The following is a 576,716-nucleotide window of genomic DNA, read 5'->3' on the forward strand; positions in this document are numbered from 1 at the left end:
CCATTTTGAATTTAATCATTACTCAATATTAATAAACTGTGGCTCTCTTTCACAGTGTGACTTTTGTCCTGTCTCCTACGCATAAACACCAACTAGTTACAGCACATGGCTGCCCCTCCCTGAAGCTGGTTCTTCTGGAGGTTTCCTCCCATTAAAAGTGAGATTTTTCTTGACATTGTCACCAAGTTCTGGCTCATAGCGAGTCCTCTGATTGTTGGGGTTTTCTCTCAATTTCTCTCTATTATTGCTTTACCTTGCAGGGTCTTTATCTTATAATATGATGTAACTGGTATTGTGACTGTTGTTGCTATATTAGTAAAACTGATTAGAATTTAATGAATCTATAAACACATTTGGTTCAGACATGGAATATATGTTAAAACCTTTTAGGATTGGTGTACCATAGAAAAGGAAAAACATGACTCATATCAAGACAATCAAGATGACCTTCAGTGCTCAGGGACCAGCAGAAGTCTCTGAATGTCATGTTTTGGCTTAAAGCAGACTTGGAGAACAGACTCAAACAACAGTTGGCAGTTTTAAAAGGATTATTGAATGAAAGATAAGTGTTTGCAAAAAAACTGGTGAATGGCTGGTTGAGGCTGTATATTTTACATGGCAGAGACTGGAAATCCTGCCAGAGAGGAGAGAGGATGTTAGCAACTGCCAAAGTGAGTACAATAGAATATTGGTTAGAATTAAGAGTGTTTTCACTGGCTCACTTGTTTGTTTCCTCAATAGGGCCTTTAGAGACGTACACAAATGGCAGGTGGGAATCCTTGAGAATGCAGGTGGAGAGTGGGCAGGCAGGTGGAGCACAGGTAAGTCCTTTCCTTGGCTGGGAATGGGAGAAACAGAATGAAGTGGGTAGATTTGGCTTGAGGTTCTTGTAAGACTCCTCAGTTAAGTGGATAGCCAGATGGACAGGTTTCAGGTTGGGTTCCAAGTGGAAAAGAAGATGGATACATGACGTTACAGACCAAAAGCCACAACCATTAGTAGTACAACCATATTCATGAGGACGGTCTGGTGGAGAATGGGTACACCATCCAGCCTTTAAATACCAGAAATTTGATTACACAATATAGAAATAGTGTGGAAGGGATGGCTCAAACATGTGCGCCTGCAAGACAGAGCCAGCCCAATAATCACCTAGAAAGGGTTAGAGAAGGCAAGAGAGAGAGAGAAAAATAAGCAGGAAAAACAGAAGACCCAAACAATACTCTCTAAGGACCATGTGAATGTCTACCTGTTATTAGTCTGGATAAAATGAGTCATGTTGATTTTTCCCACGGTCCATTAGTGCAAATGCTCATTAGTCTGTGTCCTTGATTATGAGATCACACTCCCAAGGAGATATAATTGAAAAAGAAAAACTGAGAAAGGATTTCATCGTACAAACAAACCTATTTGAAGTATCACTTTCCATTCATGATCATCAAGTTCAGTGGATTCCGCAGGGATAAAACGTGCATCCTAAACACGTGTGAGTGTGTGTGTGTGTGTGTGTGTGTGTGTGTGTGTGTGTGTGTGTGTGTGTGTGTGTGTGTGTATACACACATTCAGAAACATACACACAGAAAAAAAAGCTTTATCGAGGTAGCTGGATTACACAGGGATAAGGCTTGACTCTTGATATTGACCCAAAGACTAAACACACACACTGCATTTGCTCACCTTGTGTACACACAGCAAATACACACCCAGATACAGAAATAGGTGTATATTCTTGTATACATTACGCAGTTCATCCAGATGCAGGTTATGATGTATTCAATTATTCCATTGTCTCATCTGTCTGTCCTTGTCTTTTACTTTTCAGAACTAAAACTTTCTGCTCTTTTGCTACATCAGTTGTGTGCCACTGCATGCATCATAAAACAATGATGATTTGTTACATGTCTGGGTTTAAGGAAATTATTTATTTTTTGAGTTATTTGCAATGTTCACATGTTATTAGGAAGAAGTGGGACCCACAAATGCAAAAAACACAAAAATACATTTTTTCAGTGTAAGGGAAGCCCAGCTGGACAGCAAATATAAAACAGGTTACTCAATCAGTGAACACCTCAAGTTAACACTTGCTCCCCTTATTAAAACACTGTGATGTTTTAGCCCCTTAATTCCTGGTTCTCAGAGTAATTCTTTGCCTGTAATTCCTTGAAGTTTCTGACTCACTCTGTGAGAAAGAGTTAAATGCAACAACTGGACCAGCAATACCACAGCATATATGTTTGAGCTGAACAGAGTCTAGTTCTAGGGGGAAATAAACCAACAGATACACAGACTAACCACAAAGACACACAGTCTCGCAACACTAAGGGAGGCCTGGGAATAAACCAAGGCACATGGAATGAGATATAAACAATCCAAAGAGACAATAGATCAAACCCCAATTATTATTATAAAAAAATAAAAAAAATCCTAAACTGAAGGATATAAATTGAGAACTTAAAATCCTGGGTCCAAACCCAAGGATGATTATACTTTTTTTTCTACGTAAGTAATATATTGCTGACAACTGCCTCACCTCAGCAGGAAGAGCATGCACATGCCTCTGCAGCTTGTGTGTTGCTGGTGTAAGACCAACAGGGTCTGCATAGGTGTGCAATAATGATAAAACACTGTGTAAAAAATTCATGTGACTTGTGATTTATAATGCTGGAAATAAAGTCAAACAATTGAGATCTAACTGAACATGCAAGGCAGGCAATGCTTGTCCAGTGAAATCTAAAATTAGCTGTGAGTAAAAATCAAAGCAGTTTCTCTCCTTGTATTTCAAAATAGCATTCTGTCATAAAGCATGCATCCTTTGCATCCTTTAAATTATTGCCAATTTGTGGTTAGTGTTTCTAGAAGCATGTTAAACTCTTTACTGCTTTACTGCTCCAATTTCACTGAAATCGGTAGCGCTTGTAATTTTGAGAGGCAAGTCCATATTCCGATAACAAAAGCAGCTCTTTTTGATTGTTTAGACATGCATGTGGACCAGCTCCTTGATGGTGATGGGAACCTTCATTGCTTCGGGATCAGTTATCAGAGCCATTACCAAGCAAACATCTCCTTCCATGTCCAGTTTAATAAAACAGGTTAATATAAAAATATATTCATGAATATGTTTAGACATTTATAAATATAGAGAATATGATGCATTACTGGTGATTAAACTGAATATAAAATATTTAAAATAAGCTCAGCCATAAAAATCTACACCAGTGATATAGATTCATATAACACTAACATTTATCTAACTTTTATTTTTGATACAGTTTGTCAATTTTAAATGTAGCGAGTTTTTTTCATTGTGTGGTATTGCTACGTTAGCTAATGGTAAGTATTTTACAATTCTTCAGCCAGGAAGGAGTGGGGAAAAGTAAAGACATGCATACAAAGAATGTGGCAAGATGCATGAAGCTGTCGGTATATATAAAAATGGATAGGAAGCACATAATTATAAAGAGGTGTGTTTTTCTCTGGTCCAAATTCTTGTTGAGCAATGAAGGAAACTGTGGTCTACACATTTAAAGTTGACAAACCTGGCCTACTTTAAGCAAGAGCTTAGTAATACTGTATCACTGGATACTAGTTTTTGCTCTGCCAACAAATGAAAAAAAAAAATCAAATCTTGTCATCAAACTCCTTTTAAGAAATGTATGTTTCTAAAGATGTCAAACTCCTCTTTTCAAACCATGTTAGCTTTGGCTAAATTAGTCGCTTTATACTTTCTCTAGTAGTAAATAGGCAGGTGGAGACAGACCCTTCCAGGGTCAGAGTAATAGTGCGGCTTCACTGCCATTTTTTTTCTTTTTGCATTTCTGTCCTTTTATGCTTTCCATTTGTTTGCTTGTGAGCATATGTAAGTTTGCAGTATGGGGATTACATCCATATTTGGTCTCTGAGCTGAGCAGGATGTGCATATTTGCATGAAATTGAAGGGAAGCATCAATGAGAAACATGATTTTTCACAGGTCTGCTTCTGCTTTAACCAGCATGTAAAATGCAGATATGGCAAAAAACATGCTACTCACTGAGGCATAGAAGTCTTATTAGCTTGCAAAATTGTGTTTTTAATGAAAATTTATGTGCAGCGAATATACTTTAAACTTGCCTTTTCACCCTTTTCTGTGGTTATTACTCAAGTTTTCACATCAGTAACCCAGTTTTTATATAAATATTTATAAATAAAGAAATATTGTGCAGCAGAAAATAGGAAATGCAGTACAGAAACTTCACCAATAAAAAAAAATTCTTTTAATTTTAAATAATAAACAAACACTGGTTTTAATGTTTTGACTTAAGACAGTCTGTTTGTCTTTCTTCCTTATCAACTACATGCACTTTCATCAGACATGCAAACTTTATTTTATTAGTGTTCAGATTCATTCAGTGCAGCATTTACAATCTTGTAAATTAAGTTGAGGAATAATTATTGGAGGTCTAAATATGGCAGCGATATTAATCTGCTTTATATAACACATCGTGAGCTCACTGTGGGAAGATCCTCACCTCAGCACTCCGAATGGGATTGCGGATCGATTTCATCTCCATCTAAGATATTAAAGAGAGCTAAAGAACCCTCACCTGGGAGTGTTTTCTCATCCTAATCAGTGTCTCTAGGGAGCATGGATATCTTTATGAATATCTAATATCTTGGCCGATGCTAATACGTCCAATGATGACAGAAACTAATTAAAGGCCAGAAAAATAGTTGAATAGTTGAAGGGTAACAGGGCATGTTGTTGTGCAATAGCACCATTGTAACACAATACTACATTTTTTGGTCTTTTGATTGTCTTTCAGTTTTCCATACAGACCTCACTGATGACGTCTCATAATAGTCTCAGTGACTCTCATCGAGTAAAATGAAATATGCTCCCCCTCACAAACCCACATTGGTAGCAAACTCATTAAAAACAACAACAATTAAATAATATAATATTAATACTACTACTAGTGGCCACAATAATTCACTTTACATGTTTTATAGTCTACAGTTCTCATATAAATCAGTGATATTTCCAGACTGGCTTTAGGTACAGTATGTTTCAGTCGTAATGTTTAGGCTATGCTGATTCTACACTTTTTAAGAATTTAAAGAGTTGAGATTTTGTGGAAAAGCTCTCTTTTCTTTTCTTTTCTTTTCTTTTCTTTTCTTTTCTTTTCTTTTCTTTTCTTTTCTTTTCTTTTTGGTCTGTCTCTACCTGCCTCACTCACAGACTACCACACAGTTCCTGTGTCATTTTCCTCAGTGACCTGCTACAAATGTATCTTTCTTACCCCTCTCTAGGATTATCCTGAAGGCCATCCACTCCATTTTACCATTCACAGACTGGGTAAAGGAACATGTTTAATTGGCCCAAAGTAGACTAGGTCGGATCTAAAGGGGCAAAGTTAGGAAGAGAAGCACCAGGAGGAGCCCAAGGAGAGGGTTTAAGGTTTTTATGGGATTTTACTGTTTAACACTCCTGTTCACATGCCTGTTAGAGAATGTGGACTTCTTCTGTCTTTCTTTTTTCCTCTGGAAATGTGAATTATGTGTATTATTAGTATTTGGGATATAGATATACAATACATAGTGTAAAGATATGTAATAAATCATGGCAAACACAAGTGTTAGTGTTACTGCTATCATCTGAACATTGTGTAAAGTATTAGAAACTTACTTTTAAGCACACTCATGTGAAAGGAAATTTTAAAATTAAAACTAAATTATGCACAAATTCCAATTTTTTAGTATGAGGACTAGATGTAGCAATACTGGATGACAGCAACATCAGGAAGAAGGAACACGAGAAGCTTGAGAAGTATCAAGGGCTCAGAGAAGAGGTGGAGAGGATGTGGAGGGTGAAGGTAACAGTGGTCCCAGTGTTAATCGGAGCACTAGGTGCAGTGACTCCAAAGCTAGGCAAGTGGCTCCAGCAGATCCCAGGAAGATCGGAGATCCCTGTCCAGAAGAGCGCAGTCCTAGGAACAGCTAAGATACTGCACAGGACCCTCAAGCTCCCAGGCCTCTGGTAGAGGACCTGAGCTTGAAGGATAGACTGCCCGCAGGGGTGAGAGGGGAATTATTTTTAATTTAGTTTTTTATAGTAGTTGTACAACTTTATGAATTATCCCACAAATTCCTGGTAATTTCCCCTGCAATTTGAGAAGACTCACCTTCTGCAGTGGCTGCTAATCAACATTCATTGCAACTGCTAGATCTCAGTTACAGGAGCTCTTTAAATGTCAGCTGCCCAAGTTGATTGAAATATGCTGAAGGAAGTGCAGGACTTTTAAATACTATGTACCCCATGTTAAGATCAAGATCAGGAAACAATAGCAACATTACATCTAGTTTAACCATATTTAAACACCATAAATTCAGCCAAAAATACAGAGTCAAAGAAGTAATTATATCCACAGCCTTTAACCCTTTAAACCCTAACATCGTCACCGGTGACGGTTAGCATTTTTAGCAAGGGTGGGCAACTCCAGGCCTTGAGGGCCGGTGTCCTGCAGGTTTTAGATCTCACCCTGGGTCAACACACCTGAATCAAATGATTAGTTCATTACCAGGCCTCTGGAGAACTTCAAGACATGTTGAGGAGGTAATATAGCCATTTAAATCTGCTGTGTTAGATCAAGGACACATCTAAAACCTGCAGGACACTGGCCCTTGAGACCTGGAATTGCCTTGCCCTGGTTTAAAGGGTAAATTAGGTCAGGGTTTAAAGGGTTAACCCTTTACTGTTCTGTGCTCCCAGTAGGTGGATGTATACTATTGGCAACCTTTTAAAAATGGTAATGAGTAATGCATCTTGAATACTGTCACATCATTCATCCTTTATGTGGTATTTGTAGTTTCCTTAAACTAGTGTAATATATTTGAATTTAAATAGCACCACTTCGAGTGTTTTAATCATACAATCATACAGTGATCTTAAGCATTTTATCTTCCTCACATCCACAGCCAATTTAGAATCACCAGTTACCCTAACATGCATACCTTTGGAGTTTGAGAGCAAGCCAGAATACCAGGAGGAAACCCATGCAGGCAAACTTCATATTGTGATCCAAAGCACAACCATGCCACCCAAAGTAGACCAGACCTACATGTTTGGTTGGATAAGGGGAATGAAAGTTAATGTATGCCTATGTAAAATGTAATGCAAGGTAAATTTTCCAAGGGCAAAATGATATTCTTCTATGACAATTCCAATCAATCAATCAATCAATCAATCCATCCATCCATCCATCCATCCATCCATCCCCTTGCTTATTTAGGGTTGCCAGGGGGCTTGAGGCTATCCCAGCTGTCACACCCTGCACAGGTTGGCAGTCTGTTGTAGGGCAAGAAAATTATGTTGTGAACAGTATTTCTGTTGGAAATGCAACAGTCGAAGAGTACTTTGTGTATCTGTTTATAAACAAACAGAGCTCAAAGGGTTAGTCATTCATGTTTTAGTAAAGATGACAAAAAGTCAGAAGTCTGACATATAAGTAAATAAGTAAAATACTGAACTTGTGTACATTTTTCTTTTCATATCTGAAGTCAGATTTGAAAAAAAAAAAATGCATAATTTCAAAATACAAAACCTAACAGCTTAAATTACTAAGCTAAGCACTAAACCATTCAAAGAAGGTAATAGCAGAGCAATAATAGTTCTTTACTTTGTATTATAAGTGCACACCAGCAGAGAACTTGCTCCCTCCTTTACCCTTTTCTGAGAAGTCAAGACTTGTTGAATTGTTATGTGCTGCACACTATTTTCATTTCCAAACTATCTAAAAGGGTGGTGATAGTGAAGGTAGATGGGGTGATGAGAGGTAAAACCTCTTTGAGGAATAAACTAATTACAGCATGATTGGTTGGCTGATTAACCAACTGCTGTTTAACTGATTAATTAACCTGATATTGGATTCACTGACTGAATAACAGATGGAATAACTAGCTGATAAAATGATCCTGCTGTCAATTTATCCAATCACATCTCATCAGCACATTAATCATCCAATTTGTTTTCTGCACCAAAGAAGCTATGAAACTACATGCATCTAATTAGACACACGAATGCTACCTAAAGTGTCTTAATAAAGACTGATGAACATCTCATCTCCTAATGCATGCATAAAGTCCGACTGAATGTCTGTTATTAACACTAGACAGAATCATAACATCAGTGTTTGCTGAGCAATAGCATAGTATAATATATATAATACATATGTACTGCTTCTACTTCAGGTATATGTCATTAGATATGACACTTTCTTTTCAACTTAAACTTAGCCATATGTTAGCCATAATTAGAAAGACAACATGATTCACAGGTATTTTTTTTTTTGACTATTCATATGTAAAGAGCAGTAGATTATAGAAGTAGTCCCCTACATGTGCAGATTCCTAAAACATAGTAGAATATGATCTTATATTTACATTTTCTTTTTGTTTTGTTTATGCATATGCTTGGAGAGCCATCTAGTTCATGCTCTAGGTGTTTAATTGTTCCCAATGTAAAAGCTGGCCTGTAGCAAAGCACGCAAGCCATAATTACATATAAAATGACACACAATGCAGAATTGTACACAACAGTTTAAATAAAAAATGAGAGCAGCCGAGAGCTAAAGATGTGTTTGCATGTGTCTGTGTTCTGTTTAGCCTAACCTTTTGTATTTCGCTGTGCTGATTTCCTACTTAACTCAGAAACACAAGTACCCCCATGTCCCTAAAGCACTTCACTGTGAGAGCTAACACACAGACACACATAGACACACAGCAGACAAAATGTCCTGTCCCAGGAGTGTAGGTTTCCTGTTGAGTGGGATTATACAAGGCGGTAACCATACTTCCATATTAATCTCTCTCTCTCTCTTTCGCATGCACACACACACATGGGCATGCACACACACACATACAATATTATTCACTGAATATTCATTGCAAGCTGTTTCACTCGAGGTCTGTCCAAATGTGTGTCAGTTTGTGTGTGCGTGTAGACCCTAAATGAATAAATAAACAGGTAAGCCCCTTTCGCCACATTCTCAAACCTACCCATTTAATTGTCTTTTGTTTTATTATTCTCTTTTTGCTTCATATACACAAACAACACACAAACACACACTGGGATAATTAAGACAGAGGGCTAAGCTCCTGCATGTATGTTTTACCGTGTAAAACATAGAAAAAGGCAAAACCATGAGCTCTGTCCTGCTGTGTTTTCTTTTCTTTTTCGGTCTTTTTGGCTGTCTGTCTCTGTCTCTTTATACACGTGCACATATACACAGACAAATATCACACAGCTGACCCTGTGTGTATCCAGCGACCTAAGACGCATACAAATACAAACTGTCAGAAGAGATTAAACGAGAGGAAAAATGCGGTGTCTTTGTCTGACATTCTACTGTATATGATGTACATCACTGAGTTTGTGTGTGCGTTTGAGTCTATCCCTATGTGTGTGGCTTGAGACAGTCCAGTTGGCTTCAGGTGGCAGACTGCCTGCCGCAGCTGTAGTGGTTTAACGGCTCTTACTGGAGGATTAGCGGCTCAGTCTGAGCCAGGCTAGCGGCCTTGTCAGCAGCAAACGTTTCACGACAGCAGGCAGATGACAGAACGGTCTGTTTTACTCCAGTAAGCACTGTCTAAAAAACAAAAACAAACAAAAAAGATAAGTTCGCCTATGGATTAGTGCAAAAGTTTAACCAACTTCTCTGACTTATTGTCAGAAGCCAACAAAAGGGCAAAAGAGATTGAGTACATGAATTAAAAATATTTTAATTTATTCATTTTAAACTATCTAGTCAATATCCACCTGAATACTGACTAGATATGCCTAGGCAACACGCTTCTAACAATGTTTGAAATAATTAACAGTTTAATCAGCTGAATGATTGAATGTGTCTTGGCAGGCTACAAATTCAGCATTTTGTTATGAGGAAATGTCACTTGAATATTAACAAGGTCATGCTTTAGCAACTTTTCTGGCCTTTTTTATTGAGACTGAAAAGATCCAGTGTTTCTTCTATGTGAGGAACATTTTACTGCCTTAATTTAGATCCACAGTTGCCTTAGATGCACAAAGAAGAGATGTAATGCTTACAGCACTGTTGTTGATTTTGTAGTATAGCTGTCAGCTGTCTATGTGATAATTCATCTATTATTGCTCATTTATTAAACAATAATATGCAGAAACTCAGTGGTGTACAATAATTAACCAAAGAAGCAAAAGCCCTGCAAACCCACCAAGAGAAAGACAAAATGGGGCGAACATCATATGCAGTGGTATATTGCTGTGTCAACAAGGACAGATGCATAAAGTGGTAATGGCTATTAGTACTCTCTGAATTTTTCTCACATTAAAATTGCAGTAACTGTGAAGGTCCGAACAAAAGTTTGTTTCACAAGGACTCAAAGAATGAGGTGCTTATTTTTGCATTGCAAAGACTTTCACCCACAAAGCTAGAGGTAATGTCCTGTTTTACTGTCACTTTTTGTGCAATTTGTGGATTACTGGTTTGACAATATTTCGTTAAAAATATTCCTGTTTGATTAGTTTTAATTAAGAGAACTATTTGTTTAGGGTCTCATAATCTGGACTAAAATAAACCTTTTTCACAAAATTACCAGCATAAATGCTGACTGCAAGCATGGCTGCTATTTAAATCTGGTTTAAAACATTGATGGTCATAATGACTGAGTTGATCAGTTATCCTGTTATGGCCATCTAGTTCCATTTAGATAGATAGATAGATAGATAGATAGATAGATAGATAGATAGATAGATAGATAGATAGATAGATATAATTTTATTTCGAACATGCAAATATAATTGAAATAACAACAGAAAAAAAACAAAAAACAAAACTTAAAAATCTTCAAGTTTTCATGTATATATCTTTGTCTACAGATGTTAATTAAATTTTTTAAGTAAGCTTTTTATTGGGAATAACTGAAGTGTAGATGCACAATTTTTCTGATGGGCATACAAAAAATAGGCCACTGCAAAAAAGGTCAAATCAATCACTTTTTCATGGCATAGAAAAAAAAACCTAACTTGAAAAATAATTACTTTATTAAAAAAAAATAACATAAGGTCAAGTCCAATAAGTGCTGCAGGAAGGCATGGTAAAGAATCAATATCAGTAACTGCAGGGCATTGAATGTAGCCATTATTATTACCTGTGTTTTTCCTGCTTTGATGTACGAAAATGCCTGCAGTAAAAAAACTGAAGAATTTGTTCAAAATAATTCACATTTTAACCAACTTTTTCAATTACGAAAGTATGAAAAAATCCAAATAAAGTCTAGGTGATAAAAACAGAAAAATAAGCAACACAAGACAAAAACTGAAACTAACAGAACATCTGGTGCCCGTTACCTTGTTTTGTATGGCTGCCTGATGAGGCGCAACCAGACGCCAAGGTAACGACAGACACCAACACCTCGTTAGGCCCTCGTTAAGCTCGTTAAGACCCCACTCGTTATGTTTCCCTGATAATGAGGCTGCTTGGAGGTGACTGAGCTGTGAAGGGATGTGGGAATGGGTGGCTTGCTAATGCAACAAGCTTACACATGGCCTTGAATAGAGAGGAAAAGCAATAAGGAAGGGGGACTCACGAGGCAGACAGAAGGGAGATCAAGTTAGAGTTCCAGTTCCAGTTGCACATCTAAACTAAACTGTCTTTTACTCTTACTCTTGATCTTAATCTTTTTGGTGGTGCTTAATTTCACCAAAACTGAAATTCCCCATCAATCCACAAGTCCTAATGAGTATGCTGCTGAAACTCTTGAAGTTCCCAGCATTGCTCCGCCCCAGCTTTACCCATAGCAGAGGTTTATAGTTCATAGTTAAAAAACACCCATGTGAGTGACCATAGTCCCTGGTCCTGTTTTGCTTATATTTCGTATAGCTTCTTTATGGTTTATATTCCAATGCTGTTTTTTTGAGTCTTCTGTTTAAGTTACTTTGACTTTCTGGTTTTATTTAGGTTGTATCAAGTTAATCCCTTTCCCCTCTTTAGTTGTATTTTTTCCCCCCAGTTTTATTTTAGTAGCCTTTTGTGCCTTGCCCTTTGTATTTAATTAAACTTCCCTTGTCTCATCATCCTTGATTAGTTTAACCCGTGTTAGTTCGCCACCTGTTTGCACTTAGCGGTATGTCTCCTAAACCTGTATGTCCTGTGTGCTCTATATTTTTTTCTTTATTGAATTCTTGATTCATTGGGTTCCCTGGTTTGATATTTTTTTCTTTCTTTTTACTCAGAAACGTTAAGAAAGTTACCTTTTCTCTTGATATAAGAACTTTCATTTTCCCACCAGAATTAAGTGGTTTCCTAGAAAATTCTTGGGGCTCATAATCTAAGTAGAGAGTAAGTACAATCTTTTGTTTTTCATTTCTGTCCTATTATGAATAGCATAAATGGCATAATAACCTTATCATAATAATTATATCACATGGGGCATCAATGCTCTGTTGCATGGGTTTCAAAAATATCAACCCTAATAAATTAATCCACATATACCTGTTTTCATCTTGGTGAAGGAAAGAAAGATTGAATTTTCATAGTTCCTTGGTTGATAATTGTGTGCTTCTATCATTTCAGTTAAGTTGTTGGCTTGTGTTATGTGTCTGAAATACATATAATTGTTTCAACATGATCCAGTTTATATAATTGGGCTAATGGGAATATACGTACACACAGTGGTGTCCTTTGGAATGACTTGCAGGTTTCATAAAGTCTCCTTTATGCTTTTTAAAATTATTTCTACAGTGCTGTGGTGTATTTTTTTGCTGCTGGAACATTTTTATGGAAAATAGCCATTTTTATTGTGTTTGTGTTTTTCTTCACAGATAAAAGTGAGGTAGAGACAGTCTGTTGCCTCATAGGTTATTCTGTTTATTTTGGCTAGTGTGGAGAGGTTTAAGTGTCCCCCTGTAAGTCACAGATGCATTCAATTATAAAGGCAAAAAACAAACAAACAAACAAACAAACACATCTTGAACAGACTACAAACAAAAGATTTTATGCCAGTGAAAAATCACTGCAGCTCGAGTAAACCAAACAGATGTCCTCTTCCAGGACTCACTGATTATACATGCTTAAGCAGGATGGTTACTTGGAAGTGAAAAAAAGCAAAACACGAAAGCTTAACACCCATTGTATCTTTAATATAAATGTTGTTTTAATTTCTCAAATATTGGCTAATAGCATTTATTAGGGTGGTGCACAGTGCCATAGAAGGAGTGTAGTCAGCTGACTCAGATGTCAACAAAGCTTCCTGTCAGTGCTTGGAAACAGTTCTCACATATGATTGACATTTCTATTATTAGCCCTTATAGATAGGATTTATTTTAGGACTAGTGTTTAAATCTAGAGAACAAACATACCTTCTGTAATAAGAAAGAATTATTTAGAAAGTAGTTTTAAAAAATACCTATTAAAATTTCTAGATCCACATGTTTATTTTGCTTCGTAAATTCAGACCAGTTGGGACACAAATACACAGGAAGCAACAAATTCTAATGTTTACAATATTTATCATATATTTTACAGTGTGTCCTTTGCCCTGTCATCGCCTTGCCTGAATGGGTTCACTTCAGGTATTCTAACTTCCTTCCACAGTTCAAAGACATGTCAAGTCAATGTATTTTTACGCACATTTAAAAACAGCACAGGTTGACCAAAGTGATATAGATATAGATATCTATCTCTAGAGATATACCTATTTATAGAGAAAGAGATATCTAAATAGAAAGATCTATCTATATATATCTATATATAGATACAGCTTAATCCATGACAACTGCTATGCTCCGGCATCCCACCATAACCCTGGATTAGAAAAATGGAAGACATGGATTGATAGAGTCACATATACAAAAGAAATAGGAAAAGAAAAAACAAATCCCCTGCACTCTCTTTCAAGCGAATCCCATTCTGCTTCAAAAATGTTGAGATCCTGCTTCTGGAAAGGCCAATCCACCAGTGTTTTTCTATGTAAGTATACTTTACTGCATTAGTAGTCTGTTTGGGATCCTTGTCTTTCTGAAAAGTAAAGCTATAGCCAATCAGATGCTTTCCAGATGGTATTGCACTCTGGATCAAAGCCTGATGATATTTGTCTGTGGTCATAATACTATCAGTTTTGACAGGATCCCCCAACAGCGCTCTGTGAAATCCAGCCCCAAACTGTGACAGAGCCTCCACTGTATTTTACAAATAGCTGTAGATACTGTTGTACCTCTCCACCTGACCTTTTATTTTTTAAGACCCGGTGGACTGATTTTCGCTCCAGTTCTTGTGTAAATTGCCATACCTCAACCCTTGTTTCGCTTCCTTAAGAATGCCTTGTTGACCAACCTTCAAATGAGAATTTCTGATGAGGCTTTTGTGGACAGTTGATGGATCAACTAGGTCGGGTACAAGGACTGGAATGAAAATGAAAATAAGCATTGATATTCAAAGAAAAAAGATGCTCAGAAAGCCTGAAGAATTATTGGTCAAGACCACTTTAAAAATATGAAAAAAGTTGGCTCCCTGGAGGCAAAATATAAAGAAATAAGAGGTGACTCAGTACTGCATTTTATGTTCATAATGAGCCTTGGAGAAATATGAATCAATTAAATATTATTTTGTATGAGAGAAATTCATGAGCAAATTGTAGTATAAAATGTCTCTCTACTTTTGTATGTTAAACATCCATCCGTCCGTCCTTTCCTCTATTCCAAAAATCCACCCAATCCATCCAAAAATTTCAAAAAATATTTAGCTTTTAAAAGAAAAAAAAAAGCAGAAGCAAAACAAAAACAGAAGATAAAAGGTTTGTGTTATTCAGTTGTCATCCTGCACCTTTGGACAGTGTGGCAATTCAGTTAAGTAGTGCATTGTAAATTTGTGATAAGAGTGTTTTCAGTGCAGGTCTCACTTTGGGCCTCGGTGTAAGTATTAATGTGAGTTTCTGTGTATTTGCCTGTGCCACTCTGTGGCATTGCAAACTGTTTTCATTGGTGTTTAATGTGTATATAAGTGTCTTTTTTTCTGTGTGCATGCCTATGTGTGGGTGAAGCTGAACAAACAAAGCTAGTTTCCTCTTTGATTGTGTTCACAGTGTCAAGCACTCAGTCTGTAATTAGCACACAGACAGCCATCTGTCCAAACAACCAGCTCAACAATTTCTGTCCTGCTTACTTTCACTGATATCACAGCATCCATCCATCCCAAACTCTCTCTTATTTGCTCACTCTTCTCTCCATCTGCCTGTCTGCCTCAGTCACTATACCTTCATCTCGCAGTTTCCTTGTTCCTCTACCTTGTTGTTGTTTGTTCGCTTTATAATTCCATCTGTATGTCTTCTTTTTCTAATTTCCAATCTTTACCAATCTTCCATTTGGATTAAAGAGAGAGAGAACTTTATCCAAAACATTAAATCAAGCTTAATAGATTGATCCTTTCCTGACAGGTGGTCAGTGTGCTCTACAGACTCTTTTCTCAACAGACTCTTCTCTGTATGAGGTTGCCGTCTTACAGCAAAGCTAAAAAATCTGAAGAAAATCTAATTTATATTCAAGCTTAGCAATCTGAAAAATCATTGATATATTTCTTTCCAACCTTCTACATCAAACAACCTGCTTTGCACATTTAGAATTTCTGTGGCCTATGTAGATAGGAAATCAACAAAGACATAAAACATCTATTTTTATCTAAGAGGTATTCTCAACTTTTGCTTTCGTTTTTTCAGAATGAAATGTTACATCTGTGGGGCTTATTTTAAAGGCACTTTGGAAAATGCTGTCAGCCCAATGCAAACTCTGTTCTTACTGCTGAAGGTAATCACTATATTCCCAGCTTGCCTTTATCTTTGTTTTGCTTTGTTTTTGCATTTGTGGATACTGCTGTGGTTTAGTTGAATCAAAACTACTCTGTTAGTCTTCAACCTGGACTTCTTGTTTGTATTAGCTTTTCCTAAAGAAAACTGTTAAAAAAAAGGGACAGTTGAGGTTGAATGTTTATCTCACTGATCTAGGCAGTTTAATTTTACAGTGAATTCATTATTTGATCTGCAATTTTACAGCTTTTGTTCACTCTTCATGCTCTCCTTCGAAGGTCATTTTACACAGATTAAAATGACATGGCTCAAGTTCATGGTTTAGAAGTGTATAGTGCCAAAAATTAACAAGCTCAGTTCACGTCAGTTTTACTTATATAGTGCCAGTGATCTCAAGAAACCTTTTATAATGTAAAGACCCTACAATATCCCCATGATGGTGAAGTTCAGAATCACTTTTTGAATGTTTTTTAAATAGATTGCTCTGAACTCTTTCCTTTGTAGAACTCTTCTCCTAGCAACCCATGCTGCCTCCAAAACACTGATCATAAACTAAAGCAAATTATACCCAGTGTGTAAAAAAAAAGAGGGAAAAACTTCATATATCAATGCAATCTTGAAAACTAGTTTTCAAAAAGTAACATATTATAATAAATTGCAGTACTTTGTGAAATTACTTTGGGGATCATACTATAAAATGTACTTTTAACTTTGAATCAAAGATTTAAATAACCAGATAAAAACTGTAGAAACTAATTTCCCTGCAATCTTCCTCACTGTGTTACTCTAATGACTTTAAATTAGAAGACAACCTTTGTTTAAATTTGCTCAACAAGCTTTTTTCATTTTTGTCTTAATTATGAGATATATTATCATTCTGTGATTACTGCACCAATTTAGGACATCTGTTGTCAGCATATTCTCTACAGCAAGTCAGTGTATATCATTGTGGAGGAAACTTTGAGAGATTTGTATAAAATGTGAAATAAATCACAGCAAACGGAAGGCAAAAAAAAAAAAAGAAAAATCTGGCAGAATAACGTTGTGCCGATGCAGTTAGTAATTGCAGCTTTGGGTTCCTATTGCACACAGAGTGGAAGCTTGCATAGAAACACACACAAATACACACACTCATAGGGGAAATGATCCAATATGACAATAATGTGTTAGTCTGTGTTTCTGTGCTCCTGTGGGAGACAATCACAGCGAAATGAGTGTAATTAAGTTGCCAGTCGCTGTGTGCTTCTGTTGAGAATTAATATTTACTGGCCATGTTTGTGTGTGTGCTGTGTGTGCATGCATGTGTTGGTGTGTATGTGTGCAGGTAAAAACTCATATTAGCATCTTCCCGATGAGTCACCTCCCACTCCCTCTCAGGTGGCAAACATCGGGGGCCTCCTGGGTAATCTGCCCAGCAAATTGGATGTTTGAATCACTATCCAGCTCAGGACACTGTGTGCCTGCGTGTGTGCGTTTTTACATGTTTGTTCAGATAAGTGAAAGCTATCCAGCAGAATGTGCACATCTGTGATACATTGAAATTTGTGGTGCCTTTCTCTCAGACTGATTCTCTCTGTTCAGTCCTTAACCCTTTTTTCATGTGTCTGGATCTATTTATGTGTAAGACTTTAATTGTGCGCCCGTGTTGTGTGCTTAAAAATCAATAGAGTGCTATTTACTAACACTGAGAGAAAGTAGTCATTATCAAAGTTATTTACTGCTGTTTTTACAGAGCCACTGCCTTTCCCTCGTACAAGATAAAGTCAAACTTTATACAGACTTTTGTTGTTTAGTATCCATGACACCAACCACATTATTGACTATCAATAGGATTTCTTTTAATATAAATGGTACAAAACTTTACCTAACTACTAACATCTTGGTAGCTCGATTTTCACTATAAATAACTACAATATTTAACTATCTAAAAACAAACTTTTGAGAATAAGTTATATGGTAACAGTTACTTGGCAACTTTAGATTCATAATAGAAATACACTCTACAGTTCTCATTATAAATTATGGGTTAAGTGCTTTCAGCAGAACATAGAGAAATTGAAATGACCTTTTCCAGTTCCAACAGCATACAGATGTATTTAATAATGCATGAATAATCATGATCCCAGCTCTTGCAGGGCGAAAGGCATGATACACCCTGGACAGGCTGCCAGTCAGTTGCAGGACTAACAAAGAAACAGATAACAATTCATGTTCAGATACTTTTTGCCAGTTTAGAATCACCAAGTAACCTAACAAGCATGTCTTTGGACTGTGAGAGGAATACTTGGAAAGAACTCATGCAGGCACAGGGAGGATATGCAAACTCCACACAGAAAGACCCCAGCCAGCCAGTGGATTGAAACTCCACCAACACCTCCTTGGTTTAGATTAGTTTAGATTCGATTTGTTTGGAAGTTTTTATGTCAGTAGAGAGTGGAAATAAATGTATTTGCTTTCACTGATATCACAGCATCCATCCCAAACCGGGAATAAAATGCAGTGGTTTACACTGTGCAACAGAATTCCACTCTCCTTTCACTCAAATCACTTAAAAAGAATCTATATTATCTATATCTTTATTTATATTTTCTTCTGTTTATCCAGTTTATTCATATTTAGTTTGATAAGAGACACAGAGCAATCCTAATAATCCTAATATGTTGGTACTTTTGGATATGGTCTTTTCATAGTGTCCCAAGTATGAAGCGTTCACTTAAGGTCAGTGAAGGAAAATAAACCATCATCCATTTTTGCAGTATCTATTTAAAATAGCATTCATCAAGGCCAAGTGAAGGACACCAATTTCTAAGGTATTAAAAGGTCACCCAGCACAAGTTGTGCAAGAGCTTGAAAATAGAAACTAAATCCCAATATTTAGTGAATTCACTTGAGCCCATAGAATCAGATGGCTGCAAAACATAACAGTAATTTATGTATTCATAGATGAGTAAAAACAACTTAAAAACACTGATTCTTCAATGAAGAGTGTTGTTACAGATTTCTGTTATTGTTTCAGTAAACAATATCAGCATGCCTTTGTGGTTTATGAGCATATACTGCATGAAACATGCAGAGCTTAGGATGGCATAAAGAGAAATATTTAGAAAACCTTCTATGATATTGCTCTAAATCTCTTGCCCACCAAATGCACATTCGTGAAGTACTTCACACACACACACACACACACACACACACACACACACACACACACACACACACACACACACACACACACACACACACACACAAACAAACAGGCTTTTATTCAAAGAGATGGGCCAAGAGAGAGAATCGTGTAAAGACAGACAGACAGACACAGATTGAAATCAAAAACCCGCAATGGTGAATATCAACATTTGCTGACAGCAGGGCCTGGGAGCATTTTCTAAGGCTTTAAGCACAGAAATATCCTTAAAATGATATTGTGAATCTGGAGGGATTGCTCATTGAAGTGGTGAAAAGCCTCTCATAGTGGCTCCTCTCTGTGGTGCAGTCAAAATCTGGTGTCAAGATCTGAAAAAAAAGAAAAAGCAGGAAGAAGACTTGGTGCATGTAAAATGCACCGGCGTTCAGTCTGAGACCTGTGTTTTAAAAGACTGGTGTTCTGGTGTTACGGGTACCTGCCATATGTTGATTTACTAACCACTTAGTAAATTTAGTAAATTTAATTTAATGGACTTTCACACTCATGAGGCACTTCCATGAATTCTATATATATTTTGTTACTGTGTTATTGTAGATGTATTAAGCCTGACTTGCGGCTGATTGGTTAGTTTTTGTGCTGTGAGGATGGCATAATTTACATCTTTATAAATATTAAGGTGTGGGAGTTTGACAAATCTAAATGTTTGTGCTGAAACATGAGAAAAGAGGATAGAAAACTAATGTAAGTATAAAAGCTTTTCATCAATTTCCTCAGAGCAAATGAAACCATCAGAGGAGCAGAACAGAGCACCTTAGTGAGTCATTTGAAGATTAACAGACAAATAAGTCTTTTATGCAATAAAGACAGTTAAAATGAATGTATCTGAAAACATATCAGTGGGGTTGTCATCTTGAATCAGCAACCACTTGAGTGTATCAGGCACCGTATAATGGTTTGTAAAAATAGCACCACTCAATAATGACTTTCAGAGCCTGTTATATACGATGGAGATAGGTTTGAGGAACACTTTGAGAATTTAAGCTTAATTCTGTACTGATAAAGTGTGTTGTAATATTAAATGTATAAAAATATAAAGCAGTCTCTTTGGAAGAATGCAGATCTCCAACACTTTAGCCATGACTTCGTGGTACAGTAGCTATCAGTGCTGGTCAGCTGGACTCTTTCTTTGTGGTGTTTGCTTGTTTTCTATGTACCTAGCTGGGACGTGAAGGTAAAATAAGAGAGCTAGACTAGGAGTTCATGAGGTTCTGGCATGCTTGCAAGAGAATAGAATACCAAAATCATCACAGTGGAATAGGATATAATGTAATTGCATGCATACATGGATATAACTGAGAATAGCATACAGAAATTGTAGATAATTAATAAAATAGAAAACAGAGGTAGTCCTATAGTATGACCTTGATTCACATGACCTTTGATTCATGGCTCAACATCTTCTGCCTGAGGAGAAAACCCCTCCTTTGTGTACTAGCACTCAACATGCTTTTGTTTGCTTGGTCAGGATGTACTTTCCTGATAACATAAAGTGTCTATTAAAACCTAGAAAGATAGAACGAAAAGCCGAGGTAGTATTACCCGTGTTTTTCCTTTTCTTTTTTCCATACCTCAGTTCACAGATCTTGGTCAGAGAACTTGTCCTCAGTTTTGGCCTCTTATGTACAGGAAGTAAATCTATCTCTCACTTTGGCGGTAATCTGCTGTCTCTCATCTTGTTACTCCCTTCTACTCTCCAGCTCTTTCTTCCCACCTATAACTTTCTCTTCTCCATTCCCAGCCTCCTCCTCATTCTCTCCCCATCATCCTTACCTCCCTCCTTCTCCTGCACTCTAGTCTCACTTACAGTAATTGATAGTGCCTGGTGCTGTTATTTCATCCAAAGGGCCCTGTAAACAAAATCGTCACTGACAGAACCAATATGGAAATAGTGGGCAGTGAGACCACGAGTTATGGCCCACATCATGGTGTGTGTGTGTGTGTGTGTGTGTGTGTGTGTGTGTGTGTGTGTGTCAATGTTAGCGTGTGCATGACACAGGAAGAAGAGTTGTTTTGTGCTTTTATGTTCACGAGTGTGAGTGTGTGTCTGTGTGTGCTTGCCAGTGACACTGAAGGGTAGTTCTTAGTTCTGCGTAATAAACTCTAGTGCAGGGAGTCATTAAGCAAGCGTGTATGTGTGTGTGCGTACGCTTTTGTGTGTGTGATGGGGAGGGGTCAAGGCCAAATTGACATCAAGTGGTCTAAATTAGCCCCACTTGTCTTCATTGATTTACGGTGGGTGAGTAAATTGCATCTGTAGTGGGAGAGAGAAAGTGGGGAGGAGCTCAGGGTTTCTTTGTAATTGATCTTGCCGTGTGTTTGTGGTGACAGACGCTGTACAGGAGACACAAGTGTTCCATTCTGTCATCATGGCCACAACACTCACAGCTAACCTTTTGCTTGCTTGGAACATATACTTGGACTGGGGTTAAGGGATCTCCAAGGCAATTTAATTTATTACCAGTGGTAGCAAAAAGGCTGCTATTGTTTTCACCTTGTGAGTGTGTGAGTCTGAGTTTGCACAATCATAGCAAAATGTGGATATGAAGACACCTTAAGCAATGGGAAAATTTGTCTGTTGAAATTATCTTCAACACAATAAAAAAAATCCACCCTCAACACTTTACAGGTGTGTAGCTGGAATGTAATTGTTTGAATTATGAACAAGACTGGCCCATGGGTACTAATTAAAGAGCTCAGTGGGATAGCAGAAATAAACATGGCTAAAGTCCTGGTTTCCATCAGTAATTTTTCCTTTTTATGACAACTGCACAACCACAAGTTATTATTAGACCTATGGTCACTAGCTGTCCACTAAGCATCACCTCAGGTAATTCAAGCTGCTGAACCAGACTGTTTTAGGTACCATAGGGTGAGGGGCAGGGTACACCCTGGACAGGTTGCCAGACTGTCACAGAGCCAACACAGAGAGAGAGAGACAATCATTTACACTCACATAACACCTATGGGCAATTTAGAATGACCACTTAACCTAACCCCACTAACAGCAACTCTTTGGACTGTGGGAGGAAGCTGGAGCCCCCACAGAGAAACCACGCAGACACATGGGGGTAATATGCAAACTCCAGGAACCCAGGACTTTCTTGCTTTGAGGCAACAGTGCTAACCACTGTGCCACCGTGCTGCCCTAGTATATATTTATATACCATGTTTATAAACTGTATATATAGTATTATAGATACACTACTAACATGCATGAGTGGCACCGCATCCATCTTTGAATGTGTCTTCAGTTGCAATCAACACAGTTTTGTGAGTGTTTCTTGCATGGTTATAACAAGTAACTGTAACAAAAACAGACATACACCTGCCAATGTACAAAAAGCACTTGTTCCAGCTACAGTAACCATCTCACTGACCACATTTTGCTGTGATTTAACACATGCAATCACACAAAATGAAAACAGTACCCGCAACATTACTGAGGCTGGTAGCAGATGTTTATGAAGTTTTTTGTTAAAATCTGGAAAGGTACAATTAATGTTCCCTCTTCACAGTAAGTGATATGCTACTGAACTGCTGAAGTGTACAAATGATCTTACTACCCAAAGAATTATGTAGCCATTTAAAAGATATTTTGCAGTAGACAGATCCTTCGTGTGAACGTGTTTACCTTTACTATATTAAAGCAAATAACTTTTGAGTGCACACATGTTGGCCCCCTTTTCTAAAAATCCACAAACATTTACAAAGACAGTTTACCAATATAAATCATGTCTTTGCAATATAATTAATGTATTTTGTTTAAATAAGAAAACTATATTGTTATAGGGAAGGTGTTCTAAAGAATAATCTACAACCAATGAATATTATGTCGCTTTTCAATTTGTTTTGTACCATTTCTTTTTGTAGGGTCTTCTTCATAAAGTCCATAAGAAGAAAAGCTAGTCAGAGTAGCTGTACAAAGGAAAAATGAATAAGGAAAATAGGATGCTTAGGATAGAATAAAAAAGTAGAAAAAATTAACTTATGGTGAGACTATTCATGGCATAAAAGTATGTAGATAATGTGTTATCTACATACATGTGTTAGATAATGTGAATAGTTATTTATTAATATACATATTTATTCATATACATATACATAAAGTGTTATATTATGTATATTAATAAATAATTATTCTAATGATGGGAGATGGGAGCCAAATACCACATTACTTGAGCAACTTTACAATGTGTATTCTAAGATTGGGGCTTTAAAATACAAGACAAAAATTACATAAATAACATAGGAAATGATCTTTCCCTAGTCTCAACCTTAAACACTGTGAGTCCAGATTACCATGGAAGAAATATAGTATAGCAATAGCCATTACATGCCGATACAATCAGATATTTTCACCAAAATAAAATAATTAAAAAAGTTGTGCCACTTATAGGTTTAGTATCTATATATTTGAGACCTTGCAAATACATTAACTAAGACATTTTCTTCATTTTGTTGCTATGAAACTTGATCTGCAATGAACTTGCAGCATTTTTAGCTACAAGTTAATATAAAATAAAAAATAACTCCTGGGAGATAGAATCACAGTGACCTGTGCACAGTTGTTAGTAAACTTTTCAGTTTATTCTTTGTGTGTTTTATTTTCCACATTTCATGAGGCCATTTTTGTGCATGTGTATCGTGTATGTGTACAACTCTGTCCCATTTCAAATTGAACATGAGCGTTATGTCATGCATCACAGAGTTATTGATTTCTTACAGCACACACGTGTGAGCATGCTCAGACACATTACTGCTCTGATTTACCATGCCCGAAAGTCATCTTCCCAGGCATAAACGCAGCAATAGAAACTGGATGAGCTGAGACAGAAAAACATTCTAGGTGTCTTTTAGTGCACCATGACAACACACATATTAGCAACATACACAAATACACATACATACTCATCCCTCACCTGCTCATCTCATCTCTTCCCCGACCTTACCTGAATAGAAGAAAAAAACAAATAACAGCAAAAAAAAAAAGAAAATTTCCGACACACTTCCTCACACTTTGTCTGAGTCTAAGCTATCACCACATATAGGCCCATGAGCTTACAAACACACACAGAGACACACACATGGCTGCACAACTCTAAGCTTGAACAATTCTCTTCACCAGCTTTAATTGGATTCTAATGTATTCAGTTTGGTCCAATGAGCAAAGTGATGGCTATGGTTTTCTGACTGGAGAGAGAAAGAGAGAGAGAGAGAGAAAGAGAGAGAGAGATAGAGATAGAGAGGAAAGGAGGAAGTGAGGATATTAGAAGTAAATAGGAAGCTTTGTCAGTTGTGGTCATCTTCCTCCACCCGCCAAGTGGAGTGTATCGTCTGAACAAGCTGTTGACAGGATTTCTACAAGAGCCATTTGACCTGAGAAAGAAGAGCACTCTCTGTATCAGTCTCCTTTCTCTCATTGTCTCTGTCAGCCATTGAATAAAAGGGGGCAGGTTATGTCTACTGCAACAAACAAACCACCTTTACTAATACGCTCAAAAAATACATTATTCTGACCCAAGATCAGCATATCAATTATAATATGAGCGTCTCCTCTTATTCTTAGTGCTTATTTATGCCTTTGCTTTGAAGTAAATGGACTAGAGTTTGTACAATCTGGCAATTTGGTTCATAGAATAGTTTTAACTATTAACTACAGAAAGAATTTTTCTTATAACACATCTATATAAATTGTATTTGGGCTAACAGTTAAAGATTATAAGGGGTGTGGCTGCTTTGACTAACAGGTGTATAGCAGCACAGGTGGCTATAAATGAAAGCCGTCTACCATTTGTAGTTGCCTGTTGTGTCTCACCTTTGCCATCTTTGTGATGTTGGTGCCTGGTGGAGCATTTTAAATGTAATTATAATAATATGGCTTACTATGTAGTTCCACAGTTCTAAGATCATAAGTTGGAGAGGCCCAGCTATTTAACCCATGCTTGTAAGGGGTTGTCGCCCTTTGGAGATCATCCTGAGGGTCACTGACCCACCATTGATCACGCGAGTCGTCACAAGAGCCAAGGTGTTGACCCGCACTCAACCTTGTCTTGACCTCAGCAGGTTACATTGCAAGGTCTCCCACTGTTTTCATCCCCAAGCCTCGGTGATGGTAATTACCTACAACTTTTTTCACAACTTGCGTCATGTGATGATACATGAAAGGCTCTTGGATGAGAGGGGGAATGTATTCAAAAAACTTTAAGAAGTCTAGATGCCTTCTTTTTCTCAAACTCACAAGGCAACGCATGCTTCTTTTGGCTACTAGGATCATGTGCCTCTATCTTACCCTATCCCTAGCATCCTGTTCTGTCACACCAACTCTCTGCATGTCCTTGTCAGGGACCAAGCAGTAAGGCATAAAGGACACAGGTGTTTAATTCAAAAAAGGGGTTTATTGTACTGTTGCCCTGAGAGGCCAAACGGACTGCAACTTAAGAAAACACCAGCAATAAGAAAAACGCTGCAAAAGCACACAAAACACAACGGAAATAGGAAAAAAGAAAACAGAAATAGGAAAAACGAAAACAGAAATAGGGAAAAACAGATTTCCAAAAGCACAAGGGAAGTGTTTCTGGGGAGACAATAACCCGACGGACCAGTTGCAGGAACCAAAATATGCTAAGAATTGCGCTGGGAGACACTTAAAAGAAGTGGAGGATCTATCGGTTTTGTGAGGAAAGAAAAGATGAGAGGTAAGTGCATTAGCCTAACTATTAGCCTAAAAATCTGTCATCAGTATTATATGAATCATAATAAAACACGCCTACCATGTTTTGGGTTCCTGCAACTGGCCTGTCGGGTTATTGTCTCCCCAGAAACACTTTATGTGTTTGTGTTTTTTCCTATTTCTGTTTTGTGTGCTTTTGCAGCAAGATAACAATTAACGAAACCTCAAACAAACATAAGACAAACTGACCTCCTGGAGGGAACTTTAATACTGGCTTAGCTAAACCAAATGACACACAAGGGGGAAAACAAAATGGCTGCCATATAACCAACTAATACAAAACAATTAAACAATCTTGAAACAACCCCCCAGGCAATGAATCATGTGGTTTCATCCAATTAGGCTGTCAGCAGTACTTCAGCTCTCCCAGCCCTTTGCCACACCTTTTGCCAGCCAGGGAGGAGAAGCCAAACTCCAGGTAACTCAAACAAAGAAAGATGTATTAATATAACATAAAACAGAACTTTGACCTTGCAGTGTTAATGTGTGTGCACGCCATATAAACATTGGAAGGTGTAATGAAAAAATAAATACATTTAATAAAGAAACAATATTGGACAATAAGTAGAATATATTTAAAGTAGTGACTGCAAAGCAAACTAAAGTGAAGCAACTAATGGTGAGGTGTGGCGGTTACCCCGTGTGGCTTGCCATCACAGTCCTTCTTAATTATGTCTTGATGAACGCTTAATAATCCAGGTAAGGAAATCCCTGAATGCTGATTCTATTCATCTGGACATAAGTGGTTGAAGGGTTGAAGTGGTTTCTTTAGTCACAGGCTTAAGAAGTCAGTTGGATAAGTGATGAAACACTTCCCTCACTAAAGACATTATGTCCAGATGAAGAGAATCAACTTTGTGGGTCCTCCTTCACGCCATCCATCAATCTTCCATTATCCCTTCTCTACACATTACCAATCCCTCTCAGACTTACTAAAATACATTACTATTTTAAATCCTGCAGTTATTTGTAACCCATGTTACAATACAGGGCTGCTAATCCCCTTATTATTTATAGTTATTGCTGTTTTGCATGTACAACAACCTTACCTTATGCACAGGAAGTGGTATCTCTATCTCTTTCTGGTAAGATCTTTCCAAGTGTCGCTACCCGATCCGTACCGGAAAACTGATCAGTACCACGCATGCGCAAATCTTACGTCACTTCCTCTCTTTGCCAACATTGTGACAGTTAATATATTTGAATGACACGGTTAGCACCCAGTTAGCTCCCAGCATTTCTCAACAGCTCTGCCTCTTTTTCGACTGCCCAGGACATTTAAACAATGGATACCTCCGTATACAAACAAATTCATGCTTTTCTCCTCAACGGAGAGCTTCCCCCGATTAAATAACAGCGCTGTAAAAAAAGAAGAATGGTGCCTAATTATAGACTTAATAATACAGACTTAGTAATATGTCACGTGAAGATTCATCAGCCAGATTAAGTGTTTACTGACAAGTCAACACAGACAAGCATAAACACACTCGACTATCACTAAATCAAATTTAACGCATACAGAAACACGATTTGTAATGACGCTAGTTCAGTTTACAATAGGGCTCATTGGCTCGGTCAGCAAGTGACGGTATCCTCGTACACTGGGGAGTAAACTGTCATTAAACGAAACAGGAGAAGAAGAGAACATCTGCACATGCGCGGTACGGATTTGTACAGTCCCGATTTTGTTTTTATTTTTTTATTTTTTTTTTTTTTTCGCCTGTCCCGTTTGGTTCTTTTGCCATCAGAATTATTGTCTAAAGGCAAAGAAAGATGCCCAATGGATTTACTTTACCAAATGGACCATCCTGGCCTTGCCGTATTAGTCTATTTGATTCATCTTAGCTTTTATTGTTTATTTTATTGTATTTTCACTTGCTACACGCGGGACAGACATGACTGGGGGAAAGAAAAGGGAGAAAGAAAGAGGGAAAGAAAAACAGCGGGGAAGAGGAATGGCGATAAAGGGCAAAAAACAAAAACCAGCAAAACAAACAGACAAAAAAATACGTATATCAATCACCTGGATCACCTGTTGAGAAGAAAAAAGAGAAAACAAGCAAAAAAAAAAGAGAGCAATATAATAAACAACATCATTGCGATGATCTATGTGAATATAACAGTAAATACTAAATATTGAATATTATTGTGCAGCACGTAGGATCGACAGCGCACAGTGTGCTTTGAGGTAGGAGCCAAAAAGGGTGTAGTTTGTGTGTGTGAGCACTGTGAGCATGAGCGCGCTTGTATTTAAAAGGTTCCTTCATGTAATGATCTGCTAGAGGGTGTGGTGGGGCCATAGCCCCATCCTCCAGGGCATGAAGCAGGTATGGAGGAGATCCAGGCTCCAGACATCCAGAGGCCCTCAGAGCACAAGAGACCAAGGAAGACCAACGGAGGGGCAACCCTGCCACTCTCCTGGAAAGAGCTGAGGAGAGCCCCAGATGAGGGGTCACTCAGCAGCCAAGGGCACCCCACCCCCGAAGGGGCCCGAGCGAGCCCCAGGCTCCAGGCCCCGACAAGCAGCCACCAGGAGTGAGCCGGTGTGTACCTGGACACCCATCCCCGGACACAAAGAACCACCAACGCACCGATGTCTGAGGGCGTCTGCCACTGGCAGGGGGAGTGGTGGGGGGAGATAGGCCTCCATACCTTGGAGGGCCTGAGATGTCCCCAGAGAGGTGGCATCTGATACCCAACCTGACATATAGACACAAACAAACAGGTACACACAGATACAAACATCCATTCCCACCCTCATGCTCTCATATGCAATTACTCAACACTCACCCAACGTGGAGACAGACATAAAGAAACACTGTACACACAATCACACTCCCCAAGCGTACTCTATACCCCAGGTCTAGGTACCCTTGCCCCTGGAGGGGGAAACTGCACCCAGACCCAGGTAGTGTTACCCTCTTCCCTGGGGTGGAGAGAAGCAGACCGCCCCGACTCCACAGCAGCAGGGAGGCCCCACATTCCAGACCCCAATCGGACGGCCAACTCCTCCTCCCAGCCCCCCCCCCCCCCCCCCCCCCCCCCCCCCGCCTCAACAGGCAAGAGAGAACGGGGGAGGGGTGTGAAGACTCCAAACCTCCCTCCGCCCGCTCATATGTAGTGTTGATGCAGTAGTGTGTTCTAAGGTGCATTTAAAACCCAGGGGGGGCATGGAGCTACCTGCCAGAGAGCAGCAGGTAAGCGCATAGCCCCTCCTGATAGCCCTCAATGTATACGTGTATTTAAAATTGAGAGGTGAGGAACGGCTCCAGGGGTGAGGTTGTACACCCTGATGGTCTTCTGGATGCCGTGTAGCGTGCCCACCCCCAAGGTCCTATATGTATGTGTTATGAGAGTGTGAGTAATGTGAATGTCTAAGTTGTGGGATAAAATTGAGGCACAGGCAGCCAGAAAGGGACAGAGGGGGGGATGCCTCCCCTGCACCCTGGTGACACACCTTTACCCCAAGGCCCTGCATGTGTGGGTGATTGTGGTGGAGCGGGAAGAGGGAGGCAGCTGGAGATGGGGAGGGAAGGAAGGGAGGGGCAAGTGGCCCCTCCTTGGTGCCAGCTCCCCCGCTGACCCCAGTAGGCACCCCCATACTCTGCAACCCACCAGGGGAAGGCGGCCCAGGCCCATCCGGACCAGGGCCCAGTTCAGCAGCGCCGCCCGGCCCCACAGAGCCCAGGACAGCCCACCCGACCCCACCACAGAGAAAACTGCACCCACCCCGTCATCCACTCACCTTCCAGACTACACAAGACAATAGACACTCAGTCCTGATTTTGTACATGTGCAGTAAGGACCGGGGAGTCCTGATCTGTAACTATCTTTTTTTTTTTTGTCCACATTAGAGATACTTATTATTGTTAACATCTTAAAAGATACTCTGACCCGTAACAATCGTAAAATGCTTCGAGCGGAAGTAGTAGCCTTTCGCACATGTGTGGTACCGATCGGGTTTCCTGTACGGATCGGGTAGTGACAACCAGTAATGGGTCAAGTGTGTTGCAGCAAGACACTGTTAGTCTTAGCTGGGTAGTAGACAATAAGGACTGCACACTGACAGTTTCTTTTCAAATACTGCTGTTTGGGTCTCAACGAACAATAAAGGACAATTCAGAGTGGGATTTTCTTATTTCAAGACAAGACATGTCATGGTGAAAGGCAAATGTCCTGTGTATAGCCTCAGCATCTGCATGTGGGTGGGAATGTAGGTCCACAAGTTGGCAGTGGAAGAGTTAAATATCTATTTTGAGAGAAGCTGTTAGTGTAGCATATTCATGCTATTGATTTGGATATTAGTAGCATATCTGCAATATTATAGATAACAACCATGACTAAGAAAGACACTGACCCCACCGGTGCTAAGTGGCTGATGGAGATTGACAAGAAAAACTTCCTTTTAAAAAGAAGAAACATCTGGCAGAACCGGGCTCAGGGAGGGGCAGCCATCTGCCGTGACAATTTGGGGGTGATGGGAGGAAGACAAGACAAAAGACACAGTATGAGAGAAGAGTCAGAGATTATTAATAACTAGTGATTAAATACAAAGAATAAACACAGAGAGTGAAAAGAGATGAGGGAAGAAGAAATAGTGCATCATGGTAAGCGCCCAGCAGCCTGTCAAGTGATATGGCACTATGAAATCTTAAGATAAGATGGGACCTGGTTATTTAAGGTCTTGTATATGAAGCGAATATTTTAAATTTGATTCTGGATAAAACAGAGAGTCACAGATGATGACTTGGTGCTAAAACAGAAACTGATTTCACTTTTTGCCCAAAAAGTGATTTTACATTGTAGTACTGGATTAATTCTCTAGGCTCTGAATAAATAAAATTGAATTCAATTCAATTTAATGGACTGAACTTTGATTTTGTACCTTCAGTTCTAACAATAATCTTTAGTTGATATATACTGTATTGCCAAGTTTTCACTTGTCTGCTTCCACATGCATATGAAGTTGAGTGCCATCCTATTCTTAATCCACGGGGTTTAATATGATGTAGGCTGACCCTTTGCACCACCGAATGGCTTCAGCTTTTCTGGGAAGGCTTTCCACATGGCTTATATGTTTATTGGAATTCTTAACTGAATTCTTAACAAGTGCACCAGGAGTGCATTGTTAGGTTAGATGCCAATGTTGGGCGAGAAGTCCTGGCTCCCACAATCCCAGCTCTAATTCATCCCAAAGGTGTTCTTTCAAATTGAGGTCAGGACTCTGTCCAGGCTAGTCAAGTTCTTCCAAACCAAACTCTTTCATCCATGTATTTATAGACCTTGCTTTGTGTACTGCTGAATAGTAACTTTGAAACAGGAAAGGACCATCTAAATTGTTCCCACAAAGTTTGGAACATTACATTTTACAAAATGTCTTGGTATACCGAAGCATTAACCCTTTCGAGGCAGGCGTTGCCGATTTGCAACAGTTAAAAACTAACAACCTGATTACCCCACATACATATTTTATGAGTTTTTTTTACTCAGAAGTACCACTGCAGGACTTGGTTGTGCATTAGCAACAAAAACTTAATCTGAGCCTGAGAGGGTTAAAAGTTCCTTTAACTGGAGCTAAGAGGTCAAGCCCAGCACCTAAAAGACAATCCCACACCATAACCTCCCCTCCACCAAACTTTACACTTGGCACAATGCAGTCAGAAAAATACCCTTCTCCTGGCAACTGCCAAACCGAGACGTGTCCATCACATTGCCAGATTGAGAAGCAGGATTTGTCACTGCAGAGAACACATCTCCTCTGCTCTAGAGTCCAGTGGCAGTGTGTTTTACACCATCTGACGGTTTGCATTGCAAACAATGCTTGGGTGCACTTTCTCAGCCATGGAAACCATAAAAAGACCATATGACCTCTCTTATTATACAGCTCAGCATCTGCTGACCCCGCTCTATTTGGGTCAGTGTCGACTATCACTTTGTGACTGTAATGACTGCTGTTATTACAGTCACTTTCATTTTGTTTTAATATCACTAACAGTGGACTTTGGAATATTTAGTAGTGAGGAAAGTTAATTGGATTTTGGGCACAGGTAGCATCCTATCACAGTACCAAGATGAAATTCACTGCGCTCCTGAGAGTGGCCTGTTCTTTCAAAAGTATTTGTAGAAGCAGTCTGCTTGTCTAGGTATTGATTTTATATATGTATGGCCAGGGAAGTGATTGGAACACAATGCAATGTGCAATCAATTATTTGGATGGGTAAGTGAACACTTTTGGCAATATATTGTATGTATTGTAAATCGATTGAATGGAAAAAAAAAAGTGTTTAGGATTAAATGTGGGATTTCTGTAATCCAGAAATTTGACTGAGAGATACCTCTTTAAAAAAGTATGCTAATTTTGAATTGTGTCCAGGATTCACAAGGGTTGCGACAGCAGCATGTTTTCTACCATAGTCCATTTTACCACTGTATTGCAGATACTCTTATTTTAATGAAACTGTAATAGTGAGGAAACCAATTGCTGTACTTTTGAAAGCAAAACCTTTCCAGTGCTTGAAACAAAATTTAATCTGCTCAACAGTACATTGCCTCTTTGGCTCTCTTTGTTTCATAATGCAACCAAATGTTTCTAATGGCTGAAGGGTCTTGGCATCTGAACTCTGTTGCTGTAATATGTGTAGAATATGGGGTGACTTAAGCAAACCTTGTCACGATAAAGGCAATGAACCTTGTTCACTATGGCATCCTGCCATACTTCCATTTTTGTATATGAGAGAACCTAACCCAACAGTATAAGAGGAGGAAGCCAGGAAAGGCATACCCTTTAAAGTGTTTCCTCAGGACACCAGTTTAGAAAAACTGTTTTAAAAATACTGGTTTAATTTGCTAAGCATTCAGTTCACGATTTCCAACAATAATTTCAAATTTGAGTTAACTCATAACCAGTATTGTCAAAACACGATTATTTTAATAATATGATAACTTTATTTTTGAGATATGTCTCTTTTATGGTGGAGCACTTCTCTATGATCTTCCATTTTATATACATGGAAAGCGGTTGGGAGATGAGCAGCGAGACCCCCAGCACAAAAAAGATCTACCATCAACAGCAAAAGAAACATGATAAAAAGGAAGAGTTACCGATGAGGTGGGTTGCAAAGTGGCTTGCAGGTGGAGAGAAACTAGTAGGTAAGGCTAAAGCTGCTTAGTACAGTGCTACCTAACAACCTGAAGACAACAGTCTTTAGTACTCATCTACTGTACTGGCCATGATAAAATGTTTGTAATTTTACATGGAGAAATGGAGTTCATAACATGATTAGGAAATTTTTAACCATCCTTATGGTTCTCTCTCTCTCTCTCTCTCTCTCTCTCTCTCTCTCTCTCTCTCTCTCTCTCTCTCTCTCTCTCTCTATATATATATATATATATATATATATATATATATATATATATATATATATATACAGATACAGTCAGGTCTATAAATATTGGGACATCGACACAATTCTAACATTTTTGGCTCTATACACCACCACAATGGATTCCAAATGAAACGAACAAGACATGCTTTAACTGCAGACTGTCAGCTTTTATTTGAGGGTATTTACATCCAAATCAGGTGAACGGTGTAGGAATTACAACAGTTTGCAAATGTGCCTCCCACTTCTTGAGGGACCAAAAGTAATGGGACAGAATAAGAACCATAAATCAAACATTCATTTTTTAATACTTGGTTGCAAATCCTTTACAGTCAATCACAGCCTGAAGTCTGGAACACATAGACATCACCAGACGCCGGGTTTCATCCCTGGTGATGCTCTGCCAGGCCTCTACTGCAACAGTCTTCAGTTCCTCCTTGTTCTTGGGGCATTTTCCCTTCAGTTTTGTCTTCAGCAAGTGAAATACATGCTCAATTGGATTCAGGTCAGGTGATTGACTTGGCCATTGCAAAACAGTCCACTTCTTTCCCTTCAAAAACTCTTTGGTTGCTTTTGCAGTATGCTTTGGGTTGTTGTCCACCTGCACTGTGAAGCGCCGTCCAATGAGTTTTGAAGCATTTGTCTGAATATGAGCAGATAATATTGCACGAAACACTTCAGAATTCATTGTGCTGCTTTTGTCAGCAGTCACATCATCAATAAATACAAGAGAACCAGTTCCACTGGCAGCCATACATGCCCACGCCATGACACTTCCACCCCAATGCTTCACTGATGAGGTGGTATGCTTAGGATCATGAGCAGTTCCTTTCCTTCTCCATACTCTTCTCTTCCCATCACTCTGGTACAAGTTGATGTTGGTCTCATCTGTCCATAGGATGTTGTTCCAGAACTGCGACGGCTTTTTCAGATGTCGTTTGGCAAACTCTAATCTGGCCTGCCTGTTTTTGGGGCTCACCAAAGGTTTACGTCTTGTGGTGAACCCTCTGTATTCACACTGGTGGAGTCTTCTCTTGATTGTTGACTCTGACGCACATACACCTGCCTCCTAGAGAGTGTTCTTGATCTGGCCAACTGTTGTGAAGGGTGTTTTCTTCACCAGGGAAAGGATTCTTTGGTCATCCACCACAGTTGTGTCCCGTGGTCTTCCTAGTTTTTTGGTGTTGCTGAGCTCACCAGTGCGTTCCTTCTTTTTGGGAATGTTCTAAACAGTTGTTTTGGCCACGCCTGATGTTTTTGCAATCTCTCTGATGGGTTCATTTTGTTTTTTTCAGCCTAATGATGGCTTGCTTCACTGGTAGTGACAGCTCTTTGGATCTCATCCTGGCAGTTGACAGCAACAGGTTCAAAAAGCAAACAGCACACTTGAAATGAACTCTGGACCTTTTATTTGTTCATTGTAATTGGGGTAATGATGGAATAACACACACCTGGCCATGGAACAGCTGAGAAGCCAATTGTCCCATTACTTTTGGTCCCTTAAGAAGTGGGAGGCACATATACAAACTGTCATAATTCCTATACTGCTCACCTGATTTGGATGTAAATACCCTCAAATAAAAGCTGACAGTCTGCAGTTAAAGCATGTCTTGTTCGTTTCATTTGGAATCCATTGTGGTTGTGTATAGAGCCAAAAATGTTAGAATTGTGTCGATGTCCCAATATTTATGGACCTGACTGTATATATATATATATATATATATATATATATATATATATATATATATCACAAATAATTGTAGTGTTTAGGTGGTTTGCAAATCATTGCATTGTTTTACTATAGTACCACATTTTTGCAAACAGCAGTTGAATTATAGTTAGTTAGTAATTACCCTTAATAATTGCAGTGCAGTCTTGGTGATGAATGCCTTCCTTTTAGTGAATATTTCCTTCCCTTCCTAGATTTTATTTGTAATAGTGACAACTGAAATGAAGGAGAAAAGAAAAGTATTAATTTGCTCTCAAATTGCCCTGTGTGGCTGTGTTTTTTAATCAGAACACACTAAGATGACCTATCTTTTGTTATTTCTACAGCATGATCTTTTTAGACAGATTTTCCAAATTCTATATATATATTTTTTAGTCACATCTGAATTTATTAATCAGTATCAAATTTACTTTCTATAACCAGTGGGGGCATCACTGGTATCCAGACATTAATATTGTAAAAAATATTACTTGTTTCTACCATATGCCTGCTGAACTAATTATTTGCTTTAGCTGTAGCCCCAAGATGCATAGTTTAGCTGAAAAAAAAAACATAACTTGACACTATAACAATAATTTAAAATGCACTGATTCAGTTCTGCACTATAATGTAGCTTGGTTGGCAGTTGCTTGAATGCTGTGGATGTTACTGCCTTGTGACTGAGAGGCCAGAAAAATGTGTTTGGTTAAAGTGAGGGAGCAAGGAAAAGGACAAGTGGAAAAACAGCATGTCGGATCAATGAAGCACACATGGGTAAGCACTGTGAAAGGAACAGACAGAAGTGACAGAGCGATATTTTACATCAGCAGCAGGGCGTCTTCAGTGATAATCACATGTAGGCCCACTGCTAATTAAAGACAGGTTAATGATGAATGGACAGCGGGGTCTGCCACTTGGACTTTCTTCTTTAAATGCGACACTAGGGGGGGCTGTCGCTCCTTCTTAGCGTATTCCCGTGTCGCTGGACAGACAAGCAGATAGACAAGCAGAGAGGCAGTAAGGCTCACGTAGGACTATCTCCGTCTCCGGAAATCCTCCCATCCTCTCCCTGACTGATTTGCAATTCAATAAGTCACAATGTCATCTCTTTAGCTTTTACACGTTTAGCTGACAAAGGGAACCAGGGATGCTGCCGTATGAAATATCATCTCGGACTCAAAGAAGACCCTAATGTTCTTTCTCTTCTCACTTGTTCATCCCTCTGTCCCACCCGCCACACACACACACACACACACACACACACACACACACACACACACACACACACACACACACACACACACACACACACACACACAGAGTGGTCCTATCAATATAAAGTGAATGAGTTTTATCACAAGGTGCTTGATGGATCACATTCTGCAGTTGTGCAAGCTGCCAGTTAAAGTGGTTGGTGCGCGCGCGTGTGCGTATAGGTGGGCGCTCGTGCGAAGTTGTCTTCTATCGATTACGGAGAGAACAGGTGTAGCGTGTGTCTTTGTATGAATAATGCAGGGAGAGACTTTGTGCACGCACTTCGCTGAGACCAATACACACAAACAACGCGGAGAAATAGGCCTCTTCTTATGGGACATATTCATATTGTAAACTTTTTTTTCTTAGTCTCGTTAACATCAAAAGCTCCATTACTCTTGGATATATCCTTAACCTGTTTCCTCCACACTGATGTGTTATTGTAGATCACCTGCAGCTAGTTTTCCCGTGTTTTCATTATTATTGTAAGAGCAGCAAAATCTATGCTCTTAAAGAGTTCCTGTTGTTGCAGTGTGGGTATTTGTTTCTTTACCACGATGACCCAGTATTAAGAAAATAAGGAAAAAACATATTAATGCATCTTATAAAACAATTCAGCAAAAAAAAATCTAAATAAAGTTCTATACACTCGATTGGTTACTTTACTGTCATTCAAATCTCCAGATCCCGCCCTTATCCCTCACCCTCCTCTGCCCCAGTCGCTGTTAGCCCCCCTTCTCCTCCTCTTCCTCCTCCTACCTCTGCCGGCTGGTGGAAGCTTCAGACCTCCTCTTCTGTCCTCTCCTCACTCCATCCCACGGACGAGTGTACACAGACTCTCAAGTTGAACCCAGACGCGCACACATCAGACAACACTTACAGCAAGAGGACGATAGTCGGAGGAAAGGCAGAGAGGGAAAAGAAAAGGAGAGCGGACGGAGCTGCTGCCGAGCGAGCAGAATTTGGATTTTAATTTATTAAGCGAGCCCTAAATGACAGAGTTGTCTTTGCTCTTTACTGTTTCAAAGTCCACTGTGAAGTGCACTTTTTTATTTTTTTTCGGGACTTCGTGTGACCCTCTGGTGATTTTTTAAAAACTTTGCAAGAAAGAAAACTGCGACAAAGGCAAAGAGAACAGCGCTTTAACTGTCAGCTTTAACCGTCCCGTTTGGATAAATAAGGCAGAGAAGCGCACTGGTGGAAAAAAGCTCACTACGGGGAATTTCATTCATCCATCGGTTCTGGCTTGAAGGAGAGAGAGTTTTTGGGGGGAGGCGGATTAAAAAAAGAAGCCAGCTTGCACCGGAATTGCCCATTGGGGGGTTCCTCTTTATTACTGACTGAAGAAGGATTTATAGTTTACTCCAAATCTCATCTGCTCGGTGTCTTAGGTCAAGCACAGCGGGAGCGCAGTTTGGTGAAAATGAGATTGATGGCACCAATGCGATAGTAATCTTTCTGTGGGAACAAAAGGAGAAAGAAATATAGAAATTAAAATCTTGCCCTTTGAATCCTTATTGCCAACAGTCGCGGGGGTTTTTATCGACTGGAGGGATGGAGACGATCGGGAGAAAGGGAGGCGCGCCGTTGGGGTGTCGCCTCTGGAAGACGCTGCTTCTTCTTCTGCTGTGGAAAGGTAAGAAATGGAAGTGCGAACAAAAACTTGTTGCCAGCTTTACTTACTGTCATTTCATTGTTCTGGACCGCTCGCTATTATTTACCTAGATATTTCATTTGTGGTGTCATCTTTGAAATGCGACATTATAGGCAAAACTGATAACTTTTTGTAGTATTTAAAACAAAGGCATACATTATAATTGTATTTATATGAACTCTTTTTGTTAAAATGTTTCCTAGGGCGAGTAGACACCCTGAAGACGGTTAGAAATTGAACTATAACAGTGAATTTGGTTTCACAGGTGAAGTGAAACCAAACTCAAAACTTAGTTACCCAGCTTTCTATCCTGCAAGGAAACAATATTAATAATAACTTAAGTGTCTTAGAAGTGTCACACTGGACCAAGTTAAAGTAATTCACACCATTTTTGCTGTTTTACTGAGATGGTAACCAACGACAGGGGGTTATAGCAACATCACGATACTTGCCTACAAATTCCCTGAAAAGGCAATTTCTCGTCTACTAAATAACAACCGAATAGCCAGTGTTCACCTTGACGCCTCATGTATCCGCGCATGTGTGTAGAATAATAAGTAATTGAGTCCAAGCTCAAATGACAGATGCATTCTAACTGGTGCCACCTGAGACACGCGAACCCTGGCTAGTTGCTGACTTGCTCATGTGCCAGTTTGAGTTCTCTGAGAGGAAAGACCTGAGTGTTTCCTGGACAAAACTATACTTGCTTTTCTATACTGGGGGGCGGGCGGGATCAGCACTGACTGTTTGCAAACATTTTCTGCTGCACACTTGAAACAAGCTCTAGAGGTTGTCCCTTGTTTTTTTTTAAAAAAAGAAAGAATAAAGATCTAAAGGATTTTTAATGACACGAAGTCCCTCAAACGGAAAGAGAATCAACCCTTTTGCTCCTTTTAAAATGTACCCGAGTGTCGACGAACAGAGAAAACGACTAGTAATTGCCTTACTCGCCTATTAAGTAATTGAAGTAAAAAGAAGCTATAATAAGATTCTGTCTTTGTCCGGAATTGGACACATTAAGAAAGAAGAGAGCGGTTAATATCTCCATTACCCAGTTAAGTGAATAACTGACTTATTTGCAGAACTCTTAAAAGCCCCTTTTTATAAATCTGACTTGACTCATAAAAACCACGACACTCCAGTTTAACTGGTCTTATAAGATCAACTGAATCCACATCGGGGGGTTCTTATCCACAGCGCCCGAAGTGCGCAAAGGATTTTCACTCTCGTGCTCAAGAGCACTTGTAAAATAGAGCTGAGATATTATTAATTTTGCTCAGGTAACACCACCTGACTCAGAGGAGGGAAAAAAGGCAAGAAGCACAATCGGAACGAGGCTTTAGAATATTTTGCATTTAAAGCGTGGGCGCGATTTTACGCCTCCGTTTTAAAGACAAATGACAAATCATCGGCATTAGTATCACGTTTCCTGTGAGTGTCTTCTGTGTTTGTGCGCGCGGTCGTATCTGTGTGTTTTAATCAGCTCCGATCACTCACAGCTCACTTAGCAGTTAACAGTGACTGCGTTGTGCGCTCCCGAGCACGGTGGTCGTTGTGCTCGCGGCGCAAGGCGCACGGACTGGAGATGGCGAGCAGGGTCGACGCGCCGGAAAACAGCTGTGTCCCGCAAAACGGCTGAGTAACCAAACACTGAAATTATCTAAAACATTTCTCCCCTCTTCTCCTGTAACATTCTCACTTCCTTCTCTTAGTGGAATGAAACGCAAAATAGTGTAGGGACATGGACGGTCTCTGACTTTTGTCTGACAGTACACATTGCTCTTTGACTGCTTTTTAGTAGCTCTGTTGCTGGTTTGGATGGTCGTCAGTATTGCTCCCCCCTCTCTCCCTTTCTCTCTCACTCTCTCTGTACAGGTTAAGGTCCACTGCAGCTCGGCTGTGGTTAAACAGTTTTCATTGGGCACATGGGGAAATCTGGCTCTAATCGTGTAATAACACACCTAAGGCTGTTTAAAAAGCAAAAGATTAACCTTGCCTTCACTCTATCTCTTTCTGCCAGTGCATTCTGCCGTTTCAGTACACAGTCAAAGTGGTTCCTTGGTGCAAGTGTTCCCTGTTCATTTGTTGCTACATTGGCTGTGTCAGCCTATGCTCGCATTTACAGTAGGTGTATGTCTGTGCCCTCCATTAGTCACATAGGCCCTGAGTCATCTGCATTTGTGTGTATGCCGCTGTCTGTCATACAGTAGCTGTGATCTGTAATACTTCACAATTTTCCACCTCCTCACGTCAGTCCCAGAATGAACAACTTTAAAAGACATTTTGTTCAGATGTGAGTGGTTTTCTGTTTTGTTCTAAGCATTACATGTCACATCTCCTCCTAATTAGGGATATTTATTGTACCCCGATCTTCCAATATATCACAGTTTGTGTCACCCTTATGACTGGCATTTCTATTTTCATGTCACTCAGTTTCACTGTAATTACATCATTGTGGTATTTCATCATCCAGGTCATCTCTAGGATGACATTGTAGGTTTGTTCAAACACCAACGATCTGACAAGTGCCAGTTCAGAGGCAAACAGTTTGTTCTGGAAGATTTAGAGGCTGAAAAGTCACTGGGGGTAATGTCTCAGGTCTGTAATCTTAGCAGGAGGTCATGGGTGGGTGGTTTAGAAGCCTTACACCCTCTCATGCAGTGAGATATAGCTGATATTTTCTTTTTTGGTACTTAGTTTGAAGTTTTTTTTAAAAAATTTAGCTGCAAAAGCGACTGCCGCTTGCATATAGTTTCACTGAATTAGTTTATGGTTTGTCGTAACTGTTTGGCGTGAAACTGAAATAGCTATGACAGATGAGCTGAGAAAAAAAATTCCACTCCTAGTACCACTTTCATATGAAATAACAGAAATCTTTTTTTTCTTTAATTACTCTTCCTATGCACTATTCATGAGTTTGGGACATCAAATCAAAAAGTCCTTTAAAAAAATCCTTATAATTTGGTTTTGTCGTCTATTCCTTACTGACTGATATTTGTACTAAAATAAGTTTACTGTAGATGTAATGTATCATACAAATGCACAATTATTATTACACCGAGTGTGTAACTGCCCCACACTAATAAAAATAAAAAGAATTTAATAAATATAAATATTTTAGTTGGTCTTTTTGAAACTCTTCAATATCAGTATATGCATAGGCCCTGGGTTATACTCTTGATGCGTATTGAAGGAATATGCTTGTTTCTAATTGCCAGACTGGGGCCATTTAAAAAGTGTAAATCAGGAAATCTCATCAGTCTCGCTCCACAGTTTCACTGACGTTAATGACAGCGAACTGCTCCTTTTCAGCACTAGTCGCTGGAATAGCTATGTGGCAGATTGTACTTTATTTGTCAAAGACGGGAGGGGGGCACTGTTCAGTATATATATGTGTGTGTACGTGTGTGTGTGTTTTGCCCAGTGTGTTTCACCCCATGTGCTTGAGCGTGTTTCGCGCTACACCGTTAACCTGTAGCAGAGTGTCAGCACTACGCACCATTACTCATGGAATACGGAGCATCAATAATTACTGACATAAAATCACTGACACATACGCACACCTACATGCACAAACACATTTGTTTTACTATCCCTATGGGAACTCTAATTCCCCAGCATTCCCTACCGCCTTAATTCTAACCCCAACCTAACCACAAGCTAAAACTACACCTTAAACCACTGAAACAGAATGGACCAGTCTGTCACAGAAGACACCAACACTGAGGTCCCCATAGTGACTCAGAGTCATGGTTTGGTGTGCAGTCAGTGTAAAGACCTCACTTGCATATAAAAAAACAGTCACGGGACTTCTCACCTTGGCCTTTCTATATGCCGCTTTCACTCCCTGGGTTCTTTGTGTCTCATTGTTGGTTTCATTCACCGACTGAATCATTCAGGCACGCACTCGCATCACTCTTTGCTGTGCACACATTGCCACTGTCACGCATATACAGCACATTCAAACACACCTGCACACAGAGGCTGCTTATTCTGTGAAAAATAAGCAACAGAGAAGATTGTAAATCAGACAAGGGGCATTTCAGAGATAGGAAATGTGAACTTGTAACATTTACTCATGAAAGCAAAAGGGGATATGTGGAAGGGAAAGAAAGCGTGAGATGTGAGTGCTACTTCTAAACGCCACATTGTTAGAAAATCATGCCACTTCAGTTTGAGCCTTTTTCACTTTGCCTCTCTGTCATACACATATGCACATGCTCCCATAGCCTTTTTGTCGTGGTGACAGTGAGAGGGTAGAGCACACACATACAGAGAGAGAGAGCGCAGAGAAGGTCACACAGACACTGAAAAAACAAAAGGGGTGTATTCGATGGAGTGGACACGAGACACTCTCCGCTGACTGCCTCCTTTTTGTCAGCATTCATGAGTTTAACTTTTTGGAGCTTTGTTTTTTTGGAGGTGTCTTGCATGCTACAGATTTACTGAATCACTGCAGGGCTGCTGGTGTCGTTCACTTGCCTGTCATCCGGAAAGTACAGAGTCAGTTAATATAACAACACATAGGATTTAATATATATATTTTTTGCACAAGCAGAAAAGATTGTAGGGCTGAACATTAATCAAATGCCAGTTTATGAAGCTGCTGAAACTTCAGACATACCGGGTGAAGGTTTTATTAATTCACTGTTTTGTTTCTTGAGTTGTCAGCAAAGACGTGTCACTACTATCTACATTTTATTTTCACTTTCTATTAGTTGTGAATATTTCTTACAATATATTGGGCCAACAATATTCAACACCACACAAAAAATAGACAGACTTCTGCCAGCTGGCAGGTTCAAGTGTTATTCTTCTTGTCATGTTTCCAGCATGAAACAAAAGCGAAAAGCTTAAGAATATTTGAATACTTGATGCCCTTTAAGCTTATTTTACTTTTCCTTTTTGAACCCGATTTTATCACCGTTCATTCATATTTTGTTAATTATCCAAAGCCTAGAATGTTACTGAAGTGTGTAGGTTTGTTTTGTTTTCCTGTTTTCATCTTTATGCCTTTCACAAAAATCTTTCATTTGTTGGAGTTCGAGAGCATCATCTCTCTTTAGTGAAGAAAGTGACAGACAGGGAGATAGGATCTTACCTTGTGAGTGTATTCACCTTTTGTGTCACTTCATTCTGTATCAGCAAATCTCACCAAGAAGGATGCTGTTCTCTGCAAAGGGTATAGATATTTACACCTATCACTTACACACACATGGCCACACACAATAAGATGCACATCGTTTTTATGCTAGGCTTCTTGGTTACAGTATCTGTCTACCTGTCCGGTTCTCTTGAACTTCAAATTTGGGAGAACTGTTTAATAGGACCAGAAGAACAGACTGATTTCTCAGAGATACAAGTGGTCAAAGGGTTTGAGAACACAATATATGAAGAATAATGTGAAAAAACATCACATCACATCACAAAACATTTTTATATCCAAAAAGGAGTAATTAGTGTTTCTCTCTAATGTACACAGATCCAACAGAATGTCTTATTACAAATAGAGTATCGCTGCCAAATCAGCACTAGAAAATACCTTAAATACAATTTCTTCCTCAGTGTAACTCAAAGCATCATCTCTCTTCACATTAATATTTGTGTATGTGTCAGAGATGTCATACTTTGGTAGGCTGTAGAGAGAACGATGAAATTACTAAGACTAATTAGTGTCATAGCTTAGAAGGAAATTCTTAGAGCATGTTATTTCAGTTATTTGAATCAATTTACATTTATAAATAAATTTACAGCCTCTTAGTTTTTAGTTTCATGCATTCATGTCAGAAAGAGTATAGTGCAATCTCGTTGCTAGTATATTTATCTTTTTTGCAGCTTGTCTATTTTAATGTGAATGATGAGTAAATGTAATTCATGTAATGCCAGAGTTTTGCTGATTGTATTTCACAAAACTCTTGCTTCAAACCTGCTTGAATTCAATCAGGATCTGTGCTTTCAGTTCAACTTTGGGAGACAGACACACACTCTACTTTTAAGATTATGCTTGAAAATGTTGTTTTTGATAAAGTGTATAGTTAGAGCGGAATTGTGTGACTCTGGAACATCCTTTAGTTATGCCTCTGTTGGATAAGGCTGCTGGGGAACACCATGATGCACTGAACTTGTTTTTACTTTTACTTCCTTTTTTTTTAATCCTCATGTAATTATATGCCACCACTGCATGTCATTAACTTTCATTTACTCTCTTCCATAGTGTGTGTTGTGTTTTCTCCTCTTTACTCTAATCCCCCAACTAATTGTGGCACATGGCTGTCCCTCCCTGACCCTGGTTCTACTGGAGGTTTCTGCTTGTTAAAAGGGAGTTCGTCCTTTCCATTGTAGCCAAGTGCTTGCTCATAGAGGATACTCTGATCGTTGGGTTTTACATTGTTGGGTTTTTCCTGTAATATTGCATTGTCTCTATCCTACAATAAAACATCAACTGGAGGTGGCTGTTGTTGTGAATTAGTGCTGTATAAATAAAGTTGGTGCTTACATTCATTAAGGTCCTATAATTAAAAAATGGTTGAAACAAAGTGTTACGGCCCTGGGCCTCGGAGGGAGTGAGACCGCCCTTTTCCCTCCAAGCAAGTCCAAGAGTGCCAGGACTCTCCGATGATTGGCTAGCGGGAGACTTGTGCCAGCCCCTGTCCATGCAGATGGCACTGTGTCAACCCACATAGGCGATTGGCTGCCTGGGAATCCTGTGAACGTGCTCACCTGCCGCTACAAAAGACTGGAAATCCTTCACTCAGGGCGGCTGCTTTGGAGACTGTGCAGTTTGCCCTTTCTGCCTCCCTCTGTGAACCGTGCTTGCTCAGCTCTGTTCATAGTGGTGAACTTTGGGGGTTACCCCGGTGTATGGTTGAGCTTAACCTGTTTAGAGTTATCATTTGTTTTACTCACCTGTGTTTGCCTATTGAGTTAATTGGTTGCCCAGTGGCATGTTGAACACAGCCCTGTCAGTTTTCTGTTTATAGCTTGTAATAAACCTTTTTTCTTTTTTTTTTAAAAACTGACTCCACTCAGGGTGACCTTGTTTGTGTTCGTCTCCTTAGTTATGTTTTTGGCTTTTGAGCCGGGTCGTAACACAAAGTTATGTAATATGTATGTAGATACTATACTTGACACTGGAGCAAAATAATTTCAAAATTCTCCACCTTATGTGTGTTTAAAGAATACATTTAAAGCTCAGAAGGGCTTATTGGATGGTTAAAGAGTTTCTGACGCATCCTTTCCTCACACCAGTATTCAATATTACATTAGTTAAATCAAAAAAAGAAAGATCGCTTTTCTTCTTTATGCATCTATTTCTGTTTTATCAACAGCAAAACAACTAATGCAGGTGTTCCACCTGTTTTCCCTATACCTAAATGATACTGCTAGTATGTGACAGCACAACAAGTCACTCTTGGCCTCAGTGTGGCTGTTTGAATCAGCTAAAATACGTTTAGGTTCTGATGTGGCTGGGAAACACTTCATCAAAAGCAGTTCTTTTCTAGCGTAACCCGACCCTTATGGTGTCAGTGTGATGACTCATACAAAACAGCAGACCATTTCAAAGGAAACACTGATGGAAATAGCTGTGTGGGAAATGAAAAGAGAGTGAGAAGTTAAAATCCTTTGCACAACTTACTGATTGTCCCTTCAGAAAGTTGAAAAAAAAAGGAAAGATCAGAACCAGACCTCTTAAATCTGGCTTCTGAGATGTGCCTGTGTGTGTCTGTGTGTGTGTGTGTATACATTTAGAAGGTAAACGCTGAAAGTAATACTGCTAAATAGAACTGGAGAAGGAATAAAAATTTAGGATTTGTTTAATGAAAACACATTAAGTGTTTTTTTTCTACTGATTTTTTTGTACTGATAGAATACAGATCATCACCCATTCACCAAATCTTGAGGACTTATGTAATTGATTTTATTTGGCACAAGTTGTAAGCATCCGCTCTGTAAATTCAGCTCTGGACTTTGTATCGTCATTGGTAAATTCTGCTCTGTTTACATTTTTGCTATTAATAGAATCCACTCTAACACTTATTGAAAGTCAGTTAATGAGCCTAAGTAGTTTTGAATAGTCCAACTTCCTCTGCAGAGGCCAGTGTGTGCTTGGTGAGCCTGCATTTCTGTGTATGCTCTGTGACCATGAGACGGCACGGGTTTCAAAGGCCTGTCGAGAGGTTTAAGGGTCTTGCTAATGAGCAAGTCATTTTCCCTCAGATTAGCATGAATAGCTGGACTAATTTTGTGTGTGCATTCCTGCGTGCATGTCTGTTTGTGTGTATGTGTGCGACAACTAGTGTAGGTCTGGAAGTCATGTCTTGGGGTTTAAGGTTGAACTAATCAGCAACACATTTCCCCCTGCATTAGCTTCACTTGGCTGATTAGCTGCACACTCTGAGTGTGAAAATGTGCACATAAGAGAAGCTGGCTGATCATTATCCCCATGACACAATGACTCAGAGCAATCTAACAATGGATTAACATTAGCTCTCATTTCTCTCATTGAATTTTGATTGAATGTAATTTATTGGTATGTGCTGTATGGGTATGCGTGTTTGGGGCTTTGAAGGAAATTAAGTGCTAAAGTATGATAAATACGAGCAGCCGAACAGGTAGCCTTTCGTTTCTCCGTTGACTGCAGCTTGTAGAATACAATCACGATATGAAAAATTGGGTATGTCTTGAAGTACACTGGCATTCTAGGTTCTTTTAACTGCAATGATTTAGATGTGTGGCGTGCAGAGTTTGTCCTGTGTGTGTGCGCGTCTTTGTAAAAATCTACTCCACAAATGTGCCTAAGAAGTGTAGCTAATGCTAGCTGATCACTGCTTAATAATTAAATGAAAACATGACTTGAATTAGTTGCTTGCTTTGACATAATCCCTATATTAGTAACATAAATAGCAGGATGTCTGATCGCTGCTAAAGATAACATAAACTCCAGTGGGCTAATATCGAGGGAGCTCCTCCAGAGAGGTTTCTCACTGAGATGTCATTGCAGATCATCCATTGGTCGTTTAAGCGGGAGGGGGTTGCGGTTGCTGTGGTTGCCACATTTTGAGCCATTGCTCCGAAGTAAAGTTTTTCAACCCTTGGGAGTGCTCTAATGGCCTTCGTCTGTTGCCTGTCTTGCCTGTTAAAAAGCTGGCTGTCTAACTGTTGTGAAAGTGTAACAGAAAAAAGTTTTAACCAATGCTGGAATTCCTTGGTTCCCTCGTAAAGCACCCCCAAAGTGTGACGTAGATTTGATTGCTGAGATCTCATGAAAAGATAAGGTAGAGAAACACAAACAGACACATTACGTTATAAATCATGTGCCATCAGAGCCTTTGCTTTACCGTTTGCAATACCGTCTCTGTGAGTTCTCTGGGAGCATTTGCAAATGGTAAATAACATTTGACAGGTAATAGACATTTTATTGACTATGTTATAATGTTTACTAATTTCAAATTTCATACTGTGTTAAAAGCTTCTGTGAATAATCCTTCATGCTACTACTTTAGAAGGCAAACTGAAATGAAAAAGTGTTGAAATTAACACCTTAACTGTGTTTTTTATGTTTGCATTCCTTCTATGTTTCTGCTTTCAATCAGAAAGCTGTATGTAGTTTTTCTTTGCAGCACTTTTGCAGCACCGTGCCACTACTAAAACAACATTTACCTTAGGGAGCAATAACGTTTTTCTAGAAATAACTTTTTTCATAAGGCAGGCAAGAAGCAGTACAATAATTTTTGTTTTTCTCTTTTACTTTCCTTCCAACATCCAGTCTGTAAATCCATCATTCTTTCGTAGTCTCCTCTCAGTTTGTCAGATTTCTGCTTCGCCTCTGCAGTCCTCTGCTGTATTACTTATTCTAGTGATTGATTTCCTATCGCTTTTTCCTTCACTGAAGTGGTAGTATTTAGCTGGTGGTCTGCTACAGGCCCGAGTCTTTTGATGGCTAATCGTTTATTTATGTTCTTTCATCACAGCATTAATTTTCTGACAAACATCTGAGGAGCAATAATAGGAGTTTAATGGGGCAATACTTACATGAGGGGAAGAGACAAATTTCCCTGACTTCCTTGCTCTTTTTCATCTTTGCATTCTGTTTCTTCGCAGGCTTTAACGTGCAATTTTTGCTCATTTAAACATTTCCATAAGGTCATCAATCACTCTAACATTTTATCTTTTGGTTTCTTTCTATCTTTTGCTGCAGCCGTCTAAGATTTCTCCTGCCTTTGTCACATTCATCTTTTTTACTTTCTCTCTTACACTGCATTTTCCGTCATTACTGTTCTCTATTTCTTATCTTTCTCACTCCATCACATCATCTTTTGCTTCTGAGCTTCAGACATCATCTCCCCTTTTCTGCACCTTTTTCTTCCACCTTCTTTTTCACACATTTGCACTTTTTTTTTCTCGCGCTGTCTCCTGTCAATATTTTCCCTAGTATCACCCTCTTTTTCTCCTGTTCCCTTTCTCCCTCCCTCTCCAGTTCTATATCTCCCTTTTTGAGTACCTCTTAACCAGTCCTTTGAGAGTGTGTGAGCTGCTCGGCCTAAATGATTTTCTATTACCGCCGCTTGTTAACAGTGCTCTATTTGATAAGGCTAATGAAATTGAAAACTTTCATCCAAGCCAAATTGATTTCGAACCTGAAACTGCATGTGGTGGGAAAAAAAACCCAGAAAGTGAGAAAGCAAGTGCATTGTGTTAGTGGAGCATGACAATCACTTTAGAGAGGGCACAGAAATCAATTAGCCTGTCTGTTGTTTTACTCTTGTCCTTGGGGAGACTAAAAGACCAAAAAGCGCCATCTTCAGCTGTGTGTTTGTGTATGAAACCATGTACAGTGCTGCAGGTTTGACAGAGATTGAGAGAGTGTGTTGTTTTGTGCTTAAAGGGGTAATTCAATGAGCTTAAACATATTAACTGGGCTAATATGTTTGGATTCCATTTTACTCTTTTGTCTCCCCATCCAGACAGTCGACCAAGAGGTGACTGGTAATCCAAAGTATTCTAAACAGCAGTGATTCAAAGTTACAATTTTAATTAAAGGCATGAATGAAAATTATAGTTGTGAAACCATGATTAGATGGATCATATCAATTAGCTGGTGTTTAGCTCAATTCATTTAGGATATAGAGCACCAGTTGACAACAACATCCTTGTAATCCTTAAATGTTTGGAGACTGCATGAATGTTCAACACCTGAATCAGCTACATCATAGTCACTGACAGATGAACTAAATAACATTAATCATCTTGTTAAATGCAGTGCAATGTTCTTCATGAAAACCTGGTGATTCACAGACATGTTATTTGACATGTATCACCAGCCCTCGTTGTTGCAAACCAAGCCCCCTCCAGTGGCAACAGCAGTCTTCAACAGTATCAGTTTCCCACATTAGGATAATGTCCCATTAAAAAACCTTTAATAATAAAACAAAGAGCCGAAGACTTTCACTTCCAAACTCTCCAGATCTCACTTTGAGCGTCTGAAAAAACTGCCAAAAAACGGACAGCATAACCCCCCAAATCCCAAATCATTTGCTGAACACATCCCAGTTCTAGAAACCACAAGAGATCCCTGGAAACCCAGTGTCCACACCCTGATGGGACAGAGTTGTTTTGACCTCTTAATGGGGATCCACTAAATAGATGTTTTTGAAAGTTATGTCTGATAGGTGCATTGTTTAGGATCCGTTTTAAAGTTCTTTTATTGGTTTTTAAATCTCTAAATGGTCTGGCACCTGTTTATTTGTCTGACTTGTTGAAGCCCCACGTCCCCACTCGTTCCCTTCGGTCAGCTGAGCAGTTGCTGCTTTCGGTCCCAAAGTCACGGCTGAAACTTAGAGGAGGCCGAGCGTTCTCTGTTGCAGCGCCAATGCTTTGGAATAACCTTCCTCTCCATATTAGACAGGCTACATCAGTGCCAGTTTTTAAGTCTTTATTAAAAACCTATTTTTATTCCTTGGCTTTTAACTCTGTGGGTAACTGATTTTTTTTATTTATTTAATTATTTTTATTTTTATTTTTATTACTTTGTGCATATTAGTATTGTACAGCACTTTGGTCTACCAGGTGTGTTTTTAAAGTGCTATATAAATAAATGATGATGATGATGATGATGATGATTGTTCTCCTGTGCCTATCCAGTCTCTCTTCCTGCATGACTGTGAATTGTTCCTTTACATCCTCCACATAAAATGGTAAATAGCACTTTATGCGGAATGGCAAATGCCATAAGGCTGCCTCACCAGCTCGTGGGCCTGTAGCTGGCATGTCAACGGCTGTCTCAGCTGTATCGGGTGGGGAAATGTGCTCGTTAAACTGATAGATAACAGACTTACTTGAAATGGCTCTCTATAATTAGTTGTTCACCACAATTGAAAGTGTTCTTCTTACCAAATTTTCACACCAGGGGACTAATCAAGGAGATTCAAGGTTGTCACTAATCAAGGACAATCAAATTTGTATTCTTTTGTTATAAAGAATTTCCCCTTTTACTGTAGGTCATCATCAGAGCTAAAAAGAGCATGAGGCACAAAGTGAGTAAAATATAAAATTAGACATTCAAATGAAATGTCAATGTAAGTGATTATGTGCATGTTTGTCTGTTTGTGCTGATAGCTTTTTGACAGCTCCTTACAGCCTGTGTGTGATTGCACAAACATTTTTTAATAAGTTTGTGTTCACAGGTGTTTATTTCTTTATTTGTTATTGTACGTAGAGTTAGAATGTTTGGCTCAGGGCGGCTGCAAACACTTGATGGGATTAGCTACAGTCTGAGAAAAAGGGAGGGAGAGAGAATGGAAATGGTTAGGAGGAGAGAGAAGCAAAGGGGGACATTAAAAGGCCACGCCAGGCCACGATCTGGGCGCTGTGAAAAAATAGGATGAAGAGAGTGAGTGAGAGAGAAATGAAAAGAGGATGAAAATCTAGCAGTGTGAAATAAGAGTTTTAGGGGGAAGAGAGTAAGATTGGAGTTAGATGAGGTGAGAAGAACAGAAAAGCAGTAAATAAGGACTGAAATAACAAACAAATTATGGGTCACAGAAAAGGGGGGAAACAGATGGAGCAGAGGTTAAAGAAACAAGGAGATGAACATACCTGGAAAACAAAGGGATAGAAGATGTGTTTGTTGAAGAAAAAGCTGTGGTTTGAGTGCAAAGGACAGCAAGATATTTAATATTTCATTCAGTGTTTCTCTTAGCCTGTAGGCCAGCATTACAGTGGAGATTTTCACTATTTACAAAACTCCCAGTGGCTTCAGGACTCCATCTGCATAATATTTAACATGATCAACTCGGCTGCACTCTGCCTGTCAAAGAGAGACGTTGTAAGGACTTTGGGCATCAATCCCTAAGGCCTACTAAGAGGCTAGGGAGAGGGATGCAGAGATGGAGTAGTGGCAAGACTACACAGAGTAATTGAATAAAAAAAGCTCATAAAATAAAAGTTACCCAAATGAGACTGAAGCTTTGTTTTCAAAACTGTAACCACTCGATCGTATGTACCTGTTCTTTTTAGAACATTAGCTGAACTCCGTCTTAATTTAACGATTTCTTACTAAAGTAAAAGATTACAGTTACTTGTGCATTAGCTATGATTGACAGAGCAGCCTACATGTTCATCAAGATGCAAACAAATGGCAGTGGTTTTGCTAAAAAATCGCTGCATGAAAATTACTTAGAAGAGAACACTGACATCTCAGTGAGATTTGGCATCAGGCTGCGCTTAAGAAATGAACAATTAAAGCCGCATCTGTTGAAGATCACAGTGACAGCTTAGTGATTACAGACAGTGACTCACTAAAAGAGACTATACTTAGTGAATACTACACAGTCCTAGAAAATGTCTTGTTCAGGCTTTCTGGAGAGAATTATAAACCACCAATCTGACCTTTTTCCTATTTCCTATTGTTTCAACCTCACATGAATTTCAGTTTCCTCGTTGTTTTAATTTCCTTATGTTGTTAAAGTTCTGAAATTTCTTTCTACTGCTTGTTGCTTGTTAAACTTTTAACTTTAATACGGCTTTTTCTGCCAGTCTTTTAGCATTCAGCCTTTTCTATTTGTTTGGATAAATTATGCACTGGACTTCAAGAAAGTGACAGTGACTAAATTAAAGGGAGAACTTCAATCTCCACTCTTTTTCTCTTCAGGCTTGCATTAATTAACAACGGCTTTTCATAGTACTGATAAAAATTAAGTCTGGGTAGCTTTATATTTCCTTCTAAGTGTATTTAATCTTGTAAATTAGAGGTATACATAACTAATTTTCAGGCATTGTGGTCGAATTTTCAGGCATAAATGAGATAATGAGATAATATGAAGGAGACGGCAATAAATCATTTTTTATGTAACTGTCTTGCTCAGTCATTTCTGTAGTTGGACTTGCTTTTTTGTGTGTATTCTAATATAGGAATACAATTATAGAAAAGTGTCAACAGGCACAATTTTCTTTGAATTCTTCATGAAACGATGGGTTGGAATGCCATTCTGGCCCCTCTCCCTGAAACAAAGTTGAGTTTGAGCAAAATGAATTAATACGTTTCTATTGAGGGCTATCCAAAGTAATTGTTATCAGCTTTGATTTCTTTTCATTTTTTATTTTTTTTTTACCTAAATGGATGCCATTCGAAATGTCTGATCATTCACTCTCTACTCTACTGGTGGGCTTTATGTCTTCTTTCTTTATTTGGAAATAACAGTGTGGCTTTTGGTTGTTTGGCTGTTAGGAGTTTCTTTAATACATTTCTCTAATAGAGTGACTGCCACCTTCAACCATCAAGGCCTTGTTGACCTTGTGGGAGCTTCTCTGTGTGTGTGTGTGTGTGTGTGTGTGTGTGGTCTATTGTTTGCTCTTTTAAAAGCATGGATTACCTTATTTGAATCCCAAGTCCCCATAGACAGAGTGTGTGAGTGGTTTTACCCTGAGTAAACTTCCTGTGTGTAAAGGAAATGTCTTCAATACATTGACCAGCTCTTTGGTCTCTTGACTACTGAGCAAATATATGTGTGGATGTGTGCGCAGCATGTTTGGAAGGAAGTTGTGTATTTGTGAGTGTGTTTGCTTTTCAAAGCTGTGTGTATGTGTGTCGGTGTCTCTTTTAAACCAACATTGCTGTGTGCTTAGTGGGAGTCTTTTCAGGACTTTCAGACTCCACTATTTGCTCAAGAGGGAGGAAGCGATTAGCACTGCCCGTTAACAAACCTCTTAACGAACCCCACTAATGAAACCTGAGGGCAGCTCTGGGACAGCCTCGGCATACCACCGTAATTAGACTGGCAAATAAGAGCTCGTTATGCAAACGAGTTAAAGTTAATCTGCATATCTTTACCTGAGACACTTGTGTTACACTGACAAATGTTTACCCAAAGGCACCGAGGAGAAAAAGAAGAGGGAGTGAAGAGTGGTGGGAGAAAAGGTGAGAGGACACGGAGGTCACAGGGATTACATAACAAACACGTTTAATGTACAATCAAGGATATGTTGGGGGAAGCCATTTTGGAAAACAGTGGGGGAATTGTTAAGGAGTGAACAGCAGCTGGGGAGAGGGCAGAAGTTAGGAGAAAATAAATAAGTCTGTTTTCTATACTGCCAATTTATTGCTATCTCAAGTAATGAACTGTTTATACAAAAGGTTGCACATGCATCCTTGTATAAAGATCGCTTGTGATTAATAGCTTGCTCAAATTCCCAAAGGAGCAGTTGTGTGGTTCTAGGTGACCAAATAATAAATGGCCATACAACTTTACATAAATTTCACACATTTTGCAGCACTGTTTTACATAAGCTTGGACTGAAACTTAGTTCAGACTCCATCCTGTCCTGTATTGGGTTGACCTATGGTGTGCTTTGAGGCATGCAAGACTTGTTGTGATTGGTTCTTGGCTGAAGTGTGCATTGTCCTGGCAGCGGTCTCTGGGGTTGATGGGTTTGACCTCTGCATGGCAGCAGGGTTCCTGATGGATCACTCGCTAAAGCCAATGCACACAAGACTGCTGTGGATTAGACACACTGTATAATGTTCCATGAGTGTGGCCATCTGCTTCTGCGTATGGAAGTTTGAGTTAACTGAGAGTGTGTTCATGTCATCTGATACAAGATATATTTGAGGCTGTTTTTGTGAAATAATTTAGTGTATTCCAACAGGTAAAAGAATAAACAGTGAGGACCATGGTGCGTGAGATAGTATGGTAGGTGCGCATTTCTACCCATTTGTGTGTATGTGTGTGTCCAAGTGTGTGTACTTGTGCGTTTGCTCATTAGTGCAGTGGTTCAGAGGCGATTACTTATCGTCATGTTGCCCAGCCTGCTGAGTTGTGGCACAGTCAGCAGCCATCTTTATTCCTCTCTCTCTCTCTCACTCACTCACTCACACACACACACACACACACACACACACACACACACACACACACACACACACACACACACACACACACACACCAAGCTACAGGACTTGTAGAAGTTATTACATGTCCCCCTGTGCTTTGTACACACAAAAACACAGTCACATGAACGCACCTTTATACCTTATCTTAAACCCCTTATGCCTTAACACAAACACACTGGCATGAACACACTGCCTATTGCACACAAAGCACACACTCCCTCCAACCAGCAGACACAGATACACGCGTTCTCTGGCTCTCTCTTCCTCTCCTCTACCCCTGACTTTGTCCTTCTGACCTTGGGCGAACGTTGCCAGTGGCTGCTGCTGAGATTTCTGCATAGGGGGTTGGAGGGCGGATGGAGAAAGGCTTGGCCAGGGATCACACAACTTTCATCCCTCTATCCATCCGTTCGTGTGGCTGATGAATGGGAGAAAAGTTTTCCCCCCTCTGTTGACAGATGGCTGTGGAGTTTTTGGGGACTCATGAGGAGTTCATTTATAATGAAGCTCCTCTTTGGATTCCAGCCCCATCAACAACATCATTTATTTTCAAATTGTGCGTAAATGCAGTTTTCAAATAGTGACTGTGACTGATTGCATACAAAGCAATTGTCGGTGTTCCAATTTTTACTACAGTGCTGCTGAACTCCTACTGTGTTTTAAGCACTGCCCAAAAGACGATTCAACTTTTCTCACTTTTTAGCTTTGTTGCTGCAGTGAATAATCTGGTAACTAGATAGTCATTAGTGGACAGTAATCAGAGAAGTGGAGGGTAATGGCAAATATAAAAACAATATTCACAAAGGCTGCACATTACAAAAGGCAAAACCACTTGCCATATGTTTGTTATATGCCATATAAGTAATGCTGTTATTAGGTATATGGCATTTGTAATTTGTTATTTGCCTTAATGTTTACATTACTTTCAGATCAAAATGGTTTAAAATACCAATAGGGAGAAGTTACACAGTTTACACAATATTTGAAATTTGTGGTTTGGGGAAAAACCTTTTAAATACCTGCTCAGTGAAACATTAGGCCAGATTTAGCCAAGTAAAGCTAAGTCATTCTCATTCTGATGGTATCAAGTACTACAGTCTGTCTCATTTAAATTCACTGCCTACTTTATAGCACAAATATGCACAGATATGATATGTAAATCTTTACAAAATAACATGTTTTTAAACTTAACTTAGTATTTTGGTGCTTAAAAGCAAACAGCAAATGGAAAAAATAAATAAAATTTAATCAAAAGAAGTGAAAAAAGCAGAACACAGTGAAATGTCCAGAGCTCTCAAAAATGGACAAGAGCTGCTGTCTCCTAAAATAAAATCAAATAAAAATAAGAAATAATTTATGCCAGCGTTACCCTTCTCTTATCTTATGCAGAGTTTACCTCTCTTTCAAGCACAAATATTAACTGTTGACATCTAATATTGCCATGGCCAATGTGCCAAGCCACAGAGGACACCGTGTGCCTGTGTCCAATGCCAGCAGAGTGTAAGAGAACGGCAGGGATGAAAACACGTTGGTTAAGACAGAACATGTATCACTTTTTATTATTTTATCATTTATTCTTTGTTTGCAACCCTACTGACCTAATGAATCTGTTACAATATGAAGAAGGGGTAGCTGCTGATTGTTTTCCACTAATAAGGAAATATTAGTAGAAACCAACAACCCCCATCTGACAGCCAACATTTTTGAATGACTCTTAGATGGCACGAACTGCAGAATCTGTGTCAAAATAGTTTGTTTTATTTTATTCTGCTAATCACATCGAAAGTTTAAGCCAGTGTACTCCTATTGCTGGTCAAAAGCCTGGATAAATAGAGAGTGTTGTTTCAGGAAGGGCATGTGTAAAATCTTGGCCGAATATAAACATGCTGATTATAAAGAAAGTAATTTCCATACTGGATCGGTCAGGTCCCGGGTTAACAATGGCCGCTTCCAGTGCTGTTGGCTAACAGGGTGCCGTTGGAAACTGTGATAGTGTTGGCCGAAGATAAAGGAAAAGGGGAAGGCATGTTAGAAGGTCAGGAGAGGGAGCGAAAGGCAGGAGTTTGGGGGGTGAGAGTAGGAACTTAAATCTAGGGATTATGACTGGTAAAGGGAGAAAACTAGCTGATATGGGCAGGATGCATAAGAGTAGAAATGAGTACATCAGAGGGACAGCTCATGTTGAGCATTTTAAAGACAAAGTTACAAAGGAAAAGCTGAGATGGTTTGGACATGTACACAGGTGGGATAGTGGATAAATTGGACAAAGGATGCTGAATATGGAGCTGCGAATCAGGATGAAAAAAGAAGTCCATAGGGAAGATTTGTGCATGCAGTGAAGGTGGACATGCAGAGGGTTGGTGTGACAGAGATAGGCTGAAATGGAGGCAGATGATCTACTGTGGTGACCCCTTAAGGGTGCTGTCAAAAGAGGAACTCATCAAAACTGGTGGTAGTAGATGGGAAAAAGTGCACTGTAAAGAGACAGATGATGAAGATTTTGTGTAAAATAAAGGAACACCTCACCATACCCATTGCAAGCAAGAAATTTTGATCATGATTGTTGTCTTTTAATACAGCAAAATTTGATTGGGAAGTCAGACTAACCTTTACCATTGAGGTTATGTTTTTGGTGCCGTGTGTGTGTGTGTGTGTGTGTGTGTGTGTGTGTGTGTGTGTGTGTGTGAGAGAGAGAGAGAGAGTCTTTGTATAAAAATGACAGCTCGAAAAGTTTTTAATGGATTTTGATAAAACTTTGTGGGCTCATGTTAACGGTCCATTAAAAATTTGGCTTACATCCACCAAGGTCTTCAAGGGCAGCTCAATAATTTATTGGTTGAAAACTGACAAAAAGCATTATGACTTCAAAACTATGATTCTTACAGGTGTGGTGTGTATGGTCAACACAAAGCAAGTACAACATAAATGTTTAAAATGTCATGTCACATTTAACCTCTGAGCTCTCTAAGGTTATAGACTGATCTGAAGGTCAGCACGATAATAATGCTATATAGAGCTATTTGTTAATATATATAAAAAATAATATATATTTATTATATATATTATAATAAATATATATTATATTTATATATATTAGTCTAAATATTGATAGACTAAATCAATATTTAGGATTTAGTCTATCCTAAATATTGTGTCCCTTTGGACCTCTGGCCTCTTCTTCAAGGTCAAATACTTTCATAAAAATGTCTTTAGACAGCTGCTCAACATAACCAAACTAGATAGTATTATTATTTATAAAATGTAAACAGCATGTTTATGTCATTGCTGTGTATACATATTTGAATATGTAAAGTCTGCCTCGTGTGTTGCATGGTGAATTTACTTACTTGCTATGCCATCTCTATGTCCCCTGATGTCTGCATTACTGAACTGTTGAATGGGCTGTTACTGCGCTGATCAGTTAGTTATGAAGTCAGGGCCTCAAGAGCAAGAAGCAGGGTGGTATACTAACTTTTCATATTTCTTCCTCTTCTCACAAGTGTCATTATTTTGTTTCACTTTGTTCTAACAAAGAGGATAATATATGCCATCGTTAACCACTTGTGTCATTCAAGCTTTTGCTCTGTTCATGTGAAATAATTTGCCTAATATTTCAATACGGAAGATTTTTATGCCACAAGCCTCATAGTATTTGGTTCCCTCTGTGCTCAGTTTAACATGGAGGCAATTCATTGAAGTAAATATGCAACGCTACACATACACCAACTCAAACTGATATGCTGCCCGTATGTCTGGCAGCATCAGTCCACAGCCACAGCCTTATAGCCCACACAGCTGCTGGCTGCCATTTTGAGGAACAGCTGACATTTGCCTTCTCTCTCCATCAGATACATTACTGGGCATGGGCCTCTGACATTTCTGACTGTGTGTGTATGTGTGTATGCACATGTATGTGTGTGTGATGAGTTACTTGGGCATGGCCCACTGACATTTTATTGGATGCTAATGGCATTCATCGTCGTGGCAGCTGGAGGGGAGGCGGGCACGGCTGTCCGTGTGTAAATGGCGCCCGTCGCTCACCTGTAGGAGTTGTGTGTTTGTTGTTAAATGTGTGTGTTTTTGTTCAGTCGTGGGGGAGGTTGCTGTGAGAAACGGATGGTACTGGATAGAGTCAGCATTTAGCGTATGTTTATGTGAATAGAGGTTGTGTCTGTTGACAGGGCAATGCCTGTTTGCTTGTGTTTGTACCTTTGGGTGTGTAGTTATGTGTGTATGTGTCCATGTGTGCTTGTGTGGGCAGTGAGTGGTATGTTTCTATGTGTGTGTGTGTGTGTGTGTGTGTGTGTGTGTGTGTGTCTGGAGGGCGGGGAGATAAAGGCGTCTGCTTTTTTCTGATAAGGACTCCCACCTCCACCTCTCTATCACTCTACTGTTCTACCTTTCTCCTCTCCATCCTTTCACAATTCTTCTCTATCCGCAGCTGTGGAGACATCACCACCTCTCTCTCACTTTGTGCACCTCTTCTATCTGTCGGCATACGTCTCTTCCAATACTCTAAACATGCATGAATGAAATGAAGAAACATCCACCCAGGGAAAAAAAACGTAGGTGATTGGCATAAGTCAGAATGAATTTTATTGGTGCACCCACATTTGCCACAAACCTCCAAATATAATAATTCATCCAAGCTATACGTGGCTTAAAATTCCAACTTTTTAAAAGCTTCCACTTGGTAATATTAGTTTTATAATAACATAAAGTTATGATAGTGAATACCGAGAGGCAGGTTTTATAAAGCTGAGCTAACTGTCTTAAAAATGTACCATCTGGTTTTCTGTTTCTCTTTTCTCTCTTCTCTCAGAGGTCAGGATCAGATGTAGTAATAGCTGATAAGGATTCAGCTGGAGATCTAAGTCAAACAGGAGGGGTTGAACTCTGGCCCTCCTCTTTAAAAAAAAAAAAAAAAAAACCCAAACCCTTCCTGTTTGCCCTTCCTCCCTTCGAGTTAATGACTCTAAATCTGACATACATATAGATAGACCACTGAAGGATTATGTTGTAAGTGTTGCTCTGCGGGGCACCAGACTGAGCCTGTAGTTCTACCGTCTGATCTCATGCTTTCTGCTTACTTTCACCTTAGGCTATTTCATTGCCCTTCCCCTTAGTTTGAAACGTTATGTTAAAGCCCAGAAAGAAACACATACGTCGGCTGTAATGTGTTTTCTGAGAACATGATTCATCAGTGTTTTTTCACAGGTTGGTGTAATTGAAATAAGCGCATTAAAAATGTCTGTTTTTCTTGCTCATCCTGAGTAACACACTTAACAGCTCACTGCCTCTCTCTTTGCGTCGTTATACATTTTCTCCCCTCTCCTCTGCCGGGCATCTGTTCATTCCCTGCTCATTGCTGGAGGAGAGGAGGATCCCTCCATATGCACCTCCTTTCTTCCCTCCTCACTCTCCTGCCCTACATACAGATTTTTTCTTCTCCCTCAGTTTGTCCACTGTTTCAACTTTTATATTCCTTTTCATTTATGTACTCATCCTCACTCAAGCCACAGGCTTTCCCTCATTTTGACTTGTCCATATTTCTTTGATCATCTTATTGGCTGGATTTGTACCCATTTTATTTCTCTTTCTCTAGTTTCTTTCTTTCTTTCTTGCTATTGTTTATATTCCCATATCCCTTTCTCAGTCTTTCTTTCTGTCTCCCAGCTGGCTGTTTAAGAACTGTTTGCCATCTGATGTTCCTGTGAGAGGTAATTAAAGCCTGAATCACAGACTGTATGTGTGTATGTACGGCTGTGTTTGTGGGTAGATATGAATTAATTTAATAAGTTTTCTCCAGGCTGGCTGCAAAACTTTTGGGACAACCCACACCCCCAAAGCATCACACATCCATACCATCAAGGGCTTTTCAGGTGTCACATCATACCTGAATTAATCATTATCCTTTTAAATTAAGCTGTACTTCATCTGCTTATTTAATTGTTCTTCTAAATTGTGTAAGTATGTTTATCAAATATATATCCTGAGCTAAAAAATACCCTAATATTACTAGTTCTTCTTACTAGTCTTCTGTTTTTAAGTTGTTTTTTACTTGACAGAAGTTGCCCTTAAATAATCACTTTTTTAACCAGTTGACTTTCCATACAGGGCTTTTTGAGCGGCATCATCTCTTACAGTACATGTAGAATAATTAAATGTGCTGACAGTGGAAATGAAACAGTGTGAATCTAAATTTTAATTCTATTACAGCACGGCATGCAAAATGTAAACAAAGCTCCAGAGACTTCTTTTAGATGTCTTTTAGACATTAATATATTTAGATATCATTTTAATATTTCTAAAATTGAGAAATGAATTTTCATGCTGCTCTGCGAAACCAGAACTTACATTAAATTCACATGACTACATTTGCAATATTTGCGAGTTTGAGTTACACTGCCTAAATAATAAAAATGTAGCAAACACAGCAGAATTGTTGAATGTATTGCTGTAAAGAGAGCTGTATTGATGTATATATTGGTATACTGGAGGTATACCAGTATATAGAGGTCTAAGTGAATGAGAATAGAGATAAGCTTTTTTATTTTAGTTGCAGATGTTAGTAGAACTTACTGTCTTCTTGACTGGCATTATGCATAGTTTTGTTAGGTGAGTAATGACTACGCTGAAGTGCATTTGCATGCCCATGACACAAGCATTTACTTTGAGTTTGGGACTCTTTTTATTATTTGCTTTTGCGCTTGTGTTTTCTAAATGGATGGCTTATGAAGTACAGACAGTTAGTATGTTTTAATAACTGGGGGCCAAGACTTAATTCAGGACTTAACACTTAATTTAAAATTGTTAACCATGAACATGAATGGGATTATTTTTATCTATTTGAACTGAACTGGTTGAACTTGGTGACACTGGCTGTCATTAATTCTTTTGTGTCTGACTGTTTCTATTCATCTCTGCCTCTCGTCATCTTTATTTCTTTGTATCTCCTAATCTCTGTTGCTGTCTCATCTCCCACATGTTTTCTTGTTTTCTCAGTTCCTTGTCTTTCTGTCATTAGTTCCATTTCAGCCACACCCACATAGCCGCTTTCCTCATCCATCACTCCTTGGCATTGGTTTTCTCCCTGAGTGTGTGTGTGTGTGTGTGAGAGAGACAATGAGTCAGAGGAGGATAGGCTGAGACAGAATGTGTCTGTGTTTTGTGATTCATCTGTTTGATGGCTGCTTTAGGTTTACTTTGAGATGAGAGTGAGTGAGGAAGAGAAGCAGAGACAGTCATTTGAAGTGTGGGTTCCCCCATAGGATTATCGGATGGACTTCAAATGTGAAACTAATTTCACTTCTACAGCACTGTATTTGCTAAACATGAATTAACAAGCTAATTAATGGCTGTTTTTCACCACCACTTTTAATCTTGTCCTTTATTTATCACCCTTATTGTTGACTGAGCATTTTGAGCAATGCCGCGCTTCACATTTATCCAATTACACATGTTCACACCTGGGAGCTGCCCACAAGAACCATCGTTCTGACTGTTCAACACAGAGCAGCTCCACTGGAACAACTGGTGTTAATTGCTCTAGTCAAGGATTTATCACTGGTAATTGTGCAGAGAGTTAAAGAGTCAGTCTCTTTCTCCCTTCAGTTATTTTTCAGCTGCTCTAGGATTCAAACCAGCCAACTTCAAGTCACGAGCTTGCTCTTAATGACTGATCTGTTTTATCTAAATTAAAAACAAACAAAAAAACAAACAAAACAAGTAGTGTCATTTAGTCAGAAGGCATAGAGATCACAGAGTGACCACTAGCTATGTCAATTATGGGTGTCAAGATCTAACAGGCATTTTTTAAAGAGTGACAAAGTTAACATAAAGAGGCACAAGATGTGGTGGTGGGGCAAATCACAAGTTTGGCCAGAAAACTGACATCTCTCTATAACCAGTGGCTTTACCAGAACAGGAATTGACCAATCCAACAGAACATCTACGCAATTAATGTACCATGAACCAAGAATGCAGATAACTGATTAACTAAAATTTTGCTTCAAATAAATATGTTAAATCACTGGTGTCAAGTTATTTTTTCACTGCATGAAAAACTCCAAACTCCAAACTGCAGCCAAGTGTCTGCTGTTGTTTTGCCAAGCCATTAATGTGCTATTCAGTCTTAGCCACAATACATGTCCTAGTGCCCAATGTTTCCTTTCTACACCCAAGCAAACAAAACAAAACAAAACAATACAGACATAACTCAGATAAAGACACTGCATATGCCAAAGAGCCAGAATGTGTAGACGTACCTGTGCAATATAGAAGGGACACATAGAGAGTGGGTGAGACTTCTGTTGCACACTTTGATTGGGTTTTAAGTATGCGTGGTGATGAAAAGATGTTGCTGTAGGCTTTTCTCCACTGCAGTATCAATCTATGTTGAAAGATTACATCCCTCTAAAATAGTATGAAAAATATTTAGAGATTTACAAAACTGTTGCAATTCCCAACTGCCGTTTGTTGAAACCCAGATGGAATCATTTTAGAGTCACTGACGATTGGAAAAGTGAGCAAAGAAGAGAGGAGTCATGTAGAGAGAGACATTAAAAAGGAGAAAGGAAAGAGGGATGACTATTGAGATTTTAAATGAAAAAAGAAGCTTCAGTATCAAGTGTCAAGGATAGAGGAAAGTAGGGGATAAGAGACAAGTAGAGGTGAATAGTGATAATCACAGTTCCTGCATTTGTTGGTAATATTTGAAGACCAAATAGCTTTTTGTATCCACAAGGTTAGATGGATATAAAGCTGCCAACTTTTCAGCATCATGATATGAGGGTGGAAATATTAAACAGAGCAGAAATGGGTGATGGGAAGAAAAAAATACAGGGGCTTGATTGACGAAGGGACTAGATGACAATAGAGTATACACTATATACTGACTGAAGCCTGACTTCCTTTTCTTTTTTACAAAAAGTATATAAGTACATCTGTTCAAACACAAAACGTCCATCAGAGAGTCGATTACCGCAAACAAGTATCAGCACCATGGACAGCTCCAGGATCCTGGAACCTGATAGCCTATAATGCTTTAACAGTGATATACGCCAATATTGTTCTGAAAGCATTTGACCTATATTGTGTAAATGCATTTCCTATTTTCTATGCTTGAATTAAACAAAAAAAAACACAAGACGAACAAACAAAAAACATTCATCTGAAAACGGTCAGGTCCAAGGACTGGACTAAAAATAAATGAAAAATCAGCGAGTGTCCAAAGAAAACTTTGAAAGACCTTCAGAAAGAACTATTGCTCAGCTTAAAAAATACTAGAAACTCTGGCTCTGTGGAAGCAAAATGTAAAGAAATTTAAATTGTCTCAAGACTTTTGCACATTTATATATATATTTTTGAATGTATGTGGGCTAAATTTTATAGAAAAGAAACAGTTTGGATGCTCCTGTACAACTTGGTTGTTTAATATAATTGTGGAGAGGATCTGAAACTGCAGGAGACTCATGCAGGGGAGGATGAAGAAAGGAGAAAGCAAAGGGAAGAAGCAATACAAAGAACAGAAGGTAGGGAGAATGAGATTAAGTGAGAGAGAAAAAAAATCTAGAGATACACTCAAGAACTGAGCGGGTGATATTAGCCATGGGTGAAAGTGAGGACAAGTACTTTTTCTCTCTACCCTTCTGTCGTTTACTTGGCAGAGCAGCTCCTCTGATTGTTCCAGTTTGGCAGTATCACTTTGTACTCAACCTCTCTTTTTCACTCTATCTCCAAGTTAATGTGGAAAAATAAAAGAGCACTTAGTGTTTGAAATTTATGACCAGACGAGAAAACACTTTATTTTTTTGGTTGCATTCGGCTCATGTGCACAGTAAGAGACTTATGCCAGCAGGGATAGTGTTACATAATCAATGTGATAAATGTCAGACAACCAATGTCTGTTATTATGTTGATTATCTTTAATGTGTCTTTGGCACATTTTATGTGTGTGCTTTTGAAAACATTTCATTTCTTTAATTACTTCTTATTTTTTCCTTGCAGGACAGTAAAAAAACAGCTGTTCCTTCACAGGCACACATATGTTGATGTATAGCATTCAGTGATGGGAGTAACGGCGTTACTAACGGTGTTACTTTTTTCAGTAACGAGTAATCTAACTAATTACTATTCCTATCGTTACAACGCCATTACCGTTACTAACAAGAAAATGCAGTGCGGTTGCATTACTATTTTTCAACAAACAGACGGTTGAAGCTGCGTTCAGCTTACCGCATTTTATATCAGTTGCATGGAAGTAGCTGTAAATAATCTAAGCACTATAGCTTTAAGCAGCTGCGCGTGCTCCCGCGGGCAGCAAGCACTTTCTGGCACAACACCTGTAGCTAGGGGGCAAAACGATCGCATGAGTGCTGCTGTTTGACTGAGGAAGAATATAGTAGTCGCGGTAAGCCAATCACATGACCACTTCAAGATGACAAAGCAACAAGGTGATATATGCCAGTGTTTAAATTGTGTTGATAGGCCACGTAAAACCAGAGTCAACAAAAAACTGCCCGTTCGTGCTGGTGGGAAAATGCACCATGTCGACCAATCAAAAATTATATGGCAACATGACATTTGGTTGTTTAGGAGGAGGGGGAAGTTTTAAGAGTGATGGCGAGAGAGAGTGAGAGAGAAAGAAAGAAAGACAGCAGAAAAAGAGAGAGAGAGAGACAGACAGACAGCAGAAAGAGAGAGAAAGACAGACAGCAGAAAGAGAGAGAGAAAGACAGACAGCAGAAAGAGAGAGAGAGAGCGAGAGAGACAGACAGCAGAAAGAGAGAGAGAGACAGACAGCAGAAAGAGAGAGAGAGAGCGAGAGAGACAGACAGCAGAAAGAGAGAGAGCGAGTTTTGAGATGTGAGAGATTGGTGACGTTTAGCATGTTTGGAGTGTGTCGTTAACAGAGATGGGCAGTAACGCGTTACAAGTAACGCGTTACTGTAATCTGATTACTTTTTTCGAGTAACGAGTAAAGTAAGGGATTACTATTGCAAAAAAGGTAATTAGATTACTGTTACTTTCCTGTAAGCACGCTGCGTTACTAAAACCGTGATTTTTTTGCGAGAGTGTCTCATGACAATGACGTAAGCGAGTGCGATGTTTGTGGCAACAGCTGTGTGCAGATCAAAAATGGATAATATAACGAGTGCGGGAGAGAGTATGACCGTGCAGCGTTTAAAGCGTGGAAGTACTGACCTTACTTTGAGTTTGATTCCGTAAAAAGTGACAAAAACATTAGCGTCCGCTGCTCACTGCGTGGGAAGAAAACTTCTTTTTACAGTGAAAAAACCCCTAAACGTCCAAGCAAGCACCAAATACGCTGCTGCTGGAATGTGAAATTCACAGAGAAACTGCCGTATCCTTCCACTGACCGCTGCGGCACACCTGCACCAGGGCAAACCTCCGCCTGCCCCACTCCAGGACCGCTGAGTCTTTGATTTTATTTATTTTCTGCTGTGTTTTATGTGCATCTATTTGAAAGAGTGAGTGTAAACACAAAAAAACTATTTTATTTTATATGCTGGAATATGCAGAAAATAGGTTTAAATGTTAAACAAATTTCTTCCAGTCAGAGAATGTTGCATATAATTTAATGTTTGCTTGATGCATAAAGTTAAGATTAAAACTAATAAAACAAGTTTTAAAAAGACTTTTTCATTTGATTACATTTTATATGATGGATTATGCAGAAAAAGTAGAACTGGGCTGAAAGATCTATTGCTTTATTACCTATTTAGGGGATAAATCATGTTTTAAAAAGTAACTAAGTAACTAATTACTTTTGAAAATAAGTAATCAGTAAAGTAACGGGATTACTTTTTTCGGGAAGTAATCAGTAATTAGTTACTGATGACTTTTTTCAAGTAACTTGACCAACACTTGTCGTTAGTGTGTTGTCTTGTGTAGTTAGTGTGTAGTGTAGAGGATAGTTTGGTGTTGTGTGTCAGAACAACGAGGTGACTGCTGTCTCCAGAGAACAGGAGTGATACAGTCAGGTCCATAAATATTGGGACATCGACACAATTCTAACATTTTTGGCTCTGTACACGACCACAATGGATTCCAAATGAAACGAACAAGACATGCTTTAACTGCAGAGTGTCAGCTTTTATTTGAGGGTATTTACATCCAAATCAGGTGAACGGTGTAGGAATTACAACAGTTTGCAAATGTGCCTCCCACTTCTTGAGTAACGCAATAGTTACTTTTCAAGTAATTAATTACTTTTTGAATCTTGTAACTCAGTTACTAACTCAGTTACTTTTTTGAAGAAGTAACTAGTAACTATAATTAATTACTTTTTCAAAGTAACTTGCCCAACACTGATAGCATTATTGTAAATATGCTGAATTTTTAAAACATACATAGTTTTATTTCAGCTCATTTAAATTAAGGTCCTGCAAATTACACATTTTCTGACTTAATTCTCTCATTGTAAGTGAACTCATCTCCTATTCAGTCTCGTATGTGTTTTCATAAAATTCAGTTGACTGTTACAACGTTTTCAAAGAGCTGCATGTCAAAGTCAACTGATCAAATCCACAGAAGTAACACAAGGTCAAACGTTGCTTTAGTATCACACGAGGGAAAATGACTGCAGGCTATGACTTTTTGTAGATTTTTTTTAATGGAGAGTATTTACTGTACATGTTTATGACAGTATGTGTTTGTACTTTTGACCTCTCCAGTGATTAACATGTTGGGCTTGTACTCTCAGTGGGGTGGTGAGACTGTGTGCGGATATGTGTGTAGTAAAGTACAACTGCAGGGAGCTGTGTTGAGGGAGCAGCTGTCAAGGAAGGATTGTGGGTAATGATGGCCATGCATCACTGTGTGTGTTCTATGTATGTATGTATGTATGTGTGTGCACAAGAAAGAATCAGAGTGTGATGGTTTGGAAACGTTGTCTGCTCATACGTCATTCTTCCATGTATGCGTGTTAGCTGCCGGGTGCCTCCGGTTATGTGTGGGCTTTGTGTCTGTGTGTATGCGTGCCTTTGTTTGTGTGTTTGTGAACCTTGAGTCTGACAGTCTGTCAGAAAAGCTTTCTAATTGTGGTTAAAAGATGGCAGGCCAGAGTCAGCCTAATTTATCATTCACCTAGTACACACAGACCTGCACACACAGATGCACACACACCAAAGTAGGTTATATGATTTGGCAGGTTTTTAAGCTGTTATCAGACAGCACACTGGTGTCTGAGGTGACTGACTTAGAGAAACACGCTATATGCATGTAAATGACCATTTATGGATACAAATTTTTGGTCAGTTTAGATTTTTTCTGCAAGACAAGAGAGTGTAAAGAGAGACAGAAAATAGAAATGGAAGAAATGGAAAAGGAGAGGAAAAAGCAATAAGAAATAGGGAATTGAAAAGAGGGTAAAGTTGATAGACTGGACAGAGTGAACTGAGAAATTAAAGCCTATAACTGGGAGAAGGGAAAGGGAAAAAAGGAACAAATCATGGAAGAAGAGGTAGGACTGAAATTACATTTATAAACAATAAAGAGGTAGGAAGGGGGGAAAACATGTTGTCAATATGGAGGAAAGATAAGAAAGCAAGAAAAGAAAAAAGAGGGTGAAGAAGGGAAGAACAGGAATGAGAAGGAGTGTTAATTCGTGAAGACAGTCTGGAAGCCCAAAGGAAAAAAAAAAAAGTCTGTTTCTGACCCTTTCTTTTACTCTTTTGTCCTGCTACCCTTCTTCCATTTCAATGATTTGTTCCCTTATTTCTCCTCCAGTTTTCAGGCCTGTTGCTTTCTTTTTGTATATTTATACATTAATTTTTTCCGGGATCTGTCCGTGCATTTAGTTCCTATATGTTTTCCTGTCTGGGTTTTTGTGCTTTTTCATGTTTGTCCCTGCATTTTCATTATTTTTTATGCATGTGCGTGTTTCCACTGGTGAAAGCTGTATGTGAGACAATTGAATTTCAGCACCTTACATTCACACTCTGTCTGCATCCAGATCACTGAGTTCCCTGCATAAAATGGGTCACATCAACTGAACACATGCATAAGTTCAAAGTTAGAGATAGCCAGTTTGTGTCTCTAGGTCACCACTACAGCATGGGTCAAGATTAAAGACTTCAAGCTGGTGAGAGTTGTTCATCCCTGTGGCAGGGAAGAGAAGAGAGCAAAAAAGTTGTATGGCAGAGTTACTTTAAAGTCCTGACAATGAAGATATCCACAGGTCTGACTGGATACCTGCTGGGGACAACAAACTAATGGCACTATCTGTCTTTCTTTATCAGAGAGCAATAGAAAGTTACACCGGATACAGAACAACGTGTTTGCTGTCTGCATCTTATAATTACAGGTTGCCTCTCCCTACATAGTTTTGGCTTTATTTGTCTAGGTTGTCAGATATTTATGTCCTAGATTTCCACCTTGCCTCCAATAAAGTGGAGCTAAATGGAGTTTGCTTGCGGTGCTCAGGGCACTGAAAAATGACATTTGTAAAACGAAAAGCACAGTCTCTTTCTAGCAGTGTGCTTGTAACTCTGGATAATTTACTAATAACAATTTTCATTGCGAGTGTAGGCATTGATGGATTATGTAGTAACACCGGGACGTTGTTATATGGCGGTGTTTAATTATTTCTATTGCATGCTTTGATTTCTGCCAAAGAAACAGTTCATTTAAAGTGACATTAAATAAGTTTTTTTGCATTAACTTATAATTGTGAGGTATAAAAGTTGATTGCACCATGTAATTGCTGTAGAATAATGACGTCGTTGTCCTTATGATTGGTTCACTATAAGCCTAACTTTCACTCTGCAGTTCTACTTGCCCCCAGGTAAGAGGCCTTCTGGGATAAAGGCACAAATAAATGAGTGTCCTCTGTTGGCACTGGAGATGTTTATAGCATATGTTCAGTCAGCTGATATGAACATGCATCTGCCATCATTTAAAACTCTGAAGAATGCAGAAAACATGACGTGACATAGGTTTTCTGAAAACACACAAAGCATCTCTCCCATTGAGACAAATACAGGATGTGAATTTGTAGAATCTGTAGGCAAGAGACAAGATTTTTGGTGTTGGAATCATTCCAGTTTCGATTTGTAGTCCACGTGTGGTGCATTTAACATTGACCAGTCACAACTGAGCCGACTCTTCATACATACAGGTGCACAGTCCCTGTGGAGTGCAACAGAGGGAAACTGTTGTTGCTCCTGCTATTTTTAAGCTCTTACATATTTTTCTTCATTGACTATCCAGATATTCTAACTACTCTGCAACCCCCAAAACATCGATTGTGTTCCCCAGAGCTAAGTTATCAGATGGTATTGTATGGATTTTTTAACTTTCACTAACCCCTTCTGCAATCACATATTTTCATTTTACAGCTATTGTAAAACGATTTTATGTGTAAAGGAGTGTTTCCTATTTTTATTATTTTGGACTTCAAACCTCATTGGAACAGGTGCAGCTATCATTTTGACAGAAAAACAGAGCCACCAGATACAGAATTGAAGAGAATTACAGCTTTATTCTTGCCTTATTCAGATTCTCACAGTTGGACTGTTATGTGTTGCCACTAGAGGAGGTCAGCTAATCCCCCGAGTGTGTGTGTGTGTGTGCGTGTTCTGTGTTTGTGTGTGTAAGATTTACCTGCCAAACTCTTGTCGTTATCCTTCTGTAGCAAAAAAGAAAATGACTAAATATATGGACAAAAAGAGGATGTTCGCCGAAAACGTGTGTGAGAGGCAAAATGCCCACAGAGAGACAGCAGAGATCTGGAAAAACAACAAGAGAAGTGAAGTGAATAGAGATGGATGGTAATAGAAGAGGAAAATGTGTTGATGTCAGTTATAAAGGGAATGCCCTGAGGTTGAAAAGGGGGTAGGTAGATAGGGAGAGAGCTTTAAGTGTCTGTGCTGACCACATGGGCTCAAAATGCCAGTCAAACTGTTTTTTTTTCCTAAAATGTGTGGTTGTGTGTGTCAGGGGTTAGTGGTGCTAGCGCAATCAGACTCTGATGCTATAGTGTGTTTCCACATGTGTGTACTTGTGTGCAGATTTCTACAATCCAGGAGAGCTGCTGGACATGCCAGTGGACTGTTGTACATTGCTGCTAGATGAGGTTAACTAAACCCACACACGCGTATGTAGGCTTGTGTGTGTAAGACAGGCAGCACTGTAGGGCATCACCTTGGCAGAGGTATTAAATCTTTTTCATCCTTGCCACAGGCTGTGGGGAGAACTTGGAGACGGATTTGCTCACACATAAACACACACATGCACATAATTGCTTTGTAGAACACATGCACACATGCTGAAACAGACTGAAACGTTTTGCGTACTATGAGACATACAAGCTTACTCACATGCCCAGTGACATTATTACAGTCACACAGAGACACTGTCTAACAGTCTTATGCTTTCAAACATAACATGCTTCCTAAGCTGTCACTATGTCAATGAGTCATCCACTCTGACTCACACAGCCAGTTGCTAGAATCCAGCCTTCCCTGTGTATCATTTGCAATATGAGGTGGGACATGAGGATCTGGTTAAAAGAAAAAAAAAAGTCTAAGTCTTATGTGGTTCTCCCTCAGATTTTATTAGCCTGCCCCTGGTTATTTGTGCTCATCAGCGTTGTAAACAGATCCACAGATGTTGTCATCATTGGAAGTGAAGATACTGAATGCTGCTTTACTACAAGAATAACTGTGTTGTTGTTTTCAATTTATTCAGTTGTAAAAGTTTACAAGAGCCGGTCTGGTATTCTGTTTAAAAATAGTAGTTTTCACTGTCTTCATTAGCGCACATTGCTTACAGGTACAACTATGGTGCATTCTGGACCTGACGAAGGCAACATATTTCAATTATGCTCAGTCGTGCATTTTATGTTGTGTAATAATAGATAACTAGAAAATACTGCACATCGATTAAAAAAAATGTATGTGGAATAATCCCGCTGGGTTGGGGGAAAGAAGCTGCCTCAAAGGAAACCAGTTCAAGTATTTGGGGATCAAATTCAGGTGTGATGGAGTGGCGTATTGGTACGGTGTCAGCTGCAATGCAGGCGTTGTACCAGATTGTCGTGGTGAAGGGAGAGCTGAGCTGAAAGGCAAAGCTTTTAATTTGCCAAACCCATGTACGTTCCAAACCTCACCTGTGGTCATGAAATGTGAGTAATGACTGAGAAAGTAAGGTTATGAATACAAGTGGTCATAATGAGTGGGCTCAATCTCAGACTTCTGGAGGAATTGCGGAGTTTGACCGCTGCTTCTGCATGTCAAAAGGAGCCAGTTGAGGTGGTTCAGACATCTGGTTAGGAAGCCTCCCTTTGGAGGTGTTCCTGGCGTGCCTAAACAGGAAGAGACCCAGGGCTAGAGCTAGAACATGCTCAAAAGAGTATAGTTCTTCTCTGGCCTGGGAATGCCTCCTTCCTTAAGGAGTAACTGGAAAGTGTGGTTGGGGAGAAGGATGCCTGGAATACCTTTCTTAGCCTGAATTCAGCCAATTGGAAGTTGATGCATTGATGGATGGATGGATGGATTGATGAATGCTCGGATGTTTAAAAATACATTTATATAACAATATGCACACTTACGTGTTACATCCTATCAGGTCAGCATGGATTACTTCATATAAATAAATGAAAGCTGCATAGAAATTAACTAATTTGTGTTTTTGACATTCTTAGGATCACCTTAGTTACTCACAATAGATGTTTTCTGGTTTTTCATGCTATGGTCGTTGGGAAGAAGGTACTACTAACAAAGAAATGATGGCAAAGAAATGATGGTAAAATATCAGCATTTGTAACAAGACGGTAGAAAAACTGTGTTGCTCAAAGGACTCACCAACATTCTCGCCAAAACCCCATTGCTCCAGTATTGTGTCATTTCTTGGATTACTGCTGAAGCTATGTGCGTGAAAGACAGCAAGATGACATGACATTGCAAAGAAGCTTAGGCAGAGATTATGTCTCATATCCCCACACATCAAGATTATTCCCAGATATGCAAAGTCATGTTATCTCCAGGTGCTGGCAGATCTTTTGTAGAAGTTTTTCTCAAATCCCTCCCACCCCCACCCCCAAACATTCAAAAACTAAAACCAAAACTTTAAAACAAGTTTGAATCCTCTCTCCTAATCTGTTTTCTTTAACTGTTTGTGCACATAAATCAGAACTGAATTATCGGCTTCTAGCCTGAAGCAGTGGTTAAAGTCTAACACTGAGGAAATACACAGCCTACTGCTGGATCCATTGGAATCATTTAACTGTTTAAATTCTTCCATTCAAACCAACTGCAAGGAAGAGCATCAATAGCTTGGCTTGGGTGCAATGCTATTTTTATTTCTTTATCATGTAATATATTAATAAGATAAATGTTTCAAAGTAAGCTGAGGGTAAAGTTGTATTGTGTGTCATACAAAATGAAGTTTAAACCCAAATGTGATCCAGCAGTCATGACAAACAATCAAAACTTTCACTTTGCTTTAATCCTTTTCTCTGTTTTCACTATGCATATTAAAGACTGTTTAATGAGACAAACATTATGAGTGTCAAGTGTACACAGCTGTGCTAATAAATGCTGGATAAAGGCTTAGGATTTGGACGTTTACTGAGGATCCGCTAGGTCTTTAGCCAAATTTCTGTTAATTTGAGATAAAAATGCACATTTGTATTGGGGGAAAAAAAAGAATTAATTTATTTCTGGGTATTTTCATATTAGTTTATTTATTAGTGTCCTGGTTAGCTGTCATGAAGCAATGGAATATATTAATATATTTTAGATTTTATTTGGAAAGAATGAGCTTGTTAGGATTTCTCAAATATGCATGCACACTCACGTCCTGAATCCCTAGATATAGGATGTGGGTGCTGAGCTCACCAAACTGAAACAGAACGTCTCTCACCCTCACACACACACACACACACACACACACACACACACACACACACACACACACACACACACACACACTCACACACAAACACACAGTCTCAAGAGCCAAAACACTGATGGATTTTAAGGATTTTCCATCAACTGAGCTTCCTGAGCTTCCTCCTACGCCTAGATGCTACTGTGTTTGTGTACGCTTGTGTGAAGCTTGACAGTTTGTTGGTATTATTTGGAGCAGTAGTGGAACCGAGTCGCATTGTTGCAGGGTCCCTTAGGAATGCATGTCCTTACCAGCACGCACATGCACATGCTCACACACATTCACACACCGTCCTTGCTAACTGCCCCTGCTAACTGAAATGGCATTAAGAAAATTAAGAGACTAGGAGAAATAATGAGAAACATTAATACGGTGAGTTACAGTAATCATTCTTTGGGGTCGTTTGGGCACTGTACACCACCGCAGTAGATTTTAAATCAAACCTTAATCATGTCAAACTGTGATGTGATTGAAGTATTTTAAAAAGTATTAGATTAAATATTTACGAATTTCAACAATTTTATACATATTTCCACATTTTCAGCGGCTCAAAGTAATTGGATAATTGAATAATAATCAGTGTATGCAGATATAAAAATATGGAGTTGATTCCAAGTTTAAATGCGCATTAGGTAGCTGTGCAGTCCTCAGTTTGAAGCCCAAAGACATGTTGATGCAAGTGAAGAAAGCTGAAAAACAAAAAACAAAATGAACCTATCAGAGAGATAACACAAACATTTGGGTTCCTTACTTTTGGCCAAATCAAGAATCTAGTGCATTCTAAAAAGGAGAAATGTGCAGTGCAATGAAAGTGGATGTTTGCAAACTCTTTCCTTCGTTAAGTAGTCCAGATTTGACTTTGCCAGAAAAGATGTAAAAGAGCCCGCACTGTTCTGAAAACAACCAACCAACCAGACAACCAACCAACCAACCAACCAACCAACCAACCAGACAACCAGACAAACAGACATTCATTGACTGAATTTTTGTTTTTAGTTTGTCCAGTTACTAATGAGCCTCTAAAACTGGGGGACTACATGTAAAGCTTTTGTTGAAGTCTTGAAAATTCAGTCTGTACTTCAATCTCATTGTGATTGTTTGATTAATAATCCGCTGTGGTGGTGGTGTCTTCCTGTATTGGGTGCTCCCCTTATTAATCGCCATGGTGGATCATCAAGCCTCTGTCTCACCCTGTCCATATCTATCCTCCTCTGTCACATCTACCCTCTACACATCCTTCTTCAATACATCCATGAATCTTCTCTGTGGGATTTTATTTTCTCGCCTCGTGTTGCTGAAAATCTTTTTTCTCTTTTTCTTAATGCCCTTTGCCTCAGTCCAAGTTTCAGCATGCTAACAAGTGGGGGGGTTGAGAAAGATTAAAAGGTGATTAAGACAACATTGCAGATAGTTTCTACCTGCTGGGTCTCCTCCTGTGTTATCAGAACTCACCGTCTTGTCTCCGCCTTTCTTCTCTGTTGCTATTTTTTCTCTTAGCACCTTTTTTTTTCTTGCCTAATGTCTTCTTCCTCTACTTTTTTCTCATTTTCTTTCATCTCCACTTCCCTTTAGTCCCTCTTTTCATTTATTCTCATTTCCTCTTTTCTTGTCGCCTCCTGTCATATGCTTTACTTAACTTCTTTCTCTCCTTTTTCTATTCTACCTCCCTATCATAATTTCCTCTCATGCAAAGGCAGTGGTTAAAAAGGGAGGAGACACCGCCTTTGTATATTTTAGTATGCTGAGCTGTTGTTGATGTTACTGAGATTTTCTCTGACGCTTGTGGATGCTGGAAATAAGAAGCCAGGAGATCCTGTTATGTACAAAAATAAAAAATGGCAATGGTTGGTTTCAAACCACCACAGAGCCTTTGACACTGCGATGGCACTGGCGCTAAACACTGTTAGAAACACTGATAAATGTTAAAAAAGTCAGGTCACAAATTACAAAGTGTCCTAGTAAAGCACTCATTTAAATGAATCGCACACACGTTGAACAGGGTAACCATTTTATTAATGAGTTTCCATCTTTAGTAGTTGGCCTTTTACTCCTTGTTGTATTGCTAGCTTTTGCTCAGGAGGTCCGAAAGAAATGTGGGAATGAGAGAAAAGCAGGCATGAGAGCCAACAGGAAGAAAATCTCAGCAACAGACAATGGTGAATTAAATTATTACTACCTGTGCTACCTTTGTGTAAAAATTAAAAAAGGCAAATTAATGCAACTTACAAAAAATAATTTTACCAAGGTTAGTAGGATGTGGCTGACCGAAGCTCATGGATATACAGAGCAATATTTAGCTACCCTTCACATCTGTGCATTCACTGCATGTTGACTATCTCTCATAATTGTTTGGACTACACCTGGCAGCTATAGAATTCTGATGGTTCTTTTCTAATTTTAAGTATTTATAGGGAATATATATAACATTGGCAGTGTTGGGGAGTAACGGAATACATGTACCGCCGTTACGTATTTAAAATACAAAATATGAGTAACTGTATTCCGTTACAGTTACCGTTTAAAAAGGTGGTATTTAGAATACAGTTACTTTGTTGAAATAAATGGATTACACGGCGGTACTTTCCTGTTTCATATTGTCGCGGGTCAGGACTGTTTGGGTTTGTTTGACAGCTACGCTCTGTTGTTCCAGGCGGCAGCGTTACGGTTGCCATGGTTACAGGGTGACGCTCTCTCTTTGCGTGTTTCCTGGGTGAGAGAGCGCCTTTTTGTTGTTGTTGTGCTAAGCTGCAGAATGCTACAGGTATAGCCCTAAAGAATGTAGCCTCATGGGCAGTGTAGTCCGTGCTGCAGCGAGAATGGACTGCCATACTCGTTATGTGTCTGTGAGCGCGAGGAGGGAGAAAAAGGCGAGTGGAAAAGTACGAGTTGTCATGAGCAAAAACGGGAGCTGGAAGCATGTAAATATAATAATAACCACTGCAGCCAAGAAGAGTGCCTGACGAGCCCAGTTGTAAGTACGCTATTAAGACTCGACTGTACACTGTGTTCGTGTTTTCCTCCGAAACAATAAGTTCCGTTCCGTTTCAACGCCTCTCTCTGTCTCTCGCAAGCAAAGTTGACGTACACAACAAATTACAGCTATTTTTCGGCTATGAGCCCGACAAACCTTATTAGTCAGAGGTCCCTTATACGGTTCTGAGCCGCGGACCTTCAGTAACAGTAATAAATCACAGCAATAGTACATTCACGTAAGTGTAAAAAGCATGATAATATATTAAGTAATCCAAAGTATTCAGAATACGTTACTCTCATTGAGTAACATAACGGAATACGTTACAGAATACATTTTGGGGCATGTATTCTGTAATCTGTAGTGGAATACATTTTAAAAGTAACCTTCCCAACACTGAACATTGGGTACTCATCAGATAATTTAGAGAAGTATAAGGTTACAACAGCCGCTGGCTAAGGCGCTACTTTGTTTGTTTGTGATAATATTTATAGTAGTTCTTCTTTGGATGAACAGTGAGGAAAGACAGCTTCTGAGAAAACTGACTGACAAATTCCATGAGATGCTGAGAAGAGATTATGTGTGAAAGGGGAACTTAGTCCTGAGAGAGGCAGATATGTGGATGCAAACACCGAACAACTTATCTCCGAGCAGAAGGAGATAGGGACAGGAAGACAGACAGTGGGTGAGAGACACAATCAGATTGCTGGAAAGAAAAAAAGAGACAAATCCTGATGAGGGCAGTCAGAGCAATATGAAAAAGATTTAGAAAGACAGAACTATAAGAGGCTGTGATGAATGAAAAGGAGCGGAGCTAACCAGTGAGGCATGTTGCTAATGTGTCCTGTGTTTTAGTGGTGTGCAGCAGTGTTCATGTGTGTACATTTGCTCCCACATGCATGTGTGCTCATGTATATTTTTAGCACTGATGATGAAGCTCAGTGCATCTGGTACCCCTAGCCCTAGGGAGGCCAGAGGAGCTCCACACACTCTCTCACACATACTGTTTGACTTTATTTCTCTCACTTTGAGTCTTACAATTGCAATTATGACAAACACACACATGCATACATCCACCAGTGTCTAGCCTACATGTACACTATATACACATAGATGGTTACAAACCATTTGCAAATAATACAATCATGTAGGCAAGCCATGCTTGCTCACACATGCAGTAGTATTCACAAAGTCCACAAAAATACAAAATACAAACTCACACAGAGACAGTATCCCAGCTTCACCAAGACAAAACATTTTAAAGGTGGAACAATATCGCTTTGTTCTCACCACTTTTGGTGGCCTTGTTGTCCTTTCTGGCCACCATAAGTTCTTTTCCTCTCTTTCTGAGAAACCCCTTGACCACGAGAAGACAACTTTTACAGGTTGGCTTCAAGGTCATCCTCAGTATCAGTCAAAAGCAGTGACTTTTGGGCTTTAATGCTATGTTAAAATATTTCTGTTGACTAAAGTTATAATTAATATGACTTTCAGTATAACCCCTACCTGACTGGCTCTTTTGGATGGGTAAGCCAACCACCCGGAGTTGGTTTGTAGCCTAGCAGCTCTCTCCTGCACTTATATTTCCTTGCACAACACTTGCAACATCTAGCTGATCATTATGCAGGTTCGTTGTCGGAGGGAATTTATGGCTTAGTAAGTGTCTGCTGCTTTGTAGACACATACGTCGCCTCCTCTGATCTGTAAGACAAGCTGGCTAAAAAAACAAGAATGGAAACAATTAGCATCTGTAGCAGTCGCCACATGCTGTTACAAAACAAGAGCTTCTAGAATAAGGTGTTCTACACGCTAAACCTTAAAACACTCAAAAAGTGACATTCAGAAATAGTTGCAGCTCATGATATTTCATTTTGAAACAGGAAAGCTAAACATCACACAGAGTTTTTGTTCTAGAGTTTCTGAAGAACTTGCCATTCAAAAAGAATCTGTGACACACGAATATCTATGTCTGTCTCCACTTTGTCTAGGCCTTTTTCCACAGGAATCATTCCTTATTCCTCTTTTTCTGTTTCATTTTACTTTGCTCTTCAGATTCAAAAATTAAAACTCTGTACAGTATTGGACTCTCTGCAACAGAATATTGCAAAAATAGCTACATTACATACTGTACATTCATCATTGCAAGGGTGCCAACATATGTAGGAAAGAAATTAATATTACTCCTCATTGTTTTACAGTTTATTCTGAAACTGCAATATGTGACAGCGAGGGGGATCGGCTCTCACAGTACAGAAAATGTACTTGTCTCGTCAGCAAATTAGAAGCGCCGCACGCTTTATCTTAGTTTCTCTAAAAGTGTCTCCTTTGCTTCTACTTTTCCTCTGCTCTTCTGTCCCGAGTTGTTCCACCTTCACCCCGGCTTCTCTCAGTTTTAGCTGTTAGCATCATCCCAAAGGAGGCAGTGAGAGAGAAACGCGAAGAAGTGGCAGTTGTAGGGAGTGTTGGTGTAAAAAGCAAACTGTCCCCGAGTGGTCCACACATCCACACACATGCACACACACACACACACAAACATGCACACATGCGTGTACTCGATATTGTATGTGTGCTTATTGCACTCTTTTCCCATTGTGCTCTCGGTTCACTTGGGCTTTGAACATAGCAATGCTGTGACCTTCACACTGCAGCTTTTTAACTAAAAATTACAATAGGCCCTGGACCTTTTGTAAGGAACCCAAAATAGAGTGTTTTTTGAATGGTCTTAGAAAAACGGTTATGTTGGTGAGTCTTAAGAATACACAGTTGATCTATATGCTATCAGACATTTATGCTAGCCAGTGCCCACATTCAGGCAAAATAACGGCCAAAGCCCTAACTGCTGATTTATATGACTGAAGTTTTAGAAGTATTTAGACATTTTGGATAAAACACCAATTACCTGAGCTTATCACTTCAGTATCCATCCATGCATCTACCAAGCAGTGTTGGCTCATTAAAAACGCTGGTCTATGGGGCTTCAGTGATCCACTTTTATGTTCACTGAAGTACAATTTGTTGCTAAGCCAGCAAACCACCTACAGACTGTGGTTTGGCAATTCTGGCTCATTAAACTCTTTCAGTTCTATGCCACAAAATTAACTCTGCAGGACAGCTCTGCTTCATGTAATCAACACAGACTACCACCCTTCTTTTCACATATAAATTTCTACGTTCAATTCACTGTTTGTTTTTGTGAGTTTGTCTTTGTGTGTGTGCCTTACCAGCATTTTTTCACTTGTCTGTAATGGTTTTGTGCTGGAGAGTGCTTACTGAATGAACAAACCCTTTAGGTTAATTTCATTCAGGTGTGTAATATCTCTAGATTGTTGTTTGTTTGTTCCAGTTTCTAAAGTGAACATATCATCTTTTTCAAGAACATCCTAAAAACCCTATACTCACATTTTCATACCTTGTGTTACTGCATTTGTTTGAGCAAATTTTAGTTAACTTAAAGTCTTGGCGGGCACACTGTTGGAGTTTCTATAGCACATTAGGGTCAAATACTGCCCTTGGGTCAGATTCCACATGTGTCACAGCCATACTCAAAAGGAGTCATTTGGGTGCAACAGCAGAAGCACTAGATGCCAAGAAATACCAAAACTCTTTAAAGAGTGATAAAGTGGCTGGAGGGCTGACAGGTTTGTCAGCCAGGGGACTATGATCCATGTCAGGTTTAGGCACCAAAAAATATTTGATAGGGTTTAGAAAAAGATTTGGTTTGGGTTGTAATATGCCCCTTTTCGGCAATAATCCCGCACACTGCAACATTAGTGTGTTTAAATGGGATGCTAGAGGGTCCTTTTAAGCCTTCTGTGTGTGCGTCTCAGCAGACAGACCAAAGGACACCTTGTGTGTATTTCTTAGGTGCCAGCAGCTTTGACAAAACACTAATGTTTGATGTCCTGGGAATGAAGACGGGCTCGTAATTGACAAAGAAACAAATCTAATCTTAATATGTGACAGAATTCAGTGATTCAATGTAGATTATCCATGTTCATGTACATGATACTTGTGCGTGCAAGAACGTGTTTATCCAGACATTTACTTCCAGTTTCTCTCAGTCTGTATCAGTATTGCTCCATGTCTCAGTGTGCCTGTGTGTTCACGTTTGTCAGTCTGTCTGTTTAGATGGATGTCTCAGCTGGCATAGCAGCGCAACATCACAGATGAGTCAGACAGGGCTGAGCGTCGTTTTGACAGAGGGAGATGGATGAGGGTGGGGAGGGAGAAAAATTGTTGAACAGGACGCTGCCCTAAAAATGAAATCATTAGTACTACTGTGTGATTTTAAAAGATAATGAGAATTCTGAGGTGTCATATTAACAAACAGTATGTTATTGAATGATGCAATATATATATATATATATATATATATATATATATATATATATATATATATATTTTAAATATTATTAATGACACTACTGCAAGCTACACATTGTCACACATTTTAGCAGCCTTAGAAATATGACTTTATGCTGCATCTTTGCTCAGCTCTTGCTGCACTTTAGTCTCATCCCTCAGAGGATGTACTTGGAAAAGTAATTTTTGCTTCTTCTCTGCTGTCACAAGTTATAAAATAATATCCAGTAACTACCTTGTGCTTACAAGGATTTCTTATTAAAATATACCATCCTGCTTTGCAGCCTAATGTTTAAAACAGTCTTGTCTGCACTAGTAGAAGGCAGATGATAGATGCACATGATAAATGCAAGTGACCTCTACAGTGACTACCACTTAAAGAGAAGGACTTAAATTTCTCCTCAGGGGTTAAATGAATGTACATTTAAGTAACAAAGTATGTAAATAAAAATTCCCAAGAGTATTTGCTTGCTGAGGTCAAAACTGTGCATTAGTACTATATTTAGCAGTTTCTCATTTAAGTGCTGATCTCTATGCAACAAAAGAAAGAAAAAATGTTACTAAAAGCAAGGAAAATGCTTGAGAGTGAAGGGCAAAAAAGCTTTGTAGTGTTCACTGAGCTCACTGGGGAATCCATTTACAAAACCTAACATATACACTGACAACACGTACTGAGTTCAAATTTCCCAAACACACATGCGATTTTCCCTCTGTGCTCTACCCTCCTTATCCCAGTGTTCCTCCTCCCCACCCATACATTACATCAGCTCTGGGAGGAGTGCCTGGTCCAATCTGGACCTCATATGGTTTGTGTGTGTGTGTGTGTGTGTGTGTGTGTGTGTGACTGGGAAAATAGAAGAGGTGAGAGGAAGAACGGCGAGGCTAAGAGCCAGATTTTAACATAACAGAGTGGATCTTTTGGAAGGTATTCTTTTACTTTGCAACATTACTGCAAGACTAGCTGGAGCTTCAAATCACACAAAAATATTACTATGGCATTACAAATATGCACATCCAGAAGTAATAGTTTTTCTTTCTGACACACTGCTGCTCTTGGGCTTAATGCCCGAGAGGTTCAAAGAATTCCCTGGTTGTTAAAAAATAACAAAAATATGTTTGTATACAAATGAACAGGACAAATGCATGAATGAGGAAAGAGCAGTGGGGCCCTGCTTGTAATGATATAGTAGATTCTGATATATTTTTCCAGCACGAGTGTCTTGTAAGCCTGTTTCAGCGATGCACTCTTAAAGCTAATATTTCCAGAGGGGGCTCTTTGGAAGTTTAAATGGAGTAAATGCGTCTCATGGATCACTGAGGAATTGTTAGGGCCCAGGCTTATTTAAAAATGGGGACCAAGGGACTGCTCTGGAGTTCATAGTAAAAATCTGATAACAGCTTCTCACAGTTAACTGCACCAAGCTGGTTTCTATTGTAAAATACTGGTACCAGTGGTATTACTGTTTACTTAAAAATTTGCTCTGTGAAAATATGATCTTTGTTTACAGTGTACTGTACAGCAGTGGATGCAGTGATTCCAGGGTGATTGTAATGACTGTAATTGCAGTGTTTCTCAACCCAACAGCACTGCATTTGTTCTTATTTTTCTTAAAACTGTTTAGGTTTACTTAAAGTAGGGCCAGTGTGCTGTTATAGCTTGTAACAGCAGTCTGGTGAGGAAGAAGCGGCTAGCAGGTCCAGCGGGCATGTGGTGTGGAGGTTAGCCGGATAACTCGGAGGCCAGTCGGTCAAATTGAACAACAGACCTTTATATGTCGTTAGTTGTACAAGACCATACCAGCCAGGTCTCCACAGCTCTGCTCTGTCCGTACATACATGTGCGGGGTTAGGCAGTCGCCGCCGCCAGCCCGTCACAATGGTACAGTTTCTCTAGGAACAGATACACGAGCAGCATGTAATGGCTGCCACAATACTCATGTACTAGGAGTCTCCCCAACTACTACAATAGTAGGACAACACCCCCTAGTGATGCTATACCACAATAATAAGGGTTGTTACAAGCTCACCTGTTTAAGCTTTATTAAAGGTTTTGCAGGAGCCTGTGTTTAAGTCTGCCCCAGACCATTTCCAGTCTTTTTCTTAACTGTCTTATCAAAAAAAAAAGCTTTTACTAAAAAAAAATCGAGGACCAAAAGTATTGACTCACTGTTACAAAAGTCACTTTACCCCTACGTTACTGTGATTCAAAACTTTTTTGAATTTTTTTTTGTGGTAACAGAGCTAAGATGCTAAAGTTGTGTTGCTTAATAAGCAAAGAGTGTTCTAAAAGTGTTCTATTAGATTCAAGTCAGGGGAGATATTCAGCCAGGTCACAGTTTGTGCTGTTTGCTTCTTTGGAAAATCTATACTCCTCTTCTGCCAGGCTTCTGGAGACTGGGAATCATTACGTCAGCCAGTATTTTGGTGTATTCACAGGCATTTATGGTCCCATCTGTAAATGTCATCTCCACACAACACCTTTTGCACTTAGCCTCACATCGTCACACTCCACCTCCATGCTTCACTGTTTTTTTTTTTCCCTTGGCCACCATCCACAGAGGTCCTTCACACTGTCTGAGCTGTCACAAGAAACTCAGATTTCCATTGATAACCCCTGTGCCAAGTCTGAAGCACTTGCCTGTCTGCTTTCCAGTGTTATATTGTGGGATCATTCTGGGAGGACATTCTGTAGCTTTGATTATAGAAACTATAGCTCATCCTGTACCTCCCGACTACAGCTGTGTTTTCCTTCATGCATTTTGGTAGAGGTCTCAGTGACTTTTTAAAAAAATTTTCTGGCAATGTCCATATGGCATATGACCAGATGCTATATGCACATATACAGACACTACAACCGAGAACATTTTAGTTTGGTTCTTCACATCTCATTTTAAAAGAGTTCACTTGGGATTAGGATAACTTATAATAACTATATTATATATATATATCATTCTATTTATCAATGATATATATCATTAAAGGTATCTATTATTGTAGGATCTACTGTACAATATAAAGCGCCCTGAGGCAACTGTTGTTATGATTTGGCGCTATATAAATAAAATTGAATTGAACTGAATCAAGAGCTCATACCATTTTGAATAATTTAATTTAAGTGACAGGGGTGTACTCACTTCCTCTGAAAAAACTATTAAAAAACAGATAAATACTGTGTAGGTATGAAACTGAGATAGACCACCTTAAGAGCACGTCTCCAGATACAGAATAAGCTTCAGCCAAAACAAATTTCCTCACTCGAAACCTAGAATTCGACCCCAAACAGGGTGATTCCAGGGTGCAAGTGAGCTTAGTATACTCATGTGAACACCTATAGTGTGAATTACTTTTTTTACAGTGAGAAACCGAGCCGTGGTATTGACAGAGCTGAAATAGAGTGCAGAGAAGGCCTTATACTGTCTCAACATTATTTATGCATTCCACTTCTTTCACTGGGGGAGAAATATCTTCTCACGTGTAAAGGCACATGTCATATGATGCAGTTTTATGTATGATGCTCATTTTTCAGATCATTATACATAAGACTAAGCCTATATAAGTCTAAAAGGTGAGGTACTGACCTGCTTGTCATTTGCTTTTTAGTATTTACATACCTATAAATTGGATTGATAACGTGTGTGTGTGTGTGTGTGTGTGTGTGTGTGTGTGTGTGTGTGTGTGTGTGTGTCTGATACATTGATGATGAGCTATAATTAGATAGAGTGTTTGATTTGTGGTGGCTGGGTGTTTCAGAGGAAGTCCCTTTCATCTTTTCATCACTCATCTAGCACATCTCTCTCCTCTTATATTGTCTGTCACTCTTTTGTTTTCCTTTCACTTTGTTTCTCCCCTTTCTATCACCCCCTTCTCTCTCTCTCTTTCTCTTGCTGTCCTTTATGCTCTTCCTCTCTTCTTCCTTCCTCTCCCTCTCATTCACTCCTCTCCTCATTCCCCCACCTCCATCTCTCTCCTTCTCTCCCTCTCTCTTTGCAGCTTGCCTATGTGGGCGCGATCCTGTCAAAACCTACTGTGTGTTTGTGTGTGTTTATGCGTGTGTGTTTGAACAAATGTGTCAGCATGCCTTTTTGCTTTACGTGTGCATCTGTGTATTTGTGTTTGTTCTGTTTGCTGTGCATGTGCAGTTTGATTTTGGTGATCTTTGCGTTTGTTCTCTGTAAGTATGTCAGCGTGCATTTATTCTCAGGTTTGGTTTGTCTGTTGGTGCTTATTATATGTACGTCTGTGGGTGAGTGTACATATTTATAGGAAAAGAAGATGAGAAAAAAAGCAATCTATATATGCACTTTTTTCCTTTTTCAGTTTCTGTACTCCACCTGATTTAAAAAATTATAATCAAAAATGTATTTTCTCAAAAATATAATTTTTTTTAAATCTTTATCTGGGAGAGAGGGAAAAGGAAAATAAAGGTGGCTTTTCTGATCAGTTTTTCTCTCAAAGCTTTGATTTCACCACACGTAATCAGTGGATTCTTACATGCTTGTGCTTACTGACACACACGGACGAATACACAAAAACAGCTTTGAGATTTTCTTAGCTGCAGGTTCAGCTTTTCAAACAGAGACAAGTCAAGAGTGTGCCATCAAGTGCTTCTCACCCCACTCCCAACTGTTCCCTCCTCCTCTTCACTGTGGTGGAAAACTTTCTAAGAAACACTTTTCACTTGGCATAAGAGTGCTTTGCCCTTAAAAGAAAGCTTTGTAGGAATTGTATTTTTTTTTTATGTGTGGTTTTTAACAGAGTGTCTCCTGTGTTTCAAAACACCCTCTTTCAACCTTTACAGCCCTAAAAATTACAGGAGAACTATACCCAATTGGGTCATATCATGCACATTTGCAGGCCTATTTTCTTTTAGAGCTCTCGCTGCATATCTTTAAAAAATCTTGTCCATAATGAAGCTCTTTGGTTCGACATCTGTCTGAAACAGCTTGGTTTAAGTACACCCTCTTAACTCCTTCTGCTCTTAAAGTCACTGTATTAAGACCAAGCTTCGTCTTCTATGTACAAAATGCAACTAAAATTGATCATTTTGGGGGCATTTTAAAATCACACTGTACCTGTGGGATGAGGATAAAATGAATTGTTTCATTTCAGATTTCTCACAGCTGTCCTATATCCTGAAAACCCAAGGTCGTTCTTTTCAGCCTTACAGCTTTGCAGCTGTTACTGGTTGAATTTTCAATTTCTGTTCTTTTTTCTTTCCATGTGATGTAAAATACATGGGAATAAATAAATACACAAACAAATAAATAATAATGAAATGAATAATAAGTAATAATAACAAAAGCGTTTAAAGGCTGGAGCTTGCTCTTTTCTGATTAGCCAGTGCATGGAAGCTGCTCCTTATAAGACTTCCATTAGTTATGAAAAAATAACGATGATATTTGATTTATTATTCTTGTTTTTACCTTAAATGTCAAATTAAATAAATATTTTATAGTAAAAACCTGATGTGAAATATACAATGTTCTGCTCTGAGCTGCCATCTTTAATAAGGACTCCAGTTGTTCAAACATATCTGCCTGTCAGTATCACTCAGCGTAGGCACGTACATGCAGCCGGCAAACCAGACCACCATCTAACACTTTCCTAACTGTTTACGAATCAGCTCTTTCTGCTCTGCTCCTTATGACCCTTTATGTCAACATAAATGAAACATTTTCTCTGTATTGTCATAGTAACTTTATAAGTTTAGCTTGTGAGTGTAGTAAAATCACCAAGTGGGATACAACTTTCATATGCTTTAACTCTTGTTTAAGCAGATGTTGTTTTAATACTTTTTTTTTTTTTTTTACCTCTGAGTAACATCAGCAACAATCATCAGTGTGCCTGAAAAGTCCTATAGTAATATTACAAGCTAATAACACTGACACGAATATTACTACATTACTTCAGTATCTGATGTGATGAGGGAACTCCAAACTCAGAGAATACAAAACAAGAAATGAGACCATTTTACCTTAACTCTTAATTCTAAATTGTTTTGTAAATCCTGCTTATCGAGACAGTATCCTAGAGTTCAGCATTCATGCTGAACTTCAGTTCAGTTTGTCAGCAACATGTGTGATAGTAAAACTGCTCCACTATGCCAACTGTAGTAATATTTTAGATAATAAATGCTGTAAAGCTAGTAAATGCCTGAGGGGTATATTATTTATTTTCTTTTTTATAGGGAAAAGTTTACAGTTCCCATTCCTGGTTGAGCTATTATAAGAGTGTGACGGGAAAATGGGGCTCTGTAACATGTGGTTAATGTTGGTAAAGGCCTATTTTGAGAATGATAATCTTTTCCTGAACTTAATTAAGTAGTTTAAGGTAAGTCAAATCGTATCAAATTTAACAACAGAAGGGGGGGGGGGGCACTTAAGTATTATATGCAGACTGCTTGATAATAAAACTACTTATCAACTGAAAATCAAACAAAAGATGCAAATAATAGAACAGAAGCCTAAAAAACTGCCACCAGGCTAGACACTGTGTGTCTTTATATCTATGATAAGAAAGAAAGTCTGCTGACACTGACACAGGCCAACATCGAAGATTAATTTTATGCGTCTCCCAATTTTATAACCTTATCATAAAAAAGATAACATGGCCTGCCATATTCAGAGAAAAGTAGTGTGGGAATAGTGTTGAAACTGTAGTGGTAAAACACTACTTCCACCTGTTACTGCTTTTAGTCAAAGAGACAGAGAGCGAGAGAGCTAATCACTAACCATGTGTCGCTAACTTGTCCCCCATTCCTCTGTCAGTTGTGATTGGTTGCAGGAGGTTGATGGCAGTTGCTGGGAAAATTATTGTCAAATCTTCAGTCACTTAGCCTCCAGATTGCTCACTGCCCCCCTGTCCACCACCTGGTGCTATAGAAAAATGTGTATTTCTCAGGCAGTTGTCTAAAACCTCATTGTGATTGTTTTGCTTGCTTATTGCTGTGGTCATAGTTTGAATGGAAGTGCTGGACTTGTCTACGGACACTAGCAGCTACTCTCCGAGCTGCAGCGAAACTGCAAAAACTGTGACACAAATGGAGACTACACCCTTTAAAGCATGTTGGCTTCAACGCTGAGGCACAACTTTAACTTTGAAGGTAAACCTTCTCCATTTCCAGTTTGTCTTGGATTTTATCAAACTCTACTACCAATTGGAAAAGTAGAAGTAAAGTAAAAGTAAAAGTAGTTAGCGAGTATTTGCAGACAAAAATGAAAAACTACAGGCAATCATGGCAATCTTCTAAACCAGCACTTTCTTTGCAACCAATTTGCAACCTCCTGGAACAGGGAATATACATGTTTTCCTTTGTGTGTGTGCGTGTTGCAATAAAATGCAATCTAGCACAGTACCATCACTTACATAATTTTATATTACTGAATAGATAATTAAGACACTTTAACAAAAGTTGTGTAATCAGAATAAAGCTAAGTCAAGTGAAGTAGCTTTCATTACTCAGCACTTAGATTCTTTTGGTCTTTTTTATGATTACTCCCCATGTTATTTTACTCCTTACATACAATGCAATGATTTAATTTGCCTAATTCAGACAATGTTAAGTGTGGAGACCAATTTTGGGTAAACAGGGCAAAATGATCCATCCCTCCCTCCCCTTAATATGTATCCAATTCCAGGTAGTGGGGGCTGTAGCCTATCACAGCTGTCACAGGAGGAGAGGCGACCAATCTGCAATCACAAGTAACCTAAGCAAACCATGAATCTTATTTGTTGTAGTCAACCTTCATTTATATTAATATTTCAGCATACAGTATGTTGCATCATGCTGCAATGTCACATGGTCATACAGAAAAAGCGATCAGGGGGTGAAAGGGAGAAAATCTGGTGGGATATGATTTTAATCCAGTGGGAATACAGAAGCTACTTCAGCTGCAATCTTTAAGCACAGAAGTCTAATTTTAACAGTATTCAAAACTGCTACACCCACTACACATAGCCTCATCCAGAAGATAGGTTGTTTGGAAAGCTCAGGTTGTGCTCTTTTGAACTGCTACAAAAAAGGATGTGGTTACTAGTGAATATTCTAAAGTACATCCTGAAATTATAATTACTTATCTCTCCTCCATGTCCTTTCCTTCCCTGGCTGAATAAGTGGCTGAGCTCTTACATTAAAGCGTGCAGTGAGAGGATTCATTTCACAAACAAAAAACCTCGTGACCTTCTCTCCACCTCTCACCATGCCTTCCTCTATCACTGCACCATTCAGACTCTCATCCCTCCTTCCCCTCTTCTACTCTCATCTGGCTCGTATTCTGTCTATTTGTCTCACTCTCTTCCTTTTTTTGTGCTCTTGGATAATGTCACTTAAGCAGCCATGAATCAGTTATCTCTGTTTTATTCAACTCTGAGTGACCACTCATTTTGCTGAATGTGTTTGTGTATGCAGTACATATGTTTTTATGTATGTTAACATATTGCACATGTTGAATGAACTTCTAATTTGAGCAAAGAAACTGACAGACTGCTTTCTAAAGGAAAGGGTGAAGCTAAAAGTAGATACATATGCTGCATCATTTTGTTTTTAATGCCACAGAAATTATTTTAGCAAAATGTGTTTATCTTAACAGGTAAAAGGTATATTTAGGAACTATTTATATAAAAATTATCCAAAAGAACTTGTGTTTGGATTGTAAATGATAGGCACACAGCTACTTAGAGATAATTTCAAGAATACTCAGAAATCAAAATAAACATAATCCTGCCAGTCTTACAAACTATATGGACATAAATACTGAGCCACCTGCACATTAGATGTATAGCATCTGTTTGGCAATAGAAACACTTAGCATGAAGCTCCCAGTGCACAGTTTTTGTGCGGATGTTAATGCCAGAGAGGGTTTGGAACTGTGCAGTTACTGAGACAGCAGAGCACTGGGAACTTACACACTATGAGCTGCAGCATTTTCTGTAAATTCAAATACTTTGTCACTGTCTGTCTAATGCTTTCACTTTGCAATAATACCATTTACTACCTGACTTGTTGCAACGATAGCATCCGGTTACAGTACCCCGCTCAAGCCCCTGAGAGCCATTCTGTCACAAATGTTTGTAAAAGCAGACTGCGTGACTAGGTTCTTCATTTTCAGCTGAGGCAATGGGACTGAAAAGACCTGAATTTAAAGATTAAGACGTGTGGTGCAATACTTTTATCCATACTGTGTAAGCACATTTAATATGTAACAATAAATAAATAAAGGGTCCAAAACAGTGAGAGAGAATGGAAAGAGAAATAGGCAAATATTGAGACAGAATAAGGGGGAAAAGACATTTTTTTTCTAGAGAACATAGAGATGAGAAGGATGGCCACTTGTGAAAGATAAGAACTGACAAAGATTCATTGTTAAACAGTGGCATAAAATGAAAGGAACAGAGACTGAGACCTTAAAATTAATATTTATTTTATAAGGAGAAAAAAACAAGGGGGAGACAGGAGGTGCAGAAGGGGCTCCATGAACGATGTGACACACAGAAATTGGAATGGATCCAATTATATGGGATTGAGTGCGGGTTTATCAAATCAAGCAACTGATTTAGATAAGTGTTGAAGTGGTGGTTTTCACTTAGGAGGGGGCTGGTGGCTGGGAGTCAATACAGAGAGCAAAAACTGTGAAAGGGGGAAAGGAGAGGAATAAGAGTGAATACCATAAGAGGAGCTAAAGCCATGCATAAACCACACCATTGTGACTTTAGAACTAAAGGATTTCTTTTAATATGTTTGTTACTTTTTTACACTTGCAATCACAATCATTTTTTAAACACACATACATTTCTGACAATATCAGAAGAATCGTGTTCCTGTGCAAGAATCAGTCATTTCCCACGCTTGCAGTTTTCCGTCCCTTTCTGCTTTAGGTTAAGGAGAGAGTCCTCACATGCCAATTTCTGGACATCACACAGACAGCACGAGGGAACTAGCAGGTTGAAAAAAACAGAGCTTAATTAAATCATAACTTTATTAAAGATTCTCACATGCACCATTTTTCTGCCCATGCTATTGCATAAGTTGCATAAGTTCTGTATTTTAGATGAGTCAATTATATGTAATTTCCTTAAAAAAAGACAACATAGGATAAAAACCCTACAAGGATATGCCAGCATGAGGAAATAAAGAGAACTGGTAAATTAATCTGTGAAACTAACATAAATGACAGATGGGAAGCAGAAATGAAGCAGCATCATTTACAAAGATAATAGATGTGTTGCTGGTATGATTTGATTATGTAATCCTATTGCACTACACTTAAATTTGCATAAAAGCAATTCAAGAAAACACGGCACTGATTCACTCTTTCTCTATTGCCAGCTGTTCAAAATGTTGCTAAAATTTTTCCACAATCTTGGATGGCAACATGACAAAACTCAGCAAGGAGGTGAGAGCCAGAAAGGGAATGAGAAGCAGTAACCGAGAAGTGAAGTGGGAGGTAATTCTGTATAAATTTACTCTTGTGGAAAAAAGAGAGCTCCTTCAAGAAAAAAGAGAGGGAATAGAGAAACTGATTAAACCCATTTAGAGCTAACGACAGCATGACAAAGAATCTGTCTGAGATATGCAAGAATCTGACATGAGAAACTAGTGACAGCAAGATCATTTATACTGATCTGTGGAGAAAAAAGTGGAAAAGTTGGGAAAAGTAATAATATGGAATGAATAAAAGTGATGATTTCTTCAGAAAAACCTAGGTTGAATCGACTTGTTGGCCTTCTTAACTGCTTGTTCCTATACAACATTTCTATTATTAAAAATAATCCTGAATGTTTACTGTCAGTTTTAACTTAAACCACTATTACTTTGCATGCACAGTGTGGACTGTCTGCTCTTGAGTGTTACTATTACAATGTAAAGTTCAAGAAGCAACAGAAAGAGTATTGTAAGTCTCCCCAGCTTTGCAAGTAACAAAAAAAGAGAAGTGTAGGATCATGCTGAAGAGTGAACACACATTCTTAAAAACCCAGGGATGTGTTCTTGCCACTTCTCTCCCATTTATTCAAATACTGCTGCCTTTATTCAAATACAGATCACAGCTTACGGGTGCCACAAATTATAAGATAAACCTATATATACTTGTAAATACTAAAATCAAATGGTGTACGTATGTTTTTCACAAGAAATCACAATAACCTTAGCTAGTGAGTGAAATATGCTCTAAAACTGTTATCAAAGACAGAGCAGACTGGATGCTCTCCTGTTAGGATGTGAACTACCTGCTGCCCCATGGTGGAACCTGATAATCCACAACTTCATCCAGTCAGTTTTAAGTCTACTATTTTGTCCTCACTACTTACACTTGGGCTCAGATTGAAAAGGCTGAGCCGGAGAAGGGTCTCAAGATTGGGACCAAGACTGCTAGATAGCATTATGGCATATACAAGTGCAGTTTACAAGTGAGATGGTGTTTGCGCTTTCTATCACAGCTTAGTAATAATGTGGTAATAGTTGGGCAATGACGTGGAAACAATATGGATGTAAGAAGTTATCAACAATGATTAAAGCTGAGTAATATTACACTGAAATTTGTGTAGCTGAGTAATGACGATCTAGGAACTATTTGTAATAACAACTGTATGCCCATGAGGCAAAACCTATTAGTAATAATGTTAGCAATATATAAAATAGTAAAAATGTTTATAAACAGATGTTAAAGAGATAGTAACCTGTTGATAATAAGGTGATACTGGTTAATGCTTAAGCATATTAGAATTAAATATAACATTTTATTGGTGACTTACAAAGCGCTGAATGGACAGGTTCCAGAGTATCTGTCTGACCTACAGCAGCCTCATAGGGCCCCTAGAGCTATTAGATCAGGTGACCTTTTGCTCTTGGCTACACCAAAGTCGAGGCTGGTTCATAGAGGTGACCGGGTGTTTGCGGTCGCAGCGCCTAAATTGTGGAATGATTTGCCTCTCTACATTAGAAAGGCCCCTACCATCAATCTTTTTAAATCCTATCTCAAAACACATTTTTACTCATTGTCTTTCAACACAGCATGAGAGTTCTTTATCTATTTACTTATTTATCTGTTTCTTGGTATTTGTTATTTAATAATGATGCTATTTCTGTTACATTAATTTTATTGTGTAATTTTATCTTGTACAGCACTTTGGCCAACACTTTTGTTGTATATAAATGTGCTATATAAATAAATAAATGAGAAACGATATTAGGATCATGTTACCATACTATAATGTGGGACTTATTCTTATGTACCCATCATTCTGCTTTGTAAATATTACGTACTGTGACCTGTGTGGACTTATTATTATTACCCCACTATTACCACTGAATTGCCAAGCAACTGAAAACTTTACTTTCTTTCGTTTTACAGAAAAACTCCCATCTAGGACATACAGTCATATCACATTTAACCATAGAAGTATTCAAAGTTGTAGTACCTTCTAACAAGTAATCGGAATTAATGTAATGTTACTGTAGTGTATTAACACAAACCTAAAAATTCTACATTACATAGTTTAGCATTTATATTTCTCTTTGCTCTGCTATTAAGCATTCATGAGGCTGCTTGAAGCTTGCGTGTCACATTGAGTATTTCCATATCTTGCAAACGGGGACAGTTGCTTGTCAGATTATGTCATACACTGATTGATGTATGAATGTGTTTGCTGCTGATTCTCCACTTTTAGCTGAGCAAGAGGTCTTTACGGTTCATGGAAAGAACTATTATCACTGAACCTGTGTAAATTCAATTGCACAATGACTTTACTTGATATTTCAAAGGTTAGATATACAGCATTTATGTGGTCAGTATAAATCAGAACATCATTTATGTAAATAGAGATTGCTGAATACTTAATGGTATTCATTCCTAATGGTTTAGAGGAACGGGCAAACTGCTCAAAGCCGCACAAACGCAACTCCTGCTCTTAAAGCTGACACAGATCACTGGTAGAAAGAAAAAAAAATAAAATCTTCATTTTGTAAGAGTATGATTAAGGCGTGGTTAGGCTTACAGAAGAATCATTGTTCATTTTATCTTACTTTTTTGCCACTATTGAAGTAAGGGGGAACTTTGTCAATACTGATGCAGCAATAAAGATATGCTAACGTTTTTAGGAACAGTCTTACTCATGCTGTTTAAAAAAAGGTTTTGACTTGTGGTGGGAAAAGAGACATGCGGACTGGAAAAACTTTTCTTGATAAAACAGTGTGATCAAAGGCTCCCCCATTCCACAGCTTTTTTCATATCACATCTTTGGAGCACATAGAGTTGAATGACCCTTTTGTCGTGGAATTGTAACTCTTTCTTTTGTTAGGCACAACAGTTTAAAAAAAAATTAGTGTCAACACTGTTACATTTATTATTATCCTGCCGTGATGCCGGGAAGTCAGGACTCAAAACTCAGAGTAAGGAAAATTGCTCAGCAGTTAACAGAAAGTTTATTTAACAATGTGACAGTCAGAAAAAAACAAGGAAACTCAGGGTCTGGTTGGGGATTCTGGAAAGAAGGAGAAAGGAAAGTTAATAGGGGGGTTCCAAACTGTAGGTAAATATGGAGGACGACACAATTACTTTTTTCAGTGCCGGCGGGGAGGGGGGCATTTACCTGTTCTCATTCCAGAGAACAGGTACATGGCAATGGTGGAGAGTGGGCAGGCAAGATGTGATTTACAGGATCCAAAATAGGGCTGAAGCACTTTGCACAGGAGGCAGTGCAGACGCTCAACGGAGAAGAACTGAGCTGGAAGCAGGTGAGATGAACCGGAGAAGAAAAGGAATTATTCACAGAACAGGAACCAGGAACAGCCAGCTCAACAAGGCAATGCAGGCCAGGTGTGAGGGGAAGTGATCAAGCCTGAACTCCACCCAAAAAGGTGGAGTTCACTGTTCCCTTAAGTTGGCAACAGTGGTGTTGCCAACTTAAGGGAAAAAAATATGCTGGCCATGACATATCCTGTAGATCACGCAGGGTTAATAATGTCTCACCATGGTGACTGCTTTTAGTTGACATGGTTGCATTCGAAAAACAGTATTTTAGGTTAGGATATATTGTATAATTTCTCCCTACATATAGTTTTCTACAAATCACTCTGTTGTATATTACTTCTGATTTACTACAGGCCCATGCTGCCTTACATCTGATTGACAGGCTATAGGCTGGAGGCGAGTGTTGCGTCTAATCGTTGTAGATGACTACAGGCTCTTGATGGATGTCACTCTGAATTATTGCACCCAAGGTGATGCAGCAGGGCCAAGTTATAGTAGAGAGGCAGCATAGTGAAAGCACTGATACAAGTGCTTCAGTAACAAGACGACTGTTTGCGTTTGATTTAAGAGTGGTGTCTGTGACCAATCAGCAGCATGATTTAACCAAATGATTCTCAACACTTGCCTCCTCCTTACAGTGTGATACAGTATATGGGCCACTGTTGGCAGTTTATCTGGTTGCATTGCGTTAATCAGCTTATTTGCTGCTATCCAAAAGGGAGACAGCGGGCCTTTTGTCCAATAACAGTGCTGGGAAATCACAGCAGTACGCACCAGATTCCTCATTCTCTCTTTTTTTCCATCTCACTCTTTGCTTCTCTCTCAAGTTCTCCCAGCTCAACAAGAGAGAAGCAGCTCTTTTGCTACTTTTCTGTAGCGAGAAAGCTGCTGCTGAAAAGTAGATTTCCAACATCAGCTGAAAAGTGGATTTTGGAAGACCAATTGTGAAGAAATACGATGGATGGGCAAAAAAAAGGAGGAAGGATAGCGGGATAATGATGAAAGCTAAAGCGTTAGAGTTAAGAGATGGAATGTTAAAAGTCCGGATAAAAGTGTAAAGAGAGGGTAAGTCGTCATTATGCATGTGTGTGAAGATGGTGGGTAACTCTACTTCTATGTGATTCAGTTGGCTCATTAGTCTAGACATAGGCACAATGTTACATATTTGTGTGTGTGTGTGTGTGTGTGTGTGTGTGAGAGAGAGAGAGAGAGAGAGAGAGAGAGAGAGAGAGAGAGAGAGAGAGAAAGGAGGTGCACATGTAGAGAAATGAGATGAAAAGCCTTTACAAGCCATATTAGCAAGTGCCTTGAAAGCCAAGTGGCAGCTTTTGTACTCCTTTCTGAGCATATGCACGCTTACTCACACACACACACACACACACACACACACACACTCTCTCATACACATTAACCACGTTAGTCAGCTTTAATCACACAGCATGATAGGGATTGCGTGCATGTCTGCGTGCTTCCGCTAGGCCTCTTAATGTTGATAATAATGGACTCCTTTGCAGTAATAGATCTGTCATTCAACACAATTAAAGAACCACACACACTTCTGTTTGCCACTTCCCATATTGCACTGGCACATGAACACGCACTGGAAAGCCAACACTATTGTGTCTTTATCAAGTCATCACATTTCCAAACTGAAGTGTGTGTTTGCAGCACTGTCACATTTAGTTTAATTGGTATAGTCAAATTACACACCCTGACACTTGCACATGCACATTTCTCTTGGAATTGTGCAAATGTAATGCTTGTATTAAGGATTAGGTCACAAGCTGTCACATTTTCTCCCGAGTTATAATTAAGGGTTATGTAATACAATGCTGTCAGACACACTATTAGGCTCACAAACTCAAAGAGGCATGCACATATAGGTAACCATACACTTTCACGCATAAGCATATATACTCCACAGAGCTGAAAGTAGACGTTCATGCAAAAACACATGCACAAGTTGTTGAATGGAGAGCGGATGTAACGCATGCTGCCTCTGGACAAGAGAAGATTGTGAATTATTGAGACGATGCCCTGAAACAAGTGATCACACAGTGCCTTGCACACAAACACTAATTAAAAGGGGAAAAAAACCACACATGTATTGTTACATGTACATCTTGTCCTTTAGTAAAACAAGCCCTCCGGTAACAGAGAAAACAAGCATGGGTTAACAGCTCAACAGTTGTCAGCTGTGCTAAAAGAGCTGCAGCAGGTTTTTCTTTTTTTAAATTATCCATTTGAATTTTAACACAATGAACTTGCATTACTTAACACTAATGTGTGAGTAGAGCACAACAGTGATGGTGGCTGAGCCTATTGTACGTATTGCACTAAAATTTAAAAAGGCATTGATAATTGTATTCATCTTATTTATCTTTATCTGTATTTATAGCATTCCTGAATAGTTAAATGTTATGCTAAATATATAAACCAATGTGCTTTTCTTTCAAAAACAAGGACATCACAAGTGACAAAGCTGTCATCATAAAACCGTTTTCACTTCCACTGTGTAAAAAGAGTTAAAGATGGATAGAAAGGTGGAGGTGCACATAGAGAAATAGATAACATCCTTTTCAGCCATAGGATGAAAAAGACCCAAATGGTTTGTCGGAGAACAAGAGTGAAATAGTGTAGGGGAAAAAAGATAGATGTATGAATAAATGGGATTTCGGTCCAAGCCATGGGAATATCAGGGAAGAGGGAAAAATGATGAAATGAGACAGACATGGAAATAGAAGCAGACATGGATAGATGATAATGGCTTTTTACCCTCAAAACTATAGCAATGAAAGAGAGAGGGAGATGAAAATGGATAGATAAATGATAATGTGACTTCTGTCTACTTTTAAGCCATGGGACTAAGCTTCATGTTTGCTGTGTAATGACTGACTGAAAGCTGCTTAAAGTATGCTAAGCCTAAAGCTACATCAGCTATTTACATTAACCCTGTCCATTAATGTGTCATTGTAAGTTAATAAGTAGTCTTACTGTACAGTAATTTAAATAATATCTGATTAAATAAACTCTTTATTAGAGTTAAAACTGCAAATGCTACAGCAATCGCTAACATAAAATAATATCTAGTATGTGTAACTCAAACCTGTATAAGCCAAAAAGTTAGTAAAATTGTTTCCTTTGGTCAAGTTTTGGAGGTGAAATCACATCCCTTCCACTGACCTTTTCTTCTAAGCTGTGAAATAAAACCTTTTTTGTGATTGTCAGTGACCTTCCAGCTCCAACTGCTTTCCTCACCATATGTTCTGAGAGAGACAGCAGAGAATGTAATAAATGCAGGAAATCCCACATTCAAAATAGATATATCTGTATATTAAGAATGCATGGTCCTTTATTCATAAATGTTCAAGTTACATGCTTGCATGCCCTGTATTATTGAGGTTGATAGACATGTGATGTGTGTGAGGTGTGGTGTGTTGAAATTAGAAGTTAGAGGACAGCAAATTTAAGACCTTCAGAATCCAGAATAACGCTGATCCAGATATGGAAAGAAAGTAGTTGGAGAGATTTTTCAGACCTTTGTTGTACAGCCAGTTTTGCAGCTTTCTAAAATGACACTAAAACAGTAATGAAATGCTTTCTACATTTAATTTTTTTTGAAACATAAAAGTCTTCATATCCAAACAACATGACTCCAAAATACACATATATGACATATACAAGTGATTTTACATATGCAATTTTTATACTTCTATAGCAGGAAAACACAGAAATTGAGGATAGAATCAGTTCTACACCCAGTACATTCTCTGGTGGAAGAGTTTTAACACTTAACTTTTATCTCTTAAATCAGTTAGTTTTCAGTTCAAATGAAGGACAAGACAGCTATCCCTGCCTCTCTCTTAGTCTCACTACAAAAGAGAAATAAATTGCTTTTGAATCATTTAACAGAACCAATGGCTAACCTTAATTTTCTCTCTCAGATCCTTAGTGTTAATAATTTAAGTCTGTGTGTGGGTTGGGAGGATATAGCCTAGTATATCTTTGTCTCTCTGTCTCGTTTCATCTCTCCTATCTACAGTAACAAGTCATAAAGTTGATTTTTAAGTGGACAAATACTCACATGCTTTCCAATAAATTCTATTAATATTTGCAGATATTCATAGATTACTAATAAAACCCTTCCTGAGCAAATGTTTCTCTGTGAGCCAAAAGATAAACATGTTTCATGTCGTGTCTGTTTTCGCAGTTCACATCATTAAAAGGATTTAAAGGCATTTCTGCCTGACGACAGATTAAACATTTTAGATACAGCTAAACCTGCCTCATCATTTCTTGCTCCAGCCCGATGATGATCACACACATATGAGAGAAGTATTGATCGCCCTATCTAACACTTAGTAAGAAAATGGCTTTGTAAGATGCAGTAATCCATACAATTTTATTACCTTTAAATATTTACCAAATTGTACAATATAGATCTGTATTCATAATACTTTTGATCATCCAGAACTCTGTTTGGTGAAAAACAATTTACTGACACTCTCGAGAGGCCTGTGAAGTTTTGAATAAACAAGAAGAAACCCGAATAGGTCAATGCCCTAATTGTTTTTAAACAAGAGGAATGATATTCGAGCTACACTGAGCCAAAGGTTTACCACTTCATACACACACTCTTAAACAAGCACAGGCTTTTATGCGGCTTGACCGATCTCCGATTACCTTAATTAATGTTAGCTAGTTTCCTGTTTCTCACTCCACCGGGCTCAGAGCCAATCAGAAATCATGTTTCTTCCAAGTATATCTGATGACTTGACAACACAATAGCGCTGCATTTGTGCTGTGTGTGCATTTTTCTGTTAGCGCGTGCATACTATGTGTGATTTTGCATGTAGGTGTGAGCGTTTTTGTGTTGTTGTGACAGTATCTAACTGAGTATTTGTCCTTTGTGCCAGCACGCGAGGATGTGTTATGTGCATGTGTTTGTGTGTCTCCTTCCTTTTGTATGTGCGTGAGCGTACATAAAACGAAGGGTAGGATTACCAGCTTGTTGTTGCAAGATAGGATAGGATTACATGAGAAAGAAACAGGGGAAGGAGGAGAGTGAAGGCAGGAGGTGTGACAGGAGCTGAGATAGAGAAAGAATGAGATAGCTGGTGTGATAGTTAGTGGGATGAAGTTGAGTTTAAAAAGAGGTTGGGAGGCACTTTAAAATAAGAAAAAAGAAAACAGTGAATCGAAGGGAATGCGACTTGAGCAAGGGAATAAATGTATATACAGCATGTGGCCAAGTTTTGAGGATGTGGTTTAGCTCTGCTAATACAGACGCAAGCAATAAAAGAAAAAAGGAGCTTCTGTAGATAAAGGCTATAAAGGCTGGGGAAGTGATTATCTTGTTTTTCGGGTTGATATGATCTGAGTGCGTAGCTTTTTCTTAGCTCCAGTTTAATGAACTCCAAGTAACAAACACTGAATTTTGGCTTTGGATTATCAGTGATTACAGAAGGTATAGACTTTACTTTACAGGGCATGCTGAGACTCACTTTAATTAGAATGACAACCAAATAGTGGGTATAACATTACTTCCTTCTAGTCCATCATGAAATTAAACAGCAATAGTAAAGGAAACGGTTGCACACAAACCCAAACTTCCACAAAACAGTGTGCACACATTAAATAACTGAATCATGATTTGCTTAAATCATTCAGTATTTTCCAAAGTGAGCTGTATTGTTACTTGTTTCTTTTAACTCTTACATAGTTTTTATATTTTATTCCTTCACAGTGCCGTTGACCCAGGCCCAAATTTCCCTCATAATAAGTGTTTGTGTTGAATTTTGAACTAAATGTCTATTTAGACATTATTAAGGAAACATTAATTAATCCTTAATTAATTCACCAATTTTAAAATATCTAGATTTTTCTGTTTTTTGGGTCACTTTTGGAAAAGTAACCAATTTTAAGACAAAAAAGAATGACATTTAGGATATTGTACTGCTGTCAAATGTTTAAAAAAGGTCATATTTGACCTCAACAGTATTTAAGGATTGAGAGCATATTGGTAAAAGTAGATGCCCATTTAGAAAACCTAAATGAAATCATAGTTTTACGATGGCATAGTTCAAAACTTAAGCTTATTGCCAAATTTTAAACAACATACTTTACTTATACACGGTTGCCTATGAGATGTTTAACCAAATAATAATATGAGTCAAACAAAAAGCTAGTAATACAATGATTTATATTCAAAATATTGGACAAATTGAAGCCATCCAACTATTAATATCATATTGCCTAGGTTGTGCAACCTCTAAGTAAAAGAGCAGTTATTGTGTGTTGACAGTTGTCTGTCTGGCTGCCTCAAAGGTTGATCTTGTTGTATAGGTCTATTAAATTAGGCTCTCTCCCAAAGAGAAACATGGATAACAAAATTAATGTCGACATATCGACCATTGCTTGGATCTTTTCTTTGTAATGCCAGAACATTTCTTGGCTGTATGCAATATTTCCTTTCCTTTCCTTTCCTTTCCTTTCCTTTCCTTTCCTTTCCACACTGAAGAACTTCAGCTTCATACGTTGCCCATCCCCCACACATAAAATTTGGCGTCTCGAAGTACAAACTTTTTACTCACGCTCTCTGTTCAAGAATAAATATTGTTGTGAAGAATTACAGAGTATGGCATTATTAAAATAAGGGTGAAAAAGCCTTTGGGTTATTAATGTTTGTTTATATTTGGGTGCACACGGGTTTCTGTTGGAGTGAAATGAATGCAGAGTGAAGCAATAAAGGTAGAGACGGCTGGTTTCCTGAGCCTTTATGCTAATCAGTCACTTATACATTCATTCCACTGCCACTGTCTGCTCAGTGTCACATCCCAACTCACACACAATCAGACATAAATGCACATAAACACGTGGACTACCTCCGTTTTCATCAGTCTCTCACTTTGTTTCAGTTGTTTGTTCTTTATTCAGTTTATTTTTTTTATGTTAGTACATTAAACTATTAACTTCATGAGTTATTGAACAAACCCTTGTGGTCGATGACCCAAATCACCACCTAGTCTCACGATCTCTTAAAAGAAAATATTTTCCCCCAATGCTTGACAAAAAAGTGCAACTCGGGGAAAAAAAATCAAAAAAATAATATAAATAAATACATCTTAACATAGTGATATTTGTTCGTACAAATGGGAGAAATGCTGTGAGGTTTCAAGTTAGTGTCCACGTCTACGATAACAGGACTGAAACGATCAACGCGAGAGAAGCGTTAGCAACTAGCCTGACACACTAACATGCACTGAGCTTCACTTAATAATCAAACAGCTGTTACTTGTAAGTGACATCATCGCACCTGCAGGTGAGACACTGTAGTGACAAGTGAGACCGATCACTGCCTTTGTCACATACAGGAAAAAGTGAGACGTTAGAAAGAGCAACGTGTGATTGAAAAGAGTGCTTTGGGTGTGCATATGTGCCTGTGAGCTTTTTTTGTTGTTGCCATATTTACACATTTATCTGTGACTATGTGTCTGTCTTTAAAAGAACAAAACCATTTGAATAATCTAAATCTAATAATCTAAAAAAATATGCTCCAAAGATAAAGATGTCAGATAATTATATACTTTTGGTCCACAGTACTTATCAAACCTAAATTAAAGATGAGGGCAATAAACACTAGCAATGGCTACAATGAGCAGGGGAACATATCAATAAAACAAGAAAAAAATGTGTTTACAAAGAGTAGTAAACATAAGGCTTATTTATGAAGCCAAAAAGCTCCTCCATTAGTTTTTCTTTGTTACGTCTCGTGATGGAAATTCTATGAAGGTCCAGGTAGTGTCTGGCCATAGTTTATTCCTTGAGACTACCTGGATTGGTAAGGTGCAAGTGCATATTTAAAGTGTATATATACACATATATAGACTTTATTTACTTGGGGTGTGGCACATGGTCATGGGCTTCTGTCTAATTTGAACCATTTGGATTTTTTAACTTCTAGAAGATGCGTTGTGTCATAACAGCTACTCTCTCACTGACAAGGACATTTCTAGCCATTACAATACACATGCAAAGTCCAAAGATCAGCAACCCAAAGATTACCAGTTAGATGCCTATGAAGTTGACCTGCACCTTACTCAAATACATGTAGCACGGTAAACACACACTTTCAAACAATGCGGCAAGCCTTAGTGTGCTTGTTTTGTTTGTTTGTTTTTCCTGCAAATGCATTAATATGAATGTGTGTGTGTGCTGACTACAGTAAAGTGCAAGTGGCATCTCATCCTTCACTCTGACCCCCCATCCACCCCCCAAGTACACACACATGAATACACTTCTGTGTAAGCACCGAGTGTCCCTGTAATGAAGTTTAATGACTGTAATGCTGGGCCAAAAAAGAAGGGGAAGGGGTGGGAAAAGGTGCAACAACATTACCTGTCTGAACGTCTGGAATGGTTGTGCATTCAGGAAATAATACAGTTTGCAAACTACAGCAGCTGATGCAACTATTTCAGCATACAGCAGCCACAAATTGCTGAAAAAAAGACCAGCTAAGGGAACAGCTACTAAAAAAAAAAGAAAAAGAAAAAACAGCATTTTTCAAACAGTTTTAATTGATTTGATATATATCATTGTGGAAGCATTGTGAAGCACCATTCCTTGGCACTTAAGAGAACTTAGCAATTCATTTTCTTGTGATTTTACATATTCAGTTGTTTTATTGAGTCTGATAATATGTAACCGTACTATCAATTTCTTAAATGAGCTGAGGAATCCTTCCTGGCTTAACGCTGCACAGTCAGCAAGTCCAAAGAGCAACAACAACAATATTTTACCAAGCTAAATTACCCAAAGGTGAGCTACACAGCAGGGAGTCTGATGTTAATGTGTATCTGCACAGTGGACACAGGAGAGAACAAGAAGTAGGTTAAAAACTCCCTTGCAGTAGCAAAGAGCCACAACTAACAGTGATGCTAATTAAATGAACATCAGTTAGAAGGGTAATTATGTGGGTTATAATTTAAAACATCTCAGTGTAACTTGTGGGAGAGAGAGTCATTTTTTTTTATTATCACTTTTTTCAGCTAAATAAAACCTTTAATCAAGTGAATTGATTCTAGCATGCTTTAGATGTACTGCCTATGCTAATACACTACTTCAAATGATACAGTAAGTGCTACTGACCAAAATATTGTGAGTGGAGAAGCAAAAAATGCATGAAAGTAGGGAAAGTGCTTTAGGGATAGACAGCAAACACTGCAACTATTTGACATGTATCACCTGGTGACAGGCAACCGAGGTCATTATTAGTATGCCAACCCATGATGTCTTGAATTTATTCATAGGTATGACCTCTTTATGAATGTGTATGTATGAATAAGTGAATCCCTCAAAATGATTGAGGTGCGACAACAGGTAGCAATGATTTTGATGGATGCATTAGTCCGCTGAGACTGTTTACAAATTGTTCTCAAACTGGATGACCTCAAAAAATAAAAAATAATAACTCTTTTAGGTAGACTTCAAAAAGTTCAGTGATATATGTAAAATATACTTTGGGAAAAGGTAAAATAATTTCTCCTTGTTGAGGCTGAAGAAAAAAAAAATCATGCTTTCAGAGGTTTCCACTTTGATCAGTATGTGCCAGTGTGCTATAGCCCGAGGGACAGGGACAATGACAGAATGTCCCGCATTAGTATGAAACACTAAATCATTATTGATTATGATAATTTTTTAAACAGTATTTTTTTTGCGACAATTGATCATTTATGTGGTTTTGTTATGATCTGTGTCATAGTGTACTCTCTTATCAACTTTATTTATAGAATCTCGAGGGGTAATTACATTAATATCCTTTTCTGTGTGTCATTATATTTAGAGATGGGAGAGTGTGTAAACAAATAAAGCTAAATGTTCATAAGCAAAAGGAAAAGAAAATGGTTTAAAAGAGGAAAATAAAGGGAGTCTGCGTTGTGTGCCCTTCTGCCCCTCCTTTCTCATGTCCTGGTTGGAGGCTGCTTGTGTTTAACCTTTAGAAAGAAGCCAGTTAAAAGTGAGTCCCACAGGAAACAGTGTGGGTGTGCACCACTAAAGGCAGTTTATTCCACATGCAGTCCACTCCTTTCATGAGTTTAGGCAGACCTTTTGTTTTCTGTGCTATTCTTTTCTTTGTCTGCAGGAATTGGTCCTGTTTTGTAAAGATTTGGCAGGAAACCAATTTAAACAAACAAACAAAAAAAACCTTAAAAAACTTGAGAATCATCATAGTATATACTTGCCATTTTATTCCATTCTTCTATTATAACCTTCTCACTATCAGTCTCTATTTTACACTTTTAGTTTGCTCATGGGCTAAAGTGGTAGCCCAAACTCACTCTTTAATCAGTTATATTATTTCATCTCAACATGTACCGCCTTTAAAATAGAGCTTGGCTGCCTGCCAAAGTCACTAGTTGAGTAGACAAGGTTTTTTTACACCCACATCTCCCCATCTGGTGGGTGTTCACTTCTAATTTCAATGGTTAATTAAAATCACAAACAAAAACACAATCTAAAAATTGTATAATAAGTAAAAGCGTGTCATTTGTTAAGGATCACATCTAATGTGTCATCCAATTACATGCTCACAAGATTTTGTGGTTTTGGTTTTATTAAATCAAAACCTATCATGCTGAGAAAGAAATTATTTTTAATTCAGTTTTTATTAAGAACACACCATAAAAAAAGAATTAATGAAACACAAAACCCCACTATAATCACTGAACAGAGCACAGTGCCAACATGCTTCAGTTCAATAAGATAAAGTACAGAATCAGGAGTTTTTCATTTAAAGCAGTCACCAATGTTTCAGTATTTATAGGTAGAGTGAAGAGATGCTACATTATATGAGCACAGATGTTATATGGATAAATGAATCCTTAAATAAATCAGTAAATCAAGAGATAGAAAGAATGTGAATAAGTAACAGCTAAGATGACTATATGTATGTATATAAAACACCCAGCTCGCCCCTGCGGGCAGTTTATCCTTCAAGCTCGGGTCCTCTACCAGAGGCCTGGAAGATTAAGGGTCCTGCGCAGTATCTTAGCTGTTCCCAGGACTGCGCTCTTCTGGACAGAGATCTCCGATGTTGTTCCCGGGATCTGCTGGAGCCACTTGCCTAGCTTGGGGGTCACTGCACCTAGTGCTCCGATTACCATGGAGACCACCGTTACCTTCACCCTCCACAGCCTCTCAAGCTCTTCTCTGAGCCCTTGGTATTTCTCCAGCTTCTCGTGTTCCTTCTTTCTGATGTTGCTGTCATTCGGAACCGCTACATCGATCACTACAGCCGTCTTCTTCTGTTTGTCTACCACCACTATGTCCGGTTGGTTAGCCACCACCATTTTGTCCGTCTGTATCTGGAAGTCCAACATGATCTTAGCTCGGTCATTCTCCATCACCCTTGAGGGCGTCTCCCATTTTGACCTTGGAACTTCCAGGCCATACTCGGCACAGATGTTCCTGTATACTACGCCGGCCACTTGGTTCCATGTATGCCCTGCCTGCCTGCTAACAATAACACAAGGGTAACAGCAAGAGACCAAGAATGAAAACAAATTATGTATGGGATAATAGTAAGCAGCAGACTTACTATTATGTGCTGGGGAAAGGTTGAAGAATCGACAAGTCTGTCTGTTCTGTCTCCCACAGATCATAATAATATTGTACATTAAGATGAAAGTGGCATCAGTATCATAGAACTTCAACAGCAGCTCTTTAAGACTGTTTTCTTGACTTCTGTTTAAAGAACCTTGTTTAATATGGGGCTTGTTTATGTCAACCTTCCTTTACTGTAGACTGTAGACCTTTACTGTTTAATTTCATGGTTTTGTTCAAATTAGAATTATTATAAACAGTTACTTGTTATGTAAATAAATATGCATTATCCCTTCTATTAGATACTTAAATACCATATTACCACTGATATATTCAACATTGCGCAAATGGAGCAAACATCACGTTTTATGGTAAATATGCAAATTAAGATTGCAGTCTCCATTTGTTTTGTCATTTGTCTTTTATTACTGATCCTGTGATAACTATGTTCAGTCTAATGATCAAATTCTTATCATTACATTCTGACTGTCATGCCATTATATTTCTCCTTAATAGTATTGTTATTAAAAACCATCAAATTAAAACAATGGAGATAGAGAAAAGAAATGTGTGAAAAAGGAGGAAAAACTGAATAGATACATCCAAAGACAATGGATGGTTGATGGGAGAGAAGATTCAAAGATTGGTTTAAAGTTGAATGGTACTATTGAGTACATAGGATGCTCAAATATGACAATAGTCATGAAGATAATTTGTATGTAATCCATACAAGTATACAAGGAGCTTAGGAGCCAAACTAACTGTGCTCTATTGATATATCAATAATTTCAAAGATAGCCTGGCTAATCTCTATTAGATTTTAATAATGTACAAGCCCTTTCTCCTACTTTCACACTTGCTTGCTGTGCATGTATACGGACACATCCGCCTATGGCTCAGCTAATTTTTGCCATTTTTATTCTTCTAAAATAAACAGAAGGATAAAAAATGAGTAAATTGGGAACATTAAATGGTAGATTTTAAAAGATTAATGTTAACGTGAACATGTTAGCCATACAAAAATAGACAAAAGGGTCAGCAAGACAGAATCTCAACATGTGACAGGCTAATGTGAGCTGTTAGTTCACACCTCTGCATAAACAGCTCGCACTTTGACACAGCTGTGTGCTTGATAGATGACCTTAGGTGAGATGATGAAGACTGAAGTGTCAACATGCAAGTTTGCAAGTGTCGACAAGTGAGTGTGCATCCATAATTTCACAGGGATGGAAAGATGAAAAAAAAAATGCAATGAGTGAAGATATTAATTTGTTAGTCAGCCACTTTGTAAATGTGTATTTTGAGTGGAAGTTAATATCTCTTAAAAGTTGATTGCTGAGTTCTGTGTGTGTGTGCTCCATGTAGAGTTGATCTGACTTGTCCAATTTTACTTGCAAAATTTAGGTGATGAACAATCTTGAAATGCCCACTAAAGACTTTTTTAAATCCTCCCCACCAAGAGAACAAAACAAAAAAGAAATAGTGGAGTTTTGAAATACTTTTAAGTGGGTGTGTGGATAGGGGTGGGTGATTTTGATGCAAGTGTGCATGAGTAGATGTGTTTGGATACAGCGATAAAAATAACTGCCATTGTCAGAGTTAATTAAGTTTGTCCTCGTGTGGCTTCTGTAGCGATCGATGCTATAAGACAGAGAATGACTGATAAACAGGAATGTGAGACTGATGACAGCGGAGTGATGTGGGACAGAGAGGGACGAGTGCAGATAGAGAGAGGAAGGCAGATAAAGAGTCACCGTGAAACAACAGTGAAAACACGCCAGCAAAACTGAGAATAAATGAGGTAAAAACTGTGTGCATACACAGAGTGGGATCTCAGGGAGAGATGGAGAAGGAGGTAACTGTCAACTGTGTAATAATCCTCTGATTAGTACATCAGTCAGATTACTCGCACTCCATTCCGATAATTAACTGTTGAACATTAATCAGATTGGCAAAACCAGATTAGAGTTGTAAACAGATTAGTGGGGGATTACAAGAGCATGCTGCACAATAGTTGGAAGACTGGACATTTTTCACATTGTATTTTTTTGAGTCACAGCCAGTTTTGTCATTAGACGATTCTAATCTATGGTTCTAGAAAGGTGTTAATCAAAATACATGAGCTGCTTGATCTATAAAGTTAGAGTTCGTGAATAATAAATGTGCATACAATTGCATTGGAAATGCTCAGTTTTTCTTGGTGAAGTAACTTTTCTACATGAAAACTACAGTACTCTTGCTAGATGAAACTAAAGGACTGTGAAGGTATGTCAGTTTACATTTTATTACGTCAAATGGAAAAATGGATAAAGATATAAAAATACATACTTAAACATGAGAAATTCTTGCTTCTCGCGCCAGAGACAGAGGTTTGCATCTGGATGTCAGTTTGCAGTTATGGTTACATGAGTCCACTTTTTTCCTGTATTAAACCAGAACATGTTTGTTCAAACACTGCCACTGCCCAAACACAACCAAACAAAGATGAAAAAGTCATCCGATGTTAATATTACACTGCCAAATTGTGTGTGTATATATGTATATAGTTTGGCTAAAAAATTTATTGTATGTGGACATGATACTAATTTGTTAAATATTGATATGACTTTTTGAATAGGCTACATTAACTATATGCATTTTTCTGTGTCTATAAAAAATATAATCCAGTTACAGACACATTTCCAGCAAAAAAAAAAAAATGCTGTTGACATTCATTTGTATAGAAATGTAATTTTAAGAAAAAAAGAGTTCAACAAAAGATACCTACTACTACTAAAGCCATGGTCTAAAAATTGGATGCCTCAGTTACTTTGTTTGTCAAGGGATCTGAGAGGAAAATAAACTCTTGTAGTGACTCAAGGACCCTTTTTTTCCCGCTTTTTGAAAATCTTGTCTGTTCTTGTAGAGAACCAGTTCCCCTTAGTTCAATTCCTTGGAATTGATAGTCTGCTTTCCTATCGATCCCGCTTATTGGTTCTCAGTGTATTAACAATCAGCTGATTTCATTTTGTCTGTCAGAGGGGGAAATTAGCAGCGCAGTGAAGAGTCTACAGCGTGGATATGGAAATTTTATTCATATTTTACTACAAAAAAGGAAAAGACTGCACTGGTAAAGTGGAAACTGCATCCAGGACATAAACAACCACATTGTGAAACTAATGTAAAGAGTAGTGTGATGTTACTTTCTCCTGGGAGTAATTAAGTGCATCACTTTTAAGAAAAGTGTTCTGTGTAATATCTGTCCTTGTCCATCTGGTGGGTTAGGACAGAGAAGGAGTAGCTATCTGTTTTCCAGTTCTAATGGTTTTTTCCTCCTAGATTTCTGCCTACTGTAGCTGTAACACAGCAATTAATCCTCAACCTTTTAAATAAAGCTTTATTATAACAGGTGTAAGGAGTAGTGGCACTTTGCGGAAAGCAGAAATCAATGGGCTTCAATTACATGGCCACTGAATGCTCTGCACTGCAACAGGATATAACACTATGTATTGATTTACTTCAAAGGTACATGTGACTTTTTTTTATTGCAAATCAAGTTGCATGGTGGTTATCATTAGGGAAAAAGAAGCACTCTGAGGGTGCCTATATTGTTGCTTAACTCATCTTCAGTATTGTTATGTAGTTCATGATTTTTTGCCCTTCCACCCCATCTTCACAAACCTTGTCACACCGAGGTTTGTGAAGAAACAGTTGTAAACTGTTTTGTACCAAGCAAAAAAAATGACAGATAATCAAACGGAAACTCAATTTTTTGCCAAATACAATACAAACTATTCTTTTTTTTTTATTCAGTTGAAAACATATTTCATACAAAACATAACTGTTTCCTAAGCTTAACTGTGTAGTCTTGAATTTTTGTCTAAAAAAAAAATATAAAATATGTTTTATGTAAAATAACAAATTTCCCACGTGTGGGACTAATAAAGGTTATCTTATCTTAAATAGGTTGTGTGTGGAAGTAAATGCTCTTAGATGAAAAGCTTAAATTTATGCCACAGCCACCATCACTTCAGGGATGCCTTTATGCATTTACAAAACAGAATTTTGTGATCATGCCTCAGATTATATTGCAACAGTTTTCTGTCTCCAGACATGAAAAAACACAATGATTATTGTGTCCTTAAACACAAATAAATAAATGAAATGTTGGCACTAATTCTCAAACTGCTGTAATTCTGCGCTAGCTTGGAAATGATACGAGACTCCTGCGACTAAATCAAATTATCTGTGTCATTTTCAAACTCTGCCTGTTTGGAAATCCTGTTACTGTCTGGTTTTATCTTTAGATGAGAAAGTTAATGTTTAGAAACCAGTATAGATCAGACAGTCTGGAATGATATTTACTGAACATCCAGAGAACAATTTAGATGAAGAACCGTCATTAATCCTGGAACTGTATCATTCCTGTTGAAAACAACAACGCATATTTCTGACTGATTATGGGTACTGTTATCCACATTACATTCACAGGTTGTAAAGTTAAGTTATATTTTTAAACATGTTCATTGCTGTTTATTGTTCCTCATTTGTCGTAGCAACATTACTCGTTTTCATTTGTATGTTTGCAGAATTTTGTTCATAAACCAGTTTTAGCTTTTTCGAAAAACCTGTAATGTCAGATAATATTGCTGGTAGACACATAAGGTTTGTGAAAGAACAAAGTTTCTTATCAATGGCAGCAAAAAAGCTCAGATAAATGAACAAAGGAGGCTTTGGATAGCTGAGGATACTTCTCCTGATTAGAAGCTGCAGAGTCTGATTTCTTTTCATAGAAATCAGACTCTGCAGTCTTGGTCTGCACAAGACTGCAGTGATTAGTTTACTTCCTCATTCATCTGTCTTTGACCCTTTCTTTGTGTTTTTTTTTTGATAAGAATGTAAAATATTTTGTTATACCAATGTTGAATTTTTATTTTGGTTTTTTTTCTATCATGAAAAGCAGTCCATATTTGTGTTATTGTTTTTTATGATGATAAGACATGTTTTGTTTTTTATCATTTTAAAGCAGTGAACATTTTTCCCCTTTCTCACCTTCACTTTTCTTCAGTTCGTCAGGTCATATCGTTGTCTTGCCATCATGCTTGTCCTTCCTTTTCTTTTCTTCCCCTCATTAACTGACATTCAGCTTACCCTCATTGTTGGTGTTCTCTTTTCCAAAGACCTCGACCCACCTTACCTCACTGCACACACACACACACACACACACACACACACACACACACACACACACACACACACACACACACTTACACAGAGAATGAGTGTGTGTGGGACTGCTAAGCAAATTTGGGACATTAAGATGTTTTTTTTCTATACAAAAAGTTAAGACAAGTTCAAGAGATTTTTATTTCATTTATTTGCAAGTTTAACAAACAAACCTGTGCTTACTGTTTGTTTTCTTCAAATTATGTTGTCTCTCCCTAGTTAGGGTTTTCCTATGCTGCCAGTTAGACATGAGGCTAAACTGGTGGCTCCCCCTAAAGTTATCTGTCAAGCTGGTTCTGTTGGGTGCTGCCCATGAAAAGATCATATATGGCTTTCAAACGAATAAGCCTATTGTTGTATTTTTTTTGAGAGAAACATGTAGTTCGCTTGTTGGTAAACCTCTTGGATGCTTTGTTGTGCCTTCATTGCAGAATACAATGTCTAGTATCTCCCATTCACACACCCCCACCCCACCCAAAATAACTGTTGGAAAAACTACTGACCTAGTTTGGAAAGTTCTGAAAGACGCCAGATATAGCATATTTTCAGAAACTTATGGAAGTTGTGTACTTGAATGAGACACTAAAAGTGTGTTTTAAGGTTAAATACAACCATGGTTTATACACTGTTTATACAAGCTTGGGCAACATGAAATGTTTTGACAGTTTTGAAGTCAGACTTTTATCACCATTAAATCCAGGGTGTGGACAACGATGCAGGTGAGCAGCAGACTCAAGCGAGTGATGCAGGTGAGCAGCAGCAGGCTCCTCACAGTGGTCCTGTTGACCACCAGCTCACCGTCAGTGATGCAGACGAACAGTAGGCCATGAGTAGTTCTGGAAACAGCAACCTCCAAATAGCATGGCAACAAACAGTGGGGGACACAACCAGCACCTGGCACCTCAAATAATTGTAGGCTGTTTGATCTCCATAAATGTTGAAAATGAACATTTATTTAGATCAAACGGGATAAATGCTCAAAGATTGCTCTTTGTCACAGTTCTCAGATATCATATCACAGTATGAGCATCAGGAGTCATGTTCCCTATAGGAAAACCATTACATTTTAAATGAGTCCTTTTGGAAGTCAAGACTTTTTCCATTTTTAACTCTGTTTTAAAGATGAAGGAGAGTAAATAAAGTAAGTAAACAAAAAGGCTTTTTGTAACGAAGATATTGACTAAATTCAGAAAAGAAAAATCAGTGAAAGCTCCTCTAAAAGCACACGCACAGTGACATGGGTGAAGCACAGAAGGTAATCTTCTCTTGGAAGGTTTTCACTGCCCTCTTTTTCTTCTTTCTCTGGTCTGTATGAAAATTTTGAGAGTAGAAAATGTAAATATCAGAACAGAAAGAGATGGAGAAAGGCAAGCAGGGCTAATAGATAATAAACATACTGATGTGTTCCTTTCACAGGAAACACACAGCTCAATAGACAATGAAGCCAAATCGGGAATAAGCTGGACAGGGCAGTTCTTTCTTAAGCAGAAAAAAATGTGTCTGTCTTTGTACACATTTCTGTTTGTACTACTTTACTTCTTTTATAGAAAATACATTTTCGTTATGAACTGAATTTTAACTCTGCAAATATTTACACAGTTATTTTACATAACAAAGTCTAAAACAGACACTTTTTCTGAAAAGTTTTGATGGGGGAGAGGCATGCTAGGAAATACATTGTACATTGTACAAAATGCCCAGGACCCTGCTGACGTCAACTATCAACAACAAGTGTTGTTTAGTTTTAGGCAAGCTTTCTTGGATGTAATTGTGCTAGAATTATGTTAAAGGTGGCACGACAACTGAGTCAGCATGTTCTTTTCAGGCTTCAGGCAGGGACGTCCCCTTTTAATGCTATATACGTCTCTTAAACCAGCTCAGGCAGGGTTGATCTTTGTGGAAGAAGAAAGAAGCACAGTGAGACTGTCAGCATATGCTAATAATGTTATAGTTTTTATAACTTGCTAAATTGACATAAAACTCTTGAACAGAAACTACACAAACAGTCATCCTCTGCTAAGGTCAGCTGGTCAAAATGTGAATGTTTCATGTTGGGCGAATAGAGCAATAAAGAGGAACTACCATTACCAGCTGGGCTACAGAGAAAGGATGAAATATTTGAGTGTTTCAGAGAAGTGATAATTTCTAGAATAAAAATTTGGAAAGGTCTATCTGAAAAACTCAGTGCTAGATTGTCTTGGTAGACTGAGGTCGAGCTCCAGTTTAGGACTTTGACTGTTAACAACCTGGCTGTTTCTGAAAACTGGCGCCATCTGAATTTTGTAGAACCTCCAGCGACTCAAATCAAGAAAACAGGAAAAGAAAAATTCTTCTGAGGAGGATGCCCCTGGACTATCTCTACTGTGCTCTTTCTACTTAAAATAGAGGGGATCTAGGACCTGATCAAGATTCATAGGCACATAACATTATTTTGCCTCCAAACCACACAGTACAATCTCTGTCATAAGCAGCAACTGCCTTGGTTTAAAATGGCATCCATGCTACTTCATAGAGTAAAGGGCCAAGCAAATCACAGGCTTCTTTATATTCTAGACCTTACTGTCATAGACTTTTCACCCACTTTGAGAACTATTTTAAAGAGACTGTTCTCAATTCAATGGTAATATTGGTGAGGAACCTCTACTCTCTGCGATGTCTGGAGAAGCTGCTGGAAGAAGGTCTTCCTGATCTCTTTAATGAAGCCTTGGGGACTCATTCTGAGGGGACCAATCTGTTTTATTATCATTGTCCATTTGTGCCACATGTAGGAGCAGGATGAGGAAGAAAAAATTGTTATCTTTTCAAACACCTGAATGGTGTGCATTGTCAGAGGTGATGAAGAAGGCTCTGTACACTGTGGCTGTGCAAGTCTTCAACAAAAGCATCATTGGCTGGTGTCCAGGAGTCAAGGTGGTTAGGTGTGTTGGCGCTGTGTTTGTCTCCTAGGGGCAGCTGGAGGTCTCTGTACAAACCTCCCACAGAAAAACGCAATGCACATCTCCATGGGAGAGTAGTGATACATGTCTGTTGAAGCTACAAGCAAACGTGTGACACATATAGATTTAAAATAACAGTCCTTTTTTTGAAAAGAAAACATTGCAGCAACTGTGGATTGGCTGTCCCTAACTAGCTAACCTTTTTTTCTTTGCTACAGCAGTGCTTACTGATTTAGCAGCTATATTAGAAGACAGTATTTGTATTTTTGGTCCAAAGTACTCTGCAGCAGAACATAGGATGGTTTGTCTGATTAACTTTCTAATAGGCTGGGCTCACAGGAGCATCTGGGTCACTAGGAGAAATGAAATGATGGAAATGATGAACTTAGATTCAAGAGACTGGTGGGTACAAACCTTAAAATAGAATTTGTAAACTATGAAATGGTCTGACATTGAAGAATTTGTTTATGAATTTGTTTCAGTTCTGTTGTGTACAATGTAACTGGAGATAGACATATTTTGTTTTGTGCATATTTTTTCTTGTGTGCATGTCAGATAGTCTTTGGGTTTGGTATTGGATTGTAGTTAAGTTAAACTTTCCTCTTAGTTATGTTTGTAAGTTGAAAAATGTAACCAATGATGGGTTTGTCAAAGGTCTGCTCTGCTCTCCTTTCCTCTCTTTTCTTCTCCAATCCACTCTTATCCTCTACTCTCCCTTGCTACTTTGTTCCTATTGGTCCATTAAGTCAGTTGATGCTGCAAGTCCTTTAGCTCTTTTATAAGCAGCTTTTACAAGTTGGCTCACTGACTGTGGACCACTGAAGGATAGAATTGAATGGCACCAAGGCCCAATGGATTTATCCCTTTCTTATATTCACAGCCAGAAGATCCTGGCCTGACACACACAGACGCTTTTCTTCATAGCTCTGTTTTGCTTGAAATAACTTTTACTTTATTTGTTTATCACGCTAACTGGCTTCCGTAATTTGGAAACTCTACAGGTGAAAAAACAAAATCAGTTTTGTATTACTGTACAGCTTGTTTCAAATAAACAAAAGAACCACCAAAATGAACAGTTCATTTATCTGCTCGTATACTATCTCTGCCACCTGTCTTAGAAGCTCATTACAGTAGCTCAGACAACTTTAAACCACACCATATCCTTGAATAAGCCTGGGTTTCCCACTGTGGTTGAATAAACCATTTGCTTTAATTTTGTATATCTGCTACTAGCAGACAAGTACTTGCCATTGTTCAATAAGAAATGCCCATCTGAAATAAAATTGGTTGTTCAAAGCACACTGATCCACTGTGTATTTGGGAATTACTGTTTTACTGCCTGTTATTGATAAGTGTTTTTCAGTTTTTTCTGAAAGAAAGATGGCAGTCCATCTTTCCACTTGGAGAACATGCACACATTAACTTTATTAGAAAAAAATACTGTTCACATGAGGAGTCCATAGGCCCAAAAAACATCGACCCAATGTACAGCATATTTCCTAGATAATCCACTGCCCACCTGCAACCACCAGCCCCCACACCTTTCACACAAGCAGGCAAAAACCCACAAACATGCACAGAAAAATAAATTCTCTGGCATGACTGTCACAAAATTTACATTCACAATTCCCAAAGTCCTCTTCCCATCATCTTATCCATCCTTCACTGAATCTTTCATTCACTCAATCTCGCCCTGTTTCTCTTACTCCTCAAGGAGAGGCTGGCTGTACAGAGTGAAGGAAAGTGATAAGGAAATTGGAGAGGGGTGACTGTGTAAGTATAGTGAGAGTGGAACATGCTTTATGAACATGGAAGAGAATGGTGGCTAAGTCGTATTTCAGTTCAACTTTGACCAGTCATCTACTGAGAACTGCAGATACCACAGCTTTCACAACAGTCAAATACACCCAAATACACCATGTAGACTTCACATAGTAGTATGTATAGTAGTACCTTATTAGTATTTGGAAAATAATATTCCCTGTTGTAAAACGAACAGAAAAAATGTAATAAGGCTTGGTTATGTTATGATGATTAACCCACATATGACAGAATCAGTCTTTCTCCTGCTATCTCTTTTCTAACCTGAAGGCCATTTTATAGCCACTGTTGTCTTCCTCCCTGGTAGTGCAAACGAAAGGTGACAATACAACTGCTGGACCTGTTTTGGTGTTATTTCAGCTTGTTATGCACCTCTCAATTTCTGCAACCTGGCTAAGGTGATGCGGTCTCATTGAAAGCACTGTTGTCCGTTTTTGCTGCTATTTCAATGTAACTAAACAAAGGCTCAGAGAATTTCAGATGTACAAAGGGAGATGTTGTGACAGCTTGAAAAGATGCGATTTTTTTTGTAGAAAACCTGGAAAAAAATCTCCACAATTTCTTTGCTTCTGATTTCGGCTACTTCTCCTACACCAGAGCTGATGTGGAGGTTTTGTCTGAGTGGTGACACATACTTCATGAAAATATTGCAGAATATTGTTTGGCAAGCTCTCACCACCGACATAAATGCTATGATGACATCATTGCATACGACTTGACCAATGCAGTGACCATAAGTAGGCCATAAAACATTGTATGGGCTATTTCACAGCCATCTGATATCACGCCAAAGCTTAAAATGGACACGCATGCTGAAGTTTCAGTACCAGCAGGGGGAGATAATATATTTAAATCCAAGAAGTCGTTAGGGACCAAGGAACGTATGAAGTACATTCCAGGATTCGTAATCGCTAGAAACTAATAAGCTACACTGCTTATGTATATTTATATGTAAATGTGTTAGCAATGTCTGTTTAAATGCTTACCCGTGATTTTTTTTAAATGTTGGCTTGATATAAAATATCTCCGTCTGTTGGTCCTGCAGTTTACTGCAATGTCTGCATGCGTGTCCATTTCGCGCTCCGGAGAGGCGAAGTGTGAAATGGACAAGTTGGACCGACGTCTCTGCTACATGTTTTGTCATGACACTGGATTGTTTACAGAAGTATCTGAGAAGTAGTCCCCGGAAAAAGCTTGGAAAAGGACAGATGCCTTCAAAAAAGTACAGGCGATTGGTTGAAACTTCTGTTTATTTATGTAAACTAACTTCTTTTCTTTTTGTTACTGTGAATTGGCTGCATATCTTAAAGCCGGGCAAGATGAATTCTATTATAATCTTATACTATGGATGTTGTGAGAATGTCTATAAAAAGGGCTAATGACAAAGACAGAAGAACGTGAAAACAAACTGAGGAGAGGAGAAAAGTGATGCTGGGAGGTATACAGGATAAAAAAAGGTAAGTAAAAAAGAAGCAGGCAGAAAGTGAAAGGGGGTTACTGAATCCAAGCAAGTTGGATGGAAGGGTAGGGAAAGGGATTAGTGGTGGTGGAAAGAGATAGTAGTCAGACCATACCTGGGGAAATGTGACTCCACTGATCCTATGACAGGGACATCAATCAACAGGTGGTGTGCATGGGTGTGTTTGAAAATTGTGGGGTAGACAAATTCAGCAAACACACCAACGGGCAAGGACAAACTGAAAGGTAACTTAATCACAATAAAAAAGAGGGTGGACTGAAGCAATAATTCAAGGCAGGAATATGACTCTATCCACGACCACCTTGTTCATGTAAAACACAGTGTTTGGGGTAGCCTGCTACCTGTGGTAGGCTAATACTATGTGCAGTGTTGAGGGTGTGGGCACCTATGACCATCTTGAAGGAAAGATATCCAAACTGCAAAATACAAAAACACTTGATTGACCAACAACCCCACAATATTGTGTTTTAAAGGTGTTTGTTTCTATGGGTACACCTGCAAAAAATAATCAGTACAACTACAAATGGACAAGTTAGGACAGCAGCCTGCACTTTTAAAAAATGAATGACTTTCAAAGTTATCACAATAGTTTAATTGATTATGTTTCCATTTAAACATTTGTATATAGCAATATTATTTTTTTAAAATAATATTGTGTATGCTGGCTAGCCTTTTTGAGTGATCTGGTCCATCCATCCATCCATCCATCCATCCATCCATCCATCCATCCATCCATCCTTCCTTCCTTCCTTCCTTCCTTCCTTCCTTCCTTCCTTCCTTTTCCACTTTTCTGGGGCTGGGTTGTGGTGGCAGTAGTCTAAGCAGAGAAGTCCAGACCTTGCTCTCCCTGGGCATCTCCTCCAGCTTGTCTGGGGGAACACCAAGGGGTTCCCAGGCCAGCAAAGAGATAGAATCTCTCCAGCATGTCCTGGATGTGCCCTGGGGCCTCCTACCGGTGGGACATACCTAGAACACCTCACCCAGGAGACACCCAAGAGGCATCCTTGTCAGATGTCCGAACCACCTCAACTGGCTCCTTTCGATGTAGAGGAGCAGGGTTAGGGTTAGAGATGGACCGATCCGATATTACGTATCGGTATCGGTCCGATACTGACCTAAATTACTGGATCGGATATCGGCGAGAAATAAAAATTGTAATCCGATCCATTAAATATCAAAAAAGCATCTCAAAAAACTTGCGACATGGCGTAACTCGGCTCATAACCGTAGCACGTCGGAGCAGTATGCGTCACGTGATAGAGCGGCTGTGTGTATTTGTAGCCTCGCTAGCAAACCAGCATTTCATCTCCGAGGAAGTTATCCCAGAGAGAAGTAAAGCAAGTGTGTAAGTTCATCTCTGAATGGTTGTAAAGCATTCCCATGTTAAGCTTAACAACCAATATATGGAGCCTCTTCTCTCTCCCTCTCTTGCTGCTACTTCAATCGTGAAACTGCTTAATGATCAGCTGATCGGCTTTTCTGTCGCTAGTCCGTCTCTCTTCTTTGTTTTTGGCCCACTTTGCACCAGAAAAAGGAAACCAGCGGCTGAACAACAGCAGAACGTTTAAGCTTGATAAGCTGTTGTTAGAATTTATTTAATATTACTTTCTACACCAGGATCTTTTTCTACGTAGCTGACGGCTGGTAACTGTGCAGGGGCGGATGAGGGGGCACAAAGACATACTTTTCTTTCCTATTTTCATTTAAAATATCTAGCTTTCAATAAATAATTATCTGAATCTTACACCCAAAGTTTTAATCTGATGTAAAATGTATAGAAGTCCATTACTGTATATAGTAACTGTTAAGTCTAATATACCCTAGTAAGCTGTTGTGGAAGTTTTTCCACTTAAATAAAGCCTGCAGACGAGCGGTGAGCGGTAGCTAACATTCTTTAATCCGGACACACAAAGACAACGGACAACCAAGCTTGTGGAGAGCCTGCATGTCCGCGGGACAGACGGTCAGCAGAGTTCTCACTGAGCCTAGCATGGCTCTCAGTTTAAATACCTTCTTCAGGAACAAAAGGCAGTACACAGCTGTTTCACACCTTAAGGTTCACACTCCCTTGCTACCTCCCAGAGTCCTTGAAGAGACAAAAGACTCTTCCTGTGGAGTGGTCTGCTCCCCCCCAACTTCCCTCTTACAGTATGGGTGTCAGATATGGCATTATACAATAAAATAATGTGATTAGTACATAAGTGAAAGAAATTCCATTACAAAGCTATAGTACTTTTTCCTTTGGGAAGGTACGATCTGTGCAGTTTGCAATTCTGTTGAAGAAAGATGTTGAATCTATTTAATTATTCTTGAAAAATAATTTATTTCTGTGCATTTTTTTTCACCCTGCATCAAATTCAAGTTGATTACATCGATTAAGTATCATCAGGTGGAGGGTGGGGGGTGGTTCCCCATTTTCTTTTGCTGGGAGTTTGCAACCCTATTAGTTAGTTTGCTTAATATTTCTGCGAAGTACTCTTTAAAATACCAGAATAGGGAGGATGGAGTAGGTTTAATTTTATTAGATTGATCAGTGTTGCTGAACTATGAAATATTTTGGGCGCAGTGTATTTTTTTTTACATACAGGTATAACAGAATAGCTTTAGTGTTGTTGTTTATTTAAACTTGAGTATGAACTTATACAAAATGCAGCAAGATATTTAAAAAACAGTTTTATTGATTAAAAAAACACACTATATCGGATTAACATCGATATCAGCAGATATCCAAATTTATGATATCGGTATCGGACATAAAAAAGTGGTATCGTGCCATCTCTAGTTAGGGTTAGGGGGCTCTACTCTGAGGTCCTCCTGGACGGCTGAACTCCTTTCCCTATCTCTAAGGGAGAAGCCAGCCACTCTTTGGAAAAAAACTCGCTTTTGCTTCTTGTATCTGTGATCTCGATCTTTTGGTCACTACCTAAAGCTACCCAAAGGGGTGTAGATCAACTGGTAAACTGTGAGCTTCGCTTTTACCCTCAGCTCTCGCTTCACCACAACAGACCTGTACAGCATCCATATCACTGCAGCCGCAGCACCAATCCGTCTGTTGATCTCCCGCTCCATTCTTCCCTCACTTGTGAACAAGACCCCGAGATACTAAATCTCCTCCTCTTGGGGCAGTAACTCATCCCTGACCCAGAGTGGGCACTCCACCCTTTACCAGCTGAGGACCATCGCCACAGACTTGGAGGTGCTGATTCGAATCTGGTACCTGACAGCATAAATTGCATCTACACCTCATCATCTATCCCTCTCACCAATCCCTGTCTTCTGACTATTTGTTTTGCTCTGCACAAATCTTATCCGTAGAAATGCAGATACACTTTGTATGCATTGCTAAGACACTCCAATAGTTGCCAGAAAGTGAAAGTCACACCTAATGCATAAGTTCTATAGACTTAATCCTGTTTGACATATTATCACTAAACAGTTTGCAGGTCAAGAAAAGTAAGTCCACTCCAATAACTAAACTTGTCACATTAGGATAAATTCCAACTTTTAACATTACTTGGGTCTGGCAATGAGCACATTTAGACACAGTTTAAACCACTCAAAATGAGAACTTCAAAAACAGAAAAATCATCTGTTGTATAAGTGTGAGGCAACTGACCTGAAATAATATTTTGTTTTTCTGCAGGACAAACTTTAGTTTTAGAGCCCTGGTGTTTTAGAGTTTTGATGCCTAAACAAAACAGTACCTAAAAACAAAAGCCCTTTAAATCTAGTTCTGTACTTAAAGAAAAGAAAATTAAAGTGCATGCCAGTAAAGCACATCAGAGATGCAAAAAACCCAAGGGCAGTTTATTGAAGTTAACTGACGGTCCAAATTCCCAACTAGTAAAAGTTTTATTAGACCCTTTGGCTTTGGAGGGGTCTTTCTACAGCTTTTTACAACTAATACTACAGCCCTGTTTTATAATATAGGGTTTGTCTTCCAGATCCAGTTCAGATAGTCATAATTTCCTTAGGGATTATTAAAGTATTCTGATTCTGATGACATCATCAGAGGTTATTTCTTGGACATTGTTTCTCCACAGCCACAGAAGACCTTTTACAACTTTTCACATGTCGATCAGTTGTGACTATGACAATTACAGCTACATTAACCTTTACAACCAATGGAGTTCTCCTAGAAGATTAAAAGTATCATTAATGCTAGCGATAAGAGATCACACAGGACAGTATAAGGAGGGACAGACAGCAAGAGAAAAAGAGATAGAGAGACCACCAAAATAAACTCTATACTCATGATGAATGGGCTGCTCAGAAATAGAAAACTCATCCCTCTCTCATCCCCTCCATCCTCGTTCTCCCTGTTATCTCTGCTCCTTAACCACTCTTTCCTTCTTTTCTTCCATAACTCACACCATCTCTATTTATCTCGCTGTATGTGTCTGCAGCTCTTTCAGTCTCCGTATTTCTTTCCGTCTCACTCTCTCAGATAGTGTGCCATCTGTGTGATCAATGGAGTTCATTCTTTTCAAAAAATTCTACCATGATAGATTTTCCTTCCTGTGTTGTGTCTGCACTGAATGAAGCAAAAGCAACCTGATGTTTTGATGCTTTTAAAATTTGGACATTTGGTGGATTTTAACAATTCCCAAATATGTAACTGCTTTACTAGAAATATTAACTTTTTAATAAAATCACAATTACTTTGCTAGCCATGCCTAAGAATTTATAACGAATAGTTATTTGTTCAAGTCTAGAACAAAAACCGACAAAAGCACACACACGATAACAACAATAGTAAGACTGGCAAAGAGGAACAGAAGATTGAGACCAGAGAGGGAACTTGACAGAATTAGTTGGCTGATGACGGTCACACATGAAAGGAAATCGCGAGTAATGGTAATTGGGCAGCATGGTTTTCTCCTGTGGTCACAAGACAAGAATCCTATCAGCTTTTCAATAATATTTTAATTTTGCCACCAGAGAATACAAAGTACTACATCTACATTGTAACCCTAAGAGTTGTTACAGGATGGAAAATTGAAGCAATCAGGGAATTGCAGCATTGAAGGATTTTACAAGTGGGACTGGCTGCATCACAGAGTGTATATCACATTCTGTGAAACTACAATCTTACCAGCTAATACTGTATGCTGCTTTGTGAACAACAAACCACGGATTGCCAGTGACCTGAAAGAACTACTTAATAAAAAAAAGAAAGAAAAAAGAAGAAAAAAGCCTTAAGGTCTGGGGACAGAAAAGAACTGAAAAGGGTGTAGAATGACCTAAGGGTGAAACGGAGGAAATGCAAGAACTCCTACAGGTGGAGGCTGGAGGGCAAACTCTAGCAGAACAACATGAAGGGTATGTGGAGTGGAATTAATAAAATCATTGGGTTCAAGTGGACAGAGAGACGAGCACGGGCAGCCTACAGAGAGCAAATGAGCTAAACAATATCTTCAGCAAGTTTAGTTCAAAGGCCTATGCTGCCTCCTCCATCACACACACCCTAAGTTCCACACAACCCCCCAATACCTTCCATTATTTACCCTTCTCTTTTGCTTTCCCCCAAGAGATCTTACCCACCTGTGATAAAACACCTCTTTGACTTCTAGTGAGGTTGCAAGACATCTGGAGAAACTACATCAGGACAAGGGGCTCTAAGGGCTCTAAGGGCCTGTGCTAGCTAGCTGTCTGTAATCCTGATTCACATTTGCATCCTGTCTGCAACCTGAAGCAGGAGAAGATACCAGTGTTTTGGAAAACGTCATGTTAGAAACTGAGACCTCTGCTACCATCAGCGGTACAGTCACACTCTAGCATAAGCTCACAAGCAGGAAAAACAGTGATTGGAGAACATGTAAAGGAGCGACCAACCAACCACCAAAGTGACTCTGATGGTTCAAGATGGCAATAAAACAGCAATAGACTCAGACTGCTATCAGCTTGCAGTCAAATTGGGTCAAGCTGGCAGGCAAAAAATCAGTGTAATCACCAGGTAAACACCTATCTTTCTTAGTCACAAAGAGGTTGCCATCCTAGTTTTGCTGTAGTGTTACTGAACCATTAACAACTATTGACCAGGTGCCATCACATGACATCTGATTAAGGTGCTGGAGAGACTAGTTTAAGTCATTTTGAAATTGCAGGTGAAAACATCTCCAGTTAACAAATAGACCAAATCTGCAAATGGATGACACATTAATCTACATGCTGCAGAGAGCATGCTCCTATTTTGGTAGTACCAGCTGCTTTGTGAAGATCACCTTCTTTGATTTGTCAGGTGCATTTAACACCATTCAGCCAGCTACTGAGCGAGAAGCTACAGGAAATGGCAGTAAACACGTCCACCATCTCGTGGATTACAGAGTACCTGACAGACAGGCCATAGTATGCGAGGCAGTCCTCTGTCTGACTTGGTGATGTGCTCCACAGGAAGATGTGCTGTCTATTTGTGTTCACCTTTTTACACCTCAGACTGAGATGCATGAGGTACTGAAGCGGACATCCTTCAATGTGTACAGCAAAATGTTGGCAATTTTCTACCAGTCAGTTATGGGGTACATAGCGTTATTTAGAATCATTCTTGTAGAATAAGTCAATGAATTGGTAAATGTGTGTTTTGAGTGGTCAGTAAGTAGAAGCCAGTCCAGTCCATTCCATAGTAAATCAGGAACAACATTTTAAAACAATTTGACACATTCTGCTTTGGCAGTGAATGGCAACCCTGAATCACACCAGATACATAAAGATGTTAACTCAAGGATTATGCATCTCAAAATGTTTTCATATTAAAGTTCTTCTTTCTCCATTTTTATGTATAACAATTTACTTTAATATACACTCTAGTCTTTTACTAAGCTGTCTAAACATTCATCATTCATTCACACAGTAGCCGGCACATTTTCAAACAAGGCTGACAATGAAAGATAGTCTTTGTGTGCATGTATGCCTGTGTGTGTTTATGTGTGCACCTCTCTCTAATTAAATTTAAGAATCAGACTCAATATTTAACCAACACAATATCGGGCACTGCTGATAACATTATCAAATCTTGGTATCTGTCCTTTTCACTCATACCCATCTGGCTTTTCTCTTGCTCTCTTTCTTTCTTTCTAGCTTTTCCTGTCCTACACGCTCCACTGTGTTTTGATTACTGGCTGAATTTGTGTCTTTGTACTTGGAAATAGAGCAGGATGGGCATTTTGAGAGGGGGAAGAAGGATCACAGATGGGCCTTGTCAAATCTCTGTACATCTGGCCTTCTCCCTGGCCAGTTTTCTACACAGAGAGACACAGAATGATCTATACTTATATTTCATGACCATTTTGTTAATCATGATCATGCATACACAAAGATGAATAAGGGACAGGGATAGTTTTGAATGTCATATAAACACATACGCATAGTTAACCATGCATGCCCATGAATGAAACACGCACACTCGAGTGCTCATAAATATACACACACACAAAGACAAACTGTGCAGCAGGACACAGTGGGTATGGACTCCTGTTGTGGTTTATGGTTGCCAAATAATGATGGCAGGGAATCAGGATCATGCCAGGTTTAAAGGTAGCCAATAGCATATCAGTATAAGGATGACAGAGGGCCAACTCTGACTTGTTGTATAGCGCCACCAATTGAGCTCAAATTGATGTGTCTCTTTCCACTGAAAGCCCTTTTTATAGTAATGCATCTTTAAAAAAATATAGATTTCCTGTACTTTGGCATTTTTTTAATTTGTAACTTAGCTTTATTAAATTGCCCCCAACGCTGTGTTTTTTGGGGTGCAAGGCTGCTACCAATCACATTGCAATCAAACAGTGATCAGTGCAACATTACTATAATAAAGGACAATGTTTCATTAATATGCAGAGGAACTTTTTTTTCCCAATTTGTTTCTCATATTTTGATGATGTTAATGACTCCATCCAAGGGTCAACTTTTGCCTGCATGAAAACGCTCTGCGTGCACGTATGTTTATCAGCTGTTCAAGGTCCCTTTCCTGGTTTGGGACATATGCTTCATAGAGTCCTGTGGACCCACACACACACACACGACATACATGCAGCAATATGCACCTCAAAGGTACTCATAATGATAGAATAAGAATGAAGAAAAAGGAAACCTGGAGCTTACTAAGAAAATGTACTGATTATATGACCACATGACCTATCTGCCAGACAGCATGATTATTTCGAGCTATATCAGAAAACCAACTGCGGGTACATTTCAAAGGAGCTTCTTTCTGCCAATGACTCTCAACCTCCAAGAATAATAGGTACCAAAATATGAAGTGCTTATCTCCATGCTGCAGCCATAAATCTGCATAATGTGGCATAATGTTGATCTCTAATACTACATGAAGTTTCATATCAAGTAATAAATATGACATCACCTTCATAGGTTATTTTTTATGGAATAAACACAAGCACTGAAGATCAATGAAATAAGTATTTTTACATATTCTAAAAGCCTCTTACATTACACAGCCAACAACTTAAGACTGAATAGGTCAAATCTCCTGCATTGTTTGTAATATATTGAAGAAAAAGGTGTTGGGTAAGCAATAAAGTTCTATATTCGACAAAGTTTGCAGGGTTAGGGCAGTTTTCTGACTTTCTCCTTTCCTCCATGTACCTTTGAAACAGTTCTGCCAGAAACCTCTACTCCTCTTCTCTACTCTCAAGAAATAAAGCATTTTACTGTACCTTTAGTGGTACTAAGGCTTATCTGTAGGTATGTACCATCTATGGTACTGCCATTGTACTCTTGACAAGAGTACTTAAGTCTTAAGCCTAAAGAGACCCACCTTTAACCTCTGGTGATACCTAATGTATTGGTGCAAGATCTGACTTGTTTTTGTTTTTTAAAAAAGGTAAAAGAAACTGGGTACCAACTAATTTGTGTGATATATTTAATTTTTATATTTTTATATAGTTAAGGACAGAATTTCTAGGTGTAGTCAAGTGGCAGAAGGCTTCCACTTGGGTGAATCTCCTGTCTGCTTTTCGCAGATGATGTGGTTCTGTTGGCTTCATCAGGTGGTGGCCTCCACCTTGCACTAGAGTGTTTTACAGCTGAGTGTGAAGCAGCAGGAATGAGAATCAGCACCTCCAAGTCTGTGGCCATGGTCCTCAGCCTAAAACTTCAGGGTCAGGGATGAGTTATTGCCTCAAGTAGAAGAGATTAAGTATCTTGGGACCTCATTCATGAGTGAGGGGATCATGGGAGTGGGAGATCAACAGATGGATTGGTGCTGTGGCTGTGGTGATGCAGACACTGTACCAGTCCATCATGGATGTCAATCTTCTCACCTATGGGTAGTGACCGAAAGAAAGAGGTTGTAGACTCATTTTCCCCCAAAAATGATTTTTTTTTGGAAGGGTGGTTGGCCTTTCCTTTAGAGATAGGGTGAGGAGGGCCATCTGGGTGGGGCTCAGAGTACAGCTGTTACTTGTCCACATCAAAAGTAGCAAGTTGAGGTTGTGGCCGGGGAAAGGCAAGTCTGGGCTTCTCTGCTCATGTTGCTGCCCCCAAGACCCGGCAGCAGATAAGCAGAAGAAAATGGATAGATATTTTAATTTTATGTTTTATTTTGTAAAATAAGCAAAGGAAAGTGGAGAAATTTGTGTTTGGCTGATTATTTTTATGTTTTAACAGTACCTCTTGGCAGTATACCATCAGACATTAGGTGCTTGGTGACAAGCACGCCACATTTGCCTGACTTGGTATTGTGCAAAATGAAGTTGCAGCATTATTTGGAGTGAGCCCTAGAATCATCTCCAAATTTAAGGGGATATAAACAGACTTTTCAGTAGTATAATATTCATTGCCAAGAAGCACTGTTACATCAACAAAATAATCAGTTTGCAGAGTTTACTGCTTTGTTGCTTTACATTCCTTATGTCACTTTGCTAAGTTAATTTTATATATAATTATATCTAATTTTTTTATTTTATCCAGTCATCTACCTGACTTGCATATTAATAACAATTTCCAGTCTTACCCACCATTCAATCCACAATTAATTCCACATGCCTGAAGGGAGGAAACACTGGAGGCACAGTGAGAAAACATGGCACCATCATCAGATGAAGAATAAAGAGAGTAACCAATAGAGGGTAGATTTTTAGGGACAGAACTTCAGTTTGAGATTGTACAGTAATACAAAGTCATGACCATTATGAATTTGAGAAAAAGTTATAGTTTTAGAATTATTTTTTCTACAGATTTTAATTTGGTAGCAGCCATATTAAGCTTCACTCCAAAGCTTTAGTGCTACAGAAAAGTATCCATCTGTTCTAAACATCTGACCTGAGACAAGATTTTGTCTTATGTGGTGAAGTGTAATGTAAAGCATATTAGCATCTTCAATCAGTCAAATTCTTTGTCTGCTCATTTTTCCAGAAATGTTTCAGTTTTTGTCTTTATCATTTTTTTTTCTCTTTTCTTATGTTTAGTCATCTTCCTCTACTTCAGTCTTCTTCCCTTTATTCTATTGCTCTCTTACTGTTCTCTTTTCCCTCTGCTTGTCTCTCTCCCTTTAAACTGTTCCCTATGTGCCCACGCACCATAACCAAACCAGCCTGCTTATTCATGTTTCACTGAGGTATCACTTTATTTCTGTGCTATTATTTTTTCTGTGTAGTCGCCTCAGTATGACTTGCCCCAGACAGCGCTACGCTGTCCCACCCTCATTATATTTTCACACTTCGCTTCCCTAGGACACAAAATGCACACACATTTCCACACACACCAAATGCATTATGTGTGTCTTTTGTTTATGCCAGCTTGGGTTCAATGGAAATCCATCTGCGTGTGAGTTTTTTTTTTTTTGTACGTGTGTATAGGGAAATGTAATAATTTATTCTTTTTTTGGTGTTTTTACCATAGTAGGTTGCCATGTAGGCTATTCATTCATGATAGTTTCAACAGTATGCTTATTGTTATCATCAGGAACTGTCATCACTACAAAAAAACTGCACTATAGGCATAAAACTTTCGTAAGTAGGTTCAAATTTCGTTATCTTTTAAAAATGGATAAACTTTGGTATATATTGATAGCAAATCCAACTTAACCTTTATTTTAGATATATTGCTAACCTGCCAAAGCTTAGCTTAAACAGACAATAAAACAACCTACTGTCACCCAACTCAATCCTGCTAAATCCAAATTGATGGAAAGAGGGAGGCACTTTTCTTAAAGTGTGCAATGTCCACTTTAAACCAGAAATAAATAATAAGAATCACAGAATATAGTAAAATTAAAATATTTTGAAATACCCTACACAGTATAAGCAAAACTATTTTAACATTTGGTGAAAAAGTTCTTTTGTAGAATCTGGTAAGCAGGTGTTTAACAAAATAAGTTTCCAGGGCATTACGTGCATACATCTGAATCTCTGGCAACATTTATGGTACTGTAACCGAAGACCAAAGCTAGCTTAAAAAAAGAACCATACTGTTCCTTGACTTTACTAAGCTGTAACATAATTAAATATTTATGGTGGTGGCATTTAGCTTACATTCAAAATTAAACAGGTTACAGTAAGTGATCAATTCTGTGCTTCAGTGCATTACATAATAAAAATCTGACAAGCCAAACAGATGAAGGTTTAAGGTAAGAAATAAAAAACCACTCCCAACACAGTGCTTCCTTGCCCTCTTTGGAGCTGAGATACTGCATCAAAACCACAGTAATCTGAGGCTACAAACTCCCAATGTTTATGAAATGTCTGGCAAATATGCTGGAAGATGAATAAAAATTGAATGTAAATATATGGAAATAAACTGCAAAGGAGCAATATGTCATTTTTGATATATGCCTGTGTAAGGCCTTTAGAATAGGGATGAAAAACAGCGATGCATTAATGTAACCTGTGATGCTCAGTCTAACACTAATATATAAAACTGTGAGCTAATATGTTTGCACATATTTTGTCTTGTAGAGAAACTATAGAGAAATACAGTGTATTTTGATCTGTGTTGGTGGTTTTTAACACGTGTGATTTATTTAGAAAAGCTAATTGATGTGTGCATATGTTTATATCAGTATATGTAAAAATGAATAAATAACACAGCCCAGTGAGCCTTGCATTTAAATACTTGAATTTATGTTGGCAGATGATTAGCTGCTTCGGATTTCTGTAAAAATTGAGACTATAAACAGTAAACATTAGATATTTGTTTTATGAAAGGAGTGTTTTTAAAATTCTAATGTTGTTAATTATTTTCTTTTCCTTTTTCTTGTCCCCATCCTTTTTGTCTCTTTAACAACTACTGCTTTTTTTATGCTCTTTTCCATTATTTCTTATTATCCTCATTTATCACCCATCTCTCATCAGTGTCTGACAGCCCATCAGTAGCAGCAGGCGGTGGACCAGGCGGAGGGCCGGACATCTCCCAGTCCCACTTCTCCTCCTCTCTTCCCACCTACCTCCCTGTCCAATGCCAACTAAGTGGCGCTGATTCCGCCTTCTTCCTGCGAGAAGCCAATCAGGAGGTTATGCGAAATGGCAGCCTATCATCACGGACTGAGCCATTCTTTCTCCACCAGCTAGAACCAGGCATTTCTGCCCCACACTCTCTGCCAAGTGTAAACTGCAGTTATGGAAATCTGAGCACTGAGCAGCCAATCCCTGTGGAATTGCTTCAAGGTCCATCACCACACCTGCTCCTTTCAACAAACCGTGTGACGTTGAACTGGAAGGTCAAAGGTCAGGTAGTGGTGCCTAAAGTGGGATCAACAAGGCCATGGATACAGGTATTGTATTGTTTTGTATTGTTTGGATTTTTTTTTCAAACATATACTGACTTAACTTTGAGGCTTCACATACAATACACTTACCCATTCAAGAATCAAGAAGCACTAATTACATCATTTGGTAATTTATTTACCTGTATGTGCATGCATTCAGCTTTATTTAATACTCAAAAATTGAATCCATTTATTATTCAATGAAAACAATGCAAATGCACCTGCTCTTAGAGACATGTTTTTTTTATCCTGTTAAACCTGCTTCAATTTTTTTTGGCCACTAGGGGTGGTAGGGAGTAAAGTTGAACTAGAAAGCATCTCAGCAAACACGTGTTTGCATATTTGGGAGAAAGGAAAGATATTAGTATTTATCATATTTATATCCATCTGATTGGAGAAGCTCCCATATTCAATTTCTGTCCTCTCTGTTATGGTTTCCTCAAATTCTGAAAGGAAACAGTGCAGTTCTGTAGCAGCTAAATACTCCATTATGTTCACAGGCTAGTTGCCCATTTTTTGTGCCATACAGCAGGGAAATGTAAGAGCAGTGAGAGTAAGCCAAAACAATAAAGCTGTGGTTCAGAAAATTAAACCAATGAGCTGTAAAGCTAAGAGGCTGCAGAGTCAGGTGATAATTCTTTATCACTTTATCACCAGGAGAAATACCCTTTACACACAGTAATTTGGTCCAGTGCTTATACAACATAAAAATATTAAGTTGCCCAGCTTTAATGAATAGACAAATATCTGAGATCTGTAAATGACAGGGAAGAAAATGGTTTTATAAAACAGAGAGATAGATAATTTATAGTCTTTGATTGTGTCTTACTAGCTGTCCAGATTTTTCCATTATGACATTATAGGCTTTTGTTTCCTCTTCAGGTATTGTTTTACCTGGTAGGGCGGCGTTGGGATGAGCCTGAACCACCTCCATCATCCCTCCTCCCATGCATCAGGGCCTTGGCCATCCGTGACACTAGTGAAGCAGCACCCTCGGCAGGCTGCCGACTCATGGGACCATCTGGTATCTGTGTTGTCCGTCTGGAGATTCCCCCAGCTTGGTTTACACCACCACAAGTGAGAAAGAGACCTCCTGAAGTGGCTCTACCATCAGTGGATGTGTATTACTCAATTATACCAGTGGAAGGTGCTGGTCAAGAGTGTCCCTCCATTGTTAATGAGCCATGGAAAGCTCCAAGTGCAAACTCTGGGCCACATGGTGGTCTGGCTATGGGCCTTGGGGGGCAGTGGAGCACCCTAGTGGATGAAGGTCTTCAAGACATGCTGAAAGTTGGTTCTGTTGCAATGAGCATGGGCCCTGTTTCTGCCAAAGGAGAAAGACTACAATTAGATGACAATGTGGAAGTTTTGGAGCCTCCCAGTCCTGTTCGGCTTGGCAGAACAGTGGCTTTTGCCATCTACATGAAGACAACTTCAAATACGGAACAGTTTACATTGAGGTGGGAATGCATACACTTTCACTTTATCGTCTGGCTTCGTTTTTATTTGTCATTCTGATATGCATTTCAGTTTCACTCTGGTTCTTTTTCTGTCATCTTCGCTTATTTCTTTCCTTCCCATCCGCTCTCTCTCTTCTTTCAACACCGCCGCCTCCCGAGGTTGATGGCTGTCACCTTTGTGTACTCAGCCTCTTTCAGGAGCCAGCAATGCAAATAACAACTTCATGAATATTCATGTGTGATCCAAGGAGGAAAGAAAACACTGAAAATGAAAAGCAGGAAAGGGAAAGGGTAACACTGAGGGACTTAAGGTTGGGAAGAGAGACAAGTATAAGAAAAGGTAAAAAAAAAGTCATGCAAGGTCAGCTACATTACGTTTGTTCTGACATAAGCAGCAGGATGTTTTCAGGTGGCTGTTTGTAGGGGGAATAAAATCTTTTCTGGTGACATAATGTTTATAACCCCTGATCTTGAGCTATTATGGAGATCTGCATTCAGTCTCTGCCTCATCATTTCACTGTCTTTAGGGATTTCAGGCTGACAAATGATAGATGTGCAAATTTATCATTCTATTTAATGTACATCCCAACACACATTGATGTGGATTGCTGTGGTATTACCATAAAATTGTACTCCTACGAGGGTTAAAACAATTCAGGATATTTTGGGGAGCTTTGTGAACCATGTTATGACTCCCTTTGTCACATTAGGCTTGGCTTACTGTGTTTTAACATTTGCAAAGGATTTCATTTGATTTTAGCTAGTGAAGGTTGGACAGCAAAAAGTACTTGGAACAGCTTTAGCTGATGCACATTTCCAAAGGATGTGTTGCCTCAAGATATTTTCTGGTAAGTAAGGTGTCTTGAGCTGTTTCCACTCATGTATCAGGAGAATATCAGGATAGTCAAACATTTGTAGTTGTGTTTTCTCACATGTAACACATAGCAAGAGATAGTCAGCCTCAGAATCCTACAACTGGAAACAATTGGTTTGCCTTAGACAGGGCTGCTGCCTGAGTAGAGCTTTCAGGAGGCAACATGTGTGACATCCATTTACTCGTTGCAAATTCACTGGACAATTATCTGCTGTATTTTCACATGGTGCAATAATGTCTGCACAGCGTAGTGGTTTGCACATTTGCCTTTGTATGCAAAAATCCTCAGTTCAAAATCAGACAAGACATAAACGTACCCTCAGTGGGTCATAAGGCATCGTACGGCTACGTTCACACTGCAGGTCTTAATGCTCAATTCCGATTTTTTGATCAAATCCGATTTTTTTTGTCTGCTTGTTCACACTACAAATAAAATGCGACAGCAAACGCTCTCCAGTGTGAACGCTCAAAGCGGCCCGCATGCGCAAAAGAAGATGTCACACACAACGCGCTCTGTTTAGACCCAGAGCAAACAATATTGTTTGACTGATGGCCCTTAATATAAAGACTTCGGACTTTACGTTTCCCAATTTTTGCTTTAAGTTATTTTGTTATTTACATAACAATGTAAATAACCTAATAATTATCTTTATTGCTGTTTTAGAGAGGAGCGGTGCTTCAAAGGATAGTTGCAGATTTCTGTCAGAATCTGCAGATTATACAGTACAAATAAAATGTTCACGTTTCTCCAACGTTGTCTTCCCAACAGTTTCACTAACATCCACATTGGATGGCCAGGAAGTGTTCGCGATGTCTTCTCGGGTGCTTCTCCGGCACTGATAATTGGCGTCTGTCTTGTGTCAGTGACGTAAAAGACGGATTTAATGCGACATGACCGTTCAAACAGCAGTCGCTTTCTAAAACATCGGATATGTATCGGATTCAGTACCACATACGAAAGTGACCCAGATCGGATTTGAAAATATCGGATTTGTGCCGTTCACACTGTCATACCATGATCGGATATGGGTCGCATAGGGTCAAAAAAAATCGGATTTGATGCGCTTTCGCCTGCAGTGTGAACGTAGCCTTAGTCCTAAGCTTCCAAAAAAGAATGTGTGTTAAATCAAAAATGTGGTTCCAGCTGCAGTGGAGAGCCTTGGGAGACGAGTGAACAGCCAGAAGAACCTTTATTCTTACATGTGTGCAGTAGGACATAACTCGGACTTGGGAACTGCCAGGTTTAAGACAGCCAGACTAATTGATTATTCATATATACTTCCAGCAGGTGATCTAACTTGATGCCTAATTCTTTTTTTTTTTGTGTACTGCACATTTGGACCATTTATGTTAAGTAAACTGATTTATGTAATCAAGGGACATATTTACTACCACAGACAGTCAATTAAAAATTAAGATTGATATTAAGCAAGTCAAAATCCTTTTACCATCAATTTACACTTAATGTGATAGTTCATCTTTAACAACCACCAAAGTTTATTGTTGTTTACTTACGCTATTAAGAGATATTTTGGAATGGTTGGCATACACAATTGAGTAATTTGCACCACACGAACAGTTGCAACAAGGCTAGCAGGGGAGTCGGTAAAACACTGGTTATACACATTCAGAGTCACCATAAGGAGGCAGGACACAGAGTTGTGTTACTGGGGTTTTATGCATTAACTAAGGGACATAAAAGCCCTGCCTAGTTGGCTCAACAATAACAGCTTGCAAAGCTGGTAATGACAGAACTGTTTATGAAACACTTTACTGTTACCATCTGATTCTAGTCAAAATGAATGGTCAGCCCCCAAATATTATTTATTTTAACTAAATTAACTGGCAATTGGTATTGGCAGTTTGGTGTCATGAAATGGCATCCCAAATCATTTTGCACCTTATTGTTATGCATTTTTTACTTTTCACGTCTCGTTCTATGCCGTCAATATCCTAACCCTGACATGCATGCTAACCCTAACCTTTTCACATGTCATTTGACAGCATCAAATGACACCAGATAAAGGTTATGGCTAGGGTAAACGCCAGGGTTAGGACCGATAGTTGAAGAGAAAGATAGAAAATCAGTGAAAAATGCATTAAGATGACAAGTGAAATATAGTCGCATGCTAATCATATGCAAATTCATAATATCATATTATTCGCATTGTTAGTTTAACTAAGCATTTTAAAATTGTACTTTCTGAGGTTATTTTATGATGAAAAGATGTTATAGATCAGTGTTCTTATATCTTCAAACAAATCAATACTTTTAGAATTAATAGATTAAAAATACATAACCACCTGCACCAGTTTGTGGAAGCTATCCTGTTGCTTTTTGAATAAAGCTTTCTGCCCAGTTGTGTTTTATGTATGTGACTAAAGACTGGCCACTTACGTAGTGCATCAAACGCAAAGTAGACAAGAACTCGTAGGTTTACTTGCTCCTCTGCAAATTTAGTCTCAAGATTTACATTGACAGGTAAACAGAGAAGTGACATCCTACACTCACCACAGATGAACAGCAATCAGAGTTGTTTCTCTTACATTTAGATTATGCACTTGAATTTGGTGTAAGAAAACAGAATTCAGTTGACTACAGTCTGCAATCTAGTGGTGAGATTTTACACACTGTACCTTTAACACTATAATCTAAGTCAGTTTGACACATGTTCCTTACAGATACAACTATATCTAAAGTTGTGCATTTCTTTGTGCACATCGAATGTGAAGTTGATCTCAGGACACAGAAGGAAACAAGAAGCGGCCAGAGTGCAATGCAGCTTGTCTTGCTACCTGCTGACAAACACACACAGATACAGAGGGAAATAAATATTCCACCAACATCCAGTGTTATTTCTCTCTGCCATGAATACACGCATACATCATATGAACATTCATGCATACTGACGATGTTTGTTTTATGTGTGTGCATTAAGTGTGTATTAAAGCACACACCCAAACACAAAAAACACACACTTACCTGTTGAAGTGATGAGATGTGATGTTTTGGTTCCCCCATACAGACACTTTGTCTCTGCCTTCATTGTGGAACACCATTGTTGTGTGTATGTTTATACATTGTCTTGTGGGTATGCAGTTGTGCCTGGTACTGCTATGGAAAGAAAGTGTATGGAATAAAAATCCTTTTTTAATGCCAGGCCTGTTATTTATTGTGGCTATCTCGAACTATGCTTTGTTTCTGCTTCCGTTCAGTGTTTTTTCTCTCCTAGGTTTGTCCACTCATTTTTCCACGTTTGAAAAACGTCCAACTTCTATTTTACATATTGCACTTATCTCCTATCTTTATGTCTCAGTTGAGAAATGTGCCTGTTTATATGTGTGTGTGTGTCCTACCTGCAAGTCTTGCCCTTTGCCCAAGCAAACAGTTCAATGGATAATCTCCCATGTTAGACGCAGAGTCAGACATGTAATAAGGCTTAAGTGGATTTCATTCCTGTGTGTGAGCGTGAGCGGGTGTGTGAGTATGTATGTGTACGACACATAATAAGCCTTAAGTGTGCTCCATTACGCTGAGGTGATGTGATTATGATAAACTGCTGAAGAGATGGAGGGACACGGAGAGAAAACGAGTGAGAGAGACATACAAGAGTGAGAAATATTAGAAAATGGAAGAAATGAAAAAGAAAATTATTAGAAAAGTCTTAAGAGAAATGGGTAAGAAGGTAAAGCATTTCACTTGCCTTTCTTCCTCGTACTTCTGAAAAATTAACTAAGAATAAGATGGAAGTACCAATGACAAGAGGCAGCATGTGTTAGCTAAATTGGACTGGGCATCCTTCCTGTATCACCTCCCCTTGAGCTTGTAGTCTCACATAACCATACATGATTCTGTCAGTTTGGGAAGAAACTACATGTCTACAGACAATGAGCTCAAACTGTCTAAAAGTGTGGTACTGATTAAGTTACACTGCCAAGTCTTCCTCCTCCAGTTCTTTTTTCCAGTCATAGCTTTTCCTCTGGTCATTTTAAATGTTTCATTTTTCTACTACTTTGACTACATTTAAACAAAGTCAAAGGTTTCACCAGATACATCTCTGTTATCACTCAACTTCTCTTTGAACATCCAATGTGGTTTTAAAGTAGATAGCTCTCTGTGTGTCATGTTGTTACTACCACGCTGCTTTGAGTTCATTAATATCCTTTTATGGACTAAGAAGAAAATTAGAAGTAAAAATCCATCCATCCGTCCATTTTCTTCCACTTATCCAATTCAGGGTCACCAGGGGGCTGGAACCCAGTTGGCTCTTGCTCATATTTTAAACATAACTAGCAGCCACTTTCTCATCATTCAATTTTCAAGTAGTCAGTTTTTTTTTTTTTAATATTAATTTTTTTTTTTTCAAAATATAAAAAATACTGTTGTGTAGAAACAGACATTAATTTGACAAATGTTTTTCTCAAACTCCCCTTCAAAGAGCAACTGTCTGCTCATTAACCATGTGACTGAGTGAAACGAAACATCATCAATTAACAGAACAGACATGCTAGATGAATTTCTAATTAGTTTTTGACACGCACAAGCTTGGGCTTTTATAAACAATCAAAGAACTCTGTGATAATGGGTCAAGCATAAATTGACTCTTGGACTCTTTGTGCCTTAGCCTGTATTTCTGAAAGGCAAAGAGGAGAACATGGGGAGGAGAAAACACCTGAGAAAAGAAGCCAGTCTGTTTTTGTGCTCATTGTGTTATTCTTTTTACAAATTTGAGATGGGTTGTTTGTCATAAATTTTTTTTCTCTATCTTGTTATGTCACTATTTTTCACTTCCATCTTATTAGCTGCACATTCATTTAGGTAACTCATCTTCAATGCTGTGCTCGCTGACAGGTTTCATTTTCTTACTCTGGGCTTTTTACTTCTTTCTTCCAACATGCTTTTTGTTAAATGGCACATCCTTAAAATGATACAATGAGGAGACTAAGGTCATATGTATCAGATCAGAAAAAAGAGAGTGTTATGTAGACAGCAGAGGTGAACATTGTCTGTTTTTGACCACGCAATCTGTGCTGTGGTGTTTCTAGGTGTTTTACAGTGTCTACTGGTCTTCAAGTTTGTTTCAAGTTTGTCTTTTGTTTTCATTTCCTTTACTACATCAGTGTCTTCAGTTAAAGTGGCTGTTACTTACTTAGACTTCCAGTCTATTTTTTTCCCATGAGTGAGAAGGACATATCCTAATGTCTGTAAAAAATGATTTCTGTAAACAGCACTGTAAAAAGTTTGCATTTGTTCTTTAAAAATCTATACATATAAGTCATGTTGATAATGGTTGGCCTTGTATGCTATGTTTTTTCAAGGGTAGTCCCATGTTACAAACCTAATTTCCCCAGTTTCTGTGACGCCAAGTTCCATCCTCCTCTGTGCCAGCACCAGAACACATTGTTCTCTGTTCTTTGTTAGAGGTTGCTCAACTTTAAAATATAATTATAGGTTGTGATAAAAGCTTGCACATTCTATCTGGCCATTTCCTCTGGATGGATGCTCTTTCACAGCCTTGTTTCTGCTTGTTCTATTGCCTTTTGCATAAAGGCAATTAGAGTTATTGGACAAACTCTTGAACCAACCCAGAGTATATTTTGTTAATCTAAGCTATTGTTGCAGTCTCTACGACATGGTTTGCACCCTTAAGTAACAAATGATAAAAATCAAGAACTTACTTTTTAATTGATTAAATCTGAGATCAGCAGAGCAGAAAATTGCTCAAATAAAAAATAAAACCAAACCAGGCAAATTAGTTAGAATCTCTTAGCTCACTAATCAGTGACAGCATTGCCTGTAACTTCAAAAGGCGGAAAATCAGGGCAACACTTGATGACGAATTCATGTTCGGCGCAGGTCCAATTCAGTCAGCATTCAGCGAAAAGTATTTAATATCGTCTAAATCTGTAGAAACCCTTGCCATAGCATTTTGATGCTTTGAATCAATGATTAGTTGAGCATTTCAGCATTTTTCATCAGTGGGAATGTTGACAGGCTGAGGGTCAAAGTGATTAGTATCTCCCTCATTAAAAAGCTGTCATCTTGAACTGTGCTATCGTTGTTTGGTTAGCTAATTAGTGAGATGATTACTGATGAGGGGATAAATGCCTTGTGTGCGCGTGTGTGTGTGTGAAATGTAGATAGACAGCGATAGATTACTGAAAGGGAAAGAAGTTTTCTTTCTGCTTCTGTTGTCTGTATATTGTTTATTTTATCTTAATCCATAGACCAATTCAAAGGTGTGCTTTTCTGGAAATTTGAAAGGAAGCACCCTGACTAGTTTTACTTAAAAGTGAAAAAGGTAACAATGAAAGTCTGATCTAGAAACATTTCAGGTTTTTTCACACTGTTAGACCCTTTGGTCTTATTTTGAAAGTTCAACCAGCTAGAAAGTTCAAAATTAATCTAGTTGCTTCTCACATAACAATCCTAGTCCTGTAGTTGGACATACTCCAGCTCCACTGTCTTGTGCAACAGCTGCGAATCAAGCAAGCATTCACTTGATTTAGTTGTTCAGGTGAAGAAATGTTCAAGTAAGCGATCTGGAACTCAGTATGGACGATGGGGTTTTTTCGAGTCGTAATTATAATCCAGAATAATACAATGTGTAAAATGTACACATTTTTTTAACCTGTAGTATGCTCACCAATTACAACAGTGCTGAAACTGACACTTAAAGCTGCAACATCAACCCACACATCCTAAACAAATGTCAGGTTTAAGCAGCTTTCAAGAAAAACAGAATCCTTTTTTCAAATACTCAAAATATCTTATAATGGCTGCAAATTTGATTTCAAGAAGATAAATGTTCTCTTCCTTTGTGCTAAGTTTGAGACAAGTATGCAGTTTAACTGGACCTTAAGGGTCATATATTATATGTAATATCTAGTGCCAAAGAAAACAAGCATTGCTTCTTCACTGTGATTACTTTTCTTTCAGCCCTGTTATACTGACATTGAATAAGGTTTGGACATAATAAGGAAATCAGTTATGTCTGATGGACATAAAGCTGTCACTTTAGTGGCTTGAGAAAACCAACATGCACTATATTTCATCTTTGCATAAATCTTATCTATTTTTATTGTGTATATTTTTATATTTTTTCCTGTTTCCTAGTTTACTTGCTGGTTTAATTATTTTCCCATTTGTTGTTTCTGTGTGTGTTTGCTTGTGTATGTGTAGGGATTAGTGGATTTTTCCTAGGATCAGAGGGGAGATGTAGTTCTAAGGACCAGCTTGTCCTCTCTGGTGGTTACACTGCACATACACACCATACCCTCTGTATCTCTCTCTCTCTCACAGACACACACAGAATGCCGAGCATGCCTTTATTCCACAAAGCTCCACCATCGATTTCACCTCAAAGGCTCTCTCACCAGGATGAAGGCAGAATCAGTTGTATTTTCTGAACTGTGTATATTTGTGCGAGTGTGTAAAGTGTGCTTTTGAGTAAATATAAAGCACATGATTAGTATGGCAAATACTAATAAAATTACTCTTCTGGGGACAAAAAGAATGAAATATAAAAATCTGAATATGATATAAATAATTTAAGATTTAAGGTTGCTTGCTTACAGTGGGTAGCTTTTTCACCTCTGTTTGTGTTGGTCCTGTGCTAGAGTAACAACCTGTCCAGGCTGTATCCCGTCTTCCACTATAAAATAAGTAATAAGTTCCAGCCATGATAAACAGTTAACAAATAGACACATACTTAATTAGTTAAAAAAGTCACTTTAGTTCTCCAACTACGTTAAATTTTTCTTACAAAAAATCACTTTGTTTTATTCAGTGAGAGTGAAGTAAAATGAAAATCATATACTCACTAAGACATCTGCACCTATAAGTTTAATATGTTAAACATTTTACTACACCCGAGTATCTCCCATTTTTTTCCAGCCATCTCTCTGTATTGCTGTCTTCCTTTGTGCTGAGATCTTTTTTTAGTCTATTTATCATATTCGCTAAAGGAAATCTTTTACATCCCTTAGATCAGAGATCACTTTTGTTGTCCATTCTCTATTTCAGTCTGTGCGTCTGCAGAGGCAGCACAGCACTCTAAATAATCACCTTAGCCATTAAATTGGGCTCCAGACAGCATGTACCTCCACTTGGATACTGTATATCTCTCTTTAGCCTATTCTCTGCTTGAATTGCCATGTGCTCATGCATACTGTGAGAAGAAAAAAATCCTTCATCTATTCAAACTGCCTGAAGGAAAATGTATCACATTAGAGGTCACAAGTCTAATTCTCCATAGTCACTTGGATATATTTCTTGTCCCTATATACATCTTTTTCATATATAATCATTAACTGTCTTGTTGCATTACTGACTGGATAATTAGACATGAACAAGTGTTAAAAGGTCTGTGAGTTAGGACTGAACGAAAACAGCTTCCTTTCAAGAGATCTGACTTCCTGATCCTCTGTGCCAAGTTTTTGGGTTATTTTTAGACTTTGAATTATTTTTGATCATATTTTAATCTTACATGAAGTTTCAGTCATTACTTAGCTTTCATTTTTTCTTTTAGGTAACAACACTACTTTGCTAGGCTTAGATCAAGGTTATGGTTGGATAAAATATGAACTTCATAGCGCTAAATGCTTTTTAACAAGATCGATTCTATATTTAGTCTCAACCCTACAATATACTCATTATGGATATACTTTGATTATGTTTTAGTGCTCCTAATACTGGTACTTATTGCATGGACTATGGTCCTAATATGTGTATATGTGTTAGTCTGTGTCAGTCAATCAATCATTCTTACAAATTTACACACAGGCATATTAACAATTTGCCAGGCTATCAATGTCAAAAAATAAACACAGTTTAAAAAAAATTCCTGTCCAAAACCTACAAGTGAGTGCTGAAGACAGCTTTCATCATGTTTATCTAAAGGATCAAAATTTTCCCACACTGATGGATGTGTAAGGAAGCTATTCTTTGCTAAGTCTTTAATCTTAACAACATAAAGTCAAGGTTGACTGCTTTGACTAGTAGTCAGAAAAACACATTGCAGCTTTGATCTGCTGCGAGTTGAAAGAATAAGGAACACAATGCTCCTCAGATGAAAAATAATTCCCACTTTTTTTTATTCTCTGTAAAGCAACATGTCATTTTCATCTTCATAACCAGGAGTGGCAATAGATTTGTTAGGGTGCAGACGCAGAACGAGATCTTTCGGTGTTGTTTCAGTGGCACATCAGTGGGTGTGTCTGTTACGAGAGGTCACCACAATGACTTGCCTGAGCGACCTCAGGAGTTATGCTACAGTACCAAGGTGACAAGGTGCATTCAATAAAGATGCATATGTGAAAGATTGTGAGTGTCAGTACACAGTGGTGATTTATAAAACGTTGCCAGGAAAGTACAGGAAATTAAGTGAAGTTTATGTAGTCATAAACACCAGATGCAATTTCTGACACACCCCCAAAGGGACTTGTGTTTCCTTCCAGAATTGAAGCAGACATCTTTTGCTATGGAGCCACTTTAACTGTTCAACAGTTGTAACTGTTAAATATGTTTCCCTTCATTGCAACAGCCATTGCCACCTTTTCACTTTCTCAAATCCCCTTCAGACATAGGAAAGATGGTAAACTGGTTAACAGTCCATGACCAACACATACACACATCAAACACCTACTCTGTTCTATTTAACCCACACTGTCAATCACTATGTGTTTATTCCCCTAATCCAGCCCCTGCTATCATTCTGTCTACAGCATTCGTCCTTACTTTCTCTCCATAGTTTACCTGTCATCACGTAGCTTTCTTCCTTCTCCTTACTCTCTCTCTCTCTCTCTCTCTCTCTCTCTCTCTCTCTCTCTCTCTCTCGCTCTCTCTCTCTCTCGCTCTCTCTCTTTCTCTTCCCCTCTCTCTACGTCCTTCTATCTTTTTCTGTCCTGAATATTCATGAGGCTGTTATTTGCATTGCTGGCTCCTGAAAGAGGCTGAATACACAAAGGTGACAGCCATCAGCCTCGAGATAGCGCCAGTGTTTGTGCATTATGGGACTGTGCATGTGTGTCAGGGCAGTGAAAATAGACAGAGGTAGACATGGAAGAGAAGAAAAAATTCAGAGGGAGAGAAGCAAGGAATAGACTCAGGGAGAAGGAGATAGCACCCTATTTTGGCAGTCTCACTTCCAAAGTGATTGACATTGTCACTGACATTGTAATTAACGTGTTTGTGTACCAGTGTGTGTTTGAACTGAAACTTAAACATTGTTGACCTTTAAGCTCAGTTACTGATATGATGATGATCCTTTCTGCACACGTACATGTGGCCATGTCTTAGTTTAGCTCTCTCTCTTCAAACAAAATATCCCTCCTGTCTCTTTTCTTCGTGTTGTTTCCGTGGCTCTACCACTCTTTGAGTTTGGTTCTGCCAGTGCCGACTTAGGGATGCTTATAATGGAAATGCGTGGCCGGTTATTGTGTTGTGTTTATTGTTCATGCTACTCCTTGTTGCAGGATAGAAGAGCCCCATTTAGAAATAGGGCTCCTCTATGCTGCTCTTGTATTCCTCTGTGCTGAAGATGTACCAGTTGCATGAGTAGCTCCTTTTAAACCAAGTGCTGTGTGTGTGTGTGGCCGTGTGTGTTTTTCTGTGTGCTTGAGCATTTACCTCTAAGTTACCCCAGGAGATAAAAAGGATATTGGGATAAGTTTGTTTTTATTTTAACAAGATGGGGGAGAAGAACTTGATATTTTTATTCATGAAAAATCTGAAGCTATTTTTTTCCTTCCACTTTTTTTAGTATCTTGGCCTGGGACCCAGGCTCATGAAAACATATTGTCTGTTTTATTATTCTGGGACCCACTTGAAATAAGCTACAGATGTTCGTATTGTAGAAGTCGCGGGTTTTACTGCATGCTGGCTGAACTGCGGCTGCACTTTGGCTCCTACTCCAAAAGGGAATTATTGTGGAACACATTATGTGTTGTGTGTGTGTATATATATATATATATATATATATATATATATATATATATATATATAGGGCTGCTTGATTATGGCAAAAATGATAATCACGATTACTTTCACTGAAATTGAGATCTCGATTATTTGACGATATTTATTTAACAATAACAATGTATTGAATAATGGCTTTAAAGATGTCAAAAAATAATATAAAATAGTGTGCAAATACTGATAACAATGCAAATGTTTGCAATATAAAAAATAAATGAAAAATGTAAACATCTATGTTTAGTGAACTTCAAAATACTGCATAATACTGGTTGTTCACTGTGTTAATTGAGCAGTGGTCTTTGGCGAGGAAAACGTTACCGCGTTTGTTATCTCCTTGTGTCTCTGGGAGCTGGTGGGATATTTAGTCGCGTTGTACAGGGTAGCGTGAATGGAAGTCTGTGAGGATGAAGCAGGTGTTGTCAAGAGTTTTTTCTCTATGTTCCTTCATTGTTTGATCGTATGTCACTTTGTGAGCGGTCTTCAAATGATTGAATAAATTTGTAGTGTTGCTCTGTGGTGCAGCTACGACACCGTAGCAAAGTTTCCACACTATGTCTACTTAATCCACGTCTGACTCCGCGAACCCAAAATGTTTCCACACCACTTAAGTCGTTTTACCTCTCTTTTCAACCAACGGCATTCTTTCTTCAGCAGCCATTATCCTCTCCTCACCAAATAACTTCTGCTTAGCTTTCCTAGCTTTCCGAGCTTCCCTCGGGTCCTCTTAATTGTTGTGACGCGTGTTCGAAACGCAGAGAGGTGCACTCGATTTGCCACACGGAGCAGCGCGAGAGGAGTAGCTAATAATCGGCTCAGTCATTTTTAATGATCGTTGAAAGCCCAGATCGTAATCACGATTAAAATTCGATTAATTGAGCAGCCCTAAATATATATATATATGTATATATATATATATATATATATATATATATATATATATATATATATATATATGTATATATATATGTATATGTATATATAATATATATAGTACTAAACTTGATTTAATGCCAAAACCAAAGTACTAAACTTTGATTTGGCATTGATTAAAAACAGCACAGTGTCAAAGCCCCTTTTTAAAAAACAAAACCAGAAAAGAAACCCAGAAGGCAAAAGCAGGTCGTCTTTGCTTTTTAGTAAACAGGAAAGACAACGGGAAGAAAAATATGAAAGCCAGTGGGTACTAATTTGGTGAATTGTGGGCCAAAGGCACTCTTGATATCCATACTCATTTGATATTGATACAGCTTTTGCATCACTAGTTTTTGCTTCAATAATTTGTCTCTCAAATTATTGAGAGACAAATATTTGCAAAACTTCTTCAAATAATACGACCCGCCCTGGTACTCTGCCACAAAGATACAATGCAAAAGCCAAAAGTCACTACATTTCCAGTAATCCTTTAAGGACCTGTGCCAGGTAGGCCTATTGTTATAAATCTTTTTTGCTTTTTCCTTTACTCACTTTACTCATGCAATGAAGAAAGCTTTAAGCCGGATCTGTGAATGCATTTTTATCAAAAAAGTGTACTTCTTTCTGTGCGCTGTCCTCCATTGTTGTGGAATCATTCCATGCTTCAGAGACTTTCTGGTGTAAATAGTGTGCTCATATGGTCAACATTTCATATGTATTTTCTTTCTATTCATTTTTAATTTATACAAATTTCTCCTCACAGTATTGATTTCCCTTTTAGTCTACCTTCCTTTTCTTTCTGCACTCTCATCTTGCAGGCTACTGTTTTGTGAGCGTATGTGTGTGTGTTTGTGTGTGTAAAATATATAAACATGTTTACACTGTCACACTAAGGGGACACACCTCCTTTTCAGTAGCCAAAAATAATTCCCTGTACTCAGACTTTGCCACGCAGTCCAAAGACATGCAATTAGCAAGGTTAGGCTAACTGGTGATTCTAAATTGCCCATATATGTGAATCTCAGTATGAATAGTTATCTGTCTCTGTGTTACCCCTGTGTGTTACCCTTCTCACATAAATGAACCTGTGTTACATCGAGTATGTAATCCTGGACTCAATGTTGTATTCAGTGGTCCTTTCATTTGCTGATATTTTACTTGTTATTTTCTCTTTTTCACTGCATCTTCTCAAACAACACGTGGCAACATACTGTGTATTTCATATGTGAAAACACTGTTCTCCAGAACAGGTTTTGGTGAAGTGACCAACTCTTAAACATATACCTCAGGGGTATCATTTAAAAATATAGTGTATGCACAAAACAAGGTTAGTAACATGTGCACATCTCTGCAAATCATGTTGGAATTTCTAAAAACAAAAGATGGGAAAATGTCCGCAATTGTACAGACAGTCTTACCCATAAGCATAAACCTATTTGGAGATGTAAAAACTGGCAATGTGGATGCTGAGGTGGTGAATTGAAGTCAAACTGTAAAATTAATTTTGAGGAATTGTTTTACATAATGCCTTAACTAATATACATGTCACGCTTTTACTTGTACATCCATGTTATCATAAACATTCAAATCAGCAGCACAGACCTATTAAATTCTGTGCACCATTTCGCTCTCTCCTTATCACATTCCCAGCCCTGGAGGGCAGAGGAGAAATCTTGACTGTATGCTGCCGACACTCTTGGTCCGTATCTCCCTGCAGCTGAAATGCAGGATGTGGCAGTATTCAGGAAATCTGGCTTGGCATTTTCCGATGTTAAATGACCATTGGACATCATAAATATCAGTTGAAGTCCGAAGTGAAAAAACAACCAAGAGTTGCAGAGCAGAGCATGTTGTAATTGTTTTCAACACTGTATATTCTACTTCTTTCAGCTGTGCCTGTTAGGGCTCATCACAGTGGATCATATGGCACCATCTGACACTATCTCTAGCATCCTCTCCCAACCCTCTGCATGTGTTCCTTTACTTCATACATGAACCTCCTTTAGTTCGTCCTCTTTTGCTTCTCGTTGGTAGCTCCATCTTCAACATCCTTTGTCCACCACACCCACCCTTCTCTGCCCTACATTTAGAGTTTGTGTTCTAACCCCTTTTCTTCAATCTATCCATATAACCAAGCACAATCTTAGTTTTCATATATATAATTTGTTTCATTTTAGTTCTTAGTTAATTTATTGAGTAAAATCTATGCTGTGAACATGACTGCTGTCATGCATATCACCTTCCAGACACAATGATGACTGCCACAGGACTATGTGAATTGCAGACTTGAAATAAAATTAGTGACAGCTTTCACACAAAAATTATACTGGAAATTTTCATAATGATTAGGCAAAGATCACCATAAAAGCTTACGTTGTTTATTGATTAGTCTGATGTAAGTAGTGCACATACTCTCATGTGTAGTGCAGCAGGGCTGCTGCACCACCAGAGAACAAAGCAACTGGAAGAACCATCAATCAGCGACCTTCTTTGTTACGTTTTCTATTGTTATCTTATTCATCTTTGGTGTGGCTGTAGCTCAGGACATACAGCAGGTCATCTACTAATCGGAAATATCCTTGGGCAAGATAATAAACCAAAGCTTTTGTGAATGTTAGATAGAACACACTTAAGCATAAAACAGTACTTGTATGAATAGGTGAATAAGACATGTTGTATAAATCACTTTGAATGCTAAGGTAGAAAAATGCTATATAAGAGCCAGTCCATTTATTTCTGTGCATCAGTATCCACACGATGCTTTAAACCGACAGTCTAAAGTTGAACGAGTGTGGGTCATGAGGCTGATCCATTGCTCAGGTAGACTGAGGATATTTCTCCCATGCTGGCTTTTCCTCATTGGCTTGCTGTTAATCAAATTTAAAATCCTTCTACTCTCATGCAAAATCTTGAATAATGAAGTCCCAACTTATCTTAAAGACCTTAAAGTAACATTTCACTCCAGTAGAGCACTTAGGCTTTCAGCTTCAGCTTTCAGGCCCCTGTGGAACACTCTGTGGAACCAGCTCCCAGTTTGGATTTGGAAGACAAACACCCTCTCTACTTTTTTAGACTAGACTTAAAACTTTCCTTTTTGATAAAAATATATAGTTAGGGTTGGATCAGATGACTCCCTTAGTCACAGCACAATAGGCCTAGGCTCCTGGGGCCTTCCCATGATGCACTCATTGTTTCTTCTTCACTCACCTTTTTTCACTCACTATGTCTTTATACATCACTCTGCATGTAATAGTTAGTTATTATTCATCTTTGGCTCTCTTCCAGAGTGTCTTTTGTCCCATCTTTCTCTCCGCACCGGAGACAGTCACAGCAGATGGCTGCCCCTCCCTGAGTCTGGCTGTACTGGAGGTTTCTGGAGTTTTTCCTTCCTTTTGTCGCCAATTGCTTGCTCTTGGGGGGGTTGACTGATTTTTAGGGTTTTCTCTCTATTGCTGTAGGGTCTTTACCTTACAGTAGAAAACACCATCAGGTAACTGTTTAAATTACCTACATTATATAGCTTTATATTATAAAAAACAAAAAGGCCAAGGACTTCTCCTACAAAGGCTACAATTGTGAACACACTCTCTCCTTCTTTTTATTTATTTACTTTTGTTTTTAAATTCTTGTATTTCAGAATTTCAAAACATGTACTTGGGAAATAAAAAGACAAGTTTTGACCCCTTTTTTCCTCACAGAAGAACCCTATTTGTGCTTGATCAAGTGTGACTGTGCCCCTCTTTCCTTTTCAGTAGCAATTCAGCTATTGAATGGCTGTCGTACTTACCCACTGAGCCAGTGAACACCATCAAAACTACAGCATTTTTTTTTCACACATATGATTGCTTACCTACCATGGCAGTAATAGGCTATGTGTTGTTGCAGAAAATATATTTCCAACACAGCAGACAAAAATAAACCTGCCGAAATGTTTTCCGTCTTGGTTGTAGTGACACGTGTTTTTTTGAGATGTCTCTCCAAAGAAGAAGCTATTATTTCAGGCAAAAAATTCAATAAATAAAGTGATGGTTGAGTGCTTAAAGTTCAGCTAATCTGGACTCAAAATTTCCCATCAAACTTCTCCAGTGATGTGTATGAGTTTGATTCTGAGCTGTGCAATCACCGAAGATGCCCGCCCTGAAAGTAAGGCTGTTACTCTTTATTCCAGGCATGTTCCACCCCTATAGATTAGATACAGTTTGATGGACCTTCACAATAAACAATTCCTTGATCCTCCAAGATCACACAGTAAAAAGCACTTTTTACTGTTTTTCTATTCTTTCTTGACTTTAAACTTCTATATGCTATCTTTGTAAGTGCTCAAGAATAATCTGTCACAGGTTACTGTTGCTGTGACCCTTATAATCCAGGGATGGCTTGTAATATTGTGATCGGGGAAATTCAAGCTTGCTCTACTATTCCACTCATTGTCAAATCACTCTGGATAAGAGCTTCACGCACTGTAAATGTGTAAAACTTTAATGATCATGTTACTTATTAATGAAGGAATTGAAGAGCCTCTGAAGTCCCTTTAGATTTCAGAATGAGCCGGTTCCTCAGGGAACAGCAGGCTGTCTTAACTCTTTCCACACTTTAGATTCTTCTGTCAAACCTGGTAGTACAGCATGTCATACCTTAATGCAACATGAAACTAATTTTAGAATTTGCAAAGCAATGCTCATTTAGTTAATATGTAGCAGATTTAGCATTTCAAAGAACCATTAAAACTGCTTCATTAATGTCATTATTTTCTTTTTGCATTTTTCTATGCATTTCCAATCCATTTCATTTAAAGTTCAAAGTAGGGAGAGTAAAGATGTCAGTTCATGTTATTGTTGTACAGCTGGTTATTTTGGTCCCTGTCTGCGCCTCCATTGCTATTATACTGCACGTTTATTGCAAGGCAGTGTGATCGTTAAGGGCAGTTAATTGCTGAACTCGAACTAAAAACACATTTTAAACAGATGCTTCTCATTGCTGTAGTATGGTATGAATACATGGCTGGCTCTATGATTGACCACCGTGATTCATGTTTGCTCGTTTATCAGTGCTAATTTGCCAGGCTAATCTCCCCATTAAGCTCAGTGAGAACATTAGCCTAGCAAATTAGCACTGATGAATAGGCTATTATTCAAAGCAAAATCCCCACTTCTACCCACTTGTCTCATTTTTTTTGTTTTTTTATTTCTTCCTCTTCAATCCCTCCCTCTTTCCTGTCATTTTTTATTTTATTTTTTATGGTTCATCGTTTCCCTTCAGTTTTTTCAGGCTTTGCCCTTATTGTCTAGTGCACTGTTTGCTTTACAACTCAGTATACTGCATAGATTTTTTTTAAAAAGAGTTCCAAAACTGGCAAAGACGCAGAATAAATAAATAGGATGTTCTACAATTTCATTTTAGGCCATGTGTATGAAAGGGATATAACACTGTAAATGGATGTTAAACACATTTGTTGGAGCAGCTTGTTGGAAAAACAAAGGCATCAGAGATGCCTCCAGTCTTCACTCCATTTTCTGCTGTCTTTTCTTCTCCCCTGTAAAACCCCCCTCAGTTCTAATCTTAGCAGTACTTAACAAAAAATGTTCCAGCTTACACACATTCAAACAAACACACATTCTTCCAAACACACACACACAAAAACACAGTGATTTTTTTTAAAGTAGCGTGTGTTACATGGTTTGAGCTCCTTTATGTTCTTTGGCTCTGAAGGTAGTCTCAATTCTGTGTTGTATTCCAACCCCTATAGAGGAAAACCACGGAGCTCCAGGGCTTGCAAAGCTTTGTTTGCTTGTATCTCTCAGGGAAGAAGAGAATGAAAGAGAAAATTAAGAGGGGAAACGGAAATATGGGGACAAGAAGGAACGAGTGAGAAAAGACAAAAATTAAAGAATAGGAAACGATAAATAGTTTGCCATCTATCCTGTTCATTTTGTTGTCTGTACTTAATCTGTATCTCACTTTTTGTCTTTCTCATGTTATTGACTGTTTCAACCTAATTCATCTCCTTTTTTTCTCCAACATCTCGCTCTTACTCCTGCCTACTCTGTTTCACTTAATAATATGAGTTTATTATTTGTGTTACAGAGTCAGATAATTAATTTAAGCAGCCATATTGTGATTAGTTGCCGGACAGCTTTCCTGCAAGGCCTCCTCTTTATCTGCCCATAAAGCACAATATGCAAAGACACCTTACACACACAGTTAGGCACAGATGCTCTTGGACTCACACATACATGCACATATGTACACACACAGATTTACAAGTATTTTGATGAGTGGCCTATAAAGTGTTAAAGATTTTGCACCATGATTTGATCTCAATATCAGTTCCTTAATTTAGACTTGTGGCTTTCAATGGATTTTAAGTCTTAAAAAACACCCTCTGTATTTCTCAGTTGTATAACATTCCCAGATGTCACCGAGGGCCACAAAATGTCCAAATGTAGAACAATGCAGTAGGTAATAAAACAATCTGAGGCAATCTGATGAATTTAATTTGTACTTGATACAAAATCACTATGTTTGATCTCTGCCAGCATGAAGTAAATGCCTGAAATAATGCAAGTTAATTGCTTCAGGTCAGAGGGAACTCTCTAAACTGAGTGCTAAGGAGTGTGAGCAAAATCACTTTGCAGAAATAACAGAAGGAGGGAAGAGGCTGATTTTTGTTGAATTCCTGAAGGAGGGAAATGTAATGGCGTGCCTGTTAAATCTCTTCTGGTCTCTTCAAACCTAGTATCCAACAAAAGCATGAAGCAGAGCTGTCAGGCCACCGCAGGACACCGTAATATTGTCACATTGTGCCTAATCTGTTCAAAAAGAGGATTTCTTAATCAATTTTATTCAACTCATGATGTTTTCTTCACACTAGAGAAGTCATTTTGGTGTTTAAGCCTATAATAAACACTGATTAATAACACAATTGGAAAATAATGAAAAAACAAACAAACAAGAAAATAATAATCATAAAAGACCCACATGAGATAAGAACCCCAATCTTCTGGGTTAAACAAACACTCTCATATATGTGATCTATGATCTACTAGCCATATCTATTGTGTGATATCAAACATTTATACAACAATTTATACAAATCAACATGCAATGTTAAACATAAATTTCACACAATTTATGTTTGTTAGAGTTTTATTTATTGTATTTCTCATAGTTAACTCATCTCTGGGGATGTGACAGAGGGTTAGTGAATGTTTGGGGTATTTTAACATCACCCATCCATTTTTGACAACCCAGCAGGGGGTATTCTTGAGTCCAAGCTGTATGTCTGGCTTGTGGGTCACACCTCTTGATCACAGCTCCCTGATGGCTTTCTTCGTGTGCAGTCTTGTGTCACCGAGAAATTGAAGGCCCTGCAAACTGGCAGGCAAAGACCAAGTTTTATAGGTACAGAATGCTTTGCATCATCCTTTGCTGTTGCCTACCAGGCTCGTGTTCTTGGCTCTAAGTCTTCTCTGAAGCCTCCTCTATTATTATATATTTCTGCAGAATCACTTGCCAAGATGTTTTAGACTTGCTGAGTGGAGTATCTGTGCGTTGTTTTGAGAAGATGAGATGCATCTGTAGATCTTGATAAACTCAAATTCTCAAAAAAAGTTACTAATACAATATGTAATGTTGCCATTTTTAAAAGTCTGTAAATAATAACTTTAACTCAAGTACAGGCAAGGTACATTTTTGTTCTCGGTTTTGCACAAAGAACAGAAGTTACAGTGCACATTACAGTGTACCTCTATGTGAGTATGTTATACAGACATTAAGATATAAAGGAAGAGATAGAAGGAGACACAGAGAAGTGAGGGACATAGAAACAGTAATGAGTACTCCAGTAGAGAGTGATAAGAGAGATAGAAAGAGAGTTGGTCTGCATAATGAGTCCTCCAGCATGGAGGTGGTATGTGGGAGGGATGGAGAGAAAGAGAGAGGAAGGGATAGACTGAAATATTCCAATGGAGAATAGAGAAAGCAACAGAGGCGTATTAGATCACAGAGAACTGTCTGTATAATGAGTATTTCAGGGGACAGCTAGAAAAGTAGAAGGCATAGATGGGGTATAACACAATACAAACTGAACAGAGAGTTGAAAACTGGATTTAAAATCCAGAGATAAAATGTCCTTCTAGTTAATGGTCCATACAGCATGTTTTAAAGTCACCGTATGGAAGCTCATTTTAAATCTCATTCATAATCTTATTGTAGCCAGAAACAACATTTGGAATGACATAGTCCAATATTGTAATATTTTTTGTGTGTTGCTGTATTTTGAGCTTCTTTTGTGGAGATATTATTGGTAATTATGCTGAGTGTCACTACTGGAAATTGCTACCCAGCCCTTCTTCTTTTTACATCAAAACAGACTATTCAGTATGGAGTGCTTCAGTTTAGTGTTTGCTTCATGTGGTTTGAGTGCTCAGAGTAGAAAAGCACTATATAAGAACCAGTCCATTTACCAGTCCATAAAGACCTGTTGGTAGAAAGTATCAAGTATCAGATGTAAATCTTACATGACATGCTGATTATTGTATTCATCAGAGAAACAATATCAAAAGTGTAATTATTTTATAATTCTGATTATTATTGTATGTATTTGTTTAAATGGCCAAATGTAGTGCTAGAATTTTGTAATTTTTTAGTACTTTGCACTTGTATTGCAGCTAAAACATTTTAAGCACTCTGATTTCTGCGTGTAAACAGAAGTGACTTTCATGACTCTTGTGAGCGTGCCGTATGTGTGACTGATGTGTGCAGAAAACATAAAAATTCGCTAACTCACTTTCCCACAGTCTCTCTTTCAAATGCAATGTCAGTTTTAACAGATAGATGAGGCTAAGCTGCCAGGACCCCAGTGGTGCTTTAAGAATTAAGCTACAGGATATGATGCCATGTGCTGTTTTTGTGTATTTGTTCCCAGAAGCTGTCATAATATGAGAAGTAGTGGGTGGCATCACAGGAGACCTGTCACCAAAATATCTACAGTTACTGATGGGTTATAATGAGCAGCATAAGAAAATAGAAAAAAAAATTGGAATAATGTACTATATACATAAATACACACATTTTGAGTCTATAGACATGGAAATTACTCAACCTCCTCTTCTCTCCTCCACTCAGAGCGAAGCAGTGTTTAGGAAGTTTAGGAAATAATTTATATGAAAATTAAACAGATCGAGCAACCAGCATGCAGATAGACAGACAAGCAGCAGTTGCACTAGATATGCACAAATAACCTCATATACGCACACATATGCATGGATACACATCTTTGTATAAGCAATCCTGAGAATGTATACATGCACTGAGCCAGAAAGACTGATAGCTAGCCAGTCAAGAGTTCGCCGGTGAACCTGCCAATCAATCAGCTATCCAGTCATCCATCCAAAAAAAAAAAAAGTATATATATTACCCATCTGTGTCTGCTGTCCACAAGACAGTTGTCTAACACTTAACCTATTTGATCAGTTAGAGATATAGATAGAGACACAGGCCTCAGTTTTAGTAGATATTAGTATACCCATAATCACAAGTATTCTGCGATGGAGACATGGAAGACACCTATAGAGTTCAATGTGGAGTTACATAAGAGCTTCAGTCAGATAGTCTAATGGGAGAGAGGAAAAGATGGAGGTAGATGCAACAAAGCCAGCAGAGGGAGTTTGTTAGAAACGTGGGGGAAGAAAAAGTGAAGAGGATGAGAGGAAAGAGTAGGCACTGATAGGAATTAAATGTAAAAAGTTAAGGCAGCAAGAAGGGAACCAAGAATCTGGATGACGGAGGGAAGTGTGGAAGTATGGGAGTAGGTAGGGGATTGAAAATGCAGTGGGAAATGCTATGATGTGTGTATATTCTCACTGGAATAATGTGATATGAGTGACCTATAAGTTATATATTTATTTATAGTAGGGGATTTTTGTTTTGTTTTGTTCTTTAGAAAAAAATACATACATATAGACAGTTTTGCAGTCTTGCTAACAAATAAATGTCTGTTTAAACACTGCAAGGAACTGTGGTGCTATTTGTCCTGCTCAGCGCTGTGTGCAGCTTCTTTCACATATGGGCAGTCATATCCAGTCTTAGTCAGAAACCACTCAGGCACATAGACTAAAGGTGCTTCTCTGAGTGCCAAAGAGAAAAGATAAGCTATGCGTTTAATTTTTGTTTGTTTTTTGTTTTGTTCTTATTTTGTGTCTTTAACCATTGTCATCCCATTGCCATGCTTTTATTACCATTTTCTTTTCCCTTTCCTTTGGATTGGCTCTGTATCCGCTGCACTCTTTGCTTTTCTCACTTTTCAATCCTCTTCCTCTTCACCAGAAATCTTTGCTATTGACAGGGAGCAGGGGAGGGGAAAGGGAGGAGAAGAGGAGGAGAAAAGGAGGATAACAGCAGGCTCTATCCATCATGGCAAAACCAAGGGGTGGAGAAGGAGATGCACTGAGCTTGTGCTGACTACTCACATAAGCAAAAATGTGACAGGATGTAACATTTAAGTATCCAGTTTGTGAACAATCAGTTTAGGGTCTCTTGTGAAATTAAAATGTATAGGACTGGGTTTAAAGAATACAAATAATAACAGTGTGTTTGTATTCATATAAGCTACACATACTACATATTTTAATGTTCATCCCCAAAAGTATCACAACCTCTAATTTAAATTAGTGGTTGTGATCATTGGTCCAGCAAAATTACATGGCAGTTCTGCACACCATTGGTGTGGTGAAATGGCAGAATAACCTTTATTTAACCTTTATTTAAACAGAAAGTCCCTTAATATTAAAATCTTTTTTTCAAGGCAGACAAAATGGATCAAAAGTACAACTTAAAGCAGTCCAACTGCATTGCATAAATCAGAATAAATAAGGTCAGCTCACAATATCTTTTTTTTTTCCAGTCATGAACCAGTAATTTTCTCCATAGTATAACTTGGGGTTCAAGAAAATATCAAATGGTTTTTTCAATTTCCTTTGGCTGATTAAGGCATTCTAGCTTTGGCTTTATTGTTGAGTAAAGTAATTATGAGTGACAAGCACTCATGAACACACAAAAGCAGAGTATCTAAACTCTTTTTAATGCAATTTTTGGGATTCATTCTGGAACTAATAAACTCCAAAAAGATATGCTTTGCAAGAATCAACCAGGTGCCTAAATGAAAGTAATAATAGCAACTGCAAAACATTTTTTTAAATCCAGTATCCAAGCATTCACACCTGGGATCTGCTCAGTACAACATTAGTCCTGTGCAGATGTCAGGCTTGGTGCCTCAGCACCTCTGACATACTTTTCCTTCTCATTAAGTCTATGTGACCCTCCTTCCAACCAGCAGCTCCGTTCTCTCCCCATTAGGCTTTCGCCATCTCTATTTTTCATTCTGATTGTAACTCCATACTGCAGTGTAGATGAGTCAGCTGTGGCAAATAAATTCAGATAGCCACACTGAATGAGCTCCTAAAACTCTACCCTGGATGTTTTTGTTGAATGAGCTCCAAAGACCTGACTGATGAAGCAGAAACAAGCTTTTCATTGGTGGCATGTTGAATTAGTAGACTTAGTCAGGCCAGGATAGAGGAGAGCAGAGGTGAAGGAAGCAAGGAGAGGTGGGGGGTAGAGCTGTTATCACAAGGCAGCACCTGGCCCAAAGACAGACAGGATGGGACAGAGACGTCTGTCAAATACACACAGTGAAGCAGAGACATACGCATGCATGAAGCCACACTCAGCCCATATAATATACATGTCAGTGTATTTGTTTATCCACTTTTTCTGTAGTCCTTAAAGGTCATTGTGGCTGTCTCGTCATTTCCATTTCTCTGTTTTTTCATCTCTCTGTCATTTGCTCCTGTCCCTGCAATTTCTGACTTTTTAATCATACAACACGCTAATTTTCATAATTAAAAAGCTGATGAGATGCTAACACCGTGTGGGGAAAAATTACTGCAGTTTTTGTTTCACTTTCACTTTCCTTGTGGATTAACTGGCTTGATATTTGATCTTACTTTTTACCATTATTTAGCAGATAGCATTATCCTAAACAAGATATTTTTCTTTTATATTTTTTGTTTCATCCATCCATCCATCCATCCATCTATCCATCTATCCATCTATCTATCTACATAAATATATATATGTGTATATCTATATATATATGTATATTGTTTTGCATCTCATTTTCATTCCTTACAGTGGTGTTTCTAATCTTTTCATGCAATTTTTCTCTCAGTCTCCCTTTTCTAAAAGTTGATTCTTCTCTCTTCCTTCCACACACTTAGATTTTACACAGACACACACACACCTGATATATTTGTAGTAAATAAAATAAAATTTAAAAAAGGCCTTTATAATTAGCATGTTTGCTGCTGCATACCAAGCAGTGTTGTGTATAAATGGGCATGTGACTCCACATAGCAGAATTCGTGGAGCATGAAAGAAAATAAAGGATTTGAAGGATTTAAAGTGCACCCCTGTGCTGAGTTTTTTTTTTAATTTCGCTGATGGCAATTGGAACCCTTAGGTGTTGCTTCTCTATCACAGCAGGTGACTCTTTTAACCTTTTGGCTTTGTTTAGCATTGGAACAACATTAAGCACATTGAAATTTGCATAACAGGGCTCATTTTTCACTTTCTCTTGTGTCTTGTGTTTTTGTGAAAATAGAAGTTCCCAAAGTATTACATGATGATTGATTGTAGGCACTGTTAAAATAGTTTTACTTATTCTACAGTCTGCTGAGAGGCACGTAGAGTTTTGATGAGTCACTTTAACATTATTCAGTGCAGAAACTGTCCTTTCAACTGTTCTTCCACCTTAATTAGGAAAATCATAGTGTAGCAGCAGTAATGGGCAAAATTTCAGCCTATAGTTTTACTGCATACTTGCCAAGCAATTGCAGCAGTTTAGCTCCATCAAAGAGATTTATGTTTATGTTTATTTTTCATCATATTGATTGAACGGAAGTAAAAGTGACACATTTCCTCCTTGGGGAAGAATATTCTACTGATTATTTTAAAAAGTAAAAAGAATTCAAACACATCCTCCTTTTCCAAGCATTCAGATACCTTATTATTTGCTTTGCTGGTTGCAGAGAAGGCAAAGATCTCATTTCCAGAGTACTTTGTTTGTAATTATTATTGGATGAAGAAAGTTTCAAGTTGATTGTCTAAAGCAAAAATCTTTAAATTTTGATTGTTATTTATCTGGATTAATTTCTGTCAGTTTTAAGGTTTGACATATCAGGACATAAAAAAAAATGATATAGTCCTTACTAGGGATAGACCGATCCGATATTACTTATCGGTATCTGTCCGATACTGACCTAAATTACTGGATCGGATATCGGAGAGAAATAAAAAATGTAATCCGATCCACTAACTATCACAAAAGCACCTCACAAAATTTGCGACATGGCGCAACCCAGCTCATGACCTTAGCACGTCGGAGCAGTATGTGTCACGTGATAGAGCGGCTGTGGCGTTTAAATGCACTTTGCACCAGAAAGAAGAAACCAGCGGCTAAACAACAGCAACATGTTTAAGCTTGATAAGCTGTTGTTAGAATTTATTTAATATTACTTTCTACACCAGGATCCTTTTCTACATAGCTGACAGCTGGTAACTGTGCAGGGGCAGGTCTAGCAAAGTTTTGCCAGGGGGGCAGGTAGGGCATTAACAGGGAAAATTCTGTTGAAGAAAAATGTTGAATCTATTTAATTATTATAGAAAAATAATTGATTTCTGTCGATATGTTTTACACATGCATTAAATTAAAGTTGATTATGTCGCTTAAGCATCAGGAGGCGGGGGATGGGGGGTGGTTCCCTTTTTTTTTTTTTTCTGCTGGGAGTTGGCAACCGCTAAGTACTCTTCAAAATACCAGAATAGGGAGGATGCTGTAGGTTTATGTTTATTAGATTGATCAGTATTGCTGAACTATGAAATATTTTGGATGCAGTGTATTTTTTGCATAAAGGCATAACAGAATAGCTTAAGTGTTTCGTTTTTTAAGACGTGAGTATTAACTTATACAAAATGCAGCAATTAAAAAAAAACAAAACAGTTTTATTGATTATAAAATACACTATAATCGGATTCATATATAGGTATCGGACATAAAAAAAAAGTGGTATCGTGCCATCTCTAGTCCTTATCAGGGCTTAACTAAAAGCCAGTCTGCTATACTGTAGACCTGGTGGTGTGGTTGGGATGACTATGTGTGTGTGTGGAGAAGTGTGTGTAAAAGTGTCCTGACAGCTCACAGATCAAGTGAGACCAATATCCACTTCACCTGTTTATGTCGAGCTGTGTGTGAATGAGTGGGTGTGTGAGCGATCTGCCTGACAGCATTCTCCTCTTCGGACAACAAACTGTTATGACATGTAGCATTGTTTCATTCACTCCCAGAAACACACTTCAGACTCCAGTTGCCCTTGTATCATTGAGTCTCTTCTTCCAGCTTTGTTTGTTGAGCTAACCTGTTGTTTGCTGATTTTGTTGACATGTTTGTTTGTTTGTTTTTCCCCCTGCCAAATTATACCTTTGCTACCACTGGTATAGCCTATTGACACACGGAATTTTCTTTTTTGGCTGAGAAAATGCCTGTGTTTGCGGATGTTCAAATGTGTCTGTGCTTATTATTGTATAATATTTCCTTTGTTTGAAATGTTTTACATTTCAATTTAAATTAATCAGAGCTGAGCTAGAACAGTAGTAGAGACAGTGAGTTTGGAACACCTTAATGTCAGTGGGCAGCTTTATCAGTGAGGTTTTACACAAACACGCACTTACACACATACGTATGAAGTTCTCATCAAGAGCCTCTTTCTTGGAAAGGAAGCTTGGACTCTTAAATGTCTGACTCTTCTTTTTGCAGATTTAGTGATTGGGTCCCCATCAATGGAGTGGGAAAAAGGGCATTTTACTGACCATTACACATGGTATCAATACTACATTTAAGTTAAACTATTCATGTTAGAATTAATTTATTACAGCAGCAGAATAAAAGCATGTAGGCTTCCAGCTCATTGCTCCCTGCAAATACTGCTTCATACAAAAGTTGAAGACTGATGAGTAAATATCTCTCTGTAGCCTACAGATGGATGCTGGAATGCTCGGAGAGGTTGAAACAGCAGGTGGCTTCTAGAGCAGGAGATCTCTGCAATCCTTCTTGTCAAGGTTTTCAGCCATTACTTGTGTTCCTTATATTTCCTTTGCTCTCCCATTGAATGACCGTTTGCCTTCATACCTTGGTGAATGACCTGCCATGTGTGACCTTGTAAGAACCTTTATACGGTGGCCCCTAGAGACAAAGCACGCACAAACTCCAAAACACTTGCAAACTCCAAAGCACTTGCAAAATCCAAAACACTTGCAAACTTCAAAACACTTGCAAACTCCAAAGCACTTGCAAACTCCAAAACACTTGCAAACTCCAAAGCACTTGCAAACTTCAAAACACTTGCAGACTCCAAAGCACTTGCAAACTCCAAAACACTTGCAAACCCCAAAACACAACGGAAGTGCTCCAGGACGCTAGGGGCAGTGTTGAGCTTTTATTACCTAGTAACTACACAAGCCATGAAGTACCAATGACCGACGCGCTTCCCAGGTTGCCTAGCAACCATGATACTAACCGCTGGAAACGTGTCATACAACTTTGTTTGACAGAAATGAAAGAGAATATATTTTGTTCATTTGTTTGTTTGTTTCTACAAGAGCTTTGTGTGATTTGATAAGTATCTGAGGCTGAGACGACAGGACAGTAAAACATGATTTTTGGGCTTCATTTCTGTACTGAACAGTCATTTAAGATTAGTTAGTAAATAACAATTTGCTAATGTTGTTCATGAGACTAAAGTCATATCACTTTGGTAATGTAAATATTATATGGCCAATATTATAGTTATTATATTAATCATTATTAGTTATTACGGCAGTCAACATGAACTCTGTGTTAAATACTGAGCTTACAGATTCAAGTTGCAGTTATTTATATGTCTTATCACCTTAAATCTTCACTCAAAGACAAGTATCTTTGACAGTGAATATATATATCTATATATATATATATATAGATATATATAGATAGATAGATAGGTGTATCATATATAAGAGACAAATGTTGTTCCTTCAGTATGCTGGCATTACTAAATTTGGCTCATTGCTTACATATATTTATAAAAATAAAATGTACGAGCTGTGATAACTGTTTCTGATAAAATGAAGAGTAGACTGATATATGAAATATTCCTTTATTGGGTGAGAAAATCAGACCATGTCATAACTGCTTTAAGTCATACAGAATAGATATCAGAGCCTTAAACAGGCTGACTTCTGCTAAATGGGTCAAACTGGGCAGAAAGTCTACAAACACATAACATCCTTATAGAATATGATGTAACACTATAGATCAACTTATCTCAGAATATATAAAGCATATAAACAATTACAGCAATATGATGCAACAAACACAGCAGTGCTACTAATCCAAAATACTCAAAGCTTCATAGAACTGAAACAAACATTTATTTTTAGCTCCATTCTGCTGCTGATACATACTTTAGGTTTCTGAACATTAAACTTGTTGCTGCCTTTCATAGTGTTTAACCTGAAGGCCCTGAGTACTTTCTCCCACACTGAAAACACTGGAATGATAACATTATTTGAAGGTTACCTAATAAGATTGATTCAGGACAGACATTAGTTATGTTAAACTTTTCTACCAGTCCTTCACAAACAGGGAACAGTCTGTCTATTCTCTCCATCTGTCAGCTGCTGCTGGCTCTTCCTCCTCCTCTTCCTCACACACGGCTGAGTTTGTCCTGGTGGATCATCAGGGGTGCAAAGCCTCACAGATGATGTGCAGCAGTGGGTCCCTCAGTCTGTCCTCACTCTGGACACTCGCAGTTGTCACACAAGGAAATCAAATGTGTGATAAGCTGCAGGATTTAAACACAAGTGTAACTTATAAATGAATGTTCATACTTTTATTCTACAATCAGAGAGAAAGAAAAAGAGAGAGAGTGCAGGACAGACAGACAGGTGACAGTCTCAGGTGTATACACTGCTACAAAACAACACAGAGAAGGAAGATTTAGCGTTTGTGTTATTACGAGTGCTAAACAAGAGGAGTTCCCAGATGGTCCAGTGGACACATGTGTGACTCCTGTGATTAAAGCATCTTTCTTTCAGCTTAACATTCACTCGTTAGCTCGTTCAAAGACACGATAAAGTCCATTTGGCTCGACACCACCAAACAGAGGCAGCAATATAACATAGCTAACATTAACAGTGCAGTGAATCCTGCTTGTGCCGTCATATTCAGGACTGCAAACCGAGCAGCATCACTGACTTTCAGCTTGTTGTGTTTGTGGATATATGACTGACTTTAATTATCCATGAAATCATCACATCTCTGTAAGACTAAGGTCGACCATTGAACGGCGAATATTTTTAAGTAAAGGCTTTAAAACCAAGCTAATGTCACATAACTTTCCCGACATGTGTCCAACAGTAATGTTTTAATGTTCTTCATTATAAAAACATTTGCGCATAAATAAGTGACATAATATTCAGTACTTACTTCTGAAAGTTTACTCTTCGGCCGCTCCGCTTCCGCCGTTTTTTCGGCAAAATTATCCACACCACCGCCATGAAATCTGGGGTATGTTGGGCCATGAAGGCTACACCGACCCATCCTTAAAATTCAGGGAAATTAAGGACGCATTTGAGGGCCGCATTTGGAGCAGCCTTTGAATTGGGACAGCCTTCGTCGTGTCGCTGTGACGTAATCGGCCTTAAAATGCGGCCTACAGCCCAAATCCGGTCATTGGTACTTCGTGGCTTGTGTAGTTACTATGTAACAAAAACTCAACACTGCCCCTAGCGTCCTGGAGCACTTCCGTTGTGTTTTGGGGTTTGCAAGTGTTTTGGAGTTTGCAAGTGCTTTGGAGTTTGCAAGTGTTTTGAAGTTTGCAAGTGCTTTGGAGTTTGCAAGTGTTTTGGAGTTTGCAAGTGTTTTGGAGTTTGCAAGTGTTTTGAAGTTTGCAAGTGCTTTGGAGTTTGCAAGTGTTTTGAAGTTTGCAAGTGCTTTGGAGTTTGCAAGTGTTTTGGAGTTTGCAAGTGTTTTGGAGTTTGCAAGTGCTTTGGAGTTTGCAAGTGTTTTGGAGTTTGCAAGTGCTTTGGAGTTTGCAAGTGCTTTGGAGTTTGCAAGTGTTTTGGAGTTTGCAAGTGTTTTGAAGTTTGCAAGTGCTTTGGAATTTGCAAGTGTTTTGGAGTTTGCAAGTGCTTTGGAGTTTGCAAGTGTTTTGTAGTTTGTACGTGCTTTGTCTCTAGGGGCCACCGTACACCTTTACTTGGAGGTCATTATATCTTGTTCTGGAGTAGTGGGTGACCATCCAATTTACTGGTTATGTCCAGCCAGCTGCAAACTAGTGCTTTTCTCTATGATGTCTTCAAAACTTCCCCTGCCATGTAAGAAAGAACCAACTACACATGGGTAGGGTGTTTTTTGTTTTTGTTTTGTTTTGTTTTTATACCTCAGCAGCTGCCTGTCTGCTTTTCCTTTTACAAAATACAAATCTAAACTGTCCCAAGTACTGGAAAATAAACAAGAAAGTAAAAACAGCAAATCATATTAATTATGGAACAAAAACCCTTCCTGCTGATCAGATTTAATATATTGCTTAAAGTCCTTCCTCAGCCTTTCAGTCTGTGCCTGCTAGTGATCTGTGGTTGAGTAGCTGGTAGCTACATTGCTAATCTGGGATGGCAGCCCAGAGGACTATCTTGAACCTACTACAGAAGCCAGCTACCCACCACTATTGTCTGTGCCTTTGTTTACAGAAAAATATGTCGTTCTAATCCCATGTGTGGTGGGAAGTGGAGTGGGCGGTTTGATTCCATGTGTGAGGGTTTTTATTTGAAAGAAATCCAGTATCCAAACATCAAGCTCTGCAGATTACATTATCGATGTCCTGTACAAAAATGTGTACGAAAGAAGCAGTTGTTAAAGTCCCACGCATTGCTGCATATATACTGAACTCCTGCTGCACTTGGCTTCATCCACCAAGAAAAGACTGTAGAAATGGTCACTAAGAAATTGGTGTTTGTTTAGTGTTACAATCAATGCTCTGTTAATCAGTTAGAGCTGTAATCTTTACAATAAAACTCCAAAATGGTTGTTTTATAGCAATTAATATACTTGACATTTTCCTGTTTATTGATCATTGCTTAAACTTGCTGATACATTGCAGGATAGTTGTACGGTGCAGCTGTGATTCCAATAATGGTAATGTATGCATGGATACGGGAGTTGAGTCTTATACTAAACAGAGGTGTTAAAAAAATCACCAGGCCCTTTGCGATACATAAACTATTTACAGTTTATCATTCACAAACATCTTTGTGAATAATTTAGTGGGTACCAAATTTTTATTAGGCTTCATAATTTTTTGCTGCAGCTGTGCATAGACGAGCATTTGTTTATTTATTTTTTTATCTCTGCAGTGGTCCTTTGCACTGAGCTTAGATTTGATAGCTTCCATACATTTTTAAATTTAGTGAATCCAATGAAGCCACACACAACCCCCCCCCCCCCCCCCCCCACACACACACACACACACACACACAAAGCAAACAGAAAATGATTAAATTACAATTTCTCAGTTGAAACCTTGTTTGGATGGATGGATGGATGGATGGATGGATGGATGGATGGATGGATGGATGGAGTGTGTCCTCTACCAGAAGCCTGGGAGCCTGAGGGTCCTGCACAGTATCTTTGCTCATCCTAGGACTGTGCTCTTCTGGAAAAAGATTTTAGAAGTCATGCCTGGGATCTGCTGGAGCCAATTGCGTAGTTTGGGGTCACTTCTCCTAGTGCTCCCATTACCGTGACAACCACTCTTGCCTCCACCCTTCACCCTTCTCTACCTTCTTTCTCAGCCCTTGGTATTTATCAACCTTTTATGTGTTCCTTCTTATTCATGTTGCTATAACTAGCTACATCCATTACTACATCCTTTTTCCTCTGCTTGTCCACCACTACTATCCTGTTGGTTAGCCCTCACCACTTGGTCTTTCTAGATCTGTAAGTCCTACAGGGTCTTAGCTTGGTTATTGTCAACCACTCTAGGGGGTGTATTTCATTTTGACCTTGGGACTTCCAGGCCATATTTGGCATTCCAGTATACTACCTTCTGCCAGATACTCTTCCAGTATTGCTTCATCTCCACCCTAGGTGGGACTGTTCTCTTATGGTTTCCCTGCCACTGAGAATGCATCTTGGATGGTTCAGTGGAGAACATCTGGGTGATTCTGCTGGCTTCTGTCTGTCTGGTATATCTCTTCAAGTCGTCAGAAACTGACAAGGAAAGATTCACAGCATTGGCTAAGGACTCGGATACAGCAGCTGGTTGTATTTCTTAGGCATCCCTTTCTTCATTACACCACCTGGTGGGGCTGGTTGTGGCTGTTCAGCAAGCATTACCCTCCATGGAGAAGGAGAATAAAGGGAAGGGAAGTTAGTCAACTATCTGCAGAAAGTTGTAATGTGTGACTTCCTTATCTGCAATTCTGGCAAATCAGCTGATCTCAGTGACATCCCACATTTTGTTCTAAAAATCCAAACATTTATGATGTGCTGTTTAAGCTGATTAAGCTTGCAGACATTTGCACCTTTCCCGAACTACCCAAGTACACAACATCTCCCCTTTTTCATGCTCTGTTTAACTTAGTCAGTGTCAGATCCTTTGAGATACTTTGCCAGTTCTGTACAGAATGTTTTAGTGTTTTCCTTGTGTCTAATTTTTTTTTAAATTTATATAGATGGAATGGTGCTGCATACATGTTATTTAAATTAGGTGCCACTATTTTACTATACAGCAGTGAATTCTAAAAATATATTGGACAAAGAACCTATTTTTGGACTTCTGCTTCTTTATGCCACAACAGTGTATTTTAAATCAAGCAGTCAATATGGAATTGAACTGTAATTTAAAAATCATGATATTTTTGCAAATTTTACAAATGAAAATGAACATTAAAGCTGATAGATGCCTTGATTGGCATTATTCAGTGCCTATAAACTATGAAACGTGAATATTATGAATTTGCGACTTCTGAAGTTATGGTTTGTCATGATTTATGCCTGAATTAGACTTCAGTGGGAAATCTACATCGTAACTTACAATGTAACTGGAAGACCCTCTTAACCCTATGTCGTACGCTTCCACATAACCTGACATGCACCTCCTGAAAAATGTAACTACACGACCGAAATACATGGAAAGTTGTGGGTTAAAAGGGGTTTCCAGTTATGTCGTAAGTTATGATGCAGCCGCAGAAGTCTAAATCAGGCATCAGCAGCAACGGCCACATTGTTCAACAGTTCTGAAACATAGGGCCATATTGGGTTCCTGTAGAAAAGAATGATAGTGGCTTCTTTAGATGAAGCAAATATTAGAAATAATCATAAAAAAATCTCATTCAGTAGCGACACCAGGGATGAAAAATAAAAGAATAAAAAGACAACAAAGGCAGCAACAACACACGAAAGAATAAGTAAGTAAAAGGCAAGACAAAGTGAAAGATTCTCAATAACATGATACAACAGATGTTCCACCAAAAAGACACATTTGACCTGTGACCGACATAACAGGGCTCTTTTATATCAAGCTTTGAATTTCTTAACACATGTGTAGTATAAATGTCCAAACTTGCAGTCTCTCCATCTGTCTCACCATGTCTTAAAAAATTACCCCCATCTGTTTATTCTAAAGTATAAAACACTTGAATACCAATCTGTCCATCTAACTTAAACAATAAAAAAAAACTACATTCAAGGTCTTAAAAACCTAAAATGTTCAAAACTGAACTATGAATTTAATACTTAAAAAGATTTTTAAAAAATAATTGAAAAATGTGTACGTAATTGTCAATTTTACAATAATCTCATGACCTAAGAATTATGTATAAGCTCGTAACTTGTACTCAAAAATAAATAAATTTATAAAAAATTCTCTCAGGATTCCAATTTCTTGACAGCTTGTCACACTTAAAAAAAAAAAAAAGTAACCCCGCTTCATTTTAGTGTTGGGATCACAACAACAGATTGTTTTCCTTCTGCCTCTCAAAAAGCAGGAGATGCAGCAAACAAGATTTTAATGATTTGACAGTTGACTCATTTAAATGCCACTCATGTCCATTGAAGGCATCTTTTACAGAATGTGTTGAAGAATATGCAGGTGGTGGGTTGAATTTTGTTTAACATCTGTCTTCCCTTGTTTTTCTGCCATTTTAGTTACCATTGGCAGCGATATTTCTTAAATCTTTCACTGAATGTACCATTTCACACTTTAGGCAATCTTGGCAAACTTTTGTGCAATGAATAATATTTTCCATGAGAAATGGGATTCCCATGACTTGAAAAGCACAGGTTTTAGGTTTGAGCAGTTGTTTGAGCACATTTGAATAATATAAATTTACTACTTGCCTTCCACCCAAACATAAAATTCTTAAGAAAGTTTTGCTATGTATTCATTCACCAGGTTTACAGAGCAATGACGTAATTTGAGACTTGAAATAAAATGTGCTGTACTGGTTTACTTACTCAAAAGCTTCAGTTTATATATAAGATGAGGGCATTAAGCTTCTTTCTAATATCTTTTTGCTGTTCTAACAAGTTCAGACCCAACAAACACCATTTGCTTTTACTCATGTCTCTTGGACACATCTGCTAAACATGCAGCAAGTTTGTTTTGACACATAGCATATGGCTTTTGTTTTGAGAAGAATTCCTTTTGGGTTCACATTTACATTTTTAGCACTTAACTGACACTTTCATCTGGCAACTATTAAATAAGCATCATTTGCTTACAATAATTATTGCATGCTAAGCACATTGATATAGATCACTGTAAATGGTAGTATGAAGCCCCTTTCAGGTGTTCTTAACTTTCCACAGCATTTGAATGTGTCTTCACTTCACTCTGGTCACATCTTTCAAAGGTTAGAATAACGATATTACAACAGTCAGATCTCCATGTTAATGCAACATGTGAAAACTGTGTTTAGTCACATTAATAGACAAGTATAAACAAGATCATGATACCCTGACATAAGAAAGACACAACCAAGAACGCATTTCAGCCATCAGCAGACTTTCTAGGAACTGAATAGTCTTTTGGTCAACTTGAAGAATTTAAAGAGTAGCTCTCTGCATCTAAGAGCAGTGGGAATGTGAAAGCATGGTGTGAAAGGAGATAAAAGCTCAGAAAATCTTGTTTTGAGCCATACGTCTCTTGTTATTCCGCTATGTCTGTAATAAAGAAGGAACTTCAAACAAGAACGTGACAGTAACATGAGCTGACTGTGGTTCTGGCCCTCAAGCCAGCCTGCACAAAGGCATTATAGGTCACTTGGTGTAGAGTCCAGGCTCACATATACAGCAAATATCACTCATACAGTGGCTCACTCCTGTACAGTTTCCTGTACATTTCACTCTGTTGGCATCTTAAACAGCTCGGGCTAAATCATCCTGAAGATCATCTATAAGATAAATTAAGTTAACAGGAGGGTGTGTAGCAACAACGATCAATGCCTTGCAGGCTTTCACTTTCTCCTAATGCTTTAGACCTTGGTAAAATTGAAATTTTCTGGTAAACAATGGATGTTCCTGGTATGTTCAGCACACTTTGAGACACTAGAGAAAAAAAACTTGGTCTTTTTGTTCTTTTTCTTTGTCTCTATATACAGCCTTTTAAAGGAATCTATTTTTTCAGCTAAGAAATTATTACTTGCGTCATGACAGCAGGAAGAAATTATGCCTTGAACCAGATTTAGATAGTAGCTACTTTTCAGTGCAGTTTCTGAGCAGTTATACACCATAGTGATAACCACAGTGACTAACATCGTCTAAAAGCTCATCTTTTTGCCAGATTAAGTGTCAGTTTAATGAACTTGAAAATATTACTTCTAATCTGTTGAAAAATCAATGATTAACAACTGGTAAAGTAAAAAACTGAACAAAAATGTAAATTTAAATAACATCAGCAGAACACATAAACCTTGAGGTCTTAAAATCTTCTTTTCTCTCCTAAAACATTTACTAACATGTCCAAATCACTTTTAATCCTGGGTAGACTTACTAAGCCCTTTGAGTAACTTTCATGCTGAGGAGAACTGTCATTTTATAGCCTTTTAAAGCCTCTGAGCTTTAAACACATGGAATTTCAAAGTAATATAGTCTAATTTTATCAAAGGAAGATACCTAGAGTCAATACACAGAGGAATTTACACTGCTTACATTGTTCCAAGGACAAGCTGTTTATATATAGTTCATTTAATGAACCTGGCTAACTGACTAATATTAAGGCATTGCTTGTAACTTCTGATTGAGAAAAGCCCAAAACCCAAAAGCAAGACAAAAGAAATGCGTAGGTTACTGGTATCTTCCTGGCACGAAGATGTGAGAAAGTGGTCATGCTAAAAGCAAGGCCCAAGTTATGAGCTAAAGTATTACCAATAAAACAGATATTAAGAGAAAGCTGGAAAGGTTTGGATGAATCAGTTGATTGAACTGGATGAATTGTGAACCAGTCGTACACAGTGTTATTCTTCTGAAAACAGCATGGTGACCTTTCAGAACCTCAGCACCTGTAATTCTGAAATCTCATGTGAACACAGTAATGTTTACAAAAAAAGGTGTGGATCGAAGAGTCAGACTCCTGAAAAGTGTATACCTGCATCTGAGATCTCGAGTGTGGTGTGAATTTGTAGTAGCTATCATACTTGGCTGGTGTTTCTCTCCCTTTCCGTCTTCTTCCCCCTATTTCCCCCATTCCCCCAGCCTAGTTGTTGCCTCTGTGTCACACTACTAGTTCCTTTCTTCTGTCTCTTTCTTTCTCTCCGAATCTTTTCATCTCTTTGGTAACTGTAAATATGCTCTCCTATAATCAGATCCACTTCAAGGAATTCCAAACAAACACCGGACTTATGCCTTCATGACACTGTGGGGCAGATGTCCTAAACAGGGCAAAATAGCGTGTGAGTGCAACCCCCAAATAGCGCTGATATTTGGGGGTTGATTTACAAAAGTTGCGCTTTTTTATAAATAGGTGCAGTCAGTTCATTTCAATACGACCCAATCTGCCAAGAACCATGCAAGTTGATATTCAGCTAAGAGTAACTTAATAACACTACAGGCACAGCTCATTACTTGCTGTGAGAAAAGCATATAATTATAGGTCCATGTCAATGTCCATGTGTACATTAAATGTACGCCTACAGTGGCGGTCTGGCAGAGAGAGTTGTTATGATCAAACAGGCTTCAGTAATTACCAGACGCCAATGTAGGACTGTAAGCTGTACAAAAATATTTTTACATTGTTTTCATGTATTAAGACAACATGCATCTCTTTAAGAGATAAACCAGAACCGGAAATACCCGACTGATAAAAGTTTATTTCTATACTCTGCGACTGGTGGTGTTACCACAATTTTTCTATGCTAGATTTGTTTAGTTTAAAAAAATGGATCTGGAGATTTGATGTGAGAGTCTTCTGTGCATCTGTGATCGATATCTCATCTATTGTCAAAGCGCATACAGCTGAATTTGTGTAGCTCCACTACTAAAAACAGTCAGGAGACACAGCTCACGAGATCGCAGTGTGTGCACTGTCCATGGTTCTAAAAAACCTTTTTTTTTTTTTTTTAATGAAAAATGTAGGTTTAAAGTTTATTAACATAAATGCATTGATCAGAAGAAAAACAAATATTACCTTCAGACTTTCAAACCAAATCAAACAGAAAAAGTGACTTTTTCTCTCAAGCACAGACTTACTGTGCTTGAGGTCCAAGGCCTAATTATTTTTAGAATTGGTTCAACATCATTATCCATCTATTCTCTCTGTTCTTCAGCTATTTCACTTTGAACCCCATTGTGAAATTCCTGCCACAGAAGTGTCAGTATGTTGTGTTGCTCCTTTTGACTGGTGGTTCCAGGTCATTTATGGAGCAAATTTACATTTAGGTGGCTTAGAAATTTGTATGTTTTCATCAGATCTTCATCTGGCTTTTCGAATACATTCACACAAGTTGAAAAATGTCTCATTCTTTTAGGATGTGCTCTTAAATCTCTGCAATGCAACCATAACTACCACTATATGAAGTACTTAAAATAATACATGCTTTTTTCAGCATTAGATATCAGTCCAATAAATTGCATGTTCCAGTTGTTAGTCAGTGTGTTTGTGTACAACATTTAAATATTCTTCCCCCTATATTTTGTACTTGAGAAAGGAACTCCCAAAAACGCATATGGAAGACGGTTGGTCACAAAAATTGACAAATGAATTCTCTCCTCTTAATCACAGTCATGTCGCTGTGGTCTCTTTGTAAATAATAACAGTACATTTTTTATGGCAAAAACCACTTAACCCTGGTGCAACACATTTGTAAATCTGGCTTTATATCTGCGCTGATGGCACTACTAAGAAGGTATGGTGGTTTCAGACACAACTTTGCATCCCTATTTCCTGGCGAAGGCTTTAACATTTAACAATTAAATAGAGGACTTTTTTTTCTTCATCAGTCTGAAAATGGAACTGATGTTACAGGATTAAATTAGGTGTAAAGGGAATTAATTGGATTTAAGTGAGTCTCTTGTTTAACAGAGCAAATTGTTATCTTGTTCCTGCACCTATTGTTTGGTTTCCTGGGTCAGCATTCCTTTGAGGAAGGCATCTACACTTTCTCTTTAGACAACATAGTCTTCGTTAGCGTTAGTGCATTTCTGCATTTCCATAGGTGAAGCCTACGGTTTCTTTGGTAAAATAAACAGTAAGTGTGGGTGAAATATGCATAAGGTTATGATTAAAATATAAGGTGGTTTTAAAAAAAAGTTGCACTCAACAAAGTCAGTCAAGTGTGATTATTTTGACTTGATTTGATGCTTCGACCAGCTATATTCTCTTTCATATTCAATCAGCATTTTTTTTTTAAATCAAGTAGCAAATATGTAATAAAACCTGAGTTTGCTCATTATATTACAGGGAAGGCAGTCTGCATAAGTAAAGTAAACATGCACCAAAAAAGGAAAAGGAGACATAATCACATTGACAGAAACACATTTTTCATTTTAAAAATTGCATTTGTCATGTTAAAAAAGCATAGGCGAAATTTATTTATAGTGTAGGTTCTTGGCATGATGCCCTATTGCCTTTTCTCTTTACTTACTCTTTATTTCTCAACTTAGAAAACTAATGTTGAGATGCCAATAAACAAGGCACTGCTCCAGAAAAAAAAGGAGAAAAAAATCTATTATAATGCTCTGTGAGCTACCTGTGACCAAGGGGAGCACACTCTAATTCTTAATGAGTAAAACTTTTTTTTTTATACAGTTAAAGGTAAGGTCAAGTTATGTGTGTAATTATGAGTTGTTGGGCTTTGTTCATTTCTAATGCAAAATGTGATACTGAATAATAATCTTGTTTCACGACAGAGCTGCATGAGGTACACAAAAAATATAAATAATCCTGATTAATAAAGAAGTAGGCGAGTTAGACAAAGGGAAACAAACAGAAAGAGACAGCGCATTGAAGTTTTGCTTGTCTTCCTGCATTACACTGAAAAGTAGACCTACAGAGGAAGAGCGACACATAGAGACTTGTCAGTCTTGGCTGCTATACACAGATCTGGCAGAAGCAGCTTAGGGACGCAGCCTTGTCCATCATCCTTCTTGCTGACAGACATGAACAAAGGCACATACGACCAAAGACCTGACAGATGCAGAACATAGTGTCTTTCTATCTCCTTACATATATGACAGTCTATGTTTTTTATGCATGTTCAGAATTTCCTGTCAGGTGAGCAAAATCTTACATTTTTTTCATGCATTTAATTTCAAGGGTAAACCGTCAATACACAGTACTCTACTTTCTTGATTGAAACCACATGCTGCTTTAAATTCACCATTTTCACTTTTTATTGAATCAATGCTGATTTTTGGCATGAGGACTTTAGAAACTTGACGATTAGCATTTTGATGACTATACAGAGATCGCAGACTGTTTATGGTGTGTGTAATAGTGTGTGGTTCAGTTAATGAACAAGTTATGAAAAAGGTATGTGAAAAACAATCCACTGGACTAATATTTCCACATAAAACCTACTTCTGAATGGTGATTTTTGCCTCTCTCCCCTCTCCAATAATTTGAATTACCCTGTTGCACATGTGAACACAGTGTTTCATGCCAAAGGTCATTTCATTAAAATGTAGAAATATGTATTGAGTTCTTCTGCGTGACAGCTACCAATAAGAACATCTTTGTCATACAAAATATACTTTGAAACTTAAAATGATAATACAAACAAAAGAGTAGCACATAGCCAACTGCATCAGTCATCAGTAGGTGTGTTATTAAAGTAGATAACTAAAATTTATTGAGAAACTATAGGATTAAAAAATTGCAGCAGTTGTTAAAGTATTATTGTTTGTGTCAGAAATATAGATTTCTGACATAAGATCCATTTGTAACACTGGAAAATATAGAAATATAATAATAGACAGTTACACAGAGCATACTCAGAGTAACACTATTACTGCAACTGGTTGCCTTGTGATAAATACAAATTAAATAATCGCTCTTTAATATCCATCCACCCATGTTCTGCCCTTTGTCTGGGTCCAGATTGGAAGGGACTTCTCTATCTCCAGCCAACTCCTTCAGCTCTTCCAGGGGATCACTGATGCACTGCTAAGCCAGCCGAGAGATGTAATCTGCCCTGGGATGTCCTCTCGGTAGGACATGCTCAAAACTCCTCACCTAGAAGACATCCAGGTCAAATGCCTAAACCACCTCAACTGGCTCCTCGCAGAGGAGCAGACATCAGGATGTCCGCCTTTATCAGTGACCCTATTTTATCTGGTACTACCCAGGGCTGAGGACCATTGGTGAGAGTTGGAATGCAGATTGAGCAGTACATTGAAGCCCTCTAACATAGCTAATCCATGACCTCTCACATCACTGCAAGGTCAGGGCGCTTACTGTATCAAGAAAATGGCACATGTCGAGACAACAGAGACATGAGCGTCATAAAAAAGGAAACACCACAATGGTGACATGGTTCTCACTCTGATCTGTATTTGAAACCAAAGTAATTTAAACACTCGAGCAAAAGGCTTTTTTTCTCCCTTTTGACATAACTGTTACACTGTTTGGTTGTTTATGTGTATGAATTGTAGGTACTGCAAGATTTTGCATGGTTTTATACTATGAAGATGCAAATTATGTTTCTGTAGAGCGCTTAAGAAGGTGCTTTATTTGATATTATATCATGGGATCTGTTACATTACAATATGTTGAATTACAAGAAGACTGAGGTTTGTGCTCTCACATGAGACTGTTATTCTATTTTATTGCATTGCATTCACTTCACTATTTTAGCATTTTGTTTTATTTTATTGCCTGTGGAGTGCTGGGGAAATTTTGTTTTTAAATTCATTTTTCCACCTAAATGTTTTATTTACGATTTGTCTTTGCCAAAACCTTGTCCTTTAAAAATCACTCCAATGATTTTTGTTTTTCTCAGCGAATGTTCAAATGTACATTTCTACTCCCTCATATTCCATTCCTGTCATTCTGTCATTCACAGAATATCCTGACTCTTTCGCCAAACTTGCTTTGCTTTACATGCGTTTGCTGCCACTGTATGTGTAGTAACTTTACTTTGAAGTGGCTTGAACTGTGTGGTGGTTGAAGATGGGAGACGGCGAGAGAAAGAAGTGAGTGAGAAAGGGAGATAGAAGAGATTGAAGAAAGGAAAGGAGTGGAGACACAGAACCAGAAAATGCAGAATGATGGCACAGTTTTTCTTCCCACATTCAGCTGCTGAATTATAAAATAGGAGTTTTCATTTTATACTGCACTACAGCAAACTCATAAATAAATATTCACTGTATTTTATTTGCATAGACAATGAACAAAGTACACTTCCTTTATTGCAAAATGCAACTTTTGCTCTTCCTTTCTCCTTCATGTTTCCTGATTGCAGCAAAACAAAATGATGAGCGGGGAATGTTTTCACTTTTCAAAATACCAAGAAAAAAATACTTTAGAGTGAAAAAGAAAAAGTAGGTTTTCAGGTTGTTACAAGAGGTTCACAATTTTGTGCCAAACACAAAAAAACACCTTGATTAGATTATTACTGACATACGCAGGTGTTTTTATACATACACACTCACAAGAATATCATGTACAGAGAGCTTATCAAGGGAAGGGTATGGCATGTTTGAAGACAGTTTTGGCAAGACATAAAGCAAGAGAAACACAAGAAACTAATAATGAGAAAGAAATAAAAAGTGGAATTTTTTTGCCTCCTACTTCTGTGTTGAGGAAAACTTTTTTTTACTTCAGAGTGTGTCTTTGTCAGTGTTGTTTGTGTATGTGTGTTAATAAGAAGAGGTGTAAACACGATAGTGTGCATGTGTATGCATGCTTATAAAGTGTGTTAATAAACTGAGGGAGGGTCTCGTCAAGGTGATAAATAGAACAGAGCACACCGGGACAGATTAGAGAGAGAGAGTGAACAAAAAAAGAAAATAAAGAGATTAACTATAGGATGCCTTGAGAATGAAGGATTGAGGAGGGGCAGAGGGAGGGATGAAGCAATGTATACTGGGAAGGAAGGGAAAGAAATCACTGAGGAATGGATGAAAGGGTGAACAGAAGCTTTATAGGAGGAGGTGAAGAAAAAGAAATGAGACTGAGAGATGAAAGAGTGGACCTGGCTGGATAAAAATAAAGGAACTGGGGAATGATGGTGATGAAGGAATAGAGATTAGAACATCTAGAAGGGAACAATGGAGTAACAGGACGAGGATGGGGGTGGCAGGTGAGGAGGACATTATCTAGATTAAAGAGAAACCTGGATTTAAAAAAAATATGCCAGTGCTATACTGAAAGAAGGTTAACATAAGGAAAACAAGACTGGAAGAAAAGAAAAGAGTTGGGATGAGTGGAGAAAGGTGACAAAAATTGAGCATCAGAAAGAGAAAGAGAAAGAAAAGTGGTGAAGCATACTGATGAGAGGAAACGGGAGTGAAGAAGGAAAATGGAAGCAAAATTCCTAATCATGTCCCTGAAAAATTACTAATTCATTGTAGCCTTTCTCATAAGCAGAACTGCATTCTCTGAATTAGCCATAATCTCCACCTCAAAACACATCTGATTCAGCCTGCTTGCAGCAATTATTCTGGTAAAACTCTTAACTTTCTTAAGAGCCTTTGCTGTCACTCCTTTGTCTTCTCCCACCAAAACATACCGTGGGAGTCGGCACCATGCTGCGTGAATCAATTTTAAAAGGCGTTCTATACAAAGAGAGTATGGCACGCATCAGAGATTAAAGAAAATCAGTGAGAAAATCGGGGCAGGGAAATTCCAAGCGATGCAGATTGAATTTTTAAGCAAATTGTACCTTAACTGTCACTGTAACAACTCAGCTTTCTTTTCTCTTCGGTTTATAATGTGCTCGTGTGAACTTTAGATTAACCTTGCTTTCTCTTTTTTTCTTACTTTGTCTCGTTCTACATTCTTCTCTGCAGGGTGTGGTTCCAGTCAGGTATCAACTTCCTGGCTGTGAAACCCAGCAACCTTGTCGCATGGGAGATCAAACAGGAAATGGCACCGGGAAGCAGTTCGTTGGCAGTGATGTGCCAGAGAAAGGCCTCCTCCACAGCAGAGAGGTAGGACTCAAACTCTCATATCTATTCTTTTTTAACTGCTACCTCTGCCATGCAGCAGCTCTTTAACGTATCCCTTTTATAATGAGTAGTTGTGGGTGAGTAGCTGTTGGAAATGGTCTTTGATCTTTGTGCTTCGGGGCCATAAGAATGATAGTGCCACAAATTTCTTAAAGCAGTCTTAGTTGTCTTTACAGCGACAGTAAAAGTGTCAGTTAATTTGAGAAAAGAAATTATTACAAGGTCATTTTTTTGACAATAACAAAAACCATAACTTGTGTACTCTATACATTAGCTTTGAGTTTAAAAGGTATAGGTTTCAATGGCTCTTTTAGATTCTTGCGGTTTTTTTTGAACACAACAATCTGTAAGCCATCTTTGAATCAGAAATTGAAGAAATCAGAAATTAAACATAGTGTAATTGTGTTGCCAGTAAAGAAGTTTTGTCTTATTGCCTATGGACTTATTGGTGATATGTGTGTATCGAAGAATAAATACATACATGCATGTAGTACACAAAGGCTGGCAAGTGTCGACATCAGTGACTCACAACTCATGCTAAATTTGCCATGCATGTGTGAGTGTTTAGTTGGTGTCATCAGGGTAAAACCAGCCACGACATAGTAAGTACAGTCTCTTATTTGTTTGTTTTTTGTCGCTAATGTAACGGTCAATTAATACTTAACCTCAGTGCATGCTTACACTGACTTTGTTGTTGTATGGCGTTGATGGAGAAAGCAAATATAATCACTGTGGGTGAGATCTAAAACCCCAATATCCCAAAAAACGTCTCACTTAAAAAGATAGCAGAAGTTAATTGGATGGAACAGAAAATGTATTTGTGTTTAATTCGCATATTGTTACAGCTCAAAGCAAGCTCCAGGAATCAGTAATACAATTTTATTCCAAATCAACAAATCCCCAGTTTAAACTAAATGGATATTATACGAGTGGTCGTTTTACAAAGAAGAGTAGCTGGCTTATTACAGTTCTTACTCAGTCACTTTCACACTATCAACAGCAAAGCAAGTCATTCAGTGTGCTGTTGAATTGTTGAGTAATGTATTCTTGTACATATTTTCAAAGGGACTGATCGCATTTTGGAAACACTATAGTTATATGAGTGTCAAATATAAAATACACTGCACTAAAGAGGCTTTTATAATTATAATCTATACTGATGCAACCATATACTAGTTTGATTAATCAACTTTAAATACTTCTTTCCTCTTATTCTCTTGTTGCTTTAAAGCAGTGCTGATGAATGACTTTCCATCTTCAAATCATTATTACATGGCCCCAGCTCAATTTGCACCACTTAGCTAGCTGTTAGCCACACCTTAACTCAACTGACAGACAGCTTCAGCACCGAGGAATGAGCCAAAGTGAGCATTAAAAGATGTATAAGTGATGACACATCAGCTTTGAGCTTTCAAATTAAGAGTGTCAGAGTTAAAAGTGTGTGTTTTGTTTTGTTCTTTAAATCAGATATTTGCCTTTGAAGTGTATAGTACAGAAAGTATCTACCATGGGCAATCATACTTACAACTGACAGGTACTGTAATACATTTACTAGGAAACACAGTTCACTGCTGTGAAGTTATGTACCAGGGGTTTACATTTACCAATACCATTTCCTCAAATAATGGGTCTATGATTTCTAATCCGCACCAATTTCCTCAGTGGTTGCTGCTGAGATGTTGCACCTGACTAACATTCCTCGTGTCTTCAATCCCTGCCCATCCCAGTGTTAGGATTTTAAATATGGAAAGTAGTCTTTGGAGCTGTTGCATGGTATCATATCAAAACTGAGGGGTAGAGGACCCCTAGGATTTACACATAAAACAAACGAGAGCTCTTATGCATCATGTTGTGAAGTTTTTTGCTTAATCTAAGCAGCTTTTATTTATTTATTTATTTTTTGTTTGAGCCCAGCATGGATTGTTACCACTGGCTGGCAGCTAGCTATGCTATTATCACTAGCATCTTCTGAAAAAACCTCCTGGCAATCTGGGATGAGAATACTGTGTTTCATAATGGGCTTAAACTCATTTGCACTTTCAAACATTTCAGATTTAAAGGGAGAGAGGCATTTATGGAATTTGGTATTTATATCATGTCGAGTAAAGTTGGATGGAGTTCTGGTGTGTATTCCAGAAATCTAATAAAAAGCAAGATGAAGCTGCTTACTGTGAATAATAAAATCATCACTGACTGGTTTTCACACAGTGGTTAAGCTAGTTGTTAGCTGTTCTTTTATTGTAATGTTATATGTGAGTTCTGTTAAAACTCACTCTTTTTTTTCCTCATATTTTATTAGGACTCCATGAGAATTTTTTTGTTTGGGTTATTACAACCAAAATGACCAAGCCTGGGGGACGGAAAAGAAAATAAAAGAAAGAAAGTGAAGTTGGGGAGAAAGTTAACAGAAGGAGAGGGAGAGAAAAATAGAGGATAGAAATGGAAAAAACACTGAGATTCTGCTTTAACACTTGTTGAGAAACAAATGAAAATAGCAGATAAACAACAGCAACAACCAACATGTGCATAAATAACAGTGACAATGTTACTCAACAGCACACAGTACTAATAAGATATTTTTAGAGGCAGCAGCAGCCCAAGATAGTGTGTGCCTGTGAGTAGCTGTGTGCACACCCGTGCATGTAAGCGAGCTTGTGTTCATAAGGTTTCTCTGTGTAAGTGTATAATAGTTGGTAGCCAAAGCCCTGCCCCCCAGGACCTGAAGCAGGCATGGAGGAGACCCAAGCACACAGCCCCGGACACAGAGAACCACCAATGCACTGGCGGGTGGGGGCACCAGCCACTGGCAGGGAGTGTGGTGGGGGGAAATATGAGAATAAAATGATTTTACCTCTCATCACAGCTTTCTCTCCCTTCCAGAGAACAGATGCTGATGTTTCAGGCAAACTCACTTTCTATTTGTGTTCACGTTAATGGTCCTTGGATCTGGAATTACAGAGTTTGGTGATCTACAAATAATTTTGCCCTAGATAGAGGAGAATGCAATGATTGACTTTTGCTTTGGGAAAAGCTGAAACTTCACAGTTGCGACTGTGATTGGAGAGCCAGTGTTTGTGTAAGCATAATAGCTAACAGTTTGTGGTTGGGTTTAGGGGAATTAAATAGAAATATATAATGTTTTTTGAATAATATTTTAATCCTGGGGTGAAATTCAACTTAAACTTGAACTGGACACAGATTCATATCCCTGTGGTTCACTTGGCAAAATGGCTGGTATAATACTAAAGGTGTTTTTTTGGGATATGTCAGCCATTGTAGCCTCAAGGCAGAGAAGTCATTTTCCAGGCCCATTGTCATCCATCAGGAAAGTGTTGTTTGAGGTGTTTAGATGGGGTTGATTTCAAATGACTACTAATTTCCTCGAGCTTTGGGACATATCCATGTCTGGTAGAGGCAGTTTTTTAAAATAATTATTTTATTTTATTTTATTTTGCCCTGAAGGAAAAAACTCATTAAATTAATGTGAAAAAGTGGTGCTTTAGAATCTAAATTATAATATGACTTTCAGAGACACATACAAAAAAAATAAATCAGAGATGCATGCACATGCTCATTCATATTCTTGCACACACACATTTCTACCATTTTCAAAGTGATCCTGTAAACAAATTTGTGCCTCAAAGCACAGATTATGACTCAAAGACAAACATATACAAGTGTTTTGATGAACACAGATAGATAAATGTATAAGCAGCTACCCCCTAACTGCAACAGCAATGGGATTTTTTGTTTGTTTTTTTTAACTACAGAAAAGACATACACATATCCCATACCAGCATGCCGAGCGTTGCCAGCATACAACAGGCAGATCACATACTTTTATCAGTGACGGTGTAGGCGGGATGGCTAATTAAAGGAGCTGATCTCTATAAAGCTCTAATGAGATATTACTGGTTGGGACATGGAATTTTTGAGTATGCTTTTTATGAATGAGACGGTGGGAGTGATTACTACCTCTGACAATTAATCTTGTGAAGTGATTCGTGTTACGCCATTGTTATCCTAATTATATAATATGATCCGACATGATACGGTATTCATTGTATAATAGGAAATGCTTGGTGAGTGGATGCAGTAATTAGAACCATAGAGTAGGCTATGCTGTGTGTGTAGGTGTATTTTTGTGTGCGACTGCATGTGTTTATGCTTGTGTGCATCTTTGAGGTAGGAGTATTTATGCTTTTTAAAATATAGCACACATGTTTGTAGGTTATAAAAAAAGAAACCAGTTGTTAAAGATGTGATTCTGTTCCATCATCACAGCTCCCAATTTTTTTCATTAATACATTCTTTTGGGACTTGGAGGTTTGGATCAAAGTTCTCATTATTTTCTTTATTGATTTTTATTATAAAGTAATTATTCATTATTTGTGCATTTCTCACTATTTGACAATTCTGTTATCATTTACTTTTAATTATACACCAGTGCCATACTGTGTTATTGACAGTCTGCTTAGTTCTGCCTCCCTGCCCATGTGCCTCTGCATACCAGTGCTCCGAATGAAACATAATGAGATTTTTGGAGGCTGTTGCCATTGAAGCGCCTCAAGCAAGATTTGTTTCTTGTTGGAAATTCATTTTGATTATCATTTCAAGTTATATTTCATTTATTCATGCTATGTAATATAATTTTATTATAATATATTTTTCTGCTGTGTGTAATATTTCTAGTAAATGTTTTGTTTGTGTCATTTTCTGTTTATATATGGTGTTGCTGTAGCTATTTTTTTCTTTTCTGTCTCATTTATATGATCTCACTTGAACTCCGTAGAAGTGGACCAGCCTCAGGATGACCTTAGGTTTGTGTTGGAGGTTATATGAGGAAAATGTTCCGTAGTTTATGATGATTCTGCCAGAATGGGAGCAGTGCTGTATTTTGTGATCGTGGTTATGTGTATAGATTAACACCTCTAATGGGCTTCATTCAATACCAGAACTGGGGTAATGCACTTTCAACACACCATACAGGGACATGCTATTTATGTTTGTTTTTTTTGCTTTTTTTATTCTGTGCTAGTTGTTTGCTGAGGCAGTCATAGGAAAAACATTCCACTCTATGATTTTGAAGTATTTCTTGCAGTTGTTAAATATATTACAGCATTAGCAAGTTACTTTAACGAGTGACCACCGGGCTGTTCGTTGCAACTTGTGACATTGAAAGATGGTGAAACTGTTTTTTCTTGTTCTTTTTTAATTTATTTTGGAATGTAACAAAGAAGCAATTTTCGTAGGAAATATGTGAAATTATATAATATTATATTATATTATATATAAAGTAGACACTCATTGTCTTTCAGTAGCTAAATTAATACTTTGCACTGAAAGCATCTATCTTTGTTGGGCATTACCACAGCTAAAAGTTCAACCAGTCTAATTCAGATATAAACATTTAACTTAATTAATATATCCGTCTTAAACATCAGCATTTAACAGTGGACACTGCTTCAATTAGTGTTAAGCTATTATGACTTTTATCTCTTGTTAAATAGAAAAGCAATACTTTTTTTCAGTTTCTATAATTATGCATACAGATAAATTCATTAAGCTCTGCATAACTGAATTATTATCACCGTCTATATGTCAGAGCCACTCTTCCAGTTTCAAGGTTACAGCTCCTAATGCTCCTATTACCACTGGGATCGCTTTGGTGTTTATTTTCCACATCTGTCCAGTTATTCCTTCAGGCCCTGGTAATTGTCAATTTTCTTGTTCTTTTTCTTTCTGCTGATCAACCCAGCAAAGCATGTAATACAACGCTGGTCGACAGTGAAAAAGTTCCAGGAAATTGCAGTAAGCTGCAGTACCACCAGAGGGAGATGTTTTATTTCGACCCAGTATGAAAAAACTTATTATGGGAAAACATTTAAACAGGCATTACTAACACATTTACATGTAAATAAATATGCAAAGAAGGGCCCTGGGATGTACTTCATACCTTCCTTGGCCTCTAGTGACATTTTGGCTTTACATGTATGATTATCTTCCCCTGCTGGTACTGGAATATCTGCATGGGGTACTGCAACTTCTGCATGCATGTACCACTATATCTGGTTGGAGTACCAGCATTTCCTTGTATGTCTGCAAATGGAAGTCCCACAGGACCTTAGCCATGTTGTTCTCAACCAACTTTGGTGGTGTCTCCCATTGGGAGTTGGGGACTCCTAGTCCATATATGGCACAGATGTTTCTGTACACTATCCCAGTCACTTGGTTGTGCCTCTCAGCACCGATGGTACATCCCACACAGGAGCTTGGTCGTCCATTAGAGTTTCTCCTCCTGTTCCTATTCATCATCTGTCTTCAGGCACTCTTGGAGCTGCTAATCTTGGGATGCCATGTTCCTGATGTAGTTTTTGGATGCTCCATTTTCCTGAACTGTGGCTCTGACACTCACTAATCACCCGCCCTCTTTCTGCTCCTTGGAAAACCTCAGGGTGTTAGATCTCAGTTGGAGACCTCCTCACCGTGCATTGTGAGGAGTTTTTGTGTATCACCATCAGTGGCATATATTTCTACCTGTGGTTATTATTCTAGCTGGGTATCTGACGACCAGCAGGGGGTATGTGGATCTTATTCCTTGCATTCAGCTGTCTTCTTAGCACCTGTCTTATACTCTGCAGGTATTTGGTTGTGGCTGACCTTTGCACATCTTTATCAGGGCTCCATTTGGCGTTGTGTATATCGGTTTTTCTGCCTCCTGGTAGCTCCACCCCATCAGCCCAGTCCGCATCCATTGAGTTCTTGTGTGATTAATGCACTATTATCTGTGTACAGTGCCAAAAACACCAGTATCCATGTGTCAATCCAGATCTTATTTCATACATAACTCTATACCCCAACATGTATGATGTATTTGATGTGATTTGTGGTTTTTTTTTGTTTCTTTTGTTTGTTTGTTTGTTTGTTTGTTTGTTTGTTTGTTTGTTTGTTTGTTTGTTTGTTTGTTTGTTTGTTTGTTTGTTTGTTTGTTTGTTTGTTTGTTTGTTTGTTTACATTTAATCGGCAGTCAAATCAGACCAAATGTATTTGGAGTTGTAGTTTAGCTAACTGGAAAAACACAGCTGATCCATTCTTTGTACTGGTTTAAATCCAAGCAAGAAGAAGGAAATATGTAGGGCATAAGGTTAAGTAATGTACAGTTTTAGACAAACTAACTTAACAGAGAGCCTTTGTTGGAGTGCTGACAGTCTGCCTGGGATACGCATACAAACACACAAACACATAACATGGGGCCAAGATGTTGGCTGTCTTAGTTGGCACCCTCGGGGACTGAAGACACAGCAAGAAGAAGAAAGGATAAAAAGAGAGAGGGATGCCTGCCAACAAGTGAATGAGGAGAGTGAGTGAGTTGAAGGGAGAGAGAGTTCACAGAAATGAACTGGAAAAAGAAGTCCTAATAGTGTGGCACTGTTGTGTCCCACTCTGCTTTTGTCAGGGTCCCTGGGTTTTGGACCCATGGTTTGGGTTTTTTTTTTCTAAAGGTTTTTCAGAAAGGATTTCTATTTAGCTCTTTAGTCTTCTGATAGTGCTTTGATCACCTGTCCCTTTGTATTTTGAGCTTTATTATTTTGGCCTTTGCCTTGCTTTTGTTTATTAGTTTGTTAATTACCTTTTGTGTTCCCTGTCTTTTTTCTAGTAGTGTCCCTATATTTGACTGGTCTCCCTGTTTAGTTTTGTTTATTTTGTCTGTCATTGAATTCAACGTCAGCAACACTTCTCAAAAAAGTTAGGACGTGGCAGAGTTCTCAGAAGGAAAAATGGGCAAAGGTTCACCAGTCTGCAAATAGCTAAACAAAATGTGTCCTCAAATTGTGGAACAATGTGAGAATAATGTTCTTCGATGTACAACTGTGTGATGTTCCATATCTCATAAACTACAGTACATAATAAAGATTGTAAGAATCTGAAGAATTCTGTACAAGAGACAAGGATGAAACTCAAAACTGGACGCTCATGATTTGCATTAAAACTAGGAACACAGAAATCACTGTCTGTGAACACAGTTCACCTTACCATCCACAAATGCAGGTTAAAGCTCTATTATGCAAGGAAAAAAGTCATATGTAAACATGATCCAAAGATTCTGCCATGATCTCTTGGCCAAAAATAATTTAAAATACAGTGAGGCAAAGTGGCAAACTGTTCTTTTGTCACACAAATCAACATTTTACACTCTAAATAAAGAGGAGAAGGACTGTTCAGGTTGTCATTAGCGCTCAGTTAAAATGTCAAACATTTAGCTTCTAGTGTATTAATGGTGACTTTTGGGAGTTTTTCCCTAAAAATAATCTAAAAACACAGGAAATAACCACCACAGTGAGAAAAGTCGCTCCTTAGCACTCTTTTTTATTTTCATCAACCAAAAGTTTTCCATGCACACAAAAAACATATGCTTTAACTTGTACTAAAGCATCACCGACCCATATTCCACTTTGGTGTTTACTTTGCTGTTTTTAAGTTGTCTGCCAACACCTCACAGCCACATACTATTCTGTTTTTCTATTTCTATTTAAATTCTGCTCATGCCCGTTTCGCTTATAAAAGTTTGACAGTGCCATATTATCTTTGCACTTTTGTTGCATGTTGTTCGGTTGCAAGCAAACACTCAATGCTCCACACGTGTTCCTTTTAGCCTTTTTAAAATGTGGATAAGAGATTTAAAGATGTCTGACTTTTAAAGCTGATAAACATTCAGAGGACTTTGACAAGAGAGGCAAGGGAAGGAAGACCTGAGAGGGAGATTATGTGTATGCATGGACAGACAAAATGACAGAGAAAGGGAAAGACGAGGATAAGGGAGGAGGCAGCAGAAAATATGTCATGAAGTGAAAGGCCAGGGAGTTCATAAATAATACAAAGAAAGACTACTAATGCTAGTTAAACCTTTTGCATCCTGCTTAGATCCGATTGACATAATATTAATAATGCTGATTTGAATGTTCATGTGCCCTCCACACCTGGTAAAAGTAGTATAGATCACTGACACTACACAACAATAACACTAATTGCCCTCAAAGGAAATAAAGAAGGGGGGGGAGTAGACGTGGAAAACAAGAAACGAGACAAGGTTTAAAAAGGCAGAAGGACCGTTTTTAACCAGTCAAAGACAAAGTCTCTTGATGCATGCTCAGGTAAGAAGAAAAGAGAAAGTTCACATCTAAAGATCTTCAACATCTGGCTTAAACCATTTAACACCTGCACTACAGAGTTTCCTTTGCTCCAGTTTTAAAAGCTTTGTTCCCAATGAGTCCCCGGGTAAACCTGTAAGTGAATAAACAATTTTTAAATAAACCTGTCCTCCTTCAGGGTTGGACCATTTGGGATCAGAGGTAATCAGAATGTATTTAAGTCCTTGTAATGGGCTCCATCGGCTTGTCTCTGACTTGAGGCCTCACAGTTATCCAACGGAGAAAGTTAACCAGTACAATAGGCAATTTTTCCAAATTATTTAAAAACACATATATAGACAAAAGTTACAAGGATACTCCTGTTTTTTTGTTTAAAGATAGTTGGGATAAAGTAGGATATCGTAGGATAAAGGAAAAACTTGTGTTCATTGCATGTGGTATGATGAGTTCTGCAATGCTTTGCCACTCTGTCATAGCCCTGAACAATGACCTAGGCTGGCTAATTAGGACTCCTAGATATGGATGGGGTTTATGTGTACAGCTTTGCCTAGCATCATTCTGTCACTCAGTAAAATGACCCTGGCCACCTGGGCACACTCAGTCACTGAGCAAGATTCATAGGAATACACATATGCAATTGAAAATGTACATAGATATTCTTGTTCATTCGATTATACGACTCATCCTGATCATAGCTCACATTTCATGGATGCACTCAAATCTAAACACACCAACTTCCATGCAAACACACACACACGCTGGACTTTTTTGAATGTTTTTGTAGGCCATGCTTTAAATAACCTTCCAATCCCATTGGCTTATTCCCCTTGCTCATACTCCCTCTTCTCTCCCTCCCTTCTCTCTCCCCCATTCTTCGTCTTCTCACCCTCTATGCCCCTGTTAAACCCCGTGGGAGCCTGCGTAGCCGGATGTGTGGCTAATTAAGGCGACCTACGCGGACCCTTGCGTGTTTGAGTCGCTCTCCTTAGAGATGTACAGTGTCATAGAGCGAGCGGCTGTGCCGATGGTTACACTAACTCCTTGTCTCTTGTGTGTATGTGTTTATGTGTATTGAGGAAGAGGTGTCAAATGTTGGAGATATCCCAGTCTCTTTTTCGTTCGTCTTTTTCTCCCTTTTTCCTCAGTTTGTTCTATTATTCCCATTCCTTCTTTCATTGTGTCCCTCATGCCCTCTCGCTCTTTTGCACTGTATAACTTGTTCGCTTTCCTTTCCAGTCTCACCCACCTCTCATTTCTTTCCCCTTTTGTCCTTCCTTTTCCTCCTTTTTCCAGTCAATTTCACTTTTTCATTCTGCCCTCCTACTTTTGCCTTTCTCCCCTCCATAGGTGATAGAAACCCTAGGGCTCCATTGCTGCTGTTTAATTAATTCTTTTTATCATGTAAATCAAAAACCAGGCTTGTGTCCTTGACTTGAGAGCTCTCGAGCATGCACAAGAGAAAGAATGACACAAACAAACTGAGGGGACCGAAAGCCTCCATCTCCCAGGAGGAGTCTAAAAGGATCTGCTGAAAGAAGAAGAGGAAAGGAAGAAGATTAAAAGTCGCTTTACTTTGTTTGAATGTGGGACAGAAGATTGTCTTTCAGTGAGCAAGGAGTGGATAGAAAAGGAAAAGATGGAAAAAAGCTTTGGATAAACTAGTGTAGCCTTGGTTTTAGCTGATTGGTGATTATTATTTAAATGGCAAGCTTAGGGAAGAAGAGTTAAAGGTAACATGAGACTGTTATCCTCTACCATCGTTTTTATTAAGGGTTTGTTTTAAAAACAAGACTTTTGGTCATAGTAGATTGCTGTCTTTTGGTTACAAAGGGATAAACAGTGCGCCATTATTATAAAGTAATCAGCAGACAAGGAGGGGCGGAGCATTTGGACAGCATTTGCATGAAAAATTGTTGGTTGGTTGTTGGTGTTTGTTTAGAGGACCAGATTTATGGGGCCAATTAGTGCAAATCTGCACATCACAAAAACACACTGCTGAAAGTTTAGAGATAATAGTCTTTCATATTGACCAACAAAAATTAGTAAGTTCATAACAAGGAAACCTGATGTGGGAGAGACTAGCAACAAAAACAGTACAGCATGATTTAGTTTTAGGCTTTCCATAAAAACAATTGTCAGAATGAATAATAAACAGAATGATCAAGTTTTACACATCCCAGAAACACCACCGCCTGACCTGATTGTACAGGGTGGGCCATTTATATGGATACACCGTAATAACATGGGAATGGTTGGTGATATTAAAGTCCTGTTTGTGGCACATTGGTATATGTGAGGGGGCAAACTCCTCAAGATGGGTGGTGACCATGGTGGCCATTTAGAAGTCGGCCATCTTGGATAGAACTTTTGTTTTTTCAATAGGAAGAGGGCCATGTGACACATCAAACTTATTGGTAATGTCACAAGAAAAACAATGGTGTGCTTGGTTTCAACGTAACTTTATTCTTCCATGAGTTATTTACAAGTTTCTCTTTGTTCACAGCCATTGACATGTCGAAGAGGTTAACACGTGAGGAGCGGATCGAAATTGTGTTGATATCTGGTGAACGCAGTAACCGGGTCATTGCAGCAGATTTCAATGCAAGACACCCTGCAAGACCACCCATCTCCCATGCTACAGTTAGCAGACTGCTTGCTAAGTTTCGTGAAACTGGTTCAGTGTTGGATTTGCCAAAATGTGGACGCAAGAAAACTGTCACTAATGAAGAAACATCAGTGGCTGTCCTAGCTTCATTCAGCAAGAGCCCACAGCGTAGCACTCACCGCATGTCACTGGAGAGTGGCATTAGTCGAACAAATGGCACCCTTACAAACTCCAGCTACTGCACCATCTCAACGAGGATGACCCAGATCGGCGCACAGAATTTGCAGAATGGGCAAAACAAAAATTGGAACAGGACCCTCAGTTCACGCAGAAGATTTTGTTCAGTGATGAAGCAAACTTTTATGTGAATGGTGAAGTTAACAAACAAAACCACCGCTATTGGTTTGACACTAACCCACATTGGATGGATCCCTCCAAGACTGTTGGAACAACAAAAGTGATGGTTTGGTGTGGTATATGGGGTACAACGATAGTGGGTCCATTCTTCATCAATGGAAACCTCAAGGCCACTGGATATTTGAAATTGCTACATGATGATGTGTTTCCCTCTTTATGCACAGAAGCTGGCACATTCCCTGAGTTTTTCCAGCAAGATGGTGCACCACCACATTATGGGTGCCAGGTCCGAGCATTCCTAGATGAACAGTTTCCTGGAAAGTGGACTGGTCGTCGTGGGCCAGTTGAATGGCCCCCAAGGTCTCCTGATCTGACCCCCTTAGACTTTTATCTTTGGGGTCATCTGAAGGCAATTGTCTATGGTGTGAAGATACGAGATGTGCAGCACCTGAAACTACAGATACTGGATGCCTGTGCTGGCATTTCTCCTGCGGTGTTGCTATCAGTGTGTGAAGAGTGGGAGAAGAGGGTTGCACTGACAATCCAACACAATGGGCAGCACATTGAACACATTTTATAAGTGGTCAGTAACTTAGTATTTTGGCGCCCCAGCTGCCGGAATATTACCGTTTTTTTAAGATGTTTTTTTTAACAGTGCAGATATCAACACAATTTCGATCCTCTCCTCACATGTTAACCTCTTCGACATGTCAATGGCTGTGAACAAAGAGAAACTTGTAAATAACTCATGAAAGAATAAAGTTACATTGAAACCAAGCACACCATTGTTTTTCTTGTGACATTACCAATAAGTTTGATGTGTCACATGGCCCTCTTCCTATTGAAAAAACAAAAGTTGTATCCAAGATGGCTGACTTCTAAATGGCCACCATGGTCACCACCCATCTTGAGGAGTTTGCCCCCTCACATATACTAATGTGCCACAAATGGGACTTTAATATCACCAACCATTCCCATTTTATTACGGTGTATCCATATAAATGGCCCACCCTGTACATTAATGAATAAACACTCCTTTTCACTACATAGTAGCCCATAAAGTACAGCAAATATAAATTCGGCACAAACTAGTTCGAACTGTATTACTGAAACACAAAGTTAACAGAGAAATTACACATATTTCTGTGGATCCAGTTAGAAAATATCGTAACCCTCAGGCTTCTTTAATTTATAAGTTATGCCCATTCTTTTTGCAGCGTCCTTTTTCCTATCCTCATACACAGGAGCACCTAGATTGTTTCTTCAGACTGGTGTATGTCATGGTGGGGGTGTCTGTGCAGCAGCAGATATTTAGGTTGGTCAGAGGGAAACGGTCTTCCTATGCTCCTGCTTCTCCCACACCACCTTGTCAGCATCCATGACATTATGAAAATGAATAAATAAAACTACTTTTTCCACACAGAACAACGCCGCCATTCCCACATGTTCAGTATACCCAAAGGCAGACTTCTGGAGAAACTGACTTGTGGGCTTATTTTTCACATTTTTTACTTAGACCTTACATATTTATTTATCATAATATATTACTAATTGAGAAACACAGCATTATCATCATTATCATTCCAAATGATCCGTTGGGCTCTCTAGTTAGCTTGCTGGGCAAGTGGTACTCTAAGTGTTACAAAAAGAAAGAGGACGCTTGAGATCTGCTGTTCAAACCACAACATTTCTTAAAGAAAAACCCCGCTGAGACAGGAGAGGATACAGTACAAGGAGGAAAGGATCATCATCGTTGCTTTGATTGAATGTTTTTCACTTTAATAGCCAGCTTACAGAAAAGGAAAGATGAAGAGGGCAATGGGAAGGACATGGACGGTGAACCCAAATGTGAGAAAGATTTTACGCCCTTTTCTTTCATTGCTCTGGAGAATGCCTATATTTTTAGCAGTTAACATAAAGAGGAGAGGATTGTTACAGAGGGAATAAAGGGTAGAGAAAAAGGAGATGAGTGGCTGCATGTTTTGCCTGGTTGTCTTTTCATGCTTAAACACAGAGGGAAGAAATGGACAAGAAAGACAGGGGGAGGGTAAGATGGAGATTGAAGAAAAGAAGGGAGTCAGTGAGACAACATTCTTTGCTTTGAGGCTTCAGTGAATACTTTTCTTCTTAACATTTAGCCACCAGCAGGGAAATGATAGAGAAAGAAAATGAGACACAGAGAGGGAATGACAAAGGTTAAGAGTTGATGTATTATGGTTTTCTTTGAGAGCTGCAGGGAGTTGAAATAAGATAGGATCAGAGTCAAGGTTGCATCTTAAAATCTGTTTATATAATGCTTACAGGAGAAGACATGTCGATCAAATGTCACATCATTGTGGCATCTAATCCCTGGCATTTCTGTTGATAAAATCACATGTTTCTGGTAGCACGCTTAGTTACATTATAAAAGATATATAATATAGCAGGCATTAGAAAAGATGGTTGTAGCCAGCGTGATGTCACGCATCAGTTTTGGATCCCGCATTCTGAACCTTTAATATTAGCAGTAGGGCTGCACGATATTAGGAAAACCTGCGATGTGTGATAACTGTGATCAATATTGCGATAACGATATGACTTGCGATAAAATAAATGCAAAAAACCCCAAAAAAAACGAATACATAATTTCCATTTTACTGCAACAGTTTTAGTTAAAGAAAGCTGCTGTATTAGCAGTGTAACAACAAAGTGCACTTTAACATTGAAACATTGCCCGCATAAAAAAAATTCTGAGGCTTGAATTCTGAAAGACATCCTTCCCGGTCTCTATAATTAGTTTTAAATAAACATAAATTATACTGCAAATTATCTCAATGCAGTTGTTCATCATTTTACCACTCACCAAGTAGTTATGATGTAAGTCAAAACTGGAGAGGAAACTTTACTGTAGTGCTTGTGTAGTTTTCAGCTTGGCTCAGTTCAAACATGACGGTCTTGCGGCATGTTTCGTACATTTGTGGAATGGCGACATGGGAAAAGTAGTGTCATGAGGGGATGCGGTATCTCCGGTCCACTTTATGTATCAGACTGGTGAAGCCCTTTCTGCTAACTGTATTTATAGGCATCATGTCTTTAGCCAAAAAATGTGTAATGGCCTCTGTTATTTCTTTGTACCGCTTCGACGTTTTCTCATAAAGAGTTCCACTTGAAAAACTCGGATACAGAGACGGCTGTTGGACTGTTGTGCTCTTTGTCTTAACATTAGCAACCTTTGTTTGGCTAGCCCTATCTTTCTGGAACTCTTCAAACAGTTCTCTGTGGTTGTATTGAAGATGATGGTGGAGATTAGTTGTGTTTCCTCTGGTGGTTGCCACGAGTGTTCGGCAAGTTTTGCAGAGTACCTGTGTTTGGAGAACGTCGTCTTTATCAAATCCAAAGTACCTCCAAACAAGCGCTGTACTTTTTTTTTTTTAGCCACGAGTTCATAGTCAGTAGCGTTCTCGTCATAAGTCTCACTCTCAGCCATTACAAGTCTGACTCGTTGCTGGAGCGTTGTTCGCTCCCCACCTATGTAGGAGACGGGTCTCTAATCCATTTGATTGGTTAATGCCGTGAAGGGCTCTATTCGACTCGTCAAATGTGTAAAGGGGTTTCTTTGATTGGTAAATTCTTTAAAGCACGTGTGTAAACATTTTAAGGTACCCAATTTTTGCAGTTTACGCCGTCTTTTGCGATGGGCCCATCGCACAGGCTGATATCGCGATGACAATACATTTTCAATTTATTGTGCAAGCCTAATTAGCAGTTTTGCTGTTTTGGTGGAACCAGAATTTACCTTAAATGGATGAAAGTGTCAGGTGCTAATTTATCAGCTAATGCTAATGCAAGCTGCATTCATAAACTGTAGGATTGCAATCCCCTGATATCTGAAGGCCAGCCTTAAGTAGTACCTAGAGGAACAGTTTTTGCCACTTGTGCAGATTTGGAGGTTTCTTTTATTCCAGACAAACTTCTGTTACTAGGGGCTATGTTTAAAAAGTACTATACTTCTTAAAAAGTACTATACTTCTTAAACATTGCAACAAAATATAATTTTTAAGCCCATGGAAGCTGAGCATCTGCATTTCAGTCACATCATGATTGTTTGATTTACAGTAAAACCCACTGTAATGGTGAAGTTACACAAAACATGAATATAGCCAGCCCTACATATATATGTATATGCCTAAACAGTTGTTTATATAATAGAGATTGTCCATATCATCACTTGTGAACATAGAAGTGGCATTTGGGAATACAGTGTTGTGCTGCAGTCATGGTTACTGGGAAGTGTGCATTGCTAAACAGCCACAGTAAATTTATTCAAAGTTTTGATTTCCCTGAGTGCAGGTTTTAAAAGTTGGATAAATGATATTAGTCTGAAAAAAGAAATAATGTTAAGAACTCGTTCAATCAACCATTTATTCATTCAGTGCTCTAGTCACTAGTCTTGATCTTTTGACAACCATCATAGCCTCATCAGCTCCGTTTTGAACTGTTTTGTACTGTTTTGATATAATCTAAGTGCTTTTTAGTAGTTGAATGGATGTAGTGAGCATAGAGTAGTGGTGTGCTTTGAGTGAAGCAAATCCTTGTCAGTGTATTCACACACAGTAGAAAAGGGATATTTAACCTAAGCCCTCTTTAACGTTTCTTCCTGCTGTGAAGTGCTGTTGTGCAGTTCACAGCTTATGTGCAGTCCGTTTCTCTACCCCTAACCCTAACCCAACCACTATATATTAAGTACATATTGAGAACATGGGATTTGGACTTTCATATGGATAAAAAAGTCTAACTATATAGATTAAAACTCAAATGTATGGAATGAAAGTTTGAATAAATATCGCATTATATGTGGAATTTATGTGGAATGAAATTTGATTTCCTCTCTTTTTTATAAACCTAGCAAAGTAGTTTTTTGTGACCGTGTAAAGTGAACATGAAAGTAAAAAGTGAATTAGAATGAGTTGAATCACTAAGTCAAATAAAATACAAAATATAAAGGTCGAAAGAGGATGCTGAAAGAAATATAATTTATTAAAATTGCTTTTAATAAATTATATGAAAAGAAGGGCTAGATGGGTTAGAAACTATTTAAAGCCAGATCGTCCCCAGTGTAAAGATGTCCCTGAGAATATCCAGCACATAACAGTAGGGTGTAAGATGCTAGCAGGCAGGGCATACATGGAACGCCATAACCTAGTGGTCGGCATAGTATACAGGAACATCAGTGTCGAGTATGGCCTGGAAGTCCCAAGGTCAAAATGGGAGACGCCCCCTAGGGTGGTCGAGAATGACCGAGCTAAGATCCTGTGGGACTTTCAGATACAGACGGACAAACTGGTGGTGGCTAACCAACTCAAGAAGATGTGGAGAGTGAAGGTAACAGTGGTCCCAGTAGTAATCGGAGCACTAAGGACAGTGACTCCCAAGCTAGGCGAGTGGCTCCAGCAGATCCCAGGAACAACATTTGAGATCTCTGTCCAGAAGAGCGCAGTCCTAGGAACAGCTAAGATACTACGCAGGACTCTCAAGCTCCCAGGCCTCTGGTAGAGGACCCAAGTTTGAAGGACAGACCACCCGCAGGGGCGGGATTTGATTTTTTTTTTTGTGTGTGTTATGTTTTGTTTGTTATGATAATGTCCTAAATGGCTTTCCATAACAACAACAACAACAACAACGGTTTTCTTCAGAAAACATGTAAAAATTTGTGTAATTACCTTTTAACATGTAATAACGTTTCACCAACATCAGCTTTAACAAAGTCAATACAGACATAATTAGTTATAAAATATTTATGTTTATCTATTTATTTTTCTAGATATAGCATATTTCTTATTGACAATTCCCCAGCTTCAATCAAACCAGTGACCTTTCCACCTACAGCTATACCTTTCACTCTCTTGAGTGTTCTTATCTACAAACGTGGTTCATCATCCTGCCTACAGTGGGAAACATCAGGGGTCTAACAAAGAAAAAAAGCAAAAAGGCAAAGAAAAGAAAGCTTCTCCATGTAAGTTTGTTTGTGTTTCCTGGTGTGACAGTGAAAAACTTCCTTCCCTTCAAGCTGTCAGTAATTGGTTCCTCCTGTCAATAAAAGGTTTACATGTGTTTTAGAGCTGACAACAGCACCTGTCCTCACATCTGATGCATCTACTGCATATCCCTGTTCTGTCTTAGTATCTTGTATTTTCCCATCATTCTCTCAGTCTCTGTCTCCCTCAGCTTCTGCACCCTTTCTCCTTCCTCCTGCTGTGATCCTTTCCATCAGCTGTTTCTCTCTTTCTGTTTATATGTTGCCCATTCTACCTATCTTTTCTCTCATTATCTATTTCCATCTCCATTTCACTTTCTTAACAAGCTGCTTCCTGCCTGTCTGGCACAGCTGTTGATTACCTAATTACCTTAACTTTCACACACCCACACAAACACACACACAATCTCCCTTTCACAAACACACAAAGAGAAATACTGCTAGGCCTAAAGCTATTGGAAAAAGTTAGTGAAAAATGCTATTGCAACAATTGTATATGTTCTTTTGGCTCATTTCAACCATGTAACGCCACATATTATCAAGTTTACAACAACAGATCTGTATTTTAAGAGAAACCATTAAAATATTTAAATACATATTGGCTTAAATTATAATTGGGGTATATTAAAATTCACCTTTTTTATATCACTAAATAATAATGTGGAAATATTATTTCATGCAGAATAATGTTATATTTCCTGATTATTAATGACTTTAATAATTGCTTTTTTTGTGCAAATACTCACAGCGACAATTCCAGTACATTTATGAGTAATGTAGGTTAAAAACTATTTCATTTACATGAACAACTGCTAAAATCTTAAACACTCTTTAGAAAAAAATGAACACTTAAAACATTAAATGTGTGCAGGTGAGACATTAAAGCTCTAAATGCTATTGCAAAAAAGCTGAACACCTGAGATAAAATCAAATACTTATAACTAAAACTTATAACATGAAAATATACAAATATTCTACCATGTAGGAATAAAGAAATAAATTAGCACTGAAGCTGTTGAGAACCTGAGCTTTTTACTTCTAATATACAATGTTCAATGTATACTAAACATTTTTAAAAACTGCATGTTCCATTACACCCCTGGTGTTAGGGTTAGGGCGTATTAAAAAAGCCCTTATCATCTGACAGGTATATTTTCAAGTTAACAAATGTTGGTTTTACAACTACACAGTTACTTTATTTTAATCCTGATCGCAGTTTTGGCTTCCCACAGTTAAATGAACATGATCCAGCAATAATGAAATGGGTGCTTTGCAACAGCATACACACAAAAATGCACACATACGCGCATGCACTCACATCTTCCCCTCTCATTTTCTTGTGTCCTTTCCAATCTCCTTTCACCTTTCCCTATTAAATCAAATTCAGCATTTTTTTGGAGGGGAGGGCAACAGAAGAAGTGTAGATGTGGTTACTGCCAAAGGAAAATAACATAACAGATGAAATGGGTCACATAACAAATGAAATGACAACCCAGTCCCATTTTATCCTTCCACTCCCTCCCTTTCTACCACTATTGACTTCTGAACCTCTTTCTCTCACTCCTTGCCAGCTCATTTTATCATAGGTGGAATCCTCTTTTTCTTTTTCTTAATCTGTCTCTCTCTCTCTCCTCTCTCTGTGATTAACGGTTCTGATTATGTGTGCCAGGATACCCATTAGCTTGGACACATGCAAAGGCCTCTGCCCTCTTTTCCATTACACACAAATACACTTGCAGTCAAATGTGCACGCACACACACAGACAGACGGAGAGAGAGAGAGAGAGTTAGGTTTTCTCTCTAATCCACAAACACTCACACAAATACTCACAGACCTGCATTTACAGATGCTTCCACACATATTGTCTCTTACACACGGAGGCATTAATGCTCTTGAGACTAATTATCAGTCAGGTGTGTCATTGTATAGTTACTTGGGCCAGTAAGGTGCTAACAAGCACTTCTTTTTCCCTTTCTTTTGCTTTTTCTATGCAGCCTGGTGTTTCATGCTCTACAATTTTCCCCGTCTCACCATTTTCTTCCTTCTCTCGCCGCCTTTCTCCCTATCTACTCGACATCGCTGAGGCAAGGGTTTTACAGGTTATGTTCAGTGTCAGATCCAGTGAAAAACTGTCGAAGAAAGGAGGGTGGAAAAGAAGCACCCTGCATTAAAATTAGACAGAAACAAAGGTGTGGTTTTGTGGCAGGACATTACTGCAATTTTTGCTCACAGACCATGGTCTCTGCAGTCTTGCCATAGTCTAGGTGATGTAGTGGCAAACAAAAAGGTGTGTGAACTATGCTCTCCAGTTGGTGGCTTTCACAAGACAAATAACCACATAAACAAGACTCAGCAAATTCTTGGAAAAGTGAGTCCCTCTAAAAACTTTCCAATATGAAGGTGTGATCCTGATCACACAGATTTTGAGGTGGGTATTGCTGTTGCTAGACAACCGGATAATGTCTGCTGCCATTAGTGATAGCTGTCTCAGATATCAATAGTTCAGTCTGACATTTAGTTTTTTGGCACACTTAAAAGTCATTCAAAGCAAAGTGCATGTGCTATAATAGAAACAAAAGGAAACCCCCCAGGAACCCCTTGCAAATGCAGAATTAGCACCAAAACATACTAAAATATCTGTTGCCCATCTGGTAAGAAGTGCTGGAATTTTATTTATGGACTATAAACTGCTGTGTGTCTTTCTACATAATCTTCTTCATAATCATGATGGGTAAGTGTGCTTGCTGAGCAAAGAGATGTGCAGAACTATACCACCACCATCCCACATAGATTTTTTATATGTAGCATCTGCTCTCTGTTTCATTGCACTACTTTGTAGGTTTGCTTTTTTTTATTAAACTACTGGAAAACAATAATGCTAATAATACCTTTACATGTAAAATTAGTAAACAGTAAATTTAGTTTGGTGCACCATCAGCATCTTATGCTGCTTTCATTTGAAATCGTGAATCAATGCAAATGCTTCCATTACTCATGAATGGTGTAATTAGGTAGTTTACGATAAAAATAAATAAATACACAAGAGCAACAACAATAATATCTCAACCCATAAAAACACATTTGGGTTTTGAACATTTTTAAGTTACAATACAAACAGCTGAAATTTGTGGATTCAAAAGAAAACCACTTATAAAGTATCCTAGTGGTTCAATCAAATTGAGTTCTAAGTGGCACAACTGCAGTGGAGGAGATACAGCCTTCAATCACTAGCTGCTCAAAGAGTCTTTAACAAGAAATTAAACACCAGCTTCCTCCTAGCAGAAAGACCATGACTAGCTATTTGTCCTCGACATAGAAAAGTAGCTCCTACACATGATCCAGTGAGAATTTCCAGCACTTCTATTTAGTTACCAAGCTACACTCTTTTGCACTCTTGAGACCTTCCAGCTGTGGACAACTGCAGTGATGTATTGTTGCTAAGGGAAATTGGTGAGAAAGAGTTAATTCTGTCAGTGATGCTTAGGAGGATCAAGGCAACCCCCGAGGGAGTTGTAAGTTGAGTTAATGTCAGTTGTTAATACAATTTGTGGAATCAAATAATGTAATTAAAGAAAGTGTCTATCTGTGTGTGTGTTAGTTGAGCTAGATGGCAGAGAGCCACAGTGTAGACAAAACTTCAACGCCCTAAAGCTAAACATTTCTTCTGCTCTGATTAGCACATTAGCAAGTACCAACAAATGGCCATGGACATTAGCAGGACAGCTAACAAAAAGGGCATCAACCAGGGCATTTGGTGACATTTCATGCTAGTTCATTGTCAATCAGTGCTATGCTAAATGGAGGTCAGTGGTCAATGTGCTTTTAGAGAGAGTGGGGTTTGAGGGAGGTGGGTGATGGCATGCCACACAAGAAATTAGCTAAAATAAGAGGTTTCAACAGTGTTTTGTTAGCTGAGTGCTTACAGTGCAAGCCACATAATTGCAGTGTTCCCAGTTTGATTGTAGCTGGCAACCTGTGTTGTCGTAATTACATTAGCATGTTATACTGTCATCTCTCACCCTGTAAGGCCTGTCTACCTCTTCACTGTTTGCTGACACATATAAAGTTTCAGGTTACAGTTTGCTAAAAGTGTGTTGGTTATAGACAGGGGAAAAAAGACTTCCTTCTTTTGAATGTTGTTAAATCCAAAGCAGCTGTAATGTATGTCCACACATTTGCATCCATTCCTTATAAATCATTTGAAAGTATTTTGAATGTTTTCAGTTCTGCCATTAGGGATGTTCCTGGCTACTAATTTCTTGGTCAACTAAACAAGGAAAAGAAACTAGACTAACCAACTAGTCTAAAATTAAGACACACAGCTATTAAGTTAAATTTGAGAACCATTTAATGGAAAATTTCAATAACTAACAACAAAAGTATTTTAAACAATTATTCACATTCTTTAATTATGAATCATACTGCTCTCCAGCTGGGCCTGGGTCTAAGCTGGGGGCCTCCTCCCAGTAGAACATGCTTAACTGGAACACCTTACCCAGGAGGCAGCAGCCTTGGCATTCTCCTTTCAATGTGGAGGAGTAGTAGCTCTACTCGCAGCCCCTTCTGAATGACTGAACTCATCACCCTATAGCTAAGGCAGACGTCATCCACCTTTCGGAGAAAGCTAATTTCCGTCGCTTCTATCTTCAACCTCGTTCCAGTAGTGTTAACAAAAGTTGAGGCCTAGCTTAAGAAATGTATGCGGTTTCTTCTCAACAGTGCACCATCTGGTGGCTGTTGGCTGCATGACATTTATTACAAAATAATTGTCTCCACTAATGACAACAGCGACAATTAGCCGACTAGTATATCTCTATCTGCAACATAGTCATTGTTCTTTGATTCCAATCTCCAAATTTTTGGGGGGAAACTATTCATGTATCTTTCAGTAATACACTAATATTAAATCCTTGTAAAAGGTAAGACAGCAAGAAGAGGAAGAAACAATGGTGCTGCTTCTTTTTTAATGCTGACAGGGTTCATGGTGATGAAAAGTGGATTTATGTTGATACTTCTAATCCTTCATGCCGATGTGTTGGGTTAGTATGCCCTCGAGCAAGGCATACGGCCCAGATTAATTACATGTGATCCAGACAGTCTCTTCAGCTTTCCTCTTGTGCACAGAGTGAGTGGATGTCACACACACACACACACACACACACTGCCAGACCCATGCACAAGCATTCAATTGTTCCACCGTTACACTTTGATTTAAAGGTTCATAGAAGATTTATCCTCCTAGAGTTTCCTCTGTCTCTCTCTCTTTCTCTCTCTCTCTCTCACACACACACACACACACACACACACACACACACAAACTTGCTCAACCTTTACAACCTGTACTTATAGGTTCATAGGAGATTAATTCTCTTACTTTTTTCTGTCACACACATGGATGCTTCCCTTTAGCTTCCTTCTTTCTTTTTCTGTCATCTCTTAATATATAGTATATGTCCATGTACATCCAGTAAGAGTGCAAACAAGGATTTATTCATGGGGTATAAAATATGAACAAGTGTCTTTGGTTTTTACACAAAATTATCAAACATTTGGTAATTTTACACTAACCCATTAATATAACAGCAGCACAAAATCCCACTGACCTAACTTTTTACCAGGGTTTCTAAATGCTGAAGCCAAATTTCTTTGTTCCGGTTAAACCATTTTCAGAAACATGCTTGTCAAGTACCCTTGATTTTTCTGCAGCCTAATATAGTTTGTAAACCTCCTAGTGATTGGTGGTTATATTGGTTTTAGTGGTTAAACTGCAAGTATGTATCAAATGATGTAATTTATTTTCACTCTACGTACTATATTCTCTTTCTTCCATTACAACACCTCTTCAATGTCTCTGGATTTTCTTAGGAACAAATCAATTTAAAAGTTGCCTCAAGGGATACAAAATGCTTGAAGCAGTCACTTTCTTTGGTGTTGTTAGTTTTTTAAAAACGTAGCTTGGTAATTCTTTGGAAACATCACGTATAGAAATTCAAAGTTCTTATTCCCCATTTTTGAATGTAGGTGAAATTCCTGGATTTCTCAAAAAATCAGGAGCTATATTAGAGATATAGATACACAAACATACATTGCTATTATAAAATGAAATGACCTTGATAGTAGGTGTGGTTATACTGTCACAGCACATTATAATGTAGATATCCAGATTGTGAACAAATAAAACTTTTTCCCCCCTCATCAAACTACATTTAATAACCCATTAATAAGAAAACCTTGCAGATTTGTCAAATAAAAAACTTAAATGTCTGATTCACAACAGTATTAAGATCTTATTCAATACTTTGTTGACACATTTTGGCAAGAGCTTTACTTTTTTGCATCTTTTGTAGCTTTTTGGTGGATTCTGTCAAACTTTGTCACACATGATGGGAAGTGTATTTGCACTGATATAGTACTGATCTATGTCCACAGATGTTGCACGTTTAGTACTGGTCTTCAACTTCAGCAGTCAGAAACATGTCATGAAGTCCTGCCAGAAATGTTTTGTTTTTATACCTTAGATCTCTGTGTCACTTTTCATAGATCTTTTAGTATTCAACTGGTTTCATTCTCTGTTTGATCGTGACCATTTTCTCTGTCACTGCTCATCAGCAAAAATATAAAATACAGGAAAATATAAAAATACAGTATCATCAATGTATGTAAGGTTAGCCTTAGTCAAATGATGAGCTTGCCTGACATTCTATGAAAAGGATTTTGTTTTGATATGTCAGAACATTCATTCCTTCATTCATTATCTTTCACATTTATGAAGTCAGGTCACAGTGGCAATAGGTTAACTAGGATATTCCAGGTATCCTTCTCCCTGCTACTCTTTTCAATAACTCCTGGGGGATCCTGAGGTCTTCCCAAGCCACTTGATATATAATCTCGCCAATGGATTCTGGATATACCCTGGGGTCTCCTTGCACTTGTGCCTTTAAAATGTCCAAAGGGAGGCACCCATGTGATATCCTACCCGTGCACATCCCCTTCCTGTGGTGTCTCTTCAGAACAGCAAAACTTTTTCCTCATTCTCCTAGAATTCTTTTCACTTGGCAAACTACAAGCAACCTGCTATCTGGCTTTTACATTGCGTCTGTCATAAAGGCCCGATACAGGGGAGTGATTCCACTGGTTATCTTTTCATCAGGTTTTATCAACTGTGCAAAAGACTTCTAATATTAAGGTGGAATGAAGCACTGAGGCTGTGCAACACTTTTTAGTTACAATAACAAGTTTGGGCAGCATGGACCACAGAAATACAGGACAACACACACACAAATATATATACATGCAGACATAACTGTAGATATAAAATATGGCAGGACTGTGTTGACATCTACCTATTCTTGTCTTAATGCCTCTTACTTTCATGTTAACATTCTGTTAATTGACTTCTCTCTCTCTCACCCTTGCTCTCTTTTTTAAAACTTCTCTTATACTTTTTCTCCTATTTAGTTTCTCACTGCAACCAAGTACCTGATTCGTCCTTTACCAATTTTTTGTTGTCTCTTGTCTTCCTTTTCTTTCCCCTCTCTTCCGACTCACATCCAGATTTGCAAAGAGCTCTCTGTTGCATCTCCTACTTTTCTCTCTTTTCTTCCCTCTCACTCAGGCTGCCCCTGCACTCTCTCTTCTCTAACAGTTCTCCTGCCTGCCCTCATTTTTCATCAGTAACTAATAGTGCTGGACTTGCCACATAGGCTCAGCAGAACTGTGTGAATGTTGGTGTGTATGCGTTTGTCACATTTGTTTCTTGACTCTTTTTTTTTTCAAATGAATAATGCTTTTCTCGACACTAAGCCTTATGCCAGCGAATCAGTTAAAATGCCACCGTTAAGTGCTACACTCTCTCTACATAAAAGAGCTTGAGGAGGAGGATTTTATAAAAATGGGAAAACCCAAGAAAGGGACATATATAATCTCTTAAGAATTCATGTTGAGCACTCGATCTATTCAGTTCATCATGATACTTTTATATGATATCCTCTCAACTTACCTTAAATCTGTCTTCCACTATTTTTCTAAATTTTAGAACTTTGAGTGAGAAAAATTCAAACTACAGAAGGAACATTTAATAATGTTCAAAAGGCAGTGAACAGAGGTGTACCTGTACCAGTTCTCAAAGTTGCAGGTTCAAATCCTAACTGATTAGTCTAAGCCAGGGGTGTCCAACTCCAGAGGTCCGTTCTTCGTACTTGATTGTTGACGATTTCGCGTGATCTTGGATCGTTCGGTTCTCCGAAGCTCATCCGGGACTTGCTGTCATAGCAACAGATCCGTAAGCGTAAACCTGCTTGGGAGCAGGCTTACTTTATGTAAACAGGATTAGATCGCGGCCACTCAGGTATGTCCGCTTCAGTTATACGAAAGCAACAGCGATATTTCTCCACTGTTTTTCCATAAATAAATATTATCAATGTAACTAAAGATAATGCAGTATTTGATTCTTTTATTGATGTCATACAGATACATACAGGTCATTTCCTAAAAAAAAAAGGGAAATGTACTATTAATCATTCTATTTCATGTATTTGATTATTTCAGATGTAATTCATATTTTAGAGTAGTAATAGTAAATTACTTCGTGTAATCAAGATGAGAGACCACGGCTATAAAAGCGAAGGTGGATTTGGGAAGTCTGTCGCAGCCATGTCCTGTCCGTTTGTACGCGAGCAACCCATTGCAGAAGGTGCAAGACTGATAAGGAGAGTTTTCAGAATTCAGCGTATATTGCGGGATAGACGGGATAGACAGGATCCTTTAGCTCAGCGCGACAGTGTGCTCATAGAGAGATATCGATTTTCCCGTGAGGGTATTATTTACAAACAAACAGATTATTTCAGGGTCTCTTTTCAAGAGACTAAAAGCAATATAAGTGATAAATATTACCATTCTGTAGAATATTCTTATATTTCACTTTTACTTGTTCCTATGTTCTAGTGGGTCCTGTTGTGGCTCTAATGTGAAAGAGGATATAATGTAATATAATATAATAAATTACTTACGAGTTTAATTTGTCAGCAACTTTCTGCCAGCCCTCTCTCCTTGCTTTTGCAGTGTTCCCTTGCGTTTTAATTAAACTCCGAAACTCTTGAAATCACTCAATCAAGAGTTCTTGCTCTGCTGCCGTAAAATACTGAGCGCGCTCCTTCGACATCTTCGCCGACCAATCACAGGGTTGCCGATCAATGTTTCTACTATCGATGCGTAGCCCCTTTTAAGCCACCCAGTGATCTCACATTACTTCATCCAGCTATACTAATCGTCAACAACAGGTGTGTTCGGAGAACCGGATTAGCGAGCTCAAAGTTGGCGCGATGATTTGATCTTGGATGTGTCATTTGATCTTGGATGTAGTAAGCGAGGTACGAAGAACGGACCCCAGGCCTCAGGAGCCGGTGTCCTACAGGTTTTAGATATCAGCCTGGTTCAACACACCTGAATCAAATGATTAATTTATTAACAGGCCTCTGGAGACATGATGAGGAGGTAATTTAGCCATTTAAATCAGCTGTGTTGGATCAAGGACACATCTAAAACCTGCAGGACACCGGCCCTTGAGGCCTGGAGTTGGACACCCCAGGTCTAAGCTATTCATACAGGTGAAATTAAATTATCCTTTTTTAAAATACTGTCAAAAAACAAAAATATGTTTTTTTTTTAATTCATTTTGTTTCCCAGACTGAAAAATGTGCATACGAAGTTGGTGAAAAAGTCGCTGCTTAGTCAACAATGAATAAATTAGGTCTAAAAAGGATAGGCTGTGCTGCTCCTTTTCACTCCTACTAATTCTTCAGAAGTCAGGAGGAAGTGAGGTATTGATGGACAACAAATCTGCTTCCAGCATGCATTTTCCCCCTCAGTGTGTGTGTGTGGCATTGATCTAGGGAAGCAGCTCCTATAAATTCAATCAGTCCTATCCATTCTTCGGCTGTTGACTTTTAGCTGCTCAGCTCCCACCTTGAGAAGCATGGCTACTTTTATGGAGATAGGCCATTCATTTTCATCTTTCTTTCCCTTCTCTCTGTATTCATCCCCTTCCTTCTTTTTTTCCTACTGCACACTGACTTTTCATTTTCTGCCTCCCTCTGTATGTCAATGATTTGTTATCTTCTCTTTCTATTTTTCTCTGTCTGAATGCACGGTTATTGGAACACAGTGCTTCTTGGTATCTTGAAACTTCAAAACTAAGAAACACCAACATAAGTTATCATATTACAAAGTAAATATAGCAAAAACATATTCACCTGTGTAAATAATCAGCGAGGAATTTAAAAAAAAAATAACAAATTTAATTTCAAATTTGTATGTATCTTCAAATTAATTCAAATGCATGCAGTGCAGTCATTTACTGCACCATGAACTCATCACATTAAAAATACATCATCAGTGTTTTGCATTGGTATATGCACCAAGTGTATATGTCTGAGCATCTGGCCGCATGCTGCGCAGCACAGCACACAGACACTCATGACTCAGACATGTAGAAACAATTAAAGCTCTATTTTAAAATTCTCTACACTTGGGGACAGAAAGGTCCGTTTGTCCTCTCTCTACCATTTTCTTTCTTTTTCACATACTCAGACAGAAACACACACACAAACACACCATCCGCAATGTGATAAGGAAACGCCTCGCTGCTTTCGCTCTCTTCCTCTGCAACCACAATAACAGCATTCAATCACTGTCTCTGTCTCTACCGTTTTCTCTCTTTCCTCCTCCTTCTTCCATCTTTTCTTACATCTTCATTTATTCCTTTCATTACCCAATACCTCTTCCAACTTCAACTTTCTAGCCTCAATAAACCTTTGTGCTCACCACTTATCTTATGCTGATCTTATCTGCTCCATTTAGGTTTCTGTTCAGCTATTCTGGTACCTGAACCATCCTACATGATCTCAATAGAATCCTGTAACTGACTTCACTTTTTTTCACATTAATTAGAAACAGCTGTCTTCTGTTAAAGCAGTCGTGTCTATAAGTACTGTGTAAAAGTCTCGATTCCCGCCTTGATTTAAAGTTCACTTCCAAATAGTCAGACTTTCTTGTAATTTTTAAAGTGGTCTTCTTTCTAAAGGTCTTTCAAAGTATTTTCTTTGGACATTGGCTGTTTTTTCACATAATTTCATTCTGGTTTTCTTTAGTTAGCTTTAGTTAAAAATGCCAAAAATAACACAGTGTGACTGGCATAAAGTAGTATTTTTTTTTTTTTTTACCAACAATGTGATTCCCAAAGTTCCCAAAGCTGAAAACGTGGAACATTTTGTCATGCTGTACAGTTTGTCCTTAAAAAATCTGAAGAAACTAGACAAGTGGAGGAGAAAAGTAGACGTGGCAGACCTAAAACACTATCTACAGCAGATGAACAGTACTTGAAAGTCACATCCTTAATAAACTCAGCAAACACATGAGCTAAGAGATGCATCTGTTCATTCAGTTAGCTATCTGCTGTTTGCTAAACCTCAGTGTACTCAGTTAAACGTTGATTGTTGTGAAGCTATTTTTATGGAAGGAAAAAGGGGGAGAAAAAGCTTGAGGTACGCCAAACTGCACAAGAACTGAAAATCAGTGGCAACAGGTCTTTTTCAATTCATTTCATTTTTTTTATCCATCCATCCATCCATTCGCTTCAGCTTCTCCTTTTCAGGGTCACGGGGGGCGCTGGAGCCTATCCCAGCTGTCTTAGGGCGAGAGGCAGGGTATACCCTGGACAGGTCGCCAGTCTGTCGCAGGGCTTTTTTCTTTTCAATTTAATTTTATTTATATAGCACCAAATCATTGCAAACAGTTGCCTTATGACTCTTTATTTTGAAAGGTAAAGACCGTACAATCATAAAGAGAAAACAGGAAACCCCAACAATGACATGACCCCCATATGAGAAAACAATTGTCAATTGATGGAATTATGGATGCAGAAATTTTGGGTGCAGAAAAGAAACATCAGATTTTGGTCCATCATGTTATACCAACTGAAAAGTGTCAGATGGGCAATGGCTTCTTTGAGCTTGGCAAAGATTCCAAACACAAACAAAACAAACAATGGAACACTAAGTCTGGGATTGGCCTCCTCATGATGAAAACCTCAACTTTATTAAAGCAGTTTGGGATCATCTTTACACAGAACAAGACAAAAGCTTTTCAGCATCTGAAGAAGAGTTTTGAATGTCCTGCAAGAAGCCTGGATATCTGAAGACTACTTAAAGAAATTACAGGAAAGCTTTCCTAAGAGATTTAAGGCTGTGTTCAAAAATAAAAGTGGTCATATCAAATATTGACTTTGAAGCCCGTTAGAAATGAGCAAACTCTGTTTTTGCCTTACAAACTGTATTTCCATGTATCTTTACTGATGTTTCAACAAATTGCCTTACTTATTTCCTAGCAAAATATAAATAAATCAGGGGTGACTTAAGAGTTGCTTTGCTTTTAGGTACAGATTAGTCAGTGGATTAACTTTTAAACTCTGCTAGAGTTTTACCCCTTTGGTAGTAGCATTTTCAGAATGATCAGGAACGTTTGAGATGTGGCTTGCAGCACTGCATATTTCTACATTTTTGCATGTGCAATTCATGTTGTTAATCTATCTGTGTAAAAATGAGAGGATATCAGGACACCTGTTGTTCTTAAGTGTGTTATCTGAATCGGTGCCCCTCTGCTGCTATAAGCTCAGCTTGAAATTAAACTAAAGAGCCATAACAGAAATATCACAGTTGCACAAGTTGGACAACCTGTGGTTTTGTTTCCTAAGTACGGGTACTGACTTTTTTTCTTCTTTTTTTTTTGGTACTGTGCCTGGCTGGGATTTTGCACATCTGTATTTAAACAGCAACAACCACAACTAAAAAACTGAACATCTGTATGTATGTAATATCTGACTGCAAACCAAATATTCTGAGGGGTAATAATAAAGGCAAAGTTAAACATAGCTCTTCTGACTATGTGAATCCGACTTTCTGAAAGTGTTTTTCGATGCTTTCAGTCTACATGAATAGCTTGTATAAGAGCTGAGTCCTTGCAGGAACATGGTGAGATCTCCGTCTCCTTTGTGGCAGACTTAATGGCAATACTTAAATTTAGGTATGGGCTGGATGATAAATACATTATGTCAGTCTCATGAATATTTGCGAGCTGAAAAATATACAGTGGGAAAGGATGTTCTGGCTATTTGTATTTAAATGCCATTCATGGCAGTCTCAAAGCATTCACGTGCTATTTACAGCTGCTGTTTTTGCTGTCTGTTAGTATGCGTGTGTGTGTTTGCGCGCGTGCTTGTGAGGGCAGCTAAGATTGTGTTTCTGACTTATGCTTTTTCTGCAAGACTTTTCATCATAGGAAATCAAAAGTCTAAACCTCTTTTGACACTCTGTCTTCTCTCTTTGTCACTGTCTCCTCCTCAGAATGACCTGTCTACCTGCCACTCTAATTGACATTAAGTGTTCTAATGCCAGAAGTGTCAACACGCACAAAATGTCCTAGCATTTACTTGCCAATTGATTCCAAGAACACTGTAGAGAAAGGTGTATGTGTGTGTGTAAAGTGACCTTTCTGAAAGTCGATGTCATTTAAGATTCTTTAATGCAAACACACAAACGTGTACAAGTAACAGTCCATTCAAAGATTTTTTTATTGCCCTTTTCTCTTAAATTATGTTTTATTTGGGCTTTTTTCACCCCATTTTTTTTTATTCTTTTCTGTTCCATGATCTCTTCACCCACTCCATCCCATTCTGACTTAGTCTGACCCTGTTTGATTGGCAGGGCCACTGGTATGAACAGAGGAATTGAATCCAGAGGCTTGTTTCACGTTGCAACTAGACCATTTACCATCTGACGTAAGTGGCTTCAGGCATGGAGGGAGCCTGACATTTGGCCTCCAAAATGGTCTCAAGGATATGCATGAACACATACACATTCGTGTGCAGTGCAAACCTACACATAGATGCTCCCTATAAGTGACTCCAGAAATTCTCTCAGTTTTTCCTCTGTGGCCTTGTTGGCGGAACGGTGGTACACTACTGCACTTTCCTTCTCTCGCTGCCTATTTTCCAGGTTCCTGCTGCTTTCCCAACTCCTATTCAGCATTTTTCTCACTCCATCACTCCCTCTTCCCTGCTTCTTCCATGAATTGGGCTTTCCTACACATACATGCATTTGCACACACCGTCACCCCACCTCCCTCTGAGCTGTCAGGGAGAGGAGGTGGAGAGGCAAAGAGCTCAGCCTTCTGGGAGTTGGTGTTTTATTTTTTTTAAAGGCCTGAGTGGGCTCGTGGTCTGCATGGCTGACAGTCTGGATTTGATACCTGGCCTGATTCAGTCACTCTTTCAGATCAGCCTAGTCCACCATGCCATGGCACAGCTCAGATGCCCCTGTGTATATTATTAGTGGCTAAATATACGCAAGGCTAAATATCAAAAGTCATACAGTCTGGGAGGAAAAAAATCTCTCACTCTTCTACTTACAATAAAAGCAGGAAATCCAATGAGTAAAATGAAGAACTGCTTGGCTAAGTTGTTGGGCAGGTTACTCAATATGAACCTGTACTCTTTTCTTTTTCATTCCATCTATATATTTAATCCTTGTTTTGGAAAATGAAATTTATTGTGATGTAAACCCCGTTTTGAGGCTGTTATGGGCTTTAGTTTCCCTTGAGCATCTCCTAATTTAGTATTTTAGACTCTCCTTTTACCCTTCCTCTTGCCTCCCTATCCTTGCATCTCCTTAGCATATTTTAATAGTAGAATCTGATAGCACAGTTGGCCTTCTTTGCTCTGCTCTTGCTCTCTCTTCTTCTCTCTAGTTTCCTCTGCTCTCTCTTCTCCTCTAACCAGTGTTTTTCACTCTATTTGTTGTGATAAATGACTGTTAGATGTGATTTCCCCAGGATCATATCTCTCTCAGGGCCACACACCATAATTAGACGGCATGATTAATAATTCATTCTTTCTCTTTTTCTCTTTTGGAGTCTCTGTCAGAGTGTGTATGTGTACATTTGAGCACGGCAAGTGTGTGTGTGTGTGTGTGTGGGCGTGCAGAAATCCATCATACTGTAAAAAGCCAGCGATTGAGTCATTTTCCCTTCTGAAACCAAAACAATGAAAACGGTACAATAAAAAACAATGACAATTAGTTCACTGTAGAGACTTCATAGATTTTACACATCACTGTGTAACACAAAGAAGATACATTTAGTGCAATAAAAACAGAGGAGTTCCCTCAAACATGTGAATGCCTGTACACATGCAGAAATCCGTGCTATCGCTTACATTTCATTTTGCACAAATGTATAAAATACACTCTGTGTGTCTGTTCAGAATGTGAGAGAATATTTTATCCTTTTCACCTTTGTCCATTTTTTCTTGCTTTTAAGATTGTGCACTGTTGATAAATATCAGTGCCTTATCTTTTATATGCACCATCAAGCTTTCACAAAGTGGCTTTAAGATAAGCCTTTATGCTGTTTTCGGGCAGTTTCAAGGAACTGGTGTTGTTATACAACAGAAAACAAGACATACACTAAATAAACATAATAGTAATAAAAGAAATCACTTAGATATATCATATGCATAATATACATTTAAACAATATTGATCATTAACCACTAATGGATCCAAATGTAACTTTGTCACTGATTCTTGCTTATTGTCATTCATCCCCAGGTCTTAAGTGTCTTAATTGTCTGTGAACCTTTTTCTTTCTGTTGTCTGCTCTGCATTTTCTCACTAATGAGAATATTCAGGTGTGCAGTGAATTTCTCTTGTCATAGTTGAAGCATAGCACAGCTGAAAGCTGCAGAGCATTCAGGACACTAAAACAAGCAAAATATATCAGGTGCTTTCTTGTACTTTTGTTGTCAAATGTTTTTATAACTATTTTCCATGCACAATGATTTTCTTTCCTGTTTTCCCGTTTTTCTCCATTGTACTGCTTGTTAGGTTGACATGTCTTAGTTCATTCTCTCTCCTTTATTCTCACCAGCCCTATTTTCTTTCTGTTTAGTCTATTTTTTTATAGCACAAATATCAGCTAGACTAATTGATCTCTTTACAACACTCCCCACATCTAAAATAAATTAGATTCTTCCACAGAGGGATTGGCATATATTTGTTTGAGTTCACAAAGTCTTATAGATAGACACAACAGGAAATTAAACTGCGGGAAATCCACTAAAATTCTGTAGTCATTTAGTGCTATTGCAGACAAAATAATTTCAAGACTTTTTGCAGGCTATTTTGCATATGCCACGGTTAATATCCACAGTGGGAGCAGTGTCCTATTCAAGCCACAAGCTAGCGATTACTTAAAACCCTCCTGGCTTTCCTTATGGTTTGTAAATCACAACATGGAGTGGGATATTGTTTTTTTTTTATAACACGCGCCACTGTGCTAAAAACATAATCTATTTTCTTGTTTGTTTCTACAATAAATAGCAGGTGTGCTTTTCTGTCGAGTGAGCAAGAAGGAATCCCTAAAGGGTTTTAAACAAGTAAATGCTATCTTATTGACATTTAATATTTTTTGTTGATCACCCAGGTGTCAAACAAAAATGCAAAACTGCCACAATGTGCGCACAACCCATGTCCTCTTAACGTGGGTTAAATGAAAAGAAAGAGGTGTCATATCAAAGCGCAATACACTGAATCAGTAATATCAGGTTAAAAGTCTGCTGGTCAGCAGTCTGGATCCTCTCTCATCCTGACTTGCATTAACTTTTTTCTCCAAAACAAATAAATTAAACAAAGACATTTTTATCTGTTTCTTGGCTGGGTCAAGAAGGCCTTATCTCAAAAGGCGTGTCTCCATTACACTGGACAGATATCACGAAAGCACAAAAATATCAGAGAAAATAGAGAAAGGCAGAGATGGATGTGATATCTGGTGCTGCATTAAATCAATATCTGATTACGGACACAGAGGAAAAGTTAGAGCGTGTATCTATGTGTGTAATGGCAAGAAAGAGAGAGGTTATCGGGTTGGGATGGAGGTTAGGTTGACAGCATTTAATACTACATCTGTGACTGTGCTTGCACACGTTTTTGATTTTAAAATGTGTGCTTTTGTTTGTTGCTAGCTGTCACTCTTCTTTTGCACCGGATTTTTCACTCACATAGCCCACAGATCGATAGTTTGTGGTTGTGTATGTCTGTGTAAGTGTGAGATTGGGGAAAGGGGATTTAAGTGCAATGGGAACCAATAAAGTGTAAATCAGAGCAGACACAGTGTACAGTCAGCTGATTTCTGTCTGCCTTTTTATAAGCGAGCTTGTTGGAAAAAAATAAAATATTTGTAATAATAATAAAAAGTTAATGTATGCACTTAAAAAGTTTGCTACACATTTTGTTTTAAAAGACTTTATTGTTTAGCTGTTTTAGATGATTCTGGATGTGTTTTTTGTCTACTTTACTTTGGTTATTTATCTTGAGTTGTCAATGTTTAATTACACAAACAAAGACACCTTCTCTGCATTTGTTCTTTCACAAGAACTTACAGAATATTAGTGGTCACTCTCACAAGCCGATGATTACATGCTGGAAGAACACTATAATTATCAACTTAAAATTAAAAAGCTATTAGAGTAGAGTAGGTTAGGGAATAGGTTTTATTCTGTTGCATGTTGCATTCATGAAAATGCATTATGTTTTTTGCTGTCTCCCTCCCTTAGCAAACCTCTCATTGCCATACATGTAGACGACTTTGCCCAATATTTTCAGTCTTTACATTTGCATAAGTAAAGAAAACGAAACATAAACCATAATACTAAGTAGCCTCACTGAAAACTCAACAAGATTGCTTTGGATACAAATTTTTTGTTGTTTAAGGATGACCCATCTATCCATTTTCTTAACTATTTAACTAAACCTGGCCCAGTTTATCCCCAGGTATAGGGCAAAGGGCAGAGAATATCCTGGACAGGTCTCCAGTGAAACGTTTTTTTCTTCTTTTTTTTTAAAGATACTGAGTGACTACCTGTAATTTTATCACAGTTTAGGCTTAACTCACTTCATGACAAAGAGTTATGTGAGGTAATTCTAAGCACAATGGGGTGCGTGATATGACATATTTAAAGAAATGTGAAAATTAGTACAGAAAATTGACTTGTTAATGGCATCTGTATTTCCATCCATCCATTTTCTTCCACTTATCCGGGACAGGGTCACGCGGGGGGGGGGGGGGGGGAGTGGCCTAAGCAGAGAAGCCCAGACCTCCCTCTCCCTAGCCACCTCCTCCTTTCATCCTGATAATAATAAATATCTTGCTATTTTGCAGCAATTAGACAACCAGAACAGTCACAGAAATTCAGCATCTCAATCTGCTTATGTTTCCTTCACTACTTTTGGATCTGGATCATGTTTATTTTGTCTGTGTATGTTTCTAAGTCTGCCTTGCATCTCTCTGTCTTCCCCATGCCGTTGTATCTCTTGCTGTTTTTCATCTCTTTATGTTTCTCTCATTTTCCTCTTGTCTTCTCTGACTCACCAATTCTCTTCTATTTTTCCTCTTTCTCTCAGAGGCTTTCATGTATTTGAAAGTTTAAAATGCAACAAAGTGCAAAGTAGTGGTAGACACTGTAAATTATTCAGTATTGCCATCGCACAATCGCAGAAACAGCCACGGTACTTCTTATATTGTGATGGGCCTGCAATCGCTCATTGCCATCTTGTAGTAGCAAAGGTAGATAAAGTACACTGTTTATTTACCAAAATAAAAATTTGGAAACCATTAGTATGATTAAAAAGACTGCGTATTTAGAGAGTTGTTTTGTGATTCTTGTTCTTTTATTCAATGCACAATGATGTATTTCATCGCATATAATTAATTACACAGGCTAGTAAACCAAATACCAAGACTGAGTCGACTAATTTGGCAAAAGAAACATTTGATCTGAAAATGTGAGTAATTATAAGTAGAAGCTAACATCATTTAGAAAGCTCTCTCTGTTATGTGCCCAAAAGAAAAGCATTAAATCCATTTAAAAAAGCAGAAAAAGTAAAAAAGACAAAACATTATGCCTCAGAGGCGATTTAAGTATGCAAACACATTCATACACAGGTGTAGACACACACTGTTGTCCCTTTGCTGGGCTTCTCTTAAAAGCATTTGCATGTTGCACATTGGTGTAGATCTGGGTTGGGGGTCTGTGTTTGTCCCGTATGTGATGGAAAGAGAGAGTGTGTCACTGTGGTTAAAATAAGGAAAGAGGGAGGTAGTATGAATAGCTTAAAAAATGGGTAAATTATAAAAGCAGACAATATTCAAGCAAGCGTGTTCATCTGTGTATGTTAGAAAAACAGGGCACTATTTGGTTGTCCTGATAGGGGGTAGCTATGAGTAAGAAAGGGCAAACAAGAATAAGACGTGGCATAGGTCTGTATGTATGGGTCCAAGTGCTTGACAGGGGGTCTGTATATGTCAGAAAAGGGCCTATGTGCAATCAGAAAAGGATATAGCTGGCATAGCGGCTGTGAGAGGAAGACAGAGAGAGAGGAAAATTGTACAAGATAGAAATAATACTGAGAAGCATAACTTCATCAGGGATAAAATCATGGAGGTATCTGCAGTACCACAAATTGGCAAGGATGGAAATATATATAAATGTATACAACGAACACTGTAAGACAAAAAACTGGAATAGTCAGTCAAACTCTCTTCATTTTGCTTTCTCTATCTAGTGAGTGTTTAAAAAGAGTGAGTGGGATGAGTGTAAGTACAAAACATCCTTTAAAAAATACAAAGGTTAAATTACCTATTATGTGTGAATGTTTGTATTTTATGGTTAGTATCCAACAATAATGCCTTAACAGCTGTTGCAAACATCAGACACCAGAGACAAGGTTTGCATAATTGTATCTTATTTTAAAGACAATGTAGATTATTGTACATTATTATTTTTAATTTTATGAAATTTTATGAAAAATTACCTACCAATAAAATACAAGTGTTAATGCAAATAAGGTGTGTATGATCGTATTTTTCAGAACTCTTATCGTCTTAACTTTTACTTGTGAACATCTGTTAGTAGCACATGTACAAATTTCAATAAGGAGCATAGAAACATGGCATTTTTATCAAAATACAGTTTTCACTACAGCATGATCTAGCAGACTGTATGTATTTACTTGTATGTGTATAGTATGCTTCAGTATGTACAGTGGTTTGTGATGTGTTTTTGAGTCTGTGCATGTCCTTTGTTTCTGCAAGCTCATTCCCCCAGAGTCCCCTCTGTCCTCTCATTGACAACCTCACCGTATTCTGGACAGCTTGGACACTCACTCTCTTTGTCTTCCACACAGACACAAGCACTATAGATCTGCTTATCTTCCCTGTGTTTTATAGTCAGTGTTGACAAAAAAGCACAAAAAGGAAAATTAGGCATGTTCTCTGAGGTTTGAAATGATCAGTAAATAGAATAACCTTTTGTTAATATTTAAAATTTTTGTTTGAGCATATTTCTATGTGTAAGAATAAATTAGTCAGTGTGAAGGAAGAGAGGTTAAAAGAGGTCTGTTTGTCACTGATATGTATGCTTTTTGGCTCCATTCATGCATTTTCTTAAATACTTACTTAACTCGGGGTCATGAAAGGAGCTGGTGGCTTTCCTACCCCTTTCTAGAGGTGGAGTACACCCTAGACAGGTCAGAGTCTATCCCAGGTCTAACAAAGAGAGACAGACAACCATAGGAAACCATAGTAGGCAGACGTTTGTTTTTTGCAATGTCTTACATGCAATATAATTTTTTTAAAGAAATTATTTACATTTTACAGTTGATTTTTGGCAACCAACATCATTTCTTTGTAAAAATTTGTTTTATCTATTCAGAAATTAAGTAAATAGATTTCTGTTCTGTGCAATCTTTAATCAAAAGTAATGGCAGCAGATGTCATATAGAACATAACAAATATAGTATTCAAAATTGGGGGGAAAGTGAAATTACACCATAGCTCACTAATCTGCACTAATCCAAATGAGGTAACATTCAAGTCACAAAATTGTAATGTTGTTTCATAATCTGCAATTGCATACAACATTCTCTCTCTTTATTTAGTATCTTTGTCTCTTAATTACTCTTAACTACCCTCTACCAGTTCAACCAAACAGTCCTCTCTTTTTCTGTGGGCAACTCCAAGGGGTTGTCCTGCTGTAGATTTTAAAATAGCACCATATCCTGCTTTCTCTCTTTCTAACATTTCCCTTGACATTATAGGGTTTGATATCTGATGGCAACCCAGATCTGACAGCTGGTCAGTGGAGGCTAAAACATTTTAAAAAGACCCAGCATGTGTCTGTGTGTGTGGATGCATGGTTGCATGTGTGCATCCAAGTGCACAGTGAGGTGTTGAAATTAAGACTGAATGGATGATGGACTGCCAGGCTGGAATGAAATAAACTCACTAAAATGCACAAAATTATATGCACCTTTACCCACAAACACACTCACACACATGGTTTTGGTGTGCTTTAAACCAAACTGACAGGGGGTTGTCTGCGACAGTGCGTTGCATCTATGTGTCCAAACACTCACACACAAACAATGAAGGTGAAGGTGGTTGATGGTTATGACAGCGTGATATCGTCCTGTGGTTCCGCCTGGCATCGCCTCCCCTATATTTGAGTCTTTGTCTGTCTTCCTTTAGCAAAAAACATATCTCTGACAGCTCTCTGTGTCTATGTGTGTGGTTCTATCTGTCTGTCTGTCTATCTGTCTGTCTGTCTATACCTACCTACAGTATCTCTTTCTTTTTGCATTAGTCTCATATCTCCCTATGTTTCTCTCTGTGTAAGAAATACACACACCTGCTGTCAGCCACTGGCTGTGCAGGTGCTGAGGGGAAATGCTGTAAGTGACAACTTCCTCTGAGCAAAAAGAGAAAAATTGTTCCTTCACCTTTTTTTTCTTGTTCTCCTCCGGTTTCCATCCTTTCTGTACTGCCTTGTATTCTTCCAGGGGATGTTGCCTCTCTTCTTGCCAGCGGTGCATGTCTATTGGTGTGTGTGTGTGTGTGTGTGTTTGTTCTCTATTGTCCTTTGAATTTCCCCTGATACCACCACTTTCCTGTAGCACACTTTGATAAGACAACCTGTCCTCCCTGCACTTACTACATGGTGTGCATCAGTGTGTGTGTGTGTGCTTATGCGGATTGTATATGTGATTTTTTTTTTTTTTTTTTGCAACTTTGAGGGTGACTTAAAGGGAAAGATTTTTCTACAGCTACCTTCTGCTTCTCTTAAGGAGGACAGGCTAGCAAGGGGTCAGCAACAGGGTTGAATTACAGCAGAGCCACAAGGTACTGAACTTCTCTAACAAAAACAATGCAAGTTTTCGGGGGGAAGAGTACAGTTCTCAGTAATCATCATGATCAAACACTGCACTAACATTTAGTTTAGTGATTTATATTCACTGATAAATATTTAAACATTTAATACATGAGTCACATACCTTGATTGAGGAATAAAACGCATCAGTTTCAAATCAGATGCTGTGGTTCTAAAGTGGCATATATTGGATGCAATGGCAAACTTAACTTTCAAATCTAACTTCCTAACTCAATCACAGTTGCTGTCTCTATGTTTTTATTTTTTATATTTTAAAGCTGGGACTAAGAGATGTGTAGGTCACCCTTGACCGTGTTTCTACTTCTATTGCAAGGCTACTGGAGGGTCCCCAAAATTGGTGTATTTGTATTTGCTTTCCCTCTTGGGTCAGTGTGCCAGATCTCCTCTTTTCACTTTCAACAACCCATTGCCACACACAGACACACACTCATGCTACAGGGCAACATAATTAATATAATATGAATGCATATATAAAACGGGACGGTAAACAAACAGGTTCTCCAGGTGCTAAAGAATGAGAGATTAAGAGAATCAATGAGACTGCAAACAAGATTTTTATCTCAACTGACCATTCTAGAAGCTAAATTGCTTAATTGATAGCTAAATAGATAAACAGGGGGGAAAATGTCAATCATCTCCCCTAATCAGCTCTGAGACTCCAGATGTGCCAAACAAGTTACACACTAGTGTGAGTCCAGCAAGTGCGTCTCACAAGACACCGACTGCTGCCAAAAGAGTATCTTTATATCTGGGTTTATGGGCTAAGCTAGTCCAGTCTATGTAACTGGCTACGCAGATAGATGTTCGGCTCTATGAAGTATTTAAAGGGCTGTTTTATAAGAGATTGTGATTGTTTCTGTGTGTTTTTTCTAAAATCTTTCCTCTTCTTATCAAATTTACTTTTCTATAGTACACTTAAAATATAAAATTTATTGGTTACAAAAAAACAATACGAAGTACTATTACCCATAAACTCTGTATACAGTATAAGAATGCTGTGGCTGGATAACTGAAAGGAATGGGGTGCCAGCATATTAACCAACCACCACTATAAGAACTGTGTCTTGCTAAGTGCAAGAAAATAACAGTTAGTTGAATAAATAAATGAATTAATTAAGTTGTATTATTACTGTTTTTCTTTGTCGAGAATACACGACACCACAGCAGTTTGCTAGTCAGTCATCTAATTAGATGAATATTACGATGGATTTTAATGAGCACTGTCAATGAAATTGTCAAATTATGTATAATACAAAAATATACATATATCTCATACAAAATAACCAACAACCTTATTAAACCACAATTAAAGTAGTGAAATTATGCAATGGCTAGCTTTTCAAGGGTGTTACATCAAAGGACTAGCAGTAAGTGATGGTTTGATGGTTTGATGATTAATTACCCACTGAAGAAAGTAATCCATCATTCTACATGTTACCTTACTTTCTTGTTATTCCGTAAAATGACCTGAAACACATTGTCACATAATTACCAGTTAATTACATAAACCTGAAGCTACAGTTCAATACACCAAAACATATTTCTATCACAATGACTACACGCATACGATCTCTATTTTATTTTTTACATATGAACAAAAAGCCAACAACACAAAACGAAGATGAAAACCAGCCGATTTTGTGGCACAACCATCTCTAGGATTGTTGTCAGAGGTCAGAAGAGAATGGTGAGAAAGCTTCAAGCTAAGTTGGCAGCAATAACTCAGATGGCCATTTTTCTATCCTGGATAAGCAGAAGGGCTTCTCTGAACTTGTTGATCCTTGGAGAAGACCAGATCAGTTGCGATTTCTGTAAGATAAAAACAGGAAACTGAGGCTATAGTTTCCAAAGCCTCATCAAAATTGGACATTAGAAGATTTGGAAAATGTTGCCTAGTCTGACAATTCCCAATTGCTGTTGCAACATTCCAACAGTCAGATCAGAATTTGGCATAAACGACCATTCTACCTTTTATCGGTGGTTAAGGTTGCTGATGGTGGTGCAGTGTTGTCGGTGATTTTTTCTTTCACATTTTGTACTTTTAGTGGAGGATCATTTAAATCAGCGGTCCCCAACCTTTTTTGTACCATGGACCAGTTTATGTCCTACAATATTTTCACGGACCGGCCTTTAAGGTGTCACAGATTAATACAGCAAAATAAAACCAGTACCGGTACCAAAAAAGAACTTGATGCATTCTCAATCATCCAGGAAAGTAAATCTCCAAAAGTTGATTCTGTTCATCTGGACGTAGCGTTTTGTGGGAGAAACGTTTCGTCACTCATCCAAGTGACTTCTTCAGTCTCAGCTGACTGCAGGTTTCCCCAAATCTTATAAACAGTACATTTGCATAATGACTGAAACCAGCCCACTGAAGGAACAACGGGCTGGGAGGTCAGTTCCTTAATCATAATTATGCAAATTCTCATGACCATTGATCAACAATCACTGACCAAAACCCACTGATCAAAGACCACTGATCAATGGCCATGAGTACCATTCACAGAGAGTTGGGGAATGGCTGCAATCACAGCATTGTAAGATGGCGAAAGATGTACCCTTAGGCCCCCTCCTCGATTCAGAGATGGTCTTTCCCTTTTCACGTAAATGGCCTCCTTGACTCCGCGCTCAAACCAGCGTTCTTCCCTGTCCAGGATGTGTACATCCTCATCCTTAAAAGAGTGTCCACTGGCCTGTAGGTGTAAATAGACTGCAGAGTCCTGGCCTGACGAGGTAGCTCTTCTGTGTTGTGCCATCCGCTTCGCCAGAGGTTGTTTGGTTTCCCCGATGTATAAATCCTGGCAATCCTCCTGGCACTTAACAGCGTACATATGTTACTCTGTTTGTGTCGGGGGACCTGATCCTTGGGGTGGACCAATTTTTTGGCGCAGCGTGTTTTGGGGTTTAAAAGCCACAGAGACCCAGTGTTTAGAAAAAATGCGTCTCAACTGTTCCGAAACTCCTGACACATATGGGATCACTACAGGTTTTCGCTTGGGCAACAGTTGTCCTTCTCTCCTGGATCGGCTGGAGCTTTCTAAAAGAAGATTTATTCATAACACATGGGAAAAGACCCATAGAAACCGAGTTAACGATAAAAACAATTTTAAAAAAAACTAACGATAAAACCCCTGAAAACTATACATCTCACACCCGAGCCTCAACTCTTGTGCCCCAGTACCAAACAACTCACGGACCAGCCCATTGGTTGGGGACCGCTGATTTAAATGCAACAGACTACCTGTGTATTGCTGTTGACCATGTCCTTCCCTTTATGACCACAGTATATCCTTTTTAAACTGATACATTGTCATGAACTTTGTGGAAGACACCATGTTACCCCACCATCATGAATACAGTGGCCAAGATGGCCATTTTGCCTAATCATGTTTTATGTATGGCTAGAGACTGGCAACATATGTAGTATCTCATAGGCAGAGGAGAAGACAACTTATATATAATGTTTGTCTGCTGTGGTGGTGAATTTTAATTCACATCTGCGCCTTCAGACTTAAGATATGAAGGATCAGCCCTATGTTTTATCATCGGAGAAGGGGTCCCCTGCACTGAAAAGGTGAAAAGAGAATAGTGTTGGAATAAAATATCATCCTCTTACTCCTTATCTCAAACCTCATCAGAAGTCAGGGCAGTAAAAACAAGAAAATGTGCAAAAACCAACTTATTTATTCCAGATATTATTGCAAATATTTATAGTCATCAGATGAGATATGCAACTCTTCCATTTCTGGACAGCTGACAAGGAGGCAGCTAAACAAGAACAGCTGAGATACCCTCTGAGAAACAGTTTACATTCTCACATCAGGTGAGAGTTTATTTGCTAAGGGTCTGAGTCCAACAATATTAGATTAACTTCAAAGAAAGTTTTACTACCCAACAGCTAACAGAGGCTAACAGCAGCACCTGCTGACAGAAAAGTTCAGGATATCCTCAAAAACTCACCTGAGTATCATTGTCCTTTGACAGAACTGAGTTTCACTGACTCATCTACTCGTATCTGACTCATTTGACAATGTTTTACAGCCTCCTCCAGAGTAAAAAGACGCAGACACATATTGACAGCTGATGTAAACAGCGAACTGACAGCCTGCAATCGCAGTCAGAGTTGTTTGTCCTACAGTGGCCAGAGATATGTACTTGAGTATGGAGGGGTAGGAAAACAGTCGAATGACTAAAGATTATTACTAGTATTATTGTAATTAAAGTTCAATTGCATTTTTTTAAACAAAAGTATTTTTTTGTCTTTTTTTCATACAACCTACAGCTCCATCTAGTCATCCATCCATTCAAGAAACTAATTTCCAACGCTGGAATCAATGAATCATTCTTCTGGTCACTAAACCAGAGCTTGTGACCATAGGTGAGGGTAGGAACCTGATGGATAAATTAACAGCTTAGCTTTAATACTTGGCTTTTTACGTGGCTCTTTTTGCCACAACAGGTTGGTACTGTGGATGGTATACCAGTAAGCCCCTTAATACAATATGATACTTTAATTTAGGGCCCATGGCAAACAGTAAATGTATAAATAGTTCACTTTATGAAAAGTGTATAGGCAAAATTGAGTACTTTTTAATTTTCCCTTAGGGCAAGTTTGTATGTTTGAAAAGCAATAATAAAAGCGATGATGTGGCATCATTAGGAACAAACTGATTGAAAATGTCATAAAACTGTAATGATTTAAAAAATGTGAGATATGACAAAAAATCAATTAAATTAAATTCAGTTTTATTTATACAGCGCCAAATCATAAGAACAGTTGCCTCAAGGTACTATATTGCAAGGTAAAGACCCTACATAATACAGTGAAAACAGAGAAAACCCCAAAAATCATATGACCACCTATAAGCAAGCACTTGGGAAGGAAGAACTCCCTTTTGACAAAAACCTCCAGTAGAACCAGGCTCAGGGAGGGACAGCCATCTGTCGTGAACGGTTGGAATGAGGGAAGGAAGAGAGGACAAAGACAAGAACCTGAACCAGAGATTAAAAATAACTAATAATTTAATGCAAAGAGGTGTACAAACACATAGTTATTGAAAAAGGTGACTGAAGAAGAAGCACTAAGTGCATCATGGGAATCTTGAACCTGCATATTTGTTTAATATGCACATTGAAGGACATATCCTGGTCAAAAATGACTCCAAGATTATCCTCACAGTGTTACTGGAGGCCAGAGTAGTCCCATCTAGAATAAGCATCTAGTTAGATACCGTGTAACTAAGATTTTTAGACCGAGCATCAAAAACCTCAGTTTTATCTGAATTTAGAAGCAGGAAATTAGAGGTCAACCACATCCTTATGTCTTTAACACATTCCTGTAGTTTAACTAATTTATGTGTGTTATCTGGCTTCATGGATAGATAAAGTTGGGTGTCATCTGCAGAGCAGTGAAAATTTATGCTATGCCTTCTAATGATACTATGTAAAGTATAGTATATTGGTAAATGTATAATGTAAACAGAATTGGTCCTAGCACAGAACCCTGTGGAACGCCATAATTAGCCTTATTGTGTGAAGAGGACTCTCTAATCGCTGAAATAAAATATCATCCACAGTATGGAACGCTGCACTAAGGTCAAGCAGGACAAGTCCACTGTCAGAGGTCATAAGAAGTTCATTTATAACCTTCACTAAAGCTGTTTCTGTTAGAGATGGCACGATACCACTTTTTTATGTCCGATACCAATACCGATATCATAAATTTGGATATCTGCCGATACCGATATTAATCCGATATAGTGTGTTTTTTAATCAATAAAACTCTTTTTTAATATATTGCTGCATTTTGTATAAGTTTATACTCAAGTTTAAATAAACAACAACACTAAAGCTATTCTGTTATACCTGTATGTAAAAAATACACTGCACCCAAAATATTTCATAGTTCAGAAACACTGATCAATCTAATAAACTTAAACCTACTCTATCCTCCCTATTCTAGTATTTTAAAGAGTACTTAGCAGAAATATTAAGCAAACTAACAAATAGGGTTGCAAACTCCCAGGAAAAAAAAATAGGGAACCACCCCCCACCCTCCACCCCATGATGCTTAATCGAAGTAATCAACTTTTATTTGATGCAGTGTAAAAAAAATGCACAGAATTAAATTATTTTTCAAGAATAATTAAATAGATTTAATATCTTTCTTCAACAGAATTGCAGACTGCACAGATGGTATCTTCCCAAAGGAAAAAGTACTATAGCTTACTAGGGTATATTAGACTTAACAGTTACTATATACAGTAATGGACTTCTATACATTTTACATCAGATTAAAACTTTGGGTGTAAGATTCAGATAATTATTTATTAAAAGTGAGACATTTTAAATGAGAATAAGAAAGAAAAGTATGTCTTTGTGCCCCCTTTTCCCTGTTCATGCCCCATCGGCCCCCCTGGCTAAACTTTGCTAGATCCGCCCCTGCACAGTTACCAGCTGTCAGCTACGTAGAAAACGATCCTGGTGTAGAAAGTAATATTAAATAAATTCTAACAACAGCTTATCGAGGTTAAACGTGCTGCTGTTGTTCAGCCGCTGGTTTCCTCTTTCTGGTGCAAAGTGGGCCAAAAACAAAGAAGAGAGACGGACTCACGACAGAAAAGCCGATCAGCTGATCATTAAGCAGTTTCATGAAGTAGCGGCAGGAGAGGGAGTGAGAGAGAGAGGCAGTCCTCCATATATCGGTTGTTAAGCTTAATGTGGGAACGCTTTACAAACATTCAGAGATGAACTTACACACTTGCTTTACTTCTCTCTGGAATAACTTCCTCGGAGATGAAATGTTGGTTTGCTAGCCAGGCTACAAATACACACAGCCGCTCTATCACGTGAGCACACTGCTCCGACGTGCTACGGTTATGAGCCGAGTTACGCTGTGTCGCAAGTTTTGTGAGGTGTTTTTTGATATTTAATGGATCGGATTACATTTTTTATTTCTCGCCGATATCCGATCCAGTAATTTAGGTCAGTATCGGACCGATACCAATACGTAATATCGGATCGGTCCATCTCTAGTTTCTGTACTGTGATGGGCTCTGAAACCTGACTGATTAGCTCAAGAACAGTGCATAGACAGCTTCATGGAATGGGTTTCCTTGGCCGAGTAGCTGCATCCAAGCCTATATTATCAAGCTCAACACAAAGTGTCAGATGACATTCTCTGAAATGAAAAATCATGCTTCTCTATCTAGCAATCCAATGGAAAAGTCTCGGTTTGGCAGTTACCAGGAGAATGGCACTATTCAACTGCATTTTGCCAAGTGTAAAGTTTAGTGGAGGGAGAATAAAGGCGTGGGATTCTTTTTAAAGAGTTCAGCTCAGCCCTTTAGTTCCAGTGAAAGTAAGCATACCAAGACATTTTGGATATTTTCAAACTTTATGGGAACAGTTTGGGATGCCCCCTTCCTGTTCTAATATAAGTGTGCATCAGTCCACAAAACTCTCAAATGGACTTCTGGAAGAAAGGTCAAAGATTCCCATAAACACACTCCTAAACCTTGTGGAAGACCTTACCAGAAGAACTGAAACTACCACCCCACTAGGGTAGGGTGACATCATATTAAACCTTATGGATTAGGAATGGGATATCATTTAAGTTCACATGTGTGTGAAATCAGATGAGCAAATACGTCTGGCAACACAGTGTACCTTTATAAACCAGCTACTGAAGCTATCTGTAGGATGGGAGCTAAAGCTGGCAAAATGAGCAAGAGCCCGTTTGTGGGGCTTTCATCTTGTGTAAATGCCACACTTAATTACATGTCTTTTAATTTCTGTCTTGCACAGAAGTACAGGTTCATCAAAGTCAAGCAGTTTGTAACCTGCGTGTGACCATGGTTGTAAGGCAGTTTGCAAATGAAGGTCAGATGACATATTTTGACCCATTCAAACAACCTTGACCCATTGTATCAGTAACAGGAATAACACCTGAAGGTCAGTACTGCCTGCAGGAAAGTGTGAACTCCTGCAGTGGTTTTTGTTTGCTTAGTTTTGAGTGTTGGAGAACAATGTACTGGTGTGTGTATGTGTGAAAGTGTCTGCGTATGCGTATGCACTAGAGGACAGTGTTATATTGTTTTGGAGCCTTGTGGTTGGGACGGAGCTAACACCTGAATGAACCTGTCACTGCAGACACATTGCTTTTTCAGCTCCAGCGATTACACTGCACCCAAACACACTGAACAATTTTTGGGTGGTGCTTTGTACATGTGTGTATGTGTAAGCGTGTGTGTGAAACAGGGAGAGGAGTGTGTTACTTGTGCACTGCCTGTGTGCAAGTGTCTGTGAGTGTGAGAGAGACAGGAACAGATAGCAAGAGTGACAGAGCGTTGTGTCTCAGAGTGTACATGTCTAAACTACTGCTGTGTGTTGGGTTTCACCCAGGAAAATATGAAATAGGGCTACTACTGTGTCCTTTGGGGTTTAATAATGAGTCATTTTGAGGAATATACACATGAACATGCATACATAGGGGATGGTAGACAATGGCAGTATTCAAAAATTCAAAGACATCAAAACCTTAATTCAAGTGAAAAACAGAGGATTGCTCCTGAATATTTCATATTCAGAAAACACTAATGGAATTGGACTTGATAGTTAAGAGGATGTTTCAAGTCCAAAGATATTGATATCATTACCTCATGCTGCATTTATATCATATTGGAGGAACAGTATTAGATTTACACATCAACATCTATCCATCCATCAGTCACTTCCTCAATGCTTGTCCAGGGTTGTAGGGATCAGTTCTCATAAGGTGAGAGGTGAGCTACACCAAGAAAGGTCTGTTGCATAAATCTAGTCAGTTAGTATTAATTTTTAGACAGTATGTGGCATGGTGGTTAGCACTGGTATCTTACAGCAAAAAGGTTTTGGGGGGTTTTCTGTTTTTTGCTGTGTCTGCATGGGTTTTCTCCAGTACTCCAGCTTCCTCCCATAGTCCAAAGACATGCAGTTGGTGGAATTAGTTAACTGGTGATTGTAAAGTGTCTGTAGGTGTAACTGGTTGTCTGTTTCTGCGTTAGCCATGCGACAAACTGGTGACCTGTCTAGTGTATACCCCACCTCTCCCATTATGTTAGCTTGGATAGGCTCCCTCAACAGTGAGTTGTATAAGTGGAAGATGATGCATAGAAGGATTGTGGAAAACACCGACATCAATTTAGAGGAAAAGCATATAGCACTGTGCAAAAGTCTTTAGCCACTCCTCACTTCTTTATATATGGTAGGAAAATGAGAAATAGGTGCAGCAAGCTATTACAACTTCTGCAAAAATAAATAGGCTTCTGATGAGGCTTCAGTGAACAGTAGACAGATCAACTGAAGGGCCAGATGCATCTCTTAAATCCTGTGTCAGGTATAGCCTTTGACTGAAAATCAGTGAAAAAACAGCTAGTTTCCAGAAAAAGCTTTTGAAAGATCTTCAGAACACCTGAAGAACTAATACTCAAGACCATTTTAAACAATTACAAGAATGTCAGGCTTCTTGGAAGGAAAATACATGTAATGGGTTATAGTAGTACAGCATCTAAGGCTAAAACAGAGTTTTAAAGTTTTAAAGTCAATATTTCAAATGAACACCAGGCTTCTTGAAGGACATCCGGAGCTCTTCTTTGGATGGTCACTGCATTTTGTGCCGAGATGATCTGACACCGCTTCAGTAATGTTGAGGTCTAGGCTCTGAGAATTATAATCCATGATGGATAGTGTTCCACTTTGTGTTTGTTTTTTCTATCCAGGCATGCTTTCAATGCATTGGTAATATATTTAGGATCATCGTCATGCTGAAAAATGAAACCATTACCAATCAGACGTTTTAAAGATGAAATCCCATGGTGGATTAAAATCTGACAGTACTTTTCTGTTTTCATAATTCCATCAGTTTTTACAAAATCCCCAACGCCACTGGTTGAGATGCAACCTCAAACCATGACAGAACTTTGAGCGTGTTTTACAGATATCTGTAGAAACTCACCATTGTGCAGTTCTTCTGATCTCCTACATAAATACTAATATATACAAAAAAGGTGAGTAAAAGTAAATCAGAAATTCCAATTTTCATTCAACATTCCATAAGGCCTGTTGCCACTGATTTTCTGTTCAGCTCTTCTGTAACTGGGCATACCTCAGCTTGTACTCCATGTTTCTCTTAATGGTTTAATTGAGAACTTTACTGATGAGGCTTCAGCAAGCAGTAGACAGATTAAGTAAAGGGACAAATGCATCTCTCAAGTCCTTGTCAGGCATAGCATTGGACTGAAAATCTGTGAAAAAGCAGCCAGTCTCCAGTGAAAGACCTTCAGAATGCCTAAAAAACTACTGCTCAAGACCATCAAGTCAGGCTTCTTGGAAGCAGATTTCATGTAATGGCTTACACATGGTTTGCATGCAGGATAAGTTAAAAGCAGGATGAGTAATAAATAAAATTGTCCTGTTTCTAGACTATATGGTTCACTACATAGCAACGTTACTGTACAGACTTAGTACTAAGAAAGAAACCATTTTAGCTGTACTATGATGTTGTGTTAGGCTTGTTAAGAGACAAAGTAAGGCGGACAGATTTGCAGAGATAGATGAAACAAAAGCAGGTCAAGGGGAGCTGACACCCATCAGCTTTCTCTCCTTAATCTATCAGTGTAACACATCTCTTGCCCCATCTCCCTAGACACAATGACATGCCAGATATCACAGGCCCTCAGCAATCGGCTTTGTCATGGCCTTTAACCCATGCGGATCTATATGTGTGTGTATGTCTGTGTGTGTGTAGTAGATGGTGCTTTAAAACATAAGCTCAAAAATTAATTTACAGCTGCTCTTTCTCTGTGATGTTCCACTAGCCACTGAACACATGTAAATCTGTGCTTGTGTTTGTGTGTTTGGTGAGGTTGGGTGTTAATAAGGACGAGAAACAGAGAATCCTTAAAATAGAATTAGACATATAGCCACACAAAGAGTTTTCAGTTGCTAAAATGTAGATGAAATCTCAGTTATTATCCTGTGAAATCGTTGGCTGTGGTGTATTGCAAATGTTATCTCCAAAATGCAACCCAGGAAACCTTTTCTGTTCTACTTGCTATGAACCGTAAAGTGGGTATCTGTGACTTCTATCTCGATGCAGAAATTTACACACATATTACAGGTAGCTTTTCTATTTAATACAGGATATGTTTCTTTTGCTCTGTGTGTGACATCTTAAAGTGGCAAAAACACAGCATTTTATGACACTTTTCAGACAATTTTGTTGTAGATTTTTTTTTGTCGTTCATTTATCCCAACTCTGACCACAGTGTTCACTACTGACACTGACTTTCAGACACCACACTCTATGTCAAAGCTGGCTGAAGTCTAGAAGAAGATGCAAAGAATTTGTGTGGTGACAAATGATAGAATGGTCTGTAATTCACAGTAGCAGCAGGTAGAATCGGGATGTCTGACAGGCAAGGAAGCAAAGCAGGTAATGACAGTCTGAAAAGTTATAAGGGCATGATGTGCTGCAGGAATCCAAGTTGTCAAAATGACAGACACATTTCTGTGGATACAAATGAGGACATGAATCGGGATGTATGTGAAGAGAAGATTTCTTAAGTTGCAGTAGTTTCCCAGGTAGAAAGTTTTAAGTGAATCAGTTACTGATGCGCACAATACCAAAAGTTCATTAATGGTTAGGTTAATCGGGTAAACTTTTTACATCAGTTTGTTCTCATCTCAATGAGCAATTTAATACCGCATTCTCAGATACCTAATGCTACACACTATTATGCAGTTGGGGCCCTGTGGCATTGGTACTGACATGCCATCTATGGCAATATCAGCCACCAGGAGCCAAGGTATCTCTATTAGAGAGCCACAAATCTGTATTAGGAGGTTGAAGAACTGTTAGTGACATATACTGGGAGTTCGTTTTCTTTCCTTTTTTTTTTTGCAAATTTGTTCAATTTTTCACCTTTTTTCAATCGAAATTGTTCTTTTTTTTTTCTTACTTTTTAGGTTTAAGCACTGCAAACTACTTGTTGAGGTTTAAAACACACACGCCTCCACAGCAATAACTGTGATGATTGACAAATAATGATTTAGGGGTTACAGACCCCTCCCTTAGCTCTGGGGCACATAAACCAAAGGACACCTTGTGTATAAATGAGCCACACCAGCAGCTGTGATAAACAGTGCTAAGCGATGATGTGGGAATTAGAAAAGGCTTGTCCAGCAAGGCAGTTATCCAAATTAAATATGCAGTTTTACTTTAAACAGTAGGATCTCGCGCCATCTTGTAAGACTTAATACCTGCTTAGCTAAGATGTGTACCCCATAATGAGGTTCTGTTCTGATATGATATGGAGTTTCTGATAATGACATTGCTTTGTATTAAACACTGTTTTTCTTTGTTCCTTAAAACATTTGGTCTCTGTATTAGGGTTACAGTGGCATTAAATATTAGAGGAACTGAAATACCTCATTTGCTATACACTGGTTCATCCACAGTACTCTAAACAGTAACATTTTACTTTCAACCTCCAATTATCATTTTCATAAGTAGTAGTAGTAGTGTTTGGTCAGTGTCAGGAATTGTAACTGGCTCAAGGGTACCATTTCTGAATATTTTAAAGAACAAATAAATTATTCTACCATATAAAAATAATATAGGCAGCATGGTGGCACGGTGGTTAGCACTGTTGCCGCACAGCAAGAAGGTCCTGAGTTCAATTCCAACATCAGGCCGGGGTCTTTCTGTGTGGAGTTTGCATGTTCTCCCCGTGTTTGCGTGGGTTCCCTCTGGGTACTCCGGCTTCCTCCCACCGTCCAAAGACATGCAGCTTGTGGGGATAGGTTAATTGGATAATCCAAATTGCCACTAGGTGTGAATGTGAGTGTGAATGGTTGTCTGTCCCTGTGTGTTAGCCCTGCGACAGACTGGCGACCTGTCCAGGGTGTACCCCGCCTCTCGCCCTATGACAGCTGGGATAGGCTCCAGCGCCCCCCGCGACCCTGAAAAGGATAAGCGGAAGCGAATGGATGGATGGATGGATAAAAATAATAACTGTAATCTATTATTGCTCTCCACTGTCTTTGTGTTAGTATGTTAGTGATGTCTAAATCCATAGAGCATCCTATAAATACAGCAAATATTTCTAATATCTCTAACATCTCTAACCACTGTTTGTCTTTGTAGATTAGAAAGTCCTTCCTATGAGGTCATGCAGCTCGACTTTGAGGTGGATAACGTGATTAACCTGGTGCCAACCCAGACTCTACACTGGAGCGTTGAATACCCAGCTGGCACACAGACAACTTCCAGGCAAACAGAGAAAGTTTCACACCTCTATATCAGCAGTGCCGACATACAGGGCATCGTACCACTGGCTGAGGTAAGGGATGATTTGATAGATGAGTACAGATATAGATATCTATGAGCATACATATTGACATGCCCAGCAGCACACACTTGTTACATTTGCTGGAATAGACTTAATTTTTCCCTCCATTTCCCTCCTCCTTCTAACCTTCTTGCTGACACCCCCAGCCACCTCCTTCCTCTAGGGTGATCAAAGCTGTAAAGGTCAACTTGTTTACCCCCTCCTGTTGCTACAAGCCTCCCGGTCTCTCTCTCTCTCTCTCTCTCTCTCTCTCTCTCTCTCTCTCTCTCTCTCTCTCTCTCTCTCTCTCTCTCTCACCTTCTTAGACAGACACACAGCAGGTTTTTTTTCCTCACAGGTTTCAAAATAATAAGCAGCCTCACAAGCAGTCATGCAGATTGACAGGCTGACATAGAGTCACTCACACAGACTTTGTAATAACAGTCATTGCCTAAAATTCACAGACGCCCTTACTTTCACTTCTCTATTGTATCCTGTAGGTGTCCTTCCTTGTAATAATCAAATACAAAGACTGCCCTTTATACATATGTAAATTGAGTTCAGTTCAGTTTTGTTTATATAACGCCAAATCACAACAACATTCACCTCAAGGCACTTTCTATTCTAAGGTGAAGACCCTACAATAATACAGAGAAAACTCTAAAAAATCTAAAAGAAAAAGTCTAACAGTCCTCTATGAGCAAGCACATGGCAACAGTGGGAAGAAAAAACGCCCCTTTAACAGGAAAAAATATCTGGCAGAACCAGCGTTAGGGAGGGACAGGCATCTGCCTGATGCCTTTATTGGTGTTTATTGGACTGGTGGTCCTCTGCCACGACCATTTGGAGTTGAGGGGAAAACCCTCCATGTTCCTAGACTTTAAAAAGCACTGACATTACCAACAAGTCTTCAGAACAAAACCAAAGGAATAAAAAGAGGCATTTAGTTATTTATTATACACTTGAAAAATGAGAGGAAATAATCTAATAACATATTGGCACTGTAAATTAGCTGTAGTGGGCAGCAGGCCATACTAGGCAGCAAATGTGAAAGATCATAGCAAATGTTACACAAATACTTTAATTAAACCCTTAATTAAACCTTTTATGGGGTCCAGTCAAAAATGGCCAAGCACTATTCCATCCATCCATCCATCTTCTTTTGCTTATTTGCATATCTTTTGATATGCAAGCCTATCCCAGCTTGCATAGGGTGAGATGCAGGGTATAGCCTGGAGAGGCCGCCAGTTAATCTCAGGGCCAGCACTAATTCATGCATCCATCCATTTTATTTTGCTTATCCAAATCAGGGTCGCGGGCCATGAAGCCTGTCCCAGCTGCTATGCAAGAGCCAGTGTTGGTCCAGCACTAATTCAAATTCTATTAAATAATATGATTTTTTTTTATTTACATTTAATTATAATTTTTTAACCTTTGGGGTTTTTTTTTTTTTGCTTGCATTATTTATTTGAGTCTTCGTTGAGTTCTTTGAGATTTATAAGTACAAGGAAATGAACAAAAATAGTTACAGTGTATAAAACTTACATATCTATTTGGTGAAGTAAAACAAATTTCACCTTAAATGAGTAAAATGATCATTGACTGTTTAGTACTGTAGATTTGGTGCAGAGAGAGACAGAGAGAGAAAGAAAAAAACTCATAAAGTTAAATTTAAAACTGTCTGCCTGCAACATTTCTATTAAGACAAAATATCCCTATTACAACATACATTGGAAAGCCCAAACAGCTCTGGCTAAAGCAACCAAGAACCCTTAGGCTAAAAAGCGAGGCGGGGAATGCTTTTCAAAATGCTCCTAGTTCCATTACCACTGAGGTAGAGCTAATCTGCCCTGATAGCCCTCCTTCAAACAGCAAAGCCCTAGTGACAAAACCCAATTTTGTTCAGGTCTCTGCACCCCCTGTCTTTTTCACACACTGCAAAAAGCAAGCTTGAAACCATCATTTCGAATAGCAGGGCTGTTGGGATTTTGCTTTGCTCAGTGTGAATGGAACGTCAGGATGAGCTACAGCTTCTGACACTCTACACTTTATAACATAACCGAAGATTTTTTTATCACTGTTATTATTAGAGTGATGGGTATTACTTATATTAAATTTACATTAAACATAAATTACATTACTACATGTTTTATTACAAAAAGAGAGATGATAAAGTTACATTTTTCTACAATATTTCTACAAGTTACTGTGCATAATACGAGGCTTTCTTTTTGGGTTGGGTTTTTTGCCCCCGATTGTATCATAATAAATATATATAATTCATAATTCATTCATGTATATAATTCATATATAATTCAGCTTTTGTGAACATAAATTAGGTGTTGTGGGAATGAACAGCAAAATTATTTTATGCCTTTATAAGGTGTTATAGGTGTATAACTGCAAAAGTTGGTCATTTTAGTTGATTGCTAGGTTGTTGCTACGCAACATAATGATGGCATAATGACTGACATGGGTGTACAAATGTTTGGTTGAGTTCATTTTAAAAAACATGATTTGTATTTATAGCCATATTTTTTATGGTCATCCTATTATTATTATTATTATTATTGTGAATATAAAAAGTATACTGTATACTGCAGCAAAATAAATGCTTTAAATGACTAAATTATTAGAGAATTCTGGGCTAAAATTTAGCAGCTACGTTTAAAAAAATCCTTGGAAGGTTATAAAACGGAAACACACAATTGTCTGGTGTTTAGTTAGGGTCATTAAATCTCAAATCAGCCAACTGAGCTCCGAACACTGAGCTCCTGAAAACAACCCATTCTTTTACAAATGTTTGTACTACCAGTCTGCATGCCAAGGTTTTTGGTGCGTTTATACATCTGTGATCGTGGACGTGATTGGAACGTCTGAATTTCTATGAGTTGGATGGGTGAGTGAGTACTTTTGGCAAGATAGTGTGCATTAAAATGGTTGTTAAATTCCAGCATCATACATTTAGCTCTTTGAGATATTCATGTTCAAAAACTGCCTCAGATTTCAATGTGCAAAAAAGTGGACTGACCATTTTTGAAAAATATATATCTTTGTTTTGATACATGAAACTAAAATTTGATAACTTTGAAACATAAAAATGTTATGCAAATTGGAGATGGTCAAGTATACGGCCTGTTTTGATTTCAGACGCAACAACCTGTTGTTGTGATTAGAAGTTATCAACATGAGTAAGAATGATTATATGTAACTGAAGCAGTTTTCTAATTGCCTCCAGCATTATATGGATAAAAAAATACATCTGTTGTCTCTGTCACTCCTAACTCTTAGTTACACACACAAAGAAATGTATTTGTATCCACACATGGACACAGACATTTTTTCTTTCCCTCCCTCTATTTCTCTTTCGCCCCTCTCCTTGGGTAAAAGCATCAAAATGGCTGCTATTACGAGCCATTTGGGCCTCCAAATTTGTTTACCAGAACTCCTGACCAGGTCTTGATTGCTGGTTGGTTATTTAAGGTGACTTTCACTGAGAGGGGTCTTTGTGATAGATTACCAAGATGAAAGCTCCAACTTTTCCGGGTTTTCTTGGAGAGAAGGAATGATAAAAGAATAAAATTATGAGCTGCTAGTGAATCTTCAAAAAGAGCTGGATGAAAATGCTTTCACACTATCATCTATCCTTTTTTCTATACAATTCCACATCTGGGAAATATGAAATCCTTCTCACAGCTGTTTAAACAGCCTAAAAGCTAAATATGACGTAACATTTCATCACAAGCACTCTAGACTGACCTTAAAGCATAATTTCCTAGCCATCTGTCTGGTTGATTTAACTCCACTTTATCCATCTTCTACCAGCCTCCAAATCAAAAGTCAGCTTATCAACAGGTCTGATGTGATAGTGCAGTGTATTCTATTTTACAAGGCAGCAATGAAAAACAGAGCCCTGGCTGTCATTACCAAAGCCCTCTCCGACATTTTCCTCCTAATTCCATATATCCATTACGGTTCTGGTCTGTTGCCTGAGCTGGAAAGAAAGAGGTCCTCTTCAGGAAACGATGGATTATTAGGAGTAATTTATCTCCTGTAGGGGTGGAAAAATTGGTTTCATCTTTTACAGAGGAGAGGTGACTGGGGCAGAAACAGTTGTTAGGGAAAGAAGAGAGACAAAAGAGAGCTATATAGAAATAGAGACAGAATGGCAGAAATTAGCACCAAAAATTGGGTTTCAATTTACGACAGTTAGCAATTGTCTAGCAAAAGATTGGCATTGATTTCTGCCAACGGCTAGATCAAGAACAAAACACAGATTAATATTAACTAAGCAATTTACAATACCTTGTAACCCAATGCCAAAAAATGGGAACAAATCCAATTCCTGTCACTGACTTCTCAAACAAACCGTCCATCATAAAATTCACAGAGCATTTGCTGAATAGGAGCAAAGAGGACTTTGAATTTATTGCCTTAGGAGAACAGCAGCGTGGAGGAGAAGAACTGCAAAGAACCCTGAAAACTCTGAATAGTGAATATGTGAATTTCCTATTTTGAAAAGTGGGTTGTCATACTTGAATGGACCCACAGTGATGGCCAATGGTGGCCTTTATTTGTCCCAGACAGTCCTCTCAAATCTGACGGTGAAAAATTTTCTGAAGAATATGGGCAATAAACCCGTTAAAGCTTAGATTAGGATGTAGTAACACACACTGCGTTCACATTTTAAGTCAGTCAATTCACCGCCTATTGCCTCATATAAGTAACTTTGGCAGTTGTGCTGTTTGCGTTAAATCCATTCGTTTTGTCCCACTATATGAATTTCAGACGATATTCACTTTAGGTGGTAATATCAAAAAGTGTGATAAGAACCATACACGATGTCTGTATGTCATGACATGGGTTGTAAGAAAGGAGTTGTATCTGCTGTTTTATCTACAGTGTATTGGATGCATAACTTAATCGCTATAAATTAAAAGATGGCACTGAAGACTTCAGTTATAAAATGTCCAAATGAAATAAGCCTTAAATACCTTTTTGAAGCTTTTTGAAGTGTAAGTCAACATAAGTCTTAGTTTCTGCACTTGTTTTCTTGAGGATCTCAGAGAAAACATATCTGAAATAGCTGCAAAGTTTGACTGCACATTGTTATTATTCCAACCAAAATGTCCTGGTGAAGGTGAAGAAAGGATATAAAATCACGGGAGAGATTTGAAACGGAGAAGAATTGTTCAAATTCTAACATACAATGTATAAGGTGTAGCATGTTTATTATAGTCCATATAATGTCCATATATTATACAGACGTTCAGTACTTTTGTCCATATAGTGTATACGGATAAAACATTGTGATTATACACCATATGGGAAAAAGTACTGAACTATATACACATTATAGCATGAGGTGCCATAGCATGGAAACCCACGCCATGATGCTCCCGCTGGACAGTTGTTATGCTGATGTTAATACCAGAGGAGGTTTGGGGCTCTGCAGTTATTGAGTTACCAGAGCATTGTGAACTTTTACGCATTATGCACTTCACAGCATTCAACGACTCCAATCTGTAACTGGTGACACCTCAATTAGATTAAGAAGTGTGAGCAAAACATTTTGCCCATATTGTGTACAAACAGTGCAAATTAAAAACAGGGTGTAGCTGAGAGTGATGGGATGCCATTTATCTTGCAAGTGACTGGTCAAAAAGTACAGGCATATAACCGCTGAACTGATGGTGCCACTAGTAAAAACCTTAGAGGATACTCGTAGTGATTCTAATTCATTTTAAGAAGTCCACCAATACCAAAACCAAATATGATGATATCCAATAGTTTTCAGTATTTCTCTTAAAACCACGTCACTAAAACAAAAAATGTCATTAACAGGATAAACTGTCTGTTAACATGAATGTCTTTGCCATTGTGTTTGAAATGGCCAAGTTTCATTAGCAATGACTGCATTGCATTGTATGTTTTTTGGATGAACTACTGTAAAAATATAGAAGTAAAGAGAAAAATAGGGAGAAAGAACCCTATTGCGTTACTTAGGAGAAAACAAAATGAAAAGGAATGTCAGAGTGGGCCTACTATACCTTCCTATAGAGTGATTTTATAAGCTAAAAATAATTGAACCATAATAATGTTGTTTTATGCTCTCCGCAGGTGTCATTACACACTTCAGCAGAGTGGTTTCAGAGGGAAAGAAATCTGCACATGCATTTGCAATAATACTTTCATATCTGATGCTTTGTGCATACATTTATTTCTTTCTTATGTGAAGAAAAGGGTAGTGAATAAATGTTTTTTGTTCCCATTGTCTTCTTTTGGGATTAAGTAGTTTAAATTTCATCCACTCCTCTTTTCCCCTCTTTTTTCTCCTCCATCTCACCTCCATCTCACCTCATTCCTTTATTTTATTCCCACCCTTCCTTCTGTTTCTGTGTCCCCCTATCTGGTCTTCATTGCTATCCTCTTTCTATTTCTCCGCTGAGTTTCACCTCTCTCTGAGGCTTTGCTATGTAATTAATTCTTAATTAGAACACTTGTTTATCTTTGTTGCTTAAAGATGCGTGCGTGTGTGTATGTGTGCATGTGCAGACCTCTTAGCAGAGCAGTTATGCTAAGTGGCTTCTTAATTTGCCTCCTCTTATTGGTTCCCTGTAAGAGGAAGTTAGTAAGTGGGAAGAAGACACTGAAAAGTCAATAATCTTTTGATGAAATCTCGCACACACCCCCACCACATTGTTTTCAAACTCAGTTTTACTATTTTCATGGTGTATATGTTTATTAACAGCTGCATTTTCATGCCTATTTCCCAATTCCACTCCTCTATACATTATATATAGCTTTTTGTCTGTTTATACTAATAGCAACACACAGTAAAATCAGTCGAATAGAGTAAGACAAATAAAGATTTGATCCCTTCTGTAGTTCTAATGAACAGTCCCTGATTTTATATTAGTTTGTTTTAATGGAGAGATACAGAAAATCGACCGAAAATCCAGGAGAAACATATTACATGCACTTTACATAAAATGTATACGTTGATTTGCATGTCACTGTGTGAAACAAGTATTTGATCCCCTAAAATATGACTTAATACTTGGTGGAGAAAACATTGTTGATAAACACAGCAGTGAGGTATTTTCTCATAGTTTTGCACACATCTCAGGAGGGATTTTGGTCCATTTCTCTTTACAGAAACTCTTGAAATTCATTAGGTTTCATGGCTGCTACTTAGTAACTCGAAGCTTCGGCTCCCTCTACAGATTTTCTATAGGATTGAGGTCTGGAAATTGACATGGCCATTCCATTAACTTAATGTGCTTCTTCTTTAGCCATTCTTTGTTGTCTTGGCGGTATGTTTTGGACCATTGCATGGTGGACGACCCATCTTCAGTGTATTAGCTTAGGGAATGAGGTTCTTATCCAAGATTTTATAGTATATCACGGTGAAGTCGTACTGTACCCTTAGCAAAAAAAAAAGCCCCAAAGGATAATGTGTCCAGCTCCACTTGACTGTGCGGATGGTGTTCTTTGGGTCATACTCAGGATTTCTTTTCCTCTAAACATGATGGGTTGAGTTAATGCCAAAGGAGCTCAATTTTGGTTTCATCTTACCACAGCACTTTCTCCCAAGCCTTCTCTGAATTATTTAGGTCCTCACTGGCAAACATAAGACGGGCCTGTACATGTGCTTTCTTGAACAGGGGGACTTTCGTCATTGCTGCATTATGATAGAGTGTGTTACCAATTGTGTGCTTGGTGACTGTGGTCTAACCTGCCTTCAGATCATTTACAAGCTCCTCTAGTAGTTTTGGGTTGACCCTACTAGAGATGTGTGTCCCATCTTCACACATCTCATGATGTGTGAAGATGGGACTATCCTCCAGGCCATAGGCAACTGGTGGTCATTTTATAATTCTTCGATTTCCAAATAACCACATCAACAGTTGTCACCTTCTCACCAAGCTTCTTGCTGACAGTGTTGTAACCCATTCCAGCATTGTACAGGTGTACAATCTAATCTCTAAAGTCTTTTGACAACTCTTTAAATTTAAATAAAATAAAGCTAATCTAAGAGATAAGGACAGATAGATTCCCTCATTTTCATAAAATAATTTAATAGGATTTGAAAATAGATATTTTAACTAATTAACCCAAATATTCTTGTTCTTAATCTCTTGTGCTGCTGTCTCTCAAGGTTGCAGAGAATCTAGCAAATCTTCATCGCCAAACCCCAACACACCCTCACAAACTTGTCTTCAGTCACAGTATTTGCTTGTTAGCAGCCTTCAAACTCCCAATTAATCAACACATATGACACATTTTATGTGCGTGTGTGAATGTGTATGTATTTGGGTCACTGAGAACTTGCGTGTCCTGGGCTGCAGGTTCATTTCCATACCGAGCGGCTGTGGTTCAGTCCAATCAGTCAACAAGAAAAGCAGGAAGAGGGAGGTTGGGGGGACGGTATGGACGTATGTGTGTGGGTGGTTTTGGTGTGTTTAAAGAGAGAAAAATAAGCAAGTTGGGAAATGACAAAAACTATAAGGCTTGAGGAGGGCCCACCATTACTTTCTTACAAAATGTAAAAAGAAAAAGAAAGTAGATGCATGCAATGTCAATGAAACAAGCTTCGTGCAGACACTTTTGCTCCAGGCAGTATGTATTAAGAAGAAGAAGCATTTGCTCTTCTTTAAATTTTTTAGTTCGCAAGACATTCACTTGATATAATGCAGCTACAAGAGAAACCCTTTCCACGCATCGTATGTTTTTGCAGTTATGTTGCAGAAAATTCTTTATGATCCTAAGAATGATCTTTTCACAGACTTACAAAAAAGGTCACTGGTGATAGTCATACTGGCATTTTTGGACGAGGTTGTTATGCCCATACACAGACTTTAATTCTTTTGATGAATTACGACATCTTCAACCCTAATGAGTATGTAAGCCGTTGTTTGTACATGCAGCATTTCATTTCCCATGAATACTCAGTCGTGTCCTTTTTGTTCTGGTTAAGAACATGAAAGGGCTCACTAGTTCAAAGTAAGCTGCTGGGCCAAACAGGAGTCATTCAAGTTCAAAAGAAGAAGCAAGGAAAGCAAAAGAATAATTTCACTATAGTTTCATCAAGTATTCCCGTAACACTTTTGTATTTTTCCTTCCTTATGATGTATGTCACACATAATCTTAAGAGAGAGGAAAAAGTAGCATCATCCAGTGTAATCTGTGGATAAAATGAACACCTGGATGAAATCCACTGAAATGCACAAGGGTTGTGATATAATAATGAGCCTACTCCTGCTAGAGCAGGGAGACAAATTGGAGTAGACAAAAAGCTTTCAGTTTCTAACAAGATGTGATGATTTGACTTCTGCTTTCCGTTTTTTATGAACCAAATCAAAAGCTGAAGAACAACCTCCTTCATGCTCAGTTACATATAATACCACCCGTGAGTTGCTCAGCCCAACCACATTATCCTAATGGGCCACTAAACCAGCTATACCAGAGCAATATGGGATGGGACGCTGTGCTCAAGTATACATGAGGACATCTGATGCCTAGCCAATTATCAAAGTTATAATAAATTGGAAATGAAACAACTTTGCAGGAGAGAAAACAATAAAAATGAGCTACATAAGAAATATCATTGCAATGGAGTAGTTATGTGGAAATCTCCCTCACCTAAAATTAGCCTAGTTAGGTTTAAGCACAATTGATGGAAATGATGGAAAGATGCAGTGGTAGGACTGCACAGACAGAGGAACCCTGGGGTAGGGGGTTAAAGTGACAGACATAAACATGAAAGAGAATATGGGAAAATGGTTGAGGGTTTAAGTAATTGAAAGAAACAAAAAAGAAGTAGACAAAGAGAGAGAGAAGGAAAGGAGCAAAGAAGGATGTAGCATGAGAGGAAATTACACACACTAATGGCAAAAGCGGGCACCAGAAGGAGTGAAAGTGAGAGTGTTGTGGCGGGGAAAAGATGGAGAAAAAGAAGAGGGCCCAGCGGAGGTGCAGAGCACCATGTAAGAGTCCCTTGGAAGTTATGGGTAGTACAAGAGGAAGAGAAGAATGAGTGAGAGGCACAGGGAAAGATAGAGAGAGAGAGGAGATGAGAGCAGGGCAGTTCTAATGCAATTAGGGGTCTGGAAATTGAAAGTACAATTCTCTCTGGGATCTTTGCAAGAGTGGTGTGTGTGTGTGTGTGTGTGTGTGTGTGTGTGAGAGAGAGAGAGAGAGAGAGAGAGAGAGAGAGAGAGAGAGGTTGAATGGGCTGTTAGCTTTCATATCTACCAAATGTCTTCATCCCTCCTCCCTGCTGCTCTATCTCTTCATCTCTCCCTCTCTCCCTCTGACTCCTCAAAATCACTCTTTTATTTTACAGTCCCCTCCCTCCATTTAATTTCTTTCGTTCCTTATCCCCCTCTTCTTTCCCGCTTCCACTCTCTCTGTCTCCATCCCTGGCTCCAACCATCTATTTCTGTACCTCTCTCTTTTCCTCTTCATCTCTCTCTCTGCGTTTTCATTTCATTAATTTGTGAAGAGGAAACGAAAATGTCAGCTGCTTTTTACATTTATATTTTGTATCTCAGACATTAAGCTGATGCGCTCCTCCATAACAACCTATCCTAAGAGCCAGAGTTGTAGAGCTTTAAATCTCAAGATCACAAAAACTTAAACTTCAAATTTAAGGAGTATTATGTTTTATGTTATTAAAACACACCGAAATATAATAATTGTATGATATAATACTATTATTTTTTATTGATTAGGCCTTTCTGAAAAAAATAAACTGTACAGTACATAGACACCTATATAGGGCTTTAAAAAGTCTTAATGATAGTCAACTGTGAAAAGGAAGAAACTGGCAATCTTTTGGGTTGATTTAATTATATTATTCTTCACAGTTAAAGGCATAAACACAAACACCAGTGTCTCCATCTAATTACCTGGTCTAATTACCTGTGTGCATAATTACCACTGGCAAATATAAACACTATCCCCAAGAAGACTATTCGCCCCATTACCACTTGAGTCCTCCGCATAGGTGAACTCACTTTGGAGTAAGCGTTTTTGTAAGTGTTTGCCCATAGATTCAACCTTTGCTTACCATGCTTGCAGTGGGACAGGAAGAAAGTAGTTTAGGTGTGTGCTAATTGCCCCAGAAACAGAATGATTGACTCTCAGATAGTCTCATAGGCTTGTTAGTATCCAATTAGTAGCTGCAATTAGTGTCAGGTTGGTGAGACAGGCTGACACTGGCCACAGAGGTGAATAGGTTAAGATTCAGCTTGATTCACCAGAGATAGGCATTATAAAACAGAGAACATGCAGTAATGAGTTACCAAGTACCTTGAATCTAAGGCTACGTTCACACTGCAGGTCTTAATGCTCAATTTCGATTTTTTGATCGAATCCGATTTTTTTGTCTGCCTGTTCACACTACAAATAAAATGCGACAGCAAACGCTCTCCAGTGTGAACGCTCAAAGCGGCCCGCATGCGCAAAAGAAGATGTCACACAGAACTCGCTCTGTTTAGACCCAGAGCAAACAATATTGTTTGACTGATTGCCCTTAAAATAAAGACTTCGGACTTTATGTTTCCAGATTTTTGCTTTAAGTTATTTTGTTATTTACATAATAATGTAGATGACCTAATAATGATCCTTTTTGCTGTTTTAGAGGAGCGGTGCTTCAAAGGATAGTTGCAGATTTCTTTCAGAATCTGCAGAAAATACAGTAAAAATAAAATGTTCACATCTCTCCAACATTGTCTTCCCAACAGTTTCACCGGATGGTAGGAAATCATTCGCGATGTCCTATCGGGCGCTTCTCCGGCGCTGATAATCGGCGTCTGTCTTGTGTCAGTGACGTAAAAGACGGATTTAATGCGACTTGACCGTTCACACAGCAGTCTCTTTCTAAAACATCGGATACGTATCGGATTCAGGACCACATACAAAAGTGACCCAGATCGGATTTGAAAATATCGGATTTGTGCGGTTCACACTGTCATACCAAGATCGGATACAGGTCGCATAGGGGCGAAAAAATCGGATTTGATGCGCTTTCGCCTGCAGTGTGAACGTAGCCTAATTGTCATAGCAGATTATCACCTGATGTTCTTGTTTAGGCTGGCCCAAAGATAATCTTTTATACAACTTGGTCTAAATAATAAAAGAAATAAACATCCGTGCACCAAACAACAAATATCTTACTTAATGTACGTTGTTTCTAAATACATTTCTCTAAACAAATTATATTGTAGTGGCACTTTGGGGTTCACTGGAATATGTTGTTATGCATAAGTGTTCATCACACTCTGATGCTAATAGTGCCTGTAATTGATTACTTTGTCCTATTGTCACAAATCGGGCTGCAGGGTCATGACAAAAGAGGAGATGCACACAAATATCAATTAAAAGGGACTATTCATTTTTAAATAAAGAAGCAAAGAGAAAATTTGAACTAATCATTGTGTGTGCAGTCAGTACAATCAGTGGCGTAAATGGGTGAAGAAATGATGTATGCATTGTTGTTTGGTGCATCTGCTGTCTGCAGATGAGATCTGCCACACAAACAGGCCAAAAGAAAGGCAAGGTGGAGTGGGTCATCACACTATACAATGAACATGTAGCTCGCAAATTTGCACATTTGTTGTTTATAAGCAGCTGCTTTTATTCATCTCACCATATACAGTGATAGCATCAAGCTGAAAGATTAGCATGTGTTTCTGTGTTTTTATATATGAGCAAAACAAATAAGTTCCACGGGCTGGTTTATTAAATGGAGGAAAAGAATATTACAGATGATCACCAATGGACCTTCAGTTCAATCAGTTTTTAACAGACTGTTGTTACGGTCTGTGATCTATAACCTGACACTATTTATCTGCTTAAAAATCTAGTTTTCAAGCAGTTTAAGGTCAATACTTTACTGTTTGTTCTATAGTGTATTTAGAAATGTCTAGCATTGTTTTAATTATATATTAAAATGCTTATATTTTCCCCTTTTTGCAAAATATTGTCTTCTCAAATCTGAGGTGACTTCACTAACTGAATGTGATTTGATGATTAGCAATGCCCAACCCATTACATAAACCCAAATTTGTCCTGTAAATAATAAAATAGGGACGTTAAGTCACAGAGATGAATAGCTTATATTCATGTTGTGCACAATACCCGTTTTCTCATGTTTATGCCTTTATTTTTATTTTCAGCCGCTTTTAGGGAGAACAGAACTTCTGTGTACTTTTTAAATCATCATTTATACAGCAGCTTTCAACACACATTCCCACTTGGGAGCTACTTGATACAATCACAGCCTCATGCTGTTATCCACCCACCAGCTGGGCATTTATTACCTTGAAGTTATCAATTCGACATGTTTCATCATGCAGTGTGTGGTTGAATCAGTCACACAAGGATCAGCAGTACCTTCAAGAATGCTTTATCCACCTATTCTCCTACACAAATTAAAATGTAAATAGGGTTATGTTCAGCAAAAACTGATGTACCAACTAGTTAGCTTAAGGGCTGGGAACTTAATGAATTGTTGTATTGGATTAAAAAAAACAAAAAACGGGTGTTCAGAAAAGAAAATGAGGAAAAAAAGCTGTAGAATCCTGCCTCTTGTGACAGCACAGTCAACAAATCATCAAAAACACATACATTTCATTTTAAAATGACTGTTAGCTGTGTCTTTCATCAAATCCCCAAACGATTTAAGCATCCTATCCAGCAGTCATGACTTCCTATCATAGGTAGTTGTAATTGCATCAAAATTCATGTTTGTGAAATGTATCTAATTTAAATTTAATCTAATTTTATAATTTCTAAATCTTTCAGACAAAGTAGTAATCTTCTTGTTATTCTTTTGTATTATCTTGTGTTTCATATGTCTCTAATTCAAGCCTACAAGCGCTGTCAGTTTTATCGGGGGTTTCGCTGTTGCTATATTATTATAAACATCCTAAAATAACTCCCAATGAAAGAGTAGAAATCTGGCTCATGCTCAGTTACTAATGATTAGCCTGACGTCTTACAGATCACAAGAAACATTTCAGCGTTTGGCCAGAGCTTGCCCTAAAGTAATTACTCTGTCTAACAAATAGATTTGATTTGCTATTGCACCCATATGCACACACAGTTGCGCACACATACTTATACACATGTACAGAAAAGTGGCACAGACACACACTTGAACATGCACATGTACACATACACACACACACAACTGTGTTGCCGTCAAATAAATGTGGCGGCACTCCTCGGGCCTAATAGTCTGGCTGTAATTAACATTGTCATAGTGATAATAGCCATTTATCCCTGATGCGCACACACACACAGACACACACAGTCCAAACCTCTATCTTGTCTAGGCAGTTCGCCCAGCTGTCATCTCCCTCATCTGTTTTTCTCCCTCCCACCTTTCCTCCCCCTTCCCAACAGTATTTAGACCCCATGATCTTTCTTTTCCTGTTTTCACATTTCCTTTTTACGGAGCTATTCTCTTTCATTCTCCCCTTCTTCCACTTTCCTCTTACACATCTGCACTGTGCTTTTGCTTTTTCTTTTCACTCATCCCATCAACTATCTTACTTCACACAATTCTTCATTTCACATGTTTTATTGTCTTTTATTACCTTAACACAGTCTAACCAAATTACTTATGGATTTATGTTCATGCTGAAGTATAATATAGTCAGCCTTTCACTGAAGTTTATTTGCATGCTATTTTATTTTGGAAGTTACTCAAACTCATGCTTCCCATTTTGTTTTGCTCCCTGATTTCATTGGTTTTCCTGCCAGTTTGCCCACCACCTGTTACTTATTATCTGATCAGTTTTCCCAAAATACAATATATACTTCCTGCTGTTCCAACTTCGGTTGCCAGGTTGTTAATGCTCTGCTTTGTAGACAACCATTCTTCATTGGTTTAAAGTCTTTTTGTTTTTTTCCCCATATATGTGTGTGGTTCTTACACCTATAAAGCAAGCTATATACAGGGTGGGCCATTTATATGGATACACCGTAATAAAATGGGAATGGTTGGTGATATTAAAGTCCTGTTTGTGGCACATTAGTATATGTGAGGGGGCAAACTCAAGATGGGTGGTGACCATGGTGGCCATTTAGAAGTCGGCCATCTTGGATACAACTTTTGTTTTTTCAATAGGAAGAGGGCCATGTGACACATCAAACTTATTGGTAATGTCACAAGAAAAACAATGGTGTGCTTGGTTTCAACGTAACTTTATTCTTTCATGAGTTATTTACAAGTTTCTGACCACTTATAAAATGTGTTCAATGTGCTGCCCATTGTGTTGGATTGTCAGTGCAACCCTCTTCTCCCACTCTTCACACACTGATAGCAACACCGCAGGAGAAATGCCAGCACAGGCATCCAGTATCTGTAGTTTCAGGTGCTGCACATCTCGTATCTTCACACCATAGACAATTGCCTTCAGATGACCCCAAAGATAAAAGTCTAAGGGGGTCAGATCGGGAGACCTTGGGGGCCATTCAACTGGCCCATGACGACCAATCCACTTTCCAGGAAACTGTTCATCTAGGAATGCTCGGACCTGGCACCCATAATGTGGTGGTGCACCATCTTGCTGGAAAAACTCAGGGAACGTGCCAGCTTCAGTGCATAAAGAGGGAAACACATCATCATGTAGCAATTTCAAATATCCAGTGGCCTTGAGGTTTCCATTGATGAAGAATGGACCCACTATCGTTGTACCCCATATACCACACCAAACCATCACTTTTGTTGTTCCAACAGTCTTGGAGGGATCCATCCAATGTGGGTTAGTGTCAGACCAATAGCGGTGGTTTTGTTTGTTAACGTCACCATTCACATAAAAGTTTGCCTCATCACTGAACAAAATCTTCTGCGTGAACTGAGGGTCCTGTTCCAATTTTTGTTTTGCCAATTCTGCAAATTCTGTGCGCTGATCTGGGTCATCCTCGTTGAGATGCTGCAGTAGCTGGAGTTTGTAAGGGTGCCATTTGTGAGTAGCTAATATCTGCCGAAGGGATGTTCGACTAATGCCACTCTCCAGTGACATGCGACGAGTGCTACGCTGTGGGCTCTTGCTGAATGAAGCTAGGACAGCCACTGATGTTTCTTCATTAGTGACAGTTTTCTTGCATCCACATTTTGGCAAATCCAACACTGAACCAGTTTCACGAAACTTAGCAAGCAGTTTGCTAACTGTAGCATGGGAGATGGGTGGTCTCGTAGGGCAGCGGTCCCCAACCTTTTTTGCGCCACGGACCGGTTTATGCCCAACAATATTTTCACGGACCGGCCTTTAAGGTGTCGCGGATAAATACAACAAAATAAAACTAGTACCGGTACCGAAAAAAAGAAGATTTATTCATAACACATGTGAAAAGACCCAGGAAAACCGAGTTAACGATAAAAACGATAACAAAATAACGCTGAAAACCGAGAAAAACCCTGAAAACCATACATTTCACACCTGAGCCTCAACTCTCGCGGCCCGGTACCAAACGACTCACGGACCGGTACCGGTCCGAGGCCCGGGGGTTGGGGACCGCTGTCGTAGGGTGTCTTGCATTGAAATCTGATGCAATGACCTGGTTACTGCGTTCACCTCACTGTTCCAAAAAATAGTAATGTATAGTATCTTACTGTATGTTTTACAGTTTTGTACTGTCTTTCTAGAATATTATTAAATTTACATAAGTAGACTGTGATTTTACATGTCAAAGGTAAAATAACATAACAACACTGTAAATATAGTAAAACACAATTTACTTGTTTTTTAAATATATTTTTTTGTACATATGCATATTTAGATTGTAAAAATACATTCAGAAATGTATCATAATTTCACAAATATTTGTCTGTTATGTGAGAGAATGATCTGTTAAATTCAAATGTAATACTATGGAAAAATATATAAAATTATCGAAAATTAATGAGAATAATCAATAATTAAAGGAGTATTTGAATTATAATTTGTGGTCAGAAACTTGTAAATAACTCATGAAAGAATAAAGTTACGTTGAAACCAAGCACACCATTGTTTTTCTTGTGACATTACCAATAAGTTTGATGTGTCACATTTGGACTAGGAGAGGTCCACATAGATGTGCACCCCCTGGAACTTGGGGTTGCTCACTCTCACCACAACAGCATTGTTTGTGGTCAGTGGGGGTGCTTTGAATGAAGTTTACCACAATATCTTTGGTCTTTTCTACCTTCAGCAAGAGATTGCTTTTTACATTAGTTTGCTTGCTGTAGTTTGCTTCATGATGAGGCACCCTACAGTTGTGTTGCCCACAAACTTTAATATGTGATTGATGTGACTGTCGGAGTTTGATAGTTTTGGAGGTGTTACTGCCAACCAGCACAGTTTGTGGCCTCCCTATGAGAAAGTCTTGTACACAATTACAGAGAGGGATCTTGAGTCCCAAGTGGCTGAGTCTATGCATTAGCTGCTTGGGAATGATTGTGTTGAATGTTGCACTGAAATCTAAGTACAGCATCCACACACATTAATTCTCTGAGTCCAGGTGGGTGAGGGCAGGATGGAAAGCAGTGGAGATGGTGTCATCTTTTGACCTATAGGCAAACTGAAGCTGATCCTGGGAGGGAGCCTGGACTTGATGTACTGCATGACCAGCCACTTGAAATACTTTGTGATGAAGGAAGTAAGTGTTACGGGCCAATAGTCATTTAAACTAGATGGGAAGGGCTTCTCTGGTTCTGGTATTATGGTTGTGGCGTTGAGACATGTGGGGACAACAGCTTGGCTTAGAGACACACTGAAGATGTCAGTGAATACACCCTTGAGTTTCCCAGCACAATCCTTCAAAAAAAAAAAAAACAAACAAGGTACATTATTTGGCCTGCCTCCCTTGCAGGAGTTGAAACTGAAGAGGGTCTTGTTAACGCTGGCTGCAGCCAGACGTTTTACATATAGCCTCATAAACCAAAATTGGCAGATCCACCACTGGCACCCTGCGCTTATCACGGATAAGAGCAGGTTCAACTTGAGCACATGTGATTGTTGTGAAAGGGTCTGGAGAACATTATGTTGCCTGCAACAACGTTCACCATTGTCGTTCCTCCTAGTGCAAACAATGCTGGCCTTATGTGGCACGAGCATGCAAAGAGTTCCTGGAGCATGAACTGATACCATTGACTGGCCACTACGCTTGCCTGATCTAAATCCAATAAAGGTCCTCTGGGATGTTATGTTTTGGTCCATCCAACTCTGCCAAGTTGCACCTCAGACTGTCCAGGAGCTTAGTGATGCCTTGGTCAAGATCTGGGAGGAGACTCCCAGGACACTATCCATCATCTTAGTCGGAGCATGCCTTCACGTTGTCAGCCATGCATAAAAACAGATGGGGGGGGCATACAAACTAATGTACTGTATTTGTACTACCATTTTCAATTGCTGCAATGACATTTTGGCAAAGTGGACTGGCCTCTTCGGATTAAGCTGATATAGATACATAGATAGGTGCGTGTGTGTGTTAAACTATATATGTATATTGTAACTGATTTGAATTAGTCGAATTAGTGTGAAAATAAAAAAAGTAGAAGTATCCTTAGTATATAATTAAATGTGAGTAAAGAATATTAATATTATCCACGTGTGAAAATTAATTTAAGTAGTTACATGTAAAATACCCCGTAAAGCAATACATACACAGACATGAAAACAAATAGAAATGAGCATGTACACACATGCGCAAAAAGACATGTTCATGCATTCACACACACACACACACACACACACACACTAACACACACGCACACACACACAGAATGTCATACCGTTGATGTGTTTAATGGGTCTGTAGTAAATTGCAGCTAAGTGCCTTCAACAAATTTTCCTTCAGCAGCTGAGCCTTGACACACAGTGCATGTGTGTAAGCTCATATTGTCATGCTGAAAATACTTGGCTGGTGGCAGGAATGATGTAATAAAGTGGAACAATATTAATATATATTGTGTATATATATATATATATATATATATATATATATATATATATATATACGTATATAGTATAGGTAGATTTTTAGACACCTTGTCAAACACAGAGCAGAGATGTCAAATACCTTGTCATTCATATATATGTATATATACATATATATGTGTGTGTGTGTGTGTGTGTGTGTGTGTGTCACCATAAATATGTACAAACTATAAATGTTTCTAGAAAGAGTATATAAACCAAATTCCAGTGCAGCAAAACAACTTCAAAGAACCTCAATTAATGTACTAACCCTGTCTTGACAATGGCATTGGAGCAGAAATATGTTAAACACTAGATTTGCACACATGCACTCCTTTAATGACTTTAATGATTAATTAACGCCGTATATGTATATATGTATTAAACAGTGTAAAGGGTTGTATGACCTAAAATTTGTTTTACTAGCCTTCTGCTGTGGGATTTCGGTGTAGACGCATACATGCATGCAATATCAGCTTTCTGCCTTTCGGCCTTCTGAACTCTGGATGCATAAATATGTACAATAGCAAAAAAAATCTTTTCAGTCTTTCTCTGTTTTCTTTTGTACCACACTTTTTTATATCACAGCAAATATCAAGATGAACAGCGTGGGACTTTTACAGTGACAAATAACAACTGAACATTGATCCTGATGGTCTTTGATGATTAAGTGCAACTTCATTGCTCTGACTAAACCAATGCAATTGTTTCTCTGTTGCATTTGTGCAAATACATACACGGAGGAATGAAATTCAATGATTGCATAATGACATGGGAATAGGGTCTGGATCAAATAACATTTGTTAATGGGGATATTGGGTACCTTCCTGATTAAAAGGCCAATTACTCCATTAACTATTCGTCCTTTTAACTAAATGACTCATATGTCAATAAATGGGATGCCTTTAATGCATTTTTGGGCCATTTGGTGGTTTGCTTTTAGCAAAGCATATGCTTGGTTTGGCCCAAATGTGTCAATATGTGCCTAGCTTTGTAAGTGTGTGCCATGTATTTAATATAGCCAAAGGGCTATAGGCTGATTAAATGACTGCTTTGAATTTAAAACAGTGTCCTGTTGCTTTGGGTATAGAAGAAATTCTATCATGTCTTAGTGTGTTAACATCATTCAGTTTAATGTATTCAAACTCAGAAAGTCATGGATGGCTAGCCCTCATTTGCAATCATGTGACATGATTTTGTTTTTTCATTTTTACAGGTAAAGACACCAAACACAGTCTGTTTTCTTTATACTGATAAAATTGTTCCTTCAAAATAAAAGAACAAGTAGACTTGCTGCAGAACCCTTTCTTACCCTTCTAGTAAAATGGACTGTAGTATATGATGCATTTATTTCCCAAAAATAGAAATTTAAATTCTTTAAGGGCAGTAGCAGAAGGAACGGGGTGGGTGAGGGTGGGGGATGGGGGTGGCTGGGACTTATGCCACAGGGTTTGCAAGACTGTGGTTAGAGGTCAAAAAAAGTGCAAACGGATGACAAGAGTTGTATATGTTCCAAAAATGTCCCCCAAATAAGTAACTTGACAAGTTAAGAAATGAAGAGAATAGTAGATAGGGTAGATATGTTCTCATTTATATGTGTGTTTTTAAGCATGTGTTAATATCTTTGTGTTAATTGTTTGTCTGTATTTTCATTCTGATGGAAAGAAATTCCGGCATTTTATGTGCGAGTGTGTGTAAAAAGGAGAGAGATGGAAAGAGAGTGGGTGAAGATCAGCAGAGGAGAAGTAAGGAGAGTCAGAAAGAGAAATGCTTACAAACCCATATTGTAAGTTGGAATTGAATTTATACAGAAGAGCAAAATGCTCACATTTTTTACTGTGTCAACTATTTTGCTCTTTGTGTGTGTGTGTTACTGATGGGTGGTCTCGCTCTAGTTGCTTCACTTGAAGTTGCACATTCTCACACGCATGCATGCATGGCTAAACTTTGCTGAGGAGGGAGGCCGTTCCCTAGACTTTATTTTTTCTTTGTAACATGCACATACAAACATATTTGTCAGTGCATAGGTTTAAGTGTACACACACACACACACACAGTCTCTTGCTCCCTCTTGCTAAATCTGTGTGTATATGTGTACATGAGTGAGACTCTTATGCATAAACAGACACACATACCCATGCACAGGTGTTGTCAGGGACCTACATGAACTCACACAAAAATGCATTCATTCATACATACAAATACTTGACACATTTACCACCCATACACACACTTCCTCTGAGCTTATCTCAGTGCAGTGTGCAGTGGCTTTTGAAGGCAGTAGGGGAGCCAGTTGTTGACGAGCCACTTAATAATTCCCATGGACAGGCATGAAATTCTTTCCTTTTCTTTCTCTGGCTCTTTTTCTGTCTCCTTTACAGTTGCTCTAATATTCCTCTTCCTGTTATGTTTTATCTGCTAATTTTCACATTCTCTATTTTCTGAAAATTTGTTCTCATTTATTCATTTTTCTGTTTCCTCTATTTTTGCATCTTTTTACTTTTTGTTCTGACAAAATTTCTTTTGAAAAATGTATGGACTATATTTTTGTTGTCAAAAACACAGTGTCCAACAGTGCTGTTTCATATTGCAGATTGCATAATGACCAGGTAAGGGGTTTTTTTTTTCAGTTTGAGGTCTTTCTTCCCCATACACGCTCTGAAACGATACCTTCAATCTCTTTCTCTGTTTCTGCAGAGAGGAAATCCAATGAGTAAGGCTCTTTTTTTGCTGACACATTGTTAAGTTTAGTTTGAGTTTGGTGGTATGTAATGGTGACTATATATGTTATCACATGTCCTTATACTCTTAAAAAGAATGAAAAGCTTTAGCCTTATCCTGCCAATTCTATTTCTTTCAATAGCTTTCATACAGACCAAGAGAAATTTCACAAACCCTTATCACTCCAGTCAGTTTGAGACACTAATAGCAGATGCAGCAGAAGCAGCAATAGTTCCCATGTCATAAAAACACATATTCATGAATAGAACAAAGACTATAAGATATCTGCATAATGCAGAGCTAGCTTGGCTCGCCCTCAAACAAAGAATGAGTATTCTCACTTAACTCATAATTTCTGTTTCTGCTAAGCTAAAAATACAGGTGAAAATCCAAACACCTCCACGTACAGTGGAACTGAAGACCCGGTGGATTTGTTTCATTTATGATGGCAATAGGAAAATCCTTACAATTAGCATGTTGCACAGCCAGTGAGACTAAAATTAGCATGAGCTTTAATTGTATAGATACAGGACAGAGGTTTGTCAAAATGTTAATGCTCAGGGAAAATTAAACTCAGGTCAGTTTGATACTGTATGTAACATTTCAAATCATTTCAAAAATCTTGAAATTTGAAAGTCACTACTAAAATATAGTTAAATAAAAAGTAAAGCACTTTTCTTTCTCTGAAATTACATAATGCTTTATAAGGTATCAACTACCTAAAATACCCATTAAAATGTCTGTTTGGAAAGACTGGGAGTCAGCTATAGTTCTGGCCAACTTGTGGCAGATTTTCCGTGACTTCTTATTTCCCAAGATGTCAACTTCTTAACTATCCTAGTAAGGTAAACTTTAAAAACATCAAATATTTTTGCAGGATAATGTGAAAAAATGGCTTTATTTCTATACAATAGCTGGATATTCGTCTTGCACACCCTAGAAGATGCACGCACACATAATTGTGACTGTGCCAAATCAAATAACTGTATCATAGCCTTGCTCTAAGTTTAACTGTTTCATCATCATTCAAATGTTGGCAAGTCCCGTTTTTGTGCCTATAGTATAAAAAGCAGAGATATAAACGTAGTATTTATGGCACTACTGTGGCGAGTGCCTCAGGATACTGCACACATTTTATCATACATATATAGACATACAGAAAAACAGACACATTATCTACTGTTCAGGTTATTTTATAAAGCCCATCTGCTGCTTCTTCCACCTCAGGGCAGATAAAGAATATTATTGCTGGTTACCTGTGCGTAAACAGTGTTTTTATTAAATGGGATTGTGTGTGGATCAGAAGTCCTATTCGTGTGTGTGTGTTTGTGAGTTTGTGACATCTTATTCTACTTATTTAGTTGTACTTATTTTCGATACAGTACACAGAATTTGCCTCTGAGCTTGAAACTGTTTCTGGGTAATGTTGTTCCTTTGTAGTGAATAAAATGGCCTAAACTAAATATCAGAGATTTATTCTCTGTTTCTTCTTCATCTTCTCTGCTGGCATTGTGTATATTGAGCTTAATTCCACTGGTGTCAAATTACAGACACATATACATACTTCCCATCCAGACACAGGGGTACAGAACGGTACTCTGTAATCAGGCTCGTATGTGTGTGTGTGTGTGTGTTGGCGGTGATAAATGCCCCCTTGGAAACTCAATGCCAAATAATCAAGATTGACACTGGCACACAGTGTTCTGAGGTGTGCATGTATGCTGTTTTGTTTGTGCTATTTTTGTTCGAAGGATTTAATCAAATGTAATCATGCTGATTACAATAATCACAAGGTTTATAATCACCTTTTCCCCCCCTCTCTCTCTTCCTTTAAAAACCCTCCATGGTCTCTAAACAGTGGTTCTTCCTCTTTCTCCTCCTGCATCTTTCTCCATCATCAGTAAAGTCTTACTTTTCATGTACTTTGAGTATAGCATGTCAAAGTTTGGGTGGGAGTTTAGCCTGAAGCTCTGATAATGCCTGGTAGCTTATTATTAACACCGGCATAAATTTCAGGTTTCCCCAGGATATCATCTCAGTTGTCTAATTGAAAGACAGTGCTGTACTGGGTCTTATACTGTATATTAAAAGTAAATAAAAATAATATGGAAACACATGCACACATGTTAACTCCACACAGAAAGCCCCGGATTCGAACCTTGGAGCTTCTTGCTGAGGGCAATGCTAGCTCTTTCATCTCAAGTTTCAACAAAATTATTTGAGAAAAATGATGTTTGACTTCATTTAAAATTTGTACATTTTAAAGTGTCGAATGATTTAATCTATATATATAGTATTTAATCTAAATAATATACTGTTTTGAGTTTTATTCCTGTATGTACCAACCACCAACTATTTCGAGCGACATGAACTTCAGGGCTCATGAAATTTTTTTCCTTCCCTCTGCAGGACACAGAGATTGTGAATACAGCCATTCTAACCGGTCGACATGTTGCAGTGCCAATCAAAGTGGTTACTGTGGAAAGCGATGGGCAGGTGAGGGAGGTGGACGACTCCATCACCTGCAGCTCAACAGATGTGGATGTGGTTAAGGTAAGCATTGAAAATAAGCACAGTGAAATGCTCATGTGTAAATTATAGAAATAGTAATAGTAATAAACTTCACAAAAGGTGACAACCTAATATACCAATGCATTTTAAGACACAAGGAACCAAGAATTTGTGTATTTGTGTGATATGGAATTGAACAAACACACATCTTGCTGCGTAAACCCATATACTCATATAAAACAGATAATACACAAGGAAAAAATCAAACTGTGAGGAGATAGATTTCTTTGCATAAATTATCGAGTGTGTTCAGGCTTTCCTTTCTTAAATCTTGTTTGATTGAATGGCAGTGATCAGATGCTGATATGGGATTCTTGCACTTATCTGCCTAAAATAATTTTTTTGGTTTAAAGGACAGTTTAATCATAAAAGGGAGTCGGCTAAACAGATATGAGTTTCCTGGTTGTGCTGCAATTACTAAGCTATGGTTACACGTAAGCCGTATCGCAGGGATAAATGGTTTCGTATGGGTTTCCATTTTTTCTTTTTTTCTTTTTTTTTAACCTGTCCCGTTTGGTTCTTTTGCCATCAGAATTATTGTCTAAAGGCGAAGAAAGATGCCCAACGGATTTACTTTACCAAATGGACCATCCCAGCCTTGCCGTAATGGTCCATTTGATTTACCTTTTATTGTTTATTTTATTTTATTTTATTTTATTTTTTTTACTTGCTAGATACGGGACAGGGGAAAAGAAAAGGGAGAAAGAAAGAGGGGGGAAAAAACAAAACAAAACAAAAAAAAAAACAGCGGAGAAGAGGGACGGGGATAAAGGGCAAAAAACAAAAACCAACAAAATAAGCAGACAAAAAATACATATATCGATCACCTGGATCACCTGTTGAGAAAGAAAAAAGAAAACAAGCAGAAGAAAACGAGAGTAATAGAATAAACAACATCACAATGATATATGGGAATATAACACTACATACTTAATATTAAACATTATTGTGCAGCACGTAAGATCGACAGCGCACAGTGTGCTTTGAGGTAGGAGCCAAAAGGGGTGTAGTTTGTGTGTGTGATCACCTGTGTGTACACCTGTGAGCATGAGCGCGCTTGTATTTAAAAGGTTCCTTAATGTAATGATCTGCTAGAGGGTGTGGGGGGCCACAGTCCCATCCTCCAGGGCATGAAGCAGGTATGGAGGAGATCAAAACTCCAGACATCCAGAGGCCCCCAGAACACAAGAGACCAAGGAAGACCAACAGAGGGGCAGCCGCGCCACTGTCCCAGAAAGAGCTGAGGAGAGTCCCAGATGAGGGATCACTCAGCAGCCGCGGAGCAGAAGCCAGGGGGGGTTGCAGTGACGTGCCCGTGAGCTCCACCGGCAGCCAGCTGTGCCTGAGTGACCGAGCCCCAGGCCGAGAGGCCGAGGGCACCCCACCCCCGAAGTGGCCCGAGCGAGCCCCAGGTTCCAGGCCCGGATAAGCAGCCACCAAGGAGTGAGCCGGTGTGTACCCGGACGCCCACCCCCGGACACAAAGAACCACCAACGCATCGATGTCTGAGGGCGTCTGCCACCGGCAGGGGAAGTGGTGGGGGGAGATAGGCCTCCAAACCTTGGAGGGCCTGAGATGTCCCCAGAGAGGTGGCGTCTGATACCCAACCTGACATATAGACACAGACATACAGGCACACTCAAATACAAACATCCATTCCCACCCTCATGCTCTCATAGGCAATTACTCCACACTCAACCAACGTGGAGACAGACATAAAGAGACGCTGTACACACAATCACACTCCCCAAGCGTACTCTAAGAACCGGGTCTAGGTACCCTTGCCCCTGGAGGGGGAAACTGCACCCAGACCCAGGTGGTGTTACCCTTTTCCCTGCAGTGGGGAGAAGCAGACTGCCCCGACTCCGCAGCAGCAGGGAGGCCCCACACACCAGACCCCAGTCGGACGGCCAACTCCTCCTCCTAGCCCCCCCGCTCCAGCAGGCCGCAGAGACCGGGGGTGTGAGAAGACTCCAAACCTCCCTCTACCCGCTCATATGTAGTGTTGATGTATATGTGTTCTAAGGTGCAATTAAAACCCAGGAGGGCATGGAGCTACCTGCCAGAGAGCAGCAGGTAAGCGCATAGCCCCTCCTGATAGCCCTCAATGTCTACGTGTATTTAAAATTGAGAGGTGGGCAACGACGCCAGGGGTGAGGTGTACACCCTGATGGTAATTTGGAGTCCGTGTTGTGAGCCCACCCCCAAGATCCTATATGTATGTGTTATGAGAGTGTGAGTAATGTGAATGTCTAAGTTGTGAGATAAAATTGAGGCAGAGGCAGCCAGAAGGGGACAGAGGGGGGGGGATGCCTCCTCTGCACCCTGGTGACACACCCCTACCCCAAGGCCCTGCATGTGTGGGTGATTGTGGTGGAGCGGGAAGAGGGAAGCAGCTGGAGATGGGGAGGGAAGAAAGGGAGGGGCAAGTGACCCCTCCCTGGGGCCAGCTCCCCCGCTGACCCCAGTAGGCACCCCCATGCTCTGCAACCCGCCAGGGAAAGGGGGCCCAGGCCCATCCGGACCAGGGCCCAGTGCAGCAGCACCGCCCGGCCCCACAGAGCCCGGGACAGCCCACCCGACCCCACTACAGAGAAAACTGCACCCACCCCATCATCCACTCATCTTCCAGACTACACAAGACAATAGACGCCCAGGCTGAGATCTTCCTCCACCTCTCCTATATCTCCCCCTCCTGCAGAGAGAATTCCTGAGGAGAGGAAAGCTCCTGCAAGATGTGACAACCTCCCCCACCAGTTGAAGAGTCCCCCAGGTGGTTCGATGCACTGGCGGCGCCCTGCGCCAGGACTGGGCCCCCATATACCCACCCGCCCACAACCCCAGCAACACACCAACCAGGACCCGAGCCCCCGAGGCCCGGCCAGGGCCCCAGCCCAGAGACGGAGCGCCCCCAGAACCTCACGCCCGTCCCGGACCCACCCAGGGGCAGCCAGGCTACCAGGTCAGTAACCCACGTCCGTCAGCACAGACCCTCCCCTAGCCCCGCTGCACGCAGCCACGAGGAAACCGTCACCTAAGAGCCAACAGAGCCCTTAATTGGCCATGACCGCTACCCCGGGTTGAGCCCCCCAAGGAAGATGCTCCTGGGGAACCCCCCGACGCCCTAAGCCTGTCCCTACCCCCACACCAATCACAACAGTGAAGGCGGGACCAAACTATGACCCCCCACCCCCACTAGGTGATGGAGCTGATCAAAGGAGCCCAGAGCAATTGATCTGATGTGGTGGCAGAGGCTGTATCAAGACTAATGTAATCTAATAGATAATTTCTATACTGGTTAGAATTAAGATTATTTTTATTTTTCCAGTTCATGAGGACTGTTTTCTTGGCTATGCATAGGGCAGTGAAAACCATGTGGGCTATATTCTTTTCTGAAGTGACATTATCTAAGCTGCCCAACAAACACACTAAAGGAGAAGTTGGAATGTTACATTTCAGACACTTCGATAAGTCTTCACATATCTCACGCCAAAACTTCTGAACTGGTGGACAGAACCAAAGAGCATGGATATAATTGTCCGGTGAATTGGTTTGGCAGTGTGAGCAGTTGTTGGTAGACGTAAAGCCCATCTTGAACATCCGATGACCTGTATAGTGCACTCTATGTAGTATTTTGTATTGAATTAATTGAAGACTGGGATTTCTAATTAGATGAAAGGTTTTTAAGCAAATCTGAGACCAAAAGTTTTGGTCTAAGTTAACTGATAAATCCGCTTCCCATTTTGCAATAGGAAGTGATATTGATTCATCTATTTTAGAAAGCATTCTGTATATTTTGGATAGTAATTTGGGGGTTTTAAGAGTAAGAAATTGAACCACACTTGGTGGTGTTTGTAGTTCAACTTGACCCGGTTTAAATTTCTTTTTTACTATGGATTTAATTTGTTGATATTCTAAAAATCTTTTCTTGTTGATCCCATATTGTGTGTGGTTTCCATTTTTTCACCTTCCAGACATCAGGAAAAATGGTTTGCTTGCAGGTCGCATACATATAAGTATTCCAGACCTTCACATCTGTTGATTAAAAATTGCCAGGCGGAACATTCTTATAAATAAGGTTTCCCTTCAGATTTGGTGTTATTTACCAAAGCACAATGTAAAAAAAAGAAAGAAAAAACAAACACACCCATAGTTACTTGTTGGAATATTTCTTCTTTGCTGTTTCTGCATTGCTCCGATCTGAACTGTCCTACTTTCAATGGAATAATTAGATTTTTTTTAAAACCACTCATTGAATATAATGCATTAGAATCACAATACTTTATTGATCCCTAAGGAAATTATGATGCATCTTGTATAATTACATGTCTATCTTTTGTATGTGCACAAGGATTAAAAAAATGCCCTGACTCATTGAGGATATAGCATAAGGATATCTTGAACACACGTAACACAGTATGACTAACACCCAATTCACTTATTGCTTTCAATATTCATAAGACAACTAAAACTTTGATTAAATTACTATAATTTTCTTTAAAGAAATTTAGGCGGTTCTATAAGCACAAAAACCTATTTTTATATTATACAGATTTTCCATTCAATTTCAATTAAGTTCAGTTTTATTCATATAGCACCAAGTCACAACAACAGTGACCTTGGGTGGCTTTATATTGTAAGGTAAAGACCCTACAGTTTCTGTCACACGTATCATGCTTTTTCTTGACTCTGTAATAATTTAATACTTTCTGAGTAATGCCTTCCACAACAGGGTACAGGTAATCTGGAGCAGCTGTTAGAATGATAGTATGACCGGTGTCTGTCTATGGCAATCTTAAGCTGAATCATGTTCTGTTACACTTGGAATTGAACCTAGGATGGAAGGGCCAGCTTAAGCCTTAAGTGGCTTTTCCATACAAGCTGGATACACAACCACCACACTAATTAATAAACAAGTATTTCCTTTACAAAAACAAGCCAGTACCAGGGAATAAGGATTGATTCCTCTGGCACTACACTCCCTGTGCCCTCGGGGCCTAAAATGAAACACATCCTCGCTGTGACAGTTTCAATATGAAGCCAATTTCCTGGTACAAGCCTACAGGAGTGGTGCTGTTTAACTACAATCAATAACAACACAGGGAAAATGGAAAGTACTCATTCAAATAGATGTAATGTTAGTGTTTTGCTATATGTGTGTGGTGGGTAGGTATACCACATCTAGATGTTTACAGACAACCATATAGTACAAGCACAAATAAATATTTAAACAGCTATTACTGAGAAAGAAACACAGCTCTGTGTTTAAAAACAACAGACTGCTGTCCTATCTTGGTGTAGTTTCAGCTAGGGTCAAAGGGTTATCACTGCAGCTTGACCACAGAAGGTCAAACTTCAAGGTCAAAATTAGTTTAATAATACTGTAAGTAACCATTTTACAAGGTCTTATTACAGGGCTTACTAGGACCAGCTAAGTCATAAACCAGCATCTAACCACACATGAAAATACAATATTTCGTTTTTATACTCCTACTTTTGTGTGAATAACACTATCTACCTAACGGCAGGTAGGGACTGTTACCTTTGAACAGAGCTGTGTTAGTTGTTTGTGTTTCCTGTAAACAAACAGCAAACCAGAGGCTCATCTTTCCCACTGTCAGAGAGAAATAAAGAATGTTTCAGAAAATGTTGATCATCAAGGCATTTCTCACCCACATTCAATGGAACCTTCAAAATTAGACAGTTTTCTCTATCATTTATGATTTATCTTGAAATAAAGCCGATGGCCATGGCAGCTTTTGAAATGGGGCACAGTGCATTAGCAATTGAAGCAAGGCTCGTCATAGCACTCTGGGAGTTGCCGCACACATACTGTATGATACACACTTCTGGTGAAGCTTTTAAAATTCTTTTATAGGTTTGAAGCTTCTGCAGTAATAAAAGTCAGTGTAGCACTACATCAAATTTCTCCACTTTAACTTTATTCTTAATTTAGAAGAATAAAGTATAAATTCTTAAGGGAGAAAATGTTTCTGTGGTTTTTTTGTCTTAGTTGGAGGCAATAAGCTCAGAAAGATTAGATTTCCATTTGGTTTTACATCAGATTCTATTAACTTACCTTTTTGTATAATTACTTATTGTGGATAAATGTTTGCAGGGGGAATTGCACAGCACCCTTTACTGATTACCTGAATATATGGAAATGAATGTATGGGAATTACTTGGTGAACATATTCCTGGCTGCAGTGTAATGCTGTTCCCCTTGAATTTAATGCATTTATCTTTGATAACAATAAAAAAAAACCTGTGATGTACTACCTAGATAGTTTCCCTCCTCTTCAACCCTCCTTTTCCTTTCCCGCATTCTCTTTCAGTGTAAACTATCTTGTTAAGGTCTCTTCAGATGCCGTCACTTGTGATGTGTGTACGTGTATGAGCTGCCGTTGTTGATACAGCAGTATGTGTAGGTCGGTGGTGTTAAAGCTAGTAGGGGACAAATAGGGGACAAGCGCACACATACACACAAATTAGTACCATTATCCTGACCTCACGCAAAACAAGGAGGGGAAAGGAGGAAAGATGGGATGAAGAGTGGTGAGAAGATGACAAATGGATCAATGAGGAGAGGAAAGGAGAGTAGAGAAGGAACATGAATGTAGAGACCGCAAAAAAGGAAAGATGTTAGTAATGCAGAGGAAAGGAGAGAAGAAAATGATAGCAATGAGTGGAAAAAGAAAGAGGTTTACTGATTTAAAGCTTAAAAATGCAGACAACATTTATATCCATAAGAACAACTGACTGCTAAATCAGGATCTGCCAGTTATGTAAGCCAACTAAAAGCTCTAAAACCTGTTCTTTATATGATTAAAGCGTACACTATTTCCAGAGATAACATCATGGTGACAGACTAACTTAAAATGAATTTGTTAACTTACATGTTTTGTCTTAGAAAGGATACTACAATAAAGTAGCCTGCAATAAAATAAAAGCAAGACACATCCTAATTGTGCATTTAGTACAAGTAGAGAGGCAGAAACAGAAGAAAACTATCAGACTTCCTTCCTGTATCCTTCCTATACTTCTCCTTGTTTTATATTCAGGTGCAGTGATAGCATTTAAGCTCACCTCCTTAAAAATTGTCCTTCTCTCTCTATTTTAAATTTGATGTGCACATTCATTGACAAGAATAGCTTTATGACCTTCAGAAAACAGTATCTGATTGATGCCTGGTTTCTCTAAACTGTAATGAAGGACTTCAACTACAGGTTCCACTATACATAAAAAACAGTAACACTTCATGTTTTTCCAGGCTTTACCATAGTGAGGTAATAAAATAATAAACAATAAGCCAGAGTGCAAAAGAAGACCAAAGTTGCAGATAAACCCTTACATTAGGCAATTTGTGGAACAATTTTATATCGAGGTATTAAGTGTCAGAAACCTCAGAACTACCTACTAACTACAATGTGATGTGATCTACGATCTAAGAGTGAATGTAAATGTGATATGACCACTATTTTTGTTTCAAATGTTATATGCAGAAACAGTGTGTCAGAAATCTTTTAATGGCCTAGCAAAACTGTACATACAGCACTCTTCCACAGACAGATGAATATATATGTGTATGTATATGTGTGCACACATGTGGGATCACGCAGATACGTGTCAAAGTGTCCAGCTGGTTCATTAAACAGCACACAGATCAATTCTTAATTTGCTTTGTATCCATACTAATACATGCACCAACACACACACCCTAAATCTCCCTAAAACATGCGTGCAGATATACGCACAAACACTCACACACAAGCACACACACCTCCATCACTTCAGAGATTTGTCTTCAATCTCCATACGAACTAAATATTGTTCAAACCCACTGAGTTTGTCTGTGAGATTCTTTCTGTGTGGACTGTTTGGGTTTTTTTCCCCTTATTTATGTATTTTTGTTTTGTTTTTTTATGCAACATGCATATTCGTTCCTCAAATCATAATGTCATATTAAAAGGCACATAGGTTGTTGGTGCCTTGGAGCACTGTTCACGTTAATAGTTGATCAAATTAAACCTGTACACTGAAAAATGATGCTTTAGTCACTGCAGGCATGGCCGGTGTTCCAGATTAACTGGTGTTTGATTGATTAGTGATGGTGAAAACAGTGTGTTGTAGGAGTAGCTTTGCAGAAGTTGCTACTGACAGATGGGGAAATCAACATTGTGAATGTTTCATCTTTAAAATGCATTTCTTTGTTTCTTTTTTTTTTTTAAAAAACATGACAAAACTGTTATTGCATTGATCAAAAACAAAAATAAAAAAATCCAGAAAGTATTCACAGTACTTCAATTGTTCCACATTTTGTCATTTTACAGCCTTATTCCAAAATGGATTACCATATAGCCACTCTGCCACTCATGCCTGCCGGGTTGTCCTTCTGCAAGGTTCTCCTCTCATCACAGAGCAATGCTGGAGCTCTGTCAGAGTGATAATCAGGTTCTTGATCACCTCCCTGACTAAGGCCCTTCTACCCCAGTTGCTTAGATTGGCCGGGCAGCAAGCTGCAGGAAGAGTCCTCATGATTCCAAACTTCTTCCATTTATGAATGATAGAGTTCACTGTGCTAACTGGGACCTTTAGTTTTTTCTGTACCCTTCCTCAGGTCTGAGCCTTGATACAATTCTGCCTTGAAGGTCTACAGACAATTCCTTGTCTGGCTCATGTTCATGGCTTTGTATATGCTGAAAAATGCACAGTCAACTTAGGAACCTGATATAATCATGTCCAATCATGTCAATGTACTACAGGTGAACTCCAGTCCAGTTGTAGAAACATTTGACAGTTGATCTGTGGAAACAGGATGCCCATGAGCTTAATTTTGATTGTCATGGCAAAGGCTGTGAATACTTGTCATATTTATATTTTTTTATTCATTTTTCAAGAATTTCAAGCAAATGTTTTTAGGTGAAAAATGAATGTAATCTCTTTTGGAATAACATGACAAAATGTGGAACGAGTGAAGCGCTGAATACTTTGTAGATACACTGCAGATGACTGAGATGGCGCCTGTTTATAATTTCACCAAAGTTAATAAACTCTATGGCAAATCTTCTTGTTGCCATTATTATTCTTCCCACGCATTTATATATGATTTGCAGATTGTCAGCCCTACAGCCATAGCACACACTTTATATTATTTGCACTTAGATGAAATAGATGCTAGTCAGCTCATGCTACACTGTAGGGGAAGTGTGGTTGTGCTACACTGTTGACAATATATTAGAAACGTCTGCAAATGTTTTATATCCTGATCCTTTAAAAATACACTCTAAAATAATTAAATATATCACCATGTGTTTGTTTTCAGTTTACTACATTTACAATGTTATTTTAGTGCTAATAGTTTAAGCTGGGGTATTCTTTAAGTGGGAGAAAAGTAAGATTATATAAATGGAGTTTATTATATTAAAATTATATTAAAATGCTAAAAGATGAACTGCCAGGTGCTGTTGAACATAGGCAGTATAAAAGATGGACGTAGCTACAATGACATCATCTGTTGGTTTGTCCCATTTTGAAGCCTTGAGATCAGTGTTCCTGCATCACCATCTTGGTTGCAAGAAACCAGATGTGACGAGGAAGAGTGGGCCAGACTGTGAAATTGGTTGCTCACTGGCTGACCACTTGTGACTGACAAGTCAGTGAGCAACGAGCAATGCAAAATACCACACCCAGTCCTCCTTTTTGAAGGAAGTATATTCAAAATAGATTTTATTTTATTTTTTCAATGTGAACCAAAAAGATTAACTAAGGTTTTGAACTCAGCAGGAAAGTGTTTACAGGGGTCCTAAAGGAGTCTGTTTTCCTAAACACTTAGGACCACACTGGCTTCAGTTTTCTTACCAGGAGACTATCTCAATGTTTTACACTGCTGTTAATAGATAAGTGTAAAGTTACCAGTGATGGGAATAACGGCGTTACAAGTAATGGCGTTACTTTATTCAGTAACGAGTAATCTAACTAATTACTATTCCTATCGTTACAACGCCGTTACCATTACTAACAAGAAAATGCGGTGTGGTCGCATTACTATTTTTCAACAAACAGACGGTTGAAGCTGTGTTCAGCTTACCGCACCTTATATCAGTTACACAGAAGTAGCTGTCTACGTAAGTAATCTGGGCGCTACAGCTTTAAGCAGCTGCATGGGCTCCTGCGGGCGGCTATCACTTTCTGCCTTGGCACAACACCTGGAGCTAAGGGGGCAAAACAATCGCATGAGTGGTGAGCCAATCACATGACCACTTTAAGATGACAAAGCAGCAAGGTGATATATACCAGTTTTTATATTGTGTTGACAGGCCACGTAAAACCAGAGTCATGATAAACAATATATATGCGTGTTTTTTCCTCAATAGTTTCGCCACGTTTGCTAAGGACAGCGCTAGCAAGCACTCTCTGCATATGACCCCCCCACCCCGAAAAAAAAGAAAAGAGAAAGGCAGCAGAAAAAGAGAGAGAGAGCGAGTTTTGAGATGTGAGAGATTTGTGACGTTTAGCGTGTTTGGGGTGTGTAGTTAATGTGTTGTCTTGTGTAGTTAGTGTGTAGTGTTGTGGATAGTTTTGTGTTGTGTGTCAGAACAATGAGGTGACTGCTGTCTACAGGTAGAAAACAGGAGTTATACACCTGCTGCTGTCAGACCTGCAGGTATCAGGCTTGTGATGTTCTCCTTTATAGTGGACAGAAATTATTATTTTTTTGAGTGGCACAAATAATTTGTGTGGCATCTTATTGAATGCAGAACACCTGATTGTTATGTAAATAGTTTGAAATGGTTATAAAAAAGGGGTAAATGGTAAATGGCTGCAAATAACTTTGTTGTTTGCAAAACTTGTGCATATGATTTTAAAATTGACAATTTATATTTGCATTTAAAGTTATAAAATATGATTCAATAAACATGTTTGTGGTTGTTACAGTAAAAAATATAACTTTTTCTACTCAGATGTTATGTTTTTTGTCTGATTTTAGATCAATTGTGTTAATACAGTATGTCAAAATGAAAACATAACTGTAAATTCAGACACGAGAGGTTGTGCTGAAAAGGATGATACCAAACAAGGCAAAGTAAATAGTTTTTAAAGGTGAAATGTAGAGGGAAAATCAAAAGTGGTTAAAATGGCCAATTATACCCTGGACCCCAGAGGGTTAAACATTTTTTTTTAAGTAACGCAATAGTTACTTTTCAAGTAATTAATTACTTTTAGAATCTTGTAACTCAGTTACTAACTAGTTACTTTTTTGAAGAAGTAACTAGTAACTATAATTAATTACTTTTTCAAAGTAACTTGCCCAACACTGAAAGTTACACACCTTCTTTCCACAAGCAGAATTACAGATACCTGTATTTAATACTGGTAAAAGGTGAAGCACTGATTCAACATTCTTACGCATGTCAAAATAAAACTGATAATAAAACATTGCATGATGTATGGTTGTCAAAAATGTACAGGCTTTGAAGTGTACTAAAGATATAAAGTGAAAGGCGGCTCTTTGAAGGACATTTCTAACAGCTGTTTTGTCCAAAGCTAACTGAAATGCATTTCATATTAATATAATAGTAAACAAAAAACAATAATACATAGAAAAAGCAAATTTATTTTAACTTCTATTAATCATTCTAATGAATACACTCAGCTTGAACACTTGGGTGACTTTGTCCTCATGACCGAACAGAAAAATGAATACTGTGCTAAAATTGAGACATAAATTATATGTTTATGGCTCTTTCATGTCTACATCTTTTACATCTGTTTATGTAATAAGCACTGGTGATGAATTTACCCATAGGATTCCTTTTGTTGTGCATGTTATGTTGTTCCCTCTATTTATGTTGAAATCAGTTTGATGTTGGGAAGCTGTGTAGTGAAATAGGAAATGATCAGTGTGAAGTGTGTTAAACCCAATGAGATCATTGTAAGAAGTAGGAAGTAGAAATATTAGTTTTAAAATGTTAAAGGTACCTGAAAACTCAACTTGCATATAGTAACAAAATTTTTGTACTTCATCACTTCCCACCTCTGTCTCTCAGTCTAGGAAAAAGTGGAATGATAATATTCCATGGACAAGAGAGACTTGTCTGTTAGGTGTCTGTCATCACATTTAGCACTCTGTTATCAATTGTTTTTCTCCCCATGCAGTGTATTCACTGTTTGCTTGCACTATTAATCAAACCTGTGAAATTATACACACAGAATTTCAACAAAGCACAGTTCCTATTTAGGATTTATTGCATAGCAAAGCAATACTTCTTCATAAGAAATAATAGATTTTTAATATCGTGCTTCTGTTAAAAACATCACATATTGTTAAAAAATGTCATTTTGTTTTGTGACTACTTTTATAAAATCATCCTGAATATATTAAACTGATAATAGATCTCTCATGGCATTTTATTAATTGCATAATGATAGAGAGGTTGTGTCTGAAGAATGCTTCAGCTAAAATCTAGTCATAATGAAGGCAGGTGCAGATGTGTCACTGGCTGATCAGTCGGCCACAACAGTACCCTAGCATCAATTCAATTTGAGTGCAGATAAAGTGCATGCTTTGGTTTTAGGGTTGAGAATCCTCAAATCACATTAAATAAATGGGAAGAATAATAATGGCAATAGAAACTTTTGCCATTTTTTTTTTTTTTAAATTTGGTGGGATTATGAATAAGCATCAGTGCAGTTACCTATACTGTCTTTTAGCAGTCTAACACTTCATTTATGATAGTGTGATTATGTCTGTATGCATATATATTTGCCTATTTGGAAGCCTGTGGAGAAAGATTTTCAACCAAATGTGTGCAAATGTGTTGTCATACAGTCTTCAAAGATCCCAACTAAACATTGCATGATGTATGGTGGTCAAACAATGACTGGTTGACAAGTGTGCCTGAACAGAAAAGGGAGTGGCAGTGGAGTTCATTGGGAATGGGTGAAGTGCCAAAAAACAAAAAAGATCAAACTAATTATAACAATAATTACAGTCTGAAAATTATAGAGGGTGGCTGTACACTTTAAATTGCTTATGACTTCACCCTTCTCCACAGCTGTCCGATGGACCAACAGCAGCACAAATAATTGTAATCCACAGACCAGTTGTAGCATATGTTTTTGACATTGCCCCCATCTGACAACAGATGTTCTGTGCACATAGGCAGGCAGTCCATAGCTACCCACATACTGCCAATGTTCTACCACCATTTAAGCATAATTTCCCCACCATGCATGGAATAATCTAAATTTGAAAGCTCTTTTATTTCACAAACAAAAATCTGTTGTGTCATGTTTAAAATGTATTTTTTAAGATGAAATAGTCACAGTGTTTATATCCTGGTCACTAGTGGCTCCTGAAAGGTTCTCCTACAACACATGCCACCCTCACCAATTAATCTAACACCGCTAATCTGGTGCACCACTATGTTTTCTGTTGCCTATGTATAAAAACACCTTTTTACACTTTTTTAAACATATATAATTAATGTTAACACTTAGCAATTAATGAAAAAAAAAATATATACCAGTTAGATATTTTATGATATTTTACACCAGAGTTACCTCAATGCTGTGGGTGGCATTCATCTGTAGGAGCTGTAGCCTGTCACTCCACTATTTACTTGACCTCTCAAAATGCCAAAAATGCTGAGTTAAGGATATCCTGAACTTTTTTGTTTGTAAGTCCTGCGCTTTTTGCTAGTGTTGCCTGCCGTTAGCCAGCACATCTGAAACTTTTTTTTTTTTTGCAGTAGACTAAGCTGCTAACTTGGTCAAAGGTTCTAAATGCTTCATTAGCCATTGACATTTTGCCATCACTGGCATGAAAAGAAAACCAAGAATGAGGCATTCGAGGAGACAGTCAGAATAAAATCTTTCAGCAAAGGAGTTGTAACAATAACATCAGGAGATCGTAGATACTGAACTATACAAATCAGACAAAATGTAACTAATAAATAGTAACTTGAGAAACTGGACATCTATATGTTATTTGTCCATGACTGTCTAAAACTTTGAGGTTTTCTCCTTTTACAATCAGCTAATGTATACAAAAAATGTATACATAATATATTTTGGTACATCATATTACATATCCAACGGAATCTGAAAAATGTGTACTGTCGTGTATTTCACTGTAGTTTTCATCGGGGGTCTGTGTACATAATTGAACCGAGTAAATGCAACAATTTTTTAGTGCTTTCACAGAGTTACAGGTTTAAATTTCTGCAAAAAAAAAGAAAAGAAAAATCTGTTTACAAATAAATCAGACCTGGACTGTCTGAATCTGCTGGATGTATATAAATTTCAATTATCTTGTAGGTCGTTTTAATCTCATCAGTGGATATAATTAAAGAATGATTACAGTTACTTGAGGCTATTGTGTTATTATTGCATTTCAAGCTGGTAATCTGGTAATTCTGTGTTAAGTAAAGAGGTTCTGCCAAGATCTTGAGAAAAAAAACAATAATTAGTATCAATAAAGGTATCATATTAGTCGTGTATTTAATGATTTAAAATGACCAAACAAATTAAGTAAATCAGATTTGCCTTTATTAAATCATTAGCCGCTCGTCACTACCAGCTAACCACTTCATATCTATAACACTCCATCAAACCTCTTTTGCTATAAGCAACAAAATGTAAATTACATATAAAAACATGTTTGAAGAAATGAGGTGTGTGTGTGTGTGTGAGAGAGACCAAAAACAGGAGATAAAAGAGGGAGAAAAGAGGGCTTCAATCTAGATGCCCTTGGTCATTTGAGAGCCTAGAAAGGAAATGAAAGGTAAAGTGGATTAAAGGCAGAGGTCACATGCACACAAACACACACACATGCACAGACACACACACACACACACTATAATCTAAACTCACACATTTTCCATTTAGCAGTAACAGGCTTAGGAAATAGCCAGCGATTTGAAGTGCACAACATCAGACCAGACCATTAGCAACACTCAAAGACATATATCTGTGGGAGTTGCGACCTTGAGGGGGTCTAAAACTATTTTTTAAACCTCCAGAGATTCAGTTCTTACAGAGCAGAAAGAGATTTTCGTGTTAAATCAGCAAAGCTATGAATGCTCCCCAGTGCCCGACGCCCCCACCCCCACATAAAATGTTCAATAGATTGTCTGGTGACAAAACTTTCAGGGAGTGAAAACTGGTTCAATTGAGGGTTTATAACACATATAATGCCTTATGAGATATATTTATTTTTATGATAATTTTGGCATCAGAATGGACTTCAGTTTTGAATTTAATCACAGTAATATATTTATAACTCAGTGGTTCATCTAGAGAAAGTTGTTAAGTTAGACACTTTTTACCTGAATATAACTTTTACAGTATATATTAGGGTATAAACGTGTATTGCAAATACCACAATTGTAAGTTGGTGTATGTATTTTTATATATTACATAATATGAACGCCCCAGTAAATGATAAATATACTAAATATTAATAATACCCATTCATCCATTCATCTGTCTTCTGACACTTGTCCGGCTCTGGGTCGTGGGGGCAGCAGTCTCCGCAGATATGGCCAGACCTCCTTCTCCTGGCTCACCTCCTCCAACTCCTCTGTGGGGGACACTAACATCATCACTACTGATACCTCACCAGTCCGTCTGTTACGCTCCTGCCTTACTCTCCCCTAACTCGTCAACAAAACCCTGACGTACTTACACTCCACTAGGCAGCAGCTCTTTCCCAACCCAGACGGACGCCTCACCCTTTTTATATTATTGTTAATAACATTCATGGGAATTCCTGCATCTGCATTAGTATAATACTACAGTTTTAGCTCTTAAATGAAATGGGGTAGGTATATTCACAGGTTAGTTTATTTATAAATGTAATTATAACTGACTAGTCTGACATTAACTATCATTAACTATCATTAGCTAATAATGCATAAATAAACAAATATGAAAACTATTAAGGATAATAATGAATAAATTACTTGTCATTGTCACCGCTATAACCGGGGGAGGGAAAGTGACATGCAGATGTCTACATTGTTTGTGCAGGTGTTTGGTTGTGTATTTGTGCAGTAGAGGGTGAATTATGGCTGAGCTGTTATACTGTGCCCCATGTCACACATATCCTCTCACCTCCATAAAATATACTGACCTTAATCAATAACTAATTAGCTGCTAATTACCATGCTAAAGTACACAGCACCAATTGCATGAACACACAAACATCCACTTATTGAGAAGTTAAGTAGGGTGGTGCCTACTTACACAAGGTCCCACCAGCCTTGTGTTAAACACAGTTTCTCAGCACAGCCACATATATTGGCCATAGTAGAACACCATTTGTCTACCAAATACTGCATAAAATAAGATAAAAACAATTTAAATAAAACCTTGTATTGATCCACTAATCCTTTAAAGTTCTCTTTAGTGTTTTTCAGTATATAGTGATTGTTTGCACTTGTGCACTGCCCATAAAGTGCTCAAACATACCCACTTCCCCACCAGCCTCTCACTCTCACCCTGACATATTGGCAGCAGTTACCGTACCCCCATTTTGTGTTCCCTCAGGAAGCCATGTTATTTCCTGCTGGTCCATTAGCGCCCCATCACTGCAACACATGAACAGTTCAGATAGGACGAGGCCGCTGCTGTAGCTGTCCATGCGAGTTTCAGTCTGCGATGCCCTGTGCTTGACCTGTCTTAGCAATGACAAAGTGTTATTGGTAAAGACGATGAGTAGCAACTATGTGCGGCTGTGTGTGGGGGGTGTGAGGACATACTGATTCATTTGTTGTCTGATGTTGCTATTGCATGCTCTGTAATACATACATGCTCAAATAAGGATAGGGCTGAATTCATGATTATTTGTAATATTTTCATTTTCATTGGATTACTCAAGTAATAACCCTATCATAGAGATCTACTCCAAGGTAAAGTCCTGACGTCTAGTCTACAAAAAGCAAAAGCTATCTTTAAAAAAATAAAAAAGATAAAATGGCCAACCTCTCCTCATAGGTGGTCTCCTTGGGAAGTCCTGGAGGATTTCAGCATGGTTGTGATTTCTTTTCCTTCTGCCCAGAAGCAGACAAGGACTGATGGGAAATAAAGGTGCCATTGAAGTTGCAGTATTTTTCAAAGAGAACCTATTTTCCTACGTATTGGTACAAACAACAAGTGGATGCATTATAAAGTAATTTGATTGCCTATGACACAGACAGTGGTAATGCTTTTGTACCGCTTATAATCTTCAATCGTACTAAGAAAGCAATGCCTTCCTCTGGCACACGTGTCATCACATTTGTTTATTCTTGTGCTCTCACACATAAAGCGACAAAAGAACTGCACAAAGTGTTAGTAAATGTGACAGGTGAGAGTGAAAGAAAGAGGGTGCAAGATGATGAAAAACAGTGAAAGGGCAAAAAAATAATGTGGCCTTGTGAAAATATAATACCAGAAAAAAGGCAGAGACACTATGTGAAGAATAATGATTGTTTACATGCTTAAACAAAAATATAATATGAGCTGAAATTCATTTCAAAATGCTTTGTTTATGGCTCTTGGTCAATAAATCATCACAACTTAAGTTTAGACACAAGAAATCTTCTTAATAAAACTTGTCTTTGTTTCTCCACACCGTCCAGTGAAACGAAATTTCATTATGATGTTGTCTTTGTTTTGTTTTTCCCACAACCTTGTCCTCCAACCCCTCCTGGGGCATCCTGAGGCTGCCTCATGCTGGTCAGGATATATAATCTCTCGAGTGGATTCTTCATCTCCCCGGGGTCTCCCTTGGATCAAATATGACCTGATCAGATGTTTTAACAATTTTTTTATCACTATTTCTTCACTCTGTGATTTCTTTTAGTGTTCGCCTTTGCCATGAATACTCACTCCTTTCACTTACATCATATTTAAAAACTAAGAAATATACATAAATGCAAGGAAAAAAAGAGGGTGTAATAAAGGTGAGAGGAACTGTTTAAATCTGACATTCCTTTCTGTATTCATATCAACACATAGCAGCTGGATTACACCTCAAGCTGTTAAAAAGCTATGAAAGAGGTCAGGCTTCTGGTCTGTTCAGCATTGCACCACTAATATTTACATCCATTTCAGATTCATTCACTAAATGTTATTAAACCATGTGGTGTAAAATTGAGAGCAAAAGCTGGCACAGTACAAGCAGGTAATCACCAGCATGATTAGTGTCATGTTGTCCAAATAAGCTGGAAAGAGTTCACTAGCAAGTTCATCCCAACCTGTTCTGGGATAACAGCCTCTGGGATGAACCCAGATAAGGTTCGGTTCAAAAAAGCCGACACAAATTAAAATTTGGTCAGTTTTCTTTTGAACATCATCATCTTAAACATGTCCAGACAGATTCCAGTGCAGCTGCCATTTTTATATGAATGCAAGTCATGTTATGACCACACTGAATGTGCACCGGTGATTTTATCCACATGAATGTCATATCAGCTACTTATTCAAACTGATATGACATTCATGTGGAGAATCATTATTTCTTGACCAGACCCCTCTCTTAACCCCATCCCTCCATCCCCACTGATTGTTTCCTGTGAATTTCTGGGGCTAGACCAGGGGTAGGCAACTCCAGGCCTCGAGTGCCAGTGTCCTACAGGTTTTAGATGTGTCCTTGATCCAACACAGATGATTTAAATGGCTAAAGTACCTCCTCAACATGTCTTGAAGTTGTCCAGAGGCCTGGTAAAGAACTAATCATTTGATTCAGGTGTGTTGACCCTGGGTAATATCTAAAACCTGCAGGACACCGGCACTCGAGGCCTGGAGTTCCCTACCCTTGGTCTAGACTAGGGATGGGTATTGTTTAGGTTTTATCTGATACCGGTGCCAAACCGGTACTTTTGAAACGGTGCCGGTGCTTAAACGGTGCTCGAACCGGTGCTTAAAGAATGGAGAACACAAACTTTGTCCAAAAACCTCTCATGTTTAGCTGTTTTTATGTAAAAAGATAACAATGTTAGCCTTTTCTGCAGCTATAGGGCATATATGGTATCACTCTTGGCTGGAAGCAGTGCTTAAACAATGGAAAAAAACACAAACTTTGTCCAAAAACCTCTCATGTTTAACTGTTTTCCACTTTTTCTTTGGTCATTTTAGCCTTTTTGGCCAGGGTGAAGGGAGTATCTGCCATCAAACAAGAAGACAGCCGCATGTAACTACGACGGTGTTTGCTAGTTCACCTTACATGCATTAATGTAATAATGTGGTTAGCCTACTCAACGTAAATTACACACGAACAACATTAAGCTACTCACGCAGAGAAGAACGGCTGCTGCTGCCATCATCATCCGTCATCATTTCTGCTACACTGGCAGGGCTAGGGGCCAGGACTACTCTTCGGGTTCTTGGGGGATGTTGCTAACTCCGGGTCCGATAACAGGCACCACACCCGCAGTAGATGTGCTTGGTGTGAGGTCTTGTAGCAAGCTATCAAATACGGTGCATTTCTCGGCTTTTAAAAAAAACGCTATGCGTCGCCAGGTGTTTCATCAGATTCAAGGTGTTACCTCCTTTGCACAGTATCACCTTAAAGCACTTGTTGCAGGCTGCTGAGTTTGCATCTTTTGTTGTGAAGTACAGCCAGACTTTTGACCGCTTCACCTTGGGCATTTTTAATCTGTAGCTCTGCTCTAAAAGAATGTACGTACCTGGGCCCGCCTACTATCCTCGGAAAGGTAAAATGATTGGCTAGAATCCAAAGTGTATGACATCTCAGGAAAAAAACAGCACCAAAATAAAGCACCGAAATGTGCGCTGCTTTTCGGTCTGGTTACTACCGTTTATGTCAGAACCGGTGCCATACCGGTACCCATCCCTAGTCTAGACTAGAGATGGACCGATCCGATATTACGTATCAGTATCGGTCAGATACTGACCTAAATTACTGGATCGGATATCGGAGAGAAATTAAAAAATGTAATCCGATCCATTAAATATCACAAAAGCAGTTCACAAAACGTGCGACATGGCGTAACTCATCTCTTAACCTTAGCACGTCGGAGCAGTATGTGTCACATGATAGAGCGGCTGTGGCGTGCGAGACCTGTCGGTGGTCTGGTTGAGCATTTGGAGCCATCGCTACCAAACCGGAATTTTATCTCCAAGAAAGTTATCCCAGAGAGAAGTAAAGCAAGTGTGTAAGTTCATCTCTGAATGTTTGTAAAGCATTCCCAAGCTTAACAACCGATATAAGGAGTGACTGCCTCTTCTCTCTCGCTCTCCTGTTGCTACTTCAATCATGAAACTGATCAATGATCAGCTGATCAGCTTTTCTGTCGCGACTCCCGTCTCTCTTGTTTGTTTATCGCCCATTTTGCACCAGAAAGAGGAAACCAGTGGCTGAACAACAGTTTAAGCTTCATAAGCTGTTGTTAGAATTATTTAATATTACTTTCTACACCAGGATCCTTTTCTACGTAGCTGACAGCTGGTAACTGTACAGGGGCGGGTCTAGCAAAGTTTTGCCAGGGGGCCAGGTAGGGCATTAACAGGGAAAGGTATAAGAGAATAGCTTTAGTTTTATTTTTTTAAAACTTGAGTATGAACTTATACAAAATGCAGCAAGATATTAAAAAACAGTTTTATTGATTAAAAAATACACTATATCGCATTCATATCGGTATCGGCAGATATCCAAATTTATGATATCGGTATCGGACACAAAGAAGTGGTATCGTGCCATCTCTAGTCTAGACTGTCCATGAGGATTCTGCTGTACCATCCTAATGCATCTGATGGAGGATATTCATTGGAAATGTAAACAAAAGCAAAAAAAAAAAAAACAGAAGCAGAAAGACTGGCGGGATAAGCTGAAGCTCCCCTGCAACCCTGAATTATGTAAGCAGAAGTGAATGGATAGATGAAAGGAAAAATATGGATGAATGGATGGATACCTAAGTAAAGCTATCGAAACAAATCCTATCAAGCAGGCATTTTTTACTTTTCTATTGATATCATTTAGAACAAGATAAGTGAAAAAATAGTGACTGCTCTTATTAAAGGGCAAACATGTTATTTTTGCTTAACGAATGAGGGAATTTCCTGTTTATGTTCCTCATACCTATTGTTATTTCAGTTATTTGTCTACTAAGATTTCTAACGTTTTTTGTTTTTTTTCTCACTGCTAACAAAGCTCGTTATCAAATACTGTATGGAAAATATTTTTTCCTATTAATTAACCTATGTAATTTAATTATTGTTTAATTTAGGGTTAATTTGAATCTATAAAAATACATTCATATATGTAGTATATGGTGGTAAATTTTCTACCTTTCTTTAATTATGATTTTAAAAATAAAGATAAATAAGATTAAATAAACACCTAGCTTAGTCTTGCATGCACACACAAACACACACCTACACACACCAAGGCCACAATCAGGCCATATGAACAGACATATTCAGGGCAGTGTTGACCTATATCCCTATGCTAATAAGAGTATTAATTCACATGGGGTCTGCAAACATTCCCAAAGAACAGAAAAAAAGAGAAAATGAAAACACCCATATTCAGACAGATATGAAAACCACAAAACACAGAGTGTGACAACCCACATGTCTTTTTTAAGCCCTTTAACATCTACCAAAAAGATGAAAGTGGGTAAGAAAGTTTTAAAGCAAAAAGACATTTTACTATATAGTACATAAAAGTAGCTTAGTTAAATTGGAGCCTCACAGTGGATGAATGCACTAACAAACTATAAACATTTAAGAACTGAGGTTATTGTTCTCTACCGGTTTCGTTTACAAATTCCAGTAATTAGATTACAACTTTTGTGTTTATGTGTATTTTCTCACCTTTAATTTGCTTTCTCGATCAGCTGTCTAATATCCAAGCCAAAGCTTAATAATATCGACCTATATGTAAATGGGTGCACTCACCTCTTTGTATGCATGCATGGATGTGTAGAAAACAGAGCCCCGTGTCTTAATGACAACTATATGAAACTACGTGAAGAGGCGATTGGCCTAGTGTGGGTTTTCTAAAGTGATGGACAGGTGGGATGTCTAATCCCATCAGAGAGTTGGTTAGTTTGTCCCTCAGGGCCCGCCTCTGTCTACTGAGTGGGCCCTGATTGGATGATCTGATTCTTAAAGTCAGATGGATTGAGTTGCTTGGGGCAGAGAACAATAGAAATGGGTAGAAAAAAGGGGGAGAGTGTGAAACACACAGAGAAAATGATTGCAAGATGAAATCTGAGAGTGAGAGAGATGGATGAACGGGGTTTCAGAGAGAAAATATACATTTGAGAGAGAATAATAGAGAAAATCTTACATAGTAAGAGATAGACAGAAGACAGAGAGAGCACTAACTGTAAATTCAGACAGATCACTTTGCTTGGAGGAAAATGAATATGGATTTAAATAAATGACTTAGCCTGGGGAGAATGCTGGTAAATTGGGGTGAGTGGGTGGTTGAGAGTTGAGATTCCTAAGCAGGTTTTCGAGAAAGGAAAAAAGTCAAGTGGAAGAGGGTGATAATAAGCTAGAAGCTCAGTCCATTTCTGTGTATTCATTTATGTTGCACCACAAACTAGAAAAAAAAACATTTTTTTCTGTTGTGGGGTTCAAGTTTCCAAAATACTTGATTATAACCCCAAAAAAGCAGCTTTGGAGTTTGTAGGATGCCAGAAAAGGTACACCTTACAGCAGGTCATTAAAACCTGTAATTATCCCTCCAGACCTGTGCTCTAGACCTTATCATTTCAGTTCATTTTTTGAATTAAGTCTATCCAGCTACCCGTTTGAGCTCCAACTTGGAATCAGTTAATATATAAATGACTGCAAAAGTGTCTTTCCTATTTAAAAAGCATGGTCACTGATAAAAGTTTGATACATTTAGAAAATGCGAAATGTATTACATCTGAGTTATGCCATGTTTGAATGTCTCATAGAGCACTAATTTAAATACTTTCAAATTTCAACCCTAGACTTTTTTTCTCCAAAGACATTTTGTTTTTATGTTATAAATCAAAATGACCTTTTATGGCTCCTCACCTGATCAAGTGTGGAAACTTTTATTTCCTAATCACAATTTTTCACAATTACAGTTTTCAGTAGCAGAAATCAGTCAATTTAACATCTGTTAAAATCCAGGTAACACATTAGCAGAAAGTTAGCTTAATCATAGTCATGAATAGATTTGTCATGTCCTTGAGTAATAAAAATAACCCCAAAAAACTTATAATGATGAAGTGAGTGAATGTTTGAATGTAATGAATTAATCAGTTGAGATTCAAACTGAAAACAATCATGCAAAAAATAAATCAATAAAGAAATAATTGACATAATTAAAAGTCAAATTAATATTTTTTATAACAAAAGTTTATTTCAAGGAATTAAGCTTAATGACAAATCTCTAGCGTTAACAGTCAGTAAATGAATGTGATGCAAGAAAAAAAGCCACAGGTGCCTCTCAGAGAAGTCCTACCATTTAAAAAATAAATACATTACAAATCAATTATTTCTTTGGGGGATGGTGCCAAATCAGCAGCAGGTGATTTGGCAAGTGCACAGTAAGTGAAACTGTTACAAAAGCATGCATATTACATCGAGACATGACCATCAATTAACCTCTATACAAAAGCCAAGATAAAACATGTCATTTTCTTTGAAACAAGTCTGAGGTCTGCAGGTCAGAGGCTCCTGCATGCATAATGCCCCACTTTAACTGTAGGCAGATCATTGTTAGTCAAAGTATGTACGTGTAGTAAGATACATTTTCAGAGAACTAGGTTTTGTGTGCGTGTGTGTGTCAACATGTTTGTGTCTATCATTCCCATTAAATCGTAAAGATATGAATAGGTTTCAGTCACATCTGCTTCTCAAACTTACTTTGAACAGTTAAACTCTATGCTTTTGTTTGAACTGCTGCTGAGAACTTAGAAAAGTTTTCGGGAGGTGTCTTTGGAAATTTGTACGGTTAATGTGGTATTGTTTGTGGCATTTGATGAAGGTGAAAATATTTTTTTTTCCTGTCCTGTGTTTTCAACATCTCCTAACTGCTGAGCTATACAGTTTACTTTCTGTGAGATATATTTTCTTCAGTTTTGTCTTTGCTCTCTTTTAACGCTCTGCTTTTCAAAAAGAAAAAAATTCTCACTTTGCTCTTCTTCTCATTCCTACTCTGATTCATCCTGTGCTATCTATGAGTCTTTCCCAGAAACAGAAAGATTAAATCCATTCTTCAGTGTCCTTAAACCTCCAACTCAGCTGTTTACTTGCAAAAACACCAATACACTTGTTCTAAGTCTGTCAAAGGTTTGTATCTTTTTGTGTTTGTGGTCAGCTTTATGTGTGTGTGTGTGTGTGTGTGTGTGTGTGTGTGTGTGTGTGTGTGTGTGTGTGTGTGTGTGTGTGTGTGTGTGTGTGTGTCTGTGCATGCATCCTTGATATCAGCAGTCTTTTCTAGATCCAACACAAGACTGAATTTAAAAATAAAAAGAACTACTTTCCCCACCTTAAGCTATTAAAAAATAAGAATTGAAATGGTGTAGACTCTGTGTTGTGTTCATTCAAAAGCAAACTTAAGTTTTTCGACAATGACACATTTTTATAATTCTACCTCTATACATCACCACAGTGGATTATAAATTAAAAAAAAACAACAACATGTGATTAAAGTGCAGACTTTCAGCTTTAATTTAGTGGGTCAAAAAATAATTAAGGACTGATAGCCATTTTTAAACATAGAAAACCATTATCAGATGCTCAAAAGTTAATTAACTGACAAGCATTTTCTCAGACAAGTGATGCATGCTCCTTTATTATTCTGTGACAAATTAAGCAGATAAAATATATGGAGTTGATATCAAATGTCGAACTTGCATTTCATATAGTTTCATTGAAATTCTCAATGTGAAGTAAAAGTGTAAGTAAAGCAAGCTGCCAGTAGATGGAAAAACTAAAATAAACCTATCAGAGCGGTAGGGAACATTTTGGAAATGGACAGTTCAATAATCTGGTGCTATTGAACGGAAGAAGGCCAACACTAAAAGAACTGAAAGACCATAGAAGATAAATAAAGTGAATGATCTTTCCTTAGTTAAGAAATACTCTTTCACAACACTAGCCAACTCAAGTACACTCATCAGGGTGTAGACATTGTCAAAGTTTATTTTGAAGAAACAATTAAAAACATTTCACATTATCCAAAAACTATATTGGAGGCAATGTTACTACATGGGCATCTATGACTGCTAGTGGAACTGATGTGATGTGACTGCTTATAGAAGTAAGACGATGAACTTTGAAATCTGCATGGCTATACTCTTTGCCTAGATTTAAATAAATGCTTCAAAACTGATAAAACAGGGTTTTATAGTACAAGTGGATAATGGCCCAAAGCATATCGAAAACATTTTTCAAGGCAGAGAAATGGAATATTCTTTAATGGCCAAATCAGTAACCTGATCTCAGCTTAATAGAGCATGTTTTTCAGTTACTGAAGCCAGAGAGACCCACAAACAATCAGCAACTAAAGGCAGTTACAGTAAAGGCATGGCAGAGTAGCCCAAGGGAGCATATGCAGTATTTTGTGATATCCATTAGTTTCTAAACTTCTGATAGTTACTGACAACAAAGGATTTTCATCCAAAACAGTATATTATTTTATATTTTAAATTATGTTAGTTTGTCCAAATAAAAAAAAGAGAATACATATAAACAACTGTACAACTGTAATTCATTAACAGTTAATGCAGACTTCATGTAAAACCTTTAAATTTAAAGTGTAAGTCTGCACTCTAATCACATATTCACTTATTCACAATTTAAAATTGACTGTTGTAGTGTTCAGAGGCAAAGTTCCAAAATGTGTTACTGTCCAAAACAACTATGAACCCAACTGTGCTGGAAACACAGATATTACTTTCATGACTAAAAGGTCAAATATGGAGTTTCCTCTGGTTACCACACCAAAAATAACCAACTGCACTTTTTCACTATATGTGGTAAGTATTGATGATCCTATCAAGCTCTTGGAAAATAAGCAGTAAAGCAGATTGCCCAAAGCATCAGGCAGAACACAGGAAGAAAAAAAACAAACATTTTATTTTTAAAAAGGACTTTTTTGTGAAGTAATTTAGTTTTGATTTTTATAAATCACACATTTATTGATTAATCTCTTATAAAGGTAAAGGTTTATAAATTATAACAGTCCCTTGAATTCTCTCAGCCACTATGAGCAATGACAAGTCATCTCCAGAAATGTTTTTAAATTAAGTTGAGTGTTGCAAGTAATTGCAGTACAATTATGGATATTACACTATGTGTGTTTCGTGCTGTAGGAAATTAAAAAAATTCAATTACACTGTGCCCTGGAGTTGCAGTAGAAGAAACACAAACTAGAAAAAATATAAATTTTCTAGGTGACTCAAATAGGTAATGTGAAGGAATGTCACTGAGCGTGAAGAAGAGGGTAGCTAATATTTATCTGAGGTAAATGCCAACACAAGTAATTTAAAGTTGGGATGTCTTCTGGAATATAAGTATTTTGGCACTATATTGGTGGTCCACTGTCCCTCCTCTTTCCACTACACTTGATTGTTTTTCTATTTTTCATTGATTGGGTGACACCTGACTTTAGGGTCTTAAGTTGTCATCAATAACAAAGCAGTATTTTTTCTGGCTGTAATAAAAGCAAAATTAAACATTTCTAGTTTCTCAGATTAATTTGATCAAAATCAGTCACATCTTGATTGTTTGATTTAAAATTCATTAAAATAGATAAGAATAGTGCAGGCTAGAACTGAACATGAGTTATTTTACGGACTGTGTGTGTGTGTGTGTGTGTGTGTGTGTGTGTGTGTGTGTGTGTGTGTGTGTGTGTGTGTACTGACGTAATGTATATATCTGAGGGTTGTAAACACTCAGAATAGAACAGACGAATACTCATACTAAAACATAATACCAAAGGTACATTGGGAAGGCTAAGTTGGAAATCACTACACAAGGAAAGACAAAAGCTAAAACTGTTCAACAGAACAGGAATAAGGTAAAAACAGAAACCAGAGGCTTGAAAACATTACAAAAGATTAAATTCATTATTGAATATTGAGCAGTTAAAAACAGGAATCCAAGTCAGCCTACCAAAGCTACCAAACAGTAAATCCTAAAAAGAAACCCAACCACAAACACAAAGAATTCAAAATCCTAGTCAGGCAAGGTTCCATTTTTTTAGATTTCAGCAGAAATATTTTCCATTGCCAGACTGTTGCAACTACTAAATGTTAACCAGATCAGGGTTCTCTATCTTAAGTTTTTTTCTGATTGTGTCACACTCAAATTCTATAAATATTTTTTTACAATATGTTTGCAATAATCAGAGTCACAGTCTGTTACTGTAAGAGAAAGAAATATCAAGTCTTTAAATAGTGGACAGTTGTACGTAGTCATTTGCCTATTCTAAAACATTTTAAAATGCTAACAATGTTCTTCATGACAACCACTTGTAGCAGACAGTTTTAATGGATTTCAGATACTGTTAAATTCATCAACTGTTATTAGAGGACTGACCAAGAACACCTGAGGAAAAACTGTAACATGTCAATGATTTATACAGAAAAAGAACATAAAGCAACATTAGCATTCATTTGGAGTTTTTTTTGTGTCCTCATAATGTCACTATTTTGCTTTAAACAATACAGAGCTTAAAGTAATGAAAAAGAAATATATAATTAAGATATAATTAGAGAAGTAATTAAAGTTTAATTAATTCTTCTTACCTATGTCATAGTATATAACATCCTTTTTGAAGAAGAGATTCTAGTTAATTTTTCTCTGTTCAAATAAGAAACAGTAACTTGAAAACACCTCTGTTTCTCAGCCTAAAAGTTCCAGAGCTATATCTGAAAAACTTTTTCAATGGACTATAATTTGATTTTTCTTACGTATTCCCCCGGGGTATCCAGACTCTGCATAGATATAATTCAGCAAAACTAAGGTAGAAATAACAGACATGAACAATTACTTTAGTGGTAGCTCAAGAAGCACCATTGTGATGTCCCCTGACTTCTGATGTTTTATACCTTCATTGGAAACCAAACCCTGTCACAGCAACCGTGCAGTATTCACACTGATTTACACCTAGAAAATAAAAATGATTTGGAGAAATAGTTTGAGGCACCAACAGTCTAACATCCCTTTGATGTTAACAAGCGGTAAATCAGGTTTCAGAGAGAGAGGAAGATGAAGAGGGAGACGAGGTACGATGAGGGGGGAGGATGAAGTGGAGACAAAAGAAAAAGAGCAGGTCAAGAAAGGGAAATGCTGGATGTTGAAAGAGATTTAAAGAAAGTTAAAGAGAGAGAAGAAAAATAGAAATTGAAAAGAGGAAGTGGAGAGGAGAGGGGTTGGGCAACTTTCCTTTTATGTTACAGGAGCAGAAGCATAGAGGAGGAAGTTAAATTGAAAGAAATTAAAAGGTGAGAGCAGATAGGGAAGAAATGGTTTAGCTCTGATGTACAAAATGTTAACCTCTTTTCAGATCAAAGTCTTTCATAAGGAAGCCCAAGAAATTGAACCATACAAAATTGTGTTTAGATCATGTGTGCTTTTCTTGTTTTTATCAGGAAAAATGAAATGTTGTTCCAAGATTGCTCTATAATGAACTTGGAAATAATGAATCAAAGCTTAATGTAAAAACCTACACTGAAGCTGATATTTCTAAACATTCAAATGTTCTCCAAATGTTTGCTAATTTACTAACATGTTCCAAATTCAAATGCCTAAAGTAATGAACATCCATCATCTAGCAAGAACTAGACCGTTTTACAATGGGACTACTCATTTAATATATTATCATCTTAAGTACTCAGTAGTTATTGGTCAGACCATTCCTCTTTGAACTGGCATTCAGTTTGAGCTTACATCATGCACTTACAATTCATTAACATCTGTCTCTTTAGGCTAGACAGGGGCATTGTCCCAAACAGGTCCATGAGAGCTCAATGGGAAATTAAAATAACATAAACGTGCACTTCTGAGAGTTTATTTTTTTAAAGTCAGCATGAAAACAGTTTTCTTTGTTTGTAGAGAGCAAATTTATATGCTTATATTGTCCTCCATATGCTAAAGGGTCACAGTATGAATCACCATTGTAAGAATAAACACTCATAGAGAAATAGACCAGAAAGGTAGATTTGCTAGCAAAGCGACAAAAGCAACAAAAACCTTTTATGAAGCTTTACACATGGTTAGAGCAGTCAAGACCAGCTTTGTAATTTTCCACAAAATCGCAAAAAATAGTAAGCCATTGTCTGACGGGGACCTTATCAAAGAGTATTTGGTGCACTCTGCCGTGCTAATATACACTAAGAAAAAAGAAGCACTTGAGAATGCACCCCTCTCCAGGCGAACCATAAGAAAATGGATCGAGGACATTTTCAAAGATCTGGAGCTTGAAAAACAAAACAGACAATTTAGATTTTTTTTCTCCTTGGCTGTGGACAAAAGCTGTGATGTCTGTGACACAGCCTAGTTACTCATCTTTGTACATGGGATAATGAAAGAGTTTGAGATTACGGAGGAGCTGGCAGCAATGTGCTGAATGAAAAGGACCACGACAGGGAGTGAATTGTTTACGGAGGTAACTGCATGCTTTGATAGGCTTGGGCTGAAATGGGACAAACTGGCAGGTGTTACAACCGATGGCTGTCCAAATCTGACAGTGAAAAATGTCTGACTTTTGTAGCGGATAGAAGATAAAGTGACTTCAGTAAACCCAGAACTGAATCTGGTATTTTTGCACTGTATTATACGTCATAAAGCGTTGTGTACAGTAAGTCAGTACTAAAAATGAACCATGTTTTTGATGTTATAACTAAAATAGTTAACTTCATCAGGCAAGAGCACTAAATCACAGACAGTTTGTTGCACTTTTGAGTAACTGTTGGAAGTCAGTATCCCTTTTTTATTCATCTCACTAAGAGGAGAACTTACCATACATGAGGACATATGCTCAGATGATGGTTCTCTTTGGATTTTAATTTAATCTTCAGTTCAGTTTCATTTATATAACACCACATAACAATAGCGCTCACCTCAAGGCGCAGGTAAAGAGCATAACAGTAAATATAAAACCCCAACAATCAAACAACCATCTTTGAGCAAACACTTGGCGACAGTGAGAAGGAAAAACTCAATTTTACTGGGAAGTAACCCCTCACAGAACCAGGCTCGGGGAGGGGTAGCCATCTAAACATTGGGTGTTTGGGGAGAGAAACAGGACAAAAAAACCCCCAAAAAATCACTGTCTGGAAACGGTACTCAAAACAGACTAGATTTAACTTCCTGAAAAACCCAAATAGCAGTAGCAGTTTGTATAAAAAAGTTTTTGAATTTTGCAAAAAACACTATAGTTTTGGGAAATGTTGATTAAAGTGTGATAAGATGTAGGTGTTTTTACTATGTCTATTTAACTATTCGTTGTCTTTCATTGTCTTATTGCAATAACTAAATCATTCTTACCAGTAACACTTTGTAAAGAGATAAAATGAATATTTAGCTGATTGAGTTCAGCTTAATGGTGTACAGCACAATAGGCCAAGTTGTTTACAGTTAAAGATTTTAAAAAACAAACTGTAGTGTGGGCGGTGTGAGCTTTTAAATAAGTCATCTGTAAGTAGTGATGTCTGATACACGAATTTCTACAACACGGGGATTGAATGTGAGGTGCAGCTGAGTGGAAAACCTAATAAACAGAAGTTGGCAGCTTTAGAAAAGGAAGAAGACTGGGGTGTAAAAACAAAAAAGGGTGAAGAAGTCAGATAACAGGAAATGAATGTTCATATGCTTTAGGGTTAAATAGGAATGGGTGGGGAGCACAGAACATTTGAGGCACTGGGAGATGAAAGAAAGGGTGGGAGGAGGGATGAGAAGTGTAGTGTAGAGAAAGAGAGGGTGGAGAAGTTATAAACTTCTGAGGAATGGCTTAATGGCCATAGAATTATATAAAGATGCAGAAATAAGAATAGGTGGGGCAGGAAAAAATAGTGAGAAAGTCTATTTAACACAGTTTTTCACCAACTGATGATTAAATATTTACACATATTACATTTTCTGAATATTGCAATTTTCTCAATATATTTTTTTCTAAAGCAGTCATAAATAAATAATATTAGACTGACTTTATGCCAGTTTGGAAATTGTAACTGCCCTTGCTTTTATTTCATAGCTGCTGAACTTTTGTTCCAATTTTTAAGATACTTGAAAACATAATTCTCTGCTGTCACTAGGAAAAGAATTGCTTTCTTTGTTTCCCTTTTCTCACCTAATAACTCTATTTGGTTCCTTTGTTGGCTATCCCTGCACAGTTGCAATATGTTATACAGATCCCTAGTTTAGGTATTATATAAAGAGCTATAAATATGCAAATACAGCCAATGCAGTATTTTAGCAAACTGTAACTTTCTGTTCAAATCTGACTGATTATTTCTATCTTTTGACAAAGACATTGCTGGCAAAAAATGCACATTGATTAATCAAAACACTGAAAAAGATTAAAATTAAACAGAATACAATCTAGGATTTTCCATTGCCTTATGTCCATTTCCAGTCAGTTCATATGGGGTCATATACTGGAGCATTAATGCAATAAGAAAGATGGTTGAACTGCATAATGTTGTCCTTTGGGAACAAATAAAAAAAAGGTGTTTGCGTAACCAAATGAAATTAAAATCTATATTTAAAAATCGATTCTTCTTCAGAAATCCATAAACCTATTTTATAAATGAAGTTGTTTCATTTTAAATATGTATAGAAACAAACATTATTCCTACCAGTTGCTAGCGCTATGTCCCATGCAGCTTTGGTTCCTAAAAAGACTGCTCTACCCAGAGGTCAAAGGTCAAACCCCCTTTCCACTCATCATCTTATTAGAAGGTGTCGTGTTGTAACATTAAATTTCAAAAATAAATAAATAAAATATGTACTATAGAGTGTTAAAAAGCTTTAGACGGGTTTTTTAAAAACAAAAAAAAGAACTCGTGCATTTTGCTAAACCCACTGATATTCTGGTTCACAGTATTCTTGTTGGTCATCTTATGTATTCGGTGAAATTGTGCTAATGTCTTAAAATGACTGCGATTTACTGATTCGAGGCTGTTAAATGTTAATATGTTGCTTCAGGTTGGCGGAGATAACAAGAGAGAATTCACAAACCTGAAATGCCACTAATGCAACAGGAAGAAGTACATTATTAACCTTTTCTTTCAGGGCACATTACAGAACAGTTTTGCAAAGTGCTTTACAAGATTAATAAACTTGTTATAAATCAGTGACAAATATCTCACTGGATGCAACACTATAATTATTGTGAAAACTTGCTTTAGGCTGTGCTTGAGCAATGCACAACAGAGGCTGCATCTGTTTCTGTGGAAAAAACTCAATGCAACTCATTTGATTTCTGTTTAAAATGTCACACATGCATGCACGTTTTTCCCAGTCTCAATCAAACTGTTTTTCCCCTCTTTTTTATTTATACATTTATTTTTAGGTTTCTCCGAACTGTGACAAGGTTTTGGTGAATGGCAAAGAAATGCGTGGTCGGCAGTCTTTGACCATCAAGTTCTCATACCTGCACCTATCTGCTCAGCTTCAGCTCACCGTCTGGGTGCCCAAGCTACCGCTTCAGATAGATCTGTCAGATACTGAGCTCAGCCAGGTCAAGGGCTGGAGGGTGCCAATCATCACTAACAAGAGGTAATTTGCCTGTCTGACCTTGAGGGAATGAGGGAGTGTAACACATGGTAGAAGGTGTAGGCATTAGCATAATTTTGTCAAAATGTAGAGCATTTTACATACACCATTTTCATTTATGCTACAAAGACTTTTTTTTCTTTGGTAAGAAACACATTTTAAGACTATTCAGAAGGGAAACACAAACACCTGCAATTGCTGTTAGAATCGAGCAGTGAACTGTGAGGAACTGCTAGTTTTTGAAGTCCCAAAAATTTATGGTACAGGCATTCGTTGAGTTGTATTTCCTACTTGTCTCTGAGAAATTTTATTTTGTATTTCATTTTGGTATATACATATATATATTAGGGGTGCAACGATACACAAAATTCACGGTTCGGTTCGGTTGGATACTTTGGTGTCACGGTTCGCTATTTTTTCGATACAAAAAAATGTTCATGCCTTTTTAATTTGTCATTTATTAAAATTATAAATATATATTTTAACTCAAAAGTACAGTTTTTAAATGTAATGTTGCTAAAACAACAAAATAATTAAAAAAAAAATCTATCTGATCGAGAAATCACTCATCTTTGGAAAAGAGAGTTTATTACAGAGAAATGGCTCTTTCCAAAATTAAAGCTATACTATACGCTTCTTCTGGGCTATATTCTCAGCAGCATATTAAACATATCAGGTCCCCATAAGGAGAATCATGTGCTAACGGCTGTCTAAATGACTCGGGTAAAGTTTGTAGCATGCGTGCTTGTTGTTTTTGTCTGCTTCCACTTGTCTTTGCACTAGGATGATGTCAGCGTAAATGTGCAGTCATATTCGTTGTGTTCCCACTAGTGTTGTCAGCGTTAATCTCGTTAAAATGACATTAACGCCATAACGCTGCAAATCTCCATTAACGAGTTACCGCGGATCGCCCCGTGCGTGGGGCTGGACGGCGTCAACGCGTTAACAAGCAAGCTAACTGCGCTAACTGATATGTTTAATATGCTGCTGAGAATATAGCCCAGAAGAAGGGTATAGTATAGATTTTATTTTGGAAAGAGCCATTTCTCTGTAATAAACTCTCTTTTCCAAAGATGAGTGATTTCTCGATCAGATAGATTTATTTTTTTTAATTATTTTGTTGTTTCAGCAACATTACATTTAAAAACTGTACTTTTGAGTTAAAATATATATTTATAATTTTAATAAATGACAAATTAAAAAGGCATGAACATTTTTTTGTATCGAAAAAATATCGAACCGTGACACCAAAGTATCGAACTGAACCGAACCGTGAATTTTGTGTATCGTTGCACCCCTAATATATATGTAAATACACTACAGCTTACAATGCCATATTTTCCAAATTCTCTCAAAGCTGAACCAAAGGTATATCACTTTTAATTTGCAGACTGACAATATTGTTTATTCCTACCAGTGTTACAAAGCACATAACAGGATGTTAAAAATGGAAATTGGGTGTTTCTTGCCAAAACTTACATTGGCATTAATGTCTACATGGAAGTTTTCATCGTTTACATAGCTTTTAATGATTCCAAGTATCATTATGCTTTCGTGCTTCTATCTTTGATTGTGTATTTGTATGACAGGTATGTGTGTTTGTGTGTTTTATTCCTATTTCTCATCTTGCCACCCTTCCATTTTGTTCTGCTGGGCCTATTTTTCAATTTTGGCAATTTCTGCTCACGCAGCCACCAAGCCGTGTGCACAAACACACCTCCATCTCCCCAAACCACTATCTGACAGAGTGAAACACAAGCACTATTAGGTAGACACATTCACACAGACACATGTGCAACTGGGGCACTGGGTAATGGAAAGAAAATACCTGTAATATTACCTGAGTTTCATAGGTACTGCAAAGATATAAGACACAGATGCAGTCCTCTGTGTGTATATTCTTGTGCGATTATATGATCCTATGTGTGCCTGTATATGGTCAATGATAGATTTCACAGAGGCAGGCAAAGGAGAAAGAATGTGTGTTTATTTGCGTCCTTCTGAGATAAAAATACATTTTCATTTAGAGACGAATCGAGACAAGTTGCCTTCTTGTTTTTTAGTATTGAAAAATTAGTACATTCATAGTATATTTTATATTTCTTATGTTTTATTTCATTAGATTAGATCTGATTTAATTAATGACTACTGTATTTTTCTATATTCTGCAAAAGAAAGAAATAATTAAGAAGAAAGACATGCAGCTGTCTTAGCGGTGCTATTTATTAGTAGATTGCTGCTACTAGATTAAAAACACAAAATACAAAAAAAAAAATCCTTGTTCCATTGACCAATATTTTTAAATACAAATATAATAATTTGGTTAGGTTTTTTATTTTTTACTTTTTGATACCATATGAAAGCAGAAGAATGTAAAGTTTAAAGAATCCAAGTTAAATTGAGTCAAAAAATAATCCTGTTTTGATTCAGTAGTGTTTCAAATGTAGTTCTGCTCAAGACTCTATTAAATCCCCTAGTTATAGTGATTTTTACATATGTTGTTCCATTTCATTTTTTCTGAAAGTATCAAGACCCTCTTATAATGTAAAAGATTTTTGATGTTGTTTATAACGTTACAAAGAATCATTTCTATAGTTTGGATCTACTGCTTCGGAAAAAATTGCCCAACAGATAGTATTACACAAGAATAGAAAATTGACCAGTTACGTTTAAAATATTTTGACCATCCTAGTCTTATTACAAGTGCTTAATGTTCAAGTAAAGTGTTTAAATGTGTTAAATGTAGATTAGAGACTCAAGTGTCCTTTATTTGGCTTAAAGTTTAACCTGAAGATGAGTACATCAGCTGGAGCTGAGAGGAGAGAGGAAAGGGGACATTTAATTACTGGATAATCTCACCATCCCTTCATTTTATTTCTTTCTTCCTTATTTATTTCTTTTCTTTTCAGACCCACCAGAGACAGTGAAGATGATGAGGACGATGACAGAAAGGGCAAAGGCTGCACCCTACAGGTATCATTTGATTGTAAATCAGGATTGTTTACGAGTGATCACAACTCTTTTAAAGGCAGTTTAATCTGAATAATATCTGCCTAAACACTGAGTTATTGATACTGAGTTGTACTTCTGTGCCATGTTTTTGTTTAATCACAAGCATTGAAGTAAGAGTCTGTTGTGCACTTTAGCATCAGAGTCTGAATTTGGCCTTGTTCTAACCTTTCAGTACCAGTATGCTCTGGTGCGGGTCCTCACTCATTTTGTCGCAGAACCGTCTGACCCAGGTGGAGAGATGGTTTACATGCTGGGTGCTGACTGGCAAGTTGATATCACTCATTTGGTCTTGGACCAATTAAAGGTGGGTATACACAAATGCTCACAAACAGTACCCTTCTATTCACTAGCAGATCATGGCTTCTTCACAAAGGAATAGTTTAACATTTTGGGATATAAATTATTTGCTCACAGCTATGGGCAGTGACACTTTCTAATAAGTACTTGTAAGGTGGCTTAATATACAGACAGTGCAAAACACATGTCCTGATTTTTTGCATTTACAGATGAACTGTGTGAACAACTGTGGCACCTACACATTACACCTACAGGAGCTTCTCTGCCATGGAAACCCATGGCATGAAGCTCCCAACACACACTTTTTGTGCTGATGTTAAGAAGGTTGCGACCTCTGCAGTTACTGAGTCAGCAGAGCTTTTACACACTATGCATCTCAGCACTCAGCAGCCCTACTCTGTAATTTTACATGGTCTGCCACTTTGTACCTGAGCTGCCACTTGGTAATAATATCATTTACAGTTGATTGTGGTATATCTAGGAGGATAGAAATTTCACAAATTGACTTGGTACAGCAGTAAATTGTATCAGAGTATCACACTGGAATGGGACTGAAAACACCTGAATTCAAAAATTAAGAGATGCACCCAATAGTATATTAATGTTGTAATTCTTTCTAAACAATAAATAATGTATCATTTGACTGCCTCCTGTTTCTGTATTCTGCAGATAGAAGAGCCTCGCATTGCCAGATTAATAGATGGACGAATCGTAATCGGGCGGGACCTGGGACACACCAATATACAGGTATTCTTTGCTCGCTTCATCACTAAAAGTGCAACGCATCTCTTCCCCTTTAATTGTAACTAAGCTGGTTGATATTATAAGCTCTAACACCAAAAGAACCCTTTCTGCTTACTGAAGTCTATATTCATCCCTATAGTAAAGTTAAGAAACTGACTGCAGTGGGTCATTTACTCATCGTACAGTATTTGAAGTATATATAGAAAAAAAGAAAAGAAATTCCACAAGCAATGAATTCACTGCTTTTTACAAAGTCCAGAAAAAGACAGTTGAAAAAACTCATTATGTCAAGCGCAGTGTAATTTGGCACTTCACATTACAGCCATAAGTACTCCGGTGATGTAAACACTATCCCGTTCCTCATATATAAGCCTCCCCTGCTAGCTTGTTATACAATTAGCCACAATTAAATGTTGAATTTGGCCCTGACATCTCAGTGTGATGTTCACAAATTATACACATATACACACTGAACACAGTTGTGCACTTTCTGCATTCCAATGAGCCTGGCCATTGTAACTCAGTGTGACAGTGGAGGATAGTTCTGTGGCTTATTCTGTTATTTACTTATGCACGGTTATGTAGCAGAACTAAAGCAAAACCACCAAATGTTTTGCAGTCCTCATCAGTGTCGTCTTATATTGTTTTCTGTTCTCTCTTGCGTACGTCACATATATAGAAATTATGTATTTTTATGGTCGCATTCATTACTGTGTTGAAGAGTATGTTTCACATCCGTTAACAAGTAAATAAAAATGGTTGGAGTGAAGTTCAGTGCACAAGTGGCATGATTTTTGGTAACAGCTGGGTGTGTATTAGCAGGGGACTTCTGCATTAATGTATGCACAAGCACACACACACACACACAAACACACACATATACAGCTGTGGACCGTTTGGGAGCCAGGATAGAGAATTTACCGAGAATTCCCACTGAGATGCCAGAGTCGACAGGCATCATTTGATAGTTTGACATTTCAATTTTAGCCCCCAGCTCTGTCTTCCTGAGTCTCGCTTCTTCCTCTTTTTCCCGTCTCTCTTTCCTTTCTATCCCCAGTCTCTCTTTCTCACCCTGTTATTCTCTGCCGGTCTTGAGGAGCAATCCCAGAGCCGTCAGTCATTGCATTTTGTTACCTTGCTGAGGGTGGGATTAAGTTTGACGCCCTGACACATTTGCTGCGAGATTGTCTTTGTACACCAATCAGATCTGCCTGTCCTCTTGTCGCTGGGCGAAGTAGTACACTACAACATGGGCCCCCTAATCTCTATCAGTGTCTGTCTGCTGTTCCCCCTCTTCATCTGTACCCCAATCTTTTTCATCCTCCTTCTTTCTGCCCCTTTCACTTACTGTCCTCCTCTATTTGTCATTGTCCCTCTCCTTCTGACACCTACTCTATTTATTTTTCTCTTGCTTGCTTGCCATCTTACTTACACTGTCCCTTTTTCTTTTCATCCACTCTGTTTTCATTTGAGTTGTCTTTGGTTCTGGGCTTGTTGTCTTAGTTGAATGCTGACACACTGGGGCACAGCTGGAATGCAGACGGGAACACAGTCTGTGTGCATTTGTGCGTAGATGTGTTTTCGTTCCTTAGCGTGTGCTTTGCTGTGTGATGACAGCAGCAGAGTTTCCCTGCGTTTTCTTTACACATGCAATACCAGCACCATCAGCTTTTACAGATCCATGTTTGTCTGTATGTATTTGCATGTGTGTCTAAGACATGCTGTGCAGATTGCAGAAATGAATCAATGACTCATTTGATCAGTCTGTGTGTGTTAACCTCCTAACTACTCAAAGTTTATGTGGCACAATGGTGGCTCTCACTGCTCTTGCACTGACAATGTTAAAATTTCACCTTAAGGAAATATTCATTCAGACAGCAAAAAAGCTGTTTTATGCATTTCTATTGTACATTGTTTTTTACTGTTTGTTCTACAAAAACTGTACTTACTAATGTCCAATTACTTTCACAGCAAATCACAAAAAATAGAAAAAGTATGATTTCCTTGGGGAAAAAAAGAAGCTTTTCTTAAACCTCATTTATTCAGCAAACTTTTTAAAGTTAAAAAATGTTGGGGTTATTTTGGGTTATTTGAGTTTTTAGAAATACCTTCCTTTTATGTCCTGGTAACCAAAGAAATTAAATTCAGTTTCGCATTTAGTTAATGCTTCAAAATTGCTGCTGAATAAAGGCATTACCAAGATGACAGCTGAGTAGCAGGACTTATCAGCAAACATTTAAACAGCTGTAATCTCACCATATTTTCTTGACATTTAGACTTGGTTGAAAAAATATTTGGCATCTGTTGGATGTCATTCAAGAACGTCCTTGGACTTTCTATTTACTTAACAGTTAAAAGAAATTAAATACTCTTGCTTTCAAGAAAATAAGATGCTTAAAGTCATTTGGTTTAGGAGAGAAATTTCTTCACAAAGCAAATAAGAGAGAATGTCCAAAATGACATGAATGTGTTTTTTATGTGAAATGTGAAAACAGATGTGTGTCCAGAAATAGTAGTCTGTGTACATGTAGTGAACACTATGTGTCTGAGTCTGTGTGTCTGAGTAAACCACTGTTTTACAGCGAAACAGCAACATTTGTTCATTTTTGGGGCCATTTGCCATTGACCACTTTTGACAAAATAAATAACATCATTTCATGTAGAATGATTTTCCTATAAGCCACAACATAACCTTGTTCCTGTTATTTATATACTTTTCAAAACTATGAGGCCAAAACTCATATTTCGTTGCTTTTTAACATCTAGCTTTTTTTTCTTTCTTTTTTTTGTCAACCAGTCAAAGGATAGGTGATTTAAACTTAAACTTAAATATGTTTTTGTATTGTCTTTTGTTGCAGGTTCTGTCCCCCTTGTCTGACTCAATACTGGCAGAGAAGACTGTAACTGTATTAGATGACAAGGTAAATATTGCTTTATTATATATATTCTTGAGTCCAATTTAGCAGATTAAAGGTTGTACCAGAGGCCAATATTAAGATTAATTACATCTGAAAGCAAACAACAACCAAAGTTCCTCACAGAGTAAGTAAACACGTGTTTATTAGGGCTGCACCTGTACATAATGAACTCAAATTATGCATATTTATTAAATAATGCAGCATCAGACCATAGCACGGTATACAAAGAGTGTTGTGATTTACCTAAAGTGTAAACTGTATTCTTACTTATAGCATGTTGAATGTCTAAATAATGTCTGATACAAAAGTTGTATGCTTGTAGATTCACTTTTATTTTGTAATTATGCTATATTAATGTATCTGTCTTCCATTATTGATCTAAAGAATTCCAAATGTCCTGAATCTACCCCGTTTTAAAGTGACTGACTTTACATTTTAGGATCATCAATAGAATAACAAACCTTTAAAAGGGGACAAAAACTACAACTTGAACTTTTTTTATATTGCTTCTGTGAATGACTAACACATACATTGTTTTTTTTTTCTTTTCTTTTCTTTTTCTTTTTTTTTTTTTTTACCCGAAGGTCACCATTTCTGACCTGGGAGTCCAGCTGGTTGCATCTCTGTCCCTTAGTTTGAGTCCAAGTCCTGTAAATTCTCAAGCCATACAATTAACAACCACAGCTGCTGACCTGCTACATACACCTAAACAGGTAGGAGATCACTTTACGTCAAGTCTACATCTGCTAAAATTTTAAGATCCTGTTATTCAGATTTACTTCTCGGCCCCAATAAGAAGATGTAGCTAGATGAGTACCCAATTCAAGGTTGCATGGTGAGGGGTGAGCATACCCCAGCTTTCATAGAGCCAGAGGCAGACACACTAAACATAGATGGAATAATTATATAAAAAGAATTTTTTCCTTACGAATATCTGTGATTTTACTCACACATTAAAACATTTCTGCAAGCCATCACATCCTCTCACTTTATCTAGTTTGGACATGTAGCCATGTGATTCACATGCAGACAACTCTCTGCCTTTAGGTTTTCATTACACAAGTGAAATGATGGCCACCATCTTTGCCTGTTCCTCTCTTCACAGTAATTCCCTAAAGGTTGTAATCACAGCTCTTAAATAGTAATTCTGCACTGCGAACACTATCTAGATGCTATCTCTCCCATAATCAGTTTCAAATTAGGGAAATGTAACTTCAAGGCTATAGCAATTACAACAGCTACCGATTACAACAGCCATTTCTTTTTTTAAATGAAACTTCAGGCCCTAAATACAATCCAGTAAAAGAAATTAAATCGCAACAATGAATTTGTCACCTATGTTTACTAACACAGTGAAACTAAAATTGTTATAACATTTTAAAATCTTTTTTAACCCGTCTTTGTCTCCACTTTGATCCATTATATCATCACACATACCCGTTAACACAGTTATTACATGCACATATTTGTACTGTACCGTATTGCCAAGGTACCATTTACTTATTATTCTTGGCTTTTTAATTACATTGCCAAAGTTTATTTTATACCATATGAAGTTATATAGAATATGTTAAGCTCTCTTTATATTTATTTTTGTTTTGTTTGTTTAAAAATTGCCACAACATAAATACCACCCGAGGGCTAGGCAGCTCACCTCAATCAAAATATAAGTGATCCTGCAGTTTATTAAAAATTCAAAAAAGTACTGAATCTAACTCTACATTTGTAAGATTATGTTACCAGGTTATATCACTGCAGTAGTCTTTTTTATTTTTATTAATAAGGAGAGCAAAGCTGTTTGTCAACGTAAATCTGTGAAGCAGGACCATTTAATAGCAAGTTTCCCACATGTGGGACTCATAAAGGTTTATCTTATCTGATCTTATTTATCGGACCTGGCGTCCACATATGTGGACATCACATTTTAGGTTGTCTAGACCAAAATACTAAATTTTGCTCTACAAGGGCCTGATATCCACTTACGAGGACATTATACTGCCACTGTTCAATCGAAATTTAAAACGAATGTCCTCATATGTGGATCTCATTTTTGTCAAAAACAAAAATCAGGTAAAAAATAAAAATCAGGTAATTCTTATTTTTTACATTAATCAGGTCCTAGTCAGCCCAAATAACAAAGAGAAATTAAAAATGCATGTCATGAAAGAGTTTGGGTCTTAGGAGGTTAAGAAAGAAGAAAAATCTTCCTAAAATAGGAAAAAAAAATTTGCTATTTTAATTGAACAGGAAATAGACAAATCAGGGGGAAAAGTGTTTCTGTTCACAAAACAGGTGTTTAGGTTTCAGCTGCCAATACTGAGTATGAAACGTGTTTGTGAAGCAAAGCTTTGCAAACTAACAATTATCAAGGTGGAACATGTAAAATTGTTTGGTTAATTTAAGCTACTTTGAAAATCTAGTTGCAATTGTGTGCAAGAAAATGAACAAACTGGAAAAACTAGGGACCGGGAACACGGGGAAGACCAACAGACAACCTCACACTGAACAAAGGGAGACAGAGGACTTAAATACACAGAAGGAAAATGAGGGAAGTGGAAACACATGGGAAACACAGCTGAAACAAATGAACAAGACGCCACAGGGGAAGCAAAACTAGACACACTGAACATGCAACGCGAGACTATCAAAATAAAACAGGAAACACTGAGACGTATACTGACACAGGAAGAAAGGCGGATGAGAGAGGGAGCGAGGGAACTCGAGAGAGAGGGGACGAGAAAACACAAGAGAGAGAGACATGACAGGCTGGGGAAACATGGAATGACACACAGGAAAGGGTGATGAGACATCATGACAAGACAACATGAAAACTAAACATAGAAGCCCAAAAGATACTCAAAAATAGAAAACCAAAATATTACACACAAAGAAATCACAAAACACCATTAATTACACAAAAGGCTGAGTCAAATGGCTCAAGACTATGACAACATTATGAAAATGCCATATACCAGTAAATAAGACTAAAACGCTACCCTATTGGGTCTTTGACACTTTGTAATATCACTTTACAAGATTTTTTTTGAACTATATGTCATTCTGTTATTAGCTTTCCAATGTTTTGTGCTTCTCCTGATAACATGTTTGAAATTACTGTGGTATTAGATCTGGATAACTACACCGGGCAAAACCTGCAGAAATGTATGGAAGGGGTTCCTAAATGGTTAAATGTCAGCGAAATCTCATGCACTTGATGATTTTACAATCAGACAGCCCTAAGGATTTAGCAGGAACATGCCACAGTCTTTGTGAGCCTGTGAATGTGGACTTTGGGATTGGCCCACAATCACTCACCTTTTAGAAAATACTTTCAGAGTCGAAGAGAGTTGTTCCATCAAGAATTTCACAAGCTTCTACAATAGCATTTAATAATCTCAATGATGTTAAAGTGAACTAGAAAGCATATCTGTGTAGGTTCTAAGCCATCCACGTCATAGTAGTCTAAGGAGCTTGGACTTCTTTAAGTTTCTTGAAATCCATCCAACAGCTTCTTCAGTTCTAAAACCAAATGGTGGACAGTTCCTTTTGCGGAGTTGTCCGTTAAGAGGGTCGCTGACCCACTATTGATCATGTCCCTCATCACTTGGTGTGAAAAAAGGCATGGGTCATTATCAGCAGAGGTTTTGGGTGAAACCATTGTGAGACCTTCCTCACCCTATCATGTGACCTATTTAGATCACCTGATGCAAGATGTGAGTGGGGGTGAGGCACTTGGGAAGGGATCTCAAAACTGCACTGTAGGTGGCAGACAGTTGGTGTCGTAAGCCACATCTTCTGTTCAAAGATGGTCAATCACAGTGGACATAGATGGCCTCTTTCACTACTCACTTCGTTAAATAGAAAACTAAAATGCAGACACTTTTAGAATGGCACGTTGAGTGCATAAAATGTGAACTTTACCAAGGAGCCAACTTGAAACTTACAAGAGTCCAGCAAATATAAAACTGTATGACAAGGCCCATGATAAGAATGTACTGTGATGAACAAAAGCAAGATAGGGCGTTAACAAGACTAAATAAAAGACAAACATAGGAAACATAATAGGAAACAGATCAGAAATCACAGAGACAGGCGAGGAAGTAAAATAAAGCAAGGCAAAAAAGAAGAAAGAGGGAACAGCCAATAAAAAGCAAAGACTCTTTGTTGATGTCAGTTATCTTAGCTTGAAATATCAGATGGCAACATTCTTTCTATCTTGTGCAAAGAAAAAGTATCAGTGATAGATATTCTCTTTGATCTTCTTTCGTAAAAGGTCACAAGAAGTTCAACCAGTGTCATTAAAATACATTTTAATGATTGGATGAACTATTTAAAAGCTTCAGTTGTAATTCTGCAGGTTTTTTTTTCCCTTTTTCAGGAAGCTGGGATCAGTGCATGGATCCAGTACAGTGATGGTTCGGTGACACCACTGGATATATATGATCCAAAAGACTTCCTACTTTCAGCTGTCTCACTTGATGAGAATGTAATTTCTGTTACCAATCAGGTACTGGCATCTTCCTTTATATTGTCAGCAGTGCAAAGGTAAAACTGCATAAAGAAGTGACAGTTTTATACATTTGTAGATCATTCTTTTCAGAGCAGAAAGCCCACATTCAATTCAATTCAGTTCAATTTAGCTTTATTTATAGTTTGCAAAGTCATAACAAAAGTAGCCTAAATGCATTTTAAACTGTAAGGTATTAACTTCCACATTCTCTTTGTCATTTAGGAACAGCACTGGCCCATTGTAGTAGCAGAAGGTGATGGGCAGGGGGCATTGTTTCGAGTAGAGATGGTCATCTCTGAAACTTGCCAGAAGTCAAAAAGGAAGAGTGTGCTGGCATCTGGAGTTGGAAATGTTATAGTTAAGTTTGGAGCAAAAAATGACGAAAGAGGAGTGATGGGAAGAGGGGGGCAAGATGATGGTGGAGGGTTGGATAACAGCACCAGTGAACAACGGACAAAAGATGGAGGAGAGTGGAAATCTAACAGTGCAGCAGTGGACCGAGAGGAAGGAGCCATGAGGAAGGTATGGAAAAAAAACAATAATAAAACTGAGGAAAGGATATTTTTAAGAGTATTTTCCTTAAACTGTAGTTTTAGCGTGTACTCACATTAGATAAACACATTTAATCATCAAAGTTTAGTTTCTTTAAGTAGTGTAATCACTGTGAGTGGTTGTTAAGTACACCTTCTCGGTCCAGGGCATCCCAGTATGTCACACATATAGTCTGATCATTATCCATGCCTAGCACAGAGCCCCCAATGTTTCCTGCCTCTGTGAAAATTGCTGTGTTAAATATAGTAAATAACATAACTTTAATGCAGAGAGGACAATATGTCGCTGCTTCCGCGATTAAGCCACAAAGGAATTAAATAATTAACCTGAATGTTGTGAAAGAGCAGAGCTGATGCTGAAGCAAACTCATGTATATAAGAGGGGTACACAACGTATGCAAATATGCTTGTTTGCAGTCCCCTAAAAAAAAAAAAAAGCATGTAGTTCAACAATAAATGACGTTATGGTACGATGATTGCTGACTGGTAGGAAAGTATACTAGAGCAGGAAAGGAAGCAAGTGTGGAGTTCATCATAGATTGGTAAAGCATGAAAAAACATGAAAGACCATCAAAACAACATGAAAAGCGCAGACAGTGGACACTTATTGTTTGTAACACCTGGTTTTCCTTCAGTTCTTTATATGTTATGACTTTACGCTCTTCTTTGTGACTGGCTGAAGGACCAACAACAGCTCAAGAAAGAATAGCCTGCAGATTAACCATTCATGGCATTGCCCAAAAGTGACACTACAAAATGTAGACTCTTCATAGAAGCAATGCAAATGCATGAAAAAGTCATTAAGCACAGTGTGCGAGCAGGCCAGCAGGAGAATGGGGAGAGGGAGTCAGTCTTGTGTAATAAAGCCGTATTTACATGAATCCAAATGAATATACAAAATCCACATAATTTAACCATTTACTATATCTGTGTTTTCATTTCCATTTTCAGGTTAGCTCAACAACCAAGAGTACAGTAACCCATCGTGCTTCAGGTGGCAAAGGTGCTGGTGGTGGCAGCAGCAGTAGTCGTGGCAGTGGCCCCAGCCAACCAGGCGACTACAGTAGCTACCCAGCACCAGTGGAGGTACCGGGGACTGGAAACAGTGAGCTAACCCAGCCCACTAGAGGCCTGTCAGACCTGGAGATTGGGATGTATGCCCTTCTGGGAGTATTCTGCCTGGCAATACTGGTTTTTCTCATCAACTGTGTCAGCTTTGCTTTCAGGTAAAAAAAAACAAAAAAAACCCCCTGAAAACCTAAACATGTTACTCAGCAACAAAACATGATGCACATTAAATACTAAGGCACGTCCATTATGGTTAGTTAATATATGGGTGGAATATAATGTGAAACTGAAAGGATCTATGAACCAAAAAGCTGGTTTTGACAGGTAATCTGTATGGGCCTAATATGCCCATATTAGGTGACCATTGTCTATTGGAGGATTAAAATTTAAGCCAGATCAATGTCTTGTACATAGCCTTTAAGTTAAAACCTGCAAGAAAGCTTATTCATTGCAAACAATATTTAATGATAGGCATAAACAGCTTTGCTCAACCACATTATTTTGTGAGAGAAACCTTTTGAGAGGAGTCAATTGAAAATAAAACAATTTCAAGTGTAGAGATTGTTGTCTGATTTTCAAGATCCCATTGATGCACTCATTCTTTACTTTTTAGAGAGGTAACTACTGCTCCAGTCAGGAGTGAAATATTCATATCAACAGGCTAGTTTATTAGAAACACATATCACTGAGCCTAAACAATTATAAAAAAGAATAAATAAATAATGAATTACCCTTACAATAGCAGGAATGTTCAATGAGCTTATTTTACCTGTGATAAGACTGCATCCTTCCAGTCATCCTTCCTCCCCCTTTAGCCTCTAAAATCAGCTGATCAATATTTTCACGACAAATGCAGTAATCAGTTATCTGTTCTTTTCTGATTCTGTCCTCTCCTTTTTGTTTTAAAATGGCAGAGAACATTAACTGCTCTGTGGCTTATTAAGTGATCAGTGGAAAGCAGCGGTGGTTGGCACAAAAATCCAGCATACCTCTCAGATAAATGTTTTTGTATTAAACATGTTTTATCTTCTCATATCCTATTGCTATTTTGTGTGGATTTTAAGAGACAAATCACAAGTGACTCTCACCAAATGTAAGTTGATAGTTCCCAGCAACCCCAAACTGGTTAAGCAGTTGAGAAAATGGATGGATGGATAACAGACCCGTGATGCATCACTCTTTGTTTTGCTAGTACCATGAAAACCTAAAATTGGACTTAATTCTCCTTCAAATTTTCTTGAACTTTTTAGTGATATTTTGATGGGGTAAAATCCCCAACTTTTATCTGAGTATTAATTTTTGCAGTCAGTCCTTATATTGTCTGATAATGCCTATAGATTATAGTCATGAAACTGCATCTGTTTAAATTTTTACCTCCATTGATGATTTATTATGAATTTTCCTCTGCAGATACCGTCACAAGCAAGTCCCAGTTCTAGAGGCAGGAGGCAACATGAACCATGCCCACGACTGGGTGTGGCTTGGCACTGAGGCTGACCTTTTAGCAGACCACTCTGACCAATGCCAGGGTGGCGTGCCGGATGAGTGCACCACCATAATTGACCGCAATGAAGGGGGCTACGAGGAGAACAAGTATCTACTGAATGGGGCTGGTAACACCTTGGTAATGGGCATGGGCACTATAAGTGGGAGCGGTGGCAGAGGTGGACATCGGGGTGTCACCCATGGACAAACCTTGCCTAGATCCATTCCAGAATCGCATCAGTGCCTTTCAGCAATCACTACTGGTGGCAAAGATGCTACAGGTCAAAAGGAGCATCTGAATAATTCCCCCCAAGCCACAGCTGCAGCTGCTGTTGCAGCGGCCAAACGCAAACGCGTCAAATTCACATCTTTTGCCACTGTTCTGCCCAATGATAATTCAGGTGGTGGCCCATACACCAACTCATCAGTCCTGGTGACGAATGGGAGTGAAGATGATATCAAGTGGGTGTGCCAGGATATGGACCTAGGTCAGTCTGAAATCAGAACCTATATGGAGAGGCTACAAGACAATCTGTGACTGATGGGAAAGAAACTGAGAAATGGCGGGGCAGAGGATTAGTACAGTAGGGGGAGAATGGACAATGAGTACAATTCACCTATAATGCCTTTGCAGTGGATATATGGAGGGAGAATGGGAGGGATATAAGAAGCGTGAAGGGAACATAAAGTGTGATGATGTGTCTGGAAGAGTATCTAAGAGACATTGTGTTGGGTTGGGGACGCTTACATTTAGCATCCCTTAGGCTATGAAAAGCATCACTAGCTCACACTAAAATTAATGGTAGCAAATAATAAATAACTTTGAGTTTTTTTCTGTTTTATTTATTGTGAAAATATTAGTGTAAAAATCAATAATAAAGTCACTATTGTTTTAAATGTTTACTTTCAGAAAATTAGTAAACCATTGTATAGATACTTACAGTAAATTCAGGGTACGTTATTGGACAGACATTTGTAAGCCACTTTACATTTAAACGAGGATGGGAAGGACTTACATCATGTCCTGCCTTCAGAAGTCTTTTTTACTCGTGTGGTATATTGCCAACCTTTGCTGTGGCCGTTGACTAATCATTGATCTACTTTTGATATACAAACATTTACCTGCCGAGTCTGCAGAATGGTTACGTAATGAGTTCTCTGACGAATATGTGTTGTTGGTTTATCATGTGACCCATTTCTTATGGCATTTCTCATAAGTAACATGTGAAATGTAATAAATATATATAGTCCAAGTACTCAACTAGAAATTCAGGCATTTTGCAGTTACTAGTGGGAATTGCCATTCAGCTCTGTATTCAGGCAAATGTGCTCTTTCTTGAAACAACAGAGTGTCCTGAGAGTTGGAAAATGATATCTCTTACAAAAGACTGTTTCTCCCTTGGATCCAAGACAGAGGCATTTATTCTTGCACAATTACAAACAGGAAAGGACATTAGCCATATTTGAGGCTGATTTTCTGTTTTCCCTGCAGCCAATGATGGCTTTCTCCCTCTATCCAGAATCACTCCTGTCATCCCCTGGCCCATCTCCTTGTCTGTGATTGGACAACAGTAGAACATTTGTGAAGTTAAAAAAAAAAGAAAAATACACACACAGTGAAACACTGAGTGTAAGGGGACTGACTGAAATGTCTCATATTAAAAAAAAGGAAGTGGTTGGGCTTTGCAAAGCCTGACTGAGCACCTAATAATGAAGATTATTAAAAAAATGTACCACATAGGCAACCAGACAGACAGGAGTACCTACAGTGTTGAACATTGAGATAACAGGATGTACTGAATGACATGTGAATGGATAATGATAATGGAATGGATACCTGACGAACAGATATGGATACGTACCAGCTTGTTGAACATTATTATGAATATATTGTTTTTTTTCCTTTTGTTTGTCCTTTTTGATAAATAGAAGGTTTTTATGTTTTTCTTTGTTATGTTTTTCCCTAATTTGGGAAGATATTAACTGTAGCTTTTTATTTCAGAGATTTATTAAGATTTAAGAATATATGATCCTTTTTTTCCTTCTAGATACCTATTTATTTGAAATCATGTTTGAGAGGGTGAGGAAGGAATGACAGGGCAAGGACAAAGACTGAAAGTAATAGGCCTGCTGGTGAATGATAGCACATAAAAGAATAAGTGGAAAGAAGGACTCAGAACAGGCAAAGGTTGCCTCACCTTCGTTAAGCTCAGGTGACGAGTCATGAAGAACCGACAATAAAAAAGGAGAACTGTACGATGTTAAGATTGCAATATTTATTTATAAATGTGTTACTGTTTCAGAGTACACTGTATGTTGTAAATAAATAAACATGCTTCAAAGTGCTTGTGAATAAGATTGCAGGCCACTAGCCAACAACTTGGTGATATTTTGTACATTTTACAGTGCAAATATGGTACACAATACTATCTACCACCACAATGTGAAAGTGATCTTATGGGTTCTTTTTTTCTAAAGATGTTCCGGTCTTTACTTCAAGTATTGAATGAGTTCTTGTCTTTGTACAGGGTAGAAGTCAGTTTACCTCTGTGAGATGTAAAAATGGAGGCCATTACACTCAAAATTGTTTGAGAACGGCGAGTCTCAGAGGTCCATTTAGGAAAGCAAATTAAACCAACTGTCACAATGTTTTTTTAGTGGGCTCATTCAATTGAAAACAAGGGCATAATTTTGATTACTAAAGGCATCTCTATTTTCAATCATTTGTTAAACAAGAAACATTTGAAAAATACACGCTGGCATCAAAACACAAATGATTGGGTCTGAAATGGAAAGAATTGGGAATAAAAAGAAAATGCAGTGTAAACAGACACAGATAAGAGACCTGAGCTGATGCCAAATGGGGAATAAAATTTGCCGTATGGCCTCCACCAAAGCAATAGATATTCTGACTGATGATGACAACTATACTGTATGTTCTGGACACATTACTGTATCTATCCTACTCTGCTCTCCGATGTAGTTATAAGACTGCTGTGCTCCAAAGGAACAGTCAAATGGATCCTAGTTCAATAGTTGCTTAAGGTATAAGTGTAGCAATGCTCTCAGTTGAAAAATCTTTCTTAAATTGCTGTGAATGTATTCATACTTTACAGCTTTGGAAATCCATTTTACCTACTTTTATTTAAAAAAAAAAAAATGGATGTCAACTTAAAAAAATACAAGGCTATTTTTGAGAGACTGCAGATTGGGTATTTCAGCTTGCACTGTATTTGATATCAAAGAAAGAAATACACTGTAAAAAAAAAAGATAACAATGTCAGCAAAAACCACAATGTACAACACGCTTATTAAACTACTGCTAACTTGTCCTGAGAGAAATAGTTTTTAACTTATTTGCCTTTACAAATATCAGAGATAACCTCTCTAATATTGTCTGGTCTTTACCTCATCATATAAAGCACCTTGAGATGGCTGTTATTGTGATTTTGCTATATAAACTGAATCAAGTTCAATTCAATTGAAATGAAATAAATTAACTGCCACAACTGGTAGCGTCTAGAGTTAACTCATGTTTGGTGCCACTGGTAACATTGCACAGATTTAGGCAGAATTGTAAATGCAGAATCAAGATAACTTTTTAATTTCGTTCTTCTCAGCAGTCATCTTTATTGGTAAATTAATGCCTTATATCATATGGCAATTAGTTTTTTACAGATTATTCATTTATTTTTTGTTTTGTTTCTCGTACTTGCACATACTACTAAGATGATTCGGTGTCTTTTACAGTCAATATTCAACATGATGCTGCACAGGAATAGTTGCCTTATTTTTCTGACAGAAAATGAGCACTGCTTTGTTTTCAGAAAAGTGGTCTAACTCTGCAGATGTCCCTTGCCATTTCAAATCTTGCTAGAACATTCCAACATAGTATCAGTCGTAGACAGTATAAAAGATGGTTGTAGCTTCTGGGTCGTGGAATATGAAGCCAATGCAGAAGTGCCTTAAACCTAAAGTATACTCTGTCACAAGGCCACCAGATGACAATAGCTGTTCTTGCAGAGACTTTATTTTCTTATATAAGTCTTCTGGAAAAATGGCTTTCTGTTTTGACCTGTTTTGATCTGTCTTGACCCGATGTGTTTATGAACTTAGTCGCTCATTTTGGGTCGCATTGAATGCAAAAAAATAAACCTGTTTTATAAAATCTTGGTCATTTAAAAAAAAAAAAAAGAGTATTATCCATGGTATTCTGCCATCAGGCTCACTGCCTAAAAATCTATCAATTATAAGTCATTATTCAGTGAGGAAATCACATTTCTTTAAAACCAAGAAATGGCACAATAAAAGCACTAATCTTAAGGCTTCATAACCAGTGGATTACATCATAGTAACTACTTCCACCTTTTACACTGGCTGTGATACCAGTAAAGTTGTTTTCAGACCAGTCCACATGACTTCTAAAAATATGCATTTAAAAAAACTATTTCTCTTTGATAAAGCCAACTGATAGCAGTAGATCAAGCAAGCAAAAACATTCTTTTATAGCAGGTACATTTGACTGCTGAAAAATCCAACCTCACCGGAGCAGGTTAGATTTTACAAAATCTATTACACTGTTATATAGTCACACATGGGCAGCAGTTTAATATACTACAGAGTAGAGGAGGTACTAGCAGACATGAGCCCTAAAGTTGCTTTTTTTCCCTTTTAATTATTATTATTATTATTTTTTCTTTTTGCCTATTGTCATTGTTTAAAATTGGTTAATGGAAGCTAATAAAATCCCATAACCAAAAAACTGGCCGACTGCTCCTTGTTTTGTTTATTCTTCCATTTATCTATCTATTTCTGCAAAATAAATCAATTAATTACTTAAACTAAAAAAAAATAAAAGCCTTTGGTTTTTTAACACGATAATATCATGATTTTACTCATACTGCAAAAGGCATGCACACGTACAAAGAGAAACACACCATTTTTTTTTTTTTAATCCTGTATTTAAACCTCTCGTGGGGCAAAGAAAACAGGAATTTAGCCTTTTATTCAAGCAATAAATGTCCATTTTCCAAAACACAGATTTGGTCTAAACTGAGATTTAGATGAAGGTTTTTTTTTTTTTTTGCACTTTATTTAATTTTTCTGCTTAGTTAGGGCTAGGCGTAAACCATGATTTGGAAAACTGTCTGTTATTGGGATTGTCTAAAATGTGATACGACACTAATCAAGTCTCATGCTCTTGGACTTAAAAGATTGTCTAAAACTCTTGCTTGTGGATGATTGTATAAAGTGGTGTAAAACAGCAAAAAAAGCAATTTATAGACAAAAAAGAAAGCGCAAAGCATGTTTGTTTTGGAAAATCTTTAGACAAGGTTTACAGTCCTACTCTTCTCATTTGTACTTGTGCAAAAGGTTAGTCAGCCATTTTGTCTGAACAAATCAGATCAACAATATCCATTATTTAATTAGGAATGAGCAGCTCCATCACAGACGACTCAAAGCTACAAAAACAAAATTCACTGATTAGCATTCCTTGGATCAGAGACGGGAATAAATGAAAGCACATGGTAAAATCTTTAGACTTTTGTGATTATGCAGGTCAGAGCAGACTCAGTTCTGTTCTTTGTCTAATGGACTCAGTGTCTGGTAGCTTTTGATATGGATGGGGGTTGATAAGAATTTAGCAATTCCGATTCCATTATCAGTATTGCTTATTGTTCCAATTCCTTATCAATTTTTATTGGGTTCTCATTGGCTCCACTTTGATAGTGACCATCATTGCCAAGCAGCATATCAAAGGCATTACATTCATGCAATTAACTGCATGCTGTGTGGTTAAATGTTGGTACATGTTGGAGGTATTTCCCTTCTTTGCTGTCATTAGTGTTAGGTATGCTAAATGAAAACCAGCACAAAGGCACCACAAAACAATCACCACAGTGATTCTGCTGTACAAACATAAACAGGTAGAAATGGAGGCTGCAGCTTGACTGCTCATCAGTTTGTTACCTGTTGAAGTTCAAGGTCTGACTGTTGGGTTGGAGTCAGCAAACACGCAGCTTTAACGTCACTCTGAGTTCTTGGTTAGCTTAGCATTAGCATGCTGTCTGTGCAGATTCGTGCAAGGAGTCAAAGTTGTGTTAGCAGTATAATGCAGCTGTTTCTGTCCTAGATGCTGTTTCCACTTTACCATCACGCTCTCATCCTTTTGTGCAATAAAAATTAAAAGTTATTATGCTCGATTTGCAACAGCTGAATGCATCGAGAATGGGTTCTTAGGAGTCAGTTAGGAATTACTGTGTGGAATTACTGAAATTATTTTCCTCTATCTTTCTTTTCATGAAGCAGATAAGTGTCAGATGATTACATTTTATTAAGTGATGATTGTACCCAGAGGCCAACTGATTCTTTGAGAACCTTTAGTAACTTTAGTAGGGGGTCTAATCACATACCATTTCTATAAGCTGCCCTTGGGAGGACCAGCAGGAATTTTGATGATGTAGAGGCATTTACACCCAAAGTTAATTAAGATAAAGGTTTGTATAACAAATATATTTGAAATTAGAGTTGTATGATGAAATATACATTTGATCTCAAATACTTATAATGTATTTATGACTTTATTGCCACTCTGCTGCTCTAATAATCCTCAGAGCAAAAAAGGTTACTGGCTTTATTCCTTGTGGCTGTGTAGGTTTCCTCAGGTACTCCAGTACTCAATAACCATTCAAAAGAAGCATAGTGTGCCTGGAAATAATAAAATCCTGACTCACTCACACAGTTTCTGTACCTACCATGGTAGGTGGTGTCTTGCTTTTGTCAGTTGTGCAACATAATGATACCCATGGATAAAGAGGACTCATAAATTATTTTCCCTTATTTTTCTACTAGCTTTTACCTGTAAGGCTTATTGTACTGACTTGAAAGAACTCTACTTACAACTGTTTTAAAAAGTGTAAGTAGGTGGTAGATGGACATTTGTTTCAACTCATTGCTCTACACTATTAAAAAAAAAGTAGACCTGAAATGTGTCCAAAATATTACCACCATAAACTAAATTTCTAGGGTATCAAATCCTGCCAATTGTCAGTGACAGCAGCATCTCACTTCAGTGTGGAGGGTTAGTAATGTAAAGAAGTATATTTTAAGATTTTTTTTCCCATACCTTAAATTAACCATGTAGTTTTTGGTTCCTAAACCCAATCAGTTACCAAAATGTGTGAATTTGTGAAGGCCAGTAGAAACAAAAAAAGTCAGAGGATAAAAAAAAACTATGTAAACAACGTGAAAAACACAACATTTCAAAACAAGACAAAACCCTCCTGGCAAACAAACCTGTAAATACCTCCAACCACTGTTTTACTGATGTTCTTGCTCTTTAAACAGGACTGCTAACTTTCAGCATCCGGCATTGCTGCACATACTGTCAGTAATCAAAAGCAAAAGATGCCTCTGACATTAACTATGACTTTAATCTTTGGAAAAGTATGGCATCTTTGATTGAAAAATCACGGGCCGGGCATTTAGTGAGAGACTGAGTTTTTAGTGTACAATGTGTAATAAGCAAAACATATTTTAATGTTTTGTTTTCAGACTGCAATATCTGTGATGGATTTTATTTTCCAAATAGTCATAATTCCTTTGTTTTATAGAGTAACATTTCTGCCATTGAAAGCTTGGCTGTTGACAGCTTGGGCATCCACATTCTCATCTACAGTGACAGGATTGCCACCCAGAGATAGAATTCTGATCACCAAAGAAAAAAAAAAAGAGAGAGACCTGTATGGTGTGCCCGTCAGAAAAAGGATTGGCAATGATAAAAAAGAACCTCCTGCAAATCAAAGACATCCAGAAGTGTAATTGAGGAATTAAAAGTATGCACTGAAATACAACAAAAGTTGATCTTTCTCACCCATACACACATCAAAAAGGGCTGACTTTTGAATAATGTAAAGGAAATGTACTACTAAATGGAAGATCTTAAAAGCGAAAACTGGAGGACTTAAGTTTCAAGATCCCGAATTCACCAGATATTATGTTATTTTAGGTATAAGATGATATGTAATAGTGATGACTTCACAAACCGGTGGAGCTTAGCTGGCTTATCCACCATGCTTAAGAAACTGTATACAGTAGTTGCAACAGAGAAAAGACTGCTGGATGTAAGAGATATTGAATTTCCACTATGTTCTGCTTGCTTGGTATATATTTTTAATAAAAATGCATTCAGAAAGAATTTGAATTTCTATTTTTATCCTTGGTGCTTATTTAGTTAGGTAGATAATTTACTGGACAAAGGTGCATTTTAGCTAGTTTTTGCCTCTGTGCATTGCCAAAATGTATTTTAAATGAAACAATCAAGATATGACTGAGGTGACTTTGAGCTTTAATTCAAGTAGTTTTATAAAAAAAACAAAAAAAAACAACATTAACTGTTTAGGAATTAGACTCATTTTCATACATAGTCTCCATTTTTCAACGATAATTGAGCAAAATATAATTTTAAATACACGTATTAGTTTTAATACTTACTCTGTGTTCCTCCCTTAAGATGCTCTGCTAGGCCCTTACTGCATCTACCTTCAGCTGATACTTATTTGTGGATGTTTCTGCATTCAGTTTTGTATTTAATAACTCAAAAGTATGCTCCACTGAGTTCAAATCAGGTGACTTGGCCATTGAAGAATGTCCAATTTCCTTTCCTCAAGAAACTCTTGAGTCATTTTCATAGTATGGTTTGGGTCATTATCCATTTGCACTGCTAAGTGCTGCCTGATCAGTTTGGCAGCATTTGGGTGAATCTGAGCAGAGACTACAGCCCTGTATGCTTCAGTATTACAAATATTAGTGGTTCAGTTACATTGGCAGTCATGCTTGTCATGTTACAAAACTGCCTCTAGTAAATTTGACAGATAATATAACATGCTTTGTATCATGATACTTTCAGGATACAGGGGATTTCTTCCCTTTTTCAGATGCAAGTTAATTTTAGTTTATCTGACCAAAGATTGTTTGTTTGATTGTTTGTTTGTTTATTAGTTTTCCCCAGAACTGGATAGGCTATATATTAATAGTTTTCTGGCAAACTCTAAGATTATAGACCTTGAAAATGATATGCCTTGGTCTTTCTTGGCTTTTGGTCTTGCTAAGTTGCCCAGTGGATTCATTCTTTTTAAGAATATAGCACACCGTTGATTTAGTAACTTGTAAAGTTTTAGCAGTCCCTCTTTTGTTATTTTTTTTTCCAGAGTAATCAGAGCATCCCTCAGTTGCACTGACATCTCTTTGGGCATCTTTTTTTTTTTTAACTATAGCTATAAAATACAAATTTACAACAATTTGTGTAAAACCCCAATCACACACTGATTGCTTATTTAAAAATCCATTGTGGTGGTTTAAAAGAAGCTAAACTACAAAAATTGTGTCTTTGCTCAGCAAATTATGGACCTAGTTGAAACTATTGGCACTAATTTGCACTTGGGGAAAAAGGGGTTGTCAAAAATTCTTAAGCAGAGGAAAAATCCATCCAGCAATTTAACTGCCCCATCACTACTATAGAGCAAAACACCTTCCTTTTGTAGTTTAAATAGCACAGAATTAAACTGGTAAACTGACCTACATGTGAAGAAATTCTGATTCTAAATGTAGAAACAAGTAGGGAAAAACTGACAAGCTAAATGTATGAATGAACTGTGAATTCATCTTCATATCAATGCTAAATCAACAGAATTCCTTTTTCTCAAGTGTTCTGTGGGGGCAGACAATAAATAGAACAATTTTCAGAAAATGGCTTTGAACAGGACTCAGGTAGACAGGACAGAATAAGTGACTCCAGATGATAACAATAACACTGGAAACCCCCACATGAGCACGCTGCATTAATAGCTCTGTTCTCTTTATCTTCAAAACTGCTCTCTCTGACTCACACACCTTTGCGTTAGCTATATAAATGCTTTTACATCAAACAAATGGACCTTCTCGGGTTTTTTTGTTTTTTAAATGATTATTTTTAATAGAAATGTTCAGAGTACAGTGGTGTGTTTGTTTTCCACCCTGTTAATTGGTTAGGATTAACAGGACTGCTGTAATTAATGTTCAACTTCATTTTAAAAACATTATGCACGTCAGATATCTTCCTGTTCTTGATATTGTTTTTGTAAGTGAAAGCTTTTTTTTCTTTTTTAAATAACTGTAAGCATGAGGTGTTTGGTAACTTTTATTTTAAATGTTTATATTATTTCTTAGAGTAATAATAGTTACATTAAAAAGACATCATCCATTTTATTAACTTTAAATTTTGCACATGGTTTTCAAAAATAAGAGCTACTTTTTGGTAGTCAAACACACGGAGCCACGAGGATGCAGCAGTGAAATGCATTTTGCACCCCAGTGAGAATAATCATAGGGGAAAACAAGAGCAGTAGTCCACATCCAGATGCTCTATTACTCTTTATGAGTAATAAGGGTCACATAAAGCCTCTCAGGCCATTTCTCCAAATATCACCCTATTTTCCTCTACTATCCTGATGAAGCTAAAATGGGCATGTGTTGCATTCTGTCTGTATTAGGACAATTTTTTTCTTACAACTGTACAAAGTTGTTCGTTGTATTGTGTATTATGTTGATTCAATTATCAAAAAATTACGGCTGAAGTTGTGGTAATACATTTTATTTGTTTGCAGGTATATATTTATTTATCTTTGGAATTTATTTTTCACCTGTGTATTACTGTGTACTTCTGTGCATTTGTGCGTATGTGTGAGGAGGCATGTATGTTATGATGACACTATCTGCTGTTGTTCTAATAATGTAGAGTTATTTTACAGGGAGCACAGTAATAACAGTATTACCTTCACCTTGTCAAAATAGACCCATAGTGCTTTTGTCCATTAAGGTAAATACACCACACTATTTTATGCTTGCAGGGCGTACATACACACACACACACACACACACACACACACACACACACACACACACACACACACACACACACACACAAAAACACACACAAGGAATAATGCCACACAGACTATAATACATCCCTTTTATTGCCCTGGGAAGGCACATATCATCAGTACAGTTCAGATTCAACCTGGTATAGCCCAATGAAGTGATACATATATTATCTCCCTCTGAGTTATGCGTGTTTGCAAATGTGTCAGTGTGCAACTACAACACATGTAAATCGCTAGCTTTATTTTTTTTATAATGATGCATAGTGAATCGAGTATTTTCTTTAGACTATATCTCTGGGAGCAAAAATGTGTAAGATATCAGATTACTTTCTTTTACTCACTTTGCTTTGTAGGCTTATTTAGATTCCTGTAGTTTTGTTTTGTAATGCTTGAATTTTATTACACTCCATTAAAAGTAGGATTGTCATCAGTAAGCAACACTGTAAATTGTTCTGGAAATATAGGTTAACAACAAATGCGGAAGCACAGGAAAAAAAACATACTGACAGTTTATCACCCTTCCCCTTTAAAGAGAGGTTACAGCTTTGAGACTGCTGTAGATGGTAATGCTGTGACATATACAAATGCAGATCATGATAGTGTGGGGCTTTACTTCCTACGGGGTAGCCAGACAGGGCCACAGGAACAGCAGATAGGAGGGACCCCAGTCCACAGTACTATCAAATATCATTACACCGAATACATTTACTGTTTACTTACAGTTGGACAGGTTATAAAAGTTCCACTATATTTTTAAGTAATGGTTATAGCTCATGAACCAAAACCAAAACTTTAGCATACATGTAGCGTACATGCTTTGAACTCAATTTTGACTGCAACTGCAAGGATTTACTCAATCATTTTAAACTCCTTTCAAGAAGTGGCTTTTTTGAGAAGTTTTGATTGTGGAAGCGAGGAGAGTATTCCTGATGTTGGTCTCTGTCATTTATGGCAAATGACTGGCCCTCACAGTCAGTTAGGACCTGTGATTGGTGGACTATTATTTGTCCCATTATTGGACACATTAAAATTGTCTTTATGTAACTAAAGCTTGGGCTTATGGTAGCCGAGTTGAAGAAGATTTGGTGAGTTTATTGTATTATGCTTAAATGTGCGAGTTCCTGACATTTGAATACAGTTGCTGTCCATGGTGCTGATCAAAAGCAAGAATAATGTTGTTGGTAGCATTGATTATTGCTATATAATATATTTGCACTTACACAGTGTGCGTGTGTAACTCTTTATGTGTGTGCATGTGTGTGTGAGATAGATAAAGAGAAGTAGCGAATGACTGTGAGACAGTTTGTTTGCTTGGGTATGATGGCCAAGAAAAATATTTGCCCCAGAGTTTGTCACAGAGTTGGTACACTGATAGTGTTGAAGCCACCAATCTTTTACCTTTTTTTTCTGAAAAGCCCTTAATTAATTACAGGCAAATCATAATTAGTTTAAATCTATTTTAGCAATGTAACACATTTAATGACCAAGCACTGCAAATGCTACCTAAACTGACTTTGCTTTTTGCTTCACAGTAAAAGCCATTAAAGCCATTTAAATCTTTTATATTAAAGCTTCCACACAGGTACACACAAACTTATCCAGATTTCTTTTTCTCCTCTCTCACATGACCTTTTTTTCATTCTGGTTCTCCATTTATTTGACCTCTATTTTAGTTGTCTGATACACACTCTTTCCATCTTAGTTGTTCATGCACATAAAGTATCCCACTACACTTTAGAGCTTCTTTCCATTAACATGTGTTTTGTCTGTCCCTGCAGGCTCTGCTTTGCTACACTAGTTGATTTACAGCTCTTATCAAATACATATTGCCAAGCGAGTGAGACGTGCAACCTTTCATTTGCACGCCGCCGCCCTGCAAATTCGACACGCTACATTAACAAGAAAAATGACTGCTGCTATGCATGCCAAGTGTGTTTGTGTGTGTGTGTGTGTGTGTGTGTGTGTGTGCGTGTGAGAGAGTGAAACAGAAAGATGGATAAAAAGTGCTACAGACAGAAAAACTGTACAGTAAGTGCATGAGTTTTCAGCTTTACCATCTGTATCGGTACGACAGCAAAGTAAAGCATCTACATTTGTCCATCTAAGTTCAATTGTGTTGTACTGTGTTTTTGTGAAAGACAGAGTGAGGTCAAAATAGCCATATCTGCCATCAGTCCCCAAAAAGTCCACACCAAAGACCAAATTGTTCCAATGTGGTTATGGACGTACAAAGAGAGAAGTAACTGTGCGGACGCACCTGCACGGCGTCTGCAGATCACGCCCGCAGTGCTAAATCACGAAGAAGCAGGGTTGAGAGGGTTGTTGTGGTGAGAAGTGCTCAATAAAATGGCTCAAAACACAGATCTGTGGTCCCGTCGTGCCTTATTCTCACCACAGAAACATTTATTGATCTTAAGTGACTTGAGTATACTCTTGTACTTCTGTACACCATACAAATCCCCCCTTTTTTTTTTATTAAATGTGCACTTAAATGTTTGGGTTTTTTGCTTTCATCTCATATAAAAGTATTATATTCCTCAAAAATGTAATGAGTGACAATTAATGATTAAGCAAACTTGTAAAAATAAACCATCATTGATTTTCAATCAAATATATGACCTCAGCATACCAAGGTCCAGTTTCAGCAGTCATCAGTCAAGTGTCCTAGTAGCATATTTGCTACATATGCAAGTTTATCATGTTAAATGACTCATTGATCTAAGAAGAATGACTCTTTTCAAATTATGATAGCACAGCTGAAAACTGCTGTTCACTAAATTTGGCCCAGTTGAGTGACTGTCAAAACAAATAAACTGAATCACACACATACAAAAAGATTTGATTTTGAAAACACTCGTTTCTAGGTGAAGACCTTAGTCTCTGACTTGGAGGTGCTATTTCTCATCCCACCTGTTTCACACTCAGCTGCAAATCACCTAAATGCAACTGGAAATCACAGTAGCAAACAGAACCACATCATCTACAAACAGTAGAAATGAACTCCAGAGAATTCCAAAGCCTTCACATACAGCAATATCTCTCCATAAATGAACAATAAGCGAAGATTACTGATCACAAAGTGCAACCCTGCCAAAGACCAGAACCCACCACTACAGGCTGTTAAAGGACTCATGCTGTGTTCAATGGCATTTGAGTTTTTCTTCTTTAAAATGGCAGAGAACCCCTACCCCTGTTGATACTGTGTGATACCCTAATTTAGGATCCATGGTAAATATTAACTGAATAAATGGTTCCAATTATCCAAACTGCTTAGGCAGTACTGAATGTTTTTGACTGGGGTCCCTGGGACATTAATCAAAGCAGAAATGGAAATCAATGATGTGACATCATTTGGGGCAAACTGACTGGGTTAAACTGAGGGTTAAAAAATTCAACTTGGTACAATATGCCTTTATGGTAAAATATTACATTTTTAGGATTCATTCTATATAACATCAACCAGATATCACGATAAAGTGTGCAGGAGGAGATAATATATTTAAAGCCAAGAAGGCGCTAGTGAACAAGGAAGGTATGAAGTACAGGTCCTTCTATGCCAGAAACGATTAAGTTAGGTGGATAAAAAGTATTTACACATAAATGTGTTGGTAATGTCTCTTTAAACGCTTTCCCATTATTATTTTCATGTTGGCTTGAAATAAAATATCACCCTCTGCCATTATTGCAGCTTACTGCAACTTGCTGCAACTTCTGCATTCATGTTCATTTTACGCTTTAGTTGTTTAGTTTAGGCAAGGCAAGGCAAGGCAAGTTTATTTATATAGCACAATTCAACAACAAGGTGATTCAAAGTGCTTTACAGAGACATTAAAAGCAAAAACAAATAAAAAGCATGATTTAAAATTGATTAAGACAAGCAAACAAACAAACAAACAAACAAACAAACAAAACAGTATTTAAAATCAAAAATCAAAACAGTAGATAAAATCAGAACAGTAGATAAAATCAGAACAGTAGATAAAGTCAGTAGTTAAAATGTAAGTTTTGAAATTTAAGCTTAAAAGTGTGGATTTGGTGCTTTATTCAAAAGCAGCTGAGAATAGGTGAGTCTTCAACCTGGATTTAAATAAACTGAGTGTTTCAGCTGATCTGAGGCTTTCTGGGAGTTTGTTCCAGATATATGGAGCATAAAAGCTGAATGCAGCTTCTCCGTGTCTGGTACTGACTCTGGGAACTGATAAAAAACCGGATCCAGATGACCTGAGGGATCTGGAAGGTTCATACTGGGTCAGGAGGTCACTGATGTATTTTGGTCCTAAACCATTCAGAGCTTTATAGACCAGCATCAGAACTTTAAAGTCTATCCTCTGACGGACAGGCAGCCAGTGTAAAGACCTCAGAGCTGGACTGATGTGGTCCACTTTTTTGGTCTTAGTGAGGACTCGAGCAGCAGAGTTCTGAATGAGCTGTAGTTGTCTGACTGATTTTTTAGGTAGACCTGTAAAGATGCTGTTACAGTAATCAAGCCTGCTAAAGATGAATGCATGGACTAGTTTTTCCAGGTCCTGTTGAGACATCAGATCTTTTATCCTTGAAATATTCTTGATTTCGCGCCTGGTTTGTGGTTTTTAGGTGTATAGATTGAAGTTCTCTGGTGACTTGTAATCGTTTTTCTTTGGCACCAAAGACTATTACTTCAGTTTTGTTTTTGTTTAGCTGGAGAAAATTGTGGCACAACCAATCATTAATTTCCTCAATGCATTTACCAAGAGCCTGTACAGGGCCTCGGTCTCCTGGTGACATTGTGATATATATTTATGTGTCATCTGCGTAGCTATGATAGTTTATTTTGTTGTTCTTTATAATCTGTGCCAGTGGGAGCATGTAAATGTTAAACAGAAGGGGTCCCAAGATGGAACTTTGGGGAACTCCACATGTGATACTTGTCTGCTCAGATGTGAAGTTACCTATTGATACAAAGTATTTCCTGTTTTCTAAGTATGTTTTGAACCAGTTTAGTACAGTTCCTGAAAGACCTGCCCAGTTCTCCAGTCGTTTGAGTAATATGTTGTGGTCAACTGTATCAAATGCTGCACTGAGATCCAGTAAAACTAAGACTGACATTTTTCCACTGTCTGTATTCAGACATATGTCATTAAACACTTTGGTCAGAGCGGTTTCAGTGCTGTGGTTCTGTCTAAAACCTGACTGGAAGGCATCATAGCAGTTATTCTGTGTTAAGAAGTAATTGAGCTGTTGAGAAACTGCTTTTTCAATGATCTTACTTAAAAATGGGAGGTTTGAGATCAGCCTGTAGTTATTCATTTGTGTCTTGTCAAGATTGTCCTTTTTCATTATAGGTTTTATTACAGCAGTTTTTAGTGGTTCTGGAAACACACCTGATATTAAAGAAAAGTTTACGATCTGTAACAGGTCTGACTCCAAAGTCTTTGAGACCTTTTTGAAAAAACTTGTTGGCAGGACATCTAAACAGCAAGAGGAGGAGTTCAGTTGGCCTAAGATGTCCTCCAGGTCTTTGTTGTTAATAGGGTGAAACTGTTTGATGGTGTTTAAACAGTTTTTTGGTGGACACAGTACATGTCCTGGATCTGCTGTTGATGTACCAATTGCTTGTCTAATCTTTTGGATTTTTTCTGTGAAGAATTTGGCAAAGTCATTGCAGGCCATGGTCGAATAAAGTTCAGCTGCCACTGACACAGGAGGGTTTGTTAGCCTGTCAACTGTAGAAAATAAGACCCGAGCGTTATGACTGTTTTTGGTGATGATGTCAGAGAAGTAGGTCCTCCTTGCACTCCTCAGTTGTAAATTATAATTGTGAAGTTTCTCTTTATAGATGTCATAATGAACCTGGAGGTTTGTTTTTCTCCATCTGCGCTCAGCTTTCCTACACTCTCTTTTTTCATTTTTCACCAGTGTGGAGTTTCTCCATGGAGACTTTTTCCTTCCAGAGATAACCTTCACCTTAATGGGAGCAATAGTGTCCATTACATTTAACATTTTAGCATTGAAGCTATTGACGAGCTCATTGACTGAACCTCTGGACAGGTCAGGTGTTAATGGGAAGACCTGGTTAAAGATCTCACTACTGTGTTCAGTTATACACCGTTTTGTGATCACTGCTGTTGATATATTTGTGTGGGCTAAGATTTTACTTTCAAAGAAAACACAGTAATGATCAGACAGGCCCACATCAGACACAGTAACCTTTGAAATGCTCAGGCCCTTGGAGATCAGTAGGTCAAGAGTGTGTCCTCTATTATGTGTGGCCTCCGTTACATGCTGAGTCAGCCCAAAGTTGCCCAGAGTGTTACTCAGGTCTTTAGTCCCTTTGTCCTGAGGGTTGTCCACATGGATGTTAAAATCCCCAACAATAATTACACAGTCGAAATCAACACAGATCACAGACAGCAGTTCACTGAGGTCATTAAAAAAGTCTGTGCAGTATTTGGGAGGCCTGTAAACATTAAGAAACACAACTTTGGATGGGGCCTTCAGCTGTAATGCCACATATTCAAAAGACTGAAAACTTCCAGGAGATAGCTGCTTACATTGAAATGATTCATTAAATAAGACGGCAACCCCTCCTCCTCTCCTGCTCACCCTGGCCTCACTGATAAAACTGTAGTTAGGACGGGTCGTCTCGATGAGAACAGCTCCACTGTTACTCTGGTCCAACCAAGTTTCAGTTAAAAACATAAAATCAAAGCTGTGCTCAGTGATTAAATCATTAATTAAAAATGTTTTCCCAGCTAAAGATCTAACGTTTAATAAAGCCAACTTAAGTGTTTTAGAGGTATTATTTGCCCCCTTGTGTTTGGGAGCAGTCTGTGGCACACAAGGTATGTTTACTATATTTAAAGATCTTTTAGAGTGCAGCTCTCTGTGTTTTGACCAGGCCACATGTCTCCTTCTGTCACCTAAAAGTACAGAAATTTTAAAACCTTCTAATAAACAGGGTCCCAGCTTCTCCTGGGAAAAGTCACCACTGTCATAATCCTCGCAGCCCGGACCCTCCACACATCACACATCAGACTGCGGAGACAGAGCATGAAGGTGGTAAGGAGGAACTAAGGGGGGCGAGGCTGCGCAGTGTAACTTTGATTGCTCTGTTGAGGGCGGGGCTCGATGGCGAACCTTTGGCTGCTCTGGTGGGGGGTTAATGGGGGACAAAAAGGGATTGGGCCGGGGGGTAGATCTGAGCCCAGCATTGACCCGCTCCATCATCTCCTCAGTGAATTTCAGGTGTGGGGAGGAGGGAGAAAGGGAGGGGGAGGAGGGTGATGGCCTGTCAGGGGTTTGGGGGACTGGGGAAGGTCGTGGTCCCTGGTCCTGGTCGTTGGTGTTGTTGAGAGAGTTGGAGGCAAATAGGGACCCCTCTTCTTGCCTCAGATGTCTCTCCTTTCTGAGGCTCTTCCCGGGTGGGGGCAGATGGAGCTCCTCCTCAAGGTTTCTGCTGGGCTTTGTTTGTTCTTAGAGTACTGTTTGTTCCTCTTTATGAGATAACTCCTCGTTTATCTCAGCCTTGGCACCAAGCACAGATGGATGACGTATGGAATAGAACAAGGTGGAGGTGAACAGTTTCACCCCTGACTTGTTAAAATTAAATCCATTTGCTTTAAACAGATGCCTGCGTTCCCAAAAAATATTAAAGTTGTTGATAAAATGCACTGAGTGGTCAGTACATGCTGATATAAGCCATTTATTCAGTGCAAACAACCTGCTGAATCTCTCGTCTCCTCCTCTGACGGGCGGTACAGGTCCACTGATGAATACAGCTGCATTCAGAGAGTTTACAGTATTTAATAATCCAGTAAATTCCCGTTTCAGAACCTCCGATTGTTGTTTGGACACATCGTTTGACCCTGTATGCAGAACAATATTTGTCACAGTTGGATATTCATCTGCAATCTGAAGAATTCTCTCCTTCAGGTTGTTGACCATATCCTTAGGAAAGCAGAGGACTTTAGTGTTCTTACCGCACATCCTTTGTACATCCTTTACGGCAGAGTCACCCACAATCAGAGTTTCAGGCCTAGCCTTTAGCTTTCCCTGTGGCCTTTTACTTTTCAACAGATTTTCAGACCTTACTTCGCTACTTTTAGATGGATGGTTGTCCGATATAGATCCAGGGTGCTTTGATAGTGGAGCAAATCTGTTCTGCAGTTTCACATTCAGTTGTTTTGGAGGTTTGTTGTTAACCTTCCTATTCACGGTTGTCCAGTCCTGTTTCCTCCCGTATACAGGGGTAGAAGAGCTTCTCTGTCTCGTAGGAAGTGAAGGCCAGTCGGTTTCAGAGATTTCAGCTCGCTGTACTCTGCCTGTGATACGTCCTCCCCCTTCCAGGAGACATGATTTATGTCTTGGTTTTGCACCAGGACAGTCCAAGGGGGGATTATCGCTTGATGATTTATAATAATGCACAGAGTCTACTTTCTTGGTCATGTTATCTGTGCTCCTTAGCTGTGTACTAGCTTGCTCATCGCCATTGCTTTGAATCAAAGGCAAGGTTGTTTCATTTCCACACAGTCCATTTACCTCCACATTTACTTCTAAGCGATGAATTTTTGTCTCCAGTACTGCAATCTTCTGCAGGAGTTTGTGGTAGTCATCCGTGGAGAGGGAAGGCATCTTGTTGCTAGTTAGCCTAGCGGTTAGCACCTTTCCAGGCTATTGAGGCTGTTCGGAGTCCAGACGCTGTAATCAGGCTTCAGCTGTGTCTAGGCCACAGACACACGGAGCGCTGAGGATAAGGTAACTAAAAATGTTGCTGTTTCTGTTAAGAACACTTTAGTCCTAATGATCTATAAGTGTCCAGAAGCTCTCGCAGGTAAGCTCATACAGAAAAAAGGGAAAAAATCAGCATAAAAATCAATAAAAGAAGCAAAGCATTTGAAGAGCAAAGAGAGGAAGCGTCCACACTCACAAAAGGGGGCGGGAGAAAACTCTAGTTTAGTTTGTTTAGATGTCTCAAGACCAGTCTTGGTCTCGAGACGTGGTCTTGGTCTTGTCTTGGTCTCGTCTCGACTTTGTCTTGGTCTTGACTTGGTCTGTCTTGGTCTCGATACCCTCTGGTCTTGGTATTGTCTTGGTCTTTGTTTAGTCGGTCTTGACTACAAGTCTACGCTTTGGAGAGGCAAAGCGTGAAATGGATATGGTGGACTTTACCATGATACTGGGTTGATGACACTGCTCTGAGGGATCCCATTTTCTAAAAAACCAAACAAACAAAAAAAAGAACAGAATAAAACATATACACATTTCCTCAGGAGTTGTCTCTTCCAAAATGACACTGCCTCATCTGTAGGGCATGAGAGATTGCTTTGACCTTTGCAGTAACCAGAGCTTAATCCCCGTTTAATACCTGTTGGAAGAATGGGCTAGGGAGCACTTGCTGCCATTATCATTAAAATACAAAATAGCGGAATATCTTTTTATAAAAATGTCCCATTTCTCCAGGACACTTTTAGAATCAGTGTCAAGGTGCAATAAAACTTCCTACAATATGTGTTGGCCCGACACTTTATGTTGCCTTCCAGTGTATTTTTTTTACTCACTGAATACGCGGGCAAGATGAATAATAGGGTCATTTTTATTTAACTTTCCATCAAGGAATCACAAATTAGTTAGCAACTTACCTCAGACAGTGCTCACAGTATGAAAAATAAATTTTTTGTTGTACCATATATTTTCATATATCATACCATATCAGTCAACCTTTACCTTAATACTATTGTAATCTGTAAGAAGCCAACATTATTATGTTTTTATGATTGAGTAATTCTAAAAGCTGCATCAACAGATGTGGATTTTTCTATGAGACTGATCGAGAATGATCTGAATTGCCTCGTGACCTTCTTGCCGTGTTTCATGTGCTGCAGCTTTTATTAAACATGCAGGCTAATAGATGTTATCCCACTCCTCCAACTCATGCATATATGGATTAGAGCTTCTCAAAATGTTTACAGATTATTTTTAATACATTCTATTATTCAATATTTAAACACACATATTTCTACAAATAAAGAGACAGTATTTAACAATATTTGGACATAGCCACAGTCAGTAATGATGGCATCAAAATTACAAACTTAAAATACCTGGTACTCACAAAAACAGTCACATTACTGAAGTCCTCTCAATGTTTCTACACAATTACATCCACTGTCTCTCAAAAATGCATAAAGGCAAGAAACTTTCATCTCCTGCTTTTCTCTTGTATTGCAACTATACATTATTATATATACATACATATTATTAATATATTTATACATATTATTGTCTGTGCTAAATTAGGACATCTGAAATATTTTACAATAATCTGAATAATCTGACTCTTACAAGAGTTGTTGTACAGGTATCTCTGAATGTAACTGATGCCTTAAACTAGCTATAGTACCTTGATTAGTGGAGGTCTGAGGCTAAATTATGTTCTATATTTTTTGACAAATCCTGTATGTTAAATCACATATTCTAGACTGAAGTATCTGTAATAAAGCAACCTGTCTCTGGATAGAGGCTGTGCTCAATCTGAATTGTTTGGAATCAGAGAATGTTGAGGTTTTCTTCCACAGCCCCTCCTTGATTTAAACTCCTATGTTGTTTCCTGAGAGAGAAAAAAAACCACCCATAAAACCTTGACTTATACTATATTATTCTTTGTTCGTTTACATAAAACAAGCTCTTCTTATTTGCAACACAGTAATTTGAGTTACTCTTGAAATAAATTAGTCAATGTATTCACGATTGAAATGAAATGGCTTTGCTCATAAATCCACTCACATCTGTGATTTGATTTATTTATTTATTTTGAGTGTCCCAGTAATTTGCTCTGCTTAATCAATCTGGTCCTTGGGAATGTTAGGTCTGAAAATCAGCACACATAATGATCTGAGTGCCTATGACAAAAGCCACAATGTAATGGATGAATGACAGACCTCTGTTGGGTACCTCTGGTAGCAGAGGGGGCAAAAGTACAGATATTCTGTACTTAAAAGTACAAATATTACTATTAAAAATACTCCAGTTGAAGTACTGATTCAACTTCTTTACTCAAGTAAAAGTAAAAAGAACCTACAGGCTTTGAAATTTATACAAAGAAAGAAAGTAAAAAGTAGCTCTTTGGAGGGCATTTCTTCTAGAAACCTTTTTGGAATACTGTCAGTGTTGTGTTTCTGATTAAAACTAGAGGACCGAAGAACAGAAGATGAGGCAGGAAACTAAGGGGTTTCAGTTTTTTGTGCAGAATCAGAATGTGAAAGGAGATATAAAGTGGGTAAAGAGTGGCCAGGCAGGTGAGCTCCTTCACAGGTGAGTAATTCTTCGAGTGAGATCATTTCCACACAGGATATTTGCTCCAGTGGCTGAGAGAAAGCAAGCTGGTACACCCAAGGGGATTTCAGGCAGATAAGGAGAAAATAAATAAGTATGTGAGGAAACATATACTAGGAAGGCTATCAGAGCCTCGATGAGTTATCAGTTCTAACGCTATAACAATCTGGTAAAGAGGGGATAAAGAATCAGTCCTTTTATATGCAGGTAATAAGTTAATGGTAGGCAAGTACGCCAACCTGTGGTTCAGCAAGAACCGGTGAGGAGACACTTCCTGCCCAACCCCACAAGGAAAGAACCATACACAGACATCTAGTGATGGTAAATTTGATTCTTTTTACTGAATCGAGTTTTAATGAGTCACTCACCAAAGTGAATCGGGTTTTTTGAGTCATTTGATTCACTGAGTCAGTTGACCAGAGAGTGCAAAAAATGTACATTTTCACTCAAACTTAATTTCTTTTCTCTTTTCATGTAAATCCTACTGCTAAGATGAGTGATTCTAAAAGAAAACAACAATTTTATAAAGCAAAAAAGAGCAAAAAAAATGTCTAAAGGGAACATTTATCTTGTTTATTTTTATTTTATTAGTATTTTCCTTAAATGTGTCAAGTATATATTTTCTCATCTAAATGTCCACTGAGCCGTGAGCCAGGGGGCGGTAATGCGCCTTAACATTGGTTGCCAACCAAGAAGAAGAAGCTGTGAGCCCGGAGGGAGGGGGTGAGTGAGTGAGTGATTCGTTCGCTCTATGATTCAGCACAGGAGGGAGGGGGTTAGCGAGTTCTGAGTGACTCGGTGAGCGAGTCCTGAGTGACTCGGTGAGGGAGTCCTGAGTGACTCGGTGAGCGAGTCCTGAGTGACTCGGTGAGCGAGTCCTGAGTGACTCGCTGGCTCTATGATTCAGCACAGGAGGGAGGGGGTTAGCGAGTCCTGAGTGACTCGCTGGCTCTATGATTCAGCACAGGAGGGAGGGGGTTAGCGAGTCCTGAGTGACTCGCTGGCTCTATGATTCAGCACAGGAGGGAGGGGGTTAGCGAGTCCTGAGTGACTCGCTGGCTCTATGATTCAGCACAGGAGGGAGGGGGTTAGCGAGTCCTGAGTGACTCGCTGGCTCTACGATTCAGCACAGGAAAGGAGGGGGTGAGTAGCTCAAATGTGCTGTTAGCATGTTAGCAGAGCGATGCTACTGTGAACCGAGGAGCTATTGTCTTGATGTGAGCTTCTACTCAGGGTTTTTTCTTCCAGTTCAGAGCAGAAATGTTTTTGTTAAGATACTGGATGTTGTGTTTTTCTCCACAATTTTAATTATAAGCTAGATATATTGCTGCTAACAGCAACAGGGATGAGTCAGTGAGTCAGTTGGGCTTGTGAATCATGATTCATGAGTCAGTAAAGTGATTCTCGAGTATTGAACGATTCGTTCATGATTCGCGCATCACTACAGACATCCATGAGGGATAGAGAGGGGAAAAAAGGAAAGCAAAGGAATGAAGGCACCCAGAGGCGAGGCACTGTGGGACTGTGTCAGTCAGGACACACAGGGGAAAACATTTGCTGCGTATGAGGCTGTGTAGCTGCTAGTGATGGGATTTCCGGCTCTTTTTAGAGAACCGGCTCTTTCGGCTCACTAAAAAGAGCCGGCTCTTTCGGCTCCGAACCGGCTCTTCAGGTTGTTTTGTTGCTTTAATTAATTTATTATTAACAATAATATAAAATTATGCACAAAAGGAATTACTAATGTTAAAAAAAAGTGGTTTTATTTATATATGTTTATATATAAATATATGCGGTGGCCCCTAGAGACAAAGCATGTACAAACTCCAAAACACATTTCTAGCTTTAACTGAACTTCCAGAACAGAGCTACCTAGATCACTTAAATTACACAATTGAAAGCATATGTGTATTGTTTGTGTATTTATACACAAGCACTCATATATATTCAAATAATTTAAAAAAAATGTTCATTTACCTGTTACTACCACACACCAAATCCGGTTGTTGGTACTTCCTGGCTTGTGTAGCCACTAGGTAACAAAAGCTCAACACTGCGCCTAGCATTCTGGAGCACTTCTGTTGTGTTTTGTACGTGCTTCGGGGTTTGTACGTGCTATGGAGTTTTTACGTGTTTTGGAGTTTTTACGTGTTTTGGAGTTTGTACGTGTTTTGGAGTTTTTACGTGTTTTGGAGTTTGTACGTGTTTTGGAGTTTTTACGTGTTTTGGAGTTTGTATGTGTTTTGGAGTTTTTACGTGTTTTGGAGTTTGTACGTGCTTTGTCTCTAGGGGCCACCGTAAATATACTTTTATTTATTCACTCCACATAAAATGTAATAAATAAATCATATAATACAAAAACCAACTATTTACATTTCAACTTTTAACTATTTAAATTTTCAGCTTTCCTTTAAACAAATTTAAAGTGAAACAACACAAAACACTGCAAACCACAACACAATTAAATATAAATTAAAATATGAAAACAAAAACAAGATGCATATTCTCTGTCATATAGGCCTGCATGAATGAACTTTCTGAATCCTTTATCATCCACAACTGAAAATAGTTGTGGATGATTACTATACCTTTCTAATGTGACGTTGTTGTCCCTGGCTCTCTTTCTCTCTCTCTCCCTCCCGCTCTGTTCCTGTGCTACTGCGAGTGTAAGTACCGCCCCTCCCCCCTCTGCTCAGCGCAAGCACAAGGCTCGCGTGCGGAGTGAAGCGGAAAAAAAGTGCGAGAGAGAGGGTGAGAGAAAGAAAAAAAAAAACAACCCACCGCTCGCAATAAGGAGCCGGCTCGCGTCGTTCACGTCAAAGATTCGGCTCTAAGAGCCGTCTTGTTCGCGACCGACACATCACTAGTAGCTGCAAACCAATCCACATTGGAAAGAAGGATAGCTGATGGATGTGCCCTGGCCAATGTTGCATTAGGTAACCTTGGCTGCTGGTACAGTATATGGTACCTGTTTTACCACCCACAATTGTGCATTCTGTACTCTTGTCAGGGTACTGTATTTCCAGATGACAACGGCTTTTTTTGACAGGTTAAAGCTCTCTGTCATACTGCAAAAAATGTTTATGAATTGTTTGATGACATGAGAAAAAAAAGGTGTTGACTTGAAAACTGAGCATTGGTGAAATGTGCTGGACAAATCAGATCAGAAAAAGTTAGATGCATGTATGTTCTACCTCAGAACTTATAGGAATTAAAAGAGTTGATGCTGACGTATTTGTGCCTGATATCACAGTACACCTGTAATAGTTCTGGGTTATTTGTTTTTATAGTTTAGAATTCATTTTCATATTTTGTATTCTCTGGTTGGTTGCTTCGAGATGCTATGTTTGTAGTTTTGCTTACAATTAGAAAATAACCCAGCAGTGTATAATACAAATTATACAGTGCTGGGGGGTTCATTATGGAATAGAGCTTCATGTTGTCTTTATTCTTAACAAAGGAAAAATAAAAAAGACTTGAGTACAAAGGTTCAAAAACTTGCCAAAACTTCCCCAGCAATGACAAGCAGTTTATTCTGTTAGTAACTGTACTATGTTTGCTAAATCAAAAAAATAAAAATAAAAAAGCGCTTAAGAGGGAGACAGTGATAAACTAGTAATAAAGCAGACTTGTTAAAATGTATTGATTGGTAACTATATCATTTGCTACTGCTTTTTTCTTCTCTCTCAGACCATGTCATCAATTTCTTTTATTTGATTTTTAACTTCTCCTTTACCTTCCTTCTGCTCACCTTCCTTGTACCTCTCCCACTTCGGGATTTCTTGTACTTCCATGGACTCCCCATTGTGGTTTGCTTTTGTCAATAAGTGTGTGCATGCAAGCAAGAAGTCTTTTCACACTTTCTTGTGTCTTTGCACTGACTAAATGATTCATCATTCTGTCAATGTGTGCATGAATGTGTTTTGACAATGAGAATGCAAATTTCTCTACTGAGGTTAACAGATTCTCTTGCTAGATGTGACGCGTGTGTTTGTTACAGTTGTACATGTTTGTAAATTTGTGTTTCTTTTGCATGTGCTAACTGTATCTCTGTGTGTATGTTTGTGTTAACCTGTATATCTCTGGTGGTCTTACAAATAGTCAATAGAAATGACACCTCAGCATCAGCCTTATATTTCTAAATGTGTGTGTGTGTGTGTGTGTGTGAGAGAGAGAGAGAGAGAGAGAGCGAGAGAGAGAGTGTGCCATCTCTACATGACCATTCTAGGTGAAAATTACTTTTCTTTGCTATGCTTGATGTTTCTCTATGCTCATTTTTTTTTTATCTTATCCTACCTTCAGGTTTGCTCTGTGCCTTGGTACTGTAAGACTTATTTACATTCAAAGCCAGGCTGAATCCCCCAGGAGCCCACAGTCGTCCAGCGTGTTGCCTTGACAGAGACAAGCGATGCTTTGTGTGGTGAGCCTATCCCAGCTCTTTTAAGTTTTGGATCAGTTTGTCTTCTTCTCTTTCCTCGGTTGCAGTATCTTCTCTCTTTAACACAGACACACACACAAACACCCACACACACAACAGCCATTCAGTTTTATTGTCAACTGTTAAAAACAAACAATGCTGCTTGTTCACTCTTATCATTAATTTTAAATTCTCCAGAGAAAACAACAATTTCCTTTCACACCCTGATACCGCCTATGTCTCCAGGTCATAGACAGTAGTAATGTAACAGTTTAGTCTACTAGAAACTGTGTTTATATAAACACACACAACTAAGCAGCGACAGCACCATCTGTGTAATGAGGAGATGTTAAATATTCTGAATTACCAAACAAAAAGAGACACATAAACTTTGCACTCATTTTAGAATCACATATATGACTGACTGGCTCTTGTTCTCCACTAATGTCCACTCCACTGATGACAAAATAGAAAATAGAAAACAAAGTGGACACATAAGTTCCACGATGTCACCTAAAACTAGCTTGGGTTGTTCCATAAATGTATAGAAACACACATTTAAATTGCGACTGTTCTCAGCTTCAGCACTCTTCAGATTTTGCACCAACAAATTTTTATGAACAATTTTTAAAAACAGCCCCAGGTTATTCTGATTGCAAGAGCCTGGCACAATAATATTTTCAGAAACATTCATTAATCTCCTTTTGAAATGTCTTTATATTTCAGAAAACAATCTTGATGTAGTACAATGGTAAGGTTGATCATTTTGGCTAATACGTCTGTACAAAAGTGATGGATGTGGGATGTGGGAAATGCTCATTGATATTATGCAAATTGTCTCTGTCCTGGTACATTAAACTTAAGCAATCAGAAATGAAAAAAAAATCTATAAAATTTAAAATTTATATTCTCAATGGTAGGGCTCTGCAGCACTGTCCACTTTTCTGCTATGTGGAGGAGAAATGTTACTGTAGCACATTAACCATAAATTCATTAACATTACCATTAAAAATAGCTTATAAAATGTTGTTTTCTATTTTCTGTATAAATACATATTTTCCTGTGTGAGAGGTGCTGGCCATCTGAGTGTGTATGTAGGTCTTTCTGTTTCTGACATGTTTTATGTGCATTTGTTTAAAAACATGCCACTGAGAAAATCTTTTTTTTTTAATGTCCATGAATATCCTATTCTGCTCAGTTCTCATGCTCATACAGCCCGATCTCACAGCAGTTCTTGAAATAGTCCTGAAAATATAAATTTATGTTCATGTACACAACATGTTTTGTTTTGTGTGTGTGTGTGTGTGTGTGTGTGTGTGTTTGTCAGTGACTTACTGACACCATCACTTTATCAATGCTAGTCATTTTGCCCTTTTGCTGCTAAAGTATTTATACCTATATTTGTACCTACATTCTATATCCATACTGGTACTCACTTTGTTGCACTCTATTTTATTATTTTATTACTTGTTATTCTGGTTTGTTTAATATATGTATATATATATATATATATATATATATATATATATATATATAAACACCAGCTACTGGTAGACAGGACAGTCAGCCGAGACTGCAAGACCAGGCTGACCAACCTGTGCACAGCCTGGATTGATTACAAGAAGGCCTATGACTCAATGCCCCACAGCTGGATACTGGAATGCCTAGAATTGTACAAGATCAACAGGACCCTAAGAGCCTTCATCAGGAACTCAATGGGGATGTGGCGGACAACACTAGAGGCCAACTCCAAGCCCATAGCACAAGTCACCATCAAGTGCGGGATCTACCAAGGAGATGCTCTGTCCCCACTGCTGTTCTGCATAGGCCTGAACCCCCTCAGTGAGATCATTAACAAGACTGGCTACAGATACCGACTACGGAACGGAGCAGTTGTCAGCCACCTCCTGTACATGGATGACATCAAGCTGTATGCCAAGAGTGAACGAGACATCGATTCACTGATCCACACTACCAGGATATACAGCAATGACATCGGGATGTCATTCGGGCTGGAGAAGGGTAGTCGGATGATAACAAAGAGAGGGAAGGTAGTCAGAACAGGGGAAATCGAGCTACCAGAAGGCAACATTGCAGACATAGAGGACAGTTACAAGTACCTGGGGATCCCGCAGGCGAATGGGAACCATGAAGAGGCAGCTAGGAAAGCTGCAACCACCAAGTACCTGCAGAGGGTCAGGCAAGTCCTGAGGAGTCAGCTGAACGGTAAGAACAAGATCCGGGCCATCAACACCTACGCCCTGCCCGTGATCAGGTACCATGCTGGTATAATAAGTTGGCCAACGGAGTAGATAGAAGCCACTGACATAAAGACAAGAAAGCTCCTGACCATGCATGGAGGGTTTCACCCCAAGTCCAGCACCCTGAGGCTGTACGCTAAGCGGAAGGAAGGGGGCCGGGGACTGGTGAGTGTCAGCACCACAGTCTAGGATGAGACAACGAACATCCAAGAATACATTGGGAAGATGGCCCCAACTGACCGAGTGCTCAGTGAATACCTCAGGCAGCAGAAACCCAAGAAAGAGGAGGGAGACGAGGAACCATCATGGAAGGACAGGCCCCTGCACGGTATGTACCACCGGCAGATAGAGGAGGTGGCTGATTTCCAGAAATCCTACCAGTGGCTGGACAAAGCTGGACTGAAAGACAGCACAGAGGCACTAATCATGGCAGCACAAGAACAAGCTCTGAGTACAAGATCCATAGAGGCTGGGGTCTATCACACCAGGCAAGACCCCAGGTGCAGGCTGTGTAAAGATGCCCCTGAGACAATCCAGCACATAACAGCAGGGTGCAAGATGCCAGCAGGCAGGGCATACATGGAACGCCATAACCAAGTGGCCGGCATAGTATACAGAAACATCTGTGCTGAATATGGCCTGGAAGTTCCGAGGTCAAAATGGGAGACGCCCCCAAGGGTGGTGGAGAATGACCGAGCTAAGATCCTGTGGGACTTCCAGATACAGACAGACAAAATGGTGGTGGCTAACCAACCGGACATAGTGGTGGTAGACAAACAGAAGAAGACGGCCGTAGTGATCGATGTAGCGGTTCCGAATGACAGCAACATCAGGAAGAAGGAAAACGAGAAGCTGGAGAAATACCAAGGGCTCAGAGAAGAGCTCGAGAGGATGTGGAGGGTGAAGGTAACGGTGGTCCCCATCGGAGCACTAGGTGCAGTGACTCCCAAGCTAGGCGAGTGGCTCCAGCAGATCCCGGGAACAACATCGGAGATCTCTGTCCAGAAGAGCGCAGTCCTGGGAACAGCTAAGATACTGCGCAGGACCCTCAAGCTCCCAGGCCTCTGGTAGAGGACCCGAGCTTGAAGGATAAACCGCCCACAGGGGCGAGATGGGTGTTTATATATGTGTGTTTATTACTTTAATAAAATTCTGTTTCTTCGTTATTCTGTTTCTTTTCGCTCCGGGACCGTGTGTACATAATTTTGTTCCACCTCATGTAAACATGTGATGCGAATGACAGTAAAGCTCCTTGAATCCTTGAACCTAAGTTTGCAAGTAACGCTTTTCAGCTGGAAAAATATTTAATGTAAGAAACACATTTTCAGTAAAGAAAGTGTCACCTTGGCAACCAATAAAACAAAGTACCATCCGTTGTATTTCATCATCATATTTTTTTAAACTTAACCAAGTAGTTTTTAATACCTGGCCAATTTGTTTTTAATGGGTAAACCTATCCAAGTGACTAAGACCACCAGGTACCGGAACAGCTTCTTCCCTACAGCTGTCAGACTCCTGAACTCTGCCTCCTGGCATCTGACCCACATTAAACTCATGGACTGAACATACACACACCCACAACCACCTACACACACATAATGGACAAGAACAAACAAATGGACAACTGGACCCTCATACACACAATAATAACATGGCTGAACCACCACTCACAACCACTAGCACTTTATATAGCCTCTGTAGAAATTATCCACATATTTCACTTATCTTAACTGCACTACTGTAGTGTAATTCTGTATAAACAAACATTCTGTACAATACGATAATTTTAATTCTACAACTGTTTATAACTTCTATTTATAACTTCTGTTTATAAATTATATTCTATTCTATATTTGTAATTAGTAATGTATTTGCTCTTCTACCACAACAAAATCAGTACATATGAGAACAGATTGGTAAAAAATCGTGTTCGGGAACACAATTTGTGGTCGCTACTGAAAAAAATGAAAATCCTGATGTCATTACAGCAACTTGGACAACAAATGAAGGTTAGGGGCTAATTTTTGACTTTCCAAAGTCACCCTCACCCTGTGAAATCTCTGCTCATAAAACTGAACTTTGGCTTTGTGTGAGCTTTGTGCCACTTTTGTTCCTCGCACAACTTTTGTAGTTTCCAAAAGTCTGAAAGCTTTGGCAAATAATGCCCATTTATGCCAATAAAAGAAGCTTTAATTAGTAAAGTATCAAACTTTTAGGTTTAATAGTTAATACAAGTTAATGCAAATACAGGTGTAATCACAGATGTCAACAGCATGAACAAATGGGTCAGTCATTCAATGTGTGACAGAGCATTTTGTAAAGAAATAGAGTATACATGAACACGATTTATGTTAGGGAGTAGTAAGTGTAGTCTGTTCCCAAGGACAACTCCTCAGATGGTTATGGGTAATGAACCATTTGGCGGGTTAAGTTAGACCTGAGGCTGCTCTCTGATTTATTGTTTCAGATTTCTCAAAGGATGCAGCAATTTACCCCCACTTTCATAGGTTGGGGTTTCTGCCAGTATACTGAAAGCCCACCATATCCAAACTGACCCTCTTACAGACTTGAGAATATAGGATTTCCTTTAAAAAGTGTTTATTTCAGCTATAAAACTACAAGTGTACAGCTAATGTGTCTATTTAGCCTGCTCATTTTGTTAACTTCTTAAATTAGTTAATAAGGTTTTTTCATTTCAGTTCAATTCATTGTATTTTATTCAGCTCCAAATAACAACAAGTTGCCTCAAGGTGCTTTATATTGTAAGGTAAAGGCCCTACAATAATACAGAGAAAAACTCCCAATGATTAGATGACCCTCTATGAGCGAGCTCTACTGCTAAACTATTGCTGCTATGCTTTAGGAGACTCTAGCTCATGCAGAATTACTGAATTTCAGGTTGATGCAGCCACTAAAATAAAATAAAATTCATTTGTATCGTTACCAAGCTAATACTTTAAACAACAAGTCACATTAGACCCACACATAGAACCAAATGTATTTATCGGTAGTATTTGAGCAAACTCTGCTGCTCTGCTGGTAATTCATGTTTATATTGCTTTGGTCTTGTGTTCCTGAATTGGTGAATGTGAATTTATGTTTTTCCCCCAACACAAACAGTAATTGGAAGTTTATTTCTCAAAAATAACTGCACCCTCTCAAAAAACTACTTATACACAGTGCATTAAATTTCACTGAAATTTGCAGTTTTCACAGTTAAACCTTTTTTTTTAAAACCCTGTCTCCTATATTCCCTTATTAGCTGGACTGGGCTTTTTTCTGTCTTGGTGTCTTCTGTGTCCATCAGCCTCTACTCTCTTCCAAAACTGTAAGACCCAGCAGCACCAATGACAGTAAAATTACAGCTCAGTAATTGCAGTGGTGCTGTGTTTGGTCCTGGGATACCATCCATCTCCAGACAGCCAAACTACTTTTTAGGAAGCAACCACTGGAACTGATTTACTTTTGCATTTTCTGAGATATCACTCTGTTTCTTTTCTTTTTTCTATTTCTTTCTCTCTCTCTCTCTCTCTCTCTCTCTTTTTTGCATTTCTTTATTTTAGCACAATTTTTATCACCAAGTTATCTTTTCATTCTGGTGTTATTGACAGTTCTTTTCTTTCAGTTTACTCTTTTGCACTGTGTATGTCCATTTTACATTTTATTAGCAGAATGTAGCTCTTTCCATTGAATAGGTGTTAGAGTTAGTTTATAGGTCAATTATCACTGTTCTTTACCAATTAAGTTGAGATAGGCAGGCTTAGGTAGAGATAGGCTTCACTACAAATTATAAAATCACTTGAACATAAAAGCTGTAAGTCCAAGGTGGTGATCTTGCATATGTGGACAATAAAGTAACTTAAGGAATTATCACAGGTTGTGGAGTTTGCAAACAATGTGTATATATCCATTTTTGTGCATGTGTGAGTTATTTGTCTTGGGATATGCATTTGATGAAAAAAGTGGATTTGTGACTATCTAGTATGTGTTTGTGTTAGTAGTAAAAGACACCTCCTTGGGAGAGGCTAATGGGATGTTAGGTTCCATTTTAAGAGGCAGCCATGCTTACAAATCACTTGATGTGGTTTTGCTGCAGCAGAATGGAAATATGCACAAGAAAAGAAAAGTGTTTGGAAATGAAGAAGAAGAAAAACAGACAAAAGGTGAAAGTGAGCTTTTTTGAAAGTTGCTTTTGTTGATTTCTCCCTGTCTCTCATCCTATTTCCCTACCTGAATGATTCTGGTTTGTTGGTGTTTTTAACTGTGCAAAGAAGCACATCTTTTTCTTAGAATAGAATAGAATAGAATAGAATAGAATAGAATTCAACTTTATTGTCATTGCACATGTCACAAGTACAAGGCAATGAAATGCAGTTTGCATCCATCCAGAAGTGCTTTAGCCATGATATAGATATATTACAAAATATATATTAGCAATAATATAGTTATATAGATATATTACAGAAATGGGTCTGTTATAGGTATGATGGTACAAAAATGGATCTATTATGGGTATGTTACAATGTACACGTATGAAGGTATGTTATGAATATGCTATAACTATAAGTATGTAAAGGCTGTAGTGGGTATACAAGCTATGTACAGGCTATGAACAGGATATAAATATGAAACTATACAGAAATATGAAATATAAAGCTAAACAGAAATATGCAAGTTATAAACAGTTGTAGAATTATAATTATCGTATTGTACAGAATGATTGTTTATACAAAATTTTACAGTAGTGCAGTAGTGCAGTTCTTGACCCAATAACCCCCCCCCCCCCCCCCCCCCCCCCCCCCCCCCCCCACACACACACACACACACACAATGTTGGGGTGTGGGTTGCTCCACGCTGAACTGCATAATTATGTTACTAATGAGTCACCTCTTGAACTGCTGTTCATCAAAATAATTTCATTATACTCATGAAGGTATGGTCATGGGTATTCAGGAAAAAATAATAAAAAGACAGTCAACCGAGTTCTCTGACTGGTCGAGCACATTTTTGGAAAGATGTACTTTTTCCCTGAAATGTTTTTGTTCTGTCCATCTCAGATTATCCTGTGTATATCTAAGAAGTTCAGAGTCTCAAATACATTACTTTTTAGATGCTCTCATATATAGTACTTAAATATAGTACTGTGATAGATAAGTCTGTTAAGCTAAGCTAATGTTTTCATCCATTGAGTAGCTGAACTAGACATACAGTGCAACTAATAATTACATTATTAAAAGTAAAGAGGGTGTCTGTCTTCCGAAGTCAAACAGGGAGCTGGTTCCACAGAAGAACGACCTGAAAACTGAAGGGTCTGCCTCCTATTCTACTTAAAATAATCTAGGAACTACAAGTAAGCCTGTAGTCTTTAACAGGGACCCAATGAAGACGAGCCAATATGGGAGAAATATGCTCTGTCTTTCTAGTCCCTGCCAGTACTCTTGCTGCAGCCTTTTGGAGCAATTAAAGATCAATTAAAGCAATAAATGTATGAACTAGTTTTTCAGCATCACTCTGAGACAGGATATTTCTAATACTAGAGACATGGTGCAAATGTAAAAAAGCAGTTCTACGTATTTGTTTAATATACATATTGAAGAACATATCCTGGTCAAAAACAACTTCAAGATTCTTCACATTGTTATTGGAGACCATTGTAAGGCGATCCAGAGTAAGACAGGCAAGGTATCTGGTTAGATACCACATTTTTAAGATTTTTAGATCTGAGTACAATAACCTCAGTTTTATCTGAATTTAGAAGCAGGAAATTAGAGGGCTTGCAGATCCTTTTGTCTTTAGGACATTCCTCCAGTTTAATTAAATGTTTTTGTTTTTTAGTTAAATTATTATATGTTATATATTACAATATGCTTTTGTCATGCAACTTATTTTCTTTTTTTTTTCAGCTTGAGCCAAATAAGCTAAATATTCCAACACAGTGCATGTAAGAGGCTTTAGCTTTCGCAGCTGGGAACTTGGTCTGAAAAAAGTTAACAATGATAAGGTGCTTGAGATCAGTATATGATATTGTCTCATTAGTGTTACCTAATTTTGAAATGAGTTATTGAGGAAGTTTTGAAGTCAGTTGTAACAGTGCCATTATTAGATACAATAGGAAATGAATAACTTAACTGCTTTTAAGATGCAAACCAAAAAGAAAGGTAAAAGACAGATTTTGCTTAATCTGTTAGAAAATCTTGATGACACTTTGGAAATCTGATCCAAAAATATCATGCTTTCTGTTTGAGTTTTTGTGTTGATGAATGGCTTGTATTGTGCCAGTTTTTACAACACTGAAAATATTTAGACACTGAATTTCAAAAGAAGAATGAATTATCAGCGATACATCAGTCATTCATGCAGAAAAAGCCACTTTTCTCCTTCTGTTTGGAATAATGCCGGTGTTTTATTACAAAGACGACAGTACAATGTTTCTTTTAAAAATATGTATGAAAAGTAGCAAGAGATGCACAAAAAACACCTTTACCAGGCATGAGAAATACTGTACAATAGTTTGATAGAATATCTTTATTTGCCAACCTAAATGTTGAAAAAGAAAGAAAGAAAAAGCAGTTTATCAATGAGGTCATTTAGTTTTGGCAAAGCCACTTTCAAGGTAGTGTGTGAAACTGAATATTGCACAAATTACATTGATCAAAATAAATACATAACATAAAATAAAAATTGTAGGACATACTGGTACATCAATCATAAGCTTTAAGAATACATTTTAAGTTGCAGTAACTTGATAAATATCCCAATTTTTGGCGATTAGCCTTAAGATAGCTGTTGAGTTTAAATTTATGTTCAGTCTAGGGGTGGGACACATACCCATCAACTACAGTACACAGATTTCTTTTAAATTTATGAAATGCCCTTTATACTATTTGCTCTGTGGTCCAAAGACTATATGTATCTAAATACTTCCATTTCCATAGCATAAATTCCAGATCCCAAGTTCTATCCAGAACATTTTGGCAGAGTCATTAGGAAAGCATGTGTTGGATTAGGATTAGCCAACTTTTATAAATTCATGTAACATGGTTTCCATTGCCCTCAGAAAGGGAAAATTACTTTTGCTGTTACTGTTTATTTAATTGTTATGGATAATATAACAGCCTTTCCATAAATTGTGATAGAACATAAACAGTTAAATACTGCATTTATTTAACAGGCTCTGTTAAATAAATACAATTACTTTCAGTTCAGTTGCCTCAAGGCACAGGATTAGAGAGAGAACCCAAACAATCAGGCAATGCCCTATAAGCAAGCACTCGGCAACAATGGGAAGGAAGAACTCAACCTTTTTCTGTTTTTTTTTGTTTGTTTGTTTTTAAATTTTGGAAATCTAACTTGTTTATCATTTAATGGTATTCTTCCCATAGACTAAAATTACTATAAACTATATAGCTGTACTTTTCTTTCAATCAAAGTGGTCAGATTTTGTGCCTGTTTTAGTCTTCTTCTTCCTCCTCTTCTAAAATGTTTGTTCCCTCTTTTTAGGTTGTTGGCAGACGGTTTTTTTCTTCCCTTGGTTACCTGTTAATGCTGCCTTAATGTTCACTTTGCTTAGTTTTATCTTCTATCTTTCTTCCTTTTTATCCCAACGTTTGTCTTTCCCCTATTCTTTCGCCAGGTGAGTAATGTTATGTCAGAACAATAGTCTATTGTGTTTTATTGAGTTGCCTACATCCTGCTTCCATCTCACTTTATTCCTTGCTCATTCAGTCTGCTTTACTTCATTCTCTCACTCTTTTTTCTTTATTACTTTTCCTCTGATTCGTTTTTTTGTTTGGGTTTTTTTTTTTTTTTTACATGTCATTCCATGAGATCTCTAGAGAGTGGTTGGATGCACTTAGTAAATAAAAAGAAATGGGGATTAGTGGAAGTGTTCTGGTAGAACAGAGGAGGATAAAGGGATCAGAAAAATGGTTAATGCATAGTTGACTTTAAAAGTATTAAAAGTGAGGAAACTGTAGTGAAATCCAGCATAAACCAGGAAAAAGTTGAGGAATTTATTTCATATTCAAACAAATACAATCACTGGTCACTTAATTAGTTACCCCTATTTTGCAGCTTGTTAATGCAAAGATCTAATCAGCCAAATACACAGCAACACTCCAGTGTATCTAGGCTTGTAGATGTGGTCAAGGTTCAGTTCTGAAGTTTAAAGGAAGTATCAGAATGGGGAAGACATGTGTTTAAAAGGAACATAGTATGGCTATTTGTGCCAGACAGAGTGGTCCCAGAAACTGTTGACCTACTGGGATTTTCCAGCACAACAGTCTCTAAGGATCTACAGAGAATGGTCTAAAAAACAGAAAGAAAAATCCACTGAGCCTTTCCTTGCTGATGCCAGAGGTAAGACAAAAATGATCAGATTCCTTTGAGCATTTACGAAGCCAACGGTAACTCGAATGACCACTGGTTCCAAGAAGACAAAAAGACCATCTCTCTATCCACCAGTCAAATCTTGAGGGAGATAAGCATGATGAGAATAACACATCATGTGTCTCTCTTGTCAGGCAACTCAGGCTAAAGTTTACACAGACTCATAAAAACTGGACAACAGAAGACTGAAAAAAAATGTGTGAAAATGTGACTTTCAACTTCTGCTGCAACATTTGGAGGTCTTAAAAGAAACAGGAACACATGGATACATACCACCTTGTATCAGTGGTTCATGCTGGTGGTCCTGGTGGTGTAATGATGTGCTACTGGGCACACTTTGGACCCTTTAGTACCAACTCAGTGTCATTTAAATGCTATAGCATACCTGAGTATTGCTGCTGGCTATGTTCATCCCTTTATGACCACAGTATACATATTTTCTGATGGCTGCTTCCATCAGGATAAAGTGGAATGTCACAAAGGTTAAGTCATGTGGGTTCACTGTGGTCAAATAGCCTCCACAGTTGCCATAAATACAGACAGGCAGAAAGATAATTACTCAAATTTAGTAGAAAAGGTAGGGAAGTCGGGATGAAGACAGCCTCACAAACACATTAAGACAGAAAAAAGAAAGTAAAAGTGGGAAATTCAGAATGACAATCTGCTGGACGGAATGAGGACAGGATCGAGAAATAGACAGAAAAGGATAAATAGGAGATAAGATGGTGTTGTGAATAATGGTCGGTCAGTGTTAAGGCCTTAATCAATGCTTGATTAATATTAATTCGTTTAGCTTTGGCAGAGGGGCGGGGCTAACTTAAGATTTCCTACTGAGATTGATTGGGGAGAGGGCACCAAGGACATGCTAGCATAGCAGCACACACATACATTCTTTTCCTTTATCCTCTCTCACAGTCTCTCTCTTTAACCGACACACTCACACTCACTGATGCATTCTTTGTGCTGACATTGTATATGAACTTTAAAGACCTCAGTTTGTGAGGCATCCAGAATTTTAACTTTACAAACAACCATGCAGAGACTCAAACTTGATGTCTGATGTTTTTCTTTCCAGTAATCTTAAGAAAATTATTATTAGTCACTTAAATGACAGTACTCACTAAAACTGCAAAAAAAATTTTAACATAAAAGGAGAGTAACATGTCACTTGTACAAAAATAACACTGTTGTGCTAGTTACTGGTAGTTTATGAATAATATTTTGCTCAGAATTTTCTATAACATTAAATTTTTAGAAGTTTGCAGCTTCTTTTGTGTTTGTGTTGTGTTTCCCTACTTGATCCCTGTTTATGTTCTAGTGTTTCCTTTATTATTGCCAGTGAAGGCACTATCTAATCACAAATTTAAACTAGCATCTACTGCATTTTGTCAAAATAGTGTATTGTAGTGTAATATAGCACAAGATAGTGTTTACTTGGAGTGAAGCCAATGAGGGACAAGTAAAGTCCCTCACTAAGTAGTCCAGGTAATCATAACAGATCAGATTTTTAACCCACAGGTCCAAAAGAGTGGGGTCTTGTACTCCATTGTTTGCTTTGAATTTCACCTTTTTCCATCTTCCTTTTGCCACATCAATTACTTCTAGTTTGCCTGATTAAGGACTAGTAGTGACCTTGGAGTAAAGTGTAAGAGCTCACCCATGCACACATGACATGCTTTTGTCACCTTGTGGGCAGTGACAGACAACATTTGAAGATTTAGGGGTGTTTTGCCCTCTTGAGGCTGAATTTAATAGAGCTATTTTTATTGTGTGCAGTTCAAATTTATAGTTTATAGATTCTACAATGATGCAGAGAGAGAGAGAGAGAGAGAGAGAGAGAGAGAGAGAAGAAATTGACTGGCAAAATAGAAACTGTGGTACTGTGGAATAGTAAACAAAGCCTAAGCTAGCTGACCTAACCTGCTGAATGACATCTACTACACAATAATTACAAGGAAATGTACATATAAGCCCACTGAATATAATGTGCTGTGCATAGATAGGCAGACAGAGCATGAGTAGTTTTATGAGGTCCTATATGAAGTCATGTGTAGCTTAATGGGGCCATGCTTAAAGAGTAAAATTCAGGAAAGCCTTTCAGAAAGCAGGTGAGAATTGGTATGATTATCATGTCATAATAATTCTTTGTTCACTATAAATCTTTCAGTGTAACAGGGAGTGAAACATTGCAGAAACTGTTCCACTGAATGAAACTGAAACATGCTAAATTTTCACCTGCATTTGTGTTTGGTATCGATTAAGTGTACTTAAGTGTTAGGTATCACAGAATGTATTTTCTGCACACAGGAAGTGACTCACTTCATTTTAAAAATCAGTTTAAACCCTGTACATATCATCTATTGCTTGTATTCCTAATCATAAAGTTCCCTTAATGTCATCTGTGATGATTATTATTGGCGCTGACTTAACAGGCTCTACCATGGGACCAGTAAGAGCCCATTACAGTACATAGAATGTTACTGTTCCCATATATTATGGCAGTCTGTGGCTGATTGTATTCCATTTTAGCCTGTCCTACTGTTATGCTCAACTTTGTTTTTCATCTCAATTTATTTTCTTCTCTGTCCTTACACCTCAATCATTAGTCTTCTCCCTCAGTATAGAAAATATATTGCATAGCCAGAAGCTTTATGTAAACCGATTGCACAATTGGATCCTTGGGTCAGCTAAACACTGTAGGATCCCTGAGGCATTAATGGTACACACTAAACACAAGCACAAAATGCAGATATAGAAAAAACATGAGCAATTGAAAAAAGTGAAAGGACAGTTACAGTGTTTATGCCATGAAAGGTAGGTTTCAAAAATATTAATTCTTACAGCATTCCATCCTAGCTTTATTAGCCAGTTGAGACATAGTAATAAATATTATTACTAAACGTGCCATATGACTGTGTCATGATGTGTCATGGTTGTTATTTTCCTTACTGATTATTTACTTCTCTAATAGAAGCCAGGAAAATGAAAAGACATGCGAGATTAGCATGCTCCATATTGGCACTGACACAAAACCTGATACCAGTACTAAAGTACTGTAGTTTTCTTTTCTTTTCTCTGGCTGTAGAAAAATGCCAGGATTGAATTGAATAGGTCAGGATTGTTTCTGTGCTTACAGTGTATGTATGTAGTGTATGTAAGTGTGTAGTGCTGAATGTGTTTGCGATTTCTAGGCTGCACAAAGTGAGAAGGTGGAGGAACATGTCTGGTTCAATCAAGGCTGGTATTCCTCAGTGCACTGCCATTTTTTAAGCTAACTAATAGCAGCCGGTTGGACCTATAAATCACCAGAACAGAGATAAAAATGAAACCATCACCAAGATGGAGAGGAGAGCACCATGCCAGGATATCATTTTAATACAGTTGTATAGTTGTGTGTGTATGTATGTACATTTAAAAGAAGCTATGGAGGGAGAAATATGGAAGACTTTCTCTCTTTATTGGTTTGTACTGTGTATGTGTTTAAAGTTTATAGGTTTGTGTGTGTTTGCATGTGTTCATGTCTTAATATCCATGGCTAAGCCTCGCTCTGAGAGACTACCATTTTTAGACTTGTCTGTCTTTCTGCCAACACATGATCAAACCTGATGCCTCTTTTATTTGAACACCTGTTGGCTGTTCAGTTTTAGTCTTCCAGAGAGTAATATTCTCACCAGAGCTTCCTAAATCCATTTTTTCTTTGTGCTGTGTCTGAAACAGCAAGTAGGCAGTCTGACAAAATACTACCAAATGAGCTACAGGGGTGGTTATGAATTTCACAAGATTAGTATTCTGCTCAAACCTTGAGGATTGTGACACCAGATGGGCTGTTTTTTACTGTATAAGCCTTAAAAAACTGCAGCTAGTTAATTAGGCTTTCATGGTTTTAGATTTGTTCCACATATAAACTTTGAGGGGGGTACGAAGGTTGTCAGTCTGGATAATACGTGCACGTGGTTTAAGTGAAGCAAAGGAGTTTAATCGCTTTAATCTCTTCAAATTGTAATGAAAAATATTTCCTTTTGATATTAGGTGTTGGTTTACAGATGGCAGGAGTTATCAGGAAGTTAATTATAACTGAAATAGGGGAATGTTGCTAAAGTATCTACTCTTCATCACTGATTGATTTTTTTTTTAATGTCAACAATAGTGGAAAAATCTTATCACAGTTTCTCAACGATTACATAACCTTCTGTAATCTTGTTTTGTATGAATCACAAGTCCAGAAAGCATTGAGTTCACTGTTTATGCTTTTAGAAATGTCCTAATTGTCATTTTCTTCTACTCACATTTGTCACAATCAAACCACCAAATTGATATAGCAGTAGCTCAGGCAGACCACAAAATGAAACTCAGCTGCCACTCTGTTAGATCAGCTGATTTCAGTGTCATTCCACTGTCTGCTGATGGCTCAGCTGATAACTTTGCACGCAAAATCTCGGCCTTAGTTGTTCCGGCTTTAACATGTCCACCACTGGTGCACATAAGGGAGTTGTTTTACAACAAGCTTCTTTTGTGTGGATTAATAAAGTCACATATGTTGCCATTAACCCTCTCTTATGAGCTTGGGTCTTGCTACTGCTTCTCCACCTCAGCCATGCCTCCCTCTGAAAAGTTCAAGTGCATGAAAAGCTTTTGGACACCTGGGACCCTGGGCACTGTTGGCTTGTACCGAGGTGGCTGGCCTCTGGAGGGGGTCAGCCGCCCGTTGCCTCTGGTTCTCTCACTTTTTTGGTAAATGGATGGACTGATTCTTATATAGTGCTTTTCTACTCTCCCAGAGTACTCAAAGTGCTCTATACAAAATGCCACATTCACCCAGTCACACTCTCACAAGCACTTTCTCTATACATAGTGCTTTCTAAGTACATTCACACACATTCACACTCCGATGGATGCATCGGAGAGCAACTTGGGGTTAGTATCTTGCCCAAGGATACTTGATATGCAGACTGGAGGAGCCAGGTATCGAACCACCAACGATCAGTAGGCAACCTGCTCTACCTCTTGAGCTACAGCCACCCTGTCTCCATTTAGGAACTCTCACCGTTTTTCTGCTGGGCTGGGCACGAAGTTGTCATCGAGATGTGTGGCCACGGGTGTTTGGTACTCTTAGGGATGGTGGATTGCCTGGATCTTCATCTGTCTGTTTCTGGGGTGTTATTGTGCCTTCTCACCCTTATTATGAAATAAATTTGTGACAAAGACGTATTTTACTTTTTTCGGTTCCAGGTACTGTTTGCTTCTTTTTTTTTTTTTTGGCAATCTTGGCAATCTATTGCATTTTTCTATTTGTGCTCTGCGTGTCCTCGGATCAAAAATGGTCCCTAGGTGAATGGCAAACAAGCATATGGGAATCCCGAGGACACCACAAAGGTTAATTAAAAAAAACTAAACTAAACTAAACAAACAGGTCAGGTACATGGACTGAACTGAAAATTAGTGAAAAAGCAGCCACTGGCCAAAAAGAAGAACAAAACAAAAAAACAGTAAAATCTGGCTCCTCAGAAGCACAGTGAGGGGTGGCTATAAGATTTTTCCAAAGCACTGAAAATCACACAAATATTCACCAACACACAAAGGAGAATACCTCTGCAACGGAACACCACTACAAGATTAAGTTGTGACATAACCAGAAAAATTACCCTTGAAGTGACAACCAGGTAAAAAGTCTTACTTTACTAGATTTTTTCATCACTCTGCCTCTCGAAAACCCTCCAAAAGCTGTTACACCAGGCAGGTGGTCTTAGATTTCAAATCTGTGATGCCTGTTGTTATTTCATGTGACTGTCAAAGGAATCGACTTAGGACTGCCAATTGCACCAGACTCCCCACAATAGCAACATGTAGTGACAATTACCACAATCTGAAATTAACAAAGGATTGTGTCATATGGCGGGTAATTATGAACCACAAAGACACTGGACTATTCTGCCAAAATCAACAGGCAGAGAAAGAAGAAAAAAGCTTAGAGAAAAATGTCTGAAACAGAGAAACACATGAATGAACTGATAGATAATATGGAGAAAATGGCCATGAAATTATCTGCAGAGTAACCCAAAGTCATTATCTGGAACACTCTCTGAAATAATGTCTGGCACTATCCCGGATAAAACACAATAGTCATTATTCACAGTTCAAAAAATGGAACAGTAAAATACATTTTTAGGGGATAGAGGGTCAGATGCCTGTTGGGCTACATTCAGCATGCACAAAAAATGCATTTTACTATTATCTGGAAAGCTATCTATAACCATCCATAATATGATGTGTGATATAAATAATGGATATAGTATGTTACTTTGCGGGTCATATGTACTATAGAAAAAAGGATAGAGAAACTGAAGTGCTATAAAGCTATAACACAGGACCATTTGATACCCTTTCAGATATTTTATGTATCATTGTCTGGGTGTGAGAAAAACGTGCAGTTCAACAAAGTTTTTTTGAGTTCAAAAGCTTAGAGAAACTGAAAGACTTTAATTATCCACGAGAGAGTTAGCAGGCAAGAAATACAAGTCAAATTTTTTACTCAACATAAAAGTTGTGGTGTTGTAACCTTGTAATCTTAAATAGCTGTTAAAGTTTTTCCTTTTTTGCTAAAAGAAAGAATGATTGCAGAGGACGGACTTCACACACACACACACACACACACACACACACACACACACACACACACACACAGATTTCTAATAGTTCTTAAAGTGTAACAGTCACTTATCAAAAGTTGAGAGGCCAGATTATCTGTCAGACATCATCTCTGTATGTGATGTTTTTTTAATCTTTGTATGTATGTATGTATTTTTTTATTTGTTTATTTGTTTGTTTATTTTTATAGCAAAAAGTTGAGTTGCTTCCTTCAACTGCTGACATTTCCTAGCATAATCCTTGTCAAAGCTCACATATTTAATATGATACTAGCAGAAAATTCAGAATAAATTTATAGTTTCTCATAATACTGTACAATTTGCAATTATGAGTCTCAGTAACTGCTTAAGCATTAGATTGAATAACTGAATAATGTGGAGTAGGTGTGATGTGGAGCCACACAAGGTCCTGGTTGAATAAATGGTGAAACACTGAATTCTGTCCAAAAAATTTTCCTTCGCAATCATGCCTAGAAGAGTATTCACAATTAACAATTTTGGTGTGTTTTATAACTGGTTATTGTGCATAACAATCACAAACTGTAAAACATGTATTAGTTATGCTAATTCTTTTAGTGTAATAGTTGGTGTTAGCCTAACTTTATGATAATTTCAATTAGGGCTCTGTGATATGACGAATTATATGGGAAGATGAAATTAAAACATCTATCGTTTCATATTATACGCTATCATTAGTTTCGTGGTGTCACAAAATACACTGTTTACAGCAATATTTTTTCATTGTTTGGATGGTCACCATGTGGATGCAGGCACAGAGAATACCAGCATGGCCAGTGAAAATGAGGCAGAACCAGGTAGCTCCAAACTCTTCTACCACCTATGCAAGAATCACGTGAAAGAGTATGGAGAGAGTTTACGGATGAGAAGCAAAAAGGAGCCACCAGGTGCTCAAAATAAACCTTACACTCCAACATTAGAACAGCTTTTCCCCTGCAGCATGCCATGTAATAAATACTTACAAAGAAAATTGCGGCCATTACAACTTATATCAAAAAAATATATAGTTTCATGCATCCGTCAAAACACGCAACTCTAGGTACACAACACCCAGCTGAAAACACGTCACACAAGTCGAGTTGCCCGAGATTCACAGAAGCAGCTACAGTACAGAGGGGCAATCCACCCCCCCAGGTCCTGCAGCAGCAAGGAGGCCCAGAATCTCAGACCACAACCAGACAGCCAACTCCTCCTCCTGGCCCCCTGCCCCAGATGTCGAACAGAGAACGGGGATGTGAAGACCCCATACCTCACTCCGCCTGCTCATATGTGGTGTTGCTGTGTGCTGCTCTAAAGTGCATTTAAAACATGGGAGGGACATGGTACTCTCTGCCAGAAAGCAGCTGGTGTCAGCACGGCCCCTCCTGATAGCCCTTAATGTCTACATGTATTTAAAATTGAGAGGTGTGCACCAGCACCAGAGGTGAGGTTGAATAAACAGACCCCCAAGGCCCTATATGTATGTGTTATAAGACTGTAAGTAATGTGGATGTCTAGGTTGTGGAATAAAATTGAGGCACAGGTAGCCAGACGGGGACAGAGGGAATGCCTCCCTGGCACCTCAGTGACACACCTGTACCTCAAGCAAAAGTACTCCCTCCCTGGAGCCAGCTCCCCCGCTGACCCCTGCTGGCATCCCGTTCCCTGGAATCCATCAAGGGCAGGGCCCATCCAGATCAGGGCCCACAGCAGCAGCACCGCCAAGCCCCACAGAGGCCAGGGCGGCCCACCCGACCCCACCGCAGATGAAAACTACACCCATGGATGACATCAAGAGTGAACACGATTCAGTCATCCACTCCACCAGGATATACAGCAATGACATCGGAATGTCGTTCGGACTGTAGAAGTATAGTCGGATGATAACAAAGAGAGGGAAGGTAGTCAGAACTGAGGGGATCGAACTACCAGAAGGCAACATTGCAGACATAGAGGCTAGCTACATGTACCTGGGGATCCCACAGGCAAATGGAAACCATGAAGAGGAAAGCTGCAGCCACCAAGTACCTGGAGAGGGTCAGGCAAATCCTGAGGAGTCAGCTGAACAGTAAGATCAAGATCCGGGCTACCAACACCTACGCCCTGCCTGTGATCAGGTAACCTGCTGGGATAATAAGGTGGCCAAAGGAGGAGATAGAAGCACTGACATCCAGACAAGCTCCATACCATGCATGGAAGGTTTCACCCCAAGTCTATCACTCTGAGGCTGTACGCTGGTTCCAGATACAAATGGACAAAATGGTGGTGGCTAACCACACGAGAAGCTGGAGAAGTACCAAGGTCTCAGAGAAGAGCTCGAGAAGATGTGGAGGGTGAAGGTAACAGTGGTCCCAGTGGTAATCGGAGCACTAGGTGCAGTGACTCCTAAGCTAGGCGAGTGCCTCCAGCAGATTCCAGGAACAACATCCGAGTTCTCTGTCCTGAAGAGCACAGTCCTAGAAACAGCTAAGATACTGCACAGGACCCTCAAGCACCCAGGCCTCTGGAAGGTGACCTGAGCTTGAAGGATAGACTGTCCGCAGGAGCGAGAAGGGAATCCTTTTTTTTAATATAACATATATACACATATTCCTCACAGGTAGAAGGTCCTGAGTTTGACATGTATGAGTACATCAGGAGATTGCTGCAACCCAAGAAAAATCAAGAAAGAACAGGATCAAGAATAGGAACTGCTGACAGATAGAAGAAGTGGCTGAAGAAATCCTACCAGTGGCTGGACAGAGGTGGACTGAAAGACAGCATGGAGGCCATAATCATGGCAACGCAGGGACAAGTGCTAAACACAAGATCGATAGAGGCTGGGGTATACCATACTAGGCATGACCCCTGGTGCAGGCTGTGAAAAGATGCCCCTGAAACAATCCAGCACAGCAGGGTGTAAAATGGTAGTAGGCAGGGTAAACATGGAAGACCAGAACCAAGTGGCTGGCATAGTAAACAGAAACATCTGTGTTATAGACTTTATTAAAAAGGAAAATTTTAAGCCTATGCTTAAAAGTAGAGAGAGGCCTGAAAGCTGAGAGAGAAGAACTCTAATGGGGTAATACGGAAAATTTGAGGTCAAGACATTCCTGCAGTTTAACTAATTGGTGTGTGTTATCTGGCTTCATGGACTAGCTTCTGACTGAAGATAAGGCAAAACACATTGTTAACTGGTGTAGCTTCTACATGGAGCTATTTGCTACTATTACTAAATGCTCACTATTGGTTTCATTATTTTCTCAGTTAAACTTTTACTTAATGTTCAAATTTAACTTATAGTGTTATTTGGAAATTTGTATTTCACACTGGTGTAGTTACATGCAGTAGTAACATTTTGGCTGTCACCTAGCAAAGAAAAACATGACAAATATAAGGCCATGAGTCCTCAGTTTGACCCATAGAAACAGCAAACATTAAGCTTGGCAAATCATCTCCATGGAAACATTCCTCTTCATTTGTACAGCAACAGATAAAGCTTTTATATTTAATATGTAGCTCACAAGAGGAGTGGTGGCACATTATAAAAAGAAAATAATGACATAGTAAAGCTTTTTTGATCAAGGAAATTGAAGTTAATGAGACTACAAATTATTTTACTATATGTAATCCCCTCCCCCCACACACCAGAAGATAATGAGACCTTTTGCTAAAAATGCTTCTGTAAATTCATGACACAGCCATGACATTAAATGAGTGGGTAAAGATTTTGCTAACAGATGTACCCTCTTGCACAGCACCATGGTAACATTTCTGTTGTGCTTTCACATAATTACATGTGAATGAACAATTGTCTCCTGTAGACCACTGTGGGAAATTCATGGGACGCCTGTACTGGGAATTTTATTATGGTATGTTAAAAAAAAACTGAACACATATTGGAAAATACTGGCAGTAAACAAACTATCAGTGGTGTTGGCCTGAAGAAAAATGTGTCTTTTCATTTTACTTTCTTGTTATTACTTTTTTACTTTGCTTATATCTAAATAATACACATTAGAAAGCTATTGTTCATTTACAGTTAAATTAGTGTATGTGTAATAATAATGTAAATATCTTTCAGAAATGTGCAAAATTCAGATGGCAATTTGTAATTACAAATTCTCTCTTCGTCAAATGCCATCGATTTGCCACATTTCCTTACCTGAAATTTATTTTGAGGTTTTAAGAGCAATTAAATTTGCCTTTTGACTGACAGCTGCCCCCAAACAATGTGTAGGCTGTTATTAAATAACCTTTGCTTGCTATGCAGACACTGTGACAGTGTGCAATCACAGCTGACGACAGGAAGCTGGCACACTTACTGTGACTGTCACCTGGAGTGAGCATGTGTAATGAAGGGCTTCACTTTAGAGACTAAAGAACCCTCAGATCATCATAATGAAGCAACACACATACACTGAGAAACATGGTTGTGCAAAGCAGTATATTCTGATGTCTTCAAGCATGTAAAGTTATTGTAAAAAGAAAGTACAAATTAGTTTTACATAACAAGACAAGAAAAAATCTTTTTTACTTTTAGATTATTTAATCAGTGTTTCAGGTTTGTCTGTCATGTCAGCCTTTTACTGTGCTGGTCTGCTGTAACTTAATAAATAAAATGTGACTGTCTGCTGATGCTGTGCATGTGGAACACAACACGGTGTGTGAATGGTTTATTTTCTTTATTCCTTTAACTGGCATATACACAGAAGATAAAGTCTTTAGTCAAAAAGTATATTTTAATATTTAACTGTTCTAAAGATCTATAAAAAGTACAGTACAGTATTTTCTAACATTGCAAGAGAAAAGAGAAATTATTTCTGCTACATAACAGGGTTTTTTGTTGCAGAACAGTTATTGATCTCTACCTCTTTTAATGTGTCTGAGTTCAATTTTTCAACTGGAAGTTGGTTTCTACTTTTTAAAAATCCATAAAGTATTACTCTACAGGAATGCAGAATAGCAACAGAACGTACCATTGCTACCAATGTACACAATATCTGTCCTATAAAATTCTTTATAAAAACAATTTATTTGGCATAACAGAATTTTTTTCTTATACCTCAGTATTTTTTGAAAGTTATTAAAATAACTTTCAAAAAAGTTATTTTTTGAAAGTCAATTTCAAAAACTTTCAAAAAGTCTGAAAGTTTTGAACTTTATCCTAACATGGAATTATCCATGTTAGGATAATTCTTATTCTCAAAGAATTATCCTAACATGCGAGAATATGTATTTGTGAAATTCATACACATTTTGTGGGCCACGAATGTTTTGAGAGGATAAGTTTACTATGGTGTTTGGTGATAAATCTGATTTTGCCGGCTTCTGCAGAGAAAACCGACAAAAATAGGAGCAACAGAAAGCATTGGTACGGTTAAAAAAAGATTCAAGGGAGAAACAGCAGAAAGAGAATCTATTAGCAAACATACCGTTGGCTCTATCTGTTCTTATTGTTTATTTAATAATTTAATTAATTTAATTTTTTTTGTTCTTCAAAGATGGGAACTGATTTCACACAGCCTCATGCACACATAAATGCAGTGCAGGGGCCGTTCATGCATATTGTACATGCATGTGTATTTAAAAAACAAACAAAAAACAGCTGAATTAAATTATCAAATAAATATGATTTTAACTTTACTTTCAGACTGACATTAACAAATATAATGCATCAACATACATATACATTTTTTTTACTGCTCTAAGTTGAAGAAGTCCACAGAAAAGTTAGGCAACAACAATGATTAGAGCGTCATTTTAAAGATGCAATGAAAACAACAATGGAAAACCAACAGCTGCAGGCAGGGGTCAGCAACCTTTAAGACCCAAAGAGCCATTTGGACCCGGTTTCCACGGAAAAGAAAACACTGGGAGCTACAAATACTTTTTGACATCTAAAATGAAGATAACACTGTATATATTGTTTTTTACCTTTGTGCTTTGTGTGAGCAACTAAGGTGTGTTGCTTATGAAATCCATGAAGTGCTACAGAGAAAATTACATTTTATTTATGTAATTAACACATTTTGAATTCTTAAAGAAATATAACAAAAGGAAAGACACCCAGCTGAACTAAAATGATCAATGTAGCAAACAAAAACTGTTGTGAGCCGCCACCCTTATATCGCCTTTGGGCTTTTGGAGCCTTGATCTGACTTTTAAAAAATAATTGGAAAAAAAGCACTATGCTGCTAAAAAATGAAAAATAGATATTTGCAAAATTCTGCCTAAATATGTATTTTACCTGGTTAATGTGTGTGGCGGGGTGGGGCAGCAACGCTGCAGGGGAGGCGGACGCACCTGAGCGGCACCCGCAATCATGCCTCCCCGCCTTAACGTCTGTGATATCTATGCTGTTGTGTTGTTGTTGGTATGTGTCGGGCTGTGAGCTGAAAAGCTACAGCCTATGGTGTTATTTTTGTGCCACTATTCTGAGCGCACGTAAAAAAAATTTGAGCGCACGTAAAAAGAAACTTGCAGGTGCAAGTGTTGCACTTTGAGGAGAAATTTATTTTGAGCGGAGAAAAGCTAAATTTGAGTGAACAAAATTCATTGCTGCGTGCAAAAAATGTGTTTCAGTGTTTGCTACTATCCATACACACACAATAGCAGCCCCTCTCGCTCAGTTTTTGCATTTGCGATTGCTCGCAATGTGTTGCTTGCGCTCTCAACAGCGCGTTCAACTCTTTCTGTACACCGTTATATTTGTGCCACAAAACCAGCCAATCACAGACTTGGATGCAAAAAAATCTGATTGGCTGTTTTGGTCTCCAATCAGCTCGAAATGACGAAATGCAATATCCCAGAATCCATTTCGTCCAAAACTTAAACGAGGCAGTGGCGGAGGAACACAGAGTGGCGGAGTTTGAAACATTACTTTTTCTGGGTCACAAAATAAACTTTTAAGATATTTTCAGGCTAGAATGTTGCTGTGTAAACTTCAAATATCTGCTTGATCTATCAAGACATCACATATTTGCAAAAGTGCTCTAATGTTTTCGGAGATGCCTGTTACCCACCAGCTGACCGCACAGCTGGACTGGCCATTGGGCATACCGGGCATTTGCCCGGTGGGCCGATGGTGATTTTTCATTTTTATGTTTGTTTGTTTGTTTGTTTTTGTAACGGTATAAACAATGAAAGGTGGTGGATTAGCCAATTAGTCATGATCAACTCTGGGCTGGACCAATTACAGTACATCCCTATTGAGGGGAAAAGGAACACGATTCGTCCTGTACTTCAGCTAGACTGAAAAAAAGACACAAAGCTGGAGTTATTCTGTGTTTTTCTGCACAGCTGCCTCTTCTCTCATTCTCTCCCCTCCCTCTCCTGTTGCTACTTCAATCATGAAACTGATCAATGATCAACTGATCAGCCGCAGGTTGCTGACCCCTGGATCCAGGCATTTACATAGACTGAAATAGAAATGAGAAATGACGTTATGTAGTTAATGCATTTCTTTTGTATTCTGCATACAGGTCACAGGATGCGGTGTGATGCGGTCCTACAAAGTCATTTCATATTCACTCTGTGTCTGCATAATAATAACCATAATGGCAACAACAGCAACAACAGCATTAGATGCAGTAGCAGTGCAACGTGGTGTGTAATTTTATGTGTGTGGAGCAGTGTGTGTGGTTATATGTGAATGGTTAATTAAAAAGTTTTTGAGATTCAAGTCTTTAAGAGTTAGTTGAATTACAAGTACTTGATTAACCTGAACAACCACCTGGAAGTTATTACATATGTTCAACACAGCTTTAATATTACATCATTCACTGTGCTTCACCCTCTTCGCTCTGTGCTGGTTTACATCTCCATCTCGTTTTGTGCTTTGGCTTCTTCCTCATTGCATGCCTTTTCCCTTTCATAAAATCACCATTTTTGTTATTCCTTCTGTCAGAGGCTGGGTAGGGTTTCTTTCATTCACAATGTTATGCCAGAATTCCCTCCATGATAGCACATCTTCAAAGAGTGACAGTCTTTTTGTGCATGTATGTTTACTTAAAAATTTAAAATATTGTGGCGTGTTGGGGGAGCAGCTAGTTCTCTCCCATCATGCTTTGGGACATGTGCTGCTGTTTAGATGTTCTTGTTTTATTGTTTATGGTTACGTTACTTTTAACTGTTATGTTTAATGTTGTGTTTATACTATGGTATAAAGTCACTGACAGTTATTGTTTTATAGAAAGAATGCAGTACCATAAGTGAGTTCTGTTATGCTGTTATTGACTCTTGAAGCACATTGTAGCACCAGCAAATGTTTGATAACAAGCTCCCCCTACCACTTTGGGGTTGAACAGCAAGCTCCAAATTTCTTTAGAGCTTTGTTGCAAAGATTTCTCATAATACCACAATATATTGATGCAAATCCATAATAAATAAAAATGAAATGTTGAATTAAAAAAAAAGAAAAAGTAAATAATATATATATATATTGTTCACAGAATAGATACATGAGTTGGCTCTCTACTACTGATAGAAGAATTACTAAAAAAAAATTCAACTGACCTCTAGTCCTGCTGAATACATGCTGCATAGTCTGGCTGTGATAGCATTAAGAGCAAGACTGGCTCTACAATACGCTTGTACCAATTCAGGGTAGTATTTATTTCTACATACATTATTCATTGTCACCAATTTTTTCACAATAAAAATGTCTGTGTCTCCATCGTGTATTTCACATAATTCAGGAAAAAAAGGTTTTAACCTTATATATATATGTCACTTGCGGTTCTTGTTACTCATTTGCAAAACGATTCAATGCAACAACACAATGTGAACACAGTCTTTTAAAAAACAGTCAAGTCAATTTGACTTGACTGTTTTTCTACAACTACAACTTCTACAAATGTATTTGCAATAGGCTGGTGCTTTTTTTTTTTTTTTTTTTAAACAAACTCTTCTCTTTAAGGTAGTTTCCATAAGCTGATGTGGCTATGTAGGTTCTTGACAGAACAATAGATCTGTTACAGCCAAATGGCATGGCTTCATTTTTTTAGCATGACGATGATCCCAAACACACTGCCAGTGCAGTAAATGCATATTAAGATAGAAGAAAACTGTGCTTCTCGTGGATTGGCCTCCCTTTATGTCAACATTATTGAAGAATGTGGAATCTTCGCAACAGACATAGAAAGAAAAAGCAGCCAACATCCAAAGAAGAGCTTTGGAATATCACTTTAAGAAGAGAAGACTTGAAGACTTGAACACTAGTTATATGTAAAGACATTATAGAGTTCATGCTAAACTGAAGAATAATGGTTGTGATACCAAATACTGACCTTCGTATGAAACTCTAGTTTAAGTTATATGCTTTCTTTCCACATATGTTTGTATGTTTCACTGCACTGTTGCACTTATTTCCTGTTTTCCTAGGAAAATATGAAGAAATGAGGGATAACTAAAGGCGTTTCCACTGTAAAAGTATGTACTGTATGTTGCACAATTTCAGTATCATTTGCAACAGCAAAAAGGCTTGTAGCAATTACAGGGAGATTTTGAATGTCCCAAGTGATGTCCACAGTGGGTCCAAGTCCACAAAAATTTCAATCAAAACAGGTGGTAGAAATGATACAGAGTACCTGAAATCTTATGATGAAATTCAAGCCCTGACTTGAATCAGTATTTTCATCCAACCAAAGCACTGCCCTGTCCTGCTGACAGTGAACTAGACAAAGACATTACGGCTGTAGAAATGTCTGCAGACACCCTTCTTGTCACACTTGTTAGCTTTACCATACACAAAGAAGTGTCATTGAGGTTTGCATTCAGTATACAGTATAACAGCAACATCTGCTGAAATTTTGCTTTTACCCAAATTTACGGACTTGTCTCATCACCAGCTACATCACAGACAGTCAGCATGCCATAAGTCACTGCTTAGTGAAGTCCTTGCTGTGAGTTATCAAACTGAGCATTTTCTTCAAAATTTAGGGCTCATATGGTAGTGCTTTATCAGTCACCTGAAAAAGAATGTCCAATTTATTGTCCTTTTCTTAACCCTAAAACACTATTGGTGGGTGATTTTCACTCCAGCAAATACATTTACATGATTTCTCTCTCCTGCAGCTGTTAGCGTGTCCAGGAGACTGTGCCTTCACCAGGGAAGTCTAAAATGTCCCAGGAATGGGTGGACCAAAGACCAGCTTTCCAGTGTTATTATTTTTTTAGGAATTTTTTTGTTCTTTGCCCTAATTTTTCTGTAATTTTGGAGCATTATTTTAGGGTCCCCACATGACACTTTTTTTTCATTTTGTTAGACATGGCACAGTTGAAAGTGAAAGAAGACCACTCTTATTTGTCATGTGTGTCATATTTTGATATATTTTAATGACAAGTACCTTTTGTTGGTCATATTATATTGGGTAAAAATGCTTTGGGGTCCTTAGGGACTAAGTAAAGCGCTATACAAATACAGGCCATTTGCCATTTACCATCCAAACTGAACATTGGGGCTGGTTAACACTATTAGAGTACACTGTTTTTCTCTTATTCAGACTGAATTTTTTGCTCTGTGAAGGGAATGGTGCAGTGATATGTTAACTACAGTCTGGCATAACAGCAATTACAGAAGATTTTGTGTAAACTTGTACCTGTAGAAGTGGATGAATTTCCCTGTTGGTAGATTTTAGTATCTAGGTGATAATTTGTTTTTTCTTCTGCTTGCAACTAATTGAAGCAGCTTGTTGTTTTAAAACCACTGACCTTTCTCTTAATAAGCTCGCTGCATGTGCTTGTGTGTGACCACTTGTGACCCAACCCAGAGTTGTTTGCATGTTGTTTACATGATAAACCTTTCTCGCTGAATTTGTTTAACAACTAAAATGTCAAGTAAGGCAAGATTTATACAAGGAAAAAAGGAGTAAAAAGAGTCAATAAATAGCTTTCAAATTTGTATCGCCGCATCTGTGGCACTGTTGTTAATTCATTAATGCAAATGTTAATGAACAAGTTGTAGAACAGGGGTAGGCAACCTTTCTGATGACGAGTGCCATCTAAAGTTTCCTCAGAAGTCAATGTGCCATATGATTGCATTAGCAATAGTTACACACTATATAGAACCACTTTATAGAATCATGTTTGTTCGCAGATGTTGGCAGCTATGAACGAATAGTTATTAGCTATTTTGAAACAAAAAAAAGACACTTTTCATCCATAACAAGAACTCCATAACAGCAAATGAACTGTACAACAGAAAATGCATTTGCTATTTATGGTCTCCTCACAACAATGATAAGAAAAATAAACTGAGCCAATATGGCATGTTTGTTAATACACATGTTAATGTGATCTCTGGTCTCCCACTCAGAGACACAGGTCTCCCAGTGTCCAGCATTCAGACGGCTACCTGAGGACACTCTTCATGTGAGAGAAAATCTGCTCACACAGATATGTAGAGCCAAATACTGTCAATAAGGCCTCTGCAATGTTCTGAAGACAGTTAAACTTGGCACGTAGTGATGTCCAGCAGGTGAAAATGCAAGCTCCCTGAACACGCACAGCTATGGATTCCAGCTGCTTCGATGTTGCATTAACTGGCATTAACTCAGCCAGTTAATGTGAGACAAATCTAGCTGCTCATTAAAGCTTTCTGGTTTGATCAGAAAAGAAAACATTGGTCCATACACCTGAAAGTCCCAAAAACGCATTGTGAATTCTGTCTCGAGTCTACGGATGTATCCGTGTATTTCCGTGGTGCTGATGCTGTGCTGAGCGGAAAGCTCCTGAAGCTTTTGAAGTGTCGGAATGTGGAAAGCTAACAACATCCCTCTCACGAGTAGGCTAAGTTATTTTTAGCCAATTACAAGTTGAATCTGGTAGTTGGGGTTGTTAGCTAAGATACCGTCATTAAGAAGCGGCACAACTAATGTGTCTATGCGAGCTAATTTGCGATGTGCACCGCTGGCGCGGCCATTTATTTTTTTTAATGCACCTTCTCAGATTAATTCACTGCGTGTCGCGCCCAGGGCTGGACTGGGACAAAAAAATCAGCCCAGGCATTTTGACTAGAGACCGGCCCACCAGGTATTAAAGCCATAAAGCCTTTGAATGAAAACAGACGCTGTTGTGACAGTGATGTACACTGTCTTGTTGTTATATGCATGATTTCTATACATTTTACGTCAGATAAAAACTTTGGTTGTAAGCTTCAGATAATTATTTAATAACAGCCAGACATTTTAAATGAGAATAAGAAAATATTTCTTTGTGCCCCCCTTTCCCTGTTAATGCCCTACCTGGCCCCCTGGCAAAACTTTGCTAGACCCGCCCCTGCACAGTTACCAGCTGTCAGCTACTTAGAAAAGGATCCTGGTGTTATTTGTCTCTCAGAAACAGTTCATAACTTCCCTTCAACTCATTCATGTCACCTAAAAGGTAAACCTGTTTCTCCATCACCTGTTCAGCTCTGATGATTCAGTAAGGACATCTCCTATTTTTATCTTCATGTTTCTCTCTCACCAGATAACCAAACCGATATCATGACCAGCAGCTTTTACGGCTGTGGCTCCAGCAAACATCAGCTGATACTAGAAATTAATATTAACCTCTTAAGACCCGAACTCTTCCATGGCATGCATTTTTAATATCTCTTTGATATTTGGGCACGTTGGAACCTGATGAATGTAAAAACAAAGAATTTCCAGATTTTTTTTTTTTAACCTGATTTTTGTTTCTGAGAGAAATGAGATCCACATAGGAGGACATTCGTTTTAAATTTCGATAGAACAGTGGCAGTATAATGTCCTCGTAACTGGATATTAGGCCCTAGGAGAGCAAAATGTATTACTTTGGTCTAGACATCCGAAAATGTGAGGTCCACATATGTGGACGCCAGGTCCTAGGAGGTTAAATAAATTCTAACAACAGCTGATCAAGCTTAAACGTGCTGCTGTTGTTTAGCGCGACATCTGCCGGTTTCCTCTTTCTGGTGCAAAGTGGGCGATAAACAAACAAGAGAGAAAAGCCGATCAGCTGATCATTGATCAGTTTCATGATTGAAGTAGCAATAGGAGAGGGAGGGGGAGAGAATGAGAGAAGAAGATGCAGCTGCAGCGTAAAGACAGAATAACTCCAGCTTTGTGTCTTTTTTCCATTCTAGCTGAAGTACGGGACAAACTGCGTTCCTTTTCAGCTCAATACGAAACACGTAATATTTTCTCTGAATACGGCACGATTCCGTCTTTTTACGGGACGGTTGGCAACTCTACTAACTAACCTTATGAATAAAATAAAGTTCACGATCAGTAACATCATAGCACCCACCCAGCTGTATAGAAACTCCGTCATGCTAGCTATTGTAACTGACTGTAGAAAGTTAGCACAGCGAAAATAAACAACATCTAAACTTGGTTTATATCTGACCCAGATAGACTGCAGGTCATAACTTCTTACCTGAAGTTCAGTTCGCCCGTCTCGGGTCTCTCCTCTTGCCTCCCCTTTCTCTCATCCACCTGCTGGCCTCCACCACTTGCTAATGTTACTGAATCTGTGGAAGCTACGCCACAGCCACCACCAAACAACTGAGTTATTTTTACACACCGGCCAGCATCTGGCCAATCCACCACCTTTCATTGTTTATACCGTTACAAAAATAAAATAAAAAATCATCAGCCCACCGAACAAATGCCCGGTATGCCCGATGGCCAGTCCAGCTATGGTCATGCCATCAGTTAACCCTCCGCGTGCCAGCTGTGGCACGCGTGCCTAGGGTTGCCGACCCCTGTTGTAGAAGGTAGCTATGACTTAGCAGTTGCAATTGAGAAACAATTTTGACGCTTTAAAAAGGGGAAGGAGACATTTTGAAAAATTTGGTTTACAGAACAGGGTGTGCAACAGAAAGAAGAGGTAAGCATATCTATTAAGAGGGAAAGAAAGCAAAGCAAGAGAAAGCAAAATCATTTTCCTGTCTTTAGGTGAGGAGAGAGGAAGAGCAAGCAGCAGAAAAATGCTGAGAACAAATGAGAAGCAAGTAGTGAAAATCAGCAATGGGAGAGAAACGGCAGAGAAGGGCGCTGAGGAATGTTTTGTCAATGAAAAACCAGAATTAAAGAAAAACAACAGACTAGACTACCACTGCAAGCAATACACTGCATCAGCAAAGAAGTGGAGAGGAAACAGACTACGCTGTGTGAAACATTTGTAATTTTAGTTTCTTCAGTTGGTAGCCTATAAAGTGTAAAACATCATTTTGCAGTTATCGGATAATAAATAAAGACACAGGCTTTTATTTTGAGTGTGTTTATATGCATTTGTTTTTATGTCTGTGTGTGTCCACTGATGTATCTATTACATTTTCTTGTTATACTTTTTGTTATATACTGTATACTCGTCAGGAACAAAAACCAAACCACTTACAGATGAAGTGCACAACAGTCATTATCCTGCTTCTGTAAAATATTCCACTGGGACACCTTGGGTCTTTTGTGGCAATTATTGTGATGGTCATACACTGTTGCAGACATAGCACCTCTTAACAACACACACTGACAGCAACAGTTTCCCTAAGCAGGATATTGCTGCTAAAAATCAACAAAACTGATCAGAGCTGGCTCTTTACACGTCACAGACCCTACTGCATTAAGCAGGCCTCCAGACTCCCCTGTTCCCTGTCCAATATAGCATCTGTGGTATGTGATGGAATAGGCCTGGCCCACAGAGGCCTTGTTTCACAACCTACATGACCTGAACATCCTGAAGCCAGACACCCCTGGACTCCCTAGAGGTCCATACTGCAATGAGTCAAAGCTCATTGCACCATGAGGGGAACCTACATAACATTCAAGAGATGATTTCAATGTTGTATATATGAATATCAAAGAGATCAGAGAAAGGCAGACAGAGGGCTGCTCTGCTGTGTTCTTTCATTAGGATTTGGGTATAATGTGCTTGACACGAGAGGCCAGATTTACTTGCGCATGTCACCAGCACAAACAAAACAAAGCACTGTTGGTATTTACAAAGAAAGTACAGTGACAAGACTCTGTGTAAGAGGAAGGAAATCAATTTTGCAACTGACCTGGTTTTATATGTATTTCCCAGAGTTCCATTCTCAAGGAGAAAAATATAGAGAGGAAAATATTTAAATCAAGTGCACAAACTGATGTTTTAAACACACAGTTTACTGTTAAGTGCGCCAATATTTAATGGAGAAAAAAAAGCATGTCTTAAACTGCTTGTGCTTGATATTGAAATGAACTGACTGCACCTGTGTACAGAAAACAGCACCTTGTTTTAAATCACCTGTAAAACTAACCACACCTATAAGCACTATTTGGAGATTGCACTGACATGCTACTTTGGCCCGACAAATGATTCAAACTACTTCCAACCATATATTTTTGTTTGTGTTGCTGTTACTTGGTGGTTTTGAACATTTGTAAACCAAGTGTATTCTGTCTGTTCTCTAAGGTGATGTATTATTGATATGAAAACACTGATATGTGTGGTGACTACTGGTGTGTTAAACAGACTGTTGTCATAAAGAGAAATATTTATTATTTAACTTTCACTAGCTACTTATTTTTTTTCCTTTATATTGCTCATAAGTATTTAAGAAATGATTGCACAAAATACAAAAATTAAAATTATGATTATAATTTTTATGATAACGTTATGATCTAAAGCTAAACTCATGAGAATATTGTTCAGTGTGCAGCTCAGTATTATTGCAATATTCATACTACTCATACTGTATTTATAGCTGTGTTCTACTACTACCATCTACTTTATTAAAGATTCCATATTGTGGATTGTAAAATTAAAATAGATGTAGAACAAAGTGCTAGTCAGTAGGCCAGTTTTCATTACAATTATGGTGGCTATATCCGAGCAGGTGTGCAGTATATTGCTGTATTAAGGAATTTGGCAGAAAAATACACTTTTCTCTTTACAGTACTGCCTCAAGTCCCTGTGCTGGAAATGATCCACCTACTTTGTGTCCTTGAGCAAGTACCTTAACTTCCAGAAACTGAGTTTTCCAACTCCCTGAGGTGCAGGGAAATAGAAAGCCATTTTCTCAGTGGTGTTCAATGGAGTCTTTTTATACTTGCAGAGAAGGTATGATTATGAGGAAATTATATTTTATTTTCTTGTTTTTTTCACATATAGTAAACCATCCTGAAGCTAAATTGTGGTCCCTGTGTTTCGACAGTTTTAAACAGTGAGATACAGTTTGTTTTTATAATTAGAAAGAAAGGAGTGTAGAATTGTGTAGGGAGTATGGATGTCTCCCTTTAATGTCTAGTGAGTGCATTGTAGGTTTTAGTGATTTAATGTCGTGGTTTGGAGAAGAAGTCCAGAAAATTAAAGACAAGCTTTCAACAGTGTCAGAGTCTTTAATCTTAGAAGTCAAGCAACACACCTGCTCTCTGTTTAACACAGCTTAAAAACTGAGGTTTATCAAGCATTTCAGTCATATGCCCTAAACTGGAATAGTTTGCCATCGACTATTAGTAAGCATGACTCATCAATCCCTGATTCAACTCAGATTCTTTGAACATGAGCCTTTGTTTGTCCACGTGACAGTGTGCTTAGCTTGAGGTTAACTGGTGAAAAGGGGGTAAAATCTAAGGTGCAATGATGCTGTTGTTGTTGATCAAGCATTTGACCTTGAGGAACACAACTTTGTTGGTAACCTGTGTGTGACACAGAACAAATGCTGTATAGAAAGAGATTGACTCTAGAACGTAAGAGGTAAAGTCTTAAAGTGGCTTTTGTAATACCAGCGGGGGTGATTAAAAAAAACAACAACAGCCAGTCCCTGGGTAAACCTAAGTTTCAGTGTAACTGCTACTGATGCACCAAACTTCTACATATGTCATATAATGGTCAGATATTCCATTGAGAGAGCTAACAACAAAGGTTTAGGGTTTCTGCTTCCTGCACTACCAAGGTCTTTTTGTTTTTGGCATCAGTTTGTGACAAGCAGTACTCTGCCTCTTGGATTATGACAGCTGGGACAGTTTCCAGCCCTGCACAATATTACTTGCACATAAAATAATTATTTCCAATTTCTTCCTCACAGTAAGGAATACAGCTTAATAAATTAACATTATTACAGGATATACTCAATATCACCCACACCTAACTACAGTAACTAAAAATATTGGGGTGGCATACCAAAAGCTGAATTTTGGGTTTTCTTATGCTGTTGTCAAAATTTCTCTATTGAAAAGAGCAAAACAAAAGAATTATATGCCTAGTTAATTTTCTGCTATATAAGTTGATATAGGTGCATATGAAAATCAAATAAGATTTTGTCCATAATAATCCTTTTTAAGAAGGAATAAATAAGAAGTTTGTGTTTCAACTCAGTGTAGGGTGCCTTCCTCTCTCCTGTGCTGACATTTATTAGAATTATTACCAACATAGGACTGTCTTGCCGGGGGGCTGGGGGCAGGAAATTTTGGGGGGTGGCCGGTTCTGGCCTGCTCTACACTAAAAGAGAGGAAATTTTAAAAAGTCCAATTTCTCAATCAAGGATCAGATCATCAAAGGAGAGTTTTTTAAAGTAATTTATTACACCTTACATCTAAACTTTTTAACAATAATGATTGTCATATTTACTTGCACGATAGATGGGTAGTTTCTGTGCTGACACGCAATGTCAGCATAAATAAACTTGAACATAATGCTATGTTTATGGTGGTGAGAATGCAACAGACAGTGCATAATAAACCTTAAAGCACCACAATTATTACAGTTTGAACACTTCGAATTTGAGTCTTTGTGTGGGTGTTTATGAGAGAGAGCGAGAGAGAGATTTTATTATTCAGAACCCAATGAGTAAAACTTGCAGTCCCCCATGTACCAATGCCCAGTTCTTATCTGTAGGTCCCTCCCACATCCTATTCAAGGTCATTGACACTGACTCATTATTATCCAGCTGATAATTACAACAAACAATCTCTTTGCAACCACTGCAGAACAGTTTGATTCAATTCCCTAATTTTACTCATATCATGGCAAAAACTATAAAAGCTGAACTTTGTCACCTTTAGAAAGATATTTTTTTATTTTGTATTGTACAGAATGACCAATTCCAACCAGTCTTTACCTGAAACCCATTCACTATAACAAAATTACCATGCTTAAAAAAATCTATGACATGCCCTTTTTTGAATGACATTTCAAATCGGCAGGTTTTTATGCTTGGTTAATATGATGTCCTGCATTCAAAGTGCTATGTCCAATCTACCAAAGAAAATTTATTCTTCAAATCTTGAATATTACTCCAGTGCAACATTTGGCATAAAGCTATACACTACTGTCACTGAAATTTGAACATAAAGGCACCTTCATCTGGACATGATGTTATGGAAAAAATATCACAGAATGTTTCTGCTCAGTTGATGCCCTGTATAAGAAACAGAGATGAATGTTGGCTATTTGTTTAATTTCACTTAAGAGAGACGGCCTCTTAAGAGTCTCTCTTAAGTCAACTCTTATTTTTTTTCGGTAAAATTGATCTCACTTATGAGCAGAAGACTGTGACTTGAATGTGTTAATATTATTATTATCATTATCAGTTTTGAGCATCTCTTTTTCATTATTTTTGATTAATTTTACCAAGGGTGTAGATTTGGCATGGACGGAAGGGACATGTCCCCACCAATATCCAGCGATTATTGAATTGTCCCCACCAATAATTTGATCTCTGCGAGTAAAGAAAAACAAACCCGATAGAAAGAAAAAAACGATCTGTCAACGTCTCTTTCACCCAGCGGTGCAGAAAGAGTTAAATCACGTTCTCTACTGGAGTCCTACCTCATGTGACAAATATGGCCAATATGATTGGCTGTGCCTTTCAGGGAGCTCTGTTTAGTTTTAGCAGCGGCAAGCCTGCGCTGCAAGGAGGAGAGGAGGACGGCAGCACAAAGGAAGAACCTGGATATAAGAAAGTATTTTTCAAAGAAACCTGTAAGTCACTTAAAGCCAAGTTTACTCATAAAATGTGTCCGTCATAATAACGTTACAGGCTATGCTAGGCTTTGGCCCACATCAGTCTAAAATTGTATGTAACCATGAATAACGTGTTTTGGAAACTAACTGCACAACAGGCAGCACTGTTAGTTATCTCAGTCTCAGAGTAGCTTTTCTAATTTTGATTGAAACTGTCAGAGAAAACGGCAGCCTCGAGCAAGCCAGGATATTAGTTTACAGAGGCTGTTAAAATTATATGTCTAACGTTAAAATTTCATCCTTATGGTACTGACATATTCATAGGATTAATTTTTGAGATCATGAGGTAGTCATGATTTTGCAAATATTCCACCTTGTAGTGCAGTTTGCACAAATTGTTTTAAAAATTGTAATTTAAAATGCACTCACCCTACAAACATTACTAATGAGTGACTCATCAGTAATGTTTGTATAGTGTGCCTAAAATGTTGCATAATTTTGCTGTGAGATCTTTTACTTTGTGGTAATCTTAGATGAGTAGTTTTATGGACAAAACCCACCAGGACATTCAGTGTTCCCTTAGTGCTAATGTATAAGAGATGTTGGTGTAATATAACTGAAGTAATGTTGTTCACTCCTTAAAGTCATATTCTTTTATTGTCATGACTCTATTTGAAGCTATTTTTATTTTACTATGATACCTGATTTATATGGAATATGGCTGAAGTAAACTAAAGTCTAAAATACATTTGTTTAATAGTAATTTAACATTATATAATTCACATATAAAACTATGAATTGTAATTTTAAATGGTTTAAAAGCATGTAGAATAGCATATGTAGGCAAGTATATTTCTCCTTTTCTTTATCAAGAAGCAAAGACAAAAAGGAAAAAAAAAGAAACAGGGCAGGGTTCAGTGGTTGAATCATCCGTCCCCACCAATGCCAGAACCAAATCTACGCCCCTGAATTTTACACTTATGCAGGTTTTATTGACAGTACAACATTAAATGGCATTGGCTGTTAAAAAGATTAGTTGTGTTTTGGCCAGTGAAGGTGTGGCAAAAACATTATTTAAAGATTTTTGTTTGTTGTCATGCCAAAAACTAACCAAAAATGTGACCAAAACTAAGGTATCCACTTACGAATGAATTAGCTGTGCATGAACAATAATTAAAGCCTTAATCTAATTGTATGTGACAGTTCATAAATTAAGAGGTGTAAGTTATGTAAGCAATCTGAACGCACATTTTATTGGTATCAACTTTCAGTGAAAAAATAAATGTATTTTTTTGTGCAACATTTCTAAAACTATGCCTACATGGCTGTGGTTGTGACTGTGATATCACCTTCTTAGTGAACACTTACAGACATGTGCACACATCTAGAGAAAAATATCCCTCTCCTCCATCAAACCGCAGTATCAGTGTGTGTATTAGGTAAATGTCCTGAGGCTTTCTGAGGTCTGTGATCTCTGCTTGCCAAAATAATTCACTCAACCTCTCCGTCTGCATCTGTGATATCCTCTCTTTTTTCTGTTTCATATCTCTTGAGCCCTTTCATCTGTCTGTATCATTCTCATGTGTATCATGAGTCACATCCTTAGTATTTTCCACATTTACTAATAATTTAATGCTCAGCTTGTATGCAGTTTACACTAAGTAATAAGATTTATGCCTGTGTACACAAAGTTTTCATCACCTGAAGCACATCTAGCAACCTTGTAAAGGAAGGTCAGGGACCACTTCATAAGATGCCTCGGTCTACTTAAGAAACAATCTTCAACTCTATTCTCTGAAGAAAGTTCAGGAAGGCAAATGTCAGACAAGGGTTGCATGATAGTTACAAGATCCAAAGCTTAAATAATCTGGAAGTTAAATGAAGAGTTGAAGAATTTTTAAAGCAGTAGATGATGCTGTGAAAGTGGAATCAAGGGTACATTACAGCAGACTAGAACCAAGGAAAACTCACCATTTTCACCTGCTCAGCCCTTCAATATTGAGACATGAAATTACTTTGGCTGCGTTGTGCAAAATGGAATCTGATGAATTTCTTTTTTTAGAGGATCCCAAATCTTAAATTAATCACAAAGATTATCCCTGCATATGATTTAACTTTGGAATGCTGGAGAACATCCTGAGTAGCAGTCTCATGGCATGTGTGATGTTTCCTACAAATGATGAGATAATCATTTAACAGCCTACTATTAATCCTATGTTTGCATCACTTTTTCACTGGGACACAACCTACATTATGTAATGAGCTCCATCAGATTTCCCTTTACCTAGCATTATCAGTCTCCAATTTGCATTGTTTCTTAACTAAATAGATAAAATACTTCCTTCCTGTGTAAGGCATGCAAAAATTAAAATCATCCCTATTTATAAATGATTAAGCTGTTATTTCCTCTCATCTCAACCTATCTATTGTAATTCTCTCTGTGTAAGAATCAGTTAACAGTTTGACCTGCATCTGTTTCAAAATGCAGCAGAGAGACTCCTCTCTAGTATCAGAGATAGCACAGCTCCCTAATTCTTAATATTAAGGTTCTTTATTTATTTTAAAAACATAGAAGATCACAACCTTGTTGAACTACTCACTCATGTTCAATCTCCATGTTCTACAGATCTTTTGGCTAGACCCTGCTCTCCATTCAACACATTAACTTAAAAACTGGGGGTTTTAAGTCATAAACCGTGGAACAGTTTTCCATGAACTATTAGAGCCCTTTTAACTTTTATCTTTAGCCTCTTAATGGTTATCATGAAAACAGGTCGAATAACATTCAGGTTTTTATCTGTCTGCGGTATGAAATGATCTTTGTTGTGATTTTATCCGGATTTTCCACTATTTTTGATTCACTTATTTCCCTATTTTACTGTATTTCTGGTTTTATTTGCCATTTCTGAATTATATTATATTATAGTCTTGTGTTTTTACATTTACTTGATAAAATGAATAATTTAATGTGACAATCAGCACAGTCATATTTTCCAGTGTGGTGTTATACATCTTCAGTATTTGACATAGCATTATGGCTCCATAATAATGGAGGATAATAGCTTCACCCATTATTCTGAAAACATTTTCATGAAACAATGCTTATGAGCATATCATTGCTTATAAATCTCTAGCTGTTTGGTGATGGCCTTTTTACAGGCCTTTCACAAGGTTACTGAGAAAGAGCAAGGCCAAAAAGATGCATATGAGGTTGTACAGTTGATTTTTTTTTGTATTTTTCTGTATTGTGAAAGGTTTATGTGGAAACTAAACAAGCGGACGGCGGAGCCACGTGATGGATTTACTGTCATTGTTGCTAACAACTACGGATAAAAACAGTCGCTTGTCCGTCTGTAGTGTGGTTATATTAAATATAAGAGAAAGAGAACACACGATGAAAAAATATAGCCGTAAACAGTTTATTTTGCAACACCACAAAACAACGATAGCGTAATATGAAATGATAGGCGTTTTCATATTGTCATCCGATATATATCGTTATATCGAACAGCCCTATTGCTCCCTTTCGGTTGGAGGAGAGAAGATGACCCAAAGAAGAGAGTACAAGTATCATGGGATATTATCCATGAGGCCTGCAGAAAATGGAGCGTTGGTGGACCCGTGTATTACAGTATTAATGTGGGCTGGACTGTTGCTGAACAGAGGGAGCAAAGCTGAAACCGATCTATTTTCCAACCTTCACTGTGGTCATGAAATCTAGGTCCTGAGCAAAACAGTAGGGTTGCAAATAAAAGTAGCCAAAATGAGTTTCCTCCATCGGGTGACCTGGCTGAGCCTTAGCAAAAGGGTGAGGAACTAAGTATAGAATTGTTGCTCTGTTTCCAAAGGAGTTTGTTCACTAGTTAGGATGGTTCCTGAGTGCCTCCTTTTGGAAGCATGCTGGGGGAAAATGTTGAGGTGGGGAATGCCTTGGGATGCCCTAGGAGGAACTGGGAAGTGCTGCTGAGGAGAAGGAGTTCTGGAATACTGTTTGGCCTGCTGCTACTATGACTTGACTTCAGATAAATGTAAAATAATGGATGGATGAACGAATTAGTGTTTGTTTGATGTAAAATCAATTTTTCTTCTCCCACAGCAGTGTCATATACTGTACTCCTAGTGTAGTTTTCTAGTGTTGTGTTGTGACAGTTATTGTTTGCTTTGGAATTTCTCTTTTAAGCCATATATCCCTTATATATCACTATCAGCCTAATAAACTGATCGCTTTTTGTTAAATGCAGTCTGCTCTTGGGTCCCCAACTCCACTACATATAGATAACAAATTGTTTAGTAATGGTTTGGGTTTAAGACACAGTATACTCACTTAACATACACACCCAAATCTGCTAATTAAAGATGCTTGTATATGTGTACCCCAAATCTGGCCACGTCTATACTAATGCTTTTAATTTATATTCCGTGTATGTATGTTGATATTTTACTTTGTTAGTTAATCTTACTATAAATCAAGATTGAAGATTAAAAAGGTATGAAGAGGTTCTCAACTGTAATTTCTTATATCACTACTTACTATTCATACTAGAAATGTACAATTAACACAAGCTTCACGCTGACCAGGCATATCAGCGGTCCCCAACCTTTTTTGTGCCACAGACCGGTTTATGTCCAACAATATTTTCACGGACCGGTCTTTAAGATGTCGCGGATAAATACAACAAAATAAAACCAGTACTGTTCCAAAAAAAAGATTTATTCATAACACACGGGAAAAGACCCAGGGAAACAGAGTTAACGATAAAAAAAAAAAAATAACGAAAAACTATAAAAACCCAGAAAACCATAAATTTCACACCCGAGCCTCAACTCTCGTGGCCCGGTACCCAACGACTCATGGACCGGTACTGGCCCGGGGGTTGGGGACCGCTGTATATTTATCTAACTCCACTGTGTTAGGGAGATACTCGTGAAGTATTATGTGGTAAATATGGATAAATGGCTAAATAAGAGTTGTGACCTTTATTGTTCCAAGATATAACAAATAAAGGCCACAACCACATATACACACTCAAAGTCCATGGAACTGTTTTTAACATTTATTCATAGCTTACTCTATAAAATCTGTGAGTATGTATTTTTCTGTGTGCAGAGGTGGTCTCTTTTTTCTGAGAAAAAAGCTTTTTTAGGCTTTATCGTTTCTCTATTGTAATTCACTAGAGTGTGCTCCTTGTGTACGTGTGTGGGTGCTTATGTCATACTGTCTCTTCCCATGTGTGTGCCACTTGTCCCAGTGTGTGTGTGTGTGTGTGTGTGTGTGTGTGTGTGTATTATGTGTGCAGTAGTGCATGACTAATTTAAAAGCTAGTAGTACATTTACCCTGTAACAAAAAAACAAAACAAAAAAAAAACAATCATAGGAGGGTTAGGGTTATGGTTACACACACACACACACACTGAAAACACACGTGCATACTGTGGTTGTGGGGAAATGGCGTACATCAATACACAAGAAACATCAAAGCACAGGTATTCATACTCACACTGTGATTAAATTGCTGCTAAAGTAAATTTGTTGGTTTTACTGATATAGACAAAAAAGCTTATATTTGGGTATTAAACGTGCATGTGTGGTTTTTGCTTGTTCGTGCATGTGTGTTACAGGGAAGAAAGAGTGCCCAAACTTGGGACAAAAGTTTTGTCAAATTACCTAAAAATACAATAAAAGATCCATTCACACATATACATACCCTTTTCAGTCACCATCAAACTGTTGATATATTGTAACTCAGTTACGTTTACCAATAAAATATTTTCTGTGCTGTCGCTGCCTAAACAGTTACTGACATACTAACTGAATTAAACACTGCATGTATAAAAACCTTGCAGTTGGCATATTCAGCAGATAAAATTTAAAGACAGGCTATTCCCCAACTTTTTAATACTTTGTGTCAGTCCCAGTAGATTTAATGATAAAGAAATGATAGAAATATCAAAAGACAGCGTCTACAAAAACTCACTATGTTCTCATCCTATGGTGTAATAGAGCGCTGTTTTGTCAAATACCACCTGATTGTCTTGCGAACAAGGTGCCTTTCAGCATCAGAGAGGTCAGTGAGAGTTAATAATCTTACTTTATACACCTACAAAGCCAAATTTATAAGACTAAATGGGTGGCAATGGTTTCTTGTCCAGCTGGGATCTTTGTGTTTTAAAGCTTTCTTTGCTTATTTTTTTGACTTTCTCATTTGTTGTACCTTTGAGTTTTGCTTTTCTCTTTGCTGGCATGGCAAACATTTCAGTTACGTTTAGGCCCAGAAACCCACTTTGTTAGGATGACGATCATGACTTGAGTGTCCCTTCATAACAGTAACCCTGCATGTTGCTGTCCTACTGTTGCCATTGCTTCATAACACCAGCACCAGTGGCTTTGACATTATTAGTGGGATTCTCTGAACATTATTTCCTAACTTAATTTCATGCATAAGGCTTCTGCTGTATCTTTTTAGCTAACAGTTACACATATCGTGGCAATAATTTTATCTCCACTAACTGAACAGTACATGACCTTACAATTATGACTGTGAGGCATATGTCTTCTTAACAAGTAAACCATATGATAGGACAGTCCCAGATGTTTGTATTTAAGTTTTGCTCAGTGAAGTTCTCACATTTCAATCATCCATGACTTGACATTGATTAGCTGGTATCTGTATCTTTGTAATGTATATACTATATACAGTTTAGTAATGTACCTTGCTGACCAAGCTTGTCAGTGCTCGTAAGTGTACAGACATTGTCATTTATGGATCCACAAAACTAACATTGTCGTGTCCAAAATACGAAAATTCTTTACAAGAGAACCTCGGAAGCCAAAGAGTGATGTCCCAGTGGCTACATCCACCATTAAACCCGAAAATATTCATTTATAGCCAATCTGCTGCTTACTTCTTATTGCTGGACATCAGTTATGCTCCTTGAAAGTGATTTACCACTTTGATTGAAAATGAATGAATGACAAGGACCTTAAACTGTCAATTTAAAAAAAAAATAAATCAACAAAAGTAATAATCCCCATCTTAATTTCGCCCTTGAGACCAAGGGCCAATTGTGTGCCAAAGTGTGCATGGAAGTTTGCAATGTTATCACCCTGAAACATTGTACATGTGGGATAAAGTCATCATTACCAAGATGTTATTGGAGTGGTTTACTTCTTTCCTTGTTTTTTTTTTTTGTGTCAGCTTAAATTTTGGGGAACAGAGTGGTCTAAAGTGCAGTGGATGGGACATCCACTGTAATGAAAAAGTATGCTGACTGCATAAGCTTATCAGTCTTTTGAAAGCTTTTTAAAAAAAATTTAAATGTGAAAACGCTATTAACAATAAAAGCTACTTTAACTCAACTCACACAACCAGTGTGTCGAAAAGACTGAGGCATAAACACGGTTTTGGCCACTATCTTGATCATATGTTGTGTATTTCTCAGAAGTTAAATGAGAGTGTCAAAATAAAGCACTTTATCTAAAAGACTGATTCAGCTCCTCTGCCAAAAGTACAGATACAGGAAATGTTTCATGCTGCATCCAATAACTCTTTATACAATAATAAACCTGTCTGCCAATGTCATCTGATCTTTAATTATATCATTTTCTAGACATTTAGAATTCTGTTTTGCTTTGTTAATTTAAAGCATTATATTGTACTATTGTACATTTTTTTTTGTTTTATTTTTGGTTCCTCCTTTAATCTACACTTTGTGGCTTCTACTGGTTCACACATTTTTCTGTTAACCTCTATTATTGTCCTTACTATTTTAAAACCCAAGCAGCCTCTCTTTCCTTGTTCAGTGAATCCAGTCATGTAGTTCTAAAAGGTTCACTTCTTTCACTTACCCTTCATCACCCCAATTAGGAGCCACTTCCACGGCCTGATTATGATGCCATTATCCATCAACCAGCTCCTCATAACGTAATCAGCAACTCACCTGGAACTAGACTGCTGACAGTCAAGTTTGTGTTTATTCTTATTTACAAAGCAACATACTGAGGTTTTGTGCTAGTAGGCCTAATAATTAAAATAAAAAAACAGCAGTGGTGAAAACTGCTTGTGTTGCCTCTTGCATTATTTGATTTTATGGTAGCAATATTTTAGGGTAACATTTTTGGTGTACACAGTGAAGCTGTTCAGGAGACGTGTCAGGGAATAAATTCACAGGGCAATGGCTTCATTAACTTGTTGGTGCAACACCATTCATTTGCATTTCACGTACACCTATAGTAGTTGCATCTAATTCTACTGCATGAGCAACAGAATTAGATGTTTGGAACCACCTGAGAAAATGCCTTTGTAATCCAAATACACCGTATGTCCAGTTTATACATTGCAAAGACAAATAAGCAATAATCCGTACCCCCTGTTAGTTTGCAATGAAATAGACTGCAGTGAATACAACATGATGTTGTGACATGAATTTCCACTGATTACAAAAAATAACCATTATATTCACTATTCCCCAAGGTCTTGTTTCTCAGTAATAATCTGACAAAGCACCACTTTGATGAGGAGCACTGGATCTGTGCACACATGTGTAGTCATAACTGTAGCTGTGGCTGTATACGAGTGTTTCTTCATGTTTGTTTCTGTCTGTGCATGGGGAAGAGGGGAAAACAGCCCCTGTGGAACAGTAATCAGCAGAACAAAAAAGTATTGACGAAAGAAAAGATGAATAGCTGTTGAAATAACACAGAGAGGGAGAGGGGGGGGATGTTGACAGCTCTAATTAAAATCCCGCCCATTAGCTCAGTGTTAATTGGATGATTTATTCTCCCAGGGGACAGACTGACAATCAAATGTTGCTGCCGGTATTAACATGAATGTGAAATCGAGTAGTCACATTTGTGATATGAGAATAGTAAAATTAAATTTATGTATTTTTTTAATACTCTCTTCTAAGCTAATCCGAAACACTTGATCACCAAACGAATCATTAAACAAACAAGTGACTGAGTTCTTTCTTTCTTTTTTTCACAGTTGAAACAAACAAACTAGCATACACCTGTGATTACTTCATAAAACTTGAATGTATGTGCATCCATGTATTCCACTAGCTATAACAAACAAAACAGTCCTTAATACTTAGAAGGGTGTGTTATGTGTATATGTGTATGTGCTAATTTATATTTATATTTACAAATGCAGATTCATGTTTGTGTATGCCCATTTATCCATGTATCCATTATAAGGGTGTGTGTGTGTGCGCGCGCACACATGTGTACCTCTAAGATTGGCTGAGTTATTTAGATATCCCCGTAGTCCTTCAATAGAGGACTTCAAATTGATTTAGCTGAATTGCCTTTCAAAGCTACTTCAATTTCAACCCTATGCAAATTTACACTCCTCTCTCTGTCTCTCTTTCTATCACTCATTCTCCTCCCCCCTCACTCACCCTGTTCCTCTATCAAGCTGTCTAATTCACCCCAACCATGTACCATTCCTCTGTGTCACCCTCTTTAATCCATCTTTTTCCTTGTTTTCCACTCTGTTTTTCTTCTTTTCTTTCCCTAATACGTATGCACCTCTGTACTTTTTCCTCTTTCATGTCTCCTTACACCGTCCTGCAAATTCACCTGTAAAAATATTGGGCAGCTGCTAAAAGCTGTGTGTTAGTTTACTAGTCTCATAGCCAGTTAGTCAAATTGTAAGAAAAGTACTAGTGTCTCTGTATGTGTGTGTATTTTTGAGTGTGCTTGCCTGTGACAGCAAAGCAGTGAATCATTTAGTAAGCTCCCCTTATCTGGGCCGTAGTTTGATTCTAGCCGTGTGTGTGTGTGTGGGTGTGTGTGTGTGTGTTTGTCAGACGAACTAAGAGACCTTGACAACATCAACACAATTGCAAGTCTATAAAACAGTGGCAACATTTTAGCTTATGTACCTGGAAATTACTTCTGGCATAAACTGCTTGTCAGCTTACTCACTCCCACACACACACGCACGCACACACACACACACACACACACACACACACACACACACACACACACACACACACACACACACACACACACACAGAGAGAGAGAGAGAGAGAGAGAGAGAGAGAGAGATGTACACTAAAACTGTCCTGGACGCTCACGCACCCAGATACACAGCTGTCATGGACATGGACAAATTCCCCGTTTTATGTATACACAAACATATTTATTGTCTGTAAAGCACCCACACTTGCACTGTACAAAGTCTGCACAGTGTGCACACACAATCCCTCAGGTTCCCTGGTGTTGCCATGCTGCATCTTTTACTGAGGAATCGTTAAATTTTTTTGATGGATTCAGCAGTAGGAGGTCGGACTGAGATAGTGTCTATTGATTTTATATTTGGCAGACTATGCTCCGGCCACTTAGTCCTGCAACATACCTTACTCTCACTCTCTGTTTTCCTCTCACACACACCATCAGTCTCTCCTTCTTTCTCATCTCCATGCTTCCCTTATTCTTGTTCAGTGGCTGGCTTGTGCCATACTTTCTCTTTTTTTTCCCAGTGATTTGGCATCTTTTGTTTTATGTCTGCAATGTTCCTTTATGGCCTTTCCATAGCACATCCCTCATTCTCTCATCTGCCCTTTCTGCTTCCTTTTCATTCATTCGCTTATTGTTTTCTGTCCATCTTCACCCGTTTACTATTTTCATCTAATTTATACAGTTATTTTTCTCATCTTTTTTTCCATGTCACTCTCTCTCTCTTTCTCTCTCTTCCATTCCCCCATCCAGCCTATTTCACTCAATTTCTATCTAATCCTTCCTCTACTCTTTTCTGCTTCTTCACCTGTTTTCTACCACCTCTATCCACTCCCCCATCCCTCACTGCCCTCCATTTTCTGCTGCCTCATCATTTTATTACCGTTTTCCTCAATCCTTCCTTACTTCTTGTCTCTTTCCTACCACAGGATTTCTCTCTGGCTCCCTCTCTCTCTGCATCCCTCTCTCTCTCTCATAGTAGAGAAGACTGTCGAGTTTTTAATTTTTTGTTTATTTGTTTGTTTGTTTGCTTGGTTTTTTTCCCACACTCATGATATTTCCACCCAACATTGTCACTTTCAGTTGAGACTTGTGGTATGTTATGTGCTTTTATAAGTTAGAACACATTTTGATGTTTTTAGAGCTTTAGGTTACTCCACCAATGAGATCCTCTCACTAACTTCAGCTTTGCTGCTACTGCTGCTTGTCAAAATCGAGCTGCTGGCCTTTTTTCTATGTGCTTTTTAAAACTGATATATCAGTTAAACCTTTTCTAGGTAATAAACCATTAGACGATGACCCATCTGAACAGTTTACAAATGACAGCACCATCAAACTGTTTCACCCTATTAACAGCAAAGACCTGGAGGACATCTTAGGCCAACTGAACTCCTCTTGCTGTTTAGATGTCCTGCCAACAAGTTTTTTCAAAAAGGTCTCAAAGACTTTGGAGTCAGACCTGTTATATCTTGAGGAGTTTGCCCCCTCACATATACTAATGTGCCACAAACAGGACTTTAATATCACCAACCATTCCCATTTTATTACGGTGTATCCATATAACTGGCCCAACCTGTAGAACAGACTTAGGCTACTTACTTATGTTTGCCTAAACAGAAAAAAACATCTGCCCTTATGATTGAAAACTGGCAAAAGTCAAAACCTATTTCATGCTCACATTCAACCCTATGACCAATGTAGAATGATCAATTAACCAAACATGCATGTCTTAGGATTGTGGGAGGAAGCCAGACAAAACCCACGCAGCCACAGGGAGAGTATGCAAACTCACACAGAAGGACCCCAGCTGGCCAAAAGGGTCCCAGCTGGCCAAAAGGGTCCCAGCCGCTCAAATTTGCACTTTTTTTTTTTTTTTTGCACTGCCAATTGCTTCACAACTTTTCATGGTGCACCTCTCCTTGTTGGCCAAATGTTATACTGTGGCTTCCAACAAGTTTTCTTCCCCAAAAAGAAAAACAATCACAACACCAATTTCAACCAAATTTGCACGTAGGAAACCTTTGGTAGTATATTTCAAACAGTTATCAGAAATCTTCACAGAGCTTTTGTGCAAACATTTGTCCAGCAGTGCTTTACCTTATTCCTCTAGTTCAACAATGTTCTTAAATCAAATAAACCACACAGTAAAGTTAACTTAAATGCCATGGAGAAAAGTAAATGCCACAACATCTAAATAAAAATGCAGTGCACATTCCTCATATCCTGTCTGTCTAAAATAACTCGAAATCAATGTCTCATACATTGCCTATGACAGGTACTTCACTGAATACCTATATCACAGAAAAGAAAACCATAGAAGCAACCTTCCAGTGGCTAAACAATTATTGTCTAAACAGAGAGTAGTCATCCTTTAACTTTCTATATGTGCAGAGTTGGCAAAAGTACTCACATTCTGTACTTAAGAAGAAGTACAAATACTACTGTTAAAAAATACTCCAGTAAACGTTTTACCCAAATAAAAGTAAAAAAAAGTACAGGCTTTGAATGTACTCAAAGTAAGAAACTAAAAAGTAGCTCTTTGGAGGATGTTTCTGTTTTTGTGCCTTTCTGAGCCTTGTGCTATATTAATATAATGATGTTATAATAACAGTAGATGGAAATAGAAACTTATAAAATAGAAAACTAAAATAGAAAAAAATCTAATTATATATTTTGAAGGAACAGAAGGAAAATAAAAAATATATATCTATTTTCTTTTGCCTTCATTGTAGAGGGTGACTTTGCCTCTAAACAGGAAAATGTGTACAGTAAGGGGTTAAAGTGGGATTCAGCAGGTGGGGGAACCCTAAATGGATCTAAGCATCATTAGCTAAAATTCATATGAATCTCTGCTACACTTGATGTAACCTAACTCTGAGCATGAAACCACAGCCACTGTGCACCAGTCACACACTTTTCTTTACTTTAAATCTATCACAGTACAGCAATCTAACCTGTTTATCCTGCTGTAACCTGCAGAGGATTTTCATGCAGACTTTAAATAGCAGAGTTAGTCTACCACAATTGAATTTGCAGCATGATTTACAATATGAAAAAATCCCACAATGTCACATGTTACAGACCCAATATCTAATTTAAAAACACGAGGACTTACATGTACGCTTTAAAATTTCCAGTTTATCAAACACCACTGAGCAGTTCTTACCTTCAACCTCTCTTGCTCCTCTACTGTCCCATCTTTCTTGTCTTTCTCCAACTCTCTTTCTTTTCTCTCCCCGTGAATTACAGCACTTGGACCCTCAGCTAGCAACACACTGTGTAACAAAGTGCACACAAACAGTTTGTGTGTTTGCTGATGTTTGTTAAGCTGATAGAAACGTTGAATTTGAAATTATGTGACACTTCCTTTATGCTCCTTGCTGCGGCTCAGTAGGGCTAGCTAGATGCTGAAGTACCACAACTTACGGATACCTGCAGTCTTTCTGGTGTTGTTCCAAAAAAACAAAAAACAACAACAATCAAAAACGTCCCACTTTTAACCCCTGACTTTGGCACACGTCATCTCTTTTTATGCGACATCCTCCGGTGATTATTAAACGAACATGAATGCCTTTCATGTGTTACTGTTTAGGCTCAAATCTGTTTGATGTTTAAATCTACGTGAAACATCAACTTTCCCCAAATGCGTTAAAGCAAAGTAACATTATCTATCATTGTCTCTTACTGTAGTGTATGTGTGTGCATGTGTGTGTGTCTGTGTGTGTTTTCTATACATCACATTAAAACTTTTTAGCTGTGTATGTCTGACATATAGTCACATGAATAAAAAATGGGTGCTTATGGTACAGTGATGGCAGTAAAGTAACCAAAACACACACACATAAAACATGCATGCGCACACAAAACATAAGTTACCTGCATGTCACACATATAGAGAGGTGGGAAGTAATGAAGTACAAATACTTCATTACTGTACTTTAGTACAATTTTCAGGTATCTGTACTTTACTTGAGTAGTTTTCTTTCTGACTACTTTTTACTTTTACTCTCTACATTTTTAAACAACAACTGTACTGTACCTTCAATGCTCAACACTTTTAAAACAGGCTCATTTATGCTCTTCATCCTAGCAGGCTAAAGCTCAGACATATACTAGAGGTGGGCGGATCGATCCAAATATCGATAGTACTGATACCAACACTAGTATTGGTACTGGATCGATACTAGCATTATTGGATCGATACTTTGCTTTTATACTTCAAGTTCAGTATTTAGCCTGCTGAATGTTTTAATTATTTCTTTGGAAAAAAAAAATAAACGTCATACATGCACTATGAAAAATGTCTGAACCTTTTTCTGTGCTTAAGAGATAGAAAAATGTACATTCCAGGTCTCAAAAAAAACCTGTTTCAAAACACATGAAAAGCTAAAAGGTATGTTTTGTTGTGTTAACTAATTATTGTGGAAAGTAACAGTGGTGATTAAAATGTGTTCAGAATTTGCAAACTGAGAATTCATCTCATAAGTCATGACACACTACTCTCCTCCAATTAGCTGCCTGAATAACTTAAAATTATTGGTACTGATATCAGCAGTACTGGCCCTGTTTTTACTTGGTATTGGATGGATACCAACATTTGTAGTGTGACACAGCACTACTGTGAATGAGGGAAAGTGTGAATGTTGAATGTTTTTGTTGAAATGTCCAGGGAAGTATATACATGTTAAATGACAAGATATACATGTTCAAATAGCGTCAATTAACACACAACTTCAGGTTTTTTATTTCTATATGATAATTCATCATAATTAAAAAAAAAAGAACAAGTAGTCTGATGTCCTGTAATCATTATGAAGCTATTATTTGAAATACAATAACACATTTTTTGGACAAAGTATCAGATCAGTATCTTCGATAAAACCCTGAATTTTACTTGGTATCGGATCGGAAAGGAAATTAGTTGTATCGCACATTACTAACAGATACTTCTGAAGAAGCCTGTCAGTCTATTTCTGCAACCTGTCAGAAGGTCACTTTTGTGATTTGAAAAAAAAAAAAAAGAAGCATTACAACCAGAAAGTGACCTGTTGCAGAAAGCTATACTTGTTGTCACCTCTTAAGTTTTAAAAGGATAGTTTTAGATGTGAAATTTAATTTTCTGAGGTTGTGATTACAACTGTGTGATGTGCATGTAAAAGCTCATGGGTTATTATTTTTTTATGGTACTGGATAGCTTTGTCAAGTAAGACAAAAATAATTCTGGACTGGGCTTAGATACAAGAAATATAAAAGATTACAATAAACAAAAACTCTAGATGTGAAACTGTCACAAGCTTCATTATATGTTGGCATTGACCATTTAGGAAGTGTGATCACATTAATTTGCATTGTAGGAAGGATAAGATTCCAAAGTTCGTAGAACTTTAAAAGGGACATAAAAGTCAGGATAATTTTTTAAAATAACTGTTGTGGATTCTAAGACAATATGTCTTATTTTGCCCCAAACAGCCTGTTAGTAATGGAACTATAGAAGGCAAAAGCAAGAATATTATGTTTCTGCAATCCTTTAGAAATAGCAAAACCAAATGTATGCTGGTCAGAAATACCAACTGAAAAAATCCCTGTCCTAACTTCTTCCAGCAAATAATTTTATATAACTTTATGCATGCAAAAAAAAGGTGCTTTAGATTAAAGACCTATTTCTTGTAACTTTTAAAATTGTCTCTACTCTCAACTCCTTGCTTGACCCATACCTTCCCTTTTACTGACGCTGACACTTCCCACTTCACTCTAAGTTCTCTCTGTGTCTTTTAAATGTGAGTGTGGACGTCTTGTTACAGTTTGCTGGGTATTCCTTATTGTGCCTCAGACCAAATAAAGAAAACACACAGTCTGACAGAGCAATCGGGCAGTCACAACAAAATACAGAGAGAGTTTTTAGCCTTCTGTTTGTCTGCTTGAAATAAATGAAGCCAGCAGGGGCACTGGCTTACATCAGGGGACAGCTTGTTGCAGATAATGCTCTCATTTGGAGGGAAATTGACCCTGGGTGCTGAATCCTCAGCAAGATAAGTTATTCTAGCAAGAATGCATGTAGGACTTTTTTGGAACGAATGAGAGCGAGAAGAGAGAAAGAAGAACTAGGCGGGGAAAAGCAGGATTAAAATGCCATTCAGGCCGAGCTGCAGAGTAGATGGGCATCCATTAAGACTTAAAGAGAGATGAAACAGTAAAAGATGACTAACGTATACTGCAGTTTCTAATTAAAAAAACCCAAAGTTGTTTCATAAGCACATATTTTATCGTTTACAAAAAAGAAAACAAACACAATTTTTGAAATGAAAGCCTAAAAGGGTTCAACGGATATCCTTAACAACTCACCACAGTATCACTGTCATCAGACAGAAGTGGGCTTCACTCACTGACTAACTCGTGTCATATTCCTTTCACAAAGTTTTACAGCTTCCACCAGAGTAAACAGACATTGACAGCTGAAGTAAACACTAACAGCGTACAGTCACTATCGATGAATGGCGGCCAGAGATGTTTGTCTTACAGCAGCCACCCTAGCAACGACTAGGCAGAGGGGGAGAGATCAAAAAACCTCACGCAAGAAATTCACCCTTATTTTACTTCAAAAACTTACTGTTTCTATTACACCAAAAAATTATTAAGATGTGATGGGTCTTAATCACTTAGGATGTTATGTGTAAAGAAAAAGATTTAAATCCAAATATTGTCAAAATATGATCTGTCTTTCTAATCCTTGTTAATAAGACTTTTCAGAAGCATGCACAGATAAAAGAAGGCAGTCCTATATATTTCTTTATTATGTGTTAAAGCACAGATCCTGGTTGAAGAAAACCCCAGTCATCACCACAGTAATAACAGGTAACATGGTAATACCATTTAGAGTAAATATCTGTTTCTGACATTATTAGGGGCAAATACAACAAGGTCAGCTACTTCTAAAATTAAAATTCAGATCATCCAGGCCTTTATATCTTTAAGATATGTCAGTAGTTTAACAAATTGATTTATGTTATCTGGCTTCATAAACAAGCACAACTGGGTATCATCTGCAAAGCTAAAATATATGTTAAAATAACAATAAACAATACAACAATACAATAAACAACAATAAACATAGTGAGGCATATACAGCGTGAACTTTTTAGTATAAGTATGATCACAATCACGTTGAAACCATGGAATGCTTTTCATCTAATAAAGTTAAATGTGTCCTGTTAAATATCAAACTATTAATTAACAGTAAAAATCCTTTGAACAGTCTTATTGCGATGCAGTCTCATACACATATAGACGATCAATAGAACAGAACAGTCTAAATAAAGTGCAGCAGTTGTTAAAGCTTCTGTACTTGATGATGCATCTGCATTTGTTGTTTTTTTTTCTCTAATGGTTAAAACCTTTTTTGTACAGATGTTTATGAATCCTTATAGCAGAGAGCTAGCTCTGCACAAGGTGAAACACTTAAATTCTTTGTATTGGAAAATATGTAAGAAGAAAACTCAGGTTTTTCTTGATTTATTATTTAATCATTATTATAGTATTTAGGTCCTTGTTTTATAAGGGGATTTTTTTTTTAAACAATTTAAAAGCTCTTTCGAGGCCAGGTGAAATTCTTTTAAAGCAGTGGAATGCAGGTCTTGTTATGTAACTAATATTGTGTTCATTCTCCAAGCATGTGCTTCATGGGGTAATAAGCATTATTTATTACAAGTCTCATTTATTAGGTCTCTGTGGTTTGTTGGCTACTTAATCTAATCATCCTGCATTAACCCTACCGATTGCTCTTGTTGTTTGTTGTTGTTTTAATCATTCCAAATTTTCTGACTTCCTAATTATGTCACATGATTGTTTTTGATTAACATTGGAAGTAGACTTGTTCCTGTAAGTCTGGAGTCTCAAACTCACAGCTCGGGTCGACTTGCAGACTTCGTCACCCCTACTTGTGGCCCGTATATTGACGTAAACAAATACAATGCAATTTGGCCCTCGAAGGGAGAATTTGTTTGTTATTGATTGCAATGTTAAAATAAGTGATTTAAAAAGCAAAACATTATTTAATACAAAGGCAATATGAGCAGATATATATGTGTGTGTGTGTGTGTGTGTGTGTGTGTGTATATTTATATACAGATCCATAGAGGCTGGGGTCTACCACACCAGGCAAGACCCCAGATACAGGCTGTGTAAAGATGCCCCTGAAGATGCTAGCTGGCAGGGCATACATGGAACGCCATAACCAAGTGGCCGGCATAGTAAACAGAAACATCTGCGCCGAATATGGAAGTCCTGAGGTCAAAGTGGGAGACGCCCCCAAGGATGGTGGAGAATGACCGAGCTAAGATCCTGTGGGACTTCCAGAAAGAGACAGACAAAATGGTGGCAGAGGAACACAAGAAGGTTGAGAAATACCAAGGGCTCAGAGAAGAACTGGAGAAGGTGTTGAGGGTGAAGGTAACAGTGGTCCCAGTGGTAATCAGAGCACTAGGTGCGGTGACCCCCAAGCTAGTCCAGTGGCTCCAGCAGATCCCAGGAACAACATCAGAGATCTCTGTCCAGAAGAGCTCAGTCCTAGGAACAGCTCATTCAAGTTTGAGACCCCTGTTGTAAATGTTAATCTAGGGGTGGAGGTTAAAGGGTATCAGGTTGGGTGGTCTCAGGATTTTGTTTCTGCTTTTCCCAAACAATGTGATTCTGTTGACTTCATTGATGCATGACCTCCAGGTTTCACTTCGGCAGTTTCCAGCTTTGTGAAGTGGCAGGATGAGAATCAGACTTAGACTATGGTTCTCAGAAAACAGTGGAATCCGCATATGACTGGGGAACAGTTGGCTACCCTAAAAGGAAGAGTTTAAATATTTCAAGGTCACAAGGTTTGTGAGGGGAGAGTAGAATGGGAGATTGACAGATGGGTTGGTGCAGCATTTACAGTGATGCAGATGGTTTACTGGTCTGTTGTGGTGAAGAGAGAGCTGAGTGTGAAGGCAAAGATATATATTTACAGGTTTATCTACATTCATCCCCTCATGTACGGTCACAACCTTTGGGTAGTGGCCGAAAGACTGAGATCAGAATGACATCTAAGATCATAAATAGGAAAGAATCCACTTATAGTTTGTGTAATTTTCTGTAATTCAGTTTATATGAAATATAATGGTGAGTATGTATTTCTTGTTTTTATTTTGTCATATACTGGATATAATTGAACTTTCAAAGAACAGCTTCAGCCCAAAATCACTGGTGACTCATCTTTTCATTCACTTTCAACATGGGAAAGAGATTTAGGGTATAATGGGTTATATTTTAACTTGGATTCAAAAAGTACTTAAAAGAATGAAAAGGACAAAATTGCTTAAGTATTTCAAATATTAAGTTGCTTTTAGCAAGTAACTTAGAGTTAGACTTTGAATTATGTACAAGCATTAACACCTAGTATATAATTCAATATGATTATGAAATAGGCATACAATGACAGTCTATTATGTCCAGAAATATAAAGCAAATATATCAAATGGAAATAAAAAAAATGTTAGGCTCTCAGTGTATTAAACATAGATTTTTCTCCATCTATTTGAGGAAGCACTTCCTCTAATTATACATTTTTGTTGTGAATGAGTTTCTTTCATTTCTTTCAGGTGAGTCCTAGATTGTCCTAATACATACCTCAGATCTCCAACTGTCAAAGTAAAATAAAACTACACTGTCACAAAATACCAAACACTTCCATACTAAACACTCATGTCCATTTAACCTGCTTATAAGAAGAAGGAAAATGTCTCTTGGAAGTCCTAATAAAGAAAAAAGCCTGAATAATGTTTAGATTTTATGCTGTTGACATGAGATGTTCCAGTAAGATATCTATATGATTCCTTTAACCTGCTTAAAAAGAACAGAATTTCACATTTCAAGTGACAGAAAAAAATGTTAGCCATGAAAAGTATTGTGATTCAGTAGATCCCTTCACCCTTATAAAAATGTATAAAGTGGGCAAACACAATATTTATTACAGACTGGGAAATAATTATTTGATCCCCTGCTGAGTTTGTACGTTTTCCCACGTAAAAAAAAGAACAATGTCTAATGTTTATGGTAGCTTTGTTTTAATGGAAAGAGAGAACATCAAATCAAAAATCCAGAAGAAATATTACATAAAAGTTATACAAAGATATACATTTATTTGCTTGTCACTGAGTTAAGTGAGTATCCCCAAACAAAACAGGTGCAGGTATTTGGTGGAGAAACCTTTGTTGGTAAGTTTTTCTGGAGGAACCGTGGCCCATTGCATTTTTTTCTTGCTGTACTTCCATTAATATTACTATTTCACCTCTTGAGTCACACTGAACTAAAAATGTGATACTGCTGATGGTCAGCAGAATTGCCCAGATTTCTAAGTCAAGTAAAGCTACAATAACAAGTTTAACTTGCAGCCAATTTTTTATAAAAGTAAAGCCCATTTACATTTACATTCTTTCCACACGTATCCTCTGTGATTGCCTTACATTCATACTAGCAAGTATGAATGGCAGTGCCAGCAGGAGGACTGGCTATGAGCTACATTGGCTGGATGGGTCAAAGCTATGAGGGAAATTAGTAGCTGTCATAGTTGTCCAGCCCCATGAAGCAGTCATTCTAAGGAAATGAACTTGTAAGTTCATTTCCAAAAGTAAATTCAAAGTAAACAACAGAATTATGTCAGGAACAAGTTATTAGTGCTGAGCAGAGTAGATAATGAGTTGAGTTTCTTACAAAGCAAAGTCTGTCTTTGTCAGAAAACCGTCACAGGTGAGTGAATCTGTTTGTACACTTGGAACAGAAAAATTAGTCTCAAAAGAGCAAACATCAATTTTGATAAGGAAAGGGGAAAAAAAACAACAACAACAAACATACAAGAAATGACATAGACAAATCAATAGACCATAAAAATCATAGTCTTCAACTACAGAACATTTCAAAGAATTGTTTCACCTCAAACTATACTCTTTAACTTTAAGAGAAGATATTTACTAAGAAAGAAAGCTTAACAACACCATATTATTATGTTCTATAGTAGGACTGCACAGTTATGGCCTAAATGATTATCATGATTATTACGATAAATATTCATCTCATGATTGAGCTTATTATCTTTCTATAGATAGATAGATGACTCCAGACTACATGTATGGTATTTCAGCGAGGGCTATGAATTACGCAACTGTGTTGGACATCTGAATTGACCATGGTGATTCATGTTTGTATTGTGTTCAGGAAGTGGGGACAGTAGAAGGAAGTTTGATTTTAAGCATCAGTTTGCTAGGACCACACAAAGGCAAATGTGTCCGACAGTTAAGGGTATAAGAATATGGAATTCTCTTCAAGATGATCTCAAGAGTTGTACAAATATGCACCGTTTTAAAATGTGTTACATACTTAAAAGGATAAATCAATATGAAGAACATAAAAGTAATTTGGGCTAAATGTGGAAGGAAAAAATTTCATTGCCATTTAGTAGTGCTGTATATTGCTGATTAGGGCTACCACAAACAATTATTTTGATAGTCGACTAGTCACCGATTCTTTTTTCGATTAGTCGACTAATCAGATCATGCATCCATTGGATGTAAAACGTACAGCTTATTGCACCAGCACGCATCTGCTCTTATATAACTATCATTAGCTTACAGCTTAATGTGTTTAAGGTATGTGGAACTAAAAATAAAGACAAGATGATAGTTTATTAAACTTTTAATGAAATTTCTAGTTTGAAGCAACAAACCGAAAACAAATAACAAAAGAGCATTTTGTGCTCAGTGCTCACAACTATATTGAACTTTGGGACTATATAGTGAGTATAGCAATCTACACAAGATTATTGTTCATAGCCAGGAAAGTTAGCTTTTCTACATGTTCTGCAGAAAGGCTTGCTCTCTTTTGAGAGCAGATGTTCCCTGCTGTGGAGAAGATCCGCTCCGATGGGGTGGAGGTTGCAGGAATGCACAGAAAAGATTTAGCTAGCTTTGTGGGGAAACGTCCCTCATTTTCGCTCCACCATTTAAGAGGATCATCCTTTTTAGAAACTGTGGCTTCTTTAAAGTACAGCTGAACTTCACTTCTCATAACTTGGACATCTTGGTCCTCCTTGGATGCTTCTTCCTCATTGTCACCCTGACTGTCTGTGTCAGACTCAAGGAGGTTGTCCAGAGCAGTCTTTTCAATTCTACCTGAACCATTGGCCGTCTGCACTTTTGCATGCTCATGTGTCCCAGCATTTGCTTCTTTGACAGCAAGCACTTCAACAGTCCCCTGCACTCTGATGACACCTTCAGGAGCCAAAAACTTCAACTTTCTGTATCTGGGGTCCAAGGCAGCTGCGAGAATAACAGGGTTTTCTTTGTCTGCTGAGAAAGTGCATATACTCCCCCATCTCTGTGTTATGCCTTTTTCTGAACTAGCAATAAAAGATTTTCCTGAGCTCGTCTCCAGTTGGCTTTGGTGTACAGCCCATGTCAGCCCTTTGACCACCTGTGGAAGACCTGAAACGGTTGTGTACTGCTGTCCACTAAGGTAAACAGTAGCAGTCTCAAAAGGTGCCAACCCTTGCTTCAGTTCTTCAAGCAGCACCCACTGCTCTGGCTTCAAGTCGAAGTAGTGTTTCCCCCTTGGCGTTACCTCGGGATCTGAAAGAGTGGCAGTGAGAGGCCAGCACTGTTCGAAGAGTCTCTCTATCATGTGAAATGTACTATTCCATATTGTACTGACATCTTGGATCAGTGTATTTTTCTTCACATTCATTTGCTCCTGTTTCATTTTTAGCCTTGTACTAGCCAGCTCACTTCTCTTAAAGTGCTCCACTAGCTGCCTAGCAGCACCTAGTGCTCTGCTGATGGTGGTTTCTTTGAGAGCAGTATTGACTATGAGCTGGAGTGTGTGTCCAGCACAGCAGATAGAGGCCCATCCATGTTTTTCTTCAAGCAGTTGCATTGCTGCCACCATATTGGAACCACTGTCATGTACTACTGCTTTTATTTTGGCAGGCAAGATGTCAAACTTTGTTAGCACCTCTTCCATCCATGTCACTATATTGGCACCAGTATGCCTCTCCTCAAGAGGCATGGTGTCAAGGATGAAGCTCTTCATCTTCCAATCTTCATTCAGGAAATGGCAAGACACACCAAGGTAGGCCTCTGTTGCACGACTGGTCCAGATATCAGCAGTCAGGGTGAAGAAACCTTTGACACCACCAAGGGTCTGCTTTACCTAAAGATATGAGATGATTTGGAACAATAGTAAGCATTAGGGAAATATATTACAGTATATTTTTTCATTATTAGTAATGCTTGTCAGTTTATGCATCAAGATTTAAATTTACCAATTGAATAATTCAGTTACATCAAATACAGTTACGTATGTTAAACAATAAACATTCAACATATCAGTAAAAAACAAAAAAAACAAAAAACAACAACTTTACATTACATGCTTTAACCAAGATTAATTTATTGGTTGCTCAGTCAGCAAGCTGTTAATATTATTTCATCATGAAATGTATTAAATTCTAATACAAATTGCTATTTTGTGTTTGTGGTGTGAGAGAGTGGAGAGAAAGAGAAACCAACCTTCTCAAAGGTAGCATCATATTTCTTTTCCATCAGTTTGGTGAAGTGGGATCGGCCTGGTAGGTAGTTATCATGGTAATCTGGGTTGAACTGCTTGATCATCTCTTTGAAACCTTGATCATCAACCATAGACAGGGGTCTCATGTCCGTCACCAACATGTTCAAGATTGATTCAGTCAGGACATCTGCTTGTCGAGGTGTACATGTTGTTGGCTTGGTGACAAAGTCGTCCATTGAAGACGAACGTTTTTTTTTTTTTTAGCAGTCCTGTAACGTAACATTTACAGCTATCAATATAAGCAATAATAAGTAGTGCTGTCAGCGTTAATCTCGTCAATATGATGTTAACGCGGCAAATCCCCGTTAGCTCGATAACGCGGTGCGAGGGCTGCACGGGGCTCACTAACGGGGATTTGCTGCGTTAATGCGGTTATGGCGTTAACGTCATATTAACGAGATTAACGCTGACAGCACTAATAATAAGTAATAAGTAGCTCGCTGTTTACGCTAATGTTAGCAGCTAACTAGCCAATTAGCTTACCGAGACGACTGTACCACTTCGTCGTCGGATGCCACGACGTGCTTCCTTTCTAGATGCTCGTGCATCGCCGTTGTACTGCCATGGAAGGCAAGTTCCGTTTTGCAGATTTTGCATTGGACATTCTTTTCTCTTGTTTTGTCAAAATGCTCCCAGACTTTCAAGTTCCGTTGCCGAGTAGCCATGATAACGGAGACTGCTTCTTCTTCTTCGTCTTTGGCGTTTAACGGCATCCTTGTAGATGCATTGCCGCCATCTTCTGTTTCAGTCCGTTATTACACTCTTAAATCCTACTATTATTCCTGCACCTTTCAGGATTTTACGACGCTTCAAACAACGCGTCGACTATTAAATTAGGCATCGACGATTTTGATAGTTGACGTAATTGTGACTAGTCGACTTATCGTGGCAGCCCTATTGCTAGTTACACTGATTTGTTGTTTAGTTTTGCATTGTTACATAAAGATACACGTTAAAGGGCTTTTTGGGTTGTTGGCGCCCTCTCGTAAGGATAATTAGATTGCAGATAGGGGGCAGGTGCTAATAAGAATTTATTCTTCTTCCTGCTCCTTTTCACCCATGGGTGCAGTGTTATATTAGTGGGAAGGAGGATTTGTTTGTAGGAAATGAAACACTGTTGAACCATGTGTGAAATAAATAAATAAATGAAATGAAATAAAATGTTAGCAAACATTGCGTTTTTTCTTGGCATTCATTTGATTTTTTTTTTTTTTTTTTTTTTGGTATATCTGTCATTTCATGAAATATTAGTTGCAAGTTGTTCAGACTAGTGTAGGGAACAGAGTTAAGCCAAGAACTACACAGTGTAGGGAACAGTTGTGATTCGCAGATGATGAAATAGTAATTTAGGGAGTGCTCGATTTGCTTTTATTTTTGTGTCAGTGTTACTTTATCATGCTCAATTAATTGTGGGAAGCCATGACCAAGATTAAAATGTGTTTGATTGTTCAGCCCTGTGACATACTATGTTGAAAAAGACCAACTTGGCTAGCACCATGGATCAGCTTAGGGTTGCAAAGGCAGTTTTCTTAAGGTTCCATGGGACCCTTAAGAACCAAAGAAAACATCTTTGTGTGTTCTCCTGTTGTGGTTTAATGCCCAACAAGCATAACCTATAAGAAACAAAAAAGCACAAAAGAAATATTATCTCTTAATCTGCATTTTTAAAATGTCTTTTTTTAGTTCAGGGAAAAAGGTTTTTTTGGAACTTGTTTTTGCATAATTTAAATGGTTGTTAGTTTTACCTCTAGAGAAATTCACTGAAAGCAAAAGAATTACACTGAAATGAAAGACAAGCTTTTCAGCTCTGCAGGGCCATGCTTATTTTGTCTAATGATGTCACTATCACAGAGTTAAGCCAAGAAACAATATTTGAAAGGAAAACAGCACAGCTAGAAATTTGATATTTACCAAAATACAAGATCGACTAAATACCAGCAAGGGGCAATATGGTGAGTGATGTATGAAGAGGAAAGGTGCATGGAGAGGCGAAATAAGAGAGCCTGAATGATTGACAGTCTGTCTGCTCTGCGTTTCAGCAACTGAGGGGTGGAATCAATGGTCTTGCTTGGCTACCCATGGTAAAAACTCATCCCCTCTCCCTACCTCTCTTCAGTTGTTTCCATCTACCTGTGTCTAAAACCGATGCTCATACATATATTTTTGCCTGCTTAATCTTTTTATATACAATAACATTTCAGTAAGCTTATCCTTCCTGTCCCTTAGGTTTTTCTTCCCAGTCTTTATATCCATGGTGATATACAATGAGCCCCTAAAATACGTATTGTACTACTTGCTACTTGTTATAAATTCTTATTCATATAATACATTGAAAAACAATGATCAAAATAAACAAAAGCACACATATTAAGAGTAAGAATTTTACCAAAATTTGATTAACAACAACAACAAAATACAGCTTGTTTAAAATCTTCATTAAGGATACTTGTAAGTTTCACAGTGAATACAAAGAATCACGTTCTTTGTCTGTCAAAGTAGCTCTTTGAGCTTGCCTTATTGTGCGCATAAGAAAGGGAGCAGAAGCTGAGCAAAGTATAGACTGAGTGACAAAGCAACAATAAAAAATCAGCTACAATATAGAAGATTGAGTTAGGTAACTGACAAGGTATGGAAGCAGATAAAGTGTCCCTCCAATGGCCATCTAACCTCTGACCTTTGTAACGAGTGGCTGAGTGTCTAAACGTCATTCAGATAACGAGTTATGGCCCCGTTGACACTAAATGGCAGTCAATGGACAGATAGATGGCCCACTGGGAATGGATGAAGTCAATGGGCAGTGAGAGTGAGTTCCATATTGCATTAATGGGAGCAATACAATATACTAAATGGTATTTAGCAGACACTTTTATCCAAAATGTCTTGAAGTACCTCATTGAGTGCTTTTATTTTTAGAAAGAGTGGCCCCATTGAAAATCAGGGTCCCTTACACCCCAAACCTGTTGGGACTTTGAGTACTTGCAGTGCAGCAATACTGGATTCACATAGTCTGAGTCAGCAGGCAAATATTCCTTTTTTTAATTTTAATTTTATTTTTATATGCAATAAACAGCAAGGAATTTTATATGAATCAGGAGATTTCAGTAAGTCTACATGATATTTAAAATAATGAAGAAAAGGCACAGCACCCTTAATTCTCTCGTGTGGGAGGAGAGTTTCACTTCTTTACCATTAGGCAAGCGCTGGTGGAGAAGCATTATCTTTAGCAACATTCAAACATAAAATATCCTTTCATTCTTTTGCTATGTGTTAAGAGTCCCTCCAGTATTCCTAATTTTCACATATTCAGAATTCAATTTTGTTTTTATTTCTTTATCTGACGGTTCTTTTTTTCTTTAGATGCCTAGTATAGCATTATGTACAGTTTGCACAGTTTCATTAACTAAATTTCCCACTGGATGATACATAATTTGTAAGATGTAATATTTTTTGTATGCAATTCTTCCAGAGAACATAGCATCAGGATTAACATATTTATTTCTTCATTTCCAAGGAGTCTATTGGTGTGTGAGAGGCGAAGTCCCCAAAAGATTTGAAAGCCATTGATGTGTCATTGGGTCATAAAGTTGGGAATCACACTTTTGCTGCACACTGATAGTGAAAAGAAGAGATAAAGGAGCATGATTGTATGTCTAAGCGAAAGTGGAACTCAAGCTATGTGTTGCACTTTTGCTGAAAACAGTTAAATGAACTGCAGCTGTAAGTACAATCACACCCGACACGTTTGCCTCGTGCCATTCATAGATAGACGTGGACATAGTCACATCAAAGATGAGTTTTGGACTTCACATTTTGGTAGGAAATGAAATAAAGTGGATGAAAGGGTAGGGTGCTAATTTATCAGCTAACATTAGCATACTTAGCAATACTTAGCAAACTGCATTCAGAGTGTAGGGGTGCAACACACAAACACACATCGGATAAATAGAAAAGTACAATTTTACTCACTGAAACTGAAGCACAAACTTCTCAGATGATCTGTACCAGTATCCATTAAAAATATATATATTTACAAGGGCACGTCAGCACATACAAGCAAAGTTGAGAGGTTCTCTTTAATGACTGAGAAGTAGTGGCTGAGGCCTAGTAAACACCGATTAGCCCCTGTCAGTCTGTCAATCAACATGGCCTCGCCCCTAATTCAGTTATCCCCATGGATGAGTTTCTTTTCTTTTTTTTAAATTCTCCCCACAACTCAGAGTTGTTATGGCATGTGATTGCAGTCACACTATATGCCTACCTGCCCAACTCTAACTGAATCACGCTCACTTAATTGCGTGTGGACACAGCAAGCAGCAATCACACTTGTCAAATGACGTGGACTCGGGGGCTAAATGCACTCAAGCATGCTATGGATCGCCTTCTGTGAATACACCCTGAAAGTTTTGCTTTATTCAAAGTTTTACGTTGCCAGTTTCACAAAAAGAAACTGTAACCTGATGGGAGTACAGTTTTCATCAACAGTAACAGCTACAGATGGGAATGACAAGCAAAATAAGGCTGATATCATCTTTGACTATATAGTGTAAAAACAATTTATAACTGTAAAAGATGTTAAGCCATGGGGAAAAAGTCATATCAGATCTACAGGAATAGAGCCAGTTAATGGTGACATCACAAAAGACGGCTGCTACGAGGTCCTTTCTTAAGCCTTAAGACATACTTAAATCCAAAACTTCCTTAATTACATGTAGGTGTACTATACACTAGGTTCAATCAGATCACTTCACATGGAGTAGTAATACAGAGCTGTAAAAGAGAATAAATTTTATGGAAATGACTTGTCATTTAAATATCTCAGCATGTGATGTAAAATTTTCCTATTCACCTGATTTGGAGTTTTATAGTAAAGTCTATAAAAATCAACCATTCTGGCATCTCTATGGTATTTTAAGAAAAGGAACAGTGCCTTGGCAGTTGCAGACAAAAGTCTTCATCATTATGCCTTATTCACTTTGCTGTAATTAAATATAATAAATGTCACCTTTCCCTTCTTTTTAGTTTTATATTCTTCTCTACGCTTTCACACGTTTAAAGCAGAGCACTGCACAGATCTTGGGTAGATGCTCAAAAGATTAGCAACCACATCAAAGAGATCAACAGCACTATCTCTACAATAATTGATGAGTCCACCACAGTTTATTTGAAGTGTGAGTCCAGCAAAAGTAGTAATCCCCCTTTTGAATTTCTGGGCCTTGGGGAAATGACCTGACCAAAGGTCTAAATAACTGTAAGCTACAACTTAAAGTTTCATGTTGATTCCCAGTAACTCAGATCATTTAGCTGTATTTGATGCTGGGTCAGAAGTGAGGGGTGGCTCAGAGAGATTCAGGCAGTAACACAGTACTGTCTAAATCACAGAATTAGGCTGCACTGTATCACTGAAGTTGTAGACTTCTCCTATGCAAGCTATGGTCTAGAATATAATATTTCCCAAACATGTAAAGAAGTTCCCAAAGTGACATATGGGACAGCTGTACTATATATTTATCACAATTAAGGAACAAATAGTGCAACAGTACTGTAGTTTTAGTACTACACTTGATTAGATAACAGTCTTTTGTTACAAGGCAATTCTTTGAAACACTTGTTTCTGGCATTTTTATAGGATTTGCTAACCATAAGAAATGTAAAATATATCCGGAGTTTTACTCTTTGATAACATTTTAATATGACATAATCACACAGACAGTGCAGAAATTATAAATACAATATGTCACATGGCCCACACTTTCTGCAAGCTCATGTTGTAGGTATAAAATTTCCATTCAAACAACCTGCCACCCTGGAGCTTCAGTTGCAGTGTTAATATGTATTGCACAGTCAAATTACCATAGCAAATTTACATTTTCTGCTTGTGTGTGAAAACAATTTCGCACCCATACCCAGCACGCTACAAACTCCTCATTTTGTCTGTTTCAATCACCACTGTCTTTTGCTATGCTGTTTCCTCCCTTTCTGACTTTCTTAGCCCCCTTGCCTACTTTATTCCTCCATATCTTCTTTTTGGTACCACCTTTCTCTGTGCTTATTCAACCCAAGTGTTTCCCAGCTTCCTACCTTAGCTCTGATTGTTGCCTGGATTCAGAGCCAAGGGTGGATCTAGAGGAATCAGAGGTGTCAGGATGTGGAACATCTTTTCAATGCCACAATACCCGGAGGACTTTGTGTGACCATGCCAAAATCAATCAGCCTTCTATTCATCATCTAACCCTGTCTTTAAAAGTCTTTGAAGATGTCTTACCTAAGTTGTCTGCCTGAAGGTTTCAATGTTTTGCTGCTTTTTCTTTAAACAGTTACATTATTCTCAATTCATATGTGATAAGCTGTTAATGAATATAATCTGTAATATATTAATTCTCAGTACTATAATGAATATATCAGACTCGCCCAATTCTTGAGCTATATTACTCCTGTGTAATATTAAACTATGTAGCAGACGATGTATGCATCATGGAGACGTTTCAGTGGACAATTTGATGCTGTTGGATGCTGTTTTGTTTTATGTGAGTCATTGTCAGTGACATTAAGCCAAGCTAGAAGTGGAGCTGCAGGTGTGGCTGCCAAGTAAGAGAAAGAAATCTCTCTCTAAAGCTGTAACTCTGAAGCATACCAATTATAACAACACTTTTGGAGTTGCCAGGTTTGGAAAATGAACCTTATCCCATACCGAGATTCCCTTATGTTTTTTTTCCCCTTAAGTTTTACTTAAGGAAGAAGAAACATTTTGAAACTCTGAAACTTAAGGCTTATACGAAATTAAAACTAATTAAGACTTTTACAAAGTATTCGATTGCACGTTTTAGCCTATCTAGAAGGTCAACTCTGGAAAGAATACGTTTTGCAGACTAAAATATATGCTCTGCATGAAAATACACGATGACAGTTTCAAAGACAGAGGGCCAAGGGAGATGGAATATATACTCAAAACTTCATTTGAAATCTGAAAAACATACACAATGTGAAAAGGGGATCAAAGATCAACTGGATAAGACTGGTAGAAAAATAAAGAAACAGGCTGCGTTGAGTGTTTGAGATTTCTGATAGGAATGCCTCGGGGCCTGCAAAGAGAGGAGAGCAGAGTGCAAGTGAATCCGCCTCATGATGTCTTCCTTTTCTCTTCCTCTTTTCCTCCTCCACCCTCCTCCAATCAGTCTCATGAAATGTGACGAAAGGAGCTTTCCTAAAGTTATCTCTTAAGTTAGAAAAAAAGGGTGCCAATGTAGCAGCAGGTGTCTCTAAGGCCTCACATCATAACCATTCCTGCTCCACTACACCAAGCCTGTGTGTCCCTCTCCCTGCTTTTCAGTCATCCCATTGCCTCAGATATCAGCCTGTTATTTGTCTGACAAACAGACTTTTTCATACAGTCCTTCAGAGCTACTCAGAAAAAACAGATCTTCACTATTTTCCATCTTCTACAACAGTGTTTCCCAAATGCCATGCATAGTGGTTAGAAGTCTAGGTGTACTGTGGAATTTGGTAATAATCATCATTATTGCAATATTCCACTCACCCATCCAGTTAACTCTTTATCCATTTCGGGTTATCAGAGGGGCTGAGCCTATCACAGCTGTCTCTGGGCAAGAGGCACAATACACCCTGGAGAGTTTGCCAGTCCATTAGAGGCAGATTGTCATTCACACTCACATACACACCTATTGCCAATTTAGATTTACCAGTTAGCAATATTAATATAATGCTCAATTTTAATATTTAAATACACCAAAAATTCTTTATCACTAGAACCTAAGCCTGTTCTTTTAGTTGTTGGATGGTGGGAATTATGAATTACCATTACAGAGTAAGTGTTAATGGAGCCATAGATGGAGTGACTGTTATTTAGTGAGAATCGTGGTGGAAGTTTATCAGGGCAGACTGAGATTAGCTATGTTACTCTGTTTCCTTTAATTTTCTATCAGAGAAAGTACAATAGTGAATGATCCTCTTCAGTCCTCACTAATATTATAAACTCATCCTCACTTTACACAGTATGTACCTGCTGCTAAAGTATTTGGTATATTATTGGCAGAAAGACAAAATGAGAGCTTCAAAACACAGATCTCACAAAAAACACACATGCTGGACACCAGCCAGAAGTATGGCTGATGGCACGCGAATCTGGTGCTATGATGAAGTACCATATGGTCTGGTGTTAAAATTGCTGATTGTTAATACTTCAGTTAACTGCCTCTAAACAGAAATGAAACATTTTTTAAAGACAGCAGTGTAACCTACTTCATCTTTCCTTGGCTCTTTCCAGTGCATTTTATATACTACTGGATTTCCTTCCACTTTCTTTGGATTTTCTCCCAACCGCAAGCCTTGATCTCCTATCCACCCCCATCGCCAACCTCTATAAGAATTTGCGTCACCATTATTCAGAGGGCCACACACACATAGAGACGCATATTGTAGCCCCCACACACTCCATGATTAACGACAATAAAAGAGCCTTTTGCTGTATGGAGATTGTTATCATTTGATGCATTAATCTCTCTCTACATCCTCCTCTCCCCTCTCCTTCAAATCTTAGGTAAAGGAATCACTTTTCTGCCTATCTTTAGTTGTTGAAAGAAATATAGAAGACAAAGGCAACCTGTATTTTATACAAGAATAGAGAGAATTTAAACAATTCTTTCAAAGCCACCCTTTTTTAAATATTAAATCTCAGCAGTGGACAACTCAAGTCATGGTTTTAAAAGCCACGTGTGTAAATTGTTTTGTGGTATGCTACTAATCTGAAAATAGTCTTTCACTGTACATCCAATAGAGAGACTCTCATGGTGTGCAATAAAATGTAACAGTTTTGAGTTTATTTTATTTTAGCCAAAAACAATATGTTAACCTTTAGACAGAAGTGCCTTTATTTATTTTATGAAATATTCAAGGGCTGACAAGGGATCTGAGCTTAATTTCTTAAGACTGCTTCAGTGGCATTTGAGTAATGCAGCAGAAACTTTATTTTGTACATTTCTAGTCACTCGGATCGTGAGGGGAATGGGTTCAAATATGTTTTTCGTTTACAGCTGCTGTCCATAGTTGCTATTCATCCACTTTAGTTGTATTGTTCCTGAAATTCCTGAAATTTTCATGCTGCATCATACAGAAAACTTCATGAATTATAATTAATCACTAGCATTCAGTTAGTGATTCACAACAAAGTTGAAATTAAACTTCTACTTTGGACCTCTGCATCTCCATGGTGATGGATGATGCACATTATTGATTGCTACATCAATAAGGTGATGACATTGCCACTGAGATGAACTTTAGTCACCTCAACGTCCCCCAAAGTGCTGATGGAGGAATGAGTTTGCATGTTATTCAAGCACATATGCAAACACACACCCCCTTCACACACACACACACACACACACACACACACACACACACACACACACACACACAAGTGTGCAAGTGCATTACTTATAACAGGTAACAGTTTTTTACATAAAAAACCTACTTCCAATCTATTATTTGCATTTGTATTAGTGTCTAAGATGTTTCTTTTACCATGAGGTTGTTTGTGACCTAACAATATTTACCAAAGGGACAAAGCACAAGGTGATTATAAATTATGACATCTTTTGTGTGCGACTAAGCTAAAACTTTAATCTTCTTTCAAAACTGAGTTTTGTTCTGATGTCAAAACTCGAAGAAAGCTAATGAAGACAATTCCAGAAATGCTGGTTTGCTGCTTAACCAAAAAAGCTGTAGGCAACTGAAGACAATCACACAAAACTCATTCAAAACACAGAACGCGAAGATGAAATAATCACTTCAATTTCACATCTCTTTCTCTCAGACTAAGATTACATTACAGCTTCTTCTTTTGATGTGTGCCTGGAAGGTTGAGTCAAGGGTTTGGGTGAGTTTTGATGAAGTACTCCTTGAAAGTTTGGTTTCAAACTCAAGAAAATGCAAAATACAAGCTGTATTTCACAGTGATGACTGTGCAATGGGATTCATATCAAAAGCTGCCCCTCTCTTTGGAAAAAAAAATTACATCTGTGCCCTTATATCAGTATCGATCTTAATATCATTAACTCCTTTTCCAATGCACTTGATCTGTTTTTGCTTTTTATTACATGCATTTTTTCTATGTCCTCCTTACCTCAGCTGCTACATAATTCCATGAGATGACCTAACTGTGTATTTTTTCTTGATAACTATTCAGGCAAACAATGAAAAGCACATGTGGAAAAAAAACTAAACTGTCATGTGGACTAAATGGGACAAGACATTTATTTTCAACACAGACATTTAGTGCAAACAAATTGAATTAGATAGTTATGTAAACTGATCAGCCACTGCAATACTGACAGCTGACATGAATTACACTGATCATCATTAAACAACGCAGTCTTCTTCTGGGTAACTGTGGCCTGGTATTCACGTATTTGTGACTTTTACACATACCACCTAGCTAAACATTATTTCAGTGAGTACCACCTCCAATGGCAACACCACTCTTTAATAAAGCAGCTTTCCCTCAAAGTCCTTAGGAGGAACATGATTCTGGGATTGAACATCTGTTAGATCCAGATCCAGACAGCTAACACGACCAAGCTAAACAACATCTAGTGATAAGCTAACCAGCTAATGCTGGGCTCCACGCTTTCCATTTGATAAACAGTTTGATTACCATTGATTGATTTCCATTTTTACAAAAATAAAAAATGCTACTCTTCCCAGATGCTACTCATCCCAACTTTGGTGAAACACAATGGTGGCCTAATGGGTCTTTACCAAACTGTGCCCAAGGTCACAGGCACATTCCATTCTCACAGCATAAAATTCATGCACACACCCTGCAGTTTCATCAAGTTCTTGCTCATACCATTTAGTAAGGCTGACAACATAAAATCTTGATTAATTTTGCATGCAAAAAATGTAAAAGAATGAACTTCATTGGATATCAAATGGCATGATCATTTGAAATACCACATGTCGCATACCACTTAAAATCTGGTATAATTTGTCATGAAGTGAGTGGTCTTATTCGTTGATTCCAAAATTAAGAAGGAATGTCTGGAGCCTTCCTGTCATCATTATGATAACATCAGAACATCAATGATTTGACAAGCTGGTGCATTCATATATTTTCCTCTTTTTTTGCCCATGGTTGTCATAGTCCTTAAGCACATTCATTTGATGGTGAATTAAATCAATTTGTCCTAGATGTAGCTGTTTACAAGCTTCCTTGTCCTCTCTTTGGATGTGAATTCTTGTTAGCTTGTTCAATACATTCAAACAACGACAGCAAAACATGTGAGTTTCTTTTTGTACTTCACAGATAACCCATGCATTGTAAAGGCTCATTAGCTGAATGAGAAATTCTGGTTTATTTCTGATTAAAAAAGTGACACTGTTGTAAAAAAATAATTCTGTTTTAAAAAGAATTTTGGCCCTTCTTAATATCAGTTCTTTTCCGCACTTGTGTTCTTGTAAAATGTCACCGTCACAGCCCAAGTATCCCTGATTATCAGCCAGGATCAAAGAGCTTATAATGTTCATCTGAGAACTGCTATTAGAACACCTCATTAAGATTTGATTAAAATAACAAATTTAAAATAACATCTTAGATTTTGCATATGTGGTCAGTCCATCTAATTAATGCTTTTTGTGAAATTTACTCTGACATTTTCTGAGATGTGAGCACCAACCAGCCATCTTTTCAGCTAAAAATTGGTTCCAGTAACCCTGAGAGAACAATATCCCGGCAAGCCCTTTGGTATTTTATTGCTGGCTCTGATACTCACAGCGTTTTGATATGACATAATTCCAGAGAAAAGTTGAAATTGGTTCTCTGTTAAAATATGTTGTAATATTTCTTTTTGCCAGTTTGTCTGAAGGCACAATTAGATATATTTTTAAAGGACTCACAACACTTTTAGTGTGTTAGTGTGTGTGTGTGTGTGTGTCTTAATTAAATTTTTATATCCCTTTTCTTAGTGGACTTTTGAGAAGTTTTGTCACAGCATAGTTGTATAGTAAGATATACTATGCTTCTACTCAAATGTAGGAGCAACTATTCCAATTGCCCTCTAAGTGAATAAATATGAATCTCTAAGCGGTGGGGGGACTCTGTATTTTGTGTTGTAGAAATAAATCTTGAACTCACAAAATCCACTGTTACAATATGTGGCTCATGTAGGCGTTAAGGAGAGCACTAGAAATGGTCAACATGCATATTATCTAAATTGTGTGCTATTAACAAAGTATAGGACATAAACATGTGGTTTGGAAATGTAAGAAAAAGATGATTGTAGTCATACGTAGACTGGGCTATTGGTCACTAACAGCAGAGGAACCCCCCACCCCCACGTAATTTCTGGCTCTATGTGTAACAGGCCATTATTTCTACCTTTGCTATAAACAAACAGAAGTCTTCTTTTTCATCTGTGTCTAAATCCCTAGGGGTCTTTTTCATTTGAACATAAACACAATTGAAGCTTAGTGTGTGTGTGTGTGTGTGTGTGTGTGTGTGTGTGTGTGTGTGTGTGTGTGTGTGCGTTTGTTTGTTTGTTTTTGTTGTTTGTTTGTTTTTCAGTGAGGACAGCTAAAAAAAAATATTGCATAATGAAGTTCATGTCTAAGGCTTTTCCTTCTTCCTCCTATCCTCTTTCATCCTTGTAAGTCATTCCTTTTTTCTCTCTTCTAGTTGTGTCTTCTTCCTTATTGCCTTTACACTGCATTTAACCTGCTTCCTCTCACCGTCTCCCCTCCAAGCTCCATGCTAATCATGCACCAGACAGTTCCACAGGCCCCCAATTCCACTTCAAAGGGCAAGAATTTCCTCCTTGTCTGTAAGAGGACCTGTCAACCCTGCCTGCTTGCCTACCTACCACAAATAAGGAGCAAGACGAGATGGGAGGCATAAGGAGAGGATGTTGGGGAAAAAAGGATAAAGGAAGAGAAGCAAATAAGTGTAGAGTAGGGTTCTCGAGGACAAGCAGAGAGGTACTGTTGGTTCTATAGGTGGTACTTCACCAAATGATTCGTGTCAGCATCGAGGTATGTTTTTGTTAAACGTGTATTAAAAGTATCCGCGTGCCCATGCCTGTTAGGAAAAGCTCACGTCAGCACTTTGCTAATCTTAAAGTTGGAGTAAAGAAAAAGAAAAAAGAAAAAAAAAGAAACGTACTCAGGACCATTTCATGGTTAAGAAAAAAAAGCTTTACCTAGCGATTTCTATTTGAACTTTTCTTGCGCTCTGCCTACCTCTCTTTCTCTATCACTGTTTCCTCTCCTCCCTCCTCCTCAACCGCTTCTCCACCCTACAGGAGGAACAAGCGAGAGGCGCAGTGTCCTGTTCCTCGTCTCGTTTTCGGAGCATGAATTAAAGTTGCATTCCGTGCCGCCATTGTTAGGGTAATAAGAAAAAGTTATCTTCAAAGGGTTCGGGTGGCGAGAGAGGAGAGAGCCAGGGGGATGGGAGATGAAGTGTGTGCTTGCGTGTCTGTCTGTGTGTGTGGAGGAGTGTAAGTTTTGGTTAGAGGAGAGATTTTTTTTCATCCTTCTAATGCGTGAAATTACACCTGCCACCTTTCTGTCTGTGTGCATGTGTGTTTGTGTGCACATAATCACTCACCTCCCTATTTGTGTGTGTGCTCATCCACATACTAACACCGACATGCATAGCGCACACCTAACATTGCTGCAGTTTGGCACATACATTCTGAACAAAACACAATGCCAATCCTAGTGTGTGTGGTTGAAAGCTATATTTCTCAGAACATATCGCGCAACACTATATTCTTATTAACAGTTCAAATTCCTATTAACAGTCAGTCGCAGATAGCAAGTTAATTAACTCTCTGCCCTCCTTCTCCCCTGGCTATCAGCACACAGGTAGCCTTTCATGTTGCAAGAGATAGAGGGAGGGACTGAAGGGAGAGAAGTCAGGAGTGAGATGGAGGAGAGACGAAAGCAAGAGGTGTAATGAGGAAAAGGTGCAGAAGTGAGGGAGGAGGAAAATCATAATGGGAAAAGAAAAGGATGAGGGATGAAAAGAAAGAGACATATGAGGGGTGAGGCAGAGAGGTAAAAGGAGGGGAAGGGGGTGAGGATAGAAACATGAGCTAAATTGGATTTGGATGAGGAACCGCTGAGAGGGTTGTAAAGTGGCAAAGACGTTGAACAGAATGTAAGAAAGGTTTTTTTTTTTTTCTTTCTTTTTGAATTTCTTCATCTTTTTTTTCATGTTCAGCATTTCAACACCTGCTCAGAGCACAGCAGGAGATGAAACAAATGAAGAGGGAGGCACAGGGGGAGTGAGCTGAAGAGGGAAGCGCTTGGAATGAAAGCGGTTAGTTTTTGATCTCTCATGTACTTTAACCAGCCTGACTTCCGGATCATTCTCTTTACAGAGTGGCTATAGGCTCTGGACAGCTTTGCCTCAAATAATTTGACCAAGGGCTAATGCTCAACTTTTCTGTTATTAAGATTTCAGACCTCTTATCATATATCAAAAGCATCTCCTATTGGAAAATGGTCTGCTTGTTTTCACATTCAAAATAGTAGATAGCCGGCTTCTGGTTTTGGCTCAGTTTTAGTTTCATTGTTTTTATATTATACCAGCAAGATGCAGCTTCTTGTTCTTGGAGTTCCTGGAATGGTCCGTCTGCAATGGCCCCAAAAGCAATGTAGTCCCATCAACTTCTATTTTCATCAGACATAAACATTTCTTCAATTTAAATTGTATTTAAGTGTTAAAGTTATATATAATGAGGACATAACCACTTTGCCCATTTGTCTTGTTCAAAATTAGCATCCCATTTAAAAACACATTTACTTACTGATGCATCTTGCTAATTTAATTACACTATAAGCCATTATGGTAATGCTTTGTTCCCAAAAAGCAAAATGAGTGTGATCAAAATGCCAAATTTGAGGCTTCTAAAAAGGACATGTAACAGTGGCTACATTAATTTTATCTTATATCATATACAGTATGTGGTGAAGCTTTTCTTTTACCCAAAATACTTTTATCTTTGTGATAAGGCTCTTTAGTAGCTTGAAAAACGTGGAATTTATTGCCGAAATCATTTAGACGCTAAATAGTTAGACACAAATGTTACACTTTTAATATGAACTCGACACCTGTGTACACTATTTCTGTCCTGCTAGCTGGTAAACTCATGCATAATTCTCTGAAGTCGTGCAGTTTGGTGTTAAAGCCATCTGTGTGTTTTAATGTTGCACAATGATGAAATCATTTATATGAATTTTATTTTGACACAATTTATATTTTTTATTTAATTTTCTTCCTTTTTCTATATTTACATCTTCATAACAACACTCGTACTTTTTACCTGCACCAGTGCATTTTATTTTATTAAGTTGTAGACACACCTTAAAGGTGTAGTCTCTTCCTTTCCCTTAAGGAGATGGTTAGTCAAGGTTGACTTTTTAAACCATATGCATAGTTCATCTTCCGTTTCAGAATGCAATACTAACTTTTACCTTGAGGTATGAATTACATACATGTAAAGTCCAATAAACATCTCAAGACAAAAAATTTTATCCCAGAAATCGTTACTGATATTGTTGAATTCTGTCTTTGGCAACATAGCTTGAGACCAGAAGAAGTTGTTTTTTAAAAAAAATAAAACCCCACACACATCAAAGCAAGAAAATGCAAAGAATTTGATCAGTTTTATCGCTGATTGGTCAGAATGCCTATAAACAGAATAAATAGTTATTCACTTAGTCCTTAAACATGATAATGGGCATCACAACAAAGTGTGCTACCTCAAGCTATAAAAATAAGAACAGCCAACTGAAAATGAGATGAAGTGTACATACTTAGACAGAGACAGACACACACATTAGAAACAGCACTGATATTCACCGTGGTGAGTTGCATGAGTTTGCATTTGATCTCACTGGGTCTGATTTTATTGTACAAGTGCACCGACTGTGTGTGTGTGTGTGTGTGTGTGTGAGAGAGAGAGAGAGAGAGAGAGAGAAATGTTAGTGATAGCGTAAAAATGTATATCTGTGTATGCTTGTGTTGACCTGCTTGTATATCTAAGTGTATCCCACAGGCCTGTTTTCAACATGGCCTTCATGGTCTCAACTCGATAACCAGGACATGGCAGTCAATTAGCTTACACAAAATTGATCCAACCATCTGCGCGTTTGATTGTCCGTGTGTGCGTGTGTATGTGTGTGTCTGTTTCTCAATCAATGTTCATTTTTTATTGGCATAAGCATTACTCATTTAAATGAGTGACTGCAAAATTGATTTTAATTTAAAGCTCCGTATAATTCAGTATAATTTTATATATATAAAATTCCCTTCTCGCCCCTGCAGGCGGTCTATCCTTCAAGCTCGGGTCCTCTACCAGAGGCCTGGGACCTTGAGGGTCCTGCGCAGTATCTTAGCTGTTCCTAGGACTGCGCTCTTCTGGACAGAGATCTCCGATGTTATTTCTGGGATCTGCTGGAGCCACTAGCCTGGGGGTCACTGGACTTAGTGCTCCGATTACCACTGGGACCACTGTTACCTTCACCCTCCACATCTTCTTGAGCTCTTCTCTGAGCCCTTGGTATTTATCGAGCTTCTCGTGTTCATTCTTCCTGATGTTGTTGTCATTCGGAACCGCAACATAGATCCCTACGGCCGCCTTCTTCTGCTTGTCTACCACCACTATGTCCGGTTGGTTAGCCACCACCATTTTGTCCGTCTGTATCTGGAAGTCCCACAGGATCTTAGCTCGGTCATTCTCCACCACCCTTGAGGGCGTCTCCCATTTTGACCTCGGGACTTCCAGGCCTTATTCGGCGCAGATGTTTCTGTATACTATGCCGGCCACTTGGTTATGGCGTTCCATGCATGCCCCGCCTGCTAGTATCTTACACCCTGCTGTTATGTGCTGGATTGTCTCAGGGGCATCTTTACACAGACAGGGTAGGGTATACGTCTTGATAGCCCAGATCTTGTTCTTACCGTTCAGCTGACTCCTCCGGCAGGAGCGGATCTAGAAGGGTGGCATGGGGTGGCAAGTGCCACCCTAAAATGATCCCTTGCCACCCCAAGTGCCACCCCAGTTTTGCATATGACAGTGTTGTTTATTAAAATAAGATAGCATTAACAGTTTGAGCGTAGTTACAGTCAACAGTGAATATAAATGCTAAAACTGAATATACAGTGGCTTGCAAAAGTATTCGGCCCCCTTGAACTTTTCCACATTTTGTCACATTACAGCCACAAACATGAATCAATTTTATTGGAATTCCACGTGAAAGACCAATACAAAGTGGTGTACACGTGAGAAGTGGAACGAAAATCAGACATGATTCCAAACATTTTTTACAAATAAATAACTGCAAAGTGGGGTGTGCGTAATTATTCAGCCCCCTGAGTCAATACTTTGTAGAACCACCTTTTTCTGCAATTACAGCTGTCAGTCTTTTAGGGTATGTCTCTACCAGCTTTGCACATCTACAGACTGAAATCTTTGCCCATTCTTCTTTGCAAAACAGCTCCAGCTCAGTCAGATTAGATGGACAGCGTTTGTGAACAGCAGTTTTCAGATCTTGCCACAGATTCTCGATTGGATTTAGATCTGGACTTTGACTGGGCCATTCGAGCACATGGATATGTTTTGTTTTAAACCATTCCATTGTTGCCCTGGCTTTATGTTTAGGGTCGTTGTCCTGCTGGAAGGTGAACCTCCGCCCCAGTCTCAAGTCTTTTGCAGACTCCAAGAGGTTTTCTTCCAAGATTGCCCTGTATTTGGCTCCATCCATCTTCCCATCAACTCTGACCAGCTTCCCTGTCCCTGCTGAAGAGAAGCACCCCCAGAGCATGATGCTGCCACCACCATATTTGACAGTGGGGATGGTGTGTTCAGAGTGATGTGCAGTGTTAGTTTTCCGCCACACATAGCGTTTTGCATTTTGGCCAAAAAGTTCCATTTTGGTCTCATCTGACCAGAGCACCTTCTTCCACATGTTTGCTGTGTCCCCCACATGGCTTGTGGCAAACTGCAAACGGGACTTCTTATGGTTTTCTGTTAACAATGGCTTTCTTCTTGCCACTCTTCCATAAAGGCCAACTTTGTGCAGTGCACGACTAATAGTTGTCCTATGGACAGATTCCCCCACCTGAGCTGTAGATCTCTGCAGCTTGTCCAGAGTCACCATGGGCCTCTTGGCTGCATTTCTGATCAGCGCTCTCCTTGTTCGGCCTGTGAGTTTAGGTGGACGGCCTTGTCTTGGTAGGTTTACAGTTGTGCCATACTCCTTCCATTTTTGAATGATCGCTTGAACAGTGCTTCGTGGGATGTTCAAGGCTTGGAAAATCTTTTTGTAGCCTAAGCCTGCTTTAAATTTCTCAATAACTTTATCCCTGACCTGTCTGGTGTCTAAATCCAATCGAGAATCTGTGGCAAGATCTGAAAACTGCTGTTCACAAACGCTGTCCATCTAATCTGACTGAGCTGGAGCTGTTTTGCAAAGAAGAATGGGCAAGGATTTCAGTCTCTAGATGTGCAAAGCTGGTAGAGACATACCCTAAAAGACCGGCAGCTGTAATTGCAGAAAAAGGTGGTTCTACAAAGTATTGACTCAGGGGGCTGAATAATTACGCACACCCCACTTTGCAGTTATTTATTTGTAAAAAATGTTTGGAATCATGTCTGATTTTCGTTCCACTTCTCACGTGTACACCACTTTGTATTGGTCTTTCACGTGGAATTCCAATAAAATTGATTCATGTTTGTGGCTGTAATGTGACAAAATGTGGAAAAGTTCAAGGGGGCCGAATACTTTTGCAAGCCACTGTATTGGATAGTGTTCCCCCCCTCCACCATTAACAAATGGTTCAGCCCATAGCAGGACCGGTGTTCTGGGAATCCATCCTACCTGAAAAAACATCCTACCCAATGTTTCTGCGCAGACACCGCGCATGCGCACAACACCTACGTCGAATTAACTTCTTTTTCTCTCACCCATCCGGAATACTTCTTAAGGTTATGGTTATGGTTAGGGGCTTTTTTCTTGTTTTCAGTAGCAAGCGATGCTTATGATTATGCCAGAGCACATTCTGAACAACACCATGGGAATTTCGGATTTTACACAGGTGGTTGGATGTTACACTCTGGAGGTGGAAGGAAGGTGAGTGTTATTAACCCTCTGTGGTCCACGGACACGCTGCACCTCCAAATCAGATGACTATTTTAAGCTGACATAGCAAAAAAGCTGCAGCCACGCTGAGTCTCTATTTCAGCCCACATTGAAAGTTCGGACTTCAAAGTTTTTAAATTTTAATTACAGGCCAGTAAATCCAGAGTTATGATAATATATATAAGCCTTGCTTTTTCTAAATACTGTCGTCACGTTTTTGTGTGTGTGTGTTTTAAGCGTTTTCTAAGGACAGCGCGAAAACAGTAAAGAAAGGAAAAAAAGCCACCTCTTTCCTATCGGTGGAAAAATGTACCATGTCGACCAATTTAAAAAAAAAAAGTCAACATGTGGGATTTGGTTGTTTAGGAAGAGGGAAAGTTTTGGGAGTGACGGTAACGGCAGCGAGACAGAGCGAGAGAGAGAGAGAGAGCGCGTTTTTAGATGTGGGAGATTTGTGACGTTTAGTGTGGAGTGTATACTTAGTGTATTGTGTTGTCTTGTGTAGCTGTTCTGATGTGTAGTCGTTTTGTTTTGTGTGTCAGTGAGGGCACTAATGAATGTCACTAAGGCACATTTGCAACGTAAACACTGTCACTAAGTAGAAAACCAGCGGAGTGATACACCTCCTGTTGTCAGGCCTGCAGGTTTGTCCCTGTGCTGTTCTCCTCTGTTTTTTGGTGGACAAACTTTTTTTTTTTTTACTGGCACACATCATTTGTGGGGCATCTTATTGCGAAACCTGATTGTTCTCTCACTTTAGTTTTAGTAATATTTTTAATTGGTTGTAGAAAATGAAAAAAAAAAACGGCAGGTATATTGGCTGCATTTTTAGATAAATAGTTGCATATGTTTACAAAATGTACAATTTATATTTGCATTTCAAGTTATAAAAATTTACTCAACATGTCTGTGGTTTTTTTACTGTAAAAAATACTACTAGGATTTTAAGTTCTTTGTGTGATTTCAGATCAGTAATACTAATGCAGTATGTCAGTGAAAAAAACAACTAAATTGAGTAGAGCTGAAAAGATACCAAACAAGGCAAGGGGAAAAAAATAAAATGAAACAATCTGAGGGTGAAATACAAACGTAAACTCAAAAGGAGTCAAAAATGTAGTATTTCAGACCTCAGTGGGTTAATCCAACAAATCATGAAATTAGGTTTAAATTTGTGTTCATGACAGTGCAGATTTCTGACATTTTGTGTAATTTAAGCATGTAACAATGTGATTGTTTTCTAACAAAAAACAGTGTGAAACTTAAGTTAGACTTGTGTTTGTAAATGAACCGCCCCATGTTGTGTAGCTTTCTGGATTTTATATTTATTGGGCTACATATTTATTTATTATACAGGCTATACAGTACATAACATCAAAACTCACATGTTTTATGTAACTAAAGTGTGTAATTATGTGGGCTACAGACAATAATTAAGTTATAGACTATATTTATATGAAAAACGTGTATACTTACTGCATTTGAATCATTTTAACCATATGTAACCACCTGCGTATGTGTTTGGGGAAAAAAAAGGCTTTGATTTTGCCACCCCATTTGATTTCTTTGCCACCCTAAGAAAATTTCTCTAGATCCGCCCCTGTCCTCCGGGCTTGCCTGACCCTCTGCAGGTACTTGGTGGTTGCAGCTTTCCTAGCAGCCTCTTCATGGCTCCCATTTGCCTGTGGGATCCCAAGGTACTTTTAACTGTCCTCAGTGTCTGCAATTATGCCTTCTGGTAGTTCGATCCCCTCAGTTCGATCCGATGTATATCATGGTGGTATGGATCAGTGAACTGATGTCTCGTTCACTTTTGGCATACAGCTTGATGTCCTCTATGTACAGGAGGTGGCTGACAACTGCCCCATTCCGTAGTCGGTATCCGTGGCCAGTTTTGTCAATGATCTCTCTCATTGTGTCTCTCAGTATTGCTCCATCTCCAGCCTTGATGGTGCTGTTCTCATATTGTTCCCCTGCCACTGAGAGTACACCTTGGCTGGTACCGTGGAGAATGGAATAGAAAAAAAATGTTCTACATGGCCGCTGTAGAGAGTTAAAGTTGTGTATTTTGCAGCAAGAAACTGATATATAACATCTTGTTCTGCTCCAGAATCTGGGTATAGACTGAGATTTTTGCAGGAACCGTGAAGTTTTACCTGCCAGTGTCGATACCATTATTGCCTTGCATGGCCTTTTGGCTGCACCAGGCATGCTGCAATGAAATGGCCTTTGGTGCCACAATATAAACACAAATCAGCAGCTAAATGTTTACTGCAGGTTTTTGGCATTAGACGGGCCCAACCAAGCTGCATAGGTTGCTTATCTGAACTATCTCCCTCAGTTTCTGGCTTACCTTCCAATGAAGCTCCTCCTATTCTAGAAGCGACTAGGTCTGAGGGACCATGGATGCTGCACTTCCTTCTATGTTGGTGCCTCTGCATATAAGAATACATACTGAAATGAGTGAATCAAAGAAACTGGGGAGGTCTTTGGCACTCTGCTTACTTTGTTTTGGAAAGAACCCGTGGGCCTGTGCATCCATTTCTGAGCCCTTGTCAAAAACACTGTGGAATTTGTAAACAATCTCTTCAAAGGAAAGATTCAAAAACTACTTCAAAACTGTTTACCCCCCCCCCTTAATGCTCTTCCTCACAGCAGTTCCATCATGAAGGCAATTTTAGATAAATCTGAGGAATAAATCCGACGTTGCTGATGACACTTTAATGAGCATGTGTTAGAAAACCTCCACTTTTCTCTTACTCACCTGTAAAAACAGGTGTTGGAAGCAGCATTTCCGGAGGATCGGGTGGCAGCGATGATAGTGTGACGGTGTGGGGCTCTGATGAACAAGTTGGTTAGCCAAAGAATCAGTTACTGGTGTTTGCATCATCACCTTTCTAAATGCTGAATGATTGCGCTCAATTCTCCTGCGATATGCCGCAGACTTTTTAGTGTCGACCACCTGTTCCTTTTACATAGTGAGGAACAGGATTACTAACAGGATCCAAATAACAGGATCCAAGACTGCTGAGTCCATCTTCTTGGCTGGATCATTCTGTCAGGATCTGGACTCAGGTAGGACTCATACACAGGGCTTCAAGTCAAAGTACAGTGCATTCATTTACAGTGAATAATAATGATTTCAAAATAATCAGAACACTTGTGATAGTCCCAGACTCCAGTTTAAGACTCTCACAAAATCCAAAGAAAGACTGCTCACAGGGATTTCTAGAGACAAACCTGCATATAAGGAAAATGCAGGGAAGTATCTCTCTCACCATGTGGAATCATAAACCCAAGGCTTTGAGCGCTAACTGTTACAAGACAATGATCCAGCCTGGACTAAATATGCCACTCCTTTAAGAAGAGGCCACAAGGTCAGAACAGGAACAGAAGTGTGATCAAACCAGGTATATGGAGGCAGGAGGCAGGAACCCTGGAGAGCCCCGCTTCTGCACCGAAACCAGAACACACACACACACATACACGTGACAGAGGCGAGAGAGACAGAGAACCGTGTATTGACCAGCGTGGACAAAGGGACCGTGACATTTTGTTCTTATTCATTCGCACTTGTAATCAGAGGCTAGTGTACTTATTTTAGCACACAGCATCAGATACGACACCTCTGTTTCTGTTGCAATCTCCTCTAAAGATGATTATTTCTTATAGTTTTATTGAGCCTTGCAGTGCAGTACATTACACTTTTAAACATATAAATAATAACATACAAAATATGAGTAACTGTATTCTGTTACAGTTACCGTTTAAAAAGGTGGTATTCAGAATACAGTTACTTTGTTGAAATAAATGGATTACATGGCGGTCTTTTCCTGTTTCATATGTTAGGCTATGCCCTCTCTATTTTTGGTTAAACCTAAACAAAACACACATTAAGAGGCTCTAATGCCTGTGTCTCAATTTTGCGGCCCATGTCATCTCTACTTGTGGCCCACATAATGACGTGAAGAAATATAAAAAAAAAAAATTATTATTCAAAAAATGACCATTCAGAAATGGGAGAAGGAAGCATGTAAATATAATAATAACCACTGCAGCCAAAAAGAGTGCCTGACGAGCCCAGTTGTAAGTAAGCTATTAAGACTCAACTGTACACAGTGTTCGTGTTTTCCTCCGAAACAGTAAGTTCCATTGGAGCAGCCTTTCAACGCCTCTCTCTGTCTCTCCTTAGCAAAGTTGACCCAGACAACAAAGTAAAGCTAGTTTTCAGCTACGTCACGGAACCTGACGTATTAGCCAGAGGTCCCTTTACTACGATTCAGAGCCGCAGACCTGTTTTAAATATGCGCGCGCGGAATAGTTTACCTAATGTCCACCCTACTGTTACTCATTTTATATTAAGATTTAAAAATCTCGTTGGTATTGGTATGGCGAGTAGCCTTCAGTAACAGTAATAAATCACACAGCAAATCACACTACTCATGTAGTTGTAAAAAGCTTGATAATGTATTACGTAATCCAAAGCATTCAGAATACATTACTCTCATTGAGTAACGTAACGAAATATGTTACAAAATATATTTTGGGGCATGTATTCTGTAATCTGTAGTGGAATACATTTTAAAAGTAACCTTCCCAACACTGCTCATTGGTTTTACCCATCACGAGATGTTTCTTTTGTGACACCTTGGTAATGAGACACCTTTTTATAGCCCATCAGTTGGGACTGAACCAGCTGATATTAATTTCCACTAAGTGGCAGGATTGCTTTCTAGTTACTGATAGATTTCAGATAATATCATGACTTTTCAAGTCTTTCCACCTCCCTTTCCTCATGTGTTCAATACTTTTTCCGTGTCATTTCTCATTATTACACATTACTTAATTTATTGACATTTATGTTTTTGATTTCTTTACATGTGTGGATTAGATAGGTTGTTACGAATATCTGTTGTCAATTTTCAATGCATTTCATGTCTCGCAGCTTTAAAATATATATTTACTTTGAAAATTGTTCAGTACTATTTTACTCATAGTACATAGTCATCATAATTGATGTAAAAAGACAATAAAAAGTCTTTCTCACTGGTGTGATGTGGTATGCATGGAAATCATGACAAAACTGCCCAAGCTTTTCACCGATTTTATACTGTACTCAGTTCAAAGATAATTTTTCCACATTAGCAAATGTTAACAAAAGGCCTGAGAGATGATTATAGTCATGCCACAAGTACACTTTGTGTGAACAAACCTAGCATGTGTTTGGTAAGAATTCATTGTTCACTCTATCATATTATCAAAAAGCAATCTTCTCTCTTGCATCACAAAGTACATCCCCTGATTAAAGTATTAAACCTACACAGTGAACCCCAGCAACAAAATTCAAAACCTGCTGCAACGCTGTATTTCCAAAAGCAGGTCATTTAAAATTTTACAGTGTTGATTGGTTGGTCAAAAACACCATACGGTTCTTCTGCTTATGATAATTTATGTAAGTAGCATGTTGTAACTTGGGGCTGACATTTTGGAAAGTAGTGAAGAGATTTTTTTTTCATGGGCTCTCGAAAATTGTGACATATAGCATATCCATATTGGTGGGGTAAGTTATTCACTCCATACATTTTCTCAGAAGGTTGTAGCAGGAAATCTCCAGGGGACATAAAGTTAGAGCAGACATCTGGGGAGTGTTTGCTAACAATCAGAGACAAAGGCACACTTTTGAGATTGTCCCAGTTTTCAGTTGTTATGTGGGACGTAGTTTCACAGACTAAGGTTGTGTTCATCCGTTAATTTGTTTACTTTTAAAATGAAACTTCCTTTATGTGTCTTTGGGGACTGAAATGAAGATGAGATGCTGTGTGTAGTGCACAATGATGGAAGGTAAAATAGCTGAAACATGGCTGGTATGTTACATGAATGTGTGTGAATGTGTTGTTTCCAAAATAAGAAGATACACAAAAAAAGGTTTAATTTACTTCTATCTTAAAGGTAAGAAACTGCTTTTAAACCAGTATTACCTGTAATCAACTGGAATTTATTTAATTAATTATATTTTTATAATTTACAGTTAACTTTCTTCTTTGTCTCTATATGACCACAAAATTTCACTTCCTCCCTCTATTTTTCTATTTCCACTTTATGCTCTAGTTTTTACCTTTCATTTAATCAGACACATACACTCACACAAACACTCATTCCCATCACTATCTGATCAAACTCCGACACTCAGTTGATGATGCTTTCAGCTGAAAGTGTTGCAGTAAATAAAAATAAAATGAAAGAAGGGATGAATAAAATATGAGCATGATAATGAATAAATAAAGGTGTGACTGTATTAATAAGAACGAGTCAGAGGTATCAGATGAATAGAAACCAACACACGCCACCATCGCCTACGCTTAGAACACTGATGAAAGGCTAAGATGTGTGGGTGAGCAGACAGCCCTTCTACCTCTACCTCTACCTCTTCTTTTTTTTTGCCATCTCTCTTTCCCAAACCCATTTCTTCTCATCCATTATCTTTTTCATACACTTATCTTTTTTTATCCAAAAGGATACTAGTTAAACAATTTGCAAAATCAAAGTTGGAAAAAACAAAGAGTGAAATGCCATCCCAACTGTGATAAAAACAAAGCTTTGATTTATCAGGTGGAGAGGTAAAATTAACATGAAATTGCACAGAAAGCAAAGTTTCCTCTTTTGACACTGGTTCTGCGTTCTCACAGCCATCTGAATGCAATACCTCGCCTCATACACCACTGTGGGCATTCCAAAACAGGCTGATCACCGTGGCAACGGTGAAGATTGGTGGTGATTGGCCATAGTCGTTATCATTCCTGTCAGGACAGGTGTGAGAGCTCTCAGTTAAACTAGCTCTTGATTGGTTCAAACTGCCAGGAGGCCAACAAATCCCTAATCAGGCTGTTAGCATATGAAAAAGAGAGGTGAGATAGAGGAAGCAAGAGAGAAGGATAAAGAGATGGAGGTGATTCATAAAGGGGAGGAAGAGAGAGAGTGAAATAAATTGGAATTGGATATTTAGATATTTGTAATTAGAATGATTTGGGAGTCACTCCCATCTCACATCGACATGTGCGAGGATGAATGCATCCATACACATACACAAACTTTCAGAAGTAATTCAGTCCTATGTACTTATAACTTGTAAACCCTCGCAAGTATGTCTTGCCCGCACATATGGCCCACTCTCTGTATCTGTCTTTGTGTTTGGTTTCATGTACGTATGAGTTTGATAAAGACAGATGGTCTTTGAACACCCAATGGCGCCTTATTATTTATGTACAGACAAAAAACAAAAGAGACGAACAACCAAATTGAAAGTAGTTAACATGATATGTTGTGCACAGATTTCTAGTTTAGATGACCATAATGTCAAAGCATTTCAAACCCTGAATTTGTCATCTTTTCTTGCACATCTTGCACATAAGATGCACAGAAAATTACAACCTAATTACAGCACTATGGATTCAAGTGACAGAAACAAATATGCACTCATGGAAGAATGAAATATTTTAATAAAGGTGAGCAGATATAAGTGCATGATGGATGCTACATCTGGGCTGTATTCTGTCCAGATGTCAGGGACCAAGCAGTAAGGCATAAAGGACACAGATGTTTAATTCAAAAATGGGGTTTTATTGACATTAAAATATGAAGGATAATTAACGAAGCCTAAAACTTAAACAGGCAGACCAATTAAAGAGTTCAACTCACAAACATAAGACAAACTGACCTGCTGAAAAGGGAACTTAAATACTGGCTTAGCTAAACCATATGACACACAAGGGGAACACAAAAAGGCTGCCATGTAACCAACTAACACAAAACTATTAAACAAACTCCAAACACCCCCCCCAGGCAATGAAGCATGTGGTTCGGTCCAATGAGGCTGTCAGCAGCACTTCAGATCACCCAGCCCTTTGCCACACCTTTTGCCAACCAGGAAGGAGAAGACCAGGTAACCCAAACAAAGAAAGATGTATTCATATAACAAAACAGAAGTTTGACCTTACAGTGTTGATATGTGTGCACTCCATATCAACATTGTAAGGTGTGATGGAAAAAGTAAACTAATTTAATTAAAATATATATATATATTGGACAATAAGTAAATTATATTAAGTAGTGACTGCAAAGTAAACTAAAGTAAACCAAACTAGTTTGAGGTGTGGCTCTTACCATGTGTGGCTTGCCATCACACCAGGCAAAATACATTTTACTGAGAAATAGTGGTGTGTTGAAAACCTTGTGTTTTCTAAGTGTTATACTATTGGCAGCTAGTTTGTAAGTGCCTTTTTAATACTTCTTGGGTAACAGTTCTAACACAATTTCTAAAGTAGAGAAATGTACCTAAAACCCCATTATCTAAAAATACCTTTGCAGACCATTTTCAGATTGAAAGTGCCCCAAATTTGCTGTAACACACATTAAAGCTATATGCATGCTAACACAAAGCTAGCCAAGAACCCAGAGTGATGTTGAAGCTAAGTGTATGCTGATCCAGCATAGCCCAGCAGCCAGACCCTGAACTTCAACAGATAACAAATGCAGTGATGAGCCCTCAGGCTTGAAACCTCCATTTCCACCTCTACATGTTTATGCAGTAGAATGACTGTGGCAATGACTTTAAAGTCTCTTCGGGCTGGTTTTCAACTTTGCTTTGTGTCAAAAGTTCAACACGAAGCAGAAGAAAAAACATTTCTGTGTCCTCATTAAAATAGAGATTTGTGTTGGTGTGTGGAACCGTGGCCTAAAGTTTATGTTGTTAACTCATAATTATATGACCGTGTGTTTCCAGTCATTTTACGGAATAATTATCAATGACTTTCTTCAGTGTTAAATATACTGCATTAGTTCATCAAATATCAAATAATGTGTATTACAATCATTTTTTTGAGTAAAGGCCCCAAGATGGCATACACCAAAGTATACTTCTGTAGATTTCTCGAGATGCCAGTGGGTACACTGTGTGTGGGAATGTTTATATACGTATTAGCACATGAATGAAGTATGCATGCTCTGGGATACATAGACATACATGCTAGAAGAGCTATTCTAATGCACTTCCATGCATTACAAAAACAAAAAAAAAAGGAAAACCTTCCATGCACACAAACACACAAAGCTTGCCACTTTCAGGGGATAAAGTGAAAATGAAATATAGTTCAAGTCATCAGATACTTTCTCGCATGGATGTCGCCAGTTAATGTCTTTCTCTCTGTTTGTTCTCCTTTTCTTTTCCCCTTTCTTTGTCTTCAGCTTTCAGCCTGCCAGCATTGACACCCAGAGTAATATCAAGAAAAACTATTTTCACTTTGATGTGTGCCATTTTTGTGTGTATACGTATAGGCACCTGTTGTGTGTGTAGCATTTCTGTGTGGGTGCATGAAAGCTGTAAGATGTATTTATGCATATGCATGAGTGTCTGCATTAAGAAAAAGTGTTTTTCTATGTGCAACTATTGTGCAAGTTCTTTGCTGTAAATATCTGCGCACTTCCATGTATGTGCACATAGGTATCAGCATATAAACCTATCACATCCCTAAGACAGAGAGCAGGAGCACTTGTCTCACATTTGCATACCTCAGAGCTAAACTTCAATATTTCTGACTGAGTGGTACGTGGTCCACTCAGACGGTTACTGGGATCACACTCTGCCCACAATGACCACAAATTCCAAGGGAGAGAAAATAGGGAGAAAAATGGCAAAAAAAAAAGCATATTTTAAGATATGCATAGGAAACAAACTAGTATGCTGTGTGCAGTTCCTCAGTACAAAGTCTGCATTTGTGCACATGAGTGTGAATAGATCTTTGGTGTCAAAAAAGGTCTGTAAGCTAAAACTGTGTATTGTTATATGTGAGAGTGGGGCTGACAGATAGAGTTTGCCAGCTGTATGTGTGTGTGTCACTGTGTGTGAGAAACAACATCCATCAATTACACTTACCTCTAGATGTCGGGTCATTTTCAACATACACACACACACACACACACAGTGGATTCATATTTAAATACAAAAATGTCTAACGTGATAGTGTTTTCTAACTGAAGGGTCTTGCAGAATTTGACAGCTTGGCCATTTATTTATTCTAAAGTACACAAATTTTTAGCACATTAAGATAAATCAGTGTGTCTTTGCGAAATAACCGGTATTTCATATTTGGTGATGTAAAAACTATTCACCATGCTTGTTGGTAAACTACAGTAACAAATAATATTATCAAGAAAGAAAGTATCTATCAATATTGTGCAGTAGCTTTACAGGTTCAAAGAAAACTGTGGTTTCCCCATACAGTTACCTGAACTACTCTCATGTGAGTGAAATCCAGTAAGACATGGATATTGTATTGATGAGCTGGCAGGTTAAAGACCATTGAATATCAAATTATACTGTGTTAGACATTACTGTTCTCAGACGCACCTCCTTTGGGTTATCTTTAGAAAATTTCAGTGCAGCATTTATGTGTGAAAACAGCTCAGGGATGGGCTGCTAGGGATAGCTTCAGACTTACAGTTTGACCAAAGATTATCATGTTCAGGATGGTATTCTATTATTATAACTGGAAATGCGCAAAATGCTCCTGTGACCAAGTCTTATTAGGCGAAAATGAATCAGTGAAAGAGCTGGTTGATTTGATTGATTGCAATTACAGCAGAGTGGAGCCTGCACACTGTTGGCCACCACCCTTGTAAACAATAAGCTATTTACATTGATGTTCTATGATGTTCAGCTTATATACTGTTCAGCTTTACTTTGCAAAAGATCTAACTTTACCCTGGAGACTTTTTTGCTTCATGTCTGTATCTTAGTGTCTTATTGGTTAATAACCAATTAGTGTTTAATTGGTTATTGTCAAATAGCTTGAGACAATTACTCTTTTTTGGGGGGTCTAATTTAGAGAAACCGCACTATGAGTTGTTTTATTATCATATCAAAAGTAGTTGTTTTTTTAAAAACAAAACAAAAACATTTATATAAACCCCCCTTAGTGCAAATTAGTCATTTTATCTCCTGAACACAGAGACAATGAGACAATTCTTGACATAGATTTTAGATAAACGGATCAGTCATTAGTAGCTGTGTCACAGGCAGTCAAATCTGCAATTGATGGAATCCATTTAACTTAGTTAATCAAGCTCTTTAACCTGGAGATGATTCCCGTAATTAATGTTCAGATTTTACAAACGCACCAACACTCTGACTCAAGAAAAGGAGCAGCACCCATTTATTTAAGACTGAAAGAAGCTCAGACTCTGATAAAGTTCCAATGTGCTCCTGGCCTGAGAGAGACATTCACTCACTTTCACCTGTTTGGTTAGATTTAGGTATCAAAAACTGCATTTGTATATTTAGCACTGCCAAGGCAGCATTTAACACCTTACAAATGAGGACACACTTTGTTTTTGACAACACAGGATCTCATAATCTGGGAGGGAAAACAAGTCTTGTCCCAGCTCTGGTCTTTTTTTTTTTTTAAACACAGTCCTTATCAGACCCAATCATGGGTCAGTAAAATGGAAAAAAAAGAAAAAGATGCTGGATGAAAAAAACAAACAAGTAATGGTTTTAAAAGTGGACTTAAACCTGTTGTAGATTCCTTGGTATTGAAATTTTAATCTTGGATCGTGCTTCTGAACACTAGTAAAACTTACATTAAAACAGTGGTTCCCAAACTTTTTTCGCTAGGCCCCCCTTTGTTTTACAAGAAAAATGTTCGCGCCCCTCCCCAAAACAAAACAAAAAAAACCACATCCTCCAACCACACACACCCATACTTTGTTTTCAAACTCCATTGCGGTTTATTTCACACCTCAAACATTTAGTAAACAATTAAGCAAATACAAGTAAACTGCAATAAATTCCAGGTAGTAATAAAATACACTACTAACTCTTTTACGCTACGTCCACACCTACACGGGTATTTTTGAAAACGCAGCTGTTTCTATGCGTTTGGATTTCGTCCACACAACAGCGTTTAGAATCACCGAAAACGGAGAGTTTTAAAAAGTCCTTTTTTGCGTTTACGTGTGGACGAGGAATACAGAGTTCGCCACGCAACGTCAAAGGTATGTGCCTTTTTTCACGTCACGCTGTGCGCCACGTTATTGTTTACATGAGATGACAGAATGGCAGATAGTCAGATTAACAGTAACAGTATTTTGTCTCTATCTTCAGGTTTTACACGCTTACATATACACACGCAGTTACTGTCCCTCCGTTTAGAAAGGCAGAGGCGTCACGGTGTGATTATTTTACGTGCAGTTGTTTTTGTTCCTGTGTAATAAAATTCAACATTGCTATCAAATCAAAAAATGCCTCTCTGTGCAAAATGGGTTTAAAAACATAAACGACTGTGGGATACTGTTTTCCGTGATTTGGACAGGGGGAACAAATTACGGCAGGACCAGCCTGATATTATTTGTTTCCCGCTGTAACTTTACTGTATAAAGAGCTAACATCTCCAAAATGCCAGGAGTAGTTAGTCATTACAACAAGTGTTTGTGAACTAAAAATCAAGAATGTGGGATCCTGTTTGTCCGTGATTTGGAGAGCCCAGCGGGTGCTCCCGACGCAGGGAAAACCAATTCTGCAGGGGAGACCTACCTTGGCACTTGTGCAGGTGAAGCCAAAGGAAAGATATGCTTCACCATATTTTCTAGTCTTTGGCTTGGAAGGAAGTTGGTTTGGAAACATATTCAGCGATGCTTCATCTCCTGCTTTGCGTTTGTGTGGGTGCCCCGTCAAAAACCTGACCATTATGATAGCAGTGTCCAAGCGTTCTTTTTTTTTTTTTCCTTTTCATGCCGCGCCCCCCCTGCAATGGCTCTGCGCCCCCCCTAGGGGGCGGGCCCCACACTTTGGGAAGCTCTGCATTAAAATATTACACTTACATTACAGTTCTAACAAGTTAACGCATTCAAAAATAAAAGGGGTCTGGTGTTATTAACTTTTATCTTTTTTCTCATTTCCTATGAGTACAGTTTGGATACACAGGTCTTTAAGTTGATACTAATTACACTTAAAAAAAATTGCAATTAATATGAATGATCCTTTCAGATAAGCACAGTAGTTTAATGATTAGTGACAGTTTAATCATAGATATGTTAATAATGTACATTTGGGGCACACAAATTAGAAGAAAAAAATATAGTTTAATTGAACCCGATGTCGTTCTTATTCATTCTCCATGATCTCTTGCTGTCTGACTTTACAGCTACACAGTTACGTGTTTTTCTGCCTGCTTACTTAATCTGTAGACGTCTCTCATGAGGCCGCTATCTCACGTTGAAGGAAAAGCTGTATGAAGCTTTGGAGAAAACATTTTTCCATTTCGGTGGAAAAGGAAATCAAATAAACAAGATGCAACTTGACTGTTGTTTTAAGGCAAATTTTCAGTCACTCTCACAAGCTATGATTCTGTTTGGGTTCAATCTTGTTCAAAAGTGTATTTTTATGCAATTTAATAATATTAATTATAATCATCAGCAACGTCATCATCATCATAATAATAATTATATATTTAACCTCCTAAGACTCGAACTCTTTCACGGCATGCATTTTTAATTTCTCTTTGATTTCTCTCTCTGATTGGGACACGCTGAATATAAAAACAAAGTATTACCAGATTTTTTTTTTTTTACCTAATTTTTGTTTCTAAGAAAAATGAGAGCCACATATGAGGATATTCATTTAAAATTTTGATAGAACAGTAGCAGTATGATGTCCTTGTAAGTGGATGTCAGGCCCATGTAGAGCAAAATTGAGTATTTTGGTCTAAATAACCCAAAATGTAATGTCCACATATGTGGACGCCAGGTCCTAGGAGGTTAAAATATCAAACAACTAATAAGTCTTTTTGAGTTTTTGGTATTATTGCAATTATTTTAATCCCAGCTAATGAGAAAACTCCTTACTTCATGTTTTATTTTGACATTTGAAAAATATCTGAAAAAATTGCTTGACATTTGGATGTTGTGTTTTTTCTAAGCTAACATTTACTTTTCTTTTTCATTTTTTATTTTCTTAGTGCTTTTCAGTGCATTTTTTTATTTCAAATGCATATGTATGTGAAATACATATACATATGTGAAAGAGAATACATTTATAGTATATATGCGCGGGCTGTGGCATTTGTATGCTAATGGTTCTCATGTATGTAGCTTTAACTATGTGTGAGACACACTGGGCTGCAGTAGAAAATTCATGCTGTGATTTCTACATTGCTCTGTCACAATGAAGGTGTTTCATTATCACTGGTTAGCACACACAGCATGTGAGCGGGCTTTTGAGAGAGGAAACCGAAATGAATGTGATGACACAGCTCAAAAAGAAAAAAAACCTTAACAAATATAGCCAGTGTAAGGTCAGTTGTGTCTTAGCCTGCTTTCCACCACCTCGCTTTATTTTTGGTAGATAGTAAACAATAGAATTCCTGTTTCACCAACTTTTTAATATTCAATATTAAATAATATATATTTACAGTTTTATATAGATTACCTTCAAACAATCAATTTAATAACTGAGAAAAGAAACAAAAATAGTTATCTTTTAGGAAATAGTTTATATCAACTAATGGTTAAATGAATTTTCTTTCCACCTCTTGCTTGTCAAGTGCTTTTTTTGCAATATTTCTTTCTCAGTTTTTATTTTAGAGTTTAAAAAGCAGTACAGTGGTTAAGATTGTTGCCAATACAATTCTACCCATGTGGGTTTTCTACAGGAACACTGGCTTCCTTCCACAGTCCAAAAACATGCAGTTATTTAGGTTCATTGGTGATTCTAAATTGTGAATGTGAGTATGAATAGTTGTCTCTGCATTAGTCCTGCCACAGACTAGTGGCTTGTCCATTCTGTGGCATGGCTGCCTGCCTCTCGCCCTATAGCAGTTGGGATAGGCTCAAGCCAAAACACAACCCTGAATTGTACAAGCAGAAGAAAAAGTTTGGGTCGATAGTTTTATGTTTTGAGTTTAATTTTTGCCCATGCCATCTATTCCTAATTTAAAGCATGTGATTTCCAACAATTGTCTTTTTATAATTATGCTTGACTGCACACATCCTGGCCCATCTGACAACCTTCCTACATTTGAGCCCCCTGAGAGGCAGTTTTTATTAGTCATGTTAGTCACTGTTACAAAATTAAAATACTGATACAACATACCAATACAACTATACAAATAATAACCCACCATTAGCCTAAAAAAGTAAGCCCATTTGATTTAAAATATACATCTGAACTCCATTAGACCCATAAGCCTGACAAGACAAAATATTATGTAATTATTATATTTTTTCCCCAGAAATGTTAGTCCTCATCCTCTCTCTGGAGTCAGAAATATCAACTTGTTCTGAATTTCTGTGAACCTTATGGATTGTTCACCATTTTTATTGCATAATTTCATTTTCAGCAAGTAATTTTTTTATTATTATGAACTTACAACTGTGATGATGTGAAGATGAAAACACACATCCAATCACTGTGTGTGTCCAAGAGAACCAGATGTTTGGCGCTGTGGTTACTCCACAATGAAGCGCTTCTGAGAGTGGACAGTTCATTGGTACAAGCAAGATGAAAGAATGCATCAAAGTTTGTGTCTGAATCTACAAGACATGACTAGCACCATACTGTGTATGTGCATGTGTGTCTGTCTGACCTGCTGCAGAGGCAAAAACAACAAAGAGAGCCAGAGATGACAGAGTTAGTTTGTGGGTGATGTCCTGAATAGTTTGGATAGTGAAACCAAACTAACATTCGTACATTGTTTTTGTGCACACTGTATTTGGTTGGGAACTCAATGCAATGCTAGAAACTTTCATTAGCTTAGAACACTGTACAGTTTAACAGTCAGTTGACACACAATGGCCTCAACTCATGTTTCTACACCTATTCTCATTTTTTGGGTCATGCTTAATTGTGACTTCTTGCATGAGACCTTTAAATTCTTTTAAGTAAAGCCACTGGTTAAGGACTGAGCATGTATAGATTCTTTCAGTGATTCTTTTTGAGAGGATAGGGATGTGTGTCAGGTTGATAAGCTTGGCTATAATGAGATTGGTTTTAATGTAATGTAGTGCAGTGATCAAGACAAAGTTATTTAATGGGTCAAATATCTTTAATCATAATCATATGTGGTCTTTTCTAACTGATTTGTATAGTTCACATGGACAGCTAAATTAATGATATCCTGCATCTTGACATTTGCTCCTTTTCAGTCTACCAAGGCAATTGGATAAAGTTTAATAACTGAAGAACTTCCAACTATGTGTTACCGAAACTGCATAGCCCATTTCTTCAAAATTCGCGCGCGCATGTGTGTGTGTGCATATTTGTGGGGCTGAATATTGGCATCCACCTGTGACTGAGTGTAAGCATGCTTTTCTGGCCTTGGTTGAGCATCCATGTGTGTGCCTGTGTGTGTTTGTATTTGTGTGCTTGTGGGCTCCATATTTGTGTATGTTTGTGCATGTACATGCACCATGCAACTCTACTGCCAAATTCATTAAATTTGCATTACTCAGCCCGATTAGAAATTGTGCCCTCCCTCCTGCAGAGAGATGAAAAGATGAGTGGAGTACCGAAAAATATCACTGAGACAGGAAAAAATGAGGATGGAAAATGAAGGGAGACAACAGTAACCTGAGGGTTAGACAGGCATGCTTTAACTAGAAGGCTGAAAATGATTTGACTTTCACAGTTTTTTATCATCAACAGAAGTTTATTATATATATACTGTGAATGTTGCTTGACTTTGTTGGTGGATAGTTGCATAAAAGATGAAAGCTGACTATAACTGAATGAGAACAGAACATTACACTGCTTGAAAAACTGTCACCTAAACAAATGAAGTCAAAATAAGAATTCCTTGGATCAATCTTTCCTATATATTTCTTCTCACACAAACTCAAACGCATACGCACACATATATAGATATATGTATGTAAGACATTGTCTTAACAGAAACTTTTATATGTTTTGTGAACATAAAATACACGCTCACTAAGATCACTTAGCAATAAAACAGAAATAAGAGAAAAAGTTAAGATAACACAAAAACGTAATGAAAATTATGTAAGTGGCAAAGAGGGAAAACAGGAAAATATTAAATATCAAACGAGAAAGAAGTAACTTGTTTTTAATGGCAAAAGTCAGAGGGAGAAAGGGGGAGAGAAAGGGTGAGGAGAAAGGAGAGGGAGGTGAGAGAGAGGGAGGGATTGAAACAGGAGGCTCCAGATGGAAGGTTTGCGTTGCTGGGGCGGGTTGCCGAGGAAGTCATTAAGCAGCCATTTCATCTGCGTCTGCTTGGCTGGCGAGGAATCTAATTGCATCTGAGGAGAGGAGAGGAGAAATGCCAAAGTACATTTAGATCAAAGATAGAAGACACCAGAGAGCCTGTAGTCACCAGACCCCCCCCCCCCACACACACACACCATCTCATGCTCTCACACTTTGGCTTGCTGTCTAGCTTTCTTCCCCTCTATCCCACTCTCTTTCTCCCCTTTTTCCTCTCACTCCAGTCCAAATCTTTCTCACTTTTTCCCTAATTTTCCTTCACATTTTTCATGCTTTTGATTTTTCACTATTTTCCAAATTCCACTTTCACCCTCATCTCTGTCCCCTCAGCTCTTGATTCCCTCTTCCACCTTGGCTCTTGCCATAGTAGAGATTGAGTGGGTGGTGCATTGTGGGATTTTTTTTTCTGGCTCATATTCCCCCTAATAGCTCTAAACACTGTCGCGCATCACAGTCATTAGCAACACAAGTGATTCCTTATTTTACTCACTCTAGATAGCTAAGAAGCCATAACGCTCGCTCTTACCCTTCCTCCTATCTCATTCTCTCCTCTCCTTTTTTTTTTTTTACTCCCAGATTCCTTGATTTCTGTATCTCCCAGCCTCCCATTCCCCTCAAACACCAGTGACAGCTGTAACTGGATTTTATGCTTATGTAGGCAAGTGGTGTGGTAATTGCCTGGCAAGGTTTGTTACTTCTATTTCATAATTTTGTTTTGTTTCTCTATTACCTTCAGATTTTTGCCACGTCTTTCTCACAATGTTGATTACTGGTGAAGTTTCTGAGGAAAACACCAATTAGAGGAAGGTTGTTTGATAATTCAAGGCTCCGGTTTAGGAAAGAGTTGCATTTATTTATTTTTTTATACTTACTTGTGTATAGAATTGTGTCTATTTGTGTGTGTCTGTGTGTGTGTGTGTGTAAGTGTGTCTGATAACTACAACTTGCTGTAATTGCTTTGTGCAGGATTGGCCTTCCACTTTCACCCTAAAATGAGAAATTGCTTCTTGCTTTTAACCACTAGAGAGAGGAGATGGTGGATAGGGACGTTAGAAGAGAGCTGGTGGGAGGAAGGGGGAGTTATTGTGTCCAAAATAATTTCAGCCTCTCCTTAGGAGCCATTAAAGCCATTTATTTAGTTGTAGATGCAACAAGTGGAGCTTCTGCAGTGGGATCCAGCTCAGCACAAACAAAGCTTTGAGAAGCACTACAGAAGTTAAGTACCACTTTGTAATCATGAAGTGCTGCTGCAGCTACAGTACATCTACACTGAAACCAAGTCAATCAACAAATGATTCTAAAGCAGTTCATTTTCTGGTAAACTCAGGAAACACATTCTAACTTAAAGGCACATCAGCTGACAAAAATCGATCACAGCTGCTTGTTATTGTCATTATTTTCTTTTACAAATACTGAAGCGGAAAATCTGTTTAAATAGTAATTTGCGGATGAACTGGTGAACATATGGGGTACACCCTTAACCGCAGATTGATTTGCAGCTGTATCTCTGCACATTTTGTAATCATTTCTGTAGTGTGCACAACTAAGTCAAGTTGAATTAATGATTAGAGTTTATTTGACATTACAAATAAACAAATAAACCTATAGAGAAAGTTGTTATAAACCTGTTACATTATAATTTACAATAGAAACTCCTTTCAATTACAGCTCATTCAGTAACAAATCTAACATTACAAACATTACAGGCCATTTTAAATTTCAGTAATATACTTTCTTTTGACCATTTCTCCTTATTATATATCTTTATGTCTATTGCCAGTACGCAGTACTGTCAGGCCCAGTAATGACACACACTTTTTTTCAGAATATCTGCAAATGAGAACTACAGAATGGTTAAGCAAAGACTTTATAATGTGATGATTAAAGTTATTGAACTGAAAGAGTGGCTGTGAAAGGATGGAACTCTTTGTCACATACATGAAAACTGGATACTTAATTGATCACAACACATACAGTAAACTATCAGACTTTGTTGTTGTGTTCTGCTAAGTGCAGAATCAGCTAAGTTCTTCACTGCTGAGCTGTAACAAGTCAGCTCAGCAGTGAGTCTGAGAAGACTGAGATGGGAAGAATATTTGATTTTTAGTGCCGCTAATTAAGGAGTTTTACTCAAATTATGCATCAAACTCATGTCGACAAATTTACTAAATACTTCACTTGCTTCTCACAGCAAAACTATAAACTAACGTGGAGAGCAGAGTATTCACGGGCTGTACTGTAAGCTGCTGTACTGTATGGCTACAATAACATGTCCCTTTCACAGCAGTAGTTGCACTGCACCCCTGACTCTAGAACATTCCTCACACTTTTTTTATACATTAAAATGCAAAGAACAACACTGAATTAAAAAGAGTTACACATCTTAATTGGGAAAATGAAAGATTTAACAAAAAAAAGTAATGAATATCTCCGGAGAGATAAACCTTGCCATAGACCCTATTATTACACTCATGTCCACAATCTTAAATTATGAATGAATTAATAAATAATGTTGGTAAAATATCTATGTTACAGATAAAATGCATTTGTAGGAGTGCTCATTCTTACTGAAACAAAAACCTGTGTTTTGTCTGAGAAATAAAAATAAATAAATTAAAGTGCAACAGTATCCTCTAAGCCTGAATATTACCTGTCAGTTAAGGTAAATTACAGAAGAAAATTAAATTTGTGAGGATATTTTGACTCAGAGACCCCTCACATTAACTGTCCTTGATATCAATATATAAAGAATTCTAGAAAAAAAAGTATATATAATCAGGTAGAATCACTTCACCACCTGACTGACCTTTTTAAATCATTTATATTTGATTTTTTCCCCTTTTCTCATATTAAGTATGTTACTGCACTTGTAATATACTCGAAGAAGGTCTACAAAATATAAATTGAAATGATAGCGAATAAAAGGCTCCATTAATAATAAAGTCAGTTGATTTGGGTCACAACACGATCCTCAAGGCAAGAAAAAATAGAAACAACAGGCTGAATGCTTTTACTGACATCACATAGAGCACATTTGTGCATCCCCATGCAAGGCACAAATTACTTTTTCTGAAACAAGCTGGATTATGGGCATTAAAAAAAAACAAACACAAAAAACAGTAAAAAAGCAAATTGTCTACAAGATAGGTTTTTTTTTTTTTTTTTTTTTTTTTTACCATGTTAAGAAAAAGAACAGAGGTGATGAAGAAGTGTCTTCGTCTCGGTGTCAGCAGACTGTGACTGAACTGAGGTGGATAATCAGAAACTAATATGTCAGAGGAGAGAACAAACGGATGAATTTGTGATGTAGAAATTAGAGAGAAGTCTTGCAGTGTGTGTGTGTGTTTGTGCACATTATTGTTGTGACTCTGAAAAAGTAAGAAAGCCTGAAAATGGCTAACAAGCTCGACAGCTGTTATCTTCTCGTGTAAAATCAGGTTAAAGCATTATGCTGTAGGGAGACAGATCAAGCTCCCAGTGTTTTGGAATTCAAACTTGTTAACAAACGCAACACAATATGTCGTTCACTGTGATTACAGGCGCGATGCGGGTGGTGAGTAGCTTCACTGCAGGGAAGGGTGGCTCAAATGAAGCAGAGAGGAAAATGCAAAAAAGCCAAGACAGTGTGCAGGTGTCGATAAGAGAGAGAGCTAGCTGAGAAATAAAATGGGGTGAGTGAAAACCAGAAAGCATACAAGTGTGTATACAAAAAAAAGAGGAAAAAATGGAAGAGCAGGAGAGGAGGGTGGAAGAGGAGGCAACAAAATGTGATAACCAAACTCTTCAACCTGTGAAATAATAAAAGATATGCTGGCTTATCATTTTCCCTCTCCTTTTTCCCACTGTTCATCTCTTTTGTTCCCTTCTTCCTGCGGTGTGTTGCCAGGAGGCAGAGGAGCTGTGCTTTAATGTGCCTCATATCAGTTAGTGCTGTGATGTCTTTGTCCTTTTTTACTTTCTGTTCTATCTCCCTGTCCCATTTTGTCACAATGAATATTAACTTTTGAAAAAAAGTTCATCCAACTTATTGAGAAAGTTAAGGAGAAACAACCATTAAAACACACATCGAGAACAAAAATGCAGCAGGTTCATAATGTTTAAGAAACTGAGAAAAAATTGTGGTTAATTTTTATACGGACGAAAAAAATGGAAAGTGAAATCACTTTACAATCACTGTAGATGTTGTGATTGTATGTAGATGAATCACTTTCATCTACATTGTTAATCTGAATTTACAGTGTAACAAAGGTGCGGTGAATGCAGACTTGACAAAGATAGACAAGTCCAGACCAGACAGAAGCTGTATTTTCAGCAAATTAGGTTCAAGTAAAATATACAGGAAAAAGTGGAGAAAAGGAGACAGTGTAAAACCCAAAATATCTCACCTCACTTCTCAAGCATGGTGGTGGTGGTCCTGTTATGACCTTGGCATGTATGTCTGCCAACAGAATTGGCACACTGACAGAAGCAAGAAAAGAAATAAAGGCTTACAGGATTTCCAGAATCCAGAAAATGAATACAAACTCAGTGGACCATATTTCATTGTTCCAAATGAAGGGGCAATATTTGTTAAATGGATCAAGTGTCCTTCACAGTTTTTCTATTGAGGTATGCCTACTAAAACCAGCCAAGAAACAAAGCCCAAATAAACAAACTGAGGACAAATAGAGAACATCATAATAAATAAGAATAGTCCAAACAACTCAAAACTCTGGATTTGATACCCAGGATCATCACAGTATTGAATTTTACCATTTGCCATTCATGGAAATTCCAAAAGCTTCTGTAAAAGAAAAGATGCTGTCAGATGTTATAGTTGGACTGCAATTAGTCCAACTTTCAATGTATGGTAAATCAAGACAATAATAAACAATGTTGTGCCACATAGCAATCTAACACTAATGTCTTGTCAGCTAACGTTCATTATTTAATTTTTTACATATGTCAATTACACCATGATATCTGTGTAAGACTTCATAATTGTTTAAACTGTGTGGCTTGCAAGTTTCCTCGATAGACTTCATACTGTATCCACAGAACTCAAATATGTAATCAATTATAATTCAGTGTCAAACGATATATTCAGCAAAAACTCATATTGTTGCTGAATACAGCCAAAAGGAACAAACAGGGCACACAACTGCCATGGAAAATAGCTTCCATGGAACATGGCAAGAACTAAATACCATCTGGTAACAAAACTGTACTGGAGAATGGAGGACCAAGAGAATTACACTGACATTTTACTTGCAAATGTTACTAACTCACACCAGTGTTAATGCACAGACCAAAAGTTGTTTGGTCTGTGCTTCATAGCATAGATTCCTGATTCTTCCTAGATTTTTTTGTTAACCATATCTTGAATCTAACTTTAAAAACCCATTTAAATAGTATCCTGGACTTCTTATATAAAAGAAACTATAGCTACAGAAGTTTTGCCATGTTCCTGGATGCATAATGGAGTAAAAGTATAATGTATAAGAAATGAATACTTGAAGAAATAACTTGGAAATAAGCCAAATCATACTTGAGAACGAATTTATACTTTATGCTTCAGAAGGAAAATCACTGCACTTGGAGGAAAAAACAAAGGATTATTAAATTTATTGTCAATTAATCCATACAGTTCCACATCTCCAATTTGTGCCACTGTCTAAAACTAATCAGGTGCCCTGATTCTATGTCTAAATCCCATCAGGTGACTCTTTCTGCCACAAAGAAGCAGCAGCTCTGCCCCAAGCTACTTTGGATGTCTAAATGGCTTACGCTATTTCTAGGGTCAGAGTCAGCCACCCTACGAAGGAAACTTGCAAAGCCTGTTTGCATCATCGTTCTCTTGGTCAATACGCAGAGCTTGTGATTATATGGGGGTTGAAATCATCTGAGTGTCAGTCTTTTCCTTCTAGCTCAGCTCTCTCTCAACATCTCACATTATATCTACCCATCACTTATAAACAAGATCCTGAGATACTTAAATTCCATTGCTTGGGGCATTATCTCTCACCCAAAAGGAGTAAACCACTGTAGGAAACAATGGCCTCAGAGGTGCTGTCTTGACTGCAAATTACTTGATGCCTTTCAGTACAGCCTTCCAACATAGCTATACCATCCACACAAAGCGGGACTGCTATTTGAGGTACCTAAAAGGAACACACACCTTCAGCTGGACTTTGAAATCCTGACCACAAATATGACAACAGTGCCAGTACTTTGTGCTCTGAAAGGATATCACAGAATCCACTAGGCTTTCAAGTCTTCTGCAATTCTGCAAAATAAAAAAAAAAATTAAAAAGTAGACTAAATGGTCAGATTCTCATGTCCCTGCCAGAAGTATTGGGAAGTTAGAGACCTGGTTAACTGTTCCACAGCCAGGATTCAGTCTGGATCGTCATTGTTTTAGCAATTGCACCCTTACTCCCAGCACCCTGGAATACTTTCCCAGAGAGGGTGTGGAGTGTGACATCCCAGTAATTGAAGACCACTTTTTGGCCTTCTTTTTGGAGATGGTGACTACGACCCCAGTCTGCCCCTCCACAGGCACTGTCCCTGACACCTATTAGACATTACAAAAGCTTGTCAACCAAGACAGCCGCACAATGTTCAGAGCCTTTAACTTCTCAGGGCAAATCTCAACCAAACCTGGCACACTGCCACAGGGGAGCTGTTTAACAACCTTATCAATCTCCGACAGCGTACTTGCTGAGGCCTCTCTCTAGTCATCAGACTTTTCTATATTTAACCTGACACTTTCCTTTACCACTGACATCCACCAGCCGTCCTTAGGTCGCTGCTACGACAAGCAGCATTTACCTTCTTACCACAGCTCCTACCAGCCCCCACGCCAACAGAGGCTTTATGGAGGCTTTATTCATGCAGCACGTCTTGTCCATCACCCTTCCCAAACCCCACAAAAAGCAATGATCTTCTTCTCAGAGCAATACTTTATTATTTATTAAGGGGTTCATTTGCATATATGACAACAGTCTGTGTTAGACTGCACAACTTCTTCAGTATGCCCGTTCCTTTTCTCGCCTCTCATGACAGTGCTGCCATCGTTCCGGCAGCACACACTTTATATTTTCATATTAATCCCCGTATACCATCAAAGAAAGAAGGAGGTGTGATTGTTACAGTAATCCCCCAGGATCCTTAATGGGCAAAAGTGAATGAGAGTGGAGGATTAGGGGGCTGTGACGGCCAATATATTCCGTAATTAGCCAGTTAACAGCCTCGGCGATGGCAGGATTACCCGGGTCTTAGCTGAAAACTTGACAGAGGCTACACATGACTGACAGATTGCAGTGTGCTGGTGGAGAGGGAGCTGTTAGAATCCAAGAGGGAAAAGAAAAAAGGAAAAGAGAGAAAGAGAAGGGCAATGGAGTGAGAAATTGGAGAAAGAATGAACATTTTTCTATAGTTAAACTTGTCATTTACTCTGAACATTTGAGATTTTAGCCAGTCAGTTGATGCTTCTCCATGGGATAGACACAAAAGGCTTTAGCAGCATGTGATTCCAATGTATGGTTAACAGTAATATACACTCAAATATATTTTTGCCATTCAAAAAACATATAAATAGATCCTTTTTAAAGTTTAACAATAACTATTAACATAATCTATTTTATTTCAGAATTCTCATTATTATAGTGTCATTATCCCAGTAACCCTTATGGGCATATGTGGCATCTGTATTTTCAGAGTCTCTGGAGTGGTTGTTTCTAAAATGCTAACAGACAAACAAAAACCTACCAACCACAGCCTCAACAGGAGTTTCTCCAGTTTTTCAGTTAAAAGCAACAGATATGGCACTTTAATTTCATTCATATCACCTATTACTCCTGCTAATCTGTAACTCTTCCCACAGTAAGCAAAGTGATGATTGACCAGTACATGCCTGCTAATAAACTCCTGCCTTTGCAATGTGCTGTGCAGCAGCACACAGAGGCATAACGGGTTATTTGCACTCCATCTTCCTCAAATGCATCAGAACTCCACACTGACAGCCTGGGAGACAAAATAATGGTGCACAACTCCATAAATGTGTGGAAAAAATTGAGTGACCTGCTGCACCTTCTTTAGGAATGAGACACTGCCAGCTCTCACACTAAAAACTGTTGTTTCCTCCTTGATCATAGTCAGAGACACCATTCTCATCTCCAGTGGAGATCCGTAACTCAGTCTGACAAAACAAAAGTCAATACCAGCTCTCACACATGTGCCGTTTACTTGTCATTATTTCTGCCAGCTAAATAAATAACAAAATGTGGCTAAATGATACCCCCTACAACAATGGTGTTTTAAAAGGCCAAGCAAGCCAGTTTGTGACAGCGGCATGCACCTGTATGTTTCGACTTGGGGGAGTCGAAACATGCAGGTGATTGTAAACCTGCAATTTTTTATAAGGAATGCAGACTCAGCACACATAATAAAAGAAGAAGAAATGGAATCACCCTTCTTATACTATATTTTCTGACCTGAATCTCATTTAACATTTTATACTCTCTGCAGTATAAGTTTGTGATCACCAAAACTGAGCAAATATAAACCACTATAATCCCTTGTTATGCATGTGATAGAGTACATTTCTAAGAACACTTAAGACTTTAAGTCCTCACATCTTCAGTCTATACCAACAACTAACATCAAATTAAGCTGCAGTTCCTCTGTTACTAGCGTTTTCCCACAATCTTTGGGTCATTGTCTTATCACAGAGAACAGCAAATAGTGAGATCAGAAGCTTGATCCACCTCCCTGTAGACCTTTGTTATAATACTTACTTGCGTTGATAATAAGATTATATAGATTGATTGCCTCAAGTATTTTTATCTTTCCAGTAAACAACCAAAAAACCTTCACAGTTGTGTCTTTCACCAATACGCATTGGATCGAGATGCAATTAAGAGCCACGCAGTGTTCAATTTATCAATGGAACAATGTTTGAATAATGCCACACTATTAAGCATTAGTAAGGTGGATGCATCTGAGAGACAGAGGACATACATGAGAGAATTTGTCTGCTTTTATGTGGGTATCATGTTACTTTCACAGAGGAAAATCACAAATTATTTATAATGATTCATGGCTGAAGCGTAGCAGTGCTGTCTCGGTGACAACACTGTTTGATTTGGGGTAATTGAGTCTCGTATCCAAAAGCCGTGACATCTGTTTTGTTTGATGAGACTGATGTTTATTTGAGTAGCATACATATTTTAACATATTGTCAAAGGAGCTCTGTTGGCTTTGCTTCACTTGACCATCCTGTTGTTTGCATGCATGCCAAATCGTTGTTCACACAAAAACATAACATTTTAAAAAGAGATTACTTCTGTTGAGCATTGTTTTTCCTCTAAGCTATTAAGTCATTGTGTTCTGTAAACTTTCATTTTGCACTTGTAAGAGTTTATTATGAAAATGTGTAATTATCTTTGGAAATACATTGCTTCATAAATACAGTTTGTTTGTTCCAAAGAAATGTTGCCATCCAGCTACTCAGTACCTTTGCAGCTGCCAACCACAACAACGCTACATGTAGCCAGTAATGTTGCTACTGCTTTGTTCCTTTGAATATGACACTGTTTTGAGAGTTAGTCATCGCCATTTTTGCGACTACATTCAGAATTTGCAGTTAAAGTTAATTAAAAGAAGTTTTATTAACACAAGGCCAGGCCACAAAAACTGTTGACGCCAGGGGCTTTATATGGTATGGTAACGATTCAACAATATTAGAGAGAGAACCACAAAAATCAGACAGTCCTCTATGAGGTGGAACTTGGCAACAATGCAAAAAAAAAATATTTAGTTTTAACAGCAAGAGAACCAGAATCAGGGAGAGCCAGCCATCTTCCATGACCAACTGGGGGTTAAGAAGAAAGAAGGAAGGAGGAGGGGACCCACAAACTATGGCAGAGAAAAGAAAACTGCTTATGACATGCAGTACTGGCAGATAAATGCATAGGGAGTTAAAAGAGGAGAAATGTTCAATGCATCATGGGAAATCCTCTTGCACCCTGAGCTTATAATAGCATAACTAAGATTTAAGGGCCAAAACTTATCCAGCATTAACTATTAAACCTATTCAAAATGAAAGTTGAATTCTAACAATAAAGTAGAGAGGGTCTGTCTCTGGAATTAAAAATGTGAGCTGGTTCAACAGGAGAGGGGGCTGATAGCTGAAGGCTCTGCCTCCCATTCTACTTTTAGGAACCACAATAATAATACGACAATATTATGACGATAATACGACAGGTCTTTAAGATAGGACGGGGCCTAATCATTCAGAACTTTGTGTCTGATAAGAAGGGTTTTAAATTCAATTTTGTATATAACAGGGGGCCAGTGAAGAAAAGCAGTATGGGAGATATATGATCTCTCTTTTTAATTCCTGTTGTACTCTCTTTGTAGATGAAGTGAAGGCCTTTTAGGAAGTTTGTTGAACAGCCTGATAATAATGAATTGCAACAGTCATTTTGAAATAAGATGTTACTTAATAGCATTCCATCAATGAAAGAAAGCACTCCTACATATTCACTTTTTGTGGGTGTTGAAGGACATATCTTTGTCAAAAACTGACTCCAAGATTCCTCACTGTCTTACTTGGAGGCCAGGGTAATGCTAGAAAGCATCTCTTTAGACATCATGTTTAAGGGGCTTAAAGTGCAATAATCTCACTTTTGCCCAAATTTAAGATATTTGGATATTTGGTATCTTCTGCATAACAATGGGAATGTATGGTTGGTTGTAGCACAAAAACCTATAAAACTCCATGACTAAATTTTGTGTGTGACAAAGACGCCTCATACACATACTAGAACAAATTGATTTGTATGATTAAAACTACTAAGCCAATTTCATTTAATAACAATGATATAATCCAGTTTCTGTAGTAAAATGCTGTGATCAGTGGTATTAAAAATCATAGCAATGCCTAACTGTGTATGATACCTTTCTTGGAGAGTTTACTCCAAACACGTATTGTCTCCCACAGTAGTTTTCAAACTTGGGTACAGCTCTATGTAGGTAGGACAAGGAATGATTGCAAATTGGTGTGAATGACCAGGGAGCAACATATCAGATATGACATATGACATATCAGACATATATTCATACAGCATATAGACCCTTGAAGGCTTTATTTTTCCTTATTTTGCATTCACACCAGGTTCCCTTACTGGGGAAACCCAAGGAACACAACGAGAACATGCAAACTCCACACAGATAAGCCAGAAGTCCTGGAAATTCAAATTAATATGTGTTGTGTCTTTATTTATTTTACTAAAATTCAAATTAAATACATTTTTCTGTACCGGTAATAATTAATGGAGCAATAACTGAAAATACATTATAAATGTGTATATTCAGAAGGAAACTGTATGGAAATGAAATAACTAAATACTTCTGTGTAAAAGTAAATAAAATCATTAATAGAACTGGGGACAACAAGAACAACAAGAGAGAAAAAACAATAGTTTGGGGAATCTATTGAGAAATATTTGTCAACATCACACTTATTTCTGCTTTAAAAGACAGACACAAAGCATTGGTCAGAGTAACACAGCTCTCAGAAATGTGCGATGGGAAATAATGGAGTCAAAATATTGTCACATTGCTCCTGCTGGCAGCCAGTTCTGAATGGTTCATTGAGTTGCTGTGAGCTTTTGATATAACTTACAGCCATAGGTCCCATAAACTGAGTACAGTAGAAACATAAAATATTAAAGCTACATAAAAAAGTCTAACACTGAAATGTGGATCAAAAGTATAGCTTTACATAAAATTTTTTGACAAATAAATAACTTCCGCATGTAAAGAAAGAAATACGAATAACAGTATCACAGAAAAGGAAATCTTTTAACAGAGTTAGAAACATTGCACATGACAACATTCAGTTGATGCAGTGAAACCAAAGAGTTTCCAGAATTTCGCATGAGCAGTGAGCAGTTTGCATGCATAGATGTTCTTTTGCCTTGTATGGCTCAAACCTTAACCTAAACGTTCTGTAACTGGGGTGTATGACAATGTATCAAAAAGGGGGAAAAGTGAGTCAGTAGTATGATACATTAAGACTTTTTCTGATAGTTTTCTGAATTCTGCTTGCATTCACTGCAATGAAGAAAAATATGACAAAATTATACAACATCATTTGGCATATTTTCTCATGAGCCTTCTCAAGGTCCCCATGGAAGCCTTGAACCTCAGTTTTAGAGCTTGTACACTGCCAGTGCCAACACCTGCTGTTTTCTAATCAGCTTTCCACCATAGAGTGTTCCCTTGAACAGGCCCTTATCCTCAGTGGACCAATTAAAAGTCTCCTCTGTCTGGTGTCCTGGTTCCTCTTAAGTTCTGACCAATGACAGATGGCCAATAGTGAAAACAACAGCAGACATCAAAAGTATAAATTGTCAAAAAAAAAAAAACAACCCAACAACAACACTAGTTTGCACTGATTTAAAGAGAGCAAGTGGACTGAAAAGTTAAATAATAAAAGAAAGAAGTTAAAAGTTAAAAAGCTAAACACTGAGTTAAATGGGAACGGCAAGGTTTCATAACAAACTGAGACGCTACAAATCTTTTCTATCTACACCCCCCCTGCAGTTCCACAAGTAGGCTACTAATGCACCCCCACATCATCAGAGATGGAGACTTTTGAACTGTGCACTAATAAAAACATTGTTTAAAAGGCTGGATGGACCCTCACCTCTTTAGTTTTGAAGGATGTAGCATCCAAACAGTTTCAAGGTTAAATTCATCTAATGACAGAACAGTTTTCCACTTTGCCTCATTCCATTTTAAATAAGCTTTGGGCTGGGGATGACCGAAGCGTTTCTGGATCATGTTCATATGTAGGGATGGGAATTGATAAGATTTTCATGATTCCGATTCTCCTATCGATTCTTGTTTTTAAAAAAGCTTTGTTTTATATCTTCTCTTTGAACAAGATAGAAATTTAGGAGTAACATGGCCTTACAAACCCAACAGTGAGATCTTAAGAGATGCACAGCCTACGGCTCTTCAATGGGGTGTCACAGGGTCCCCAGAAAAAAAATTGTAAATGTAAAATATTAATAAAATAAATATTCTTCTGTAGCAATTACACAAGAATATCCAGTAATGTCCCTGCCTACAATTAAACACATTCACTTACCGAAAATCGGGGGCATCTACTTTGGCAAATGGGTGCAAGCCTTTGACCACAAACTTAGTCACTGCTCGGTGACATTCGTCTATCCTGCCCTGAAAGGAGACGCTACCGGTAGACTGCAGCGAGAACTGCCAGCATCTGAGCCAGCCAGACTCTGTCTGTCTCTCTCATCATGGTCATCTAAATGCAGCGCACAGTAATAGCAGGTTTTGTAATAAGGCAGATCGCGCTAACATAATATGCAGTGTTAGCTGATAATTTACCTGCCGTATTAACGGGAGAGGACGTGCAATCATTACTGCTGCTGCTGGGTTGAGCTGCACTGGTTCGGAGCAGAATTAAAAATGCGACATTCATTTAAGGTTATCACGTGTTTTGTGAGCAAATGCTTTTGCATATTCGTAGTGTTTCCTCCCTTTAATGAAATATCTACTTTGCAAGTATTGCAAGTTGCCCTGTTGCCATCCATCCTTGTAAAGTATACCCAAACTTTTGAGTGTTTGAGCCGCTTAGGTGCCATGTTTCCTGTCAGGTAAATGACGCTACGCAACATGGTGACGTCATTCGAGGCGTCTGGAATCGATAGGGGAATCGTTTGCATAAATGGTAAACAATTACAATTAATTGAAACAGTGGGAACCGGTTCTCAACAAGAACCGGTTTTCGATTCCCATCCCTATTCATATGTAACTTCTTCTTTAACCTGCATTTGTCCATGGCATGTCAAACGTTGTTCATAGACTGATTTCTGGAAGTGATTTCCATTACAGAATGCATCCAGTGTCAAGAAACATCAGCAAGCCCTTGCACACAGAGATTTCTCCAGATTCTCTGCATCTTTTTTATAAAACAGGTGTATAAGATTACGGAATTATTGCACTCTTCCACATATATTTTTCTGATTTGACACATGCTATCATTATGTTAAGATGTTAATAAATGTTCCAAAAAGTCCAAAAAGGTAAATATGCCGCAAACAGTGAACAATTGTGATAATTCTATTGTAATACCAGAACAACTAGAACATTTTGTGAGGGATGGCTGCCCCTTTTGGATGAACTTTATAGCCTAAATATAAATGCCTTTTTGCTGCATTTGCTATGGGGACTGGTTCATTGTTAAATGAATTCTAAAGGTCACTTAACAATAAAATCTAACTATAGGCTGTAACAATCTGCTTGTACAAACAACCCATGGGGTCACTTTTTATGGAAGGGCATAAGATACATGAGATCTGAATCATAAGGATTCCTGATGGTCTAGCTCATCCCAATATTCTACTATACAGCTAAGGTTAAGTTTTCTTAAAAAAAAAAAAAAACTATCTTGATCCACAGAAGCAGAGAGATTTGATTCAAAGGAAAAAAAACTTTCCCAGTTACTTAATCAAGGAAAACACAAACTAGAAAAAGAGCAGGGATTATTTCCAGTGATCACTTTTAAGGCAGGCAGTATTAGTCAGGTACAGATGGTATCTCAGAGATAAAAGAATATCGGGTTCCACATCTGACCCAGTTAAACTATATTTACCTGCAGAATAAGGGACAGATTCACAGTTTTTGAATCCAGACATGAAAAAGTTCTTGTGACTTGTGATGTGACTGATGGGGAAGAGTCTACAATCTTACTTCTGTGCAATAACACATTTTACAGTTTATTTAAAGTGCTCCATTCTAGGTTCAGACAACAACATATGTCATTATTAGACTATATCTCTATGTGCATTTATACAAGCCATATATGTTTGTTGTGACTTAATGGTCACAGGGACAAACTAGCAGAGTGTAGGATACTGCCTTGTGTTCAAAAAAGCCTAAAAAAGACAACAAAAAACCCACTGCTGCTGGTCCATCTATGTGTCATGTCCAAAACAATAGTCTGGTTTGTCCCTTTTTTAATCCCACTTTTCTTTTCAAGTGCCATGGACACATTTTGGAAACGATCATACACCAGGGAAGAGAGTAAAACTCTATCCTCCCGGTCTTCTTTTTTGATGTGAATCCGTTGTCAGCTACAATAGAGTGCATAAAATTAAAAAAAATGATTTGTTGTGCTTGGCGCTGGTTCTCCCTCCTGATGGCCTACATCTTTTGAATCCCTTTAATGACGATACTGTGTTATTTTAGCCTGGCACAGGACAAATCTATTGGGTATCTTTGTGCTCCCTCAGCACTCTTTTCTTGATGAAGTGGAGAAGTAACACAAAGAGAGAATTTTATATATATATGTAAAAAAAATAAAAATCCAGCAGACCATTTAATATTTGCTCCTCTTTTGAGTCTCAGTTTGTCTTTGTTACTCCAGAGATGAAGCTGTATCATGTTTGTGATTTTTCAAACAAAGCTACCACTGTGCCTTAGAGGAGCTCTAATCATGTAATCTGTTGCTTTGCAAATATTTCCGTTGAGTGTATTAAAGTCTCAGCCAGGTGCGCTCCCTTGTTTTCTCTGTATGCAACAGAGGGACTACTCTCTGCAAGTCACCTTGGATGACAGAAGATGTCAAATGAACAGTACTTCAGGGAGTGAGATGGAAAAAAAGAACGGCAATGTAATAGAGGATGGAGTCAACAGGAGGATATCAGACAGAAATTTATAATAAAAAATACAATAAGCGTAGACATTAAGGAGGAACTGACAAGAACTGGACAGCTACAGATGATGAAGAGATTGAAACTGAATTTATTGACAAGATAGCACCTTGAGGTGCAGCATCTGGTTTTCAAGGAAGTACAAAATACACAAATACAAAACAGAGAATACAAATGTGTGTGAGAGGAAGCTGAACCACGAGGCAAACGAGAGAAAAGACAAGAGAAGCAATTTGCTTGAATGCAGGTCTCTTATAAAACAACATCACTCATTTCAAACTGTGAGGTTCAACAGATTATGATGTACAGAGCTAACTGAAGTAAATGAAATAGATTGAAAAGGGAAAATGCAAGCAAGAACTGATAACAGTATTAATGAAGAAGTTATTTTTTCACCAAAGGAAAATAATTAACTCTTAAAACATGCAGTATTTTGAGAGATATTAATTAGTTAATTCAGTTCAGTTACCTATTGATTTTCTTACGCTTAAGTGATTCAGCACTAGAGACTGCCCCTGGTGTTGTGGCGCAGGGGTAAGTCGCCAGTCTGTTGCAGGACTAACACAGAGAGACAACTATTCACGCTCAAATTCATGCCAACTGGCCTGGCATGCAGGCTTTGCTGACCCAGCCAGCCAATGGATTTGAGCCCAGGACCGTCTTACTGCGAGGCCATGATGCTAACCACCACACCACCGTGCCAACCAACCTTTCGTAAATCTTACCCAAATAATGCAATTTCCTTTAAATGACATCGAAATATTAAAGTAACAGAAAGCCTGTCTTTTGACCTCGTTGACATGCCAGTACAGCAAAAAACCTTTTACAGAGAGTCAAACTCTTAGAAAATCCACAAGAGCACAGTTTGCAAATCAAGTCATTTATACTCTCGGTAGAAGAGGGACAAAAGTACAAGGAACTGACACAAAAGAGTGAAATGGAAGGGGGAAAAAATGATGCTGTCTTCAAAGAAAACATCTTTTCATTGTATAAAAGTGCTTTTCTTACATTTTGAAGTTTTCTGCACCAATTGCAATAGGTCCAGGAAAATTGTAGAAAAATGAGAATAAGAGAGACGGGGCATGTTTGAAAAAGGAGGATTTACAAGATGAGAGAGGCAACAGTTACCTTCTGGAAGGTACATAAACAAACAGTATAGGTAAACCTTTTTTTTTACTGGACGTCTTCCAATATTTTATTTTTTCCATCCATCCGTCCATCCTGCCATTCATCCATTTCAGTTCAGGATCACAGAGGGCTGGATCCTATGGACAGATCTCTCATTGTTTTGTATTTATGCATTAATTAAAATTGCTGTTTTGATGCAAACAGAAGTTGTATTATGCACTTGTGAAACAATGCCACAGATAAGCTACCACATATGGTGTAAAAGTATAACACTGCAGAAGAGGAAGGAGTCACACTACACTTATGCTGAATCCCGTCTCATCAGGACATCCAGCTAATGTTAGATTTGTAATTTTGTTCCACAATTTGGCACCAGCACAATCCTGCTTTAGGTTCATTTAAAGTCTTGCTGGAATAGGCAGGTGGTTTTGTTGCAGTTGATAGAAACAGTAAAATGTTTTCTGATAAACGTGGCTTACATATAATCACCTGTTTGATTTTTCTTATGACAAAAAACTGGGGTTGAAAAACCGTACATCTAATAATTGAGTGAGTAAGAGTTTGCTCCACTGGCTGCTCAGACAACTATGGTACAAGTGCAAAAGTGGGAGGAATGAAGAAAACATCAACAGGCTAAGGTTAGGAAGAATGGAGCCACTTGTCACCTACTGTACTTAACATTATTTTCTGTACTGTATTTCTATGTGAAATAGTCACAGTATCACATGACAGCAACACACATAGCTTATGCATGAGGGCATTCTCACAAAAATACCACTTAATGTGCTTTTGTAACAGGCACGTAATTTTAAATGAATTTATATGCGCAGACACTCTACAATTGACGTCAGTCAGTGAGAGCAGACACTTGTTAATCTTTCAGTTTAAAATAGTCTGAATGGTGTCTGGCATGCATGCATCCCAATCATATTGCACATTCCTTCAAATGATATGTCATATTCTCTACAAACGTCTCATAAAATGTTATTTCTGTCTTTCCAGACAGACCACGGATGAGACAAGCAAGCAAACCTAGGTTAGAAAGGGGAAAGTTGACAAAGAGGATGTTTTTTCAACCTATGAAAATATATTATATTAACATTCCATAAATCCCCTGAAAATAATTTCACAAACATCACTCAGTAGATGGAAATTGGTATGATCCAAGGCCAGGTGTAATCGGCTATGTAGCTGTCTATTCCTTAAATCTCCTTACAGCTGAATGAAGTAAGCCTTTATATTGTAAACAACAGTACTGTTTCGCAGCAGGATAGGATACTATATAAAGAGAAAAAAGTATGTACCATTTTTTTCTGAACTCAGAACTGTGCCAGATTTCTCATTGAATACACAACAGTTGTTAGTGTAGTACAGCAAAATGTACTTTGGAAGATGTGGATGTAAATAAATATGCATAGCAGTCTTTTCTGGATAACATCAGGATAACATTGCTGTACATATACCAGAGCAGGTCGTAAAATTATAAATTACACCACATGGCTTTTATGGATAAAGTAAAATGGCACATTATCACAGGGCCAGTGTTGAGCTAAGCAGTCCCCTAGGAAACATACTCTGATTGTAGGAACTGCAGCTGTCTCTTCAGTATGTGTGTGTGCATAGGTTTGTATGTCATACAGTCCATTAGCTGCATTGCCCCAACTGCCTCAGCAGATTCCTATTCCATTAAAAACTAGACCCTGTCAAATACAATGATCAATGATACTGTGCAAATCAGACATGAGTAAAGGTATGTGTCCATGTGAATGTGAGTGTGTTAATATACAGTAATGCGTGCGTTTGTGTGGACGTGTGTAAGTAGGCCATGTTGTCAGTTTTGTGTGAGTGTGTTTATATTTATGCCTTTGAGGCTGCATAAGTGAACTGTGTTTTAATAAGATTATAGCAGATGTCTAATCAAAGTTGTGTCTGTGTGCATGTGTGTATATATATTCTCTGCAGGGACTGTTGTATGTTTTCCATCATATAATAAATATTTAACTCACCTATAATGAAAACATGCCAAAAGTTCATTTTTCTACTGGATCTGAGAGGGTACTGTTGGCCATTCATATACAAACACGGTACAGTAGAAGACTGTGCACTGTGCATCTTGGTGGTGCAAATTCCAAGTGCTGAAATGGAAGAGAGAATTGTTGCAATGACAAGACCTTATAATTGTAAAAACCTGACTCAAGGCAGCAGCATTATAAATTATGCTCAACTTTCGAGTGTCTTTAAGCTTATTAAGTGTTGGTTATATAAATACATATACATATACACTAGTGAAAACCATACAATACTCTTGAGTGTTAATATACTAAACAGAGATGGGGTTTTTAATACTTTTTCATCAGTCCCTTTTAATGCAAATTATTACAACCACTTAAACACAAATTGTTATATTACAAAATTAGCATATCAAAACAAATATTGCAAAATTGAACTAGCATTTCATGGTAACTTTCAGATTATGAAAACCTCTTACAGATATCAGTTTGCCGCTGTAAGATTATTTATTTATTTTCTTTTTTTTTTAATTTGCTAATGTACATAGCTGACCTGACATTTCAGCAGAAAAAATATCTCAAAACCCAGACTCCCTTTTTCTTCCTTTAAGAGAAAATAAATGTATTAATTAAAAAGAAGTTTGAAAAACAAAAACAACTGTAAAGCTACATGTTCCCACAGTCTTACACCTGAATGGCTACAGTCATAGTGTGTCACGCTGAAGCAAAAGAACACTTTAAAGTAGTAAATGTAAATGACTCTGGCATGCTGTGATTATACCTCCAGCAACAGTAGCATGTTATGTCTAATGTGCAGCTTTTTGGCATAAAATCTATGTCATAATGTGGACGAGTCAACACCAAAAAAAAAAGAGTTAAGTTAAACTCTCTGTCCTTTGTGTTATTGACCCTCGCTATACAGCAGTTGTGAAAATGGATAGCGGGTTTTTATCCAAAGCCTTTGGATTCTGGTCTGTAATGATGACATAGCTCTTCCCTAATGGAGCTTCAGCCTTGACTTACTGTATGGTGCCTGATTTACAAATCAATTCATTGATCAGTGGGTTGATTGATGGCTATACGAGCCTTTGGCTTTTTATTCTGAGTTCTCTGAAAGCCGCACAATGCTCATTCATGTTCTGCTCATCTTTCCCTGCTCCTCTCTTTCTCTCTTTCCTTTTCCCACTCTCGCTTCATTCCTCGCTGTCTAAAACTCTGGTGTCAGGCTTTTTCTTTTTTTTTTCCTTGAAAGGAATGAAGCAGCCTATCTCATTGTATCCCTGACACAATAAAATATTACGCTACAGGGATCGAATGCTCTCGCTCCCTCAAGCACCAACACGTAAATCTCTCTGCATCACTGCTAGCAGCTGCCTAAACATACATGGCCATTGCTCTGTGTGTAAAATCCAAAAGCTTTTTTTTTTCCTTCAGCAGGTGGATGTACTCTTAGAAAACAGGCCCCAAATGGAATTGAACCTTGAACCCTTCAAAGGTTGGATGGAGGGGAGATTGTCCAGGAGAGACTTGTAAATCTGGTCAGTGATGACTTATCTCAAACACCCAGCACCACCCCCAACCACACTTCACTATCCATCCCTCCTGCCTTGGTCTGAATAGGGGTGTAAATCGCAGTGGCTTTGTGACACAGGAATAGAGTCAGAAGGTACTTTAAGAGATAGGGCTATAAAAATAAATAAAAAGTATAAAAATATATACATGGATGAGGAGTTATAGGCCTGACAGCCAGAGAGTTTAGAGGGAAGAGGAGGGATGAAAGAGGGCAAAGATGAAGAGTAAAGGGTATAAAAAAAAACAAGAAAAAAAGAGGATGAAAGTACAGAGAAAGGGAAAAACAGAGCTAGAAAAAGTAAAGAGGAGAAAGTGAGATCATGGTGAGTAAAAACAGAGGAGAGGAAAATGAGTTCACCTTTACATTTACATCCATACACCATAAATCTTACAATGACTTCTGATGCCCTTTAAACATACAAACTGGCTGACTGACAGCTTAATGATTGGCACTTAAAGAGGAGGCGAGGAGGTGAGTGTGGTGCAGAGACAAATGAATTGATCGGAAGCTGTAGGATCTAATGAGAGAGGGAACAGAATGGAGACACTTAAGGATGGAGGCACTTCAGTATTGCAGATGAATGATGTACAATGGATGCATCAGTGTGCGTATGTATCTGTGGATAGATGAATGAAGAAATAGAAATCAGCAGAGAAAAGAATCAGTTTTTCTACTTTTTAACACTTTATCGCTGTTCTTCTATTGTTACTTGCTTTGAATTTTTTTTTTTTTTTAATGTTTCATGATAGTCCTCTGAGTAGCAATGCGATAGTCAGCTGACTGGCAAATTAATTAAAGGTTTTTATTGTGGCTGTTCTGGTACAGCAGATGGAATCATGTCAAGTCTACAGGAGCAAAGTCAGATGACATTGATATCTCGTGATTATTAACTACATAAATCAAGAAACTGCTAGTGTGCTGGGCTCCTGAGAGAAAAAAATGAGAGAGGAAGAGGAAAAATTACATTACTCAGCTGCATCAATGAAAACAAACAGTAGCAATGAGTACAGTGTAATACCTACCAGCAGCAGACACAGCAGTGCTCCAGCGGCCAGAAAGTAGGCGGGTTAAAGTTAACTATATATTTAAACCATGTTTCCACCGTGTGACCCAAACCATAACTATACGTTTATCTCTAACTACATATATAAAAGAAGAAGTTGATCCACTGTTCAATGAGGAATTCTATAAATGGTTGTGCTTGTTATACTGTGACCCATCCAGTCAGTCTACAAGGACTTGTTGTGTCTGTATAGACATTACAGTTGTCATTATGTTACTTTGGCAAGCCTAAATCTGTTTGGGGCTTGTACTAGCCTAGCTGAAGAAGGTAGTGTGAGTTTGTAGCATAAGCTTAAATAAATGTGTCTGTGAGAGAAAGAGAGTGAGAGAGAGAGAAAACATGAAATCACTTGTTTGCTCTGGTATAATTTGGCAGTTAGGGCCTGAAAATATCTGCTCCAGAGCTTATTAAAGAGCTTATCTCAGAAAAATGTAACCCTCACCCAACTGTGCTAATATGCTAACTCTAGCTCTGTAGCTAGCCAACGGGGCAAAGCATAACAGGTGAGCTAGCCCAGCTTCACTAAGTTTCCAAACATTGAAATTTAGTTTTTCCATCCAAAGTTATAGCAGAGCTGTATATTTCTTTTGTTTCTTTGTTTGTTTTGTTTTTTGTTTTCTGGAAATACTTAAGCCACAAAATGATATATCATATTAAAAACAGCTTTGTTCTTTTGACTCTTTGTTAAAGAAAGCTGGCCCTCTCATCTTCTTATGGAAACTAGTTTTCTGTTTTTCTAATAACTTCTAACTTATATTTTATACCTGCACAGTTGGTGTGGACCACCCACAATTTCGTTTGACATGTAATGACAATAATGGGCTATTCTATTCTATACTAAACCACTTTTTTTCATGGATGCCTGGATGTTAAACTTTATTTTAACACCTGGGAAAACCGCAGTATTGTTATTATTGGAACTAAAAGAAACTAGAACATTTTTAACTCTCAGTGGAGCTTCGGTTTTTGTTTGATTTTGGGAACTGAAAGAGTATTTGGACCCTGAGATGCTAATGGCATCAGTGTCATATACCCAAAAAGCAGACTCGTTAGAAAACAATTTCATTATCAAGTTGAACGAGTTATCAAAAGATCAGCTAATGGCTCTGGAGTGGATAATCCTAACTGGTGGGGAATAGGGAGGGCTTCAGAAGGTGAAAGGGATGTGACAATGGCCAAAGACAAACTGGGTTTCTGGGATGACTTTAGAATTGATTACTTGTTATATTCCAGATGAAGAAGGTTTGAAGGGGCAGCAGACGGACAAGCAGCAATACAGGGAGAGAGAGCAGCTCAGAGGAAGGCAGGTGAATTACAGGAAAGTTTACTGTACTAGCTGTAGCCCATTTGAAACTGGTACCATAAGTGAGACTGACTCTGTATTTCAAATTCCTCGAAAAGTAGGTAAGTACTTTAGGGAGTGACATGTTGGCTTCGGGCAGGGATCGCCATTGCAATGACAACAACCTGGCAGAGAACAGTACCAGCCGGTCCTTAAGTAGCACGCACTGATTAGACGATGCACAGCAGGTGGTTGAGTACAAGTCCTGGAAAGGTCAACTCTTCCCTTGGGCGGAGTCATGAGTAACCACCAGGCCACTTCTCCAACCAAGAGCAAAGAGAAAAGAGAGAAAGAGAGAAAAACAGGAAAAACCGTACCTGCCCGTACCATGACATAAGGGCCTAACAGGCAGATGGGAATCTTGTAACAATGCAGGATGGATTTCTGAATCTCAACTGCCAAAAATGCTTGACTGTGAGTCAGATGGAAGTCCTAGCTGCTCTGGACCTGATCCTGGGATAATTAAAGAAATACAGTTGGAACATATGGAGAAGAGACGATGGGACATTTAACAAAATATAAAATGAACCAGTAAAGGCCTTTCATTATGCCACAGCCTCTCTGGATGCATGCTTCTTTTCAGTGTAATTGTCACCACTTAATCACTTAAAGAAATATGATGTTTTAAAGATCATACCATCCATCCATTCATTCTCTTCTGCTTATCCTTATCAGGGTCTTGGGGGGACTGGAGCCTATTCCAGCTACCATAGGGTGACAGGTGGGGTACACCCTGGACAGGTCGCCAATCTGACGCAGGGCAAAAAGATTGGGGAATTATAAAGGGAAACAGCTCTCTGTACAACTAACACCAATAACAAAGATATAAGTTAAGATAAACAATTAAAAGGCTGCCTAGATGAGATAGATTAGTGATTATTGACATTAATATATATTTTCACACGCATATACACACACATATCTATATATATAACCACACATTTTTTTTTTTTACAGATTACTGTGTTGATGACTGTGCTTTCTCTAAATGGCAAGAGTACAATTTCCTGTGACCACCAGCAGTTCGAAAGTGAAAGAAATTGCTCACCAACAAAAGCGGGAGAGACATTTTATGACTGCAAAGAATGACATACAAAGAGGACAAGAAAGTACAACAAAGTGAAAGCAGAAAAGGAAGTGACAGAAAATATAAAAAGACACTGTGACTGCACATCAGCAGAAATTACAAAGAATGCACCATTTCCTCTATAAAAACTCCAGTACAAACGGACAAGCAGACAATATTGATGATAAGTGTTGCCTTATATTACGGCTTTTATTGAGGTGACTTAAAACTGACTTTCTCCAGCTTTAGAGTTTTGACCAAAGCTTTTTGTTAATTGTTTTAACCAGAACGTACATTTGTCTAGATTTTTAAATAACATGAATGAAGAGATATGCACCGAATGGAACACTTTTTTTAGATGAAGAGAACATTTTCAGAAATCTCTGCTTAGGTTTACAAGGCCTTTATGTTTGTTCCATACATTTGTTTGAAATTAGAAATTGTGGTTTTTGAATCGTTGAACCATTATGTGTAAAATGACTTCAATTCAGTCTACAGTACTGAGATTTTCTTATCAGCAGATTGTTTCAATTAAATTGTTTACCTCAAGAATCAGATTATAAAATGTGTTAATTGGTCTAAAAAGCAGAATTTAGATATTTTTCTGATGTATTACATAAAAATATTACATCTTGCTATATCATTGGAGAGCATATTTCAAACTGTCTTAGCAATAGAATTTACTTTACCTGTCAATGCAGGTATTAGTTGTGTCTTTAGATTTAAAGAAAATGAGTTTTTTTTTTTCCCACTGGCATACTGACAGTAATGCCTATGTCCACCCTACTTATCATCCCACTGGATACATGCCTTCTTCATGCCTTTGTCTTACCGTCCAGCATAGCAGAAAATGCATCTTACAAAATTTGCATGTAATTGCTTACACACCACCTATGAACACAAAGGTGTAGACAAACTTTTTCCCCTTTGCTATCTCTCACTGACACATAACAAAATCTCATTAATGCACATTCATGCATTCACTCTCACATTTCCTTTACTATGACAATCCCTCCTACACACATTTACACTCTCAGTCACCTCCATCCTGTTATTGACACTAAGGTTCCTTGTCTTCCTTAGCCATAAACACAGATGCATTAGTGTGGGCATCCAGTCATACACACAAATACTTCTTTCCCTCCTTCCTTGTTTTTTTTTTTTCTTCAATGTTTGTTCCAAGGAAGGACATACACACACAGGTTGGATGGACTGATGAAACTTGATATCACAGAGGGACCACCAGGGAAAACTAAACCCAATCAATTCATATAATGAATGGCCCAGCAGACTGCTGCCCTGTGTGTGTGTGTGTGTGTGTGTGTGTGTGTGTGTGTGTGTGTGTGTGTGTGTGTGTGTGTGTGTGTGTGTGTGTGCATGGCCTGAGATCAGAACACTTTCATAAATATTGAAGAGTTATCTTAATGCTTTCATTATGGCCCTGACTCACAATGGTCGAGCTTTGTCCTTTTGACTCTTTGTTAAAGAAAGCTGGCCCTCTCTCAGTCTCATCTGCTTATATTATGGCTTGGTAGCCAACTATACCTACTGCCCAGAATTAATGATAGCGATGGAGAGGAGTGGGACTAGCTTCATTTATGTGTGTGTGATGGAGGAAGGGCAAGAGAGCAGGCAATGGGGAAAGGAAGAAAGAAGGAAAGCACAGAAACGAGAGAGACAGGGAGGGGTGTTGTGGCTCACTGGATGAGACATGCACACCAAAAACTATCTATGAATATATGTAAATATGATGGATGTGTTTGGGTCTAATTTCTCCAGCTGCCTCAGCTAACCCTGTGTGAGGCACATCCTGATGAAAACTGTGAAAAACTCACTGTGATATCCGTCTTCCATCACAGGGCGGGCTCCTGCTGGTCTGTTATTGCAGCTACTTTAAAAATGAAGCCATGGAAGTTCCACTTTTTTACTGCACGCTGGCTGAACTGCTGCTCGAGACCCAGAAGGAATAACTGGGCAAAAAAAAGAAAAAAAAAACAAATTAACTTTTGCTCTCTGTGGAGCTGCAGGAGGTTTCATGATATGGTTTGATAACTACATGACTTAAAGTAATAATCCACATCATTTTATGATTGAAAGTCTGATATTATACGCTCAGTTGCTGATTGAAAGCATAAAGGGGAATTCACCTTAAATGAACATAGGCTGTTGTATGAATACCTCTGCCCTCTACCTCTACTCACTATTTTGTAATTACAATTTGTGCATTGCATTTTTCTGCATTTTATTTTTAATTTCCTGCAGATACCAGCTGTATAGCACACTTACAAAACACTGAACAGTTTTCCAGTGTACAGCTGCGTGAAGAAGCTTTGCAACATCTACAATATCTGCTGGCATTGGAAAAGTCATATTGCAAATTAAAATCTGCATTCCTCATCCACAGGTTGCTGAGCAGAACAGGTTATTACCAGGGGTTAAAGTGGGGATTTAGCAGGTGGGGGAACCCTGAGATTGGGTGTAGTGGTGCAGAGTGAGGTTAAAGAGTCACTTAGAAATAAGTCACACTGCTCAGTGAGCGTCAACAAATTTTTCTTCAAGCATAGGCTGTGATCAGCTGACCTTTGCTGCTACTCCAGTATTCACTGCACTTTGTATCTATAACCAACTGAATTCAGCAAGATATAAACAAGCTACATGGCTGATTTCAAAACAACTAAACACTATAAAGTTCCTTGATGTAGCCTAACGTACTAACACCCAGGTCTGTACCAGTCGAACACCACTGTGAACTTCACCACAGTATTGCATCAAAAGGATAAGAAGAAATAAAGGCATATGTTGAGAGTTTGAGTGGCTGTGGGATAGCATTAGTTTCTTATTACTGAGCCAGTATCTCTGTGGTGTCACAAGAAACAACCCCATGCTGCAGCACACAAAACATAACTCATTAGTAATATGCATTAACCTGCATTTGCAGGCCCAGGACCATGATATCATTTGTTGTTAATGTGTGTTAAAAGAGGCCTACATGGTCACAACTTCTCATGATTGCAAAAGTCAACAAGGTTAATGTTACAACTTGCAACTCTATATCCCAAAGGTTGCGTGCTAACAAATGTTTGCATATTTTTTCCAACTACATGTTTCGAATGTCATTTGTGACACAGCGGGAGCTTGAGGCAGTCATGTAAACATGCACTTCAAAATATTTTGTACATATCAGAATCAATTTCAGAAGATGTGAGTAAAGCATGATAACTCATTTGCTTTTGTGAGCATCCTGCACTCCTAGCCACTCATCCTTGAGGCAACTGCCAATATTACTTTTCTGACAACCATTGTGTTTGTGTATGTTAGGTTGGCTAACAGTATCAGCTAAGCATGAAAAATGCAATATGTTGCAGTGTATGTGTGTGTGTGTATGTGTGCTAGCTTAATGTAAAACAGAATAGAGTTGTGAGTTAGTAAAAGAAACTGAGACCTCAGAAACTGCATTTTGTCTCATAATATACTGACACGCACACACAAACATACACACTGCAATCAATCAAATGGTGGCAGGTCTAACGCTGCACTCCACTTTGCGAGTTCAGCTGCAGTTGCCTCATATTTTCCTAATAAAGTGACCAAAGTAGGACTGTGATTGACAGAGAAAAAAACAGTAGAGTAACTGCAGCAGATACAAAAACAGAAAAACAGAAATGGTTTGTGTTTTCTGCAGTTCTGTAAAAGTAGCAATCAGCCTGCATTGATTTCCTACTATCCCCTTGTGGTTTAGCACAAGGCAAATTAATGACAGATTACAAACCTTTAGCTCTTTCTTGCAACTCCCCTGCCTTTTTGTGTGTCTTTCATTTCCTTTACATTTGAACTTTTTTATTTTTTCCTCTGTTTTTTAATGCTCTCATTTGCTATCTCTCCACACAAACTCTGTCCTTTGTTGATCCCGTGTTAGCTGTTTTTCTGCTTTTCGTCCACAGCACCCTGTTAATCCTCATTTCTTTTTCCTTGTTTTGGAACATGAACCCTGGTACCAGTCTTGCTTCTGTCACAAAGAGAATCTAATTTGCTGTAATAAAAAGCAATCAAATACAATGCAGACCTAATTTTAATTCCATCATAAAATTCGCCAGTATTAGTGCAAAAGTTTCAAAGATGTGAATTCTTTAGCATCTAAACATTTCTAAGCATTTTGTGGTAGAGATGAGAGGGATTTCTTATTGAAACCTTTCTTCAAAGTTCTTATGTGAGATTGGGTTATGAATCCACATGACAGTGCTGAGACGGAGCAAGGCCACTGAACACACACAATGACACACACAGGGAGCCTTTCTTTTGCTGCCCTTGTTTTATGCACACAGCATGTAGAAAGCAGTAACATTTTCTGCTGACAGTGCATCCCCAAACTACAACAACAATAATAACAATAGTGCTGTTTTTTTTCTGCAGCAGTAGAGGAGAATGGAGACTAGTGCATCTCTGTGTAAAAGTGTCTGTGTGTGTGAGTGTGAGTGTGTTTGCATGTTTGTGTCTTCTGCAGGGCAGAAGAAAAATGGGCAAACAGAGACAATGGCAGGGAATACAATTTACATTGTGCTATCCTGCATGGTTCCCTAGAGGGGTGCAACTGTAGGAACTGAGACATCTCCTGAGTGTAGGTGTGTGTTTATATAGAGGGCAGGATAGAAATTGGATGACTGTCTATATTGGGTTGTGTGTAAATCACACAAAAAAATGTGTGTATGTTTATGGCTTTCAGAATATGAGAATTACATCACAGGAAGCAACTGCCAATCATAGGAAAGCTTCTCTGTGTGTTGTGTATGAGTTATTAGTTGACAGCTTGTGGCACATATTGGAGGAATGGTTGCGCTGCCTGCTTTCATTGTGAACTCTTGACCTCACATTGGCAGACATTGCGGAAACCTGCACTGGGAGTCTAACCTTGAATCATATAGATGCCTCCAGAAGTGTGCGACTGCTATTTTGTGTTAGCTCTATCGTCAAGCATATTCATACAGGGAAAAAATAACTATTTTCTACACATCAAAAACAAGTATTCTAGAAACTCCTCTTCCTTGAGTCTAATTAACATTTTCAATATAAAATAGTGCTCTTCTTATAAAAGTACCTCTCTAACACTTTAATTAAAAAATTATGAGGACGTCATAACGTATTTGTATTCAGTTATACCGTTTAATTCTAAAATTAAAACTCAGTAATTAAATATCAGATGATTTCATACAAAAAAGTTTTGTTTTTTTTCTTTCAAACCTAGACTGAAAAGCACTAGACGGTCTCTAAACAGTTTTTTTTTTTTTTGCCGAAAAGATCCATTCATATTCCTGCAAATATATCGTTTGGTTTAGGAAAGGGCGCTGCCCAGATAGAGTGTGCAAGCGGCAGGTGATACACATGATACCAAGAAGCTCTAGTGAGTTCACGGTTCCCTCAAGCATATATAAGTTAACACATTATTTATTGCTACTGGAGAGCTAGCAAGGCAAATGTTATCTAAGTGTGTTTAACATTTGCATTCTCACTTATGTAAATGTATAGTCACGATAAAAGCTGCGGTGCATGTGCAGGAATGACTTACATCTCAAATGTCTTCTTATTTGCTGTTGAAGTAAATCTGTAAGATTTAAGATCTGTGGATGCCTTTAAAAAGATTCTCTTTAGATTTGCATTTGTGTGTGCCTAATATGCAAATTTTCTCTTCTAAAGACTATATTAAGTTTTTTGTTGTTGGTTATTTATTCATCAGATGCTCTGTGGCATTAGCTGTGGAAAAGTGCTAAAGGTTAACTCACTAATTAATTAATCATTATGTTTAATCTGAGCATGATAATGACACTCTAACACTACGCACAGAGCTGCGTGTAGGGTTTTTTTGGCTCCACTTACATGATCTGTCATAAATAACATTTCTGCAGCTGCTGATATGCAGACATAAAAATGCTGATTAGCCAGTTGTCAGTACAGTCATCTACAGAATTTCATCTTTCCCCATTTTAATCTGATGAACTGCAATGTCTCTTCCATATTAATACTGACTCTCTGTGTACCTGCTCATTCGGTCTTGGTCAGTCTAGATTGCTGAAATGGAAATAAAATGTAAAAATGCCCTCAGAACACTTTTGAATTGCAAGTCAGAGTCATTCTGAATGAAAAGTCAGATTCATTTGTCATTGTAGAGGATTGTCATCAAGACTTCTGGCAGTCTTTAAAGTGCATCCCTGAGCGTGTGTGTGTGTGTGTGTGTGTGTGTGAGAGAGAGAGAGGGAATGAAAGAGAGAAAGACATTAAGAGTTGAAGCTTTTCTCTGCCACACTTTGCAACAAGCATCCATAAATGTAAAGTGCTCACCTGGAGTCTCTTAAAGGAATACACACGATACACAGTACACGCCTTTCTTCTAGGTCTCTACAGATGCTTAGGACACAGGTGGGCTTTCATCCGAGTATCCACCTGAGTATCTGTAGATACTCAGGTGGAAAATTCTCAGAAGGACGTAGCTAACAAGCTGTGTGATTTCTAAGTATCTTTGATGTTCAAAATCTAAGCTTTGTATTTACATTGAAATGATATAATTCACATAATGCATAATGCCTCAGATACTTTAAACAATAGCTGTAGATAAAAACCAGGTTTAACGATTTCTGACAGGAAAAAAATACAGAGGGTAGAGGGGAGAAACAGTTTAGGAAACCCTGTGTCTCTAAGCTATATATGTGACGCCAAAAATATTCTGCATTTTGTAGGACTTAGCAGGATTTCTACTTCATAAAGTGCACAATCCAGAGCAAAAAACCACACTGCCTGCCACTCATATCAAGTGTGTTTGGGAAAAAATGTAAAAAAAAAAAAAGAAAAAAAAGAAAAGAAAGTAGAGGTGAGTCTATTCTATGATCGATTCTCACAAATGATTTAAAAAACATATATGTTTAAAGTCACCAGCATCATTTAGCTTAAAAGATCAGCTTTCACATTTGCTCAAATGTCTTTGTGCTTGAGAGTAAATCTACTTAAACTGCTTTCATGTAAAATGAGTTTCTGCTTTTATTTTCATTTCATGACTATTTGGACAAAAACAACACGCTCTCCATGTGGACTTTACCTCCATGTAAATCAGGGTAATAAATTAAAGCAAAAACATCAAAAACAGAAACAGCAGAGTGGTGCAGAGAAGAGGCCAGAAAATGTGTAAAGCAGATGGGAAAGCATGTTGAGAAGACGATGTCAGGACAAACCAGGAAACCCAGATAGTACCTTTGATTAACAGCTTAATAAACTAAAAAATAATAATAAAAAAAGAAACTTATTTTATTTAAATATTTGATGAATGAGTCAGCAGGCCAAAACAAAATCATAGTAGCTTCTGCTTATTGCTTTGCTATTAAAGTTAGATGAATTAGTAAGATTATAGAAAATGGTTATTTAAGTTGAAAGGATCAAATCTGACAAACAAGCAACGTAAGAAAATTAGATTATTCAGTATTATTAGCACTTGCTCACTTCACTCATATCAAAACACAAACATGTTTATTCATCATGTTCATAAACACCAAACAAATAAATAATATATACATTTCTTCTTCTTCTTTGCAAGCTACATATTCATTTTATAAGACAAAGCAGTCAATTATTGATGAACACTTATTTACAGATATGCATGGCTGCACATTCCAGTTACCCCAAAGCGCCACTGCACTAAAAATTCTTTACAAAAAATATTCACAACCAACAACACGTAACGTCAACAGGATAGACATACATGTAATGTAAGCACAAAGTCTCCGTTTGATTTGAGATCAGCTAATACTCATAAAATATTAATAAGAGTACAAGTCACAGACGTGCCATCGTACGTACACGTGATCCTGAGATGATCTACGACACATATCATATATAATTTGTAAGGATTTGATTGTTATAAAAATAAGTCGCAAACGCTATATAGATGCTGACAATGCTGGTAGCCAAGGCAGTTTATTTAAAGTTTCAGCCACACTGAATAGCGTCTCTAGGCAACCCGTTCTCACTCCCAAATCGTAACATTTTACGCTAGGTGACAAATCGTCAACATATTACGTTTTTGGGCACCCAAGGCGTTCCTACGTCACGACATCGGAAAACTGCGGACACATGAGAACCGTTTGGACTCAAACTACACATCTTCGCTTTTTCCCTTAAAATCGCTTTAGAAAACACTATTTCACCTCATTAAAGTGCTGGTTAAGGTTAGGAATAAGGTTATGGTTAGGTTTAGCGATAAGGTTAGGTTTAGGCTTAGGTATACGGTTATGGTTAGGTTTAGGCATAAGGTTATGGTTAGGTTTAGGGATAAGGTTAGGTTTAGGCGTAGGGATACGGTTATGGTTAAGGTTAGGAATAAGGTTATGGTTAGGCATAAGGTTATGGTTAAGGTTAGGCATAAGGTTATGGTTAGGCTTAGTGATAAGGTTAAGTTTAGGGCTGCAGTACAGGGCTGGAAACCGCCGCGTACCATAACAACGTGGAAGGTCACCTTTCGCGTTCCTCAGGAACGCAGCAGGACATGACAAAACGTCGGGATGTTACGCCTCGGGAGTGAGAACGGGCTCCTCTAGGAGGAGGTATGGAACAGATACAGTCTGCAATACAATGATTATAGTATATGATATAAGATCATCATTACAACACATACATACAAATTTCCTGCCGCTCAGTAAATATTACCATACTGCCTAGCTCACTGTGAGCTGGAGGTAACACCACCCTACTGGGTGTTACAACAGCTCACTAAAATGACAAGCTGATAGTAAATACACTAACACACTAACATAAACAGAAGGTCTTCTGTTCCAGTCTCAAATCAATCAAATGTAATTACCACTATCACTCTCCTCCTTACTTTGTAGTTCTTACATCCCTCTGTTCTTGTTTTTTCCTTCATTTAAATACACATTCATCCTTTTTTGTTTCTTAGATATTTAGATCCCCTCTTCCCGTCTGTTCATTGATTCTTTTCACTTAATTCTCTTCTCTGTGTTTTTCCCCCTCATCTCTTTCATCCTCTGAGCACTTTTTCTGAAAAGCTACAACTATAAAAGAAACAGAAAAATCACACCTAGGCTGTAAGCCCCCAGTACCCCCCCTTTGTTTCTCTCATAGTCGTCTGTCTTCCCAAACAATATTACAAAAGCAATTCCAGACCAGTCAATAGGCTCCAGGATTGGCTCTCATCTACCTTGTCCCATAGGAGCTGCCATATCATCAATACAGATTTATACTGTAGCCTGGAAGCTAATATACACAAATGCCAATACGCTGGCTCTCTCAAGCCAGTAAAAATACATGGAGCAATCTGGGCCAATTTTATGAACAGTACTAAAAGATTGGCAGTGGAAAGAAAACAAGCGAAATAGACAGTGGAGGGGAAATAGAAGATGGGAAACACGAGCTCCTCCTCTTTCCTTAGCATCAAATGCTACTGCTCTGGCAAAAGCTGCAGTTTTTTTAAAGATACGCACAAACCATGTCCCAGCACCAACTCACCAACTTATAAATGCTTAGACAAGACTAATTTGTCCCAATGGGTAAGCATGTATTCTTAATGTGTAGGGTTAAAGTAATACAAGGATGTATTTAAACATTTAAAAAAATCCTAAAACTAACCAAGTAATTGTGATGGCTAAACCTGAACAAAGAGTAAACAGAATGTTGTTACAATGCAAATCAAAGTGCAATGCTCCTAAATGGGGGAGCTTTAGGTTTCTGAAGGACAGTCTGTCCTTTTGAAACTGCTGACCCTCCCTGTGTTTATAGAGGTGCTGAGGAAGGCATCCCCCCACACGGCTTTGTTGGATTCAGTTTCTTAGTTAATCCTTGTTTCTGTTTCACTACACCTTGCTGAGGACAACAATCTAGAGGTGAGTCACGGCCTCGCGGTCTATGTTTGCGATAACCAGTGGTATGAATGGAAATTAAGCCTTTGTCCATTTACAATGTAAATCCAATTACATTATTTATTTATTTATTTATTTTTTTGTAAATCACTTGAACACATACACATCTGACAGACTTTAACACAGCAACCTCCCTGTAACCTTTAAATCCTTTATTTCTCCTTTGATGTTTGTGCTCTTTTTAAAATGGCACTTTCATGTCAGGTAATAGCGGTAACATCATTTTCGTCTTTGTGATTTCATTGCAAACGGGCTTTTTTTTCCTATGCAACTGTCCATAGCCTGGAAGAAAAAAAAAACAGAGCCCCGAGCTTTTATCCAGCTGTGATGATTGATGCAATTTTGATTTACCTTTTACCTGCTAAAACACACAGAGACACATCTATGGAACAGGAAATTATTGACATTGTGAAGAGGGACCAGATGCTAGTAACATGTGCTGGGGTGAATGTGTGTTTTGAGTGAAAGAGTCTGTGTTGTGGGGGGCAGCTTAACGAGACTTTGTAAACGTGGGGGGGCAGGAAGAGAAAAGGTGTGCCCGTAGGAGGTAGAGGGGTCCCTCTGCAGTTCTCTCTCTCTCTCACCCCCCTACACACACTCGCACAGGAAGACTTTCTCCTTAGATGCACAGCTAACAACAGCAGGATCACAGTAGGAAAACATAACTGGGATCTGAAGCAGGAAGGGTGAACAGATGGAGAGAGTCATTATACATGCACATCACACACACATGCACACACACACACTCACACAATGAATGCACTTTCACACAGATGCACTCAGTCAGTCCCAAGCCAAATCTAGTCACACACAATGACCTCCTCCTGACTCCATCACTCGGTGCCTTGTCATTGATAGCATCTATCTATCTCGAGAGTGTGTATGTATGTGTTTCTGTGTGTTTACTACCTGTATGCAGTGTTCGCCGTGCAGGTTACAAAGGCACCTTCTAAAAGACTAGACGCATCCCATAGCTTTGCCATATGTGAGCCCATTCTAGCTCCGTGTTTCATAGTGTGTGATGACTGTGTAATCTGTCATGTAAATATTATGTAAAGATGTAGTCACTGTAACACATTTTTGCCATTTTGTGGTGGATTGTACATGTGGCAGGGAGTGAAATATCATATTTGTACATTTTTATCTATTAACAGACACGGCTAGGTCTGTGTACATAGAAGTATTTGGACAGTAGTACATTTTGGGTCATTTTTTTCCATTGTTGCACCATCACAGTGCATCAAATGATTAAGATGTGGTTGAAGTGAAAACTTTCATCTTTAATTAAAAGGGTGGGGGGGGGGGGGGGGGGGGGGGAGTGTTTCAGTAACTATTTAGGAATTACATCTATTTTTATACACAGTCTCCCATTTTCACAGGCTCAAAAGTAATTGGACATTTAAACTGGCGTGCCATTTCATGTACCAGTGAAGCCTGCTCCCCATGACATCTTAAGCAGATAACAGATCTAAACTGATTGAAGGACATGCTCACTGGAGCGCTCAACATGAGGTCCAAACAGATGTTGATGCAAGGAAGACTGACCATCTGTATGGGGAAAAAAAATAACAAAGTAAACGTAGGAGGGGCCAAATCTGATATATGAACGTTTGTTACACCAAAAAGTCACTGTGGTGGTGTATACAATTACAAAATGTATCAATCTATTTAAATCTATTATTTGTTTGTTAGATAGATTTTTTTGATTAAAAACTGGCATATTTATCTATTTGGACAAAATTTTCTCTGCCAAAGAGCAGCAAAAGTAGATAAAGTCCTTGAGAAAAATACCTGAAAAGCTCTTAAGAAAAGTAAATATGTTGTCATGAAAAAAGAAAAAAAAAGGGCGCCTGGAGTTGACACAGACATATTTTGGCCCAAGTCTCTCATCCATTCCAATTTATTTGAGAATACTTACTTCTGTATAAATAGTGTAATTTCTCAAGTGCGGTGAATTGGTCACGAAATCCAGCAACTTTTTTTTTGTAGCCAAGGTATGATTCTACTTTAAGAGATCATCAGCTTACCCAGTAGTTGTTGACCTAATCGTGGCAATGCATGAAAAGTTAAGGACTCATCAGAGTATTCAGCAAATTCTATGCATTAAAATCTACTGGAAACCTTCTTAACACTTGTTCTGCTGTCAAGGCTACAAGTATAGACTTCATGAAAAGAAAGAATCACCAACTTGAGTGGTCCTGACAACACGGGGCTGAGGGCATTAGTAACATCAAAGGATCTTTTATTTAAAAAGTATTTAAAAAGTGCTGCACTGAGGTGGCTGGGAAACTGTCAACCAGATAGACCAATAATATGGTTTCTGAACTAAATACAACGGAGGACACTGAACAAACATGACAGGGACTGAGGGAAAACACACACCAGGGAGGGGGGTAATAAAGCACAAGTTAACTTAATTGTAATAATAATGAAGGCAGGAAGTGGGAAAGGGGGAAATAAAAGCTCAACAGAGTCCTCTGAAAAACTAACCTTCAAATTAAAGCAGGAAGTAAAATGAAGTGATTTTAAGAAATAACTTACAAAGACAACAGTGAGGCACAGATAATAATGGCAGGAGATATCACAATATTTTGTGTAACAATAATGCACCAATACAGGGACATTAAATATCAATATTATATTAAATAAAGGCCAGTACAGACAAGAGGGCTCATCTCATCTGATAGAGGGTAATCACTCAGAGCGATTGTTGAATGTTTACAAATAGCTGTCTAATTTATGAATGAAGACAGATTGCCAACATGCTGCCATCAGTCTGAATGTGTCTTTATCAATAAGCACAACTCGTGGGGACTCAACTCAGGTGCCAGCTGTTTGCATTCTGGTTATATTCCTGGAGAACAGGAAGGATGCAAAGTGCAAATGTAGTAGCTAAATGTGCATTTCTTTTAAATGTAACCGTCTGCATGTGGACAGGATTATTTGCTGGTTTATCACAGTTAATTGCTGTATTATCAGAAATACATTGTATGAAATTGCCAACTTGACCCCACATCATCGCAGACTGATAGGAGACTGACTGTGTTATGGCAACATTTACAGCAGGTTTCAGTGACAGTGTTGGTATGCTCTCATTTGTGCAGCAAAAAAACAAATTAATGAAGTGAGATAACTGTATTGTATTTGATAAAAACAGATACTGACAATGTTCCATACATGCACAAAACAGTACATCAATGAACCATGACCAGAGCCAAATCCTCTGGAGCATAGTTTTATCTGAATCTCAAATGTCCATATGGAATTTCTTGCTAGTTTATCTAGTAAAGGTTGGTATATTTCACACAATGCAGAAATAATGTGCTACATCTACTGTAGATTACATGACATGAAAAGTACTTAGGTTTTCTTCTCTGGGGCCCATCAGTGTTGTGCAAAATGTCATGGTAATTAATTTAGGAGATAGTATGGATCATGGGCCGATTGATACAACAGCCTAAAACTGTTGTTCTGTCATCTGTTCTTATTTTTTTTTTTATTGTTTTACTGTTACCATTGGCTTCTATGTCATATGCTTTCCTTTCTCTATATTTTTTTTCTCCCACCAATCCAAGCGATATCATGCACTCCATCATCCATCCATTACTAATGCACGCTAACAAGAAATACCTTAATCTGGATGCAAGCCAGCAGTAAAATGTAAGTATGTAAATATGTACATGTAGGATGTTGTGCACACACAATAACTGCATTCATTATATACATGTGAGTTAATGAAAATTAAAGAAAAAAAAAGTTGGGGGGCAGTTCGATTAAAGCAGCTTCTGCAAGTACTCTAGTACAGTCCATGTGTGTATTTGTGTGTCAGATTCGGGTTGGGGTTTTAGTGATGCCAGTACTAAACTCACTTCTCACACTTTTTTTAAAAATTCCCTACTCTCTGTCTTTCCAAATACATTGCCACCTTTATCATCAGCTAAAACAAATAGCCTTGTGCTCCCCAGATACACTGGAAAAAACAAATCCTATACAGACATTGAACCCAACTCTAGTGAGGTCCGATCAGAAGATTCCTTCAAGACTCATTTCTCACCTTTTTCCCCCCAAAACACATTAATTAATTTAACTAAATCCTAATTCAAAACTAGAAATGTAACATTTGTTATGTCTGTTAAAGAAAAGATAGATGAAATCTTACTTTGAACACTGTAAATGCTTCTGAAATCTGTCCTCGCAAGGATAGAAGTACAAAAGTTAACGCACACACAGACCGGTGGGAATCATTTCTGTGTGTAATTTTTCCCATTTGCTGTCGGTGGAGCAGGTTGTTTGATTGGTTGCTGCAGTGATAGATGCCTGGCCAGTTTTCTGATTACTACAATCTTCGATCTCCAGAGCCCAACATAATCAGAATAAATGTCCCCTACAGTAGAGGGAATAAAGGTGTGTGTGTTTGTCATGTGTGCAAGTGAAAGGGAGGCTGGGGCTACAAAAGAAAATAGGTATGAGTGTGTATTTTGACAGGGTGGCGCAAGTGCATTTGGGACAGTGAGAGACAGATGGTGCATAATATGTGCATGTAGCACTGATGTAGCAAGAAAATTAATTTCGCTTGGTATTTTATTTATTTTTTGGCATTTTTGCTTTTACACAAAGTTAGAAGGTCGTGTTTAATGCCTGTAAGTGGGCAGTGCTGCAGCGGTTCACCATCATCACTGACCATGTGCTCTAACTCGGGAAAAATTGGAAAATTGGTAGAACAAACCAATGACAAAATCTGGCTTTATTCTTTTATTGATTTGATTACATTACATTACTTTTCATTACTTGTAGGTCTAAATTGCTAAAAGTCCCTACGCTTGCAATGTAACTCAATAATCATCTGATAAAAACAGTCACTGTCACTTTTTAACTACATGCACTTCATCATTTAATCATCAATTTTACAATTTGTCAGTTACTTTAGTGAAAAGGTGAGCAGCCTGTGAAATACTTGACAAATCTGAGGACAGTTTGATCAAACATGTAGTGGATATTTTTCTTTTTCTCTGCAGTCATCACATCCAATATAAATTCACTATTCATTGTTGCTGTGCTGCTTCAACCTCATAAATCATGAGCCACAAGTCAATTTTGGTATCCACTCAAAAATGATGTGTGGTGATGCTCAGGAAATTGCTTGACTGTGAGCTTTTTTGTCTACAGGCATTAAATGGGACTGGTTACCATGCCAGATGACATCCATCATCAGACATACTGATTTGCATGTTAAAAGCTAGGATGGAGGAGGAGAAATCGGAGACTTTGTTTGTGCTCTTTAACACACTCTTCTCACCATATCACGATTAACCCTGGTAAAAAAACAAAAAAAAAAACACAAAAAACAAAACATATTAGATTTAGATTCAGATTTAGATTCACAATACGCTCGTATATTACGTCACAGGAGTGCCTGAATATCACAGTCTGATTGATCCAGTCCTGTTGTTCACTTTCACTCACTCCTACACTGAAGCTTTACCCCATTTATTAACATATTTGCTGGCACTAATAGATAGTTCCAAGAAAATGGATGGATCTAGGTCTGAGGTGAGGAGGAAGCACTCAAACCAGAGCTGCCTAGACCTCTCTTTCCCCAGCATCAGATACAGCTCTTACTGGGGACTCGGAGTTTTCCCATAACAGCTGAAAGACCTCATTTCTTCAGTGTGTTCTGGGTCTACCTTGTCCAAACAATTCCAAATGCATTTCAGACATATGGTTGAACCCGCTTAACTGGGTCCTTGCAGAGGTGCAGCTCTTATTTCAGCATCTTATTCTATGTTAAACTCTCTGTTCATGACAACATAGTCGCATAGAAAGTACATCACTGCAGACACTTCACTGACCTAGCTGTCAATCTTAAAATTGTCATTGTCAAAATTCAAAGATATATACACAGATATTAGAGGAGAATGCATAGATGCTTTGAGTTGTTTGGAAGGTTTGCAATCTACTCCTATAATCTAGGAAACAAGCCTCAAATCATTTCAAACTTGTTGACCCTATGTTAAAACGAGTTAAAGCAGTTCTACAGCAAAGGAGGGCGTCTTTAATAAAGAGTCATAAGTGCATATTTTTCCCATTGCAGATATATATATATATATATATACACATATATATATATATATATATATATATATATATATATATATATATATATATATATACACATATATATATATAAATAAAAGTGTACATACATGCAACACTTGAACCACAATTCTTTATTTCAGTCAAGCTACCAGTATTACAAAAATCAATGTTCATAAAATCAATATTTATTAGCCTTTTACTGACTGCATTGACATCCCAAACATAGTGAATTGAGTAAGATATTGGCTTGTCACTCTTAGCATGCCAGGGTTATTTATTGAGTATGTATGAATTATGTCAGAGGGTTAAAATAGACTAGATGGTGGGTTAAAATCATAGCACCACTTTTTAAAATAAGAACTTACAAAACATTAATTTTAATGCAAGATTTTCAGCTCAGATGAAAGTCAAGGATAAACATACTTTTGGTAATGCTACAGATTCTTTACAAAAATGTGAAGTATAAAAAGCTCTTTCACCTGGCAGTGCTGACTACTGACTGTACATTGTGCTTGTAAGTTATGCTTCTGAAGTTATCAGTTCCTTCTATCACTAGTGGCCTTTTTTTCTTCTGACAGGTATACATTGCAAAACAACTCATGGCAATGGAGCGTTTGCACACGTGAGTGTTTCTACTGAACATTCACACAATGACAGAATAAAGCAGTTGCATTGATGAAGAAAACCCATGTAGGGTTCATGCCTCACACAGAAAATGAATCAGTAATGAAGTCTAGGAATAAAGTTTTGTCGTAGCTGGCTACTCTTTCTATGCTTATGAAAAAGGAAAATGCAATGAAATTCTATTAAAAATATTTTTTGGTTTCATTAACTTTCTGAAGATGGTATTGAGAAGAGTGATTCAAGTTAAGTTTTTGAGACATTTTTTTTTGGGTGGTGGTCTCTTGACAAACGTGAGAGGCAGTTTGGATCTGAAGTGACAAAAGACAGCCTGTTACAAAGTTGCAATTGCCAGTGATTTTGGATCAAGCTCTTGCAATATAACTGAGCCATGTCTACAAACCAGCTAATTAGCAGATGACATACATAAAGTGGAACAGAAAACTCTGGTAGGCAGAGCTTTTTATAAGCACCCTTTTAGAACAAAGTTGAGAAGAAAAAAAGCACAAAGACCAACTAAAATGATGGAAGTGAAATGAAGTTTTTTTCAAGGTTAAAGCACACACTTTGGTCACTTCACAGTCTGAGAGATTGCAACCAACATTGAGCACAGTGTGACGTGCCAGTGACTTACATAGCAGTTGTTGCACACTCTTAAAGTCCTGTAAGAGTTTTTTTTTTCTTTCAGCATGAGTTTTAAGGAGGTATTCTGGGAGTGAAACATGTAACCTGTAATATAAAAAGGGCATGGAAGAAAGAGAAAAGAGTATTTATGAGGAAAAGAAAATGATTGTGTCGTTATTGACTACTGATTATTTTCAATTGTGGTATAGTGTGTGCACTGTTAGGAATTATCTTTCTGTGGATGTGTTAGGGAGCTTGTATACAGTGTGTGTGACAGTAAACCTAATTGCTCTTCACCTTTACTTCAAAAGCCTTAAGTCTGGTCAGCACTCAGCCTATCAGAAAAAAGAACCAGTCTGAGCAGAACAGAGCTGAAGCAACCCATCTAACTGGATTACCTTCACACTCGCTCTGTCATACTGTGCTGAATAGTGTGCTACACAACTAAAACTAAATTAAGTGACAAAAAATTGTCCCTTTCTGTGATTTCTGGGATTGGTTTCATTGTAAATTTGCTGGGGTTTTTTTGGTATTCCTCTCACTGCTCCCTCTCCTCCGCCTTCCTCGGCAGTCATTTCATTTGCATTGATAAGTATGTTTCTCAATTTGGGGAATAAAGAATAAGTGTCTGAAACTGCCTCTTGCTATCTAGACACAGCTGTGAAAAAGCCAGCTACAAAGCTGGAATAAATCTGTTTGCAATTACAGAGAAGACAGAAAGCTTCAGCTGTCAGTGAGATATGTATGCTCCTCATCTCTTTCTCTCCCGCGCACACAAATTCAAAGATGCTTCACTCTGTATCACTGTCAGAAAAAAAGATACAAAATTGGCGAAGTGGTTTACATTACAACAATGATAAAGAATACACACAAATCAAAATAATGTGATTTTTCCAATAACCTTTCAGTCACTCCTCTGTCTGTCACTGAAGAAAATTCTAGTGGTGAATTCACTCTATTTTTGTGGAAATCTGATTGTTTGAGTGTTTTTGTTGTCTCGTTGTCTTAGCCAAAAAACCAATGAAAGTGACAATACACATAGGCAGTTCTAAGTTAACAATACGCCCCATATGGAAAAGAAATAGAAAGAACTTATAAAAGACTTCAGATTTGGCCTACTTCATATAGTGAATCATATAAGGCTTATATGATTTACTCATGAAAGTGGCCACTTTCATATATTGTTTTAGTAAGTATCCAAAACATACACGTTTCATTTATATAATTTTTCAAGGGATCTTATATCTGTTTTCACTCTTGTATGCTTTCCATGCAAGTTTCACACAAGACAGATACAAACTTTATATAAGATTTATATATATCTTTTCCATATGGGACATCAACACATAAGATGTGCTTATCTCCTACCCATCACCAAAGGTCTGTAAAGTCTTAGCTTCAGCATTTCATGGAAGACACTTTGTGACAGAAGAAAAATCAAATGTAAATGTCAAAATGATGATGAATGAAATGCATTTCGCTGCCCCAGTTTAAAGATTTTATCTATTTTAGTACACGATGGTTCAGTGTTTCCCTGTCATGGCTTACTGTGGCACTTTAACAGTATGGGTGTGCCAGAGCAGGGTTCCGATGATTTAAATTTGACATTTAGTCCAAACTAATAGAGTAAAATATGCAAGCTAGTTCAGGCTGGTAGCTCAAAATGCCCTCAACATGCACATGTAACATGATTCAGTCACATGATGAATAAAACACACACACACACACACACACACACAGTGTTGGGGAGTAACGGAATAACGGAATACATTTTTTTTTTTTACATATTTAAAATACAAAATATGAGTAAGCTATAAAGACTCGACTGTACACTGTGTTCGTGTTTTCCTCCGAAACAATAAGTTCCGTTGCTCCCCGACATTTTTAAAAATAATTCTTCATGTCATTATGAGACGCGAGATTGTGACCCAGGCATTTGAGCCTCTTAATATGTGTTTTGTTTGGGTTTCCACCTGCGTGGAATTACCAAAAATGGTAATTAATTATTTCAAAAAACTAACTGTATTCTAAATACCACCTTTTTAAACGGTAACTGTAAAGGAATACAATTACTCACATTTTGTATTTTAAATACGTAACGCCGGTACATGTATTCTGGTACTCCCCAACACTGAATATATTAAGTAATCCAAAGTATTCAGAATATGTTACTGTCATTGAGTAACGTAACGGAATATGTTACAAAATACAGTTTGGGGCATGTATTCTATAATCTGTAGTGGAATACATTTTAAAAGTAACCTTCCCAACACTGAACACACACACACACACCAAATTGGTGCTAAACTTTGAAACTTCCTATCTCTTCCTCTGACTTGTCAGTGACACTGCCACCATGTGCCACTCTCTATTCTTTTAACCCCTCAACTATCAGCACATGGTAAGTCTGAGTTCTGCTTTAGCAAACTGTAGTTATTGGACTAAGACTGTATGTTAAAAAATTGATATTTTTTAACAGTTTTGTGCAAAAGTCTTGAGCCACCACTCATTTCAAACATTGTCTGGCTTCTTTGCGGTCCTCAGCAATAGTACTCTGGGCTCTCTAAAGGTTTTTAAGAGTTTTTCTTTGGAATACTTTGGTTGCTGTTTCTCTTATATTTAAGCCAGTCTTTGCATCCAACTATTTTTGGAAAGAGAAAAAATGAAACAAATGGTTTTTTTCTTCTTGCTCACTTGCGCTACAGTCAGCTTATTTCAGTTTGTGTGCTTGAGGAGCGAAAATAGTGGAGCAGTCTACAGCAGACATAGATGATATTGCCTTTATTTTTAGACAAGAATAGACAAATACAAGAGCACTATGGTAAAGTGAAAAAACTGTGTCCAGGACAGAATTATACTGCTAACACAACTTTGGCAGTTTGCAAGCATATGCACAGACCGCATGCTAGCTAGCCAAGAACCCAGAATGATGTTAAAGCTGATTGCATGCTGACCCCAGCGCAGCAGCAGGATCTCGATCTTCAACAGGTAACTAAAGCAGTGATGAGCAGTCAGGCTTCTACCTGTCCATGTTTCTAAAGTTGAATCACTGTGGTGATCACTTTGTAATCTCTTTGGGCTGATTTTCATCTTTGCATTGTGTCACCGACTTTGTGTTCAAAGTGCATTGTGTAATACATTACTTTTCTTGAATAATGACTCCAATGCTGCTGGTAATTGAGACAATGCAATTCAGGTCATTGTACGTCGTAATGAAAAAGTACAGAAAACTCTGTAACTAAACACATTAGCATCAACACGAACAGTCCCATGAGTCTTTGCAGTAGTGTTTTGTAGCAACAAGCTTAATCTTAAAAAGGTATTAGCTGAAGCCTGAACCTCACTAGCCTTGCAGTGCTGGGTCTTCTTGACAAAGGAAAAAAAAAAGGAAATAGGAAGCCAACATCCAAACAAGAGTTCTGGAATGTCCTAAATTAAGAAGCTTGGAAAACAAGTCCTAAAGGCTGCTTATAGAATTGTACAAACTCTATTTTATCTTTATGTGCATTTATATAATGAAGTCTATGGGAAAAATAGTAACTAGCCATGAAGTGTGCATTGTTTCTGTGCAATCTACTCATACTCACACACTGTGTTTTTTTGTTAAAGTGATAATCCTTTGCTACTTCATCTCATAATCAGTTTCTAAATTTCCCTACAGCTGTGGGCGTTTACCCAGTAAATATGCAGTATACATTTTCCACTTTTCTAATTTACCTTTTGATAAAGTTGCCTTTGTAAAAAGCTCATTTCCTTCTCAGTCTAACTGTTTCCTCCACAGGATTAGATTACCCATCTAACACCTCCATTCCTCCATCCACCTCTTTCTTTTTTCTCACTGGATCTTCACCTCAGCTTCTTTTCTCTCTGTTCTTTTTGCTCTACCTTATTTTCCTTCCTCAGACTCCCTTTTTTGGATTTCTTTTTCGCTTTTTGCCACCTCCAACTCTCTGCTGATTAAGAAAGAAGGGAGAATAAAGAGAAGTGTACGACAGAGGAAAAAACAGTCAGTAGATTGGTGGGAAAGTTCAATTAAACTGTGGGCCTCTGGGCTTTTGTGTTGGCGTGATAATGTGTATGTGTGTGCCACACCTGCGTGTTTATGGCCGTGCATGCGTATGCGAGCCACACTTTGTGTGTATGTAGGTGTTCATTTATTGAAATGTGTGTGGGTATGTGCGCATATTTTGCATCTTTGCTGGTGTGTGTTTCAGTCTCAGCTCTCTAGGATTAGTTTTCCTCCTTAATCAAGTGAGAGAGAAGCCCACAGGTAATTACAGCTTCTCACCAAAAACAACAACAGGGCTTTGGCTTTCCTGTTGGACTCCATCACAGTCAAATAATACTCTTTGCTTCACCTCTTAGAGACAATACATTACAAAACTTCCTTTTATCAGCCAGAAACACAAGTCTTAATTAATAAATGTTTTACTATAGTAATTATACTCAAAAAAAGGTGGTTAGATGATATTTTAACATGGAAGTGGATGTTTTCACCAGCTTCATCGTTGGTTCAAATTTACATACTTTCACTGTGAGTTTTGAGAACTTGTTATCAGTACCATTGTGTCTTCCCAGTCAATATTTGAATGCAATCTTTGAAAACATTACAGTTTTTTTATTTATTTATTTTTATTCTTTAAAAACTTGACAGGTAAATTCTTAGCATATGTGCATTTTTATTATTTGGTTATTTGTAAAAATTCCAGTGAGAATTTTTAAATATGATGACATCTAGAATAATGATAGAATATTAGAATATTATGTTTAATCTTTCATGCAATCATCCAGTTCTTGTATTATCAAGAATAACATGATTTATCTCTCTTGACTTCCTCTGCAGAAAAAAAGACTGCGCATTAACATTGTTTGTCAGCTACCATATAGTGGAGGAGCTGCTAAAACCTAATTTTACCGATGCACTAACGCATCAAGAGGGTAATCAGTGGTGCAGGAGAGACAGGTTGGGAATTTATGGGCTGGTATTTACTCAGGTAATTAATAGAGATGTACTATTAACCCAGAATTTACTCCTTCCGATTATGCTTCTCACACTGCCAAACATATATCCTATTTCAGTGGGGGTTAGTCAGGATTCAGGCTAACAGTTAGGTTGTATATTCTAATTGACTGAAGTTGCCTTTCTGCTTCACGCAGCAATTCTCATTTTGCAATTTCCTTTTAAGACTTTGAGAAAACCAGAGGCAGTATTGCATACGCATAGTATGATGCAGTTACTTGCTCAAGTTGCCAATGACAAAGAAAAAAAAAATCCATAATAAAAAAATTTCAGAAAAGGGCCCAGGCATTGACTTCTTAAATGTCATTTTTGATGAACAATGCTTCTTATTCATTCGCACCAGCCAGATTTTTCCATCTGCCTGGGATTTGAATTCCCATCCATCCCAAGCTAACAGAAGAGTTGCATCTGCATCGATTAAAAATCATTAATCGCTTATGTCATCATCAGATACATTGCCAAAGTGCAGCTGAAATATGGCATTATGGATTTTGATAGCCTACTGATGTCCAACTCTCACATGAATATAATCATCTTTTCAGCTGTCTTTGCACATCTACAATAAGAACAAAAGCAAGTATTCATGCAATGCTTTTGTCACGGTTAACATACAGCTGCTGTCAGGGTGGCTTGAACCCAGGTGTTCTACTTGAAGGTCAGACCCTTTAATCATCGCCTCAACTATAAATCTGTATCACAGCAGGATTAGGATTGGAGCCATAAGATATGTAACTAGATCTGACTAGGCCATGACAGTTGAAAGAGGGCTGAAAGTAGAAGTATATGAAAATGAACGTTAATGTTATATTCGTTCATGTTTCAAATTAGTGAAAGGTTATATTTCATGCATCTACTACATCTATTTAATAGGGGAAATTATTTAGTTAAGGCAAATATAAATATTAATTACTGGAATGCAGTACTTTATGTTAAAAAAATAACAGGAGGGGACTTTAAGTCCAATTTCCAAGCTTTAAACAAGCCTCATTCTACCTCTTGTTTCATTTAAAGTTTAATGATTAACTATATCAGCTCTGAGGGCCATCTTGTTGGTAATGGTAATGGACAGGTTGACAGATTAGATCAGGTAGGAATCTCTGTGGACTGTGATGTTTGCAGATGAAACTGTGTTCTGAAGCAGGTGTGGGAAAGAGTGGACGGGTGGAGGAAAGATTTGGAGAGAAGAGGGATGAAAGTCAGCAGAAGCAAGACAGAATACATGTGTTTGAATGAAAGGCAGACTTGTATAACTGTAAAGATGCAAAGAGTAGAGATAGTGAAGGTAGATGAGTTTAATTACCTGTGAGGTCAATAATGAATGCACAAGCAAGGTGGAGTGGGCTGAGATGATAGTCGAGGTGATTTGTGAGGTACAGATAGCAGTAAGAGTGAAAGGGAGATGGTGGTACTAAAAAGACAGGAAGCCAAGCTGGAGATGGCAAAGCAGAAGATACTAAGATTTCCACAGTCAGTGACCAGGATGGAAAGGATTAGAAATGGGCATCAGAAGGACAACTCAGGTTGAGCAGTTTGGAGACAAATTTAGAGAGCCAAGGCTAACGTGGTTTGGACATGTGCAGAGAAGAGAGAGAGTGCATACACTGGATAAAGGATGCTGACACTGAGGCTGCCAGGTGGGACAAAAAGAGGAAGATCACAGTGAACATTCATGGATGTTGTGAGAGAAGACATGCAGAAGAGGATATGATAGGATAAGATTTGCTGTGGTGAGCCCAAAAGCAACCAGCTAAAAGAAGAAGAAGATAAACACTATATCATTTAAATATGATCATGCTGCCCATTGGATTTTTACCCAACATTGTAAACAGCCTTGACTGTTCTTGTGTTTTAATAAAATTCAATTGAACCAAATTTCAGGAACTCAGTGGCATAGTGATGCAGTGATTAGCACTGTCAGCTCACAGGAAGTCCTGGTTATCAGAGGGATTCCTTTGTGTATTCTGTATGTTTTTGCAGCATGGATTCTCTACTAGTACTCCAGATTTTGTCCCACAATTCACAAGGCATGTTTATTAGGTTAATTGGTGATTGTTATTTGCTTGTAGGGGTGAAGTTGTCTGTGCCTCTGTGTTAGCCCTGTGACAGACTGGTGAACTGTCCTGGGGGTACACTGTCTCTTGTCATATGACAGCTGCGTGTACTGTCATGATATATTTTCTACTGTTGCTGGTTTAAATGAAAGCAAACAACTGTCAAAGCGCACCTTACTTTGTGGTCAAGCTGACATTGGAAACATGTTTGTGTTTGCCGCTGCAGTTTGCTCTATGTGCGATATTTCATCATTCAAGAGTTCACTTTGTGATTTTTGCCAAGTATAGCAACTAGGAGAAGCCATAGTGATCTTTTACTTGGAAAAGTACTTGGCAGTGTGTGCAGCATGAAATTAGATTTCAGTTTCTATTATTATTCCCTGGTTTCTTTATGAAAACAACACTGTTTGCTGCCTCCAGAATTTGGAAGCTGGTATAGTATAAAACCACATTTTCGGATACCACCAGTAGCAATGACTTTCATCAGATCGGCAATAATAGAAGTATTATCCCATGAGAATATGCATTAAAACAACCATTTTCAAATGATTTTAACATTTGGTCTCTCGTTGATTAAACAGGAAAAACAAGTGGGGTTTTTTGAACAAAGCAATCTCGACAAAGCAGCGGTGCCTTTATTTTGACATGAGCAGTTGCCACATACAAATATCTAAAAGAAATCACTGTCTTGATAATATTTTTTCATCTCAAAATCATTCAAGCATGTGGTGTTGTTTTCCCTGATGTTATTGACTTTTCAGTCATGTGTAAATTTCAGTTATTGGCCAGTAACTTGTTCTAAACATGGCTTTTAGAGGTTTCTTTGCAGTATGGGGACTCTTTCTTTTTGTTAATGGTTGTTTAGGCCTTAGGTTTTCTCCATATCTTTGTCCATAACCAGCGGCTGGTTTGTCTTTAAAATGACATTTCTCAGTGGATTCGCACACAAGTTAATGCACATGTGACTTTCCCTACATTTGAAATAAATTTGATTCCCCTGCAACCATTTTTTCTTTGTATTTTTATTTATGTTTTATTGATTACATTTTTATTAACTAGATATTGTGTTAAATGAGCTTTAAAATGTGTTTTTGCAAGAGAATAAAGACAAAAAAAACAAAGATAAAGTAAGATTCTGAAGTTTGAGCCTTTGTGCAGACTTAGACCACTAACCATAGTTCTGGTTTTTTCAATTAACATTTCTCTGTCTAATAAGTATATATTGAATTCCTTATATAGGTTTTAAAAGTTTGACTTCTTATCATCTAGATAAATTTGATGTTTGCAGTACAGATTTTGACAAACATTGGCCAGAAAATTGGAAACTCACTGACATTTTATGCTGGATCACTTTCACCTATTTTTAAGTAACTTCTTTTTTTTTGCCCCACATAAAAATATCTTTTACAAAAATACAAGTTTAATGTCTTTTTAAAAATCCCTTGACACAGAGCTTGGACAAAGTAACCAGCCTAAGCTGAGGGAAACAATTATAACCAACCAAATGAGGTACATCTGTAGGGGTGTGTGTGTGTGTGTGTGTGTGTGTAATATTGAGCTTCTGGCTTGCCCCCATTGAAAGAAAACACAAAATGATCACTTTCAAGTTTTATTGATATCAACTAATGAGGTGAAATACAGAGAGTAACACAGCAAGAGCTTGTGCAAATTGGGAAGTCAGGATTACAAAAATATGCTAATGAGATCTCTGACCATTATTTTTCAGATCTTTGTCAAAACAGTCACATACAAAACTTACTTACAAAACAGTTCTTTCTGTTCGATATATTGCAATCCAGTCATAAAAATGTCTGTTTGAAAATTGTGGAAATGGACTTTCTGAGATTTCGATTCCTTTTCTTTCAATACACATATGAACATAGAACAAGTCAAAAAGATCATGTGTCACCCAGTGCCAGCACTTGTCTGCTTAAAAACTTGCTAATTTATGTAGTCAAACCTTGGACCACTTTGTTTTATGAGCTCTGCACATTCTGCTCACAAGTTCTTTTTTTCCAGCAAATTCACATAAATGTTTTCTTTTTTTTCCCCCATACTGTCAAATTTGCACACTAAATGCGCCTTTTCCACACTATCCTACACTCACAGAAAACCACAGTTGTCTCTGAATTAACAGCTTATTACTGCCAAGTTGTTACACTCAGCCAGTTTGCAGTCTAGGCTGGAGCAGGCTGGGGTCACCACAGTTTGTGACTTAGTGGGACTGCAAGCCTGAAAAACTGGAAGCAAAGATCGCTACAAGGTCATGTCTTTTGGCTTGGCAGGCTGTGGATGGCGTTCACAGCAGGCATGCACGCTTGGCCAATGTACTAGTTGCTATGCCGGAGGGTAGCTCGAAATTATGAGAAATTCACATTTGGGAGAGTTCAGGCATAGGAGAGAATAAAGGGCACTACGACAGGTTAACTGCCAGACTACACTGAAGGAGGTCATAACATTTGTATGTTCATTGAGTTTGGAAACTCAGAGGTCTCCCTGGTTGCTATATAAAACTTTTATATGATAGCATGTTGCTGATTTAAGGGCAAGTCATGAGGTTATGGCATTAGAGACAAAAGACACACGTTGATCCATGCACGCGGGAGGGTTATCTGCTCTGCAGGGAGGTCAAAAGGGTACAAGAGTTACCTTTAACAGACTGTGGGAGGTGGAAGGCTTTGCAGAATGTGTTTGTGGGCATTTCTTTCTCCTGTATATAATATACAACATTAAAAGGGTTGACAGTTCAGTGGAAACTATGGTTTAGTAGTTGGGAAATGAAGACTTTCCCAAAAAAAAAAAAAGAAAAAAAAGAATTAAACCACTTTTCTCCCCAGATCAATTTGTCAAAAACTTAAAGAACATTATTTTTAATATATTTAAAAGTCATAATCGTGACTTAATTCAATATCAGAATTCTATGTTTCTCTTTAAAACCCAATTAATCTAAACCATCAGAACAGGCTGCCATGCAGACATGTTTCTTTAAGAAAGGGAAGTTGTTCAGTTATGTATGTACATACTGCTGTAACTGTCTCTGTAAAAACAGAATATGTGACCTTGAAGTAAAGACAGCTGTACACCGTAGCCTTGCTCCTGATCCTAAATTGTGTACATAGTGAAATATTTTAATTAACTTTGTCATAATTACTGTATGTAATAATAGTTTCCCTCAAGATTAGCTTTTCTCAAACCACTTGCAATCAGATTGTATCTTGTTACAGAGACAGAGAAACCTGGTTCCTCAACAAAATTTTTTCTCTTTCTGACACCAAAGTTGAGCAGAAGTGCAGTTTAGAAAAAGTGGGACATCTGAAAAAAACTTCTCTCTACATGTAAGCTTGATAAAGTCTGAATCGAAGCTGCACTCACTTTCTGATGGTGTCACTTCTTTAAAAACTTCATGTTCGATTAAGCTGTCTCACTTGGATTGACTCACTCAAATTTAAATTATTAGAAGTTCATGGGAATATATAATAAGCTCCACCTCACTAGTGTGACCTCGACGATGACTCCAGCAGATAGAAGAGCAGTTAAAATCTGATTTCACAAAGACAATATTTCACATTATTTCACTCAGTTTCAATATCACCCCAAGTTACTCCAACCAAAGCACTGCCTGGCATCTGTGTCTGCTAATAGGGTCATTAATATTCATATCTTCAGAGATGAGATGGGAAACACACTGAACAAAATTTCACACACACATATAAGTACACGCACACACCACAAAGAGAAATCAGTTGGCTGCTCAAATATAATTACTTGACTGCTGACTGCCATTTAGGAAGATGCCTAGATAGATTATTTTTGTCTCTCTTTCCCCCATCTCTGTGTATGTATCTTTCCTTATCTTTTGAGTTTAGCAATATTTTCTGTCTTTTTCTTTTTCTCCCACCAATCATCAGTCTTCTCTGAAACACTGCTTGGCAGGCTCCACAATGTTTGATGCAATTTACAAGTGTTTTCCTGTTGTAATTTTCAACGACGCCTTATTCGCTGAATTATAAAGTATGCTTTGTCTCTCCCATGAAATAGTAGCCTTTCAACCATGAAAACTGATGAAGGACATGAGAGATAAAATATGCAGTTTTTATTTTCACTAAAGCTCTTCCTATTTCCAAGTATATAAATTGCATGGTGAAACTGAGTAACACTGACAGGTTTATATTGTTGCAAGTACATGACCTTTGAGTCCTTCACTGGAAGTATTGTCGATGCAACTTAATTCTTGACCTTGCAAACAGTTTCTAACAAAAAAGTCTCATTGCAAGTCTTTCAAGTTGATGTTATTGAGCTTACAATAATACCTGAACAAATTTTAAACTATCATATATGGGTTAATGACATTACAACATACAAACCGTGCAAAAATATTCACATATTATCTTTACGAATAGCATTTAACAATTTAAAATGCATTTAATGTGATAAAGTTTTTATCAGTTATGTGTGTTGGGAAGTGTTTTGAAAGTACATTAGAAATACTAATACTGTGTTTGCAGTTTAGTTAATTGGGTAAATTAAACTGAACATATTGCAGTTAAAAAATGGCTTTTGGGTGTGAGACAGGAGGCCACAGGGTGTGTTACTGCCAATGCACAAAGCACTGAGTAAATTATAAAATGAAGGCAGTTCTCATTTTGAAAACCTACGCAGGAGGATTGTTTCTCCCAAACCTTATAACACGCATGAGAGCAGCAGAACTTTTCTCAAGCATGTTTGCCGATTTTGCTTTATCCCCAGTTCCTCTCGTGTGAAACTGTGGAGGGTGGATGTGTCATCAGATGTACAAATATATAAACTATACAATACCACAATAAAGTATTGGTTCCCTTCTTGATTTGTCAGGGTTTTTTTTTTGCATGTTTAATACAATTGAATGTTTTAAATCATTAAACAAATTTCAATATTACACAAAGATAACCTGATTAAATACAAAATGCAGTTCTTAAGTAATGATTTCATTTATTAGGGGAAAAAGTTATCCAAACCTGCACAGAATTATAAAAATAGCTTTATGAAAAATGAATAGCTGCTGAAACCTACTGCCAAGGGTTGTCCCATCAGTGGCAGCAAGAACTGCACTCAAACGTTTGTGATAATCGACAATGATTCTTACACATTGCTATGGAGGAATTTTGGCCTACTCTTCTTTGCCAAAATATTTTACTTCAGTGGATGGTTTTCAAGCATGAATGGGCGGTTTGCGGTATGGCAAAGTACATTAATCGGATTTATTTAAGACTTTGGCTAGGACACTCCAAAACCTAGATTGTGGGTTTTTGTTGTTTGTTTGTTTTGTTTTGTTAAGCCATTCACTGGTAGACTTGCTGGTGTGTTTCAGATCATCATCCTCTGCGAGTGCTTTTGATCTTCAGGGCATGAACTGATGCCTGGACATAATCCTTAAGAATTTTCTGGTAGAGAGCACATTTCATTGTTCCATGAATTATGGCAAGTCGTCCACGTCCTGAAGCAGCAAAGCAAGCCAGACCATCACACAACCACCACCATATTTGACTGTTGGTATGATTCTTTTTATGAAATTCTGTGTTAGTTCTGATGATGTACCCAAACACAAACATTCCAAAAAAAATATAGCTTTTGGTCAGCCCAAAGAATATTTTCCCAAAAGTCATCAGGATGTTATTTGGTAAATGTGAGACATGTCTTTGTATTCCGGCCCAGAGTGGTTTTTGCTTTTTGCTTTTTTGGGGACTTTCAATGACAAAATCTCTCTCCAAAGTAAAAGTGGATGACATTTTTACCCCATCTATTTCTTACTGTTGAATCTTGAAAACTGACCACTGATTTTTTTTTTTTTTTTTTTTTTTACCTAAAATAACAAATAAATAAAAAACTTTTTAGTGAGGCAATCTTTGTCTAATATTAAGAAGTTTTTGATGATCTCAAAATTTGTAAGTGTGATACTACACACTTACACTGCACTACGCAGCTGTCCGGGTGGCTGGTCTCAGACGATCCTGGAGGGGAACATGCTGGATGTGGAGGTCCTGGGCTGGTGTGGTTACACCTGGTCTGCAATTGTGAGGCCGGTTGGATGTACTGCTAAATTCTCTGAATCGCCTTTGGAGACAGCTTATGGTAGAGAACACCTGTAGCATTGTGCTGTGTGATCAAACTGCACATTTGAGAGTGGCATTTTATTGTGGGCAATCTAAGGCACACCTGTGCAATATTCATGCTGTCTAATCAGCACCTCGACATGCCACACCTGTGAGGTGGGATGGATTATCTCGGCAAAGAAGAAGTGGTCACTGGGTCCTTTGTGTATGTAGAAAATGTTTCAGATCTTTGTGTTCAGCTCATGAAAAATGGGAGCAAAAACAAAAGTGTTGCGTTTATATTTTTGTTCAGTCTATGTGCCATCACATAGTAGAAACATTAACACACCACAGATAACAGTGCATTTCTTATAAGGTTTACACAGGGGAAGTATATGTATGTAGCAGTGGCATTGTATTGGTTAGGGCAAGCAAGACAGGCAGTGCTTGCCCAGTTAAAAATAGATATCAAGTAAAACCTGCCAGAGTAAAAGTGATTTCACTCATTTTATCTCAAACAACATTCTATCATAAAGCACACCTGTTTGCTTCCATCCTTGTAATTATTGCCATCTTGTGGCTGCAATTGGCTATCGTCTCTGAGAGCAGAATTTAACTCTGCTTGAATACAAACCACTGAAATTCGTAGCATCTGTTAATTTCATGGATGTGTCCATGTCCTATTAACAAAGGTTGGAGATGTATTCGTTCACATTTAAGTTGAGCATAAAGTTAGTGTTGTGAGGCTTGTGTAGTTGTGGTTAAATCAAACTTCCAGGAACTTTAAAAGTAATGGAAATGTGGAGATGAGAGAGTGGATCCAAGCACAGACAATGATGCAGGAGAATGTTTTGAACTGAAAATGAGCATTTGTGGCTGTATGAAAACACTACAAAAACAACTAGCAAAGGGGAACTGAGAACACTAACAAAACCTGAAGAAACAGCTAAACTAAAGAACATGAGGAACATAGAAAACATAGCAAAACCTGACAACCGGGAATGAGGCGCCTGAGACATGGAACACTGAGGAGGAAATGCAGAAAGAAACACCGGGGATGGTAAACAGACAATCCGACAAGGAACAGAGATAAACGCACAGAATATATATACACAGGGCGAAATGAGGAACTGGCACACAGGAGGGAGACAAAGCTGAACCTAATTAGACCAGATGAGAAAACAGGGAAGCAAAACACAGTGTACCCCGCCTCTCGCCCTATGACAGCTGGGATAGGCTCCAGCACCCCCCGCGACCCTGGAAAGGATAAGCGGAAGCGAATGGATGGATGGATGGATGGATGGAAGCAAAACTCAAAACACTGACACGGGACACAAGAAACTGCAAAGTAAAACAGGAAACACGTGACAATCACAAACACTCAGACTAGACACTGCGACAAAGAGACACAGCGGACTGGGGAGTCAGAGGGAACACTGAACATGGAGCACAGGAACACAAATCAAAAGATTAGAAATGACAAATAATGAACTCAAAGACAATAATAATTCAAAATACAAAACCGTGACAGTAAAAATGTATGTGTGTATGTGTGTGCACATGCATTGTTGGACATGGAGTTAAAGGTAGATGATTGAAACCAACGAAAAGCCTGAAAAAATGATGTTTCAAGCTAAAATGTCAGTCAAAATGGCTGTTTATCTGAATAAAGGAAAAACACAGAAACAAATAATATTAAAATTAGAAGAATAAGTGACGTGTCCAGAGGGCACTGTCCAGAGTTTTTCAAATTATGGCTGAGTGAATTGTTTTCATGTCAGCCTTCAAAAACCCTTTCCCCCAAATGGATTTACAGTGTTTGAAATTAAATGCTTCAAGTATTCCATTACAGATTTACACAATCCCCCAGCACAATAAGGGATTTCTTGTTTAGTGGCTTCCACGACTGTTCAAATACCTGGGAGGCTGAATCAAGAATTCACAGTGGTTCAAATATTTGATGTTTTCAGATGGATATCTGCCCACTGCTGACTCAGACAGAAATAATCACTATTTTTTTTTCTTTCAGTCCAGTGATTTCTTCTGCTCTTTTGAGCTCAATATTAACTCCATTACTCATTTAGTCATGTTTGATTTGTGTACAATGAATAAACAATAATGTAATCTTTAAAATATTTTTTAGCTTTAGGCTTTTGAACTAAGTCTGACAACTCTCTCTCACTCTCTCTTTTTCTATGTGTGTGTCTTAGGCTTTACATGCATATCAAAATTAGTGTTTCAACAAGGTGAGAAATTACCATTGTTCCCGTGGTATTGTCTTAAAATTATTTACAAGTTTTAATTGTAAAACCTCGTCTTTATCTTTGTCAGATCAGATTTCTTATGTATAAGTGACATATACAATGGTAGACGACTATGAGAGATTAATAAAATCTTCGTAATAGTACCTTCTTACAAGTAATGTTCCGCATGCTTTTAAAAGCTGTTTTAAAATTACCTCCACAGGTGTCTCTGAAGGTTCTCAGTCATCCAGGTCACCATAGTTCTGAACTGAAGAAGCTTCTTGGATGAGAGGTGAAATGTCTTCAAGCAACTTAAAGAAGTCCAGACGCTTTTCTTTCCAAGCTCCTTAGACTACTTCCACAGGTGTTTTCACTTAAGTTGATTGACCCCCTTAAGTTGATATATAAGATGATATAGATATGATATGTAGAGAGAGAGATTAGAGATCAACAGGTATAAAATCACTGCATATTGACCAATCCATTCTCTATAAAATAGCCTCATCATTCCTGGAAGATCCCTCTGACCTCTGTTCGTGCTCTAATGATTTTCTTAATTCCGTGTAATGCATTTGTGTTTCCCTAATGAGCAAAAATAAATAAACACAAATAGTTAAGACCAGGGTCTTAATTAACTTCTGAGGAAAATGTGTCTTCATAAGATAGTTTATATTAATTTCTATGTCATTTTGTTGGTTAGAAAAAACAGATTTTTAGAGCAAGAGCAGTGAGGGTAGCAAAAGAATGGAGGATGAGTTGGGGGGGGGAGTTAAAACTCTGTAGATTATTTATTATGAGCAAACTTATTTTACCTTTACCACATATCTGGGACAAATGGAACAGAGGAAAATATTAGCCAGTGAAGTTTGTTACAAGTGAAGATCTTTGTTGAGATTCAGAATAAATACAAAATTTTAAGGTTTCCACACCTGTACACAGAATATACTCCTTTAGTCACATTTCTTAAGACTATTTTTCTTGCAGACAAATGGTTGAGCATTTATTTTGGTGGCTTAACTTTAGAGATCCAGGATTGTCTGGAAGTCAAGACCTCCAAATTGGCTTTTATGACCAAGAGAGACAGGAAGAGATGAGGACAGAGCACTGAAGTATTTCCTCTGGGTAGTGAATGCAAGAAATGTGTGTAGACAGAAATGGAGAAAAGGGGCTTTAAAAGGGGAATACGACGCAACGAACAAAAAGTGAGTGAGAAATAGAGTTGAAGTATTTCCTCAGGGGTAAGAGCTGTCTTTTAGCTGGATGTTTGAAGATTGTAAATCCATTCTCTATGGATATTTATCATTTCCCCTGTGAATGTGCATTCCCAACCAGCTGCAATTTATCAAGGTAGACAGACAGGGAGAAAGAGGGCGTGGTTGCAGGGCAGAAAGAGAAAATAGGGAAGCGAAATGCACAATTTGGACGGAATCACTTTTGGCGACTGTGCATAAGAAATTGTTAATACAGGACATCTGCAATATTTGTGTATGATTTGCATAAGGTAAGAGCTTTCTGCAATTACCGTCACAAATTACAGAGATGAGCGTTCGGACTGCTGCAATTCCATCACACACGAAAAATTGTCAGACGCATCATTCAGCTCGTGAATTGAGTGTATGAAAATTACCTGCTATGACATTAATCCATCATGACTGCAAAAGGAAGGAAATTTCACATTACCGGACAACTTAAGGTGGCACAAAATCCATCTCAATACAATTTGTTAGCATAGTAGCATTTGCTGATTAGCACTAAGCACGATGTACGACTGAGAATATACTTGACGAAAATATACTTGAAGGTCAATTAACCAAAGAATTGGACAAACTAGAAACCAGATGGAAAGAGAAGCAATCACTATAATCCATTCAGCTTGAGAGGGGAAGGTGTTTACCGAATTTATCTGATGCAGTTTCACCCAAAACAGCAATTGTCAAACATATTGGTGCTGAGGGGGATTACTAAATTAGTATAATTTGAGAGCATAAATGTCCATCAAAACAGGGAATAATTAACTTGATAGTGATAATTTTCTGGTTATGAAGTTGAGCTGAGAACAAGAGCAGGATACAGTGACAAAAAACAGTCTCGCCGAATGATTTTGAGAATGTATTGCACTGGCGAGAAGAGACTCAAATAATAATATCTGTCAACAGGAACATTTAGAGAGAAAATTTTACTCATTTGAATAGAAGCGGCACCTCAGTCACATCAAACAGGTAAGACTCTACCTGCCACCAGCTGCTCTCCGAACAGTAGACGTGTTCTCAGGATTAGAGATCACCAACCTCTGAGAATGAGAGAAAAGCAGTTTTTGATTTCAGAGTGGGTTAGTGTCAGTGTGTTTACAGCTGTTAGACAAACAAGTCTGTCAAACCACTGCCTCCGTATTTGATGCAATACTTTGATGCAAAAATTTCTTTAAAACTCTTGTATACGGTGCACCAGCTTTTGACTGAAGGGAACAAGAAAGGGCTACTTGATGGGAAAAGGCATAAGAGATGTTAAGGACACATTTCCTTTAGGGCAGAGTGTATTGCTCCTTTGAAATATTCTGGATGTGTTGTTTGATGCTTCACTCTCCAGCTATTCTAAGGGAAGTTTAAACCCATAGAGCTCCGTGACATCTTCAGATGAAAATGAATCTAAGATTTTTATTTTAAAATTAAACTTACGCTTTGTAGGAAATTGACACCTTCACTGAAAAATTGTCTGTGGCATGAATAGAATAGAAGACATTACAGGATATTGTTAAAATTACGAGTCCTTGCAGACAGAACTGACTTCCTGGGGGAAATTGATATTAAGGGTCATCATTTTTTGTGTGTCACAGATTATAGTCATTACTGTAGCCGTGTTTTAAAGGTAGGTATGCCATGGCTTCCCTCAACTGGCTTGTTAACAGAATTTGTCTATTTTCTTATATTAATGTAGTCATTTATTCAGGTTAAGTAGGCTGAAATTTCCACTGGAGATTTTGCATGCACTTTTTCTCACAACCACTAGAGTTCTCTTATACAATCTGAGCTATTTTCTGTTAATCACTTTTATCTTCAGATAAAGCTTTGTCTCCTAGTTCAGTTTAAAATCCCAAACTGAGTAGGTAATCTCCAGATAAACACCTCAGTTACAGGCCAGACAAATTGAAATTTTTCAATCCATTTAAGAGAACTGGAAAAAAAATCACCCACAAATGAAAATGATTAATTTCTGGCTGTGGTCTTCCTGCACATGCCCTCTTGATATGAATGCTTAGAGAAATAAGCTTTTCTTATTTCCCAAAAAAATAAATGAACTCCTGGGAGTAACGTTTTAAAACATAGTCCTTAAGAAACAAGAGGATGACAAAAGCAGCAGTTACTGTGTTAAACAGTAAATAGTCTTCAGAGAGTTGATTGAGACAAGACAGTCATTTAAAGACGATTAATGAAAGATAGTTTCAAAAGTTTCAAAAAATGACAAAATTCAAAAACATAATTAGCAGGCCCATAAAAGAGGTCAACTAAATACAACTTAACTCACAAACTGACCTAATTACAAAGACACATGAGGGTAGCTTTTATAATGATTTGGCCAAACCATTTACACACAATAGGGGGGAAACAAAAACACACACTAATATTAACTAAGCACAGAATAACCTAACTAAACCTAAAACACCCCTGCTCCTGGTAAGCCCATGGTTGGTCCTGCTGAGCAGGCATTTTGTTCCCAGAGTCCTCAGCCACACCTTTTGCCCAGACAGGAAACAGCCACCGCCCAAACCCAGGTAACTCAAAGAAAGAGAAACATAATTAATATAACAAAACATTTTAGAAAAACCACACAATGCTACTATGTGCGCGCCTCATAATATCAGTGTTAGGTTTAACCAAATGATTAATGAATTATATTAATGAAAAAAAAAACTGCAAAACAAACTAATAAAGTGAACAAATGGACTGATTTACCCATGTGTGGCTGATGCCATCACAATGTAACCGCAGCCATGTAACTGCCTACTGTGGCCATTCAGTGGGATGATAACATTCACAATGGCTTCTTGCTCTTTTCAGACCTTCCAAACCAATGAAACCATCCAGTAAGTCCTCCTGGTGGTGTATTCCAGCCCCTTAAAACCACAGGTAACAGTGTTGGTCAGGTTACTGGAAAATCGTAATTAGTTGCTAATTACTGATTACTTCTCCAAGAAAGTAATCCAGTTACCTTACTAATTACTTATTTTCGAAAGTAATTAGTTACTTTATTACTTAGTTACTTGAGTAACTAAGTAATAACATGATACACAACCTGTATAATTAGAAAGCAATAGACCTTTTAGTCCAATTCTATTTTTTCTGCATAATCCATCATATAAAATTGAATCAAATGAAAAAAGTCTCTTTTTAAAACTTGTTTTATTAGTTTTAATCATTTAGCTTTATGCACATTGCATCAAGCAAAAATTAAATTATATGCAACATTCTCTAACTTGAAGAAAGAAGTTTTCTTCCCACGCAGTGTACAGTGGACGCTAATGTTTTTGTCACTTTTTATGGAATCAAAATCAAAGTAACATAAGTACTTCCAAGCTTTAAACGCTGCATGGCCGTACTCTCTCCCACACTCTATATTATCCATTGTTGATCTACACACAGACGGACATCGCACTCACGAACGTCATTGTCATGAGACACTCTCACTAACAAAATCATGGTTTAGTAACGCAGCAACGCAGCCTGCTTACGGGAAAGAAACAGTAATGTAATTACTTTTTTGGCAATAGTAATCCCTTACTTTACTCGTTACTTGAAAAAAGTAATCGGATTACAGTAATGCATTATTTTTAACACGTAACTGCCCATCTCTGGTAGGTGGTCCTTGTGGAATTATTCTCTTTTACAATTGCATCTCACTGTTTTTCAGAGGAAGAGAGTGTGAAAAAGCTCGCTATCATAAGTATTGGCAGCCCAAGCCAGATTACTATAGCTGACCAACAGCTCCCAGCTATGCACACCACCGAAGAGCAATAAAGATTAATATGGGCTTCCTTGCCTGTGGGGCCATAGATTTGCCACTTCATATCAATAGCTATCTCTAGAAATGAATATAAAAAGACATGCGGCGATGGGGATATATGCCATATACATGTGTATACTGTATACATCAGCTCTGTGTGTGATTCTACTTTTAGCTGTTCCTGTATTCAAAAGAGATTGTCACAGCAGGTAGCTCTGCATTTTTGATTTGGTAGGTTTTTATAGTTTTTTCCGTTAGATATTCTTCCTGACACAGTCCCAAAAGGATTCATTTCTCCTGCCAGGATCAAGCCAGAGACTCTTTGTCTGTTAGGCTATTGTGTAAACCATTACACTGTGGAGTCACTAGCTCTGTGTAAACTGCATGCTTAAATATGTTGACTTTTGCATTGTTGCTGTTGTCCAAACTTCAGATGGCTGTGGTCTGATCTCTCTGTGTAGCTCCCTCTCTTCTTTCTTTCCTTTTTTTTCAGTCCATTTCCATCACTTTGTCTAGATCTCTGAATCTCCCTCTGTCCATCTGTTGCTTTCATTCTCTCGTCTTGCCTCCACCCCCTCCATCTGTCTTAGAGGTTTCACTAACAGGGTACTTGACAGGAGAGAAGTGTGCAGGGAGAGTGGCCTTTTTCTAGCAAGTCAGCTAGTCATCCAAGGCTAATTAAATATCGCTTCTGAGTGCTCGAGTCCCTCTTGCTCTCCTACCTCTTGGTGTCTCTGTCACTGTCTTACTTAAAGTGGGTGCTTTTCCTGAACTGAATTAACACTCCTCCCTGTTTCTTACTTGCTTTCTCTCTCACACTCTCTCTATCCCTTGTTCCCAGTCATTGCCTTGGGCTCCTTACACTCAAATTAACCTTTCACTATAAAAATCACACAGGGGAGCAGTACCCAGACAGGTGTGAGTGTGTGTGTGTGTGTGTGTAAGAGAGAGAGGGGGGAATGTAATGTGCATGAATCTGAGTGTGTGACTGAGTTTACAGGGTCAGCCTGTAAGCCTCTGTCCATGTAATTGTGTATCAGAGTCTTAAATGAGCTCTATTTTCCCAAGCTGATCATGAGAGTGAACGGATGTTAGGTGGAACAGGTAAATCGCAGGTTCAGAAAAGATGACGGGTTTACAGGTAAAACGGGAGGAACAGGATATACATGTTCCCAAAATCTTCCAGCTCATAAGGAATTACACCAGAGACTCGTTCATTCAACAGGCCCAGTCAGTTAATAAACTCATGTACATCAGTCTGTCTGTTAAAACTTTAGACGTGAAGTGTAGTAACACTGGTTGGGACTGTTAAGATAGCATGTCTCCAGGGCTGGAAATTAAGCTTTCCTACTTATAAATGTTACATATTACTGACAAGCTGTGTCCAACAGGCTGACAGTGTGGTGTTCAGCCTGTTGGACACAGCAGTGAAGAGTAGGCGGATAAAAATTAGAGTATCCAATTTCCATGTTGTAGAGATAAGGAGAAGTGAGGGGAGCAGAAGGAAGGTACAAGAGTACAGAAGGGGAAGGAGCCAGGAGTAGAGTAAAATAAAGTGAAGTGAATTTTAAAAATCTGGATTTTATGTCTCTTTGGCTTCATGCTCCTCCTATACTTTTTTTCAAACCTAAACTTTCATGAAGGAAAAATGAGCTAACTTTTTAGAAAGAAGATTTTGGAAGAAAAAGACAAACAGCAATACACAAAAAAGCTTAAAAATCACGTTGGATTAAAAAAAATGTCCTTGTTAGGTTTGTTCTCATTACCCTATAGATGTTTCTATCACACCTCTTTCACTCTATGCTTAGCTGCATACCAGTATTGCAACCCAGTCTCACAGCAAAATGTGAACTAGACCCCAAAACATTTTTATCAGGCTTTTTTAGTCCTCTTTTGTTACAATCAGCACAACTTTGAAACAAATGTGTTACAACAAGAAGTAAATTTGTCTAGAACATGTATATTGTAAATAGTCTCAAGTGGGGGCTAAAGACCAAAGCAAAACCAGTGTATAAAATACTTTGGTATTTTTATTCATCTTTAGGCATGAAAAGATGAATAAAAATACTTAAGAAAAAAATCTTGATTGAGGTTGTCATAATTCATGCATGACAGGGTTAAATAACAATAATTAAAATGAAACATGTCATAGTAACAAGTGGGTGGTAGAGCATGGAGTGACACATCAGTGTCCAATGTAGTGGTTTATGTGCAAGTATACCATCAACACTGACACAAATACAAGAAAACAGCCTTTGTAGTGACCACTATGCGTGAAAGGGTTAATTTCTAACATATTAAGATTTAAACTGCAATTTTTGGGGTGTATGAAAAAAATCATTTACTCTACCACTCATCTGTCCATATTCCAGACATGGACTATTTCCCTTAAAAGTAGACAATAATTAATTAACCCAGTATCACGTCAAGGCGTAATACAATAACGTCTTGGTTTTAAATATATTATCTCCCCCTGCTGGTACTGATACTTCTGCATGCTGCATTTCATGCTTTGCCTCTCCAAAGCGTGAAAAGGACAGGGTGACAAATCAAAACATACGAGGACGTTTGGACAGATAACAATCGTATTCAGGGACACAAACATAATGGTAAGAGGTTTGTGTTGAGAAATGTGATAAAAGGTGAAAATTCAGGACTAGAAACACAAATTAATACAGCAGAGGTTGTGAATATTTCACCTAGTATAAAAAAGGTGAGTTTGTTGTATTTTAGTAGCTAAAAGCTCCATACAGCACAGTAGCGGACAAAAGAATCTTTCGGGAGTAAAAAGTTGAAAAAATAAATAAATCTGTCATTCCCCAACCACTAATATCACAGCATCTGTCTGCAGTTGTAATCAGTATACTCTAACAGTGAAAACAAAAACAACCCAGCAACAACAAATATCACCATATCTCTTTAGATACAGCCAAACCTCTTAAACGGTTACATAGCTTGATTTGCAACCCTCTCACATATTAAACCTTTATCCTCTTTAAAGTACAAACCATGCTGCTTCCATTTCTTATTCTAAGAGATCCGCCTCACTTACTGAAAGTTTTTGGGAATAAATACAAATCTGTGAAGGTTAAAATGTGGATTGTATCTAACTATGGTCATTCATGTAATTTATGAAAATACTGACCTTGTGTTATCTTAATCAAACTGATTTTATATTATAGAAAGTATGCTATAGTAAGTATTATAGTAAGCACTTTGCTAAATATTAATATGTTCATGTCTTTGTAAATCTCTAATTGGCTGTCCCAGTCTACTGAGTGAGTTGCTTTCTGTCTGAGTGGCGCTTTGTTTCCCGTCGTGTCTCTTTTTCTCAAGTGAGAATTGTAAGGTAAAAAGAAATACGAGCGTTGGTTCGTCTTGTGTGTCTTTGAGTTTGTGCGTGTGTGATAGAGAGACAGTCATGTTGGGCACACAGATGGGAGAGCTGAAGATGATTAGCGTGGTATTACATTGTCACTGGGCTGGCACGCACCGCTTTAATTACCAAGTACAGCAAACACACAAAAATTTTTTAGAGACACACAAATTTATGCAAACAGACACACGAGCACACTGATAGACAAATTCAAGCAAATATTACGCTACACACAAGCAAACTGATATAATGCAGCCCACGCACAGCAACACTCAACCACCTTATATGCAGCACAGATTTTGACACATATGTTAAATTTAGATTCTGCATGTTTTTCGTCTAGTGAGTTCATCACAGTTACTAAGAACGTACTTTAGAAATCCAAAGTTTTTTTAATTTGCACATTCCTAATGATACCCATTTTAAAAATCAAATGTTACTGAGGGTCAAGATCGTAACCAATCACCCTTTTCTTTTTCTTTATATGAAAATATAAAGCAACCTCTGCATTCTGCACTACATTGACAAAAGTATTAAGTTACCTACACAATACATCAACAGTAGCTTTTATGTAATCTCATCCTAAATCCATAGGCATTAATATGTAGTTGGTCCTGCCTTTAAAGCTGTAACTGTTTCCACTTTCCTGGAAGAATTTCAACAGGATTTTCGAGTGTGTCTGTGGGGACAGAAGAGCATTTGTGAGGTCAAACACACATTGAACGAGAACGACTGGCTCGCAATTTCTGTTCTTGCCTAAGGTATTTAATGTATTGAGATCAGGACTCTATGTAGACCAGTCAAGTCCTTGCCAACAGTATTCATCCAACTATGCCTTTATGGACCTTTCTTTGTGCACTGGGGTACAGCAATGCTGGAACAGAAAAGGATTTTCCCAGACTGTTCCCATAAAGTTTAAAGCATAGAACTGTCCAAAATGTAGTATTGAGGCATTAAGATTTTGCTTTACTGGAACTAAGGACCCCAGAACCACAGAAAGTCAACCTCATGGCTCAATAAAATCAGGCAGTTAAAGTCCTCTTGGAATTCTTAGACTCATTCATCAGACTGCCAGATAGAGAAGCATGATTCACTCCAAGGACTACGTTCCCACTGCTCCAGAGTCCAGTGGCAGCGTACTTTACGGCATTCCATCTGATGCTTGGCATTGTGCCTTGTGGAAACCCATGCCTTGAAATTCCCAGCTCCAAAGCCTACTTCAGTGCACAGTGCACTTCAGCACTTGGTGACTTTACATGGTCTTCCACTTTGTGGTTGAGTTGCTGTGTATTTTGAGTTGTTTCCATTTTCCAGTAGTATTGCTTAAAGTTGATCGTGGAATATCTACGAAGGATGAAATTTCACAAACTGACTTGTGGCATCCTGTTATTGTACAGCATTTAAATTCAGTGAGCTCTTTAAAACAACCCGTTCTTTCACAAATGTTTGTAAAGGCAGACTAAATGGCCAGATGATTGATTTCTACCTTTCTGGCAAAGGCACTCAAATCCCCTGAATTCAAACATGTAAGAAGTGCAGCCCAATACTTTTCGTCCATATAGTGTATTTTAGTCTTGTTCTGTCATGCAGTATCAGTTTTCACTGCAGCCCTGAACTTGTCTAAATATTATCTGACAGAGAACCTAAATGTCCAGTGCAATCAGACATCAAGGGTCTTAACCAGCCAGCTTCCCAGTACCATCTATGTGTGACTGTAGGAGCTGTGAGTGGGTATGACATGTGCTCCCTCTTGCAAGTCACACTCTTGCCTAAATGAAATGAACTATTTCTAGTAGTGAGAACAAGTTTGGACTATGTTGTTATGTGCGATACATATGAGAAAAGATGGCGTTTAAACTTGTTGTTCACCTCCCAACTTGTGTTACGCAGCCAATTTCCCTGGGCTGAAGGCCCAGTGTGTGTAAGTGGCTTGGTCTATACATGAATTCCAGTGATACATTGAAGCAGAAGCATAGGGATTCACAGATGGCACAGAGGGAGATTCAGTTCAACTCTATTTTACTTATATAGTGCCAATTCACAGTAATAGTAAACTCCAATTGCTTTATATTATAGTGTAAAGAACCTAGAATATTAGGAAAATGCCCAACAATCAGACATCCCCACTAAGAGCAAGCAAGGAAAAAGTACCTTTTAACAGGAAGAAACCTCTGGCAGAACCAGTCTCAGGGAGTGGCAGCCACCTTGACCCTGCCATGACCAGTTGAGGGTGAGCTGAAAGAAAAGACAGCAAAGACACACGTATGGGAGAGAGAGACGTGATTTACAGTAATTCTACTACTACTTTCTAATGATTAAATGTAATAGTGGAACAAAATGGAGAGTGAAAGGACATAAGTGAAGAAGTACTCAGCGCATCATGGCAAGGCCCCAGCAATGTAAGCCTCCATCCATTCATCCATTCCTATCCTCTTATCCTTTTTGGGGTCACAGAAGAGGGGCCTGGAGGGGCTGGACCCTATTCTGGCTAACATCTGGTAAGAGGTGGGATACACCCTGGACAGGTCGCCAATAGAGAGGGTGTCTGTTTTACAAATCCAAACTGGGAGCTAGTTCCACAGAAGAGGGGCCTGGAGGGGTTTAAGGCTCTGCCTCCCATTCTACTTTTAAATACCCTACGAACCACAAGTAAGCCAGCAGTCTGAAAGCAGTCCTCTATTGGGACAGTATGGTCCTATGAGATCTCCATGATATAATGGGGCTTGATTCAAGTATGTGTATGTGAGGAGAAAGACTTTAAATTCAATTTTGTTTTTAACTGGGAGCCAGTAAATATAAGTTAATATGAGAAAAATATGTCCTCTCTTTCTCTGTCAGTACTCTCACTGCAGTTTTTAAAGAGAAATTAAAGCAGTGAATTACAACAGTTCACCTTATGAGTAATGAATGCATGAACTCGTTTTTTACACATCACACTGAGCCCGGGTGTTTCTAATTTTAGCAACAAATACAATTAAGCAGTTCTACTTATATTTGTTTAATGTGCACACAGAAGGATATATACTGGTAAAAGTGACTCCAAGATTTCTCACAGTGTAACTGGAGGCCAAGGTAATACCATCTAAAGTAAATATTAGGGCTGAGTACAATAACCTCAGTTTTGTCTGAAGTAGGCAATGAGAGGTCATCCAGGCCTTTTTGTTTTTAAGACATGCCTGTAGTTTAACTAGTTGATTTGTGTCATGTGGCTTCATGAATAAATAAAGCTGGCTATCATCTGCATAGCAATGAAAATATATGTTGTGCTTTCTAATAATATAGCCTAGATAAGATAAAGTTAAGATATTAGATAAGATAGCTGAGTCAAGTAAAGGCTTTTTTAAGTAATGTTTTAAGTACTGCCACCTATGAAAGTCTTCAAAATCAAAAATGAAATGACATGCCTGAATGAAATAACAGTTTAATAGATATAATACCTAATAAGATAATCAACTTCTATGGGAGATTGCCACAACAGCTGAAAAAATGGGAGATAACTTTGTTTCCTTGTTTAGGGGAAAACCACTGTGGATAATGGTAATCTCAAGCACATGCAGGAATGGTGCTGAGGTCTGGTTTCCACAAGCAAGAACCAATGCATTGACCATAATCATTAACAAATACCGGTGCCAGTGAAAAGAGAAAACAAGCCAAAACAGAATATATGCAGTTAAACCACAGAAAAAAGAGCCTTGAAACAAGTGTTGTTGTGATTTTGTGCTGTATAAATAAAATTGAATAAACTAAACTGAACATTTCTGTGATTAAAAAAAACAAACAAACAAAGAAAAAAATTATAGTTGAGTTGTTGCAGCAGAATCTGTTTTTTATATCCAAAGGTCTGTCCTCCAGCTGTTATCATTACCCTTCCAAGGCAAATGCAGCATGAAAAGGAATAATAAAAGAATTGCTGTTCTACATCATGGCTCTACAATTCTCAGCACGTGTTTTCCAAGTCCTCAAAAGATCTCTGGTATTATTACCAAACGGTCCAGTTTTATTAAACTTGACTCCTACCAACTGTGTTCAGATGGGTTGGTCATTGGTTGAACCTATTATACAATTTAAATAACTGTTATTATTCATATTCATCAAAACCTTTCACTGCACTTTGGATTACAATCGTAGAAGATATAACTCCCATCACCACACAAATGTTTTAGCAAAGACTAGAAGCAATCAGTAAAACTAACTCTGTATGGATTTGCTTGCACTGTGCACTAAGGAATTGAGTAAACTGACACCAAAATAAAACCATGTTTTGTTTGAGGTTTTTTTTGTTTGTTTACTTGTTTGTCTTTTGTGATCTGAATCAGTCAACACTCACTGGAGTCACTCTTTGTCCCTGTCTCTGTTCAAACAAACATAAAAAATGTTTGTACTGAGTGGCTGAGGAAATCAGAATAGCATGAAAAAATGTTTCAGTCTTTCAAAATGTTCATAATTAAGCTGCATCGTTTGTTATTCAACAAAATAAGTCACTGACAAAATGTTGTCAAAAATCCAATATTCAAATGTATATACATAGCTTCACGAGACGAATGTCTGCTATTTACATTGTGTTCATATTGGCTTCACTTTCTCTCTCTCTCTCTCTCTCTCTCTCTCTCTCTCTCTCTCTCTCTCTCTCTCTCTCTCTCTCTCTCTCTCACACACACACACACACACACACACACACACACACACACACATAATAGTGCCTATAAATTTGATTATTTAGAATATACGTTTATATAGACATTTTATTTCCTCTGCAGACACATACATACTGTAAATTCACTCACAGAATGATAATAACAAGACAGCATTTTACGCAACATGGAGGGAACAAAAATACTTTAATATTTCAGACAGTGATAAATGCTGTTGTTAGCTTATCAGCTTGTCAGGCATACTGAGTGTTAAACATTTTTAAAACTCCATTGTATGGGGACTGTTCTGTAAACCCTCTCAAAAAGACTTGACAAGTCATGGAAACTAATATATAAGGACCTACAGTTACATTTTAAAATGAAGCAAAGTGTATAAGTGTGAATGTTTGCATTTAACTTAAACTTGTCCCTGTGACAACCTGGAAAATGAAGAATTCGAAGATATGGTTAATGTTATGAGATACTTTTTTTTGTAACTGTAAGCACTAGTTTTGGTGTCAAAACTAAAACCAAAGAGCACCTAAATTAAAAAAAAACATAAGGGGAACAAATCTATCAAATTATTAAATTAATAATGGTCCTGAAAGACATTTGCCTGCAAAAACCTTTCCAGCCTCTTTAGTTCTCTGTGTTAAACTGTATGCTCTCCTACATGTCATTTAAGTGATTTTATTATGTTAGATCAGACCTCAGGGACAAGTGCGCAGGTTTGACGACTTGCTGAAATTATGTATAAATAAAGAGTAAAGCTGTGCACACACTGGAAAGCAATTCACTGGTTGGACATTGCTTTGAAGTTGAAGGTTGATCACTTCTGGACAGATTCCCACATTCTGGTTGCCTAGGTAACTATCAGATGTATTTACTGTCAGTTCATATGTCATATCAACCATATCGTGCGCTCTCAGTGCAGTGCTTTTAATCACTCACCTGGAAGTTGGAAAAGGTTTTTCTTGGGCTCTCGCAACTTCCCCAGCAAAGTACTAGAAAAAGGTCTAAGTACTCCCCCAAAAGGTTGATTCTGTTCATCTGGACGTAGCGTTTTCATTCAAGTGAGTCCTTCAGACCGGAACAATACTGAAAGAATACTGTTTCAGTATTTCACTTACATTCACTATATAATATTTCATTTACCAAAAGCTTGTGACCAATTTCAATGCTAGCTACGAAAAATTATTATTCTATATAACTTCTTCATATCTACATGCATGTATTTATGCTTCTCTGAATAGAAAAAATAAAACATGAAAGAATGTCAAAGGAAAGACAATTGAAAACAATTTTCTTACCCTGTGTAAAACCCATCTACAGACTTTTGGGACAAAAACAGGAGGGAAGCTGTTGAGGAGGGGAAAAGGGAGAAGGAGAAGGAAGAGTGGGGAGGGTCAAGAGCTCAATCTATCCCTCAGATGAAAAGCAAACGGCAATCTGTGCGGCACAAACATGCGTGTCATCCCTGGGAATTGGCTGGTGGTTGGTGGCTCATCAGGTTCCTTCTTTCTCTTTTTCTGTGCAAATGGGAAAGAAGTAGAAAAAAAAAGAAAATGAGAGAGAGAGAGCGAGGGAGGGAAAGAGAGAGAGAGGGAGGCATTTATATTGCATTGGACTGGATGCTATGATGCCTGTTAAACTGATGTTGCAGCTCCCCAGAGAAGGGAAAGGGTAAGAGTAAAAGACCAAAAACAAAGGAAGGATGGAGCTGAGAAGGGCAGCCACAACAGAAGAAGAGGGTGAGATATGGGTGAAAAATGCATGTGAGTGAGGAGAGGTGGGACAGAGCGCAAGAGGTTAATCTAGAACAAATATCCATAGTGATAGAACAAGAGAGCCGGATGTGGCGAGTTGTTACTGGGAGTGGATAAGAGGGGATTTACACAGTGAGTGAAGAAGATAGGGAGTGAAATTGAAAAACAGAGCAGGGCAGAAACAGAGAGACAGCCGGCAAAAAATGAGAGAAAGGTGATAGAAAAGAGAGACGTCGGGACAAAGTCAAGAGAGAACTACTATATAATATGACATTGGAGGAAAAACGGATGTTGAAATGATAAAAAAAAAGATGAGACCCATCAAAATGACAGGGACAAATCTATACAGGCAAAATGAAAAAAGGGGGGAAGAAAGCAGAGGAACATGAGACTAGTATAGCCTATGGAATCTGTCACAAACTAAAAAGTAAAGGCAGACAGAGTGGATGAAGACATACTGAGATAGTGAAGTTTACTTATCCTCTGGTGCCACTTGAAGGTATTAAAGCCTGAGCTGAAAGTCGATAAGAAAGTTGTGGTCAAAAGAGCCAGGCTTTTATAGGCGGAGGTGAAGCCCCAAAACCATTTCATCCTTCATCCCTCTCGTCATCAAGAGTGTGGATTTATCACTCTATTACTAGACCTTTGGTTCATACGAGAAAGATCAGATTTTCTATAAAATGTAAATTAGTTAAATACAAACACTGCTCTTGCATGCATCTTTCTGCTTCTTGTTTAAGGCAACATTAGTAAATCAAAACAGCAATCCATAAAGCCAAATAATTTACTGAAGAGGCTAAAAACCTCAGCAGAGCAGACAGAAACTTCAGTTTCTAAATCATGAAGCTTTACCTTGCGAGGCAGGTGGATTCTTTCAAGATCACGATTGAGGCTTCAAACTGTGCTTGCAACAAACCCACAGTCAGTTCAGAACAGTCAGAGTCCTATAAAGAACTACATGCCAATAAGGTAAGAGCCCATAAATGTATTTTAACTGTCACAGTTCACAAGTACATGCTTGCTTTAAAAAGGGCCGCTAATGGCAAAACTACATAACAGCAGAAATAATACTGCATGGCACAGGTGAGCAATTGTTATGGATGGTCTCAATCTCAAGTATTTTTTTGACAGCTTTTGAAAAATACATAAATAGTTGCGTCTCCCCTCTAATACAGTTCAAAGTTGAAAAGGCAAAGTTGACATTTTTTAATTTTTGCAATTCTTCTTCCATCTTTCTAATTATTTTTCTGCCTGTAATACTGCTCATAGATCATCACCTGCTTCAACGTCTGCAAGTCTACTAGCTGTGTCTTACAATAAAAGTCAGAAATGAGTGAGACGTGAGTTTATGACCAGAGCATTCATTCCATTCCATTCAATCCACTCTATACCTCCTCTTAAAACCAGCTGTTTGTCTGTCATCAGGACAAAAAGGGGCTGAAAGGAGTGCAGTTGTCCAAGCTGTCTTCACCAGGTTGGAACAGAGCAAGAACATAACTGATAAAAAACACTCATGTAGACTCATTTAGGAAAAAAATATATTTTTGTTTGTTTGTTTTTTAATCTGTACATTCATTCGTTTTATTTATTTATCGGGAAATAAATGTTGCAGTGACATTAGCATCATGGTCTTACATTAAAAGCAATCTTCCTAACTCCGAAATTGGACATAATTTTTTGTGATCAAAGCTGTCTGTGTATATTATTGCTTCACAAGAGAAGACTCCAAGCATGAACAAAAAAAGAACTCAGGGGGTCCTGAGGTGATGTGTTTCTCGATGTCAGTGTGGACTGATGCATTAAAAAGAGTTCTGCTCTGTGAGACAGGCAAGTGACATGCATCACATTTGCTTCTAGTGATAGATGTCAAAAACATGTTTTTTTGGTTTCGGCTGTTAGTCTATACAGTCTATTCCTTGATGTCTTTAAAATCTGGTGCCACAGATTCCTAACCCAAACAATTTCCCAGCTCTACAGCATCAAACTTTTGCTTAGTCTTCTTAAACTCTAGAGCCAGTCACTGGCTAGTTGGTGGTAATGAATTCTTAAACCTTAATTGCGATGTTTCTTTTAAAATAAATCTTTTAATATATGTTCCCGTATTTGTTTTATTTGCTATAAGAGTTTTGTGTTTTGCGGTTATAATATTTTGTATTTCTGTAGTCAGTATTGTCTTTTTGTCTGTATGTGTTTGTATACTAGATGACCACTTCTGCCAAAGCGTTTATCGTTTGTCTCCCCTGTCACCACCGATTCAAGGTGTTTTTTATTGCTTATTTTACTTAAACTGGGTTTCAAATAGCTCTTTGTGAATGAATGTTTAAATATATATAAGGTAGCATGCTGTGATACTTGCAGAGCAAGTATTCATAGTAAATCACCAATACAGCAGCAACAAATCAAACTGTTGTTGCATGAGTAAAACTCATTTGACTCTATAACCATTTTCTGCTAGGCTAAGCAAGGGACAATAATGAAGAGTAAAATCAGAGATGGCCAATTTCTTCATCTTAACAAATCAATACGCAGTGTAGGTGTACAAGTTTATGTTTTCAAAATGTTACTGCTCATTTTCTCCTTCTGTTGCTGCTATGATTATCGCTATATCTTCGCTTTTTCACAACATTTACAAGCCACCGTTGAATGCAAAACGCTGCACCTGTTCTCTGAGGGCTGTTGAAAATAATTAACAGTGCAAGAGTAGCTGCAGGTGGATATTTCTTTTCCTTTTCCCAGCCAAACCTCTTTGCAGAAATAAAATATTCTCTACGAAGGTCTTTCTCGTGAAGTTTATTGTGAAATTAGTTGAGACAGAACAGCGAGAGCCACTTAGAAAGATGCCCAGATGCACAAACAGTATAGCTAGACAGAGGGGATAGAGGGGCAGATGCAGACAGATAGGGATGATGAGAGAGAAGAGAGACAGATGGAAAGATGTAGATAGATGGAGACAGCAAGTTAGGGAGGATATTCGAGCAGTTGGCCTTGAGCCTGAATCAACACAGCAAGCTGACAGCTATATCTGTAGGCTTTATTAACATGGAGAGGCACAAATCCATGCATGAACACACACTCGGTCATTTTGAAGCACACACTCACACACATACGCAAGCTCCCACACAGGCAGTCGAAACTGAGTAAATATTCCAGGCAGAGGTTTTGAAAGACAACCATCAACAAACATCAAGCCTATACTGATGGATTTCAGCGATAGACGACTATCAAACAAACAGGTAAATAACGGCAGGAAGGAAATGAATTAAAGAAAGAGAGCAATTTGATATATGTTTAATCTTGTTGTGCACATTTACCTGCATTGTAATATGGACTTTATTTTTAAATGTATGTATTGAATTGTTGTCTCGTTTTTTGAGATAACACGAAATAATGCTACTCTAGGGACATTTTTCCATTTATGACAGTGAAAGTTGTATAAAATCAAGAATGAACAACATTGTATTTTGACCTTCAGAACAAGACATTTCTGGTATCAAAGGATTGGTAAAATCTATCTTTTTTGGAGATGGAAAAAAAGGTGTGTGTGTGTGTGTGTGTGTGTGTGTGTGTGTGTGTGTGTGTGTAGGTAGGTAGCAGCTGGTTGACACAGTGGGCACTGGGATGGGTATTCTGTCAGATTTGGCACAAGGAAGTGACATCACCTATCATGATGTTTAATTAACACCTTGGCGTGTGTGTGTTTGTGTGTGTACTTCTTATTTTGTGAGAACACAGATTTGATTTTATAGTAATAATTTGGAGACTTGGCTATTCGTTCCTTTGTTGGGGTAGTCCCCATAACATTAGATAGAAAAGAATGGATTTAAGGAAGAGCTCATTTAAATTATTCTAATGTCCTTTAAAGCAATGGAAACACGAATCTGTCTGTGTGTGTGTGTGTGTGTGTGTGTGTGTGTGTGTGTGTGTGTGTGTGTGTGTGTGTGTGTGTGTGTGTGTGTGTGCCTGTCATGACTGTGTGGAGTTTAATTAGCATCTCAGTGCGTGCATGTGAAATTATGAGAGTGGATTTCATGCGTGCATGTCACGGAGCACATGCTCATCTATGTGTATGTACATAAGTGTGGGTGCGTGTCTGTCAATGACAGCTGAGGTCACTCCTGGGGGGTTTAATCTGGATTCGCATCAGGAAGTGGGATGGCTTCAGCTGGTCTGATTGGAGTTTCCGTCGGCAACCCAGAGGTTCACCAGCTGTACTGATGATACACTTCCTGTAACGATGGAAACCTCTCCTTTTCTATCACTTCTTTTCCCTCCTAAGCACACATGCTCTGACACACACCTACTCTCGCTAAGCCTTGTGCATAGGCCTGAACAAAGGCTCACATTCAGACTCTAATTATCCAACAGTGAATTGGACCTTAAGCCTCTGTCACACCTCAGAGTGGTGATTAGATCCTCTGCCCTCTTCTTTGCTCACCTTCTCATAAAAGTAAATACTTTTCCCATCACACGCTGTTATTAGCAGAGCAGAGAAACTTTACTCAGTAGGGTTAAGTTCAGCAATTATGATGGTAGTTATGTGGGTAGCCACAGAGCCCTTCTCAAAGACACTGTATGTTCTTAAGATGATGCTTTACTCTGTCACTGGTGCCTCTTCAAAGAAGATTACAGGGTCAAACAGAGCATTTATTCATGCTTTTTTCTTCTATCGTTTTTATTTAAAGGTCCTCATCTTTGGGTCACTAAAGCTGATGGTACTATTGCAAATCCAGAGCCATAAAATATCCTAATATTTTTGCACCCACTATAACCTGGCTGAGCTGTTTTTAATGTAATAGTGTAGATTGTCATATGAAGAACAAAGTTCTTCACAGAAAGAACTGCACCCTTGATGTACCCTGATTCTATAGCAACTGAGAAAGTAAGAATCAGAATCAGAAAGGGTTTTATTGCCAAATGTTGAGCAGGTTTACAACATTAGGAAATTGCTGCGGTGCTTAGTGCAAACATACTGTCATATAATGCTTAAATAGACATAAAAATAAGAATTAAAAGTGCTAAGTAGATAGATATATACATGAGTGCAGGTGGTGATCAGTGCCAAACGTGGGATGATGCAGTGAACGCAGTGTAGGGTCATGTGTTAGTGGTGGGAACAGTCATATGGTTATTGTTCATGAGTCCAACAGCAGAGGGGAAGAAACTGTTCTTATGGCGAGAGGTTCTGGTGCGAATGGACCGGAGCCTCCTGCCTGAGGGGAGCAGGTCAAACAGACTGTGTCCAGGGTGAGAAGGGTCAGCTGTGATCCGAGCTGCACGCCCCAGTGTCCTGGAGGTGTACAGGTCCTGCAGAGATGGGAGACTGCAGCCAATCACCTTCTCAGCAGAGCGCACAACACGCTGCAGTCTCTGTTTGTCCCTGATAGTGGCTCCAGCGTACCACACGGTGATGGAGGAGGTGAGGATGGACTCGATGATTGCGGTGTAGAATTGCATCATCGTCCGTGTTGGCAGGTTGAATTTCTTCAGCTGCCTCAGGAAGTACATCCTCTGCTGGGCTTTCTTAATGATGGAGGTGATGGTGGGCTCCCACTTCAGGTCCTGGGTGATGGTGGTACCCAGGAAGCGGAATGAGTCCACAGAGGTGATGAGGGTGTCAGTCAGGATGATGGGGGGGAGTGGGGCTGTGTGCTTCCTGAAGTCCACAATAATCTCCACTGTCTTCTGGGCATTCAGCACCAGGTTGTTGTGGCTGCACCAGGACACCAGACGTTCAACCTCCCTCCTGTAGGCAGACTCATCCCCGTCCGAGATGAGTCCAATAACGGTGGTGTCATCTGCAAACTTGATTAGCTTGACAGACTGGTGGGTGGAGGTGCAGCAGTTGGTGTACAGGGAGAAGAGCAGAGGAGAAAGAACACAGCCCTGAGGGGAGCCGGTGCTGATGGTCCGGGAGTCCGAGACATTCTTTAACTGATCATACACACACATCCACAAATGTGCAATAACACAAATGTGCAATAATCTTTCTGGCACCGTTGTATTTTTCACTCTGTTGTATATAGCATTTGTATTCTATTTTTATCCTATTGTATATTTTATTCTATTTTATTCTACTGTATATAGTATTCTATTTTTATTCTATTCTGTACAGTTGTGTACTGTATTTATTCTTATTTTATTTTATTCTAATTGTCCTTCATAACTTTTGCACTGTCCACTTCCTGCTGTGACAAAACAAATTTCCCACGTGTGGGACTAATAAAGGTCATCTTATCTTATTTCCCAGCCTCACATGCTGCTTCCTGTCCGTCAGGAAGTCAGTGATCCACCGGCAGATGGGATCAGGCACATTCATCTGGGAAAGCTTGCCTTGGAGATGGTCTGGAAGGATGGTGTTGAAGGCAGAGCTGAAGTCCACAAACAGGATCCTGGCATAGGTTCCTGGGGAGTCCAGATGCTGCAGGATGAAGTGTAGAGCCATGTTGATAGCGTCGTCTACAGACCTGTTGGCTCTGTATGCAAACTGCAGGGGGTCCAGGAGGGGGGCCGTGAGGGTCTTGAGGTAGGAGAGAACCAGGCGCTCAAATGACTTCATGACCACAGATGTCAGAGCCACAGGTCTGTAGTCATTTAGTCCAGTGATCCTAGGTTTCTTGGGGACAGGGATTATGGTAGAGGACTTGAAGCAGGCAGGCACATGACATGCCTGCAGTGAGGAGTTGAAAATGCCAGAAAACACTGGGGCCAGCTCGTTTGCACAGTGTCTGAGGGTGGCAGGAGACACACCGTCTGGGCCAGGAGCTTTTCGAGCATTCAGGCTCTTAAACTGCTTCCTCACATCTGCTTCATGAATATGAAGAGTTGTGGTGGGAGAAGGTGGTGTGAAATCCTCCTTGGTGTGGGGTGTGGAGGGAGGTGTTGTAGGTGAAGTTTTTGATGGTGGTGATGGCTCTATGGAGGGGGGAGAGGTGGGGGAATGATTGTCCAAAGTGTCTCTATTGTTGGGGCCGTTGGAGGTGTGAAGGGTGCTTGATGGCTCGTCAAAACGGCAGTAAAAGTCGTTAAGGGTGTTGGCCAAGAGCAAGTCATCAGTGGAGTGGGGGGTTTTAGGCTTGTAGTTGGTGATATTCCTAAAACTTTTCCACACAGAGGCCGAGTCATTCTCTGAGATCTGCTGCTGCATCTTCTCAGAGTGCTGATGTTTAGCAATGTCCACTTCTTTAGTGAACCTGTACTTGGCCTCTCTGTAGTAGTCCCTGTCTCCGCTTCTGAACGCCTTTCTCTTTTCCAGCCACAGCTTTTTAAGTTTAGGAGTAAACCAGGGTTTGTCATTGTTATAACTCACCCTGGTGCGTGATGGCACAATGCTGTCCTCACAGAAGTGGATATAGGAGGTGACAATGTCCGTAAACTCGTCCAAGCTGTTAGAAGCAGCCTTCATTGTGTCCCAGTCTGTAGACTCCAAACACGTGCGAAGCTCCTCCACAGCCTCGTTGCTCCCGACAGGTTTGGAGAGCTTCAGCCTCTGTCTGTACGCGGGGATCAGGTGGACCATGACGTGATCAGAAAGTCAGAGTGAAGTGCGGGGCACCGCACAATATGCCCCGCTGATCGTGCTGTAACAGTGGTCCAATGTCCTCTCCTCTCTGGTCGGGCATTTAATATACTGCTTGTATTTGGGAAGCTCTTGGCTCAGATTGGCTTTATTAAAGTCCCCAAGAGCAATAATGAGAGAGTCCGGGAATGTCCGCTCGATGTGCAGTATCTGCTCCGCGAGTGCGCACTGAGCTGCCTGCACATCCGCATCTGGCGGGATGTAAACAGGGGCCAAGATAAATGAAGCAAACTCCCGCGGAGAATAAAACGATTTGCAGTGAATAAAAAGGTATTCCAGAGAGGAAGAGCAGTGCTGAGCAATCACCGTTACATCTGTGCACCAGCCACTATTAATGTAGAAGCAGACACCTCCACCTGTGGTCTTACCAGAGAGAGAGGCCTGCCGGTCCGCGCGCAGCAGATGAAAACCCTCCAGCTTGAGCGCGCAGTCCGGGATGTCCTCGCAGAGCCACGACTCCGTAAAACATAAGACACAGGAGGAGGCAAAGTCTCTGTTCATGCTTCTCATCAGGGCCAGCTCGTCCATCTTATTCCTGAGTGAGCGTACGTTGGAAAGGAAGATCCCAGGAAGAGCAGTTCGCAGTCCGCGTCTCCTCAGACGCGCGAGTGCGCCGGCTCGCTTTCCTCTCCTTCGGCGTCTCACTTTCCTGGTCAAAGTCTGCAGTAAATCTGCCGCAGATGTGACAAATATTGGAAGTAAATCCACAGGTGTTGTAGTCCTGTAGTTAAGAAGCTCTTCTCTGGTGTAAGAATATCCAGAGGAGTGCCCAGACACACAAGTTATGCACAAAAACAAAACAGAAGTAACGCACTGAAGCACCAGGGCATCCATACGCGGCGCCATCTTGGAACATCAACATAAGTAGAAGCCAAGTTCTGCTAATCAAATGCACTTGATTAACTCATCATAAGCAATTGTGAATAACTCCTGTAGAAGCAGGTGTTTTGACTGTGTGTGCTCACACAGTGATGTCCAGGAATGAACGGCCTGGCAATTTAAAGCTGTTCTGCAGCAATGGAGGTTGATCAAGCCTTGAAATCTGGTGCTACGAAATCCTACAGGTGTTCCAACTTTTCTGGATTACTTACAACACCCTCTGTCTGCATAAAAGCAGTGTTGGAACACACTGTGGTAGTATACCCTCCTGAACATCAGTTGAACAGGATTGTACTGTGGAAAGTAGTGTTGCTAAAAAAAAAAAATGGAAAGAAAAAGGCAATTAACAATGGAAGAGGAACAGACCATCATAAAAAACTTAAAAATGTCTTTCCTTTGGAAAAATTGCAAAGAAAGTCAAGATGTCAATGAGTACAGTTTCCTTCATCATCAAAAGGCACTCAAACTGGGCCAAGCTCTGACAGGAAGAGGTCTGGCAGACCCAAATCCACAAATGAATCTGAGGACAACTTTCTGAGAATTAACAGCTTGTGTGATTGGCGGCTCACAGGACAACGGCTTCAATTACAGCGTAATTTGTGGTCATAGTAAGCAAGTCTCAGTTTCAACTTCAGCTTTGACAGGACAAGTTGCCTATTTGTACTATGCTTTCATTTCAGAGTGCAATGTGACATTAAACTGCATAATTTTCAATAAAACCTGGAACAATTTCAGTGTTCTAAAACTTTTGACTGGTAGCGTATATTAGTTTACACCTATATACCTGATTTGTTATTCCCTGTCAACTAAGTGTTTCAAAGTTTGATGTGTTCTTTTAATAAAAAATACACCAAAGTCTGATGAGGTTCACAAGAGGTAACTGTCAGAGAGGCATAACATCTTTAAAACAATCCATTGCAATTATTTTATTGGTATTTAGTAAGTTGAAGTTAGTAATTTTCTGACAGTATGATTTCATCTTTTAAAATTCTTGATCTTGATTATTTCAAAATTCAAATCTAATAATTTTTTTCCTTGAAAGAAGAACCCTTGTTTTAAATTATCCTGCATTTATGTTTCACCTGCTCAGAAGGGTAGTAGTAAGATATTTTTATGTGAAACAGGATTCTTCTATAAAAGAAATAAATATCCTGCCTCCGCTTTTCGTGCTCTTTTTCATTTGTCCACTTTTTCTCTCTCTTATTCTGATTTTCTTTTTTTCTTCTTCCTGTGGTATGACTACTTCATCATCTGGCGCCCTATGACAGCAGCGCATTAATCATGGTGCCTCTTTCATACACACATGCACACCACACATGAGCACACATACAAAGTCCACACAGACACACACACACGCACATATATATATATATATATATATATATATATATATATATATATATATATATATATATATATATATATATATATATATATATATATATATATATATATATATACATACACATATACACACAAACATTCTGGATCCTGGATATGGATCCAGAAAGAGGTAATCTCCCCTCAGCTATGCAGTAGTTCATGTTCATTTTATTGGCGCATGGCACATGTATGGTAGATTTAAAATAAAAAACAGCTTCAAAGTTTGCAACATTATTATATTATATTGCTGCAGTGAAAGAGAACACAAATACAAATGCAAAGTCCTGCAGATACTTGCATACATTATCATAACAGCACACTCATTTTCACTGTTTCATACTGCCACAGTCAAAGGCTGGAGCTGTCGTGTTTCATTCCAAGATTAAAAACTACAGTGTCTGTTGACTCTGTTTCCAATAGATTTAAGGAAAAAGTCAGTTTCACATTAGAAAAACACCATATCAAATTCTGAAAACAAAACCATGTTGCAGCTTTCAGCTCCCTATATCCAAGTCCAACTTATCTTACACACAGCATGCTGTAGAAAATCTCAGTATTTACATTTAGTGTGTGGACAGCTCTGTGTCATCATCACTCCAACTGATCCAGCTATGAAATTATTTGTAACATCTGATATTGATTAGCTGTTTTTCTTCCCCATCCTCTCAGTGGTCTCCTGATAATGGTTGTCAAATTCAAATGAAAGCTCATGCAATGTTGCTGTCTTTCTGTAGCATCTTTACTTAATATATATTCTTATCACATGTATCTGATTTCTTCTACATACTTCAGTCCATATTGATTTTTTGTAAGGCCCCAAATAAAAAAAAACTAATGGATTTCAATCTGCAACAAAACCAATACTATAAAAAACATATTATTGCTTTTAAATAGCATAGTTTTTACATTTGATACACCTTTAGAATTTAAACCGTAGTGATTGAGACAATGGAGACTCAACATACTGTATGTTCCTCTCGTTCAAGTGTGTAATTGTCATCCAGCTATACTTCCAGAATTTATTAAGTGTTATTTTAGTTAAAAAGGTTTAATTAGAGACATAGCTAAGCAGTTTGCAATTTATGAAAGTTGAAATTTTGTCGGTATTTAATAGGAGAAATTAGGTTTTCTTGTCAGAGGTCCTTTTTTGGGAAAGCACTCCACACAACAGTAGACTGGTGCACAATAAGTAAGCGAATCAGCCAGAAAATATAGATTTCTGTTGGGAAACTGGTCTCAAAGCGCACTGGGAGACCGAGCTGTGCAGGAAGTTTGGTTTTATACTGGAGGAAGCAAGACAGCAAAAGTAAGAGGGAATTCATTACAACCTTTTTGTAAAAACTACGTGAAGCATAGTTTTGGTCTTCTCCTGCTGCTGGTTCAGTGAATGTGAATGACGAAACCTACAGTTTCAGCATCTGTGAGATGTTTGCTTTCAGTGCCCGACAAGGATCCAACTTTGTGTTTACACCGTTTTGCAGACTCTGTCTACCTGTTCTTTAATTGTTTGTTGTTTTGGCTGTTTGGTGGTTGTTGAAATAGTTTTGTTGGCTTTTAGCTGGTTCTGATCTTTCTGTGAATACCACACATGCCTATATTTAAATAACAGATCTGGCAGTACATCCTGTTAAACCAGATGTTCTCCCTCTCGCCCCCAGCATTGGGGTTCAACAGGTTAATTGTTTATTGCTTAACTACTTTGTTTAGTATGAATGGCCATAAGGGAGGTTTTTTATTGGTAGGAAAAAACTCGTGAAAATACAGTTAAAAGTTCAAATTTATGCGTATGGTTGTTTGTGGTGAGCAGCAGATCAAGCAAGTTAAGAAATATAAATGTCTTCAAGCATTCAGGCCTGTGAGAGTCAGTTAGACACTCAGACACTGAGCCATGGCTTTGTGCTACATGCAGACATTTCTGCATCTTTGCCATTCAAAGACACTTGTATTTAGTTTATTTTATGTAATATTCAATACTGAACTATAAATTGAGTCTTTTTCAAGGAAGCAGTTTTTATTCAGTGTTTTCATTGAAGCCTTCTTTTTATGGATTTACTACTACAACACAGATTATGTTAAAGGCCTGGACACGTTTGAAATCTTTTGTCCTCCACAATGGAAAATGGCTAAAAATATAAACGGGTATCACTTAAGCCAGCTTCTATTTTATAAATTCTGACATGTTTGCATTTCGATCCAGCTCCACTCCAAGTACCTGGCCTGTACCATTACACTTGCTGTCTTCTGAACAGCTGCCCCCCTTCCTTCTTTCACATAATGGTATGATCCCAGTCTATCTTTGAGGGTGATTGGGCGCACGGTGTGCCCATCAAAATAAAGTCCCAGTCCTGCCAACATGGATTCTCAGCTGGATAATCATATTACAGGCGGATGTCGCCTGGTCTTGCCAGAGCAGCTCAAGGCAAGTAAATGATCTAAGCGATGACTCTTTTTACAAAGTCCAGGTCTATAGAAGTCATTACTTTAACATTACTCCATAACATGAGGCTGAGATCAATGGTGTTGTTATTGCCAGTTGACAATACAAACTTTAGGCTACAGTATAACACAAATAGGAACTTTTTTTAGTGTTTTAAGACAAAAACTTAAAAAAGATAAAAACCAGCCCAAAAGGATCTCCATAATGATTCAAATGTTTGTTTTATTTATTTTTTTGTTTGTTTGTTTTTGTCCTCCATCCTTGCAGATAATTGAAGAGTTATAGATATAGTTATAGTTATGAGTTATCTGTTTAACCAAACACTGGTTCTAGGTTCACTGAGTCATCCCTCACCTTTCACATTCAGTTTGGAAAAATATTGAAATCTCTTATCCTCTAACACTGGATGACATCATGGTGGCTACGCTCTGAATTTTTTCCAGCTTCAGAGCATAGCCACCTCACCAGGAAAAGTACATTGTGAGCACTGACTATAAGCTTTCACAGGCATTGCCCCTACAGAGTTTAGTCATTACAGGATGCATGCCCTCAGGGTCACGAAGATGCGGCTTTAACTCTGCCATCTTGTAAATAACATTTTTTCACTTTAGAGTCAGAGAAAACATTTGCATCTCAAGCCAGTCCTCAAGAGGCTGTAATAGATTAGAAACCCAGTAGGTCAATAATTGAATAGCAACATTGTAATGAGAATACATGTAAATATAGATTTAATTTTAGCACAAAGGCTCTGTTTCCTAGCACTCCCTGTGAAGGCTAATTTAAAGACAGCAAATGGCAAGAGCAGAGAAAGATCAATGTAACCCCGGAGGGCAACTAGGGAAAAACAGCATTATTTTAAATACAGTGCACAGCAAGTGATAGTAATATAGAAGATTAGCTGATACATCAGCTTATTCCGAGCACTCAAGTTGTGTGAAATAAGTAGTTTGAAATGATGATATGCACAATCTCGCAGATGTTGGAGTGTTAAAGGTACACGAGAAAAGCAGTCTCTTTAAAAACAGAAGTTATTATGGAGGTAGATTAAATTTATGCCTTTTTCTGGCTGATCTTGTCATAATCACACAACAAAGAAGATGCCATGTAAGGATTGTGTTCATATAGTATGCTCTCTAAAAATCTATAATTAAGAGAGAAATATTGCTACTAATCACATCAGTCGCAAAGCATAATTAACCCAGTTTTAATATGTATTGATGCTTTCTGCAGTATAACAGCAGAAACATAGTGTTTATAGCTATAAGTCATCTTAATTTACATTCAAGAGAAGACAGTGAGATGACTGCTTCAAAACAGAAGGATATGTTTGTGAGATATGCACAGAGTTTTAGAAAATTCCTTTATGGGATTGAAAAAATCTTTGTTAAAAAATTGCAAAGCAATAATAGTTTAAAGCTTAAAGATGTGATTATGTCCATAATTAAGTGGATGCTACTTTAAACAAGCACCTTTAGACAACAAGAAAGCCGACATTTAATTAGCTTTCTCTCAAGAGTTCTCTACAGATTTCTGAAGATACACTAAAAAACTGAGAAGACGAAACTGAGGGTAAGTAAACTAAAGACTAATACTAAAAGTGACTAAAACAGTCAAGAGAGGACATTTAAACTGGAGGATAGAGCAGAGTTTTTTTAAGGTCTGTAGATATAAATTTCAACAGGAGTGATTTTGAAAGTCTGGAAGCCACAACTTCAAAAGCATAAATCGAGTGCCTTTGATTTTACGTATGAAGCGAGGTACCCCTAACATGCCCTGGGCTGTATTAACTCGGAAATGTAAAAGGAAGCTTGACCATACAAAGCTTTCAAAGTGATAACAAGGATTTTGAATTGAATTTTGAAGTGAGTAATAAAAGAGGGAAAGGAATTAGACAGATAAAAGGAGGACCGAGGAGAAAAAAGAAAGAGATACAAGGAGGGAGAAGCTATCATAGCAGTGTGCAGACAAATGGTTCTCAGAGCTGCTTGCTAGCCGGATAAAAGACAGGTCTTAAACTATGACCAAGGTCAACTCCCCTGCTTCCTGGCTCAACGACACCGGCATATTTACACCGCTATCACCACTAACTCTGTCTCTTTGCTCTTTTTTGTCTCGCTTAGCTGCTTCATCTCTGCCTGTCACTCCTCTCCATCACTTAGTCCCTGCAACATAAACAGTGAAACTGCACTCGGCACAAATGCACAAATGTGTATGCAGGTGACCTAACCTTAAGCAGAGAGCATTTTTTGTTTTGATTTTAGCTGTATGCTATAAATGTGTATTGTTGAAGCCCCATCTTTGAGTATTTTTAATGCAATTAGTGGTTGGCAACCAATTGTTTTTCTCATTCAGCTGCCAAGTGCAAGTAGTTTCAGTGACCACTTTCAATTCCAAGGCAATTGCATAGGCCACCTGGTGGGAAGTAACTTGTCTCCAAACAACTGGCGACAACTGAGACTGATTGCAATCATTCTCCGATGTACCGGTGAAGGTTTGCAAATAACTTCCATCTATTTTAAAAACACAGAAAGATGGACTGCCAACACTTGTACTGTAATTAGTCAGAGCAAGTCTGCAACAGTGTGCGAAAGTCAACTACAGTGAGACTACAGAGGGACTCGACTCAGCTGGTTGCAAATTGGTTTTATTCTTATAAACAGTAAAAGAAATGTTTCCTATTCATTTATTTTTTTTAATTCATCTTTAACCAGGAAAAAATAAAAATCTCTTTTTTGTCCGACAGCAGTACTATCACAAGTTGTGATTCATTCATTAATTCATTATAGCAAATACAAATATAAATCCATACACCAGGAAAGTACAAGCAAAGAATATAAAGAAATATTAAAAGATAGTTTATATTATAGTAAAAGCAAAGCTGCTTATGTCATTATGCAGTTACATCACTGTGCTGTAGCACGTTTGTAACTCTTCAAGTCTATGAAATTTTGGCTGGTTTTGAATAAAAGTAGCTAATGTGAATTTCTGTGAATGCAGACAGCAACAGATTTCTGATTTTTACAGATTTATCCCAATCTCTAATCATATAATTATGAACAGTTTGCATGAACCATAATTGCCAACTTGACTTCATTCAATCACAGATTGATAGGAGACTGATTAGCTTGTACGTAGTTTTATTTCTGTCTTGGTGCACCTAAGTTTCTTTGAAGATGGCAACAGACTATAAGTGGTCACAGACCCAGTCCCTCTCTTCTGAGCAACCATTTCAAAGGCTACAAGTTCATTACAGATGGCTGCAATAATTTTGGTTGTGTGAGGGTCTCTCTGTTGGACCTTTTATACAAATTAAATGCAAATTAAAAGGCAGTAGTGATTAATGAAGCACAAAATATTAAAAGCTGATGGAGAAACTAAAGCACACTTCAATATAAGTAAAATAAAAATTTGGCTAATTGTAAAACGAAAAAAAAGCATGAAATAAGTGCTACTTTAGACAATTTACTTGTAAAATATGGCAGTAAAATATAAATAAGCAATAAGAGAACATTTAAAATATGCACATTAAAAAGAAAAAAATACAAAAAAAATAAGAATAGAATCATCTTTAGGGGTTGATTTTACTATGTAGTGGACACAGACATGGACTGAGATCCAGTGGCTGAGTAATCATCCCTGTTATACTGCTTTTAAGTCTTCTTGAAATCTGCCATCTGGGGCGCATGCATAGTTGGTGTATTGTAAAGTAAATTCTTTGCAGATAAGTTTAAAAATAAAAAAAAACAACAGGTATGCGGACATCGTAGACATTACTCAGACCTGAATGGACCTTAGCAGACAAGGAAGGTATAACGCTAACTTTAGATTCCTCTGAAATTTTTAATGTTATTCCTTGTGTGGGAACCACCCTAAAATAATTTCCTGTAGGCTTAAATTCTAATAACATAAAGTTTTTAATACATATAATTTACTTTTTCCTTTGATGAAGAAAAGGGAAAAAGTCATTTTAGTGAATAGTTTGAGGCAAAGTAAAGAAGTTGTGCAAGACTACTATAGATGTCAAAAGCTGTCTTAACTACCAAAAGTGTGGAAAAAGACATTAAAACAATGGAATCAATCCATAGACTCATCTTAAACACCTTAAAAACAGTGCTTTATCTTTTTTATAGACTGTTTAATAGAGTCAGTGTATTACAATACAGTGTAATACAGTGCACAGCTGTTTACACCTTAAATGTATAACTAAAAAAACACAAACTACATTTTCTCAACCATTGACTGAACTACTCTCAGTCATCTCTCTTCATTACGACTTCATAATTGCAGATGTTAAATGTTGCACTAATTAAAAACATCAGCACTCGTCATGATATATGGTTCCCTATTGTTTGTCAGCTTTCTATTAATAGCTTCTTTTTTTTTTTAGCAATGGGCTTAATTGATTTCCCACTCAGCTAATTGATTGCAAGGCTAGAGGGAGATTTGTTTTGCAAGGTAAATTGAGCTGATTGTCTGAGAGTTTAGCAACTGAGACAAAGAGAGAGTGATACACAGTGACAGAGAGAGAGAGAAAAAATGGCATGTTAGTCACAGAGGCAATTAAGACAGCCTAACCTCAGGCAATGACCAATTACAAGTTTAATTTGTAGAAATGTTTGCCAATTATTTTGCCCAAACTTTAAATAGTCTTGTGATTTTTATTTAGAAATATATATTTGTTAACTTACACTTTTTAACACGCACTGTCTCGAAATGTAATTATCTTCTTTAGGCACTGATGTTGAAACATTTTTAAATAAAATGTAATATAGTATAATTAATTAGGTCTACATTTAGAAGCCTGTAACAAACTGAAATACAAGTTTTTGGAAAAATATTACGATCTTATATTTTTTTTTTTTTAAATTATTAGCATATCTACAGTACTGCTAGGGAAAAATAATCAAACTGCTCAGCTCAACACTGTTTACAATTCTTTTACTTTTGGACAAAAAAGTTAAATATACAAGACAAAATGCGTTATTTTCATAAATGTAAGAAGAGTAAATAAAGCTACAGGCTATATTTAGTCATTATCACTTACTAGAATTTACAATGACATAATAAATTCCATGCTATTATCTCTAACAGATTAATTGTTGTCATGCATCTTGTTATCACATAAATGATGCAAAATTTGTCACAGGAATATTGATTATACCAGCTAACCAGTATACTTACATACAGTAAGGCCATTCTGAACTCGAATGGGGAACTACAACACTACTCCAGGGCTTAGATCCTTAGTAAACCTGGTTCCAGATTAACTATGTGGAACAGGTATAGCATAGTGATGTATGTATGTACAGAGAGATGGAGAAATGGGAGGTGAGGCCACAGCCCATTTGGCTTTAACTGTCAGGGGCTGGGTCTGTGACCCAGCATTTTGAGTTTATTTTGTAGTTTTCATTTCTTATATGATATTGGAAATATGTTAAGTTCTTGTGTTGTGTTATTATTAGTTAAGGTTTAATTGAGTTTTAGTCTAGGTTATGTTTCACCTATGTCTCTGTGTTTGAGTCTTTTCCTGTCTTCTGTGTTAGTCTGTCATGTATTTTTTGTCTGCGTGTTTCATGTTGTCAAGCTTGTGTTATTATGTCTTCGTCTCTCCATGTTTCCTGTTTTACATTGAAGAGTCTAGTGTTTCCATGTTCGATGTGTTTTGTTTTACTTCCCCTGTGGCGTCTTTATGTTCATTCCAGTCAGCTGTTTCCCCCATGTGTTTCCACTTCCACTGATCACCTCCTGTGTGTATTTAGTCTGTGTGTTTGCATTCAGTCGCCAGGTCATCTGTTTTCCGTCCCTCCACGTCAAATCAGGTTCAAAATACTTCATGATTCTGTTCAGGTCATATTCATGATTTCCTCATCATAGTTTCTCGCATGCTCTTGTTCAGATTCATGTTCATGTCACTTTTTCATAGTTGGTGGTAGTTTTTTCCCAGTCTAGGTTTCAGTTTAGTTTTCCCCTCGTTTCGCCTTGCTTTGTTTTTGTGTTCATGGTTTATTCAGTGGCTTGCTTTTTGTTAACCTTAGTTCGTTTCTCCTGTGTCTGCTTTTGGGTCCGTTCCTTAAATACACCAGGCTGGGCAGCCGTGACATTAACTCAGTTTAACTGAGTTTGACCTGAACAGTCAACTGCAAGTGAAACTCTATATTATTTCTAGGCTCATGGAATTTGAAGATGTATGCCATGCCAAATTAGGTTAAAATAATTAGTAATAGGAACATTATAAACATAGAGGATCATTAAATTAACCATGGTGTTTTTTTTGTTGTTGGGTTTTGTTTGTTTTTTTGTTTGTTTGGTTGATTTTACTGTAGATGTTAGGCATGACTGGGTATGCCAGCAAATGTACCCTCCAATTGCTTCATCCTTATTCGACTATCATCCTTATTAACATGCTCTCTCTCTCTCTCTCTCTCTTTCTCTCTCTGGTCTCTTGCTCTCTAATGCTTATCTGCTGTAGATGCTCTTGGCCTTTTCTTTTCAGATATGTTTTGCAGTTTTGTTTATTCATTAGTTGAGTACGTCATTAATGGCAGTCTAGTTTTTCATCTTGTTTTTATTAGTTTGATATCCTATGCAGTGTGGTGGCAGATTTCTTTTCTCATGTATTAATCACATATTTTAATTATATCACATTAGTAATAGTAATATCACTTTCTCACTTTAGTATAGCCAGATCACTCCTGTAACCAGTTGTATGCATGCATGTAGAATGTTATCACAAGTAGGCCTCAAGTTTTATTCCACCTTCACAGTGGACCCATTGTAGACTGGAAGATCTCCAGACATCCTGCTCTTAGGGAGGTGACAGGTGGTTGTAACTTTTCTTAGAGTGGGAGGGGGTAAAGGACGAGCTGGACTGAAGCTATAGGGATACATGATGTGCTGTGGAATGTTCTTTGTTTAAGAGTGTTCTGGGAAGGTATAAAAGAGTTCAGGGCGGTGGCCATTAGCAGAGATGATCCTAGTGTCTTGGCTGGGATGTTTTTCTCCATTTTGCAATATGCTATTAAAACATTTCAAAATGCTTACTGGGTGTGTTGCAGGTTATTGTTAACATTTCCATAACAGCAGCAAAATTCACACTAAAGATTTCTCCATCCATCCATTTTCTTACACTTACCAGGGGCCGGGTCACAGGCCAGCAGCCTAAGCAAGGATACGCAAACCTCTCTCTTTTAATGACTTTTATCCATGATGTCATTCTTTCAGCCACTACCCCGTGATCGTAGGTGAGGATAGGGACATAGATCAACTGGTAAATCAAGAGCTTTGCTTTGTTGCTCAGCTATCTCTTTAACACAAAGGGCCGATGCAGCATCTGCATCACTACAGTCACAGCCTTAATCCATCTGTCAATCTCCCACTCTTTTCTCCCCTCACAGACCCCAAGATACTCTTCCATTTGCAGCAGTAACTCATTCCTAACCTCGAGAAGCCACTCCAGGCTTTTCTGGCTGAGGACCACGGCCTCAGTCTTGGAGGTGCTGCATCTAATACCCACCGCTCCTGCATGAGCTTGAGGTCACTACCTGATGAAGTCAACAGAACCACATCATCTGCAAAAAGCAGAGTCCAATATGCAACGGTCTGACTAACTGCACACAATGCAGACCAAGCACTTGCAACAGTTATTCAAAGATTTGTTTCTTGTAGCAACAGGCCAGACACCCAACACTCCTGAAGCATCCCTCACAAGATACTCCGAGGGAATTGGTCAAATGTCTTCACGACCACTTGGCAATCAGTTGACCGATCAGCTCCTCTTATCACCTAAGTGTCCAAAACATGTGGTTGCAGATCCAATAATGCAATTAAAAAATTGATCACCAACCTGTGATCTAGGGTGTTGTGATGCATGCATGCACATGCACTTATATGGACATCCTTATGTTTGAACATGATGCTTATTATGGACAATCTTTTATTTGCACAGATGTCTAATAACAGAACAGCATTCAGGCTCAGATGAGGCATGCCATTCAACCTAATCAAGCTCCTCCACATCTTGCTATCATCGGTCACATGAGCATTGATGTCTCCCAGTAAGACAATGGAGTCACCAGGTGGATCACCCTTGAATACGCTAAGCAGTAACTCAAAGAAGGCTGGGTACGCTGATTTGTAGTTTGGTGCATAAGCACAAACGAGAGTTAGGCCCCCATCTCTTACCTGAAGGTGCAGGGAAACACTGACAAAAACCCAAATGTACAAGCAGCAAACTGAGGGAATACAAGAATACCCACCCATGCCTGCCGCCTCTCACCGAGGGTAACAACAGACTTGAACATAGCTCCTGGGATCACTAGGATACACAGACATCTTTGAGATAATTCACAGAAAGTTAAAAAATCGTGACAGATACTGATGGACAATTGTCCAGGACAGAATTGTCAAAATGTGCTTTCAAGTTAATCTAAACTAATAGTGAAGACTCAAGATTACGGTCAAATTATCCATCATAAAGCTTTCTGTCTGTTTCTTCTTTCTTTCCACTTTTCTTCCTGACTGGTTCGTTCCAAGGTATTCTGAATGTTCCCTTTTTGTAGGTTTGACTTTGCCTTGACTACAGACCAATTTACCTAAAGCAAATGTCAACCATCTCACCTTGGGAAGAGGTTCAGTGAGAATAGCAGGAGTATGATGAAAGAAAGAGAGCAGCCTCACAATGAGTCCAAAAAAAAGAGGGTACGCATATCAAGAAATGAAAATAATAATGAGCAGGCTGCAAGTTCTATAGAAGCCGATACTGTATCAGAGAGTGCATCCTGTGTGGGTGTGCGCACATCATTTAGCGTCTCAGTATTGTTCACAGGTCTGCATTTCCCACGAGGCCTTGCATGAGCGAGTGAGCGGCTGGTCCCCAGGGATGATGACAGCAGCAGCTCCATTGTTGCCAGAGTGATATATTGCAGGCAAACCCTTGGGGGCAGGAACCACTTATTTAGACATCAAATTAGGGCTGAAGACACACACACACATACCCACATATCTCACATAATAGGTACGCACAAGATGCTTCCTAAGCACTGATTTTGATTTACAGGCGTACCGGGTCCACTTCCACAGAGGTGCAAAAACATGCATTGCTTTCTCAGTTCATTATTTTGCATCCTTAGTTGAAATTTGAATAATAATTGCCTCTGACATTTTGTATATAACCCATCCTTAAATCATATTAATTAGTGTAATTAGTTTTCAAATACAGAAAACCCGAACAAGAGTATTAGATATATTTAACAGAAAACAAGAGTATGGTACTGCCTATAATGACATGGATGTCTGCGTGATTGTGGTACAAACTCAAAATATTTCATGATTATTTCCTTACAAGAAACTTGAAAATTGCCGAAAGTTATAGCACTGTTACCCCAGACAGACATTTAGATAGCACAGTTAAAAACACTGGTAGACTTTGTGAACTGTTAACTGGACAATGGGCAGTTTTAGGACACCGGGTGTTTAAGCTGCTGGCCGTCTGGCAGGAGGTTCAGGCTGCTGAGGTCCCGGAGAAAATAGACTCAAGGACAGCTTTTACAACAGGGCAATAGCCCTAATCAGTGCAAACAGCTGACCTGATTGGCTACCTCCCTGGACTTTTTTTGGGGGGGGTAAAACAATAACAATAATGATATTTATATTTATAGCAAAGTGCAATAATAATTAATGTGCAATAATAACATACACTTATTCTTCATTTTATTACTAAGTTAAGTTACTGTGTTGTGTTGTGTTGTTTCGTGTCGTGTCGTGTTGTACGTAGTGCCGACGTGGGACAGTTTTCCAATTTCATTGTACTATTGCACTATATATGACTGTGCAGTGACAATAAAGAGTTATCTTATCTTATCTTAGGTATATACACTAGTGCACCTGCTAATTTAAACACATCTTATGGTATTTTCACCTGACATATGCATATATTTACATGTACACACTCAATATCTACATATCTTCAGTAGAAGGTGTAGCTGTGTTGTTGTATGTTGTATGATCGAAACCTTCTTCTGAGGCCTCTATTAGAACTTTCTCCAGGCTCATCTGTAACTATTATATTTCAGTAGGGGTTAGATTATTTTCCTGTCTTGTGTATTGCAAATCGAAATGCGCATTTTTACTTTTTTATTTATACTGTGTGCTAATTTATATGTTCTTCTACACATTGCCTGATATTTGTACTGCCACAACAGGGCTATTCAGTGTTTTGGTGGTTTTCTATGTACATTTATAAGAACTAAACTCTTCTAACCTTGATAGCACAATAGTGGAGAATTGTTGTCTAGCTTAGAATAACATTTTTATCCCTTATTTTAAAAAAAACAAAAAAACAAAAAACAAGGGACAAACATTGTAAGATTTGCACTAAAATAACCTCAAACAAACAAACAAAAACACAAAAGAAACCCTCTACCACGTTGTATGGTGTTCATTTCTATCTTACCTCTTGCCTGTTTCTTTTAGACAAGGGGCTAAAATGCACTGATGACAAAAAACAATTGCTTTCTTTTTTCTTTCTTTTTTCTTTTTTTTTGCTAAAAATGTGCTAAATCTAAAAAATCAAATGGATTTTTTTAGTACTTGTGCTCTTAGAAATATTAAAACTAATACCAACCTTTGTGCTCGTTGCTTGTAATTACCCCAAAATCGTACTCTAAACAACATTCCACTAATTAATTTCAGATCCATAATTAAGTAAAGAAAAACAGGGTGTTTATTGTGATGACTCTTTTCTTAATCATTTCACTACAGTTAATTTAATTTGCTTCCCTGAAAGTTCATTAGTGCTTTTGTATTTGGCTTTAAACTTTTCCTCCATCTCTTCTCATCAAGATTTAATTTCTGTTTGTTTTTTTTTCACCCTTTCACTTATTTTTCCATACTTCTCACTGGTGTGTGCTCCTCTAATCTTTAGTCCTCTAGCAGTTGCTTCTTCCCATCATCTTTCTTCATTCAGTAATTAAAATGTAGTCCTCCTGTCACCCCTTTAGAAACATCTTTAAAACACATAGCCCCTTCTCCTTTCTCAGTGTCTAATGAATGCATATGTTATTTTATTAGCACATTCACATCATGTCCAGGCAGGAGAAATATTATCCCTCAACATGAGATGCAGTTTTGGTGTGAGTGGTAATCGCATGTAAAGTGTTTGTGCTCATCAGTGGCAGTGATGTTAAACCGAAACTGAGAATGAATGGTGGTAATATTTCAGTGTTGCTGAAACTAGATTATTTATCCCTTTATCCTGAGATGACAAAGCTTGTTTCCTCATGACAGCATGTTCATTATTTAGTTATAAGAGTTCAGAAGTGCCACACCAGCAGGATGTGAACTACAGCAGAGACACAGAAACTGAGCAGTTTAGGGGGTCTCTGAAATATTGACAATGTTATTTTTCTATGCATATTTGTTTTTCTGCAAGTTTTCTATCTTCATCCTCACTGATCCTGTGTAAGATTAGGATATTATTGATCTATGATTCATGCATGAGCTTGATTCATCACTAATTCACTTTGAGTAAGATACTGAAAAGCATTCTGTACATTGCCAGCTTGATTTTCCTTCTCACCTTGGAAAAAATTTATATAAAAATAATCATTTGAATCCCAACATTCTGGAAAACAAGTTAATACATGTCTTCTTATAATGATGGTGGATTACAAAAGTATTATCTGTCAGCATTAAAGTGTAGTATTATCACAGTACTGAAATAAAAAGCTTCTCCGCATACTCAAATCTTCTTGGAGTGCTAAGAGACCACAGCAAGCAGCAGAAACTACTTCTGTTTTCCTATTTGCATGCTTATAAAGAGAAATGATAACATGAAATTTAAAAAAAAAAAAAAAGCTAAATTAAATGTTTTATAAATGGTGTATATTTTCTTTCTGACCACAAGGGAAAAAATGTCCAGCATCCATGGTATAGCTCACACACTACACACGAAATACTAGTCAGGTTTCAACTTGAGTGAATCTTGTTATAACAAGATAATGTTTCTCACGATAAGAAGTGGGTCAAGTTAAGTGCACTTACTTTTCCGTTTTAAGGAGGTTAGCCTGCGCATGCTAGCACCTAGGATCTAACGTAGCTTTAGGTATTTTTTTTTAGGTCGGAAAAAGAGTTTGAATTGTAGTTAGAAAACAGACAGAAGTAGTAAAACTGAGTAAAGTAAAACAACTTTTTGTAGCTCTGTAGCTTTTCTTCAAATCTCTGTGGACAATCTCTATGGAACGTATGACTTCATCATTGCAGTTATTTCCCTCTTTCTCTCTCACATGCACTCTTCTTGGAAGATGAGGCAGCTATCTCGGTCTGTGCTTTTCAGTGACGGAGTACTTAAACGAGAGCTGTGTAGTTTGTTGGAGAGAAATGTAAGAGACATTCTGTTCTCTTTTACATTTAAGAATTAATTGTAGTTCATTCATAGTTACAGCTAAAATCACAGTAAACACATCATCTGTAGCTTATATGTAAGGTCATTTGCTACTGGTATGGTAAAGAAATCTTACTTCTGTCAAGGCCACAATGATTCAGTCACAAATTTGAAAAAACAAAACAAAAACAAGCAATTCTTATTAAAAGGGAAATAAAAATCATAAAAAGAAAACTGCATTTCCTCTTTCAGTCTGTTGGCTCATGTCTATCAGTAAATGTTAATGTACTCGGTATCAGCTTTAGAAAATCCCAGTAGGTGGCTTGCATCAAGTTAAAAATGAGAATGATTCCCTTAGGCTAATGTAGTCCCAGTGAGCTTTATGTTACAATTTAACATCCCACTGTTTTATAATTAGCATCGAATTTATTGCTGGAAATGTTTTTTTCCCCTTAGAATGATCTATGTGATTAAAGTAGCTTTGTTATATTATACTTGTACTTACTTGTAAATGCTCCTTCAGGCAATTTGTATACTGCTTAGAAAGTGGTATTAAGACGGGAATATCATTCCATTCCACAAGAAACAACACAAGCACTCAATGCCTGCTCGCTAAGGCTGGAACTGGTGGGGCACGTGAGCAGGTGAAATGGGAAGTCTGGAATAGTACAGTCCCTGTTCTGTACTTGATACTACCGAGAAGAGTGAGAAAAACGTAGAGTTATACTTGGGAGGTTTGTGGAAAGGTGATAGGATATGAAAGGCATATGTGGTAAATTGACTGTGAAGGTGAGTGAGAGAGGTGAAGAGGTGCATAGTGGGTGATATGCCCAACAGTGAGTGCACTGATTGGATAATTGGATGACTGGACCTCACCAACATTGCTCCTTGTGAGAAAAGGGAACGACGAGCTGTGTGTGAGAATGTGCAGCCCTGTGAGGTCAGAAGAGCAGAATGGCATGAGAATCCCTGCACTGAGATTTCATCTTGAACTCCAATTATGAGATCTGTTCCAAGACTGGCCATCCTGTAAGAAGGATCCCTCCTCTGTTCTTCTCGAAGTCTCCCCCGTTCCCCTTCAAATACTTTTTCTAGGAGTGTTTTCTTGCCTGAGTTGAAGGTTGATGGAGAGAGGCTGTGTTTCATGTAGTAACTGTAATGCGAATTGATGATTGACTCACACCCTTTAGTTCATGAGTGCAAACTTGCTTTTTAGTATTTTTTCATTTCTCCCCTAATTTTATACCGGTATAATAGGTGAAAAGTGTTTAATAATCTCAGAACTAATGTTATTTTCAACTTGTACACAAATGTAACCGTAGTACATCATGAAAGCCCTCAATATTGTAAAAATGTGGACAATACACCAAATATTTACTGATTCACAGAAACGAAAACTGTGTTTAAAGTCTTTAAAACTGAGAGCACTAATAAAATTGCAAAGTGATAATATTCAATGTCCGGTCTTTTAATGTGAAATATCTTCTGTAATGTTGACATCCTTAAACAGAAAAGTGAATCTTAAGTCCAATAGCAGTTTTGTCGATTAAATCTTTAATCATAAAATGCAACTTTTACTCAATCTTTTAACAATATATAAGCAAAACTTGTAAAATGCTATTTCTGTTATGTTCAGCGCCCACGCAGCTCTTTGTTTTCCAAAGCTCGGGTATGATGAGCATTTTTTCAATACTTATAAGTGTATAAAAGCACTTCTTCTCACCATCAACAATATAGTCATTTTCAGTCTGTGTCTCTTGAATGTGTCATTGCTTTAGCAACACTATAGAGAATTGCTTCAAGAATGCTGCAGGAATTGCAAATCCACAGAACAAATGCAAGCTTACTGAAAGAATTTTAATGTCTAACTGCTACAGTATAACTGCTTCCATACAGTATGTGTGCATTTGATTACTTCTGAAACTTATGCTTTCTGAGACTGAATCACATAAAAGTTGATTTTCTGCATAAAAGCGTATTCCTGTATGTCCTTAGGTATGACTCAGCACACCTGTGTGTGTGTGTGTGTGTGTGTGTGTGTGTGTTTGTACTGCAATTGCCCAATTGAAGTACTGGCCAGGACTGAGCAGGTCTATCAGGGCTGAGCTGATTCAGCACTCCACGGCACAGAGAGAGTGAATTAAGGACCGGACACATTCACATGTGCACAGACGCACGCGCACATACACACACATTTTCTCCAGCCTAGTCCCCCTGAAGCATGCTCTCTCACACGGACACTATCTCAGTCTTCAAACACACTTTGACACACATGATTATAGAAACTGCTAACACACATCCACGCGGAAGCAGACACTAGACACACATGCACACAGACACACACACACACCCTTGTGGAGCATATGCCTAATGGAAATAGGATTAGATGTAGCACCAGTTATTACAGGAAAGTGGTGTGTAGCTCTTAACTCGCACAGGTCACACCGTCCTCACCGGTGGGCGGTGTGTGAGTATGTGTGCTTGTGAAAGACAGGGAGAGACAGAGAGAACATGTGTTTGTGCCTTTATGGGTGGATGTGTTCCTGCATCACATATACTGTGGTATTCTTTACACATTATGTCCTTGTGCAAGTTTAAGTCCTTCTGACTTCAAATGTGAGTATAAATGTTAGGTTGTGTTGCAATATTTCAGTGGTCAGCCAGAGTGGCTTTTACAACATGAACATGATGAACATGATTTTCTGCGTGCTTGTAAAGTTATAATCATCCTATTTTAAAAAAATGTTTTCCTTATTTAACAAAGAAGGCTCAAATATACTTTTATAAGGAATTTACACAACATTGAATTTACTTATGTGAATGTAGATAATGTTAGTAGGGCTGTCGCAGTATCACATTTTCACTAAAGGATTATCACATCTGAAATAATTATCATAACAAAGCTATTACTAAAATTCACTATTTATTACAGTGTTTTTTGTACATAAACAGGCTCCATGGTGCCAGTGTCAATTGATTTTTGCAGTAGTTTCCAAGTAGTGCAAAAAAAAAAGAAAACAAACTGAATGAACACAAAAAAAACCACAAGTCACAGTAGTGCAGCGTACAGAGCGACCAGCAGGCGCTCGTAGATTCCAGAGACCAGAGAAAAGCAGAGAAGTCGGAGTAAGAACAGTCAGCAAAAAATCGCATGCTAAATAAAAAAGTCCATAACAGTTCACCTGTTTCCGGTGCTTCAGTCAACAACTTAACAACAGCACCTGTGTAACCTGGTCTAATTAGGAAGGTTTGTTGTGGAAAGTGAGTCTCTTCTTGTATGTGAGAGAAGTTCCTGCAGTCACTGAAAGGGAAGAAGGGTAAAATAGTGGGAATGTGAGTCTGTAATTTCAACTGTATTAGTCCTGGTTTATTTTTAATATTATTATATGCACGTTATTAAGGGGATGTTAAAAATCCTTCTACTTCATGAACCTTAAAAATCAAAACTAAGGTACTCAAACTTATGATGGCTCTACAAGCTATTCAAGAATCACGGGGTGTTCTTAGTTTTACACTGGTTCTGTATTTTGAGTTTGCTAAATAAATAATGACACAGTATAATGTGCCATGCATTGTCGCTCAGGTTGTATTTACCACATTTTTCGACCTGGTAAGGGGCAGATTATTATTGTGTGTTCTGAATTTAACCATAGAATTTAAAGAGGGTGTAGTTTCATTTTAAATGCCTCTTAAATGCCACATTTATTTTGAGTCACCCCCTGTGCAGAGGAGAGATAGTGGATAGAGATAGGATTTTGCACATGGAGCTGCCAGGCAGGACTGAAAGAGGAAGATCACAGAGGAGACTCATGGATGTAGTGGAGGGGGACATGAAGAGGGTTGGTGCCACAGACAAGGATAATAGGGATGGTGTAAGATCGAGGCAAAAGATCCGCTATGGCGACCCCTAAAGGAAGCAGCAATAAGAAGAAGTTTTATTTCTGTGTGTGTACGTATATCTTTTACATGTAGAGGCCCACATAAATATACACAACTGTTTGATTAAAAACATAACAATTGTGTAATATACAAATTTCTTTATTCATTCTGGCAGAAGTGTGTTTGTATGTAAGTACTTACAGACTGCTGCCAGACTGAATAAAGAAATGTCCGCATACGACACAAACAATAGTATATCTTAATCCTTTACACAGATGCACACACAAGCTACTGTAAATCAGCAATTTACACAGGGCCCTCCTTCAAAAAATAAGCAACTGCAATATTATTAGCCACACACTCACACACACACAAACAGACACACACAGGCCTACTTCCAGAGTTAGAAAGTGATCAAACTCTGTGGTTTGTGACAGCACTGCAAACATGCCTGGCTCATTAGGGGAGGCAACTTTAGTGTGCCTCCGTGTGTGTGTGTGTGTGTGTGTGTGTGTGTGTGTGTGTGTGTGTACGGGTTCGTACTATCCTGGTGGGGACCAAAATCTGACTTTTACTATCCTGGTGGGGACTTTCTGCACCGTGGGGACCAAAATCCAGGTCCCCTCGGGGTTGAAAGCAATTTTCACACTCAAAATGCGGTTTTACTGTCAGGGTTACAATTAGGTTATGGTTAGGTTTAGGGTAAGGGTTAGGGTTAGGCATTCATTTTTAATGGTTAGGGTTAGGGTAAGGGGCTAGGGAAAGCATTATGTCAATGGGATGTCCCCACGAGGATAGCAAACCAGACTGTGTGTGTGTGTGTGTGTGTGTGTGTGTGTGTGTGTGTGTGTGTGTGTGTGCAGATCTAAATATGACAGTCTATTACTTATGCATCTGTTTGTGCTTGTGTTTAAAATGAACTTGAGTGTGTGTGTGTGTGAGAGAGAGAACATGTGGTTACTCAAGAAACATATCCATGTATTAAAATCTGTGTATAGGTGTATATGAGTTTGAATGAGCCAGTCTGTGTGTGGGTAGGTAAGTGGGTGGAGATGGAGAATGTGTGGATAAGTGTGTGTGTGTCTGCGTGTGCGCGTTTGTCCCATGGGGATAATGTGACGAAGCCTGTGGTGTGATGTGTGATGTAAACAGGTATCATTAGCATAGCGACAGCCACTAGCATTCACGCTGTGTCTACACCACCTGGGAACAGATGAACGCACACACACACACACACACACACACACACAAGAAAAAGATATGTACCCATAAAGAAACAGACAGTCAGTGCATGTAAAATATAAGTAAACACACTTACACACATATATTACATTACACATTACATACGTTCAATCTCATCTCATCCCCTCCTGGAGCATCCCCTTTGTATCTTTATGGAAATTGACTGCAGACAGGGATTGGCTTTTTATGTCTGATTTATATTGCCTGTGTGTGTGTGTGTGTGTGTGTGTGTGTGTGTGTGTGTGTGTGTGTGTGTGTGTGTGTGTGTGTGTGTGTGTGAGAGAGAGAGAGAGAGAGAGAAAGAGAGAAAGAGAGTGTGTGCGTGTGCGTGTACATGTGTGCATGTGCAAAAATTGAGCTGAGACAAGGATTGCGTTTTTATGCCTGTTTTATTGGACAGCCTCTATTGCTGTCAGGACCAGGTAAAGGGGGGGGGGAAGTGGAGAGGAGAGCTTGGAATAAAGAGCATAAATGGTGATTCAAGAAAGCGACATTCAACTGGACAGTGAACGGAAGAGTGGGTAAATAAGCTGAAATGCAAAGAAGAGGAAACAGGTTAGGAGAGAACTGAAAGCAAAGAAGTATAAAAAAAAAGGAGAATGGATGGATGGATCGAAGGAAGATGGATCGAAGTTTATATTAGAACAGAGATTATTTAAAACTAAGATTATTTAAAACAGAGAAAACCAGAACGCAAGGATAAAGATGAGATGAAAAGAGGAATAAAAATGCAAGTGGAGAGGGAAGACCAAGAGGGGAAGAGGGAATAAAAGAGGTATTCGGGCGATCAATTCTCGCCTGCTCACAGGAGAAGCCCATTTTTCAACCCCTTGTTTAGCAACCTGTGGCGCTACACAGTGGAACACAACACACTGCGTTCCTGAACAACCCCCCCCACCACCACCTCCACCAACCCACCAACACTACCATCAACCACCCAACGCCTGAGGAAGGCAGCAGGAGTGCGCGTACGTGTTTGTGTATGTGTGTGGAAGACGATGAGAGAAAAAGCATTAGATTGCTTTGCTCTTCTCTGACTATTGATGTTCTGCTTCCCTAAATACTGACCAATCTGTCTCTCCTGTCACACGCATAAGCACATTTAGGACACACTCATAAACATGCGTTTCTCATGCGCACGCACACGCGTACAGCTTTAGACATGGGTCTAACGGTGGGGAAATTGAAAAAGAGAGGAATACGAGACGATGGGAATTTAATGAGAAGAGGCGTGGAGGTAAAGAGGAGAGAGGACAGTTGTAAAGATAAAGAGTAAAACTGAAGATAAAAAGCGACAGAGAAAAGAGACGATAAAGAGGAAGAGGAGGAAAGAGAAAGTGGAAGTTAGACGAGACAAGGGTGAAGAGAGAGAAAGATGTGAGGAGAAGGTGAAAGGGACATGAAAAAAAGAAACACAGTCCAGTGATTGAAAGGCAATCTTCACATCTCTGCCAGGAATGCTATCCTTAACAGATAGAAAACACGGGGCTTCTGTTTTCCCTTTAATTCCTTTTTTCCTTCATTTTTCGCATTTTCAGTATTTTGTCTATTTTGTTTTCTGTTTTATCATCATACCCCCCCTCACTCTCCAGAGTAAGAGGCATTAATTTGCTTCAGTTGATTGCTTTGGAGCATTTCATAGAGCAAACATACTCATCATAACTCTCTTCTTTTACTTCCCGTCCTCTCCCTTGACTCCTAGTTCCTTCTCCTCCCCCTTTCTTTTCCCTCCTGTCTCTTTTTGCATAATTTCCAATTTCCCTTCCTCACTTGAAAAACCACAGCAACAGCCTCTGTCTATCAAATCATATTTGTGTCTCTGTGCACTTCACTTTTTTGGGGGGGCCTTTTTCCATTTAATGTTTGAATTACTTAGAGGCACAAAGTAAACAATATCTTCAGAAGCACTGTACAAGAATCAGCTAGAAATAACATAAAATATGAAAAGTGAAAACAGCCCAGGGTTCTAGCTCGCTGCTAAAATAATACGATTCAATAAAGTAAATGACCATGTTTTAAACCTGCAAGAGTTATTATCCCCTCACATCTCTGGAACACTGTGACAACCATCAGTTGGCCAAAAAAAAGAGTTTGTAGAGATGATTTTGGTAACTTTTCCCACATTCATGTTTTTGTTTTGTCCATGACTTCCCAAGGACTGTGAATAAAAATGGATGTAATTCCTAAACAGTACTGCAATACTTTTATTAAACCCCTTGAATTAAAGCTGAGAGTCTGCACTTCAATCACATCTTGATTATTTGATTTAAATCTACCATAGTGGTGTACAGAGTCAAAATTATCTTTAAAAAAGTGTGTCACTGTCCAAAAACGTACTAACTGTAAAGGTCATGACTGTGGTGAATTTAATAGTTACTGTGCCATTTCAAAAATTGCACAAATCTCAGAATCTGTGATACACACTCACCTGAAATTGTATGTAACATCAAACAGCATCTTCTTATTAGATCATGTCAAATTATAACAGCAGTATATGTGCTTAATATTACTGAAGCCTTTGATAGCCATCAGTATTGTGTTATACTTTCCATAGACATATAAAAGCATTTGTTCAATAAACTGACATTCATTAAGTAGTTTTCAATAGAATTCAATTGCTTTTAGTACAGGTGCGCCACAGGAATCCACTGTTGGACTTCTTTTTTTCCTTTTTATTACAAAAAACTGCCATGTCATGAACTTCTATGTTCATGATGCTATTTTAAATGCCACTGGAATTTCCCTTGATCTGGCCATTGCAAATCTATAGTCTGCATTTGGTGGATGATTCCCAAATACAGTGACTTGCAAAAGTATTCGGCCCCCTTGAACTTTCCCACATTTTGTCACATTACAGCCACAAACATGAATCAATTTTATTGGAATTCCACGTGAATGACCAATACAAAGTGGTGTACACTTGAGAAGTGGAACGAAAATCATACATGATTCCAAACATTTTTTACAATTCCAATAAAACTGATTCATGTTTGTGGCTGTAATGTGACAAAATGTGGAAAAGTTCAAGGGGGCCGAATACTTTTGCAAGCCACTGTAAGCTTGTTCTAAACTTTAATAAAAAGCAAGTGATACGTTAGAGTTTGCCACCTTGTGCCACAACAAACCTTGTTTTATCTAATGAAGCCAGGATTGGAATTTGGCTAACATCAGAGAAAAATTCAGAGAATATAAGCGGCATGTCAGCAATGCAGGCTTGAGAGTACAGCTGACAGCTGGAGGTTGCACAGGTTACACTGGACATACAGTATAAGCCTCGTTTCTGTTTAAAGTGGAAGAAAGGGAGAGCTGAAAACAACGAGCTGGCATTTAAATGACAACCGCCAGATAAGCCCAGTGCAGTCAAAGGGAGAGTGGTGTATTTTTAAGACATTTATATTCCAAACACTGCTTTTATGAAGTTTTAAGGAACATAAACATGATTATTAAGACATGCAAAATAAAAAAATACCGATACAAGCAAATGCATTTACAAATTTTTCAACAGTTGGTGTTGTATCTTTTTTTTCTTGTTATTCATTCAGAAACAGCATCATATATCATGCTTTATGTGTGGAGCAATCTCTATTCAAAAGACTCAAATGTCAAAGCTTAAACAGAGACTAGGGAAACTAGGTGTTGCACTTCTGAATTTATTTGGATCTGTGTAATGGCAAAAAGAAACAAAAGTAATAAAATGTTGCTATAAAATGTCACACTTATTAAAATAAATTATATCTGTTTGCATGTTTCCCCTCTCTTATGAATATCAGTCAGTGGAGATTAATTCTGACCCCAACATAGGAAGCTTTTTTTTAATACGTTTAATAAAAGTTATATTTGCATAATGGTCACTGTTATGCAGCTGCATCTTGTCATTGAAAAATTCTTTTGACAGACGGGTTGAACAAAAGAAGCTGCAGAGATACGGTTAGACGAAAAGGGAGGAGAAGGAGAGAAGAGAGAGATCGACAGCCTGGGACAGACAGGGTAAGCGGAGAGGAAAATGTATGAATAGATAAAGGATGGGGAGCAGGCGAGTCAGAGAAGAGAAGGAGTGAGAGAAGAAAATGGGAAATGATGAATGAAGGAGAGAGGAAATGTATAAAAGTGATGAGAAATTACCAAAGATACGTAAGTAACTCTGCAGAGGTGTAATTTTTCTCTTTTGTGACGCATGTCATGATGTCAATCAGAGAGTCACTTATGTTTAACTTTCTTTGAGGTTAATTTCAGGGGGAAAGCAGAGAGAGCTCCATCTGATATGACATTTACTATAGTGTGTGGGTTTTCTGTTCAGTCAGGTGACAAGAAGATTTCAGAAGCATTTTCACATTCCTATGGACCTAACTCGCTCACTGGAATAATATCTATGCCAGTTCGCAAACGCATAGTCTCTCCAAAATGTAATTTTACAAAAAGTGTCATAGGTAACAAAATTGTATTTTAAATCTGCCTTAGAACAAAAAAACTCCAAAAGTGCATTTTTTCTATTTAATACTATTTCAGAATGAAAGAAGTCCAAAATAGTCACTGCATACAAATCTTACAACTTCTATGTATTATGCAACACATACTCACCGACTGCAGGATTTAAATGGTAGCCCGGTCTTCCTACTTTATTGATATGAACTCTTCAAACCCTTTTTGAGTCAAGTCCTCTTTTATTTTTCATTTCAATTTGGGGGAGCCTTTTAAATCTTTTGTTTTATATTTTCCTATTTTCCATGACTGCCCTTGCTAGTTAAACCATAGAGGGGAAATGGAGACATTCAGTTTATTTTACAAGAAATGTCAGCGGTCAGTCTGAATGCAGAGTTCACCCAATCCACTGTCAGTATTTTTAATAACTTATCAAATTATTATTCCCCTCATAAAAGGTATAAAACCCTTTAAAGACTCAAAAGAATGAATGAAAATGTATTTGAAAGTTGTGAAATGCTGCTCAGTAATCCATACAAATACAGACATTATTTAACAGATAGTTTTATCTTTCCTAAGAGATCATTATTGTGTTTAACCCCTCAGCCAGAATTGTGGCTAGTAAAGCCAAAATTAAAGAAAGAAATAGCTATTTTTCTCTTTTCAGGGAGAGTTTAGAAGGATTGTGATTTCACTTGCCCTTCCTAAATCACTGATGAAAAGTGAGTCTGAATTAATCAGCTTTTTAATCTCAGTTTTGTTGAAAAACTATTTTTGGTAAGAGTAGAGAAACTATTGTTGGATAATTAAATAATTGGCCCATCCACCCTGACCTGTCGTGGTTCAGCTGTGTGATAGTCAGGGAATGTATCCGAGTGCAGGACTCCAGAGACAAAAGGTGAACTTCAATGGTAGTAGCAAAAAAATGCAAAAAACCTAGCAAGGAAGAACCCAGGAAACTCAGAGGCTACAAAGGAAACACACAAGGTGAGAGTGCACACACCATGAGTGGACAACATGACAAAGAACTGAGAAAAACTGAGAATTTAAATAAACATAAGGTAGTAATGCAGACTGGAGACACCTGGGGAACACAGATGAACAGAATCTAACTAATGAGACAAGGGAAAGCAAAACTGAATATGAAGCACCCAAGACACAAGACTATCAAAATAAAACAGGAACAAACCTATGCACAGAATAACAAAACTCAAAAACACAAAGGAACAAATGATCAAACCACAATCCGAAGTGATAGTAGTGTTTGGTTAGGAAGCACAGGTACTTTTTTGTGGGGTTGGTCTCTGGTTTTCATTATTTTTTTCCTGTGTTATGTGATGCTGCAGAACGAATGACTCTGAAACATGTGGCCTAAACTCAAAACCAATGACATTACTTTAATGGTAACTCTCTAAGGAACTCTTCACTCTGTCCTTTCTCTCAGTCTCTTGGGACTTGGGAGTGCTCTCTTTTCAGTATTTGACCATAATTCTGCTCTGTCTACTACGGTAACAAAATGCATCATTTCAAACTGCCTTTCAACACACACACAGAGTGATGACATTTGTATTCTGTCACACAAACCACACACACACACACACACACACAGTGATGAGATTTGTATTCTGTCAGACAAAAGCAAAGCCACACACACAAATACACACACAAATACACACATATTGACATTGATGTCTCTGAAATAGGACACAGTTCACTTAGCTGTAACAGTAATCAGCCATGAGCTTTTCTCCCAGGGGTTTCCCCCTTGAGATGCAGAGCCTATGTACTACTAAGTGTGTGTACAGCTTATACTGTACATGTAGGTACATGTGTGTCTGTGCACCTGTCTACAGTGTGTGTACAGTGTGTGTCTCCAAGCATGATAACCTTGAAATTGTCCTGACATGTTCATTCCTTACAGGTGTATTCAATGCCACTAGATCCTTTTCCTCTTTTTTGTGCTATTTCTTGTCCTTTAGTCTCTCTTTCCATTCATTGCCTTACATTTCTTTTCCAACTCACCTCTGCTCTTAAATAAGTCATTTTCTTATTGAACAGTCCTCTTCTCTGCTTTTCATCCTCTCTTCAGCTACAGTTGACACTCATATCTGCCTGTCTACATTTCTTTTCTTCTCCTTGTATTACCGTTTATCTTTCAGCTTCTCTCACCTCATGCTTCTTTCTCTTCACTTTTTTTCCTCTTCTCAATCTCTCAATGTCACACAGTGACATTGTCCTGAATTGGCAGTTTCTTTTTTCTCTTGCTGCTAATTCAATTAACAAGATGCCATCTCCCCAATTAAGCTTTCCAATTACTGCTCCGCTCTTGGTCCGAATGAGAGTTGGCCCTCGTTTGTTGAAGGTTTTCCTTTGTGCTGGATGTTGAATTAAAATGAACTTGCAGCTTGTGTGATAAGACCTGCTCATCATCACCAAAAAAAAAAAGTAAGAAAAAAATGTTCACAGCTCACTTGCTGTGATTATTCTTGCTCATTACTGTTTCTGGACTTTGGGCTGTATTAGTTTGGTTCCACCACTGAGATCTTATTTAAATAAAATATCCTGTGTATTAATTGGCTAAGTGGAAAAGAATGGATGGATGGATGGATCCTGCCATTAACCTGTGTAAAATCAGAATAAAACACTAACACTAAATGGTCAAACACTGACAGAAAATGTCTGACATGATGAAAAAAACATAAATGTAGTGATGTATACATACATCATGTTTTATAGAAGACCCACATGGCATTATCTATGTGCTTTATTCATATGCATTGCAGTGCCAGTCATAGGTGGTTTTTTAAATCCAGATGAATATCTATGTCAAAGAAGAGTGAGAAAATATTAAAACAGGAATATAAGATGTAAAACTGTAAAGTTGCACGTCTTGTCATGTCTACTTTACAGGAATCTTCAAATGTCAAAGTCAGAAAGTGCCTGAAAGTGTGAAATTTCTCATCTTCCACTCTGTGTGAATGGCATCTTATGATAATGTGGGTAGAGAAAAGCCTCTTGATACAGGTGGCATTATAATGCAGGATATAACAGCAGAACTGTACTCTGAGTGAATCGTGAGTGCCGCATAAAATCATTGCTATGATGTTCGATTTTACTTCCACATAGAAATGAACTAACATATGACAATGGTGTTATTTGCTCTTTTTATTAATTGATACTATTTATAACAATTAAATCAAAAAATGTCTAACAAAGGATGAAAGGTGAGGTACACCTCCAGATAATTAGAGTTAAGTAGAACATTATTATCACACCAAATACAACAAGTTGAGTTGTGGGAAAATTCCCAAAGGTCATCAGTTAATAAGTAACACTGGATAATCAAACTCTCTGAGCCTTTGATTTTCAAGCTAATGTTACACTGCTGTAGTGGACTACACACTACAGTGCAATATTTCTCAAGTCAGAAGTTTTTTATTAAACATTCTTTTTGATTTGTTTTTCTCTGACTTTTTCTGTCTGTCCCCTTCAGGGGTCGCCACAGTGGATCATCTTACCCTATGCTAGCATCACACCCACCCTCTGCATGTCCTCCTTCATAACGTCTATGAATGTCTTCTCTGTAGCCTTCTTCTTTTCCTGCTGCCTGGCAGCTCCATATTTAGCGTCTTTTATCTAATATATCTACTGTCTTCCCTGCACATGTATAAACCATCTCACCACCTTGCATGTCTTTGTCTTCTATGTGCTCATCCTGAGCTGTCCCTCTGACATGCTACCAGTAAAGCTCTTACCATCTTCACACATCTGCCACATCTCTAAAGCATACATTATAGCAGGTTTCACTGCCTTTTATAAACCTTCCCTTTCATTTTTGCCCTTATCATTCTGTCACTTATCTCCACTTGACTGAACTCATCTCTCATCTGTTTGTTCCTTTAGTTGGTTGATCCCAGTTATTTAAACTCATCCACCCTCACTATTTTCCACCTTCCCACCTGTCTTCCACTCATTCACACACGTTTAGCCTGTCTTGCTTCTCCTGCCTTTCCTCTCTCTTCTTCTCGAGCATACCTCCACCACTCTAGGCTCTCTTCTGCCTGCTCCCTATAGATCACAATGTCGTCTGCAAACACCATGGTCCACGGAGACTCCTGCCTGACCTCATCTGTCAACCTGTCCATCACTGGTGCAAACAAGAAGGGGTTGAGAGCAGATCCCTGATACAATCCCACCCTCACTTTGAACCCACCTGTCACTCGTACCATGCTCTCCTTCTGTCCTCATACATGTCCTGCACCAGCCTCACAGAATTCTCTGCCATGTCTGAATTCCTCATGCAAAAACTTTCATACAACTGTTTGAAATTCAAATAAAATCTGGTGCAAAATAATTTACATCATACATTTTTTATTTTTTTTTTGCCATGGTAATTTGTGTTTAAAAAACTATTGTGCTAATAGTTAGGGGAAAAGCTCAAGCAAAGGTAAGCCTAAATGATCAACAAGGAACCTGGGAACTGCTCATTCAAATAAGATGATAATTAACTGGTGCTACATTTCATCACCACAAATTCAACATGGGACTAGGCACTGTTGCTGTTTTTTGGGCAAGGCAAAGAAAAGCCTACCCTTCAACCTTGATTATGTTTGGTGTTTGTCAGTGTAACACTGTAGAAACCAGCAGCAGGTGCAGAGAGCTGATTAGAATCTGGCACAGTCACATGATGATGACTCATCGAAACACATGTGAGACACCGAGGAAGAGGAAGCGGAGGGCAAGACCAAATCATCAGCTACTCTTATCGCACCCAATCTCTCTCATGACTTTGTCAAAAGACACACAGATTAGGAAAAAAACACTGCTAATTAAAACTTTTTTGTATAAATCTGAATCTAATTGCGCCGGATGATTAAATAGCTTTTCAGTAGTACGCAAGGCCATCGATGTGCCAAAGTTACTAGCAAGGGTAAAAAAACTGCATCAGCTCGGATGGGATGTGAGGTTGTCAAAACACGGCCCAATTAAAAAAGTTAATTCATTAAAACTTGCTGGACTTGTAGACGGACCTGCAAGATGACTGATTTATCTGATTTTCATTTCACCACATCTTCCCATTGTTTTTTTTTTTCCTTTTTGCGAGCAACTCTGTGTCCTTGCTCTTGTCAGAAATGGATAAGAAATGCTGTTCCTTTCAGTAATTTACTGTGTGCTCTAATTAACATACAGAGCGTACATGTAAGATTACTTAACTGATGCTTAGTTGAATAGCACCACTTACTTTAGACCACCTTGAAATGTTTATCACATCTATTCGACATGACTGCTGCAGAAAGTTCTTTCCAGGATTTTATGCAGCAGTGCTAAATTGGAATGCAGTGAGAAAGATAAAACCAAAAAAATTACTTTCTGAATTGCCTGACTTCTTAAGTGTCAGCAAATAATTCTTCATAATGAATAACTTTATGGATTGTGCAGTAGTTTAATAAGTGTGCAATAGGAGGTTAACAGGGTTTGGGACCACATATTCTTGATTCAAACTTCTAAGGCAGCTGTTATCAGTAACTAAGTGGACACTGCACATTTAAACTCAGCTAAATTACAAATTACTAAAGCCAAGCCGTAACTATCGCGGCCCCTAGGTTTCGTTACAGAATTACGAGTTATTTTTCCTTGCTTATCTTTGTTTATCTTTGTTGTTGTTATTGTTACTTGTGTGTTTTCTGAGCCCTGTACTGCTAAACAAGTTCAGCATACCCATGGTGTTAGAGGTGGGGTTGGCAACATCTGCCCAATCACAGGGGTAGGGGAAAAGCTGATTTTACAAAAGAAGACTAACATATATTGTGTGGAAAACATGAACTTGTAATACAACTGAAAGCAAGACAGGTGCTGCCAAAATAGCAGTGATATGAATGTGCGTGTTTATAAAGCACTGGAGTGTTATATATGTGCACTTTAAACATTTTAGCCAGAAGACTGGAAAAGAGTTACTATATTATACAGTTTCTGAAGGCAAGAAATAAAAATGCAGACTGTGTAATTTAATAAACTCTGTGGTGTTTAAAAGTCTTGAAGTAAATATTAAATATAAATGAGAATTCACACATGTGCTTATTCTACATGCAAATTTGATTTAAGATGTCCTGTTTTCGGATCATAGATTAATGCTATTTATTTGTAATTTCTTGTTTTATATCCCCTGTAGATAGATTTAGATAGTTTTATAAATGCATCATGGGGGTCTTGGGGTAAAACAGCAATATACACAGTATATACTATGTATATTGCTGTATTGACAATAAAGATCTTGAATATTAAATCTTGAAGAGTAAGTTACCGTGATCATATAGCCAGGGTAAAAAGTGAACTACCTTTGTTGAACAGAAAACCCAGGGTCATACAGTACTTATCAGTTTGTATTTCCATTGTGGGTAGGCATGTTTTCTGAGACCAATTGTTTACTTCACCATCCGTGTACATATATTTGACTTCTACTAACTGCTTACTGTTTATGGAGTTTATATTTTTCATTTGTTTCCTGGTGTTTCGGTTTATTGTTTCCTAATCATAATGTATATTATGTAAACTATAGGAGAGTGGCTGGAGAAGGGTAGGAGATTAGCGGTATATTGAACAAAAGAACAAAGATGTTTCTGGACATGTTCCTAAATGAAAATAAATCAAAAATTTGACAGTGGTTGAATATGATGAAACACCCAATTCAAGTAACTATAGATTATATAGATATATATTGATAGACTGAAATTTGTGTAGGTATTTATCTGATTCATGCCTAGTTAGTAGTGTACATGTACAGTAAAGGTACTTTCAACTGCTACTCTGGTGTACATATCATATTTAAAAAATGGAGTAAAGGAACCCTAACAAGGGCATACAGTATAGTTCCCAATTCTAAAGTCCCAGAATTATAAAGCACCTACAATTATATGTGAGAACTATAGGATAAGTGAAAGGAGGATGTCAAAAACATAAAATTAGCCTATAAGGATAGTCTTCTCTTCCACACACTAATGGATAGTGACTGCAATAATCAGTACACCTCAGTGAGTAAAGTAATGAGCAAACAATGTCGCCATTAGAGCCTTTAACTCCTGCTGAGCCCACTCGTGCTAACTCTGAATGCTCTTGTGCTACAGTACCACAAATCACTCTGGATTGGAGCATCCACCAGATGGCATCGATATGTTCATAAATGACAGACTACAGCAGATGGAGACAAGCAGTCGAGACAACATACTGTATGAGATGGAGATTGGCAGAGAGGAGCAGATGGAGAGAATTTCTGAGAAAAAGGAAAAAATTATACCACAGGATGGTAAAGAAAATCAAGTGGCTGTATAGCATGGATGGGACTGGCATTTAACAAATCTGCACTTGCCATAGGAAAAGAAATAACCATTCACTTTAAAACTGAAACCCCACAAAGTTTCTCTCTCTGCAACTGCAATTTTGGATAAAACCTGTCTTATTTCACTCAGCTGAATGCTGCTTTTCCATTTTAATTTCTGTAATATGTGAAATTATTTCTTAAAACCTATTTATCTTAGCAATATTTAAAAGGAAACATATTAAATGTGAGAGCAGAGGCCGTGGTGAGGATTAAAGCTCTTGCTGAGTAAAACCTAACAGAATAAATTCCTGAAATTTGAAATAATTTCTTTAAACTTTCTCTTTTTATTAGTGATCCTTAAGTGGAAAAATATTAAATATGAGAGCAGAGGTAGTCAGGAGGATTACATTTCTTGCTAAGCAAAACCGAATCAGAATAAACTGCCGAGGATGATTTGTTCAAATCTGAAATGACAAGAAATATCAACGTGTTCTTATCAGTTGTCAAATTAGATCAAGTTTCAGCATCACACTGTCATTGTATATATAAGAAAGGAATTAGTCAAATACTTTAGGATCAGTGATGCTAAATTATGTAAGTATGGAAAACTTTTCAAATCCCATCATTCATAGAAATAGTATCTATGATCAGGAATTATCTAATTTGCTTCATCTTCTTCTTTGAGGTGAAAACCAAACTTCACAGAACTATTTAATGTAATAGCCAGAGCAAGGCTCAGCATTTCGGAAACAGGTAGTCACTTATTCCACTGCCCAGATGTTTTGTTTGTTTGTTTTTCCAAACTCCAGTCAGAGTCACAGAACAAAGGATATAATCTCTCACACTTGCAGACAGCAAGAGAGGGTGACCCAGGGGCGTCACCAAGGGGGTGCTGGGGGGGCACTGGCCACATCCCAAAATTTGCTGCCCGCCCCGCTTGTTCTTAAAGTTAACTCCATTCTGAGAGAGTGAACTTTACTCTGCTTCTATTCAGCTCTGCTGAGACTGATTAAAGCGATGGTTTGGATGTCCAGTCAATCAATCAATCAATCAATCTATTAAAACAGATTATAATGGATTGCAAAATCTTTGGTTTTCATATGTACCTAATTTCAGTGATATCAACTTTAATAGCATGAAATTAACTTGGCATGTAACTCTTTTCTTTCTCTCTTTTTTTGCCATATTTTTCAAGTAACCTATATTTTACAACAGCATAATAAAAGTGGAAAGTTGAAAGTTTTTTTATATGTCGACACACTACAATGAAAGTAGATTTAGTAATTTAGCTAATAAAATTGACAAATTTTAGTTTGAGACTACAAATTAAAAATAAATGAAGTTGTCTTTGAAGAAATGATTTTTGTTCTAAGAGGAAATCATAATGTTTGCAATCCAACATCTGCTGCACTAAAACGATTGCTGGAAAGGTGAAGGTGAGGCAGAAATGGGCTGTTATTAAAGTGATTTTACATCTAAAAACATCTTCCCAGAAAGCATTTAGTTCTTCCTTAAAACCAGCTGTGTTTTAAGGTTAAGAAAAAGAAAAAAAAAACATCAGACAAACAAACAAGTTTCCTGCATTAACTTATTCTGTTCATTTGACAAATTTGATCCTCATGGTTACATCGTTTATCCTTTTTCACATAAACCTGAAAGTCAAAGCTTTAAGCTCATTTTTCAATTCAGTTCAAATAGAAATAGAAAATGTATTCATCAGAGTTTATTCTGTCAAATACTTTACAATATGATCTTTAAGAGCACATGATGGAAATGTCCTGTATTTTTACAGTACAATTAGTTGGTTTCATGTTATTGGTCCTCAGTGTATGATACACGTAAGTTTGGGGGTTTTTTTTCCTCTTCTTTAACCTCCCTGTCTGTTATTAAAATAAATGAAGGCACGATGTTGTTGACCTCAGTGTTTAGTTTTTGTTTAGGGTTTTTTTTGTTTGTTTTCTTTTCTTTATTTTTTTAACCAGTAGTTTGTGATTGGAATTTTCAGCATTGCTGTCCATTATAAGACTCCGATGTTGTGAACTTGTAATCTGGAGTTAAGAAGTTAGTTGTGACATTTTGGGTCAAAGACTGAAACTTTTAAAATAGTGGGAGTGCATGTGTATCACACATAGTTGTGTGACACTGAAGCATTTTCTTTGTTTTTTTGATGTTTTAGCATCATTTGGAATTTGGAAAGTGGTTGCAGCAAATGCCATTTAAAAGAAGCGGAAATCATTCAAGCAAAGTAACTACTGTGTGTATTTGTCATGGTCCTTGGGTTTTATGTTGGTTTGAGGATTTTAATTCTTAAGCTCTTCCCACACAGGAAACGATTCACTCGTCACGCCTTTCTTTGTCAACGATGGTTGGGCACTACCAGATTTTCAAGGCTCTGTTTGCCTAGGTAACCCTCTAATGTATTTCCTTTTTATTTAATGTCACATGTTAATCAACAGTATACTGTGCTAAGTTTTAGAGAAATCTCTCATACAGCGATGGCATTTGCAGTTGTATGCGTTTGCTGCAGACTGAGCAACTTGTTTAGATGTTCCTATTTTGGCCAGTTAGAACTGCTAGATCCTGGCGTTTCCTTCCTTTATCCTCATGATCAGAATCAAGCCTACAAAAGATGATACTTGAATCTGTAGCTTTTCTTCATGAGGCTTTATAACTTTAACTCATTCTATCCAACCCACAAGCTTTGTACAAAAGCTGTTTTGGTTCATTCTCAGACATGGCATTGATTTGTTTTTGGCTGTAACAGGGAGCTCTTTACAGCAAAAAAGAAAAAAAACTTTGAAAATGCACTACATTTGCTCAACACTGAACCACAAACAGACACAGTTAGTGGCTAGCTGGTAAATACAGTGGAGCATTTAGCATCTAACGAGGCAGAAATTTCACTCAGGAGTTGGAAGAGAGAGCTCAAGTACAGTCACTTTGGTACAAGTAGGCAAACAGAAACCTAACTTAAAAAGTGTTATTTTCAAAGGAATTTAAAAAGTTACAAACCAAAGGGTGTATTTTGCTTTATTTACTCCGAAGTAGCCAAAAGAAGAAGAATAATATGCTGTTAACATGTTTGTTTACAAGCTCTGGGAATAGGCCTGAAAAGCCTTACCTGAGTAAGTTGGACTGATCTCAGTTCCTTCCCTGAAGGTCCATTTTCACCTGCACCACGGGTCTGATCTGAACTTACAGGAAACAAACAAGATATGTTTGAAAACACAAATTCCATAAGAAGTCATATTATCTCCATCGCTGAAGTTTTTCACACATCCATAGCTGGACTGGCCATCGGGCATACCGGGCATTTGCCCGGTGGGCCGATGGTGCGTTTTCGTTTTTATGGGCCGATGATTTTTTATTTTTTTTTATTTTGTAACGGTATAAACAATGAAAGGCGGTGGACTGGCCAGATACTGGCAGATGTGTAAAAATAACTCAGTTGTTTGCTGGTGGCAATGGCGGAGCTTTCACAGAGGCCAGGTGACCACAGAGGTGGATGAGGGAAAGGGGAGGCAGGAGGAGGAGAGACCTGAGGCGGTCGCCAGTCCGAGTGTCAGGTGAACTGAACTTCGGGTAAGAAGTTATGACCTGCAGTCTATCTGGGTCAGATATAAACCAAGTTTAGGGCTGAGTTTTTACAGTCAGTTACAATAACTCGTACTGCGTACTAGCTAGCATGACGGAGTTTCTATACAGCTGGGTGGGTGCTATGATGTTACTGATAGTGAACTTTATTTTATTCATAAGGTTATTTATTAGAGTTGCCAACCGTCCCCTAAAAAACGGAATCGTCTTGTATTCAGAGAAAACATTACGCGTTTCGTATTGAGCTGAAAAGGAACGCAGTTTGTCCCGGACTTCAGCTAGAATGGAAAAAGACACAAAGCTGGAGTTATTCTGCGTCTTTACGCTGCAGCTGCTTCCTCTTCTCTCGTTCAATCATGAAACTGATCAATGATCAGCTGATCGGTATTTCTGACGCAAGTCCCGTCTCTCGTTTGTTTATCACCCACTTTGCACCAGAAACAGGAAACCAGCGGATGTCGCGCTAAACAACAGCAGCACGTTCAAGCTTGATCAGCTGTTGTTAGAATTTATTTAATATTACTTTCTAGTATCAGCTGATGTTTGCTGGAGCCACAGCTGTAAAAGCTGCTGGTCATGATATCGGTTTGGATATGTGGTGAGAGGGAAACATGAAGATGAAACCAGGAGATGTCCTTACTGAATCATCAGAGCTGAACAGGTGATGGAGAAACAGGTTTACCTTTTAGGTGATATGAATGAGTTGAAGGGAAGTTATGAACTGTTTCTGAGAGACAAATAACACCAGGATCCTTTTCTATGTAGCTGACAGCTGGTAACTGTGCAGGGGCGGGTCTAGCAAAGTGTTGCCAGGGGGCCAGGTAGGGTATTAACAGGGAAAGGGGGGCACAGAGAAATACTTTTCTTTCTTATTATCATTTAAAATGTCTAGCTTTTATTAAATAATTATCTGAATCTTACAACCAAAGTTTTTATCTGATGTACAACGTATGGATATGTTGGATATACCAACAAAACAGTGTACATCACTGTCACAACAGCGTTTGTTTTCATTCAAAGGCTTTATGGCTTTTCCTATAATACCTGGTGGGCCGGTCTCTAGTCAAAATGCCCGGACCGTTTTTTTGTCCCAGTCCAGCCCTGCACACATCTAATAAATTATTCTGTTTCAAATCAACTGGGTTTTAAAATTTGTACCTATTAGGTTTGGTTTCTTTTCACACAAGCGAATCAAACCATCTTTGATGAGACGCACAAGTAAATACAGGAAAACAACACTCTGCTCTGGATTTACATTCATTTTAAACTCACTACAATTTGTGTTTTTTGCACATATATGTTTCTATGTTTGTTGCATCTATGTTTGCTGCATGCCTGACTAAGGGAAGGTGCACAGCTCAAACTTGCAGCATAGTCCTGGTAGTCAGATCGAAGTTGGATCAGATACCACAAACAAACCACTCTGGAGTTCATTCTAAACCAAACCAGACCTCATCCTGAGATTACTGTGTTTACATCTGAAAAAACAAACCCAATCAAGCAGGAAAAAGCACCAGAACTCACTAGACAGTGCAGGTGTGAAAGTATCCTTAGAGTGCCAGGTGGGGAGCAAAACCAGGAGTGTGTTTATTAACTTTTTTTTTCACAGGGCTATTGAGCAGCCATTCACTCAGAACAAATCATCCTTTTTATTAGTAGCAGAAGTAGCTGTTGTTGTTGGGTTTGTAATATTTTTATGTTTTGTCTGAGTTATCTTGGAAAAATGTGCACATCACCTACTGCAAACCGAATCTACCTACAGGTACAAATAAGGTAACATCAAGGTGAACCTGATGCACCATGAGTTGGCTGCCCAGCTTTCTACTGCAACAGCCTGAGGCTACTGAGGAAAAATGAGATAAACACAGTGAGGTTTTATGGCCATGCAAACGGTCGCTCACCACCTTGATCCCTTACCAGATTTGCCTCACTTTAACTTCATCCACTTTGTGAAAATCAAAACCGAAAAATCAGTATTTTGACATTTTGGAGAAGAACCATCACATACTGGAGAGGGTAAAGATGGTATAAAGGCACTTCTACAGAGCGATCTTTAAAAAAAAGTTCTTCAAAAGTTCATTCTTGATTTTTATGATCCCTTTATGAGAATTTTTTGATCACATTTTGCAAGATGAAAGACTTCCTGAACAGAAGTTGGAGTCTTCTTTTCTTCCTCTTCTGCTTCCAGATGCTTCCTTTTAGCAAGGACTAAAGTGAATCATCCGTCTGATCAGCGCATTTGATTTGGCAAAAATTTTACACCACATGCTCTCTTTGATGCAACCTGCCCGTCTATCTGGGCTTGGGACCAGGTCCAGGAGCCACTTGTGACCCCCAGCGGCTGGTTCTAAACAGACGATGAAGTAAAGAGATAATATCTGTAGCTTATTTATGACATTAACATCCATGAAATGTTCATCAGTGGCATGATGAAAAAAAGTGTAGCAGCTGAATAAGTAAAAGGATCACGAAGTCAGCAAACTGACACTTTGCATTACATTGCTTAAGTTAGGCAGAGTTAGCCCTGATAAATCACCGACCGGCTATAGCAGTAATATGGAGGAAAATTTACTACAAGATTTACAACTGTGTGCAGTGATTTTGTGATATTTTTGGGGACTCAACAATGCATGTTTCAATATACACACAAAGACAAAGCTATTTGACCACACGTAAAACTATTTAAGGAATACATATATCCAAACATGATCACCGCAATCACAAAGTCAACATTTATGCACAGTTGTTGAAGTTCAGCTTTACAAATCTGATCATTTTTGCTTTCAAAACGTTTCTGTGCAAATGTCTAAAAACATTTGTGACATTGTTACCGCCCACTTTCTGAACCTTTAATGCATGTGCACGAAACATCTCATCACATAGATTTACCTTCATGGCTTAAACAGGCTGCTGCTACATGCTATTCTTCTGCTGGGAAGTCGGTCAATGCTAAGCTGGAGATGGAAGAAAACCATAGCTGCACATCTCTGTGGCTTATCCTCTGAAGTGAGTATGTTGTTAACTAACCTTTTTATATGTTAAATATTGATATAGTCCAGGTAATATGGACTTACACCTTGACGTTAATCTTACCATTCTATGATAATAGCAGGCTAGCATTGATGTTAGCTAAATGGCTAATCCTGAATATTTTCTTGTTAAACTATCATAATGGGATTTATGTTAAAAGCTCCATAACCTGCTTTAAATGGTGTAATTTTGCATGAAAGGTTTGGTAGTTCTCTTTTGTGATCCCTTCCTGTTCCTTCAGTCGCGTCTCCACGGTTGTCTTATCTTCTTTCTGTGTCAAGTCCGGATGTCAGCGTATCTCTGTCTTCATCGTTTCCTGTTTTATTTTGACATTTCTTGTTATTTGTGTCATATGTTTAGTTTTACCGGACCGATCCCCAGTTATCAAGACTGGTGATTGGAATTGAGCTTTTCTTCTTAAAGAGCAGAATTGCGATATGTCTGACCAAACATGATGAATAACATGAACTGCACAGGTGTAACTCACTCTCTAACATAATGGCAGGAAGGTCCACTGACATCATTATATTAAGTAAAAACATCAACGTGTTTGTCTCAATGAACTCTGCGTGTATAGTCCCTTCAACATAGGTGAAAGATTTAGTCACGGCCAGTTTCCTCCTTATTTCTGTCCTCTAACAATATCTACTCTCTCAACATCTGATTACCTATTTGTGTAGAAGTGTTGGTGCTTTTTTTGCACCTTGCGCCAGCCTCTTTCATCTTTCGCCTCCTCATTTTGAGTGTCATGAACAGGCTAGTCATGAGTACCTTGCATATGAGGCTCTCTGTAGGTAAGAGGGCTTAAGAGGCTACGTCCTCTCAGAGGCCTGTTGAGTTGTATACGAGTTGGTCTGGACCTCTCATAACATTAGCAGTGGGTGTCCTAGACTGCTAATACTGTCACACTGAGAGAGAAAGTCAAACAGAGAGAGTTGTTACTGTGTGTGTGCTGCACTTAAATTACAGGTAATATACCTCATTGGTTGATAGTAACATGCAGGGAAACATTGTGAGAAGCGTTGGCGTGAGTGTGTTCAGTATGACCATAGTTTGGGACTTTGTGGCCAATATTCTTCATTTGCTTTTAATATAAACAACCACAGCAGGTATTACTTCCAGAACCTGTGTGTGTGAGACAGAGTTTGTGTGTTCCTTAATATAATCACTCTGCAGTAGCCGTGCACACACAGAGAGCACATGCAGAGAAATACACAGAGGGGTCTGTGGGATGAATTAGACAGCAGTGTGTGTAATTTACACATTCTGCAGGTCAATATTTTTGCTATTTTGTGTTTTTACAAGCCACTGAAAAATTTCATATATTTATTTTATGCAAATACATTTTGTTTGTAAGTTTTTTTTTTCTTGATTTATGTGTATGCCCTCTTGCTATACTGATGTCGAGGAATTGAAAAAGAATATTTATTTTGTCTTGTTTGCCTTCTTGCTTTGAAGAAATCTCTGGAGTTTATAGTTACAGGTGACTGGTTTTCTCGTTGTTTACAGTAAGCTTTGTTTACCACCTGACTCCCAGTACACAGCAATGAAGTTCAAAAGGGCATAAATTGGAAGTGAAACACTGCAGGCCGTTATTAGTTCGAGTGTATTTTGCATCATACATATTAACTCCTAATGCCACTTTGCAACAGACATATATAATGGACAGAATTGTCCAATTTCAGTCTGATACTGCTTTTAAGGGAAAGGGGGCTTTGGTTTTACTGATCACATCAATGATTCATCCATCTAGAGCCGATACCATCTGACACTGGACGAGAGGAAGGGTACACTCAGGACAGAGTCCCACTCCATTGTAGGGCTAACAAAGGCAGACAACCATTCACGTGCACATTCACACCTACAACCATCAATCAACCTTACAAGGATAAACATAAATACCAGCCAACTAAAGACAAAAGCTAGTGGCACAGTGGTGTTGTGTCACACGTTGTGTGGCGTTTCCATGTTCTACCTGAGCTTGTGTGCGTCCTGTCCAGGCACTCCAGCTTCCACTTATATCCAAACACATGCAGGTTAGAATAACTGGTGTTCTAAGTGTGAACGTGAGCATGAATGGCTGTCTCTCTGTGTTATCCCTGTGACAGATTGGTGGCCTGTCCAAGGTGTATGAGGTGTATCCTGGCATGACAGCTGGGATAGAGTTCAGCCCAGCTACAACCCTGAAATGGATAAGTGGAAGAAAATGGATGAATGGATAAGGAAGAAACACAAAGGTTGAAGTTACAATTCTAAAATTCAAGGCGAAAGCAAAACATGTTCCATCTCTGCCCACTAAATATAAAAAGACAATACCTGACTTCAGTTTTGCCTGATCTACCCTTCCAGGTTGTCTCCTTGTGCATCTCTGGACAGTTTTCTGCACTGCTGCTGATTTTATATAGCTCTGTGGATGTCCTGTTTTTACCTCTTGCATGTGTCCTTCTGCAGTTTGACATTGGTTAAAGTTACACTCAAAGCAAACACCAACTTTGTGTCACATTGACCCTTCAAAGCTCATCACTTGTGGTCAGTGGTGAATGTTTTACTGCAAGCCAGGTTTCTAGTAAATAAGCAAATCACATTTTTTCAGCATTTACAGAAGTTGACACTATGAGCGTTGACACTGGCTGTCACAGCAGAGATTCTCCTGAAGCAAGGTGGAAATGACCTGAACTGTGGTGGTTGCCATAATGTGAAAACAAAGCACTGAAAAGTAAGGAATAATCTAAAAATTGCAGCCCTGCATGAGACGACCTCTGGCAGTCTCTACCATAAGGGGGAAGCTGGGCAAGTTTAAATTGCAGATGGTTTTTTGTTTTTATGGGTGAAGTCATGGAACGTTACAATCATACCTCATACATGTTGGCATGCTAACAGTTAGTGTTTAGCACAAAATGCTGCTACAGCTGAGAGTGATGGGCATGTCACGTTCGCTTTCTAGCCATATACCTGAACAGATGGTGACCTATGGATGAAAGGTAACATGTCAAAAAATGTAATTCAACTTAAAAGTTAGGCGTATTCTTTCTGTCACGGAAGTAGAAAAGAAAATCTGTCAACACGTCCTGTAGAGTTTGACATACCAAAGAACTGATCTGTTACTGGTGCCTCATAAAAAATAAGGGGATCAGTGGAGACAATATGTTTCAGCTTCTGGGATCCATGAATTTTTACCAGTTTTAATGGCAATTCATTTTTTTAAAGGAAGACGTTTATTGATTTTATTTATTTAAAAAAAAAACATAAACCAAAGACTACAACAACAAATGGAAACATGAATAAATCTAATGACATGAAAGCTGCCGGTTGGCCTGATTGGTGTTCTTGTATGGCTTTTGCAGTCAGAGGACAGTCAGCCCTTTTCATGTTTACTCTGTCAGTTCTGTGCCATAGTCCCCTCAGCAGTTTTTAATGCTTCTCAGGTGTCCTGTGCCCCATATTGATTTTGTTTTGGTCAGTGTCCTGCACAGCTACACAAAAACCTGGCTCAGTCCCAGTCCTGAGTCACCAAGCTTCAACCCTCAAGGTAACACTTTAAAAGGTCACTGGTTCAATTACTGGCTGCTCTAGTTCACCAAAAAGGCCTCTTCAGAGAAACCATCTCCTTTCCTTTGCTCATTAAGTTACATTTACATACATATGCTGCCAATTAGTGTCAAGAGTCACAGGATTATTAACATGTGTGGTAGCTGGTTTGCCTGCTTGATTGGTTACCAAGGAAACCTTCAAATAGAGGGTCAGTTATTGGAAGCAATAGGAAAAGAGGACACGATAGAGGGGAATTATCAGCTTTGATGTTAGCTGATATTGTTTTGTGTCCTTAGCAATTTTAGCCAACTTAAATGTCCTACTAAATCTTTTCATATTGGACCTATTGTGCTCATTTTCAGACTTATAATTTCATTCTTGGACTCTAGTAGAGTAACAATGTAAATCACAATCCAAAAATGTGTTTTTATCTTAAACTGGGCCTTGGTGCAGCCCCTTAGTTCTTGCTTTGTCTGAAACAAGTCATTTAAGTTCCTCTCCTTTGAGGCTACCTTCCCTTTTAAGCCAACTTTCATTTGATTGACTGCCCCGCCCTAACAGAAGGTTTGAACAGCGGGTGCTTGTGGCTGCTGTGCTCATGGTCTCATCTGTGTGCTTGAGATCGCCATGTTAAGAATATCCACTCACTATCATGCAGAGCAAAACTGTCTGAAATTGACTTTAAAACATGAGCATCCTCAGTTGTGACAATATATGTGACACAAAACGAGGAACACTGCAATGCTTAACAATTAAAACACATTCAATAAATAGTAATCAAGTAAAACAATTGCATTTTGCAAATCATATACAGTCATCCACAGCTAATAGTTCAACATGGTTTAATATAAAGTCACTTAACAGTGCAACATGGGCAGTACTTATACAAGGGTACGACGCTACTTCATTTCATGTGTAAATTAGGCAATCTAAATGCAGTAAGGACAAAATGAGACGCTGCCTCTGTTGTACTTTTGGTAGCTGATTTTATACAAAAGGGCTCATCACTTTTTATCCAACCATCCTTTTCCAACCAGCATCAGCTTCTCTCATTCTTTTTTTATCCATGCTTTTCACAAAGCAATGACAAACACACACAAGAAACTGTCTTTCCACACACACACACACACATACTGGCCATTCATGTCAAAGACTGATATATTAAAAGAGGAGTCAGACTTTAGTGGGCTCATTGAGGCCCCTTTTTAACAATCACATTTGAAAATGATTTGAAAATGAAAGTGCCACATGAAGGGCCTCGTTTCAAAATACCATGGTTTCATTTTACAATATATGATGCTGGCTGAAATTAATCAGAAATCTATCGGGGAGATAGAAAAGCAACATGACATAGAAAAGAAAAAAAACAATATAATATATTACAATATAAGAAATAAAGTATGTGAAGTCCATCCCATTTGTTAATTTGTGAGGCCCTCAGACTGTGATTTTGGTCTTCCAGTGCTATGGTCTTGCTAAGGTAATGGATGTTACTTCAGTCTTCAGACTCAAGTTGTTTACATACCATTACTCTGTACTACAGAGTAAAGTGAATCACTGCAGGAAGGAAGAAGAATTAACCTCCTAGGACCTGCCGTCCACATGTGGACATCACATTTTTGGCTATTTTGACCAAAATACTCAATTTTGCTCTACTTGGGCCTGATATCCACTTACGAGGACATTATACTGCTACTGTTCTATCAAAATTTTAAATGAATATCCTCATTTGTGGCTCTCATTTTTCTTAAAAACAAAAATAAGGTAAAAAAAAAAAAATCTGGAAATTGGCTGTATCGGGCCCCAATATGCCCAAATATCAAAGAGAAATTAAAAATGCATGTCGTGGAAGAGTTCGGGTCTTAGGAGGTTAAAGCAGGTTGTTGAGTTATACTGTGCTGTGAAAAAAAAAATTGTCCCCCTCCTGATTTCTAATTTGTTTTCACATTTATGTGTTTTGGATTATCAAATGAATTTGAATTTTAGAGATAATAATATGATAATATTAAAATAATTTATATGCTTAATAAGATACCCTGCGTAATTACAAAATGGAAACTTAAAATAATGATTTCATTTAGTAAAGGAAAAAAATCTGCCACTGTGTGAAAAGGTCATTGCCCTCAAACCTTAAAAATGGTTGTGCCACCGTTGGCAGAAAGAAATATTTCACATCGCTGTGGAGGAATTTTGGCCCAGTCTTTTTTGCATAATTATTCTATTTTAGCCACACTCGAGCATTCTGAGCTTAAACAGCCTCTTTAAAGTAATACAAAAGCATCTCAATCAGATCTAGGACACAAACCTTCCAGAAAGTCCAACTTTTTTTAGGGATCATCAAGGTGTTTTTTTTGGAAATTGTAAGATGAGCTTGGTGTGTGTGTTGAGCTCTGTTATAGAAACCATTTTCCCCAGTCTCTTTCTTATTGGTGAATCATGAACACTGATCTAAACTGAGGCGACTGAGGCCTGCAGTTAGAAGTTGCTCTGGGTGCTTTTGTGATCTCCTGGATAAGCTATCGATGCGCTCTTGAAGTAATTTTGGTTTGCCAGTCACTCCTGTGAAGGTTCAACACTGTTCCAGGTTTTTTCCATTTGTGGATTTTGGAGTCTTACTGTGGTTCACTAGAGTCCCAAATAGGGATGGGTACCGGTATCGCACCGGTTCTGACATAAACGGTAGTAACCAGACCGAAAAGCAGCGCACATTTCAGTGCTTCATTTCGGTGCTTTTTTTTACTGAGATGTCATACACTTTGGATTCTAGCCAATCATTTTACCTTTGCAAGCGTAGTAGGTGGGCCCAGGTACGTACGTTCTTTTAGAGCAGAGCAGAGCTACAGATTAAAAATGCCCAAGGCGAAGCGGTCAAAAGTCTGGCTGTACTTCACAGCAAAAGATGCAAACTCAGCAGCCTGCAGCAAGTGCTATTATGCTGATACTGTGATACTGTGCAAAGGAGGTAACTCCTCGAATCTGATGAAACACCTGGCGACGCATAGCGTTTTTTAAAAGCCGAGAAATGCACTGTATTTGATAGCTTGCTGCGAGACCTCACACCGTGCACATCTACTGCGGGTGGGTTGCCTGTTATCGGACCCGGAGTTAGCAACATCCCCCAAGAACCCGAAGAGTAGAGTCGTGGCCCCTAGCCCTGCCAGTGCAGCAGAAATGATGACGGATGATGATGGCAGCAGCAGCCGTTCTTCTCTGCGTGAGTAGCTTAATGTTGTTCATGTGTAATTTACGTTGAGTAGGCTAAGCACGTTATTAAATTAACGCATGTAAGGTGAACTAGCAAACACCGTCGTTACATAAAGCTGTCTTCTTGTTTGATGTCAGACAAACAAGAAGACAGCTTCTTGACAAGGTTCACCCTGGTGAACCCTGGCCAAAAAGGCTAAAATGACCAAAAAAAAGTGGGAAACAGCTAAACATGAGAGGTTTTTGGACAAAGTTGGTGGTTTTTTTTTTCATTGTTTAAGCACTGCTTCCAGCCAAGACTGATACCATAAATCCCCTATAGCTGCAGAAAAGGCTAACATTGTTATCTTTTTACATAAAAACAGCTAAACATGAGAGGTTTTTGGACAAAGTTGGTGGGTTTTTTTCCATTGTTTAAGCACTGCTTCCAGCCAAGACTGATACCATAAATCCCCTATAGCTACAGAAAAGGCTAACATTGTTATCTTTTTACATAAAAACAGCTAAACATGAGAGGTTTTAGGACAAAGTTTGTGTTCTTGATTCTTTAAGCACCGGCACCGTTTCAAAAGTACCAGTTTGGTACTGGTATCGGATAAAACCTAAACGATACCCATCCCTAGTCCCAAAGCCTTAGAAATGAATTTATAACCTTTTTTAGACTGATAGATGTCAATGAATATGTTTCTCTTTAGATGGTAGCATCATGTGTTGCTTTTTGAGATCCTTTAGCTTTCTTGGCTTTGTCAAATCAGTTCTGTTTAAGTGATTTCTTGATTCACCGGGTCTGACAATAATCAGGTCTGGGTGTGGCTAATGAAACTGAAGTTAGCTTTCCAAAAATACTTTTCCAGAAATGCTCGGGTAGCTTTGAATAGCTCTTTCCCTTACAGCATTTTGTGTTTACTCACTATCTTAGTCTAATATTACAATTTGTGTGATCTGAAACGTGTAAATTGAACAAATACCAAAGAAAAAAGAAATCAGGAAAGTGGTAAAAAACGAGACTGGTAATGTGATGACTTTTTTAGGTTTGGATCTTGTTTCTTTGTAATCTTGGTAGCATTTGTTTGGCAATTACAGGAATGAAATAATCTCATATAAGCCTTAATTTAAACAAGGCAATTGCCACTCAGTTGCTGTGCCTCTGCCAAGCCGTCAGCGTAATTGCGAGGCACAGCAGGGAATGTAATTTCACTTTCAAGCACAGTTTAGACAAATCTGCATTTGAGTAAAATGGAGATACCTCAAGTGTTTGTGGAAATTGTCATTAAGTGTGTATCTAAATAGATCCAAGGTTTTCACCGTGCGCCTGTCTGGGAAATGGAACTTCGAAAGGCTGGGAAGTGAGTGCTAGAGTGGCATTGCAAAGCAAAGGAGAAAAAGGGAAAACATTTTTTAAGTGAATTCTGCACGTCAGAGAGAAGTGAGATGAGGGCTGATAAAAAGTGACAACACAGGAAGTCAGGAATGGAGTGAAAATAATATAACGAAAGGAAAATGATAATCACTAAATATCTTTTCTGCACCTTCAGACTCTGGAGAAATGAGGTGACTGGGGCTTTGGGTTCTTGCTGAGTCAGACATTAAGTATTTTCTTAATTAAGTTCCTACACACACCTAGATACAAATCATTTATGCACACGTGTGTATAAATAAAGTGAAATATACAGCCCGAGAGAGGATCTAGAGTATATGAACCTGTTTACAAATTAATCGCCACAATGCTGCAGCATTATGCATGCAACAGTCAGGCTGATGGCAGGCAATTAATGCTATATTAATGTGCAACAGAGCACAAAGTTCAGCTCTGTGATATCACTAGCTACAGATTTTTGTTCGGCGTGCTCTGTAAATGAGCACAATACAATATAAAAAAAATAAATCAATTAACTGGCAGGTTTTACTGTAATTTGAGTTCTGGTTTCCATCAATATTTGGAGAACTGCATGCTCTTTTAATACATGATTTGTGGAAGTTCAAAAGTATTTGCAAATATATAAAATCCTACACAATCACTTTATTTATTTATTTTCATCAGGTGACTGACTTGTTGAGATTATTTTGCCTACTGACCCTGAAAAAGCTCTTTGGCCATATGTTTAAGATAGCTGTCCTAATAAGTAATGAATGTGAACACAAAGAACGCTCCTGTAGACCTCTTCCTTCATGCTGTAGCTTTCATCAGTGAAATCATAAATAACTGTGCCAGGACTGCAGGCAGGCATACATACCCAAGCCATAAAAGAACAACCATGTTTAACAGATGAAGTGAGGATGTATGCTTTGGGTCATAAGCTATTTTTTTTTTCAGACATTCCCCTTTAAATCATTTTGATTGAATATTGCTTCCCTGGTTCACAGAACTTTGTTCTACAAGTCTGTTGGTGTGTTTTTCTTTATTTTGACATGCTACAGTCATTTAATTTGCGATTGTAATATGTGACAAAAATTTATCCATCCATCTATTTTCTTCTCCTGGGCTGCAGCTCAGCCGGTTTAGAATCACCAACCTAACCAGCATACTTTTGGTCTGTGGGAGGAAGCTGCAGAGGAGAAGGGCCACAAGGGCAGCATGCAAACTCCTTGCTGTGTGATAACAGTGCTAAACACGGCACCCCACATTGTGCTGTATATCCATTTGAGTTGACTGAAAGATCAAAAACTGTACCTGATTAAAATTTGGTTAATTTCCATCTGCTTTTCTTCTGATTTCATGTCTGAATTCACTGTGTAAGTTGCACAGGACAGCAAGACAGCATTTTCTCTTTAGTTTTCCACATAGGGTCAGAAGTTCAACCAACTGTGTGCTCATCTTTTTCTCTTTCCCGACATTCACAGGATTGTGCGCAGTGAATCTGTCCACCAAGGTCACACTGACAACGAGATGTTTTACTGTAATGCACTCGGGCATCAGGGTGAACGTTTTCTGCAAAACTAACCTTGAATGAAGCTGGATGACATCATGCTATTGTTTCTTCTGGATGTTTTCTGTACAGAGAAATACAGTGTTTGCTCATCCTTCATTACTCATCACTTTTGGCTTTTCAAAATGAAATTCAAGTTATGGGTAAGTGTGCTACAAACAGAACTTGCACAGAGCTCTTAGTTTTGAAAGGTACTGTAAAAATATTGTAAAAATGTAGCTGGTTCCAACCTCATCTTCCTGTCCCTGGACTGCTTTTCACAAATACAGCCAGACTGAAAGCAGTTAAAGGATGCACAGGAAGATGAGATTGAAGTAAAAAAAAAAAAAATTAAAAATTAAAAAAAAAAAGGTAAACAAAAAAACCCAAAAACAGCCAAATTCTACACTATATAGTATTTTGACAGTACTGTTCAAAAATAAGAATTCTTGTTCCCAGGATTGATTCAACATGCCAATCTAAACAGTCTTCCTGAGGATTTTAAGTAAGTCAGTAAGTAAAAGATTATTTATTAAGCAATTTTCACAAGCAGTCACAAAGTGCTGCACACAAAAAGAGTAATACGAACATCAAGTGCCATAATAGCCGATAAAAAGTTACAATAAGACAAGTAAAATAAACAGGCAGTTTAAAATAAATGAATATTAATTCAATATCATTCTCATTTTATGGCTTATATCACGCATGATAAAGTTTTTAATATCTGCATAGATTATTTTATTAGCAGAATTTAACTAGGCATTTTAGTTGCAGTTCACTGAGATACGCAAGTGGGGAGCACAAAAATGCACCCAGACTGGGTTATAAATGAAAGGTGTCTCTGGCACAACAGGACCTGATTGTTCATACAATGTAGCATTTAAATTAACTATCCCTGGATCCTGTTATTAGTGCTGCCCTTTTGAATTCTTCTCTGTTCTTCTTCTGCTGGTGACCAGTTTAAACACACACTGAGACAAAAATGGTTTTTATCTTCCAAATTTTGCATTATTGCTCTGCGACTACAAGGTTAGTTTAGCGCTAACAGAGGAACTATTTTATGGTAGGGGGGTACTAGATAGATACAGATACATAGTTAAATGAAAGCATAAGGACATGGAAAGAAATGATGAGCTCAGTAAGTAGAAAGGTGAAAATGAGGCACAAGTTGAGAAAGTTTTCATAATAACAGTATTTTTTCACCCATCTCTCTGGGAGAGTGGCAGATATAAATTTTGTTTTGTTGGTTCTTATGTGCCTGCATGTGTGTGGGCGTGTGTGTGTATGTGTGTTTCAGATATTGCGGGCAGTCCTGGGGCGTCCATCTTGGTTATGGGGCTTCCAAAGCATTTCAATCTGTCCTGTCGCTATGACGGGTGTCTCATCGACAATCTCACACACACACAAACACAAACTCCAATCTAAACTTTGTTCATGTTAGCAGTACACGAAGGCAGTTGACAGTATCTTTTATAAGAATAAAGTGACATGACTGTCAGATAGGTAGATAGAGCACCCTCCATAAATGGAGGGTTTAAAGGGATAAAGACACAATTTTTGTAGTTTAGCCTCACTTGCACTAACAAATGTTAAGTATGAGTTGGGCCTCTTGTTTAAAATTGCATTAAAATGAAAGTGAAAAGCTATAAGATGAAAATTTAACACTTTGAATCAACTTTATATATTATCTTTGCTATATTTCTCATCAAATAACAATGGGGTAGCCCTCACTTGAACCTCAGTATAATGTCGGTATAATTAAAGCACTTCAGTCAGTTGTCAGTTGTTTGACTTACAATCTGTTGTGGTGGCGTACAGAAACAAAAAATGCATCTCTGTCCCAAACATTATGAAGGGGTCTAGAGACAGATAGTAAATAAGATGCTACATTTTTATTCAAACGAGGAGGAAAGCAAAAGTAAAAATCAGAGTTTTGACTTCAGCTTTTATTTAGACATGCATGTAACTTTGACATCATGACTGATTGGGAACAAGCCTTCCAGCTCAGCCACTGACCCGAACAGACACTCTCAAAACATGCCATCAGACTTTTTTGCACTCACAACAGCCATGCATACACAAAAAGCACACTTTCGTGTTCCCAACTGAAATGTGATTCCAGCGATTGCGGTGTGACTGAGGGGAGTTTGAAAGACTCATGCATTTTGATAGCATTTTAGGTTCTCTCGCTTCCTGCTCTCCCTTCTCTGGACAATCATTTTACAGCTCCATATACTGCATGTATTAATACATATGCTGACCATCTGCTGCATTTATCATCTTTGAGCTTTATGGCTTCATGATATATCAAATTTGTTTAAAACTTGGATTATATTTACTTATTCAGCATTTATCAGGAATGATTTATACATTGAACAAGTAAAACGGTTTATTGTGACAGCTTGGACTTATAAAATTTTATCTAAATACATCTGTGCATTTATTTTAGGAATGTAGCAATTTCTTGTGAATGACTGTAGCGCGTCAGCTGGCAGGTTAAGCAGCAGGAACTTGCTAATAACAATGGATGGATTTAATTATAACTAAATAAAACTGCTGAATTACCTGCCTTACACTCATATCCATTTTGAGTCCCCCTCCCCCTGCCGCTTCTTGCACTTGGAAATTCGTATACAGTAGGATGGCGGCGTACCACTTGAATCAACAGGAAGACACTAAAAAATCCCAACAAACAAACTGCCAGCTGTGGTTCTGAAGGCCCAAGTTTTAAACTAAACAATGTAAACAATGCCGGAGACACTTGAGCTCATTTTGACAGTGGCAAGAAAGATATAAGAAAGAAGCATGTGAGACAGAATGAGAAATTACATCATAAAAGAGAACTGCGTACAAATGAGTGTGACTGAGATTTGCTTCTTTGATGGCATTCAGTCTAGAGAAGAAAAGTTAGTTGCTTACATGTCTGCTTTGTAACGTGTCTGCGTTCTTTTAGAAACTAAAAGAGAGAAATTTAAGTAACAGATATTTAGTTTCATAATGAATCGTGAAATTGATATATTTTCCACTACTCAGTGTTTGGTGTTATCCAGATCAGAAAAAAATTGCATTCATTATTTTTTGAATCATTACTTGAAGCCCATAACTTACTTGCAATCCTCAGAATATTACATCTAAAATACTAAAAATGTCACTACCTTTGATTTTTTTTGTTTTTAAATAAGCTTGTCACTGTTGCATTGTAAATATATATCGTTTAGGTTTTTTTCTTTTTTTGTAAATTAACATTTATAATGAAAATGTAAAGTTTTCATTGTGCATTACAGAAAATGCACAATGCCACACTTTTGTTGCACTGCACGTATCCATTTCAAAAGTACAAAGTTCCAAATTACTCTGTTGGAGATTGATTGTAAGAGATGAGACAAGATTCATATTTACACATTTACTGTTTGTGGTGTAATTTGTTTACAGAGCTTGTCACTACAATAGAGCATAGCACAAAGGATAAAATACATAAGAACAGTTGTCTGCAGAGGCTGGAGAAAACATTATAAAAGATTCTTTCTGTGTTACCTCTGGAGAGGAGATATCCATTGTGATATGAATGTGAACCCGTGGCCCCTAGAAACAGGCGCACAACGAGGTATATGACTGCACTGTAATTTCCATTGTAACAGTGGTTCTACCCATGTTTGGTCTGTAATTTTGGATTCCTTTGTGCTTTCCAGGTCTGTAAAATAGTCTTATTCTGTTTTTTGCATTCCAATAGCGTGGTCACAATATTTGGGAAAAAATATTGTGACCACAATATAACTTAACAGACAGTTGAACCCAATTTGAATCCAACTGTTTGACTTGCATTTTATACCAGCAAGACCAAAGTGACGGTGTTGGAAAAGAGCAGCTAATTGTACATCATTTGAATGAATGTGCCGACACATTTGTAATCTGTTCAAGCGAATGAGAAATTGTTCTAATGTTGTGTACAGGTGATTAGATTAAAATCCTACTGTACAAAATCCAATCTGTGAACTTGTGGTTTTAATTCAGAACACTACGATTAAAGGTGTTTTAATTTCCTGCTGAAGAGATTCCCTTAGGTGGAATTAGAGACTAAAATGAAAGTGATCATAAACTTGCCCACCTCTCAAGACTGGCGTATCTTAAACTAATTTAACTAATTTAAGTTTTGCTCAGAATTTATCCTGCGGCACTCAGTCCCATGCAACCCAAAAAATTCAATCATTTTCTTTCTTATGCCATTACCGAGATGTCTGGTTATATGCCAGGATGTGAAGTATACGCCTCTTGTAAATAATCATTAATTCATTTTGCACAACACTATCACTGGACTGCCAGGCAGTCCAATGAAGACTCAGACTTGGACTTCAACTTATGTTAATGTGACTGGATCACACATTTGGGATGCAATGTGTAATTGAACTCAGGATGAGAAATGACAGTAGTGCTAGTTTAATGATAAACTGTTTATCAGCTGTGGTCTCTGAAGCTCAGACTAGACTCGTAGTGCGGGTTATGGGTTTGTGAGTGTGTCTAAGTATGAGCATCTCTTTCCTACCTGTCAGCATAGTGTCGCAGCTCACTAACTGACTGATTGTGGGCTCTGATTGGATCCCACTCGCCACGAAGGGGGTCATTAGCTTCATGACTGGTACACAAAAATGATGTTTTTTTCCTTTTTTTTTCTCACAAATCACAGTTTTTAACTTGGTGTAACAAAAAAATAATAATTGTAACAGATTCAAAAATGATGCAGAATTATTATCTAGCCTACAAAAAGTTTTAGAGTTTAACTAATAAGTAAAGTTAACTAATAAATAACTAGTAATGTATATAAATTGGGGAGTGAAATCTGAACAATAACATGTTAAAGCAACTAACCTTATACATGCACAAGGTACTGGTAACTAAAGATGATAAAAGTTGGAAAAAATAAAAATTTTGAATAGTTGCATTTGTGTACAGCAGCAATGAATATCCTGAGAAACAGATAAGACCCTATCAGAGGTATTACTTCCTAACAGGCAAAGCAGGAAATTCTTAAGGGCTTTCTATAGCAGTGGCAAAGTGACCTGAACTCCCAAAGGGGGCCCTACCAAACTCCACTCACTCCCACTGAATGATTCTGGTTAAACAAACCTAGTGACAAAAATCAGTCATGAAAAAAGTCAGTCAATGAAAATGATATTGAGGTCTGACTGCTGGGCTACACAAATAGAAACTCTGTGTACTAACACTTTGCACCGCATATGTGACTTATCTTAAATGTAAGTAAAAACAAAATGAAATAATTTGATTTGAAAATCTAATAAAAAGATATTTTATTCAAAATAGAAAATATATATTGCTTGCACACCTGGAAAGGCAACATCAGAGCTGAAATGTGTGCTCCAATCAGGACATCTTTGTCTGGGAAATCCTTCCATTTATCAGCAAGATAATGTTAAACCACAAACAGCATCTAGTTGCACCCATTTTGAATGATACTGTTGACTTCTGGTAACATTTTAAAAGTGCAGACAATTGTACATTACAATTTGAGAGACTGTATCATTGCATTTGTATGCATCTATAATAACTACACAGTAAAAATTAGACTGACTTGCCTGCAGTCCACACTTTTCACCAGTTGACAATATTAGGTGCATCATGAGATAAAAAAAAAATATGACAAAGAAAACCCAGGATGCTGAACAGCGAGAATCCTGTATTAGAAGAATGGGACAACATTCCTCTACCAATAGTCCAGGAACTGGTCTCCTAAGTTCCCAGACATTTACACACTGCCGTCAAAAGAAGAGGGGATGCTACCCACTGGTAAACATTGAGAACATTTTTGAGACAATTTGCTGCTGTTAAAATCAAAATAAGTGGATATTTTCCTTTTTTCTTTTTTTCTTTTTTTTTTGTTGAAATGTTTGATATGTTTTGCAAATTATTGCATTGACTTTTTATTTACTTTTTAAACTTTTAATTGTAATTTTTTTAACCACATTGCACATACACATGAAACACATAAACACATATGTGTCAGCAAGCTGTTAATGTGTTAAATATATTGAATATTATAGTGTTAAAGTGGAACTTGGGTACCTTGGGTTCCAGGGTAGTGAGACAGCAGAGGGAAATGACTTGCTTAGAAATAATTCATATAATAATTTCTACTGTGTGTCAGTTATTTTATTATTTTTTATTTATTATCTTTATGGATTGGTTGTGGTCATCTAACCATGCAGCTGCTAGTTCAGATGTTTCCTGGTTTTATTTTTTTAAGTTGTTTTTTTTTTGTTTTTGTTTTTTAGCCAACTATCTTCTGCAAAATATAAGGAGATATTAAATGAGTTAACCATGGCTGTTCTCCAGACCCTGGCTAGTATAAAGCTATAAAAGTAGAATTTGGCAAGTATTACAAAAGAACATCATCACCTTAAATTTAAATTGATGACTCCTTCTAGAAGCAATTCCTGTTACTCAGCAGCAACAGTGAAATGCATCTGGGTACATTTTGGGGCAGTTATTTTTGAAGCATCTAAATTTATTTTCATTTTGGTTGTCAAAAACTGCATGAAAAGGATATCCAGCCATTTTGTAAATATCCATATTATCAATTGGCACTTTCTGAGCAATCCTACCCCTGGGAAAAAAAAGAAAAAAATCCTCTCATCTTCCTCTGCTTTCCTCTCTTTTCTACATCTTCCTTGAGAAGGTTTTTTGGTCAAGGTTTATATTTTTATTATGTATTTTAGTGTATACTCATTGATGATTCAGAGATTGTTAATTATGTATATTTCATATAGCGTGTGCAGCACTTTGGAAGCTGAGATTTTAAAAACTGTGTTACAGAGATAAATGTTGTTACAGAGCCTAACATCACCTAGCTTAATGGAAAGTGTCGGATGCAGAGGTGTAAAGCACACTGCCTTTGGACTCATATGTGTTCTCTAGACAGACGAACCACATTCCTGGCAATGGACAAGTCAGGATTTGGCGGTACTTGTCTGACTGGTTTGTGCCATGTCTAAAGTTTGGTGGAGGAGGAATTATGGTATAGGGTTGTTTTCAGGAGTTGGGCTCAACCCCATAGTTCCAATAAAAGGAACTCTTAATTCTTCAGCAATTTCTGGACAATTTCATGCTCCCAGCTTTGTAGGAACAGTTTGGGGATGGTCACTTTCTCCTCACCAATGCAGAAAGCAAGGTGCATAAAGGTCTGGATGAATGAGTTGGAAGAACTTGACTGACCTGCTCAGAGTTCTGACCTCATTCCGATGGAACACCTTTGGGATTAATTAGAGCACAGACTGTGAGCCAGGCCTCCAATATCAGTGCCTGACCTCATGAATGCACTTTTGGAATAGACATATAGAATAGGCATATACTGTAGATTTTGCTCCAATCTATTCATAAACAATTTATGTGCTTGCTGGCATTTGTTGGAGAAAATATCAGCAAACACATTTGAAATTATCAGCTGTTCCAGATAATTCCTCCTACTTTAACTATTGATAACAATACCTAATCGATCATATACCAAACTGTTACGTCCTTCTGCAAATCCTATTCTCTTTGCAGTGGAAGTGTAGGAGTCTTCGGGTGTTGCCTGGAATTGCTAATTGACCACACCTGGTGAGGTATTGAAAAAGGCATGGCTGAGGCGCACACCAGTTTTGTCTTTACAGTACCAATGTTTTAGCTGACTTCAAATATCATTTAAAATAAAACCTAATCTTTTTAAACTCTGGTGTCAGTCTCCATATTTATGTTGTTGCCTTTGAGTTGGGTTATAACCAGCATTGGTTAAATTACTTGAAAAAAGTAATCGGATTACACGTTAAATAAAAGATACTAAAGAATAACCTGATTGTTCATAACCTACTCAAAATACTTACACTCAGACTCTGCTTTCGGTTTCACTTTTGCAAAGCATACTCTGCACAAGCCTGTGTCTCCTGTCAAGACCTTTTAGGCCCAAAGTTAGACCTTTTCTTCTATAAAATAATGTGGCCAGGAAATACGTATTCAGATTATAAATTTAAATCTTAATACTAATCATCTCTCGTCATAACACATACTCGTGTTTATTTAGCGTTTGATGAAAATTCATTAGTTCTGTTTGGAGCATACATAAACTAAAACAAAAAAATATAAAAAGTTTTGTATATTAAACTTTGTTAGTTTTTTTATGTCATCTTGTCTGGGCAACTGTTCTCAGACTGCTGCCCCCAAAGATAGATGTACTGTATGTATTGTATGCATGTATGATTGGATGGAAGTGTACATAAATACAGGAAATGTAAACTTTGGATTGATCAAAGTGTCCACATACTGGGGAGTAATTTACTTAAAATATCTTGTTTATTTCATTTGATTTTTTTGTTTAATAGTAATTTAAACTGGGTTGTTGTTAAGCTAAAATAACCTTTAAACTTACCATTGTACATCAGTAATGTGTCCGTGATTGTTTCTCCTTTGTGTCTATGATAGTCTGATTAGCCAGAAGCAAGCTTTGTCTCTCGTGTGTTAGACCAGTTTTGGTTAGCATCTGTTAGTTTGTAACATTGTAAGTTTATGTTTTGGGATTATATAAAACTTTTAAGTGCTGCTTGACAAGTTTCAACATCTTAATAAACTGATGAATTTGTCATTATTAAATGTATGCTTGAAAAATATTAAGCTCTTTTTTCTGCAGTGCAAAAAGTCTTTGCTTGTAAATTGGATCAGATTAGATTAGATTAGATTATGTAGACTTTGCTTTTAAGAAGTAAAAGCCGTTAACAAGCCGCAAATTTAGTAATAAATACATAATATATATAAATATACAGAGATACAATAACAAATAATTTGGACACAATATGAAAATATATATCAAAAAAGTAATTGACCCTGACTACGAGGTGGGAATAGTGAAGTTAGTGCACTGTTATGTTTAAACCTTTTTAAGCACATTGGTAGAGGGGCTAAGCAGAGGTCTCCACATACAGAGACCTACAGACTCGGGGGGTGGAGATGATGAATTTTCACTGGGCTCAGACCTGATGTGTGTGAGTGTCGTGTTAAATGACAACATTATGAATTTCATGGCATGATATTTCCTCCAACAAGTGGTCTGACTGTAACCGGGAAAACAACTGTTGCAGAACCATGCCTTGTGGGTGCTGATGCTCACTGGCCAGTGAGGTCTTAGGTTGCACTTTGATTCCCTCTGACTGAACAGGGAATGATGATGTGTGATGGTGGTCTCTGAGTATATTTTGTGCCTTCCTCCCACAGATTTTTTTTTTTTTTGTAAAAAGTGTCCACAGAGGGGAGATCAGAGCCAATGTTTTCTCTGCCGTTTTTATGACTCATTGAAGAGATTTCCTTTCTGTGAGGGTGGTATCATCTTGAAATCTATTATCAGGTCTTTAGTCTTCTCTATGTTGAGAACAAGGTCATTGTCCTCTCCATAGCAGGTAAGCTTGTTTACTAGTCCTCTATATGATGACTTGTCCCCTCCTTTAATGCAGATGAGAATGACAGTGTTCTCTGCATACTTAATGATGGTGTTTGGGGGGAAGAGAGTTTTAAAATCTGCTAGCTTTGCAGTTAGCTTTATTGGCTGTATGGTGTTAAACGCAGAGCTATAATCCAGAAAGAACACACACGCATATGTGTTATTAGTGTCAAAGTACTCCAATACACGGTAAAGCATCAGAGCCACTGCCCTGTATGGGCAGTAGGCGAAGTGTAGGTTTGCCAGTTTGCTGTATCTGAAATGGATATGTTTATAGATTTGAGTACCAGCTATTATGAGTGCTACAGGCCTTACAGGAAGTCATTAATAGTAATACATTATACAATACGTTATTGTTGAACCAGGGCTTTTCATTAGGGAAACACAAACAGAAGATGATGGAGATGGAGGTTCACCGATTAAAGTCATTACTAACAGTTTCTGTCTAATCATGGATTTAATCTGTAGCCTCCTTAAAAACATCTATGTCTGCATCTTGTTTCTCCCCGAGGTTTTACCGTACTCCATAGCATTACAGTCAGCTCTGAAGAGCATGCGCTTGCTCGTGCTATAGACTCATTTGGTGTGCTCTATCCAAGCCAAGTTTCACTAAACCCATACCTTTGTGTAGCTAGTCTACTGAGTAGTTTGTTCATTTCACTTTCCAAGGACTTGATGTTGGTTAGGAATATGATTTAGAGAGTTAGCCTTCTAGGCTAACTAGGCACTGGAGTCTCCACGCACTGCTTTCCTCACCTATCATGCTTCTATGGCAGACAGTCCAGTCTGTAGATGTCATTCCAGCGAGGAGTCAAGAGGTCTAAGATTAAAATGTCCTTTGTGACGCAAGTGATGGTATAAGGGTTTCACTGTATCATATAACATGAACCTTTATGTACCACACTTAGCAGAAATTGAGGGACAGCAGAAAGAATCCTTCTCCCAGGTTCTTTTCAAAGAGACTGTTCTTGACGCTTTTATCACTCTAGTACTGATTGCATTCAGTGTGTTCACCACCCACAATATTAACTGTCATCAGTAAAACAGACTTTTACTTGGTTGGATTTTGGATTCAAGAACATATACCTGGCTTAAAACAGGGACTGTGGATAAAATTCCTTTTCTACACAGCAACTTCAAGACCTGCTAACTATCAGCATAGTAAATGAAGGTGTATGTTAGTTTACTTGTTGGGTTGTGGGCTTGAGTGCAGCGGGCTCAGGATTTAGCTTGGAGGTAACAGTCTGGTTCTGGATTTATAAAACTAGGCACACGTAGGATAATAGGTGCCTCTGTGGATGGTTTGATCCTACATACTGGTTAGACAAAGTTAATCATCTCTTTAGATTCATAATAATAGATTAGCAAAAAACCTTTTTTTTTCATTAGTAACTAGAATGACCCTTTATTTATTTACATCGCCCAGTGGTTTAATGATTAGATCTAAAACCAATAAAAAGAGACAAGCAAATCATCGCCTCTTCAGCAGTCTTAGTCATCAAAAGCAACTTAATGTCCAAAGTTGAGCAGCAATTCACCACATCCTGGCATCCAGTGGCACGCAAATAACATGACATCACTCACAATACTCCTAATGACCCCATTCGCGAAAGAGATTAGTTGCAAATGAACTAATCACTCGTGAGTTGCACATTGCTACAGGGAGAGGGGGAAAAATTGGGTGAATTAGTAAGCAGTTATGATGATGGAGGGCAACTGACAGTTAGTTATACAGCGAGAGAGATTCAAAGTTGTGTTTACCCGACTGTTTTATGTCTTCTCCGCGTGTCTTTCTGCTTCAATAAAAAAAACTTCCAAAGGGCTTAATGAGTTTGGAGCCTCTGGCATTTCAGATTGATGTCATCTCAGCTGAGAAGGTAAGTTTTAAATCTAATCTGTCGCATTGGTGTAATCCTTCTAGTTACTGTCAAGTAAAATCTTATTTTTATTTTCAAAATTCGGGAATCCCTGAGCACACCCTTTTTAGCCACACCTGTGTTGTATTACCTGTTTCCCATTTTATTTTGAAATCTTGTCTGACACTTTAAATTTTGTATTTCCAGCCTTTGTTCTGTTTCCTGTCCGTTTTGTGCCAGACCTTTTGGACTTTTACGTTATCTCAAGATCTCCAGTGTGTGTCACAGCACATATTTTCATCTTTATGTGTTTTTTACACATAACTGAGGATTTATTTATTATTGGATGTATACTGCAGTGGTTTTCAAACTTTTTGTGCCAAGTTACACCAAAGGGAGGGCCAAAATTTCAAAGCACATTTGTATTCTCATCTGCACAGAATAGCTTCTATGCCATCTGAGATGTCATTAGTTATTTTGGTCGTATTGTCAGTAAAGGGAATTTGCCATCCCACTTAAGGGACCTGGACCTGCACCTCTATTGCCTTATCAAACACTTTCTGTGAAAGTGTTTGATGCTGCCTTCAGTTCAGATCTCTCAGAAGGCATGTTTGGTACCTGAGGACCTCTTTAGCTTGCTTGGCACCATGTTAAGATTAGGTACCTTCTTTCAACCAATGATGCACCCTGCCTTAGGGCTGTCTTTCTTAGCTCTAAGTTAGTGGGTGTGACAAATCAGTCTTTCTTAATCAAAAAGGCAAAAAACAACTTTTCTTTGATTAGAAAACCATCTCACATAAGCCCTCCACACAGCACAGCAAAGCAAGGTTACAGTTAGTCAGCGACAGCTTAAAACATATGAAAATGAACCATATAATTCATTTTCAAGTCCCAGTTTGGCATCAACCTGGAAGTTTTCTGGAGGTTCCAGTATTGATCATGTGATCATTTATCGGTGAAGATCATCATTTTTGAGCTAAAATGTGTGTTTTCTCCCTTTTTTAAAAGTGCTTACAGTAGACAAAAACTGTTTAATGAAGTCAATGTGATATTAGAACAAAGTTCCTTGTGGTGAAATTGTGGATTGTTTTGCAAAGTCACCAAGAAATGTTAAACTTCAGTGTCAATTAGTCAACATCATTAATCTATTAAAATGTTTTAAATCCTTTATTAAGAATAGTGCAGTCATATTATTTCCTGATATTATGTGGTATCTTCTTGGATTTTTTCTTTACAAATTTGGAGAAACCTCCCAGGTCAAGGACTTTTCTCAACCAAGTCTTTTTTTTACCGAGATGTCTGGAGGCTAGGTGACAGCTTGAGTAACACGCACACGCTCTCTGTCACCAGCAACCGGTTTCATTCACACAAACACACACATACAGAGCAGCATGGTGATAAGTGTGGCTAGTACTATCAGACCATGTGGTATGGTGTTAATCACACCTATGTCCATTAGCACTTCAGCACAAGGCTGCTTTAGCATGTGCATACACTCACCCCTTTGAGAGCGACAGACCTGTTAAACTTCAGTAATGACTGGCAGAAGATGAGTTTTATTTTACAGATAATTTTCATTGTTTTTACACTGAAATATTTGCATAAATGTGAAGAAATTTTACCCTCACTGTGAACAGCTGATCTGACATTTCCTAAAAAGAGATGCTATTTTGAGCCTTTTCAGGATTAACGGAACAGCTGGGACTTGAAAGGGGTGTTGAAATGTCAGGAAATCTGACATTAAGGTGGAAGTCAAAGCTGCAAACAGACAAGGAATGCTACACCGAAGGATAGTGGGGCTTTTTTTTTATCCTTTTGCACATTTTATGTGTATATTGTCAGTATATTGTTGCAGTTACATGCTTACATATTTAGCAGATATGGAGCATTATTACAAAGATTCCAAGTCACAGTGTTGGCCAGCTGTACGTTCTGTTTATAGTAAAACTGAGATTATGTTAGTGCATGTCTTCAAATAAAAACACTGAGAAAAAAAATCTAAAAAGAAAAGGTCACTGGATATAATTGGAGCTGCAGAGTAGTGTGATAATTATCTGTAGGCTTTTCACTGTGAGTGATGCTTTTCGTATTACACAGTGTCACACAGTGTAACAGTTTGTAAATGGTTTAAGTTGAGCTTAAATTATTTATTTTCCAATCGTTTGCTGGCTTTGTCTTCTCCAATGTGAGGACCTGCTGCTTATATTTGTCCAATTACTAAATCGCATACACGCTTGGGGTAAACGCGGAACACTGGACCAGCTCTTTATCCTCTCAAGGATACTTGAGGGTAGAGCTGGGCGATATGACCCAAAATTCATATCTCGAAATTTAACGAAAATTATGTTGTTTTGTGCATAACAAAGAGCTCACAATTGTGCAGTCAAAATGTAAACTAAAAGACGATGAGCATAGACAGATTTCACAGCTGCGTGACTGACAGCCTGGAGTTTGAAATCCTCTTTGTAACCATGTCTCTGAACAGGTGCCATTTATGGTCCTTATACACACACAATACGGTAATATTACATGAAGCACAGTACGTATCACTCCGCGAGGCTCCACTACGGTAGCCGTAATGCTCCGACAATCCATCAAGCGGTGCAGCTCCGTAGCTTACCAAAGTCGTACTAAAACATTTTTGACAGATTGCTGAGCGCTGTGTACCACATAAAAACGGTTCGCGGTCATCAAGCACAACCAGAATTCATGCAAAAGGCGCGCAGTCAACTTTTGAGAAAATGAAAGGATTTCAGGCCGTGCAGTTAGGCGTTAGCATGGCTAGCTCGTTAACACGTTGACGCCGTCCAGCCCCACGCACGGGGCGATGCGCAGTAACTTGTTAACGGAGATTTGCCGTGTCCATCTTGTCGCTGCCTGCAGGTGAAGCTATGGGGGAGGAGGGGGAGTTGTGTTCAGTGAAGGAGAGGTGAGGTCGAGTAACGTTGCGTAGAGACACAACTGGACGAAAGAGAGGCAAACTTGCGGCTCCACAAGTATAATTATAACGTAACATAGACTATATCGATATAAACGACATTGTCACATCTTATATCTCGTATGAAAATATACATATATATATATAAAAAAACTCGATATATTGTTATGATTTAATGTTGTCAGTGTTTTGTTTTATGTCATGTTTAAGGATTTTGTTCTCAGTTGTATCTCACGTTTAGTTTAGTTCAGGGTCCATGTGTCATTCTGTCTCTCAGTGTCAGGTCTGCGTCTTGGTGTAGTGTTCTCGTTTCCTGTTTTATTGTGAAGGTCTGCGTCTCATGTGAGTGTGTTCAGTTTTGCCTCTGTCTCGTCTTGTTGATTATTCCCAGCTGTGTTCCCCACCTGTGTGTAATCTCCCTGTGTTTCCCTGTGTGTATTTAAGTCGCGTCCTCTGTCTTTGTAGTTTGGCTGGTCCGTCTGTGTATCCACCGTGTCTCATCCGTGTGTTTCCCTGCTGCCCAACCGTCATCTGTTTTCTGCTCGCTGTTATTCGTGTTCAGGTTTGTGTTTCTGTTCAGGGTCAGTAGTTTAGTTTTCCCAGTATAGTTTAGTTCTCCGTTCACCATTTTGTCCATCTCTTTTGTTGTGTTTGCCTTAGTGGCACCAGCCATTTTTAGCCAACCTGGTTGTCCATTTTAAGATAAAGCCTCTTCTCATCCCACAAACTGGTATTCATCTTCTTTTATGTTGCGGCTATGAGCCGGGTCGTAACAGAATTGGGGGCTCGTCCATTCTGTCTTTGCTGGAGGGTCCGGGGGACCGCTTCAGCCTTCTGTCTTCGCTGGAGGGTCCGGAGGACCGCTTCAGCATTCGTCTTAGCTGGAGGGTCCGTGGGGCCTGTCCAGCCTTCGTCCGTCTCCGCTGGAGGGGTCCAAGGGGCCTGTCCAGCCTTCGTCCGTCTCCGCTGGAGGGGTCCAAGGGGCCTGTCCAGCCAACATTCGTCTTAGCTGGAGGGTCCGTGGGGCCTGTCCAGCCTTCGTCCGTCTCCGCTGGAGGGGTCCAAGGGGCCTGTCCAGCCAACATTCGTCTCCGCTGGAGGGTCCGAGGGGCCTGTCCAGCCTTCGTCCGTCTTCGCTGGAGGGTCCGGAGGACCGCTTCAGCATTCCGTCTGCCTGCAGAATAGCGGCCAGTGCCTTGTGCACTGGTCCTCCAGGACTACAGCATTCATGGCTTTCTAGGTCATGAATCAAACATTTTCATTTGGGGTTAAATGTTTGATTTTTGGGTGGGGGGAAATGTTATGATTTAATGTTGTCAGTGTTTTGTTTTATGTCATGTTTAAGGATTTTGTTCTCAGTTGTATCTCACGTTTAGTTTAGTTCAGGGTCCATGTGTCATTCTGTCTCTCAGTGTCAGGTCTGCGTCTTGGTGTAGTGTTCTCGTTTCCTGTTTTATTGTGAAGGTCTGCGTCTCATGTGAGTGTGTTCAGTTTTGCCTCTGTCTCGTCTTGTTGATTATTCCCAGCTGTGTTCCCCACCTGTGTGTAATCTCCCTGTGTTTCCCTGTGTGTATTTAAGTCGCGTCCTCTGTCTTTGTAGTTTGGCTGGTCCGTCTGTGTATCCACCGTGTCTCATCCGTGTGTTTCCCTGCTGCCCAACCGTCATCTGTTTTCTGCTCGCTGTTATTCGTGTTCAGGTTTGTGTTTCTGTTCAGGGTCAGTAGTTTAGTTTTCCCAGTATAGTTTAGTTCTCCGTTCACCATTTTGTCCATCTCTTTTGTTGTGTTTGCCTTAGTGGCACCAGCCATTTTTAGCCAACCTGGTTGTCCATTTTAAGATAAAGCCTCTTCTCATCCCACAAACTGGTATTCATCTTCTTTTATGTTGCGGCTATGAGCCGGGTCATAACAATATCGCCCAGCTCTACTTGAGGGCGCATGGGAGTTTGCCCAACCAGTCTACATGTGTTTTGTGGACTTGCAGAAGGCATTCGACTGTGTCCCTCGGGGCGTCCTGTGGGAGGTGCTGCAGGAGTATGGGGGTGTCTGGCCCATTGCTACGGGCCATTCGATCCCTATACAACCATTGCAAGAGTTTGGTTCGCATTGCCAACAATAAGTCGGACTCGTTCCCGGTGGGTGATGGGCTCCGCCAGGGCTGCCCTTTGTCACCGATTCTATTCATAATTTTTATGGACAGAATTTCTAGGCGCAGCCAAGTGGCGGAGGGCTTTCACTTCGGTGGCCTCAGAATCTCGTCTCTGCTTTTCGCGGATGATGTGGTTCTGTTGGCTTCATCGGGTGATGGCCTCCAGCTCGCACTGGAGCGGTTCGCAGCCGAGTGTGAAGCAGCAGGAATGAGGATCAGCACCTCCAAATCTGAGGCCATGGTTCTCAGCCGGAAAAGGGTGGAGTGCCCACTCCGGGTCGGGGATGAGTTCCTGCCCCAAGTGGAGGAGTTCAAGTAACTCGGGGTTTTGTTCGTGAGTGATGGGAGAAGGGAGCTGGAGATCGACAGACGGATTGGTGCGGCCGCAGTGATGCGGACGCTGCACCAATCCGTTGTGGTGAAGAGAAAGCTGAGTGTAAAAGCGAAGCTCTCGATTTACCGGTCGATCTACGTCCCTACCCTCACCTATGGCCACGCGCTGTGGGTAGTGACCGAAAAAACGAGATAGCGGATACAAGCGGTGGAAATGAGCTTCCTCCAAAGGGTGGCTGGCCTCTCCCTTAGAGATAGGGTGAGAAGCTCAGCCATCCGGGAGGGGCTCAGAGTAGAGCCGCTGCTCCTCCACATCGAAAGGAGCCAGCTGAGGTGGTTCGGGCATCTGACAAGGATGCCTCCTGGGCGCCTCCTGGGTGAGGTGTTCCGGGCATGTCCCACCAGGAGGAGGCCCGGGGCAGACCCAGGACACGCTGGAAAGATTATATCTCTCGGCTGGCCTGGGAACACCTTCCCGGGATAAGCTAGAGGCAGTGGCTGGGGAGAGGGAGGTCTGGGCTTCTCTGCTTAGGCTGCTGCCCCCGCGACCCAGCCCCGGATAAAGCGGAAGAAGATGGATGGATGGATGGATGGCTTGGGGTAAACGAAACAGGGAATCATACACTGAAAAAATGTTCTATTGCTCTACTGCAAAGCCCCAGGAAATCTATTAATATCATTCTGGTACCTGCTGGAATAAATAATTAGTGCAAGGACGTGCTCTTGGAAACTAACATTATGTTTTTCTGACCTTCTGAAGACAGAATTTTTCTAATTAATTGCCACTCCACAACTTGCAAATTAAACATAGTATACCAAAGTATCTGACACCTATTATCTGCACAAAGTTGTAAAAGAAATGCAGAGTAAAAGTTGTATTAAACATGAGAGCTTGTTTTGAAGAATCCACTTACTGGTTGCATATCCAATAAACGTTATTTAAAATATTCTTTAACGAAAAAACAAATCTCAGCAGAATCACATGTTGTGTCTGTTACTGTAGCTTCATTACAATTTCTCATTTCGTCTTCGTGGCTGCTCCCTGTTGGCCTGCTGAAATTTACATTGATTCTGTATGCAGCATCGCCATGCTTGTTTTATTGTCCACGCCAGGCAATTATTAAAACAGGAACGACTCTGATGTGTTTTCTGATTGGATCTTAAAGATTACATCCGTGATGAATAATAAAATCAAACCTGCTAATGTGTGGCCTTCTTTTTTTTCCTACAATCAGAACGCAGCAAAGAGAAGAAATTAGTGAATCGAAGGGAAAAGTAAGATTTACGCTAGAAATGCGTAATTTCTGTGTCGCATGCTTTCTGCTCCTGTGCCTTTAGAATAATCCCGGCTGGATCAGCTACGAAAACAGGTTTATATCTGGATGGGCACCTTCTTCTCTCAAAAGCCAAAATTTCGTTGTCTGTGTTAACAATGTCACTTCAACTTCAAATGTTTGAACAAGTTCAGGGGCACTTGATTTACTTCAGCAGACTGGAACAGAAAGCAAGACACATTACTGGTGAGATTAAAGAAAATCAAGCACTCCGGTTTCTGCTGTGTTTGCTGGAGGATCAAGCAGCAGGGGAGGATTGGAGCTCTCTGTCTTGATCAAGTTTTAAAAGGCTGTGCGCGTTTGTGTGTGCCAGTGTGTATGCATGTCACCTTGTGCATGGAGTATACTTTTAGAGTCACAAGGTTGGGACCAGCACTCACCACCTCCTCCATGTACCCGGCCATTCTCATTCCTGTCACCCTATCCTGTACGCTGTTGAAAAGTAAAACCCACAACCGTGAAATAATCTTTAAAAAATTGACCTGTTTTGGTTATGGAAGGCCTCTGTAAAGCACAGCCTCGCCACACCCGCAGTTGAAAAAGAGTCTGCTGAACAAAATAAAAAAATCTGCATCTCTTCAATTCACATCATGTTTTGACTCAGAGACTAAATTTCACACCTAAACAATGCCAGGGACCTTCATATACATTTACAGTAGCCTGAGCGTATAAAAAGCTTGTGATTTGTCACACAATGAGTGAGCGCCACTGCTCCGGGACTCGACTGTATAATACTGTCACCTTCCTGTATCCCTCCAGTGCGGGTGTGTTCACATACGTGTATGTGTGTTTTGTATGGTATGGCACAATATATCGCTAAGCTAAAGCCCTCTACTTCCCTCAAGTGGTAAAAACACAGAACTGCCAGGACTTACCTGCTAGGTATAGGGAACTGTTTGTACTATTGCACAGTCTAGATGTGTTTATGTATGTTTGTACTTGCATGTCTATGCTTATTTGTATTTGGATGTTACGGTTTTCATCATTACTGCTTGTTTACAGTGTTCTTATATGTGTGAAGCAGTGCGTGTGCATGTGTGGGTCTGCACTTTGCATGCCCATGTGTCGTATTTAACCTAGAGACTAGCAGAGACAGACAGGGCAGCAGACCAAAGCGAACAAATAACAAATAAACAGTGTGGCGCAGAGGTGGATGTGGTGGTAGAGGTGTGGAACAGTGGAATGAGTGGATGAAGCAAAATGAAAAAAGCATTAGAGCTAATAGGCGATCAGAGTTAAAACGGGCATGTTGTTTCAGACACCACTGAGACAATGACATAAATGCAGACAGCCTTAAAATGTGCAACAACTATGAGGTTTAAGTGTTTTCAAGCATGTTCGTGGCTACTCTGTCTTCATTTTTCTGCACTTGATGTGTTCATCCTTAGTTTTGATGATTGATTTTAGTCCAGAAGTTACAGTTGCAGGCTGCATGGTGTGTAAGGTGAGGATGATGTTTTGGGGGTTTTTTGCTCTTGTACATAAACAACATAAACATAAATCCAGACAAGATCTCTCAGAATTCCCCATGTTTATTTATCACTGTGGTGTTTTGTTTTGGGGGTGTTTTTTCAAATCAGTGTATTTCCAGAGACAGAAACTAGATTCATTTCATTCAAATGAACATTGATTGTCCAGTATAAAGCCAAACTTTTTGTTCCCTAGCCTCTTTTGCTATGTAGACCTCTGCGCATACCTGCTCAGCGATGGTCCATAGACTTTACATTTGAGGTCAAGCTCATGTCGATTTAAAACCTCAATGGTTTTAAGTTCCTAATACAAATTTGAATTTTACTGGTAGAGCAGGTCATCTACCAATAGGAAAGTCAGTGGATCGATCCCTGGCTCCTTCAGTCTGCATGCTGAAGCATCCTCAAGTATCTGTCAGAGTGTGAGAAAGCACATTTGAATGCGTAAATGTTGTGTGAATGGGACTTATAGTAAAAAACTGCTATATACTGGTACTTATAGTTAAGTACAGTATATATGCAAAGACATAGTAGGGTAGGGGGGTCCTGAAGGTTGTAGGGACTATGACAGGGACCCCTGCTCTACATTACACAGATACTCTGTGATCTATCTTGTGAACCAAACTTAACTTTTTTTATGCAGTCTACATTTTCCTGATGAATTGAATTTTAGCTCTGCAAATATTTACTCAGTCATTTTACACTCCACTGCCTAAAGTAGGCACATTTTCTGAAAAATTCTGAGGGTAGAGGGGCGTGGAGGGAAATATATTACTTGTACTTCCTAACCTTGCTCCGTGTCATTTGTGCAAAATAACTCCAAAGCTGTTGACATCAACTATGCAACAATTTGTTTTTCGACAGGTCTTATTGGGTAGTTAGCCGGTGCGGCGGCATTTTAAAGTTTTTTGGGGGGTTTTTAGCAAGCAAAGCAAATAAAAAAAGTGGTGCTTAAAAGATGAACGAGAGAAGAGAGCAGAGCGTACTTCCAGGACTTTGGATTTTAACAGTGATGCCAATGACTTTGTTGAGCCCGAGAGCAAAAGATGACCTTCTGATGCCTGAGTACTTTATGTATTTAAAGAAGGATTGAAGCATGGTTACCACATGTTGGTAATATGCACACATACTTTAATATGTGTGAGAGAGAGATCTAGATGTGGAAACTGGTCCATTGGAAACAACTGGTGCATGATGAATTCTATAAATGGTTGTACTTGTTGTACAGTGACCCATCCAGTCAGTGTGAGGACCTGTGGTTAACAGGCTTCTCTTATTACTTCCATGTTTATAGCCCTTACATTTTTCTTTATGTTACTTTAGCAGGGTTAAATCTGTTTTGGGCTTCTGATAGATGGTTTGAGTTTATAGCATAAGCTTAGATATGGTGGTCGCTGTTCATGATGACTCAAAAAAAAATACCTGACAAGGGTATCACACCTGTAGAACCAACCCATTTAATTTTTGTTTTTAAATTGTAGTCTATTAGAAATAATATTCATTAGAATTGACCACTTGGGCAAACAATTCAAAATAACTCTTTGACTACGTGCGCTAATGTCATAGAGGGATGATGCAGGACTGACCACCAGTTGTATATTTTTGATTCCCAATGTTAAAATCCACTTTTCCACAAAAACTAGGAAAATAGAAACGAGGTGGAGTAAATAAATAAAGGCATGTTAAGATGAAAAGTGAAGAAAACTTTGAGCAAAGTTCAAATTTTCAAGGACAGAGGAGCTGAGAGATAGAAACAGAAAGAAAATAGATGAAGGAAATAAAAGGTTAAGTGGGCAGAGGGAATGAAAGGATGGGTAGGATATGGACCAAAAATTTCAACAGAGTCAGAGTGGACGAAAAACGGCAAAACCGAGCAAGAGATGTAGAGAGTGAGAACAGAGGAAGAGAGAGAAAATGGATGGATGGAGTGAGAAAAGAGAGACAGGGGCAGCCGAGGTGGTGAACCGTTCATGTGGAACTCATCTCTTTCCATTGTTGATACTCTGTGACCTGTATCATACACACACACACACACACTCAAACACAAACTCAGGCACAATGTGCACAGTGAACACATTGGAACCTACACACAAATATGCAGCCAAAAACCAGAGACGGAAAATAACTACAGCGACATTTAGTCCAACTGTCAAAACAAAAGCGACACAGATTTCTGGTTCGATTCATTTATGGCGATCAGTCTGTTAATCGGAAAACGCGCTGGCCCGAGACATCGTGGTTTACATCGTTTGGCTTTCTATATTAAAGCGCATTAAAAGTTAGCGCTTGATTCACCTGTCGAGACACCGCAGAGGATGTTGTAACAGGAACAGGAATACTGCTTTCAAATACAGATGTGCCTCGACAACAAGTAATTACGACAACCCCAAACATTAACGTGGCTCTGTATAGCATTGATCTGTTTATATTATTGATCTGTTTACACTGGAAAGATAAATCATGCTCTTCGAGATGTGCTTGTGATGTCTGAAGCTATTTTTACTGAGCCTGGTTGCAATCATTTTCATCAGGATTCAAATGGGTACTTTCAAATATGCACTTTATTGTCCAAGAGAAATATTCTCCTTCACCAAGTCTCCTATAAATTGTGATAAGCAACAAAATTGCAAAAGCAAACAAGTTTCAGCAAGATACTTTCTTCTATACAAATAAAACAACAATAAAATGAATTAACGTATTTGACCAAAGCAAAAACATTTTAAGTAAACTTTAAACTGCAACGTTAATTGAATTACTTTTTAACTGCAAAAAAGATCTCATATTGTATGTACACATAGTGACGTCATTCATTTGTATGGTCATAACAAGGCATTTCAGGCACTTGTTTAAGGTTAAGGGAAGACTGTGTTTGGGTTCGATACAAACCATATCCACTCTGACGTACACATACATCTATAAGCAAAACATGACCTCTTCAAAAATGTGGTACGTTGTTGCTGAAACCTTAAACAGGTCTGTGGATTTGAAACTCGACTTTTGTGTAAAACAGTCTGCTTTATTTTATATAGACTGTTTATGCGAATCATATGGAAGCTACTCAAATCTGTAATCGTTCTAATGATACTACTAGTTGCAACAAGGATTGTATATAGAAGATAGAAATTACACATTAATTAGAAAAAGTCCCATTGTGAAGCTTCAAGCTAAGCCTTTTTTCCATCCTCATCCCAGGTTTTTGAAGCCAGGTGTCACAAGCAGGGGTAGATCAGAATGTGAAACTATGAAAACTCTTATACGGATCATAATTTAAAAAATAAACTTTGTTGTATCCATTATCACTTTAAATAATGCTAGTAACAGTAAAGCAGAGGAGACTCCCCACTTAATAGTGAGGCAGATGGCTGCCCTATGCTGAGCCTGGTTCTGCAAGAGGTTTATTCGGGTCAAAAGGGAGTTTTTCTTTCCCACTCTCGCCAAGTGCTTGCTCATAGGGGGTCGTCTGATTGTTGGGGGTTTCTCTGTATTATTGTAGAGTCTTTACCTTTCAATATAAACCACCTTGAGGTTCAAATGAAAATGAAAATTTAGTTCTCTATCATACCACAACTGCTAGCTCTGGGTGGAGTCCCATATATCCTTTATGTGTTTCCCAGGATCCTTTTGAATTTTCCTTTTGCCTATTTTTAACACTATTGCACTGATCCCAGACTAAAGTGAAAGTTTCACTAACGCCGGCTAACAGCAGTCGGTAAGTGCTGCTGTTTTTGTTGTCGCCGTTGACTAAGAAAACAGCAGCACTTACTGACAGAAAAGTTCACTCACCACATACTGCATCCACTCACATGCACACCTCTCCTAAAACGAAAAAACAAAGCTTGATTTTTGAAAATAAAGCACAAAAACAAACAATATAATTTAAATCTATAAATCGAGTCAACAAACTCCATGGGACAGAATTCACTGAGGTCTAAAAACAGTGAAGTCAAGGGTCA

At 38.3% G+C, this 576,716-nt stretch overlaps 2 protein-coding genes across 2 annotated transcripts; one reads left to right on the plus strand and one right to left on the minus strand.

Annotated features, from left to right (window-relative positions):
• Positions 1-36,858: 36,858 nt before the first annotated feature.
• Positions 36,859-305,995, plus strand: si:dkey-215k6.1 (transmembrane protein 132C). Its single transcript, XM_063489390.1, has 16 exons — positions 36,859-37,720; positions 129,470-129,888; positions 130,765-131,342; positions 175,707-175,847; positions 229,509-229,704; positions 253,797-253,940; positions 286,477-286,682; positions 289,589-289,652; positions 289,864-289,995; positions 290,658-290,735; positions 293,591-293,653; positions 294,235-294,363; positions 298,029-298,157; positions 298,383-298,682; positions 299,663-299,937; positions 301,190-305,995. The coding sequence occupies exons 1-16, from the start codon at positions 37,639-37,641 to the stop codon at positions 301,800-301,802; spliced, it is 3,549 nt and encodes a 1,182-aa protein (XP_063345460.1). The 5' UTR covers positions 36,859-37,638; the 3' UTR covers positions 301,803-305,995.
• Positions 305,996-385,880: 79,885 nt separating this feature from the next.
• On the minus strand, positions 385,881-387,871 carry LOC134638339 (E3 SUMO-protein ligase ZBED1-like). The gene is made up of 2 exons (XM_063488847.1): positions 387,638-387,871; positions 385,881-387,278 (listed from the first exon to the last, which is right to left on the minus strand). Exons 1-2 carry the CDS (start codon positions 387,869-387,871, stop codon positions 385,881-385,883), a joined length of 1,632 nt encoding a protein of 543 aa, XP_063344917.1.
• Positions 387,872-576,716: the final 188,845 nt, after the last annotated feature.

Source organism: Pelmatolapia mariae, linkage group LG12 (assembly GCF_036321145.2).
Source record: "Pelmatolapia mariae isolate MD_Pm_ZW linkage group LG12, Pm_UMD_F_2, whole genome shotgun sequence".
NCBI lineage: Eukaryota > Metazoa > Chordata > Actinopteri > Cichliformes > Cichlidae > Pelmatolapia > Pelmatolapia mariae.

What these genes read in the sequence shown, in the direction of transcription:
- si:dkey-215k6.1 (XM_063489390.1), top strand. Translation starts at nt 37,639, where the DNA reads ATGGAGACGATCGGGAGAAAGGGAGGCGCGCCGTTGGGGTGTCGCCTC. An exon ending in ACGGAACAGTTTACATTGAG is followed by an intron (nt 131,343 to 175,706) that starts GTGGGAATGCAT and finishes TCTTCTCTGCAG; the next exon opens with GGTGTGGTTCCAGTCAGGTA. An exon ending in GCAAAGGCTGCACCCTACAG is followed by an intron (nt 289,653 to 289,863) that starts GTATCATTTGAT and finishes CTAACCTTTCAG; the next exon opens with TACCAGTATGCTCTGGTGCG.
- LOC134638339 (XM_063488847.1), bottom strand. Translation starts at nt 387,871, where the DNA reads ATGGACGACTTTGTCACCAAGCCAACAACATGTACACCTCGACAAGCA. An exon ending in ATGATGCTACCTTTGAGAAG is followed by an intron (nt 387,279 to 387,637) that starts GTTGGTTTCTCT and finishes TCATATCTTTAG; the next exon opens with GTAAAGCAGACCCTTGGTGG.